Source organism: Pinus tabuliformis, chromosome 1_2 (genome assembly GCF_031772625.1).
Source record: "Pinus tabuliformis cultivar Carrire ecotype Pingquan chromosome 1_2, CPIR1, whole genome shotgun sequence".
In the NCBI taxonomy this organism is placed as follows: Eukaryota; Viridiplantae; Streptophyta; class Pinopsida; order Pinales; family Pinaceae; genus Pinus; species Pinus tabuliformis.
In genome coordinates, this window is record NC_142298.1 from 657,432,391 (window position 1) to 658,009,106 (window position 576,716).

The window sequence follows — 576,716 nt, forward strand, 5'->3', positions numbered from 1 at the left end:
ATCACGACAGAATACTACTCCATACAGACCTTAGCAAAATGGAGGTGCATAAAGAATGAACCAGACATTGATGGAAAAGGCAAGAATCATGCTCAGTGGTTCCGAGTTGGGATAGGAATTTTGGTTAGAGGCAATGGATACTGCATCTTACTTGTTTAACAAATCACCTTCATCAGCACTCCACATGAGGTATGGACTGGTGAGAAACCCTCTCTCTCACATCTCAAGGTATTTGGCTATGATGCATATGTACATGTTCCAAAGGAGAAAATAACCAAGATATATAGTAAATCTGAAAGGTGTATCTTTATTGGGTATAAGTATGGTTTAAAAGGTTATAATATTTGGAATCCATAAGAAAGGAAGGTTGTGTGTAACCGAGATGTGGTTTTTAGAGAGGTGAAGGATGTTATTAAACATGAACGCCTACTAAAGGAACTTGAAAATATAAAGTTTGAAATGAATGGGGAAGAATCAGACTCTACAACAGAACAAGAATCAAAAGAGGAAGAGCCATAGACTCTAGTTTTGAGAAGATCGGTTCGAGAGAGAAGACAACCAGAAAGGTATATTCCATCTGCTTTATGTTCAAATTTTTCTTGATCTATTACTTATGATGATCCCAAAACCGTCAGGGAGGCAGTGGATTCAGAGGAGGCCATGGTTGAAGAAATGGAATCTTTGGATAAAAATGAGGCTCGGGATTTAGTGGATTTGTTGGCTATAAGGAAACCCATTGGAAACAAATGGGTTTTTAAGAAGAAGATGAATACATAAGGCAAGGTGGAGAAATGCAAGGCTCGATTGGTAGAAAAAGGTTATTCCTGGGTGCTAGGAATTTATTTTGGTGATATCTTTTCTCCTGTTTCCAAGTTAGGTTCTATTAGATTACTTTTATTTGTTGTTGTTGCTTTCAATTTTGAAGTAGAATAGATGGATATGAAGACAACATTTCTTCATGGGGATCTGGAAGAAGAGATCTACGAGAAGAAACCTGAAGGATTTTCAGTGAAGGGTAAGAAAGAACTGGTATGTATGTTAAAAAAGTCTTGTATGGGTTAAAACAGTCACCAAGGATGTGGTATCAGAAATTTGATACATATATACGAGGACTTGGCTTCACTCGGAGCAAAGAAGATCACTCTGTGTATTTTAAATTAATTGGTGACATTTTTATTTATTTTGTCTTCGATGTGGATGGTATGTTGCTGATTGGAAATGACAAAGAAATTATCTAGGATTTGAAGATGCAATTGTCCTCTAAATTCGACATGAAGGATCTTGGTGCTGCAAACTATATTTTGGGCATGGAAATTAAATGAGATTAGGAAAAGAGGAAGCTCTAGTTGAACCAGAGGAAGTATGTTGAGACAATATTGCTAAGGTTTAATATGCAGAATAGTAAACCAATGAAGGTTCCTATTTCTGTAGGTGTAAATTTATCTGTTGAACAGTGTCCCAAGATACAAGAAGAGGAAGAGGACATGTCGTGTTTTCCATATGCGAGAGCAATTGGTAGCCTGATGTATGTAATGGTTTGCCTGAGAGCAGACATTCCACATGCAATGGGAGTATTGAGTAGGTTTACGTCAAAAATGGGGAAGGAGCATTGGACAACAATGAAGCAGGTTTTAAGGTATTTGCGTGGCAAAAGTTATTATGGTTTTTGCTACCAAGCAAGACCAGAATTGGACAGAGTTTTGGAAATTTATGGCTTTGTTAATGCAGACTAGGCTGGAGATATGGATTGAAGAAGATCTACAAGTGGGTATGTGTTTCACCTATTTAGAGGAGCAATTAGTTGGATGATCAAGAGGAAATAGTGGCACTTTCAACTATAGGTTGAATACATGGCATCCACTCATGCAAGCAAGGAAGTAGTTTGCTTGCTTAGATTGTGTTCAAGTATGGGGTTGGTACAACAAGCTATAAGGATAGACTGTGACAGCCAAAGTGAAATTTTCTTGGCAAAGGACCCTGATTATCATTCAAAGACAAAGCACATTGATGTTCAATATCACTTTGTGAGGGATATGGTTGAAGACAAAAAGGTGTTGTTGGTAGAGAAACAATGGGCATTGCAGCCTTGGATCAATGATTATGCACTCTTGCAACCGCTTTGTGGAGAGAAAACAAGTGGGAGAATGTGAAAAACAATTCTAGGTAGTCTTGCGCATGGTATTCATGCATTGTTTTGGCCATGATGGTTTTCTTCCCATGGTATTTTGTAGATCCGGTTAAGGGAATTATGGTTATGTTCTAATCCAGTGTTAGTGGATTTGGGTTTATGAATGCTTCGGCATGTATGTATATGTATTATAACATTGAAAGGAATATAATGAATACTCTATCCGGTAGTCCCGGTTTTGGGATCTAAGAGAAAATCTTTGTGTATATTTATTCTATGTTCTCGCTATTGTATATTTTTATGTTTTAAGAATTCGTTTGCAATTAATTTTTGTACAGGGTTAAAACCTACAATAAGGTGAAACAACCTATCCAAAAGTCAACAACATGCTTATCAAAGTTCTTGTATCCTCCAATTTGGGCTCATAAGTCCTCAAATCATGTATTTGAATGACCTTTATCATAAAAATCATTTTTAGTGCCATGTCATATCTTCATGTTAGAATCCCTCTCTCTTACACATTATCATATGCTCAAAAGAGACCCCATGACTATCATAAGTTCTCACACGTGTGGTTTGGCCCTCAATAAGTATAAAATCAACTCAAAAAGTGTCAAATGGGAAGAGTTTCCTAGGGTATTCCATGTGGAATGTGTGGAGGATGTCCATGTGGATGCACATAGCCCAAATATGCCTTGAAAAATATAAAAAATGCCTCAGTGTATGTGATTTGCCACAAGAATTGTGAGGCTACCTTGGGAAGTGTGAAATTGGATAATAATGTGTAGAATCATCTCCAAGAGCTCATTGTCAAAGTGTCGTACATACATAAGAGAAAAGGGTTCCATGTGGGGTAAAATAGGTGTGATGAACCATGTCTTTGACAACCTTTAAAAAGCACAATAACCTTTACATAGCAAATAATATTAGTGAGTGGCTAGGGTATCCCATAAATTATGCAACCTAGTAGATCCATCTCAAGATGCTTAAATAGCCACCCAAGACATACATTCCCAACTTGATGGGAGTTACTTCCATCAATGGATAGTTTTCCAGTGTAATAAAACTAAGCACCTTGAGGATGGGGTCTAAAAGGACCTGTCATGATTGTCCACCAAAGGGGATTTGGGACACTGACTAACTAACAATTGTGCATCAATCATCCAAACATGGCCAAATACATCAAAATCTTCACACTTTTGGATCATCATGGTGGTTGGTCACATATGGAGAAACATATGTGACCAACCACCATATGGCTGCACAAAATATTAGTTGAAACATCATCTCTCTTGATCCATTGCCATACAATTTCTTCAATCTACAAGGCCCTAACCATCCATAGTTGAGTTTTTCAATCCTATATTTTTTAAGGTGTCATTGAGGAGAACCAATTATCCTTGTTGTCATCATATATCTTTATTCTACTCCTTACCATTAATTTTTGAAATTTGGATCACAATCTATCTTCATCTAGTTTCTCTACTTCTTCTAATCTATTCTCCATGTATGAGAGTTATTGTATATAGGTACTTGTGAGCAATTACCAATAGCATATATATATACCTTATTATATACATTAACATACATATACACACATAGATGAGAGAATGGAGAAGATAACACAAGAATTAGGAGACTAACAAATAAGAATCTTTATTAATATATTGCAACACTTACATTGTATCCTCATTATCTCTACCTCCCTATTACAATAACAAGTTACTTATATATATAATTTGATTACATGGTAGATGTAACTATGTAACTACCTTGGTTAGTTGACTTGATTACATGATTGACTGGCTTACATTGTGACTTAGACAATCAATTGGGTTTAACCATCAGGTCTATTCAACTAACCTTTCCACCAACTCCCCACACCTCAATTCCTTGCTCATCCTGAGTAAATGAGAGATGTGGGTTAAAATGAAGAAATTATTCTAAGAGAGGTTACAAACAAAATATTTTATAGATTTAGGTTATGGTTATTGTGAATGTTCTCCTAGTATTTTAATATTTGGCTACTTCTCTAAGGTTGATGCTAGAACTATTGTTGTCTACAGGGAGGTTATTTTTACTTCTTCAAAAATTGTTTCAGACCATATGTACAGGGCTACTTATTTACTCAATGGTTTAACCCCTTTTAATTTTATTTATTGTGTCATCCATTTGGAACCCTCTTCCTTTGTTTCTACAGAACCCGATTGCTGACTTGGCATTGGAAGATTTGACTTTGACATGGTTGGAGAATAAAAATGAAATCTTGGCCAAACTGGGGAAGCTGGAATGTGAGGGCCACTAAGGTGTCGAATCTCGAGGTCATTCTATTGTTGTCTTATATATGTATGGTGCAATTCATTGTAACTATTGGTCAAAGGTTGACCACTCATTAATGATGTATTGGGTTTCCCCATGCTAAAGTCATCTCATCCAAGCATTCTAATTTTTGAATTAGGGTAGCCTCTTTTACTTTTTGCAACTTTATATTGCAGTGATCCTCCAATCTCAACACTTGTTCTAGTGCTTTTTTGAGTGATAGAAAACACCATTGGCTTCTACTTGTGACCTTTATTTGTATCAAAACCATTGTCTTTCTTACTAGGTTAGTGAAAATTCCACTTTCCTCTATGCAGCTATTTATGTCGATAGGGCTTATTTTCCTCTAAACTCAAATCCATCCACTCCCTATCGATTAAATCTTTAATAAAGTTTGCTTTAATTTAAGTCTACTACAGGCGTTGGTGAAGTCATTAGGTGATTTTTGAGGTCTAAAATGGGCCTCCTAAGGAAATAATAAAATAATATTAGATTACATCATTAAATCTTAGAGGGAAAAAAGAAAAAACTATTTTTCAACTCATATTTTCAACTTATCTCCCTATGGATTTAGTCAAATTTCGAGTGGAAACACTCGTTAGATGTAAAATTTGATTCCTCTTCCAAGGAGTACCCATGTTGCATACTTTCGATGGACCCTGCTACACGAAAAATGAGAAATACATGAACAATCACATTTTCATGTATTTCTCATTTTTTGTGTAGCAGGGTCCATCGAAAGTATGCAACATGGGTACTCCTTGGATGAGGAATTAATTTTTGTATCCAACAAGTACTCCCGCAAAAAAATTGAGTAAAACCTTATGGATATAAGTTGAAAATACGAGTTGAAAAAGTAGTTTTATTATTTTATTATTTTTTTACTTTTTACTCCAAAAATGGTGAATCATCCCCCATGGTCAACATCACCATCTTGAATCCTATTGGTTCTTATAAAGTTTATTTTGGTTGTATATTTTTCTTAGGAGGCCCATTTTAGACCTCAAAATTCCCCTAATGATCACAACCAATTATTCAAAATTATCTACATCGTTGTTGCCTAACTTATTGCTAATTCCAAAGTCTTCCTTATCTACTTGAATTTATTAAAATCTTCTCAAACAATTGCATATGTTTGGTTAGCCTATTCCTTCTAAATTTGTTTCTACACCTATTGTATTTCCTCCAATTGCATATTCATGTCAACTATATGGATTCCTTGAGCTAGGTCTATGCATTCCTATTAGACCTTATTTTCTTTGTTTTTTCTCACTTTCGCCATGTCAACCTTCTTCAATGCATTCCTCTGATAGAGTGTTGATTCTTTATTAATTTATCTACAACTCATAAATATGGTTATCTAAGGGTGCCTATGGGTCAAACTGTTAGAAAAAAATAATCAGAGAGACATAAAATATTTACCGAGAGAAAAATTACACCAATAACAATCATAAAGCATAGATCCATCTTAACTCGGGATATACCAAGGACTGAGAGGGATCAAGCCTTTCAAAATGTAAACCTCTTTTTGAGTGCAAAATTTGAGAAAAGGTTTGTACCTCTAGAGGTTTTGGTAGATGTGGAGTTAAGATGGATGTATGATGGTTTTGATCAACACAATAAATAAATGTTTTGACTATAAGAATTTGTTTACTTTCACTTATTTTGTATAATACATGCATAGTTGACATTGAAATATTTTTTTTATAATTCACATTCTCCACGTTAAAATGTTAATACGTGCCCTCTCATATTTATATCTGGTAGTAGAACACATATATCTATAGGATACTCTCTCTCTCTCTATATATATATATATATATGAAATACAATATTTTTTTTAAATGTTCTGTGTGTGTGTTAGATATATACTTATATTTGTTATTAATATTTTTTTTGATCTTAACTCCATATTTAAAACATTTAAGGAATTACAAATATCTCTTAAATCTTAATTGACTATTCAACATATCAATGTTAAGCATAGATCCATCTTAAATTTGGATATCACTAATACTATTTGATTCATCACTAATACTAAGCAAGAACTAGAGTGATACTTAATATTAGTGATCTTTAATTTTAATGGGTCGACTTAGTATTGATCACTCATAAAATTTAAATTTTAATGGATCATTAAGAAGACCACTAATAGTACATTTTAACGTAGTAGTAAAAAGATTATTAATTGTAAATTTTAGTGACAGATCACTAAAAATATTACTAATACTAAGAGAGATTTAAATTTAATGGATATCACTTGATGGATTTAATATGGATCTATGCTTAACAAGATGTACATAGAAGGTCTCGAGTTAAGATGAATCTATGCTCTTTACATCCACACACACCATGTGTCAACTTCATGTTAAGTATGGAAGCAATTACATATCTCCTTCATCTTCAGTAACCCACTAATAAAATGCATTAAGAATAAGAGTTTTTTTTTTAATTTCATTTGCTTTATATAATATGTATATAGTTGACATGAAATATTATATTCAACATAGCCATTGAAATATTTTATTAGAATGCTTTTTTTAGTAGATATAATTTATTTCTCTCTAGTTATAAAAAGACACACATACACATTTAATTTTTTTTTTCTTACTAGTATATTTTTTATAATGTTACATGTCAATTTAATATTAAGCTTTGAAAATTTTACAAATTTCCCCTATATTAAAAGCACATATAAATGAATAAGATCAATATATATATATATATATATGAAACCAGCTCACCAAAAGATAGAAAAGATAGATCAACGACTTAAAAATTAATGTCTTCAAGGGAGCAGCCTCCTTTACATTACACAAATGAACAATTCTTAGATGATACAAATGGCAAGACCTCCTTTCTATATATATGAGTCTAAGGGGTCCCAATACGATCAAAGCCTACATAACAATAATATTGTAGGGGCACAACAATAACAATAGTGGGCTTCTATGGGGCAGAATAATAACAACATGGGGACTATATGGGCATAATAATACAATAAGGGGGTTACACTAATAACAATAAGGGGTTACACTAGTAGTATAGGGACCTAACATGCCCCTCTCCTTCAAAAATTGTTGTCCTCAACGCTTGAGTAGTCTTGGATGCTTCTGTATAAAATTATCATCCTCCCATGTGGAATCTTCCACACGTAATTTCTTCCACTTGACGAGATACTCTAAAATTGATCAATTATGTAGTTGTCAATTTCTTGTTTTTGTGACTGCTTCCGGTTTCAATATGATTTTTCCTTCCTCGTCAAGTTCTAGAAATATTGTTTGAACCAGGATCTTCTCACCTATAACCTTCCTTAAGCATGAAACATGGAAAACTGGGTGCACTCAGGAATGCAGGAAGCTCCAATTTGTATGCTATAGTGCCAATCTTTTGTAACACCTTGCACGGACCATAATACTTTGGTGATAATTTATTATCCTTCTTAGCTTGCTTGAGGTACATTTTTTTGTATGGTTGTAGTCGTAGAAATACCTAGTCACATACATCAAAACTTATTTCGCTGTGATTTTGAACTGCCTGTTGTTTCATTCTATTCTGCACCAAAGTGAGGTTATCCTTTAAGAGTTGGAGAACTTGTTGTTGATGCTCGATGTGATCTTCCACTGCTTGAACCTTAGAATTTTCTTTTAAAGATGATGTGATGGATGGTGGATGATATCCATGAAGTGCCATAAATAGGGTCATTTTTGCTGCAGTATGGAAGGAAGTGTTATACCACCATTCAGCGAGAGGAAACCACTTGACCCATTATGTATGTTTATCAGATACAAGGCAACAAAGATATCCTTCCAAACATTTGTTCACTGTCTTAGTTTCCCCATCATATTGAGGATGATAAGATGATCTATGAGCTAACTGAGTACCCAAATATTCCACCTCTTGTACTCCAAAGAAAAATTTGGATACTTTTGCATATAATTGTTTCTCCTCCAATATTTTGAGCACCCTGTCAACATGTTGAACATGATCCTTCCAAGACTTGTTGTAGATTAGTATATCATCAAAAAATACTAACACAAATTTTCTAAGGAAGGGTTTGAAAATGGAATTCATCAAACCTTGAAATGTAGAAAGTGCATTGGTAAGGCCAAAGGACATGACCAAAAATTCATAATGACCCTCATGAGTTCTATATTTCTTTTGGAATGTCTTTAGTCTTCATTCTGATTTGATGATATCCTGAACGAAGATCCAACTTGGTGAAGTAAATTGCTCCATGTAATTCATCCAATAATTCATCAATGACAGGAATGGGAAATTTATCTTTAATAGTAAGCTTGTTGAGCTCCCTATAATCCGGACACATGCGCCATGATCCATCCTTATTGTGTACCAATACCATTGGAGCAAAGAAAGAACTTTGACTAGGTTGAATTATACCAACCTCTAGCATTTCTACAACCATACGTTCAATTTCACTCTTTTGGGCATATGGATATCTATAAGGCTTGATGTTTGGGGAACACTTCCTGGAATAAAATGAATAGCATTATCGTGATCACGAATAGGTGGGAGGCCTTTGGGAATCTCAAATAGCTTGGAATGATTTTCCAAAAAGTTTTGGAGATATGGAGAAATAGATGATTTCAATGTGGGAACCTCTACTGAACATAAGTGTGCAATTATGCTTCGTTGTTATTTATTTAGAATCTTTGTCATATTGTTAGAGTTGATTATCTTTCCCGATTTCCCTTCGATACCCCTTAATTCAACTTCCTTTCCTTCCCAAAAAAAATTCAATAAATGTTCTTGAAACTTAAAAGCTATCGTACCCAAAGATTGTAGCCATTGGACTCCTAGTACAACATCTACACCACCCATTAGAATGGAAAGCATTGGATTATTCAAGACATATTCTCCCATGGATAGCTTGATATTATGGCACTTTCCAAAGCAATTTATGGTTCCTCCATTTGCAACCATTACTTGAAACTCTGGTGCTAGATATAGGAAGCAATTCAATTCCTTGGCTATCTTACAATGAATAAAATTATGGGTACTACCCGAATCGATCAACACTATTACCTTTGTCTTCTTGATATGCCCTTCTATCTTGAGAGTTTGAGGAGTGGTAATTCCTATCAATGCATTACAAGCTATGGTCAGATTCAATTCTTCTTTCTTTGGGATTGGTTCCTGGTGTATATCCTCTTCTTTTGATATTTCTCGTTCCTTTGCTTGCTCCTCTTCCCCATCTATGTAAAATAATTTCTTCTCAATACACTTATGACCTTTAGTGTATTTTCTATCACAATTGTAACAAAGCCATTTTTTTCTTTTTTCTTCCAATTGTTGTGGCGTCAACCTTGTAGGTGGTGAAAGGCTAGGAGAAACAACACTTCCATCATTATAGTTGTGAGTGGTAGGCTTCCTTGTTGCCATAATTTTGCTTTCCATTTTCCTTGCCAACCTGAATGCCTTCTCCAATGAATCAGGTTCCCAAAGGCGAACCTCATGTTGGATGTTATCCTTTAAAGTCCCTATGAACACATCAATCCTATGCTCCTCCGAAATATCTTTTACCCTTATATTCAATTTTTGGAAGTCCTCAATGTGCTCCATCGTTGAACCCTTTTGTTTGAGATTTATCAATTGGCTAAAAAAGGTGTTGCTTTTTGTATCCTCATAATGTGCTATCATTTCTTCCGTAAAAATTGCCCAAGTGACAAATTGTTTATGAGAGCAAAACCATTGATACCATACAAACTTATTTGGTTCCAAATATAAAGTTGCAATGTGTACCTTTTGTGTGTTTTGCACATTATGGAGATCGAAATATTGCTCCATCTGTAGTATCCATGTTACCAGATCCTTGCCATCAAACTTCCTCATATTGATCTTTGGAACATGGTGGGTCTTCAATCCAACATTAGACTCTATGAAATCATGATTAACATTTCTTTTGTTCTCATCGTGAGTTTCTTTTACTACCCTTTCGCCATTAGTAAGCATTTCTTGTAGCAACTTTGCCAGATCTATCTTCAAATCTTCCATGTTTCCTTTAATTTTTCTTCTATACCATCCATCTTAGCTTCCACGCTCTTTGAATTAATTCAAACTAAATTTTCAACCAAACTTATGAAAAACTTTAAAGAAACTACGCACCTTTTTTCACTTTGTAGGAGCTCAATATTGAATTTGTTATATCTCTGTAATTTTGGCTCTCCGAGGTCTGAAGTTGTGTCTTGCAGTAGCCCTCTAAGTTCTCTTTCCAACCCCACATTTCTGATCAATATTGGATTCTCCACGGAAGACTTATGCTAAATCTCCCACGATGCCCTGATTATAGACTAGTTTAGTAGAGCGAACTTGTGCAAAGTGCCACGTATCATTTGTTCTACCTTAGGACCTGAATCCGATATACAGAAAACTGCAGGTTGTCCTCTTTCTGTAACTTTTTACTAAATTTCAATCTAATGCTCAAAGAGAAAGTTATGACAATTTTCCCCAGGTCACCTGTTTGGGATGTAATTCGAGAGCCTGCAGAATCCCTAAATGTCTTGGACCATATCTCCAAAACTATAGCGAAACAAGATCTGAAATTCAGGCTCGATTCACCAAGATTTCAGATCAAATGGGTTTTAATTTCAGAGTCTGAACCTTTACAGAAAAAGAATTATAGCGAAAATTCCACGATGACCTGTTTGAGATGGAATTCTGGAGCTTGCAAAAATTTTAACTTCCTCAGATCATATCTCTGAAAATATGGCGAGACAAGATCTAAAATTAGGACCAGAGGTTCAAAATGATGTCGACTTAAATGGGGTTTTTTTGGCGTCTGAAACTTCGTAGAGAAAAAGTTATAGCGAAAATGCCACGATGATTTGTTTGGAGCAACAAAACACTAGAATCCAAAGCTCTGATACCAAATGTTATGAAACCAGCTCACCAAAAGATAGCAAAGATAGATCAACAACTTAAAAATCAGCCTGTTCAAGGGGGCAACCTCCTTTACATTACACAAATGAACAATTCTTGAATGATACAAATGACAAGACCTCCTTTCTATATATAGGAGTCTAAGGGGTCCCAATACGATCAGAGCCTACATAACAATAATATTGTAGGGGCACAACAATAACAATAGTGGGCTTCTATGGGCATAATAATAACAACATGGGCACTATATGGGCACAATAATACAATAAGGGGGTTGCACTAATAAAAATAAGGGGTTACACTAGTAGTATAGGGACCTAACATATTTGATATTGAAAAAGTTTACTTAATGTGTAATATCAACTCCATATTAAGTAGTACTAAAGAATATAAGTTAAAACTAAAAAACAATTATAGATGAAATTATAAATTTTTTACTTTCATTTATTTTGTTTCTATATAAAGTTGGTGTAAAATTCAGGTGGAAATTGGAGTATTTAATTTATGGGCAACATTAAAAGATTTTTTTTTATTACTATTTTTAATTTTTTTGTTAGGTGTGTGGAGAGTCCCTTAACAGTAAACTCAATCACCATTTATTCGAAGTTGAAATTGTTTTTTAATTTGGCAATGTAAATATTACTTAATTATTTTTAAATGTAACATCACAAAACAACATCTCCTTGTATTTTTATTTTGTTTACGATAATATTTGTAATCTAGATTGACAAACCATTATAATTTATTTTTTTAACCATAGTGAATTGGAGTAATACCACCATGGATCCATCTTAACTCCAAATCTATCAAACCTTGAGAGATCTCAAATCTTCAAGATGCAAACCTTTTTTTATGATCATTTTTGTAATTGAGATTGACAAACCATTATAATTTATTTTTTTAACCATAGTGAATTGGAGTAATAACAACATAGATCCTTCTTATCTCTAGATCTATCAAGCCTTGAGAGATCTCAAATCTTTAAGATGCAAACCTTTTTTTAGTGCAAAACTTGAGGAAAGATTTGCACCTTACAGATTCGATACCTCCCAACTCTTGGTAGAGCTAGACTTGAGATGGATCTATGCTAGTTTCTAGGGAGACACTAATAAAATATGTTAACTATAAGAATTTTTCAATTTTGACTTATATGAGAGAGAGAGTTTACTTATCTCCACATCAAAATGTTATTACATGCCCCTTCATATGTAGAAGTAGAAAACATATATCTCGTAGGATGTACTCTCTCTCTCTCTCTCTCTCTCTCTCTCTTTCTCTCTCTCTCTCTCTCTCTCTCTCTCTCTCTCTCTCTATATATATATATATATATATATATATATATATATATAAGATTTTTTTTAATTTAAATTACTTTATCATATAACATCAATAATATTATTTGAACATCCTATCTATCAACTCCATATTAAGTAGTGAAGGAATTTGCATATCTCCATCATACTAAAAAGTAAATTAATTTGTTTTGCTTTCAATTATTTTATCTTTCTACAAAACACTTATGTAAAATTGAGGTACGAATTGAAGCATTTTATTTATGGCTAAAGTTGAAGTTGAAGTTTTATTTATTATTTTTTTCCCTTTGGAAAAAACATAATTTTCATTGATATATAAAAATTACATGTTGTCTATGCATAAGCATATGCTGTAAGAGGTAGTGCCTGTCAGAGAATTATGTTCCAAAAAAGAAAACCAAAAATTGATGCCTTTTATCCACACAGGGAGGCATCCTTTTCTGATATGTTCATCATATTGTTTTACCAAAAAAAAATAACATAAAGATTGTAGTTATATAGCGTGTCCATAGTTCTTGCTGAAAGACTGAGAAGAAAATAAACATATGGATATTTACAGGTGGAATTTAAAGCAAAAAATCAATGTTCTAAGCTCCCTGTGAGCTTGCTATAGCATCTATGTCCATGAAGGGCCGGTGGTAGTACTGGTAGAAATTTCCTTCTCTGTGTTCTTGGATCATCCAAGTGCCGGATGGCCTGTGCGCAACTTCTTTGGATAATCTGTCAGCATCTGCATTTCGCTCCCTGAAAATGTGATGACATGTAAAAGTGTCAAAATAAGTAATAAGACGATGAGCTTCTTCCAGAATGTGTGATAGAGTGTATGCAGAGCATCTATATTTTTTGTTAATCCAATCACAAATAATTTTTGAGTCTCCAAATAGTTGAAGGTCTCGGCATTGGATTTGCAGTGCGTGTCGTATGAGGAATTTTGCAGAGGATAGTTATGTGAAATCTTTTGTACCTCCCTCTAGACCCATTTATATATTGAGGGAGTGAGTATCAGCTACGTGAAGAATGGCCCCTCCCCCGCATCCATCCTCCTGGGCAGACCCATCAAAATAATCCCAAGGCTTTGTATGGTCAATGGATTCGGGTATGATGATTCGGGGTCAGGATGTCTCTCCGTCGTCTGGAATGATGGAGTAGTCGGAGATGATTCAGGAGGCGATGGAGGGCCAGTGTGGCGAGGTGTTTTGGACTCTTTTTTTTGTTTATTATTATTATTATTATTATTTTAATTTGTTAATGTAAAGTATTGTTTTATTATTTTTAAATACAAAACATCTATCTACTGCCCCTCTCAATGCAATGAATCAATGTCTATTCAAGGTCACAATTATTTTTAAATTTGATAATGTAAGTATTATTTTATTATTTGTATATATAACATTATAAAACAACACTTCCATATACTTTTATTATGTTCTAGATTTTGTTTTCTAATTGAATTAGCTAAATCATTATAATTTATTTTTTTAACCATGGGAAATTGAAGTAGTTTGAGCAAGGTCGAGGATCAAATCCATATGCTGCCTTAGCTTGGTGGGGAGCCAACTCCTTAAGCCTTATCACAAGAACCCAAACATATTCCTTGAAATTGAATGTGAGTCACTCACAAAACAAATTTCACTTGAACTACCAAGACAAATCATAATAATAATAAATATATATTTTAATATATTTTATCATTAAATTATTATTATAAATAATAAAATATATATTTTCATATATTTTATTATTAAATTATCGTCATCACTATTTTAATAATAATATAATTAAACTTACACATTTTTAATTTTTGAATATAACTCTAAATTATTATTATTATCCCTGCCACAAGGCAGGTGACAACGTGATAAGTTAGTCTTTTGACCATGAATTAATCCTTATTTGACTAAAAATTAAAACACAATGTATAAAGTTTATATTATCAAATGAAATTGATTTATTTATTTTCATATTATAATTTTATTTATTTAAATTTTGATTGGTTTACTGGGTTTCAATTTTATTTTGTAATCAAGGTGATGTACAGAATCTTACATGCTAGTGATTAAGCCCACAGGACACATGGTATATGGTAGTACAACAATATTTTATTTACTTGTACTGGCATTGGCCAATAATTTTTGCTACATACGCTTCTTATTGTTGGTCGAAGTTGGCCAAAAATTGTTCTCTATTCGACGCGACCCCGCCCTATTGCAAGATCCCTCTTGTTCTTGTTTTTAGTGTTTCTTAGGTTATAGTAACATGTATTCTCTCTCTCCTTGCAGGTTCAAGAGCTAGAATCTAATTAGCAAGTTGCAAAATGCAACATACACGAGTCTAAGTGGAGGAAAGAGAGGCCACAAAGAAAATGGAAACTTCATGCAGCGCATACATCATGGGTGTTAAATAAACAAGAGCCACGTGGTGGCATGTCACTGCTTATTTGTATACATGATTCATATGCATGTAGTTTTTAGTTCAATTAGTTATGATGTTATGTGTGAAGAAGAAAATGAACTTATAGCTCAAGTTCATATATACAAGGAAAGTTTAGACCTAACCAATTGCTTAAAAAAGAAAAAGGCCAAGTATTTTGAAACTAATACCAAACTATTCTATTTTAGTTTCTAATTTCAAAGTATTGAATCTAAATTTCCAAGTGTAATTTTATAAATTGTTCTTAATTGAAGAAAAAACATGGGGTTTTGATAATATCAATTTTTTTTGTGAGTTGATTCTATTTTTATTGGTATTTATTTACATGGAATGGGAAAACAAGTTTTTTTTTGCAAGAATTACTTTTAGCTATGTTTTTGCAAAATGACATTTGTGTTGTTGTTTTTTTTTGTTTAATTGTGTACTGATATTTACAGTTATTAGTTTGATAGATAACCCATTTGCTAAAACAAATAAGTAAACAACTAGAGCAATTTGACATTTGCTTCACTTTGCATGAAATCAACAAACAAGACTAGAGAGTACAAAAGGGTATTTGTTGGTTATTAGTTTTCAGAAGTTTTATTGTCTATGTCATAGTCTTACCAAAGGTTCATGTGTTGCATTGTAAAAAGAATGTACATATGTTGTAATGTTTGGAATAACAAAACAAAGAGGTGACTTAGTCTGAGGACATGGATTGTAGAGCTAGGAATAGAGAATTCCTGTTAGGGATGATACAATTTATTGGGCAAAGAAGAAACTTGAACTTGACAATAAGAATTAAATGCTTAGTGTTGCATGAAGTAAAGGGGATGGTTCATGAAATTAAATGGCATTAGGAAAATATTCAGGTCCATGCTTTTTTGAAATAATACAAGGAGCAAAAGGGAACATAATTTATAGACTGATTGCAAGAACAAGGATGCAGTAATAAGGGAGGGATAAAAAAATTGCTCCAAAAGAAAAAGAGGCACTTGGAAGAGATGATGTGGATAGAGTGCTAGTTTTAGTTTTACTGCAAAAAAAAAGATAAATGTTGTATGATTACAATTTCCAATTAATGGGTTATGTTGCATTGTCATTGTAATAGATATGGATAAATAACAAGGGGAATATGTGTTGTTTTGAATATATTTGTTATGCAACTGTGAACAAATATTTTCCTAATTTGTATATTGATTGTGGTTATGATTATGCATGGGCACATGTGTCCTATGGTTCCATGAAAAAATAAATAAGTTAATATAGTAAACAATAGTAATTACAAAGTGTACGAAGTTCAGACTGAAGAAGAGTCCCATAATAGTTTTCCCTAAATGCTTAGTGATATCATAAAAAATTCAATAAATGAAGTTAAGGATCTCAACGATTTATTCAAATTGCAAAACAAGATCAATTAGAACAATTGGGTTCTAAGAGTGTGTTGTAGCGGCTACAACCACCCTCCAAAATTTTGCCTTCACTTTGCTTTTGGAGCCTCCCTCCTCAAAATCTTAGCAACATGTCTTGCACTGCTCATGTACTTGTGTTTCATTCAAGTTTATCTTTCACTTTGTAGCTTGTGTCTACTAACTTGTTTTGTTGACCAACCACAAGCTGACGCCATGACTTGGTTTACATCTGGTTCTTGTGTTGTCTCGCCAAACTGCACAATCCTACAAGGAAACAAACCTTGCTCTCAGGAAATGCACAGAGCAACCTAGCAGTCAACCCTGCTCTCTAGAAATGTGCAGAGAAATTTGGCAAACAGCCTTGCTAAGAGAAATTGCGCAAAACGTCTCGACAATGGGCTTCGGTTCAGGAATTTCGCAGACCCAGCTGGCAACTTATCTTCAACCAGGAAATTGTGCAGAGCATGAGAGACAGCTAGAGCCACTTAGCCCAAGAATTGCACATAAGCATTCCATTAACTACTGTCTGATGCATATGCCGACAAGTTGCCTAGTTCCCTTAAGAACTACTCAATCTTCCCATGCATGCATGGCAACCTTTCACAAAAAATCAAAAAGCATCCCTAAAAAATAGGGGTCTATTTTTAGCAATGGGAGTTACACTCAAGTTGATTTTAGAAACTTCCCACCACTTGTCGCTTTTTCCTAGATTTTTGGCATGCGCATCATAAACCATGAATCTACCAAATCTATTTAAACGACGCCCCAGAGCTCATTCTACACATTCAATCTTGGAGCTCTGGAATTCCCAAGGCATCTAGGAACCTTTGGCACAGTCAACACAACTTTTCCAAGTAAGTTTTGCTTTTCAAGTCTTTTGCTACTTTTTTTGTTGCTTTTATTTCCTTGGCTTGTGTGAGTGTTGTTTTGCATGTTTTTTTGAACGACTGCTGGTGTTTTAGTTTGTTTTAACTTGTAGAAGTGTTGTTTCAAGTTTTGCATTGTCTTTCTTAAGTGTTGCATGCATAACATTGTTTTTGCACTAACGGTCGTCGTTGCGGCGACTCTCCCCACCAACTTTGTTGTTCGTCCGTTTGACTAATTCTTGCATTGGTTTTGATTGCATGCATGATTATTCACTCCTATTTGCACCATCCTTCGCTCATGCATTCAAATCTACACATTTTCAAGTTGCCCTTGGGTAGAATGGGCTAACTTGGCTCAGATCTTGCTTTCACCGGCATGCACTATGCATTCCCAAAATTCAAGGCTCTACCTTGGCTCCAGGAATTGTGCAGAGGCTACCTATCACTAGCCTCCCGCTGTGCTTTGCAAGTTTCTAGGAGACAATGCCTAGTCTTACCCACTGGGATTGCACAATGTATAGTCCCAGCCAGCAATCAAGCCGGAGTGAATTGTGCATTGTGCAGTTCCGTTCATAGTCGACCCAACTGGACTGTGCTCTGCGCAGTTCCATTCAGCAGTAGGTCTCACTGGCAGCTGAGATTGCGCAATACGCAATTCCAACTAACAGTCTTCTAGCCTCTTAGAGTCACTACTGCGCAATCTTTCCCAGTAGTCACCCGAAATGTCACATGATCGATCCTTGAAGTGCTTTGTGTTTTTAAACTGATATTTACTTGTTGTGAGTGTCTGCTCTACCTCCAGGTACATCATTTGTTGAGCAGTCTCTCAGTAGTACAGGCATCATGGTTTCCAAGAGAGTTGGATCAAATGACACTGTAGAGAGCAGCACTAGAGACATCGCTGAACATGTGCCAATGAACTTGCCCATCTATGCAGACACACAGTTGTTCATAGAGAAGGACATGAAGATCACATGGAAATAAATAAAGGACATATTTGCAGGCAGTTTCAAGGAAGATCTGGAAGACTATGCAGATACAGGTTGAGACAACAGAGAAACTAGTAGATGATGAATAGGGTGAGCAGGTGTAGGTTTGGGAACTTGCTCAGCAGGTTGAGCAATTGGTTGAGGCAACAAACATGGAGACAGAACAAGAGCTAGAGGACCAAGACATCGATCTCATGGTGAGGGCATCCGAGATCGCACCACAGTCTCCACCACCTCCAGAATCACAACCAGTCCCGAGCGAGCAAGGAGAAGTTTTTCTCCTTGATGATGATCCGGAGACGGATGTGTACAATCTGGAATTTGACAAGACACAACAGAGGATTGTATAGGCATGAAGAAAGCAGCTCCCGGATGATCATACATCACCTATGCACACATAAGAAAGGGTGATTGTACTAGATGTTAGAAGACGTCCAGTTGTCATGGTCGAGGCTTCTAAGGCTTATGCAGAAGCCACGAATTTGACGGTCAAGTTCTTGATAATAGAGAATGATTGAATGGAAAAGGACTTGCAAGAGGCCAGGCAAAGAATAGAGCAGTTCAAAGGATCTGCTGTGACAGAGATGAAGAAAGCAATAGTGGCATAGATGTCAACTTTGGAGGCCACCATGCAGACAATGTATAGAAGATTTGTCACCGTGCACAAAGTGGTTGTCCATCTATACGGCTTTCAGCAATGGTGCACGCAGACAACACAAAATCTCAAAAACATTCACACTACTATTGCACACATGCAAGAAAGGAAACACGGATGCTCAGTCTATTTTAGACCTTTATCGTGCAGTAACATATTCCAAGTCTTATATGACAAAAATGGATTGCTCCATTACAATTGCATTTAAACAAATTTGGCAAAAAATCATGTCTTGTCGAGACAACAAAGTTGACAAAATTGGAAATATATTGCTAAATATACAACAAATATCAAGTGGATAATCAATGCACATTGTTTTGCGTTTGTCTTTGTATTCAGCTCCTAGAAGAACAATTTTATCGATCTAAAGAAACAACATATCTTTTGAAAAATACCTTCTTTGTTAGAACAACAATCTGATAATTCTGGCTTCTATAGTTGCAGTTATATTCAGAGCTAAATACTTGACACAAATGAATACAAGAACATAGTAATTGACAGAGAAGTTTTTGAAAAAATGTGCAAGTATTTGCCCAATTCCTTGTGCTAGATTTGTGTATAATAACTCTTTTATTGTGACTCTGGGCATACTCAGTGTGCAACCGAAGTTCAACATGGAATTCATTGTCATGTTGTGCTTCATCTTATAGGCATACCGGTTTTCATGGACATATTGACACATATACATAACAAGAAACAACAATGCAACAAGAACTAGTGGAATGTATCTTGTTGAGGAAACCTGTATAACAATGTTCAAAAGAATGGTAAGTTTAATGTGCCATATACAGTGATAAACATTGTAACAATAAATAGACGAGTCTGCTATATTATAAGCACTGTGAATGTGAAAAGGGATCAAGACACAATTATGACTGGAACAATTAATATGCTTGCATTCAATTTATAAAATCAATTGTTCATAGGTGGCAAAAATCCTCTTAGAACAAGTCAGTATGTGCTCCATCAAAGTTCTAAAACTAAAGTTAAACTAAGATCTACAATTCAATCCGGTCATCGAGCAAGATAATAAAAAAATTTGCATGTGGAAAATTTGTGCCATTTCTGTTACGTACCACAATAAATATCCTACCTTCAATAACTAAAGCAATTGGTCCATGCAAATGTGCATACAAGTTCTCACTTGTACACTTTGACATATTGTCAATTGAGAAAATATTACTTGAACAAGGTTTGTAGATCTATGGACAAAATATCAATGATTGTGATGACTGTTTGTTTGAGTCTATTTGCACACTTGCACTATGTTTCGATATGTCTAATATGAAAAAAATAGTTGCACAAGTTTTTTATAATTGTTTCATTTGCAGTAAGAATACTGCTACCAATTGCTTAAAACAACACCTGGATACTAGAAACATTGAACAAGAGCAATGTATCAATGATTCACAAGCTTATACTATAAACTCATTACTGCAATATGCATATCGACATATAGAGGAATTTTTTTTTGCAATACAAAGAATTTGTGAACTATTTGATGTTAACATATATATCTGCAATACAAAAATAATATATATTTTCTTGGGATTCTGTTCATCAAACACTTGCTCCAAAGTCCCGTACATTATGTATGTACTAATATCAACTACAATGCTCATCTAACAAATGATTTAATAAATCTAAATACCAACAATCAAAGGGTTTAAATGAGCATAATAGTATGCATAATATCATGAAACATAAATTCCTAATTGGAATTTAATTCACAAGATTGAACAGATAATTTTTGGCTAAACATTTAAATAAAAGCTCTAAAACTATTTTTGGAATTCGATAATATCTAGCTAATTTTTTTGAGTATTTTCTGGAATATCTATAGATGTATAATTTAAGGTAAATTAATAACAATTTCTATGTCATAGAGGAGAGAAAATTTGCCTATATTTGAGTATTGTACTGCAATGATAAACTAGGAATAAGCCAATCTACAATTTTTTTAATTTCTGATTATAAAAATATGTAAATTGCAAAATTTTCATAAGGAATCTTAAACAGAGTATCAAACACTCATTGGGAATCAAACAACACAAGTCATAGAATAAAATCAGAAACATTTACTAAGTAATTAAAACCATGCACTGACATAAATGCCACAATTCATTACACATGAGCACTGAAAATGGTATTGAAAAAAGATGGCATTTCAAAATTGATTAAAAACATTCAATTTTGTAGTCTTCATTGATTCTGGACCCTTTGCACCAACGCATAAAGGTCTATAAATACTAAAATACAATAAAATAAAATAGGTCTTGGAACATGAAATTCAACAGTTTTTTTCTTTAACTAATGACTAAATTCTAAAATGTTGTATGCTCAATTGAAATCTGGCAAGCAAGCAACGATTTCATCCTCATCTTCAGAGTCTTTGTAATTGATATTAAGTAGAAGGTTAGGTGCATGTACTTCGACATAAGTTTCCCATTGTGAATATATGTCGTACATTGCAGACAAATAAATGGGAGGACAATGATTGATGTTGATTTAGCAGTTGGAAATTAATCCTTTTGCCTCTTTCTTCTTCTTTCTTCTTGCGTGTCCTTTACACTGATCTCCATGCTCCTTTGTTGCATAATCCTATCCATATAGCCTTTCCCAACTCCCAAAATGAAGGGGAAAACAAGCCTTGACCACAACTATTGACTCGCCCTTTAGTAAACCTTTTTGCTCCTCCTATCCTTCAAATGAAGGGGCTAACTAATGGAAGATCTACAGTGCTTGGTCGTGGATTGATATTTGACTTCAAACTTGGTAGTAAGCCTGATTTGCTCAAAAGGTAGTTGTAGACATTTTTAAAAAATTTGTTATGTCCAAACTGTAATGTTTTTTATTTCTACCTGGTCCTTGGCAACAAGATCTTTTGTGGGTAGTTTTAATTCTCTTGGAACTGTTTCATTTAATGAATTTCTACATGATAGGTCAAAGTCTGATATAAACTATAAAGTCTATTCCTTTTTTCCAAATTGATAAACATTGTTCATATGCCATTTGTATACATGCTTGTATTTCTTTTTGCTCTCTCTCCCTCCAACTTAGCGAAGCAAGCATCAATATTTTGTCTCTATTAGAAACTCTTGGAATTTCAGTAGATTGAAATTCATTTTCTCAATCAAGTATAGAGAAAAAATTACTTTTAATTGATTTTTCTTCTTCTACCAACAAATCAATTCTTTCACTTAAATCTTTAATTTCTTGATAAACCATTGAGATTTTATCCATTTTTTATAGAACTTTGCTTGATTCTTCCTTAAAATTAAACAAATTTGTAAAGCTTGATCTTTGAAAATATTGAGACTTTGTGTTGCCTATTGATTCTCATTCACTTGATATTTAAGAGATTCAATTTCTTGTTGCAAAGTTGTGACAATAATGGCAGAATTGTTTTTTGCTTCTTCTTTCCATATGCGGATTTGATCTTCATGTAATTTTCTCAATTGTTGAATCTCTTGTTCATGTTTTTCATTTGCTTGTTCCAATTATTTTTGAAAATCGTTCTGCATGTTTTCTTTTTCTACAGTAAATCCTTGAATTAAATTAGCAGAATGTCGCTGCCAGTTTTCTTCACTGAACAATTCATTTTTCTTCAATTTTTCCTCCAAAACTTTAATTTTCTATAAACTATCATCATATGAAGCTACAAGCTCATTCAAATGATACTAATTGTAATTGAAAAAACTCCTAAAGCTTGGGAAGATTCCTGAGCTTTTTCTTTTACGTCTCCCTGAGTCTGCTAGTTGAATTCAGATACAGTTTTCAGAGTATCATGTTTTCTTTTCTTTGTTCTTCAAACAATTTATTTTTTCTAACTATTAAAATAATAATATGTCAAAGATGGAATAGTATCTGTAATTGGCTCTAATTCAGAAACTGGTTTAAACAAGAATGATTCCCAAGGAATCTTAGTAGAAATCAGTGTTACTAATGCCTGAGGAGATACAATAGATATAGTATCCACTCTACTATATGATTCCATTGTTTGTTCATTTTCCTTGGCACTCGTTTCAATAGATACATGTTTTTCCTTGTCCTTAGGTACTTCCATTTCTTTGACTTTTTCAATTTATGGTTTCTCTTGCTTTGTTTTATTAGGAGAATTAATGACAATAATCTCTTGTTCACATGTTTCTTTTTTTCTGGATTCTTTGCTCTTCCTGTAGTTTCCTTTTCCTCTTTCAGATTTTGTATTGATGTGGATTCAACTTCTTCACCTGTGACAACAAAACCTTCTAATTTTCAATTTCTACTACTTTTCCCTTCTAAGAAACAATAAAAGCCTCTGAAGTGAGTTCATTGAAATTAAATTACAAAAATTCAGTAGACTTTAACTCTTTGAATGAAATGTTGAGGTGTAGAGCCTTTTCCTTTAGAAAATTTTCTTACAACTCCTCTCTAAATTCTTGCAATTTTCGTCTTGATTCACTATGTAGGAGTTTGCCTCTTTGGACAGCTTGCTAAAAATCATCAATGCATGTAAAAACCACATCGAAAGGTGGTTCTTGATGAATAATTTTTTTAATATAACTGACTGCTATATAATGATTGGCAATGCAAGCTTGAGGATCATAGTCATAACAGGGCAAAGTAAATAACCAAATTTCCTCAAGCTCTTCAGCTTCTATGATTCCATGCCCTTTGTCTCAAATATTAATGTCGCCAAACTTTATTGGGAAATTAGGACAGAGTTTCTTTTGCAGCTTACTCAACTTTTTGGCTTGCCCATACAAAACAACTTGATTAACCACTTCTCTCAAAGCAAGTCTTTCCAGAATATATCGGGGCAGAAGATGGGGACCAACTTCACTGCCAAAAACTCTGATGTAGGAAAATAATTCTTCAACAAACCAACAACCTATTGATTCTAGGCCTTCTTTCAGATTATCACTTATTCTGGGAGGTATTGTTCCAAACAGGACTTGATGCAAAGGAATCAAAACATAGTGGCAAATATCATAAAAATGGTATTTAAAATTAGACTCCCATAGAATAGTAGCATAATTTTGAATCGACATTTGTTGGTCAAATGGGTAATTCCATTTCATGAGGGGAAATGGGACCGAGGGAATAATAACATCTAACAAATAGGCAGACATACAAAAAATATAATTAAACCTAGGGGTAGATAACACTGACAACTTCACTAAATCTGTGATATTTCGTGACAACAAATCAACCTATTTTGGGCATTTCCCCTCATTCAAAATGCTATGTATTATTGGGATCCATTTAGTTTTACAATTCTCGGGATTTTGTTCCATACATATAATCTTCATAGCATTTTAATAAGAAATCTAACAGACTTCTTAAAAATAACTATTGGATATTCCTATTTTCCTTTGAGCTTGAAACCTTCTTCTTCTTCTCTCAACCATTCTTCAATTAATATATCACAATTCTTGTGAGATTCCTTCAAAACAGTACACCGAAATTTATGAAAAAACTCATAATTAAAGTGAGATTTTTGGACAATTGAGCTTATATATGGTCAATAACACTTCAGATTTACAGGAGGCTATCACTAGTTCTTGATGGTCAGATATTGTTTAGGTTTTAATATCAGCGTGAGAGAGAATCAACGAAACCATGTCGTAATAGGAAAACAATTTGGCCCTAGTTGCTACTTTATGTAACTCTATTACTCTGAAATTTTCAAACATTTTTTTCTTTGTTTCAGTAGCTCTTGGACTTTTTAACCATTCCCTTTGCTCAAAGTATTCAAATATCTCCTACCAGGTCATCGTACCTACTTTTTGCATCTTGTAGGTTGTATCTGACATGAGTAATGTGTTGAAGTTCACTTGTTGTGTTGGTCCAACATCCATGCTCCTAATCTTTTCTTTAACATGCTCCATTTGTTGTTTTTCGGTTGTAGATTTTCCCTTTTTCCCATTGTATAACCTGATCTCCTGCCAGGTCATCGTACCTACTTTTTGCATCTTGTAGGTTGTATCTGACATGAGTAATGTGTTGAAGTTCACTTGTTGTGTTGGTCCAACATCCATGATCCTAATATTTTATTTAACTTGCTCCATTTGTTGTTTTCCGTTGCAGATTTTCCCTTTTTCCCATTGTATAACCTGTAAACAATAACAGAGGATATATAACTTTTGCTTGTTTAAAAATTGAAATTGAATTCAAGAATTTCTAAAAGAAATATCCTTATGCTTACATAGATTTTTTTTAAACTATTGTTGTGTTTCCTTAATTCAGTGGTTCTTGTAATAAGACTTAAGAAACGAGCATGCAACCAGAACACCCCAAAATCTTAAGTTTGTAATTGCAGAATTTGCGTTTTTTTGCATTTTAAGAGTTGTAAACATTAAGAAAACATATATAAGTTTTGACAACTCAAAATCTGGAATTGAATTCAAGAATTTGCAAAAACAAAAAAAAACATTATGCTTACACAGAATTTGTTGAAACTGGTATGGTGTCGCCTCAATTCAGTTCTTCTTTGAACGAGAGTTAAAAGAAAAACATCCACGCAAAGACTTTAAAGTCCTAAATTTGACACTAAAGAGTTTTTGCTTTTTTCTATTTTATAACTTGTAAATGTGAATACAACATACATAAGTTTTGCTAATTTAAAATTTGAAATTGCACTCGGGAACATCTAAAAAAAATGAAATTATGCTTACAGAGAAGCTTTTGAAACTGGTACTCAATGTACTTACTTCAAATGTTCTTCGAACAATACTCTAGAAAAGAGTATGCAGGCACAGTAGCCTAAAATCTTAAAATCTTGTTTAGAAAAACGTGAAAATCACAAATGAACTCATGCATTAATTCCCTATAAATAGGCCAACTGTTTTGTTTTCGGGAATCAAAAAAGCATTAAATTTGTTATAACTAATCTAACAAATAATCTTTTTTTTTGGTAGGTAAGCACCCACGGGGGATTTGAACCAGTGACCTATCGCAAGGAGTGCCTTAACAATGCACCCATTCACCGTCAATCCAAATCCCCGTGGGCTAATCTAACAAATAATCAGTTGGACATGAAATGGGAAATTTTTGGAAATATTTATTAAAAAGTGCACTGCACACAAAACAATGAAAATAGTATTTTATCTGCATGATCAGATGGATTGGAGGTCAGGCGGTCGACCAGTCGAACATTTTTTAATTTATGATTGATTTTTTATATCTTGATTCTAACTATACCATAGTCAACTATTCTCTTTATTGCATTGATCATATAGTCGAGAGGTCGGACAGTTGGTAGTTTTCTTTGTTTTGTGATTCACTTATTTTATCTCGACTCTGACTATAGCATAGTCAAGTGATTTCATCAGGTCAGTTAGTTCGAAGGTCGAGCAATGCTAGGGTTCAGAGGTCGCTTAGATTATTATAATAAAATTCATAGTCATCCCAACTTTCTAGTCGCATGGTCAGAAGGTCGCGTAGTCTAGAGGTTAATTTGTTTAATGCTTTTTGTTTATTTTTTTTGTGATGCACAAAAGAAAAAAGGCTTCTTGTAAACTTGATAATAGGAATGTGAATTATTGCCTGGATTTTTAAATTATATCTTACGTATCAAAAAATTACAGAACATGGATCATGGAACGAGTGAGTATTGTTTTTCTATTTTGAATCACAAAGAACATTAGCAGTAACACAAAGGCTTATTATTCCTCTTGTGTACAATTAATTTATGCTCATATTTTAACTACAATTGATAATGAAAAATGACTGACATATGAAATTCTACCTTTATATCTTGTGTGTTATTTACTTAATATTAGCAATAAAGACTCGATTAGTAAATGTCTAAATAATTTTTGGATTCTAATTACTTGAAACTAATGATCGAGGCTAGATTCGGTAATTTCTAAATAATTGTTTACATGTGTCATAGTTAAAGTTACTAATGTAGACTGTGTTTGATAACCACAAAGTAAATTGTTCAGGTAGCTGAAAGCATATTATAGACTTGCTATACATAGAACTATTCCTCCAACTAAAATACAAAATTGTTTTGATTTTTTTTTCCAAAGCAATCAAAGATATTTTTGCAACAAAAATGCTTTGAAGACACTTGTATCATGTGTAGCGATATTGCAGTGAAAGAAATGAATAAGAACCATATCAAAATAGTAGGGACAAATGAGTAACGAACTTTATGGATTCTGAATCTCTGAACAAAGGAGAGTATACCTAAGATCATCATGTATATCATAACTATCATGTTTTTCACTGCTTTCCTCTCTCGTGCCACAAATTTCTCACGATCCTCCACAACGCATAACTGCATAATCAACAAGAGGAAATTTATGAATATTAACCAAGTACAAGAAAGGAAATAGCAGCGATAACATTTGTCTTTAAATCAATTATAATCCTGAAAGAGGAGTAGGAAAATGGAATATTGCTCAATGATTGGAAGATATATGTTGTGTCATTTGTTAACAAAAATCTATTAATAAGCACTATGATTAGGGTTGCATAGAGATGTTTTGTATGTCCAAGGATCCTTAGATTGACTTAATGTTAATCAATGTTTTTTTTATTCATAGCTCACTCATGAAATAATATTTCTATACCTTTAGTTAAATTGCATGAGAAAATACAAAGAGAGATATGAAAAACAAGGCAAACCTGCAACTTTTGTTATGCTAACAACGAGGGCAATAGAAGAGTATCCAAGACACATGGTGGTTCTAGTATTCGAGAACCATGAAATTTCCTGCAAGGTTGGCAACTGAGACAATATAAGCATAAGTCAAACATAACCATGTATATATTGCTTAATATGTGACAAAGAGCATTTTTTTCCCTTGTACATGAAAGCATGTCTTCTTTTTTTATTGTTACATTACAATAACAATAATTAGAATTCACTGGATATCAATATTGAGCTGAAGCACATAGGGAGACCTTGTAGAGGCCTAGTACAAAAATTAATATATCATAATTCATCTTGTGAAAAAAGGCCTTAGTATTAATGTAAAGCAAAAAAGTTCAAAAAGCACAAGAGTAAAAATGCCATTTATGAATTCCTGGTTACCTAGAAATGAGTTTAACATCATTGTTGTTTTCCTAGTTTCTGGATTCAGTGACCTAGTGTAGCAACTTGTAGCACTCTGCAAACAAAAGAACAATATAATACAGAGCCCATAAGAAAGGCAGCAGAATGAATTATTTGCAAAGGTACATGATGAAACAAACACTAAGATTGAAAATCACAAAATTATAGGGAAAACTATGCATTGTGAGATTAATTATCATATTAACATTAAAATATTAAAATGTGCAATACATGCAGACTAGTTTCAGTTTCAGAAATGAGTGCATTATTAACTGTATCATGATTATGTGGATGCACAATACTGTTATACTGAGTATATCAAATGGCAGATGAGTGTACTCAAATATTATTTCATAACACTTCCCAACAATATTAAATAATAAGTAATAAGTGCTTAAAAAACACATATCTCTTTATCCATAAATTTATGTTTTCTTGCTCTCTCAGTGATTCCAATATTTGAAGTGTGTGGCATGTGTTTTGCATCGTGATTGACCTCAGTTCATTGATTCACTGATAATATTGGTACAATAATATTAGGTGGGTGGAGATCAATTGTAGACACATTTTTTGGTATACTCCGTAACTCTGTTTTAACATGTAATCTGACATATGTTTTTGCTTGGTGTATTGATGCAAATAGTAGTTTATGCCTCCAATTCAAGGCTAAATGAAATTTAATTAACATTGAACATATTTATACTTTTCTTAATGAATACAAGGATAAAAATACTTGATTCAACGATTGAACAACTTTCAACATTTCAGAAGTAGGTGCGTCAAAATATACAAGTTTAATGATATTTTTATCAATCATAATGGGTTCCATATTGTTACAGTGAAATCATAGACTCTAGAGTGACATGAGAAATCGAAAATAAGAAATCAAGGTACCAATGATTGAGAGATTATTTTACACATTTCTCAATCTCTTGTTTACAATATATCTAGAGCACTAAATTGAATATGTTAAATACATAAAATAACTAAGGCGATATTGTTACAAAAAACACTATGGTAGAGAGAAACTAAAATCTATCATAATTTCCAAGTAAGGTTGATTACATAGGCCAATGAAAAATTAATCATAAGAGCTCATAGTTCAAAATAAATAATATGTTTATTATTCATAACAATGACAGTGTTTTGCGCGCCCGCTCTGCAATTGTTCTACGTTCGGGACCTTTGTCTCGGCCCTGTGGCCGCCTCGGAGGTTTTCATGTGTGGATCTGACTCTGTGCAGTGCCCCTTTTCTGCCTGACACTCCCTCACTGAGTTGAACCCCAATCCGCGCGATGTTTAGGCTCCCTATTCTTCGGACATTACACCACTGGGTTAGATTGAAGGATTATGACCTCTGGAACTTGGGCAAGCTCGCCTCGACCGAGCTAAGCCGTCGGTGCAATGGATCTGCCATCGCCTCCCCTTTCTGATGCTGAGGCATTCATAAAATTGTTGGATTCTCTCCCAAAGAAGAAAGCGACTAAGGCCGCGAAGTTTGTCAAGCGCCTGGATGACATACCTGAGATTGAGCTCCCTCCTGAGGGGCCGATTCAGGTCGCCCTCTCATTGGCAGAGCGGGCTTTGGTTGGATAGTTCACTGGACTCTGGCCCTCCCCCAAAACCACGGAGAGCTGGGTAGCAAGGAACTGGGCACCGCTGATCAAAAGCAGAGTCACCTCCTATTTTCTAGGGAAGGGTTTCTTCCTTTTTGAATTCTCTGAAAAGGAGGATAAGGACCTGATATTCCGCAATGGACCCTATTTCATGGGCCCTCAAGGGTTGTATCTCAACAAGTGGACGCCTGATTTTGATCCAGCAGTTGACGTTCCCACAGCCGTCCCTGTGTGGGTTAGATTGCCCAACCTGCCAATGCACTGTTGGAACTGGGAGTCTCTTAAACACATCGGAAACACATTGGGCAAGTTCATTGATCGAGCTAACAGCAAAGACCAATACGACTGCGCTCGAATCTGTGTTGAAGTGGATCTTGAGGTGGGTTTTCCCAAGGCAATAAAGATAAAGGTTGGAAATTAGATGCATCTCCAAAAGCTAGACTATGAGCAGCTTCCGTTTAAGTGCAGAAAATGCCATGTCTATGGCCACTTTGCTAGAGGTTGTCCAAAGAATAGTGAAGGGGAGAAAAGCAAGGAGGAAGGATGGACACAAGTCAAAAGGACCAAACCCGCTCATAAAGCCCCTAGAACCGGAAATAAAAATGGCAAAGCCCCCCAGGCAGGCACTGGGTCTCAATCTCCCCCCATGGAAGAACAAGGAAACAAATACACGCTGTTAAGCTCAGCATCAGAAGATCCTCAAGAAATAGAGATTCAGAATGAAGTATCGCCTCACATGGAGCCCCCCTCGGGATCAAAGCAAGTTGAAGCTAATACAGACAGACCGAAAGAGATACCCACAGAAGAGGTTGAGGAAGTGCAAGGATCGGAGGATTCAGAAGAAGAAGGTGAAATAGGGGATTCACAAACTTCGGCTAGAAGATCATTGAGAGGCCGAAAATCTGCCTGTGAAAAAAGAGAACAGGAGACTTATAAAGACAAGCTTCAAGGAAGCCAACTAACCCTCGAGAAACTCTTGGCAAAAACTTCAAAGATGACCAGAAACCAGTCTCAGAGCTCTAAAGGAGCTCCCCATTCAAAAATCAAGTGATGAAGATCGTCTCCTGGAACTGTAGGGGTATGGGGAGCAGAATAAAAGAAGAAGCCGTCAAAAGCTTGATACGAACTGAATCTCCTGATCTACTCCTCATCCAGGAGACTAAAATGGAGGACAAGGCCTTCCTCCATATCGCCAGAAATCTATGGAAGAGAAGTGAAGGGCAAGCTGTTTTAGCCCGTGGTGCGTCAGGAGGCCTGGGCACCCTATGGAACGCAAACAAATTTTCAAAGATCAAAGAGGTCGCCAACACCCATTGGCTGCTCTCTAAGCTGCAGCATGTCGACTCAGATGAGACTCTCTGCCTCTTCAATGTGTATGTTCCAGCCAGCACAGGTGAGAAAAAGAGCTGCTGGGAATCCATCAGAAGTATGGCAGATTCGGAAGATTTAAGGAATGTCATCATCGCAGGGGACCTTAATCTTACCCTTTCTCTGGCTGAAAAGCGTGGAGGAAGCATTGTAAGGGATCCGACGCAAGAATGGGTTGAGGACCTGCTTCAGGACTGGGACTTGATTGACATAAAACCTTCGACGGGCAAATACACCTAGTCCAATAAAAGACTCGACCCGGGACACATCGCTGCAAGGTTAGAACGTTTTTTTGTTCAAAGTACTTTTCTTCTTCTTGGATTAGACTCTAGAATGCATATTCTCCCATGTAGTGTATCTGACCATAGACCCATTAAACTTGATCTTCTGGCTCATATGGATCAAGGCCCTATCCCCTTTAGATTCAATCCCCTTTGGGTTAAAGAACAGTCCTTCATGCAATTAGTAAAAGATACTTGGAAGCAACCAGTCAATGGCTCTGCCTTCTTTGTTTGGGAGGAAAAGCTCAGGAGAGTGAAAGCTGCATTGAAATCTTGGGTTAAATCCCTTCCTAACCCAGCAGTGGAAAGGAAAAAGATCCAAGAATGTCTTGAGATTCATCATCTGAATTCGGAAAATGAAGAAATCACAAAAGAAACTCTAGATAAGGAAGCCGAACTTCAAGGAAAATTTCTCAAGGCAAGTCTGGCCGAGGAAGAGTATTGGAGGATTAAATCCCGCAGGCTTTGGCTCAAGGCTGGAGATAGAAATTCCTCCTTCTTTCACAAGCAAGCCCAAGCCCGAAAAAGTTTCAACTCCATCTCAGAAATCAAGGAAGAGAATATAAATCACAGAGACATACAAAGTATAAAAAAGGCTGCCTTCCTCCACTTCAAAAATTTGTATAATGATGAAGAGGGACTGGGGCTCGCATCAACTTTAGTGGACGAGGTACCCTCTCTAATTACTACCAAAAAGAAGCAGTTTTTGGAAGCAGAAGTCACCAACAATGAAATAAAAACCGCTCTCTTTGCAATGGAGCCAGATAAGGCCCCGGGCCAAGATGGATTTACTGCCAGATTCTTGCAGAACTGTTGGCAGATAGTGGAAAAATATTTATGCAGAATGGTCCGGAAATCTCAAGCTTGTCAAAAAATTGGGGGAAGCACCAACTCGGCTTTCCTGGCCCTTATCCCTGAGGAAAAAGGCGCCAACTCCTTCTCCAGATTTCGCCCTATTTCCCTCTGCAATATAGGCTATAAGATGATAACAAAAGTTATCGCAAACAGATTGAAAATCATCCTTCATGACATCATCCCCGAGAACCAGGGATGCTTTATTCAGGGAAGACAGATTGTGGACAATTTTATTCTGGTCCAAGAGGCGATTCATTCAAGCTTGAACTGGAAAGAGAAAGGAATGGTTATCAAACTAGACCTTGAAAGCGCCTTTGACAGGGTGAGACATAGATTCCTATTCGATGTCCTCCACAAATTTGGTTTTGGTCTCAAATTCATCAATTGGATTAAGGCATGTATTAGTGAGCCCTAGATTGCCCCTTTGGTGAATGGTAGGGCTACTGACTTCTTCAAAGCCTCTAGAGGGCTGAGACAAGGGTGTCCCCTCTCCCCCTTGCTCTTTGTCCTCCAAGCTTCTGTTCTTAGCTTCCTTCTAAACAAAAAGCAGACTGATCAAGAAATAATGGGATTGAACATCACAAGAGGTGTCAAAAATATAAATCATGTGTTATTTGCGGATGACTCCCTTCTGCTGGGTGCTGCCTCCTTGACCATGGCTAAACATTTCAAAGAAGTGCTGGATGCTTACTATGAAGACTCAGGAAGCAGACTCAACAAAGGCAAATGCCACATCTACTGTTGGAACTCTTCTGCCAGATCCCTTCAAGCTATCTCCAGTTGTTTTGGCTTCGCAGTGTCCTCTTCTTGGTCCTCTTTCAAGTATTTGGGGCTCCCTGTTTTCCAAAAAAGGGCCCTCAGCAAAGATTGGTTGCCGTTGTTGGAAAAATTTAAGCTCAAAATCCATTCCTAGGGCTTCAATTGGCTCAATCTGGCTGGCAAGACAGTGCTGGTCAAAGTTGTCTTGAACAGTCTTCCCATATACCAATCTGCATCATGATGGCCCCTATTGGCATCATGAGGAAAATGGAGGATTACATTAGGAATTTCTTTTGGAAAGGCGGCAAAGCTAATGAAAAAAAAATTCCTCTATTAAATTGGGACACAATCTCCTTGCCCAGAAGGGAAGGAGGCCTAAATTTCAAGAACATCAGTAAGCAAAACATTGCATTGGGTGCAAAGTTACTGTGGAGGATAATTGCCCCAAATCCGGGTTGGGCTCAGTTAGCGATGTGGAAAAAATACTTCTGTGGGCAGAGAATTCGTTGCCTAGACAATCCCAAACCAATATCCGGAACGATGGTTCACAAATTGTGCATCAAAGCTTCCCCCTTGATTAACCTCCACGTGCACTGGATTCCTGGAAATGGTAAGCGCATCAATATCTGGGACGACCGTATCATGGGTAGTGATCCCCTCTCTGAAGATCGCACTCTGGTTATGTTGAGAGATTGGATGGATAGAGCGAGTCTCAAAACTCTGTGGGATATATCTCACTGGGAGAATGGAAAATGGCAGAGTTGGATTAATCTTGAGGTGCCCCATAATCTTTCCAGCGACTTCGCCACCTTTCGTTCCTTCTTATCAGGCAAAGCTCCAATAAACAACAGGAAGCCTGATACCTGGGGATGGGGTCTGACCCCTGGGCATTACACAGTTGCGTAAGGATACAATCAGCTCTCTCTGCAACCTCATGTCCCCCCCCCGATCCAAAGCCTTGCAAGGAATATGGTCTTGGACAATGATTCCAAAAATAGACTCTTTCTGCTGGCTTTTATGCCACCAAAGAATCTTGACGGATGACAGGCTTCGAAGAAGAGGCTACATAGGGCCATCCCGATGCTCGTTATGTGGGGTCGATGAGGAAAACGCCTCCCATTTAATGCTCCGCTGTAAGTTTACTACTGATCTTTGGACTGAAGCCTTAAGACCGTGGAGCGTAGACTTCGCCTTGCCAAACCACTGCGCCCATTTGTTTGCAAATTGAAAGTTAAGATACCCAGGTGGCTCTCCTCAGAACGCCCACATCAAAGAAGCCTGGCTCGCCCTCCCTAAATTAATCTGCTAGAATATATGGCTGGAAAGAGATCAGAGAATATTCAGAGACAAGAACAACGATCTCAAGATTATATGGGTAAAAATCAAAATCCATCTAAGAGACTGTTTGGGTGATCAGCTTGACGGGGCAGAACTAAGCGGACAAGAAGCTGTATGGGGCACTTACCTTGATCTCCAATTCATTGATATTGCTAGACTTCCCTCTCCTCTAAAAAAATGGCAAATTCGCCTTGAGGCTGTAGACTTCTCTGAGTTTTGCATCAAGAAGGAAAGAAACACTCTCTTTTTTGACGGGGCAGCAAAAGGTAATCCTGGTATATCCGGTGCAGGTGGAGTAATAAAAAGTGCAGAGGGCAGAACTGAATTAAGATTTGCCTGGGGAGTGGGCTTCAATACAAGCAATCAATCCGAAGCTCTGGCTCTCTTCCAGGGTCTCAAACAACTCACTTCTCTGGGTATTAAAGACGCAACTGTATTTGGGGACTCCCAGTTCATCATAAAGATCATAGTGGACAACTCTTTTCCTACTGGTTTAAGGCTATCTAGATTGATGAGCAGAATTAGAACCCTGATAAACTCCTTTCAGAACCTGGAATTCCTTCATGTAAAGAGAGACAACAATAAAGAAGCTGATGCTGAAGCCAACAAAGCGGCTCTCCTCCCACTCGGAGTCCTGTTAAGAGACGAAGACGAAGGCTAGGATCCTATCCCTTGACTATTAGTTTAAAATGTTTTACTGTCTTTTATTGGAGCAGTTTGTTTGTATATGTAAATCAGGAAAGATAGAGAAGATAAATCGAAATATAGTCTACAGAATTCACAGGCTCACTAGGGGGGAAGCCATCTGGTTCCTATCCGAGGAGAAATCTGAGTTCTGCCTATTTTATTGTAACCTGAAATGAGGCATTTCTGCCGAGAATCAATATATCAAACTAACCGTTTCTGTCAAAAAAAAAACTACAAAAAAGTGATCGTTGATTTCAAATAGTACATATATCATTCACCATTCATCAAAGAACCATTATCACATACAAAACATTTGAAATTATTAACATGTGCTATGGTAAACAATAAACTATTAGCTTGAAATTGAAAAACAAGTGGCTACAGAAACGATGCATGCACGTGACCATGCATCATTGATGACAAAGAGCCAAAAAAATGATCCGACATTTTGTTAATTCATTAGATAATAAACTTACAATTATATATAACTGCAATGCAACACTATATAGCTTAGGAAATAAAAATCCATGTGCAAGAAAGCCAATCAACATAAGCACACAGTTTGTGAAAAAACACTTGTGCAAATATAAAAATAAGGATGATTTGATCTATGGCAAAATAAACTAAAAATACAACTACCTCAATTCTCATGTACTGCCTTCTTTTAACAAAGAGCATTAAATTGTGCATATGCAGAAATGAACACATTGATACACATGCAACTATTTTGTTTCCTTATTTTTGTTTTCTTGATTATTTTTTCTCCTAATAGAACACAGTTCCATAATTTAAAGCAAATGAGAAACCAAGGCAATATTTTAAAAGTGGAGAGCAAAACATCGACAAATATATAATTTGACATGCTAACTATTTTGGAGTTACATTATGTTATTGTGGAGCTAAGATCTAATGTTCTTATTAACCAAACAACGAGACCATAGTCCTATAGGAAATTTGATATAACTGAAATATCATATTGCATAGTGTGCATTTTGCTCTTTGTTTTCATGTTAAGCAGGAAAACTTACAGGAAAAAGAGAAACAAGAACTAGTTAAAAAAAAAAAAGTATTCTTGATTGAGATATTTCAGCATATATCCAAAAAGCACTTGACTAATTGTTTTTTTGTGTTTTCTAATTTTTCAACTTGGAATAAAAGCAAAAAGTATTTATTAGTATTTATGCAACTATTTGTCAATTATGAATTTGTGCCATACATAAAATAAAAAATGAAAAGAGCAACAATAACTTAACTATCAAAATGTATGAACTTGATGTATGAAAGAAGACTTTTGCCTGCTCGTCACAACTCTTTTATCTCAACAGTAATGTTTTTAATTGTTAAAGTAAAAAGACCTTGAATACAAAGTTTTCTTAAATTGAAAACTGTAGATGATATGCTTTGCATGTATTCCTGAAAACTTGTCTCATCAATAACTAGGAATGTTCTTTTAGTTGTGGCATCTGCAACATACAATCAATTTTGCAATTCTTTGTTTCTAGCGTGCTTTCAACAGTATGATCATAGGTAAATGTTGTGCCATCTTTAAAAATTATGCATTTATCTGCGTTGGATGGACAATTTGTTTGCATTTATCGCAAATTCACCGAAAAGGAAGAGAGAAAACATTTCTAGCTTTCAACACTCCCTAGATTTGTGTTTTTTTTTTTGCCCTAGGGAAAATTGAATTGTTATAACCAATATGTATTATAAAAATCCAAGATCTTACACATCAAACTAAAACTATTGTTACTTGAACAAAGAAGCTATTGGTAAATATACATGTGTTCTTGACATTACAAAATACAATAAATGTGCTCTTGCACATTCATCATTCAATGGCTCAAGAAAAGTTGTTGATCCAGAGCATAATTGTTGACTCCCTTTCACATCATTTTTGACAATGTTTTTGAACAAATAGAGCGGAGTCATATTTGATTCCAATTCATACTGTATTTTGAAAAAAATGCTCTCTATGACTATCGTTCAATAACAGTTGCAGTGAACCAAGCAACATATTTTTGGTTAAACAGTCTATGCAAAAAGAAAATTGAGATAATTGTTACCTTGATAACAATGCAAAACAAAGATACAATAACACAATTTCAAAGAAACTATTAGCCTTTTTGTTCAAAATGCAAGTATAGTTATTCTAGCAATAGACTTACAATTGCATTGTCCTCCACAGCTTCACCATATTTTATATTGAGTTCTAGTTGCTTGTTATTTTGGTGGCAGCCTATTACTATTGCTCCTATTGACCCAACTACATATGCATCAGTTGAAACAATGAGACTGTGTATTGTTGTATCTGGAGCCAGTCTGTGTTTTTTACAAACTTGTGCAATTGATTCAACCATGTTTTTTTCCTGTAACACTATGCAACATTTTGCGTCTCCTCGTTCATAAATACCCTTGTTTCTTATTACAAAATCTATAATTCGAACACTTTTTTTTTCTTTTTCCGGGAAAAAAAATCATAATTTTCTCTTATAATGGAAAATTACATGTTGTAGATTCCAGTGGCATATGTTGTACGTGACCGTAGTCATCAATGTAGTGTAAGTCTATACAAACAAACCCAAGAAGGGTGTACCATCATAGATCAATATGTATTTACAATTACAAAATTTCAAAAAATATTCAGTTCTATAAGTTCTTTGTTTGTTGTTACCTCAAAATACTATGATAAATTAGGGCCTATCAGCCCTTTGCTGATTCTCTGTAATTCGAACACTATTTCCAACATAAACATGTTTTTGAAACGCTATATAAGATTATTGCCCATGTTCACTGTGATTCAGTTGGTTGTGGCTAGCAACTAAATCAGCGTGGAGCAACTGCACCTTTGTAGGAGAGTTAGGACTTTTAGTTTGTGTTGGCCCATAAATAACCAATATATCACCTTCAAAAGTTTTTCATATGCTCTTGAGCATATTTCAATGATTGACAAGGATGTTGCTTCCATTTTTTTTGCTCTGCTTATATGCAAAATCAAAACAACATGCTTAAAAAAATATTGACATTGATTTAATGCAAATATGTCATTTGACTATACAAACATTTAGTGCAACACAAACCTAACCTTTTTGGATTCTCATTTTCCACCATTTGTTCTTCCAATATTTGTTTGCTAGAGCTAGATGTTTCCATGATATTGTTCCAAATGACTGGACCAATCGTTGCCAAAAAACGAAAATGCAAGTCATCAAGTAAGGGACAAGTGTACAAAGAACATTTAAAACAATGTATACTCTACAATAATAAATTATATATACATGAATTCTATTTTTATAGTACTATTAGTCATTGGTTCGTGGTTATGTATCAAATGTGCATAAGTCACAATAAACAAAATATTTTATAGATTTCATTGGCAAATATACATATAGTTCACTTTTGGAAGTGTGTTATTAAGAATTACCATGGGCACCTTTTTTTTCTATTTAGTATATGGAGCAAACTACAATAAAGTGGAAACGAAAATGCGTAAATTGCATACTAAGTATTGCATAAAAATTTATAATTATACAAGAGAAATAGAACAAATTTATGTTCATGGTTTAAAGACTTGCCAAAATTTGATATTTGCATGTTTTTGTTGTTTTCTTGTTTTTTTGTGTGAAAAATTTCTTTGTTTTTCAATGTTTGCAAATCAAGACATGTGTCAAAGGTGCATATTTGCAAATGTGACAAGTATTATGACAAGTCAAAAGTGAAATTCTAGAGTACAAACCTTGGAAAAATGACTCAAGGTGACAACAAAGATATGGTGAAACAAATTGCATGATGATCTATCCAATAAGCATCGTGTAAGCATCAAAGACATGGAAAGAAACAATAGTAGCTGAAAAGTTTGTCCAAAAGTGATCTAGCATTGAGCTATAGTCAATTGTCAATTTTTTTCATCAAGATAGAAGTCATTATTATTATTATTATTAGTTATTTTTTATTTGTTTTTGGCTAGTTTGCAACATGTCCAAATTGAAATCACCAACAAGCACAATTGACTAGTTGTTACATGTGTGCTCTAAAATGAGTTTGATGAAATTAATTATCTCTTCAATTTTTGCATTTGGTGCAATATATACATTTGCAACTATATTGGGCTTCTTTTCAACATGGAATGTTGCAATTGTTGATTCAAATTCTTCTTTTGTACAAGTGATATGATCCTCAACCACAATAATTTTATATAGTATGTGATAATTCCAAGTAAATGGTATACATATATGTAGTCATATTTGCTAAACAATAATGGATCCGATGGAGATGATTTTGCTTTTGTTTCTTGGAAACAAAAAATGTGAGTGCTCATTAGATCATAGCCAACAATGATATCTTTGAAATGCAAGGACAAATTACAAGTGTTCAATGAACATATTATCAAATCGTCAATTGTTTTATTTTGATATATGCTATATTCAAGCTCATACCACACATTCTATCTAAGTCTATTTAGCACAATAGCAACTTTGTCATTGAGAGAAAAGTAACTATGTTCTAATTTGTTTAATAAATACAACACTTGATATCTTTGACACGAGAAAGTGTAGTATAAACAAGTCCATGTTGCCTAACTCCTTTTGGGTCAAAAGCCAATTTGTCAATTGTTAACCCTTGTGATCAATGTATAGTTCGTGCACATGCCAGTTGGACAGGAAATTGTTCTCTTGTAAAACTAATTTTGTTGTTTGATTCATTATTCCTACAAACTCTAGTAACAAGTGTCCACGTAGACATTATTCCATCTTTGTACAAATGTGCCATTTTTCCCGTTGAATAGTGCCAACAATTGGATCAATAAATTCGATCCAAATTGCACCATTTTCAAATGTTGTTGATGCTCTAAAAATTCCTTCAACACCATTGACCAAGTTATCCTGAATATTGTAATTTCCATCAATTAGTTCAACAAACATATTTTCTTTCAACACAATAGAAGATGGCAATTGCAGTTTCATATGTTTATTGTGATTTATATTTGTTGAGTCAATTGTTCTATCATATGCATTTAATATAATTGCTTCTTTGTTGATGAGAGACAACATTCTTTCATTATGTTCATTTACATTCTTGTTTAAATAAAATAGGTATGGAAAAGTTGGATCATTTGGTGTTGATCTATAACAATGCTTATTCAAGAATGCAAGATCAACATCAATATATGAACATGTCCTGATTTTGTTTAAGATGGATACAAATTTTTTATTGTCATGTCGTTTTATCTGTTTTAGTTAATAAGTTTTCACATTTTCTTTCCAAAAAATGTAAGGATCACTGGTTCCTTTAACATGCAGTTGTTCAAATATCCAATAATCACGTACAAGTTGTGTTGGACATAGCTTACCACAAAATATTATGTCAAGGTTCCCAAATGGGCAAGATGGAGTATGCATAATTTTGTTGAGTCGCTTGTCAATGATACAAAGCAATCAAGATCCAATTAATGAAGACACATCTATCAATAGAAATTTAAATTGTTCATATTATTTTCTCAATATTGTTGAGAAATCTAGGGCATAGAGATTAAGTGATTTCTCTTCTATTAGTAACTTCTTGTGAGTACTTTTTACTTCTTTAGTTTAGGATCTTATTATACTTAGGTTATTAGTGTTATTCTTCATCAAACAACTACCAATGTATAAACCATAAAGAAACAAGAGACACGGAATATAGGCTATCATCCAGGGCCAAAACCTCTCACTCTTTGAGAGGAAAACCCGAACAAATTCTTCTTCTTATAGAGATACCTTCTTATAGAGATACCAATTGACAAATACCAAGACCAAGACCCTTGACCTATTTTCCTCTCTAATACCAAGACACAAGTTCTCTTTCTCTACTTCTCTTCCGAGCCTAAGTCAACACTAGTCAAACTTTTTCTCCTTCCTTCTTTTTGGCTACCCTTCAACTTCGCTTCCTAGTCCTTCATTAGTTCCAGCCTCCTTTGCATAGGGACTCCTTCTAGCTTGCCTCGACTTCCTCTTAGACTTGTTCTTCTTCCAAATCGTTTATCTAAGAGGACCGTAATTCCTCTCGACCTTACTGTAGTAGGTGATCTCCTTCTACGCATATGTGACAACAAAAACACCCTTAAAACAGACCCAAGAAAATGAAGCTAAGAGCTTCAATTTTCTTCCTTCTTCCCTCGATAATTATTAGGCTTCCATTTCCCCTTCTCACACTTCTTCCAACCGCAGACCATAATAAAATCCTTCACCGAAATCTCTCTAAAATTTTGCTCTGTAATGGAGTATGAACAACCCTTATCGTTCTAATGATCTTGTCTATTGTGATCGAAATGTTCTTTCCATTCACAGTTTATTTATATTTGTTTCATTTTGTATAGAGATGTGTTTCACAAGTCATGTAATGAACACATCACTTTATTGGGTCAAAAATTTTGAGACAAATAAGCACTCTTGTATTCCAATTTTCTTTTTAGCATAATTCCCATTGTCATAGTGTCATCAATTTCTTTAGGCAATGCTCTCTGAATTCCATCTAGACTAGAAGGAACATTTATGATTGTTCCTGTTAATCCAATTTGTGATATTTTGTAGCCAAGTTGTCTTATTTGTGCAAAATCCATCTTTGGTGCCACTAACCTCTCTTCCAAATATGTCAATTGTGCAATGGACATCAGTTTTTCATTTCGTCAAATATAAAGAGGTGATGCAAATGTAGTGACTTTTTCATTAAGTATTGCATTGTTACAAGATTTGCATATTTGTTCATTGAGTTTAATGGTTTTGAACTATGAAGCAAGCGTCAGATAACAAATAGTAGATAATATGTCTTTGTTAATAGATTGCATGTCCTTTCCAAAGGACAATATATCACAAATGCAAAATGCATATGTAGGCGTGTCTTGGATTGATTGCAAATATGCCATATTGTTTTATTTGGCTTTACATGTTGCTTTTGTGTTTCTTGTATTATAACACCTTCTGCTCTTTTTGCATATTACAATTAATGTAAGTGAGTGTACCGCTTACTATAGGAATTGGAAAAAGAAGTGGAGACTTCTTTGTTATTTTACGTCTCCATTGAAAAAGGATTATTGTCCCCATTTGATGACGTGGAATCCTTTGATACTATAACATTTTTTTTTTGACACTATGTTGTTAATTGGCAAATGTTTCAATTGAGTAGAACATCTAGTAAACCTAGATTATTTGCTAACATGATATCTACAAGGTACACTTGAAGTTGGCTTGTAGTTATCTCTTTCTGAGATTCCTTGGAGCATGTGTGCTGAATTTTCAATGTTACCAATATTCTCAACATTCTGAATTTCCAAAATTGCATGGAAATGTGCATGTGTTGTAGATATTGGTATATGCATAAGATACATGACTTTGGAGCAATTTTTTTATGAATAGAATCTCAAGGAAATATCTTTTGTTTCTATATTCCAGATATATATGTTAACCTCAAGGAGTTCACATATCCATTGTATTGCAAAACATTTTCCCTCTATATATCCATATGCATATGGAATTGATAGATTTATAATATAAGCTTGCCAATCATTGATAAATTGCTCTTGTTCAATGTTTTTAGCACTTAGGTGTTGTTGCAAGAAATTGATAGCTTTATCGTTATTGCAAATGAAACAATTATAAAAGTTTGTGCAATTGTTTTTCTGATATTAGATATATCAAACCATTGTGCAAATGTGAAAATAGACTCCAATAAAGAGTCATCACAGAGATTGAATTTTTTTCAATAGATCATGAAACCTCGTTCAAATAATATTTGCTCAATTGACAATGTGTCAAACTGCCGATATGAGAATTGATATGGGAAAATCCATGGGCCAATCGTTCTACTTACTAAACTTGCACTATCTACTATTTTATGTAGCATCAGTGGTTCAAAATGTCCACATGGAGGATGCTAATTACGTAGAAAAATATTACATTGATAGCCATGAATGTCTAAATTTAACTGTAGATATACTTGGCCATTTGTAAATATCCAAACATTGAACGAAACTAACAATGACTTGAAGAACCATTTGATACAAAATGAACCCCCCCATAAGCTAATTATAGTTCAAGCACAAACAGAAGAAGATTTACACAATCGTTTCAAGTACATTTCAAGATAATTAACAATATGAAGACCATGAACGTATTTAGGAGCCAATTATGTAGGCAATGAATGCAAAGCAACATCATGTCCATGAGATAAGCAAAGTCGAAAGTGGCTTACAATTTCATGTCGTATTTCAACTGAACTCTAGTGAAAGTGAATAAAAACAACAAATGATTCAAATAAATAGCCACCATGATAATAGAAGAAATGCTCTAATCTATGTAGATTGTATATAGATAACATGTGATCGATTTCTTGCAATTTTGATCCTTTTTCAACGCAAAACTACTATTTGTTGCCATAAAGTATGTTGAGATGAACTGACAATTTGCCCAAAAGTGACAATGATTTATAGCATTAAGAGCATGGATTGCATTGAATGTCCAATCAACATATATGATACTACGAAATTTTTAGACCTAATGTATTATCTTCTTTTTTTTGGTAGGTAAGCACCCACGGGGTATTTGAACTAGTGACCTATTGCAAGGAGTGCCTTAACAGTGCACCCATTCACCGTCAATCTAAAGCCCCGTGGGCAAACCTCATGTATTATCTAGTCTACATTGTCTTTGTAATTTTTTTCCTGTGGAAAAATCGTAATTTTATTCAATAAAAATGATCAAAATTACATGTTGTGGATGCTAAAGAGAATATGCAACAATAGCAGGTTCTGATTTCTCAGAATCCATAAAAAATTAATATGTTCTTTCCTACCTTTCTTTTTTCCACTTTTTGCCAATCACCAATGTTGGGAGTGGATGTTACAATAGACATTTGATTCTCATTGATATTATCTTGTACTTATTTGTCAAAGTCAGATACTTTTGAACCATGTAATTGTTTGTTGCCACTGACTTCTGTTGTGTGTTGCTCGTGCTGCTGCGGAGGATTACTGGTTTGCTGAATTAATGCTGAGTTGTGCTCTGTATTATCCTTCTGTGGATTAATCTGTACAGTATGCTCCATATTGTCTGCAGTGTTCTTTGTTGTCTCCTCTTCTTCTGTTGTTTCATCTGGATGCTTTGTGCGTTGCCAACCTTTTGGTTTATGTGATGGTTTCTTGTTTCTTTTGGTGTCTTTTTTAGCATGTGGGCAAGTGCTGAGAAGGTGACATGTTTGTTGACATCCACGGCATCGGAATGTTGTATTTTCATAATCTTGTGGTTGATTCCATTGTGTATGGTTATGGATTAGATTAATGTTATCAGGTAATCCTTGACTAAGATCTACCTCAACGCATATTCTGGCAAAAGTGAATATGCTTCTTGATACTCTTTCCTCATCTGTCTTAAGAAATTTTCCTAATGCATTCCCCATTCCTTCTAATACTTTGGCAAGCATGAAATGTAATGGGAGATTGTGCAACCTGACCCAAACAGGTATTTTAGATATCGCCATGGTATTGGCATCAAATCCTGGGAACCAAGGGACCATGAAAATTCTTGCATTGCCCCAGAACCATGGTCCCTCATTGAGTGCATATTCCTTGTATTTGACTATGTCGAATTTGAAAATAAGAAAACCCGTTAGAGCACAAATGGATATCACAATTTGTAATCCATGTGGAATAGATCCATTGATGTAATGCATCTGATTTGGGCCACAAACCATTGAATTCGCATATGACAACCTTAGTATAGAAATTTGCACAAAGCTCATTTACCTCCAGCAGAGAGACTGTCAACGTTGGGATCTATGATTTTTTCTCCACTATGCAAGGTCCAGGTAGATTTGGTGGTGGTGTTGGTTTGGTGTTGGCTTCTCCCTTCCCTTTGGCAGCATCTTTAAAAGAAACCTTGCCCTTTGAGCTAGATCCAGAACATCCTCCTCTCAATCTCAAATTTAGAGTGATGGTTAAATCTGTGACAATTCCATAGTCCTATATAGTGTAATTATCCTGCATAATTTTCCCTGCATATAGCAAACTTTGAATACTTGCAACAATACTTGTATGAGCTTAGATTTCATACTTTAGTTCCTCTATCATCCTCCCCTTCCAGATTCGCATGCAGACAGTCCTCCATTGCAAATTTTTAATGAAGATTTGTATCAGATCTGGGTCTATGGGGGTAGATCTGGCCTTGTTAGTGCTAGATCTTATAGATGGGGTGTTGTGTCTAATAGATCTGGACAATGTGATTCCGTCTCCTTTACTTGAAGCAGCCTTGTTGGGTCGTCATGACCAAATCTCTTAGATTTATAAGGATGCCCTACCCCCTTCTTGTCTTCAACCTGTGAGGAGAGCGGTGGAGTTTCCTCGTCATCAAATCTTGAAACCCTTCTGGGAAAAAAGTCTGGATGTATGCCTATCACCAGGTCCAACCCATATAGGTGCAGATCCGCTTGTTGGAGGGGCGAAAATGTTAATATACTGTGAGCTGCTTCCGAAAATGTGCCTAAAAATACATAGGACTCTAGATCTGACCGATGCATGGCCAGATCTGTTTGCAGTAAGAGCGTTATTGTGGTATCTGTGGCGGATCTGGGCATTGTTGTGTTGTAGACAATGCCAGCAAGAGAGACATTGCATGATATCCAGCATGAGAGAGAGCAGGGCATGTTGAACTAATCTCTGCAGGTGTGAATGGAAGTGTTCATTGTAACCATTGCTACCTGTTGTTGTTGCTGCAGATCGAGATTCACCTTCTGTGCCTTCTTCCCTCTGGCTACCAGATCGCTCCTGCAAGAGCATGCCTCTTCGAGGAGCCCGCACGTGGAAAACCCCAAACACTTCTCCATCTTAAGCACTTGCAGAATGTGGCCGCGAATGCGAGACAGAACCCTGAGATCCGCATCCGCCATCCTCTTCCATCAATGGTTGTTGGGCCTACATTGTCTTTGTAATTATCTTCTCTCCTTGCTTTTTGTTTCACAATACTACGAAAATGAGTACCTAGCACTGTGACAAAAGAGTGGATGAAAATGTCATAAGGAATCTTGAAGATTGCATTTTTTTGCAATTGAAACATAATTTAAAACTAAATACATTTATGAAATTTAAAATAACAATAACAAAAGCATTATTACCATTTTAATAAATTTCTAAACACAATATTTAATTTCCAAAATTTTGTAAAGAATTTTTTAGAACAACTGTAAATTTGTTTCAAAATGTCTAAATCAAATAGAATCCAATTATTAGCTTGAAAAAAAATTACAATATAGCTTTCTATAATAAACAACTCTAATTTAAGATAACAAATAAGCAACCATTGCTCAATTGCAATCATAGAACTATAACTACATTAAATTGCAAACCAAGGTGGGCAGACTAACTTATTACCATATTGTTCGTTAGACATTGAAACCGTTATCTACTAAACAAATAACATTCTAGCCACACATGGCTAAAGTAATTGCAAATAAAAACCATCACTCAATATTAGTCATAGTTCTATAACAACATTAAACTGGATATTTACTTTAATAAATTTGCCAAATTAAACAAAACATATTGCACCAAAATTGCCTAGAAATGCAATAATTAAAGCTTCCATAGCCACTCATCTTGGAATACATATTCCAAGTAGACATACACAACAAAAATGACTATGAGATTTACAGGTGCATTTAATATCTCCTGATTTTAACATTACAGTATGTAGAAATTCTTTCTCACTTGAGACATAGTGAATCAACAACTTTAACATCTAAATCACAAAAAAAAAAAATCTTGCATGTTAGCCTTTGAAAGTCATTCATTGTTCTTCGGATTTGAACAAATATATTGCATGCAACAACATATACATTTGCACCAATTAAAATTGCAACTAATCCACCTGCTACTAAAATTGCATTCGAATCGCTCATTATTTTTCCTTTTCTCTTATTTATTTGCAGAATGCAATTTATGATTATCAGACTCCTCATCTTTTATAAGTTGTTACAACGACTTTGAAAATTCCACAACTACACATTCCATGACTCAAAATCATTCACAATTGCATAGCACTGTTCTATAAAAGATTCCACCCAAACTAGCAAACATCACTTGAGTCTAGTATATCACCAAGTCAAATAATGATTCTACAATGTAAATAATACTACTCTTTAAAGGCTCATTAGTATCAGCTACAATAAATAATATGAGGAAAAAGTGTTCTAAAAAATAATTTCATTGGTCAAAAATGTTCAATTGTAAGCAAATTAGACATTGTACTTCAAATCATACCAAATGTCAATCCGCCAAAAAAGTAATTACTAAGTATCTAAAAGTATTTGAAACCCCTTATAGTTGTCTTAAAGTGTTTAGACACTAAATACTATTAAACACCACAATTACAAATAACAAAGGTGGTAGTGTTCTTTAATTCCTCCTAGTTTCCATTTGTTTTTTATTGCTTTCCACTTGTTTTGAAAACAAAAAAATGCACATAATTGCCACATAAAACAATAATATTATTCCATAATTCAAAAAATCCTTTAAAAGCTTAACTTGCAATGTAACGACAAGTAACATGTAATTTAATCCCAAATTAATGGACAACAATAAAGTTCATTTAAAATTTTTAAAAACCTATCGAGTTTTAGATATTGCTCCATCTAGATAAAAATATTTAGCACTTTAAAATTTGGAGCAAATTCAAAATTGCACAAATGTTTAGAACATCATAAACACTACAATCCCATACCTCTAAGATAAAAGGCACCTATAGAAAAAAATATTTCTCAGCTAAAATAACAATTATTTTATCAAATCCTAAAAATACATATTTCAAAGGTTCATCATAAGCATTATGAAGACATTAAACCAATGCATGATCTATATACATAAAACACCTAGAAAGAATAATGTATATTAGCAATTTGTATCCGCGACTCCATAACTTTATTGCTCAAATCAATCTTTTTTTTTTAATCAATAACATTTGTTCATTGAATATCAAGCAATGCATCATGACTTACAAAAATCACTATTAAAAATAATAACATGTTTCTAACTATACATCACTTAATATATATATATAGACACACACACACACAAGACATTGTATTTATTAACTATTAAATTATTGTAATTTTCATGTTTATTTACATGTCGCTAAATCCAATATAAATGACACAACATCACAATGATATCCAAGAATACTCGCTGAATAAAATATTTTAACATCCATGGAATTTAAAACAAGCAAATATAAAACAACTTAATATAATAACTTAATACTCTATTTATTTGTATATAAAAACAATAAAATTTGGTAATAAAGCATTTTAACATTATGTAAACAATTAAAATAGTACATCATTATTGAAATTTCAATATATGTTTTTTTTATGATATATATATATAAATTATCATAAATATAATTAATTATTTAATATTCCAAATACTTAATTTACAAAATCTATGAATAAATTTAAATGAAATTTAAATTCACATTCACATGATTTTAGCAAAATCCCCTTTACTTTATAATTGATCAAAATAATCAAAATATTCATTGGAAACTTAATTCATTTTGCAATCATCTACAATTTTAAGTAAAACCAATAAAACTTAACAATTTAGTCACTTGATACAATTAAAAATAATTAGGACAAAAAAAAAAAAAAAGAACATGCTCAACAAACAAAGTAAAAAAGATCTTGACATAAAATGTACTATAGAACAAAAGTTAAATATACTGCAAAATTGTATTTTAAATATAAATTGATAAAACTATATATATGTGTATATATATATTAGAATCCATTTTCTAAAATTGTATTTTAAATAAATAATTTCTAAACTTAAAACAAATTTGGTTTAGATTGCTTCCATGTAGTATTGTAGATGAGGCCAATTTGGTTGGGGATTGTCAATAGTTGGGAGTGTCTAGAGAGACCATTCAAACGACAAATCCGACCTCTCACTTCATAGTCAGACCTATCTTTCCACTTGCGTTTAGTAAGGACCACAAAAAAATATGTACACATAGCTGGTCGTGTTTACAAGGAGGCCAATTGGTCATGGAATTTCATAGCACTGTCCAAAACACAATCTCGACCTCCAGTCTCATAGCCAGCGCAACCACCAACTTTGTTGTGGCAGGGCCCACAAGAAGCATATATCTACAATTGACTTCTTTATAATTTATAATTTTATATTATTTGATAAAATTAATTTAAACATTTTTATTATTATTATTATTTTCTTATCAATAAAAACATAAATTGAATAAACTATACTCATGAGATAAAATGTTTAAAAGATGTGAATTCGTTATCCCATTCTCTAAAGAAAAAAATGAAATATTGAATATGGAGCTGAATTGGCGGAAAAGTGTCAATAGTCAGCAATGTCTAGAGTGACTATTCAAACCACAATGTCAACCTCCGATCTCATAGTCAGGACTGACATCCGAATTGGTTTCAGTACAAGCCAGAAAAGAAATATGTGCATATAGTTATCTATAATATCATAGTCAGCCCGACCTCCGACTTGCTTCTACAAAGGCCCACAAAACAAACATATGTGTCTATAATTTATTATTTTGTTTTTTCACATAACATATTATTTAAATATAAATTGATAAATTTGTATTATATATATATATATATATATATATATATATATATATATATATATATATTTATTTATTTTTTAAGTATCCAAATATACTTAATATTTTAGAATCTATTCTCTAAAATTGTAATTTAAATAAATAATTTTCAAATTTAAAACAATATTGACTTAGAATGCTTCCATGCAGTATTGTAGATAGAGCCAATTTGGTAGGGGACCGTCAATAGTCGAGAGTGTCTAGAGAGACCATTCAAACCACAAGTCTGACTTTCGAACTCATAGCCGAACCCGTCTTTCGACTTGCTTTTAGTAGGGACCACAAAAAAAATATGTCCACATAGTTGGGTGTGTTTACAAGGAGGCCAATTGGTGGCAGAATGTCATAGCACCATCCAAAACACAATGCAAACCTCTGGTCTCATAGCCAACTCGACCATCGACTTTCTTCTGGCAAGGCCCACAAAAGAAACATATATGTATAATTGGCCTCTTTATAATTTCATATTTTGTTTTTTCATATTACATAATATTTGATAAAATTAATTTAGAACATTTTTTTTATCAATAAAAACATAATTTGAATAAATTATACTTATAAAATATAATGTTTAAAAGATGGGAACCAATCATCCCATTCTCTAAAGAAAAAAATGAAATATTGAAGCTAGAGTTGAATTGGACGAGGAGTGTTCGTAGTCGAGAGTGTTTAGAGAGACCATTCAAACCACAATACCGACCTCTGATCTTATAGTCGAGGCTGACCACAGACTTGCTTTTAGTGGGAGCCATAAAATAAATATGTGCATATAGTTACGCGTAACCTCATAGCCAACCCGACCTCCAACTTGCTTCTACAAAGTCTCACAAAACAAATATACGTGTCTATAGTTTATTATTTTGTTTTTTTACATAACATATTATTTAATAAAAGTAATTTAAAATATTTTATTCTTTTATCAATAAAGAAACAAATTCAACAAATTATTTTTATAAGAAATTTAACATTTAATTTATAACATATCAACTCATGTTAAACTTCATCATATACCTCATTTAAGACGTTTATAAGAAATAATAATATTAGTAACAATGAACCTAGACTCTGAGCCGAATTGGCTGAGGAGTGGCAGTAGTCGGGAGTGTCTAGAGAGACCATTAAAACAACAACGCCGACCTCCAATCTCATAGTGGGGACTGACCTCTAGTTTGCTTTCAGTAGGAGCCAAAAAATAAATATATGCATATAGTTACACATGTTTACAACAACCACCTCTGACCTCATACTTAGTACGACCTCCAACTTACTTTTACGATGCCCCACAAAACTAACATATGTGTCTATAATTTATTATTTTGTTTTTTTACATAAAATATTATTTAATAAATGTAATTTAAAATACCTTATTCTTCTATCAACAAATAAACAAATTCAAGAAAATTATTTTTATAAGACATTTATTTAAAGCAATTTTACAAAAAGATTATTATTCTTCCTATATAAAAGTTTAAGATAACAAATCCAAAAACTACCTACAAATTAAAAGAAAATTAGGATTAAAATGCTTAAAAGATATGAAACCACCAACCCTCGTCTAAAGAATAAAACAATCTGAATATGGTTCATAAATTACAAAAACTGAAAACAACTAACTTAAATGTCCATTGTAACATCAAAATACTCTAACCTTAGCCTTTGCCAAACTGGCTCGGAGCTCAGCCTTTTCCTTATGATTCTTCTCCAAAGAGACATCGACTGCTCGACCACGAAATCGGTCCCGACCTCAACTACGAGTTTCCTTTGACTCCAAAGAAAATGAAAAAACTGAAATGGAGACAAATGCCCCTATAAAAACTCGCATACATGAGTCTGGAACGTAAAAAGCATATAAAAAACTCGCATACACGAGTCTACTAAAACGCAAACATGCGTTAACTTCTGACATCGCAAAGCATCACGCCCGACTGAGGTTGGACATATCTTCTTCCAGAGCTAATTGTTTATGCCAATAGAACTCTGACCCCCCCACCCCCCGTCTATCTAAAGCAACATGATGTGCAATCAGAGCTTCCACCTTGCTCACTAGCCTTCTGAAAATGCAAAGATCCCTATATTCCCGACTTCGCACATTTCAGAGTAAATTCCGGGAAATCTTCGCCATAACCGCTGCACTAAATCATGGAATCAGGATCAACATACAATTTAAAACCAGAACATATGGAATCAGGTTCGACACCTTGCCCACAGGACTTCCGCAAATGCAAAGATGGACTGACTTGTGACCTAGCTTTGGTTAGTCAATACTAGTTTATTCCTACAATATTGCATCCAAACCATCGAAACTTGAGCCGACAATGTATTTAACACTTATGACCCATTAAACCAGACTTTTATGACAGAGATAACTCAAAAACTTACCAGGTTTCCGCTGCTAGAATCCAACAATCTGCTTACCCAAACAACTCTTATGCTCTAAATTCTAAAGCCTCACCTGCAAATTTTTCGAAACAATGAATCATTAGAACTCCAAATTATGCACCACGACCATTAAACCAGAAAATAATGTTCACACATTCACCTGTCAAAACGTCGTCAAGGAAGTTAGCAAACTTGCGTCCTGCCATATAGCCAAATAACTTCAACATTCTGCACAAAAAGCTTACTGCTCGCACCCACCGAAGTAAAAAAAAGCTCACTTGGTAACAAGGAAAACCTAACAATGAGAAGTAAAGCAAGAAACAACAAATCCAGCGTCAATGAGCACCACAACACCAAGAAAAAATAAAATAGTCACTTTGAACAACAAAAGTAGCTAAATCCGCTTCTCGATGATCCATCAACCATAATAATAAATTCTCCACCAACACTCTTAAAACGAAATTAACACCACCAGAGCTCAAAGCAACCCAAGTTAACTCCTAGTTGTACGAAGGATCACCCTTCCTTGTACCTACATTGTCAAATCCGATCTACCGTGCATCGCAGGATGACGTCGACCCTTGAATTCCGAAGCCGGGGATGCGGCGACACACTGACGTCACACAAAAATTTCAACCAAAAGCGTAATGTTAACTATGGAGATTTGAATTTTTGTGCTAGTACGGGCAAACTAATAGCTTCGAACTGAGCATAAATGTGCATAGATGTGCAGTGACATAATAAATGTAATGGCCCTCCAAGAGCGCTTTATGCAATGAGTCGTTTTCTGTTAGGTCATTGAATTGGTAACTCTGATATATAGTTAAAGTGTGATGGTAACGCAGTGGGTCCCAGGAATGGCAAGTTTACATTTCCAATCTAAAACTTTCTGGGATAGTCTTATCCCCCAAAGATGACAAGCTGTTATGGTATGGGGGAACAATGCAAGGGAGAGTAAACGTAAAGGAAGCACACAATCTCATCTCTATGCCCCCTAGACAGATGAGGCTTCACTCGTGGATTATCAGAGCTTGGAAATGGAATTTCCCTTTGAAACTCAAATGTTTTTCATAGCTTGTTGCCCATAATCGCATCCTCACCTGGGAAATCTTGTGCAGGAAGGGTTTTCATGGCCCTAGTCACTGTAGTCATTGCCTCTCCTCTGGAGAAGATTCATTCCATCTCTTTTTTCTATTCCCCTTTGCTTCTTCAGTGTGGAATGAGGTGCTCCAAATGATAAACTATCCATTTGATTGGGAGGGCCCAAATGTCCCCTCTTGCCTTGGTCGATGGACACTGGACCACAAACCCCATCCTACTTTATCATTTGGGGTATATGGAAGTCTAGAAATGCCATCATTTTTAACATATTTTGCCGAATATTTGGAGACCTTGTTGTAGCATCCTCTCATACTATTATGAATTTCTGGCTCGTTTGACACCCAAACAACTCTGCCCTTCTCCTCCTAAGGACCTTTGGTCTTCCTATCCCATGGGATTTTTCTATGGAGCCTCCTCTTTTGACTCCTGTGGATGTGGCATGGCCATCCACATCAGCCCTAAGCGCTTTTACAGATTCTATTGGTACTGTGGCTTGGGTACCAATACTCGGGCCGAACTCCTTGCTCTCTGAGCGGTCATTCATTGTGCTACTTGACTTGATATCAGGTCCCTCTTTGTATTTGGAGACTCCAAATCAGTTATTGAATGAGCAAACAATAAGTGCTCCTTAAACTCTGCTTCTCTCGAATCATGGAAAGCTCGCATCAAAGCTCTATCGACAGTTTTCCGTCATTTAACTTTTTAACACATCAGCAGAGCACAAAACAATGAAGTCCACTGTCTTTAGAAACAAGGTTGCAGATCTGTCCCGGATCAGATTATTTTCAACCAGCTTGATCGCGGGACGCTGGTAGGGGAAAGTGTCATTGCTATTTAAAATGAACACTCTACTTGCTGAGATACTCTGTTTCCTATAGTTTTCTTGTGGTTTTTGTCCCTTTGCAATGTTTGTAAGTGTTGATATTTGTAGTCGCTGATTTTTTCTTTCTTCAGATCATTTAAGCACCGGGCAAAAACAATTTTGTAAGCTCGAATGAGCAACCCCTGCTCCAATACTCTGATAAAGGATAGATGGTATGCAATTTGTTCTCTGTTTTAGGATTGTAATGGAGAATCACATCTCCCATACTCATGTACTTTCTCTTATAATAGAAAGCAATATTTTTCTCTTTGAAAAATGCACTAGGTCCCACTTCCCCTTCCACTTGTCCACATAACATCATCTATCAATTGCATGAGAGGCACAATAATAACGGTGTTTATGGCATTTTATGCGGTTCTGCTCAAAAAATCCGTTGCCATTGCCGTCGTTCGGAGCAGAGCAGAAAACGAAAAGAGCCAAGAGCGCAGAAACTGAATAAAAAGGGAGAGTAGCAAGAAAGGGGATTAATTGTGGGGAATGTGGGGTGGAGGTACAAAGTGAGGGCGTAAGTAAAAGTGACGTTTGTAACAAAAAGTTTATTGGCAACATCTTTTATTATTCCGAGCATTTTTAATTTTAATTGACTGCATTACACGTCATGTTCAATACAAGCTGCATTTTCTCAGATTTGGTCACTCGGCCGCCCACGTCGAATTTTTGGTCAAAGTTCGAAGCTTCTATGTGTTTTTGTCTCTATCGTTAATGATATATTTGGGTTTTATCTTTTTAAATCATTTTTGTCAAATGACAGAATTCCTTTGACGTTTCTAATCAATGATATAACCTTTTTTTTCTTCAATCATTTTTGTCAATGATATAATTCATTTTTTTTTAATAACATAATTGTTTTCTATTTTTAAGTATATGGTTTTACTTGGACCTGGAGTATGCCCTAAAACTGCTTCTGCTTGGCTAAGAGCTCGTCTTCCTCGGACGTAAGGAAACAGGGTAACGGCCCAAGACCCAGAGGCATCTGGCAGGAGTGAAAGCCTGCTCCCTTACGGACCACCAGTGGGTTATTTCAGGTGGCGTGGTTTTCCTTGATAACAGTGATGTGTCAACTGACATTCGCGGATAGCAGCCAGAGATGGCTGTCCTAACTGTTGGTTTGACAAACTGAGTTTGATAGGTTTTTCCACCTTTTGAAAAAAAAAAAATATATGGTTTTACCCTTTTTATATATTTTTATAAAATCATTTTTAATCAATGGTATATTCTTTTCACTACTTTTACATATTTGATTATGAAATTGTTTTTTTGGATTTTTAATATTTTAATTTATATATTTAATAATTAAAATTTACTATTTCAATTATTTTTTTATTTAATTTTTTAAAAGTACAATAAAAAAATATAAAAAATATTTGAATTATAATATATTATCCGTATATATATGTTTCGATCTTATAGTATTTTAATAATCGTTAAAAATTTTAATTGCTTTGTGAAATAAATTATTAGATATACCATACCTATTTTCAATACATTATAATTATTGGATTTATCATATTATTCTTAATGTGAAAATATATTAATCTGACAACTCCATCAATCACCTTATAACATATTTAATTGCTTTGCTAAATAAATTATTCAAAAAATTAATATAAATTAATAATTACTAAAACCTTTAAAAAAATATCCAAAAATCAAAATAAATTAATAATAGCTAAAAACTTTCTTTGTGAGTGTATATTTCTGTAGCACAAAGTTATGTTGATATAAGATACAAGTTACAACCATCAATGATAAATCCAACCAACCAATCAAATTAATGATAAATCCAAGCAATAATCTATTGGAATAAATAGGAGTTTGTTAATGATCAACTTTTCAATACATTTTATCTCCAGATTTTTAATATATATGGACCATTTTTGGATTTGTGTGTATTTATATCTTTTTTAATATATATATATGGACTATTTATCAATTTGTGTGTATTTATATCTTTTAGAGCATTTATACCTTTTATGAATTACTCAATATTTAGTAAAGATCATGGTTACCTAGTATAGTTAGCTATTGATTATTTAAATTAATTAGAGGTGAAACTATTTGTTTGGTAAATCTTTTAGGTATAATATCTTAATTAGGTAAAGATTTCTTTATGGTAAACACAAAAATTTATGTAATTATATGGAACTATGATTTGTTGATTGTTATATTATTTATTTTTATCTTTTCATGTTAAATTACAATTAATTAGTTTTTTTTTTTTTTCTTTTTTTTTTTTTAACTATAATATTTTCATAATTATTTAATTTTGTTTTTAAATTAAAAATACATTTTTCTAATTTAACTATATTTAAATTAAGTGACAACCACTGGTTACTATATGACACTTGTTCTTTTTTTTTTTAATTAATAAAATAATCCAACCTGATATATTTATACATTTTCTTTACATTTGGACATGTGAGCAAGATCTTCATGTTTAATGGCATAGACATAATTTTATGAGCGGGATCTTCATCTCTATCTTCTACTCTTTTTGGTTTATATATTGATAAACTGGAAGAGTGGATAAATGTGCAAGGTGGAGATGGTGTTCGGTTGGGGGAGTTTGTGATAAAGTTTCTTTAATATGCGGATGGTCTTGTATTGATTTTCTAAATCGGCCCATGGATTGCAAATGCACCTATATGACCGAGCATTCTTATAGAGAAGTGGGGATGCAAGTCAATACTAGCAAGACCAAAATAATGATTTTGTGTAATAAAAGGAAGCAGAGCCAACATATGTTCTTCTTTGAAGGCAACATTCTTGAAGAAGTAAATGAGTACAAGTACCTCGGGGTTGATTTCAACAACAAACTTAATTGGGAGGATTGTAGAAAGAAGAGAATTTTAGGAGGGTGGAAATCATTATATGCTCTTCAAAACAGATGTAGAGAGGCAAGGTTTTGGGATTGGAAAACGACTAAAATGCTTTTTAGACTCCTAGTTTGTCCAGTGATGCTATATGGGTGTGAACTGTGGGCTAGCAGCACCCCCGTCTCAAAATAGAAACAAATTGAGAAAATCCAAAAAAGCTTGATCATGAGCAAGTTCAAAATAAAAAATTCGGTATCTTATGAGATAGTGTTGAGTGAAACAAGAGCAACTCCTATCGAAACAATTGCTATGGTGCGAAGCATTTGCTATGGTGCGACTCATATGATATCTAAAAAGAATTAAGCAAATGGGAGTAGGTAGATGGCCTAATGTTATCCTCAATGAAGACATGAGCGAAAGAAAGAAAACATGGATGAAACAAAATTACATATAGATGCAAAATTGGAATATCTACCTCGATGTCTGTCCCACAAATAACAAGGAGTTAAAAGATTTTGTTATGGAGAAGTTTTGTAAACGGATTTTGTTATGGAGAAGTTTTGTAAACGGGTATGGGGAAAGGAGTTGGGTAGAAAGAAGAAGTACTACATTGAGGAATTCAACCCTACGTGTGATCTACAACAAAAATAGTTCATTGGAGCTAGCCTTCCGTGGAGGGTAAATGTTCTTATTGCTCAATTAAGAACCAACTCGCATCAACTTTGGTGTGAAACATGATGGTGAAAAAGACCTAAAGAAGCTTGGGAAGAACGAGTGTGTACATTTTGCACGCTTGGGGCAGTGGAATCAGAAAACATTTAATTTTGGAATGTGATGCATTCAAAGACATTAGAGAAAGTTACGGGAATATGCTAGCATCGGTTTCTTGACATTGTCTTTTTAGTGAGGAGATTGTTGGAAAGTTGGGCCAACTCATCATCAATTTGAACAAAAAAAGATTGAGTTACAAAAGACGAAAAACAGGGAACTAATAGTCTCATAGACTATTTTTAATCTCGTGGAAGTTAAAATATCATTTCATTTCATTTGTCATGAATGAGACTTATAAATTCAAAATTGTTGACTCGACTATGTAAGCGAGATCTTCATATTGATGTCATAAACTGGACTAATAAACTCAAAATAATTGCAATATAAGTTAAAAGAATCAGAGTCGTCTTCAGAGGCGGAAGAATTGCCCGACAGTCAAAAGTGGCCGGAATCCAGGCAAAAAAATTCAAAAAATCTTATAGAGACAGTGTTTGAATCATATTTTTGATGGTGAAAATAGATTCAGCACCATTAAGAAAATATCCAAAATACTTAAAATTTTGAAGTTTAACCACTATAACTTGGATTTACAAAAATCTTTAATAAATTTTCTCAAAATATAACTAGAATTTCCATAACTTTTCAACCAAAAACAATCTCATTACACTAAGCAAAAGAAGGGAGGTAATAGTCAACCATCACATTTGAAAACTCGTAATAGTCAACCATCACATTTGAAAACTCGTCGAGATCGACCAAATGGGACATCAATTTGGAGAGAAAAAAATTTGTGGATTCCAAGCAGACACGAAATCGCGTAACTAACTTGCGTGAAAGGGTGACTGGATTACCTGAGAGGTTTTCATGCGCAGACGTAGGACTGATTGTGACAGTGAATGTATGAACCATATAACCCATTTTCTTAGTGATCTCTCCTGGTAGTGCTCATCATCTTTATACTCAGACGAGGAGGGTTTTGTATTATAGTCACTGATAGCTATGATACACTCAGAAGCAAAAGACCAGACCTCGAAAGCTAACAGGTACACTCCCATCAATGCGGAAAGAGGAGGAGAAGGAGACGAACCCTTTCTTCACTCTGATGGAAATCTTGCAGTTCAACAAGACCTGAAGATCACACAAGTCAGCGTTCCTGAGGTAATTTTCAATAAAAACTGTGCATAAGAACGCCATTGTTTTCTGAATTTCGTCGCAAGCCACTATGGCCTGCAATCGACTAACCAAAATGGGGATTTAATACGAACGTATCTTATACCTCGGTAGACTCCGATGCATACGCTCACACCCATATGCCTAATTTGATCATTTGTGGGCATTCATATTTCTTTATAAGCAGCTTCTGTACCAAGAATTTATGTATAATTGGTGGCTCCGAATTCCCCTTCTTTAGATTCATAGCTCCAGACATCAATAATGATCTGATCCGCTTAATGCATATCGACAGTGAAGGTCAGATTATATAGGTTTTCACAGTTCCTCAAGTTTTTCGTCAGATTTTGGTAATCAATTGCGTCCGTGATTTTCCATTTCCGACGTTTCGAGTGACACCTTCACCTATCATCAGGGAAAGTATTAGAATAATTGTGGAGTTGATGACAATGACATCTCTAAAAAGGTTACTCATTGTGTTATTGAAGTGCTTACCAAGAAAATTGAATTGAATGTATTCTGATTTCTGAGAGATCGTTTTGTTTGTGTTTTTGTAAGCTTCTAGTTTTTTTTTGTAAATGGAAGAGGATGTTGCATTATATGTGATGTTATATCTACTTTACTTCTTGAGAGGGTTAAACAGTAAGAAGAGAGCAATAGATGGACAATAATAATTAAAATAAAATCATTCATTTTTATTGTTTTCAAAGCTAGATTAAGAATTGTTTAGGGTTTGCTGCATGGGGTAGGCCACCCTTACGCCTTGACGAAAGATGGGGGCGGAGCCGAAGGTGTTGGAGGACCTGTGTGCAGAGTCAGATTTAGCATTCTACCCAAAAGAGGTGTCTAACATGTGGTGCCTGCCGCTCGAGGAATCTCTTACATTATCTTTTTCACGAAAGATGGGGGCGGAGCTGAAGGTGTTGGAGGACCTGTGTGCAGGAGTCTGCTGCTTGAATGGTGCGGGTATGTATGGTATTTCTACCTGATTATTAAACCTACTCTTTGAATGTGGTTTATGCGTTGGGACATTTGGATTGTTGAGGGAATGTTGGGTGTAGTCTTGTTTCTGTTTCCAACATTGCATGCGGACTATTGTTTTGGTTTTAGAAAGTGCGGAGTTTTTGGGCGGGTTTCTTTCGGCCCCGTGAGGCAGCTTGGTGGTGCTGGGGAGGGGGGGATATTGAGATTTCAGGGTTTGGTTACAGCGTTGTCCCGTACGGACACAAGGTCTTTCACAATCCGGAATGTTTCCTTCTCCTATCCCTGAAGTGATACATATTATACTGCTGTGCTTTTGTGCAATTTATATTCTGGTACTCATTTGCGTCGAGCATTTGCAGACACACCGTCGGAGAACCCATGCACGTCTGGAGGGTCATTTTTAGTAGGAATTTGGTGGGGGGTGATATTGAGTCTGGGGTGCAACAGGATCAGAAAGGCCTTCGTTTTCTGTGGAAAAAGTGGATAAATTCTTTTAATATATCGCGGCCTTTCAAAGATTTGAGTTTTAGATGCTATCATAGGTGGTGGAGGATCTTGGGTTATTGGTGTTGCTGTTGTTGTTAATATTGACAAAGACATTCTAGCTTATCACGACCTTTTGTTACTTACTGGTTTTGGTGGGACGACACTGAGCTGCGGCTCTGGAACGGTTGAGCTGGGGTGGCAAATTTTCGCTGCTGCCTTTTTCCGGTGGTATATTGACCGAAGCTTTTTTACCCATCGAAGTTTTGAGTTACAGGGGGTGGTGCTAGATCTCGGATACATAAAACTTTGGTGTGGAGTTATATCCAGGAGTAATTTTTTTTTCATTCCTCAAGGTATCTTGGGAACCTGGCATTACGGTTGGGGTTTGGTGGGATCTTGCAACGTTGCAAATCTGTGGTGATTGGTGTCCGTGTTGCTGTTTGGGGTCTGTTTATATCTGTCTGGGGGTATATTTCTCGGGGTGGCAGCTGTATCATTCTTCAGGTATACATTCGGTGGGTCTTTTTCATTTATTTTGGGTGTGACGTCCCTGCTACGGACCCATATTCCCTGACATTCCTTAGCTGGAGTGCATTCTTGGCATGTGGATTTTAAATTTCCTTTTGAGGGTATTTCTAGGTTTGGTGGGTACCATATCATTATACATTTATGGGCGTCCTTGGAGGGAGAACTTGCTTGCTGATCCCTATATAGTGCGGGGGTGGAGTACGTTCCTTTCTGACAGTTGGGGCGGTTGAGCATTTATTTTTTGGGGTATTCGTGTGCCATCCTTGGTGGAGGATGATGGAGCGGATTATTGATTCTTTAGATGCTGACATATCCGTTCAAGAGGCCTTTGTACATGCCACGCTAGATGTTGAGCGACATTACACGCATCGAACCCATGCGCGGGGTGTTGAATCACTTTCTGTGCATGGGAGGAACATGTTGTTGTTAGACCAATGTGCACATGCAAATCTTTCGCCTGAGGAGGATCATTGCTTACGACATCAATTTCTTGGACCTCCAGGTAGGCGGGAATGACGAAGCAAAAGCATTAGAAGTGTTGAGGAGACACAATCGCTGAGTTTTGGACATGACGTCTTGTGGGATAGAGTGGTGAGTTTACAAAACTAGGCACAGGTTGGGAGGTGGTTCTTTGCGGGCTCACGAGACATGGACATGGCGGGATGGGTATTTGCACACTGGATGCCTATTCTAGGATACACCCCTAAGGTGAGTAAATTGCTAAATCAATGGTATAGCTTCCATTTCTTGCATAAGGAGGACTCTGAGCGCATCTTGATGACTCCATGGGTTCGTGGGTGAAGTTTTCTTCAACTCAGCAGATGGTATGTTGGTTTTAATCCACTTCTGGACACCCCGAAGAATAACTTAATTTGGGTAAAACTCCTCAGTTTGCTGCTTGAGTTTTGGACCAGGCATGCCCTGGTGGAGATTGGAAATGCAGTGGGACATTTTGTTTATATGGATCCTTGGGTCTTGGGTGCACGTGACAAGAGGGTGGCTTGGATTTTGGTTGAGGTGAATTATACTAGGGGTCTTCTCGAGAACATTGATTTGGAATGGGACACTCTGCGCATCAGACAAATGATTGATTATTGGGGCATTCCGTTCTATTGTTTGCTATGCCACCATATGGGTCATTTACTGGAAAGATGTCCCAGGCGTTTTTAGGGCAGAGGTGATACGCGCCGTGACGGACTACAGACATCAAATGATCGCAGACATACTACTTTACAGCCTCATTCAGAGACTGACAAAGGTATTTCCACCTCCTCTGAAGAGCCTTTTATCTTTGGGAAAAAGTCTATTTCTATCCCTTCCGATCTCTCTTTGCCCAATAATTTGTTGGATTCTTGTCTGGAGGGGACCCAAAATCCTAATACTTTGCGCCCTAATAAGCTTTCTGCTATACATAACATCATCCCTGATAGTGGTGTGGTTCCTCTATCCTCTTCATGTCCGATTACTATGGTTCCAAACCCCATTGTTGTTTCCTCTATGACTCCTTTTATGGCTCCGCCTGAATACAACCCTCCGTCTACTTCCTCTCCTTTACCCTCCCTTCCCCCTCCATCAGAGCCTCAACCTCCCTCCTCTCCTCATAATTCAGTTGACAATGATTTGGATTTATTGATGCTCAATCCGGTGATGGATCTCTCTGCCCTTACCATTCACAAGGGCAAAACCCGGGTCACCTCACCCATCATCAACCTCGAGTCGGCTAAAAGCATTATTATCTGATGCCGGGGGGGTAAGGGCAACAAACACTTCCGGGAAAAATCGTCAGGGAAACACCTTTTTCATGATTTTGCTGGATTGTATGATGTTCCTATCCTTGATTCCTCTACTTCCAGGGTCCTTAGAGCGTTCGAGCCCTCTGAAATTGGGCCATGATGAACATCCTATCTCTTAATATGTGTGGCTTGGGGGACGCACTAAAATGTTGTCCTTGCGTCACGTTATCCTTTTTGTTCGGCCTTTCATAGTTCTCATTCTGGAAACGATGGTTGATTCTGGGAGATCCTTAGCATATTTTCGACTGATCTTTCCTAATTGGTGCATGGTAGCTGTTGACTCTTGCGGCTTGTCTGTTGGCTCTATGGGATCCATATTGGGCAAATTTGAAGGCCCACAAGTTCTTTGCGGGCATTTTACTTTCTAGACATATTCGGGGATTGGTAGAGAAGATTCATATTTGGAACATACATGCTCCATACGGTGGTAGACACTTGTTCTGGGATAGAGTCGAGTCCTCGGATCTTCTAAAGGTTGGGTCATTGATCATTGCAGGAGATTATAATGTTGTTTTATCTAGAGGCGAGTGTTGGGGGTTGAGGTGTCATGGCGATCCTCTCTCGAACTGACTCAACACTCTCTTTGATGACAACCATTTGGTGGACATATGCCTTGTTCCTATCGAACCCACTTGGCACAATGGCAGAAGCGACAATGAATATATTGGGAAACGACTAAATTGATTCATGGTACATCAAAATTTGTTTGAAATTTTTGGAAATTTAAGATCTAGGCTCAAGAAGATTTATATCTTTGACCATTGTCCAATTGTACTTCAATGGCGAGTGGAGTCGGTCAGGAGGGGCATTCCCTTCAAGTTCAATAGGACATGGCTGGAAGACGAAGACTTCAACAAACTGGTTTCAAGTGTATGGAAATCTTTTGATGCACAGTCGGGACAGTCGGCCATGGATTATATTACTTTGAAATTAAATTTCCTTAAAGGCTAGGTTAGCATTTGGGAGCAAAAGAAGAAGGCTAGTCTATATAAGGAATTGAAGGCTTTGGTTGATGAAATCTGAGAGATTGGAGAGAACCTATCAGTTGTGCCACCTTCTTCGCATACATTAGAAAGGTTGAAGTATTTAGAAGAAAGAAAAAAGCACATATTGTTGATTCAAGAAAATACTTGGAGATTAAAAAGTAGGGCCATCTGGATTTGTGAGGGGGATCGCAACACAATTCTTCCATTGTTATGCCTGCCATAGGAAGAATATCAACACAATATGGAGCATAAAGGGGGCGAATAGTAAATATATTTATTACAATGCCAAGATTTAAAAAGAAGCGGTACATTATTTTTAGAATCTTTTCAAGGCCAGAGATGAGATCCTCATTGAAAATCTACTTTAGGGTGTTGAGGAATACCCTCGGATGCTTGATTCTTAATATAATGCTGCACTTTTTAGACCAACCTCCAAAGAGGAAATTCTCTCGGTATTGAAATCCTTTGACAGGGAAAAGTGCCCTGGCCCTGATGGATGGACGATTGAATTATTTTTGCACTATTTTGAGCTCATGGGTCAGGATTTGCTGGATATGGTCGAGAAATCCCGAAATAGAAGGTATATTTCGGGAGCTGTAAAGTCTACTTTCATTGCTCTTATTCCGAAAGTCACTGCACCTGTCTCTTTTTTAGAATTCATGCCGATCTCCCTATGCAATATTATATACAAGCTCATCTCGAAGGTCATTGTAGAGCGGATCAAGGGAACTCTCTTAGCTCATATATCTAGGGAACAGTTTGGATTTCTACACAACAGGTCTATCCATGATGTAATTGCGATTGCTTAGGAGTGCATCCATACCATTGAGACTAAAAACCTGGAAGGGGTGGTAATGAAGATAGACCTGTAGAGGGCATACGATTGTGTAGACTGGGCTTTTCTCCGGTTTATACTTCTGAAGATTGGGCTTGAGATACAAAATGTTGAATGGATTATGGCATGTGTGACTAAGGCTTGGCTCACTGTACTTATTAATGGGTGCCCCACTGAATTTTTTTCGAGCAGGCAGAGGACTGAGGCAGGGTTGCTCCTTATCACCCTTCCTCTTCATACTTGTTATAGATGGCATCAGCAGGAAGATAAACTTGGCAAAGGCTTTGGGTACGTTCAGGGGATGGTTAGTATTACTCATCTCTTCTTTGTTGATGATATTCTTACATTTGGGGTGATTTCCAGGGCACAATGGGGGACATTATACTATATTTTCCACTGTTTTGGAGAGGCTCTAGGACTTAATGCAGATGGTCATAAATAATCTCTTATTTGCTCTTCTGGGAATCAGGAAGATATAAACAATATTGCTGGTGTTTTTGGGGTGGGTATCCAACGACTACAGGATGGTTTTACCTATTTAGGTTTTAGATTGAAGCCGACAAACTATCGATTACAGGACTGGTCATGGTTACTCTCTAAATTTGATAACAAGCTCAAGGGTTGGACACACCGTTGGATCTCTCTGGGTGGGAGATTCACCTTGATACAATCTGTACTACAACAATTGGCCACTTATTGGATGCATCTATTTGCTCTTCTTGCTCATATTATATCCAAGATTCGATCTATAATGGCACGTTTCTTATGGTCTGGGGCTGATAGGGAGCACAAATTTCATTTAACATCGTGGAGCTCTATTTCTAGACCTAAAGATCTTGGTCGCTGGGGGATATTGAACACCCAGGTCTTCGGTTGGTCATTGTTGATGAAATCCCTTTGGGGGGCACCGTTTGGTGATGGCATATGGAAGCAGATCATTTCAGCAAAATACCATATGAGAAGGCCAATTACCGACTGGATTAGAATGGGTGAGATTGGGAAAAGGAGGGGATCGTACATCTGGTTGAGTTTTCAAAAGATTAAGAAATGGTTATTGCAGCGATTTAAATGGTCTTTCAGGAAGGGAAATATGTTGATTATTGGTTGGGACAGGGTTGTTGGTGTTCCAGTCTCCACACGGATTTCTGAAGGGCACGGTCGTGGCTCTTCATCAATGAGGTATCTTCATATTGGAACAATTAATCAACGACTGGAATGGAATCATCCCGACTTGGAAAGAGGCTGCACAAATTGGACTGTATGGGCAAATGGCTTTGGAATGGAACAATTACATCACTGCACTTAAAAGAGCTGGTTTATGCAGGAGCGCAAGTGGTGATACACTTTCATGGGCGGGGATTCTCAGAAGAGGTACTATGGTGGTTGCAGATAATTATAAGCATATCATGTACCTTGCATAGGATTCTATTTCAGTGCCGTGGTTTCAGTTTATTTGGAGATCGAGTGTCCCTCTCAAGATCATACTTTTCATTTGGTTGGTGTGGAAAAACAAAATCTTAACTTGGGACAATCTCTATAAACGTGGTTTTCAAGGTCCAGGATGGTGTCCCTTGTGTGGTAGTGAATATGAATCTGTTTTGCATCTTTTTTTGGTTTGCAACATCACTCTTCAGATTTGGTCTACAACTCTTGCCTTTTTTAAAATCTCTTTTAGACAATTCACATCTGGGGAGTAGTGTTTGTGGTGGGGCCTGGCCAGGCATGGTATACACAGATACATCCCACTGTTTATAATCTGGGAAATTTGGAAGGCTCTAAATCACTTCATTTTTCGAGGGCTTCAAGTTTGTGTCTACAAGTTTTGCTCAAAAGTTCTTTCTTGGCTGGATTATATGGAACATTGAATGATAACTTACAAGGACCAATCTGGAAGATACTTGCACCCTCAGATTATCTTGCCGGTGGGCTTTTTTGATGGTGCAGCACAATTGGGGCGATGTGGTTGTGGAGCATGGCTCTGCATCAATGGTAACTCCTCCTACAAGTTGCACTCGTTTGGGGGGATGGGCACAAATTCCAAGGCTGAGATGGTGGCCCTATGGGGGCTTCTTTGGTTGGCAAAGGAAAAACAAATCCAGGACATCCATGTTTATGGTGATTCTAAGACTATCATTGATGGCATTTGTAATGTCCCTTCCTAAAAATATTTGTAACAGGTTTAGTCTCCAACAATTTTGAATAATTTTTGGTAAAGGTGGAGCCCATACATTTTTGACTTAGGAACTTAGGAGAAAAGGGGGGGTTGAATTACATCGCTAGTGGAAGGCGGGGGCCACCCACGTGGGGGAAAAACACAGTTGGACTCTTGGGCAATTCGAATTGCCTTGGAGGGGAAATCGAATGGCTAGAGAGAGGGGCCCACATGGGGAAGGAAGGCCCATGAAGTTATAAGGAGGAGGAACTCCCCAACCCAAGGCATCATTTGTCTATTGAACTCATTTGTGTTGCTCGAGCTGCTTAGCCGAGTTACTAGCTGTTTAGCATCGAGTTTTCCAGGCGGGAGACTCAACCTTTCTTAGGGGGACCTCGAGTGCCACCCTAGGAAGGAAATTCATATTACCTTGGAGGAAAGTTGGAGGAGTTTTACAGCTATATCACTCAGCCTTCAATCCAGTCAGTGCGTACTTCTGGAGCACACAGGAGGGGAACACGTAGAGGTTGCTTGGAGGTTCATCCGGGCAACATTTGCCGGGAAAGTTTGGGAGTTGGAGTTTCAGAGGAGGATCAGCCTTTGGGGAGAGTTTTGGACCGGGAGATTGTTGCATTTGGGCAGCTCGATTTATAGTCACTGAGGACTGCGCAAAGGCCATCACTGGGCACACGTGGGAGTTGGAGGAAGAAGCTATAGAGCTGGAGATAGCCGGGAGAAGTGGGGAAAGCCTTAGAGGGAAGCATCTCAACATTTGGGGGTGATTTGGAGGGCCTTTCCAACCAGCTACAGACAGGCCGTACTTCCCAGCGTGAGGAGGAGGACGTGGTACTTGGGGGTTCAAATTCTGGGGGTCTGAACTAGGCAAAACCCCTTCTGGGTTTTGGTTGAGGACCCGAGAGCTGAAGTTGCAGCATTTCTGAGCACGGGAGGTGGAGTTTCCAGCATATCCTTTCCAGTAGGCAACACAGTTTCTAGGCAGCGCAGTTCATCTTTGGAGTAGCAGTTGTGCAACACTTGGGCTGTTGTTTACTCACCTGGGTTTTGTCACGCTTGTCCATTGAGACAAGCCCAGGTGCACCATTCCATCACCATTGTACTTGCTCTGGAAAGAATTAATAATATGGCTCAGATGATTCTTATTTGCAGTGTTTATATGGGTGTTTGCTGATTGTTTTTCATTTTCGGGTGTTGGTTGTTTATTTGCTTTGTATATCACTGTTCATCCTAGTTAGGAACATTACAGTGGTATCAGAGCCTAGATCTTGGCTCAGCCGTGGGGAATTTCTCCTATGAGTGAAGAGGACTGACAAAATATTACATATAGAAGGCAGAGGTACCGGAGCAGAGAAAGGGAGCTGGAGATCACTCTAGAGATGGAGGACAGGGGAAAGGCAGTGGTAGTAGAGAGCATGGGACAAACCCGAGAGCAGGGAGGAGATGGCCTTTGACAACCTCTTGAAGGCTCTAAGAGATTTAGCGAAGGGGCAAAAGGAAATGCTAGAAGAGATCAAAATGCAGAATCGGGAGAGAAGCACTCATAGGGAGTTTCTCTTTGGAGGGACTTCGGGGGCTTCTCGAATCTCAGCAATTCAACCATCCTTCACCCACTGCGCAACCTCCATTAGCGAGTGGGCCAACTCGAGCTACACTGCCCTCTTTCATGCCTTTGGCGCAAAATGAACCAGCAGGGGTCGAAGATCCTTCACCGATGGGAGAGCACTTCAGGGAGTGGCAGTCCATGGGAGCAGACTTCAGGGAGGCACTCTCTTTCAGAGATTTCTGCAAGCTCAAGCAGAATGAGAAGGGCAAGAACTATGGAGGACAGGGCATGCAGAGCTATGAGTTGCAGCGTACTATTGGGAGAATGTACTTCCCCACATATGATGGCACTGCCAAGTGCACAACTTGGGCCTGGGTAGAGAAGATGGACACTTATTTCCAGCTCAACCAGATGACGGAGATGGAAGCCATCAAGATGGCCACGCTGCACTTGGAAGGGGAAGCCCACGATTGGTGGTTTCATGGCTTGGCTACCTTGGGGCATGCCAATGTGACTTCTTATGAGGATTTCACTAGGAGGGTGGTGGAGCGATTTGATCAGAGGGATCCGGAGGCTCACTTCAGGGAGCTAACCCAACTCAGACAAACGAGTAACCCAAAGCAGTACATATCAGAGTTTTTGAGAGTCTCAGTGATGGTGTCGGACCTATCAGATGCTCAGAGGGTGTACACCTTCATAGAGGGCCTGCTCGAGCCCCTGCGTGGATTGGTGAAGTCACACAGACCCTCCACACTGCAGGAAGTAGTGACATGTGCTAGAGATTTGCAGGGGGCCATCCCCAAGACACGAGCACCTTTCCCTGCACGCACTCCCTACCCTCAGAAGGGGAGTGATACTAGGCCACCACCACAGAGAGCAGCCCAGGGACGTGGGCAACTGGATGATGAGACCCGGAGGGACCTCAGGAGAAGGAAATTGTGTTTTACCTGTCAGGAGCACTGGGCACTAGGCCATCGGTGCACAGCTGGCAAACCCACTATATCGAGGTCTTCTCAGATAGTGATTAGGAGGCGAGTGGAGCTGGAGTGGAGTGTGGTGTGGGAGATGGTGAGAGTGTTGCAGAGAGGGGACCACCACCACTTTCGCCACAGGAGGGAACAGGGGGAGTCCTTGCTCCTTTATGTGGGGTCCCCAAATTTCTGACATTGAGGATTCGAGGTACCATGCAGGGGCAACGTGTTTCAGTGTTAGTTGACAGTGGGGCTACCCACAACTTCATTGATGCCCAATTGGTTCAAAGGAGGGGCATCACCACGATAGAGTTTGAGGGCTTTTCAGTTCTGGTGTTGGGTGACCAGACTATGCAGTGCACTTGGTATGTTCCCGCCTTGACCGTGACCATGGGGAACTAATCAATGACAAACCATTTCTTTGTGGTCGATGTTGTTGATTTGGGGTAGCATTGGATGTGCTATAGCCATGAAAATTAGTGGAGAGGCTAAGGCACATGAGATCTCCATGCCCCAGAAATCGTTTTGGGAAATTCCATCCAGATGAGGAGTTATTCAAATAATTAATATTTTAATATTATGGGTATTAATAAAGATAAGGACGAGAAGCTTCTAAGAGACGAGGATCAAGTCTATTTTAATCTTAGTCGTTGATTAAGGACTTAATCTCGACCGTTGATTCATCAACAGGAAAAGTATAAGAGAAGACTTGAGGGTCATTTGGAGATGCACCAACAGATACTCCGTATCCCAAGGAAAATCAATTTTTAGAGAGAGTGAAATCGATTTCAGAGGGAGAGTTGCAGGGTGGAGGAAAAGGGGGTGATTAGTAGCAGTTAGCGAGATCAAAAGAGGTGACACAGGGTCTTTGAGAGACAACGCAGAGGGAGATGCGGATTAGAGATGCAGTGGATGACGTAGAGAAGGATAGAGCAGCGCAGAGCCATGCAGAATGACCCAGGGTTGACGCAGTAGGGAAAGGAAGTCCTCGAGGGTGTCAGGAAGTCTTAGAGAGAAGTCTCAGCTGTTCTCTCTCATTGTCTATGCAATTTTTTTTTGTAAAAACGATTGTTGTTGAAGATTAATAAAAACCCTCCTCTGCTGCACCGGTTTTCCCGCATCGAGTTTTTCCGGGGACAATTGTCCAAAAATAACTGTGTTGATGTGTCTGATTCTTGTGCATATATTTGTTTCTATATAATGGTGTGATATTTGCAATAGAATTTATTTTAATATTTACTGAAGGGATTTCATAAATAACTTATTGAGAAATAAGTAGGTAAAATAAATCAGTTGCTGCAGTAATAGAATTTTTGTTTAGAAATTTTCACATGGTATCAGAGCAAAGATTCAGAGACAGGAAGGGAAAATCAATTATGGGTCAAGGGCATGATGCAAAGGCATCCACGTCAGGAGACTCGTGTAGATTTTTAGAAGAATGCACAAGAGATAGAAATTTCGATTTCTCTATGCTGGCTTCCAGATTGGAAGAAGAAGTTGCTTGCGTAGCAAGCTCTGCATCATCAGGGGTATGGTATATAGACAGTGGAGCCTCCTGGCATATGACAGGAATCCGAGAATGTTTCTCAGATTATCAGGAGGAAAGAATGAATTTTCAGATCACCATGGGGGATAAGGCAAAGGGTACTATAGTTTTTCAAACAGAAACAGGAGAGTGGTTCCGAGCTACCAATGTGCTTCATGTGTCGGGACTGGGAATGAACTTAGTTTCCATATCTCAACTTCAAAGCAAGGGCTATGATGTTTTCTTCATTACGGAGAAAGTATACGTCAAACACCCGAGTTGGAAAAAGAAGGTGCAGATCGGAATCAAAAGTAACAGGTTGTACATGTTGCAACTAGAATTACCAATGGCATTGATGGGCAGTAATGGAGACAAGGATTTGAATGAACTATGGCACAGAAGGATGGGACATTTGCACCATGGGGCTCTGAGAATTCTCAGGAAAACTGTAATAGGAGTTCCAGACCTTAGTACTGAACGAGATGATGTATGCAAAGGGTGTGCTCTGGGCAAGTATACCAAAGCAACATTTCCTAGAAGTAGCAATAGGACCAAGAGTGTACTAGGATTGATACACTCAGATGTCTACGGACTGATGTTCACAAAAGCTCTTAGTGGTGCCAAATACTTCGTCACCTTCATCGATGACCACTCCAGGAAGACTTGGATTTATTTTATGAAAACCAAGGATGAGGTTTTCTGTCGATTCAAAGAGTTCAAGGCTCTAGTGGAGACTCTGACAGGAAAGAAAATAAAAGTGTTGCGCTCAGACAATGGTGGAGAGTATGTCGACAAGGACTTAACCGATTTTTGCACTAGGGAGGGCATCAAAAGAGAGTGGACAGCTCCCTACAATTCGGAGTAGAATGGAGTAGTAGAAAGGAAGAACGCGACTATTGTGGAAGCAGTTAGGGCTATGATGTATGATCAGGATATGCCAAAATTCCCGTGGGCGAAGCATGCAACACGTCAGTGTATATCCAGAATAGAACTCCTCATAGGGCATTGGGCAAGATTACTCCATAATAGGTCCTCACCGTGAAAACACCTGAAGTCAGTCATTTCAGGATATTTGGGAGTTTAGCATATCACCGTATACCCGAGGAGAAGAGGAAGAAGTTAGATCAAACTGTAGAGAAAGGATATCTTGTGGGATATAGCAAGAATGCTAGGGCATATAGAATCTATCTTCCAAGGAGCAGGAAGGTAGTAGTTCGACGAGATGTGAAGTTCATGGAGGATAGGGCCTTCAGAAAATGTTGAGAAATGCCTTTCGAGGAGTAGTCAAAAGATGAGCCGTTGGTCAAACCACTTCAACCAGCGGAAGCCAGTACCATAAATTCTCCTTCAGAACAGGAGGAATCACAGGAAGAGGAAGAGCTAACAGATGTACCCACTACTAGAGGAAGAACGAGCCGGGAACTTCGACAGATTCTACGGGATGCAGAAGATTTCATTGGTACACCCAGGAACAGTAAAAGGGAGCGAAGACAGCCATATAGATATCGAGCCTTAGTAGCTCAGGTTGGCGAACCTTCCAGTTTTCAGGAGGCCGTTCAGCATCAAGTTTGGATGGATGCGATGGTGGAGGAATACATCTCTATAATGGTGAATGATGTCTGTGAAGTTGTACCTAGGCCTCAGAACAGATCAGTGGTAGGTTCGAGATGGATCTACAAGATCAAATACGCTGTAGACAATAGTGTGGAAAAATAAAAAGCCAAGTTTGTGGCTAAGGGGTATGCTCAGAAGGAAGGAATAGACTACGAAGAGACCTTCACCCTAGTAGCCAGGTATACATCTATTAGAACCATGATATCTCTTGCAACACAGATGGGGTGGGAGATTCATCAAATGGATGTTAAGACGACATTCTTGAACGGGGTGATAGAAGAGGAAGTATACATTGAACAACCATAAGGCTTTGAGACACATGAGAAGAAATCTCATGTATGCAAATTGAAGAAAGCTTTGTATGGGCTCAAATAGGCGCCTAGAGCATGGTATGGTCGAATTGATGGCTACTTGTAGAAGATGGGGTCGTCAAGAGTGATGAAGATCCCAATCTCTAATATCTGGTTGTAGAGAATGAGCCTCTAGTCCTAATACTATATGTGGATGATCTCTTCCTGACAGGATCATCCAAGCTCATCGAGGACTGCAAGAAAAATCTAGCCACAGAATTCGACATGAAGGATTTGGGACAGATGCATTATTTCTTGGGGTTGGAAGTTTGGCAGCAGAAGGGTGAGATCTTCCTTGGACAATGGAGATATGCTACAGAAATTCTGAAGAGATTCAGGATGCAGGACTGTAGGCCTATGGCTACTCCAATGATCACCAATTGGAAGAAAATTGATGCATCAGAAGACAAAGATGTTGATCCCACCTTATACAGACAACTCATAGCGTCCCTGATGTATCTGGTCAATACCAGGCCAGACATTTGTTACACTGCCAACACCCTTAGTCAGTTCATGATGGAACCTAAGAGAGCGCATTGGGCAACAACCAAACATGTTCTCAGATATATACAGGGAACAATCGAGTATGGACTATTGTACACCAGAAGTAATGAAATTAGACTGAGTGGGTTCATTGATGCAAATTGGGCTGGAAGTTCAGTAGATCGGAAAAGTATCTTTGGGTACTGTTTCAAAATTGGATCGGGGATGACCTCCTAGTGCAGTAGGAAACATAAATTCGTAGCTCTGAGCTCAGCTGAAGCAGAATATATGGCCGCTAGCAAAGCTTCGTGCGAAGCCATATGGCTTAGAAAATTGCTTGTGAACCTATTCAGAAGAAGGATGGAAGCGACCAGGATCATGTGTGATAATCAAAGTTGCATCAAGCTCTCCGAGAATCCAATATTTCATGATCGGTTGAAGCACATTGATATTCGGTGTCACTTTGTCAAAGACTGTGTCCAACAAGGAGCAGTACAGTTGAACTACACTCCTACAGGAAAACAGGTGGCGGACATCCACACCAAGGCCCTAGGAGGAACAAAGTTCGTTTATTTCAGGGAGAAGATGGGGATGGTTAAGAATCCATTTCAGTAGAAGAAATGGACAAGTATCAGGGGATGCAGTGCAACAGTTAGCAGTGGCAGTGCTATGGGCAGCATGTTGAGAGGGAGCTGCAGTATAGATGTAGCAGTGGCAGTGGCAGAACCATGGGCAACAATACAGGAAGCAACAGTGCAATGTATGTAGGGCAGCAGGCCCAACATCAACACAGGTACTATTGACACCTAATCATTAGGATTGGGTGAATATAATGTAAATAAATAAATAAGTAATATGAACAGTCATCGGGAGATGAAGTGAACAGTCTCTCCCTCATGTATATAATGAAGACCTACCTGAAGGAATAAGATATACGAATCAATTTTGGTTGAGGAGTTACTGCCTGGTCTGACATGGTATCAGAGCCAGCTCCCAAAATAGGTGTAACTCCCTTCTGCCTACTGCTCTCTGTCCACTGCCCCTGTGCGCTCTGTCTGCCATAATTAACTCTGAATTCTCTAACCTGACAGCCTCAGACCTGAAAATCTTCTGAATCGCTGAGTTGAATGCCCTTGAGGCCGTGCTGCTGCGTTGAATGGTCCGAGTAGCTATGCGGAGGAGCAGTGAAACGCTGTTGGTGCGTGAATCGACTCCATGACCATGTTCACTGCGTGAATGGTGCGTGAATCAAAGCCTCTATCTGCACGAGGTATCCCGGAATTTTTTTTTTTTGAAGATTTAGAGATCAGCTGGACGACTTGCAACCATGGAATTTACGCTGGTATGGCTATGCGTTGAAGTTTTTTTGGCAATCTGTTGAAGTTTTTGGCTATGCGTTGAAGTTTTTTGGCCATACGCTAGTATACAAGCGTGGTGTTCACTAGTTTATGAAGGACAAATGTTGAAGTTAATGCCATACGTTGAATGCTATTTTACCATTGTATTAACGCTGTTTTAATATTGTATTAACGTAGTTGTATTAACACTGTTTGGTATTGTATTAACGCAGTTGTATTAAGGCTGTTTGGTATTGTATTAACGTAGTTGTATTAAGGCTGTTCTTGGCATATAACGTTGGTAACGTTGAACGCTGTTCATGGCATGTTAATATGTTAAATGCCTATGTGAGTTGATGCGCATGTGAGTTGAGCCATGCGTTGAATATACATGGCATGCGTTGAACCGTTTTTGGTACGCTGACATTCTTGCTGCATGGTATACGATTGAAGTTTTTGGCATTATATTGAGCCATTTTTGTATGCTGTTCATGACATTATATTGAGCTGTTTTTGTACGCTGTTCATGACATTGCATTGAGCCGCTTTTGGTACGCTGACTGCATGGTATTTCATAAGTATTTGAGACATGCGTTGAGATTAGATTGGTGAAGACCAAATTCCGATAGCTCTGTTGCTTTTTCCATGTAAAACAATTCAAGAATGCTGCGTTGAACTGTTTTGAAGAATGCTGCTCTGGTATCAGACAAAGAGAATTGGCAGATTATGAAGCAATTTTTTCTATACTTTGGCGCTGATTACTATTTGTTATAACTTGCAAAAAAAAAAAAGAAAAAAATTGATGAGGAAGAGATTTGAAATTTTTTTGAGAGTGCATAGCTGATCTGAATATTTCTTTGAAAAATGTTTTATATTTTCATTAAAGACAAAGATAGTACAAAGCCCTATATGGAGAGAATGCCCCTTTGAATTGTAATTTTTTAAAAATTACCACCAGAAGTACAATTTTACTGTATATCAGCAGAAGTATTTTTCTATCAGCAGAAGTATTTTTTACAGTATGCATTCAATCATATCTATTGTGGGAATAGTTCTCATTAGCAAAGAGAACTATCCTGAGTGGTCCCGGATGATGAAACACACGCTCATTTTCAATGAGTTGTGGAAAGGAGTGTGTGTTGGAGACGGAGACACAGAGCTAGAACAACCTACTTCAGACAAAGAGCTCGTCATTTAGGAAAACAAGAACAGCAAAGCTTATGCATTAATCGCAACATCTGTAAATGAAGAGGTGAGTCGCCATATTTCGCCATTTTCAACTGCCTTTGAAGCCTTACAAAAGCTGAAAGAACTCTATGACTCACATTCTGCACTTGAAGTTGTTCAACTTATGATTAAACTCTTCACTCTTGAACTGCAAAATAATGATCCTCTTGCTCTTGCATTTGAAGTAAAGTCTATAATGCATGACATCAAATCCACTAAGGTTGAATTGGACATTCCTCTTATCGTTTTTCTCAAGGCACTCTATCTTACTTACTCCAATTATCTTGAGTCATTGCAAGCAAATGGTAATCTCAAAGATATCACCTTCGACTCTCTTGTGAAAAAGTTTGTTGAAAGAGAGAAAGCTTTTGGAAAGAAGACAACCCCTGAATCTTCTGAAGAGGCTGTGTGCCTTGCTCATAAAGAAAAGAATCCTGCTAAAGATTCTTCCAGAGGAAGAGGTGGTCGAAGAGGAAGAGGAAGATATTTCAGAGGCAGGGGGGGCAGACACTCTCAAGGAGAAAAGACAGATTTGCACTGCATACGCTGCAAAAGAAATGGATCACATGATGCCTCTACATGCAAGCTACCATGGGACAAAATTGAGCAGCAAAGAAACCAACAGAAAGGTAAAACTGATGATACAGATAAAGGTAAAGCACCTGAATCCGCTCACTATGTTGTGGCACAATGTAATATTGGAGTAAATGAAGATTTATTTAATGCTTCACTTGCTTCTTGGAAAAATGATTGGTTGCTTGACTCAGGAGCAACTTGCCACATGACTCATAGAAAAGATTTTTTTGAAGAATTTACTGACAATGTTGATGGAGCAGTATACTTTGTAGACCAATCAAAAATCAAGCCATCAGGGCTTGGCACAATCAGGCTTAAATTGCCTGGTCTTCCAGACTTTCTTCTGCACCATGTTCTATATCTCCCACAGCTCAAGAGAAACTTGTTGTCTTTGGTCCACATTCGCCAACAAGGTCACTCCATTCATATGTTTGATGGCAAGCTTGAGTTAAGAAAAGCATCTGACCACTCACTTGTCATGAGGGGAATAGAAGAAGAAAGGCTTCTCAAGCTGCAAGGAACCTCTGCTCGTGCACAACATTTCTCATACAATTCTCATCATGAAGAAGGTACTCTTCCATCAAGTTTATTATGGCATGCTAGATTTGGACATTTGAACTATGACAGCCTCCGCTTGTTGAAGAAAAATGGTGTTGCTGGTTTGCCTACAATTCCTAGGAAACTTAAGCAATGTGATGCTTGCATTCTAGGAAAGCATAGCAAACAGTCTTTTCATGATTCACATTCAAGAGCACATAGAAAACTCGAACTCATTTATTCAGATTTATGTGGTCCAATGCCTGTTCCTTCTGCAAATGGAAATAAATATATGATGACATTTATTGATGACTACACCAGAATGTGTTGGGTTTATTTATTGAAGAACAAATCTGATGCTTTTCAAACATTCAAGAACTTTCATAAATGGATTGAAAATGATGCACAATCTCATATTGGGTCTATTCGCACTGAAAATGGAAAAGAGTACACATCAAATGAATTTGAAAACTATCTTCGCCAACATGGGATCAAACATCAAACAACTGTGCCCTATAATCCCCAACAGAATGGTGTAGCTGAAAGAATGAATAGGATAATCTTAAATATTGTATGATCCATGCTCTTGTTAAAAAATGTAAAGATAATGTTTTGGGCTGATGCTGTTCTATGTGCTACACATATAAAGAATAGATGTCCATCTAATGCTATTAGAAACAAGACTCCATATGAAATGTGGTATGGAGATGTTCCTTCGGTAAAGCATCTCAGGGTTTTTGGTTCCATTTGTTGTGCCTTGATACCAAAGGTACATAGAAACAAACTTGGTGCAAGAAGTCGTAAGTCTATCTTCCTGGGGTATTCAAACACCTCCAAAGCATACCGTCTCTATGATGAAGTAAATAAAAAGTTTCTTGTATCTAGAGATGTAATTTTTCTTGAATCATCCAAAACTAACAATGTTGTTGAGCGACAACTTGATCCCTTGGATAGATTCCCAAAAGCAAAATCATTTCAAGAATTTGATAATCAGATTCCACATCTTGAAGGGGGGATTCCTATACTAGATCAACATGTGGAATCTTCTTTTGAAGTACACTCTCCCCCGCATGAAACTCCAACAACGGATGATGCTTTAAGTGATGTGATTGATAGAATTGGAAGACTCAATCTTGATTCAGTCCCAACTCAATCAACGGAGCAGCCTGGACCATCTGAGAAAGGTCCCCCAAAGTGGCTGACAAAGACACTTGAAAGTGTTCATCCTGATGAAGTTGGAAAGACAGGAACTAGAAATTCAAACCGGCAAAATGGAGGTGATGTAGATGACTCTAATTCACCTGTTGATATGGATGTTTCTTATGATTGTGAATTGAACTTGTCTACAGATTTTGAACCAACTTCCTTCAAAGACGCTGCTTCTCATGATGAATGGAAAGGAGCGATGCAAAAGGAGTATGATGCCCTCATAAAGAATGGCACTTGGAAGCTGGTTGATTCTCCATTAGGAACCAAACCAATTGGCTGCAAGTGGGTCTGCAAGAACAAGTATAACGCTGATGGCTCACTTGACAAGCACAAAGCTAGGCTTGTGGCAAAAGGTTTTGCACAGAAGGAAGTGGTCGATTATGAGGAGACTTTTGCCTCCACAGCAAAATGGGCTACCATTCGGACACTCTTTGCCCTAGCAACTTAGAACGTTTGGAAAGTCCATCAAATGGATGTAAAAACTGCCTTCTTGAATGGAGATCTAAAAGAGAATGCTTTTATGTCCTAGCTTGAAGGATTTGCTGTGAAAGGACATGAACATAAAGTATGCAAACTTATGAAGTCCTTGAATGGCCTCAAACAAGCACTGCGAGCCTAGTATGAAAAACTAACTGAGCATCTTCTGAAACTCAATTTCAAACATTATGATCTTGATGATGCAACTTTATTTGTCAAGAAAGTTGGCAAAACAGTTGTATATCTTGTGGTATATGTAGATGATTTTTTGATAACAGGGAACAATGAAAGCTACATTGCATCCATAAAGAAGGAATTGGGGAAAAGTTTTGAAATAACTGATTTGGGCTATGTTCACTACTATCTTGGCATTGAAGTAACCCAACATTCGAAGTCCATATTTCTTTCTCAAAAGAAATACATTGGAGATCTGTTGAATAGGTTTGGCATGACAGAATGCAATCCTCTTACTACTCTAATGGAACAAAACTTAAAGCTCACATTTATTGAAGGAAAAGAATTTGAGAATGCAACAAAGTATAGACAGCTTGTAGGAAGTCTCAACTACCTAACCACTACTAGACCAGACATTTCGTTTGCTGTTGGAATCCACTCCAGGTTTATGCAAAAGCCTTGCGAGGGACATTGGTCTGCTGTAAAAAGAGTTCTAAGGTACTTGAAGGGAACTCAAGACTTTGGAATCAAGTATACACAGGTAGACGACTTCAGCTTGATTGGATACTTTGATTCAGACTTCGATGGAGACAAAGAAACTGGGGTATCTACTTCAGGATATGCTATGAGTCTTGGATCAGGAATTGTCTCCTGGAGATCACGCAAACAATCAGTTCCAGCAGATTCCACAACAGAAGCAGAATACGTGACAGCAGCTGAAGCAACAAAAGAAATTGTGTGGCTCAGGAAAAATTTTGAAGATTTGCAGGTAAAACAAGTACAATCAACTCCACTCATTATTGACAATACCTCTGCAATAAAGTTGGCCAAGAACCCAAAGTTCCATGATCAAACGAAGCACATCAATACCAAATATCATCTGATTCGACGTCATGTTGAGGCCAAAACAATCCATCTCCATCATTGTTCCACTAATGAGCAAATTGCAGACATCTTCACCAAAGCGCTTGGAAGAGAAAAACTTGAACGATTCAGAATGATGCTTGGACTCACCAACATCCCTTCAGATTAAGGGGGGAATGTTGACACCTAATCATCAGGATTGGGTGAATATAATGTAAATAAATAAATAAGTAATATGAACAGTCATTGAGAGATGAAGTGAACAGTCTCTCTCTCATGTATATAATGAAGACCTACCTGAAGGAATAAGATATACGAATCAATTTTGGTTGAGGAGTTACTGCCTGGTCTCACAGGTACCAGTGCGGAAGGATCAATGTGATGTTAAGTGGTGGAGCATTACTAGAGCACATTCCTCGCTAAGAGGGAGTGTTGATTTGGGGTAGCATAGGATGTGCTCTAGCCATGAAAATTGGTGGAGAGGCTAAGGCACATGAGATCTCCAAGACTCAGAAATCCTTTTGGGAAATTCCATCTGGATAAAGAGTTATTAAAATAATTGATATTTTTAATGGGTTCCTAAGTCTAAACTTAGGAAAATAAAAATATTAATGGGTATTAATAAAGACAAGGATGAGAAGCTTTTAAGAGACGAGGATCAAGTCTGTTTTAATTTTAGTCATTGATTAGGGACTTAATCTCGGCCATTGATTCATCAACAGGAAAAGTATAAGAGAAGACTTGAGGGTCATTTGGAGATACACCAGCAAATACTCAGTTTCTCAAGGAAAATCTATTTTGCATTAATACTGCACCTAATCCTTGCTTGGATGCATCAATACATATAGTAAAGTCTTTGTCCATGCCAGGTACTCGCAAGACTAGTGCACTAATCAACAATCATTTAATCTCAAAGAATGCCATGTGACATTCCTCGGTCCACTGATACCTAACTCCTTTACGCTGGAGGGTTGTGATAGGCTTTGCAATTTTGAGAATCCCTCTACAAACCTCCGATAGTACCTTGCTAAACCCATAAAACTACGTAATTCATGCGCATTTTTTGGTATCGGCCAATCCATGATTGCTTTTACCTACTTAGGATGCACTGAGATCCCTTCACTAGATATAATATGACCTCTTTAATGAATCTTCTTTTGAAAGAAGAAGCACTTGGGTAATTTCCCATATAATTGGTGCACCTTGAGGCAAAATAATACTATATGTAAATGTTTTTCATGCTCCTTCTCATTTTTGGAGTAGATGAGAATTTCATCTAAGAATACCTTGTTGGAAATACTGAGAGGGGGGTGAATCAGTATTTGTTTTCAATTGTTACTTTTACCAGTTAGATCATTTACATTTAGAACACAAAATGAACAATAAGAATAAATGCTTTTATAAATTTCTTTTTCACAATAAATCAAGTACAATATATATAGGGCTCCAACCCTAAATGAAGACACCAATTTTCAATCTCCTAGGCTCCAAACTGTTGCCAAGCATCAACTTGGGCTTTTGTGAGGCTTCGACCTCTAGGGCACCGACTTTATCAAGGCACCAACCTTGCGTTTAGAGGCTCCAACCCCTAGGGCACCAACCCTTCTCTGGTACAGGCTTCGACCTAGTTTCTTGAGGACACCGATCCTCTAGGGCTCCAACCCTATCCTCCAAGGCACCAACCTTGTCTTTTCAAGGCTCCAACCTCTTGGGCTGCTACCCACTGCAATACTTCGTCAAGATATGTTTGGTAGTAACTCATGGCTCCTAAAATCTTCTTCACCGAGCCCTATCAATCTTCAGCTTCACTGTAGTCTTCCACTTTACATCATCAATGACAACCTTGTCATATAGAAGGTGTCACCATTGCTCTTCATCATACCCAAGCAATTTCTCCAAGTCACCTCACGATAACATCAGTGATGCATCACGATCTCCAATAATATTTCCAAGTTCAGTTTCAAAGTCTTCACAAGATGCTCCAAGGTGTCATCAATGTGCTCAAAAAGATATTCAAAACAATGCTCCTTCAAAAGTACTTCAAACCCAAAGCCCAATCAAGAAATGCACAATGTATTTAATTGATCCAAGGATAACCTTCAGGTCTTCAATCTGGATCCTTCTTCAAGGTCACTCCACAAGGCTTCAATCAAAGTCTCCAACTTCTAAAAGGTGTCTTCAACAATCCAAATTCTCAAGGTCTTCAATACTGTTGTTTAAAGGCTGCTCCAAATTCTAGTCATTGTCCAACACCCAACTCTCCAACTAATGTATGCTCAATTAGTTTCAAAAGCAATCTTGATTGTCCAATATTAGGTATGCTGCCAGTTCACTGTATGTCTAAGTCACAACTAGAAGTCCGAGCCACTGGAGTCTGTGAGATAACCAAGCAACTGTCCAATCCGAATCTGTGAGATAACTGAGCCACTGTTTGAGGTCTGTCTAAAAGAATGTAATCCTGAGCTTGAAACTGAGGTTGCACCGAGCTCTCCTCAAGGTAGCTGCCCACAGATCGAGGTCTTCAAGTTTATTCACAGCAAGAGTAAGCTACAGGATGTAGGTCCGATGTTTGGTGGATGCTCACCACAGACAAGTCTTGTTGCTTATCCAAGACTGCAATCTGGAAACCAACCGAGGTGCTAACAAAGCTTTTTGGCACTGGTTCAAGCTTCACATATCATCCACTGAACTATCTAGCTGTCCATCACGAGTTCTGTGGTAGGCAAATGATTTGTCACAAGTCTGAAGTCCAAGTCGTGTTTTCTTCTTCCACCCACAGGTCCGCAAAAGTATAATCTTTATATTTATCTGTGTTCACCAAATTCCGAACTGTATGCGTTGGTCAAATGTTGAGGCATTATTGCCAATATATATGAATTCATTGCATCTGGAAATGTTACGTTTTTGGAGAGCCAACATGCTAGAAGAATGGCCGACATCAAATATTTAATACATTTTAATACACTTTAATGTTTAGAGTTTATTGCATAGCGTGGAGCGTTATAAAAGTTTAATACATGCCAAGAGAATGGCATTGACCAAAGTCCAACATCAAATTTTTAATACGGTTTAATGTTATAAAGCTTATTGCATGCTGTGGAGGAGCATTATAAATGCTTTATTAATGTATAAAATTAACATGGAAGAATGGAATTTTTTGAGGTCCCTTTTTTTAAATTAATAATTTATTTTTTATCAATGGCTTTTTAGATTTTTAGGATTATATATTATAAAGGTAGGTTCATTATGTTAGGGAATTAATACTTAGGGTTTCTGTCAGACCAGGAGTAACTCCAGACTTGGCAGAAAAACTGATTCGTTTATTTCATTAGGTAGCTATTGTTATATACATGAATGTGACTGATCAGTTCATCTTCTTGATGACTGTTCACATTCCACATTCACCCAATCGCAGAGGATTAGGTGTCAACATTCCCCCCCTTAATCTGAAGGGATGTTGGTGAGTCCAAGCATCGTTCCGAATCTTTCAAGCTTTTCTCTTCCAAGTGCTTTGGTGAAGATGTCTGCAATTTGCTCATTTGTGGAACAATGACGAAGATGGATTGTTTTGGCCTCAACATGATGTCGGATCAGATGATATTTAGTATTGATGTGCTTTGTACGATCATGGAACTTTGGGTTCTTGGCCAACTTTATTGCAGAGGTGTTGTCAATCATGAGTGGAGTTGATTGTACTTGTTTTACCTGCAAATCTTCAAGAATTTTCCTGAGCCACACAATTTCTTTCATTGCTTCAGCTGCTGCCACGTATTCTGCTTCTGTTGTGGAATCTGCTGGAACTGATTGTTTGCATGATCTCCAAGAGACAGCTCCTGATCCAAGACTCATAGCATATCCTGAAGTAGATACTCCAGTTTCTTTATCTCCATCGAAGTCTGAATCAGAGTATCCAATCAAGCTGAAGTCGTCCACCTGTGTATACTTGATTCCAAGGTCTTGAGTTCCCTTCAAGTACCTTAGAACTCTTTTTGCAGCAGACCAATGTCCCTCACAAGGCTTTTGCATGAACCTGGAGAGGATTCCAACAGTAAATGAAATGTCTGGTCTGGTAGTAGTGAGGTAGATGAGACTTCCTACAAGCTGTCTATACTTTGTTGCATCCTCAAATTCCTTTCCTTCAATAGATGTGAGCTTTAAGTTTTGTTCCATTGGAGTAGAAAGAGGATTGCACTATGTCATGCCAAATCTGTTTAACAAATCTCCAATGTATTTCTTTTGAGAAAGAAATATGGATTTTGGATGTTGGGTTACTTCAATGCCAAGATAGTAATGAACATAGCCCAAATCAGTCATTGCAAAACTTTTTCCCTAATTCTTTCTTTATGGATGCAATATAGCTTTCATTGTTCCCTGTCATTAAAAGATCATCTACATATACCACAAGATATACAACTGTTTTGCCAACTTTCTTGACAAATAAAGTTGCATCATCAAGATCAAAATGATTGAAGTTGAGTTTCAGAAGATGCTCAGTTAGTTTTTCATACCAGGCTCGTGGTGCTTGTTTGAGGCCATAAAAGGACTTCACAAGTTTGCATACTTTATGTTCATGTCTTTTCACAGCAAATCCTTCAGGCTGGGACATAAAAACATTCTCTTTTAGATCTCCATTCAAGAATGCAGTTTTTACATCCATTTGATGGACTTTCCAACCGTTCTGAGCAGCTAGTGCAAAGAGTGTCCGGATGGTGGCCCATTTTGCTGTGGGGGCAAAAGTTTCCTCATAATCGACCCCTTCCTTCTGTGCAAAGCCTTTTGCCACAAGCTTAGCTTTGTGCTTGTCAAGTGAGCCATCAGCTTTGTATTTGTTCTTGTAGACCCACTTACAGCCAATTGGTTTGGTTCCAAATGGAGGATCAACCAGCTTCCAAGTGCCATTCTTTATGAGGGCATCATACTCCTTTTTCATCGCTTCTTTCCATTCATCATGAGAAGCAGCTTCTTTGAAGGAAGTTGGTTCAAAATCTGTAGACAAGTTCAATTCACAATCATAAGTAACATCCATATCAACAGGTGAATTAGAGTCATCTACATCACCTCCATTTTGTCGGTTTGAATTTCTGGTTCCTATTTTTCCAATTTCATCAGGATGAACACTTTCAAGTGTCTTTGTCAACCACTTTGGGGGACCTTTCTGAGATGGTCCAGGTTGCTCTGTTGATTGAGTTGGGACTGAATCAAGATTGAGTCTCCCAATTCTATCAATTACATCACTTAAAGCATCATCCGTTGTTGGAGTTTCATGCAGGGGAGATTGTTCTTCAGAAGAAGATTCCACATGTTGATCTAGTATAGGAATCCCCCCTTCAAGATGTGGAATCTGATTATCAAATTCTTGAAATGATTTTGTTTTTGCGAATCTATCCAAGCGATCAAGTTGCCGCTCAACAACATTGTCAGATTTGGATGATTCCAGAAAAATGACATCTCTAGATACAACAAACTTTTTATTTACTTCATCATAGAGGCGGTATGCTTTAGAGGTGTTTGAATACCCTAGGAAGATACACTTACGACTTCTAGCACCAAGTTTGTTTCTATGTACCTTTGGTATCAAAGCATAACAGGTGGAACCAAAGATCGTGAGATGTTTTACCGAACGAACATGTCCATACCACAATTCATAAGGAGTCTTGTTTCTTATAGCATTAGATGGACATCTATTCTTTATATATGCAGCACATAGAACAGCATCAGCCCAAAACATTATCTTTACATTTTTGAAGAAAAGCATGGATCGTACCATATTCAAAATTGTTCTATTCATTCTTTCTGCTACACCATTCTGTTGGGGATTATAAGGTACAGTTGTTTGATGTTTGATCCCATGTTGGCGAAGATAGTTTTCAAATTCATTTGATGTATATTCTTTTTCATTATCAGTGCGAATAGACCCAATATGAGATTGTGCATCATTTTCAATCCATTTATGAAAATTCTTGAATGTTTGAAAAGCATCAGATTTGTTCTTCAATAAATAAACCCAACACATTCTGGTGTAATCATCAATAAATGTCATGATATATTTATTTCCATTTGCAAAAGGAACAGGCATTGGACCACATAAATTTGAATGAATGAGTTCAAGCTTCCTATGTGCTCTTGAATGTGAATCATGAAAAGACTGTTTGCTATGCTTTCCTAGAAGGCAAGCATCACATTGCTTATGTTTCCTAGGAATTGTAGGCAAACCAGCAACACCATTTTTCTTCAATAAGCAGAGACTGTCATAGTTTAAATGTCCAAATCTAGCATGCCATAATAAACTTGATGGAAGTGTACCTTCTTCATGATGAGAAATATATGAGAAATGTTGTGCATAAGCAGAGGTTCCTTGCAGTTTGAGAAGTCTTTCTTCTTCTATTCCCCTCATGACAAGTGAGTGGTCAGATGCTTTTCTTACCTCAAGCTTGCCATCAAACATATGAATGGAGTGACCTTGCTGGCGGATGTGGACCAAGGATAGCAAGTTTCTCTTGAGCTGTGGGAGATATAGAACATGATCCTGAAGAAAGTCTGGAAGACCAGGCAGTTTAAGCCTGATTGTGCCAAGCCCTGATGGCTTGATTTTTGATTGATCTGCAAAGTATACTGCTCCATCAACATTGTCAGTGAAATCTTCAAAAAAATCTTTCCTATGAGTCATATGACAGGTTGCTCCTGAATCAAGCAACCAATCATTTTTCGAAGAAGCAAGTGAAGCATTAAACAAATCTTCATTTACTCCAATGTTACATTGTGCCTCAATATAGTGAGCGGATTCGGGTGCTTTACCTTTGTCTGTATCATTAGTTTTACCTTTCTGCTGGTTTCTTTTCTGCTCAATTTTGTCCCATGGTAGCTTGCATGTAGAAGCATCATGTGATCCATTTCGTTTGCAGCGAATGCAATGCAGATCTGCTTTTTCTGCTTGAGAATGTCTGCCCCCCTGCCTCTGAAGTATCTTCCTCTTCCTCTTCGTCCACCTCTTCCTCTTGTAGAATCTTGAGCAGGATGCTTTTCTTTATGAGCAAGGCAAACAGTCTCTTCAGAAGATTCAGGGACTGTCTTCTTTCCAAAGGCTTTCTCTCTTTCAGCAAACTTTTTCACAAGAGAGTCAAAGGTTATATCTTTAAGATTTCCATTTGCTTGTAAAGACTCAAGATAATTTGAGTAGGTAGGATAGAGTGCCTTGAGAAAAGCAATAAGAGGGATATCCAGCTCAACCTTAGTGGATTTGATATCATGCATTATGGATTTTACTTCAGATGCAAGAGCAAGAGGATCATTATTTTTCAGTTCAAGAGTGAAGAGTTTAATCATGAGCTGAACAACTTCAAGTGCAGAATGTGAGTCATAGAGTTCTTTGAGTTTTTGTAAAGCTTCAAAGGCAGTTGAATATGATGAAATATGGCGACTTACTTCTTCATTTACAGATGCTGCGATTAATGCATATGCTTTGCTGTTCTTGTTATCCCAAATGACGAGCTCTTTGTCTGATGTAGGCTGTACTGGGTCATTGTCTCCTTCTCCGACACACACTCCTTTCCACAACTCATTGAAGATGAGGGTGTGTTTTATCATCCGGGACCATTCAGGATAGTTCTCCTTGCCAGTGAGAACTATTCCTACCATAGAGATGATTGAATGCATTCTGTAAAAAAAACTTCTGCTGATAAAAAAAAACTTTTGTTGATAAAAAGAACTTCTGCTGACAAAAAGAACTTCTGCTGATAAAAAGAACTTCTGCTCACAAAAACTAGAAGTTTTGTTGCAAGCTTTCCTAGCCTATTCCTTCTGCCACAGATTCCAAAAAAATTATCAATCTTTAGATGTTTAAGACACTCGTTCCTTTATAGCCAAAAACTGTCTCCAGGGAAACAACACATGCTACAGAGTAATTCTATACATTTTGACTTGTTCTCGGCACATTGCAGTGGTACATTGGTACATTATTCTATGTATCTATCCTGAAAGTGTACTCCGTATAAACGCTGACTGACTTATGACTTGGAAGTTTCAACAGGACACGGCAAGTTTTACTTACAAGCCTCTTTAATAGTTCAAAAGAGGAGAATCCCTGCTCGCAACTCTTCAGGGTGTTATGCTCGAACCAAAGACTTTTGTACTGTTTGTCACAGCCTTCCAAAACTTTCTGTCTAGAGGAGCTGTAACAGAGCATTAACCAAAAATCTTGGGATGTCTTTTTTTTGCATTAACTTTCTTATATTGGAGGGGCAAAATCTTATCCAATCAAAAAAACAATATAAGAGAGGCCAAAATATAAATAAAACTAATCTCACCAAACTCGGTTTTTCACTCATAAAATGGGCGTGCACTGAGGCAAGTTGACCGACTACCCAGTTAAAACTCAAGTCTGATTAGCAAGCACTAAGTTTAAAATGCCAAAGTCAACCTCATAGGCAGTAAGTGCCAATGCTCGGCTCAAATGCTGAAGTTCACAATATCAAAGCCTGATTCACAGGCCACAAGTGTGATAAACCATGCATTCGATTTGATTGATAAACCCCATCAACATAAATTGTTTTCCACAGATGAGAGGGTCGGATACCATTCTCAACGGAGCAGACATGTACATATAAACTTAAGATCCATGAATGAAATAGGATAGAATGAGCACTCCTTGGGCGGTGGATTATTGATGTCAAGCAGCGGATTTAATGAAATTGCAAACATACTCCATCACTTTCATTGCGTTATGTTCGTCCATTTTAGTGGCGTCGAAGCCATGATCTTCCGGGAAAAAAAACTCGATGAATTATACCACCATGCGTTTGCTGATGCTGAATATACGATTTCTGTGTGTCAATGTCAGGCAGCGTTCACAATCAGGCAGCGTTCAACGATCTTGTCGATGGCGTTTTGGCTGCGCATGGAATCCCTCAGAATGGTGAGAGCGTTAGGTGAGAGAACGGTGAGAGCGTTAACAACCATGAGCGTTGGGTGAGAGCAAAATGAGGCACCAACGCATCTCTGGGTATGTCAGGCCAGCGACAGAGGCAGAGCAGCGCTCAGCACTGAGGCAGTGGCAGACTATTTCAGGACAGAGGCAGAGATGAAGGGAGTTACGACTATTTTTAGGACTGGCTCTGATACCATGTCAGACCAGGAGTAACTCCAGACTTGGCAGAAAAACTGATTCGTTTATTTCATTAGGTAGCTATTGTTATATACATGAATGTGACTGATCAGTTCATCTTCTTGATGACTGTTCACATTCCACATTCACCCAATCGCAGAGGATTAGGTGTCAACAATTTCTAGGATAAGGTCTAGGTTTTAGACATCATGCTAGGGTTTTTATAATAGAGTTAGGGTTTCTAGACTTAGGGTTAGGGTTTTGCCTTATGGTTCTTTAACAAGAAAAGGAGGAATTCAACATTAGATTAACATAGACCTGGGGTTTTTTACTTAGGGTTATAATTTCACACCTTAGGGTTAATGTCTTGCACCTAGGGTTTTCATGAGGTTCATGTATCACAAGAATATTTGCCATCTCCAATAATGTCATATTGACATCAATGACAACCTAGATTAACAATCTCCCCCTTTGTCATTGATGACAATATTCTTGCCCTTTCAAATATTCTCTCTCCCTTTGACATCAATGGAAAACGGGGTGTCCAAGAACTCCCCCTGTCGAGCTACTTCTTTTCTTCATGAATAGTAGTTCTTCATAGGTACGTTACTCCCCCTGTCATGGTGCTCTTCTTTCTGGCAATGTGGTCCATGATATGTTTGTATTTCTTCATGTGGTGAACTAGCTTCTCCTGCCTGCACAACCTCCTCTGGCTCAGGAAAGATTACCTGCTTAGTTGATCAAGTGGAAGACATCTTAACAACAATTCATCGGATAGATAAGAGATCACGTTCTTCAATGGAGCTACTCCCGAGAGATGATCTATCAACGAATGATTGTTCAAGTGTGACTCATCAAGGTTCTCATAGGATCCATCCATGACTAGCTTCTGCAAGAATGCTTAATCATCATAAGCTCCCCCTAATTGTATGCATGGTCTTCTTTCTGACAGAGTCTCCCCATCAAATACTTAGATTATCAAGGATCAGGTCAACAACACGTGTTGTTGGCTGGAGAGTTCAAGAGATTTTCAGATTGTATTTGCTTCCTTCTCCATACTTGTGTAACTTTATTTTTTGGCATAGTTCTAGCTTGAGTAGGTGCCCAATTCAAGTTACAATTACGTGCCATATGTCCAATGTTATGACACTTGAAGCACTCTATGTTGTTCATGAATAAGAATTCATGACTTCTTGCAAAATTGCTTCTCGGAGATTGACGAGGACCATTATATTTATCTTTGTGATATGCCCTACAATCTTTTGCCATGTGCCCAAAGTTTGTACAAGAATAGCAATAACCAAGAAATATACTTTGGTACCTGGGAGAAGAAGGTTTCCTTGATGTACTTCTGAAGTCTTTTTGCCTTGGGATCCTTTGATGATAACCATTGCTTCTTGCATTCTTGACACCATCTGTATTTCTTCTTGGAGTAGGATTTCTTCCAATGTCAACTTTGACTCGTCTTTGCTGGGAGCATCAACATTTCTTCCAGGCTTCCTCACATCCTTGTTGTTTGAAGCATTATCATTCTTGCTTGAGGATTCACCTGCATAACCAAGACCTGATTTATCAAGGGGAGACCTTTGATGACTTAAGATGTCATCTAGGGTTTGAGAGCTTTCAAGTTCTTATTTAGCAAGTCAACTTCCCTTTTAAGAAAGACAATTTCTCCTTTCAACTTTTCACAATCTTCATCTTTCATAACTAGTTGCTTCTTCATTTCTTCCATCATCTTGGTTGCTTCACGCGATTGGGCCTTAAGAGAAATGATTTCTGATTTTAACTTGGTGATGTCATCATCCTTTTCTTCTAGTTGGCATATCATGGTGTTTCTCTCCTTTTATGCTTCATCAACTTGTCCTTCTATGAATGTCAAAGCTTCCATCACCTTCTCAGCTCCTTGTGCTTGTTTCCTTGCTTCTTCTAGTTGAGATCTAAGGGAGGAGACCTCTTCCTTGTATTGACCAATCTCTACTTCAAGTTTGTTCAAGCTTTTGTGCCTTTGTTCAAGGTGGCTTGACAAGGTATCTTTCCGTTTCTTTGCCTTATCCAATTGATTTGTCATGGATATGACTTCTTCATGATGCTTTCTCTTGTTTTGATGAAATTCTTCCTTAATCTTGGCGAGCTCTTCATCTCTTTCTTGTACTTGAAGCTTGACAAGGTCAACTTCCTTCCTTGTCTTGTCCTGGTCACCAACTTGTGCTTTCTTCTTAAGTTCCTCATTTTCCTTTTTCAAATTGTTAATCTCTTCCATGGTAGCCATAAGTTTAGTGAGGAGATCTTCTTCAAAATCTTTTTCATTCTCTTCATCTTCTAGGTCTTCTTTAGCCTTGATGTTATCACTCTTATCTTCACCTTCCTTGATGGGCTCTGGATTTCCTTCTTGTTTTCCATCATTTTCTTGACTAGAGATCATTGTCAATGCTCCTTTTGAGTGAAGATCATGAAGTTTATCCCATATGCCTTTTGCTGATGAACATTTTTCAAAATTGGCCTTCATAGAATCAGGTAGCCCATTCAAGATTGCTTTCATTGCTCTTGTATTATGTTCCTTGGATTCTCCATCCATCATACTATCAATGATCACTGATTTCCAGACTTCAATACCTTGAGTCTTTAAGAAATTCCTCATTCTTGCTTCCCATATATCAAAGTTTCCATTGAACAATGGAGCCTTCACAAATTGATTGACTTCAATTTCGGTGGTTGAGGGAGACACATGTTTAGGAGTATTGGAGACTTTCTTCCTTGGCTTCGCCATTTGTGTTCTAATGATCAACCTTCAAGCTATTAGGCTTCAAGTGAAGGTACTGGCTCTGATTCCAATTGTTGGAAATACTGAGAGGGGGGTGAATCAATATTTCTTTTCAATTGTTACTTTTACCAGTTAGATCATTTATATTTAGAACACAAAATGAACAATAAGAATAAATGCTTTTATTAATTTCTTTTTCACAATAAATCAAGTACAATGTATATAGGGCTCCAACCCTAAATGAAGACACCGATCTTCAATCTCCTAGGCTCCAACCTGTTGCCAAGCACCAACTTGGACTTTTGTGAGGCTTCGACCTCTAGGGCACCGACCCTATCAAGGCACCAACCTTGCGTTTAGAGGCTCCAACCCCTAGGGCACCAACCCTTCTCTGGTACAGGCTCCGACCTGGTTTCTTGAGGACACCAATCCTCTAGGGCTCCAACCCTATCCTCCAAGGCACCAACCTTGTCTTTTCAAGGCTCCAACCTCTTGGGCTCCAACCCATTGCAATACTTCATCAAGATATGTTTGGTAGTAACTCACGACTCCGAAAATCTTCTTCACCGAGCCCTATCAATCTTCAGCTTCACTGTAGTCTTCCACTTTACATCATCAATGACAACCTTGTCATATAGAAGGTGTCACCATTGCTCTTCATCGTACCCAAGCAATTTCTCCAAGTCACCTCATGATGACATCAGTGATGCATCACGATCTCCAATAATATTTCCAAGTTCAGTTTCAAAGTCTTCACAAGATGCTCCAAGGTGTCGTCAATGTGCTCAAAAGGATATTCAAAACAATGCTCCTTCAAAAGTACTTCAAACCCAAAGCCTAATCGAGAAATGCACAATGTATTTAATTGATCCAAGGATAATCTTCAGGTCTTCAATCTGGATCCTTCTTCATGGTCACTCCATAAGGCTTCAATCAAAGTCTCCAACTTCTAAAAGGTGTCTTCAACAATCCAAATTCTCAAGGTCTTCAGTACTATTGTTTAAAGGTTGCACCAAATTCTGGTCGCTGTCCAACACCCAACTCTCCAACTAATGTATGCTCAATTAGTTTCAAAAGCAATCTTGACTATCCAATATTAGGTCCGATGTTTGGTAGATGCTCAGCATAGACAAGTCTTGTTGGTTATCCAAGACTGCAATCTGGAAACCAACTGAGATGCTGACAAAGCTTTTTGGCACTGGTTCAAGCTTCACGTATCATCCAATGAACTATCTAGTTGTCCAACACGAGTTCTGTGGTAGGAAAATGATTTGTCACAAGTTCGAAGTCCTAGTGATGTTTTCTTCTTCCACCCACAGGTCCGTAGAAGTATAATATTTATATTTATTTGTGTTCACCAAATTCCGAACTATATGCGCTGGTCAAATGTTGAGGCATTATTGCCAATATATATGAATTCATTGCATCTGGAAATGTTACGTTTTTGGAGAGCTGACATGCCAGAAGAATGGCCGACATCAAATATTTAATACATTTTAATGTTTAGAGCTTTTTGCATAGCGTGGAGCGTTATAAAAGTTTAATACATGCCAAGAGAATGGCATTGACCAAAGTCCAACGTCAAATTTTTAATATGGTTTAATGTTATAAAGCTTATTGCATGCCATGGAGGAGCATTATAAATGCTTTATTAATGTATAAAAATTAACATGGAAGAATGGGATGTTTTGAGGTCCCTTTTTTTATTTAATAATTTATTTTTTATGAATGGCTTTTTAGAGTTTTAGGATTATATATTATAAAGGTAGGTTTCATTATGTTAGGGAATTAATACTTAGGGTTTCTAGGATAAGGTCTAGGTTTTAGACATCATGCTAGGGTTTTTATAATAGAGTTAGGGTTTCTAGACTTAGGGTTAGGGTTTTGCCTTATGGTTGTTTAACAAGCAAAGGAGGGATTCAACATTATATTAACATAGACCTGGGGTTTTTACTTAGGGTTATAATTTCACACCTTAGGGTTAATGTCTTGCACCTAGGGTTTTCATGAGGTTCATATATCAAAAGAATATTTGCCATCTTCAATAATGTCATATTGACATCAATGACAACCTAGATTAACAAACCTATACAAAGTGGTCAAGGTACTTGCGGAAAACACTATTCATAAGATTCATGAATACTGGTGCATTGGTCAACCCAAATGGTACCATCGTGAACTCGTAATGTCGAAAACGTGTTCGGAATGCAGTGTTAGAAATACTGTCCTTAATTCTTAATTGATGATAACCCGACTGTAGATCGATTTTTGAAAAGACCGAAGCTCCTTTCATTTGGTCGAAGAGGTCATCAATTTGGGGCATTGGATACCTATTCTTTTCTGTAGCTCGATTAAGTCTCAATAGTCTATGCATAGTCACAAGGAACCATCCTTCTTCTTGACAAAAATTACAGGTGCACCCCAAGGTGAAATACTAGGTTGGATGTGCCCTATGTCCAATAGTTCCTTGTTAAAATTGGCAACAGGGCAAAACTTCATGTGGGTCATCTTATTCATGGCTGATAATATTTTTATTAGATTCCTCTCGTCGAGAGGTGTAGGATTGATATAAAGATCATCCGATTCCGATAAGTATTCATGGAGATATGAATTTATTTTGATTATGGAATTATTATCAAGCCGACCTACAACTCATGTAGGCTCAGAAGCCCAACAGTCGCATCTATTGACCCACCAACGTTGTGTATAAATATAAGAGGACTTTTTCTCATTTAGACTCACTCATCTCATCACATCTCTCTCTTTCTACTGCGCAGATATGAGTCTCTTCTCTACTGCGCTGAAATGGGTCTCTCTCTCTCACTCATGTGAAGCCGGAAGCTGTTGAATCTGAAGCTGCAACTGCAGAAGTAAAGATTGACTTGCGTGGCCTAGAAGATCTCCTCTTTGGAACTGCGCTGTAGGTTCATCTGAACCTCCTCTGAAAGCCGCAACTTTTGGTGGTGGAATGAAGTCAATCCGACGAACGGTTTGCAGGATATCGACTGCCCTAGTTTGAAGCCGGAAACTGCTGAAACTGAAGCTGCAACTGTAGAAGCAAAGATTGACTTGCGTGGCCTAGAAGATCTCCTCTTTGGAACTGCGCTGTAGGTTCATCTGAACCTCCTCTGAAAGCCACAACTTTTGGTGGTGGAATGAAGTCAATCCGACGAACGGTTTGCAAGATATCGACTGCCCTAGTTTGAAGTCGGAAACTGCGGAAACTGAAGCTGCAACTGCAGAAGCAAAGATTGACTTGCGTGGCCTAGAAGATCTCCTCATCTGAACTGCGCTGTAGGTTCATCTGAACCTCCTCTGGAAGCCGAAACTTTTGGTGGTGGAATGAAGTCAATCCGACTGTCGGTTTGTGAGATATGGTCTGCCCTAGTTTGATAATGAAACCTCTAATGCTGATACTATTGATCTAGGGTTTGCTACTGCTGATATGAATCAGATTTATTGTACTATTTCTCTCTGCTGAATTATTGAAGATAAAAGAAGATTTGATCAAAGGGTTTCCCCACACATTGTGGGGTTTGTCCCTGGCTAGCCGCCACATCTTGTGTCTCTTGTCTTGGCTTGTTTTCTGTCGATCGTTTAATGTTCTATCTGCACTTTACTTTATGTACATGTGATTGCTAATCGGTGGAATATAATAAGAAAAAGAAGTAAACTGTTATAAGCATAGAACATACCATAACTTAACATTCCTTCAACTGAATTTGTAATTCTTGAAGTTCCAGAGTTGTCATTCTGTAGGGTGTTTTAGAGATTGGTTCTGTACCAGGTTTTAATTCTATTGTGAGGTCAAGCTCCCTTTCAGGAGGTAATCCTGGTAGTTCCTTTGGAAAAACATCCGGAAATTCATGTAACACCGGATATTGCTCTAGGGACAATCCTTTTTCCTTTCTTACTTCCTTAACTGCATATACTTGACAACCTTTTCTTAAGCAATGCTTCATTTGCATTGCTGAGATGAAGCGTAAAGATACCTTCCTCTTAATACCCTGGATTTGGATCATCTCTCCTTCGTCATTTATACAGAGAATTCATTTTCCGTAACAGTCTACCCAAGCTTGATGAGCTTCTAACCAATCCATCCCCATGATAAGATCATAAATTCCTAGGGCTGTGACATATACTTTTAACTTAGTCGAACAGACCCCTAGATTGACTTTGCATTCCTCAACACTTAATTCTATGGATTGAAGTTCCCCTGAAGCCATTTCTATCTGTCTTAAATAAGTTTGATTGTATGCTTCCAACCCACATTTATCTAATGGGTATGAAGAAATGAAACTAGTAGAACCAATATCAAATAAGATTTTGAGTCTTGTGCCATTAATAGTACCTGAGGACTCCACTACAATGGACTAATATTCTGCCTGGTTGTTGTTGACTACTGCATGGATTCTATGATTGCCTTTGGTATTTGATGATGACTCTTTTCCTTCTCGCTGCATTACATTTGACAAAGCCTTTGGACATTCATGTTGAGAATGAGGTCCTCCATATCCCCAACAATTAACCTGGGATGATCCCTTTGAGTCATACCGTGAATTTATTAAAAAGGATCTTCGTCCTCTTGTGCTTCCTCCTCTATTATTAGTTCCTCGAGAGTTCCATTGACTTACATTAGATCTTTGACGATTCTGCAAATATAGCATTTGTTGCCATGGGAGCCCTTGCTCCTACTCCTCTTGGAGTAATTCTATTACCATAAGAAGGTGGTCTCAAACTACTCCCCCTAAAGAAGTTCTGGGGAGTCTTTCCTAGAAATCCTTGCTGTGGGGGTCCTATCGACCTGATATGTCTTTTGATCCTTAAATGCTCCTCTGCATAGCGGGCACATTCAATTGCCTCTACTACTGTTGATGATCTCCACATTCTAACCATGGATCTGATTCGAGGGTTTAATGTGTGGAAGGCTCCGGCCTGTTGCTCTTGAAAGTAAGGTGGCAAGTACTTTGCGTGAAATTTTTCTTTGAACAACTCCCAGGGAATGTTGTCTGATGTGAGATGCAATTGAATTTCTAGATTTCCCCACCAAATCAGGGCACTTTCTCTTAGCTGAAATATAACAATATTTGTTTTGGAGGTAAAAGAATATTCTCTTAGCACAAAACATCTTGTCATTCGTTTCAACCATGCCTCAGCACGCTCTCCAGCTCGTCCTCCTAAATATTCTGTAAGCTTAATCTTTTGTAGCTCCCTAGAAATATCCTCCTAGATTTCCTCCCTCAAGGTAAGGTTGCTCTTCCTTGGTACTGGCTGTTGGCGACCCTTTTAGTGTTTCCAAGATTGCTTCTAATGAGCGCATTATAATGGTTAGTTTAGGGGTTGAAGTAGTTGGTGTTGATGGCGGTGTTGGAGGTGGCGATGGCGATGGTGATGGCGATGGTGATGGCGATGTCGCTAGACAACGTCATCATTGATATGTCTTTACCATTGCAACTTTTTTCTTGGTCACAATATGGCTATAAGTATTTGAGGTACAATTTAGATTAGCAAATATAACTTCGTAAATTCAAGTTCGCATGTAGGGATAGGTTTTTTTCTACTATTACCTACGGACAGGTGTTACTAATACCAAGAGGTCAAGGAGGGTGGTATCATTACCTCCTTGTCCTAAATTAAAGGGAAATTCTAATATGCAACAATGCGTAACAATACTTATCTTGCTAAGTTGGTCTTTACATTCGTCAAGGGGTGTGTAAGCCATAGTATATGTATTCATAATCGGTTTTGATAAACCATCGTGGCGGATCAAATCTACCCACGTCCCTTCATGTGTCACAACGCTTCGATGGTCAGCATGCCCATCGAGCGATTCGTCTTACCCATCCATATGTTGGTTCGCCCACTATTCAAGTTGCACATTGCCTCGTGCCTTTGGGTTGATGCGTATATTGTGTTGTTTCGATCCACTTCGAATTGGGCGATGCCCACCCTCCTATGTCGCTCATTCACTCGCTCCTTGAGTCAATATGTTATCTCGTGGACTTGGGTGTGTCATCTTGACTTTTATTTTTATTTATTACTTATTTTTTATTTTTATTTTTTATTCCTATGCAATAATTCTCTATGAAATGTGTTACAACCTTATTGATCTATAATTTTGAATCTCCATGCATGGTCATTGTTGCTTCAAGATGCTTCCATATTGGTGGCCATCACATGTCGTGGACGCCATATAAGATGAGAGAAGTTCTAGTCTTATTGCATTTCATAAAAATAATATAAATGTTTTGCTATTTTTAACCATGCATTCCTTCACGTGTGCCTTACGATTTCTATGGTAATAATAAAAAATCCAGAATATATATTTAAATAAATAAAATCTGGATTAAATTAGGGTAAGTGGAAAGCACAACTAGACACATGTTGACTATGATAATCTTTGCACGACTGTTCGATATTTACATGACAAAATTTTGGGCTTTCATGATGTATTCGGTGCATTAGTTTAGTAGATAAAATGGATCTAATTCTATATATATATATATATATATATAACTCATTTTTTTTATAAGCCGTCTAAATTATATTATTAACTAAGTGTTTTTGATGTAGAGAAGAAATTTAATTTATGTAGCTCTCATAATTTTATTATAACTATTATTATTTTTTTCCCTTACGGAAAAGTCGTAATTTCTATTAATATTAGGAAATTACATTTTGTAGATGCTGGTCGCATATTCATATGAGGCCAATGGCCTGTCTGTATATACAAAAATAACCTGAAAGAGCTGGATCTCCACGCAGGGAGTCATATAGTTAGCTGTCTATAATACCCACAGTTTTTTACAAAAATACTGCTCTGCTCTAAGAGCACTGATATAGGCCGTTACAGAAACTAGAAATGTACATATAAGTCCATGTATCAAAATTTGTCAAAAAATAGCTGTGATTGTTTTTAGGCGGGTCAATGACCCGTTCTATTGAGGTCCACAAAAGGCCTGTGATAGTATTGATGGAAGGTTCCATCAATCTTCTCCTGGATCAGCCATTGATCTAATTGGCTGTGCGCCGCTTCTTTGGAAAGTTGGTCCGCTTCTGTGTTCTGTTCCCTGTATATATGACGACAGACAAAGGATTCAAAAGATGTTGTCAGTCTTTTGGCTTCATCCAGTATGTGTCTCAAAGAATATGCATGACAATGAGATGCAGAATTTAGCCAATTGCAAACAATCTGTGAGTCTCCAAACAATTGCAGGTGTCTGCAGTGTTTTTGGTGAGCAAAATGTATGATGTGTTTTGCTGTGCATAATTCGGCGAAATTGTTTGTGCCATTTTCGAGTTTGATCTGGATCTTGTAGCAGTGTGATTCATTGATGTGTAAAACAGCTCCTCCACCACAGCCCGCATCCTGTGCGGATCCATCGAAGAAGGCCCAGGGCTTTGACTTATCAATAGCAATGGGATTAATGGAGCGGGGAGGGGGGTTGGAGACTGTTTCAGGTATAAGATTATAGTCTGCTATAGTATGATTCAGGATGGTAGGCCAGTGGGGAGCTTTATTGTTGAAGATGATATGATTTCGAGCTATCCAAATAGCTCTGCATACCAAGAGCGGCATGTTAATGGTCTTCCCTGTGTGTTCTCGATTCCAATAGTCCCAAGCCTCCTGAATGTTCGCACCATGCCACTCAGTAAGGGAGGAAAAATGTGATGTTATCCTGTGCCAGAACTCTCTAGTGACTGAACAGTGTAAGAAGAGGTGATCCGTGCTCTCCTCGTCGTTGCAGCAGAGGTGACATCTGTATGGCCCGTGGAAGGATCTTTTTAAGAGATTTTTCCCGGTGGGAACCTTATCAAATATGATGTTCCACATTAATAATCGGCAGCGGGGGGCAGCTTTAAGCTTCCATAGATTTTTCCAGAGAGGGAGGATATTCGGGGGCATATGTGGCTCCATTAATTTCAGGTACCCCATTTTGGGAGAGTACAATCCATGTTTTGCCATGGCCCAAATGAGCTCATCCGGTCCATCTGTCAATCTGATGTGAGCCTGGGTGAGAGCGTCGGTGAAGTTACCCCATTCGTCCTGCCATTGTTCAGGTATACCCAGAGTCTCAGATGTAAGCCAAGCCTGTTGAAGGAAGTTTGAGTTTTCACCGTCACCAATTTGATTGATGTGTGTGATGCCTCTGCTGTGTAAATGATTGATGAGGCCCTCCGAAAGTCTGTGTAAGTTACCACACCCGACCCATGGGTCCTTCCCAATTCTAACGCTATGCCCACTCTTGATGCGCCAGGTAATACCCTCCCTCAGAAGTGGAAGGGAGCGCAGCACTGCCTTCCAAATGTTGGATATGTTATGCCCAGGCTCTTGATGCTGTCGGAACCAATCCATAAGATGAGCAGGTCTGATGTATTTTGCTTGGGCGACCCGGGACCATAAGCTGTCGGAGGTCAGTAGCTGCCAACCGAGTTTTGCTGCTAGAGCATTTGCAAAGAGATCAAGCCTTTTGATGCCCCAGCCTCCCCAACGTTTTGGCCTAGCAATGGTGTCCCATTTCACCCATGCAAAAATCTTCCCAGAGTGCTGTCCTTTCCATAGGAATCTAGAGCATATACTCTGAATTCTGTTGAGTACGCCACGTGGTATCCAAGCGAGGGTCATCCAGTAGACTGGCGTAGCTTCAATGACTGCTTTAATGAGAATAAGCCGACCCGCTCGAGAGAGGAATTTGTGATACCATATCTGAAGTCGTTTTTCCACCTTGGCTATCAGCCAAGTCCAGTCAGCAATCTTGTAGCCAAGAGGTTTTAGTCTGTACCCCAAATATTTGATACCGTCAGCAAGGGTAGATGAGGAAAAGGGGAAGCGTTGTGTGGCATAAGCAACTTCATGCCTAGAGCATCCAACCGTAGTGATAGTGGATTTACTATCGTTAACCATCATCCCCGTTGCTTGCTGAAACAGGAGAAAATTATTGTGGAGGGCGGTGACATCTCCTATACCTCCATTTAGGAATATGAGGATATCATCCACAAACAGTAGATGCGAGAGGAAAAAATTCCCGGATATATTAATTCCAGTAAGCTGATTCCTATCCCTGGAGGTAATGATAAGCCTGCTTAGCCCTTCCATGACTAGAAGGAAGAGGAGAGGGGAAAGAGGGCAGCCCTGCCTGAGCCCTCTTTCCGATGTGAAGAACGGAGTGGCTTCCCCGTTGAGGAGAACACTATAAGGCACATCCGTAATACAGCTCATGACCCATTTTGTGAAGTGGTATGGAAAGCCGAGGTGAGTCAGAAGCAATCTGATGTAGAGCCAGTTGACTCTATCAAATGCTTTGGATAGGTCCACTTTCAAAATCATTCCTTTTTGCTTTTTTGTGTGGAGGGTATGAAGGAGTTCCTGAGCAGTAGCTATGGCTTCATGGATCTGTCGGTGGTTTAGGAAAGCGAATTGTTCTGATGAAATGTGGCGAGATAATATAGGCTTCAGACGGTTGGCAATGATTTTTGCAACAATTTTGTATAGACAATTGCAGAGAGATATGGGTCTGAAGTCATTGAAAGATGCAGGGTGGTCGGCTTTAGGGATGAGGGCGATGAAGGTAGATTTTAGGGCCGAGGAAACTCTACCGTCTTGCCTGCAAAGTTCGATGACTTTCAGGAGATCATTTGCCAGGATGTCAAAAAAAGCGATATAGAACTCAATGGTCCAACCATCCGGGCCAGGGCTCTTATCCTTTTTAAACCATTTAATGGTCGCTTCTAGTTCCTCCATGGTCACTTCCTGAGTGAGGTCGTCATGGTCCTCTTGAGAGACGAATCTGGGGAATTTCTCGGCCACCCTCATGATTTCGAGGATGTTGGCCTCCCTGGGTGCCTTGAAGATGCTTTTGAAATGATCAGTTGCTAGCTTTGCCAGGTGCCTCTGAGATGTGACGGTATGTTCCTGATCATCCTTTAATTCCCATATTGTGTTAATGGCCTTCCTGCCGTTTGCAAAATTGTGGTAGAATTTGGTGTTGTCATCCCCTGCTGTGAGCCAAATGGCTCTGCTTCTCAGCCTCCAACTTTCTTCTCTTTCTTTCAGGATCTGTGTCCGTTTGGCAATGAGAGAAGTGTATAGATCCTTGCTTTCCTGTTTATAACTATTATTATTATTTTTAAAGTAATAAAATAATAACTTAAAATAAATTTATAATTTAGATAAATTTTATGATTTTTTTTATAATTTAATTTAATTTATATTTTATCAAGTATTTTATACAACACAACGACATAGTGCATCAACAAGTCAAAACCATGGGAGTAGGATATTTACTAGTAAAATGATGTGTGTAAATTAATTTTCGCTTTATTAGAAATTCCACCAATAATTACCATAGAATCTTTGTGTGGAAGAGGACATGACTTCTCTCTGAAAGAAATTTCACTCACTTGACAGCGACACACGTGGTTTAATAATTCTAGATTGAACGAAAATATTAATTATCCAAAAGTCAATTAAGTTACCAAAATTTAAATCAAATGTAGCTGAATTTCATGCCCTAAATTCAACAACTGCCGTTGAACACTTCGATTTGAAAATTCCGAGAAGGAAACCATATCAAGAGAGCTAGCTTTGAATACCTTGCCAAAGCAAGCACTGGACATTAGAAATGAGATACAGATGAAAATTGGTCTGATTTGTGTTCAAGATTTTGTATACGATGAAGAACATTAGGCTGGGGTAACGATATTATTGAAGAGAATGGGTAATGGAAGAGTCTAAGGATCGAGTCGCTCAATGCGACAAGGAATGTTTACAGGTTCTTCCTTATCTATTCATGGGTAGCAGAACAGTGGCTCATAAGCTTTCAACTCTGCATCATTGTGGAATCACCCACATTCTGAATTGTGTTGGCTTTGTCGGTGTAGAGAATTTTCCGAATGATTTTTGCTACGGGACACTCTGTTAGAAGACAACTTAGGCGAGGATATCACTTGCATTTTATATGATGTTTTGATTTCATTGAGGAGGTTCGAGAGCAAGAAAATTGCAGGTTATTTTGCATTGTTGCCAAGGGATTTCAAGATTTGTGGTTTTTGTTATAACATACTTGATGTGTAAAGAGCACAAATTATTTGACGATGCTTATGCATTTGTCAAGGCGGCAAGGTGAATTGCAAGCCCCCAATTTTGGTTTTGTTGTCCAACTTTTGCAATGATAGTCGAAAATAAAAAACCCACCCAACGAAAATGTTTCTTGTATGTAATGTGTGGTCCCTCACTCTTCATATGCACAACTGCATCTGGTTGCCGAAAATTGTGACCAACCCAAGTATTGGTTCTCTAGATTCGAGAGGAGTCTTTATAGTCCAATTATCTAGCAAGCTATGTATATGGAGGGGCAAAAGGTCTGATCTAGAGATGGTTGCTGCGGTAGACAAAAGTGTTTTTCAACTGGTTAGATGTGAGCATATACAAGGCCTATTTGTATCCTGCAATGAAGGATTCGAGCCAACAGAGCTCTGTGAAGATCTTGGAAACAGGGAGAATTTCCCTTGCCGAGTATGATACAAATTATCAGTTGTTTTGGAAGGTCAAATTAGGTGGATACGTGCCTTGCTTAGATCCGCAGAGTTTGAAACCAAGCTTTGATAGCAGAATTTAAAGCCCTAATTTTGAAATTTAACTAGCGAACCTCAAATTTGACATTTAACATCAAATTTTAATGCCCTAATTTTATAATTTAACCATAGAACCTAACTTAACAATTCATTTGCAAGTACTTACCTGAAAATCTCATTTGAAGGCGTTTCTGCTTTGTTGTTGCTCCCGCCCCTGCTACCAAACCGACCCTTTTCCTCCCAGCCTATTTGGGATCAACATATCTGGTTCCCAGATCCAGAAGACTTCAAAATGAAGGTCTTCTAGCCTCTGTGCCCAAAGCTCCAAGAACAATTAAGACTTAATCTTACTCTTTGTCTGTGGCTTCTTCGAAATTTCCTTCTATGTTTGTGAGATACTCCAAAAAACTCTCCCCCTGTATGCCTCCTGTGTTCTCCTTGTACTCCAAACACCACCGCCTCTCAACCCTCCACCATTTCGGCATTGAGTTATGCTTTTTTGCCTTTTGTTAGTCAAGTGGCTTCTCACAGTGTTTAAGGAGTACGTCATACTCTTATCCATTGAAATCATCACTTAATATCTCATTCAAGTGACCATTAACTAAGTTAAGTAATACTTCTTTGTTATTAAAGAAATATTTAATATTTTATTGAATTATACCCTTCTAAAGTTTAATAATTAGTTTAGAACTTATATAGTTAGTTCCTTTATAATAATATAGTTTATTTTTTTCCCCCTTTTAAAGTTTAATAATTTAATTTAGAACTTATAAATTTATATAGCTAGTTCATTTTATTTGATATACAATATACAATATATAATTTTTTTTTATTTTATAAAAATCTCTTATATTTATATATATATTTTTGAATAATGTACTAGTTATATATTATGATGGTGGTATACATAACAAGTACTCCACAACATATATTCATTAGATTTTGGTACATTAGTATTTCCTTAGTACTTCGATAATTAATTCATTACTTAGACATTTTTCATAATTAGTTAGTACGCATAATAGTGTAGTACATGCGATGCATGCATATGTAGCTATCATATACATGCCTCTTATGTATACTAATATTCCTATGCTCCCTTTAAGTCAAAATGGGTCATTATTTACTCAATCAATGACTCCCAATATAGGGAGAGTTCGAGCCAAGTGGGCAAAAGAGTTGTTTAGGGAGGATCAAAAGAGAGTTGGACCTCCCATTACCACCTTTAGCCAGAGTAAGCAGTGACAAAGATACATTGGGTACATGGCACTTTATGACTGAGGTGATAGAGTCGCAGAGCATGGTTGGAAAGAATAGGTCTTCAGATTAGATTCTGTAGGAGAAAGTAGGGAAGTCTTCTAGTTCATAGGGAGCAACTACAACTGTGGAAAATGTGGTAGTGCTGAAGAATGTAACTAGTGTCGATCTTAATAATTGTATTAGAGTCATTTGTCAAAAGAAAGAAAAATAAATTTTATTGTAAAGGAAATTGACTTATTAAATCATGGGTTTCATGCTTGGGTCAATGGTCAATAGGTAAAATCACCCATTGAGTGCTCTCGTATTTTTGTATTGTATGAAAGTCAAAGAAAAAGAATTATTTTGTGTCAAAGAGACTCCTCCACCAAGTCGGCTCCTTCTCCTATCTGTTGGCCCACCTCTCCTACAAGGCGGCCTCAAAAGAGCTAACATCTACTATCTATCTATCTATCTATATCTATATATATATATATATGTATATATATATATATATACATACATATACATGCACTTGACCTATTGAGGAAAGAGAACAAGAAGTCATTTTTGATGATGTAGAAAAGGATTCGATCTGCAATTCAAAAGGATGTTAAGTTCAAGAAAGGAGACATGTCAAGTAAAGAGTCAAGAACCAAAATTTCTGTCACACGTACAAAAGGGTCTAAGCTAATTGCAGGGGCCGAAGATACAAGGTCAGTTTCAGAAATTGCATTGAAGGAGCTGAAAATACAAGAAGACTTGATGAAAAGAAATCTGTGCTAACAGTTGACTTGGTGGAAGGGGGAACTCTATGTTTCAGTCAAAGGTCTAGGTTGTCTCAACTTGATTTGATTCGAATAGTGGAAGAGTTTGACGGGGTTTTCCCCTTCATAGGGGTTTTTCCCTGGCTGTGTGCCTATCTCTGGTGTCCTCTTTGTGATCTTCCTATTTGGCATTTATCTCGATGATGAAACAAACATAATAATGATAATGAAGAATCAATATAATCACAAGAATTTGTCAAAGTTTGAGAAATCATTAATAAAAATTCTAATCAAGCACTACCCTAGATTTCTCAACATGGTATCAGAGCTTGGTTTAATGGCATAAGGGCAGTAAGAGGGTCACATAGGTTTTAGAACAAAGAAGAAAAACTAGATCTCTAATACCGAGCTCCTAGGAGAAAGCAGAACAAATTATGGGCACATAATATTAGCCTTTGCCACAGTGACAAGGCCGCAGGCCTGAGCAAGGAAGAGCGAGGGGTTTTGAACAACATTAAAGCTCTATTTCAGAAGTTCAAAAGGCTAAATCAATAGCCTTGGCAAGGCCGAATATCTTGGTAAAGATATCAAGGTTCTGAGACTTGTCTACAAGGTCTAAAATTTCCATCAAAGGGTCTGAATTCTGCTACCATCTCAGAGACTTAAAAAGTTCAAAACCCCATGCATATTGGTGTATGACCAAACTCCATTTGTAAGGACTAGGATTAGTCCTATTGACCAACGATGTGTTTCTAATTGAAAAGGGTTGGAGACCAAATCAATTAAAGGAGTTGTAGGAAGGTTGGGCGTGAAGATACTGTCATATAGAAAGGAAGCCGAGACTCCTTCTATAAACCTGGGCATAGGTGTATTTTGTAAGGCCTAAATTGCACCATATTTGGAGTAAATTGCAATCATGTACTAATCCTATACAGTGAGACACCATAAACAAAAGCTAGTAGTCTTGTAGCATATATATATCTATATATATATATATAGTTTGAACAATCCCATTTGAATCCGACTTTTGGAAGTAATTGACAAAAAGAATCCCATTCAAATGGTATATGATCAGTGGTTGATAAGGATTCATAATCTTAAAATAGTATCTTGAAAGCCCTAGCTAGAGGATGATCTCAAGTCTACAAAGAAAGCAGTCAAGAAAAGAACAGTGTACAAACAATGAGAAGAATCTATTTAGAGTATCTTGCACAAGCCTATGAAAGGAGCTTTGAAGACCTCATAGAACTCAAGTATTATTTTTGTTCCTTTTGTCTCAATCTTCTAACAATATGTTTCCAGCTTTGCAAGAAAAGGCAAAAAGCTCTATGGAACATCAATCCTTCAAGGCAAAGGTATGTAATCTTGAGGTAGGTATAACATGGTCATTTGTTAAGGCTATTTTAGAATCTAGTTGCATGTATGGCCCTTAGGTCTGAAAGTTTTCAATATATCTAGGTGTTGGAAATACTGAGAGGGGGGGTGAATCAGTATTTCTTTTTCCCACTATTGTTTTACCAGTTAAAACATATATATTCAGAACACAATATGAACAGCAAGAATAAATGCTTTTATTAATATAACTGTGCAGTAGAATAAATACAATATATAGATGGTCACAATCGGTTGCCAAGCTCCAACTTGGACTTTGGTGAGGCTCCAACCTCCAGAGCACCAACTCTATTTTCCCAAGACACCAATCTTGGACTTAAGAGCACCAACTCCCAAGGACTTCAATCCTTCCTGCTTTTGAGGCACTAACCCCAAGGACTCCAATCCAATCTCACTTCTGAGGCACCAGCCTCAAGGACTCCCATCCTTCTCACTTTTAAGGCTCCAACCCCAAGGACTCCAATCCTTCTGCTCTCAGAACTCTTCTCTGCTGAGTTCTGTCTATTTACAGCTTCACTGTAGTCTCCAAACTACAGTATCAATGACAACCATGTCTTCTTATGGATGAGTCTTCACAGCTCTGCACACTGCCCACGCATAGTCTCCAATAGCCTTTTCTGCTGCTGCTGCCTCTATAACCTCCGCTGCTTCTGCAGCCTCTACAGCCTCTGCTGCTTTTACTACCTCACACTCTGGTTCTTCACCCCCACAGCAGCTCCAACAGTGTTCAACAGCCGCAGCAGTGTTCACTAGCAAATTCAAACAATGCTCCACCACCTCTGCTGCTTCTGCTACCTCATATTCTGGTTTGTTTGCAACAACCATCACAACATGTAGTACTCTATTTACTGTTTTATGCATACTTGTCTTTGTCCATTCGTTTCCTCTTTCTTGCTAGCTCTTCGGCTTCCTTCTCGCCTGCTTCAGCTTCCTCACTTGTTGGCTTGTTTGTCGCTGTAGCTTCCTCTGTCCATTCGTTTTCACAGGACACGTTGAATCAATGAGCAAGGATCGAGTCATCCGTAGAGAACACAAGTTCAAAAACTTGTAACAGCGCTGCTTTGCCAATGATTGTGGGCATACACAGGGATGGCATTTTTTAACGGACAGCCACGTCCTTATCATAATCATAATCGCCATGATTTGGTCTCCCGCACTATCGGGACTGTTCCTCACAGTATTTTCGCCTCCACACTTAAGAATCGGAGCAACCCTTTTATCACCGCTTTTATGTCTATCGAAAGCTTTCCTTAGGCTATGTGCCTTCTATAAACCTTGGACTTACTTAGAATCAGAGCCACCTTTTTATCGGTGCTTTTAATCACCCATCAGAAGCCACCGCCCAACCGCGTGTTAACTATCGGGCTAAGCTTTAAAGCCCCACGGAAATGCACATATACAAATATATGGCCAACACTATAAAAACCCCGCGGTCACATATACATTACTACACAGGAACCCATGTAAATCCGCTCAAATGAACATTCGCGGATTTCAAATCTTATCCGCCCGCCTTTATAATTATCGGCGGGTCCAGATTTCGGCAATCCCAATTAATCCCTTAACTCCGACCTCGACGCCCTTGCGGACCCGATATGCCGATTACATCCCTTCCTAAAATGACTTCGGGTCCGGGATGTCGGGGTTATCGCGGCCTCTTGCGATGCGATAGTTCTGCGGACCCGACGGCCCTCTATACTCTGCTTCTTAATGATTTCGGGTCCGGCTTTTCGGCAGGTTCGCATCGGCAGTTTTGTAATACAAAGGGTCTGCGGACCCGACGCACCTTTAGGCTCTGTTTTATAATATTTCGGCTCCAATTATCGGCGATGTCACATATCGCTTCCCCCGATCCTTCCGACGCGATTCCTCCGATATGCCGATTGCCGATTAGATCTCCGCCGTCCATTATTCCTTCAGATCGGACGGTCAGCGCTAAGTCGCATATCGCTTCCTCCGAAATGATACAAGTCCTCCGCGGACCCGATATGCTTTCTATTTTGCTTGATAAGAGTTTCGGCTCCGGGTCCTTCGGCGATTTCGCTGATCGCTTCCTCCGAAATGATACAAGTCCTCCGCGGACCCGATATGCTTTCAACTTGGCTTCATAATAATTTCGGCTCCGGACAGTCGGAGCTTACACTTAACAGTCCCAAAGGCCTTAGCGGACCCGATATTACTTTATGCTCCCCTTTATAATGGTTCGGCTCCGGCCTGTCGGAGCATACACTTCGGTGGTTGCGAAAGGCTCCACTCCTCCGATGCGATATTGATTTCGGACCCGAAATCCTTATCCGTTGCACTTCATAATACTTCGGCTCCGGGATTTCGGAATATACACTTCGGCGGTTCCGAAAGGCTCCACTCCTCCGATGCGATATTGGTTTCGGACCCGATATGGGTCTGGACCAATCTTAATAAGAATTCACGTCCGCCCAATGTTTCGTTTAATGGAGCATATATATGGCATATATATATGCTCTGTTCCATTTGCTCTGTTTGCTCCTGTAGCTCCGCTAACTCTGTCTGCTCCATTGCTTCTCTTCTTTGGCATATATGTATGGTCTATAAGTATGGCTCCGATAGCTCCTCCGATGGCTCCTCTTGCTCCTGTAGCTCCTCCGATGGCTCTGTGTGCACCTCCTCTTTGGCATATACCGATGGCTCTATATATATTGCTCCTCTTGGTTCCTCTTGCTCCATCTGCTCCTCTCGGTCCATTTGCTCCGATATGCCTGTTTTATAGGCAGCGTTCCTCTTGCTTTGACATGGCTCTCCGATGGCTTGGTGGCTCTGTCTGCTCCTCTCGTCTCCATCTACTCCTCTTGGCTTGGCAGTGTCTTTCAAAGACCACCTCCTTGCATATATGTCTGTTTCCGCATATATATATGATATATATATATATATGGCTCGGCTATCCTGATGGCCTTTGCTCCTGTCTCTTCATGAATCTGCTCTGCATCCCCTTGGCTTCATGTCATCCTCTAGTATCCAGAATATTGCCATATTGACATCAATGACAACCTAGTTCAACAATCTCCCCCTTTGTTATTGATGGCAATATTCTTCTTCTCTCCCCCTTTGACATCAATGGCAAAGGAGTGCTCTGGGACTCCCCCTATCAAACTGCTTCTGTTCTTCATGAATGGTAGATCTTCATGGGTCTGTGACTCCCCCTGTCATAGTGCTCTTCTTCTTCAAGATAGAAGGATTGATGCTTTATCATCTTCATGTCTCAGAACTGCTTTATCATGGCTTCAACAATGCTTCAGGATGCTCTACTTTAATGCTTTCATTCAGATTGCAAATGGCCATACACAGGTGTCCAAGTCCAGGCTTTCATGCTCAATCCATATTGATGTCTCCATAGGCAGAATTGAGAGACCTTCAGAGTTCGAATCAAGATAGAAACTGCTCCTGAGATTGTCTTTCTTTAGATCTGAGTTTATTTATGTCTTTGTGCTTCCCCTTAAGTTACTGCCATCTAGTATTCAATCATCATTGCATTTGGACAAAAAAAAATGTGAGGGGTTGTGCCTTGTTGTTGCTATATTCCTTAAGTGATCTGTATCAGCTTCAGTTATGCTTGACTGCACAACATTCTCCTTCCTGTGAGCCATCTTTTCCTTGCGTTCTTGTACATATCTCTGCAGATTCAAATATCCAATCTGTGACTGCCTTTTAAATCCAATTGCTGATCTGCATCCTTTTACAATGCTTCAATTTGTTATATGCTGCTAGCTGCTCTTACTTCAACCTCCATTCCAGATGTATCTGTTTGTTTGAAGACTGCCTCTATTAGTGTCCAGAATTTATCTGTTCTCACATTAAATTCCTGAGTTAAGACATAAACCTCTGTGATAACAACACCATGTATGTTTGCCCTATTTCTTTAACAACAGTCCAAAGAATGGTTACAGGATCATATGCTTCAATGGAGTGCTTCTGAAACATGATAGGCTCCCCCTAACTGTATGCATCATCTCCTCTTGGCAGAGTCTTCTTATAAAATGCTTAGATTGTCAGAATTTAGGCCAATGATACATGCTGTTGGCTGAAGAACTCAAGGGACTTTCGGATTGTATTTCCTTCCTTCTCCATACTTGTGTAACTTTCTTCTTTTGCATGGTTCTAGCTTGTGTAAGAGCCCATGTTAAGTTACAATCTCGTGCCATATGACCAATGTTATGACACTTGAGGCATTCTACATTGTACATGAATAAGAATTCATGGTTTCCTCTTGCAAAATTGTTTCTTGGAGGTTGTCGGAGGCTATAACATCTATCTCTATGAGATGGTTGGGGACCACAACATCTATCTTTATGATATACTTTACAGTGTTTTGCCATATGACCAAAGTTTGAACAGGAATAACAATAACCAAAAAATGAACTTTGGTACCTGGGAGATGGGGGTTTCTTTGGTGTACTTCTGAAGCCTTGCTGCCTTGAGATCCTTTGATGATAACCATTGCCTCTCGCATCTTTGTCATCATCTATATTTCTTCTTGGAGCGGGTTTTCTTCTTGGAGCAGGATTTCTTCTATTGTAGCCTTGATTTTTCTCCTTGCCTTTGCTGGAACTGGGAGCATCACTATTTCTTTCTAGCTTCTTCACATCTCTTTTGTTTGAAGCATTTTCATTCTTGTTTGAGGATTCACCTACATATCCGAGACCTGATTTATCAGATGGACATCTGTGATAGCTGAGCATGTCATCCAAGGCCTGAGAGCTCTTCATGATTTTGTTCATCCCTTCAACCTTTTTCCTGAGGAGGGCAATCTCTTCTTCCAATCTTTCACACTCATTATTCTTCTTTGCAAGTTGTTCCTCAGTTTCTTCCTTGCTACGAGTAGCTTCAGCTGCTACTATTTTAAGGGAGATGATATCTGACTTCATTTTGAAGATTTCTTCATTCTTTGCTTGACTGCTCTCCATTCTCTTCTCAGCGCCTTGTGCCTGTTTCCTGGCTTCTTGTAATTGAGACTTAAGGGAGGAGACCTCTACCTTGTACTGACCAATCTCTTCTTCAAGTTTGTTCACACTCTTGTGCCTTTGTTGAAGTTGACTTGACAAGATATCTTCCTGCTTCTTTGCTTTATGATATTCCTTCTTAAGCTTGGCAAGCTCTTCATCCCTTTCTTGTACTTGAAGCTTGATGAGATCAACTTTCTTCCTTGTTTGATCTTGGTCACCAACTGGAGCTATCTTCTTAAGTGCCTCATTTTCTTTTTTCAAATTATTATTCTCTTCCATGACAGTCATAAGTCGAGCAAGGAGTTCTTCTACGAAGTCTTTTTCATTCTCTTCATCTTTTTGGTCTGCTACAGTCTTGATGTCATCATTCTTATTTTCAGCTTCTATGATGGGTTCTGGATTTCCTTCTAGATTTCCATTATCTTCTTGATTGATGTTCATGGTCAATGCTCCTTTTGAGTGAAGGTCATGAAGTTTGTCCCATATACCCTTTGCTAATGAACATTTTCCTAGATTGTTCTTTACAGAATCAGGTAGCCCATTCAAGATTGCCTTTACTGCTTTTGCATTGTACTCCTTGGATTTTTCATCCATACTGCTATCATCAATCACAGATTTCCAGATTTCAAAGCCTTGAGTCTGTAAGAAATTCCTCATTCTTACTTCCCATATATTAAAGTTCCCATTGAGCCTTGGAGCCTCCTCAAATTCATTGTCTTCTATTTTAGTAGTAGAGGGAGACACATCCTTAGGAGGATTGGAGACTTTCTTCCTTGATCTCGCCATTTGTGTTCTGAGAGTCAACCTTCAAGCTGTTAAGCTTTGAATGAAGGAACTTGGCTCTGATACCAATTGTTGGAAATACTGAGAGGGGGGGTGAATCAGTATTTCTTTTTCCCACTATTGTTTTACCAGTTAAAACATATATATTCAGAACACAATATGAACAACAAGAATAAATGCTTTTATTAATATAACTTTGCAGTAGAATAAATACAATATATAGATGGTCACAATCGGTTGCCAAGCTCCAACTTGGACTTTGGTGAGGCTCCAACCTCCAGAGCACCAACTCTATTTTCCCAAGACACCAATCTTGGACTTAAGAGCACCAACTCCCAAGGACTTCAATCCTTCTTGCTTTTGAGGCACTAACCCCAAGGACTCCAATCCAATCTCACTTCTGAGGCACCAGCCTCAAGGACTCCCATCCTTCTCACTTTTAAGGCTCCAACCCCAAGGACTCCAATCCTTCTGCTCTCAGAACTCTTCTCTGCTGAGTTCTGTCTATTTACAGCTTCACTGTAGTCTCCAAACTACAGTATCAATGACAACCATGTCTTCTTATGGATGAGTCTTCACAGCTCTGCACACTGCCCACGCATAGTCTCCAATAGCCTTTTCTGCTGCTGCTGCCTCTATAACCTCCGCTGCTTCTGCAGCCTCTACAGCCTCTGCTGCTTTTACTACCTCACACTCTGGTTCTTCACCCCCACAGCAGCTCCAACAGTGTTCAACAGTCGCAGCAGTGTTCACTAGCAAATTCAAACAATGCTCCACCACCTCTGCTGCTTCTGCTACCTCATATTCTGGTTTGTTTGCAACAACCATCACACCATGTAGTCCTCTGTTTACTGTTTTATGCATACCTGTCTTTGTCCATTCGTTTCCTCTTTCTTGCTGGCTCTTCGGCTTCCTTCTCGCCTGCTTCAGCTTCCTCACTTGTTGGCTTGTTTGTCGCTGTAGCTTCCTCTGTCCATTCGTTTTCACAGGACACGTTGAATCAATGAGCAAGGATCGAGTCATCCGTAGAGAACACAAGTTCAAAAACTTGTAACAGCGCTGCTTTGCCAATGATTGTGGGCATACACAGGGATGGCATTTTTTAACGGACAACCACGTCCTTATCATAATCATAATCGCCATGATTTGGTCTCCCGCACTATCGGGACTGTTCCTCACAGTATTTTCGCCTCCACACTTAAGAATCGGAGCCACCCTTTTATCACTGCTTTTATGTCTATCGAAAGCTTTCCTTAGGCTATGTGCCTTCTATAAACCTTGGACTTACTTAGAATCAGAGCCACCTTTTTATCGGCGCTTTTAATCACCCATCGGAAGCCACCGCCCAACCGCGTGTTAACTATCGGGCTAAGCTTTAAAGCCCCACGGAAATGCACATATACAAATATATGGCCAACACTATAAAAACCCCGCGGTCACATATACATTACTACACAGGAACCCATGTAAATCCGCTCAAATGAACATTCGCGGATTTCAAATCTTATCCGCCTGCCTTTATAATTATCGGCGGGTCCGGATTTCGGCAATCCCAATTAATCCCTTAACTCCGACCTCCGACGCCCTTGCGGACCCGATATGCCGATTACATCCCTTCCTAAAATGACTTCGGGTCCGGGATGTCGGGGTTATCGCGGCCTCTTGCGATGCGATAGTTCTGCGGACCCGACGGCCCTCTATACTCTGCTTCTTAATGATTTCGGGTCCGACTTTTCGGCAGGTTCGCATCGGCAGTTTTGTAATACAAAGGGTCTGCGGACCCGACGCACCTTTAGGCTCTGTTTTATAATATTTCGGCTCCAATTATTGGCGATGTCACATATCGCTTCCCCCGATCCTTCCGACGCGATTCCTCCGATATGCCGATTGCCGATTAGATCTCCGCCGTCCATTATTCCTTCAGATCGGACGGTCAGCGCTAAGTCGCATATCGCTTCCTCCGAAATGATACAAGTCCTCCGCGGACCCGATATGCTTTCTATTTTGCTTGATAAGAGTTTCGGCTCCGGGTCCTTCGGCGATTTTGTTGATCGCTTCCTCCGAAATGATACAAGTCCTCCACGGACCCGATATGCTTTCAACTTGGCTTCATAATAATTTCGGCTTCGGACAGTCGGAGCTTACACTTAACAGTCCCAAAGGCCTTAGCGGACCCGATATTACTTTATGCTCCCCTTTATAATGGTTCGGCTCCGGCCTGTCGGAGCATACACTTCGGTGGTTGCGAAAGGCTCCACTCCTCCGATGCGATATTGATTTCGGACCCGAAATCCTTATCCGCTGCACTTCATAATACTTCGGCTCCGGGATTTCGGAACATACACTTCGGCGGTTCCGAAAGGCTCCACTCCTCCGATGCGATATTGGTTTCGGACCCGATATGGGTCTGGACCAATCTTAATAAGAATTCACGTCCGCCCAATGTTTCGTTTAATGGAGCATATATATGGCATATATATATGCTCTGTTCCATTTGCTCTGTTTGCTCCTGTAGCTCCGCTAACTCTGTCTGCTCCATTGCTTCTCTTCTTTGGCATATATGTATGGTCTATAAGTATGGCTCCAATAGCTCCTCCGATGGCTCCTCTTGCTCCTGTAGCTCCTCCGATGGCTCTGTGTGCACCTCCTCTTTGGCATATACCGATGGCTCTATATATATTGCTCCTCTTGGTTCCTCTTGCTCCATCTGCTCCTCTCGGTCCATTTGCTCCATTTGCTCTGATATGCCTGTTTTATAGGCAACGTTCCTCTTGCTTTGACATGGCTCTCCGATGGCTTGGTGGCTCTGTCTGCTCCTCTCGTCTCCATCTACTCCTCTTGGCTTGGCAGTGTCTTTCAAAGACCACCTCCTTGCATATATGTCTGTTTCTGCATATATATATGATATATATATATATATGGCTCGGCTATCCTGATGGCCTTTGCTCCTGTCTCTTCATGAATCTGCTCTGCATCCCCTTGGCTTCATGTCATCCTCTAGTATCCAGAATATTGCCATATTGACATCAATGACAACCTAGTTCAACACTAGGGATGGTGAAACCCTAGATAGTTCATATAGAAACCCTTGTTCCTTCTTAAGAAACCCTATCCTATTCCATAAAGAAACCCTAGCTTTTGGGTTTATAGTTAGTCTAGGGTGAAATTGGAAACCCTAGTAAGAATTGGATTTGAACTTAAGGTTTGAATTTGAAATCCCGAACTTGTAATTATACTTGTATCCTCTTGATAGTACTTGTCAATGATTGTTGCAGATACATAAAGAAATAAGGATGGTATTATTTCATGATGAGAGGGAGCTCTTTCACAAGGAGCTTCCACCTTCTCACAAAAGATATATATTATCTTTGATTTTCTTTTTATTGAAGTGACTAAACTTGCAGGAATATTCAAAGAAATAAGGTTTGTAACCAAATTTAGAGGAATCTTCAAAGAAAGGCTTATAAGGAGCTTTGCTGCTAAAGAAGCCCTTCAACTAAAATCCTACAAGGTTTGCAAAATAAAAATCTCAAGGTATGTATAAGGACTTGTAGATCTTTTTCATATTAAAAAGTATGGTCATTTTGAAATTTGTTTTATATCACTAACTTTCTCATGTTTAGGTATTTTTGAATCTTAAAGATTCTTGTTAGGGTGATTAATCACTAGATTGAATCTACCCTTATCATACTATCTCTTGTCATTTTGTTCATTTTGGTAAAACCCTAACCTTTTGGTGCTTAGGATATGTTAACAATATTGATGAAACCCTAGTCCACTTAGGGTTTGTTTATAAAGTCTAGAACCTATGATGAAAATTCTACTCTCTTAATGTTTAAGGGCTTGTTGATGTTGTGAAACCCTAACCTTCTTATTAGGGTTTGTTGCTTATGTCTAGGCTATATGATAAAACCCTAGATCTTTAGGGTTTGGTGAATTAGGGTTTATGACAAAACCCTTGTAATAGTTAATATAAGATCCTAGGAATAAATCTCTAGGTGTATGTGCATCCATATAATTGAAACCCTATCCGTGTCAAAATTTGTTGTATATCTAATTTTGGAGTTTGATGTTTGTATCTAGGGTTTACAATAAAATCTTTGTAAGAGATTGATATAAGAAAATAATAATGAAACCCTAGATATGAAATACTAGAATGCTAGCTTCATTGTTGATATCCATGATTGATGAAATCTAGGAATCCCTAGATGTAATGTTTGCTGACTTGATTTAGTTGCTGATATCTAAGACTTTAAAAGTCTCGTTGATGGAAACTAGGGTTTGTAACAAAACCCTAGCAAATTGTTGAAATCTAATATGTAAAAGATGTAGCTCTTGTTGACAATGAACCTAACTAGGTTTAGGTATTTGATGTCTAAAGCTTGATTGTTTGATGCTTCCTTTATAATGACATGATTTTGATATAGTTAACTTCATGTTTTTGTATATTTGTACTTGCTGTTGAAGATTTGCAGGTACATAATCTTCATGATGTTGAAGATGTTCATAATTGAAGATGATTTGATAAATAAAGGGAGTTGCAAGAATCTTGATACAATTGAAAGATGACCTTGATACTAAATAAAGGAACGATGTTCCTGAAAATGGCGTCTTGATGGGTCAAAGATTCTTCATGATATGATGATACAAAAGAAAGACGCTGTGTGACTGAAGGAAAGAGGTTTCTGTTACCCTTGTTTCATAGTTAAGAAGAAGTTTGAGAAAGAAATATGTAAATCTCCCTAGTTAAGAGGGAGGGTATATTGTGAGTCGTGACAACTATAATCAAGATCTTGAAGAAAGAATAAATGACTGAAGCACTACTGATAGATGTTCGTGATTGATAAAGTTGTGAACAAGACTTGAATGTCGAGACTGAGTTTGGTGCTGCTGAAGAATTTAAAGAAGAAAGTTTCTGACGTGATGTGTTTGGATAATATGATGATGATCTAAGCAACATCAAATTTATTGAAGACCCCAATGGTTTGTGCTATATATATATATATATATATATATATATTGAAAGTTTATTATTAATAAGAAGGTTGAACATTTGAAGCATGCTTGGATTGGTGGATATATCTAGTTTAGTTGATAAGGAGAGATGAAGTATCTTGGGGCGACAAGATGCTTGGGAGGACATCTGGCTAGCCTATGTATTGATGTCTTGATCTCGAAGTAGGGAGGGTGGCATTGGATTTGGAGCTTCGACCTTGGATACACACATAGATCCCTGGGTTGGTGTTAGAGTGGAAGCCTGATGGTACCTATACTGGTTGAAGCTTAGAACACACCTTAGTCTTAACCATATTAGATACCTTAGTCAAGTGTCTGTGCTGTGACTCTTCGTAGAGCATGTCATTTTGAGATCTTCCATGTGCCTATGTATATATGTAATTATGAACATCTTCTTAGTTAAGAGGGAGTGTTATTGTAACTAGTGTCAATCTTCATAATTGTATTGGAGTCATTTGTCAAAAGAAAGAAAAATAAATTTTATTGTAAAAGAAATTGACTTATTAAAGCACGGGTTTCATGCTTGGGTCAATGGTCAATAGGTCAAAGCACCCATTGAGTGCTCTAGGATTTTTCTATTGTATCAAAGTCAAAGAAAAAGAATTGTTGTGAAAAAGAGACTGCTCCACCAAGTCGGCTCCCTCTCCTATATGTTGGTTTGCCTTCTACTGAAAGTCGGCCTCGAAAGAGCCACCGTCTACTATATATATATATATATACATACATGCACTCGACCTATTGAGGAAAGAGAATAAGAAGTTGTTTTTGATGATGAAGAAAAGGATTCGATTTGCAATTCAAAAGGATGCGAAGTTCAGGAAAGGATACATGTCAAGTAAAGAGGCAAGAACCAAAATTTTGTCACACGTGCAAAAGAGTCTAAGCTAATTGCAGGGGCTGAAGGTACAAGGTCAGTTTTAGAAATTGCAGCGAAGGAGCCAAAAATACTAGAAGACTTGATGTGAAGAAATTTGTGCTAACAACTGGCTTGGTGGGAGGAGGAACTCTATGTTTTAGTCAAAAGTCTAGGTTGTCACAACTTGATTTGATTCTAATAGTAGAAGAGTTTGACTGGGTTTTCCCCTCCATAGGGGTTTTGTCCTGGCTGTGTGCCTATATCTGGTGTCCTATTTGTGATCTTCTTGTTTGGCATTTATCTTTATGATGAACAAAATATAATAATGATAATGAAGAATCAATATAATCACAAGAATTTGTCGAAGTTTGAGAATTCATTAACAAAAATTCTAATCGAGCACTGCTGTAGATTTCTCAACGGAGTGGAGGTGGCCACTCAGTCAGTGACTCCCAATATTGTGAGAGTTTGAGCCAAGTGGGCAGAAGAGTTGTTTAGGGAGGATCAGAAGAGAGTTGGACCTCCCATTACCACCTTTAGCTAGAGTAAGCAGCGACAAAGATACACGGGGTACATGGCACTTATGACTTAGGTGATAGACTTGCGGAGCATGGTTGGAAAGAACAGGTCTTCACCTCAAATTCTGTAGGAGAAAGTAGGGAAGCCTCTAGTTTAGAGGGAGCAACTGTAGCAGCGGAGAATGTGCTAGTGTTGAAGACAGATCCAGGTGGATGAGGTTCCTCTCGAAGTACCTTCCTCGCTAAGAGGGAGTGTTGAAATTGTAGTGAGCGAGGTCTTCTGGCTTGTGCCTTAGCTAATGAAGACCTCGATTTTTCCTAATGAGTTAGACTTCAGTTTGGTTGAGTTATTTCCAGTTTACTTGAATAATCATCAAGTTAGCATGCATAGAGTTGGAGCTTCAGTTAAGTGGAGTCTTCATCAATTTGACTACAGAACAAGGTGTCAGTTAGCAGTTTAGTTAGAGTGAAGTTGTCTTGAGTCTTGATTGAAGGAAGAGCGAGTTACATCTCCAATGTTGATTGGAGAGAGCACGAGTTATCAACTCCAGTGATGATTGGAAGGAGAGCGAGTAACACTCTCAGTTAACTTGCTATCACAACTCGAGTTCTAAATTTGAACTAACTTAATTTTGAATGGATCAAATCTATAAAAGAGAGTACAACGACATAAGTAAAACACAATTGTTTTGTTTTACGACGGATTGTGACAAGACAAAAGTCATGAGTTACTGTGAGAGAGCCTTGATTGTAGAGCCTAGAACTTATGTCCTAAGAAATAGGAGATCACAAGTGTGCTAGAATATAGGAGATTGGTTGTGCACTGTTTTGAGGAACTGGGGTCCTAAGAAATAGGAGGCAAGAAGTGCGCAAGGAAATAGGAGGAATTGCGTTAGGATTTAGGGGTCTCATGTGCACTAGAAAATAGGGACCTAGTGTGCAAGGATTTAGGAGGCTTCTAGTGTGCAGAGATCAAGGAGAAGACAGTAGGTTTTGTAGAGCAAGTCAAGGAGGCAACATAGGAACTATTACATGCTAGAGGGCCGAGATCAAGTAGTGATCAAGGCAACTTGAGATCAATTGTAGCAAGTTGAGATTTGTGTGAGAAGCAAAACACTTTCTCAAGAGAGACAAATTGCTTTATAATAGATTCAATTGCTCCAAGACAGTCAATAAAATAGCCACATCAAGCAAGTAGTTTTTCCTTGTTGGGTTTCGTGAGAATACAAGTGTGTCAATATTTGTGTGATGTGCTTTTATTCTGTTGCTTATAAGTTGTTAAGAGACTTTATATCTTGGTGAATGTAACCTAGTCTTAGTTTTCAGTTATTCATCTAAGTAGTTGCAGAGTTTTCATGGAAATTTAACAACAACAGAGGAAGAATTTTTTGCAGGAACCGAGATCAAGTAGTTATCAAGGAAAGCTAAGATAAATTGTATCAACTGATATTTGTGAGAAGAATTAGAATGCTTTCTCATAGACAAATTACTTTGTAATAGATCCATTTGCTCAAGAATAATCAATAAAATGCCACAACAAAGAAAGCAGGTTTTCCCGTTTGGGTTTCCTTAGAAAAATAAGTGTGTCAATTCTTGTGACGTGTTTTTATCTCTCGATTATATTCCATTTCTTATAGATTGTTAAGAAATTTTGTATCTTGGTGAAAGTAAATATGGTTTAGTTCCGAGTTGCCTTGTTTTCAATTATTCATCGAAGTAGTTGTAGAGTTTCATGGAAATTTAACATGGTATTAGAGCAGAGATCGGTATACAAAACAACACTAGATTGACTAGTAAGTGGACAACATAGATCAAGCAAAAGGCTTGCGCTAGGGTTTGAAGAGCAAAGCAGTTCCTTGGATAACAGCATGGCGTTCCTAAGACTAAGGTCAGATCATAATTTAGAGGGAGCCTCAAATTTCTGTGCATGGAAGGAGCGAACATCAGTGGTGTTGGGAGATATTGGGGTGCTAGAGTTTGTGAAGCAGCAAACAGTGCCACCTACAGATGCCCAACAGTTGGTCCAACATTACGAGAATGACACCAAGGCAAGGAGGATCATTCTTGAGGGGGTTAGAGACTAGATTATCCCTCATCTCCATGGAGAGAAGATACCATATGGGATGTGGAAAGCCATCTTAGATTTGTATTAGGGTTCCATTGATGTCAGGAAACTTTTCTTGAAGGAGCAAAGAAGTATCCAGATGAGCAAAGGAGAGCCCATTATTACGTATCTTTCCAAATTCACTGAGGTTCAGAATGAGCTAGCTGGAGTGGGCGATACTATAACAGACAACGACCTTGTGAGTCTTGCACTCTTGGTACTTCATAAGTCTTGGGAGAATTTTCAGGATGTAGTCAGTGGCAGAGATAATATTCCCAACTGGGAAACGTTGTGGTTAGATTGCGTCCAAGAAGAAATTCAGAGAGGGATGAGAGCTGGGAGATCAGTTGTGATAAAGGACGTGAACTTTGCCCTGGCAGGCAAAGGTAGCAAAGCCAAGGGCAAGAAGGGCCAAGTAGGTGCTGAGTCTAGTCAGAAGGGTGAGAAGAAAAAGAAGGATCTAAGCAAGATCAAGTTCTTCCATTGCCATGAGTTTGTGCACTATGCCACAAAGTTTCCTAATTGGAAGGAGTCCAGTGAGGATCATGTGGCTGTATCAATTGAGATAGATGCGTTTTCTGACCCAGTTTGAGAAAGATTTCTCATTGATAGCTCTCATGGCAAGCTCAACAGACAATAGTGTATGGTATATTGATTGAGGAGTATCATCCTTCCATAGGACTAGGAACAAGAAGTATTTCAGCCATTTGAAGAAGGACATGCAATTTCAGATTGAGCTAGGAGATGATGGCATGTATGCGACTAGAGGAGTTGGTACTGGCAATTTTTAAAGGGAGTCAAGTAATCCTCTCCATCCCAGAGATGTCGTCTATGTTCCAGGCTTGAAGCAAAATCTTATTTTAGTAGCTACCCTTGAGGACGAGGGTTATGAAGTCATCTTCAGTAGAGGTAAGGCTTACCTCCAACACTTAGCTTTTGGATGTAAGAAGTAGATAGATGTGAGGATGAAGAATCTCTACAAGTTCCAAGTAGAGACAGGCGCAACCTTAAGCAACAAGGAAGTGCGCAAGGTGGAGAACTGATGGTGGAGGAGAGAAGAGTTCCGAGGGAGTTCTTAGAGCAAGAGTAGGTTAGAGTAGCTGAGAAGAAGCTACTTAAGATGGAGCCTTAGCTAGTATCACAGTTTGAATCTCGGCTAGTTACTAACTTACTAGTTGGGCCGACTAGCAGGATGACGAAGAGAGCCCAAGGCAAGTGGAGGAAACCACTTAGTCAGTGACTCCTAGTGTAGGGAGAGTTCAAGCCAAGTGGGCAGAAGAGTTGTTTAGGGAGAATCATAAGAGAATTAGAGCTCCCAGTACCACCTTCAGCTAGAGTAAGCAGCGACAAAGATACATGGGGTACATGGCACTTATGACTGAGGTGATAGACTCGTAGAGCATGGTCGGAAAGAACATGTCTTTAGATCCGATTCGACAGGAGAAAGTAGGGAAGTCTTCTAGTTCAGATGGGGTAGCTGCAACAGCGGATAACCAGGTAGTGTTGGAGATAAATCCACGTGGAGGAGATTCTTCCAGAAGTACCTTCCTCGCTAAGAGGGAGTGTTGAAAATGTAGTGAGGAAGGTCTTCTGGCTTGTGCCTTAGCCAGTGAAGACCTCGAATTATCTTTTTCTCAGTATGAGTGCGATCTCATGAGTTAGGCTTCAGTTAGGATGTGTTTATTTCCAGTTTACTAGAATAATCATCACGATGGCATGCACAGTGTTGGAGCTTCAGTTAAGTGGAGTCTTCATCAATTTGACTACAAAACAAGGTGGCAATTACAAGCTTAGTTAGAGAGAGTTACTCTTCAATTTTGATTGAAGGAAGAGCGAGTTAGATCTCCAATGTTGATTGGAGAGAGCGCGAGTTAACAACTCCAGTGATGATTAGAAGGAGAGCGAGTAACACTCTTAGTTAACTCGCTATCAGAGCTTGAGTTCTAAATTAAGCTAGGCCTTCTTGCATGGATCGAGGTTCCCCTATAAAGATAGGACGAAGGCACAAGTAAATTACAATTGTTTTGTGCACAAAGGTTTGTGTGACAAGACATAGCTCATGAGTATGGGAGAGAGCCTTGATTGTGGAGCGCAGGAATTGTGTCCTAAGAAATAGGGGTCACAAGTGCGCTAGGATTTAGGAGCTGGTTGTGCGTAGGGAGGAGCTGGGGTCCTAAAGAATAGGAGGTTGAAGTGCTCTGGAAAATATGGCTTGGAGTGCGCTAAGAAATAGGAGATCAACGCAAGGAATAAGGGGCTTAAGTGCACAAGGAAAGAGGAGAAAAATTGAAGCAAGGCAACAAGGTTTGCAGAGCAAGTCAAGGAGGCAGCAAAGGAAGAATTGTGTGCAGGAATCGAGATTAGGTAGTGATAAATGTAAGCCGAGATCAATTGTATCATTTGCGATTTGTGAGAATAAGCATAATGCTTTCTCAGAGACAAATTGCTTTGTAATACATCCAATTGCTCAATAATAATCAATAAAATACCGCAACAAAGAAAGCGGGTTTTCCCATTTGGGTTTCCTGAGAAAAATAAGTGTGTCAATTTGTGTGATGTGTATTTTATCTCTCGATTATTTTCTGTTGGTTATAGATTGTTAATAAAATTTGTATCTTGGTGAAAATAAATTTGGTTTCAGTTTTCAGTTGCCCTGTTTTCAGTTATTCATCTAAATAGTTGCAGAGTTTCATGGAAATTTAACAAGGGGTAACCTCCTTTTACAATGAATACAATGTACAAGACAATATTCGATGATACTATTACTAGGTCTCCTTCGTATGTATATAGGAGACAAAGGGTGCAATTATAATAAAATGTGACCATGACAGGTTCTAGCCTACATAATAATATTCGATGATACTAAGACTAGGTTTCCTTAGTATATATATAGGAGACAAAGGGTGCAGTTATAATAAAATGTGACCATGACAGGTTCTAGCCTACATAATAATATAGCAATAGAAATACAATCACTCAGTATCTATGGGTTAACATGGGGATTATATAGGGTTTAACACGCCCCTCCCCTTCAGAATTGTTGCCCTGAACACTTGATGTAATGTTCCTAAGTAGGAATGTAAGTGATATTAAGCAAATAAACTGTGCAGCAACATATAAAAAATAAAACACACATCAAACATCCATGAAAATGTTGCCAATAAGGAATTGCAGAGCCATATTATTAAAAATTTGCAGGCTAGATACAATATGAAATGGAATGGTGCACCTGGGCTTGTCCCAATGAACAAGAAAGACCAACCCCAAGTGGAAAAATAGCTGAGCTGAAGGCTGCCCAGCTGCTGCGCCACTCTGCACTGCGTTGCCCTAGTAAACAGCTGCCCTGCTGAACTTTGACTAGTTGGAAGGTGCTCAAAAACTGCCCAGAAAATTGTGTGTTGTTAACCCTAGACTCCTTGGACAAAACCCAAAAAAACCCAGAAGGGAATTTAGGTGGTTTTGACTTTGGATTTTCGACCTCCTTAGAGCCTCTCCCGAGCTTCGACTGCCAATTTCGACTTGCAGGAAACAACCTGCAAATTCTTCTGCAAACTCCTCCAAAATGCTGGTTTTACCTGTGCTATTCAACTCCTAACTCCCTGGATGGCTCTTGGCTAAGATCAACTTCTCCCCAAGTCCCACGAATTTGCTGCTGGATGGTCTCTACGCAGTCCCTCTGTCCAGGAATTCGACTGACCGCTGTGTTGGTCTAGCTGGCTGCAAATTCCAGTGAAAATGCCTTCTCTATGCTGCCTCCTCAACTCTTGGATCTCCCAGCAAGCAATGAATTGCCTTGCTGTCCTCCAACTCCTCTTGCGTGTTTTCTAGCTGCCCAGGAATATGCAGTTCCCTCTTTGCGTTGATGGATGAAGTGTGTTGTTGTCCCCGACTCCCTGAAACTCCTATAGAACAGCCTCCCTAGGGCAGGCACGGATGGTTCCCTGAAGTAGAGGTTGAATCTCCCGCGTGAGAGATTCGTGGCTAAACAGCCGATCGACTTGATAAGCAACAAAGTGTACAAGTGAGTGTTTGTTTGCAAATGTAGAAGATGGTCAAAAATGAGAGCTGATCCTCCTTTTATTACCCTAGGCCTCCTTAGCCTCATGTGGGCCGCTCCATCCACCCATTCGATTTCCCTCCAAGCACATCGAATGGCCAAGTTCGAATTCCCCATGTGGGTGCATATCTAGAAAGCTTAGAGAGTGTTTTTTGTCAAATAAATGAACATTGAATCAATGTTTTTTTTTTCATTTTCAGATTGTTTGCTTTCATTTCCTAGTCAAAAAATGGCACCTAGAGCAAGAGATCCTGCTTGGGCATATGTTGAAATGGTTGATAGTCAAATGCAATGCAAATTTTGCCATAGGAAAATTAAGGAAGGTCCTGGGGGCATTAATAGGCTGAAACAACACTTGGCAGGGATTAGAGGCCAAATTACCCCATGTACCTCACCAGAAATTGGGGAGATTAGGAAGCATTTGTTGGCCAGCTTTGAGAAATTTAAAGAAGATAAGGCTAGGCAAAGAGACATACAGGCTGAAATTGGGAGGAAGAGGGAGATACAAAAAATGATGGCTACCAACCCCCATTATGATTTTGAGGGTTCTTCCTCTATCCCTCAAACTGATACATCCAACCCTTTTCGATATGTTCCTCCCTCTTTTGGTTCTGTTCAAGATAAGGGAAAGGGTAGAATGAAAAAGGGTGATGTGACTATCAAAAGTTATTTCACTCCCTCCTCTCCATCAGATGCACATGGTCCTGAAGTTAGTAAAACTCAAATGCAACCCACTTTAGATGACCATTGGAAGAAAGAATTGAGGGAGACTGCTTGTGAGTACATAGCTAGATGGTGGTATGATGCTGATATCCCCTTTAATGCTGCTCGTTCACCATATTATGAGCCTATGTTTGATGCCATACATGCTGCTGGAAAAGGCTTCAAAGGCCCTACTATGCATGAGCTAAGGGGGTTTTGTTTGCAGAAAGAAATTCAATCCATTAATGAGTATTTGCAAGAGTTCAAGGACTCATGGGCAAGAACAGGGTGTACTATCATGTCAGATGGATGGACTGATCAAAGAAACCGTACCATCATAAACTTTCTTGTCTTCTGCCCACAGGGAACCATGTTTTTAAAATCAGTTGATGCATCTGATAAGGTAAAAGATGGCCACTTGTTGTTTCAGCTATTGGATCAGGTTGTTGAGGAGGTGGGGGTGGCTAATGTTGTTCAAATCATCACAGATAATGCCTCTAACTATGTTCTTGCTAGTAAACTGTTAGAGGAAAAACACAAGACCATCTTTTGGACCCCATGCGCTGCACATTGCATAGACCTCATGCTTGAGGATATTGGAAAATTAGATTGGGTCAAAAACACTATAGATCATGCCAAAAGCATAACAAAATTTATCTACAATCATACATTGATTTTGAGCCTCATGAGGAAACACACTGGGGGCAAGGATATTATTAGGCCTGCCATCACTAGATTTGCTACACATTTTTTGACATTGCAGTCTATGCTTTCCCAACATAGAAACTTGCAAAAGATGTTTTCCAGTGATGAATGGAACCAAAGCAATTGGTCTAACAAACCGGAAGGCAAAGAATTGAAAAGGAAAGTCTATGAAGAAACTTTTTGGAGAAAGGCAACAGAGATTGTGAAGCTCGCTGAGCCACTAGTTAAGGTGTTGCGGTTGGTGGATGGGGAAAGGTTGGCTATGGGCTTTATTTATGAGGCTATGGATCAAGCAAAGGAGCAAATAAAGACGGTATACAAGGATAGAGTGGCAAAGTATGGGCCCATTTGGGCAATCATTGATGAAAGATGGAACAATCAACTCCATCGCCCTATACATGCAGCTGGGTATTTTTTGAACCCACGGTATCATTATAAAGCTAAGGAGTTAGGAGCTTTGAGGGGGGAGGTCAGAGATGGACTGATTGATTGCATTGATCGCATGATCCCATTGGAGTCTGATCAGCTGGAGATACACCGACAGGTCACAACCTTCAGCAATGCATCAGGTACCTTTGGGAAGAACCTAGCAAAGATTGCAAGAGAAGCAGATGAGCCAGGTAAACAAAAATTTCAATTTTCAAATTCTTAATAGTTTTACTTTTTTTTTTAAAGTTTGTTAAATCGTTTATAATTTGAAAGTTAGATATAATTTGTAATTTTGTTGAGCTAACTCATTACACTCCTATGTTTTTTGCAGCACAATGGTGGGAGGCCTTTGGTGGCCATTGTCCTGAATTGCAAAGGTTTGCAATTCGTATTTTGAGTCAAACTTGCAGTGCATCTGGGTGTGAGCGCAATTGGTCTGTCTTTGAGAGGATTCACACAAAGAAGAGAAATCGTTTGGATAAAAAACGGTTAAATGATCTAGTTTATGTCCAATACAACCTTCGGCTCAGACGAAACCATTTGCTGAACAAAAGACCTGATTCAGATCCCATTGTGTTGGAAGACATTGATCCAACATCAGATTGGGTAGTGGAGAGTCGTCCAGCAGAGTTTGATCTTGATGAGGATCTTGATTTAGATTTAGATTTCGAGACATCAGTTGAACTTGAACATGCTGTTCAACTTCAGCCTGTTCAGTTGAATGCAGATCCCAATCCACCAGCCTCAGTCTCATAGCCAGCAAGGACTCCAGTTGTAGGTGCTTCCTCTGCTTAGCCACGACAGAAGCGCAACCACATATCTACTCTATCTCAGCTTGCATTTGCTGCAGTTGCACAACCTGCTAGTGGTACCACTTCTACAGTTGCAGTTGGAGATGATGATGATGAGGAGGAGCCATGGGGAGAGACGATGATGATGATGAGGAGCCATGGGGCCCCCTGTCTGACTCTGATGATGATGATCTAGAGATTGATCGACATGATCTTGGCTCCTCTTGCAGTAGCTACTAGCCAGTAGTACTAGTACTGGAGTCTGGTCACCGTCACAGTTTACTTTTATTGTAGAGGCCATTTCTAGCCTCCCTGGTTATGTGTTTTTTGTTTTGAGTCTTTGATGATGTATGGCAGTTGACTATGTATTGCCATTGGGTACCATTTTGATATAATAGATTGGTTCATGAGCCTGCTTTGATCATATGTTGTCTTCCATCTATATTATAATGCTGCGTGTTTGGAAACATGAATGAAAATCTTTAAAATTATGTTTAAAATCTTTAAAATTATGTTTTTTTATGAAAAAATAAATATTTAATGTATTTTCTACAATGACCGAGTCATTGAAATTGAGCTGGCCGAGTCATTACCGTTTCGGAGTCGGAGTCGAAGTCGATCCTCGGTCGAGTCGGAGTTTTAAAACTATGGCCCCCACATTCCACTAACTCCTAAATAAAGTTGAAATTGCCTCGTAGTTCCTAAGTCTAAGTGTGGGGTCCTCCTCCTAAGTCAAAATTGTGCCAAAAATGTGTAGTTGCATCCTGTGACTAATGTCTTTGAGAAGGGACATGACAGCCCTCCCCTCCCAAATGTTGCTTGCCCTTAAGCAACCTCAAAGCTGGGTGCTCCAATATGTGCTCACCTTCCCAGGTGGCATCCTCATCTGGTAAGTTCTTCTAGCGTACCAAGAACTCCCTGATGGTCCTGTTCCTCAGTGTCCTTTCCTTGCTCTGCAAAATGGCCTCTGGTTCTAACACCAAGTGGCCCTCATCATCCAACGGGGGTAGATCAGTTGCTGCCATCACCTGTTGTCCCAACACCTTCTTTAGGCACGAGACATGAAACACATTGTGGATTCTACTCCCCGGAGGCAGCTACAGCTCATAAGCCACCTCCCCAACTCGCCTAGTCACCCGGTAGGGCCCATACAAGCGTGGCTGTAGCTTCTTGGCTCCCTTCTATTTCAGCGTAGACTGCCTGTAAGGTTGCAACTGAAGGTATACTAAGTCCCCTTCAAAGTGCCTCTCTGTCTTGTGTCAGTCTGCATAAATTTTTTGTTGATTTTCGGTTGTCACCAAATTATCCTTGAGAGCCCTGAGGATATCTTGGCTCTCTTGGACATAGTCTTTGGCCTTTGGGGCCCGGTTGTCTCCAAAAACAATATCAGCAAAAGTCTGTGCATCATATCCATAAAGCGCACAGAAAGGAGTCTTACCAATAGACATGTGGTGCGTAGTGTTGTAGCAGTACTCGCCCAGATGCAACCACCGAATCCACGTCCTCTGCTGACCTATCATATAGTTCCTTAGGTACCCCTCCAACCACTGATTAACCCTCTCCGTCTGGCCATCAGTCTGAGGGTGATAACTGGTGCTAGGAGTGAGCTCCGTCCCAACCAACCTGAAGAGTTCTTGCCAAAAGCCACCCATGAATCTGTTGTCTCTGTCGCTCACTATGTTCTTGGGGAGCCCATGCAGCCTGAAAACCTCCCGGAAGAACAACTTGACAACCTGTGCAAACGTGTACCTAGTGGGGATGGCGAAGAAGTGGGCAAATTTGGTTAACCCATCAACCACTACTATCATGGCCACAATAAAACAAAAGAAAGCAAATCAAAATGCAAAAGATGCTCAGGACCGTGGGTAAGAGCTTAGCATGAGCTTTGCCTCCCTCATATTGCCATCCCCTGGTTCTTGAGCACTCTATGCTCCATTTCATCAAAGAGGAACCCTTGCATGTCCCAACCCCGATGGGCGATAAGCTGACTCATCCTAAGGGGGTAATAAAACTGCTATATCATACAAAGCAAGCTCTAACCCTTGAACTATAAGTTGTAATACAAGGAATAATCAAGAAATAAAAGGCACACAAGAAGGGTGGAAAAATTAGGTTGAGCTAGTAATTCATGCACCCACGAATGCTTGCTACTCACATCTATACACTTAGGGTGTGGACACCCTCATTAGTTGGTCCCCTTGACCACAAAGTATTTTCCCCACCATTACCACATTATCATACAATAATACCTATCAATTGAAAGGTGGACCAAGGAAATGTTACTTGCCCTTAGGGTTTGGAAGCACCTAATAAGGTTGACTATTAATTGCCCCATACCAAGGGAGAAAACACCTTTGTGAGAACTTGGTCTTGATTTTGGAAGGGGATTTTTGTTTGAAGTATTAACATGCCCTAAACATTCAAGTTTGGTTCACTTAGATGAATTATTGATCTTAGTCTATGATGGATGGTTGCTTTCACTAGAATCCATGTTGTTCTTTTTAGGTGGTACGACAACCCAGGCTTTGGGCATCTAGTCCGTGGGTACCCAAGCCCTTTAGAGAAGTATATTGGCCTAAGCTGGTGCAACATTGAGGATTGGAGCCTCCTGACAACATTAGAAAATGACACATGTCCCAGAGTACCTCTAGGACCCAGGACGTTGGTCTACTTTGACCTAGTTTTGAGGATTCTTCATGATGACACCACTGGACCCAATATGCCCCTAGGCTAGCCTTGACACAACTTGATGGGAAGGAGTTGATTCAGAGCCTAGATGAGGGTGGCCTCCCATTGAGTGAGTAGGGAGGGCTTGTTGCACTAGAGGAAGTCGTAATGCTGGAGAGAAGGAGGCATTATTCAATAATTGGAGACCCATGGAGATCACTTGATGGTGCCCCAACTGCCCTTGGGACCCAAAGTGAGATATTGAGGTGGAATTGAGGGCCATACCTTAAATTTTGGATCATTCGGGCATCTACACAAAGTTTGACACCTCATCACTCTTTTGCATGGCATTTGGAGCCTAAATTAGGAATGTTGTCAACAATTAATGAGGCTACAACTCGCACTTGTGGGAAAATTAGGCCTATTTTGTTGTTTGCAAATGGGTTGGCTTGTAACCCAAGTACATTTAAGGATCAAACTTGTTTTGGGGGGCTTTATAGGCTAAATTAGGAGATCTAATCCTCATATAAAGAGAGGATAGGTGGTGATTTTTGTGTAGCATTGGGAGGTATTCCCACATGTTTACAAGTCGGCCCAGGAAGAAGACAAGTCAGCCTAGAAAAAAGTCAAGTCAACTAGCCAGTGAAGGGACATGTTCCTTTGGTTGTCACACCCCCTTTGTGAAGTATAAAAAAGTTGTTGTGATGTCTCATTTGAACACCAACGAAGAGCAACTTTGAACAAAGAAGAAATCGGTTTTGGAGAACATCTTCCTCATTTCTATCTCTCTTGGCCACACATGTGAAGATGCTCTGAACGAGTTTTTGGACAATTTTGACTAGTGAGTTTGATCTATGTTTGATCGAGTTGACTAGAGTTGACTGAGTTGTAGTTGACCACTATTGGTTTGATCTATGTTTGATTGAGTTGACTAGAGTTGACCGAGCTGTAGTTGACCACAGTAGGGCTGCACATGTGGACTATTGACCGCAATTTGATCAGTCGCAAGCTGCACGTGCGGGTTTGACCGCAGGGCTGAAGTTGACCAGGTCGAGTTGATTGTAGGAATCAACTATTTGACTAGAGTTGACTTTTGGTTATTTTGGTTGGTTTGACTAGCATTGACTTGCTTCTGTTTTGTGATATCCCCAACTAAATAAATTTTGCTAAGCATAAACCAATTTTGCAATTTTGACATTAGAGGTGAATTTTGGTGACTTGGATAACTTAAGAAAAGTGGGTGGAGAAGACCCCACTTTTATTTTGGAGGCAAGGAAGGCCATGCACATTAGGAAAAAGGGAAAATCGAAATGTTAGTGGAATGTGGGGGCCACCAAGAAGGCCATTCGAACCACCAAGGGAGGAGGTCGAATTAGTGGAGAGTGGGCACCACCAAGGGAGGCTAAGGGGTAGGAATACTTAAGGGAGCAAAGGGAGTATTTCAGATCATCTTTTGTCTATCTTATTTCAGAAAATCAAACTCTCTTGGAGCTGTTGAGCACAAGAGCAGGAGTGCTATTTAGCACAAGAGTTTCAGGGGAAATTTCTCCCTTATTTAAGAGAACTTCGAGTGTCTCCCTTGTGAGGAAGTTGGGGAGTCCATTTTGGTTTCCATAGAGCTTCAACTACAGGAATTATTTAGTTCTGCGTACTTCCTGGGCGCAGAGATAGTTCGTGGGTCACAAATTGGTGCAACTATATTGGGTTGGAGGATACAGGGATTTGCAGAGGATTTGTCTACCTCGAGGCCAAAATTTTGGCATTACTTTGCAGGGCTGAAGTTGAGGAGAATCTGATGGCCGAATTCATCTATTTCTGGCAGTGCGTAGAGGTCACTGGGCAAAGCCTGTGCAGGGGTTGGAGGAAGAGGAGTTTGGAGGAGTTAGGGACTGGAGGAAAAAGGTATTTTTGGAGGAGATTTTGCAGGGATTCTGGAGGCATTTCAGTGGGGGATTTGAGGCATACAACAAAAGTGCATTTCCTGTAGTGCACATAACCAACCAAAGAGGGCAATTCACACTCTTGGTGTCTTCCGGGTCAGCTGGAACCAACCCAAAGCATTTCTGGGTTTTTGTGGGTTTGGTGAGAGGAGTCCGGGTTTAATTTTGCAGAATTTTCTGAGCAGGCTTTCAGGCAGAAATCCTTGTTTGATCAACAGACTAGTAGTAGAGCTTCTGTGCAGTGCGTACTACCAGTTCGGGCAATTTCCAACACTTGGGTCAGCAAGTTTCCACCTGGGTTTTGCATAGCTTGCATAAGCAAGCTTATGTTCCATTGTTCTCACTTATATTTATTTTGCTCTCCAATTTTAATAAAATGGCTCAGCTGTTTTGTTCATTTCTGCTGGTTTACTGATGTGGGTGTTTGAATTTTAATTTTTGCATTGCTATTCCTAGTTCTTAGCTCTATATTTATTGTTAATTCCTAGTAGGAGTATTACATGTTTGACCACATTTGACTGGTATTTTGACTTGGATTATTGGCATAGATTTCTAGACAAACTGCTAATTTCTAAACCTTGCTGAAGAATAATTTCTCCTAAGAAAAGTTGTTGGGTTTTCTCCCAAGATTGGGTTTCCCAAAGTAAAATTATTGCCTATATTGTGCATGGATTTCTTTCTATGATCTTTACTGTTTCTACTGCATTTACCGTTGAGATTTTCTGAGTATAATTATTCAATGATAGTAGAGGCATAGAATATTGTTTGAAAATCATTAGGAAGTAATTATCTGGCAGAAAATTGTATTCTGTTGCACTTTTCATAGAATTTTAACATGGTATTAGAGCTTTGTCGAAAGATCAGCTGTTGAAGTCAGTCTAAAAGATAACACTTAACTACTTCGTTGGATTTTTTATATCTTGTCAAAATGGTGCCAAGTCTCAAAGTAGAAGACATGTTGGATGGTGCTACCAATTTCAAATCTTGGAAGACTAGGATACCCCTTGTCTTGGAAGAAAATGAGCTTCAGAATCATGTGAAGGAAGTCACTTCATAGCCAGAGGGAGCCAAGGAGAAAGCCAAGTATATGAAGAATGAAGCCAACGCAAAAAGAATCTTGATAGATTCCATAAAGGACCACTTAATTCCACATGTTGCTAAGTTGAAGACTACCAAAGAAGTATATGATGCTTTGGTGGGATTGTACAAGAGTACCAACACTAACATGAAACTAACCTTGAGGCATCAACTCCGTAGTGTCAAGATGTCTAGATCAGATTCTGTTGTCTCTTATCTTATGAGAGTCTCCAAGATGAGAGATGAACTTAGAGCCATTGGATATACCATTGATGATACAGAGCTTGTTATAGTGACTTTTAATGGATTTCCTTCCTCTTGGGAGCCATTTGTTCGTGGAATTTGTGCACGAGAAAATCTGCCCAAGTTTGATAAGCTATTGTGTAATGTCCCTTCTCAATAAAATCTGCTAATAAAGTTTCACAATTTTGCAATTTTTGTGCCAAACTTAGGAGAAATGGGTAAAAATTAGAGTTTGGTGGGTTGTGGGGACCACCCTCAAGGAAATACGCACCCCTTGGAGGAAAATTCAAATGTGTGGAGAGGGAACAAAGGAGGGAGGTCGAATTAGTGGAATGAGGGGCCCACAAGGAAAAATAGAGGCAACAATTATAAATAGGAGATGGGGTGCATCATTTGGGGCCTTTTGACAATTTCATTTCTGAACCAAGTTGTTTGCTTGAGCTGTCCAGCCTTGCCAACATAGTCCTGCTTAGCACAAAGAGATTTCCGGGTGGATATCTCAACTCTTGCTTCGGTGGACCTGGAGTGCCACCCTAGGGGAGTTTCTTAGCACCTCAGTGAGTTTTTGGGAGCAAGGATCAGTGGTTTGTGCCCAGTTCTGCGAGTTCCAAGACGCAGAGGATAATTCACACTTCTTGGTGGAGCCATCTGGAGGGGAAGATAAATTCTGGGAAATTTGTGGCTGGTCTGGAGAGCAGACTGCTAAATTTTTGTGGTGGTTTGCAGCCTGGAGAGTGGGGGAGTATTGCAGAGAGAATTTCGGGTTCCTAGGGCCTGTGCAGACATCCAACTGAGCAAATTCGCATAGGCTTGGAGCAAGAGAGTCTTGCTGTGAGCAGGGGCAGGAGTTGAGAGGGAAAATTTGGGGAAGAATTTATGGGAGTTGGGGAGATTTTTTGGTGTCATTTAGAGGGGATTTACAGCTAAATTCCAGGAGTGCATACTGCCTTTCTCACTGGGTAATTCACGCTATTTTGTGGTTCTGTTGGTGGCTGTGAGTTGGGCAAATCCCTTTCTGGATTTGGTGGAGTATTTTTGGGAGAAGCTACAGCTGCATTTTCAGGTGATTCTCAGCATTTCCAGTGCAGCAGCAGTTGCCGCTTTCTGGGTCTATATAGAGAAATATTGGGCCGGAGTCTTCTAGCTCTCAGGGACACCTCTTCCACCTGGGTTTGCTCCAGCTTGCTTATGCAAGTCCAGGTGCACTTGTTCCTTGCCATATGTACTCCTTACAGTTTATAATTTAATAAAATGGCTCAACAGTTGTTCTAAATCTGTGTGGTGTGTTGTATTTCTGTGTTGTCCATAATTTCTCTGCTATTGTCTAGTGCATGCTTCTGTTATTCGCTGAACATTTCCAGTAGGAATATTACATATGGACTGATTGTGTCCAAGACGAGGCCAGATTGTTGTTCAAGAACAGTTCGCAGAGACCTCAGAATGAAGAAAATCAAGCACTTGCAGCTCATGCAAAGAAACTCAAGTACTGGCTACTATACAGCCGTATAAAGCAAGTCTTCTCTGCTGTAGGTGACTGATAAGTTGATAACTTGTCCCAAAATGTGGTACTGATATCACAGCTTCTTATTCTAAGTCCATAAAGATTGGTATGATGTTTTCCTTCCCATCCTCTGCCTCATGTACAATTTCTAACAAGCTTCCACCGTCTGTTGTGCTTTCAGGAGCTTTATCAAGTTCATGTATACCTTTATAACCCCTGATAGAATTATCAATCTCCTTGAATGGTTTAAGAATCTACCTTTTACAATAGTTTGTTCACGTGACCTTTCGTTATGACGATAATTTGGATCCATAGTCTTGAACAGTTCACTTTTGGTGCTGTAATATATTTCAAAGAAAGAATTTGTATTCCCAGCTTGCATGTGTATCATTCTTATCCCAATCACAAGCATGAAGTTTGAGAACTCGACGATGGGGATCTTCTACAAGTAAGCTGAACACCTTACTTGATTCATGATTTCTTCAAAATACCAATCACAATGGTGGGTAACATAACCCAACATCAGCTTGCTGAAGCTGTCATTTGATTTCTGGACTGATCCAGAAGCTAGGTGGCATTTAAGGATTTTAATCACTACAGTGATCTTATTGTTTATCCTTTTCCTTTTAAAATAATAGAAAGTGACCCTATGCATCTGAATTTGGGTGGAAAAGATTTATGTGGCAACTGTAATTCGATATATTTTTCTATATAGATCCTGCAACTCTTGAGAACTTGGATTTTCTGCATACATTTTATATGGATATAGATAGATAGATAGCTGGAAAATGTTGGTGATATCAATAGAAGAAAATCTTCATGATTATATTTTACTGCCCATCATTTCAGAAACATGGCTTGAGGAAGCTGTTTGCTTATCTTGGCCCTGGTTTTTTGGTCGCAATTGCTTATTTGGACCCAGGAAACTGTGAGTAGATATTATTACATTTATAATACTTTCAAAGCAAACAGTTTTCAAAATTCCCATATAGAGATTGAAAATAACTTTTCCGTGTACTTTCCTTGCAGTTGAGAGTGATCTTCAAGCAGGTGCACGCTATAAATATGAGGTAAATTTCTTGTTCTCTATAATTGAAATGTATGATTTGAATTCCAGAGTGAATCAACTGTATTCTGGAATAACTTGAGGAATATCAATTTTTTAAAGTGCGGCTAATCAGTGACAGTTGCCTCACATATGCTGGATCTATAATATGTTTATGAACTGGGGCACAAGATGACATTGTGCAGTCCTTTGTTATAGAATGTTTCTGATTATCTGTGAAAAGCATAAGCAAATCATTGTAATGGATGTGAGAGGTGTTTACAAGTTGCTGTTTGAAGTGCAATGGAATTATTCAGTTACAAACAACATTTCCAGCTGTTAATCATTGTTTTTTCTGAGAAATGTTTTGTTAGTAATCCATTTATATTTGATCTTTTAATATCCCAGTTGTTTCAATTTTGAAATTTGAATGTCAAACACTTTATTTTTGGTTGATACCCAAGTTATCTGGTTACCCAATTTGCATTGATAATCACTTTAAACAATAAAATTGTGAAAAGTGAACACGACTGACAGTCTAATTGCTTTTATGATGATATTGCATGTTATAATTAAAGAGAATGAGTGCCCACTTGAGGGCATGGCTTAATGTTAACAAGATTTATTGTTCAATACTCCTCTTGGATATCCTTCTACCTTGTTCAGATTAGCCCTCATTGTTAGAACTTAAAAGCAGCTGATCTTGCTGCATGTTGGTAGACTGGCCTTTTATATTGACGGTGTGTAACAGATTGTATCTTACTTCCAAAATTACTTGTGCATCTGTCTTCTTTCTGATATTCATGCATTGCCCATCTTTGGGTCTGGAAGCACGAACAGTTAAAATTACTATATTCCGGACTATTGCCGTTGTCTATTTCATATGTAGAAGGATGTGCAAAAGACAATTAAGAATTCGTTTGTGTTGTGATGGTGCATGGGTCATTACATACCTTCGCATGGCAGCTCTGCTTTGACGAGTTAGTCCCTAGATTTTTATGGACTTAGTCCTTGATGAGACTTACCCCTTCGTGTCTAGTGTATTTTGTCCAAATATGCATCATATTTGTGCTTAATTCCTTTTGTATTTTATTTTTGTAGTTTATCAATCTTGTTACAACAAAATCTCACAATTGTGCTTAATTCCTTTTGTATTTTATTTTTGTAGTTTATCAATCTTGTTACAACAAAATCTCACAATTATGGAGATAAAGTCCAAAAGCACAAGTGCAAGACCCTATGTAATTTAATAGGGGGTCACTGTTGCCTCACCAACCCTCTTCTCACTTCTGCCGAGTCTCCTTCAGCTCAAAGGGGTTCTCCCTAAGATAGGATTGCTAGGGTTTTAGGGCTTCAAAAGGTAATCTTAAGTTTTGAGTTCAAAGAAAAGGTCACCAAACACACACAATCGAGAAATTATAAGGTGATTATAAAGAGTAAACCCAAGCAAAATGGTATAAACTTTAAAGGATTTTGAAAGAAAATAAAGTGATGGGTGGATAGAAGATTAGTGCCTTAGCTTGCCAATATATTTTTGGGGCACATGGGGTTGAGGATCAACACATTTGAAGAGGATTGGAGTAGATTTAGGTTCACAAGGCTAGGGCAAGTCCACTCACTATCCCTAGACTTTTAAATCTTTAAGGATGAGATAAGGGAAGGAGCCCACCTTTGCTCCTTCCTCAAAGACTTGGAAGAAGGGTTTGTTAAAATGGATACGAAAATAAAATACCAACCCCACCTGCTTAATGCTTAATTGCCATCATCCATAAACATAACCAAGACAAAGAAAGTCCACTTAGATTATCATGCATTCATCAAAGCTTCACCAATATTCATCCTAGAAAAAGAGTGAAATCCACATCAACAAGGCCTCTCCAAAGGTTGCCCAACTCGTCCATCCATAGTCAAGTTATAAGATAATACAATCACAAAAATTTCAGACTTATAAGGGATTTCTCCCCCAATCCAACCATGAGAAATTGAGAGGAAGTGCATCTCTATTTATATAGAAGACACTCAACTTCCTTTGCATTAAAATATTTATTTTTAGGCTGAAAGCTTCTAATCTAACCTATTACCCACCACCCGTGGGTAGTATCCATAGGAGAAATTTTTTCTCCCAGATAACCCTAAACTGGCAACCAACAACCCCTTGCAGCCACCAGATAGCTTAATGTACCACTATCTCCGCTCCCTGAGCTAGCCGTATGCTCCCTCACATATCTGCTATGATTGTATGTTTGAAGATGGGCCTTCCAACCTCGAAGGTATGGCTTTTCATTGTGTAGTTGGGTATTTTTGTTTACTTATCATCAACACTTTTGGGCATGGATTAGTGGGGGGCTTCGATGGAAAGAGTGGGCTTGGTTTGTACCCTTGTCTCTTCTATCCAATTTGATGGTTAACCTTGTATCCTAGTTCCGTGGGATCTCCTTTATTGACTAATAGCTTTAGGGGTGGCACTACATGGGGAACCCCGATTTTGGTTTCGTGGTCCCACTTTCTGACACCATATACATTACTCCCATCCATTCATTATAACCCCTTTCACCATTTTTCCCATCCGTGTCCACATTTGTCCATTGGGTCCACAAGGAGTTAGCCTTCCCCTCCCCTTGTCCACATCTTGGGTCAAGCCTGAAACAATGCCCCAGAGATTGATGTAGCTAAAAGAAAAGAAAAAAGAATAATTTGGCCACTCTTAGCAGGAAATGTACCATAAAATGCAAAAGATGGTTGGGACATAAAAATTTAGCATGTGGGAAAAAGGCAAACATGAGCTCTACCCCTATCATTATGGCCATCACCCTGGTTCCTAGGCCCCCCCATATTGTTTCCCTAGATTATTAAGGAACCCATGATTGTCCCAATCCCTGGTGGGTGATGAACTGCCCCATCTTAAGGGGGTATTCACTACTATATCTTACATATCATGCTCTCATCCCTTGGAGCCTCGAGCAATTACAAAAACAAAAATATATAAAAGGAAAAAGGCATATGAAGAAGGGTGGAAAAACAATGGCTGGGTTAACTCATGTACCACGATTGCTCCCTCCTACATTCATATACCCAAGTGTGGGCTTCCCTTATTTTAGCTACCCTTGTACTATGGCATGTGGCTTGGAGCCTTCCCCTAATGCCCCACTCCATTCCATCATTATTTCACATACCACCTGCCATTTGATGGATGTACCATGGACATGTCACCCCCTTAGAGGCTAAAACCACCTAATAGGGTCCTTGGTTAACCTTCTTCTTGAACTTGGAGACACTTGTACGTTCTGAAGCCCATTATGGAAGGGCATGCCACTATGAAGTGTCCACTTCATTAACTCAATTGCACTAATGTTTGGTTGTACAAGAAGGTGAGGGAATGCATTGGATCTTATACAAGATTGCAGGTGGGTCTTCATCTGAGGTTTGGTCTCCCTATACGGGGTCGAAGCCCTCTAAAGGGTCATACTGACATTTGTAGGGTGAGCGTTGAGAGCCGTGGGTCTCCATCATAGTAGAGAGCAAATTGCCACTTCATGGGATCCTTAGTTCCACTTATTCCTTGCTTGTGTTCTACCTGTTGGACGATGATGATGCACCTAGACCACCTTGCCCAGCTAGATCTACACTTGCACCACACACTTGGCAGCTGATCTGGGGCCTAGATGAGGATGTGTCTCGCCATGAGAGACAATGGGAGGGCTTGCATCATTCTTCCAACTCTTACAAGTGGGATATAAGCTTGTTCGATCCATTTGAAGGACGATGAGGATGTTTTGTGCCCCCATAGCCACTTGGGGACACCACAGGTTGTTTGCTTGGATATCAAGGGGTCAACCCCTTTATCACTATGTTTGGAGCTCATTCATTCATCCTGGGATACGTTGGACTCCAGTAGGCCTCCTTAATGGCCCATCGACCTATTGTATCTACTATTTTTCCCTCTTGGGAGGCTTATTTTTGTATTATGGAGCTCTCTTGGTGGGCTTGTCACCAAGGAATGTTATTTTGGCACACTATTTTATTAGTTGGGGCATTTTCAGGCCTTACTAGGCAAATCTAACCCCTTAGGGAGGATATATATTGATGTAATGATCATTTGATAATCACTTGGATTTGAACTTGTATCTCTTCTTGAGAATTTCGCTAGCCTTATTGATGGACAAATTTGGATATTGATGCATTTCGATGTTTGGAAGAGCTTGTTGTTGATCTTGGAGCTTTGATTTTCTTATCTATTGATGATTGGAAGATTTTCGCTATACTTGTAAGTGTAATTTCATGGTTTATGTCTCATGTTCTTTTCACTTATGTAATGTATGAAATTTTCACTCATGAAGCTGGTGAAGTTGCCTTATTGAAATGTGAATTTGTTAATCTTGTCTTTGTGAGGGCCTTTTCATATGTTTCATGCAAAGTATGGTGAATAAATATCCTAGGGGTATATGAATGCTCATAGTTACCTTGATAAGTCATCAATTGCAACATCAAAGAAGTGTAAATTTTCCTAGTAACCTAGTTGCTACCTCTAGGTCCATGCGAAGTTGTTGGGGAACTCCTTGATCGATGTAAAGTTCTCTAAACATAGAATTTGTTTGATTCCATTTCTCCCAATAGGCTAGGCACTAGTCTATTCCTAGGTGATCACAAAATGAAAACCATTCTCACCTCCTTTGTTTTCCTTCTAAGCCCTAACCCTAGTAGGCTCCCTAGGGTGTCATACGAATTCTATTGTAGCCATCAAAAGTTGATGAATCTTGGTCTAGGGTTGCGCTGGTGAGTCCTAAAGAGGTCCTCCAAACTTGAATCTATTTGGACGGTGGAATCTTGAGATATCCCAAGCCTTAGCTCGAAAACCATTTCCCTAATTTGCCTTTGGTTAGTGGCTTCACCAAGGATCATAATATTTGTTGTCGCACAGAATGTCTAGGCACTGTGACAACACTCAGATCGGGGGTTGTCACCCTGATCCCCAATCTCTCTGTTTAAGTTGTCTCCCTACAACAGGCTAAGGGGGGTAGACTCTATGGAAAAATGGAATGAAGAAGAACTAGTTGGGAACTAACCAGTTCGAGAGACACAACGAGGCGATCAAGTACTTGATTAAGATTGAGCAAGACTTAGGATTTGATTAGATTTTAAACAATTGATACCAGTGCCTTACGGAGTCAGCGATCTTGCTAGGGAAATTAAGATCAAGTAATCGATTAGCAACTGCTGCTTAGATGAATGACTTTCTTATATGAAATGCATACCCTAATTTGCCTTTGGTTAGTGGCTTCACCAAGGATCATAATATTTGTTGTCGCACAGAATGTCTAGGCACTGTGACAACACTCAGATCGGGGGTTGTCACCCTGATCCCCAATCTCTCTGTTTAAGTTGTCTCCCTACAACAGGCTAAGGGGGGTAGACTCTATGGAAAAATGGAATGAAGAAGAACTAGTTGGGAACCAACCAGTTCGGGAGACACAACGAGGCGATCAAGTACTTGATTAAGATTGAGCAAGACTTAGGATTTGATTAGATTTTGAACAATTGATACCAGTGCCTTACGGAGTCAGCGATCTTGCTAGGGAAATTAAGATCAAGTAATCGATTAGCAACTGCTGCTTAGATGAATGACTTTCTTATATGAAATGCATATCCTAAAACTTAATGTGAGATGCAGGAATTTTGGTTGATTTTAGTTAAATGCCTACTTAGATTGTGAATCCTTCAATCCTTTCTGTGTTGAGCCTGATTTCGTAGTAATTGGCAGAGAGAAGGTCAGGAGAAGCACACTAAGGTGTGATTAACGATACCTCTCCTAAACTTCTAACATACCCTGTGCCTCTGACGTTGCAAAGAGCTGTGGCTCTGACGATTGCAAGGTCACCATTTTAAGTACTATTAAAACAGGCTTCTCAAGAAAAGATGGATGGAGATCTATTTGTCTATCGACCAAGCTTAGGCTTGGAAGTAAATTTTGTCTATGCAAAGTTAATTTATATGCAAATGCACCGGAAGATGAGATGAAGTTAGACTCGAGGATGGGGAAACACTTGTGTTGCTAAAGCCCTCAATTACCCAAATGAGATGTTCGCTTTATTAGATGAAGACTTAGAAGATAAACTCATGAAGATATTATAATTAAAACACCAGCTTATTTCAAATCTTCTTGATACAATTTAGCTCAAAGAGAACAAAAACAACTTTGCAATTCGATATTAATGTGAACAGATTTTCACAAATATTCAATTTAGGAAACAGAGGTATGCAATCTATTATAGTTCCATGACAGAGTTCTTTAACATTCGCTTGATATTTGCAAAATGTCTAACATGTAACGAGCATTAAATAATTCAAACAATGATGATAGGCTTTAATAGGTGCAAGATATTCAACAGATGCACAATGTCTTAGCAATTAAATTTTAAGAGATTCAAATACTTTAAACAACCACGAAATTTAAATGCTAACTGATTTAGATCCTAGAATTGAAAGATTTATGCTTAGTGACCCAAATTTAGGAAATTTACCACCTTCCTATAGTTAAAACTTAGGATATAAAAAAAATAAAAAATAAAATTTAAGCTCATTTAGCTAAGGAAATTTTTTGATACCACACGAGTTTTTCTTTTAGATCTTAGCCTTAGCACAAAAAGACACCAAGAAGAAATTTTAAATTGACAACTTAATTATTCCTTAGGTGAATTTCTCGATATGCTAAGCAAGGCTAAATGTGACAAAAAAAAAGGATTTAATAATTTTTAAATTTTTTACGGGCCAGTGGCCACATAAAAAATTTAAAACCTTTAGATGTGAAAATTTAATTTGATTTAAAACAAATTTTAGTCACATAAAATGAACTTTTTAGGTTTTTTAAATATTTATGTTTTTTTTAAGATTTTAAGATTTTAATTTTTATAATTTTTAGTTTTTTACAATTTTTATTTTTTAGATTTGAATAAAAAAAAATCAAAATCAAAATGAAATAATGTAAAATAAAATTAAAGTGAAAAAGAAAACCAAAATCGATTTTGTTTTTGTTTTTTGTTTTTTGTTTTCTAACTTTTATTTTTTAATGAAAACTAAATTTTTAAATGAAATGGGAAGCTAAAGTCTATACCTCAAAAAAAATAAAAAAAAATAAAAATAAAAGCGGAGTTTCTACAGTGAATATGAAGTAATCTAAGTAAAAAAAATATCAAACCTAAACCTATGCAAAAGCTAAATGCCAAATATATAACCAGAAAGAAAAATAAATTGAAAGTTTGCTGATCGAAAGAAACCACTGAGCGTTTGGATGGGGCTCTAGCAGATAGCAGAAATGGATTGATTGCAGAAGGGAGCCACGAGGGATGAGGCCGCATGGAGGAAAGTCGATGGCGGAAAATGGATGAGGAGCTTCAACGTGGACAGGGAGGATCGATTGCAAGTTTGGCAGCGACGAGCGCGCGGGAGAAAGAAGGGTTCTGAATGAGGAAGAAAGTCAGCGAAAGGAAGATGTGACGGCCTGAGCTGTGATGGGAGGATGGACGCAAGCAGAGAAGGTTGTTTGCAGATGAGGAATGACGCAAGGAGCTGCGGAAGAGGTGATCTGTGGGTTAGAAGGATGGACGCAGGGTAAAGCAACAAATAAACACTACGCTTGAGGGAGTTGCGGATCAGATAAATGAAGGCGTGCAAGTTTATGGGCAGAGATATTAGGGGTAGCGTGAAAACTGAGGGTTAGGTGTAGGGAAACTATGGCAGTGTTCTTTTTTTTTATTGTTTTGCTTGTGATGCAGGTGGGATGGACGCAGAATGAGATGGAGATGTGATGGCTGCGAAAGAGGATTTTTGAGGGTGGAGAAACAACAACGAACAAACTATGGATAGTAGATAATTTAGGGCCACAAAGAAATTTGAAATTTCCAGAAACCCTCAAAAGGACTTCAAAATCTTTTGGAGGAGAAGAATGCAACAGAAAATCGAAAAACCCAGGCAGCAAACAACCAGCAAAAATGGTGGCCCAGAACTTCTTTAAATCCACCAGATCTTCTTAAAGAATTTCTAGAAATCTTAATAATTTTTTTAAAATCCTTCTGCTTTAGATTTCTTTGAATGAAACCGCTTAATTTTTTTTTCCAGAATTAAAATATTTGAAAAACCCTTGGACTGCAAAAATAATGCTCCTGCAAAAGCTGGTTTTGAGGCCAGAACTTACACTCCAAGGCCTATATCTGGCTTCAAAATCGAACTTCACCTTCAGATATGCACCCTGTACTTGAAAACACAAACACCCGGAATCCAGATATGCAAAAATAAATGAAAACCTAGAAACCCAAGTCAGAAAAATATTTTTATTTTTTATTTTTTATTTTATAGATCTATGCACAAAAACAACAAATCTATCAGATCTGGCGAGTGTGAGTCCAACTCAGCTCCCAGTTTTGATAATCTAAGGCTCTTAAAAGCCAAATTTATCAATTTAGCACAGAAAATTTTTGAAATTTTAAATTTAAATGGAGGTGCTTCGCCCAAAACCCTTCATGCATCACCAAATAAAATTTCTTATGATAAGCTCGGGATCCAATCAAGTTGGGCTGTTCAGAAAATACGAATCGGGAGTTCGCTGGTCCAACTGAAAACTTCCCCGAACGCTCGATGATCTAAAAATCAAGAATTTCCTGCACAACTCAATTCAGCCATCAACGTAGAGCGAGAAAATGATAATAAAATTCAAATTTAATAGAGATACCTGTTGCTATATTCAAAACTTAAATTACCATTTAAACCCGAGTGATTGAGCAAGATACCTGTGTTCAAATCACTCTTCAGAAAGATATCATCAATGGCTAAAAGGAAATCTGTGCATGAAAATAACACGTCGTACAACATTTCCACGAAGAGTAACACCAGCAGAAATTAACCCCAAAGTCTTTCTTTATTGCTCATAAAAAAAGATTACAAGAGAGCTTTCACTTAGCACACGGCTCAAAAATCGAATGTCTCAACTGACAACTAATCTATTTAAAGATATATCTTCCAATGACTAGTTCGACTGATCCTTGTCAAAGTAATCTCGATCGTCGAAATATTAAATTCTTGAGGAAATTCAAATTTCTTAATTAAATTGCATTTTAATTAACTCAAAAATAAAGATTTTGAGTTAATTTCCTCAAAAATTTGACTTTGACTTAGACCCCAGTGACCAAAGGCTTAAAATTTAACAAAATAATTAATTTACCTTAGTCCTGAGACCTTTTAAAATTTGAATTTTAAGGACCCACGAATTTTTCCTTTGGAAAATTTAAATTTGCCTAGGACCTATAATTAATTAAATTTTTGGCTTAGAATTTATTAATTTTTGGCCAAAAAATTTAAATAATTAACCTATGAGGGGATAAATTATCTTTCCAACCCTCAAGACACTTTACATCATTATTTTCATGTCTTTTACATCACAAGGGGGAAAACCCATCTGAAATAGACCCTCACAGACTACCCATTTTTGCGACACAAATATAATTCAGCAGATTAAACAATTTGTAATAAAATAACCTAACCAAATAGTGAGGATTATTTCCAAATCTCTTTTACATAGACTCGATCTATAACACTAGGATTCTCCTAAGATCCTGGTGACAATATTCATTTAGGCTTTGGGGTAAGGCTGAAGGAAAATTCTGCTGACCATCTGAGAATGAATCGCTGAGACAAAAATCCTCCCGGAATGTACATCGTTACCAGAAAAATAGGTTTACCTAGGCAATTACATACATGACACAGATTTGCTGAGATTATTTACATCACATACATGCGGAATGGGTTTACATTATAACATGACAATTAGGCTGATCATGATAGCTGGACGACGCAGACACATCGATCAGGTGCTATCCCTTTTACGAAAAAAGGGGGTGTACTGCTATGGGTCGTTGACACGTAGTGGTCAACATTTGGCTCTACTTGGGGACACGTTGCTGCACTGTAGGAATGTGAGAATCCAGAATCTGTGTCCATGCAATACACAATATAACATAAGTAGCGTCCATTCAAAATCATCATATAACATTAAGCACAGGAAAGATATAAGCTCTTCATTTATTAACTATCTAGTAACATGAAAAGTAAATCTAATCCTAAAACAGAAATGAAATGCTGAAATGACAAGGTGTAGGGTTAGAAATACAATAGAGAGGATGCCCGATGGCATCAGATGTCATATTTGAAGAATAGCTTGAGCATTTGGCCATTCGCAGGTAAGTCAAGTGGTTCGCCATCGAATTTTCTCAAGTGGAATGAATTTGGCCCAACAATGTCTCGGATAATGTATGGTCCTAGCCACAAACTGTCAAATTTCTTATGTTTTGCTGGTTTTTCATTTTTGCGATCCCAAAGGAGTACCATATCTCCAACATGCAAAGATCTAGATCGAGATGATTTATCAAAGCTTTTCTTAATGTTAGATTGACTTTTACATATATTATCAAAAGCTGTCCTACGAGTTTCATCCAACTCCACAATCTGATCAATTCTATTTTGAACAACATCTTTATTAGTGGAAAAATGCTGAAAGAGTTGATAAGTTGGCAATTTCAGGTGCACAGGTAAAGTTACATCCAAGCCATAAACTAATTCAAAGGGACTTTTACCAATAGCTTTCCTTTTAGTAATCCCATCTACCCATAAAGCATACTTGATTTTGCTATCCCAAGATTGCTTATTATCTCCTACTATCTTCTTGATAATGGTTATGAGATTTTTATTACTTGATTCAACAAGGCCATTACCTTGAGGATAGTAATTTGATGAATGAGATAAAACAATGCCATACTTGAACCAAAAAGATGAAAATTATGATGAACTAAAAGCCTTGGCATTATCAGTAGTGATCTTAGCAGGGACACCAAATCTAGTAATGCTATTATTTTCAATGAAATCCATAATGACCTTTTCAGTCGCATTCTTAGCAGGGATGGCTTCAACCCATTTAGTGAAATAATTAGTAGCAGTCAAAATCCATGAGTAGCCATTGCTAGAATTTTCATGGAACTTCCCAATGAAGTCCAGACCCCAATGTTGAAAAGTTGCCTCCACAACCATAGGTTGTAAGGGCAGGGCAGCAAGCTTTTGTTTCCTAGTGAACTGTTGGCAGGCTTGACAACTTCTAACAAACTTATGCACATCAGAAAAAATCGAAGGACAATAATAACCAGCTCTCAGAATTTTGTGGGTAGTAGTTCTAGCAACATAATGACCACCACAAAACCCTGAATGAAACTCAGAAACTAACTTCGTTAATTTCGTCAACACACCTAAGTACTATGCCCTCAGGATTCTCCATCCAAGGACATCCTTCATGAGGCAATACTTAGTGGCTTTTAATCTAAGAGCCCTTCTCTTATGAGTGACTAAATGGTTAGGACATGTAAGATTTAACAAGTAATAAATAATGTCCTTGTACCACTCATGCTCTCCTAATCTTTGCAACTCAGGTGAAGATGAATCGTTAAGACAAATCAAACCAAGAGCTTTTTCATTACCTTCGGTCATCATTTGAGCCAAGCCTTGGCCTTTGACTAACTTGGTGGGTCTAATCTCTAAATCATATTCTTGTATTTTAGTAACCCACCTAGCACGAGTCCCTAAGCAATCAGTTTGAGTTAATATATCTTTAACCGCAGAATGTGGGACAAAAGCAATGATTTTGGAATAACCCACATAAGTCTTGAAATGCTTAAGAGATTTGACTAAGGCATAGGCTTGCTTTTCCATGGTATTGTATTTTAATTCAGAATTTTGAAGCGCTCTACTCATGAAAGCAATAGGTTGCTCGTGACCATCCTTATTTTTCTGCAATAAGACACTAGCAATGGTATCTTCAGAAGTGAAAGAGAAAATCATGAAATCCTTAGAGTAATCAGGACTAAGTAAAACAGGGGCTTTTGCAATAGCACCTTTGATTTCCTGAAAAACCTTTTTGCCATCTTCTTTCCAAACAAATTTTACATCTTTTTTTAGAAGACTTTGAATAGGCCTAGCTACTTCCACGTAATTTGGAGTAAATCATCTAAGAAAATTTGTTTTTCCAAGAAAAGCTTGAAGGGATTTAAGATTATGGAGAAGAGGAATCTTTTGGATTGCCTCAACTCTTCCAGGATCAATCTTGATTCCATCTTTAGAAATGATGTGACCAAGTAATTTCCCTTCAGTTACTCCAAAAGCAGACTTAGCCGGGTTTAAAGAAATCCCGTACTTTTTGCATTTATCAAAAACTTGCCGAAGATGATTTATATGACCAATACCATCCTTATAAAAAACAATAAGATCATCTTGATAAATTTCAATAAACTTCCCAATTAAACCTTTGAAGGCATAATCCATAACCCTTTGAAACATAGCCCCAACATTGGTTAATCCAAACGACATTCTAATATATTCGAAATTACCCCATGGTGTGGTGAATGTAGTTTTGTGACGATCCTCTTTCTTAACCCACACTTGATTATATCCAGAAAAACCATCTGGCAATACATCATTCCAGAACTAGTTACTCTTTGCAACATAGTCTCCATGTTTGGCAAAGGGTAATTATCTTTCTTACACGCTAGATTAAGGTTTCAAAAATCGACACAAAGTCTTATTTTACCGTTCTTTTTCTTAACAATCACCAGGTTGGAACACCATGTTGAATGCCTCGTTTGAGCAATAATTCTTGCTGCAAGCATCTTTGAAAGCTCCTTTTGAACCAAAGGGGCTAACTTAGGATTTATCTGCCTAAGCTTTTGACGAAAAGGTTTAGCATTTTCATCTTTCAAAGGGATAGTGTGCTCCATGACATCTTCCCTATAACTTTTTAATTCATCATAAGAAAATGCTAAAACATCCTGATATTCACGAAGTAAATTGGTTAACTTTTTTCTTTCTTCAACATTAGTACCCTTACCAATTTTGATGATCTTTGGATCCCTAGAAGTACCAATGTTTACCTCGATGTATTCGCCTGGATCCATTTTATTTTCCTCTTTCATCTTTGTGGCATCATGCTGATCAAAGTGCTGTTCTAAAGAAACCACATTCCTAGGAGTAGGATTTATGATATCTTCATGATCATCAGATCCATCGTCCTTAGAATCTATCCGAAAATTTTCAAACTCATCCAAATTATCAAGAAAACGAATCACTTGTTTCTCGTCATCAAAAACTTGCCAATGCTCTGAGTTATCTGGAACAGAAGGCCTAAATATAACTTCCATTTTTATCTTATCCTTAATCAACCCATCAGATAACTGCAAAGTAGAAGCAGCTACGACAAGCTCATCTGCTGAACTATTCTGCTCTCTTGGGATAGCCTTAAGGTCAAGGGCATCAAAGTATTCCATAGTATCCCATACAACATTTCGATAATTCTTTAACCTTTGATTTTTACATGTAAATTTATTTTTAATTTGCATGATAATTAAGTCAGAATCCCCCTTGATGCTAAGCAACTTAACTCTTAAAGCCTTTGCCAACTCAAGACCCAACAACAAAGCTTCATATTCAACAACGTTGTTGGTTGCTTCAAATTCCAATCGATAGGCAAACTTGAAAATATGACCAAGGGGTGATTTTAATACTATTCCTGCACCTTTACCATGCCTAGATGATGCACCATCAAAATACATGTACCAAACTTTATCCTTGAGATCCCCAATCTTTTTATCAACCTTATCATCAGGAAGAACTATGGAATTAGATAGGATAGCATAATTCCCAATGTCAAATTGTTCTTTAATTATCTCATTATGAGGTCTCTTGGGATCTTCAACATGGAATCTTCTCTCAGGCTTTCTATTAAGTCTCACAAAACCATCACCTCTAGGAGAAGGAATCATAGCATATGATCAATTCATTTGAATACTCCCTCCTAGGTTAGAGGCCCATTTTCTAGATAAAAGCGTTCCCGAAGCATCAGGCACATCAACAACAACATTGTCCATAACAATCATAATGTGAGGGTAAACTAATAAATGAACTTGTAAATCCCTGATCAGACCATGAACTTCAATCTTCTTAGAATCCATGGCACATATATTGTAGTAAGGCTTAGAAACTCTTAAATTAAGCTGTTCCATGACCTTCTTGGTCATGACACAAGCTGATGCACAAGAAGCCCGCATGCAATTATTCAATTTATATCCATTAACCATCAAAGTAATAAAGAATGGCTGATGATCCTTGTTATCTGAATCTAAACTTTGCAAATATATAGGAGCATCTTGATAATCAACCTCCAGTGCCTTTTGTTGAGAAACATTCACTTGAGGAGCTTCAATAGCTTTTAGTAACTTAGCCCTTTGGGAAGGAATCTTCGCAATCTCGGCAACAGGAACCCAAATTTTTGCATTATTAAACCAACTTCCCAAATCGACATCTAATCCAGAATTTTGAAACCGGGTCAAAAATTCGAAGGGGAATTTGATTCCTGCTTTGATCTTTATCCCTTCTTTGATAAGTTAAACCCTTATTTTTAGCAATTTCCATGATTCACTCTGGAGAAGGCTTTTCACCATATAATTTAACCATCATATCATCTTCATTCTCAAAATTATTTATACTAAAAGTTGATGTGGGAGGCATAACATCTCGACTGTTTTCCTTAACTTCCATCCAGTCTTTCATAGACAAAGAAAACTCTTTACCCACTACATTTATTTGATTACCTGCCCCAAACATTCCATTATCCAAAATCCTTCTAACTATGGGGCAAGTAGCCTCCTCATGAAGAGCATCACAAGCCCGACAATAAGGCGGAGCATCATCGACCAAATTAGTATGTTCAAGCGGATTAGGTGGTCTCTGCTCACTAGATTGACCTTTCTTCTGCCAATTATTATTTCGATTATTATTATTATTTCTAGGCTGGAAATTTTGCATTTGAGCTCTTTCCATTTGGACCAACCTATTCTGCAAAGTAGTTATCTCCTTAGCATGGTTAGAGGTTAATTTTGCTTGGTTAAGCTCCATGCTTTCAATTTTTTGCAGTAATTTCTGAATAAGGTCGTTATCAGATTCTTGAACCTCTTTTCCTTTAGGCTCTTTCAATTTCGTTGAAGCCCTATCAAAACCTGGGATTTCAGACTTCCCAGATGTTGCCTTATCTTTTTCAAGCTCTATTGCTAAAGCTTGAAAATCCCTATAATCAGGAAGCTTAGCACATCTTAACTCATAAGAGGGCTCAGGGCTAAAGGCATCAATATAAAAGTCCCGAAGAGATTTATCAGTAGGTTTATAATCTTGAGGTAATTCCTTAATAATATCATTGAACCTCTTGTTAAATTCTTCTGCGGTCTCATTTTCTCTCTTTTTAATGATACTGATAGCTTTTACGAGATGCCTTCCTTCTCTCTTATCTCCATACTTTTCCTTAAAGGCATTAACAATCGATTGCAAAGAATCAAATGAATTATGAGGCTTTTCCGTAAACCAATCTAAAGCATCCCCCTCCAAGGTAAGAACAAAAAGGGTCATTTTTACATCTTCATGATTAAAATCAGTAGCCCTCGCATACTTACCCAGCCATGAACTAAAAGATTTTAGATGAGAGTTAGCACTAACTGCATTATTGCCCTGAAAGAGAGGCAATTTATCCATCCCATGCTTTGGAATATCATTGGGATAACCTTGAATGTTAGCAAAGTTACAAGGGGCGAATATGTCCATGATGTCGTGCTCGACCGGGTTAGTAAAAAGCAAACAGATATCAGAGAGGGCTTCTTGTTCGAGATTAACAAGAAGGGTACGAGAAGAGAGTTTGTGTAATCGTACTCTGAGAGCCCTTTCAGGATCAAGAGCAGGATTAACCAAACTGCTTGGATGTCTTCTAGTATACACTCTTGTAGAAGATAGAGGAAGTGGAGTCGCCACCCAGACAAAAAGTCTAACTTGGAATAACCCGAAAGCAAGGAACCAAGGACAAGGAACTTATCTTGGCAAGAGATGAAAGGATGAAAAGAAATAAATGAGATGAATGTCGAAGAAACCAAGGACAGAAAAAACTCTATCCCCGGTAACGACGCCAAAAAATGCTGTCGCACATAATGTTTAGGCACTGCGACAATGCTCAGATTGGGGGCTGTCACCTTGATCCCCAATCTCTCCATTTAAGTTGTCTCCCTATAGCAGGCTAAGGGGTGTAGACCCTATGGAAAAATGGAATGAAGAAGAACTAGCTGGGAACCAACCAGTTCGGGAGACACAGCGAGGCGATCAAGTACTTGATTAAGATTTAGCAAGACTTAGGATTTGATTAGATTTTAAACGATTGATACCAGTGCCTTATGGAGTCAACGATCTTGCTAGGGAAATTAAGATCAATTAATCGATTAGCAACTACTGCTTAGATGAATGGCTTTCTTATATGAAATGCAGATCCTAACACTTAATGTGAGATGCAGGAATCTTGGTTGATTTTAGTTAAATGCCTACTTAGATTGTGAATCTTTCAACCCTTTTTGTGTTGAGCCTGATTTCGTAGTAACTGGTAGAGAGAAGGTCAGGAGAAACACACTAAGATGTGATTAACGATACCTCTCCTGAACTTCTAACATACTTAGTGCCTCCGACACTGCAGAGAGCTGTGGCTCTGATGACTGCAAGGCCACCATTTTAAGTACTATTAAAACATGCTTCTCAAGAAAGGACAGATCAAGATCTATCTGTCTATCGACCAAGCTTATGCTTGGAAGTAAATTTTGTCTGCAAAGTTAATTTATATGCAAATGCACCGGAAGATGAGATGAAGTTAGACTCGAGGATGGGGAAACACGTGCATTGCTAAAGCTCTCAATTACCCAAATGAGATGTTCGCTTTATTAGATGAAGACTTAGAAGATAAACTCATGAAGATATTATAATTAAAACACCAACTTATTTCAAATCTTCTTGATACAATTTAGCTCAAAGAGAACAAAAACAACTTTGCAATTTGATATCAATGTCAACAGATTTTCACAAATATTCAGCTTCGGAAACAAAGGTATGCAATCTATTATAGTTCCACGACAGAGTTCTTTAACAATTGCTTGATATTTGCAAAATGTCTAACATGTAACGAGCATTAAATAATTCAAACAATGACGATAGGCTTTAATAGGTGCAAGATATTCAACAAATGCACAATGTCTTAGCAATTAAATTTTAAGAGATTCAAATACTTTAAACAACCACGGAATTTAAATGCTAACCAATTTAGATCCTAAAATTGAAAGATTTATGCTTAGTGACCCAAATCTAGGAAATTTACCACCTTCCCATAGTTAAACTTAGGATATAAAAAAATAAAAATAAAATTTAAGCACATTTAACTAAAGAAAAATTTTGATACCACACAAGTTTTTCTTTTACTCTTAGCCTTGGCACAAAAAGACAACAAGAAGAAATTTTAAATTGACAACTTAATTATTCCTTAGGTGAATTTCTCGATATGCTAAGCAAGACTAAATGTGAAAAAATGATTTAATAAATTTTAAATTTTTTATGGGCCACAGGCCACATAAAAAATTTAAAACCTTTAGATGTGAAAATTTAATTTGATTTAAAACAAATTTTAGTCACATAAAATTAATTTTTTAGGTTTTTTTGGGTTTTAAATATTTATGTTTTTTTTTTAAGATTTTAATTTTTATAATTTTAGATTTTTATAATTTTTATTTTTAGATTTGAATAAAAAAAAATCAAAATCAAAACGAAATAATGTAAAATAAAATCAAAGTGAAAAAAAAACCAAAATCGATTTTTGTTTGTTTGTTTGTTTGTACTTTTAATTTTTAATGAAAACAGAAATATTAAATGAAATGGGAAGCTAAAATCTATGCCCCCCATAAAAAAAATAAAAAATAAAAACTAAAGCGGACTTTCTACAATGAATAGGAAGTAATCTAACTGAAAAAAATATCAAACCTAAACCTAAGCAAAAGTTAAAAGCCAAATTTATAACAAAAAAGAAAAATAAATCGAAAGTTTGTTGATCCAAAGAAACAGCTGAGCGTTTGGATGGTGCTCGAGCAGAGAGCGGTAAGGGATTGATTGCAGAAGGGAGCCACGAGGGATGAGGTTGCATGGTGGAAAGTCGATGGTGGAAAATGGATGAGGAGCTTCAACGTGGACAGGGAGGATTGTTTGCAGGTTTGGTAGTGAGGAGCGCGCGGGAGAAAGAAGGGTTCCGGATGAGGAAGAAAGTTAGCAAAAGGAAGATGTGATTTTTGGCGCTGTGATGGGAGGATGGATGCAAGCATAGAAGGCTGTTTGCAGGTGAGGAATGACGCAGGAAGTTGTTGAAGAGGTGATCTGCGGGTTAGAAGGATAGACGTAGGGTAAAGCAACAAATAAACACTATGTTTGAGGGAGCTGCGGATTAGATAAATGAAGGTGTGCAAGTTTATGGGCAGAGATATGAGGGGCAGCGTGAAAACTGAGGGTTAGGTGTAGGGAAACTATGACAACGTTCTTTTTTTTAATTGCTTTGCTTGTGATGCAGGTGGGACGGACACAGAACGAGATGGAGATGTGACGGCTGTGGAAGAGGATTTTCGAGGGTGGAGAAACAACAACCGGCAAACTGTGGATAGTAGATAATTTAGGGCCACAAAGAAATTCGAAATTTCCAGAAACCCTCAAAAGGACTTCAAAATTATTTGGAGGAGAAGAATGCAACAGAAAATCGAAAAACCTAGGCAGCAAACAACTAACAAAAATGGTGGCCCAGAACTTCTTTAAATCCACCAGATCTTCTTAAAGAATTTCCAGAAATCTTAATAATTTTTTTTAAATCCTTATGCTTTAGATTTCTTTGAATGAAAACCCTTAATTTTTTTTTCCAGATTTAAAATATTTGAAAAACCCTTCAATGAATGAAAGGTTTGGATCAACTTCACTTCTTGTAAAACCCAGCTTCATTAGATAGCTTTCGATCCTCTGATACCAAGCTCGGGGAGCTTGCTTCAACCCATAGGGGCCTTTCTTCAATCTGCATACATGTGTCTGACGGTCTTGAACTTCGAACCCCTCGAGTTGTTCTACATAGACTTCCTCTTTAATTGAATCATGCAAGAAGGTGGTTTTGACATCCATCTGGTGTAGGTTCCATCCTTGCAAGGCAGCAAGGGATATAATCGAACGGATGGTGGTATATTGGGAAACTGGTGCAAATATCTCATCATAGTCCACATCTTCCTTTTGAGAGGTCTCGAGCAACAAACCTGACCTTGAACTTTTCAGCACTTCCATCAACTCCATGTTTGATCTTGTAGAGCCATTTCGAAGTGACAATGAATTTGTCCTTAGGTCTAGGGACCACATCCCAGATATCATTCTTCATGATCGACTCATACTCTTCGTTCATAGCATCCTTCCAATGGTGCTTCACAACTTCTTCGAATGTGCAAGGCTCATATTGAACAATGGTGCTCATGGCAGTTAAGTACCCTTGGTACGTATTCGGCTTACACTCACGAAAAGTCCCCCCTTGTGCAATATGTCTCTCAACATCTTCGAGAGTTTCCCTAAGCCATGAGGGTCTCTTTTTTGAGGAGGAGGGCTCATGAGGAGGTGGATCAATGGGATCCATTGGTCCTTCAACATCGGGCATCGACTCCTCCTGTGATTCTCTCTGCTTTCCTGTATCTGTTTCTTTGTCCTTCCTTGGAATATGAAGGTTACTAATCTTCCCAAGGGCAACATCTTCATCAAAGGTGACATCATGACTTATCTCCACTTCTCTTTGACCAGGCACATAGATTCTACATGCCTTAGAAGTTTCACTGTAGCCCACAAATGTTCCTTTCTTCCCAGATGCATCCAATTTGCTTTTCTTTTCTTTTGGAACATGAAAATATACGGGGTTACCAAAAATTCTAAAGTGAGAAACATCAGGTTTCTTACCGTGAAAACTTCTTTGGGAGTTTTGGAGTCCAATGCTTGATGAGGGCATCTATTTTGAATGTACAGAGTAGTGTTGGCAGCTTCCGCCCTTAAGAACTTCGAAAGGATTTGATCATGAAACATGGCACGAGTGCCTTCTATATTAGAATGGTTCTTCCTTTTAGCAACACCATTTTGCTCAGGAGTATATGTGGTAGTAGTCTCCCTCTTAATCCCAGCTTCTCTACAATATGTTGGGTTGTGTTATATTCTTTCCACGACTAGCCCACGTAGTTAACTGGGGGTCAGAGGGGGGGAGGTCACAGGGGGTTTGAGGTGTACCTGTAACCCCACTTTATGGGGTTAGGGGTAGCGCCCCGGAAAATTTTGGTTTTGGACCTTATGTTAGGTTGGGCGGACCCACCTATGGTTTTGTGCATGATTTTCGCACATGTTTTTTGGACGCGATGGGTTTTGGTCCATGGTATTGGATGTGATGGTTTTCGGTCCATGGTATTAGACACGATGGTTTTTCGGTCCATGGTATTGGATGCTTCGGCATGTATAAAGATGTATTATAACATTGAAAGGAACAATAAGGAAAAATCACGCTGGCAGTCCCGGTTTTGGGATCTAGTGGGAAAATCTCTGTGTATATGTGTTTTATGTGTTATGCTCTCACATTGTTTATTTTTCTGTGTTTTAGAATTCATATGTAGGGAATTTTTGTACGGGGTTAAAACCTACACAATAGTCATTGAGCTCATTTGGTTCATATCGGTCCTCAATATTTTGATCTTCTTCGCGGTTTGATTTTCGACCAAGGCTTTGAAAAAACAGAACCATGAGAATACTTCGTCCTTCTTCTTGAAGAAATATATGTTGATTTTTGGTAGCATCGGATGTGCTCTAGCCATGAAAATTGGTGGAGAGGCTAAGGCATATGAGATCTCCAAGACCTAGAAATCGTTTTGAGAAATTCCACCTGAACGAGAAGCTATTAAAATAGTTAATATTTTTAATGGGTTCCTAAGTCTAACTTAGGAAAATAAAAATATTAATGGGCATTAATAAAGATAAGGGTGAGAAGCTTCTAAGAGACGAGGATCAAGTCTGTTTTAATCTTAGCCGTTGATTAGAGACTTAATCTCGGCAGTTGATTCATCAACAGGAAAAGTATAAGAGAAGACTTGAGGATCATTTGGAGAGGAGAATTCTGAAGAGAAGGAGATCGATTTCAGAGGGAGAGCTGTAGGGTGGAGGAAGAGGAGGGCATTAGCAGTAGACTGTGTCTGAGGAGGAGGTGACACAGGGACAGTGAGAGACAACGCAGAGAGAGACATAGTCCAGAGGAGAGACGTAGCCCTCACACAGGCTGACACAGAGGGACAAAGAGCCACTCAGAGCCACGCAGAGGTGACGCAGGCATGGGAGAAGGGTCTCCAAAGTGACAGAAAATTGCAAGGGAAAGTCTTAGGTGTTTCCTTTCAATTTCTTTGTAAAATCATTCCTTGTAAAAGTGATTGCTGTTGAAGATTAATAAAACCCTCATTTGCTGCACCGGTTTTCCCGCATTGGTTTTTTCCGGGGACAATTGTCCAAAAACAACTGTGTTGATGTGATTGGTTCTTGTGCATGTATTTTTCTCTGTGTAATTATGTGATAACTGTAGTAGAATTTATTTTAATATTTGCTGAAGGGATTTCGTAAATAACTTATTGTGAAGAATACGTAGGTAAAATAAATTAGTTGCTGCAGTAGAATTTCAGTTTAGAATTTTTCACATGGTATTAGAGTAGAGATTTGGCAACAGGAGAGAAAAATCGACAATGGGTCAAGAGCATGATATAGAGGCATCAATTGAAAGGGACTCACGCAAATTTCCAGAAGAATGCACAAGAGACATGAATCACGATTTTTCTATGTTAGCTTCCAGTTTGGAAGAAGAAGTCGCTTGCCTAGCAAGCTCTGCCTCCTTGGAGGTTTGGTACATAGACAATGGAGCTTCTTGGCATATGACAGGAATTCGAGAATGTTTTTCAGATTATCAGGAAGAAAGAATGAATTTTTAGATCACCTTGGGAAATAAGGCAATGTGTACCCTAGTAGGAAGAGGTACTGTAGTCTTTCAAACCGAAGTAGGAGAGCGGCTTCGGGCAACCAATGTGTTGCATGTGCCAGGATTGGGGATGAACTTACTCTCTGTATCTCAACTTCAAAACAAGGGCTATGGCGTTTTCTTCATTAAGGAGAAAGTATATGTCAAACACTTGAGTTGGAAAAGGAAGGCCCATATTGGAATCAAAAGTAACAGGCTGTATAGATTACAAATAGAATCACCAATGGCACCGATAGGCAACAATGGAGACAAAGACTTGAATGAACTATGGCACAGGAGGATGAGACACTTACACCATGGAGCTCTGAGAATTCTCAGGAAAATAGTATCAGGAGTTCCTGAACTAAGTATCGAACAAGATGATGTATGCAGAGGGTGCGCTCTGGGCAAGTATGCCAAAACAATGTTTTCAAGAAGTAACAATAGAGCTAAGAGTGTGCTAGGTTTGATAAACTCAGACATTTGCAAATCAATGTCCACAAAAGCTCTTAGTGGTGCCGAATACTTCGTCACCTTCATCGATGACCATTCCAGAAAGACTTGGATCTACTTTCTGAAAACCAAGGATGAGGTTTTTGGTTGATTCAAAGAGTTCAAGGCTCTAGTGGAGAATCTGACAGGAAAGAAGATAAAAGTGTTGCGCTCAGACAATGGTGGAGAGTATGTTGACAAGGACTTCACCGATTTTTGCACTAAGGAAGGCATCAGAAGAGAGTGGACAACTCCTTACAATCCGGAGCAGAATGGGGTAGTAGAAAGGAAAAACAGGACTATTGTGGAAGTAGCTAGGGCAATGCTGTATGATCAGGATATGCCCAAATTCCTGTGGGCAGAAGCATGCAGCACGACAATTTATGTACAGAACAGGACTCCACATAGGGCATTGGGCAAAATCACTCTGGAAAGGATCTTCACCGAGAAGACACTTGAAGTTAGTCATTTCAGGATATTTGGGAGTTTAGCGTATTGCCATATACCCGAGGAAAAGAGAAAGAAATTAGATCAAACTGCTAAGAAAGGATATCTTGTGGGATATAGCGAGAATGCTAAGGCATATCGAATCTATCTTCTAGGGAGTAGGAAGGTGTAGTTTGATGTAAAGTTCATGGAGGACAGAGCTTTCAGGAAATCCCGAGAAATGCCTTCCGAGGAGCAGTTGAAAGACGAGCCGTTGGTCCAACCACTTCGACTAGTAGAAACTAGTACCATAAATTCTCCTAAAGACAAAGCTTCAGATCAGGAGGAATCTCAGGAAGAGGAAGAGCTGATAGATGTGCCCACTACTAGTGGAAGAACGAGCTGGGAACTCCGACAGATTATATGGGATGAAGAGGACTTCATTGGTGCACCCAAGAATAATAAAAGGGAGCGAAGACGACTAGACAGATACCATGCCTTAGTAGCTCAGGTTGGGGAACCTTCTATTTTTCAGGAGGCCGTTCAGCATCAAGTATGGGTAGAGATGCTATGGTGGAGGAGTACAACTCTATAATGGTCAATGATGTCTGGGAAGTGGTACCTAGGCCTCAGGATAGGTCAGTGGTAGGTTCGAGATGGATCTACAAGGTCAAATATGCTGCAGACAGCAGTGTGGAGAAATACAAAGCCAAATTTGTGGCTAAGGGGTATGCTCAGAAGGAAGGGATAGACTACGAAGAAACCTTCACCCCAGTAGCTAGGTATACTTCTATTAGAACCGTGATATCTCTTGCAGCACAAATGGGGTGGGAGATTCACCAGATGGATGTCAAAACGACATTCTTGAACGAAGTAATAGAAGAGGAAGTATACATTGAACAACCAGAGGGTTTTGAGACACATGAGAAGAAATCTCATGTATGTAGATTAAGGAAAGCCTTGTATGGACTTAAACAGGCACCTAGAGCATGGTATGGTTGAATTGATGGCTACTTGCAGAAGATGGGGTTCGTCAAGAGTGACGCAGACCCTAATCTCTACTATCTTGTCGTAGAGAATGAGCCTCTAATCCTAGTGTTATATGTGGATGATCTTTTCCTAACAGGATCATCTAGGCTCATCAAAGACTGCAAGAAGAACCTAGCCACAAAATTCGACATGAAGGATTTGGGACAGATGCATTATTTCCTGGGGTTGGAAGTTTGGCAGCAGAAGGGTGAGATCTTCCTTGGACAAGGGAGATATGCTACATAGATCTTGAAGAGATTCAGGATGCAAGACTGTAGACCTATGGCTACTCCAATGATTAGCAACTGGAAGAAGATTGATGCATCAGAAGATAAAGACGTTGATCCTACCTTGTACAGTCAGCTTATAGGGTCCCTGATGTATCTGGTTAATACCAAGCCAGACATTTGTTACGCTGTCAACACCCTCAGTCAGTTCATGGTGGAACCCAAGAGGGCGCACTAGGCAGCTGCCAAACATGTTCTCAGGTATATACAAGGAACAGTCGAGCATGGCCTATAGTACACCCAAGGTAATGACATCAGGTTGAGTGGGTTCACTGACGTAGATTGGGCTCGAAGTTCAGTAGATCGGAAAAGTACAACTGGGTATTGTTTCAACATTGGATCAGGAATGACCTCATGGTGTAGTAGGAAACATAAATCCATGCCTCTGATCTCAGTTGAAGCAGAATATATGGCAGCTAGCACAACTTCGTGCGAAGCCATATGGCATAGGAAACTGCTTGTGAATTTATTCAAAAGAAGGATGGAAGCGAATGGGATCTTGTGTGATAATCAAAGTTGCATCAAGCTCTCTGAGAATCTAGTATTTCATGATCGGTCGAAGCACATTGATATTAGGTGTCACTTTGTTAGACACTGTGTCCAACTTGGAGCAATACAGTTGAGGTACACTCATACAAGAGAACAGGTAGCAGACATCCTCACCAAGGCTCTAGGAAGAACACAATTTGTTTATTTCAGAGAAAAGATGGGGATGGTGAAGAATCCATTTCAGTAGCAGAAATGAATGAGTGTTGAGAGTTTTAGTGTAGCAGTTAGCAGTGGCAGGGCTATGGGCAGGATGATGCAACATGTTGAGAGGCAGCTGCAGTATAGATGTGGCAGTGGCAGTGTCATGGGCAACAGTACAGGAAGCAACAGTGCAGGGGATGTGAGGCAGTTGGCCAAGCATCAACATAGGTACCGATGCGGAAGATCAGTGTGATGTTTCTATGGTGAAGCATTACTAAGGCACATTCCTCGCTAAGAGTGAGTGTCGATTTTTGGTAGCATCATATGTGCTCTAGCCCTGAAAATTGGTGGAGAGGCTAAGGCACATGAGATCTCCAAGACCCATAAATCGTTTTGAGAAATTCCAGCCGGATGAGAAGTTATTAAAATAATTAATCCTTTTAATGGGTTCCTAAGTCGAAACTTAGGAAAATAAAAATATTAATGGGCATTAATAAAGATAAGGGTGAGAAGCTTCTAAGAGATGAGGATCAAGTCTGTTTTAATATTATCCGTTGATTAGAGACTTAATCTTGGCCTTTGATTAATCAACAGGAAAAGTATAAGAGAAGACTTGGGGATCATTTGGAGACACACCAGCAGATACTTAGTATCTCAAGGAAAATCGATTCTCAAGAGAAGGAGATCGATTTCAGAGGGAGAGTTGCAGGGGGAGGAAGAGGAGGACATCAGCAGCAGGTTGTGTTTGAGGAGGAGGTAACGCAGGGACAGTGAGAGATAATGCAGAGAGAGACGCATTCCAGAGGAGAGACGTAGCCCTCACGCAGGCTGACGTAGAGGGACGCAAAGCCACTCAAAGCGACATTGAGCCACATAGAGTGACGCAGGAGTGGGAGAAGGGTCTCCAAACTGTCAGAAAATTGCAAGGGAAAGTCTCAGGTGTTTTCTTTCTGTTTCTCTGTAAAATCATTCCTTGTAAAAGTGATTGTTGCTGAAGATTAATAAAACCCTCATCTGTTGCACCGGTTTCCTCGCATTGGGTTTTTCCGAGGACAATTGTCCAAAAACAACTGTGTTGATGTGATTGGTTCTTGTTCATGTATTTTTCTTTGCGTAATTATGTGATAACTGCAGTAGAATTTATTTTAATACTTACTGAAGAGATTTCGTAAATAAATTATTGTGAACAATAAGTAGGTAAAATAAATCAGTCGCTGTAGTAGAATTTCAGTGTAGAAATTTTCACAATATATCCAAGTTTTGTGAGAGAAGTCATCCACAAAGATAACATAATATAAATATCCTTCCAAGGATGTCACCAGCATCATACCAGATAGATCAGAATGAACCCATTGCAAAATGCCGGTAGTCTTGCTATTACTTGAGGGGAATGGTCCCCTTGTATGTTTTCCTTCGACATATCCCTGACAAACACCTTCATGTTCTACTTTAAATTCGGGCATACCTGTCACCATCTCCCTCACATCAGGTAGAGCCTTATAATGTAGATGAGCAAACCTTTGGTGCCATAATTTAGATTGAATAGATGTGTTGCAAGACATAGCTCCCAATGGGCTTCCTCCAACTTGATACAGGCTATCAACCCAGAATCCAAGAGTAAATGCTTCTTTGAAATTTCTTTTCCAAACATGTGCCTTTCCATCAATGAATGCCACCTTGAATCCTTTGTCCTCTATTGCCGAGATATATACCAGATTTTTCTTTAGATTAGGTACATATAGTCCTTCTTGTAGATGAATGGTGTTGCCTTCATTCAATTGAAGAGTAACATTCCCAACTCCCTTCACGGGATAGGTGGCATTGTCCCCACGAATGATCTCCAAATTTGTATCTTTTTCTATCAGATTTGAAAAAGCTTCCTTATACCCAGTAAAGTGCCTTGAGGCACCACTATCAAGCAACCAATTTCCCAAGGTATCCTGTGGAGAGGCATTAGAGAGGGAAAATATAAGATAAAATTCTTTTTTCTTGTTATCTACAACATTAGATTCATCATACCTAGAGTTTCTTGATCTTTTGGGAGGTTGACCATTTCCATGTTGAGTAGCGGGATCATTCCTTTTTCCTTTGTTGTTGGATTTGCCATTCCTTTGATTGTTGTTGCCCCTGAAATTGTTGTGGTTGTGGTTGTCATCATCATGAGGTGTATCCCTTCTATTAGGACACTCCCTAGCATAGTGGCCAAACCTGTTACAAATGAAGCATCTTCCCTTCCTTCCATCTTTGAATCCCGGTCTTCCTTGACATTGCGTCTTTGAACCTGCATTGTTCTTCTTTTTAGCATGAGCGGAGAATGCAGTGGGTTCATTAATATTTGAGGCATGTATCTCTCCATCATCCTTGTTTCTTTTTGAGTGCATCTAGTCAACAATTCATTAAAACCTGGAATCCTATCATTGTTGAGGATAGTAGTGTTGAACACATGCCATTCACAAGGGATTCCTCAAAGGGCAATGAGAGTGAGCTCCCTATCGGCGATAACTTCTCCAATTGAAAGAAGATCATTTTTGATTTCGATAATCCTCATGAAGTAGGATTGGATATCTTCACCTCTTCCCTTCTTTATGTCCTTCAACTTGCTTTTGAGAAAGAGGGCTTGGTTTGAATCGCTAACCTTGAACATGCCAACCAACCTGTCATACATCTCCTTGGATGTGTTCAAATCAAAGATGTATGCAACCAAATGCTTGTTCATAGTATCTCTGCTGATCTTCTTTGCTTTGACTTCACCTTTCTTGTACTTTATTTTAGCGGGAATTGGTGCATTTGAAGGAGGTTCAATGATCTTTCCTTGCACATAGTCCATAGCATCCTGCTCTTTCAAAGTCAAATCAAGAGACGTCTTCCATGCGCGATAATCAGACTTATCATTGAGCTTGTCATCAGGCTTGAAGTAAGATGTGAAGGCCATTGACTCTTGTCCTTGTCCAATAAATCTCAGTGATTGCTCTTTTCGCTCTTGCTTCGGTTTTGTCTTCACCTCAGCTTTGATTCCATGTTAATTTTAGATAGCAATGGTATGTTCTATTCTTAAGAGCAATTTACTTCAATTTTCCTTATTAGCCCAATATCAATTTCCAGTTTAGCAATCACATTAGCATGATGATAAATGCAAATAGAACATAAATAAAAAGCAAAAGACAAGCCAAGACAAGAGGACACAATATTTGGCAGATGCCAGGGAAAAACCCCAATGTGGGGAAACCCTTTGATCAAGTCTTCTTATTATTCTTCAAAAGTTCAGCACAGAGAGAGAGTACAATATACAAAATTCACTTGCCCAATCACATTCAAATCTATCCTGTCAAACAACAGTAAACAAGATGCCCTAACTAGAAAGTCAACGTTGGTCAACTTAGCAGAAATCTTCCTCCAAATCAGCGCGGTCAAACCCAGTCAACTCGGCCTCCAAGGATAGTCTGAATCAACCCAAAACAATCCCGAAAATATCAGTGAAACTCGGTCGTCAACTTTCCTGTGGTAACGTTGGTCAAACAGCTTAGAATGTCTCGATTTCTATGTCGAAAAATGCAGCCTGCCTAAACAGAATTTCTCTCACAAAAAATTGCTGTTAAACAAGGTCAACGCTGCCCGGTCAACGCTGGTCAAACTTCCTACAACTTGGTCAACACTGGAAATAGAAAATCGCAGTCAAACTTCGCACATGTGGAGGAGAAGAAGGCTGTCCTGAAGTTGTACGACCCAATCAGATGAGGAGAGAGAGATATGTGTGAGAATGATTAATGTCCAAATGAGGTAGATGCTACTTCTATTTATATGCAACGTTGAGGATGAAAAGACATGTCTTTTGGGCTTCTGAGCCTACATTAGTTTGCTGGCCGACCTTGACAATTTGTCCATAAACGAAATAAATTCATAATTCCATTTGTACATGTCAGAATGAGATGATCTTTAGATCAATCCTACACCTCTCAGAAAGAGGAATCCAATAAAAATATCAACTTCATCATATGAGCTGTCCAAGGTGGAGTTTGGCCCTCGTTGCCAAATTTAACAAGAGGCAATATATATTACAACTAAATTGGCTAGATGAGAAGCATGAAGTGCAGGTGGCGACAATGATGACAGACATGGTGCATACGGGAATAATGAAGCCCAAATAATAAATATATTTCCACTGATGAGTGACAAAGCCTTCTTCTGAAGAGAAGTTTGTGTACTTCTTGGACAAGTTTGAGATGCCTCTTTGATTGAGGAGTGATGATTGCATCATAGATATGGTTTTTCCCTGTGTCATGTGCTTTGACTGAAATTAGGGAGGTTATCCCTGTGTCAAGTACATTGATCGAAATTAGGGAGAATGGTTTGACATTCTTCCCGTATCATGTGCTTTGTGTTGATTAGGGGGGGGTTATCCCTGTGTCAAGTCCATAGGCTTAATTAGGAAGAATGGTCTGATGGACTAACATTCTTCCTGTGTCATTGTACAATGACTTGATTAGGGTTGTTGTCCCTGTGTCATTTTGACCTGAATTAGGAAGAATGATTTGATGAACAAACATTTTCCTCTGTCATTGTATAGTGCCCTGATTAGGGTTGTAGTCCCTGTGCCACTTTGACTTGTATAGGAAAATGGTCCAGCAAAGGACAATCATTCTCTCTGTGTCATTGTATAGTGACCTGATTAGGGAGAATGGTCCTAGAGGCTCTAGCCTCGCAACGTCATGCTTTGATCTCTTTATAGAGAGAGCTTGCTTATCTATGATAAGGCCTATGATGTTTCACCTAGACTATGTCTATAGTTGTTTCATAGTGAAACATGATTGTCTTGATGCTGGTGATTATGATGATGATGCTTATCTTAATCTTGGTATTTCCTTAGAGAATCTGTAGACTTGAGATCAGGGTTGCGGGGGAGTGCCCCCCCCTCTCGCTCCCGCTCCCAATTCGCGCTCCGAGTGGGAGCGGCTCTGGAGCGTCTCGGGAGCGCGCTCCCTAAAAAAAATAAAAATGCTCCCTGCCTTTTCTGGAGCGTTTAGCCTTTTTTGCAATTTTTTTTTTGCAGTAATATTCCAAATGCATTTTTTTTTCAAAGAAACAAATAAGTTTTGAGTGGGGCAACTTAATGATCAAGCCTATGGCCCTAGTATTGATATGCGATTCATGGTAATGTTAAATTCTTAAAGTAAAAGTGACATTCTCCTTAATCTTCATTTTCATCCTTTTACTTAAATTTTTAACATTACCATGAAATGACTCAGGATGTTTGAGAGTGGTTCCGACCTCATTGGATTTCATATGGAGAAAGTAGAATTTTAGATTTCATTCAAAATCCAACAGACTTATCAGTTTTTCAGGATTTCAAGATTGGGGGATTGCAATGTTTCCATTGAATTTTGTCATGTATTAGGATATGGAACTCGTATTTAATCAAGAGCACCAATCCCTCTATGTACCTTGATGTTAGTGACATTGGTTGTCGAACTCCTCTATCATGACCCTCCTAAAAATGTACACATCATTCAAACAAAATCTTGACTTGACATGCTATGCTTTTTCTATCTTGTGTTAATGCTTAGAGGGTGATATGAATGACAAAGATCCCTATACAGATACAGAGGTACTGACAAAGATACCTCTAGATATTAATGCTTAAAGGGTGATATTAATGACAAAGATCTTGATTTTCCAACAAGACTAAAAAATTAGACATTGCTCATGGTGGCAAGAGGCCCAAGCATAAGCAATAGATAATATATTTACTTGTCTTTTCTAGTTTCTAGTAGTTTTTATAACTATTGACTCTTTCATATTTATTATGATATTTTTTTAAACAATATATGACAATTTAAGTTTGAAGTTGGCAATTATAACTCATTAGTAATGAATTATGAATATGATGCTTCATGAAAGTTGAAAGTTGTTTCATTTCATTTCATTATATAACATTTCATTTCATGTTAGATATTATTTGTTGTAATGGTTACACTTAGCTTACAAGTACAACTTTTGTGATCAATGATGATAAATGCTATATATTGAATTTTGAAAGCTTGAAACTTTAAGATTGATGAATCATGAGACTCAATATTTTGTATGTTACTATGTTACTAACTTGTGGACGTGGTTGATGAAGATTATAACTTCTAGATGATTGTTGTTATATGGTTCAATCTATGTTTTTTTAATGTTTTTTATACCTAATTCATCATTCTACATGTTTTGGTTGACATATATGTATCAAAATATAAAAAATATATATATTATATAAAAAACGCTCTGGGATTCACTCCCAAACCAAGAGCTTCTGAAAATGTCGCTCCCGCACCCGTTTTCACTCCCGCTCCCCGCTTTCGCTCCCGCTCCCAAGTAACACTGCTTGAGATCATCTTGATAGTCATTATGAATACCTCCCTAGCTAAGAGGGAGTGTTGGATTTGTAGCTATGGTCGGTCTTCATATTGATGTACTTGCATTTATCGAAAGATCAAATTTGAATTTTTGAATATTGGTTTTTGGCTCCCAAGTGTTCAAGTCGGCTCTCTCTCATCTAAAAGTCGTCTCAGCTAGAATTGGCACCTATTCGACCTTATGATTGGCTATATAGAGGTCTTTTCGTCCTCCTCAACAAGCACTCGTCTGAGCACATAATCAAAATACTTTTTGGGCATACAAAGGAAGAAAAGAAGTAGATCGAAGCCTGAAAGAATAACTTATTTCTGTGATCAATCACTATTCAAAGAAAGGCAAGATTCTCTGTGATGCGTACCCTAAGGTGGAGGCCAGTCTGGAATTCATATCTGTGGTAGAAATCCGAATTATGTGACTTGTGACCTGAGCTAGAAGTTCAAATTCTGAAGCTTGTATTTGTGATAGAGGTCCGAAATTTGTGATTGGTATTCTGTGGTAGTGATCCAAACTCTATCTTGTGCAAGAGGTCCAAACTCTATGGTTACTATCTTGTGACAAAGATCTGAACTTTTGTAAGTTGCAATTGTGATAGGGCCGAAAATTCTGAGATACATCTATGTGAAGAAAGGAGCTACATCTTTTATGACATCTCTGTGATTACAATAAGTTTGAGAAGGGCTGACTTGGACACTTGCTGAACCTAGTTAGTTTGTCCATGACTTTGATATCTCTTGTTGGATTGGTTCTATAAGGAAAGAAGATTGTTGGGGTTTCCCCTTATGGGTTTTGGCTTGGCCACTCACCTAATCTCTGATGTCTCTTGTCTCTTTGGTCTCTACTTTCTTTATGTCTTTCAATGTAAAATTGTGTGATGACGTAAGTGATAAAGTAAATACTAAAAGGAAACATACATATCAGTCACAAGTAATTATCAGGATTAGAAATTCTAGTTTCCACTCGAATTTCGATAGGACTCAAGAGTGCAACCAGTATGAACAAAATGTGGGACTGCATGTGCAATTCCTAGAAATATTGCAAATAATACAAGGAAAGAAACCTACATAGGTATAACATGGGAACATATGTATGAATATATAAAATCATGACAAAGGTACAATGTTTCAAAATACTAAGTGAGTTTGGACAACTCAAGAACTTGTTGAGAGAGAGAGAGAGAGAGAGAGAGAGAGAGAGAGAGAGAGAGACATTGGATCATGAGGCCAATGATGTCAAGGTCTCCTCTGTCTAATTTTCAAGGCAAAGGGGGTGAACAAGGCACTGGCTTGTTGTTGGAGTCCTTTGGAACCATCAGGGGGTATGACTGTATGATCTTGGGGAGAATGTACAAGCAAGGGATACTCCTAGCATTTGAGGTCAGAAGAAGGAAGCTCCGAATGGACCTCTCGCTGCTCCTTTGGGATTGGGTGGAAGTTCAATAGGTAGGAGGTTTCTACTCTTAAAACATCTGGAGTTGATCTCTCTAGCACTCTGAGAACATATGGACTAATTTACAAACTAGTATTGCCAAGTTGTTCTCGATAATATTGGTTGGCTTCCCTGAGGGGGAGGTTGAGGAGAAAGCTAGGGTTTCACCATTTTGTTGTCTGGTGCACTCTGCAAATCTGCTTACTGTTGATTTTGAGTAGCATCGGATGTGCTCTAGCCACGAAAATTGGTGGAGAGGCTAAAGCACATGAGATCTCCAATACTTAGAAATTGTTTGGGCAGATTCTAAACAGTTTGGCAGGGTCTACTGAGGAAGTCGAAAGAGTGATCAAAGTTGCAGCTGTTGATTTGGGGTAGCATCGGATGTGCTGTAGCCACGAAATTTGGTGGAGAGGTTAGGGCACATGAGATCTCCAATACCTAGAAAGGGTTTGGGCGAATTCTAAACAGTTTGGGAGATATTAAAATAATTAATATTTTTAATGGAGTCCCTAAGTCTAAAGTTAGGGAAAATGAAAAATTAATGTGAATTAATATAAAACTGTGTTAGAAGGGTCAAAAGTCATGGATCAAGCCAGAGTTAATCTTAGTTGTTGATTAGAGACTTAATCTCGGCCGTTCAATTGTCAACGAGAAACGTATAAGAGGAGGCTTGAGGGTCACTTGGAGAACACATTGAGTTGATCAAGAATTTGATTTTCTGGGGCAGGGCTTGTTGAGGAAATCAGATGAGTGATCAGAGTTGCCGCTGAGGGGCAGTGAATACAAAAGCATAGAGGCATAGAGGGTACCGGGAGCATTAATGCAGAAGCCGGGAGAGAGGGACACAGAGCTAGGTAGAGGCCACGCAGAGCCAGTCAGGGCCCACGCAGAGGTAGCCAGGAGCTGTGCAGTGCCAGAGAGAGTCATCTTGGGTGACGCAAAGGCTCTAGAGGCTGACGCAGTGCTTCCAGAGGCTGACACAGGGCGAGTTGGGGTGACACTGGGCTGACGTCGGGCCAGAGAGGCTGACGCAGTCCCTAGAGGCAGACACTAGAGATTTCATGGGGTAGATTGGAGTTGAGAGCTGTAGGATTGTTCATCCGGGGTTTTAGCCGAAATATCTGTCTCCGATTGGGAGGTACTACTGCTGAGATCATTCTTTGTTGGGTGAGCCGGTTCGGCACCCAGATTGTATTATGAAATTGCTTAACAATAAAACCCTCAGATAGCTGCACCGGTTTTCCTGCATTGGGTTTTTCCGGGGATATTAGTCCAAAAACAACGGTGTCACTTGTGTTCTTGTTTTTCTTTCAGTTGATGATCTGTAATGTGTTGAGCATGTACTTGTATTTATTTTCATTATTTACATGGTAAATAACTTGTTAATTAAACAAAACAGGTAGGCAGAAATAAATCAGAAAGTACATGAAGGTTTTCTAACAGTTAGACTTAGAAATTTTGACATGTTATGAGAGCGTGGTTGCAGATCGTTGGAGGATTGAGTGCATCATCTGAGCAGAGCAGCAACAGTAGAAACAACTGTTCCGAGTGACAGAAGTTGTTCCTAGCGGAGAAGCAACAAGGAAGGGGTGACGCAGTGCGTGTGTCATCAAGTTTGAGCCGGGATGAGGATCAGTGTAGTGGCAGAAGGGAGCAGACCTGACCTACGCAGTGCCTGATCATCTTTCTCAGTCAGGAAGGATTAACGCCCGTGGCCAGGAGAAGCAGATTTTGTTGGTGCCGGGATTGCGCAGAGCCTAGAAGCTCTGACCTTCAGTTTGCGGAGGCATAGGAGGTTGTGGGCAAGTTGCAGAGTGAAGCTGGTGGGGTAATGTGGTCAGAACAATACCTAACAAGGCAAGACAAAGGAGGAGGGAGTTGCTGCTGAGGATTTCTAGCCAAGAAATCCGGATTAGTGGTGCAGTTGCACTAATGATCGGAGTGGGGGCATCTCAACATTGGCAGAGGGGTTTCTAGGAGGGAAATTGAGGCTCAGAGGGAGTCACACCGAGAACTTCCAGAAGGGAAGTAGAGGAGCAACGAAATGGCAGTGAACGGGGTAAGAGATCAGGACAGACTGGACGAAGCCTCAAACTTCGTAGTCTGGAAGGCCATAATCTTATCCATTCTAGACAGGAATCGTCTCAAGCACTTCGCCTTGAAGACGATAGCGATCCCAGTTGACCCGGTTGAGAATGACAAGTACGAGGAGGCAATGGCGAGGGCCAAGAGCATCATCCTTGATGGGGTCAAGGACCATGTAGTACCACATATTGTTGAAAAGGAAACGACAAATGTGATGTGGGAGGCCCTGACTGCGGTCTTACTAGATGTAGAAGGGAGAACAAATCAACACCTTCCTAGAAAATTAACTGCGGTCTTACCAGATGTAGAAGGGAGAACAAATCGACACCTTCCTTGGTCAATTGAAGGAGATTTGGGATCAATTGAATTCCATAGGAGCCACGCCGGATCAAGAATTGATGGTGAGGACAACCCTGAACGTAGTCTCAAAAGACTGGGAGGTATTTGTCCAGAGCATACTGGGCAGGTCGACCCTTCTAGATTGGGAAGAACTGTGGGCGGCTCTTCTCCAAGTAGAGATCAAAAGGTTGACCAAGGCAGGAAGCAGCGACAAGTGGGTCAGAATCAAGAAGGAGGAAGAGGAGGATGTTGCCCTAGCATCTGAGGGAAAGCAGGATAAATAGAAGAAGAAGGACCTTTCCAAATTCAAATGTTTCCATTGTGGGGAACCGGTCACTATGCGAGCCAGTGTCCGAGGAAGAAGAGCAAGGGAGAGGCTTCCGAGACCAAGGCTGCGCCAGCAAGGGCAGAGAAGGAAGTGGAGATAGATGATGATTGTGCCATGTGTGCTCACACACTACTTGAGAGGAAGTGGGGAGACATCGAGCTGTTGTCAGACGAACTACAAGAGATGAGGGGTAGGATCCTCAAGGTACATAGCCTCTTGGATTATACCTTGCTACGGGAGCCCCAAAGAGTAGCAGTACTGGTGGATGTCAGTAGAGACGGATGCGGATGGAATGATAGAGGGAGCTACGGTGTAGGATTCCCAGGACAGTGTGAGGCAACAGTGCGAGATGCATGGAGTTGTTGTAGCAGCACAGAGGTCAGAGAAGGGGCACTTGTCAGCGACAGAGGGAGTTTCAACATCATGGGTGTTTCTAGCCTAACAAAGATGTCAGAGTTGGGAGATTAGTTACTTACTTCTCAGTAACTGAGTTGTAGTGCAACAGTTAGTAGTGGTAGTGCTATGGGCAGCATGATGCAACATGATGAGAGGGGTTGCCATACGGATGCAGCAGTGGCAGGGCCATGGGTAGCAGTACATGATGCAGTAGTATAGAGGATGTTGGGTAGCAGGCCTAGCATCAGCACCAGGACCGATGTTGGATGATCAGGGTGATGCTCAGTGATGAGTATAACTAGAGCACAGTCCTTGCTAAGAGGGAGTGTTGATTTGGGGTAGCATCGGATGTGTTCTAGCCACGCAAATTGGTGGAGAGGCTAAAGCACATGAGATCTCCAATACCCAGAAATGGTTTGGGCAGATTCTAAAAAGTTTGGGAGATATTAAAATAATTAATATTTTTAATGGAGTCCTTACGGAAAATAAAATATTAATGTGAATTAATATAAAACTGTGTTAGAAGGGTCCAAAAGTCATGGATCAAGCCAAAGTTAATCTTAGTCGTTGATTAGGGACTTAATCTCGGCCGTTGAATTGTCAACGAGAAAAGTATAAGAGGAGGCTTGAGGGTCACTTGGAGAACACACCGAGTTGATCAAGAATTTGATTTTCTGGGGCAAGGCTTGCTGAGGAAATCGGAGGAGTGATCAGAGTTGCAGCTGAGGGCAATGAATACAGAAGCAGAGAGGCAGAGAGGGTACCGGGAGCATCAACACAGATGCTGGGAGAGAGGGATGTAGAGCTAGCTAGAGGCCACGCAGAGCCAGTCAGGGCCTACGCAGAGGTAGCCAGGCGCTGTGCAGTGCCAAAGAGAACTAGCGTGGGTGACGCAGAGACTCTAGAGGCTGACGCAGTGCCTCCAGAGGCTGATGCAGGGCGAGTTGGGGTGATGCTGGGCTAGAGAGGCTGACGCAGTCCCTAGAGGCAGACACTGGAGATTTCGTGGGGCAGATTGGAGCTGAGAGCTGTGGGATTGTTCATCCGGGGTTTTAGCCGGAATATTTGTCTCCGACTGAGAGGTACTACTGCGGAGATCATTCTCTGTTCGGTGATCCTGTTTGGCACCTAGATTGTATTCTGAAATTGCTTAATAATAAAACCCTCAAATAGCTGCATCAGTTTTCTCGCATTGGGTTTTTCCGGGGACATTAGTCCAAAAACAACGGTGTCACTTGTGTGCTTGTTTTTCCTTCAGTTGATGATCTGTAATGTGTTGAGCATGTACTTGTATTTATTTTTAGTATTTACATGGTAAATAATTTGTTAATTAAACAAAACAAGTAGGCAGAAATAAATCAGAAAGTACATGAAGGGTTTCTAACAGTTAGACTTAGAAATTCCAACACTTAAGGGTTGTTGTTCTGATCTAATGGATCAAAAGGGAAGAGTGTTATTTTATTGTATTTGCATGCATACATCTTGTGGATCATTCTCTATTTTTGGTACTGTGGTTATGGAGCTTTCTCTTAGGATAAGTATTTTATTCTTTTATCATTCATGCATCTTGTAGGGTGCATTTAGTGAACCTTTTTTGGTGGACCTTGGATCACATCCTCTCATGCCAAGGATTATTTTATGTATTGTTGAGCTAGCACATTGGAGGGTGCATTGGATGTGGACCAATTTAGATTTTGACATATTAATAGGCTTATTGTAGCGGCGTGCTCTCTCTCTCTGCACTCTCTCTTTCTCTCTCTCTTTGAGGGTATCTTGAATATTACTTTGTTTTTTTTGATGGGGTGACCTCCCTTGTTGAGGATAGTGTCCACATACCATTTGATATGGTGAACCATTGATTGAGTGTGGATCTAACTACCCCATTTTTATATTATTTGTTCGACTTGCGATGGAGTTAGTTGGAGAATATTATATTTTATAATTTATTGTAAGAGAGAAGAAACTCCCTCTATAAAGAGGAGCTTTCTCTCCATTTGAGTTGTTGGCAATTTGGGGATTGAGGACCTCTCCCCTTGGGCTACATTATACATCATATTGCAAGATTAATGGAAGATTGGAGGTATTGATTCTACTTTTTGTAAGGCCTTTTTTATGTTTTCAATTCTTTCGCATGTTGATTATTGTTTTGTAGTATGTTATGAAGGCCTATTAATGGAGTGTAATGAACAAAGTTTGTATATGCAGTAGAATGCTCAGAAGATGTGGTATATGTAAATATCCATTATAGGACAACTACATTATATAAGAATTGTACAGAACATATGTGATGATGATGTTACAAATGAGGGGGCCCGCTTATATACCTAGGCAAGTGCCCTTTCATGTCTGGTCATGTCCTTAGGGACATGCCTCTTCAGTAAATATTGTTGTTTAATTAACTATTATTACATTTATTATTTATTTATGTATATTTTATTCATAACATAGAACATGAGTCATTTGGATAGTGCAATGTGAGGATGTAATTCCACTTACATTTGATATTATCTTCAACTTGCATCTATGAAATTGAGTTGCTATTAGAGGTAATACGATATCACCTTCATAACCATGTTTTAGAGTGGCACCCCTAGCTCTCCAAGGTTAATTTTCTGCCGTAGTTTTCAGCAAGCTAAGGTTTGTGGAAAATAGAACAGCACTGAATAACTTTACATATTCAAACATTATCCCTCTTGGATTCGTATCACTTTGACTCCATTTAGGCCATGATTGGATTGGCACTGGTCTTGGGGTTTTCCATCTCACAGCATTCACTCTTCCACCTATGCTACAACCATATGTTTTATTTAGACCTACTCTTTAATCATCACCCAGAGCCTCCACTCCATATAGCCTTAGCAATCCTATCCTTAAGGTAGCCCCCCTTGTGTTGGAGAAGAGCCAACCAAAAGAGAGAGGAAGAGCTACCGAGGTTGCGGTGGGTAGTTTTTCTAAGTTCCACCAAACTAAGACCTTGGTGATCGGGACTTTACACTTTCTGGGTGCTAGACTTTGTTGTAACAAGTTATGTGCTACATTTTTAGATAAATTGGAAAAGCATTTGGTTAGTGTTGTTGTTGCCATCATTTTTGGTAAGTACAAACATGTTTGCTGTAACCATTAACAATACTTTTGCTAGTGGATGGAACTTTACCTTTTAGAATTTCACCACTTGACATGGTCCTTTACAGAAAGACATCATGACAAGCTTTCCTCATTCTGTTTGGAATATGATTCTATTGGTTTATGGCAGTCAATGGCTAATAAAAATTAATACTGCAGATAGCTTATGTTAAGATTTCGTACTAGTTATTGTATGATAAAGGAACTTTGTGTGTTCTTCAAATAATAATATAGACAATAAATATGAATGTCTAGACTTGGTGAAATGATATAACTTTCTGTACTGGTTAGTACAAACATATGAACTAAGTGGTAAATATCCAAAACTGCAGCTACTTTGGGTACTTTTACTGGCGACTATTGCTGGTGCTGTGATCCAGTCTCTAGCTTCAAAATTAGGCGTAGTCACAGGTAAGTGCCTGTAATGGTTACTTTCATTATCTGCTTCTATGGGCTTATTATTCAATTTTTCCTTTGCTCTTTTGTGGGGCTGATTATGATTAATTTGATAATATCCGCTAGATATGCATAATTCTGATTAAAACTTTCTTTAAATTATGAATACATGCAGGTAAACATTTGGCAGAGCATTGTCGAGCAGAGTATCCAACCAAAACTAACTACATACTCTGGTTACTTGCTGAACTGGCTATTGTTGCTAGTGATATCCCAGAAGGTTGTAATTTTCTACTGCATGTTCGAATTTGTATTTGAGTTTATTCATAATAAACTACTTCGTTATACCCTCTCTCTTTCTTACAATTCTTACATATGTGCACATGCAAAAACTCACAGATACAGCCATACATATACATTGATGTTCACCATGAATGCAGATGTGTATGTGTTTATTTAGTCATCCTTATGTTGATGCATAAACATCCATATGTCTATAGAATAGAACTGTTGTGTTTCTAAAATATTTCTTTTGTGAGTTCTGATGGGGTTAAAGAAATTTAATGGATGCTCTTCTTGGTAACTCTGAATTTTTCAGTTATTGGGACAGCCTATGCCTTAAATTTGCTGTTTCGTCTTCCACTATGGTTAGGAGTTATCCTCACAGGATTGAGTACTCTGGGCTTTCTTGTTCTGCAGCAATATGGGGTAAGTTTATCATATCATTCATGCCTAATAATCAGCATTTGGAAGCTGTTAGGCAAAACTTGTTAATCATTTCCTGTAAACAGAAGATTTGTAAGTCATGACTTATCTAAAGAGTGGGGAACCTTAAGATTAATTTTATCATGTATCCAACATTCATAGATGTGGTGACCAATGTCATTGGTTTGGGTATCTTCCCATATTGCATCTCAATAGCAATTTTGAGGTTTTATTTGGCTTTTATGCAGGTGCGGAAATTGGAATTATTTATCTCCCTTCTGGTCCTCACCATAGCTAGCTGTTTCTTTGTAGAGTTAAAATATGCAAAACCATCCAGTACAGAAGTTATGAAGGGACTGTTCATTCCAAGATTAGGTGGTCATGGAGCAACTGGGATAGCGATTTCTCTTCTTGGTGCAATGGCTATGCCGTAAGTAGTTTAAAATAAACTTTCTACAAAGGTGATGGATTTTGATTGCTCATTTGAAACTAGATGCATTTCTTTTCTTACAGGTAAAGGATGTGACATAAATCAGTTATTTCATGAACATTTTAGTTGAGCCATTCCAAATTGTACAATTCAACTCAGAGTATCCTATCAATTTGTCAATCAATCTCATATTAAATTATCTGCATCAATCTCTTGGAGATTTTGTTTGTTTTCCTCCAAGCCTTTAACTAGTATCCATTAGCTAAAAATTATAATATAGAAGATTGGGGTAGAGAGGCAAACCATGCAAGTTGGTATAGGTAGCATTCATGGATTCTCAAGAAAAAGGCTATTCTGGATATAAAGGACACTACATAAACATGTCCATGTCTGAATCATCATAAGCATCCTCCAAATGAACATGACCATGTCTGGATCATCATGAAGCATAGGCTCAAGGAATCAAGGCCAACTAACATGCATACAAGAGTCATTGTGTTGAAAAATTGGTAGTTTTGGTTGGTATTTTCATTGGTTAAATCAAAAGAGAAATTATATATTTTCAATTTGTTCAAGTCGGCTTTGTTGTCAACTAAAGTGTACACCTAAGGCACAACGATCAGAGTGTTGAAGGAAATGTAACTAGATTTGGTCTTTATAAATGTACTTTTGATATTTGTATTTATTCAAGAAAAAAAATATTATTTTTATAATATATGTCAATGAGTTTCTTGCTCATTGAAATAGGTCTAGCACATGTTAAAGTGCTATAGGTGAGTCAAAGAGTCAAAAGAATTATGTTGAAGACCTTAAGGGCATGTTACTATAGGTATACTTATGTATTAGAGTCAAAGAAGACACTTCCAAGCAAAGTCAAGTCCTCTCCATGCAACGACATACAACTAGTAGGTTATACAGATTCTGATTGGGGTGGCAATGAAACAGATGGAAGAAGCACTACTAGTAGATGCTTTAGCTTAGGATCATCTATGATCTCATGGATGAATAGGAAGCAAGACTCAATAGCATTAAGTAGTGTTGAAGCAAAATATATTGCAGCATGTGAAGCTGGAAGATAAGCTGTTTGGTTGAGAAAGCTGCTATCAGATTTGTTTGAAGGACCGTTGGACCTTGCCATCATATGTTGTGATAACGAAAGTAGCATAAGATTGACTGAAGAACCAATTTTTCATGCTAGGACGAAGCATATTAACAATAGGTATCATTATATTCAAAGCTTGGTGCATGATAGGGTTGTGACGCTACATTACATCTCCATTGATGAACAAGTAGTCGATATTTTGACGAAGTCTTTTCCGAATGAGAAGCTTGAGTACTTCAGAAACAAGCTTGGATTTGTAGATATATCCTCCCTGATTGAGAGGGAGTGATATGGGACACTATATTCTCCATAGGTGTCATGCACTAGGCCAGGATTAACCGTTGTACATCTAGTGTATGGCACTAGGAGGGAGAATGGAGGATTGGATAAGCCTTTTTGATTGGTACTTCTTGAGGATTGGCAATCCAAGATAGAAGTAGTCTCATGGACCGATCCTCTTTGAGGATGTGGTAGGGCATCCAAGATAAGAGTATTCGAAGAGGACCGATATTCTTTGAGGACTGGCAATCCAAGAGAAGAATAGTCCTGGTAGGACATACTTGGTGAACATTTGGATGGGGTATGTGCCATGAGATGATAGTGTCCAAATGTATGCCTCCCAGGATTGTTCTCTAACGTAATGGTGTTAATTTTAGGTATGTTCTATGCTTAGAGCAATTTATTTCAATTTTCACAGTTAGCTCAATATCTTTTCCAGATTAGCAATCAAATCAGCATTAAAGTAAACTGCAGATAGAACATAAACATAAATCGCAGAAGACAAGCCAAGACAAGAGGACACAAGATGTGGCGCTAGCCAGGGACAAACCCCAATGTGGGGAAACCCTTGATCAATTCTTCTTATATGTTCTTCAATAGTTCAGCAGATGCCAGAGAGAGAGAGAGATAGTACGTTTACAACAGAAGTCAACACTTTGACTTATCTAGATAAGAGCATAGATCATCTCTAAGAAGATGATACATGAGATCAGTTGAAGACACGCGGCTTCAACTGATTCTCCAAGGTGACTCCTTCACCTATCATTATGCTGCATTTCATTATCATGCTGCACTTCACTGCGTTGCACCATGCTGCATCCATCATCACTATGCTGCATCTCATCATGCTTCATTAATCATGACTGTACCCATCATTGTACTGCATTATGTGCCATTGCTGCACCATGTTGCCATACTGACCTATGTGCTAGCTGCATCTTGCTTGCTTGTTGTCCTTTGCATGCTTGTTGTTGCATGCTAGCTATCCCTTGCATGCTAGCTGTAACATTGCATGCTTGGTGTATTTGCTGCTAAGTACCATACAATTGTCCCAATATTAGTTAGTTGTCCCTTGCATGCTGTTCTCCTTCGGAGATAGATGCTTTGGCTGTTCTAGCAGTTCCCGATAGTTCCTACTGTTCACGGCATTTTTGATAGTTCTGGCAATTCCAGCTATTCCCAAGAGTTCCGTCAATTCCGGTTTTTCCCGACAGTTCCGGCTTTTCTCGGTAGTTCTAGCAGTTTCAGCAATTCCAATAGTTCTGGCAATTCTGGCAGTTCTTCGCAGATCCAGCAATTCTGGCTATTCCGGGCAGTTCCGACAATTTTGGCTTTTCCCTGGAGTTTCGGCTTTTCCCGACTGTCCCTGGCAATTCCGGCAGTTCCTGGCAGTTTCGGCAATTTCAGCAATTCTGGTAGTTCCGGCAATTCCGGCAATTCCGGCTTCTGCCCTCTGGATTAGGCCATCGTTATCCCTTAGGATCTCTCCTCCTACTAAAATCCAAAGACAAGTAGAGAGGAAGATATCCCAAGTGTGTTGAAATGACTTGAAGGCCACCTCTATTTATACTAAAACGTTGAGCACAAGTGGGGCTTATTTGGTTGCTGGCTGACCTTGACGAATTTCCCCATAACACAAATAAATTCATATCTCCATGAATACTTATCGAAATCGGATGATCTTTAGATCAATCCTATACCTTTCGATGAGAGGGATCCAAGAAAAATATTAGCTTCCATTAATAAGATGACCCACATGGAGGTTGGCCCTAGTTGCCAATTTTAACACTCCCTCTCAACTAGGGAGAACTCCATCCGCTGATCCATATGTCCGACTATACTATCTTTGCCATCAGTGCCCTACACTGCTCTGCTCTGCCCTGTTGAACCATGAAGAAGAAGAATTGATCAAGAATGTCTCATACCATTCTCTACTAACTCGAAGTTAGTTTCATCTGAAGAGAGTGTGTCACATCATTCTTACTGGCCCGAAGTCAGTTTTATTGATCCCAGATCAATATCACAAGAGAGTGTCTCAAACCACTCATACTCATCCCAGATCAGTTTCATTGATCCCAGATCTATGGAGGTCATCCTAGCATAGGGAGTACGGTAGATACATCGATGCGTCCATTGATAGTACTACTATGGTCCCTAACCCCATTTCCCTGCTCATTGATCAGATGAGAGGTACTTCCCATGAGTCCTAGACTGCATGGGTAGGATGCCTCGACAGGAGAACTAATCATCCTGTCCAAAGGAGAACGAATCATCCTGCCCCATAGTCGCCGCGAGAGAACTAATCATCCTGTTTCACAGTTGCCACGGGAGAACTAATCATCCCGGCCCGCAGGAGATCTAATCATCCTGTTCCACAGTTGCCACGGGAGAACTAATCATCCCGGCCCACAGGAGAACTAATCATCCTGTTTCACAGTTGCCCGGGAGAACTAATCATCCCGACACATAGGAAAACTAATCATCCTGTTCCACAATTAGTACCCCAAGCCCCCCAGAGCTCCCAGAGCTCAATGCATGCAACATGCAGGACCCTTATAAGAAGGTCTCTCAACGACTCCAAGTCGTTCGGGAAAGTCATAGATTTGACCTTTCCCTGGGGCTTTAACAAAATGTCTGTGACTTGTACATCAGTCTCAATGCGATGGAGCCTCCTCGCTCATCGACTTACCATATCCTAGATAAGGCAGTATCTGATGTCTATCTACTGGAGCAATCATCGAATACGAGATTCCTCAATAATCGAATCCCCCACCTGGTTGTCACAGAGAATCACAGTGGTATTCATCATATGTAGAAACAGCTCACATAAGAGCTTCTGCAACCATGCAGATTCACACGAGATCATACTCGTAGCTATGTATTCGGTCTCGGCGGTGCTTATAGCAACCGACTTCTGCTTCCTACTCATCCATGATATCGAAACAGAATCCAAAGAGAACCAACACTGAGAAGTGCTCTAGTGATCCTCCACATTGCCTGCCCAGTCAACATTCGAATAATCATGCAACTTCATATTTCCGGTAGTGTATCTCAATCCATGAGAGATTGTGCCCTAAATATATCTCAGAATATTCTTGGCACCAATCCAATGAGGCTCAACCAAATATGAGCTCACCATGCTAACTGCAAAACATATGTCCGGATAGAAGTTCACCAAGAATATTAATGCAAATGAGTTTATGAAACTTAGAGGCATTTCCCAAATCTGGTCCGACATCACCACCATATAACTTTTGAAAGTTAAGATCCTCGAGGTAGTCACGGGCTTGCAGTTTACCATTCCATATCTGGAATCCAACTCCCTCTTACTTCTGCATGTGAGAGGGTCTACGCCTGTCAGAAATAGATCGTTTCTTAGAAGGTGCCAGTATGAGAGGTTTATCATCCACAACCTTCAAACAATGGTTTGGATCGGCTTCACTTTTAGTGAATCTTAGCTTCATCAGACAGCTATCAATCCTCTCATATTAGGCCCGAGGTGTTTTTCTTCAAGCCATAGAGGGCTTTCTTTCACCTGTATACATGAGATTCCCAATCATGAATCTCAAACCCCTCGGGTTGTTCCAAATCTGTGGACTTGCTACATGGGGGGAATGATCCCCTTGTAAATTTTCATTCGGTACATCTCGGACATGTACCTTCATGCTCTTCTTGAATTCAGGCATCCCTGTCACCATCTGACTCACAGACCTCCGGTGCTATGTGTCAATGGACATGGTCCCCAGTGGACTTCCTGCAACTTGATACAACCCTGAACTCAAAAACATCTTTGAAAATTCTATTTTCAAACACGTACCTTTCCATCGATGAGTGCCACCCTATAACCTTTGACTTCCATTTCCGAAATGGACGCCATGTTCTTCTTGTGATCAGGTACATAAAGGAGATTCTGTAAATGAATCGAGTTACCCTCATTCAATTGAGGGGTAACATTCCCTACACCCTTTCCGGGATAGGTGGCATCGGCTCCAAGTATAATCCCATGATTGTTTCCATCTCTACCAAATTAGAGAGTGCACCCTACTATCCGATGAAGTGCCTTGAAGCACTACAGTCAATAAGCTAGATTCCCAAAGAATCTGAATGTGAGGGCCAATACAAGATAACGCTTCTTTATCTTATCAAAAACAACATTTGATTCTTCATACCTGGGGTTCCTTGCTTTTTTTTTTTTGAAGAGTTGGCCATTTCCTTGATGACCTGCATTATCTGTCATTCCTTCGATCATTGAAGATGTCCCTGGAATGATTGTTATCTTCATCAAGAGATGTGTCTCTGCCATTCGGACACTCCTTCGCATAATGGCTGAACTTATTGCAACCAAGGCATCTGCCTTTCCTTCCACCCTTAGATCCGAACTTCCCAATGAAGTGATCTTTAGGTAGGCCATCAGAAACTTCCGCTGCGCCATTCTGATAATATTCTCTGCTTTGACTTCACCCTCGGTGAATTTGAAGAGGGATGAGGAATCCACTGATCCTTTTGTCCTTTCCCAACTGTCTTCGGTGATTGCTCTTTCACTCTTTCTTGGGCATTGTCTTCACCTCAGCTCTGATACCATGTTAATTATAGGTATGTTCTATGCTTAAAGCAATTTATTTCAATTTTCATAGTTAGCTCAATATCTTTTCCAGAGTAGCAATCAGATCAACATTAAAGTAAACTGCAGATAGAACATAAACATAAATCGTAGAAGACAAGCCAAGACAAGAGGACACAAGCTGTGGCGCTAGCAAGGGACAAACCCCAATGTGGGGAAACCCTTCATCAATTCTTCTTATATGTTCTTCAATAGTTCAGCAGATGCCAGAGAGAGAGAGAGATAGTACGTTTACAACAGAAGTCAACACTTTGACTTATCTAGATAAGAGCATAGATCATCTCTAAGAAGATGATACATGAGATCAGTTGAAGACATGCGGATTCAACTAATTCTCCAAGGTGACTCCTTCACCTATCATTGTGCTGCATTTCATCATCATGTTGCACCTCACTGTGCTGCACCATGTTGCACCCATCATCACTATGCTGTATCTCATCACGCTTCATTAATCATGACTATACCGAATCCCGATCACTATACTGCATTATGTGCCATTGCTACACCATGTTGCAATACTGACCTATGTGCTGGCTGCATCTTGCTTGCTTGTTGTCCTTTGCATGCTTGCTGTTGCATGCTAGCTATCCCATGCATGCTAGCTGTAACATTGCATGTTTGGTGTATTTGCTGCTAAGTACCATACAACTGTCCCAATGTTAGTTAGTTGTTCCTTGCATGTTGCTCTCCTTCGGAGACAGATGCTCTAGTTGTTCTGGCTGTTCACGGCAGTTCCAACATCTCTGGCAATTCCGGCTATTCTCGACAGTTCTGGCAGTTTCGACTTTTCCCGGTAGTTCCAGCTTTTCCCTGCTGTTCCGGGTAGTTCTGGCAGTTCCGACAATTCTGGCAGTTTCGGTAATTCCGGCAGTTCCTGGTAGTTTCGACAATTTCGGCTATTCCGGATTTTCCCTATAGTTCCGGCAGTTCCGGCTTTTTCCGGCTGTTCCCGGCAGTTCCGGCAATTCTGGCAGTTCCGACAATTCCTGCAATTCCTGGCAGTTCCGACAATTCTGGCAGTTCCGGCAATTCCGACAGTTCCGGCGTCTGTCCTCTGGATTAGGGCAGCGTTATCCCTTAGGATCTCTCCTCCTACTAAAACCCAAAGACAAGTAGAGAGGAAGAGATCCCAAGTATGTTGAAATGACTTGAAGGCCACCTCTATTTATACTAAAACGTTGAGCACAAGTGGGGTTTATTTGGTTGCTGGCCGACCTTGACGAATTGCCCCATAACACAAATAAATTCATATCTCCATCAATATTTATCGGAATGAGATGATCTTTAGATCAATCCTACATCTCTCGATGAGAGGGATCTAAGAAAATTATCATCTTCCATTAATAAGATGACCCACATGGAGTTTGGCCCTAGTTGCCAATTTTAACAAATGGAGAGTTAGAGCTTGTCAAAGACTTATTGTTTTTGAAATTGACAATGCTGGTTATGATGCTTATAAGATGGCTTATCAATCTGACTGTTCTTATGAGAAATTTCAATTTGAGAATTCATGTACCTTATTGTGAAATTATGAATACCTCCCTAGTTAAGAGGGAGCGTTAGAAAATGTAACTAGATTCGGTCTTCATAATTATATTTGTACGTGTATCAATGTATATTTTGCAAAAGAAGAAAAATAAAATTTATTATTATCATTATTTTTCTAGACAAGCATGTTTGTCATGCTTCTAGGGTTTTTTGACTTAATAAGAAATTTTGTCATGAGTCAAATTCCCTTTCAGACAATTTGTAATCAAAAGAAATTATTATTTTTGAGTATAGAAAAGTCTATGTGATCCCCAAGACCAAGTCGACCCTTCCATAAGAAGTCGGCCTAGGAGAGGCCTAATTCGACCACGTGAAAGGCTATAAAAGGAAGAGACCTGAACCTTATTTGGACACACTCACTCACAAGTTCGATCTCCAAGCAAGAGAAACATAAAAGAAGTGTGAAGGCTCAGGAAGAGAGATAAACCCAAGGAAGAAGAAGATTCTCTGATTTTTGACTTTTTTCGCTAACACGTGCAAGTTTCTAGGGTAACTGTACGAACTGTAGGGCTGAAATTGTGAATTGGGCAAGTTTTGGTGAAGATTGACTAGAGTTGACTTTGTGGACGTTGACTTGTTTGAAGAAGCTTTCATTGGAGGGATGACTTGGTGTTTGAGGAGGTCTTGGTCAAGGTCTTTTGGGTCTTGAATGTCTCACTTTGATCTGATTCTATAAGAAGAAAACAAGTTTTTTGGGTTTTCCCCTGGCTTGGAGCCTATGTTGTGTTCCTTTTGTTCTTGTGATTTTCATGTATGTTATGTTTTGGTAATTGCTTGATGAAGAAGATATAATAAAGTAATAAAAGGTCAACATAATCTCACAAGTGATTATCAAGTAAGAGGAATCAACCTTAATCTACATCCCCTTGATTTCTCAACATGATCCACCTTCATCTGATGAGTATGTTGATCAAATGAATGAGCTGACCAATAATGAGTGAGAGGCAACTATTTGAGGGGCATATAAGGGTGTTGGCTGGAAATCTGCATCATGGGAGAAAAATTCTCTCCTATGATTATCTTTGTACATACATGGGTAAGGGGGCTAAATCTTCATCTTTATATATATATATATATATCTTGAAGCTAATGTTAAAAATAGATATTAAATGAATTCACATATGATTTCACTGTTCCCAAATAAGGATTGTTTAGGATATGAATTTTCAATCTGTATCGCTGTGGGAATTTGTTGTTATCAAACATATTAGTATTTGGAGTCTTTGAATGGAAAGCAATTCTATTATCCCCTCCCCTATGATTATCTTTGTACATACATGGGTAAGAGGGCTAAATCTTCATCTTCTATATATATATATATATATATATATATATCTTGAAGCTAATGTTAAAAATAGATAGTAAATGAATTGAAATTCACATATGATTTCACCGTTCCCAAATAAGGATTGTTTAGGATATGAATTTTCAATCTATATCGCCGTGGGAATTTGTTGTTATCAAACATATTGGTATTTGGAGTCTTTGAATGGAAAGCAATTCTGTTATCCCCTCCCCTATAATCTTAAGTGGAATTCCCAATGATCCATTCATTGTAACGACTAAAAGTCGTATACACAGCGGAAATATTTAAAATACGTCATAGACAAAGACATCCATTGTAGGACAGTAATTGTAAATTGTATATTGCATAAAGAATTGATGTAGGAAGATTACAAATGAGAATGAGGGACTTGTACATATAGACAGGTAAGTACCCTTTCACGAACAAGCATGTTTGTAGAGACATGCTTCTTTGTTTAACTAATTATTATTTATTTACACATTATTATGATTATTATTTATTATATATTTTTATTATTTTTACATAAATTATGGTCATAACATTGCCTTCCCCTTCAAAAAGTTGCCCTCAAAGCTTATTGATGAATGGACTTGATCTCTTTTTTTCTACGAATGTCTTCTCGTCTCGGGATAGTCATCTTTGTCGATACAAGTTGATATGATCCTTGGAGTGATATATAAAATTGTCGTACTGAGAACAGATCAGACCATCCTAGATTAATCTTCTGGGGAATCTTTTGATCTATGGAGATGTGTGGTGAATAGTTATCGTATGATTGGATTTTGCAAACTTTAGTATTCCTAGGAACATAAATTTGTTGTTTATTTTTTGAGTGATATTGGTACGTAGCTTGATTGGAAAGTCTGCTCTTGTGATTCAGATGTCGATACATAACTCCTTGGGTTTGGCTTTCCCTTATCATGTTAGTGGTTGATTCTTGATTTTCTTCAGACACTGTTGTTATTGAGTTGGTGACTGAATCATCATTTGGAATGTTCGTCATTTGAACGTGAACTTATGAGTACGTCTTTACTTCAGTAGGGTTTGGATTTTTTGGAACTACGGGACTAGTGGGATCAATGTTTGTTTCTTCTTCCCTAACTTGGACTACTACATCTAGCGATTTTGATGCTTCTTTTGCGACAATTTCTTCGAACCTATTCGTTAATGATTTCTTATCGTCCTTAAGTTTTTTAATCTGTTTGAGCAGATTTTGGTTATGATTTTTGAGACGTAAGCATTCCTCATTTTCTGAGTCAACTTTATTTTGGCCTTCAAGCTTCTCGTCTTTTAAACACTTGATTTGTTCTAATAATTTTTTGTTAAGGTCTTTTAAGCATAAATTCTCCTCTTCTTTCTTTGATAGACTTTCGTTGAATTTTTTGTCAAAACTTTCTTTTTCTTGTTCTAACTTGTGCTTCTTAGTTTTACACTTTTTGACTTGTGCAAGAAGTTTCTCATTGTGGTTCCTTAGATGCCAAATTTCTTCGTTGCTTTCTGTTGATTTTTCATGAAACCGATCTTGGAGATCTTTATATTTCTTTTTTGATGCTTCATTCTTTTTTTGAAGTTTTGCGATTTCTTCTTTTAATTTTTTAATTTGTGTCTGGGTGCTATCTTGATATTCTTCTAAAGTAAACAATCTTCGACATTTGGGACAAGGTATTGTGCGATTTTTAAAAATTGATAAATACTGATCTCCTGCTCCACAAAATGGACATCTGGTCCAAAATGTAGAGTTATGTATGGAATCCATAGTTTCTTTGTTCATCTTCAAATTAGACTCTATCTTTCTTCAATGATGAACTTTCTTTTGTGTTTGTCACTAAGCTTAGGGTTTAAAGGTAACCTCCTTAACTCTTATTATTAAAAACTTGCATCTCTTTTTTTAATTATGAACTTTTTTTTTTAGAATTTGTACTTCTAAATATTTATATATACATATATATATATATATATTTTTAATTTAAATAATATATATATATATATATATATTTGTTATTTTTCTTTTTCTTTTATATAATTCTATTAATATATAACTATATTAAAAATTATATAATATAGTTTATATATAACTAAATTGTAAATTATAGAATATAGTTTATAAATATCAAACTTGAAAAAAATCGTGATTTCAAATGGTATGTGTTATTAACCAGCATGAGTACAGGTGCCTTACGACTTTAACACGCAGCGTACGATGGTCAACAGGAGGGACGACGGTAGCGGAACTTTAACACGTGGCGAGTCGAGGGTCAACAGGAGGGGCGACAGGGTGTTGTTGGACTGAGGACAACGAGTAGGATGGCAGCTAACGGTGTCATGGTAGAGACAAGGGTGTTGTTGGCAAATGCAGCGTTGGGCAATGACGGTGTGTTTGTGATCTGTCGATAATATTGGATGACAGGGGCAGTGGTATAGCGGCAAGGTTGTCGACGACGTAGATGACGAATGGTTTCAACGGATTTGGTGGTTTGATTGTGCACGACAGGTTATATTACTGTGTATAACAGAATAGGTTGCCTGCAGTTGGGCGATAGCACACAAGCAACATTTGATGCGAGTCGTATTGGCAGGTAGCGACGATAGTGGTTTGGGATGGACTAGATGTGGATGCGCAGAGTTGGAAGGTGCACCGACGGACGTAACCACGGACAAGGGAAGACCAGTGATGGTAGCGTCGACAAAGTTGACCTCGTCCGTGTTGGATTAGTAGCAGTGTTTTATATATATATATATTTTTTTTTTCTATTTTTAATGTTGTTTTTGTTTTTTTCTTATATAATTTTTGTTATCAATTTTTTATTTTTATTCTCTCTAATATGTTTTTTTGACTCTTTTTTTTCTTATTTTATTATTATTATTATTTTTGAATAACCACCTTTTTTTTCTTTGATTTTTTTTTAATATATATCTTGAACTTGTTTTTATTTTTTTTAATTAAATGGCCAAGGGCCTTTTGACGAAATCAGTGATGAAGAAACTCCCATTGCTCTGGCCAAAAATTTTGATCGAATCGACAAGGACGTTGATGGAGACTTAAATGGCCAATGATCGGGATTAGAGAACGTGGCTCTGATACCAATGCAACGACTAAAAGTCATATACGCAGCGGAAATATTTAAAATAATTTGTTGACTAAGACATCCATTGTAGGACAATAATTGTAAATTGTATATTGTATACAGAATTGATGTAGGGTGATTACAAATGAGAATGAGGGACTTGTATATGTAGCCAGTTAAGTACCTTTTCACGAACATGGATGTTTGTAGAGACACGCCTCTTTGTTTAACTTATTATTATTTAATTATACATTATTATGATTAGTATTTATTATCTTTTTATTATTTTTACATAAATTATGTTCATAACATTGACCTACTCTAGTGGTCATTTGTTGGATATTAATAAAATTATCTTATCTCATCTTATCAAAGTTTTTGACAAAAAAAACATTTAGAAATGTTGTTTCCTGATAGAAAATTATTGACGTGTCTGTTTTGATGTTAAGGGATGTCAAGGCATTAAACTGTTCATGAGATTGGGTTGCCTGTTTACTAGGTTGTTATATTGATTTTCATGTATTATCTCTAATTTATTTGTATAATTTAACATCTGCATGTCTTTGTTCATATGGTGTTAGATATATTTTTATGCACACATCTTTTTATGCACCCTCTTCAATCTCATGGTTGTGTATCACTTTAAATTGTCGTAAGGATATGCTCTAAATATGGTTTCATTTATATATTTTTTCAGGCATAATCTGTTTTTACATTCAGCTCTGGTGTTGTCAAGACAAACTCCCAGAACAACTCAAGGAATCAAGGTTCTTGCTTAATTTACTCTCAGGCTTGGGTCAAACCACAAAATTTTTGTTGTGCAACTCCTTGACTAACAAATCAGTAAAAGAAGTCTCTTGTCAGTTGATCTGGTTGTGAAATTATTAATTGAACTCATTAATGTTACATGGGATTTCTATATTTGTCAAATAGTTTCTTTGTCTATGAACATTGATAGCTTTGTGTTGAAGCAGTCTCTAATTGTTGTACAGTTTTTGTTCAAAATTGGGATATCTCTTCTTAATTTTATTCATTTCTGATTTTATAGGCAAATATTCCAATGTCATAAGATAAGATAGCATCTATGGAAAAGACAGTGACATCCATATCAATTGTAAATGATTCAGGAATCATGGTTCTTTCTTATTTTATGTTCAGGTTTTGGTCAAACTATAATTTTTTTGTTATTGTACAACTCCCTGAATGACAAATCAATAAAGAACTCCCCTCTTATTTATCTCTGAAAATTGATAGCTTGGCATTGAAGCATACTCTAATTCTTGTACAGTTGTCAAAATTGGGATATCTCTGCTTAATTTCACTCATTTTCCTGCTTTTATAGGCAATCATTCAAACATCTCAAGCTAACATACCATCTATGGCAATGGCACTGACATCCATATCAATAGTAAATGATTCAATCATTCAAGAGATCAGATAGAGTCAATACCAGAGCTTCTGACAGTTTCTATTTGATCTGCTTGAAGCTGTTTTGTTACCTCTAGGTCCATGAGAATCCTCTAGACATTTTTTAGTAGTTCAATCAAATGTGATGCCTGTTACCCTTATGTTGACATGACTAGGAAATGGCCTTGTGCAGATTCATGAGATTATTTTAGCCTTCAAAAGGTTGGAATGTTGGTGGAGGTTGCTTCTGGGGTGTATCTTTTTCTACACAAATCTTCATCATGGTGGTCATCTAGTCACATCCTCATCATTGTCACCTAGTGTGTTGAAGTTTCTAAGTTTACTTAGTTTAGAAACCCTTCGTGCACTTTTTCTGATTTATTCCTACCTACTTGTTATTTTTTCTTTAACAAGTTATTTACAAAGTAAATACTGAAAATAAACACCAGTGCGTGCTCAACATATTACAGATCAGCAACTAAAAGAAACAAGAACAAACACACCACATGACACCATTATTTTTGGACCAATGTCCTCGGAAAAACCCAATGCGGGAAAACCGGTGCAGCTATTTGAGGGTTTTCTTATTAAGCAATATCAGAGTACAATTTGGGTGCCGAAACTGGCCTACCCAACAGAGAATTTCCTTAGCAGCTATACCTCACAGTTTGAGAGAAATCTCTTGGCTAAAACCCCAGAAAACCCTTCCGGCAGTTCCTTAGCACAAAACTGCTCTACAATCCCAACGTCTGCCCAATCTGGACTGCGTCAGCCACTTCTAGCCCAGTGTTGGCCCTGTGTCAGCCTTCCTTGGCTTGCGTTAGCTTTGGGAGCCTTTGCGTCATCCACATTCGCCCCTCTGGTGCTCTACGCAACACTTGGCTGCCTCTTTGTGGCCTTGCGTGACCCCTTGCTGGCTCTGCATCAAGCCTCTATGGCTGCTGCGTTGCTGTCCCGACACATTCTCTGCCTTCTTTGCTTCTATGTACTCAATGCTCCTGAGCTGCTCTCCCGATCATTGATTCTATCTCTCTTAGCAAACCCCACTATAGAGAATAGAATGACTGATCCTATGGTGTACTTCTCCAAGTGACCGTCAAGCCTCCTCTTATACTTTTCCTGTTGACATCTCAACGGCCGAGATTAAGTCCCTAATCAACGACTAAGTTTAGATCTAGCTTGATCCATGTCTTTTGGACCATTCTAACACAGATTCATATCATTAATATTTTATTTTATCTAAGTTTAGATTTAGGGTCTCCATTAAAAATATTAATTATTTTAATATCTCCCGAACTGTTTAGAATCCGCCCAAATCCTTTCTGGGTATTGGAGATCTCATGTGCCCCAACCTCTCCACCAAATTTCGTGGCTAGAGCACATCCAATGCTACCCCAAATCAAAATAGTGTTGCATGCTTTTCCTCTGAAATGACGATGCATTTACCTAGTTCCATTCATATTCATGTAATTTCCATAATTTTACATAGACAAATTGTCCTTTGTGAGCATGCCATCACTTTTGCCTAGGTGAAATCCAATTCATATGTACATTATCACCACTTTCCACCATTTTGTCTAGATGGTTTGTGTATCGCAACACACCTTAACATTTTATCGAAGTAAAATTCATCTTCATACCCACATATCACTTCACTCAATCTCCGAGAAGGTCCATGGTACCTTTTGTCTATAATTCGTGTTACCACCCAAATTAGCAGCCTTCTCAAGGTCTTCATAAGACGCTAAGATGGAAGACATAGGATAAGTGTGCACTGTCATCTTGGCATGAGTCCCCACTCTTTAAGCCCAACTCCTATTAAAAGGCTATGGGAGGATACTCTTCAGAAAAGATGCTTCACCCAAGAGATCGGTAGACTAGTGCTGTTGAATGGTGTTGTCATTGGTGCCAACGTAAGTCCTTGAACACTCTTAATATACATTTGTGGATTGCATTAAATGGAAGCTCCAATGATCAAGAAGTCCTGTAAGTCCTTGAACACTCTTAATATACATTTGTGGATTGCATTAAATGGAAGCTCCAATGATCAAGAAGTCCTGAAAGGATGAGAAGCTCCTGCAGTGTGGTCATGATGCCATGCTTTTGATGAAGAAAATGACAAGGAAGATCAGTGTCTTTGCAATCAAGACCATCAACATTTGATTGTCCTCGTTGTAATGGTAGGTAGCACACCACATAGCTCCTCACAATTGAGGAGATATGTTTTGTCAAAGTTGGAGCCCCAATATGTGGTCAAGGTGCCCCAAAAATGAATGTTGAAAGACAGCTTGATGATTGGATAAATGTTGAAAGAAAATTTGTTTATTTTGTGTGGGTTTTATCTTCCCTCCAAATGAGGACTATTATAGCCCCAATCAGCTTCAGTTTTTGATCAAAGGATAGCCTAAAGTAATATTTCTATAGAATTTTTATCAAAGTTGGCCTCAAAGGGTGATTAAGGATTGGCTCCATAATTTTCAAATTTCAAATTGTCAAGTCAGCCTGAAGCTTTTATTGGCTTTTCAGCCCCTCTAGAAGCCCCCTCCTCATATAGAGCTCAGATCTCTCCATCATGGGCATCAATCCATTCACGAAAAATCTATCTATTTTTTTGATCTCTACTAGCCTTGTATAGTCACGATGATCTGTTGTTTAGGCCAAGGTTTTTCTGAGGAAGGATTAGTATTATGAGTGTCTTGGTTCTTCGCTGGACAATATCCTTTCTTCCTGAGGCAGAACAGAGGCCCCCTTCAGCCTTCATGAGGCTTGACGTAAGGTCTTATTTCGACCCTGAGGCAGGAGTATGCTAAAGGTTATATTTTATGTGGTTTTGTGGAGCTCGCCTTGTTTCTAACATATCGTTGGTAGTTTGGAGTGACTTTTGGGTATGTATTATGTTCTGCCCCAAAGCGAAGAGAATGTGGTTCAAATCGATGTATTAAGCGAAGTTGTGACACAATTTGTGTGTCTTCCTTTGAATAGACCATCTGAGAATGAGTGCGATGGTTATTGAGCATCGTGCATTTGTCTCAATATGAAATCATTATGAATGTTAAGTTGTGCTGATGAATAGACTATCAATCTGGTTGGCTTATCTGTGGGTCGGGTCTGGCAAAGCTGCTACTGTAATCTCTCATATGTCTTGGCAAAAAATCTTGACATAGGTCAAGTTTATTGACTTGACTGTGGTTATGGCTACAATGTATTTTGTTGAAGAGTTTTCCGTGGTGTATTGGCAAGTCTTGGCATCAATTCGACATGCCATAGGGGAATTATGGTAGATTGGTCCTTTACCCATAAACTAATAAAACTCTCAATTTGGCAAAAGCGATCTCTGGCCATAGATGGTGGCAAGTTTGGCATAAATAGCGGAACCCACCTGGACCATGCATTACAATAGATGGTCACCATAGAAGCTACGTGGCAAGCGATGTTGGATGGCCAAAGTTCTTAAAACTAAGCTGGCCTTGCTACATGAGCTGGCATAGCCCTTGGTAAGCTATCACATTTCGAGTCATTGCGGATACAATGTTGCCAACAAAAGGAAGGGGAGTTTTTCTTGTATTAAGTCTTTATTGATACATAATTAGCTTATATGGCTGGATGGAAACAATTTTTACAAGTAACAATGTAATGCACATATTGATGATTTTCCCAAAGTCACAAATAGATTAATTTTATTTTGTTATGCACGTATCAATATTTTGCCCAAAGTCACAAGTTCGATACACAGATCAAGAGGTTTGAAATAAGTGAACTTTATTTTGTTATGGAGTATATTTTGTCGAAAAAATTAGTAGACTGACGATTCACCTTTTTGTATCTCTAGTATCGATGTTTGACCAATTTGTATGATGTGCAGAGAAAAGGCTATTATGTAGAATATTTAAGTCTTACATAGTTTATTATTGTCATTTTATTTTTGGGAGCATAACTTATCCATATTGAGGTCCAAAAGATGCTGGACAATCGGAGTGCAGAGTCAGTTGCAGTTAGAAGGGTTCAACATTGATTTGACTCATATTTGGTATCCAAAAGCTCTTAATTCTGGACGTTAGTGGTAATTATAACGATATTGTAACAATGATATGACAAGAGCAGAGGTAGTACAATAGTGGCTGAGCAACATATCTAGTGTAATCTTTTATCTTCTATCTTAAGGGTGGTAGGGTGGTGCAAGGCGGAGATTGGAGTCTCCTTTAGGTTGGAGCCTGAGAACACTTCAGAGCAACAGGGTGGTGCTAGGGCAAGTTGGAGCTTTTTTTCTATTTGAGCTGATAAAACTAGGGGTTGGAGACTCCTTCCAGCTGGAGATAGTAAATCAAGGTGTTGGAGCATCCTTTCAGTGGGAGTTGATAAAGCCAGGGCGTTGCAGCCGTAAAGCAGGGTGTTGGCGCATCGTTTTACTTGGAGCTAATAAATCAGGGGGTTGGAGCCTCCTTCCAGTTGTTGTTGGAGAATCTCAAAAGTTGGAGCTTCCTATTGATGTAATCTTTAAGACTTATATTAAAACTATTTGGTGGTTTTTTTCTCGGAAGGGTTTCCACCAAAAAATCTCTTGTGCACTGTCTTTGATGTTATGCATTGTTGAATGGTGTTTATTAAATGTTTAATGTTTACATGTTATGATTGAAATTGTTAAAAATAGCCCAATACTAATTCAATCCCCCTCTTAGTATCGTTGAATATTCCAACAAGTGCCTAATAATGGAGTCTAGGATGTTGATATGAGTTAACTATTATAAAATAAGCCAATTTAGAAATGACATTAACCCATAAAATAACACAGATCAACACTTAAGTTATTCAGAACTCGACATTTCAACTATTTGTTGAAATTTGGGTAGCTCAGAAGGTATTTCCAAGTGAAGAAAACCCACAAAAAGGGAGCTTGTGTAAAAAGTACCCAAGTTTGGATGTTTTGACCCAAAGGTGTGGGCTTGGAACCCAAGGAAACTAATGTTATATTCTAATTTGTTGTTGAGTGGTGAAGTAGGGCCTCTTGAAGGAAAAAGAGGGCTCCCAAGACACACAAGAGGTATAAATATGGAGCCAAAGGAGAGGCTAGACACAAGTGAGGACTTCATTTGTGGTGAAGATCGACCCTAAAGAAGTTGCAGTCAAGTGAAGGAGGCTGAATCAAGGAGTTTTGTTTAAGGTCTATTTGTAGTGCTGGAAGATCAATAGTCAAGGAAGATGGAGCCGTAGTCCTTGTGAAGGACATTTCATGGAGAGCCGAGGTGGAAAAATGCTAGCCATAACCAACAGAAAGAGGGCCGCAGGGTGCAAGGTAAACTAGAGTTGGCTGAGGGTCATTTGAGGAGGGTCGAGTGCCTTTAGGGTTGGGTAAAAGTTGAACAAGTTGCATTGAAGGTCGCTGTAGCAGGCCGAGTTGAATAGGAGATAGATTAGGGCTGTTGCAATAGCTCAAATGCTTAGTTAGGGAAGGCCAAGACCTACAACAAAGGACAACAACGCAAGGGGATGCATAACAAGGCTGGAAAATGGTTGGTTTGGTGTTAAGGAGGCCTACCAAGGGACTGGTAAGGCTGACAACAAGATCAACAAGTGGATCAGTGGGCTAAAGGAGCAACCTGTTGGTAGACAACAAGGCTGCCAGGTGGCAGAGGTTTTAAAGGAGCAGGTCCTTGTCACTAACAGTGAAAGGAAGGCCTGTCGTAGCTGAAGGGACTAGTTGAGGGCTACAAGAAGGCTAGACAAAGGTCTAAAGGAGCAAACCTTTGAGAATTGAAAGGGTTGGTTGCCAAGGACAATAACAAGAAGTAAGATCAGTTGCTTATTCTTTGTTTCTATGGGCAAATGAGAGCCTAAAGGAATTGGTCTCAGCCCTAGTTATATTGGTCAACGGACTGATTGTGTATTATAGCTATGTACTGGGGTTTGTAAAGGGCCATGATCCCTGGTACAAGAGCACTATGGTTTTCCTATTGATGGACTAATAAGGAATGTGTTTTGGGCCATAAAATACTTTGTACTGTTATTGATCTCTTGCTATTATATTCCACTGTGCAAAGTTGTTTTTGGTTGGGCATCTTTAGTATGTTTGTGTTCCTAGCTAGGGCATAGACCTAACCTAGAGGGCGTGGAAATTCCAACATTATATCAAAGCTACTTTGAAGGGCAGCCATATCAAAGTGTACACAGGTATCAACTCTAGGATGGAGCTGTGAGACTTTTGCTGGAAGTAGGAATGTTGCTAACTCACAGTTGGCTAGACATGGAGCAAAATGTTCAACTGAGAACATCTAAATGTGGTCTTGACTGGTTTGGTGATAAGATAGGATGGGAGTTCTAGTGGATTGGTGGAGAACTCAGTGCACAACAGTATGTTGTGTGGCAGGTTGCCGACACTGTTTATGGACTTATGTTGACTTGTCAAAGTATGTTGAGACAGTTCAAGTGCCTTAGCAAGGAATGCTTTGGCATGGACAAGGTAGATTCATGTGGATAGTAGGTTGATCATGAGATAGTATCTTCATTGGATTGGAGAGTTGCACATCTAAATGAAGCCAAATATGAAGTATGGGAAACCAAAATGAAAGTCCATTTGCAAGCTCAAGGATATTATGTATGGCAATTTGTTGTTTCTGAAGACACATCCACTGACAAATCTAGAAGGTACAATAAAAAAGCCATGAATGTTATTCCTAGTGCTCTGCTAGATCTTATAAAAGCTAAAGTGAATCGATGCTCATCGACCAAATGCCTTTGGAAGAAGCTACACGATCTCTACTCAAAGAAGCATGCAGGTCAAGATGAAAATGATGATGAAGATCGAGATTCAAATAAAGAAGGTTCTCAGAGCAAAGAATCTTACAATGATAATGAAGAAGAAGGAGTAGTTGACATGAAGGCAAAATTTATCAGTGCTTTATGTGACATTAGCAAAGCAAGGAAGCGAAATTAGGTACTCGAAGAAGAATTTACCCTGCCAAGGCATCAAGTGCAGGGAGTTGAAAAGGAGGAGAAAAACTTAACAAGCCAGTTAGAGGAATCTGTAGCAGAAGTTAGTCAAAAGCAAAAAGAACTTGATGTATCTCTAGCAGAAATAAACAAGCCCAGAAAGAAAAGTGAAAGACAAAAGGAACAAATTCAAGACTTTGACAAAGTCACAGAAAAGGTCACCCTTCTAAAACTACAAGTAGAAGAGGCAGAAGAAAGAAGAAAAGTCTTGAAAATCCAATTTTAGGAAGATATTTCTCAAAAGAAAAAAGAACTTGACACTGCCCTAATTGAAATAGACAAGATAATGAAGGAGAAATTACTGGATGACGAAAGGAAGAATAATGACATTGCTCAATTGAAGATGAAGGCAAAAGAAGTAGGTGAAGCTCCATGTGATGAAGGCACAAGTTCCATATCCCCAAAGAGCAAGATTGATGAGAAGCCTAATAGCAGGATCCCTCATTGAAATGAAGGACAAAAGAAGATTAAAAATGTTGCGGCTCCAAGAAGTAATGTTGAAAGATTCAAGGACATGGATCAACAAAAGGCTATACCTCCTCCAAAAAGGAATGAATACAAAAGATCATCTAGACAAGACAACTCATCCAGGTACGCTAGGTTGTTTAATGGTTATTGTTTTTCATGTACTAACTTTGGACGTATTGCTAGGGATTGTAAAGCTTATGATAGGTACGTGTTAATTTTAGGTAATAATGGTATGTTCTATGCTTTAGAGCAATTTTATTTCAATTCCTTTATTAGCCCAATATCAATATCCAGTTTAGCAATCACATCAACATGATAGTAAAATGCAGAAAGAATATAAACATAAACAGTAGAAGACAAGCCAAGACAAGAGGACACAAGATGTCGCACTAGCCAGGGACAAACCCCAATGTGGGGAAACCCTTGACCAATTCTTCTTATATTCTTCAATAGTTCTACAGAGAGATAGTACAATTTACAAATCTGATAATTTATGCCAGTAGCAAAAAGCCCTAACCAGAAAAATCAACGCTAGTCAACAGGGCAGATTGCTTCCTCAATTCAACTCGGTCAAACCCAGTCTACTTCTGCCTCCAACAACAAATCTAATCAACCCAAAACAGTCCAAAAAAGTCTAGTCAACGCTGGTCAATGAATGTCAACTCTGCGACCAACCCTAGTACAGTCTACGCTGGTCAAAGGAGAGGTTAGTTTGCTTCAGTGTTAGTGCCCAGATCTGCGGCTTGCTAGGACAGGGATACCTCACCCAAACTGAAGTAAAAAAATGTCAATGCTTCAAGTCAACGCAATCAAACACCTCCCTGTAGCTCAGTCAACACTGGTCAACACAGTCAACAGAAATATGTCTTCCATTCCTTCGCACGTGTGAGAGAGAAGAATGCCCAGAAATGCGTACCCAATCATAAGAGGAGAGAGAGAGATGTGAGATGAGATGATGATGAAAATGACTTGAGGTCTCCTTCTTTTATATGCAACGTTGAGGATGAGTTGGGGGTTTGAATGCCTGTTTTACTTGGTGGCCGACCTTGACAATTTGTCCATAATATAAATAAATTTCATATCTTCATTTGTACATGTCGGAATCAGATGATCTTTAGATCAATCCTACACCTCTCGGAAAGAGGATTCCAAGAGAAATATCAGTGGTCATAAATAAGATGACCCATGTGGAGTTTGGCCCTAGTTGCCAATTTTAACACTCCCTCTCAACTAGGGAGAACTCCATCTGCTAATCCATCTGCCAATCTGTACTATCTCTGCCATCAATGCACTTCTCTGCACTGCTCTGCTCTGCAGAACTATGAAGAAGAAGATGTATGAAGAAGAAGAAGTGATCGAGAATGTATGATACCATTCTCTACTGACCCGAAGTTAGTCCCAATTAAAAGAGAGTGTCTCATACCACTCTTAATGACACGAATTCAGTTCCAATCAAAAGAGAGTGTCTCATACCACTCTTACTAACTCGAAGTCAGTTCCAATTGATCCTAGATCAATATTCGTCATCCTACATCGGGAATACGGTAGTACACGATGTGTCCATCGGTAGTACTATGGTCCCTATCCTCATTTCTCTAGTCATTGGCCAGATGAGAGGTTGAGTCCCAGACTATATGGGTAGGATGTGTCAGCAGGAAAAGGATGAACTAGTCATCCTATTTACATGTCGCCACTGGGGTATCACAGGGTAAGGCTGAGCCACTCACCCTGTACACGGCAAACCACTAGGGGAAGGCTGAACCACTCACCCTATGGTTGCTCATCGCTCCAAGAAGTACCCCAAGCCCCCCGAAGCTCCCAGAGCTCAATGTCCATATCATACAGGACCCTCATAAGAGGGTCTCTCCATGACTCCAAGTCGTTCTCGAAAGGCCAGGAACTTGACCTTCCCTAGGGGCTTTCTCAAAATATCGACGACCTGCTCATCAATCCCAATGTGATGGAACCTTATTGCTCCTCGTTGTACCATATCCCGGATAAAGTGGTACCTAATATCTATATGCTTGGAGCAATCATGAAATATGGGATTCTCTGATAATCGGATCTCACTCTGCTTGTCACAGAGGATCATGGTGGTATCCAACACATGTCCAAATGACTTACTGAAGAGCTTTCTCAACCAGACAACTTCAAAGTGTTGAAGGAATGTAACTAGTCTAGGTCTTCATAAATGTAATTTTGATATTTGTATTTATTCAAGAAAAGAGAAATTATTTGTCAATGAGTTTCTTGCTCCTTGAAAATAGGTCAAGCACATTTTTGTGCTTCTAGAAAGTCAAAGTCAAAATGTAATTATGATAAGACCCTTTGAGGGCATGTTACATCATGTATGTCAATGTAGAAGGTCATGGAAACACCTCCAAGCAAAGTCAAATCCTCTCCTAGCATCAACGAAGTCTCCAAGCAGCAAAACAATGGATAAAAGATGAATTCTAGTGTAACTGTCATGTCGGCCTAGAGGACAGTCAAGTCGGCCTAAAGAGGAGGGACAAACCTCTATTTATAGAGGATGTCCACTCCTCATACAATGTACAACTTCACCCTGAAATCCACAAGCAAGAAGAGGATAAAGTAAGACGAGGATAAGCCAAGGAAAAGGGTTACAAGGATAGCGTGATAAGGAGATAGAACAACAAGGGTAAAAAGACAGTTTCCAGGTCAGCGACAACCACACGTGCGAGCTTCAGAAAGGCCTGCCTGTGGCCATAGCAACAGGAAAATAAAGGTCATTATATATCACTGTTTTGGGTGCAAAATAGGCCTACAAGGCCGCTCTCTCCAGCGAAGAAGGAAGGAAAAGTCAACGAGGATAAGAGGACTATTTGAGGGCTACTGTCCACACGTGCAACAAGAAAACACTTGCAGATTGGACAACAGTTGAAGGTGGCAACATGAATAGCCTCATTCAGATGTGTATATAGGTCTACAAGGTATCCAAAGGAAAGCAAAGAAGACTCTATCTATAACGAAGTAAAGAAGCCCTAATATTCTAGGGTTTCCTAACTTAGACAAGCAACAAAAGAAAGACGAAGTGCTAAAGAGACAAGTACTGGAAGACAAAGTTCCATGTGCCAGAAGTTATAGTGCAAAAGGAGGGAGGATTTGACTTATGCTTGGAGGATGTCCTAGTCAAGGGTCTAGGGTTTGGTAGTTGTTCAAATAAGAAGCTTCAATAAGAGAAAACTTACGAAGGTTTTTCCTCTCAAGAGTGGAGAGGTTTTGTCCTTGGCAGAGAGCCAAACTTTGTGTTCTTGTTATTTTGTTTTGGTAGTAGTTTGATGAAGTACACAAATAAAAACTAATAATAAGAAGAAGTATAAGCTAGAGGAAAAGTAAAAAGACTCCACAAACTGTTATCAAGTAACGAAGAATCATCACAACACTTTTTTGCCCTAGATTCTTCAACATGGTTTCAGAGCGTAGGTGACACATCAAGGAAAGGGAAACTCAAGAACACTCATCAAAAGAAGCATCAAGCATAGAAGTCTCAACCACTTCAAGGACAAGAAGGGTCTACAATCCATCATTCACCAAGGAGGTCTACAAAGCTAGAAGAAGAGCCTTACATAAAGGCACCTACAAAGAAGAGCAGATTGGAGTAGGACCTACATCAAGCTACAAGTCATCAAGCAAATCTCATCATCAAGCAAGTCCACTTGAAGAAGGCAACTTGAAGAGCATCAAGATCCAGGGAAGACAAGCCACCAAGCCTTCAAGGAGGAAGCAATTCCATTACATCTCAAAATCTATCAAGTAAGTACATGTCCCCTTCTGAATATACATCAATGTCTTTTTGCAAGGAAAGCAATAAATTGGTAGGTACCAATAACTTTCTTGCATGGAAGAAGAGGATTGATCTACTTCTCAAGGAAAATGAACTCCTAGAGCATGTCAAAGGGAATATCATTATCCTTGCTAAGGAGCAGACTCAAGCCTTAGCCAAGTACAATAAGGATGAGACAAGAGCTCAAAGGATTCTGATAGAATCAATCAAAGACTCTCTCATTCCCTATGTCTCCAAGTTTGAGACATCGAAAGAAATTTATGATAAGCTAGTAGAGCTATTCTCGGTATCCACCATCGGAGAAGTAATATCTTTGAGGAATGAATTATACAAGATGAAGATAACAAAGGAAGGAATAACTCCCTACTTCATGAAAATCTCTGAAATGAGAGATCAACTTCAAGAGCTTGGGGAAGTCATGTCTGACAGAGAAATGACAACTGTTGTACTCAATGTTCTACCTGAGGAGTGGGGAAACTTCACATCAAGCATATATGCCAAGAAGGAAGCAACCACTCTTAGTGAAATGTGGTCTCTATGCAGAACAAAGGAAACCAGACTTAAGGCAAAAGAAGATGTGGGATCAAAGGAGCAAGCATTTGCTACCATGGCCAAAAGAAAGGGTAAATTTGGCAAGTTTGGTCCACGAAAACCAAACAACAAAGACATGTCCAAGATCCAATATTTGGAAGACAAGAATATGTACACTACAAAAGGAATTGTCCTAATCTTAAGAAGGACAACAATAACAAAAGGAAGAGGGAAGAAACTCACATAACTCAAGAGATGAAAGAAGAAGGAAAGAAGCAAAAGAAGGAATATTCTTCGGATCTCTACTATGACTAGGTCAAACTCTTTACTTCTAGACTTCTTTCAAAGTTTTGAGTAGAATAGGATCATGTAGGAATAAATTAAAATTGCATTTCTAGAAATACCCTCTAGAATGTAGCAGCACGATATACATAGAGTTCTAGACACTCATGCAGATGTAGCATTTATGAGAAGAACAAGAATGCATAAGTAGAAATATCTTCTAGAATATAGGAGCATGGCAGATATAGCTCAAGATATTCATGTAGAAGAAACATACCTAGTATAGGACCTCATACATGATGAAAGAAAAATTGATCATGATAAGAGTCTTAGAAGACCTACTTCATCAAAAGAAAGGAAACAATTGCAAGGAAAGGATCTTTAAGATCCTATGATGGAATTTTCAAAAGAAGGTTCATGAACCAAGGCAGATGTCTCATTGGGAATCCCATTCATGGGATTCAAGAAAAGGGATGATATGTAGGGAAGCTAGGATGAAGCAAGAAAGGCCACACCAAGGTCAATCAAATGAAGGAAGGATGATCAAAGGAGAATCAAGATGAGGTGTGTATGCATCAACGTTTAAGTCATGTTATCATTTGTATATTATTGAGTCATGGGTATAGTTCTATAACATGATCAAGCATGAAAGATTCTCTGTCACCAAGGACATGCTCGAAGGCATGCACTACAATGCGATGAAGGTCAACAAAAGAATATGCTCACATAAGGAGCATAAGATTGCGGACTAAAAAGCAAGAAGAAATGCTAACAAGTCAAGAAAGCAAGCAATGAAGGAATGCTCTCACGGAAGCATTAGATGGTTGACTTATCTATCTAAGGAGAAGCAAATGAAGAAAAGAGATCAAGCATGTGAAGAACACCATGATCACCAAGAATCACTATCTGACAAAGGCCTTGAAGATATCTCCTGAAAGAAGGCAAGACAACTCTGATAAAGAAAGGACCCTTGACACCTATGAAGGCCTTGGAGATACAAAAGGTGCAGATAACTGATTCTACTCTATAGAGATGTCGTGATGAAGAAGCCATCCAACAAAAGAAAAAGCAATGTTGAAGCAATATCAGGATGAAGTCATGATGGGCTACTAGGTCAAAGCATGTAACCTAGCAAGTACTATGAAGCATCCATGAGAAGAGTATTCCAAAGCATGGACAAGATGACAAAGGAGTAGCCAAGATGACAAGAAAACCTGATAGTCACTTTCCACGAAGTAATGACATGTCAAACCAAGAAGGAAAGTGATCGATGGATGGTGCCCTACCTAGAAGAAGTTCGAACTATACTTCATGACATCAAGAAAGAAAGGAGATCAAGCAGCTGAAGGACCCACGAAGAAGAAGTTGTTGATAAAGGAAAGAGTCTCCAGTTAAGAGGGAGCCTTGACAAGTCCCTAATCAAGAGGGAGTTTTTCGATCACCCCTGATTACAAAGGAGTGACATTTGTGTTTTCCATTTCATGGGTCATGCACTAGACCAGGACTAACAACCATAAGTCTAGATGAAGGCCATGAATGGAAATGTAGACACAAGATAGACACAACATTCTTGTCTTCACTTGGGAAGAAAGAATGGGAGGATTAGGTAATCATCTGGCATCTGATACTCTTTGAGGATGTGTAGGGCATTCGAGACAAGAGTAGCCAAGAGGACCGATATTCTTTGAGGGTCGGGAACCCAAGATAAGAATAGTCCTAGAAGGTCATACTCCGAGAACACTCGGGTGGGTATGTACCTTGAGAGACAATGATGAAGGTGTTTATAAATCATTGGTCTCACCATCATCGTTGCTCATGGTTTCGTAAAGAGATGGAGCTGTAAGTCAAGGCCTTGCACTATGACAATGCTGATGAATATGATGCTATAACAGATGGATTGCAAATCCGGTTTCTCTTATATGAATTCTTCAAGATTGAAAATTGCCAAACACCTTGTAAAATTGTATGAATACCTCCCTAGTTAAGAGGGAGTGTTGAAGGAAATGTAACTAGGCTAGGTCTTGATAAATGTAATTTTGATACCTGTATTTATTCAAGAAAAGAGAAATTATTTGTCAATGAGTTTCTTGCTCATTGAAAATAGGTCAAGCACATATTTGTGCTTCTAGAAAGTCAAAGTCAAAATGTAATTATGATAAGACCCTTTGAGGGCATGTTACATCATGTATGTCAATGTAGAAGGTCATGTAAACACCTCCAAGCAAAGTCAAATCCTCTCCTAGCATCAACAAAGTCTCCAAGCAGCAAAACGATGGATAAAAGATGAATTTTAGTGTAACTGTCATGTCGGCCTAGAGGACAGTCAAGTCGACCTAAAGAGGAGGGACAAACCTCTATTTATAGAGGTTGTCCACTCCTCATACAATGTACAACCTCGCTTTGAAATCCGCAAGCAAGAAGAGGATGAAGTAAGACGAGGAAAAGCCAAGGAAAAGGGTTACAAGGACAACGTGATAAGGAGATAAAACAACGAGGGTAAAAAGACAGTTTCCAGGTCAGCTACAACCACATGTGCGAGGTTCAGAAAGGCCTACTTGCGGCCATAGCAGTAGGAAAATAAAGGTCATTATATATCACTGTTTTGGGTGCAAAATAGGCCTACAAGGCCTCTCTCTCTAGCGAAGAAGGAAGGAAAAGTCAGCGAGGATAAGAGGATTGTTTTAGGGTTCCTGTCCACACGTGCAACAAGAAAACACTTGCGGATTTGACATCAGTTGAAGGTAGCAACATGAATAGCTTCATTCAGATGTGTATCTAGGTCTACAAGGTATCCAAAGGAAAGCGAAGAAGACTCTATTTATAACGAAGTAAAGAAGCCCTAATATTCTACGATTTCCCAACTTAGACAAGCAATAGAAGAAGGACGAAGTGCTAAGGAGCCAAGTATTGGAAGACAGAGTTCCATGTGCCAGAACTTATAGTGCAAAAAGAGGAAGGATTTGACTTATGCTTGGAGGATGTCCTAGTCAAGGGTTTAGGGTTTGGTAGTTGTTCAAATAAGAAGCTTCAATAAGAGAAAACTTACAAAGGGTTTTCCTCTCAAGAGTGGAAAGGTTTTGTCCTTGGCAAAGAGCCAAACTTTGTGTTCTTGTTATTTTGTTTTGGTAGTAGTTTAATGAAGTACACACATAAGCACTAATAATAAGAAGAAGTATAAGCTAACAAGAAAAGTAAAAAGACTCCACAAACTGTTTTCAAGTAACGAAGAATCATAACAACACTATTTTGCCCTAGATTCTTCAACACACAGGAGGCCATAGTAGCAGCTATATATTCGGCCTTAGTGGTGCTCAAGGTAACCGGTTTCTGCTTCCTGATCATCCAAGATATCGAAGCAGAACCCAAAGAAAAACAACATCTAGAAGTGCTCTTGCGATCTGCCACATTGCCAACTTAATCAGCATCAAAATAACCATGCCGCCTCACATCTCCAGCAGTGTATCTTAGTCCATGAGTGATTGTGCCTCGAAGATATCCCAGAATATTCTTGGCACCAATCCAATGTATGTGATGAGGCTCAACTATATATTGGCTCAATGTGTTAACTGCAAAACATATGTCCGAATGGGAGTTCACCAAGAACATTAGTGCTCCTATGAGTTGACGATACTCAAAGGCATTTACCAATTCAGTTCCGACAACACTACCACATAACTTCTTAAAGTTAAGTTCCATCAGGGTAGTCACAGGCTTGTAGTCCACCATCCCAAATCTTTCCAATATCTTCACAACATATTTTCCTTGAGATAAGAAAATTTCTCCTGGCTTTTGCCAGACCTCCAACCCTAGGAAGTAGTGCATCAGTCCTAGGTCCTTCATTTCAAATTCAGAAGCCAACTCCCTCTTACATTTGTGAATGAGAGGGTCTACACCTGTTAGAATGAGGCCGTCCACATAAAGTACCCGTATGAGAGGTTTATCACTTTCAACCATAAAGTAAAGGTTCAGATCGACTTCACTTCTAGTGAATCTCAACTTCTTCAGATAGCTATCAATCCTCTCATACCAAGCCCAAGGTGCTTGCTTCAAACCATAAAGAGCTTTCTTCAACCTGCATACATGATATTCCCGGTCATGAACCTCAAACCCCTCGGGTTGTTCCACATAGACTTCCTCTTTGATCGAACCATGCAAGAAAGCTGTCTTGACATCCATTTGATGTAGGTTACATACTTGCGAGACAGCAAGGGCCATGATCGAGCGGATGGTGGTGTATCGGGCAATAGGTGCAAATATCTCATCATAATCTACTCCTTTCTTTTGAGAGAAGCCTCAAGCAACAAAACGAGCCTTGAACTTTTCAGCACTTCCATCAACTCCATGCTTGATTTTGTAGAGCCACCTAGAGGTAACAACCGATTTGTCCTGGGGTCTAGGGACCACATCCTAGACATCATTCTTCATAATTGACTCGTATTCTTCATTCATAGCATCCTTCCATACTTGTTGCTTCACGACTTCTTCAAATGATGAAGGCTCATTTTGAATGATAGTGCTCATGATGGTCAAGTATCCTTGATACCTGTTCGGCTTCTTTCTTTCACGGAAAGTCCCTCTTGGTGCAATATGTCTCTCGGCATCTTCGAGAGTCTCCCTAAGCCATGAGGATCTCCTATTGGAGGAGGAGGGCTCTTGAGGAGGAGGATCAATAGGATCCATAGGTTCATCAATATCCAACATTGTTTCATCTTCTTTTGTACCCTGTTTTTCGGTGCCAGCTTCTTTGTCCTTCCTTGGGATGGGAAGGTTGTTGATCTTACTGAGAGCTATATCTTCGTCGAAGGTGACATCATGACTTACCTCAACTTCCCTTTGACCAACCACATAAATTCTACAACCCTTAGAATTTTCTCTATAGCCCACAAAGACTCCTTTCTTCCCAGATGCACCCAATTTGCTTCTTTTCTCTTTCGACACATGAAAATATACGAGACTTCCAAAAATTCTAAAATGAGAGACATCGGGTTTCTTACCAGTGAACATTTCTTCGGGAGTCTTGGAGTCCAATGCTTGATGAGGGCATCAGTTTTGAATGCACACGACGGTATATGCAGCTTCAGCCCATAGGAACTTCGAAAGCCCTTGATCATGAAGCATGGCACAAACAACTTCTACAATAGTGCGATTCTTCCTTTTAGCCACACCATTTTGGTCGGGGGTGTATGGCATTGTAGTCTCCCTCTTAATGCCAGCTTCTTTGCAATAATCATGGAATTCATTGGATTCGTACTTGGTCCCATTATCAGTCCTCAATATCTTTATTCTCTTCTCAGATTGGTTTTCGATCAAGGCTTTGAAGTGATGGAACCAGGTGAGCACTTCATCCTTCCTTTTCAAGAAGTAGATTTAGGTCTTGTGAGAATAATCATCTGTAAAGGTGAGATAATATAAGTATCCTCCCAAAGAGTCTACGGGCATCATACCAGATATGTCGGAGGGGATTAATTGCAATATATTTGTGGTCTTGCTATTACTCAAGGGGAATGGTCCTTTTGTAAGTTTTCCTTCAGCACATCCCAAACATACACCTTCATGTTCTACTTTGAACTCGGGCATACCTGTCACCATCTGTCTCACATCGGACAGGGTCTTATAGTGAAGATGGGCAAACCTCCAGTGCCATAGTTCATATTGTAGAGATGTGTCACAAGACATGGCTCCCAATGGACTTCCTCCAACTTGATACAAAGTGTCAACCCTGAACCCAAGAGTAAAAGCATCTTTAAAATTTATTTTCCAAACACGTACCTTTCCATCGATGAATGCCATCTTGTATCCTTTGTCTTCCATTGCCGAAATGGACACCAAGTTCTTCTTGAGACCAGGTACATAAAGTACTTCTTGTAAGTGAATAGTGTTACCTTGATGCAATTGTAGGGTAACATTCCCTACTCCCTTTACGGGATAGGTGGCATCGTCTCTAAGGATGATTTCCAAGTTTGTCTCCTTCTCTATTAGATTAGAGAGAGCTTCCTTGTATCCGGTGAAGTGCCTTGAGACACCACTATCAATTAGCCAATTCCCCAATGTGTCCAGTGGAGAGGGTCGATATAAGATAATATTCCTTTTGCTTATTGTTAACAACATTTGATTCTTCATACCTGGAGTTCCTTGCTTTCTTGGAGGATCGACAATTTCCTTGATGTCTCGCATTCTTTTTTCCCTTGCCATTGGACCTGCCATTCCTTTGATCATTGTTGTTGAAGTTGCCCCTAGAATGATTGTGATCATCATCATGTGATGTGTCCCTTCTATTTGGACACTTCCTTGCATAGTGGCCAAACTTATTGCAAACAAAGCACTTGCCCTTCCTTCCTCCCTTAGATCCAGGCTTTCCATTGAAATGACCTTCAGACCTTGCATTATTTCTCTTTTTGGCATGAGCAGAGAATGCAGTGGGGTTGCTTCTAGTAGAAGGCATTTCTTGCTCCACCATTCTTGTTTCTTCTTGAATGCATCTTGACATTTATTCTTCAAACCCTGAAATTCGATCATTATTGAGAATAGTGGTTCTAAATATATACCACTCGGGTGGGAGTTCTCCAAGGGTAGTGATAGTAAGTTCCCTGTCAGGAATGACCTCTCCAATCGAAAGTAGATCATTCTTGATCTTAGTGATCCTTACGAAGTAGGATTGAATATCCTCGTCCTTCCCCTTCTTAATATCCTTCAACTTATTTTTGAGAAATAAAATTTGATTAGCATCACTAACCTTGAACATGTTGATCCACCTGTTGTAAATCTCCTTGGAGGTCGTCAATTCGGAGATGTAGGCCACCAGACGCTTGTTAATGGAATCTCTGATAATCTTCTTTGCTTTGACTTCAGCCCTATTGTACTTGGTCTTCGCAGTAGCTGATGCATTTGAAGGAGGCTCAGGGATTTTACCCTTCACATAATCCAACACTTCTTGTTCTTCCAAGGTCAAATCAAGAGACATCTTCCATCCATGATAGTCAGATTTTTCACGGAGCTTGTCTTCAGCCGGGAAGTGGGATGAGGAACCCATTGAGCCTTTTGTCCTTGTCCAACTTCCTTTTGGTGATTGTGCTTTCACTCTTGCTCGGGCTTTGTCTTCACCTCACCTCTGATACCATGTTAATTTTAGGTAACAATGGTATGTTCTATGCTTTAGAGCAATTTTACTTCAATTTCTTTATTAGCCCAATATCAATATCCAGTTTAGCAATCACATCAACATGATAGTAAAATGCAGATAGAACATAAACATAAACAGTAGAAGACAAGCCAAGACAAGAGGACATAAGATGTGGCACTAGCCAGGGACAAACCCTAATGTGGGGAACCCTTGACCAATTCTTCTTATATTCTTCAATAGTTCTACAGAGAGAGAGATAGTACAATTTACAAATCTGATAATTTATACCAGTAGCAAAAAGCCCTAACCAGAAAAGTCTACGCTAGTCAACAGGGCAGATTCCTTCCTCAATTCATCTCAGTCAAACCTAGTCAAATTTGGCCTCCAACAGCAAGTCTAATCAGCCCAAAACATTTTGAAAAAGTCCATTCAAAACTATTCAACGAAAGTCAACTCTGCGGCTAGCCCTAGTACAGTCAATGTTGGTCAAAGGAGAGGTCAGATTTCCTCGGTTTTAGTGCCCAGATCTACGGCCTGCTAGGATAGAGATACCTCACCCAAACCGAAGTCAAAACAGGTCAACACTTCAAGTCAATGTAGTCAAACAACCTCCCTGCAGCTCGGTCAACACAGTCAATAGAAATCTGTCCTCCTTTCCTTCACATGTGTGAGAGAAAAGAATGCCCAGAAATGTGTACCCAATCACAAGAGGAGAGAGAGAGATGTGAGATGAGATGATGATGAAAATGACTTGAGGTCTCCTTCTTTTATATGCAATGTTGAGGATGAGTTGGGGGTTTGAATGCCTGTTTTGCTCGCTGGCCGACCTTGACAATTTGTCCATAATATAAATAAATTCATATCTTCATTTGTACATGTCAGAATCAGATGATCTTTAGATCAATCCTACACCTCTCGGAGAGAGGAATCCAAGAAAAATATCAACTGTCATAAATAAGATGACCCATGTGGAGTTTGGCCCTAGTTGTCAATTTTAACAATACGATTATGATGAGCATTATCAAAACCCTAGAAGTAAGGTTTCAGGAACTCAAGACAGATACTCCAATGATTTTGTCAGTAGAAAGTATATGTCAGTTTCTCCCTCATTCGGGTTCAATGCTGAATATTACAAATGCCATAACTATGCGCATGTAGCTCGTGATTGCAGGTACAAGATGGAATCATCTATGGATGGCCCTAATATAGGGTACAAGAAGGTCTGGAGAAGAAAAGAAAAGCAAGAATATCAAGTGAATGAGAAAGTCTTCACATTCATGCTTTCAGGTTTTGCATAATCAAAAGCTCATGGTGAATCTATGATGGAAGATGTCTTGGTTTAAGATGATCTGGCCAAAGAGTTGGTTCATACGCTATTTTGAGCAATCTAGATTGATGACTCCCTACCCCATGTTGAAGAGGGGGAGTCTATGTTGCAGTGGTTGCACTTTTGAAGATTTTATCCTTTGACAGGTTGACAAATGCAAACATGAAGAAGTTGTTAGAACAATAGTCAATCAACATTGTGTTCAGTGGAACAACAAGGCTTAACTATGGCAAGTCATAAAAGGTATAACATGTCAAGGGGAGAAAGGTAGTCCATTGCAAGAAGCATCAAAAGAAGAATTGGTCAGGGGGAGAGTAGTTACAGGAAGACAGACATTTTGTAGGAAATGAGAAGAATATATTTCGTCAGAGAGTGACCCTTTTCCGTTGATGTCAAAGGGGATAGAAATTAGGAAAAGAAGATTAGAGGCATGTAGTCAAGGGGAGTAGTAATCATAGGAGGAGTATGTGTGTTGTCATTAGTGACAAAGGGGGAGATTTTGAATGGTGTTGTCATTGATGCCAACATCAGTTCTTGAATGCTCTTAATATATGTCATGAATTACTTCAGTGGAAAAATTCAATGGACAAGAAACACTAGAAGGATGGCAGAAAACCCTAGAAGCCCCGCACTTGTTTAAGATTTTTGGAATGAAGATCAATGAATTTATCTTGGAGACGTTTGATGTTGCTTGTCATGTCGATTCTAATGATATATGACACGTCTTGAAACTCCTCACGGTTGAGGAGATATGGGCAATCAATGGTCAAAGCCCCCCATCCTATGATCAAAGTGCCCAATACTAAGATGATGTGGCAACCCATCATTTGACATCCAAGAAGGAGTTTTATTAAATAATGAATTAAATTGGTTAAGATCAATGTGATTGTGGGTTTTGGGGATTATGTCATGGTCAATCTCAAGCATACATCCTTATTGATCAAGTCGACCCTAATATCCATATGATTTTGGCTCCAAAAGAATTAATTTTGAATTTTAAAATTCATTTCTTCCTCAAATTACAAGTCGACTCCATCCATCAACAGGTCGACTTCACATAAATTAAAGGCACAACTTTTAGTATTTATAGAGGCCACGACTAGCCTCCAAATGATATCTCTTAGCTGTGAAGAGAACTTGCTATCCCTGATGATCTTTTTCCAAGGCATAATAGAAGTTGAAGGCCGAATTTCAAAAGTCCCTTTTGGGCATATTTCTGTTGGCTTATCACAGAGTTTAGCGCAACTAACTTCACACTTTTTGTGAGGCTAATTTCGCACTTTCATGAGGATAATTTGCTGATCCTTGAGCATCTAGTTCACTGGTGGTACAATACTGAAGCACATTTTCTATTTTATTTGTCTTTGGGAATTGGGCTTCGCTCTTGTGTTTTTCGTTTGGAAAAAGGGGCTTCAATTGTTGCTTCAATTTTGTAACTTCGTGTAGGCCTTGTTCACAACTCCCATTCACATATATCTGCCTCGGATCGCAAGTGTTATTAGCCTTAGCCAAACCTCTGTCTAGCCTCACATTTCCAAGCTTCTACCCATCTCTTTCCAGCCCTTATTCGGCCTAGTTCCAACTCTATCCAACTCGCATTTCAGCGCTCTTTCAGCCTTTGTTTATCCTCGCTCTAGCTCTTTCTACCCTTGTATTTCAGGTCACGTTCCAGCTTCCAAATCTTGTGTTTATTCCAGCCTTCACCTTTCTGTTCTAGCTACCTAATTTGCATGAAGTGTTGCCTTGATTCTACCACTACTTAAGTCTCAATCTTATCCTTAATTTCAACCCTAGTCAACTTGTGTCTCAACCCTCTATTACATCTAAATTCTAGCCCTATTCTTGCCATTAGTCCAGCCCTTGTTCTGAAGTCAATTGTATACTCTAACCTTTGGTTTGAGCACCTTCAACTAATTTGAATCCCTACAGGCTGTGAATCAAAAGAGACACCTATAGCTGAGTTTTGGTCAGATGTCATAATTGGATGAGTGTGCAATGTGAGTCATAGATTGCTAAACCTTGTAATAACAAATGTAGGCCAATTATTGGATGTACGTGGTAGGGAGTGAATGTTTGGATGACTTGTTTGATGTTGACAATAAGGTCCAGGATTGATCTATTTGCATGAAGAATACATCGCTACTTGGCTACAAAGTACATTGCAGTAGCTGATGATGTTGATATAAGAAGTTAGGGTTTGGTGCAACATATTGGTCCTGCAATCTATGCTCCTCAACTCATCAAGGCAAAAATTGAGACAACTTATAGTTGGGCATAGTTCGGATTGGTGGCATCTAGGGTTGTGCTTGTGGGCACAAGTCAATAGTGAGAGCAGTGACAATATTATAGGATCGTGATGCTAGAACAGAGATAGTGCATATTGTTGTGATTGAAAATTGGACTCACTACTGCTACAATTATCAACATATATATTTATATGTGGAGCAACATTTGTCCCAATTGAGAAGCTAGGGTTTCAACTATAAAAATTTGAAGTACAACATTAGCATTGACAACTAGGGTTTGATCATTGAATAAAAGAAGCTATTGTATTTGCTAACGACTTTGTGCCAATACTACAGAATGACAAAATCCAACAAACTATTTAATGATTATTTATTTTATTGAGCAAAGGGGGATCTAGTTTGAAAATATATGAAACGTGGTCCAGTAGTGTGAGTTGAAGGTTGGAGCCTTTAGGGTAAGTGGCAACTTGTTGAACATAGTGGCAAGGTGGTGCAAGGTAGGAAAGTGGAGTCTCCCTCAGGTTGGAGCTTGAGAACACTTCAGGGTCGCAGGGTGGTGCTAGGGTAGGTTGAAGCCTGCATAGGGTGTCGAAGCATCCTTTCAGTCGAAGCTGATAAAGGTAGGGCGTTGGAGCGTCCTTCAGTTGAAGTTAGTAAACTAGGGTGTTGGAGCCTCCTTTTAGTTGTCACTGATAAATTAGGGGGTTGGAGCCTCCTTCAAGTTGTAGTTGCCGAATCTTGGAAGTTGGAGCTTTCCATTGATGTAATCTTAAAAAGACATATATTAAGAAGCGTTCGGTGGTTTTTCTTCCGGAAGGGTTTCCACTAAAAATCTGGTGTCTACTGTCTTTGATACCATGCATTGTTGAATGGTGTTGATTTATGTTTTGATTTGATGCTAATGCTAATTAATGCTCTGTAAAGAAAAAAATTAACTAATTGAAGAGAAATATTGATTCACCCCCTTCTTAGTATTTCCAATAGAAGCTTTTGAAGAATCTAGTTTTTCATGATAGGTCAAAGCATATTGAGATCAAATATCACTTCATTCGAGAAGGGAGCAGTGAAGCTTCAGTACATATCCACAGATGAGCAGATTGCGGACATTGTCACCAAGCCTCTATCTAGAGCAAAGTGTGTATAATTCAGAGATAAGCTTGGTGTGATGCATAATGTCTCCCTTGTTGAGAGTGAGTGTTGATGTTGTTACAAATCGGGCAGGACATCCCCTGAGAATCCATGCTGATTTGACCAAGAGAGATGGATACGTTCACCTGAGTAGTCATGTTGATTTGTTTGTCCATGCTGATTTGGCTAGGGGTAGACCTTCTCCTGAGAAGCCATATTGATTTGGTTGGGTCATGCTGATTTGACCAGGGGAGTTGGATACATTTACTTGATAAGCTATGTTGATTTGGCTGGGGCATGTTGATTTGGCCAAGGGGAAACGACCCAGGTTACTCACATTGCCTACTCCAGGATGGAGTGATTTATATCTATAAACATGCATGTGAAGGGACACTACATCAACATAGCAAGCTCATCAACTTTTCTTGAGAAAGGAGAAATTTTAGCTAAGGGGAAATCTGTTTGTAGTTAAGGAGAATACCTCCCTTGCTAAGAGGGAGTGTTTATTTTTCGTAGCATTAGGAGGTATTATTGCATGGAAACAGGGCTCTTCAAGTCAGCCTAGAATGAATTAAAATAAAAATTTATTTTTGGAGTGCAAGTTGGCCCAACCAAGTGAAAGGGTGTGTCCCCTGGATTATTTTGTCCCATTCGACAAGTATAAATCAGTGTTACGAACACCTCGATAACATCCCGATTTTATTGCTAAATCATGATTTTTTGGCCTAGTCGATGTTCGCTGATTTTTACTGATATTTTTATGCTATCTTAATTTTGCCGATGTTTGCCGATATTTACCTATATTTTTATGTTATCTTAATTTTTCTAACGTTTGCCGATTTTTACCGATATTTTCCCGATTTTTATGATTTTTTGGTTCTTTGATCCCTTGCCGATTTTATCCTGGTGTTGATGTTTGCAACATTGGTATCAATAGATGATGTGACATTTCATTTTCTCCACCAAGCAAGAGCAAGTTCTTTTCTCTCTATACATCTTTCTCTTATCTTTTGGACTACCACCCATGTGGAGAAGGAGGCCGAGTTGACTAGGCATTGACGGAGTTGACTTTATCACTGTTTGACCATGTATGACCTGCGTTGATTGAGCTATTTGACCTCTAATTTTAGTGTAGACCATAAAACATTGACCGCAGAGTTGACCGTAGATCACGTGTGGATTTTACCTCAGCTTGACTTGCCGCAGGGCTGCACATGCGATTGACCACAAACAACAATTTGACCAGTGCCGACTTTTTATTGTTTTGATTGGTCTTTGACCAATGTTGACTTGATGAAGTTTTGACTAGGTTTGACTGGTATTGCACTTGTATATTTGGCACAAATTTCTAGACAAATTGCTGATTTGTAAATCTTGTTGAAGAATAATTTCTTGTAAAAAAAAGTTGTTGGGTTTTCTCCCAAGGTTGGGTTTCTGAGGGTAAAAATATTGTCTCTATTGTGCATGGCTATCTATCTATGATCTTTACTGTTTCCACTGCATTTATTATTGATGTTTTTTGGTATAATTGTTTAGTGATATCAATGGCATAAGAATACTGCGTGAAAATCATTAGGAAGTAATTATCTGGCGGAAAATTGTATCCACTATATATTTTGTTGAAAATTTTCAACAGGAACAATACAAGGGTTCATTCCTTTAGATGAAGCATCAAATGCTTGAGGAACTAGGTGATGGATAATGAGGTGGGTAGAGCTCATGCTAGGCTTTTTCCCACACTCTAGATAAATGTGCCAAGCATCTTTTGCATTTTTCATTTTTCTTTCATTGCGTCTTTCTTATGCTTTTATCTTTATTTTAGTTGCATCAACTTCTATGGCTAAGTATCCAACCCCAAACTCTTGGAGGAGGATGAAGGTTGCCAATTCCAATGAGCAATGACCACCAACCCAAAGAATGGAGATGGATAACGGGGAAGGAGGGGAAGTGGTTAGTATGGATTACCTTGGACATGCTACTTTAATCAGTGTTTCCCTAGTAGTCCCCTTCCTATAAAACTCTAAGGCCTCAGAGCAGGTCCCAATTGACTAGAGTCAAAGACTAAACTCCCAAGTGAAGCAAGGGAACAAGAATTCAGCGTAGATCGATCAATTATCTAGTTTTCCTCTTGATCCATATTAGTATGTCCATAACATTAAGTGAAAGCACATGATTGCAAAAATGGTTAAAGTACTTGCTAATGGATGACCTACCTTATTTCTAGAAGGAATGCTAGATGGGAGATAAGATAAGATAATTTTATTAATGTCCAACGAATGACCACAAAAGTAGGTCAATGGGACTAAAGGATACATCTAGTATTACTACAATGTGGGAGTGCAAACACAAGTCCTAGAAAATTCCAAAGCTAAATTGATGTTAAAATGAAGTAAAGAAGGATACAACAATAGGACATCATCATAACCATGTATATAATCGGATCAAAGGCCTCGATGATGTAGAAGACTAAGTGAATACGTGCAAGGTTGGAGGTCATTGATGTCAAGAATGCCAGAGTTTGATAGTTGATGGTGAGGGGGATGACAGTGGTGTTGGCTCGCTATTGGAGTCCTTTGTATCCAACAAGGTGTCCGGCTACATGATCTTCGGGGGGATGTAAGAGCGAGGGATACTCCTAGCATCCACCGTCAAAGGAAAGAAGCTATGGACAAGTCTTTGTCTGCTTTGTTGAGGTTAGGAAGGAGTCCGTCGAGGGGGGCATCCAACTTGGCAACTGTTTGGAACTAATCCATTTGATGCTCTGGGTGAGTGAACTGATGTGTTGTTCGACACCTTCGCAATTGTCTCAAGGATACCAGTTGGCCTCCTAAAGGGTGGGGTTGAGGGGAGACTTGAGGTCCCACTGTTTTACTATTTAAAATATTCTGGAACTCAACTCGTTGCTTGTTTCTTCAATCATTTGGATCAACCTAGAAGTATGATGTGATATTTTGTATCGTCCTTGAGTGAGGTGTGGTTTGTAGGATCGATCTGTGTTTGAATATTTCCTTGATGAAGAGGGCTAGACATCTTTAGTCAATATACTAGAAGAAGGTAGAAAGGGATCTTCTTGAATCTCTGTAGAGGTAGTAGTGGTGCCCTCTGATCTCGTAGTATAGGGGGCACCTAAAAATCAGGTGTTGCTTTGTCTTTGGCTCTTGAAGGTGAAACACTTGGCAAACCCTATAAGATCTTGGTATATTGTGGTCAATCTCCAGTCAGAGTTGATGAGAACCAACTCGAAGCTAGCTCAAAGGGATCCTAAGTGAGTGCGTCCAATGGCTGCGCATGTTTGGGGGTGGACGATGATGCCATCCTATAACCTTAGGAAATACTCAAGGTAGAAAGACATCTTCGGACCTAGGTCCGTCGAGGGGGAAGTCCAAGTGACATTAATGTACAATTTGTAGATATCCTCTCTAATGGACTGATTCAGTACCTGTCTGGGCAACACGAGATGGCTCAGTGCAACAAGGGAGAATCTGAATAGGGGAAGACGCTTTGGGGAGATGGTTAGTATCTAGAGAAGTCGAGAAACATATGAGAACCAACCTCATGTTTGGCCTAAGGGGTGAGTCAAAGCAAGGGCCTCTGAGGAACAAAGTGCAAGGTATGGGTATTGGTCACTCCCGACAGTTGAATCCCTAGAAGCTCTGATATGTGGGGGAACAAAACCAACCAAAATATGACATCGAGGCGAAAGGGGTGGCCACCAAAATTGTTAATTTTTGGTATGTTCTATGCTTAAGAGCAATTTACTTCAATTTTCTTGTTAGCCCAATATCAATATCTAGATTAGCAATCACATCAGCATGATAGTAAAATGCAGATAGAACATAAACATAAACAATAGAAGACAAGCCAAGTCAATATGACACAAGATTTGGCACCGGCCAGGGACAAACCTCAATGTGGGGAACCCTTGATCAATTCTTCTTATATTCTTCAATAGTTCAGCAGAGAGAGAGATAGTACAAATATACAAAACTGATATTTTATGACAGCAGCAGTAAAGCCTTGACCAGAGAAGTCAATGCTGGTAAAACATGGCAGTGTCCTTCCTCTAGGTAGCTTGATCAAACCTAGGCAACTTTGGCTTGCAACTGTAAATAGAATCAGCCCAAACATTGCTCATAAATCTGTTTTCATTCCACAGTACATAGCTGTTCTGATTAGGGTACTTGTAGCAACCCTAAGCTTCCTTGACAATATTGATTTGCTGATCTGGTTAGGGCACTTGAATAAGTCCTTCCTATGAAACTGTGACACATCCTTGAATGCCCTTAGTAGCCCTTACTGTGGTGCTATGGCCTGTGGCCTAGCACATAGCAACTGTCTCCAAAATATTGTCCAACCACCCTTAACGAAGCAACATTTAGCCTATAAGAATGCCAACACTTTAACTTGCTGCAACGCTGCAATTCTGGGACTAGTTAGGGCACTAACCACAGTCCCTAACAGCCCATCAAACTGGCCAGAGTTGCTCCTATTGCCTGCGACTTTAGGTCTTTTTCTAGCTGTAGATTAGGGCTCCTTTAACTGCGGCCAGATCTCCCTTCAACCTAGATCTCTTCTCAAGACTGCTGCTAGGGCTCTCCCTTAAACTTCGGCTAGGGCTTGCTTTTGCTGCGGATTAGGAGCCTCTCTTGACTATGGCTAGGGCCTCCTCCTTTGACTGTAGCTAGGGCACATCTGATCTGTGGCTAGGACTCTCTTTGATGACTCTTTCCACAACGTCTTCCTTGAGAGAAGACAAACCCAAAACATGTGGAGAGAGAGATCATGAAATAATAATGTGTGCCTCAAATGACTTGAGGTCTCCTCTATTTAAATGCAACGTTGAGGTTGAGCTGGGGGTAATTTGCTTGCTGGCCGACCTTGACAAATTGTTAATAATACAAATAAATTCATATCTCCATAAATACATGTCGGAATCGGATGATCTTTAGACCAATCCTACACCTTTCGGAGAGAGGAATCCAAGAAAAATATCAGCTACCATAAATAAGGTGACCCATATGGAGTTTGGCCCTAGTTGCCAATTTTAACACTCCCTCTCAACTAGGGAGAACTCCATCTGCTAATCCATGTGTCAGTTGGTACTATCTTTGCCATCAATGCACTGCTCTGCTCTGCTGAACTATGAAGCAGAAGAAGTGATCGAGAATGTATCATACCATTCTCTATTGACCCGAAGTCAGTCCCATATAAAGTGTTGATTTGGGGTAGCATCAAATGTGTTCTAGCCACGAAAATTGGTCGAGAGGCTAAAGCACAGGAGATCTCCAATACCTAGAAATGGTTTGGGCAGATTCTAAACAGTTTGGGAGATATTAAAATAATTAATATTTTTAATGGAGTCCCTAAGTTTAAACTTAGGGAAAATAAAATATTAATGTGAATTAATATAAAACTGTGTTAGAAGGGTCCAAAAGTCATGGATCAAGCCAGAGTTAATCTTAGCTGTCGATTAGGGACTTAATCTTGGTTGCTGAATTGTCAATGAGAAAAGTATAAGAGGAGGCTGGAGGGTCACTTGGAGAATACACCGAGTTGATCAAGATTTCGATTTTCTGGGGTAGGGTTTGCTGAGGAAGTCGAAAGAGTGATCAGAGTTGCAGCTGAGGGGTAGTGAATACAGAAGCAGAGAGGCAGAGATAGTACCAGGAGGATCAACGCAAAAGCTGGGAGAGAGGAACGCAGAGCCAACCAGAGGTTCACGCAGAGCTAGCCAAGGCTCACGCAGAGGCAGCCAGGAGTTGCACAGTGGCTCAGAGAGCTAGCGTGGGTGACATAGAGGCTCTAAGGGCTGACGCAGTGCCTCCAGAGGCTGACGCATGGAGAGCTAGGGTGATGCTGGGCTAGAAAGGGCTGACGCAGTCCCTAGAGGCTAACACTGGGGTTTTCGTGGGGCCGATTGGAGCTGGGAGCTGTCAGAGTGTTTATCCGAGGTTTCAGCTAGAATATCTGTCTCCGACTGAGAGGTACTACTGCCGAGATTATTCTTTGTTGGGTGAGCTGGTTTTGGCACCCAGATTGTATTTTGAAACTGCTTAATAATTAAAACCCTCAGATCGCTGCACCGGTTTTCCCTCATTGGGTTTTTCTGGGGACATTGGTCCAAAAACAACGGTGTCAGTTGTGTGCTTGTTTTGTTTCCTTTAGTTGATGATCTGTAATGTGTTGAGCATGTACTTGTATTTATTTTCAGTATTTACATGGTAGATAGCTTGTTAATTAATTAGAACAAGTAGGAAAAAATAAATCAGAAATGTACATGAAGGGTTTCTAATAGTTAGACTTGGAAATTCCAACATGGTATTAGAGTGTGGTTGCAGATCATAGGAGAACTGAGGACATCAGCCGAGCAAAGAAGCGGCAACAGAAAACAGTTGTCCCGAGTGACAGACGCTGTTCCTAAGAGAGAAGCAGTAAGGAATGGATGACACAATGCCTGCGTCATCAAGTTTGAGCTGGGAAGAGGATTAGCGCAGTGGCAGAGGGGAGCAGACTCGACCTACGCAGTGCCCGGTCATCTTTCTCATTCAGGAAGGATTGACGCCCGTGGCTAGGAGGTTCGGATTTTGATGATGCCGTGATTGTGCAGAGCCTAGAAGTTCTAACCTTCAGTTTGCTGGGGCTTAAGAGGCTCTGGGTAAGTTGCAAAGTGAAGCTAGTGGGGTACTGTAGTCAGAACAGTACCTAACATGGCAAGACCAAGGAGGAGGGAATTGTTACCGAGGATTTCTAGTCAAGAAACTCGGATAAATGGTGCAGTTGCACTAACGATCGGAGTGGGGGCATCTCGACATTGGTAGAAGGGTTTCCAGGAGGGAAATCGAGGGTCAAAGGGAGTCACACCAAGAACTTCCAAGAGGGAAGTAGAGGAGCAGCAAGACAGTAGTGAATGGGGTAAGAGACCAGGATAGATTGGACGAAGCCTCAAACTTCGTAGTCTGGAAGGCCAAAATCTTGTCCGTTCTAGACAAGAATCGTGTTAAGTACTTCGCCTTGAGGACGATAGCAATCCCAGTTGACCCAGCTGAGAACAAGTAGTACGAGGAGGCAATGGCGAGGTCCAAGATCATCATCCTTGACAGGGTCAAGGACCATGTAGTACCACATATTGCCGAAAAGGACACGACAAATGAGATGTGGGAGGCCCTAAAGAAATTGTACCAGCACACTTCTGTGTAGAGAAGGATGCTACTTGAAAATCAGCTGCAGTCATACTAGATGCAGAAAGGGGAACAGATCGACACCTTCCTTGGTCGATTGAAGGAGATCTGGGATCAACTGACTTCCATAGGGGCCACGCTAGATCAAGAATTGATGGTGAGAACAGCCTTGAACGCAGTCTCTGAATACTGGGAGGTGTTTGTCCAGAGCATACAAGGTAGGGCGACCCTTCCAGATTGGGAGGAAATGTGGGTGGCTCTTTGCCAAGAAGAGATCAGAAAAGGCTGAGCAAAGCGGGAAACAACGGTAAGGGGATCAGAATCAAGGAGGAAGAGGAGGATGCTGCCCTAGCATCTGAGGGAAAGCAGGAGAAACACAATAAGAAGGACCTCTCCAAGGTCAAATGCTTCCACTGTCGGGAACTAGGTCACTATGCGAGCCAGTGTTCGAGGAAGAAGAGCAAAGGAGACGCTTCCGAGACCAAGGCTGTGCCAGCAAGGGCGGAGAAGGAAGTGGAGACAGATGATGACTGTGCCATGAGTGCTCATACGCCACTTGAGAGGAAGTGGGGGGACATTGAGCTGTAGTCAGATGGACTGTAGGTGATGAAGGGCAAGTTCCTCAAGGTACCCAACCTCTTGGATTATACCTTACTACGGGAGCCCCGAAGAAGAGTAGCAGTACTGACGGATGCAGATGGAGCGTCGGAGGGAGCTACAGTGCAGAATTCCCAGGACAACGTGAGGCAACAGTGCGAGATGCATAGAGTTGTTGCAGCAGCGCAGAGGTTAGAGAGGGAGCACTTGTCAGTGACAGAGGGAGTTTCAACATCGAGGGTGTCTCTAGCTTGACAGAGATGTCAGAGTTGGGAGATCAGTTACTTCTGAGTAACTGAGTTGCAGTGCACCAGTTAGCAGTGGCAATGCTATGGGCAACACTATGCAGCATGATGAGAGGGGTTGCCGTATGGATGCAGCAGTGGCAGTGGCAAGGCCATGGGTAACAGTATATGATGCAACAGAGCAGAGGATGTTGGGAAGCAGGCTTAGCATCAACACAAGGACTGATGCCAGATGATCAGGGTGATATTCAGTGAGGAGTATTACTAGAGCACAGTTTTCGCTAAGAGGGAGTGTTGATTTGGGGTAGCATTGGATGTGCTCTAGCCACGAAAATTGGTGGAGAGGCTAAGGCATAGGAGATCTCCATTACCCAGAAATGGTTTGGGCAGATTTTAAATAGTTTGGGAGATATTAAAATAATTAATATTTTTAATGGAGTCCCTAAGTTTAAACTTAGGGAAAATAAAATATTAATGTGAATTAATATAAAACTGTGTTAGAAGAGTCCAAAAGTCATGGATCAAGCCAAATTTAATCTTAGCCATTGATTAGGGACTTAATCTCGGCCGTTGAATTGTCAACGGGAAAAGTATAAGAGGAGGCTTGAGGGTCACTTGGAGAATACACCGAGTTGATCAAGATTTCGATTTTATGGGGCAGGGTCTACTGAGGAAGTCGAAAGAGTGATCAAAGTTGCAGCTATTGATTTGGGGTAGCATCGGATGTGCTCTAGCCACGAAATTTGGTGGAAAGGTTAGGGCACATGAGATCTCTAATACCTAGAAAGGGTTTGGGCGAATTCTAAACAGTTTGGGAGATATTAAAATAATTAATATTTTTAATGGAGTCCCTAAGTTGAAACTTAGGGAAATTAAAATATTAATGTGAATTAATATAAAACTGTGTTAGAATGGTCCAAAAGACATGGATCAAGGCAGATCTAATCTTAGCCGTCGATTAGGGACTTAATCGCGTCCGTTGATATGTCAACGAGAAAAGTATAAGAGGAGGCTTGAGGGTCACTTGGAGAACACACTAGATGATCAGTCATTCTATTTTAGAGAACGGTTTGCTAAGAGAGATAGAATCAGTGATCGGAGTTGCAGCTGAGGGGTAGTGAGTACAGAGAAACAGAGAGACAGAGATAGTGCCGGGAGATTAGCGCAGGAGCCAGAGAGAGTGACGCAGTAGCAGCCAGGGCTCATGCAGGGCCACGTAGAGGCAGCCAGGAGCTGCGTAGTGCTTCAGAGAGGCCGGCGTAGCTGACACAGACCGCCAAAAGGCTGACGCAGGGCCTCTTGAGGCTAACACAGGGACTCCTGAGGCTAATGCAGGCCTATTCAGGGTGATGCAAGGCCAACGTTGGGTAGAGAGAGGCTGACGCAGTCCAGAGACGTTGACGCTGGGGTTTCTTGGGCAGATTGGAGTTGTGGAGCTACCAGAGGGTTTATCCGGGGTTTCAGCCATGACATCTGTCTTAGACTGAGAGATATTACTGCCAAGGGTATTCTTTGTTGGGTAAGTCAGATTTGGCACCCAGATTGTACTCTGAAATTGCTTAATAAAAAAACCCTTAGATGGCTGCATCGGTTTTCTTGCATTAGGTTTTTCCGGGGACATTGGTCCAAAAATAACGGTGTCATTTTGTGTGCTTGTATTTGTTTCCTTCAGTTGATGATCTGTAATATGTTGAGCATGCACTAGTGTTTATTTTCAGTATTTACATTGTAAATAACTTGTTAAGTAACGGAATAAGTAGGTAGGAATAATTCAGTAAAGGTCATGGAGGGTTTCTAACTGGAAGACTTAGAAACTTCAACAACAGCTGAGGGGCAGTGAATACAGAAGCGGAGAGGCAGAGATAGTACCAGGAGGATCAACGTAGAAATCGAGAGAGAGGGATGCAGAGCTAGCCAGAGGTTCACACAGAGCCAGCTAGAGCTCACGCAGAGGCAGTCAGGAGCTGTGCAGTGCCTCAGAGAGCCAGCGTGGGTGACGCAAAGGCTCTAAGGGCTGACACAGTGCCTCTAGAGGTTGACACAGGGAGAGCTAGGGTGACGCTGTGCCAGAAAGGGCTGACGCTGGGGTTTTCGTGGGGCAGATTGGAGCTGGGAGATGTCGGAGTGTTTATCCGGGGTTTCAACCGGAACATCTGTCTCCGACTGAGAGGTACTACTACCGAGATTATTCTCTATTGGGTGAGCCAGTTTTGGCACCCAGATTGTATTCTGAAACTGCTTAATAATTAAAACCCTCAGATAGCTGCATCAGTTTTCCCGCATTGGGTTTTTCCGGGGACATTGTTCCAAAAACAACGGTGTCACTTATGTGCTTGTTTTGTTTCCTTCAGTTGATGATCTGTAATGTGTTGAGCATGCACTTGTATTTATTTTCAGTATTTACATGGTAAATAACTTGTTAATTAATTAGAACAAGTAGGCAGAAATAAATCAGAAATGTACATGAAGGGTTTCTAACAGTTAGACTTAGAAATTCCAACATAAAGAGTGTCTCATACCACTTTTACTGACCCCAAGTCAGTTCCAGATAAAAGAGAGTGTGTCATACCACTCTTACTGACCCGAAGTCAATTCCGATTGATCCTAGATCAATATAGGTCATCATTGCATAGGGAGTACGGTAGTACTGAATGTGTCCATTGGTAGTACTATGGTCCCTATCCTCATTTCCCTACTCGTTGGGCAGATGAGAGGTACTTCCCATGAGTCCCATACCACATGGGTAGGATGTCTCAGTAGGAGAAGGATGAACCACTCATCCTGCCTACATCTCGCCATGGGATACCCCAGGGGAAGGCTGAACCACTCACCCTGTACACAACAAATCACTAGGGGAAGGCCGAACCACTCACCCTATGATTGTGTCTTAGCAAGAGAAGGATGAACCACCCATCCTGTCTCCATAGAAAACCACTAGGGGAAGGCGGAACCACTCACCCTATGGTTGCTCGTCGCTCCAAGAAGTACCCCATGCCCCCTGGAGCTCCCAGAGCTCAATATCCATATCATACAGGACCCTCAGAAGAGGATCTCTCCACGACTCCTAGTTGTTCTTGGAAGGTCAAGAATTTGACCTTTCCTAGAGGCTTCGTCAGAATATCGACGACCTGCTTATCAGTCCCAATGTGTTGGAGCCCTATTACTCATCGTTGTACCATATCACAGATATAGTGGTACCTGATGTTTATGTGCTTGGAGTGATCATGAAATATCGGATTCTCTGATAATCGGATCCCACTCTGGTTGTCATAAAGGATCATGGTGGTATCCAACACATGTCTAAATAGCTCACTGAAGAGTTTCCTCAACCAAACAACTTCACAAGTGGCCATACTCGTAGCTATGTATTCGGCCTCAGCGGTGATCAAAGTAACCGACTTATGCTTCCTGCTCATCTAGGATATTGAAGCAGAACCCAAAGAGAAACAACACCCAGAAGTGCTCTTGCGATTCATCACACTGCCTGCCCAATCAACATTAGAATAACCATGTACCCTCATATCTTCGGCAGTGTATCTCAGTCCATGAGTGATTGTGCCTCGAAGATATCTCAGAAGATTCTTGGCACCAATCCAATGTGTGTGATGAGGCTCAAACATATATTGGCTCAACGTGTTAACTGCAAAACATATATCCAAATGGGAGTTCAACAAGAACATCAGTGCTCCTATGAGTTGACGATACTTAGAAACATTTCCCAATTCAGGTCCGGCAGCACTACTGCATAACTTCTTAAAGTTAAGCTCTATCGAGGTAGTCACAGGCTTGCAGTCCACCATCTCAAATCTTTCCAATATCTTCACAACATATTTTCCTTGAGATAGGAAAATTTCTCTTTGCTTTTGCCAGAATTCCAACCCTAGGAAGTAGTACATCAGTCCTAGGTCCTTCATCTCAAATTCAAAATCCAACTCCCTCTTACATTTGTGAATGAGAGGGTCTGCACCTGTCAGAAAGAGGTCATTCATATAAGGCACTAGTATGAGAGGTCTATCATCTTCAACCTTAAAGTAAAGGTTTAGGTCGACTTCACTCTTAGTGAATCCCAACTTCATCAGATAGCTATCGATCCTCTCATACCAAGCTTAGGGTGCTTGCTTCAAACCATAGAGAGCTTTCTTCAACCTGCATATATGAGATTCCTAGTCATGAACCTCAAGCCCCTCGGGTTGTTCCAAATCTGTGGTCTTGATATTACTTGAGAGGAATGGTCCCCTTGTAAGTTTTTCCTCAGTACATCTCGAACATATACCTTCATGCTCTCCTTTGAACCCAGACATCCTTGTCACCATCTGTCTCACATCGGGTAGGGCCTTGTAATGAATATGGTCAAGCCTTCGGTGCCATAGTTCAGATTGTAGAGATGTGTCACAAGACATGGCCCCCAATGGACTTCCTACAACTTGATACAAAGTGCCACCCATGAACCCAAGAGTAAAATCATCTTTAATTTTTTTTTCCAAACACATACCTTTCCATTGATGAATGCCACTTTGTATCCTTTGTCTTCCATTGCCAAAATGGACACTAGGTTCTTCTTGAGATCAGGTACATACAAAACTTCTTGTAAATGAATCGTGTTACCCTGATTCAATTGAAGAGTAACATTTCCTACACCTTTTATGGGATAGGTGGCATTGTCTCCAAGAATAATCTCCAAGTTTGTTTCCTTCTCTATCAAATTAGAGAGAGCTTCCTTGTATCCGGTGAAGTGCCTTGAAGCACCACTATCAATAAGTCAATTCCCCAAAGTGTCCGGAGGAGAGGTAGTGGAGAGGGCCGATATAAGATAATACTCCTTTTGCTTATTGTTAAGAACATTCGATTCTTCATACCTGGAGTTCCTTGCTTTCTTGGAGGGTCGACAATTTCCTTGATGTCCCGCATTCCTTTTTCCTTTGCCATTGTACCTGTGATTCCTTCAATTGTTGTTGTTGTAGTTGCCCCTGGAATGATAGTGATCATCATCATGTGATGTGTCCCTTCTATTTGGACACTCCCTTGCATAGTGACCGAACTTATTGCAAGCAAAGCATCTGCCTTTCATTCCTCCCTTAGATCCATGCTTTCCATGGAAATGACCTTTAGACCTTGCATTATTTCTCCTTTTGGCATGAGCGGAGAATGCAACGGGGTTGCCTCTATTAGAAGGCATTTCTTGCTCCACCATTCTTGTTTCTTCTTGAATGCATCTTGACATCAATTCTTCAAATCCCGGAATTCAATCATTATTGAGAATAGTGGTTCTAAATATATACCACTTGGGTGGGAGCCCTCCAAGGGTAGTGATAGTCAGTTCCTTGTCAGATATAATTTCTCCAATCGCAAGAAGATCATTCTTGATCTCGGTGATTCTTAAGAAGTAGGATTGAATATCCTCATCTTTGCCCTTCTTAATATCCTTAAACTTATTTTTGAGAAATAAAATTTGATTTGCATCACTAACCTTGAACATGCTTAGCAATCTGTTGTAGATCTCCTTGGAGGTGTTCAAATCGGAGATATAGGCCACCAGACGCTTGTCAATGGAATCTTTGATAATCTTCTTCGCTTTGACTTCAGCCTTGTTGTACTTGCTCTTTGTAGCAATCGGTGCATTTGATGGAGGCTCAAGGATTTTACCCTTCACATAATCCAACACTTCCGGTTCTTCTAATGTCAGATCAAGGATCATCTTCCATCTGTGATAGTCTGACTTTTCACAGAGCTTGTCTTTAGCCGGGAAGTGGGATGAGGAACCCATTGAGCCTTGTGTCCTTTCCAACTCTCTTCGGTAATTGCTCTTTCACTCTTGCTTGGGCTTTGTCTTCACCTCACCTCTGATACCATGTTAATTTTTAGTATGTTCTATGCTTAAGAGCAATTTACTTCAATTTTCTTATTAGCCCAATATCAATATCCAGATTAGCAATCACATCAGCATGATAGTAAAATGCAGATAGAACATAAACAAAAACAGTAGAAAACAAGCCAAGACAAGATGACACAAGATGTGGCTGTTGAAATTTCTAAGTCTGACACGTTAGAAATCCCTACTGCATTATCAGGTTTAATTTCTCTTACTTGTTCATTCCATTCACAAGTTATTTATAAATATAATTACTGAAATAAACACAAATGCAACCTTAACTCGTATACATAACAACAACTGAAATAAGTGAGACAAGGGGCACCATTATTTTTGGACAATCGTCCCCGTAAAAACCCAATGCGGGAAAACTGGTGCAACAGATATGAGGGTTTTATTATTATGCAGTTTCTGAATACAACTAGGGTGCTAGAAATGGCTCACCCAACAGAGAATGCTGACGACAGTAGTACCTCTCCTCGGAGACAGATATTCTGGCTGATCAATCACCGGATGAACGATCCCAGAAAAACTATGGCAACTTCCACTACTTTGCGTCACTCTAATAGGGATTGCGTCAACCTCTCAGCTCACCAGCACTCAGTCTGCCCTACGAAAATCTACCGGCGCTGCCTCTTGGCCTTGCATCAACTCTGCTAGCCTTTGCGTAGCTACTGAAGCCTTTGCATCAGTGCCCTGGCTCTTTGTGTCAGCTCTCAGACCCTCTGCGTCACCCACGCTAGCCTCTTCAGCCTCTGCGTAGCTCCCAGCCGCCTCTGCGTCACCCTCTCCGCGCTCTGTGCTGTCTCTTTGGCACTATCTCTGCCTTTCTACTATGTATTCTCGGCCTCGTGCTGAACTGCCCCTCGCTGCAACAGATCACTAGCTCGATTCTCTCAACAAAACCCCGCTCCAGAAAATCGAACTGGCTGATCAATTTTGTGTGTCTCCAACTGACTCTCAAGCCTCCTCTTATACTTTTCCTGTTGAGTCTTCAACGACCAAGATTAAGTCCCTAATCAACGTCTATATTAGATTTGGCTTGATCCATGTCATTTAGAACATTCTCACCCAGTTTTATATTAATACCCATTAATACTTTTAATTTTCCTAAGTTTAGACTTAGGAACACCTTTAAAAATATTAATTGTTTTAATATCTCTCCATCCAGGTAGAATTTCCGCAAACCATTTCTGGGTCTTGGAGATCTTATGTGCCTTAGCCTCTCCACCAATTTTCATGGCCAGAGCACATCCGATGCTACCACAAATTAACAGTGGCACCAGCCAGGGACAAACCCCAATGTGGGGAACCCTTGATCAATTCTTCTTATATTTTTCAATAGTTCAGCAAAGAGAGAGATAGTACAAATATACAAAACTGATATTTTATGATAGCAGCATTAAAGCCTTGATTAGAGAAGTCAATGCTGGTCAAGCATGGCAAAATTCTACCTCTAGGTAGCTTGATCAAACCTAGGCAACTTTAATACAATCAACCCAAACACTGCTCATAAATCTGATTTCATTCTGCAGTAGATAGCTATTTTGATTAGGGTACTTGCAGCAACCCTAAGCTTCCTTGGCAGTATTGATTTGCTGATCTGGTTAGGGCACATGAATAAGTCCTTCCTATGAAACTGTGGCACATTCTTGACTTCCCTTAGTAGCCCTTACTATGATGCTATGGCCTGCAGCCTAACACATAATAACCGTCTCCAAAATAGTGTCTAACCACCCTTAACACAACAACATTTAGCCTATAAGAATGCCAACACTTTAACTTGCTGCAATACTACAATTCTGAGACTAGTTAGGGCACTAACCACAATCCCTAAAAGCCCATCAAACTGGCCCATAATTGCTCCTATTGACTGCGACTGTCCCCCAATGGGATGCTGCCCTCCACGCTGCTCCTTTGGGGCAGTTTCAAGCCCAACGCATAGACCTATCTCTCTAACATAGCTGCGTCACCCAAACAACCTCTCTTTCCCACGCTGTACCTATAGCCTCCACGCTGCTTCTAGGGCTTCTTTTGCTCTGTCTTATGACTTCTCTTAGTTGTGGATTAGGGTTCCTTCTAGCTGTGTATAAGAGCCTTCTTTTGACAGCGACTAGGTCTCCTTTTGCTGTCTCTCCTTAGCTGTGTCTTAAGGCCTCTATTGACTGCGGCTTTAGGCCTTTTTCTAGCTGCGGATTAGGGCTCCTTTAGCTGCGGCCAAATCTCCCTTCAACGTAGATCTCTTCTCAAGACTGTTAGGGCTCTCCCTTCAACTGCAGCTAGGGCTTGCTTTTGCTGCGGATTAGGAGCCTCTCTTGACTGCGGCTAGGGCCTTCTTCTTTGATTGCGGCTAGGACTCTCTTTGATGACTCTTTCCTTTATGTCTTCCTTGAGAGAAGAGAAACCCAAAACATGTGGAGAGAGATCATGAGATAATAATGTGTCCCTCAAATGGCTTGAGGTCTCCTCTATTTCAATGCAATGTTGAGGTTGAGCTGGGCATAATTTTCTTGCTAGCCGACCTTGACAAATTGTTAATAATACAAATAAATTCATATCTCCATAAATACATGTCGGAATCGGATGATCTTTAGATCAATCCTACACCTCTCGGAGAGAGGAATCCAAGAAAAATATCAACTTCCATAAATAAGGTGACCCATATGGAGTTTGGCCCTAGTTGCCAATTTTAACAAAAATCTACTTGAATAATGGGCTATGGGACTGTATGTTTGCGTCGGAATATGCACCTAAGAAGCAAGGTATGGACTCTCTCCATTTGTCCCCAGTTTGTCTATATGAAGCTCAATCCCCAAATTTCAGAGCCATTGAGGACCATGGGTCTAATAATTGTGTCCATGAGTTAGAGTTTGACCTTTGGACGAGATTTCCTAAAACTGACTTTGGAAGCACTATCTCTCGATATGGGACAAGGAACTATACGCTTTGCTAAGTCGAGGCTGGAGGGCTTGCTGCATATTGAAATGAGGTCTGGGGAACTGTACTCCTAGGTGGATGTATAATGTGGTGACCTCAATCTCTTCCCCTTGGAAATAGAAATGCATGTTTTTAAGAGTTTTCTTCAAAGTATTGAAGATCATAACCTCAGTTTTACCTATGTTTACCGTCAACTATGGAAGGTCACAAATGCTGGCTAGGGCGTTGATTTGTCTTTGCAAGCCCTCAACAGTAGATACCAACAAGACCAAGTCATCGACAAAAAGGAGCAGGGAGATCAACACTTGATGTAGAAGGCAACCATCCCCCTCTAGATGTGCTCATGGAGGAAAGATTCTATCTCATCATTGTAAATCTCGAAGAGGGTCAGTGAGGGGGGCACCCTTGTTTTACCCCAATGGTACTCTGGATAAAGTTAGAAAGGCCATGTTCTCATGAAGGAAAGATTCCATCTCATTAATGTAAATCCCGAAGAGGGTCGGCGAGAAGGGGCACCCTTGTTTTACCCCAATGGTACTCTAGATAAAGTTAGAAAGGCCATGTGCCATCTTGTGGCAACCCAAAATTGACTCGTATAGTCTCATGATGGCTACCAGAAGGGTCTAATATATGCCAATGTCTCGGAGCCTCTGGAATAATGCCTCGCTGGGCACAGTAGCAAATGCTTTTCAAAAGTCTACAAACTAACAATAGACTTTTGAATATCATTGACGAGCCTCCTCATGCCATGCTTCAGGAATTCTACCTGAAATCCTTCCTCATCCACTACACTTTTGGTGCTCATAGCTTTGACTGCTCTCTTGATATCCCACTCAAAGAAAAGATGACACGAGGAGGGGGGAGAGGGAATATCTGTTGTGGGGGAGAGAAATTTGACTCGACCATGAAGTCGAGGATCTTGGCATCATGTTATGTGCTGATCATATAGTGCTGCTGGCTGGCTAGCCATCCAAAGAGTAGAAAAAAAATTCTTGTATGGGTTATCCACTTTCTGGTGGGTAGCAATACTCGACAGTCCCATTCGCCTATTTGTGGTCATTTGTTGAACATTAATAGAATTATCCCATCTCATCTTAGCTACAAGTAGCACAAACATGTATATTTTCATATATTCTACAACTATTTCGGCATTGTACATTTTTTTAATATAAAGACATTATCATATATAAAAATCTATATTATAGAAAAATTGTTCCTACTCCACTCTGCTCCTAAGGTATTTTGGGAAATAGTTCTCTTAACGCTCTTGTTCCTACTTTGGTAACCTTGGTATTGATGACAAGGGTACCTTTTTTAAGTAGTCATTTAACCTCTCTTTCCCAAGGGGAAACTGCAAGACATAACATGTAAAATACCAATTCTAAAGCTTTCCCTAAGGCTTTTGAAGGCAGCAATCCCCCATATTGGCAAAATGAACATTAACACCAAAGGGAACTCCCAAATGCCCAAGTTCAAATACTCATGAAACTTCTACGGTTAAAAAAAGTAAAAAACTTGAAAGAAATTCTAGCCAAGAACTTAATGCCACTACTCACTCCCAAGAACAAATGGGAAAAGTTGAAAACATATTCATCGAGTTTGTTACAATTCTACCAAAAATGTCAAAGCAAAATAATCGAATTTTTACGGAAATTAGACAGACTCAAAAAGTTGCCAAGATTCATTTGTTGTGGAATAAATCAGAAAGTTGGTGATATAGCCAAGTTATTGTTCTCTAAGGTCTTCTTCCTATATGGCTTGAAAAAGGATTTTGTGAGCATAAGAATTCCAAATTCGTAGGCAGTACATGAAATGGGAAACATTTAACATTAACTGAGCTTTGACAATGGAGGCCATATTACCCAACACTCTATTGGGTGCCAAAAGGAGAGGATTTTCAAAATAATTACCTCAAAAAAAAATACCAGTCCCATTGCAAATGCTGGGTAGATAAAGAAGAACTGAGCAAATATAATAGTAACTTGAAAAGACCGCCATCAAGAATCAAATTATGTAAGTTGGTATAATGGTAAATAAATGGTGGTAGAGAACTTTACAACTATATGGGAACATAAATTTTTAATTATTGGTAAAATGCTTTGCTATAGAATGTTAAAGTTTGCATAAGGGATTACTAATAATTATGAATTAGTTTACAGCTAGGGGATTATAGAAATAAGAGGAAGATGTGATGAAATCTAAAACTTGTGGCACTTTTATAAGTCCATGAATGTACATGTTTTGAATATCTTTTTATTAAGTGACCCTTCATGGTCCAAGATCTTTTGAAATCATGATAGAATATATCTATTATCTAAGAGTAAAACCAAATAATTTACTATCCACAGACAGACCATTCACTAGAGTAAATAAATGAAGTTGCTTAAAAGATAAAGTTATCACTACATAATCAAAAGGCACCCAGTTTTCCTTGTAAATTTGTTTAAGAAGCCTCTATCTAGATATGACAATATATGACTAAACTACATTCATGTGGAAGAAATAAAAAGAAGTGCATAGTTCTAGAAAATTGCTGAAAATCAGTTTGTCACATCTAGCCTTAACTAAAGAAATGTCATGACTCATGACACATCTCGGTTGTGTCAGCTTTGGAAACTTTTCTGAGTTTTCTGTTGAATCATATTTCCTGTTTTCTTTGTAGGATGGTTGCAGATACAATGTTATTGAGTGCAGCTTGGCTCTTTTGTTATCCTTTGTTATCAATGTCGCTGTTGTTTCTGTCAGTGGAGCTGTCTGTAGCAGTGCTGGCCTTTCAGATGAAGATAAAGCAAATTGCCGTAGTCTTGATTTGAACCGTGCACCCTTCCTTCTAAAAGTATGCTTTGACACATTATATATTCTTGCAACTTTAAAATATTATGTGCTTGGATACGAAATGTGTACTTTGCTGTTGAAAATTTGTTCATTTGAGCAACAGATAAACACAAAGGAAATTAGTTTCCATGCATGTACATTCATAAGCTAAACCTGGGGGATCACTAAAAGAAACCATGAAGTTGGGTTACATTATTCAAATGTTATTCTGAGCTGAGATGATCTGACACAGTCACACAACTATTAACAGAATCAGTTTTAACCACATACTCTTATTTCAAGAAATCCATGCTTAAAATATTTTATGATCCAATTAGAAAGGAGTTTGATACTTATTATGGAAGGCTTTCCACTTTGAGGTATTGCTTGCTTGTAATAATCCACTGCTCGAAGAAGAGAAATTCATTAACGTCTTTTGAAAGGACTCTAAAGAATTTCACATGATTATAATATAATCTTGTTGTATTGACATATATGTATTTGTGCCAAGGGAAGGTTTGTGCGTTCGCACTGACACTGCTTAGATATTATAGTTAATTAATCATGTTAAAGTGCATAACAGCTCATACCCTGTTCAGGTGCTTCGACCTTGAATCATTGAAAACATTTTATTCTTGGAGTGTATTCCTTGGTGAGGCAGAATTTACCTTGGGGGTGCATACATGGCATGTTTGCTTTGCAATGTGTGAAATGACATTAAATTATTTTCCTTGTATTATTCCACTTGTATATTGCGTTCTTCTTGTTTGATGAGGGTGTATGCACATTGTGGGTTGTTGAGGTGTAGATACTTTTATTCCTTGAAGTTTTTAATGTTGTTCTTGTAGCTAGAATAACAAGAATTTCTATTTGAAATTCATTCCAAATATAATTCCAGCATATCTAATGGACTTCTGAATTTTGGAATATTCTTAAAATAGTCCCAAATTAATGATATAAACTTGAACAACAGATCTGGTAACTATCACAAAGGTTTTCAAGATAGAAACTTACATGGAGAGGCCCTTGTACTTTGGATTCTGCAAAATCTGAAGTATGTTTGGCTATAATTAAACACAGATCGGCACAAACCAGCTCAATATACTTGTGAAATATGTGTTTTTGAAAGTTTATCTAAGCTATATTGATCCCTTGGATAAAGTGTAAAACCTATGCTCAAAACCCTAAGGGTTACTAGCTAATCTTAAGTTAAAAATTCTGAAAAATAACAAGCTAGTAAATATTTTTATTTTATATAATAAAATGAAAAACTTAAAAGATTTTGATTGTTTTAAAAAATAATGGTTATTGAGATATGCTTACCTTGGCCACAACTTTACCTCTCAAGTGCTGGGTTATGAATCACATTCAACATTAAGTTGGTCTTTCAATTTGGACAGTGAGGTGAGTTTGGAGTTGAGAAGATTGTATCACCCCCATCTTTGTCTAAGATACTTCACAGGTTTTCAGATCCAACTAGGAGTGACTTTTAGCAGTGTCTCTGATCTTTAGGTTGACTATGGAGTGGAAGAAAGCTTCAACCTTCAACAAGGGAGATAACTGTTGAAATTCTATGACAAGTAGAAAAGAATACAATTTGCTGATATAATAATTACTTCCTAATGATCTTCAAACAATTTTCTCATGCCATTTATATCACTGAGCAATTACACACATAAAATATCAACAGTAAACACAGTGGAAACAATAAAAATATTATAGAAAGACAACTATGCACAATAGAAACAATAATTTACCTTGGGAAACCCAACCTTCAAAGAAAGCCTAGTAACTTTTCTTAGGAGAAATTATTTTTCAAAAAGATTTACAAATCAGCAATTTGTCTATAAATCTGTGTCAATATCCATTTCAAAATACCAGTCAAACCTGGTCAAAACATCTGCTGGTCAACATAGGCCAAACCAGCCAGAGATAAAAAATTCAGTGTTGGTCAACTCGGCCTGGTCAAATTGGTTTGCAGTCAAACATTGGTCCCACAGTCAACCCTGCGGTCTGCAGTGAAATCCTTGCGGTCAACAGTCCACGCGTGTGGCCTTCCTATGGTCAACTTTAGTTCGATCAACTCTGATTAACTCGGTCCAAAAATAGCTTGGTCAACCCTGTTCAAAATTCATTAAAACAGAGATCAAACTCGCTGGTCAAAATTGTCCTTCTCACATGTGCAGCCTCAAGAAGAGGAATAGAAATGATGAAGAGAGAGAAAAGGCTTTCTCTTGCTTGGTGATCAAATGAGATGTCACGTCATTTATTTATACTTGTCAAAGGGGGTGTGACAACCCAAGGGACACATCCCTTCATAGGCTGGCTGACTTGACCTTTTCCTGGGCCAACCCGTCTCAATAAAATAAAAAGCTACATAATTTCTCTAGGGCTCACCTGGAGAACCATTATTCATGCGAGAATACCTTCTGATGCTACACAAAAATCAACACTCCCTCTTAGCGAGGGAGGTATTCTCCTTGGATGAAAACAAATTTCTCCTTAGTTGAAATTTCTCCTCCACTAAAAAAGTTCATGTGCTTGTTATGTTGTTGTAGTGTATCTGTAACAAACAATGTTTGTATACGCAACAATAATTTTCAGAATACTTTGAAGACAAAGACATCCATTGTAGGACAAGTAATTGTATATTGAATATTATATAGAAAAATTGGTGAGATGATTACAAATAAGGGTGAGGGCCTGCTTATATACCCTAGGCAAGTACATCTTCACAAACTGTCATGTCCTTAGAGACATGTCTCTTCGCTACTAATTATTAGTTAATTAATCATTAATCATTATTATTGTTATTTACATTATTTGTATTGTTTTATATATATTTTATTCATAACATTGCCTTCTTCTTCAAAAAGCTTTGTCCTCAAAGCTTACTGATGAAAAGGCTTGATCTCTTTTTCTGTTTTGAATGTCTTCTTGTCTCGGTACTGTGATTTTCGTTGATACAAGACGCTATAGTCCTCTTAGTGATAAACAAAATTGTTGGATTGAGAATGGATCTAATCATCCTAGATTAATCTTCTGTGGAATTTTTTGATCTCTGGAATTTTGTAATGAATTGTTATCATAGGACTGGATTCTACAAACTAAAGTATTCCTTGGAACATAAATTTGTTGTTTCTGTTCTGAATGGTTCAAATATATAGGCTGACTTAGTTGTCTGCTTTTATGGTTCGAATGTTGATAATGAGTTATTCTGGTTGGATTTTCCCTTATCACGTGTGTGGCAATTTCCTTATTTACTTCAGGTACTGTTGTTGTTGAGTTGGCTACGGAATCATCATTTGAAATTTCCATTGTTTGAACTGGAACATCTGAATATGTTTTAACTTCCACTGGTTTGTCATCATCTTGTGTTGTAGTATTCACTGGATCAATATTCATTCTTTTTTTTTCAATTTGGATTATTGCATTTGCAGACTTCGATGTTTCCTTCATGATAAGTTCTTCTAATTTGTTTTTCAATGATTTCTTATCATCCTTAAGTTTCATAATCTGAGTGAGTAGACTTTGATTATGGTTTTTGTAACGTACTTTATTTTGGCATTCGAGCTTCTCATATTTTAAGGACTTGATTTGTTCTAATAACCTTTGATTTAGGTCTTTTAATTGCAATTTTTCTTCTTCTTTCTCTGATAAATTCTCGTTGAATTTCTTCTTGAGACATTCTTTTTCTTCTAATTTTTTCTGTCTTTTTGGACTTCTTGACCTTAAGTAATTTTTGACTATGATCTCTTAAATGCCAAATTTCTTTGTTACTTTATGTGGATTCTTTATAAAATCGATCTTTGAAATCCCTATATTTCTTTTTTGATGCCTCATTTTTTCGTTGAAGTTCTACAGGCTCTTTTTTTAATCTTTTAAGTTGTGTATGTGGATTACTTTGATATGCTCCCAAGGTAAACAATTTCTTACATGGACAAAATATTGTGCCACTTTCAAAAATCAATGAATACTCATATTCTGTTCAACAAAATGGACATCTAGTCCAAAACTTAGAATTATTATGTATGGAATTCATAGCTCTTTCATTCATCTTTGAACTAGACTCCTTTTTTTTTTTGATATAAGCTTAGGGTTAAAGGTAACCCTTTCTATATTTATAATAAAATATTACTACTCTTGTCTTTTCGTTTTTTCCACTTTTTTTTAAAAATAAACCTTTGAAAATTATTCCTTCATACCCCTTTTAAATATAACTCCTTTTAAAATCTTGAATTGGAATTTATGCCCTTTTTTTTAGTTGAACTGGATTTTTTTTCTTCGTTCTGTGTTTTCCAAGTAATCCCCTTTTACCCTTATAAAAATATGTGGCACTATTCCTTTTTAATTTTTAAAAAGAACTTAATACTTTTGAATTTTTGAACCACTTTTTTTTTCCTTCAATTTTAAAAATTCAATCTTTTCCCTTCTATAATAATGACACCCTTTTTTCTTTATAATAATAATAATATTTAATTTGATCCTTTTTGTTTCCTCTCCTATCTTTTTACACTTGTAATATTTTATTAAAGGTTAAAAGGTATTTTTATGTTTAATCACCTTTTTATGTATATATAGGCTTATGTAAAATTCTGTATAATATATATCACCCTTATATTTTATAGAAAATTCCTATGCCTTTCTATTCAAGATAATATCCCACTTGGATAAAAAAGATACCCTTATAATATCTCTCTTTTACAGCCCCTTTTTTTTTGCTAAGGCAAGAGACGTTCCTTTCATCACTATTAATCGAAAAATAATTTACAAAATTTACAACAGTCCATCATACCCTGTGGACCCCGAACAGGGTTGCTCGCCCCCCGAGGCATGGCCCTTAACCTATGACTAAGACTCGACAAGGGAAGACGGGCCAAAGAATAACCAGCCAAAGCTTTCCTCAAGACCCCACCACCAACCTAAAAACCGTGACTATCCCAGTCACCAATGGACCCAACAGTGGAAGAGAAATTTGTTTCTCGAAGACGTGCTAACTTTACCTCCCCGTCCCCACACAACTGCATCTAAATCCGACAGCCCAAAAACATATCGCTTTGCCCCATAAGCTGGAATTCCAACTCAACAAAAATTGACTTTTCCGCATAGCCGTACACTGGATAGCGTTGCATCCCAACCAAGCTGCTCGGTAAAATCTGACCGTTGATCAATGCCGCGACAATCAACGGACGAGCCCCACATCGCACCGCGGACTTGCCCGAGCTTTACCGTGCGATGAGGGCGGTTTCTCTCCTCCTCTCTCCTCCACGTGTCATCAAATGTATGGAGTCGCTTTCGATTGACATAAACTGCCTTACGATCGAAAGTGGTGCGATCACCCTTAAACCGCTTGGGATGCGGTATTTCCTTCCTCCTGGCAGAACCATGGTAAAAATAGCTGTCTTCATAATCCTGAGCCCCATTCAAGACCACAGGAAAGTTGAGCGCGCCGATCCACTTCGCCTTGTCGTGGGTAAAGAATCTGCACTCGGGATTTGTATTGAACTTGTTGGAACGAAGCCAGTTGCCTGGCTTAAGCTGGTGAATCCTGAGACTGGTATTATCAGTGCAGCTGAAGCCTGCCTCCATATGCCTTCCACCTACCTGTTTGATTAAAGAGGGGAGATCCAACTGAGGATAGCTCATTGAGTCCTTTCTTTTTCAGTTGAAACCCGAAACACTTCTCTGTCCTCTTCCGCAAGTTTGAGACTAAGAGTTTTTAGGTTGTCAAATGGCATTACTTGCCACCCTGTCACCACTTTGGTTTCCTTGCAGTTGACCCCTTGGTTGGCCAAGAAATCCGCCAGCTTATTAGCCTTCCTGCGCACATGGTTGAACCTGACAGAGAAAAGCCCCTGAAGGTGACTCTGTATTCTCTGGAAAACCCGGATTAATTTCCAGTGCTGAGAGACTTTCTCCGGCTCTGAACCACAATTGATTCTTTTAACCGAGTTAATAACCATCTCCGAGTCAGCTTCGATGATCATGTTGTAGTAGTTTTCCTACTTCAACAAATCTAAGCATTGCTCCATTGCCATTAATTCCGCCATGTTATTGGTCGCTCTTCTTAAATGACAATGGAATAGAGAGAGGATGTTACCTGCTTCATCCCAAAGAGCTCCCCCAAAGCCCGCTGTTCCGGGGTTGCCTTTGGAGGCTCCATCTATTTTGAACTTCACAAAACCTCTTGGAGGAGGTTGCCAGTATTCATTTTCAGATTCCTTTTTTCTTACACTTCTGTACTGGCTTAGAGGGGTGATCCCCTGCAGACCTTACAGCTTGAGAGGTCTCAAGTCTGCTCTTGTGGGGGAATTTTTAGGAAGATTCTTGACTATTGAGCTGACCGTCTCCTTGATCTGCTTTAAGATCTGATCAAACAGGTGAGAAGCGGGATTCTTTTCATTTTTAAAGATTCTCTTGTTCCTTTCTTTCCATATGTTCCAAATAATAAAACTTGGCATGAGAGCCCAAGCTAGGTTGAGAACCTCATTATCTGAGAAATTTCTCCTCCATCTGTTAAGGGTGTTGGTAATACTCTCTTTATCCTTGTCAAACTGTTGAAAGATATTGGCAGAAGCATCCCATAGTCTGGAAGTGAAATTACAGCTGTTGAGAAGATGTTCCATAGTTTCCTCTTGGGCCTTACAAAGCTGGCATATAGAAGGACCAAATATTCCCCTCTTTCGAATGTTGTCCCAAGTCAAGATTTTCCTTTGCAGAACCAACCACATGAAGAGTTTAATCTTCATCCAACCTTGATGTCTCCAGAGGTTTAGCCAGGTTTTGTTTGGAGCTTACGTAACCAGCTCAAGGAGAATACTTTTTGCCTCCTTAATGTTGAAGATGCCTTTACTGTTGTTTCCCCATCTGAGTTGGTCTTGCCCTTCAGACACCAAGATCATACGTTGTTCCAATATTTGTCCAAGAGCCTCAGCTTTTGTTTCCAGCATTCTATCATTCCTGCAGTTTATCTCCTTCCAAGTCCTCCATTTCCCGGTGTTGTGGGTATAATCCCAAAAATCTTTCACTCTAGTCAGACCTTGGGTGTCCATTTCATGCTTGAGTTTCCAAAAATCCTCTCTTAACAGTTTCGGTTCTTGTTGCCATTTGTCCTCCCAGAAAAGAGCAAGGTCTCCTTCTCTGATTTCCCAAAAGCTATTTTGTTGAACTAAACCTTTGTTCCCCCAGGCTTTATTCCAGATGGCAGAGCCTTTAATGTTACCAGACATCCTTATGAGATCAGAGTGATGCCAGGAGTTAGCGTATTTTTCTTTCCATATGCTTGCCCATTGTGCCTTGGGATTTTTGACCCACCTCCACCAGAGTTTGGCCCCTAGGACCTTACTTAGGATCTCCTGGTCATCTAGGCCGAGACCCCCATGATTCTTGGGTTTACAGATTTTTTCCCAAGAGACCAAGGCCCACTTCTTTCTAGCTTCCTCCCTACCCCAGAGAAAGTCTCTTTGGATATTTTTGAATTGCTGCAGAACTCCCTGAGGGGCTGGAAGTGCTGATAGCATGAAAACTGGAATTGATTGGAGCACCGCCTTTGTTAGCACGAGTCTGCCTGCCAGGTTTAAGGATCTGCTCGTCCAACTTTTGACTTTATCCTGCATTTTGTTGATCAGCAGTTCCCAAATGCTTTTGTGCAGGGGCTTTGCCGTGAGAGGAATTCCTAAATACTTTGAAGGGAGGGAGTCCCTCTAAATGCCAAGAATTCTGGAGATATTTCTCTGAATAGCAATATGAGTATTAAAGATTTTTTTTTTAGATTTGGTGAGGTTAACTTCCATACCTGAAGCGAAGGCAAAATCATATAGAATTTGTTTGTATGCCCGAGCCTCTTTGATGCTGGGGATACCTTGTAACATGGTGTCATCAACAAATTGTTGATGAGTCAAAGCCTGACCATTCTCCTTCAGTGGAAGACCTTGAATTTTGCCCGTAACTCTGGCATGCTTGATAGACCGGCCAAGACCTTCCATCATGAGTATGAATAGGAAGGGAGAAAGCGGATCCCCCTGCCTCAGCCCTCTTGAAGGAAGAAAAATCTCAGAAGGAGAGCCATTAACCAAAATTGAAAAGCTGGAGGAGGTTACCAAGGCCATTACCCATCTGATCCAGTTGTGATCAAAACCAAACGCCTTTAACACTTGCCTGATATAGGACCAGTTCACTTTGTCATAAGCTTTTGCTATATCCAGTTGCAGGATCATACCAGCTCTCCTTGTGCTGGTTAAAGAGTGAACCACCTCATGAGCTTGAATAATATTGTCCAGAATTTGTCTGCCTTCAACATATCCTGATTGTTCCCCCGAAATCAGAGCAGGCAGCAGAGGTTTAAGTTTGTTGGCCACAACCTTGGATATTATCTTGTATACCACATTGCAAAGTGCTATGGGTCTATACCTATCTGGTGTTTGAGCATTTTCCTATTTAGGGATCAGGGAGATGAAGGAGGTGTTGAGAGCTCTCAAGATAGTTCTGTTTGTCCTGGAGTCTTCCAGAATCCACAACATTCAAAATATCCATTTTTATAATATTCCAGCAAGCTTTAAAGAAATCAGCATTGAAGCCATCCGGACCTGGTGCTTTGCCATTCTGCATTTCATTGAGAATTTCACTAACCTCCTCTTCAGTCACTGGTCGGTTGAGGTTGAAATTGTCCTCTCTAGACACCAACTTAGGTATATGCTTTATTAAGTCCTTGATATGATGATCTCTTTCTGGATTACTTTCCTTGGCTATTTCTCGGAAGTGTTGAACTAGCTCCGCCTCTATCTCCTCATGAGTTTGTAGGAGCTGTCCATCCTCCTTTCTTATTGCAGAAATTCTGTTGTGTGCTCTATTCGCCATGGTGGATCTGTGAAAAAATTTTGTATTATGCTCCCCTTCTTTTAGCCATTGGACTCTAGATTTTTGTCTCTAGAAAATTTCTTCTTGTTTACACAAGTTTTCCCAGTCTTGGTGATGTTTCTCCACTAGATCATTTTTGTCTTTATCGAAACCTTTCAAGATCATAGCTTGGTTGAGTATCTGCATTTTGATTTCGACTGATTTCTTTTCCACAAAGATATTGCCAAACTCTTTCTTATTCCATTCCTTGAGCCTCATTTTTATGTGCTTTAATCTTTTATGAAGCATGAACATTTTGGTTCCCTGAATCTGAAGATCTTCTACCCACCATTTTCCAATCTTACTGATGAAATCTGGGTGTGAAAGCCAAATATTTTCAAATCTGAAAGGTCTGTTTCGGGGGGTACCTATACCCTGGATCACCATTTGAATTGGCCAGTGGTCTGAGCCTCCAACGGGAAGAACACTTGCTGCTATTTCCTTTTCTAATAGCATTAGATTCTCAGAGATGATGAATCTATCTAACTTGGATGCTACCTAAGACTCCCCATCTCTCTTGTTATTCCAAGTGAAGAGGCCATTGTTGGTTTCCACATCCACTAGTTTCATATTCTCTGAAAAGCTTTGAAATGTTAAAGAGTCTTTACTAAGTGCTCTAGTTCCCCCTTTTTTTTCCGAAAGTGATTTTATCATATTGAAATCCCCTCCCAAGATCCAGGGTATTTCGGCATGTCTCTCCCTGAGATTCTCAAGGGAATCTGTTAGCCTGAGTTTCTCCTCTATCCTTTGAGGGCCATACACATTTGTGACTAGATAGGTACTCCTATCCCCTACAGGCTGAATTACTACTGATAAATAGTTCCTTGCAGCCTCTGCATCAATTATTTCAATTCTTTGCGGGTTCCAAAGAGTGAGAATACCTCCTGCCGTATTCTCTGCTTTAACTTCTAGATATTCAAACCTACTGAGCCATTTGCTGTGTAGTTGCCTTAACTTTTGAATGGAGCATTTCGTTTCCTGGATAAAAATTATATTTGGAGCCACCTATTTCATTCTATTGCTAAGCAATCTCTATTTTCTTTTACTACCTAGTCCCCTAATATTCCAAGAAATAAACTTCATGATTAAATATTTGTGAAGGAGTAACTGGTAAGGTCTTTCATCTTACCTGAATCTATCATGAGCTTCCCACACTCCATCAGTAGCTCATTCTGCTTTTTTCTGCCTCTCTTTTTTCCTGGATTTCTGGGTGCTAAACCCGGAGTAGATTTTAACATTTTCACTCCTTCACTACTCAGCCTGCTCCTGTTATTTCTCCCTCTGAACCCTTTTCAGGAGTTTTCCATAAATATAATTGTTGTATTCTATTGAGCTCCTCCTGAGGTAATGATTCTACCCCACCAGAAGTACCCTGTATTAAGAATCCTTCCAGATCCAGGTGCTCTCTTTCCAGGATCTCCTGTAGCTCAGTTTCCTCCAGTTCCATCTCACTCTAAGTCATTTCTTGGTCCATCTCTGGTTCTGTATCACTCAACATGGTCCCTGTCTGCTTATCATTTTCCTATGTTTGGTCACGATTTTCACCTTTTTCCTTCTCTCCCGTACTTCCTTCAGTTGCTTGATCTTCTGTTGTTCTTTCTTCTTCCTCTTCCAGAACTTGGAACTGGTTCCGCCTAACCTGTTGTCCCTCCTTTTGATGCCTTTTCCTTTATGTACCACCTTGTGAAAGCTGTCTGTGTCTTTTGTTGCATTAGGTTTGCTCTTATTCTCTGTTTTGCCTAGAGGGCAATCCCTGAGAAGATGGCCATGTTCATGGCATCTATGACTTCTGAACGGGATATGCTCGTAGTCCACCGTTTGAACCCATTCTTCATCAAAAACTTCCAATATAACTTCATCCGAAAGAGCTCCTGATAGATCCATTTCAACACATATCCTAGCAAAGGAAGTGTATTTTCCCCTGACAAACCTACCTATTTTATTGCCTATGGCAGCAAATTATTCAGGTTGCTAGTAGTCCAGAGGTAGAGAATAGAGTCTAACCCAGACCGGGACTGAAGTGAACGTTTCTTGTTCCGGGACAAAGTTCATCTTCCATGGCCTCATGTAGAGACCTGCTGCAGCATAGAAGTAGGGCCCTCCTTCAAACACTCTGTCTTTATCCTCAAGACTAGTGAACACCACGGTAAAGAAACCCTTTGACCCAAGGTGTAGCTCAATGCTCCCTTTAGGTTTCCAGTGGTATTTGATCCATGTTTGTAACGCTTTTTCTGTGGGCCATAGTCCCATGAATTTGCAGATAATTGCATAGGTTTGCATGTGCTCCCTGTGCGCTTGTAGAGCTGGATTATTTAATACAACTCTGGGTGTTATGTCAGCTTTGGGTTTGCAAGGTCCCTTATGTTTTTTCTCTTTTGTTTCCTGTTGTTTGTCATCTTCCTCCTTGTCTTTAGTGCTGCTGTTCTATTTTATTTTTGCAGCTTCTTCCTCCTTTTCCCAGTTGCTCGTTCCTTCTCCCGAGACATTCTTGACTTTTTCTGGGGGCTTCTTGCCCTTGTTGGCCACCACCTCCTTGTAGGAGGGAGGAGATCTCCCTCCTGGGCTTCCCTCCATGGATGAAAACTCCGTTTGCAACTCGAAACCCTGGTCCGTCGTTTATTTTCCCGCTCCGCCCGAAGTTCCCCTCCGATTCCTATGAGAATAGTTATTTTCCTATGTCAATCTCATTTCAAGCATCTCTTTTACAGCCCCTTTTAAATTGAACCTTATAATTTATTTTTTCCAAGCAAAAAGTCATTTTTTTTTTTGATGGGACGTGATGGATGGCCCAAGGGTCACATATGATAGATATGATTGGCCGACTAAAGGGTAGGATACTTGCAGTGGATTATACGAAGCAAAATTTCATTGAGTGTATCGACAAATGGTACAAATATGTAGGCAGATCGGTAGTTGGGATTTATACAAATGACAGTTGGCAGAGTTGTATGATGCTGTGCAGAGAGATTACAATGGAAACATAGCGATATGATGGTTGTGGCGATCTACAGTGGTCGGAGAAAGCAGGATGGGGACGACAACAGTGGTGGTTTGTCAGTGGGTCGGGCAACGACTCTGCAAAGGTGGCAGGAATTTTGGCGGGCATTATAGGTGTGTCAGGTTGCGTTCGATGTCTATTAGCAGCAACAGGTACGCTAACATAATTTTTTATTTTATTTTATTTTTTTGTTGTTTTTTTCCTATGTTTTTTTGTTATATATCATGTCTACAACATCTTCAATTGTCACGGCTTCCTTTTCCTTGTTAGCACAATCTGCAACTTCATCTTGCTCCATTGTCCAACCAAGTCGAAGAAGTTCGCCTTCAACATTCTTCTCCAAGACTTCAAGTTCTTTTTGGATTCGGGGCTTCTCTTCCTTCAACCTCTTCAACCTGTATAAGGTAAGCAAGAGCTTCCCTTCACCTTCTCCCAAACTTGCCATGCCTTGTCGATCAGCTTGGTCCAAGCACTATGCTTCACCTCTGCTAAACCTGCTTCCACTGTCACGAGCAACCCTGCTCAAACCGAGTCTTGAAACTACCTTCAAATGCTTCAACACCTGAACCTTGTTCAAGTCTCGATACCTGTCATCAACTTCAAACCTTCCACGAGCAAACCTTGCTCTGACAGTTGGTATCAGAGCTCGGTCAGAGCTGGTGAGCAAAGGTTGCTCGTGGCAGTGATAAGGGTACTTGCAGGTGAAGGAAACCGTTTCACACGAAGTGGAACAAGGGTTGGTTCAGGTTGCAAGATACTCGGTGGAGTTGTTGAATGGTCGAGACTAGATCACAAAGGAAGAAGAAGCTGGTCGAGATGGCAGCTGGGTCTCAAGCCGGGTCTAGTCATGATGACAAGGATACTACTATTGGGTTCATTGAAAAGGTGGTGGAAAAGATAGAGAGTATGGAGATTTCTTTTAAAGAAGAACTCGATGAACTCCGAACACAGAATGATGAGCTTAAGACACAAAATGAGTACACTGATCTTAGGTGTGCACAACTTGAACAAAGAGTCAAAGAGGTTGAGGAATCAAGAAATCAAGGTCTTGCAGAGATCGTGAACTTGAAGAAGACTCTTGAAGATACAAAGAATGAGCTTACGATTGTGAAGAGGGCCATGGGGCATAATTCATTTGGAGGAATGCCTCATATGAAGGTCAAGGAACCGGAGTCTTATGATGGAACAAGGAAGGCAACAATTCTTGGCAACTTCTTGCGGGACGTGGAGCAGTACTTGGAGCGGTTGAACCTGGTTGATGGTGAGACACAAGTCAAAGTAGCTACTCAGTTCTTGACAAAGGATGCTAAGATGTGGTGGCGAAGGAGAGTGGACCAGATTGCCAATGGCAGTGCTGATGACATCACTTCGTGGAAAGACTTGAAGAAGGCTTTGCAGATCCACTTCAGTCCTCAGGATGACACATGGGAAGCAAGGACCAAACTCAAGTAAATAAAGCAAACAGGAAGCCTACAAGCATACCAGCAAGAGTATTCAAGCGCAGCTTTGGAACTTCATGATATGGCAGAAAAAGACAAGGTGTTCAACTTCATTATGGGATTGAAACCTTGGGCACGCAACGAGGTGAGGAGACAGAAGATTAGAACACTTGAAGAAGCTTTTGCTGCAGTTGATAGGTTGGTGGATCACTTTGAGGAAACTTCTGATGACAAGAAGAAGAAGTCCGAAAAGCCAAAAGAGAAGAAGAATGATGATACTCCAAAATCAGATGATGGTTCAAAGATGAAGAGACCTTTGAAGTGTTGGTTATGTGAAGGACCACACACGGTGAAGAATTGTCCCTCTAAACTAAAGGTGGCTACGGTTACACAATCTGATGATGAGGGTAATAATGCTTCTGTGGGGATGATGCAGATACTTGGTGCTTCTGCTACTACAGAAGTAGTCTCTAAGAGAGACCTGGAAAGAAACAAGTTAGAGTATGTTCGAATGAAGGTTGGAGGTACTAATATACTCACTATGGTGGATAGTGGGGCTTCTCACAACTTCATGGGAGAAGATACTGCAAGAAGAATTGGGCTGAAGTTTGTACCAGCAAAGGCACAAATGAAGACAGTGAATTCTCCCCCTATGGACATTATTGGCATAGCTGAGAAGGTGGACACTACACTTGGTGAATGGACCGGGAAAGTGGACTTCACTATAGTGCGGATTGATGACTATGAAGCTGTATTGGGGATGGAGTTTATGAAGCAATTCGATGCTTTGATTGTGCCACATTTGAAGAAGCTCTACATTTATGATGGAAGGGAAGATGTACCCATTGGTGTGCCTACCATTGGTGCAGCAAGACCTGATTGTAAAGTAGGAGCAATGCAAATGGAGGATAAGGAAAAGGTGAACAAGCGGTTGTCCACTGTTGAGGCAAAGCTTGTGGAGCAGTCATTGGTCATTAGATCACTTTCAGATAGCATCTTGGACTTGACAAGGAGACTAGAGATAGTGGAAGATGATGATGATGATGATGATGAGGTATATGTAAGGCCGGATGTCCAGAAGGAAGACCGGGTTGCTTATCTACAAAGGATGGAGATTGAGAATCCTGATAGATGGATTGAGTTGATTAGTGAGGGAGAGCCTTCAGGCTCTACTCCCTCTACATCTTGTTAGATAAGTAAGAAGGTGGGCTCATTGTTAGTTGCTCATGGCAGTGAGTCCTCAAGCACATGGAGCAGGTATGGTTGATGATGGCACATTGCAGATGATGAAGAGGACTTCATGGACCTGAATGGGGCACATCGAGAGTTGGTTGATGAGATGATCTCTTCACTTTGGAGGAGACACACACATGGACAACATATTGCAGATGACAGTGGTTCTACATATGTTGCGGTGATGTTTGCCTTATGTGGAGGAGACAACATCATGAATGACGGTATGTTGTCGAGGACGACAACGATTTCAGGTGGAGGAGAATGTTAGGCCTCCGGGTGATGATGGACGGGCGGTGAACACACACCAAGCCGACGGGCAATAAAACAAAGGTTTGGGCGTTCACCATAATATTTGAAGGGTCGGCCCAAGGTGATACGCACAAGTGAAGTGCGTATATATAAGGGAAGGCTGCGGTTCATTTGATACAAGCAACTTCGCACTTCTAATCTACGCATAGGGGTGAAACAGCTGCGCAGGGGTAAAGGGGAATACAAATGGTTCATGTGTAGTTCTTCCCTTGTGTGGGAATGGAGTTTTGATCCGGGTTGAGATGTGAAGGTTGATTATGCAGATATTGTGTGCAGGACTTGATAAAGAGTGATAGGTGGCTCGGGTGAGCACTCCTCTTTGTGCAAGGGTGCACATGATTTTAAAAGGCTGTTCTATGCCTTGATTGTAAAATTATTCTAAGTATTGGCTTGGAGCTTGCCAAGCATTACTTGTATTGTATTATTGAAGAAGCTGTTATAATATATTGTTGGGCAGACTGTTCGGGAGTTGCCCCTCCCTTTATACTTGTTTGCAATTGTTGTTCTCGGTTAATTGCACATGGATAATGAATGAGAATGGGTTTCATTAAAGTATAAAGGATAATGCTTTATTCAGTTGCAAAAAACATAAGCTAAGTATGTTCATGTTGAAGTAGGCGTAGTCCACGGGTGTTAGTATTGTTAAAAGGAAAGCGCTCGGTGGTGCTGCACCTCGCTACAAGCGGTTGGAAGATCACCGCAGGTGTAGGGGCGTGACAGTTGGTATCAGAGCTCGGTCAGAGCTGGTGAGCAAAGGTTGCTCGTGGCAGTGATAAGGGTACTTGCAGGTGAAGGAAACCGTTTCACACGAAGAATCTTTCTTAACTTGATATGGATCACAGAAGCCTAAACTCTATTATGATTTTTTTTTTTTTTTTTTTTTTTTTAAATATGACTTTTTTTATAATTTATCTTCCATTTTTTTGTAATCTTTATTTTTTTTTAAATACCTTTTTTTAAATATTTTTTTTACTATTATATTTTTTAATGGCCAAAGGCCTGACAGTGAATCGAACAAAAAGGAGAAACTCTAACTCTTGTAGTGAAACACTTTGACGGCAACAAGGTTGACAAATAGTTGATGGCCAAAGGTTGGTGATCGGAGAACGTGGCTTTGATACCAATGTAACGAACAAGGTTCTTCTATGAAACAATAATCTTCAGAATACTTCGAAGACAAAGACATCCATTGTAGGACAAGTAATTGTATATTGAATATTATATAAAAGAATTGATGAGATGATTACAAATGAGGGTGAGGGCCTGCTTATATACCCTAGGTAGGTACCTCTTCACAAACAATCATGTCCTTAGAGACATGCCTCTTCACTACTAATTATTAGTTAATTAATCATTAATCATTATTATTGTTATTTATGTTATTTGTATTATTATATATATATTTTATTCATAATAGTATCTTCACATGCACATCTATAGATATAGATCACTCCATCCCGAAGCAGGCAACGTGAGTATTAGGGCCTTACCCCTAGCTAAAGCAACATGGTTCCATTGGTAAATATATCAATCTCCCCTGGTCAAATCGGTATGACCAGCGAAATCAGCGTGGCTTCATAAGAGAAGGTCTGCCCTTGGGCCATTTACCCCTGGCCAAATCAACAGGGCCCATCCAAATTAACATGGCTTCGTAGGTGAATGTGTCATTCTTCCTTGGTCTAATTAGCATGACCCTATGGATGCCAAATTAACATGGCTCTAATGGAAGAATGTATGCCCTATGCTGCAGTTGACTTGGGTCATTCACCCCTAGCCAAATCTATTAATTTTTCATCAATTGTTTTATGCTAGAACTAGTACTTCAACAATATCCAATAACATCCAATTTAACAATTTCACTTCTTCACTTAACTAATGACAGTAGAGAAATAGTAGATAGAACAGTTATACAAATGCACAATGAAAGACAACCAAGAGACAAGAGACACAATATCTGGTCAATGATCAGGGAAAAACCCCACAAGGGGGAAACCCTTTGCAATTCTTCTTTTATTAGATTATCTTCAAATGTTCAGCAGATAGAGTACATCATCCAAGAGTCAAAGTCAAGCTTTGACTTGCTAATATCCAATATCCACTCAAATCAATATGCCAAGTTGCTATCCAAAAAGAGATAAGAGAGAATCAACAAAAGTCAACTCTTTAGAAACTGTAAATCTATCCAAGTCAACAATAGTCAACAACAACAAAGTCAGCCTTAACCAGTCCAAAAAGTCAATGGTCAAATCTCTAAAAGAGCTTGGTCAAGGAAACAATAAATGTGACCTAGAATGTTGGTCAAAGTTAACCCAAAATAGTGCAAAGACAGCCAGTCAAACTCGCTCAAAATCTGCACTTGTTTTTGCGGTCAAACTTGTAGTCAGCTCTGAAGTCAATGCCAATCAAGCAATCCAGATTTCCTTGGTTTTTTGGTCCTGTTGACCACTACCGGTCAACTACCCATGCAGTACACCCCCTTTTCTTTGCAAAAAGGGGCAGCGCTTGATCGACATGTCCGTGCCATTCAGCAGTCATCAGCAGCTTTGTCATTTTAATTGTAAACCCAGTCTGCATGTATGAATTGTAAATAATCTTAGCAGATATGAGTCGTGTATGTAAATTGCCTAGGTGGACCTAACTTTCTAATGGTAATCTACGTCTCGGAAGGTTTTTCGTCTCACCGATCCATGATCGGCAGAGTTTTCCTTCAGCCTGACCCCAAAGCCGGGATGGATTTTGTCATTAGAATTTTAGGAGAATCCTAGTGCGTTAATCTGCTAGATTATAGTTGTGTTGCAGAACTGGGTGGTTTATCAGGGTCTATAATAAAGGGGTTTTCCCCCTTAAGATGTAAATTGTAAAAGTCATGATGTAAAGTGTCTTGAGGGTTGGAAAATGTTTTAAATCCCCTCATGAGTCCTAAGTCCTAGGTCCTAGGAGATTTTTCCAAAGGCTAAGTTTGAGGATCCATTTTAAAATGAATTAAAAAAAATAAAAAATTAAAAAATAATAATAATAAATAATAAATAAAAAATAAAATATAAAAATATAAAAATTATAAAATAAAGCAAAAACCCTAAAATAATAAAATAATAATATTTTGAGGGAATGCATGTAAAATATCTTTTTTTAATAAATCGACGGATGAGATTAAAAGATGTCTTGATTCTCATCAACGGTCGAGATCATTTCGACATGGATCACTCGAACTAGCCGTTGGGATCATTTCCTTTAAATAGGGTGCTAGGGGTTAGTTGAGATCAGATTGGATCTGTGAGTTTTGTGCTGAAGAAGCTCTCTTGTAGTTCATTTTTTGTGCAATAAAGAAGACTTTGGGGTTAAAAATCTTGCTGGTGTTACTCTTCTGAAAATGCTGTAAGATTGTTCTATTTGTTCTGCATAATTTTATTTTCAGCCATTAATGATAGCTTAATGAAGATTGATCTAGGCACAGGTATCTTGTCTGATCTTTGAGGTTTGAATGATAGTTCAGATTTTGAAATATAATGGCAGGTATCTCCATTTGATCGGGGTTTCACTATTGTTTTCTCCTTCTATGTTGATGGTTGATTTTAAGCTGTGCAGGAAAGCCCTTTTTCAGATTACCGGGCGTTAGGGGAAGTTCTCGGCTGAACCAGCCAACTCCCGGGTTGTGTTTTCTGAATGAGCCCAGCCAGTTCTTGATCCCGGGCTTATCATTCGAAATATTTTTTATGAATACATGCAGGGTCTTCTGAAGCGTTTTACATTAAAATAAATTTTCTGAAAATATTACTGCTCTTATTGCTAAATCTGGTTGTTAAGGGGCCAAAATCTGTAAATTAATCAGACTGTTTTGGGGTTTCAACTTTTGCTCTATAGGGTTTAGGGTTTTTAGGTTAGTTTCTGGCATATATTATTTTAGGCTTTCTTTTCTTTTTGCAGGTATAGGATTAGCTTTTCGGTAGCAAGGGTTTTGCAGAGGCTGCAAAGCATACATTAATCCTGGGCGAAATTTTTGGGGCGATCCATTCATATATCGGTGCATTGGCTGAGCAATTCCTGTCAAAAGAGGAAGGTTCTCTCTGCGTATGCACGAAGAATCATTCCCATCTGCCATCAAACGAAACTGCTGAATGCGTTAAGGGAAAAGCACGTGAGGGCATCGATTTATACTTTGACGTTTTGAAATCACGTAAACTATGGGCGTATCCCTCTTACTGTTCTGCCCTCAGAGATCAGCTGTCACACCGTCGGCATAATTTCAAAGAAAAGGAAAGAAGGAGACAGCGTGGGTAAAACACGTGGACGGGTCAAGCGATTCATGAATTTTGGTAACAGATCTGATCGTTCCATTTACAAGTGCTCAGATTTCTCCATCGAAAGCAAAAACGTAAGTCTCCAAGCTGCTCCGCACACCGTCCGGTTGACCTGCATTCACGACTGCTCATCACCATCGACTGAGGCAAGGTACGCGTTCATTTTTGCCTTATGCTTGAAAACTGGGTCATGATTTTAACCGAGACATTTGCGTTCATCATATCTGGCTCAGGCTCAGCTCATCGTATTCTTCTGACCTGATTTCTATATTCCCTTTGAATAGAAATGTGTATGAGCAGGAGAGCTGTAACGTGCAGCGTAACTCTTTTGACGGCTTGAGCCTTTCGGTTGTGATGCACATTCGAATAGTTTCGTTTTAAGTTTCTTAGAATTAGGGTTTTAGTTATAAATTCGATTTCCTTAAGTTTTAGCTGCATTATTAAACAATTGCACTTTGAGGATTTCTTTTACGAACTCATAAAATCGTATAATTTTTCTAGTTTAGTTTTATTAACTTTTTTTTAGTTTTAATTTTAGTTTTAAATTTGTGGCAAATTTTAGTTTACCTTTAGAATAGATTTTGAATTTCGTTATTCAAAAAAAAAAAAAAAAAAAAAGGTATAAAAATATTGTGGAATTTTTCTTTTGCCAGATCCGGTTATTTTCAGGAAATTATCATGCTGAGATTCAAATTTATCGATGCGGAATGAATGTTTTGATCATCTTGAAGATTAGCTGCATATGGTATCTGGTTAATGATTCATGATTTTGCGTGGTTGTTAAAAGGCATCCATCTCTTCAAAATTTTTTAAATTACTGGATATCGTTATTGAGCTCTGGTCATTATAAGAACTCTGTGTGTTTATCGAATATCCTGCATTTGTTCTAGTCATTTGATGATAAATGATTGCTACACATGGTTTACATTTTTGAAATATTTACTAAGTGATCATTTAAAATTTAATCCATCTAGTGCTTATCATATCGTGTCTCGTGTCTCCCAGCCCAACTGTTTGGCAGTTGGTCTTCATCATCTCATAGGGTCTACCCCCCTTAGCCGCGGGAGACAAGCTTAAACGGAGGGACCGGGGATCAGAGTGACAGCCCCCGATCTGAGCGTTGTCGTGTCAATCTGCGCGACAACAGGTCCACAAGTGCGGCCTAGTAGAACAGAGAGAACCCAACCAAAAACACAGTCAAACACAGTCAAACAACCTTTGGTCAACGCTGGTCAACACCTTGAAACATATCTGGAATTCCGACAACCTGTAAGTGACACTTGTCCTTCGCACGTGTGAAAGATTCCCTGCAATTTTGAGCTGTACGAACCAATCAAATGAGGAGAGAGGAGATATGTTGAGTTGATGAGGTGCCTAATGAAATTGAGGTCACTTTTATTTATATGCAACTTGAGGGGTGCCATCTTGTCCTTGTGTTGATTTGGGGTAGCATCAGATGTGCTCTAGCTATGAAAATTGGTGGAGAAGCTAAAGTACATGAGATCTCCAAGACCCAGAAATGGTTTGGGCAGATTCTAACCGGTTTGGGAGATATTAAAATAATTAATATTTTTAATGGAGGTCCTAAGTCTCAACTTAGGAAAAATAAAATATTAATGGGTATTAATATAAAACTAGGTTAGAAGGTTCCAAAAGTCATGGATCAAGCGAAATCTAATCTTAGCCGTTGATTAGAGATTTAATTTCGGCCATTGATGGACCAACAAGAAAAGTATAAGAGGAAGCTTGAGGGTCAGTTGGAGAACACACCAGAGTGATCAGTCATTCATTTTGCTAGAGTGGGGTTGCTAAGAAAAGTTGAATCAATGATCAACAGTGAGGGGCAGTGAGTACGAGGCAGAGAGGTAGGGACAATACTGGGAGGCCAACACAAAAGCAGAGAGAGCGAGAGCAGCAGTTAGTCCAAGCTACGCAGAGCCCAGAGAGACTGCGTCATCCACGCAGAGGGCAGAGGGAGCGATGCAGAGGCTCCTAGAGGCTGCGCAGTGCCTCAGGGAGCTGACACAAAGGGTCCTACTGACGCAGGTTAGCAGGAGGCTGACGCAGTGGCCAGAAGGGGTAGCGCTGAGCTTCAGTTGTGCCGGAGATGGTTTCGTGGGACAGGTTTTTTGAATACTTGTTTCCGGATATAGAGATATTGCTGCCATATATTTTTCTCTGTCGGGTGAGCCGGTTTAGGCACCCAGTTGTACCAAACTGCATAATAATATAACCCTCTGAATAACTGCACCGGTTTTCCTGAATTGGGTTTTTCTGGGGACATTGGTCCAAAATAATGGTGTCACTTGTGCGCTTGTTTTTTTTAGTTGATGATCTGTAGATGTTGATACTGTACTAGTGTTTATTTTCAGTATTTACATGGTAAATAACTTGTTAAGTAATTAAACAAGTAGGTGAAATAAACCAGATAGCACAAGAAGAATTTCTAACGGGTTAGGCTTAGAAATTCCAACATGGTATCAAAGTGTGGTTGCAAATCACAGGAAAACTGAAGGCATCAGCCGAGTAGAGCGTTTGTAGCAAATTCAGCTTTCCCAAGTGACAGTCGCTGATCCTTGTAGAAGCGACAGAGGAAGGGTTGACACAGAGGGACTGCGTCATTAGTCTAGGCTAGAGAGAGGCCAATGCAAAGGTTGAGGAGGGCAGAGAAAGGCTCACGCAGAGGCTAGGAGGGCTGATGCAATTGGCTGAGGGAGTTATTTTTCCGGTGTCGAGATTGCGCAGAGCCAAGAGGCTCAATCCTTCAGTTGTTGGGGCGAAGGAAGCTGTGGGTAGTTTGCGGGAGCGAAGCTGGTGGGGTACTATGGTTAGAACAATACTTAACATGGAAAGACAAAGGTACAGGGAGTTGCTGCCAAGGCAGATTTCTAGCCAAGGAATCCGGATCAGTGTTGCAGTTGCATAGACGATCAGAGAGGAGGAACTTGATAGTTGGCAAAAGGATTTCCAGGAGGGAAATCGGGACTCAGAGGGAGTCCAGAAGAGAACTTCTAGGAGGGAGGTAGAGAGACTCGGAGGAGTTGACGGAAGAGCAATGAGATGGTCGTGAATGGACTGAGAGATCAGGATAGGCTGGACGGAGCATCCAACTTTGTGGTCTGGAAGGCAAGGATCTTGTCCATTCTAGATAGACATCACATCAAAGGCTTCGTCTCGAGAGTGATAACTATCCCAGTTGACCCGGTAGCTACTGAAAGGTACGACGAGGCAATGGCTAAGGCAAAGTGCATCATACTTGATGGGGTCAAGGATCATGTGCTACCACATATTGCCGAGAAAGAAACGACAAAGGAGATGTGGGACGCCTTGAAGAGATTATACCAACATACTTCTGTGCAAAGGAAGATGCTCCTGGAGAATCATCTAAGGGCATACCAGATGCAGAAGGGAGAATAGATAGATGTCTTCCTCGGTCAGTTGAAGGAGATCCATGACTAGCTAACTTCCATAGGGGCCACGCCGAATGAGGAATTGATGGTGAGGACCACAGTGAATGCAGTTTCTGAGGATTGGGAGGTATTTGTTTAGAGCATACTGGGCAAGATGAATCTTCCAGATTGGGAAGAACTGTAGACGACTCTTCGTGAAGAAGAGATCAGATGGCTGACCAAGGCCGAGAGTAGCGGAAAATGGGTCAGAATCAAGAAGGAGGAAGAAGAGGATGTGGCTCTAGCATCTGCGGGAAAGAAGGAGAAGAGGAAGAAGAAGGACCTATCCAAGGTCAAGTGCTTCCATTGTGGGGAACCGGGTCATTTTGCGAACCAGTTTCCTAGGAAGAAGAGTAAGGTAGAGGCTTTTGACTCGAAGGCAGTGCTAGCGAGGACGAAGAAAGAAGTCGAGGAGGATGACGGTTGTGCCATGAGTGCTCATGTGCCACTTGAGAAGAAGTGGGGAGACATTGAGCTGTAGTTAGACGGGCTATAGGCGATGAGGGGCAAGATCCTTGAGGTACCCAACCTCTTGGATTATACCATGCTACGGGAGCCTCGAAGAGGAGTAGCAGAACTGGTGGATGCAGGTAGAGCCGGATGCGGATGAAGTGACAGAGAGTGCTATAGTGTAGGAGTCCTCGGGCAGCGCGAGGCTAGCAGGGTGCAACAATGCGAGAGGCACGAGAGTGTTGCACCAGTGCAGGATGGCACAGAGAGGTGTGCAACGGTGCGAGATGTGGGGAGTTGTTGTAGTAACGCAAAGGTTAGTAGAGGGAGCACTTGTTAGCGGCAGAGGGAGCTTCAACATCGGGAGTGTTTCTAGCCTGACAGGGATGTTAGAAGTTGGGTGGATCAGTTAATTACTACTCAGTAACTGATTTGCAGTGCAATAGCAGTATGCAGTAGCATGATGCAACATGATGAGAGGGGATGCAGTGCAAATGCAATGCTAGGAGGATGGACCAGCACCAACATGGATGCAAAGGGAGCTACCGTACAGATGCATTAGTGGCAGTGGCAGGGCCATGGGCAGCAGTACAGGATGCAACAGTACAGAGGATGTTGGGTGGGGGGCCTAGCATCAGCACAGGGAGTATTACTAGAGCACAGTCCTCGCTAAGAGGGAGTGTTGATTTGGGGTAGCATCGGATGTGCTCTAGCCATGAAAATTGGTGGAAAGGCTAAAGCACATGAGATGTCGAAGACCCATAAATGGTTTGGGCAGATTCTAACCGGTTTGGGAGATATTAAAATAATTAATATTTTTAATGGAGTTCCTAAGTCTAAACTTAGAAAAAATAAAATATTATTGGGTATTAATATAAAACTGGGTTAGAAGGTTCCAAAAGTCATGGACCAAGCCAAATCTAATCTTAGTTGTTGATTAGAGATTTAATCTTGGCCATTGATGGACCAACAGGAAAAGTATAAGAGGAGGCTTGAGGGTCAATTGGAGAACACACCAGAGTGATCAGTCATTCATTTTGCTAGAGCGGGGTTGCTAAGCAAAGTTGAATCAGTGATCAGCAACAAAGGGCAGTGAGTACGAGGCAGAGAGGTAGGGACAATACTAGGAGACTAGCACAGAAGCAGAGAGAGCGAGAGCAACAACCAGTCCAGGCTACGTAGAGCCCAACAGAGGCAGCGTAGAGCCCAGAGAGATTGCGTCATCCATGCAGAGGGTAGAGTGAGTGACGCAGAGGTTTCCAGAGGTTGCGCAGTGCCTTAGAGCACTGACACAGAGTGTCCTAGGGCTGATGTAGGTCAACAGGAGGCTGACGCAATGGCCAGAAGGGCCAGCGCTAAGCTTCAGTTGTGCCGGAGAGGGTTTCGTGGGACAGGTTTTCTGAATACCTGTTTCTGGATATAGAGGTATTGCTGTCGTATATTTTTCTCTGTCAGGTGAGCCAGTTTAGGCACCCAGTTGTACTCAGATAAACTACATAATAATATAACCCTCTGAATAGCTGCACCGGTTTTCTCGCATTGGGTTTTTCTGGGGACATTGGTCCAAAATAACGGTGTCACTTGTGTGCTTGTTTTCTTTCAGTTGATGATTTGTAGATGTTGATACTGTACTTGTGTTTATTTTCAGTATTTACATGGTAAATAACTTGTTAAGTAATTAAACAAGTAGGTGAAATAAACCAGATAGTACAGGAAGAATTTCTAACGGGTTAGACTTAGAAATTCCAACACCTTGAGAGGTGCCATTTGACCCAAGGCCGACCTTGAAAATTTTGTGCTTATGAGATTGACTACAAAAATCCACTTTACCTTATCTGAATTGAGTGCTTCAAAAGTCAATTTTGGTCCTCTCAGAAAGAGGAATTCAATGCAATGGTTGGAATTTGTCGCCGAGTACCAAATTAACACTCCCTCTCAACTTGGGAGAAATTGCAACCGTGTCATGTGATCATCATATGGATCTCGTCGTCATGCCATGTATATCCCTGCTCATCTCATGCTGAACACTCTCGAATCTAAAGAAGAAGAAATGCTGCAAGGGAGTTTCAGCTACCGCCCTGACTCTACCACCATCGGGGAGACTCTGTTACCACCCGAAATAATCATCATCATCGGGGAACCATAGCTACCACCTAGAACTAAAGGCAATGGGCGAGATCAACCTACCCCAATGCGTAGGGATCACACTTTATCCCAAAGTCCCTGACAATAGGTGAGATCAACTTACCTGAGGTAAGGATCACACTCTACCCTATTGTCCCTAATCATCCATCTTAACCCCAAAGTGTTAGATCGTAGTGTTGAAATATTCTACTAGGTTCGGTCTTCATAAATGTATTTGAGTCACAATGAATGTATTTATCAAAAGAATGAAGAAAATATGTTTTTATTATTATTATTATGACTTATTAAAGCATGGGTTTCATGCTTGGGTCATCATGTTTTAGGTCAAAGTCCCCATTGAGGACTTCTGGGATTTATTCTAAGTCATTAGAGTCATTGTCCATTTAAGAAGACCCTTCTTGGCTTTTGAATCATGTAAAAGGAATTAATATTGAGTCAAATAAGCTATTTGTCACCTCCACACCAAGTCAACCTCAAGGAGATCAAGTCGGCTTCAAGAAGGGCATTTCGACCTCACTAGAAGGCTATATACTTAGGGCAGTTCGAATTCATTTGGAGCATTCACTCTCTCCATTTAAGTTCGATATCCAGAAGAAATAAGCTGTGAAGTGCGAAGTTAGAAAAGAGCTGGAAAAGGGGTGGAAAAGGGTACGAAATTTGGAAGAAAGGAAGAATTAGAAGACATCAAAATTGATGTTTTGGGCCATCTATCTCTCACTTGAGTGGAGTATCTAGGAATATTGAAGTTTTGTTGTCTAGTCGAAGTTGTTGCTGCTGTTGCCAGTTGCTAGTTCGAAGCTGCTACTACAAGTTGTTGCTGCTAGGTCGAAGTTGCTATTGAAGGGTTATCATTTGCAAGAAGGAAGAAAGGGTTGACTTGGTGTGGAGGAAGTCTTTGTCTAGGTCAAGAGTCTTGGATTATCTCGTGAAACTATTGAAGGAAGAATTGTTGACTGGGTTTTCCCCTAGATAGGGGTTTTTCCCTGGTTGTCCGCCTATATCTGGTGTCTTTGTGCTATTGTTTTGGTAATTGCTTGATGAACTAAAAGATAAAAGAAGAACATAAAGATAAAAGAATCACAAGTAATTATCTATATAAGAAAATATTTTTGCCTTTCTGATTTTCTAACATGGTATCAAAGCTAAGGTGAAGAAGGAAAAAGGCGGTTTTGAGAATCTACTGAAAGGAATCTAAGAAATCTCAAAAGGATTGAACAAGGGATCATATAAGGAGCTTTTATAAGGGAAGAAGCTTACTACCTTCAAGGACAATGTCTAACACAATAAAGAGTGAGAACAAATTGGAAGGAGCATCAAATTACAGGGCATGGAAGAAGAGAATTGACCTCATTCTTGAAAAGAACAAAGTCTTGGATTTGGTCAAAAGAAAAGTGAAGAAACCTACCAAAGGATCTAATGATGTAGATAAAGTGAAGTTTAGAGAGTTGGAAATATTGGCTATGGCACTAATGGTAAAAAGCATAAAGGACAATATTGTCCCTACATTTCCAACATAGACCATGCTCAAAAAATGCATGAAGCATTATCAAAATTGATCACTATCAAGAACATCGGTCAACTAGCAAGTCTGAAGAATGAATCGAGGACCACAAAAATGACAAAGGATGACACTGTGGCTTCCTTCTTTGTAAGGATATCTAGAATTAGAGATGACCTTCAAGCCATAGATGAAATTGTACCAAAAAAAGAGCTAGTGATTACTGCATTATTGGGATTGCCACCTACTTGGAGTGCTTTTGCTTAAGGACTCAACAGTTGGAAAGAAACTCCTACATTCGAACAATTCTGGAATGCCTGCAACCAAGAAGAGATGAGAATATCATTAGTATCCAACAATGAAGAAGAAAATGTTTCAAATGCATACTCCACTTATCACAAGAAAGGAAACTTCAAGAAGTCAAAAGGGCCAAGAAGGAAGGTAGAAATGTCCAAAATAGAATGCTACCGATGTCATAAAATGGGTCACTATAAAAGTGACTGTCTTGACAATTTGAAGAACAAGAAAAGGAATAGGGACCAAGCTAATGTCTCTTAGAAGGATCTCCAAAGAAGAATAAAGCCGAATAACTGGATATAAGGGACTTACACTACTAAGTCCAGCTTTAGTTATTTCTTTTTTTTGATTTCTAGTATTTGTAGGTTTAACATATTTTGGAAGAACATTTTTTATTTGTTTTTATAAGGTTATAGGTATCCCTCAAGCTTGGAGGTAGTCCTCACCAACCTCCAAAGATAAGTATCTTATTACCTTTTCATTTTTAGTTTTCCTTACTTATCTAGTTTTGCTTGCATTAAATACTAATCAGATTTCTATTCATGTTTTCCTTGTTTAGAAAAAGCTTGCTGAATAGGAACATGGAAGAAGACTTCACAAAACATCGTTGGAATTACAAGGCTTGTTAAGAAACAAAGGTATGCCTTAAACTATAAGTTTTTTTTGTCTTTATGATATTCATTCTTAATTAACTATTACTAACATTATTGTGTCTAGCTCTCTTGAATCATAAAGATTCTTGATTGGGTGATTCATCATTAGATAAATCTACCCTGCTCATATCTTTGATTATTCTTTTGGAACCCTAGAAAGGTTCTTTGTAAAAACCCTAACTTAAAGGCATGTCAATGATAATGTGTGGAACCCTAGCCTATTTAGGGTTATTGATGAAGTCTAAAGAAAAATGTTTGAGGCTTTGATAATTTCGTGTTTGGGATTTTGGTATGGTTATGAAAACCCTAACTTGTTAGGGTTGGATGGTGATGTCTGAAATCCCAAAGCTTTGAAGTATTAATAAATTAGGGTTTGATGTGTCATGTATTGAAACCCTAGATCATTAGGGTTTGGTAGGATGTATAAGCTAGACCCTTATTAATGTCCTAGAAATGAAATCCTAGGTATATTTGTGTTTGTCCGATCAAAGCCCTAGCCTGATCAAGTTTGTTGTATGTCTAACTTTAATATATTGATATTTGTGTCATTGGGTTTGACTAACACATGTTATGATATGCTTGTGCATGATGATGGAATCCTAGATATATGTGTTGACCTAATTGTTGATGATCATAAATCCTAGGGCTTGGAACTAAGCCCTAGTCAAAGATTGATTCTCTAGGATGATAGTTTTTGTGAATTCTAGGGTTTTGTGACTAAACCTTAGTAGAAGTTCAAGTCTCTAATATATGATGACAATTTAATAATCTGAAATTTATGAAAGATTGTTGAAATCCTAGTGGACGTCTAACATATGAGTTCTAAAGTTGTTAAATGTACTATAGAACTATATTTGCTTGAAATGCTTCTATGGTCTGCGATATATTGTAATAAGGTGTGTCATGCCTTTGGAAGAAATATTCAAGCGCTAGATATAATCAAGGTTGTTATCTTGATTGAGATGCTAGAAGTCTTGATGATGAAATCTAGGGTTTATGACAAAACCCTTGCATGTAGTATGTGTTTCTTGTTTGTAAACCTAACTAAGTCTGGGTATTTGATGTCTAATGTCGAATGCTTCCATTATTATATGATTCTGATGTCGTTAACTTCATGCTTCTAGATAGATTTGGTTGTACTTGCTATCTAAGTTGTGCAGGTAGATATTCTTCAGGATAGTGAAGATGCTAGTAAGTAAAGCTGATATAATAAGCATGATGAAGAAAGTTATATGAATGATGATGGTCATAAGAAGGATTGAAGCTATGAAAGATTCTCTGATGTTGTAGAAAAGAAGGAATCTCGCTAATTTAAGAGGGAGCTCGGATGAAAGGAATCTCCTTAGTTGAGAGGGAGGGCATATCATAGTCATGATGAACACCTTGAAAGAAGAAATTGGAGAATACATTTTGAGGGGCTATTGAGATAAGGAAAGCAGGATCTGATTATAGAATATGTTGCTGCATGTGAAGTAGGAAAGGAAGATGTATGATTGAGGAATCTTCTGTCAAGATTCATTTGAAAGTCCTACTGTGATAAATTGAGAAGCAACATCTAGTTGTCTAAAAGACCCCAGAGGTTTGTGTTTACTTATGTACATTTGAAAGTTTGTTACTGATTGGGGTTGTGTTTGTACAGGTAAATCTCTCAGAGGTTTGATAGCATGCTAGTTACACAAGAGAGATTTGTTACTGATTTGTTTGATTAGGGAGGATTTGCTACCAATTGGAATAATCGGGAGTGTTGAGGCTTTGTGCTTGGGAGGACATCTGGCTGACACTTTGTGTTGATGTCTGGATCCTAAAGTAGGGAGGGTGGCATTGGTCATAGAGCTCTGACCTCAGATACGCACCTGGATCCCTGGGTTGATGGTTAGCAAGTAAACCTGATGGTACCTAGAGAGGCTGAAAGCTTTAGTCCATCTTAGTCCCACCTGAATAGATTGCCCTGGTTAGGAATCTAGTCCATGGCATTGTGAGTGCCTAAACTGTTGGAGGACCTTGGATAGATTGCCTTGGTCAGGAATCTAGTCCATGGCATTGTGGTGCCTAAATTCTTCATGGTTCATGTGTTTTGAGATCTTCCTTGTACTTATGAATACCTCCCTAGTTAAGAGGGAGTGTTGAAATATGTAACTAGGTTTGGTCTTCATAAATGTATTTGAATCACAATGAAATGTATTTATCAAAAGAATGAAGAAAATAATTATTATTATTATTATTATGACTTATTAAAGCATGGGTTTCATGCTTGGGTCATCATGTTTTAGGTCAAAGTCCCCATTGAGGACTTCTAGGATTTATTCTGAGTCATTAGAGTCATTGTCCATTTAAAGAGACCCTTCTTGGGTTTTTGAATCATGTAAAAAGAATTAATATTAATTCAAAGAAGTTATTGTCACCCCCACACCATGTCAGCCCCAAGGAGATCAAGTCGGCTTCAGGAAGGGCAATTCGACCTCACTAGAAGGCTATATATTCAGGGCAGTGCAAATTCATTTGGAGCATTCACTTTCTCTCTCATAAGTTCGATATCCAGAAGAAAGAAGTTGGGAAGTGCGAAGTTGGAAAAGAGTTGGAAAATGTCTAGAAAAGGGTGCAAAATTTGGAAGAAAGGAAGAAGACATGAAAATTGAAGTTTTTGGCCATATATCTCTCACTCGAGTGGAGTATCTAGGAACATCGAAGTTTTCTTGTCTAGTCGAAGTTGTTGCTGCTGGTAGTTGTTGAGTCGAAGCTGCTACCACAAGTTGCTTTTGCTAGGTCGAAGTTGCTATTGAAGGGTTATCGTCTGCAAGAAGGAAGAAATGGTTGACTCGGTGTGGAGGAAGCCTTTGTCTAGGTCAAGAGTCTTGGATTATCTCGTGAAACTATTGAAGGAAGAATTGTTGCCTAGGTTTTCCCCTAGATAGGGTTTTTTCCCTAGCTGCCTGCCTATATCTGGTGTCTTTTGGCTATTGGTTTGGTAATTTCTTGATGAACTAAAAGATAAAAGAATCACAAGTAATTATCTATATAAGAAAATATTTCTGCCTTTCTAATTTTCTAACAGGTAGAACACTTGCATCCACCAACTTGGGCGAGATCCACCTACTGCAAGGGGTAGGGATCACACTCTATCCCAAGTCCCTCAACCCATTAGCCAGATGGGAGAGGTTATCCCATAGAGTGGGCAAGATGCTAATTGGAGCATACTCTGACTAGGGGAGGTCACAGGTCTCTACATCCTATCGGTCAGAGGTCTCTCATCCCCAAGAGCCCTATAGCTCCATTCCTCACCCTAGGAGCTCAACCAGGGGGGGAAGAGCACTGCTTTGTGTTCTTGATCAACTAGGACCCTTATTTGAAAGGGTCATCTCAACCAGTCCAAGCTGCTCTCTGAAAACCAAGAAATACCCGTTCGACAAAGCCTTGGTGAGGATATCAGTTATCTGCTCATTTGTCGAAATATCGAGGAGTCTCACGACTCCTCTCTTGCCCATGTCTCGGATGTAATGATATCTGATCTCTATATGCTTGGACATTTCATGGAACACATGATTCTCTGACAAATGAATCCCACTCTTGCTATCACAATAGATGACTGTTGTGTCCAAGACGTGCTCAAATAGATCTCCATAGAGCTTCCTCAACCAAACTGCTTCACAACTCTCCAGACTGGTTGTAATATACTTGGCCTCAGTGGTGCTAAGGGCTACAAACTTCTGCATCCTTCTCGTTCATGATATCATGCCAAATCCCAAACTAAAACAACATTTGGAAGTACTCTTCCTGTTGACAACAATACCAACACAATCTGCATCTATATATCCCTGTAGTCTAACCTCTCCACCAAGATATCAAAGTCAAAGGTTAATAGTCCCATGTAGATATCTCAATCATTGTTTTAAGAAACGGCCGTTTCGATACCGAAACGGCCGGGTTGATCCGAGCCATTACCCTCTGCTGTGACCCGGCCCTTGGAACGGTTCGACTGGCCGAGTCAGCCATGACTCGGCCAACTCGGCCGTTTCTGTATTGACTCGGCCGAGTCATAACCAGTGGCCTGTAACCCCATCAAAACAGTGATTTGACATTTTTTTAATGAAATTTTGAAGTGTTTGCTGATTGGTTTGAACTCCAATGTGTTTTATGAATTAGTTAAATGTTATTTGGGGTCCATTTCCCCCTCCCAAACCCTATTTAACACACTCAAATGCTCTCTACTATTGATATGCTATTCAAATTTCATGGTAATGTTAAATTCTTAAAGTAAAAGTGACATTCTCCTTAATCTTCATTTTCATCCTTTTACTTAAATTTTTAACATTACCGTGAAATGACTCAGGATGTTTGAGAGTGGTTTCGGCCTCATTGGATTTCATATGGAGAAAGTAGAATTTTAGATTTCATTCAAAATCCAGCAGACTTATCAGTTTCTCAGGATTTCAGGATTGGAGGATTGCAATGTTTCCATTGAATTTTGTCATGTATTAGGGTATGGAACTCGTATTTAATCAAGAGCACCAATCCCTCTATGTACCTTGATGTTAGTGACATTGGTTGTCGAACTCCTCTGGGATTCGCTCCCAAACCAGGAGCTTCTGAAAATGTCGTTCCCGCTCCTATTTTCGCTCTCGCTCCCCACTTTCGCTCTTGCTCCCAACTTCCAAGTAACACTGAGCCAGATGATGTTGGCAACTCTAGCAGTAGCCAGTAGCACTGGTCACAGACTTTTGTTGTAGAGGCCATTTATAGCCTCCTTGGTTATGTGTTTTTGTTTTGATCTCTATATCATCATCGTGTATGTATTGGACAATGCATTGGGTGCCATTTTGATATAATGGATATATTCATGAGCCTACTTTGATCATATGTTGTCTTCTATCTATATTCTAATGCTGTGTGTTTGGAAACATGAATGAAAATCTTTAAAATTATGTGTTTTTATAAAAAATAAATATTTAATGTATTTTTTACAATGACCGAGTCATTGAAATCAAGCCGGCCGAGTTGATACCGAGTCGGAGTCGGAGTTGGAGTCGACCCTCAGCCGAGTCGGAGTCGGAGTCGGAGTTTTAAAACATTGATCTCAATACATGCTTGGTAGTGACCCAATGTACATAGTGAGGCTTGGTCATAACTTGGTTCAAAGTGTTAATTCACAAAACGTTCATCGGGGCGAGTGTTTATGAGGAACATTAGAGCACCAACCAGTTGCCTATACTTAGAAGGTTTGCTAGGTCCGGTCCGATAGCCTTTCCACGTAGTCTCTTGAAATTCATCTCCATAGGTGTAGGCAAGGACTTGCACTCAACCATTTCAAATCTCTCTAGGAGTTTCACAACATATTTTCGTTGTGGAAGGAAAACCTCATCTGGTCTTTGCCAAACCTCAAGTCCCAGGAAATAGTGCATCAAACCAAGATCTTTCATTTCGAATTTGAAAGCTAACTCCTTCTTACATTCTAGAATGAGAGGGTTTGCGCCTGTCAAGAATAAGTCATCAACATATAATACCAAAATGAGAGGTGTTGTCGCGCGGATTGACATGACAACGTTCAAACCGGGGGCTGTCACTCTGATCCCCGATCCCTCCGTTTAAGCCTGTCTCCCGCGGCTAAGGGGGGTAGTCCCTGTGAGATGATGAGGCCAACTGTCGACCAGTTGGCTGGGAGACACGAGATACGATTAAGATAAGCACTAAAAAGATTTGATTAAATTAGCAGACCAGTGCCTTAAGAGATTATTATTAAAATGATTACTTGTTAGATGGTATAGAAACATAAACCGTGAACAACAATCATCAAAAGACATCAGCTAAATCACATGACCAAAACGATATCCGGCAACTGAAAATTTTGAAAAGATGAAAGCCTTAAACCACCACGAGAATCATGAATTATTAACCAGATATCATATTCGCATCTCGACTTGAAAATTTTAGATCTCAGCATGAAAGATAATATTTCCCGAAAATAAAACTGGATCTGACGAAGAAAAATTTTCCACAAAATTTTTTATATTTTTTTTTTTTTTTTTTTTAAATCTAATTATATAAAAAAAAACTAAGGCCTAAAAAAATATCTTTTTCATTTTTTATTTTTCATATAAAAAATTCTAAAAAAAAAACAAATGATGTATTACAAAAGATTAAAATCTAAGCTTTAAAATCTAACAAAAATCTAAAGACTAAATATTAAAATCTATGAAAAACCAAACCTAAACTAAATATATATTAAAATCTAAAAATATAAAATCAAAACCAAAACCAATTAGAACTATGTCTGGTCCCTTCTTTTTTTTTTCTTCTTTTTTTAAATTGAAATTTCTAAATCTAAACTTAAACTAAAAATTAAATTAAAATTAAAAAATCTAACAAATCAAAATCTAAACAAAACAAAATCATACTAAAAAAAAAAAAAATTATAAATAAAACTTCTTTTTGATTTTTATTTTTTATATAAAAAAAAATAAAAATTAAAACTACATTAAAATCTAAATAAAATAAACCCTAAAATAAACTAAAGAAAATCTAATTACAAACTATACGCTATCCTTTTTTGATTTTATATAATTTAAAATACAATAAAACAAACCCCAAACTAAATTAAAAAAGAAATAATTTAAAATCGAATTACAAAAAATCAAAAAATCTACGCTATCAACGAAACTACGCCTATCCAAAAAACTCAGAAACAAAACTACGCTAACCCGCAGCCCTATGTAAAAATACAGAACTCCAAAAAGCGACCATATATTTGAACAGTCCACTGCATAAACGCGATATGGCTCAGGAGATTGAAAATGTGAGACGCGGCAACCCAAAAAATCGAAAGACGGCGGCAATGAAACAGTCAAAAATCCGATACAAATACGCAGGCACCCAAAAGAAATTTGTTTCGAATTTACCTGAGCGTAATGGCCTGAAACTCATTCGATTTCTCTGCAAGGAAACTTCGATTTTCCTAACTCAACTGAGCCGGTGGTGTGAACGTCCTTTGGCAGAGGAGCAGTAGATCCTGGTAACCCGCACGCAGACCCTCACGACGGTGATCAGGAGAACGATTTGTGGATGGGTCCGATGTCAAAAGCCTGAGCCCGGAGACGCAGTTTGAAATTATATGAAGGATGCCGAAAGGGATTGATTTAATCAGATCTTGATACTCCCTTTTGATCCTGCCGGCGGCTTGAAATTTATTTGATTCTCTGAGCCGAAAAACTCATGAGCACTCCGCGTGGAAATTTCTTGAAACGCAGTCGAAGACGCATTCAGGGTCTTGGCAGAATATTTCAAAAGCGTTGAATGATTTTAATCTGATTTCCACTGATCTTTAGGTTTGAGCAGGCTCAATCACCAGCAAAAGCGTGTTGATAGCAGACGGCAGAGAAATGTAAGTCGATTTTGTGCCAAGTCAAATCCGGCGCTTGAAGAATCGTAACTCAGAAAAACCATGACCTGGCCACGCAAATGTCAATGAGGAAAATCCAATGCGCGTTGATATACTTTGGTGACCTGATCACACTGACTGCGTTATTTATGATGAATCACTTGACCAGATCCACGCAGGCAACTGAGAAGGCAGAATCCGTAATCTGGCTCAAGCAATCCAAGCACAGTTGATGTATTGATGTGTGAAATGGTAGCTCAGAAAAACTGGACAGCGTATGTCAAAAAATATTTTTCTCCTCTGATGCCTGTAACCTGAAAAAATAATATGCGCCTTAAACGAAAACTGAAAACTCTAATCAAATCTTCAGAAGAAACCCTAATGAAAACTGCCAAAAATAAATTTGAAACCTTAAAACAGCTAATTAATATACAAATTTTTGGCCCCTTAACAGCCAGATTCAGCAATGAGCACGGGAATATTTTAAAGAAATAAAGCATTCAGATTTTCACTGTGAAGAACTTCAGAAAATCTCTCATGCAAATTAGAAAAATAAACCGAATGATAAACCCAGGATCAAATCCAACTGGGCTCAGCAAAAAATGCTTGCGGGAGTTGGCTGGTTCAGCGGAGAACTTCCCCGAACGCCCACAAAATTTCCTTCAATGATGTTATTCTGCACAGCTCAAAACAATCGTCAATAAAGAGGGCAAAAATGCTGCTAGATCTCAAACAGTAATGGAGATACCTGCCATTACTCCAGAAACCCTAGCAGCACCCAAACCCTAGCAAGTGAGCAAGATACCTGTACCCACAATACTCTACAAAAGCTATTATTAACAGCTGAAAATAACATATGCAGAAAATGAAATGATCTCACAGCATTCCAAGAGAGTAACACCAGCAAGATATGGACCCCAAAGTCTTCCTTTATTAACCAGAAACAGATTTACAAGAGAGCTTCTTCAGTCTTTGACTCACAGATCGAATGATCTGAAATGACCCCCTAAGACCCTATATAAAGGAAATGATCCCAACGGCTAGTTTTGGGTGATCCATGTAGAACTGATCTCGACCGTTGATGAGGATCAAGACATCTCTTGATCTCATCCGTCGATTTATTAACTTAAAATATTATTATTTTATTAGTTAGGGTTTTTGCTTCATTTTTTAATTTTTTATTATTTTATTATTTTTATTCATTTTTTTAATTTTTTAATTTATTTTAAGATGGATCATCAAACTAAGCCGTTGGAAACATCACCTAGGACCTAGGACCTAGGACTCATGAGGGGATTTACAACATTTCTCGACCCTCAGGACACATTACATCATGACTTTTACAAAATTACATCTTAAGGGACATACCCATTTAATACAGACCCTCACAAAACACCCAGCTCTGCGACACAACGATAATCTAGCAGATCGACACACTAGGATTCTCCTAAGGTTCTAATGACAAAATCAATCCCGGCTTTGGGGTCAGGTTTGAAGGAAAACTCTGCCGATCCGTGGATCGGTGAGACAAAAAACCTTCCGGGACGTAGATTATCATCAGAAAGTTAGGTCCACCTAGGCAAATTACATACATGACTCATGTCTGCTAAGATTATTTACAATTAATACATGCAGACTGGGTTTACAATCAAAAATATCAAGCTGCTGATGATGGAAGGATGGCACGGACATGCTGATCAGGTGCTGCTTCTTTCTGTCAAGAAAAACGGGGTGCACTGCATGGGTAGTTGACCAGTAGGGGTCAACATCTGGCTCTACTTGGGGACACGTTGCTGCTTGCAGGAATGTGAGAATCCAGAATCTGCATCCATACAACACAAAATAAATAGCGTCCATCCAAAAATCAGCTAAAACAGAAACAAAAATGCGGAGAAAAACAAGGAGTAGGGTTAGGAATACGATACAAAGGATGCCCTGGGGCATCAGATGTGTTCAATATAGTGCATACTGAGCATTTGCCTGCTTTCAGGCAAATCTGTCGGCTGCTTGTCGGATGTACCATGTCCCATTTTGCATATGGTAGGACTCCTTCCTATCCGAAAATCAAGCTGCTCACGGCCGTCTGATGCATCAAATCTTCGTCTAATCTTCTTCCTCTTGCGCTTCTTCTTTCTGGCAGGATGAATTATTGATGATCTGGAACTTTCTGTTTCAAAACTATCAGATGAAGTATGCATGATATGTCTTTCTTTAGCCCGCATCTGATCTTTATCATTCTTAAGTCTGTCTGGATCACCCTCAATCAACCGTCTTTCAATCGAATCAACAACCTCCCAATAATAAGATGAATCTTGTTGCAGCAAATGAGAAGGCTCCTGATCTATTGATGTCACCTGGTTTCTTTCATCTTCCAATTGCTGAAACCTTTGAACCTCTATTCTAAATGCATCTATCTGACTAGAGTGTTCAACCTTTACAACACTAATTTGTCTGGCATGGTGCTCTTGCATGTCTTTTATTACTTTATCATTCACTTCCTTTATGTCCATCAAGCAATGCTGCATAAAATCTATTTCTTCTTTATGATTTGCTTGTATGTCAGCCACTTGATTATTATGATTGAAAGTCATGATGGTCATTTCCTCATCCATGGTTAAAAGCTTATTTTGCATAGAGTCAATTTCCCTATCATGATCAGTTTTCATGGTCACCATATTTTCCTCTAAGACTGACATCTTGCTATGCATGATTCTAATTTCTGTTTCATAATTAGTTTTTATGGCCTCAATTTCCTTAGCATGCTGATTTTGTGTGACCTCCAACTCCCTATTACGTTTTTCTAGGTGGGTGCATAAAGTTTTGACATCATTGATAAGACTAGTTTGATTGCTTTCCATATTTCTTACCAGCATCATTAGATCTTGTATAATTTGCTTTTGTTCTTCCCTTTCACTATTATTTGTCCCTGATTTTCCACTATGATGATCTGCAATATTTCCGGTTGATGACACATTCTGATCTTGAAATCTTTCTTCAACAGCTGAATTACTTTCTTTATGATCAACAATTTTAGAAGGCAATCTGTTTGGATAACCATATCTATCTTTAAAAGCATCAACAATGTCTTCTAAAGAAGTGAAAGAATCCTTAGGAAAACTGTTAAACCAATTTAAAGCATCATCTTCTAAAGTAAGGACAAATAAACGCATTTTGATATCTTCATGATTAAACTGAGGGGATCTGCAATATATGATCATGATGCGATCAAACAAGCCTAGATGCCTTCTAACAGCGATTGGATCACCACCTGAAAAAATAGGTAATTTAGGAGTGGCCTCCTCCGGAAGATCATGGAGACGGTGAGTAAAACGACATGGTTTAAACGAATAATCCATGATGAACAATAAGGGATGATAGAACTAGATCTTTGCTCAAGAAAATCAAAAGATGAGAGAAGTGGAGTCGCCACTTGAACAACAAATCTGATTCTAAGATCGGAGAAGCAATCAACAAACAGATATGCGGTAGGCTTCTTGTCTGGGAAAAATGAGAAAAGTGGAGTCGCCACCCAAACAAGAAACAAAACCGAAGAGATGCTGCTGATATATGATGAAAAGATGCCAAAATATTGAATCTGCCAGCTCAACCGAGAGATGAGAAAGATGAGAAGATGAATGATTGAAAGTCGTTGAAACACCAAGGACAGAAAAACTTTGTCCCCGGCAACGGCGCCAAAAATGTTGTCGCGCAAATTGACACGACAACGCTCAGACCGGGGGCTGTCACTCTGATCCCCGATCCCTCCGTTTAAGCCTGTCTCCCGCGGCTAAGGGGGGTAGTCCCTGTGAGATGATGAGGCCAACTGTCGACCAGTTGGCTGGGAGACACGAGATACGATTAAGATAAGCACTAAAAAGATTTGATTAAATTAGCAGACCAGTGCCTTAAGAGATTATTATTAAAATGATTACTTGTTAGATGGTATAGAAACATAAACCGTGAACAACAATCATCAAAAGACATCAGCTAAATCACATGACCAAAACGATATCCGGCAACTGAAAATTTTGAAAAGATGAAAGCCTTAAACCACCACGAGAATCATGAATTATTAACCAGATATCATATTCGCATCTCGACTTGAAAATTTTAGATCTCAGCATGAAAGATAATATTTCCCGAAAATAAAACTGGATCTGACGAAGAAAAATTTTCCACAAAATTTTTTATATTTTTTTTTTTTTTTTTTTTAAATCTAATTATATAAAAAAAAACTAAGGCCTAAAAAAATATCTTTTTCATTTTTTATTTTTCATATAAAAAATTCTAAAAAAAAAACAAATGATGTATTACAAAAGATTAAAATCTAAGCTTTAAAATCTAACAAAAATCTAAAGACTAAATATTAAAATCTATGAAAAACCAAACCTAAACTAAATATATATTAAAATCTAAAAATATAAAATCAAAACCAAAACCAATTAGAACTATGTCTGGTCCCTTCTTTTTTTTTTCTTCTTTTTTTAAATTGAAATTTCTAAATCTAAACTTAAACTAAAAATTAAATTAAAATTAAAAAATCTAACAAATCAAAATCTAAACAAAACAAAATCATACTAAAAAAAAAAAAAAATTATAAATAAAACTTCTTTTTGATTTTTATTTTTTACATAAAAAAAAATAAAAATTAAAACTACATTAAAATCTAAATAAAATAAACCCTAAAATAAACTAAAGAAAATCTAATTACAAACTATACGCTATCCTTTTTTGATTTTATATAATTTAAAATACAATAAAACAAACCCCAAACTAAATTAAAAAAGAAATAATTTAAAATCGAATTACAAAAAATCAAAAAATCTACGCTATCAACGAAACTACGCCTATCCAAAAAACTCAGAAACAAAACTACGCTAACCCGCAGCCCTATGTAAAAATACAGAACTCCAAAAAGCGACCATATATTTGAACAGTCCACTGCATAAACGCGATATGGCTCAGGAGATTGAAAATGTGAGACGCGGCAACCCAAAAAATCGAAAGACGGCGGCAATGAAACAGTGAAAAATCCGATACAAATACGCAGGCACCCAAAAGAAATTTGTTTCGAATTTACCTGAGCGTAATGGCCTGAAACTCATTCGATTTCTCTGCAAGGAAACTTCGATTTTCCTAACTCAACTGAGCCGGTGGTGTGAACGTCCTTTGGCAGAGGAGCAGTAGATCCTGGTAACCCGCACGCAGACCCTCACGACGGTGATCAGGAGAACGATTTGTGGATGGGTCCGATGTCAAAAGCCTGAGCCCGGAGACGCAGTTTGAAATTATATGAAGGATGCCGAAAGGGATTGATTTAATCAGATCTTGATACTCCCTTTTGATCCTGCCGGCGGCTTGAAATTTATTTGATTCTCTGAGCCGAAAAACTCATGAGCACTCCGCGTGGAAATTTCTTGAAACGCAGTCGAAGACGCATTCAGGGTCTTGGCAGAATATTTCAAAAGCGTTGAATGATTTTAATCTGATTTCCACTGATCTTTAGGTTTGAGCAGGCTCAATCACCAGCAAAAGCGTGTTGATAGCAGACGGCAGAGAAATGTAAGTCGATTTTGTGCCAAGTCAAATCCGGCGCTTGAAGAATCGTAACTCAGAAAAACCATGACCTGGCCACGCAAATGTCAATGAGGAAAATCCAATGCGCGTTGATATACTTTGGTGACCTGATCACACTGACTGCGTTATTTATGATGAATCACTTGACCAGATCCACGCAGGCAACTGAGAAGGCAGAATCCGTAATCTGGCTCAAGCAATCCAAGCACAGTTGATGTATTGATGTGTGAAATGGTAGCTCAGAAAAACTGGACAGCGTATGTCAAAAAATATTTTTCTCCTCTGATGCCTGTAACCTGAAAAAATAATATGCGCCTTAAACGAAAACTGAAAACCCTAATCAAATCTTCAGAAGAAACCCTAATGAAAACTGCCAAAAATAAATTTGAAACCTTAGAACAGCTAATTAATATACAAATTTTTGGCCCCTTAACAGCCAGATTCAGCAATGAGCACGGGAATATTTTAAAGAAATAAAGCATTCAGAGTTTCACTGTGAAGAACTTCAGAAAATCTCTCATGCAAATTAGAAAAATAAACCGAATGATAAACCCAGGATCAAATCCAACTGGGCTCAGCAAAAAATGCTTGCGGGAGTTGGCTGGTTCAGCGGAGAACTTCCCCGAACGCCCACAAAATTTCCTTCAATGATGTTATTCTGCACAGCTCAAAACAATCGTCAATAAAGAGGGCAAAAATGCTGCTAGATCTCAAACAGTAATGGAGATACCTGCCATTACTCCAGAAACCCTAGCAGCACCCAAACCCTAGCAAGTGAGCAAGATACCTGTACCCACAATACTCTACAAAAGCTATTATTAACAGCTGAAAATAACATATGCAGAAAATGAAATGATCTCACAGCATTCCAAGAGAGTAACACCAGCAAGATATGGACCCCAAAGTCTTCCTTTATTAACCAGAAACAGATTTACAAGAGAGCTTCTTCAGTCTTTGACTCACAGATCGAATGATCTGAAATGACCCCCTAAGACCCTATATAAAGGAAATGATCCCAACGGCTAGTTTTGGGTGATCCATGTAGAACTGATCTCGACCGTTGATGAGGATCAAGACATCTCTTGATCTCATCCGTCGATTTATTAACTTAAAATATTATTATTTTATTAGTTAGGGTTTTTGCTTCATTTTTTAATTTTTTATTATTTTATTATTTTTATTCATTTTTTTAATTTTTTAATTTATTTTAAGATGGATCATCAAACTAAGCCGTTGGAAACATCACCTAGGACCTAGGACCTAGGACTCATGAGGGGATTTACAACATTTCTCGACCCTCAGGACACATTACATCATGACTTTTACAAAATTACATCTTAAGGGACATACCCATTTAATACAGACCCTCACAAAACACCCAGCTCTGCGACACAACGATAATCTAGCAGATCGACACACTAGGATTCTCCTAAGGTTCTAATGACAAAATCAATCCCGGCTTTGGGGTCAGGTTTGAAGGAAAACTCTGCCGATCCGTGGATCGGTGAGACAAAAAACCTTCCGGGACGTAGATTATCATCAGAAAGTTAGGTCCACCTAGGCAAATTACATACATGACTCATGTCTGCTAAGATTATTTACAATTAATACATGCAGACTGGGTTTACAATCAAAAATATCAAGCTGCTGATGATGGAAGGATGGCACGGACATGCTGATCAGGTGCTGCTTCTTTCTGTCAAGAAAAACGGGGTGCACTGCATGGGTAGTTGACCAGTAGGGGTCAACAAGAGGCATACCTTGGATTGTTTTGAAGTACAAGTTTGGATCTACATTGCTCCTTGTAAATCCCAGCTTCATCAAGTCACTGTTGATGCAAGCATACCAAACACGAGGGGCTTGCCTTAATCCATAAAGAGCTTTCTTCCATCGGCACACATGGGTCTTCCTGTCATGAACTTCTCATCTTGAAGGTTGTTCAACATACACTTCTTCTTGAAGCAAACCGTGTAATAAAGCAGTCTTGACATCCATTTGATGAAGAGTCCATCCTTCACTTGTAGCAAGGGCTACTATTAAACGAATGGTTGTATATCAGACCATAGGAGCAAATATATCATCCTAATCTTCTACCTCTTTTTGGGAGAATCCGTGGGCTATGAACCTTGCCTTGAATTTTTCCATGCTTCCATCAGCCCCATGCTTGATTTTGTAGAGCCATTTCGAAGTCACTACAGATTTCCCTTTAGATCTCGGCACTGTTGAAATATGTAACTAGGTTCGGTCTTCATAATGACATATGTAATCATGATTTTACGTATTTGATGTAAAGAGAAAAATAAAATTATTGTCATTCTTGAGGCATGGGTTTCATGCTCAATGATATTTGATTTATAGGTCAAGCACCCATTGAGTGCTTCTAGGGCTGGTCATTAAGTCAACAAGTCAATTGAATCTTTTTCATGTATGGAAGACCCTTTTGGGCATGTTGTATATTGTAAAGAAAAAATTATTTGAGTCAAAGACCCTCCAAGGCCTTGTCAACGTGCAAGCAACAAGTCGGCCTATCAAACAATGAAGTTGGCCTCCTAGAGATGACATGTTGGCCTAATGAGGCTCTCTAGAAGCCTATATATAAGAGGAAAGTTGACCACATTTGAGATCATCTAAGAACCTCACAAGAAGTTCGATCAAGTGAAGATAAGGAGACCTAAAATCAACGAAGAAGAAGAAAATTTTAAGGAAGAAGAATCCAAGTTTTTAGAATTGTTTTGGGCCAACATTCTCATACGTGCGAAGGTGCATTAGGGCATTTTGAAGCTGCAGCAAGTTTAGATTGCAGTCATAACTAATAGCGGAATTTTGGGTTAAAAGAAGTCTCCTTTACAAGCTGAATTTTTAAGAAGAAGAAGTCATCTCAAGCGAAGGAGAGAAGAGGGTAAAAACACCATATTCTGCCACACGTGTAGAAACTAGGGTTTTTGCTATAGCCGACATTGCAATAATAGTTGCTGTGAAAATTTGTTGCAATAATTGATATATTTCTCCCACTTATTTATAATAAGTTATTCACCAATACTTTAGTAAATACCAAAATAAATTCACTTGCAAACTTCGCAAATAGGAACTGAAAATTAAAAGACAAGAGAAACATCAGCATATGAACAATCACATTGACACATCTGTTTTTGGACAGTTGTCCCCGGAAGAACCCAATGTGGGAAAACCGGTGTAGCAGATCTGAGGATTTTTATTATTCGCAGTAATTATCAGAATACAATTTGGATGCCCTGGAGAAAAACAACAATCCACTTAGAGAAGATAATTGAGAATTCTCACATTGATTTTGGAGATTTTGCTCTGTCCCTAGCTTGTGGAGGACCCTTTGCGCAGTCCCTGCGTGAGCCTACACAGGCTTTGTGTGATTTCTGCGTGGAGGCTTCCTCTGACTGTGTCAACCTGGATTGCTTCTCCTTTTGTTGCTGAGAAATCGAGATTTCTCTTGCTAATCAACCATTGTGATTCCCGACACTGAACTCTACTCATCCCCAACACTTCTACTTCAACCTCCTCCAGATTCTGTACTGACCCTCTGCGTCAATCTCCTTTAGCTGCTGCTAAAACAGTGCGAAACACGCATGTAAAAGAATATTGAAATGAATACATTAACCTAGAGCTAACAGCTCAATGATAATACAAAGATATTTACAATAATAGAAACATCAGGTTTCTATGTAGAATATAGAACAAACAGTTTCATCTAAGAAACTGCTAAAAGAATAAAAATAGAAACAGCTAAAAGACTGAGCATTACTAAATAGAGATATATTCTAATACCCTCCCTTAATGCTCAATCTATTTACAACACCAATAGACCCGCGAAATTTTACAAATTTATCAGGACCAAGAGGCTTGGTGAAAATATCGGCTGGCTGCTCTGTTGTGGGAACATAGTGCAACTGAACTGAGCCGTCTTCAACCAGCTGTCGAATGAAGTGGCAGTGAGTTTCCACATGCTTTGTTCGTTCATGAAATACTGGATTCTTGGCAAGTTTGAGCACTCCCTGATTATCACAAAACAAAGAAGTAGGCCCTGTCTGAGGAACATGCATATCTGCAAGCATACGACGAAGCCAAACTGCCTCACAGGCTGCCTTAACTGCTCCCCGATACTCTGCTTCTGTTGAGGAGAGAGCCACTACCTGTTGCTTCTTACTAGTCCAAGTAACAGCACCAGATCCTAGACTAAACACATACCCAGCTGTAGATTTACGGTCATCAACCGAACCGGCCCAGTCAGAGTCAGTGTAGCCACTGAGAATAGGATTGGAGCTGCGAGTATATAAGAGGCCATAATCAGAAGTACCACGCACATATCGTAGCACCCGCTTTGCTGCTATCCAATGATCAGCTTTAGGAGCTGACATAAAGCGAGAAATGTAGCTTACTGCAAAACTGATGTCAGGTCTGGTAGCAGTAAGATAGATGAGACTGCCCACTAATTGCCTGAATAAAGTTTCATCCACAAGAGGAGAGGATGACTGTGCTGAAAGTTTGAGCCCTGGTTCCATAGGAGTCGTGGCTGGTTTGCAATCCTGCATTCTGAACCTTTCCACAAGATTTTTGGCATACTTGGACTGAGAAAGAAAGATCTGATTTTCAGTCTGCCACACTTCAACCCCCAGACAGTAATGAAGAAGTCCCAAGTCTGTCATCTCAAAAGTTCTGCATAGATCTTGTTTGATCCCATGGATCAAATGTGCAGAGCTGCCAGTAATGATAAGATCATCCACATAGACAACTACAAACAAGATATCATCACCAGTATGCTTGATATACAAGTTTGCATCAGATGGACTCCGCTGAAAACCCTGATCTGTCAGGTACTGATCAATTTTCATGTACCAAGCCCGAGGAGCTTGTTTCAGTCCATAGATTGCTTTAACTAACCGACACACTTTCTGTTCTTGACCAGCAACCTTGAATCCTGGAGGCTGCGTCATGTAGACTTCTTCTTGGAGATCACCATTTAGGAAAGCACTTTTTACATCCATCTGATGAACTTTCCAATTGAACTGAGCTGCTAGGGCAAGAACAAGCCTTATGGTACTCATCTTGGCTGTAGGAGCAAAAGTCTCCTCATAGTCGATGCCTTCCTTCTGTGAAAATCCTCGAGCCACAAGCCGAGCTTTATACTTGTCTAAGGTTCCATCAGCTTTGTATTTTACTTTATACACCCATTTGCAGCCTATGGGGTTTTTGTCTGCAGGAAGATCAGAAAGTGTCCATGTGTGATTCTTCTGAAGACTCTGAAATTCTGCTTCCATAGCCTGTTCCCACTCAGATGTACCCTTAGCCTCTGAATATGTTTGAGGCTCAAAAATACTGTGAAGGTTAGCCATAAGAGCAAAATTGACTGTAGACTGTTGTCTGGTCTTATGCCTAGAAGTTCTACCTTCAAGGAGCTCATCATCCCGGAGATCACCTATGGTTTTAGCCCACCATTTAGGCCGAAGAGAAGAAGAACCAATATCAGGAGGAAGAGAAGCAGGCTCAAGAGCAATAGGAACAGCAAGAGGAGGATTAGCTTCTGGAGGAAGCTCAGATAGAGTAGTATCAAATCCTGATGCTACATCATCCCTCCCATCAGATGGACTGATTGGAAGAAGAACACTGTGAGGCGGATCCTCAGAGCGCTGCTCAGAAGAAGAAGACTGAAAGAAGCCTCTGTCTTCATCAAATACTACATCTCGACTGAAGCTAAGTCGACCAGTGGCTATATCTATCAGCCTATAGGCCTTGTGATGATCACTGTAACCTGTCATCATGAGTTTCTGGCTTTTGGAATCCAACTTAGAGCGCTTAGCAGCTGGAATCCAAACATATGCAACTGAGCCAAATACTTTGAGATGACTGATCTTAGGCTTACGGCCAGACCAAACCTCTTCAGGAGTCTTCCCTGTAACAGCCTGAGTGGGTGATCTGTTAAGAAGGTAAACAGCAGTAAATACTGCTTCAGCCCAAAATCTGTTTGGAACACTCCTGTGTTGTAACATGGAACGAGCCATTTCAACAACCGTGCGGTTGCGGCGCTCGACAACACTGTTCTGCTGAGGAGTGTAGGGTGCGGTTAACTGATGTTTGATGCCATGAATATCACAGAAATTGGCAAAAGCTGAAGAACAAAATTCCCCCCCATTGTCGGTCCTAAGAGTCATGATGTTACAGCCAGACTCTTTTTCAACTAAGGTTTTAAACTTCTGAAAGGTACTAAGTGCATCAGATTTATTTTTTAGAAAATACACCCACATCTTTCTACTGAAATCATCGACAATAAGAAAAAAATATTTGCAAGCAGTGATAGAAGCTGTATTCATAGGACCACAAATATCAGCGTGAAGTAACTGGAGTACCTTAGATGCACGCCAAGATTCTCCATTCTTGAATGAAGACCGATGTTGCTTTCCCGCTTGACAGGCGCCGCATACCCCCAACTGCTGAGTCTGAATATCAGGTAATCCTGACACAAGTCCCTCCCGGGAGAGCTGAGAGAGATACTGCATATTTAGATGCCCATATCGCTGATGCCAAAGAGTACTGATGGGAGAGACACGTGCTGCTAGAGCCACTTCGGGAGAGTCACCGGTGTCAAGTAGCCTATATAGACCATGGTCCTCTAGGCCAACAGCAACTGTTATACTAGTCTCCCTGTCAATAATAGAGCACTTGTGTGCACTGAACACAACATCAAGCTGAGGAGAATTCCTCATAATCTGGCTGACAGACAGCAGATTAATTTCCATACCAGGAACATAGTATACATTCAGAAATATGAGTGTGTGCCCACCAGACTGAATTTGAACTGTACCTCTGCCAGCTACTGTGTACTTTTCACCTCCGCCAAATACCACGGAATCACTGAAAGGTGAGAAGTCAATAAACCAGTCACGCCTGTGAGAGAAATGGCGTGATGCACCAGAGTCAATATACCAAGCAGAAGACGGTACATGATCTGACGACCTTTTAGCCATAAAGGCATAAAAAACAGATTTTGTCTGCTCGGAATATTCCTGATTGCCTTCCAACATGAGATTGGTTAGCGAAGCCATCTGCACGTTTCCCAAGAGATGGAAAAATACAAAAAATCCTGCACGGATTTCAAACGAGGATGCAGGCTGATCCAGACAGAAATTGACAGATGCTGATATAAGTATGAAAAGATTCCCAAAGAAGACTGATTTACACAAACAAACACTAGATAGGAAGAATCAATAAATTGTGGAGATCTCACAAGACAGAGAAGGGTTCATTTCTGTATCGAGATAGACGACTGTAAGCTTTTATCACAGTGAGCAAAGCCGGGGCTAAGACTCAGTGAAGGCTACCTGGCTTACAGAGGGCTCGACCTTAGAAAGGAATGAAAGAACTCAAGAGATTAGGATGCAAAGAAGCTAGCTGATCAAGAACACTCCCTGAGCGCAGTTTCGAAATAAACTACTGAATTTTTCAAAAGCCACTGATAGTAAGCCGACAATGCTGCCTGCTTAAAAATCTTCTTTCAAGATGACTGTAGCAAATCTTAACAAATTCTGTTTTGAAAAACAATAGACTTGCATACAAAAAAAATTTCTCAGATCTGTATCAGTGCACCAGATAAAAAAACTAGACCAAAGGATAACTGTGAGGCTGGTTTGATCACTTGTACTGATGATAAACTGCGATGCTGTTCTGATCCCACTTCAAAAAAAAATAACTGTGATGCTATTTCTGGTCCCACCGTTTCAAATATAATCACAATATATTTATTTTTTTTTAATCCAAATTCTGATCAAACCTGTCACTATAAACTGGAAAATACGTGGATCTGAAAATACCTTTATGTGTTTGCCGTCACTGTAGCCGTGAATCTGGAAAACCCGTGAACCACAAATACAGCAAATATGCAGATCTAAACACTGTCCCACGTGAGCTATCCAAGCTTCACGTTACTTCTCGTCTCAGCTCCAGGTCACGTCTCAGCTACAGGTGTATATGTTTGAAATTGGACCACGTGAGCTATCGAAGCTTCACGTCACTTCTCAGCTACGTTTATATGTTCCGGCAAACACCACTGATTGGTAATATGAATATCTAAACAGACTCAGCGATATACTTCACGTCACGTCTCAGCTGTTTAAACAACTCAGATATATATACGTCTCAGCTATATACGGCTCAGCTAGAGATCCATAGGTGAATATATCTACGGGTTTCAACTGATAGATTGGTTTCAACTGCATATATGAACCAGTATTATGTCTGAATATACCCGTATTCTGGACTGTATAAACCCGTATTATGGACTGTATATAATAACTGTGTATACGGGTGTCAAACGCCACGGGTTTCAAATACGGGTTTCCTGGACTGTATAAACCCGTATTATGGACTGTATATAATAACTGTGTATACGGGTGTCAAACGCCACGGGTTTCAAATACGGGTTTCAAAAAACGGGTCGAAAATATATCTTCACGGCAAAATATATATCCACAGACTTCAGATGTGTATTCACGTCACTTCTCAGAAGTATAACGCGTGAAATAATGAACCACGGATTTCAGATATAGATCCACGGGGTTTTCACTGGTTTCAAATGAATATCTGGAGGATCTAAATGTTGGCGTGGATACCCAAAGCCGCTGGAAACACGTGAGCGAAAATATTCAATAAAAAAAACGTATTATCTTTGATTTCTGCTACCGCTTCCAGCTTTATGCACCAGATATCGTGACAGAAGAAGACTGCTGCCCCCGGATTCACAATAGCTTTCAGATCTCAGACCATGAACAAGCGTTCTTGGTAAATGGAGACGCTAACCCTTGGAGAGAAAAAAAAATTTCGAATGTGGCCACGATAAAAAAAATCCAGATCCCTAAAGAGCAATTTCGAAATGAAACAAAATTTTTCAAACAGTGAAAAATTATTTCGAAAGACACCTGTGCTCTGATACCATAAAACAGTGCGAAACACGCATGTAAAAGAATATTGAAATGAATACATTAACCTAGAGCTAACAGCTCAATGATAATACAAAGATATTTACAATAATAGAAACATCAGGTTTCTATGTAGAATATAGAACAAACAGTTTCATCTAAGAAACTGCTAAAAGAATAAAAATAGAAACAGCTAAAAGACTGAGCATTACTAAATAGAGATATATTCTAATAGCTGCGTTGTCCCTTCTTGGACCAATGCTTGCTCTATTATCCTTCTCTGTGTATTCAGTGGAACTGGAAATAAATTCCTTCCAATACTGACTTTGATTCTCACTGCTTGATCATTGGTTCGAATTCCTTAGCAAACCCCGCCCTAGGAAAATCGAACTCACTAATCAACTCTCTGTTTATTTTCAAGTGAACCCCAAGCCTCCATCTTATACTTTTCCTGTTGAGTCTTCAACGGTCGAGATTAAGTCTCTAATCAACGGCGAAGATTAAAACATGACTTGATTCGCCTTCTAGATCATTCTCACCCATATTTTGATTAATACCCGTTAATATTTTAATTTCCCAAAGTTTAGACTTAGGAAATCCATTAAAAATATTAATTATTTTAAAGTACAATCCGGGTGGAATTTCACCTAACAGTTTTTGGGTTCTTTAGAACTCATGTGTCTTAGCCTCTCCACCAATTTTGAAGGCTAGAGCACTTTCGATGCTACCAAAAATTAACACTCCCTCTTAGCGAGGAAAGTGTTCTGACAACAATGTCCACTTGCATGCTGCTCTGTTTCTGAATCACCTCCTTTCTGCACTGTTGCTGTTGGGTCCACTTCCTTTTCTCCCGAAGCATATATTTTCTTCTAATTGGTGGCGTAGCCATAGGTCGACAATCTTGCATTCTGAATCTTTTCAAAATTTCTGATCCATATCTTCCTTAGGCAAGGAAGATTTCACCATCCTCCTGCCAAACTTCCAATCCTAGAAAATAGTGCATTAGCCCCAAATCCTTCATATCAAACTTAGTTTCCAGGTTCTTCTTACAATCCTCTATGAGTCTGGATGATCCTATCAAAAATAGATCATCCACATACAATACCAGAATTAACGGCTCACCTTCTACCAACAGATAATAAAGATTGGGATCGACATCGCTCTTGATGAATCCCAACTGCTGTAAGTAGCTGTCAATTCGACCATACCAAGCTCTGGGTGCTTGTTTTAGCCCGTACAAGGCTTTCTTCAACCTGCACACATGAGTTCTCTTTTCATGTGTTTCGAAACCTTCTGGCTGTTCGATATATACCTCTTCTTCTATCACCCCATTCAAGAATGCTGTCTTGACATCCATTTGGTGAATCTCCCATCCCATTAGTGTAGCAAGGGATATAATGCATCTGATAGAGGTACACCGAGCTACTGGGGCAAAGGTTTCCTCATAGTCTATTCCTCCCTTTTGTGCATATCCTTTTGCGACAAACCTATCCTTGTATTTGTCTACACTACCATCTACAACATACTTGATCTTGTAGATCCATCTCGAACCTAAAACTTACTTGTTCTCTGGTCTTGGTACAATTTCCCAAACATCATTTGTCATGATAGACCTATACTCTTCTACCATGGCATCAACCCATACCTGGTGTTGTACGGCTTCTTGAAAACTAGAAGGTTCTTCAACGTGAGCTACCAATGCTTGGTACCTGTCAGGTTGTCAACACTGCCTTTTCTTGGCTCTAGGAGCTCCAATAAATTCCTCTACATCACTCAGAGTCTGTCGTACTTCTCGGCTATTTCTTCCACTAGTGGTGGGAGGTTCCATCTATTCCTCTTCCTGTTGTTGTACTTGCTATGACACTCCTAGTTCCTCTTCTCTTGAGGAGATGCTAGTACTGGTTACCATGCTTGAACCAGACACTTGTCTTCCAGCCAGATCTGATCCCTGTTGCTGGACTAGAGGAGCATCCTCAACTTGTTCTTCAAATGGCGTCTCACGAGATTTCCTAAAGGCTCTATCTTCCATGAACTTTGCATGCCACCTTACTACAATCTTCCTACTGCTCGGAATGTAGATCCGATACACCTTTGATGTCTCGTTGTAGCCTAATAGATACCCAACGTTGGCAGTCTGCTCTAAATTGCTCCACTTCTCTTTTGGAATACATCAATAAGCTACACTTCTGAATATCCTAAGGTGACTTACTTTTGGCTTCTTTCCGATGAAAACTCCCTCTGGCATCTTCTTTCCTAAAGCCCTGTGAGGAGTCCTGTTCTCAATGTGAATAGCCGTGCTGCATGCTTTCTGCCCATAAAAACTTGGGTAGATTCTAATCATACAACATCGCTTTTGTTGCTCCAACAATAGTTCTGTTCTTTCTTTCTGTGACTCCATTCTGTTTTGGATTATAAGGTGCTGTCCATTCTCTTCGGATCCCTTCTCTTGCACAAAAATCAATGAAATTTTTATCCGTGTATTGGTTGCCATTGTTTGAGTGCAATATCTTGATCTTCCTTCCTGTCAAATTTTCCACTAGAGCCTTAAACTCCTTAAAACGACCAAAGACCTCATCCTTGGTTCTCAAAAAATAGATCCAAGCTTTCCTGGAATGCTCATCTATGATGGTAACAAAATACTTAGCGCCACTGATGGCCCTTGTAGACATTGGACCGCAAATGTTTTAGTATATTAATCCTAATACAGTCTTAGCTCTATTGTTGCTTCTGGAATATGCTGCTTTGGCATACTTGCCTAGCATGCAGCCTCTACATGTATCATCATGCTTGGTAGTAAGCACTGGAACCCTCGTAACAGTTTCCTTGAGCATCCGTAATGCCCCATGATGTAAGTGTCCCATCCTTCTATGCCACAACTCATTTAATTCTTTTTCTCCATCGACATTACTGCTACAATGCCATAAGAGACTCGAGTTGCAACTTGTATAATCTGTTGCTTCGAGTTCCAATCTGGGCCCTCTTTTTTCACTTTGGATGCTTGACATATAATCTATTACCAATGAAGCACACATTGTATCCCTTATCTTGTAATATTGAGAGATAGAAATCAAATTCATTCCCATCCTTGGCACATGCAGTACTTTCGTGGCCCGAAGACTATCTCTTGCTGCTGTCTGGAATATAACGATTCCTTTTCCTACTGGGGTGCATTTCATTCTTTTACCCATTGTGATTTGGAAGTTCATATGTTCCTCTTGATAGCTCGAGAGATATTCTCGTTCTCTAGTTATATTAACTAAAGCCCCACTATCAATGTACCAATCCTCAGCTGATGTAGAACTCGATAAGCAAGCATACTTCTCTTCTAGCCTGGAAGCTAATTCCAAAATATTCTGATCCCTACTGTTCTCCATGCCCTTTTTCTTTTCTTCCATCTTGCCTGGTCCTCGCTCTGATACCATGTGAAAATTTGTTGCAATAATTGATTTATTTCTCGTACTTATTTATAATAAGTTATTCACCAATACTTCAGTAAATACCAAAATAAATTCACTTGCAAACTTCACAAATAGGAACTGAAAATTAAAAGGCAAGAGAAACATCAGCATATGAACAATCACATTGACACACTTGTTTTAGGAAAATTGATCCCAGAAAAACCCAATGTGGGAAAACCAGTGCAATAGATTTGAGGGTTTTTATTATTGGCAGTAAGTATCTGAATACAATTTGGATGCCCTAGATAAAAACAACAATCTACTCAGAGAAGAAAACTGAGAATTCTCTCACACTGATTGTGGAGATTTTTCTCTGTTGCCAGCTTCTGGAAGATCCTTTACACAGTCCTTGCATGAGCCTATGCAGGCTCTACGTGATTTCTGCGTGGAGGCTCCCTCTGACTGCGACAACCTAGACTGCTGCTACTTTTGCTGCTTAGAAATTGAGATTTCTCCTGCTAATCAACTACTGTGATTCCCGTCACTGAACTTTGCTCATCCAGAGCACTTCTCTGTCAACGTCCTCCAGATTCTAAGCTGACCGTCTGCGTCAATCTCCTTCAGCTATTGCACTGTCCCTTATTGGACCAGTGCTGGCTCTATTATCCTTCTTTGTGTATTCACTAGAACTGGAAATCACTTCCTTCCAATATTGCCTCTGATCCTCACTGCTTGATCACTGGTTCAAATTCCTTAGCAAACCTTGCCCTAGGAAAATCGAACTAACTGATCAACTCTCTGTGTATCTTCAAGTGAACCCCAAGCCTCCATCTTATACTTTTCCTGTTGAGTCTTCAACGACCGAGATTAAGTCTCTAATCAACGGCTAAGATTAAAACATGACTTGATCCACCTTCTAGATCATTCTCACCCATATTTTGATTACTATCCATTAATATTTTAATTTCCCCAAGTTTAGACTTAGGAACTCCATTAAAAATATTAATTATTTTAATAAAATACAATCCGAGTGGAATTTCACCAAACAGTCTGGGTTCTTTAGAACTCATGTGCCTTAGCCTCTCCACCAATTTTCAAGGCTAGAGCACTTCCAATGCTACCAAAAACTAACACTCCTCTTAGTGAGGAAAGTGTTCTAGCAACAATGTCCACCTGTATGTTCCTCTGTTTCTGAAGCACCTCCTTTCTGCACTGTTGTTGCCACCAACACTGTGCTGCTGCTGCTACTGTACTGTTGCCCATGACACTGCCACTGCCACTGCTGCATCTGTACTACAACTCCCTCTCAAACATTGCATCATTCTATTGAAAGGGATTTTCCAACATACCTACCTGTTCCCAAAATTTAACAAACTTTTCTCTTCCTAGAGCCTTGGTGAGTATGTCTGCCACCTGATTTCCTATAGGAATGTACTCCAACTGTACTGCTCCCCACTGAACACAGTCTCTAATAAAGTGACACCGGATATCGATGTGTTTGGAGTGATCATGAAATACTGGATTTTCAGAGAGCTTGATACAACTCTGATTATGACGAAAGATCCTTGTCGCTTCCATCCTTCTCTTGAATAGATTTACAAGCAATTTCATGAGTCATATAACTTCACATGTTGTTTTGCTAGTTGCCATGTACTCAAATTCAGTAGAGCTTAGAGCTACAGACTTCTGCTTCTTACTGCACCGGGAGGTCATCTCAGATCCAATACCGAAGCAATACCCAGTGGCACTTTTCTTGTCTACTGAACTTCTTGCCCATTCTACATTAGTGAATCCACTCAATTCGATATCATTGCCCTTGGTGTATCTTAATACAAAAGTGACTATTCCTCGCACATACTTGAGAATGTGCTTTGCTATTGCCTAGTGCACTCTTTTTGGTTCCACCATGAACTGACTAAGGGTGTTGATAGCATAACATAAGTCTGGCCTGACGTTGACCATATGCATAAGTGACCCAATTAGTTGTCTGTATATGTTGGGGTCCACTTACTTGTCTCTTGAAGCATCTATTTTCTTCCAATTGGTAATCATAGGTGTAACTATAGGTTGAAAATCCTGCATTCTGAATCTTTTCAGAATTTCTGATGCATATCTTCCTTGGGCAAGGAAGATTTCCCCATCCTTCTGCCAAACTTCCAATCCTAGAAAATAGTGCATTAGCCTGAAATCCTTCCTACCAAACTTGGTTTCCAGGTTCTTCTTACAATCCTCTATGAGTCTAGATGATCTTGTCAAAAATAGATCATCCACATACAATACCAGAATTAATGACTCACCTTCTACCAGCAAATAATACAGATTGGGATTGGCATCACTCTTGATGATTCCCAACCGCTGTAAGTAACTATCAATTCAACCATACCAAGCTTTGGGTGCTTGTTTTAGCCCATACAAGGCTTTCTTCAACCTGCACACATGAGTTCTCTTTTCATGTGTTTCAAAATGTTTTGGATGTTCGATATATACCTCTTCTTCTATCACTCCATTCAAGAATGTTGTCTTGACATCCATTTGGTGAATCTCCCATCCCATTAGTGCAACAAGGGATATAATGGATCTGATAGAGGTATACCGAGCTACTGGGGAAACAATTTCCTCATAGTCTATCCCTTCCTTTTGTGCATATTCTTTTGCGACAAACCTAGCCTTGTACTTGTCTATGTTGCCATTTATAGCATACTTGTTCTTGTAGATCCATCTCGAACCTACAACTGATCTGTTCTCTGGTCTTGGTACAATTTCCCAGACATCATTTGTCATGATAGAACTATACTCTTCTACCATGGCATTTGGTGTTGTACAATTTCATGAGAACTAGAAGGTTCTTCAACCCGAGCTACCAATGCTTGGTACCTGTTAGGTGGTCTAAGCTTCCATTTTCGGTTCTAGGAGCTCTAACGAATTCCTCTGCGTCCCGCAGAGTTTGTCGTACTTCTCGGCTATTTCTTCCACTAGTGGTGGGAGGTTCCCTCTGTTCCTCTTCATGTTGTTTTACTTGCTGTGATACTCCTAGCTCCTCTTCTCTTGAGGAGATGCTAGTACTAGTTATCGTGCTTGAACCAACACTTGTTTTTCGGCCAGATCTAATCCATGTTGTTGGACTAGAGGAGCATCCTCGACTTGTTCTTCAAATGACAACTCACGAGATTTCCTGAAGGCTCTATCTTTCATGAACTTTGCATCCCATCTTACTACTATCTTCCTATTGCTCGGAATGTAGATCTGATATGCCTTTGAAGTCTTGTTGTAGCCTACTAGATACCTAGCGTCGACAGTCTGCTCTAACTTGCTCCGCTTCTCTTCTAGAATATGGAAATAAGCTACACTTCCGAATATCTTGAGGTGACTTACGTCTGGATTTTTTCCTGTGAAAACTACCTCTAGCGTCTTCTTTCCTAAATCCCTGTGAGGAGTCCTGTTTTGAATGCGAACAACCGTGCTGCATGCTTCTGCTCATAAAAACTTGGGTAGATTATGATCATACAACATCGCCTTTGCTGCTCCAACAATAGTTCTATTCTTTCTTTCTGCGACTCCATTCTGTTTTGGATTATAAGGTGCTGTCCATTCTCTTCGGATCCCTTCTCTTGCAGAGAAATCAATGAAGTTTTTATCCGTGTATTCTCCGCCATTCTCTGAGCGCAATATCTTGATCTCTCTTCCTGTCAAATTTTCCACTAGAGCCTTAAACTCTTTAAACCGACCAAAAACCTCATCCTTGGTTCTCAAAAAATAGATCCAAGTTTTCCTGGAATGGTCATCTATGAAGGTAACAAAATACTCAGCGCCATTGATGGCCCTTGTAGACATTAGACTGTAGATGTCTGATTGTATTAACCCCAATACACTCTTTTAGCTCTATCGTTGCTGCTGGAATATGTTGCTTCGACGTACTTGTTATGAAACCAGCTCACAAAAAGATAGAAAAGATAGATCAACGCCTTAGAATTCAGCCTCTTCGAGGGGGCATCTCCTTTACATTACACAAATGAACAATTCTTGGATGATACAAATGACAAGACCTCCTTTCTATATAATGTAAGGGCACAATAATAACAATAGTGGGCTTCTATGGGGCATAATAATAACAATATGGGGACTACATGGGCACAACAATATAATAAGGGGGTTTTATTAATAACAATAAGGGGTTACACTAGTAGTATAGGGACATAACATGTCCCTCCTTCAAAAAGTGTTGTCCTCAATGCTTGAGTAGTTCTTGATGCTTTTGTATAAAATTATTGTCCTCCCATGTGGAATCTTCTGCGGGTAAGTTCTTCCACTTGATGAGATACTCTGAAATTGATTGATTTTGTAGCTGTCGGGTTCTTGTTTCTATGGCTGCTCCAAGTTCCAGTATGATTTTTCCTTCCTTGTCAAGTTCTGGCAATATTGTTTGAACTTGGATCTTTTGCAACTTTTGAATGAGTGGCCACACTTCTTTTTCCTTCTTCCATTCATCCCTTGCTTCATTTATCCAATCTGGTTGAATAATAAAAATAGCACAAAACAATGCTTCCACATCCTCATCCTTTCGTGAGAGTTCATATGCAACAACATTTGGCTTCCCTTTTTTGTAGATGATTTCAAAGTCATAGCCCAACATATTTGTGACTCATTTTTTCTGTCCTTCTAAAGATAATATTTGTTCTAAAAAGTATTTAAGACTATCATGATCCACTTTTACCTTGAAGTGTCTTCCCATTAGGTAAGGTCGCCATTTCTCAAGTGCATGTAGTATTGTCAGCGTTTCCTTCTCATCAATAGTTTGCTTGAGATGTAGCCGTAAAAATACCCAATCGCCTACATCAAAACTTCTTTCACTACGAGGTTGATTTGCCTGTTGTTTCATTTGATTCTATACCAAAGTGGCGTTATCCTTTAAAAGTTGGAGAACTTGTTGTTGATGCTCAATGTGATCTTTCGTGGCTTGAATTATTTTATTCTTGATATGTCCTTCTATCTTGAGAGTTTGAGGAGTGGTAATTTCTTCCAATGCGTTACAAGATATGGTCGGATTCATTTCTTGATGTTTGATGTGATATTCACTTCTTGAACATTTTTCTTCTTGATATGTCCTTCTATCTTGATAGTTTGAGGAGTGGTAATTCCGGCCAATGCATTACAAGATATGGTCGGATTCATTTTTTCTTTCTCGATGTGATCTTTCACTTCTTGAATCTTTTTCTTCTTGATATGTCCTCCTATCTTGAGAGTTTGAGGAGTGGTAATTCTTGCCAATTCTTTACAAGATATGGTCGGATTCATTTTTTCTCTCTGGGGTTGGTTCCTGGTGAATATCCTCTTCTTTTGAATTTTCTTGATCCTTTTCTTCCTCCTCTTCATAATCTATGTAAATAATTTCTTCAAAACACACTTATGACCTTTAGTGTATTTGCTATCACAATTGTAACAAAGCCCTGTTTCTCTTTTTTCTTCCAATTGTTGTGGTGTAAACCTTGTAGGTTGTGGAAGGCTAGGAGAAAAAACACTTCCATAATTATAGTCGTGAGTGGTGGGATTCCTTGTTTCCATAATTTCGCTTTCAATTTTTCTTTCCAACCTGAATGCCTTCTCCAATGATTTAGGTTCCCAAAGATGAACCTCATGTTGAATGTTATTCTTTAAAGTCCCTGTGAAGACATCAATCTTTTGCTTCTTTGGAATATCATTTATCTTTATATTCAATTTTTGAAAATCCTCAATGTGCTCTGCCATTGAACCCTTTTGTTTGAGCTTTATCAATTGGCTAAAGAAGGTGTTTCTCTTTGTATCCTCATAATGTGCTATCATTTCCTATGTGAAAATTGACCACGTAACAAGTGGTTTATGAGAACAAAACCCTTTATACCATAAAAATTGATCTGGTTTTAAATATGAAGATGCAATATGTACTTTTTGTAACAGTTGCACCTCATGTAGATCAAAATATTGCTCCATTTGTAGTATCCAATTCACCGGATCCTTGCCATCAAACTTCCTTATATCGTCTTTTTTTGATTTTAGGAGCTAGATCTTGAAACGACTTTAACTCTGTAATTTCAGATCTCCCAGTTTTGAAATTACGACCTGCGGTAGCTCTCTGCGTCCTCTTTCCAATGCCACCAATTTGATTGAAATTGGATTCTCCAATAAAGAGTTATGCACAATCTCCCAAGATGACCTGATTATATACCTTTTCAGAAGAGCGAGCTTGTACGAAATGCCACGTGTCACTGTTTCGACCTTCGGATCTGAAAAAGATGCACAAAAAACTACAGTCCGTCCACTTACTGTAGCTTCTGACAAAATTTCAATCTGATGCTCAACGAGAAAGTTATGATGATTTCCCAAGGTCACCTGTTTAGAATGTAATTCGGGATTCTGCAAAAACCCTAACTTCCTCAGATTATATCTCCGAAAATATAGCAACACAAGGTCTGAAATTCGGACCTGAGGTTCAAACCAATTTCTTCTCAAATGTTTTTTTTTTTTTAAGGTTCTGAAACTTCGTAGCGAAAAAAGTTATGGCGCAAATTCCATGATGACCTGTTTGGAGTAGCAAAACCTTAGAATCCAAAGCTCTGATACCAAATATTATGAAACTAGCTCACAAAAAGATAGAAAAGATAGATCAACGCCTTAGAATTCAGCCTCTTTGAGTAGGCAACCTCCTTTACATTACACAAATGAACAATTATTGGATGATACAAATGACAAGACTTCCTTTCTATATATAGGAGTCTAAGGGGTCATAATATAATCAGAGCCGACATAGCAATAATAATGTAAGGGCACAATAATAGCAATAGTGGGCTTCTATGGGGCACAATAATAACAATATGGGGACTACATGGGCACAACAATATAATAAGAGGGTTTTACTAATAACAATAAGGTGTTACACTAGTAGTATAGGGACCTAACAGTACTTGCCTAGCATGCAACCTTTGCATGTATCATCATGCTTGGTAGTAAGCACTGGAACCCCCGTAACAGTTTCCCTGAGCATCCGTAATGCCCCATGATGTGTGTCTCATCTTCCTATGCCATAGTTCATTTAATTCTTTTTCTCCATCGACGTTACTGCTTATCAGTGCCATAGGAGACTCGAGTTGCAACTTGTATAATTTGTTGCTTCGAGTTCCAATCTGGGCCCTCTTTTTCCACTTTGGATGCTTGACATTTACTCTATTACCACTGAAGTACACATCATATCGCTTATCTTGTAATTGAGAGACAAATTAAATTCATTCCCTTACCTGGCACATGAAGTACATTCGTGGCTCGAAGACTATTTCCTGTTGCTGTCTGGAATATAACAGTTCCTTTTCCTACTGGGGTGTATTTCGTTCTGTTACCCATTGTGATTTGGAAGTTCATCTGTTCCTCTTGATAGCTCGAGAAATATTCTCGTTATCTAGTCATATGAGCTGAAGCCCTGCTATCAATGTACCAATCCTTGGCTGATGCATAACTCGATAAGCAAACAAACTCCTCTTCCAACCTGGAAGCTAATTCAGAAATATTCTAATCCCTATTGTTCTCCATGCCATTTTTCTTTGCTTGCATCTTGCCTGGTCCTTGCTCTGATACCATGTAAAAATTTGTTGCAATAATTGATTTATTTCTCGTACTTATTTATAATAAGTTATTTACCAATACTTCAGTAAATACCAAAATAAATTAAGTTGTAGACTTCACGAATAGGAATTGAAAATTAAAATGCAAGAGAAACATCAACATATGAACAATCATATTGACACACTTGTTTTTAGACAATTGTCCTCAGAAAAAGCCAATGTGGGAAAACCCGTGCAACAGATCTGAGGGTTTTTATTATTGGCAGTAAGTATCTGAATAGAATTTAGATGCTCTAGAGAAAAACAAATATCCACTTAGAGAAGATAATTGAGAATTCTCTCACACTGATTTTGGAGATTTTGCTCTGCCCCCAGCTTCTAGAGGACCCTTTGCGTAGTCTATGCGTGAGCGTACGCAGGCTTTGCGTGATTTCTGCGTCGAGGCCCCCTCTGACTACGTCAACTTGGACTATTGCTGAGAAATTGAGATTTCTCCTGCTAATCAACCACTGTGATTCCCGGCACTGAACTTTGCTTATCCCCAACACTTCTTCGTCAACCTCCTCCAGATTCTGCGCCGACCCTCTATGTCAATCTCGTTTAGTTGCTGCGCTGATCCTTCTTGGACCAGTGCTGGCTCTATTAACCTCGTTTGTGTATTCACTGGAACTGGAAATCACTTTCTTCTAGTACTGCGTTTGATCCTCACGAGTTGATCACTAGTTCGAATTCCTTAGCAAACCTTGCCCTAGGAAAATCGAACTAAGTGATAAACTCTCTATGTATTTTTCAAGTGAACCCCAAGCCTCCATCTTATACTTTTCCTGTTGAGTTTTCAACGGCCGAGATTAGGTCTTTAATTGACGACTAAGATTAAAACATGAATTGATTCGCCTTCTAGATCATTCTCACCCATATTTTGATTAATACTCATTAATATTTTAATTTCCCTAAGTTTAGACTTAGGAACTCCATTAAAAATATTAATTATTTTAATAAAATACAATCCAGGTGGAATTTCACCAAACGGTTTATGGATTCTTTAGAACTCATGTGTCTTAGCCTCTTCCGCAATTTTCAAGGCTAGAGCACTTCTGATGCTACCAAAAACTTATAGTTGCAGGTCCAGAGTTAGGGTCGAAGAAGAGAGTTGTTGCTGTTGTGAAGTTACTTTGACTTGGGTTGACTTTGGTAGAAGAAAGTTCTTCAAAGGAGAAATTTGACTTGGTCCTGGAGGGGTCTTGGTCAAGGGTCATAGGTCTTGGAATTCGTCATTTGAAATTCTATAAGAAGAGAAGAATTCATGTGGGTTTTCTTCTCAAGAGGAGAGGTTTTGGCTCTGATTGATAGCATATATCTTGTGTCCTCTTGTCTCATTGTTCTTTATTGTTTGGTATCTTTTTGATGATAAGAACGCTAATTATAATCAAGTGAAAGAAGAAGCTAATCAATTTAAGTAAAATACATCACAAGCAATTATCAAAGTAAGAGAAATTACCTAATCTAGCTGCCCTCAGATTTCTCAACATGGTATCAGAGTTAAGGTGACAAGACAAGAAAAGACATCTTGAAGAAAGGATCTAAGGAGCATCAAGGAGGACTACCCATCTCATCTCAAGGATCATACCTTCTAGAAGCAAGAAGAAGAAGAAGACCTCAAAGACTCTACTTTCAAGGACCCTACATCCACTCAAAGAAAGAAGGGCTACACATTGGAAGCATCTTGAAGTCTCCATATTTTAAACTTCTACATCCCAAGGAAGCAAGAAGAAGCATTACCATCATCATCAAGGAAATCAAGTTGATCTCCCTCTCTTTAAAGAAAAGATCACATTTGAAGCATATTTGAAGAAAGACATCTCTAGAAGAAGAAGTACTGTAATTCCTCAGGGAAGCAGACATCATCAATCATCAAGAAAGGTATCAAGTTGAAGATATCATAATCAAAGGAGCATCTTCACTTGACAAGTAAGTATCTTTATATATTTGTTTGAATTTATTTCAAAATGACTTCATTCTGCAAGGACAACAATAAATTGGTTAGGTCATCAAATTTCCTTGCATGGAGGAAGAGGATAGATTTAATCCTCATAGAGAATGAAGTTATTGGACATGTTAAGGGTTCAATCTCCAAACCATCACAAGAGGAAGCTCAAGCTCTATCAAAGTATATGAAAGGGGAAATAAGGGCTCAAAGAATCCTTATAGAATCAATCAAGGATCCCCTCATCCCTTATGTATCAAAGTTGGAGAAATCAAAAGAAATCTATGAGAAATTGGTAGAATTGTTCTTTGTAAGCACTGCAGGGGAAGTTATATCTTTGAGAACCGAGCTATACAAGATGGAGGTATCAAAGGAAGAAGGGATAACGTCATATCTTATGAGGGTGTCACAAATAAGAGACCAACTACAAGAATTAGGGGAAATAATGTTCGACAAAGAAATGACCATCCTTGTGCTCAATGCACTACTTGATGAATGGGGTAACTTTATATCAAGTATCTATGGAAAGAAAGAAGCTACTCCATTCAGTGAACTTTGGTCATCATGTAAGATTGAAGAAAGTAGATTGAAGGCAAAGAGCGATGTTGGATCAAACAAACAAGTTCAAGCATATGCTGCCATGGCCAAGAGAAAAGAAAAGTTTGGAAGGTTTGGTCCTCAGGAAAAGAAGAAGATCGATATGTCAAAGATACAATTCTATGAATGTAACAGATATGGGCACTTTAAAAGGAATTGTCCCAAACTCAAGAAGGACAACAAGAAGAGAAAGGAAAGAAACGAAGCCCATGTTGTTGAAGAGGTGGAAGATTTAAAAAAAAAGAAATCAAAGGAGGAAGTGAAAGATCTCTATTATGACTGAGATAATCTTCTTCACTTAGTTCTTTTCAGTTTTATAGAAGATAACAGTCATGATGGGAAACATCACTAACATCAAGATGCATTAGAGTTGAAATAGAGATGACATTGTCATAGAAGCTTGGAAAGAAAGCTAAAGTAGAAGTCTACATGGGTGTAACAGTCATCATGATAGAAAGAAATTAGTTCATGGCATCTCCATTGGAAGCATATAAGGACAACCGAAGTAGTAGTATATCTGGTTGAAAGAAAGTCATCTAGCATGATAGAAGATAAAGAAAGGTCATCATACAACATCATTAGAAAGGAGCACTTGCAGAATGAGGATCATTGAGATCCTCCACTAGAATCTTTATGAGAAGGTTCACTTGGAAGAAGCAAGTGTCTCGTTGATAGTCTTTGGTCCACCTTGTATGGGATCCACTGATAAGGTATGATGACGAAGATGTGCAACATGTTGAGTTGTTTGAAGTATTTCCATCTTCAAGCAAGGAAAGGAAGCTGCTAGAAGGAAGTCTAGATGACCAAAAGAAGGAAGAGGTATGTATGTATATTTGATAGATAAAGTCATGTCATCATATGGTTGCAGATAGAAAGGTTGAATGCTCTATCTCATGAGCATGATCGAAGAAGGACCTCTTCCATTAGAATGAAGCGTGAAGGCATGTAGATAATGTGCCTTGAACTCTTCTTCATATTGATAAGATGAAATCAACATAATATGACCTCATATAGAATATGAGGTGGTTGACAATCATGACTCCTATGATGAAGGTACTATGTATAGTCCCTGCTTGAACTCTTCTTCATATTGATAAGATGAAATCAACATAATATGACCTCATATAGAATATGAGGTGGTTGACAATCATGACTCCTATGATGAAGGAACTATGTATAGTCCCTGGAGAAGCTATATGTGAAGAAAGGAAGAAGAGTTCGTGAAAGATGCAACCATTGTCACATAAGATAAGATAAGTGATCAACATCCGATAACTAGAAGAATTAGCTATGACATCTCCATGGAGAAGGTATGATGACCTTGATAAAGTCTGTAAAGGAAGGAGACCCTTGACATTGAATGTCTTGGAGATGGAGTCATTCATGTGCAGGATGTTGATGTTGCATGAAGCTGATGTCATGACGAAAGGCCATCATAAAAAGGTAATTTTAATTTGATGTTTGTTTTTTATTTTTGAAATCATCTGGTTGGGTTGAAACAGGGCTACCAAAAGAGAGTTGTAGATGTCACCTACAACTAGTACTCATGTGATTGGATGGAAGATCCTGAAAGAAACATGACTTGGAAGAGGTAGTTGTATGAAGAAAAACCAGATGTGGACTAGAAGATCACTTTCTGATAAAGAGAAGGATGACATGACTATAGGTTCAACACTATGGTTCGTTGAAGGGAAAGTGATGGAGAAGATGGCCAATGCCCTATGATAAAGTGATGATGAAAAAGGCTCCATGATGAAGAAGATGAAATTCATGACATTGGGAAGAGGAGCCCTACAAGCAGCTGATAGTACCATGATCTCCACCAAAGAGTAGAGAGTTGTTGTTGGAAACAAGTCCCTAGTTAAGAGGGAGCTTGGGCAAGTCCCTGGTTAAGAGGGAGCTTGAGTATATTCCTTTTTATAGGAATGAGTATATCCTCCCTAGTTGAGAGGGAGAGATTCCATGATTGAGTCTGTGAGGAGCATTATTCTACAAAGTGAGTTCCCTAAGTATGAGGGATCACCAAAGGCCTTCTTCACCACTATATATGACATTCTTGTCAGCAGATGGGACAAGAATTGCACACCTTTACATTGTTTGGTTCACTCATTGAACCCAAAATACTACAGCCATGAGTGGCTGAATGGTGGACCTTCTCACAGATTCCCTCCTCGCATGGATGGTGAAATCTCACAGGGAGGAAAGATGCATTCAGGTGGGTTTTTCAGGATAGAGCATCCCTTGATGAGGTGGAGGATGCCTTTGCAGAGTTTTCCACTGGCACTGGTCGATTTGCAGGGTATGATCTAATTAGAGACAAGGGGGCTAAGAAGCCCTATTCTTGGTGGGAAAATCATAGGGCAACAAGCCCTCCTCTACAACAGTTAGCCATGAGGCTCCTCTCTCAGGTGACTTCATCCTCTTGTTGCGAGAGGAATTGGAGCACATATGGGAATTTGTATAGTGTCAAGAAGAGCAAGCTTGAGCAGTCCAGGGCAAAGACAATGGTGTATGTGCACACCAACCTTCGTCTTATTTACAAGCAAAGGGATGAGTGGTTGAAGGGAAAGACAAAGATGTGGGATGTCTTTCTTGATGATATGGGTCTGGACAGTAGTGTTGAGTTGGCATTGGCCAACTTGGATCTCAATGATCCAGTGCTAGAGCCTGTCAGATTTGATGATGGTGATACTGTAGAGGGGTCATCCTCCACACCAGTTGATGCATAAAACTTTGGATATAGAGGAGGAGGATGCAACAGAGGAGAGCAGTGGTGACCATGATGATCAGGACAACGATGCTGATTTTGATGATGACTATGAGGATTGATGACTCATGAGTCATGAGCTACCTACTGCCTTGAGGCTTGTATACTTGTAGTTGTTTTGTATTTGCTATTTCTATTTTCCATTGGCATTGCACTACCTATGTAACACATTTTGATTTTGATGACTTAATGAGAAAACTACAGTATCTTTATCTTACTATCTCGTTTTTCTCCTATTGGATCATTGATGAATTGAATATGGATTATGATTTATCATTTATGTCACAATTGTATTTGTAATTTTTTATGCATAATGTTAATTTGTAAATCTTACATCTAGATGAAGATCTATGTTTGAAATCAATGAAATTGTATCATTAATGAGAATTTGTGTAAGAAACATCTAATTTTTACTATATATATATTAATAAAATAATATAAAACGTATCTAAACGTGTCTTGTTCCGGGTGGTTAATGTGTGCGTATCCGATACTCGAATCCCCGTATCCGTCGAATCCCGAATCCCGGTGTCAGGTGACTTAGCTTCCAACATGTACTATTTCCAAGTGGGCGAGGAATCATATGACTGATGCAGGTGGTGGAGATATGAATGGCACATCATCATCGTCTACCAGTGGCTGTCAAGGGCTATCAGTTGCTGGCTAGAAGAGATGATAAGAGAAAAAAAATTCTCCTATGGGGTCACCCACTTTTGGTGGGTAACAGATATGATGGTTGATAAAACAATAGAAATTATTACACAAGAGGCTTCCACTCTTCCTTTTTGTGGATTTTGATTTTGTTGAGCAAGAGAGGTCCATCATGATTACGAGGTGGAATGGCTTCAACACTCCACTGCACACTTTGGCACATGCTATGAATCCAAAATTTTATGATGAAGAATTCATTGCTCAAGGAAATGGGAAGAGGAAGGCCCCACATAAGGATAAGGAGGTAGCCAATAGAGTGAAGAAATCCTTTCAAAGGTTGTTTTCAACTTTTTTACTGACTAACGTAAGGGAGGAATGCTTTGTTGTTGGATTAGAGGATTTTGCAGATATATCTACTTTGGATGAGAGGAGCACCATGAACCCTGTTGACCATGTCCATGTCAACAGTCCAAGAAGCAGAGTTTACAACAGTGGAATAATTTTTTTTGTCATTATCATCATTGTAATCCCAAATTCTACTTTGTATTGTAAAAATGATTCTAGTATGACTGTTAAGACATGTTACAAGAACTAGGTAAGTGTATGAGTCTTCTCAAAGGGTTTCACCCTAGGGAGTTATTTAACCTCACCAAATTATCTTTGTTTGCAAACATGGATAATTGGCAGAGTTTTTCTCCCGGATATACCCCAAAGCTAGGGTGGAGCTCTTTGACAAGGTCTTAGGTGAGTCCTAGTGTTATCGAGTCTGTATTTTTATCATACTAGATCATGTGTCTTGTGTCATAGAATTTGGTTGAGTCTTAAGAGTCTCTGTCTATTTGTAATTTCCCCTTCTAACGGTTGAATTTGTAATATCTTGATGTGTTAATTTTTGGTATGTTCTATGCTAGAGCAATTTCTTTAAATTTTCATAGTTAGCTATCACAACAACATTAAGATAAACTGCAGATAGAACATAAATATAAAACACAGAAGACAAGCCAAGACAAGAGGACACAAGATATGGCGCAAGCCAGGGACAAACCCCACAATGTGTGGGGAAACCTTTTGATCAAATCTTCTTTTATCTTCAAAGTTCAGCAGAGAAAGAGAGAGAGAGTACATTTACAACAGAAGTCAACACTTTGACTTGTCTAGATCTGAGTGTAGATCATCTCCTATAATGATGAGATCAGTTGAAGACATTCTGCTTCAACTGATCCTCCAAGGTGACAGCTTCACCTATCATAGTACTAAATCCAGGTCCACTTGCTGCATCACTACATATGACGTCATGCTGCAATAGTTGTGATTATCATCATGCTGCCCATGTCCATGATCTTATCATGCTGCTGCCCTTCATGTTCATGATCTTATAATGCTGCCTATTCATCATCATCATGCTGTCCTATATGTCCATGATCTCATGCTGCCCTTTATGTCCATGATCTCATTTATCATCAAGCTGTCCATGCTTATTATTACATTCGTCATGATGCTGTCCATGACCACGATCTGGTTCATCATCATGCTGCCCTTGATCATTATGCACATGATCTCATTCATCATGTTGTAGGATACTGAGATATTCTTTTCAACATTTCATAGCACATCAAGACACATTGTCCAAATATCACTAAAGTCGCTGCCCAAACATTATTGTCATAGGAACAAATATCTTTTCCATATATTATCTCCATTCATCACTTGTCAAGAGAACAATATCACTGCTATGCATAACTGTCATAAGAGTAAGTGACACTACAATAAGCGCAGAAGATCACTGTCAAAAAACTTTGTCATATTGTCATATTTCACTGTCATACGTACAGAAGACGGGGTCTACCCTTAAGCTCTTCCATATATCCATTTTTATGATTCCAAATCATCTGCCTTTTAACAGCCCTTGTTGTCCCTCTCAAGGGACTATACTTGGAGCTTTACCAAGCATCTTCATACAACCCATTATACCAGAATTGCAAACTGTTTAATCTGGACCATAATATCTGGAAAATTCATCATTAGAAAAGACAAGCACATACCTGTGATAGACGTCATATTTCTGTCCACAAATACATTTTGGCCAGTGCACATGATTCTGAAATTTCGGCTCTATTATATGACAGCAGCCGAGTGTGCTTTTATGCCTGCGTGCTTTAGCGGGTTCCATTATGTTAATTAACTGCGGCTCCCACCACGTTAATATGAACCTTCATATAGTGCGGATCTGCTAATATCCACACGAAAGAATTTGAGTTACTGTTAGCGGATACCCTAGCTCATAGTAATGCGTATCTTCTGTTCCTTCATCTGAGAGCGTATAAGAACTGCGTATAAGTGTCTTCACGGGTAAGGAGTCTTCAAGAACTGCGTGTAAGGAGTCTTCAAGAACTGCGAGGTCTTGGATAGCTCCATTGACTGTGTTGTATCTTCCAGAACAACGTTACCTATATCTTCTGCGTAAGGTCTCATCCTCATGACCTGTGTATAGATGAGGAGTCTTTATGCCTTGCATATAACTATGGTAGGGTTCCTTCCATCTGCGGCTTCACCATGAACAGTGTATAAGCTTATGACTGTGTTGGATTTAGGGCATCATCAAACTAGGTCAACGAATTCCTTTTTGTGACTCTCCTTCTCCAAAAACCCAAGACGTGGAGAGGAGATCACATCAAGAATGTGTGTTTAAATGACATAAAATCCTCATCTATTTATACTAAAAATGTAGAGGTTGAATAGACACGTCGGTTGGGCTTCTAGAGCCTACATATGTGCTGGTCGGCTTGATAATAATTACATAAACAAAATAAATTCATATCTCCATAAATACTTATCGGAATCGGATGATCTTTGGATCAATCCTACACCTCTCGACGAGAGGGATCCAATAAAAATATCAGCTGCCAGAAATAAGCCAACCCACATGGAGTTTGGCCCTAGTTGCCAATTTAACACTCCCTCTCAACTAGGGGGAACTCCATCTGCTGATCCATATGTCCGACTGTACTATCTCTGCCATCAGTGCCCTGCATTGCTCTGCCTATCTTTGCTCAGCTCTGCTGGCTCTGCTCTGCTCTGCTGGCTTTGCTTTGCTCTGCTAAGCTCTGCTGGCTCTGCTCTGCTCTACTCAGCTCTGCTGGCTCTGCTAGCTCTGCTCAGCTCAGCTCTGCTGAACTATGAAGAAGAAGAATTGATTGAGAATGTCTCATACCATTCTCCACTGACCCGAAGTCAGACTCAGAGTGCGTACCACTAGTCCCAGACCAGTCTCAACTGACCTAAAGTCAGCTTTATAGTAGGTACCACTCCTACTACTGGTCCCAGACCAATATCGCAGTCTCAGAGAGTGTACCACTGGTCCCAGACCAGTCTCAGCAGACCCGAAGTCAGCGTCATAGTATGTACCACTCTCACTGGTCCTAGACCAGTACTGCACTGACACGAAGTCAGTCTCAGAGTATGTACCACTGGTCCCAGACCAGTGTCAACCGACCCGAAGTCAGCGTCATAGTATGTACAACTCCTACCACTGGTCCCAGACCAGTATCATTGATCCCAGATCAATGGAGGACATCCTAGCGTAGGGAGTACGGTAGATACAACGATGCGTCCATCGGTACTACTATGGTCCCTAACTTCATTTCCCTGCTCATTGATCAGATGAGAGGTACTTCCCATGAGTCCCAGACTGCATGGGTAGGATGCCTCGAGAGGAGAACTTAATCAATCCTGTCCTCACAGGAGAACACATCAATCTTGCTACAATCGCCATGGAGAACACATCAATCCAGGCCGCCATGGAGAACACATCAATCCAGGGCTCACAGGAGAACACATCAATCCTGCTACACAGGAGAGCAAATCATCCTGTTCCACAAGAGAGCGAATCATCTTGTCCCACAAGAGAGTGAATCATCTTGTTCCAGTGCGCACCACTAGGGGAGGGTGAGTCACCCTGTGGTCGTATGTTGCTTCAGTATAACTGCAAGCCCCCCAGAGCTCCCAGAGCTCAATGTATGCAACATGCAGGACCCTTTTACAAAGGTCTCTTGATGACTCCAAGTCATTCGGGAAAATCACGAATTTGATCTTTCCCCTGGGCTTTGACTTGAACATCATCTCAGTGCGATGGAGCCTCCTTGCTCATCGACTTACCATATCCAGATAAGGCAGTATTTGATGTCTGTTTGTTGGAGCAATTGTCGAATACGGGATTCCTCAATAATCGAATCCCACCTCTGGTTGTCATAGAGAAAAACAACTCACTTAAGAGCTTCTGCAACCATGCAGCTTCATACGAGATCATACTCATAGCCATGTATTCGGTCTTGGTGGTGCTTATAGCGACCGACTTCTGCTTCCTGCATCGAAGCAGAATCCAAAGAGAACCAGCATTGAAAAGTGCTCTAGTGATCCTCCACACTGCCTGCCCATTCAGCATTCGAATAATAATGCAATTTCATCTTTCCGGCAGTGTATCTCAATCCATGAGAGATTGTGCCTTGAAGATATCTCAGAAGATTCTTGGCACCAACCCAGTGAGGCTCAACCAAATATGAGTCCACCATGCTAATTGCAAAACATATGTCTGGACGGAGGTTCACCAAGAACATCAATGCGAATGAGTTTATGAAACTCAGAGGCATTCCCAAGTCTGGTCCGACATCACTACCATATAACTTACAATCCTCGAGGTAGTCACAGGCTTGTAGTTTATCATTCCACATTTGGAATCCAACTCCCTCTGTCTTCTACAAATGAGAGGGTCTGCACCTGTCAGACATAGGTGCCGGTATGAGAGGTCTATCATCCTCAACCTTCGGGTAAAGGTTTGGATCAGTTTCAGTCTTAGTGAATCTTAGCTTCATCTGACAGCTATCAATCCTCTCATATTATGCCCGAGGTGCTTTGCTTCAAGCCATAGAGGGCTTTCTTCCACCAGAATATGTGAGATTCTTGATCATTAATCTCAAACCCCTCGGGTTGTTCCAAACCTATGGATCTGCTACATGAGGGGGAATGGTCCCCTTGTAAGATTTTCCTTCAGTACATCTCAGACATGTACCTTCATGCTCTTTTAAAATTTAGGCATCTCTGTCACCATCTGACTCACAGACCTCCGGTGCGGTGTCAATGGACATGGTCCCTAGTGGACTTCCTGCAACTTGATACAACCCTGAACTCAAAAACATCTTTGAAAATTCAATTTTCCAACATGTACCTTTCCATTGACGAATGCCACGATAAAACCTTTAACTTCCATTCCCTTTTCGGGATAGGTGGCATCGGCTCCAAGTGTAATCCCACGATTGTTTCCATCTCTACCAAATTAGAGAGTGTACCCTTCTATCCGATGAAGTGCCTTGAAGCACTACAATCAATATGCCAGATTCCCAAAGAATCTGAAGGAGAGGGCCAATACAAGATAACACTTCTTTATCAGAAACAATATTTGATTCTTCTTACCTGGGGTTCCTTGCTTCCTTGAAGAGTCGGCCGTGTCTTTGATGACCTGCATCTCTGTCATTCGGACACTCCTTCGCATAAGGGCCGAACTCATAATCAAGACATCTACCTTTCCATCCGCCCTTTGATCTGAACTTCCCAATGAAGTGATCTTTAGGTATGCCATCAGAAACTTCCGCTGCGTCATTCTGATAACATTCTCTGCTTCAACTTCAATCTAGGTAAATTATGAGGAACCCATTGATCCTTCTGTCTTGTCCCAACTATCTTCGGTGATTGCTCTTTCACTCTTGCTTGGGCATTGTCTTCACGTCAGCTCCGATACCATGTTAATTTTTGGTATGTTCTATGCTAGAGCAATTTCTTTAAATTTTCATAGTTAGCTATCACAACAGCATTAAGATAAACTGCAGATAGAACATAAATATAAAACACAGAAGACAAGCCAAGACAAGAGGACACAAGATATGGCGCAAGCCAGGGACAAACCCCACAATGTGTGGGGAAACCCTTTGATCAAATCTTCTTTTATCTTCAAAGTTCAGCAGAGAAAGAGAGAGAGAGTACATTTACAACAAAAGTCAACACTTTGACTTGTCTAGATCTGAGCGTAGATCATCTCCTATAACGATGAGATCAGTTGAAGACATTCTGCTTCAACTGATCTTCCAAGGTGACAGCTTCACCTATCATAGTACTAAATCCAAGTCCACTTGCTGCATCACTACATATGATGTCATGCTGCAATAGTTGTGATTATCATCATGCTGCCCATGTCCATGATCTTATCATGCTGCTGCCCTTCATGTTCATGATCTTATAATGCTGCCTATTCATCATCATCATGCTGTCCTATATGTCCATGATCTCATGCTGCCCTTTATGTCCATGATCTCATTTATCATCAAGCTGCCCATGCTTATTATTACATTCGTCATGATGCTGTCCATGACCATGATCTGGTTCATCATCATGCTGCCCTTGATCATTATGCACATGATCTCATTCATCATGTTGTAGGATACTGAGATATTCTTTTCAACATTTCATAGCACATCAAGACACATTGTCCAAATATCACTAAAGTCGCTGCCCAAACATTATTGTCATAGGAACAAATATCTTTTCCATATATTATCTCCATTCATCACTTGTCAAGAGAACAATATCACTGCTATGCATAACTGTCATAAGAGTAAGTGACACTACAATAAGCGTAGAAGATCACTGTCAAAAAACTTTGTCATATTGTCATATTTCACTGTCATACGTACAGAAGATGGGGTCTACCCTTAAGCTCTTCCATATATCCATTTTTATGATTCCAAATCATCTGCCTTTTAACAGCCCTTGTTGTCCCTCTCAAGGGACTATACTTGGAGCTTTACCAAGCATCTTCATATAGCCCATTATACCAGAATTGCAAACTGTTTAATCTGGACCATAATATCTGGCAAATTCATCATTAGAAAAGACAAGCACATACCTGTGATAGACGTCATATTTCTGTCCACAAATACATTTCGGCCAGTGCACAGGATCCTGAAATTTCGGCTCTATTATATGACAGCAGCCGAGTGTGTTTTTATGCCTGCGTGCTTCAGCGGGTTCCATTATGTTAATTAACTGCGGCTCCCATCACGTTAATATGAACCTTCATATAGTGCGGATCTGCTAATATCCACACGAAAGAATTTGAGTTACTATTAGCGGATACCCTAGCTCATTGTAATGCGTATCTTCCGTTCCTTCATCTGAGAGCGTATAAGAACTGCGTATAAGTGTCTTCACGGGTAAGGAGTCTTCAAGAACTGCGTGTAAGGAGTCTTCAAGAATTGCGAGGTCTTGGATAGCTCCATTGACTGTGTTGTATCTTCCAGAACAACGTTACCTATATCTTCTGCGTAAGGTCTTATCCTCATGACCTGTGTATAGATGAGGAGTCTTTATGCCTTGCATATAACTATGGTAGGGTTCCTTCCATCTGCGGCTTCACCATGAACAGTGTATAAGCTTATGACTGTGTTGGATTTAGGGCATCATCAAACTAGGTCAACGAATTCCTTTTTGTGACTCTCCTTCTCCAAAAACCCAAGACGTGGAGAGGAGATCACATCAAGAATGTGTGTTTAAATGACATAAAATCCTCATCTATTTATACTAAAAATGTAGAGGTTGAATAGACACGTCGGTTGGGCTTCTAGAGCCTACATATGTGCTGGTCGGCTTGATAATAATTACATAAACAAAATAAATTCATATCTCCATAAATACTTATCGGAATCGGATGATCTTTGGATCAATCCTACACCTCTCGACGAGAGGGATCCAATAAAAATATCAGCTGCCAGAAATAAGCCAACCCACATGGAGTTTGGCCCTAGTTGCCAATTTAACATGATGCAAAAGTGCTATCTAGAAATATTTTTGGTGAATGGTTCCTCGTAATTAGAACACCATTGCCAAAATATTTTCTAGTTACGCTTAGAGGGTGGAAAAATATTTAATCCCCTCGAGTCTATTAATTTTATTTTCTGGCAAACATAAAAAATAAAATGAAGGGAAAATTTAATTTCCCTCCAAGTGGAAGGTTCATAAAAAATTTGAGGTTATTTTCAAAGGAAAATATTCAAGTCAAAAGATAAGGGCCTCATTTCCAAGGTAGAAGGACCCAGTCTAGAAATTTGTTTGGGCCAAGGAAGACTATTTTCTAGCAAATTTAAAATTTTGGACCAAGCAGTTGAATATTTTGCACATGTAACGATAATTCTATTTTTTGGAGGTCCTCCATGGTCCAGAAGTCAAGGTTTGACCCCTCCAACACAATGAACAAGGATTTTTTTTTTTTTTTTTTGGAGATTTGTGCCAGCTAATCAAGGGTTCATAATTTTTCCACAAGGATGAAGCCATTGATCGATGTAACTAGCCGTTATTTCCACTTGGAGGGGTTAATCCCTCTTATTTTCTATATAAGGAAGCTTTCAAGCTCCTTATGGTAACTTCAATTGAATCAACTTTTTTTTTTTCTACTGAGCTAAGCTTTGTTGGAATATTCTTAATAAAAGTCTTTGGGGTTTCAATTCAAGGTGTCTATCTCTTGATGATTCACAGTATGTGCTGAATGGGTTTAATGCTCTAAGTTTATTCTTTAACTGAAGATTATTGTTTCATAGCCAGTGGTTGGATTATCTATTAGCACAAGTATCTTGCTTGAGGTATTGGGCTAGAGTAAACACATTGAAGCTGACACATCTAGCAGGTATCTCTAGATTTCTAGTATATTTGTGTGAATCAAACCCCTTTGAAACTAATAATCTATTTTTCGAGTGTGTAGAGATGTTTAGGTAATCCAGCCCTTGGGAAAACCCCAAGTTCATGGACTTTGAGGTGACCACATCTTGTTTGGACTCCGAGCTTATCTAACGATTTATGGTGCAGGGTCTTGGCTTGTACATTAAATAAAATTATATCTAACACTTATTTTCAAAATCTACTTGTGCTTTAAATGATTCATTTGCTAATTAGAGCTAATATTTCTCTTGTAGATAGTGTAAAATTTTTTTAAATTATTTTGTAAATAATTTTCTAACCCAAGTATATTATTTTCTCTAACTAATATTTTTGGGGTTTTTATTTTAGAATTTTCTAGATCTTGTGGCTGGGCTCTATTTATTTGATTTACAGGTGCCATTAGCTCAAGGATTTCAAAGACAAATCTAAAGTTAGAAGCTTGAGACCCTCACCTAGCCTAGATAGCTAGGGTTTGGGCCTAGATTCACCTAAGGAGGAACTATCCAACCCAAAGAAGAAAGTCATTCAACCTTTGTAGGTGGATTTGGGGTCTAGAGACCCTAAGCTACAAGACCCAAGTGCCAAAATTTCAATGCCTAGTCTCTAAGAGGGAGCTGCTAGCCCTAAAGGGCTTTTTCACTACTGCAATTGGGGTTTGTCACTAGACGGCTTGGCAAGCTAGTTTTTATGAAGAAAACAAATTTTTTGTGGCTCATACTCATCCACTTGCTTCATCAAGGGTAGCCGCAGGCCTAGGAGGCCTTTTTCACCAAGCTGTTGGGGTTTTGAGGCCTTTTTGGCTTGGCTGCAAGGGTTTCTAGGGCCTTTAGCCCTAGCCACAGCCCCTAATAGGTCTCTTGGACTAGGCCGCAGCTGTAGTTGGGCTTGAATATCATTTTTCAACTGATTTTGACACTAGTAATTTGTTTTGCAGGTCTTAAGTGATTTTTTTGGCAAGAGTTTGGAGTGGCTTATCATTGTATTTTTGTCATTGATCCATGAAATTTTGAGTTTATTGGCTAACTATTGGTTTTGCATGTTATTATCATTTTGAAGAAGTCTAGTGAGCTCAAACTTGCTCCTTGGCCTGGCCGCAGGCTCCAAGAGGCTTACTTGGCCTAGGCGCTAGCCCTATAGGGCTTATTTCCTTGCCAAAGGTGTTGTAGGGCTAACAATCTTGTGGTTGCAGGTGTCTAAAGGAGTTTTCTCTCTTGTTCCAAGGCTAAAATCACATTTTTGGGGGCTTGCACTTGCTACTATTGCTCATTTGTCCTAGCCGCAAGCCTAGGAAGGCATTCTAGTCCTAGCCATGGGGCCTTATTCATTATTTTTCAGACTGACAATTGGTGGTTGCAGGTGTTGGAGAGTCTACATTGTACTTTCAAGGTCAAAACATCATTATTTTGGTGGCAAGATTGCTAGGAAAGGAAGGCAGCTAGGCCTTAAGGGTCTGATCTCTTTAACCCTCTCTCTTTCCTTTACTGTCACTTCAATAACGAGATCCGAAACTAATCAGAACAGTGGCTTAATATTATGATAATTACCTTAAGAAGAACCTAAAACACTCTCTAATATGCCTAAGGAACTAAAGAATTAAGTCACACTAAGTTAAGGCTTGTTCATCATTGTTATTTTGGGACTGTTTTAACAATAATAAGTGGCTGATCTGATTTTCATAAGTCTAGTGCATCTTCTTAATGGTCATTGAATAACAAGGCATTGGTGCATTGATCTCTCTTTTTGGATCTTGAGGATAAGATAATATTCTTGCATTATAACTCTTTGCATCTTTGTATCATTGCATTTTGCTTCTCTTTCTAGCATCCATAGTTAGATACATGCATTTGTTAGTTTCATCATACATGGCATGTCAACGTTAGCAATTTCATCTTTCCTTGTGCTTATTTATATTGGTGCTTGTGCTTAAGATCATCTATTGTGCCTAATTGGTTCATAACTTAAGTGATAAGAAGATATCGCTCTCATTATACTCAAAGTTGTTCTTGTTCCTAATTGCATAAGAGGACTTAAATGAGATCTTATTGGCACATTAACAAGCTCTAATAAGCTCTTGGATAATTGGAATTGCTTATCTTGTTGCGTTGAGATGAATTATTTTCTAAAGTGCTTTATTAATTGCTCTTGTCATCTTGTGTTAAATATCATGATCTTGTTGGAGCATTTAATATCTATAATCTCATTGAAGCAATCACCCATAATTTGGATCTTCATTCTAGGTTAGAAGTGTATCTCTAAAATTTACCTCCAAGAATTGTTGGAAAGACTGAGAGGGGGGTGAATCAATATTTTCTTTGAATTGTTATTGTTACCAATTAGATTCTTCACAATTTAATCAGAGACATGTATAAGAATAATTTTATTGAGTAAAAAAAGAATAAATACAATGTATGATAATTATTCCCAAGCACCAACTTGGTTTTTGATGAGGCTCCGACCTCTAGGGCTTTGACCCTATCTCATCCAAGGCACCTACCTTGTGTTTAGGAGCACCAACTCCAAGGACACCAATCATGTTGTTTTTAATAGAGAATGTACATAAAACTTACTTGAAATGCTTCACTGTCTTCACCTTTCAGCTTGACTAGAATTTCCACCGTCTTTACTTCATTGTACACTTGTCATCATGTCCTGATCTGAGAGATATGCCAATTGTTCCACTATTCCACTGTTGTAAGCCTTCAACCGAGCCCTCCACGTGATAGTTTCGAAGTCTGATCTCCACAGGATTGTAGCTTTGAGAATATATCACAAGTCTAGTTTTTTCAACACAAGTCCAAGGTGAAAAACATCCACAGGTTTGTCCTCATGTCCTTCGCTGTTTTACTGTTTTAAGTTTGAGTTTTTTTTTCATGTTGATTATAATTCGATTGACCGAGAAAAATGATATGCATTTACCGTAATTTTTCCCACTTAAGTTCACGAGATGTGAACTTCACTTCACTTCGGTTCACGAGGTTGACACCACGTTTGAGTTTTTTTCGCTGATTGTAATTCGGTTGACCCAGAAAAAATGATATGCATTTACCATAATTTTTTCCCACTTAAGTTCATGAGATGTGAACTTCGCTGTTTATTTTGGAGTGAATTATTGCAAATGTGGTGACCATCGAGGAGTAAGCGTGTGTTGTGTGTGGGGACTGTCGTATGGGTTTGATGGGACCCTATGTGTGAAATGATTTGTCATATAAATATAATATATAATGGTCATGCATCCCCCTTTTTTAATTATTTATTCATATCTTTATAACCCATCAATACTACTTTTATTAGTGTATCCTTTTATTAATATGCTTTAGGGTTAGGGTTATAGGTTTGAGCATATTAGGGTTTTCATTAGCCATTAGGGTTTAGTAAAGCTAGGGTTAGGGTTTGATAGTTCTAGGATTAGGGTAACATAAACTAGGGTTAGGGTTATGAATCATAAGAATATTTGCCATCTTGATAATGCCATATTGTCATCAATGACAACCTTGATTAACAATCCCCCCCTTTGTCATTGATGGCAATATTCTTGTCCTTCCAACATTCTCTCCCCCTTTGACATCAATGGCAAATGGGGTGCTATGTACACCCTCTGTCACACTGCTTCTTATCAATAGTAGTTCTTCATAGGTATGTTACTCCCCTTGTCATGGTGCCCTACTCTTGTGAAGATGATTATTTAATGTGATGCAAGAGCAATAACCCCCATCTTTTGGCGAAGATGTTCAAATGCTTCTCGAGGAAGAGGTTTTGTGAAAATATCAGCAATCTGCTCCTTGGTATTGATATATTCCAACTTTATGTTTTTTTAAGCTACTTGTTCATGAAGAAAATGATACTTGATTGGTATATGTTTGGTCTTTGAGTGCATCACTGGATTTTTGCTGAGACTGATAGCACTTGTGTTATCACAATAGATGGTGATTGGTTGGTTGGTATCTATGTTAACATCCTTTAGAGCTTCCTTCATCCATAATATTTGAGTACAACAATTTGCAGCAGCTATATACTCGGCTTCAGCTGTAGATAGTGATATGGATGTTTGTTTTTTGCTGAGCCAAGATACTAGACAATCTCCCAGGAAGAATGCATTTCCACTAGTACTTTTTTGATCATCGATACTTTCGGCCCAATCAGCATCGGTGTATGCAGTCACAGTAAGAGTTGAGTTCTTAGGGTACCAAAGTCCAAAATCAGGAGTTCCTTTCAAGTATCTGAGAATTCTTTTTATAGCTAACAAATGGGATTGTTTAGGAGTTGATTGAAATCTTCCCACCATTCCTACTGCTTGCATAATGTCAGGTCTCGTAGCAGTTAAGTATAGGAGGGCTCCAATTATTGACCTGTAATGAGTTGCATCTACCAGAGGAGAGTCATCATCTTTGCTTAATTTGCAATCTGTGGTCATAGGTGTGCTCATGGGTGCACAGTCTTCCATTCCATATCTTTTAAGCATGTTTTTAAGATATTTTTCTTGAGATATGAACATCCCTGTTGTGGTTTGAGATACTTGTAGTCCAAGGAAGTAAGATAATTCTCCTATCATCGACATTTTGAACTCTTTTGACATATTTTGAGCAAACTTATGGCTCATCTCATCATTATTGCTAGCAAAAATCAGATCATCAACATAGACAAGAGTGACTAGTAACTTATCCTCATCCATCTTCATGTAGAGATTACTTCCTTCCACACCCTTTTTGAAGCCTTGTTGTTGTAGATAGTGATCCAATCTTGCGTACCAAGCTCTAGGAGCTTGTTTCAGCCCATATAATGCCTTTTTCAACTTACAAACAAAGTCTTTTCCTTCTGCTAGATTAAACCCTTCTGGTTGCTCCATGTAGACTTTTTCGTTGAGTCCCCCATTTAGAAATGCTGATTTTACGTCCATTTGATAGCTTTTGAATCCTTTTGAGCAAGAAAATGCTATGAACATCCTTATAGCTTCCATACGGGCTACTGGTGCAAAGGTTTCTTCAAATTCAATTCCTTCAAGTTGTGAATAACCTTTACAGACAAGCCTTGTCTTATTTTTGATGATTTGTCCATCTTCATTTATTTTGTTTTTGAACATCCCCTTGGTTCCAATTATATTTTTATCCTTTGGTCGAGGTACCAGCTCGCATGTCTCATTCTTCTCGATTTGAGACATTTCTTCTTCCATGGTTTTCACCCAATGAGGATCCTTACTTACTTGAGTAAAAGTTTCTGGTTTTATCATAGATAGGAGTGCAACATCATTTTTCCTTGGTGTACTTGTCATCCTTCTTCGGGTGTGTATCCCCTTGTCTACCTTGCCAATAATCTACTCTTCCGGGTGATGTTTTTGGAGGAATTTTACCTTTGAAGGGGTTTGAGATGGTTCTTTTTCCTTTTGTTTTTCTTGATCTTTTTCCTCTTTTTCAGGGTCTTCGTTTTCTTCAATGAGAGGGTTAACTTCATGATCTTCAATTTCCTTTTCTGGAAGATCTTCATCAATCTTCAGATCAATGCTTTCCACTATTTTCCGTAGTCGATTATTGTAGCACTTGTAGGCTTTGCTCCTAGTAGAATATCCAAGGAATATTCCTTCGTCAACCCGAGAATCAAATTTCCCTGGTGAGTCATCATTGTTTTTTATGAAGCATTTTCTTCCAATAACATTGAAGTATTTTGCTGAGGGAAGTCTTCCTTTTCGTAATTCGTAAGGAGTCTTCTCATTATTTGGTCTTAGTTGAGTTTGATTCAAGGTATAAATTGTTGTCCCGATTGCTTCTCTCCAAAATTTTGGCTGCAGGTCAGCTGCTAGTAACATTGTTTTGGCCATTTCTTGAATAGTTCGGTTTCTTCTTTCAACTACCCCATTTTGCTTGGGTCTTCTAGCAGCAGAGAGTTCTCTTTCGATTCCATGTACTTTATAGAATTCATCAAATTCTTTTGATGTGAATTCTCTCCCTCTATCTGTTCTAAGACATTCAATCTCAGAATCCTTTTCATTTTCTACAAGAGCATTAAGATTCTTAAAACATTCAAATTCTTCGGATTTATATTTTATGAAATATACCCACATCATTCTAGTATAGTCATCAACAAATAAAGCAAAGTACCATTCTCCTTGGAGCATTGGAGTTTTAGTTGGTCCACATAAATCAACATGAATGATCTCCAAAGGTTTTGATGTAGAGAACTCCTTGGTCTTGTGGCTGGTTCTAGTTTGCTTTCCATGTTGACATGGACCACATACACCTTGATTTGGCTTGATTAACTTTGGGAAGTATTGCACTGCATTGATCTTGTTGATATTGATCAAGTTATTGAAACTTGTATGTCCCAATCGCTTGTGTCACAACCAACTTTCTTCTGTTTGACTTAGGTAACATTATCTTCTTGAATTTTGTTCAGAATGTAGACGTTATCTGATGTTCTAACTCCTTTCGTCACAAGTTCTCATGAGGAAGAGTTCCTTATTTCAAAATATTTAGTGTTAAAGACAACATTATGTCCTTGATCACAGATTTGGTTAACACTCAAGAGATTGTGTTTGAGCGTGTCTACTAGCAAAGCATTTTGAGCCTTTCCTTTTCCATTAATAAGGGTAACAATTCCTTTTCTAGCAATTTTGGCAGATCCACTTCCAAAGGATACATTTCCTTCCGTTTTGTTCAATGAGACAAACTTCCTTTTGTCACCTGTCATATGTCTGGAGCACCCATTATCCACAAACCAATGATTTTCATCACTGTGAGCACATAGAGCTAGGCCACATTTATCTGTATTGGGATTCTCATCTTTTGCTTCTCTTTTTTTGAGGGGGCAATTTTGTTCATTATGTCCATTATGATTACATAATGAGCAAATTGGATCAAATTTGGCCAAAGGATCAAAAGAGTTGTAGGTCTTGATTTGTCGTTGCCCTTTGAGACCACATGGTTTGTTTATTTGATCCTTCAATTTTGGTGTTTCATTCTTACGAGCCATGCAATGTTTAGCTTGATGAACAAAATTTTTACAATAAGAATGATGCCCAAAGAAGATAGTTTGGTACCTATAGCCATGATTTGAATCATTCTTCCTTGGAGTTACTCTTTCTTCATGAGATGGGCCTTTGATGTGATGATTTTTCTTCTTTTCGGTTGCTGGAAAGTATGTCGACATAGCTTTTCGCATTTTCCTTAGGATAGAGCAGTTAGGATAGAGTCAAGTGTTTGAGAGCTTTCCCAACTCTTTTTGACTTGCTCCAATTCCTTCCTCAGAGATACTATTTCAGCTTCACGTTTTTCACAAATTTCTTCCTTTTCTTTTAGCTTATTTTTCAAGAGGTCTTCCCTTCTTTTTGCTTCCTCCTTTTCTACCTTGAGAGAAATGATTTTATTTCGTAATTTCTCATTTTCTTCAATGGCACTCATTAACAATTCATCTACATTTCCTTCTAGTCCTGAATCATCATCATTGGTAAATGCCATGAATAATACTTCTTGGCTTCCAGCATAGTCATTTTGTTCATCTGATTCATCATTACCTCCTTTGTGACGGGGGAGATAATTAGTTGATTTTGTTTTGATGACTACAAATTCATCTTCGTTAGACTCATCTTGCTTAGAGAAGAAATTCTTCTTATTAAACCCTTTCTTTTTGTATACCATCCTTTTAGAGTCCTCCTCATGATCACTATCATGCTTATGAGGACATTTTGCAGCGTAATGACCTATTTTTCCACATTTGAAACAAATAAGAGGGTACTTACCTTTTAGCTTGGATCCTTTCTTTAGTCTTCGTACAAATTGCACCAATTCAGATTCAACATCAGAGTCATCACTGTTGGTATTCCATCCTTTTCCCTTTTTTGATTTTGAGGCCTTGAACGCTGCATCTTTGGAACTTGGGATTCCTTTTCTCATCTCATAGGCAATGAGGATTCCCTGAAGTTCATCCATCTTGAGAGTATCTAGGTCGTTCATTTCTTTTATAGCACTTACTTTGGTGTCAAATCTATCAAGGAGAGATCTTAAGACCTTTTGAACAACAATGCTTTCTTCAATCTTTTCTCCCAATCCTTTAAGAGAGTTGACCACTTCAGCTACTTGAAGAAAGTATGATGCAATATTTTCTTCATCATCCATTTTCAGACTTTCGAATTGTCTTCTATGAGTTTGAAGCTTTGCCTTCTTAAATTTGGAGTCCCCATCATATAAGCTAACCAACTTATCCCATACTTCTTTGGCCGAGTCACAATTCATGACTTTTGTAAATTCATAATTAGTGATTCCACTAGTGATGGAATTTAAGGCTTTTGCATTTGCAATGTAAGCCTTCCTTTCGTCTTGATCAGTTGGAAGAGTGGAAGGAGCTGTGTACCCATTCAAAACCGAATGCCAAACTTCAGGTCCAAGGGACATTAAGTAATAAGACATTCTTTTTTTCCAAAAACCAAAATTTGTGCCATCGAACAAAGGAAGCCTTCCTGACGCTTCTTGATTTTTCATTGTGACTAAGAATCCTTCTTCCAGTTGTTAGGCTGATTATGAAGAAGCTGGCTCTGATACCAACTGTCAGGCCAGGCAGTAACTCTCCAAAGGCAGTAAAACTGATTCGTCTATTATTCCATAGGTAGGTTATTGTTATATACATTAGGAGTGATTGTTCAGTTCATCTCTCGATGATTGTTCACATTCCTAATTTATTTATTTACAAATTCCCCCAATCATGAAGATTAGGTGTCAACATTCCCCCCTTTAATCTGAAGGGATGTTGGTGAGTCCAAGCATCATTCTGAATCGTTCAAGCTTTTCCTTTCCAAGTGCTTTGGTGAAGATGTCTGCAATTTGCTCATTTGTGGAACAATGACGGAGATGGATTGTTTTGGCCTCAACATGATGTCGAATCAGATGATATTTAGTATTGATATGCTTTGTTCGATCATGGAACTTTGGGTTCTTGGCCAACTTTATTGCAGAGGTGTTATCAATCATGAGTGGAGTTGATTGTACTTGTTTTAGCTGCAAATCTTCAAGAATTTTCCTGAGCCACACAATTTCTTTCGTTGCTTCAGCGGCTGCCACGTATTCTGCTTCTGTTGTGGAATCTGCTGGAACTGATTGTTTGTGTGATCTCCAGGAGACAGCTCCTGATCCAAGACTCATAGCATATACTGAAGTAGATACCCCAGTTTCTCTGTCTCCATCGAAGTCTGAATCAGAGTATCCAATCAAGCTGAAGTCGTCCACCTGTGTATACTTGATTCCAAGGTCTTGAGTTCCCTTCAAGTACCTTAGAACTCTTTTTGCAGCAGACCAATGTCCCTCACAAGGCTTTTGCATGAACCTCGAGAGGATTCCAACAGTAAATGAAATGTCTGGTCTGGTAGTAGTGAGGTAGATGAGACTTCTTACAAGCGGTCTATACTTTGTTGCATCCTCAAATTCCTTTCCTTCAATAGATGTGAGCTTTAAGTTTTGTTCCATTGGAGTACAAAGAGGATTGCACTCTGTCATGCCAAATCTATTTAATAAATCTCCAATGTATTTCTTTTGAGAAAGAAATATGGCTTTTGGATGTTGGGTTACTTCAATGCCAAGATAGTAATGAACATAGCCCAAATCAGTCATTTCAAAACTTTTCCCCAATTCCTTCTTTATGGATGCAATGTAGCTTTCATTGTTCCCTGTCATTAAAAGATCATCTACATATACCACAAGATACACAACTGTTTTGCCAACTTTCTTGACAAATAAAGTTGCATCATCAAGATCAAAATGATTGAAGTTGAGTTTCAGAAGATGCTCAGTTAGTTTTTCATACCAGGCTTGCGGTGCTTGTTTGAGGCCATACAAGGACTTCACAAGTTTGCATACTTTATGTTCATGTCCTTTCACAGCAAATCCTTCAGGCTGGGACATAAAAACATTCTCTTTTAGATCTCCATTCAAGAATGCAGTTTTTACATCCATTTGATGGACTTTCCAACCGTTCTGAGCTGCTAGAGCAAAGAGTGTCCGGATGGTGGCCCATTTTGCTGTGGGTGCAAAAGTTTCCTCATAATCGACCTCTTCCTTCTGTGCAAAACCTTTTGCCACAAGCCTAGCTTTGTGCTTGTCAAGTGAGCCATCAGCTTTGTACTTGTTCTTGTAGACCCACTTGCAGCCAATTGGTTTGGTTCCAAATGGAGGATCAACCAGCTTCCAAGTGCCGTTCTTTATGAGGGCATCATATTCCTTTTGCATCGCTTCTTTCCATTCATCATGAGAAGCAGCGTCTTTGAAGGAAGTTGGTTCAAAATCTGTAGACAAGTTCAATTCACAATCATAAGTAACATCCATATCAATAGGTGAATTAGAGTCATCTACATCACCTCCATTTTGTTGGTTTGAGTTTCTGGTTCCTATTTTTCCAATTTCATCAGGATGAACACTTTCAAGTGTCTTTGTCAGCCACTTCGGGGGACCTTTCTGAGATGGTCCAGGCTGATCTGTTGATTGAGTTGGGACTGAATCAAGATTGAGTCTCCCAATTCTATCAATTACATCACTTAAAGCATTCATCCGTTGTTGGAGTTTCATGCAGGGGAGATTGTTCTTCAGAAGAAGATTTCACATGTTGATCTAGTATAGGAATTCCCCCTTCAAGATGTGGAATCTGATTATCAAACTCTTGAAATGATTTCGTTTTTGCGAATCTATCCAAGCGATCAAGTTGCCGCTCAACAACATTGTCAGATTTGGATGATTCAAGAAAAATTACATCTCTAGATAGAACAAACTTTTTGTTTACTTCATCATAGAGGCGGTATGCTTTGGAGGTGTTTGAATACCCCAGGAAGATACACTTATGACTTCTAGCACCAAGTTTGTTTCTATGTACCTTTGGTATCAAAGCATAATAGGTGGAACCAAAGATCCTGAGATGTTTTACCGAAGGAACATGTCCATACCACAATTAATAAGGAGTCTTGTTTCTTATAGCATTAGATGGACATCTATTCTTTATATATGCAGTACATAGAACAGCATCAGCCCAAAACATTATCTTTACATTTTTGAAGAAAAGCATGGATCGTACCATATTTAAGATTGTTCTATTCATTCTTTCAGCTACACCATTCTGTTGGGGATTATAAGGCACAGTTGTTTGATGTTTGATCCCATGTTGGCAAAGATAGTTTTCAAATTCATTTGATGTATATTCTTTTCCATTATCAGTGCGAATAGACCCAATATGAGATTGTGCATCATTTTCAATCCATTTATGAAAATTCTTGAATGTTTGAAAGGCATCAGATTTGTTCTTCAATAAATAAACCCAACACATTTTGGTGTAATCATCAATAAATGTCATGATATATTTATTTCCATTTGCAGAAGGAACAGGCATTGGACCACATAAATCTGAATGAATGAGTTTAAGCTTCCTATGTGCTCTTGAATGTGAATCATGAAAAGACTGTTTGCCATGCTTTCCTAGAATGCAAGCATCACATTGCTTATGTTTCCTAGGAATTGTAGGCAAACCAGCGACACCATTTTTCTTCAATAAGCGGAGACTGTCATAGTTTAAATGTCCAAATCTACCATGCCATAATAAACTTGATGGAAGTGTACCTTCTTCATGATGAGAAATATATGATAAATGTTGTGCATGAGTAGAGGTTCCTTGCAGTTTGAGAAGCCTTTCTTCTTCTATTCCCCTCATGACAAGTGAGTGGTCAGATGCTTTTCTTACCTCAAGCTTGCCATCAAACATATGAATGGAGTGACCTTGCTGGTGGATGCGAACCAAGGACAACAAGTTTCTCTTGAGCTGTGGGAGATATAGAACATGATCCAGAAGAAAGTCTGGAAGACCAGGCAGTTTAACCCTGATTGTGCCAAGCCATGATGGCTTGATTTTTGACTGATCTGCAAAGTATACTACTCCATCAACATTGTCAGTGAAATCTTCAAAAAAATCTTTTCTATGAGTCATATGACAGGTTGCTCCTGAATCAAGCAACCAATCATTTTTTGAAGAAGCAAGTGAGGCATTAAACAAATCTTCATTTACTCCAATGTTACATTGTGCCTCAATATAGTGAGCGGATTCAGGTGCTTTACCTTTGTTTGTATCATCAGTTTTACCTTTCTGCTGGTTTCTTTTCTGCTCAATTTTGTCCCATGGTAGCTTGCATGTAGAAGCATCATGTGATCCATTTTGTTTGCAACGAATGCAATGCAGATCTGCCTTTTCTCCTTGAGAATGTCTGCCTCCCCTGCCTCTGAAGTATCTTCCTCTTCCTCTTCGTCCACCTCTTCCTCTTGTAGAATCTTGAGCAGGATGCTTTTCTTTATGAGCAATGCACACAGTCTCTTTAGAAGATTCAGGGACTGTCTTCTTTCCAAAGGCTTTCTCTCTTTCAGCAAACTTTTTCACAAGAGAGTCAAAGGTTATATCTTTAAGATTTCCATTTTCTTGTAAAGACTCAAGATAATTGGAGTAAGTAGGATAGAGTGCCTTGAGAAAAGCAATAAGAGGGATATCCAGCTCAACCTTAGTGGATTTGATATCATGCATTATAGACTTTACTTCAGATGCAAGAGCAAGAGGATCATTATTTTTCAGTTCAAGAGTGAAGAGTTTAATCATGAGCTGAACAACTTCAAGTGCAGAATGTGAGTCATAGAGTTCTTTCAGCTTTTGTAAAGCTTCAAAGGCAGTTGAATATGATGAAATATGGCGACTTACTTCTTCATTTACAGATGCTGTGATTAATGCATAGGCTTTGCTGTTCTTGTTTTCCCAAATGACGAGCTCTTTGTCTGATGTAGGCTGCACTGGGTCATTGTCTGCTTCTCCGACACACACTCCTTTCCACAACTCATTGAAGATGAGGGTGTGTTTTATCATCCGGGACCATTCAGGATAGTTCTCCTTGCCAGTGAGAACTATTCCTACCATAGAGATGATTGAATGCATTCTGTAAAAAATACTTCTGCTGTAAAAAAAAACTTCTGCTGATAAAAAACTTCTGCTGATAAAAAAACTTCTGCTGATAAAAAAACTTCTGCTGATAAAAAAACTTCTACTGATGTACAGTGAAATTGTACTCAGATATATTAAAAAACAGAGGTATTATTTTGTCGTGGTATATGGGGGACAGCGTGAGAGCCAAACGCAAGAGCGTTAATAACATTCCAATACGACAACAACATTCCAATCGTTCAACGTTAATAACATTCATATACAACAATGTATATCAGCATTATATATGTATAGAACAATGTATTATGGAACAACGTATATAAGTATCAGTTCTGCAATGGCGCGGTGCCTCTTAATTTTGTTGCTTGCCGCTATTCTCTCCCGCTATGAACTTGTTCAGCCTGGCCAACAAGAGGTGGACAATCCTCTGGTTCTCCACGATGCTTTCGAGCAAAACCCCTCCGCCTACCGAGCGAGAAAAAGAATGAGATGATGAAGGACGTTCCCCTTGTGCGAGATATGAGAAATCGAAGCGGTGAAATGTTGTGACAGTGGGATATGAGAAACCGAAGCGGTGAGGGAGGAATCAAACACGCGACCTTCAAACAGAGTGATGAATCAAACAGTGTTATGGAGTGATGAATCAAACGGTTCACCGCAAGAGTGCACGGAGGTTCACCGCAACCTGGGAGGTGGTTTAATACAGGGCTTCGGCTACGCCTGCACTGCAATCTCCATCTCTATTTCTTCTACTAATAACTGCTCAGGAGCGCATACCAAAAATAAACAAATCTCCAATATTAACATAACAAATCAGCGCAAATTCAAATCTACGCTTCAGGTTCTGCTTAAAACTTTAATGGATATAATCGAGATGTTTTCCAATGGATGGTTTTGCAGAGAGCCAATGTCTGGAAAATTAACCCGAAAAGAAAACCACGGAACTCGTGAAATCGATTCATTGACGTAAACATTGGGGCAGTGGAAATGGCACAGAAGAGGAAACCGTTTCTCCAACGGGATGTACACAGAATAATCAATGGAGGAATAACGCTTTTTTTTGAAACGTTTATGACATGGCTCTGACTGTTCAGAGAGCGATTATTGTATTCAGAAGACAGGCAGGCGCAGGCTAGGGTTGAGACTCACAACGCATAGCAAAATGGAACTCACACACAACTAAATTATTGAACAATGACTGAGATTTCGCAGGCATATGACAGACATGTCAGCCTGCAGAACATGGGCAGAATATGAGCAGACTATGCAGGAGGGAGTTACAAAGAACAGAAGCTGGCTCTGATACCATGTCAGGCCAGGCAGTAACTCTCCAAAGGCAGTAAAACTGATTCGTCTATTATTTCATAGGTAGGTTATTGTTATATACATTAGGAGTGATTGTTCAGTTCATCTTCCGATGACTGTTTACATTCCTAATTTATTTATTTACAAATTCCCCCAATCATGAAGATTAGGTGTCAACACCAACTGTTGGAAACACTGAGAGGGGGGTGAATCAATATTTTCTTTCAATTATTATTGTTACTAGTTAGATTCTTCACAATTTAATCAGAGAAATGTATAAGAATAATTTTATTGAGTAAAAAAAGAATAAATACAATGTATGATAATTATTCCCAAGCACCAACTTGGTTTTTGATGACGCTCCGACCTCTAGGATTTTGACCCTATCTCATTCAAGGCACCTACCTTGTGTTTAGGAACACTAACTCCAAGGACACCAATCCTATTGTTTTTAATATAGAATGTACATAAAACTTACTTGAAATGCTTCACTGTTTTCACCTTTTAGCGTGACTGGAATTTCCACTGTTTTTACTTCATTGTACACTTGTCATCATGTCCTGATCTGAGAGATATGCCAACTGTTCCACTGTTCCACTGTTGTAAGCTTTCAACCAAGCCCTCCACGTGACAGTTTCGAAGTCTGATCTCCATAGGACTATAGCTCTGAGAATATATCACAGGTTTGGATTTTTCAACACAGGTCCGAGGTGAAAAACATCCACAGGTTTGTCCTCATGTCCTTCTTTGTTTTACTGCTGTAAGTCTGAGTTTTTCTTTTCACGCTGATTATAATTTGATTGACCCAGAAAAATGATATGCGTTTAACGTAATTTTTCCCACTTAAGTTCACGAGATGTGAACTTCACTTCACTTCGATTCACGAGATTGCCACCACGTCCGAGTTTTTTCGCTGATTGTAATTCGGTTGACCCAGAAAAAATGATATGACTTTACCGTAATTTTTTCCCACTTAAGTTCATGAGATGTGAACTTCGCTGTCTATACTATGTATCTCTTTGCCGAAAATCTGTGTAATCCGAATAAGCTTGTGCCATAATATGTATACGTAAAGCTATCCATGTCCGAGAAGTGGAGCCGACCAGTGACGGTTTTGAATTTGGAAAGCCGACAGAAACATGTTTAAGTTAATTTAAAAACATTATTGTGCTTATTAGCCAATTCTGAAAAAACTTCCTGTGCCACTTTCGCTGTTTATTTTTTGAGTGAATTATCACAAATGTGGTGACCATCGAGGAGTGAGTGTGTATTGTGAGTGGGGACCATCGTATGGGTTTGATGGGGCCATATGTGTGAAATGATTTGTCATATAAATATAGTGTATAACGGTCATGCCTCCCCCTTTTATTATTATTATTTATTCCTGTCTTTATGTTAATTTTAGGTATGTTCTATGCTTAGAGCAATTTATTTCAATTTTCACAGTTAGCTCCATATTTTTTCCAGATTAGCAATCACATCAACATTAAAGTAAATGACAGATAGAACATAAACATAAATCGTAGAAGACAAGACAAGACAAGAGGACACAAGATGTGGCGCTACCTAGGGACAAACCACAATGTGGGGAAACTTTTGATCAATTCTTCTTATATGTTCTTCAATAGTTCAGCACAGAGAGAGAGAGAGATAGTACGTTTACAACAGAAGTCAACACTTTGACTTATGTAGATAATGGCATAGATCATCTCTAAGAAGATGATACATGAGATCAGTTGAAGACATGCTACTTCAACTAATTCTCGAAGGTGACTCCTTCACCTATCATTGTGCTGCATTTCGTCATCATGCTGCACCTCACCGCGTTGCACCATGCTGCACCCATCATCACTATGCTGCATCTCATCATGCTTCATTAATCATGACTGTACCCATCACTGTATTGCATTATGTGCGATTGCTGCACCATGTTGCCATCCTGACCTATGTGTTGGCTGCACATTGCTTGCTTGTTGTCCCTTGCTTGCTTGTTGTCCTTAGCATGCTTGTTGTTGCATGCTAGTTGTCCCTTGCATGCTAGCTGTAACATTGCATGCTTGGTGTATTTGCTGCTAAGTACCATACAACTGTCCCAATGTTAGTTAGCTGTCCCTTGTATGTTGCTCTCCTTTGGAGACAGATGCTCTGGCTGTTTCGGCAGTTCCCGACAGTTTTGGCAATTCTGGTTGTTCCTAGCAGTTCTAGCAGTTCCAGTTGTTCCTGGCAGTTCCGGCAGTCTCGGCTTTTCCGGCAATTCTGGCTTTTCTGACAGTTCTGACATTTCTGGCTTTTCCAGCTTTTTTGGCTTTTCTGGCAGTTCTGACTTTTTCGGCATTTCTTGCTTTTCTGGCTTTTCCGGCACTTCCGTCTTTTTCGGTAGTTCTGACTTTTCTAGCTTTTTTGGCAGTTCTGGCTTTTCCGGCAATTTCGGCTTTTCCGGCAGTTCTGGTTTTTTGGCAGTTCTGGTTTTTCCGGCAGTTCCGGCTTGTCCGGCAGTTCCGGCTTTTCTGGTAGTTCTGGCTTTCGGCCTTCTGGATCAGGGCAACATTTTTCCTTAGGATCTCTCCTCCTACTAAAACCTAAAGACAAGTAGAGAGAGGAAGAGATCCCAAGTGTGTTGAAATGACTTGAAGGCCACCTCTATTTATACTAAAATGTTGAGCACATGTGGGGTTTATTTGGTTGCTGGCCAACCTTGACGAATTGTCTTATAATGCAAATAAATTCACAACTCCATGAATACTTATCGGAATCGGATGATCTTATTTATTCCTGTATTTATGGCATCTTCTATTGAACAAGAATCTTGTTCTATTTTTGTTGATGACGATGAAGATTTTATGATTAATGATATGTTAATGTAGCCAATATTGTCTTTAGCTCATGTTTTATTTTAGTTTTAGCACATATAGCCTCATGTATAAAGGCTGATTTTGGAACCTTCAATGTAAAGCCTCATCTATGAAGGAAAATTTTGGCTTTTTACATTATCTAATCATTAATATAGTCTTGATTTTCCTTCTAAAACATCATTTGTGTCTCATTCTTTCTTTTCTTACAAGATAATTTGTTATTAACGGCCGACATTTCTATTTTTTGGGTGTCAGGTTTTGAGCCATACCTATGTCAGAAACTTCTAGATGTTTTGTCATTTTGTGCAACTTAGCTTGACACAATTTTATATGGGTTTACTTTGGCCCACTAATTCCTATTAAATGTGACTTTGAAAAGTCAAAAGTGAAAACAAAAATCTAACTTTAAATGTGTGAAAGCATGCATGAATAAAACAAGGGATTCTAGGAATATGGAAAGATACCACGACCAATATTGCATTCGAAAATTGTTCATAGTTGGCAACAAAATTTATCTTGAAATAAGACCAAACAACTCAATTTCAAGTGGAAACGTTTCAAAACTCTCCCTAAGATATTATAGATCATCCACCATTCTGGAAAAGATAAATGAAGTCACCTACAATTATGACTAATACTCCCATATCCAAGCTAAAAGACTTCCCATTCTCCATATAAGTTTCCTAATGAATACATTGTCTAATTTCAACAATGTACTACCAAATATTGTACGAAAAGTGGAAAAAGAAGCATACAATGCCAAAAGTTCATTGATGAACAATGAAACATTAAAATTGAGAAATAAAAGAATAATGAATGTCATCAAACAAGTCCATTGAAGAGGCCTAATAGGAATCAACTGCTTTTGGAAACCACTATCTTGTAATGATTGAGTTGATACAAATGAATACTGATCCTTTAAAATTATGTTTGCTACTGTGCTCTGCCAAGGTTTAGCTATGGTATGGGGGATAGAGTGTTGAGTTCCAAGGATCTCTAGAGAAAACCCATAAATTTGAATGGATGAGACCTTTATATGTGTGTGTGATTGTGTATTTTATATTTTATATAAATTTTTCCCTTTTTTTTTTAACTTTTAATTTACTTTTGTGGCAGTGGTAAGGGACTCTTGATCCATAGTCAGTGGATTAGCAAGTTTGACCCAAGACTCATGTGCCAGACCTGACTTGGTGCTCAAATAAGCCAATTGAATGTTGGAAACTCAAACTTACCATTGATGAGTTTGACATTCAACCTTGTGAGTCAAACCCTTCACCCACGAGTACTCATAGGCGATTGGCTGGATCGAAAACTCCTTCAGTCGTGGAAAAACTCACTGGGCACATTTATAAATATATAGAATGCATTATTAAAAAAATATGTATTTTTCATATTTTTTGTACTTGCTGAGTTTTTCTCTAACTGGGTCAAACATGAATATTGCTTGGTGAAATTTTCTTCAATCTGAGTAGAGTAAATATATCCTGACCATCACTGGTTTGAGAATGTGTTCTAAGGACAAGTAAACTGATCTGTAACATAGCCAGTCCCATAGCTATGCCAAACCTTGTTTGTAACTGTGAGCCAACCCCTGCTTTTTTTTTTGGACCAATATCCTCACATTTAGGCAGTTTCTTCCACATGTAGCCATGGAGTTCAACATACATTGATGACAGAAATTATGCAAATTCTTAGACTAGTTCAGTAGTCCAGTCCTTTGATACTTGGAATATCAACTTAGGTCATTCAAGGAAACACATCCCTGGCTGTTAAAATTGGCAACTAGGGCCAAACTCCATGTGGGTCATCTTATTTATGACAGCTGATATTTTTCTTGGACTCCTCTCATTGATAGGTGTAGGATTGATCTAAAGATTATCTGATTCCGATAAGTATTCATGGAGTTATGAATTTATTTGTGTTATAAGACAATTCGTCAAGGTCGGCCAGCAACCAAATAAACCACACATGTGCTCAACGTTTTAGTATAAAAGGAGATGACTTGAGAGTCATTTGACACACACTTCACTCTTGATTCCTCTCCACTTGCTCTGGATTTTAGTGGCAAGAGAAATCTAGATGATGAAGCCCTAGATGCAGGAGTGAAGGAGGCCTACACGCTGCCCTCTACAAGCCCTAGACGCAGTCCTAGATGATCTACACAGTCCTAAGGAGGATGCCCTAACGTTGTCCTAACCTAGAGGACGCAGTCATGAAGAGATGCCCTATCCTCCACGCTGTCTCAAGGGTAACCTAGCCACAGTCAAGAAAAGGATATACGCTGCCCAGATAGATCCTAGCCGCAGAAAATTCATGGGTCTTTTGGAGGACCGAGCTGCTGTTAGGAGGGCCAAGGAGCTGGGCTAGAAGGCCGCAATACAAGGTCTACTTCAGCAAAGGAGAGGGGACGTTAAGGTCACCCTTGTGACTGTTTGAAGAGGCAGCAAGGTCTGTGTGAAGGGATGATTAAACTGCAGGCCTGTAAGTATTGTTTTGATGGTCAAAACAGCCCTATACATGGAGCTGTAGGTGTCTCCTCAAACAGCGAGGTCACTTACCTTGTAAAGAAAGGGAGGCCGCATAATTCAAGGTGAGTTATGGCATGATCGTTGGGTTGTTGTAGGTTACAGGAGGATGCCCTAACCAGTGACCGAACTCTGTCCATGAACAACAGTACAGAGGTATGTATGTTCTCCATTAATGACTTGTGTTGGGTCCATGATTTTGGATCAGTTTGGATGGGATGTGCTTGCAGCCTGTAGTAACCAAAGTGGGGGGGCAGACTTGGTGGTTAGATGCCCTAACAAGTGGCAGCATCTACAGTGATTTATTAGACACTTGGAGAATCTGTTAGCAGCCATGTGGAGGGGTTTCTTAGGTGTTGGATACTACCACATAGGAGCAGCAATGTCACTAACAATGGGACAGCAGTGTTAATGGTATGATGGCATGATGCAATGGGATAGCAGCAAGCATGGTGCTGCAAACTCATTAGGACTGCAGCAAGGTACAGCATGCCAAATAGGACAGCTAGGCAAGTGTGTTTAGTACAACATGCTAAATGGGACAGCTAGGCAATGGTGCTTGGTGCAGCAAGGCTATGATATTTGTTGGAGCATAGCAAATGGGACAGCAGTATGCCAAACTTGGAATGGCAATGTCACTAACAGTGGGAAAATAGCAATGGTGCATGGAACAACTATGGTAGCATGGTGCAACAATGGCACATGGGACAACAGTGGCAGCATAGGGTGCAGCAGTATAATGTGTGCGGCATGGTCATGAGGTCCAACATAGTGAAGATGGGTGCAGCACGGTAAGGTGCAGCGTGATGACGAGATGCAACACAATGATAGGTGGAGGAGTCACCTTGGAGAATCAGTTGAAGCAGCATGTCTTCAACTAAGTTCAGCCATCTCATGTATCATCTTCTTAGAGATGATCTATGCTCTTATTTAGATAAGTCAAATTGTTGACTTCTGAAGTAAATGTACTATCTCTCTCTCTGTTGAACTATTGAAGAACATATAAGAAGAATCGATCAAGGGTTCCCCACATTGGGGTTTGTCCTTGGCTAGCGCCACATCTTGTGTCCTCTTGTCTTGGCTTGTCTTCTGCGATCTATGTTTATGTTCTATCTGCAATTTACTTTAATGCTGTTGTGATTGCTAATCTAGAAATGATATTGAGCTAACTGTGAAAACTGAAATAAATTGCTCTAAACATAGAACATACCTAAAATTAACACTGCCATTGCAATAATATTGACCTTCAATTATGACGTATGCTTCCTATCTTGGGCATTGATTTAATGGATTCTATTTAGAGAATGAGTGCTCATGGACGGGAGCCTACTTTACAGTGTGCAATATGCACAATCTGTGTTGCATGGGTACCCGCACCCGGGGGTGGGGTTCTCGAACCCGTCCCGGGTTCCCGCACCCAAGTACCGGATTCGGGTACGGGTTCTTTCCAGACGAACCCAGAAGAACCGGGTTCTTCCATGAAGAACCGGGTTCTTCAAAAAAAAAAATTGGGTTCTTTTCCTTTAACGGGTTCTTGGGTTCTTCGGGTGCTTGGGTTCTTGGGTTCTTCGGGTTCTTCGGGTTGGGTTCTTTGGGTTCTTCGGGTTCTTTGGGTTCTTCATAAAAAAAACTATATTAAAAATTTAATTTTCAAATATTTTTTTTTTTATTGAAATTTAAAAAATAACTTATAACAAAGGTAAAACTTATAACAAAACCTAAAAAACCCTAAATCAATTCATGTAAATCAATTTGGAATGAAACACTCTTCCACGGTCCTTACCATCAAAACCTATGTTGCACGGGTACCCGCACCCGGTTTTTAAAGTTTTTTACAAGTCTTGTTTTTTAAGAATTCTTGTAAATCAATTTGGAATGAAACATTCATTCCCGAGCCAAATAACCATCAAATTATACACTGTAAATGCACACATACAGGTTCAGACATTTTCGGTCAAATAGAAAGTAGGATTGAGACCAGCCATAAGCTGTAATCAGCTGACGCTGTTAAATGGCAAAGGGCTATTTTGGACAATGGCTAAATTAAGTATCAAAATCTGCCAATTTCTCACAGTATTCTGATAACATCATGTTAAGATTAAAACTAGGAAAATATGCCTAAATCATATATGGTCTCTATAGACTTGTACACCAAGTAATCTCTAAAAACTGCGAAGATGTTTTATGTTTAGATAATTAATATTCAGGTAGAGCTTTGCACTCAAAGACAAACTATCCCTCAAGCCATCAGATGGCTGCTGTGCATTTTATTGGGAAACAAAGACTGGTAAGCGTGTTTTGTGGAAGGGTAAGGCTGCCACTGTTTTTGGGATTGCTTTACCACAGAGCACACCATGCATGGGGCAGGTGGATGATTAGACATCAAGAAAATTCTAGACCACTATCAGGTTGAGAAGAATCTCCTATGAAAAAAATTGTGTTTTTATATGGGAGAGACTAAACATTCAAAGCAAAGTTACAAGCTCAAGCTCCAGCCAGAATGAGCAATTTCAATAAGGAGAGAAGCTGTCCTAAAATTAGAGCAGGGGGCATAAATGCTAACACTCCTTGGCTGTGTAGGAGGAAGGGTCTGTACGACCACAGCCTGATTCATTGATAGGCATCCTTGCAAATGAACCTAAGCTGCATATTTATTTTAAAGCCTGTGTGTGACAAAATCTGTCCCAAGTTTCACCAAAATAGCTGAGTCTAGCATTTATCCTAGTATGTATTTTGAATTTTCAGTTTTAGTAGTAGCCTTGAGCTCTCTCACATAGCTGTCATAGTGTCATGGTTACACGGAAAAGATTCAAAAGAACAGTTTTTTGGTGATAAATTTTGAAATTTCAATGTCAATGTTGAATGTTCAATGATGTGCATGTTTAAAGGATTATCATTAAAGTTTTCTTGTTTAAAGTTGAAAAAATATACAAATTCAAATTTCATATATATTATTAATTATAAATTTATAATTATTAAAATTTAATATTATTATATTACCCGACGAACCCATGCACCCTGTTTCCAAAAATGCCGTCCCCGTCCCCGCACCCACGTTCACTGGCAACATATTGCACAATGTTATGAGCACATTTCTTTTCAATTATATCAGGGAATGCTTATAATTGAATTTGTTCAGACTCCTCATTATGGAGAAAAAAACATATGCAAATTGATATCACCAACATGATGATTTTAATAAATGTTTTTCTATAGCTTGTGTTTATGGATCGTTTTTATGTTGCACTGTGCAGTCTCTCAATAACAACTAAACAATAAATGACACTAGGTAATCCTAGTCTATATTGGCTAGTTTTGTGACTAATTAGATTCTGTTTACATCTCTTACTGATTACTCTGTTTTGCCTCTTACTATTCAAGCACCCAGCAATTTAGTGTTCTAAAACTCTTGACTATGGCCTTGCCTTTGGTTGTAAATGTTGTTTTGGCAGCATGTTCTTGGGAAATGGAGTTCAACACTGTTTGGCATTGCTCTGCTAGCTTCTGGTCAAAGTTCGACAATAACAGGGACCTATGCTGGACAGTATGTGATGCAGGTACAGTGCATTTATCATTTCTATGTCTCTGAGGTAGGGACTTTTCATTTTGATATAAAATAAATTTTCTTCTAATGAAAATAGAACCTACCTATGTATATAATTTTTTTGACATGCTTTTCTGAATTATTCTCTGTAATTAAAAGAAATTGTAGAACATCTAATATGCTGAAATTATCTCAGTGAAGTACGTTTATGTGTGACATATAGACTAGTGTCGAAATCATATAACCCATCAAAATGTGCTGAGTATATATTTATTTTCTGTGTAGTTAGCTTATTGCACCATCAATATCACCTTATCTATTATCATGTTTTTCTTCGTATGGCCATTGTATTTTCTGATATATTTATCGATTAATATTTGCATTCTAACATTTTGTTGGAGTATAATGCTCCAATAGTATATTTATTCTAATGTAAAAGTAACATTTATATTAATGATTATGAAAATGAAGATTATATAATATTAGATATTGTAGTTACGTTGTAGCGGTAGCATAACTACCTAGCAAATGAGGCGATCAATGCCATTGTATCAATTGATTTCATTGTATTAGTGACATATTTTACATGTCCATTTTTATCATGTTTTCAAGCTTTCTTGTGTGTTTAACTGTTTAACATGGTATATGTTGTCACTCAGATTGTACATGCACCGTGACAACGGGTCAGGGCAAGGGCTGTCACTCTGATCCCTGCCCACTCCGTTCTCATTGTCTCCCAACAACAGGATATGTGGGGTAGTCCCTATGGAAATGTTAAGGTGGAAGGCAAGTTGGCAACCAACAAGTCCAGGAGACACGATTGAGTGGCCTAACTATTTGGTTAAATTTAGCAAGACTCAAAGATTAGATTAGCTTCATATATGAGACCAATGCCTTATGGAGTCAAAATTCTAGCCCCTTGATGCCTCCTACTAGCTCATTCTGCCATTTCTCTGCCAGTTGAGCCAACCATGTGGTCCTTCACCCAACGATATTGATCATATGTTTGAAGGTGGGCCTTCCGAATCTAAAGGTATTAGATAATGTAGTTAAGTTGTAGCGGTAGCATAACTACCTAGCAAATGAGGCGATCAATGCCATTGTAGCAATTGATTTCATTGTATTAGTGACATATTTTACATGTTCATTTTTATCATGTTTTCAAGCTTTCTTGTGTGTTTAACTGTTTAACATGGTATATGTTGTCACTCAGATTGTACATGCACCACGACAACGGGTCAGGGTAGGGGCTATCACTCTGATCCCTGCACACTCCGTTCTCGTTGTCTCCCAACAACAGGATATGTGGGGTAGTCCCTATGGAAATGTGAAGGTGGAAGGCAAGTTGGCAACCAACAAGTCCAAGAGACACGATTGAGTGGCCTAACTATTTGGTTAAATTTAGCAAGACTCAAAGATTAGATTAGCTTCATATATGAGACCAATGCCTTATGGAGTCAAAATTCTAGCCCCTTGATGCCTCCTACTAGCTCGTTCTACCATTTCTCTGCCACCTGAGCCAACCATGTGGTCCTTCACCCAGCTATATTGATCATATGTTTGAAGGTGGGCCTCCCGAATTTAAAGGTATGTCTTGTCATTTGGTATTTGAGTATCGGGTTTACTTATCATGGATTCTTCTAGGTATGGACTGATGGGAGGATTTGGCAGAAAGAGTGGCCTTAGTTTATTATGCACCACTTTGTGGGTGATGTCCCCAAGAGAAATTTTTCTCCATGATGAACTTCAATCGACAGCCAACAGCTCCTTGATGCCTCCTACTAGCTCGTTGTGCCATTTGTTTGCCACCTAAGTCAGCAGTGTGGTCCCTCACTCGCCTGTATTGATCGTATGTTTGAAGGTGGGTCTCCTAAATTTAAAGGTATGTCTTGTCATTTGTTAATTGAGTATTGGGTTTACTTATCATGGATACTTCTAGGTATGGATTGATGGGAGGATTTTGCAGAAAGAGTGGGCTTAGTTTGTGATCTTGTCCCCTTGATCTCTTTTGGTTGTTACCCTTGGATCTTAGTCTCGTGGGATCTCCTTTATTGACCATTTGGTTCTAGGGTGGTACTACTTGGGAAACCCCGACTTTGGGTGCGTGGTCCTGCTCCTTTACCCACACATATTACTCCCTTTCCACTCACTATACCCCCATTCATCTTTTCTCCCACCTGGATCTACATTTCCATTTTGGGTCCACATAGGGCCAACCTCCCTATCGCCTTGCCCCTACCTTGGGCCAGGCCTAGAATGATGCCCCAGAGGTTGAAGCAATTAAAGGAAAAGGTGAAAAGCATAATTAGCCACATTTAACAGGAAATTGTACCACAAAATGCAAAAGATGGCCGGGAAAAAAAATCGGCATGTGGGCAAAAGCCAATGTATGAGCTCCACTCCAATCCATGGCCATCACCCTGGGTTCCATAGACCCTAGATGAGCCTCCTTTATCATTCAAGAACCCATGATTGTCCCAACGCATGGAGGGCAATGAACTGCCCTACCTAAAAGGGGGTAATCACTGCTATATATTACATATCATGCTCTTGTCCTTTGAGCACCGAGTAGTTAATTAAAGAAATTCATAAAAGGTAAAAGGCATATAAATAAGGGTGGAAAAATTGAGGTCAGGACACCTCATGTACCATGATTTCTCCCTCCTACCGATTATATACCTAGGTGTGGGCTTCCCCTTATCTAGATACCCTTATGCCCCACTATGTGGCCTAGGATTGGCCCTCTCATTCCCTTTTTATTCCACTTATTTGTCACTTACCACCCCATTAGAGAGATGTGCCTTGGACATACTATCCCCTTTAAGGGCTGAAACCACCTAATAAGGTACTTGGCTAACCCCCTTTGGAGCTTGGAGATACTAACACATGCCAAAGTCCACTACGGAAAGACATGCCATTATGAAATGGACACTTTATTATCCATGATTTGTAAGCTCATTTACCCGATTATTTTAATCACTGGTTGTACGAGAAGCCTAGGGGATGCATTGGATCTTATGCAGGATTACAGGTGGTTTCCATTTGGGTTTGGTATTCCTATATGGGATCCTAACCCCAGAGGTCTACATTGGCACATGTAGGGTGTGAATAGAGAGCCATGGGCCTCCATAGCAGTAGACAACACTCCGCGGATATTCATGGATACTCAGAGACTACTAGCGATCCACTTTTGGGATGATGGTGATATGATTGGTCAGTGTTGATAATATCGGTATCGGGAAAATATCGGCGAGGGTCCGGAAAATATCTTATCGGCAATATCGGCGAAAATATCGGCAAATATCGGCAAGCATAAAAAATGCATAATATATTCATTTTTTTTTCAGATTTCTAAACATATAAAGCAATAACAACATGAACTAAACACATTGGCACATAAATATGAAGAAGGCATTGATATATATGATGTCAAATAGAAATGATACATCAAACTTCAAAGGCGATACCAAATCCTGCTGATCCCTGATAATTGTCCAATCAAGGACTCAAACAAAATAACATCACATATCCTACTGATCCCTGATAGTGATAAATTGATAATTGTCCAATCAAGGACTCAAACAAAATAACATCACATATCCTGCTGATCCCTGATAGTGATAATTGTCCAATCAAGGACTCAAACAAAACAACATCACATATATAAAACTTTAAAAGTATTTCATCATCATGAGTTATAAACTTATATGTAGCAAAAGTTGCAAAACAAATAAAACTAGCAGCTATCTATCTGAGACCATTGGCCTCTCCCTAGCAGCTTTCTTTCTGTCTTGTTCAACAATTGCTTCACGAGCTTTTTGTATAACCTCTGCACTAGAAACCATACAAGGCATCACATCTGCATCATATGCAGAGAGTTTAGCCAGATGGTATTTCAATCGTGTAATCCCTCCTGACATCTTGGTCCCACACAAGTTGCATGATTTATATGCCTGATTTGCCCCACCAACAGCTTCCCCATACTCCCAAAATGGGTCCAAGGCTTTTGGCATATTTGACATTTGTAGTGAACTAATTCAAACCTAGGGCACAAAAAAAAAAAAAAATTGGCATTAAACCCCCCAACACAAAATGAAAAAATAATAAGTAATAACAACCTCATTAAAAAAAAATTACTACATTATTTGCATTTTGCAATGTGAATGAAAAATGGCAATAAGAGGGTGCATAAGAAAGTTGAAAAAAAAAATGAAGCTTGCTGTCCAAATATGGAGAAAACCCTTGCATTGGTTCATGGGCATGAAAATCATAGCAAATGGAAAAAAACAAAGAAACAAAATGTTGGTAGGCAAAGAGGCAAGCAAGCATAACCCTAAATCTATGAAAAAATCATTAACATAGGGGTTTTTAAGAACATACCTGCTAATGGAAGAAATGAAGTTTGTCTCACTACTCTTCAATCTTTGATCCACAAAAAAATCTTAATTGGTGGTGATAATTGTCGTTTGATCTTCAAACCCTCCTTGACAAGCACCACAAAACTCTTTCCCTTTCTTCTCCAACACTCAGAAACAGAAATGAAGAAAAAAAAACCAATTTTCGTTTTTTATAGCCGCGGAAAAACACGCCCGGCGATATTTTAGATCGTCGCGCGATATTTTCGAAAATATTGCCGACATTTCGTAAATCGTGCGATATTTTCGAGGCGATATATCGGCTCGCCGAAAATATCGCGATATTTCCGATATTCGGCGATATATCGCCGATATTATCCACAGTGTGATTGGTACATTATGCCCAGTAAGCCCCCACAGGAACCCCACACTCTTGGCAGGTGTCCCAAAACTTGTATGATGTCATGGCAGCATTCATACCACTACTTGGACCCTTGCAGAGATTCTACAAGCATCTTCGATTCATATGGAGACCTATGGGGTCATTTATGTGCCCTCAGACCCACTGAGAGCACCACAGATCTACTACTTGGAGAACAAGGGGCCATGCCCTTGTCCATCATATCCCAAGGAATTTATTCCTCAATATGGCACTTCTAGATATTATTATGCCTTTGGAGGGCCCTACGACATGTACATATTATTATTTGGCCCCTTCTGAGGCTTATTTTTACACTTGTGAGCTAGTTTGGTGGGTTGCTTAACAATAGGGGTTTTATTTGCACATTATTTTATCATTAGGGGCTAATGTAGGCCCATAGGCTAATTAGAACTCCTTAGGAGGCTATATATTGATATTAGATACATTCATTTGGATCATCACTTGACTTGGGATCTCTCTATCTTTAGAGAACTTCGCATTCTTTCCTTGGCGGATATTTTTTGGAGATGGATGAATTTTGATGTATGGATTTGGGCTATTTATTTGGACTTGGAGCTTTGTCTTGTGAACGAAATGCTGGTTGGATATACTCTATAACGTTGTAAGTAACTTTTGATGTTATTATTCTTGTTGCTACATATTGCTAAAATTAGGGCTAGTTGCTGCATGCTTGAAATGTGGAATTGACCATGTTTTAGCTAATTTAATGTATGGGCCAATGTTATATGAATGAAATGTTCTAAAGATTATTTGTCTCGTAAGCTTGTGTCGTTTGCTTTGAAGTATAAATGCTTGAAGGTCACTTTTCTTTTCTTTCTCTCAACATTGGATAAAACTGACTTTTCTGGGCCTCCTTGATCAAGAAACCAAGTTCTTACTCATCGTCATCCTTGAGTCCATATCCGCAAGTGAATTAGGCACTGATCCCTAAAAGAGCGTGGTCATTCCCTTCACCTTTTTCACCTTTTATCACTTTTTCCTAGGTCTAGCCCTCAAAGGTCACCTAGGGCATCAATTTCCCAGGAATTAACCCAAGGAAAAACTTTGATCTCCTACAAGCTATCGCGCTGGTGGGTCCCCTCCCTCTCCTCCAAATTTTAGGCAATTCTAATGATGGAATCTCTGGGAATCCCAAGCCCTAGCTCTAGGATCGAATTTTGCCTAGACATCCCCAATGCTAGACCTCAACAGGATCATTTCAACCTTTCAAAGTAAATATTCTTGTTTGTTAATTTCCTTTCACCTTTTCTAGGATAGGAACATCATTGGTTGCTACTAGTGTTGCGAAAATCGCGATATTATTGCCATAATATCGGAAAATCGCGATTTTTTGAGTTTGGCGATATTATCGCCCGATTTTTACGCTAATTTTTTTTTACAAAAATCGCGATTTTTTGGGAAAAATGTTGGAATATATATATATATATATATATATATATATATATATATATATATATATATATATATATATATATATCAGTGTTGCACACATCGCGATCGGGATTTAATCGGCGCCGGGAAAAAAGCGGAAAAAATCGTTAAAATCGGGAAAAAATCGGAAAAAAGCGGGAAAAAATCGTTTGGCACAAATTGAAAAAAAATTGAAAAAAAATGAATATTTTTGTGCCAAACGATTTTTTCCCGCTTTTTTCCGATTTTTTCCCGATTTTTCCGATTTTTTCCCGATTTTTCCGATTTTTTCCCGATTTTTTCAAAAAATCGCGATTTTTTCGATAAAAATCGCTATAAAAAAAAGGGGCGATTTTTTCGATAAAAATCGCGCTTTGAATCGGCAAAATTAAAAAATCGCGATTTTACGATTTTATCGCGATTTTATCGCGATGTGTGCAACACTGATATATATATCTATATATATATATATATATATATATTTTTATTTTTTTTATTTTTATTTTTTCGATTTTTTGATGAGGAGGAGCAACAGGAAGAGGAGGTGACACAACCTACCCAGGCTACCCCTGTCACCAGTAGAGGACGTGGTCTACCTCCTGTAGCTCCTAATTCTTCAGCTTCTAGAGCACAGCAGAGTCCACTGCCAACTCCAGTGGCATCTACATCTAGAGGGGTAGAGGAAATCAGTAGTATTAGACTTTAGTTATTTGGTTCATTTCATTGTATATGACATTATGACTCATGATATGAGATACATTATTATATTTTTTGTTGATATTTTGAGGTTGAGTTGGGACTCGGGAGTCAGGACTTACTATTCAGGACATGATTCATTGTTATGTGTGATGTAGCACTAGAAATGATATTACACATCTTATATATTAGTTCTTTTATCATATTTATGTGTCCATGTATTTATTTTATGTTGTAGATGCTTTAGATATTAAAAAAATTGAAAAAAAAAGAATATTTTTGTATTTTACGAATTTTTTCCCCTTTTTTACTGATTTTTTCCGGATTTTTGCTATTTTTTCCGATATTTTCCTCTTGCCGATAATATCCCGATAATGATTACCGCAACATTGGTTGCTACATTCCATCCCCGAACCTCGATTGGGTCCACTTGGACCCGTGTGATCCAACTTCCCAATAAAGATTATTTGTCAAGGACCATTTGGAAATCCAAGTTTCCCAAGGATCATAGGGATTGAGAACCTCACTGATAAGCCTATTCCTTCTCCCTCAACCCTCCAATCCTCACCCTTACCCCTGGTGGACCAAGTCCCTTGCTTAAAGAGAAAGCAAGTTCCATTCTTCACTCCATCCTTTGGAAAGGGTTTCCAGGGTCACTTCTCACCTATCCATTGACATATACTTTACAAGTGATCCCTACACTACCGGGATTCCTCCCATTGGTGAAAGTCTGTAAAGAGTAGGGAGACTTAGTTGTGGTGACAGTGGACTAAGCCTCCATCGTTGCCCTTAACCTAGCAGTTGCCCTCTTAGAAACCCCTTTTAGGTCCCCTGCTAGTTTGAGTGGTAACATTTCTGGCGCCATTGCTTAGGATCGAAACGTGTGTTTTGTTTCCCTATGACATATTGACATATCATTATTATTGACTCCATTGGAAGAACAAAGCCCTAGTTCTTCATTCAACTTCAAAGTTAATGCTTGTAGGGTGAAGCAAGCATCTATTAAGGCACCTACATTCACCCTGGCAACTCCATTTTTGCAAAATCATAAGAAATGGACTATCTCGAGGAGCAGGATTTTCCCCCTTCTCCCTATAAAAACCTTAGTACTGAAGAAGTACTAGAGCACCCAAAAATCAAAGCATGGATCAAAGGTCGGATGCCTAAGTTCAAAGGGAGTCCCAACCAAGATCCCAATGTACATCTTGATGACTTCTTTTGGGTCTTAGCCCCACTAAGGATTGCCAATGAAAACAAAATTATGAGATTATTGGCCTTATCACTTGAAGGTCAGGTTAAAGTTTGGTATAATACCTTTCCTCGTGAAATTACCACAGATTATGACGAATTTGAAGGTATTTTTCCTGAAAGATGGGGTGGCATCCCTCATGAAGAGTGGGAGGATAGAAGGGAAGCCTCTGTGGAAAAGCTACGTAATGAAAGAAGTATTCTTGAAAGGGATCTTGGTAAAAGTGAGGAACATGTCTCAAGTTCCCCTTTAATTTCTAAAGAGAACCCTCCTCCCGTTACATGTGATAAAGCCCCGAAGGAAGATCTCGCTAAAGAGCTTGGAGATAGCTTTGATGATTTGGGTGATGAGCAGGAAGATGAGTCTTCGTTGGGTCCACATGATTCTATGAACACATATGTTGGGGAAGATGAGGCTATGGAAAATAAAGATGAGACCAACCTTACCTTTCTCAAGGATATCACTCCTGATGACTTGCCTTTTGAAAACCTTGAGGAAGGTGATCCCATGGGCTCTTTGGAAAATGACATTGGAGATTATTTCCACATTGAAAAGGAGAAATGGGAAATTGTTGGTCCTCAATTTGATTGTGCTCCAATTTATGACACCGACAAGGAGGATGAGTATGAGATTGGTCTTCCCTTCCCCTTAGGTGCTATTTATGATGACATATCCATTGATACCCTTGGGAAGGAAAATTATTTTTTTTCCCTAGCATAGAGAAGGACAATCTGTTAAACACACATGGGTAGTAAGAACAATATGAAAGATAAATCATGTGAGTACAATTTTTATTAACAACTGATATACATTTATAGTACATTGTTGTGACCGTTGGGTTTCACATCCCAAGGTCTCTTGGACTACTTAGTCTATTCAGCTTCCACACTAACCCATTGAGGATTAGGTGTCCAACATTCCCCCCCTTAATCTGAAGGGTTATGTATGAGTCCAAGAAGAGAGCTGTAATACAAAATGTGCAAAAAATGCATGGCAGCACTAGGCTGAATGTGCTCTATGAAATGTTGGTATAAAGGGCAGTGGTTTAAGGATGACCACCAACACTGGAACGCTTAGTGCAGTTCCCGGAACTCTTCCAAAACTGGCAAGAAGCTGGAGTCTTCTGCTAGAGGAAGTGATCCTATTGTTTTAAAGAGGGAAACCTTCAACCATGAAAGGGAGGTCTCACCCCACATAAAAGGGAGAACTTCAACCTGAAAAGGGAAGTCTCAACCTGTGATGGTTTAAGGATGACCAACAACTCTGGAATGCTTAATGCAATTCCTGGAACTCTTCCAAAACTGGCAAGAAGCTGGAGTCTTCTGCTAGAGGAAGTGTTCTCAATTTTGTTCCTGGAATTCTTCCAAAACTGGCAAGAAGCTGAAGTCTTCTGCTAGAGGAAGTGTCCCAGATTGCCAACTGAAGGCATGTTCACGGGCATCTTTGTTGCTGGCTACAACTCTGAAACTGGTGTGGCAGGTTGTGGCTCAGGCTCGCTTGATGTGGCTTTGAAGCTTGTAGATGACCATCATTTCCCCCCCTGTCAGATACAAGGTGAGATGATGGAGAAAACTCAACTGCAAGACTGTTCAATACTCTGGAACAAGTTCTAACATGTGTTTGGAATATCTTCTTGGCTGTTGATGCCCATTGCCAAGAAGCGATCCATCTAAGATGAATCTTTGTTCTTGCAGGGTGTTCGTTGCTGAAGCATCTGTGTGAAGAATGACTGGTTTTATGATAGTGCTTACATGGATGAAGATCAAAACAGTGATCTTTCAAATGGCCAACTCGGTCACAGTGTTGGCATTTCACAATCTGTTGTTGTTGTTGTCGCTGTGGAAGAGAGGCAGAGTCTGGAACAGCTGGAGGTGAACTGTCATGAGGAGCAGGTGAATTGTCATGAATAAATCCAGCACTTTGAAACTGAATGGGCTTTGAGTAGTCTGGAATATGAAAGGACAAGTCCTTGTCATATCCAAGACCAGTTCTGTGCTTGTTGTGGACAAGCTGTTCCCAAGGTCTGATGATGGGCTTGGGAAGTGCAGATTGAGTTTCTGCATCTGCATGTACAGCTGCTACTTTATTGGGTACTAAATCTGAATCAACTGTAACATTATTGACTTGCTTCTGATGGGTTGCAGTCTCAGTGTTCTGAACAGAAACATGTTCAGAATGACTCCTCTGTTTTAATTCTTCTTGCTGTAGCTGAGATTCAAGCTGCAAAAATTCGATCTTTTCCTGTGCATTTTGTAGACATGTCTGAATTTCAGAGAGAGATCCTATGCTGATTTGTAATGTGTCATCAACAGTAGATAATATCAGAGTTTTAAGGACTTGTAATACTTCACTGATTCTGGCCATTTTTTCTTCAATGTCTGATTTACACCTTAAAAACTGATCACAACTACTACTCAATGCAGAAAAGTAATATCTACTCACAGTACACAGCAATATCCTTTATAAATGTCAGCAAATGATCAGTGTGCAACATAAAAGATTACAATCAGCCCACCAAACTCTTTATGCAGCAGTCGAATGCACTATAATGAGTTTTAATACCACAACTGGGGCAACAACAACTGCAAACTTGCTTGGAACTTGGATTGAATATTGGTGTGAACACAACAGTTGGAACCTTCGACGCACAACAAGGGTGATTCGTACAACAAAGAGACTAAAGGGAATTAGCCCCTTTCTGCACTATTGATTAGACTCAACTAGAAAGATTCTCAACCAATAATTTACACAGGTGGAAACACGACCTCTTTTAACTGGAACTTTTCCCAAACAACCACAGAAAATACCTTATACAAATTAATCTCAATGTCATCTCTCAAGTATAAAAGTCTGGAATAAAGACCGCAAGGATTCAAGGAATCAAAGTTTAGTAGCCCTTAGCGCTATCATGAGCAGCAATCAGATACTCGGCTTAGTGCAATAAGATCAATTTGAAGGGTTCTTCGTCTTTAAAGATCAGCCATAAAGAAGCCCATGGACGTTATCACTTTTCTCCTCTTTTTTTTTTTTTTTTTTTTTTTTTAATGGTAATACCTGAGAATAATCATAAATAGCTTCCCCTGGTAAATTTAATCAATGTAACTAAAGACAAGTTCCATTCAGTTTACAACCTTCACAATATCATGACTGGTGAAAAACGTGTTCGCCCATTACAATGACAAAAAGAATCCATAATCCATCCATTCTAGTAGAACTTTCAACCAAAAATTCTTCCAAACCTAATCCTGCTGTTTATCAAACTGCCATCCAAAAAAACTTATTCCCCAAAGTAGACTAATCAACATAGTTATGCATAATTTAGCCAGAATATATCATTAAAAACATAGTAGCTTCCTGCTGGCGTAGGCATCAAATGAAACATATATTGGCAAGAATCTGGAGTGCAATGTATCGAATCCTCTTGCAACAGCTCAATAGTTAGTTGTGCACCATAAGTTTGTGACAGTAAATTACTACATGTAACCAATAAGTTTCCCCAGCAGTTTCTCTTTTTCAAACAAGTCTAAACAACACCTGAAATGATCATTCACTATAGCTCCATCCCTGAAATTGTGATTAGTACTCTGCGAGAATCACGCCATCAACCTGACTGAACTTCAGCTGATGTTGTTCCCCGGGCAACTGCAGGCTGCCGCTGACAAATACAAGCATGCCGCCAGCGAGACCTGAAGGCTGGCAATCAACTGTGGATATGTTATGCTTGCATTGCTGGAATGGGAGGCTGGTGAGCTTCCCCTCCGATGAGAAATTATTGAGAGTTTTCCAGGAGGACGTGAAATATGGGGCTGGAATCAGTACTGGGATTTATGTGATATATGGTGGATTGGTGGTGAGATTAGATTCAACACTTACTTTTCAATGGCACGCAGAAATGCTAAGTGAGCTTGGACCAGAAATTAAATTCAAGTACTCTTCCCACAAAGCTGTGTAGGTGTACAAAGAGGCTAATATACCAGTATGACGATATATATTTCACACATACAAGTAAATCAGGGTCAAAAATAGCGGAGACGAACTTATCGTGCCCATGGAAGAAACTGCCTGTTGCTGCTCAACGTTCCACCAAATACATCCGACCTCTGTTCGAAGAATCTCTAACATTCTGCTCCAGCAAACATTCATGTGACAACGTCCAGGCGTCTAGCAATCACCGACAGGATTGAATGCATACTCCAGCAATCACCACAGACAGTCTTCTTGCTTTACGTCAGGTTCACCATACTGTAATACGCACCCTTCTCTGCAGCTGTTCAATGTATGCAAGGCTTGTCAGAATGGTAATACGCATATATGGGCAGCGTAACAGTGGGAAGGCCTGTATAGAGCAGAGCGTAGGTAATGGCAGAAAACGTTATGGCGTTCAGCGTTCATAGGTAATGGTAGAAAACGTTATGGCGTTCAGCGTTCATAGGTAATGGCAGAAAACGTTATGGCGTTCAGCGTTCATAGGTAATGGCAGAAAACGTTATGGCGTTCAGCGTTCAGAGGTAATGGCAGAAAACGTTATGGCGTTCATCAAACGGCTCTGCTACCATTCTGGGCAGCGTTCAACACATTTATTTATTGCAGACGGCTGTGATAACAATGCAGGTCCAGAACAGCGAAATGGGTCTCAGTCACTAGCAGTGGAGTGTTAGAGTTTAAAACAATGATAGAGTGACAGGTCTGACAACTTTTAATCCGGTGAGGATGAGTAGCGCTGACAGGCTTTGGGCGCCCAGGCTCTAATTCAATGTATGTTCAGAGAGCAAACGTTTTATAGACAGACGGGAAGCCAGAGACCAAAAATAGAGACCTGCAGATTTCAAAGGTCAGGAATGTCAGGGATGGCAGAGCCAACACGCCAGGACTCTTAACTCTCAACGTTTTTGCACGGCCTTCAACACCAGCGCATGAATTAATCAACTAGCAATATCACTGCACAGAGAGTTCACGACCCACATAACATTAATGGTCACTGCATAGGTCAGAGAAACACAACAAAAGGCCACAAGTAAACAGTGACTCAAATATGAGCAGGGCCAGAATTCGCCCGCTCTGATACCATGTTAAACACACATGGGTAGTAAGAACAATATGAAAGATAAATCATGTGAGTACAATTTATATTAACAACTGATATACATTTATAGTACATTGTTGTGACCGTTGGGTTTCACATCCCAAGGTCTCTTGGACTACTTAGTCTATTCAGCTTCCACACTAACCCATTGAGGATTAGGTGTCCAACACAATCTTTGATGGAAGTGATTGATTCTCGTTTTAATGAAAACCCAATCTTTGATGCTTATAATGAGGAAAGCAGCGAGGCTATCACCTGCCCACCTTATGATTATGTATTTAAATCAATTTAGCCTTTAGGTTATGGGGAAGGAAAGCCTGTTGAGTGTGACACTCCATCCTCTCCTTTGCCTCTCGCTCTTGTTCATCATCTTGAGTCTTCCTCAAGTAAGTCTTTCATCCCTTTTGGTATCACCTTGAGTGACCATGCTCCTTTTCCCTTTTCTGAATATGGTGTCAAGGAGGAACCCTTCATTGAATATACTTTATCCCCTTTGACCCATTCTCACGATTATGTTCACTCCACGACCTCCCCTCCCCGTTGTGACCATCACATTGAGAGACCTATTTGTTGCATTCTTTCTTTCTCTCACCTTTCGTTCCCCTCTCATCACAACCTTGTGACATCCTCAAAGCATGATATTACGAGTAGCAATTGTGATGTGGAGTTCTCAAGAGTAATCATTCATTCCTCCATTTTGTACATAGAAGGGGAGCCCTGGACCTCTAGAATGACCAATTTTCTTTCTCTAAGAACCTCCCTCTACCTCGAATGGAGATCATGTTTTCCCACCTCCCACTCGCCTCATCCGCCATGTAACTATGCCCACATTCAATTTGGGGGTTGCTACATGAGTAATCATACTGGCAGGCATATGTATATCGATGTGATGATATGTTGGTTGCATTGGCTTTATGATTACACTTAGTATTAACATTACTATATACATGTTAGGGTAGGATGAATTGCATGATGATTTTTGCATTAGAACTAACCACATATGATGTTTCTCATGGTAGATTAGATTGCAAAAAAAAGAAAAATTGCATATTTTATTAGTTTATGAGCTAAGATTAAGCATGGGTGATCATTAGACACCGTGAAAAACATGTTGCCCCGTGGCTTTGATCTTTGACATGTGGAGATAACAGGTCTTTAGTGACCAAGAGATTGATGGAGTTGTCGTGACCTCTCATTCGAGTAGCCTTGTCCACTTCGAGAGAGATCACGTCCCAGTTAGAGCCAGATGTTACCCACCACTTTGTGGGTGATATCCCTAGGATAATTTTTTCTCCATGATGAGCCTCAGTCGACAGCCAGCACAGCCCCTTGATGCCTCCTACTAGTTCGATGTGCCTTTTTTTTGCCACCTGAGCTAGCCATGTGGTCCCTCACCCAACTGTATTGATTGTATGTTTGAAGCTGTGCCTTTTGAATCTAAAGGTATGTCTTGTCATTTGGTAATTGAGTATTGGGTTTACTTATCATGGATACTTTTGGGTATGGATTGATGGGAGGATTTGCGGAAGGAGTGGGCTTTGTTTGTGATCTTGTACCCTTGATCTCTTTTGGTTGTTACCCTTGGATCTTAGTCCCATGGGATTTCCTTTATCGACCATATGGTTCTAGGGTGGTACTATTTGGGAAAGCAAAACTTTGGGTGCGTGGTCCCACTCCTTTACTGCACATATTACTCGCTTTCCACTCACGATAACCCATTCATCTTTTCTCCCACTTGGGTCCACATAAGGCCAACCTCCCTATCCCCTTGCCCCCACCTTTGGTCAGGCCTAGAATGATGACGTGGAGGTTGAAGCAATTAAAAGAAAAGGTGAAAAGCATAATTCACCATATTTAATGTTAGTTTTTGGTAGCATCGGAAGTGCTCTAGCCTTGAAAATTGGTGGAGAGGCTAAGGCACATGAGTTCTAAAAAACCTAGAAACCATTTGGTGAAATTCCACCCGAATTGTATTTTATTAAAATAATTAATATTTTTAATGGAGTTCCTAAATCTAAACTTAGGGAAATTAAAATATTAATGGGTATTAATCAAAATATGGGTGAGAATGATCTAAAGGGCGAATCAGGTCATGTTTTAATTTTAGCCGTTGATTAGAGACTTAATCTTGGTTGTTGAAGACTTAACAGGAAAAGTATAAAATGGAGGCTTGGGGTTCATTTGGATACACACAGAGTGATTGATGAAATCAATTTTATGAGGTGAGAAGTTCTCAGGAGGAAAATCGATTAGGGAGATCTTCTAGTAGAGGGGTAGTGAGAATCCGGGAGAAGGACTTTCCGGAGAATAATGATAGAGAGGTGGAGAGAGCTTGCAGAGAGAATGCAAAAGCTGGGAGCGCTGACGCAAAAAAGCTGCTTGTCACGTAGAATCCAGAACTGTCGGAACAACCGAAACTGTCAGAGCTACCAGAATAACCGGGAGAGCTGACTGTAGTATACCTAGGGGGATAGTATGGGGTACAGAGGGAGTGTTATGGATCTGACCTGAAAATATATGATAATAGAAATAAATCCAAGAAATAATAAGATCTGAATATAGAAATGCTTCTTTATTAATCAAACTTTTAAGGTAGGGCAACACCATACATTCACTCCTTAAGGAAGGAGAACACTCCACAAGCCATATGCTTGTTCATACAATATTCCTTGACCTCTCTCAATGGGGAGTCTCTAGCCTCTATATAGGCCTCATATATACAATACCATGGTCATTACCATGGTTCCCTCAATACCATCTATCTAATACCATGGGCTTATTACATTATTGCTAACTACTTGTGGTCCCTTACATGATACGGGTTAACCACTTTATTTATTACTATGGCCCATCCCATTATTATATTATTCTCTTGGGTACCTCCCTCTGTACCCCATACCATCCCCCTAAGTATACTACATTTCACCCCCTTCAAACATGTTTCGTCCCTGAAACATAAGAAGAACACAAATAATAAGATTTACTCAAAAGAGTAGTCCACTAGTACCATGCACGTGCATCTAGCCATCCAAGAGAAAGGTGAACCCTCGATCTAGATGGTGCCTCGCTCGCTTGAGATGGAAGTTGACCTTGACAACTCTTTTGTGTTGGTGTGTTGTGAGTGGATCGTCGCCCCTCTCTGTCTGTCATGCGGGGATTGTTGTCCTTGCTGCTAATTCGTTTCCATCTTGTAGGTTGTTGTCTGATTGGGTGATGTGGGTGGTGATATGCTGAAGCTTTAACTGATGGAAATATTTCTTGAATTCCTTTACTATTGGTGCATGAGTGGTGTCTGGTGTTTTTTCTGATACCTGATTTGATGTTTGTGTTTGGTTGTCGACCATCAAAGGCTCATCATCTGATGTGTCATTGTCATTAGAGCCTTGTGCTTCTGCCTCCATAGCCTCTGCTTCATTCTCTTTGGACTCTACTTGTTTATTGATGGAAATATCCTGTAATGTAATTTTCTTCTTTTTATACTAGAGCTTTAGGAATTTCTTCTGCACATTAATATTGATAGTACCAATAGATTCGATCCAAGGGTATCCCAAAACAACATCCACATTACCCATATCTGAAACATAAAAATCAGAATGCAATACATACTTATCCATAGAAATCTTCAAATCTTTATAAACTTGCGCCTGCTCATTATTAACCTGTGTGTGCTCCATTTGTTTAGATGGAATTTGCAATTTTTTTGCCAAATTAACATTGATAAAATTATGCTTGCAGTTAGGATTTATAGACACAATGATCTTCTCCTTCTAAATACATCCATGAACCTGCAATAAGGAGATATCAGTAGAAAATAACCCCTTACATGTCTCATTCTCCTGTTCTCTAGCATGAGACCATTTGTCCAAAATATTTTGTCGATGTGTTAGTTCTTGTGCATGTGTTTGTTTCTGTATTATGATGTGATATCTGCAACATAATTTATTTTAATGTTTACTGAAGGATTTTCATAAATAACTTATCAGGAAATAAGTAGGTAAAAGAAATCAGTTGTTGTAGTGATAGAATTTTCATAGCATATAGTTTTTGCTGGTTGTCTGCAAGTTATGCTTGACAGCTCTAAGGATATCTTGGCTCTCCTATGTCCAATCCTTGGCCCCTGGTTCCCTGCTATTTCCAAAAACATATCAGCAAAGGTTAGTGCATCATAGACATGTAGAGCACGAAAAGGTGACATACCTATGGACATGTGGTAGGTGGTGTTATAACAATACTCTCCAAGATGCAGCCACGTCACCCACACACGCTACTGCCCTATCACATAATTGTGTAAGTAGCCTTTCAACCATTTATTCACTATCTTAGTTTGGCTGTCCATTTGCGGATGATAGCTAGTGCTAGGTGTGAGCTTAGTCCCCACAAGACGAAACACCTCCTACCAAAAGCCTCCCATGAATCTACTACCTCTGTCACTAACAGTGGTCTTAGGGAGACCACGCAACCTGAATACCTCCTAGAAAAATATCTCGACCACCTATGAAACTGAATACCAAGTCAAAATGGCGAAAAAGTGGGCGAACTGTCAATCTGTCAATCACCACGTAGATGCAATCTTGGCCCCATACAACTAGCAATCCTAATGATGAAATTCATAGAGGTGCTCTCCCATATCCTCTCAGAAATAGGGAGGGGCTACAATAGGTCAGTCAAATTTGTCTACTCACCCTTGTTCCTCTAACAAGTATTACGCTCGTGAACATGCCTCACAACGTCCTCCTTGAGGCCCTTTCAAGTGAAATGCTCTCTAATGGCCTTGTATCTCTTGAGGAACCCTAGATGCCCCGCCAACAATAAGTCATGTGCACCTTGCATGATATTCTCCCGCAACTGGGAGCTTGGTACCAAATAAATCCTGTCCTTGTATTATACCACCTCTTTCATCACCTTCTACCGGTCATCCTCAGCCGTGCCGTCCAAAATCTCACATGCATGTCAGTCCTTGGTGTACTCAACCAACAACTATTCTCTGTAATCTTGAGCAATTCTCATGAGAAAAAGTGTCACAGGCCTCCTAGATAATGCATCTACCATCACATTTTCTTGCCCTTGACATACTCTGTCAAAACCATATGCCTAGATCTTGCTGGCCCACTTCTATTGCCTCTCATTTAGCTCTCTTTGCTCCAAGAAAAATCTGAGACTATTGTGATCAGTCTTCACCTTAAACCTGTTGCCCACCAAATACTGTCGGAACTTTGCTAGCACATGCATAATGGCTAGCATCTCCTTGTCATATATAGAATATAACCTCTCATGTGCTTGTAGCTTCCGACTCTCAAATGCAATTGGGTGTCCCCCTACATCAAAACTGCTCCAAGGCCCTCTCCAGATGCATCGCACTCCAAAACGAAGGGTTGTGAGAAATCAGGCAAGGCTAACATTGGGCAACTGCTTATCACCCTCTTGAGGCGCTCAAAAGCCTCTTGGGCTACATTCATCCACACAAATGCCCCCTTCTTCATCAAATCTATGAGGGGTGCTGCCAACTGGGAAAATCCCCTCACGAACCTCCTGTAGTAAGTGCATATGCCCAGGAATCCCCACAACTTTGTCACATTCCAGGGTGTAGGCCAATCTAGAATGGCCCTGATCTTCTCCTGGTGAACTCACACCCCATCCTGCCCAATGACATGGCCAAGATAAAACATCACCATTAGTCCAAACTCACACTTGGACATCTTGGCATATAGATGTTGCTCCTCTAGGATGCGTAGCACCTCCTCCAAGTGTTGTAGATGCTCTTCCCATGTTCTGCTATAAATCAAGATGTTGTCAGTGAAAACCAACACATATCTGTGCAGCTGCTTGCCGAACACGTGGTTCATGTAAGACTGGAAGGTAGTTGGAGTGTTGGTTAGGTCGAAGGGCATCACCAAGAACTCAAAGTGTCCATAGTCTTTGGGATCTCCTGCTCCCTCACCCGAATCTAATGGTATCTTGAGCACAAATCTATTTTAGAGAAGTACTTGGCTCCACTAAGCTCAGCCATCAACTCGTTAATATGCGGAATCGGGTACCAGTTCTTCAAGGTCTTCATGTTCAGGGCCCTGTAGTCAATGCACATCCTGAGGGTCCCATCCTTCTTCTTCACCAACACCAACGAAGAAACAAAGGGGGCTCGAACTGGGCCTGATGTGCCCCAGAGCCAACAACCCTTGTATGGCCCGCTCGATCTCATCCATGTAAGCCTTGGGATGTCTATACGGGGTAGTGATAATTGCGTTCACTCCCTTCTCCAACTCTATTGTGTGCTCGAACCACCTATCAGGTGGATAGCCTAGTTCTTCTCTGAGAGCGCAGGGAGGTGCAGTTGGAGTGTATAAGTACCAACCTTTGAGACTCTAAGCTCCACAACCCACTCTATATCTCCTCTCAGTATATCAGCCTCCATCTAATGAGCCGATACCTTTTGTGGTGGATAGGAGTGCATGCCTCTCAATACCACGAGCTTCCCATTTGGCCTGATAAATTCCATCTCCAACTTCCTGTAATCAATAGTAACTTGCCCCAAGGAATAGAGCCACTAGACATCCATCATGACATTGGTGTCTGGAACATCAACCACAAAGAAATGGTTGGTCACTGAGTAGTTCCCCATAGTTACAGTCAAGTTGGGAATGTAGCTAGTACACTGCATGGTCTTGTTCCCTAGTACCAACACTAAAAACCCCTCAAATGCCTTTGTGTGCAAGCCTCTCCTCTATACCATCTATGCATCGATGAAGTTATGGGTAGCCCCAGTATCCACCAATACTGACACACACTGCCCTTGCACCGTCCCTTTCATCCTCAGTGTCAAATATCTCAAAACTCTTCTCAGTGATGCAATAACCACACCAATGGGAAGGGGTGGACCTCGCCCTCCTGTACCTTGTGGCTCATAGCCTCCTCCATTTGCCTTTGGCTCCACACCATGTTCTAGCTCACTGTCTAAAAATACCTCTATGTAGTGGGCCTTGCCCTTGGTACACCTATGCTTGGGTGCCCAAGGTCCTTGGCACGTAAAACATAACTTCCTCCTCCGGAGGTATCTCCTAGTCTCTCCTAGTAATGTTCCAAACTAGGAAAAATAGTGCAACACAAACAATAAAAACAACACCATAAAATTGAAACATTCAGTGTACACCCATAAAAAGTCCAGGAATAACCAACAACTGAGCCATTTTATTATAATCTGGGAGAAAAGTACAATAATGTGGAAGTGGTGCACCTGGGCTTGCCTCAATGGCAAGTGTGATCAAGCCCAGGTGGTAATATGTCAAGCCCAGATGGCACAAATAACTGCTGCAATGATGCCCTACGCTGCCCTTGTGAAATTGTGTTGTTTGCTGCAAAGATGCTGCTGGAAACCCCACCTCCAGTGCTTAGAAAATTCTAGGAAATTAATCCCAACATCTATGTAAGAAACTCAGAATAACCCACGAAAGAATTGGCCAAATGTTGATCTTAGAATTTTGGCCCAAATTCCCCTTAGTTCCTCTCGCTGCTGGCTGAGTTGGGACCCCTGTTTGACCCCTTAGATCTGCCCAAAAAATTGTATAAAATTAGGAGTGTGATCCTTGCCCCAGACCCAGAAAAACCTAGAAAGGGTTATCCTTGGTTCCAACATTCAAAAATTGACCCTTCACAGCTTGGCCCTCCTCCAATTTCGAATTCTGTTGCTGTGACTAGTCGTGTCAATCTCTGCTCTCCCAACTCTAGCAATCCTCTTCAAATGGCCCTCCAAATGATCTCCCAACACCCCAACTCAAACTCCCGCGAATGGTGCTGCCCCAAAGAGTCTCACTAAAATCACTGCGTTGTCATGGAGGAGATGATGCAGACCTACGTGATGAAATGAGAGATGTGTGTAGAATGGCCCTCTTGTCTGTAGCTGCCCTCTATACTCCTGAAAATGATGAAAGGATGCTCATGTCTCCCCAACTTCCCGAAGTGCCTCACGTTGTCACTGGTCACTATGCAATCCCCACGCTGCTGTAACTCCCCCTGTTGGTACTCGACTTACAGTTGTTGTAACTCGTCTCCCTACTGCTGCTACTAACTGAGATGAAGAAGAACCCCTCCTAGGGCTGGCACTCGAAGTCCACCGAAGCAAGGGTTGAGATCTCCGCTCAGAGACACGTGTGCTAAACAACACAGTAACCCGGCTAAGCAGCTCGAGCAACTAAGATTGAGTTCAATATGTCAAAAGATAAGATGTCCAAATGAGGAGAGCTACCATCCTTATATAGATTTCGTGGAGCACTTTTCCCTCCATTTTCCCTCCGTCGTGGGTCCCTCACCTAACGATCGTTTCCCCCTCCATGGAAATCGAACTAGGGAATGTGTATTCCGCTAGTATGGGTGGCCCCCATGTATACTTAACCACATCGAATTAACTTCTACGAAGTATAGCCTCCTAATAAAATTGAATGGGCCCCCAAAACCTCCAAAATTGGCCCTAAAATGTAGAAATTAATACTATTCCAAAATAATTTAGGAAGTGACATGACAGTCCTCCCTTCCAAAATGTTGTTTGTCCCCAAGCAACTTCAGTGTTGGACGGTCAAGTATGTGCTCTCCCTCCCAAGTAGCATTCACAACTGGCAAGCTCCTCCAATGCACCAAAAATCGCTTGTCCTCAAGCAATGCCTGAACGAGCATCCTCTCTAACTATTGCTCCCTACTGTCACTGCAAGATGAGCCAGGGTACCAGATGTGCCACTGAATCGTCCCTGACCTCAGCACTGTCTTGATAAAGAATCCTTCAATACCAGGATCCCAGGCCATCCTGTCCAACATGAAGCTCCCCTCGCTCCACTCACTATCCTGCCTGGTGCAAGTACCAGAAGTCCCCTGCTCCATCAGTGACTCGCTAAAGCCCAATGGAAGATCTATATGATCTCCCCCTGCAGTAGCTAGCGCATCCCTAAAGGTTATTGAGCTGTGAAGAGCTGTGATGCCCCAGTTCCCTGCTAGTCCTAAAGTGGTGCCACCATGTTGACGTTGCGCTACTCTGACTATGTCATACTCCCCATCGTGCACAGTCAGTATCCTCCTCTCCTAGAACTCGATGGTGGAATACTAAAAGAGGCGAGACACATCCTGCCTAGGTATCTCCATGGTGCCAAGGCCTACCCATCTAAATCTAACTCCGAACCTATGCAGCAACAGAGAATGTCTACCTCCCCATATGATGAAACCCTCTGTGAACCCCCATGTGTCATCCCAAGAGTGAATGATATCACTCTCTGCCAGGACTCTTCTCATCACGAGTGATCTATCGATCAATCGAATCACTGCATCCCATAGCCAGACCTGCTGTAGCATAGCCTTGTCCAACGATGGAATCCCTCTGGTCCTCATCTCTAGTCCTTGCATGCCACTCATATATAGGGTCCATACATCATGAACTAATCTAAGGCATGCTAAACTGTCATGTGCCTGCCATTGTGTAGTATTGATGACCACTGGACACCACATGTGCCAAATAGCTACCCCCTGAATGCAACCAATAGATGGGTATCTGATATGCGCAATTGATTCAGTGTATGCGGATTCATTCTGCTCCTGCCAACCATCGCCACTAGTTCGACTACCCCCCCTTAAGAATGTGCCAATATAATGTTGAGAACCCAGATACATACTGGACAACTGTCTCAGCTGTACACTGTATCCTCTGTTCATGCATGGTCCAAACATGCCCCGTGGAAAGAGTGACACATGTCTCCCTTGTGACCAGCTCCCCAGGTATGGGATCAGTGATGAATGATATGCCATCCTTGTCGGTGATCACCTCATCCCTCGACCTGTGGCTATCAACTTGCGCACCGACTCAATGCCCCCGCTGAGAAGTCTCCCCTCTATCACACCAAGTGTCATCCAAATATCTTGGATGAGCTCCTTGTCCCCTACTGCTCATGCCCAAAGTGTCAAAGGACAACAACCAGATTGCCTGTTCCTGTAAGTGATGTAGAAGAGGGTTAGGCGTGTGAGTCCTCGCAGTCCTTGTCCCCTACTGCTCATGCCCAAAGTGTCAAAGGACAACAACCAGATTGCCTGTTCCTGTAAGTGATGTAGAAGAGGGTCAGTCGTGTGAGTCCTCGCGGATACCATCAAGTTTCGCTCATCTATGTCCCCATTGATCTTGGGTGAACTACACCCAAAGGTATGCCTGGTATCTCCGTTCATGCGTGTCCCTAGAGGCAACACTCCAAGACCTCGTTGTGCAGCACCATACATCTCTGCATACCACCGATCATCCCAGTACTCCTGGACATGCCACTGTACACCGTGACCTACCCCTGTATACTGCTTGATATGCTTAGCTACAGCTATGCCATCCCGTACCATCCTGCGTCCTGCCTGTGCCACTACACCAGTCACTCCCTGCATGTATTCAATGCGATGTGAGGCACTCCCACTCCACAACGCAATCCAACTCACTACAACACACCACCATGCATTTCCATGCCCACTTGTGGACCTCTTCTCAACGCTAGATGCTTCCACACATCCTTGGATGTGATGGCCTAGAGCTATGTCTCTACGTGTCAGGCCACACCCGATCAGTATCATCACCTCCACCATTGCATCACCATCCCCGTCGATGAAAGGATATTCCCTCCAAATCCCCCCTGAGGGATCCGAGAAGTGACTCTCCCTATGTGTCAGCAGTGATGCCAGCACTGCTCTGCTCCTCTGCGTCCTCTGTGCCCCACACAAAAGTGAAGAGTCCCTAGCACCATACAAGGCACCGTCTGGTGGCCTACCAATGCCACCTCCTCCGACAAACTCTTGCCAGAGTATGCTGATCACCCAATGATCACATGTACAAAGGCCATACCAAGAAAACCAAAAGAATTTGTTTATAAAGTGGTCGGCCATTGGTGCTGTCTAAGACTCCCCTAGCGAATGTGCACGCTTAACTGCTAGGTCAACTGCACCATCTCGATTGTAGTCAATTGACATACTTGGGAAATGATAGGTAGTCCCACTTGGAACCTAATATCAGACTGCGTTGCTGGTATCCCCATTGCCTAGAAGCTCCTGCTGAGCTACACCTAGGTCCTCTACCATCTCCATATCCCACTGCATAGGGTACCAACTTAGAATCTCTCGCCATCCAACCCCAAGAGAGGGATCGAATGCACGAACTCTTGCACATAGAACAACCCCAACATGTGGGTGCGACACCTTGTGCAACTCAGGTCGTCTCATCTCGCTATCCTGGTCCATACATAAAATCTGACTAGGTAGGTCTGTCTCTCTCTGTCCAATGGGCCAAGGTAACCTAACAGTGCTGCCAACCCTATCTATGTATGCCCAAGGAGGGTTGCTCTCACGCTCCAATGTGCACTCTGGCTATAGCAGTAGGGAATCCAATCGCTTCCCAGCGTGAGTCAATTTGGCCATGGACTCGGCACAAACCACTCTCATGCCCTCCAACTCCTCGTTCTACTGCAAAATAGCCTCACACACTAATGTGACCTTCATTTTTAATGTTAGAAGGTCGGCCTGAAACTGGTGGAACTGCCATGGGCATCTATCACCTGTAAACTCAGTCACAGCTCCAGATACCTTAGTAACTATTGGCATCTCGTCCATGGGTGGCTCCTCTTCAACAGATGGCTCTATGTGTGTAGGCTCTATCTTCTCCACCAAGGTGTCAACTGGGGCTATCAAAGAGGTCTCTAATAAAGGTGACTCTTGTGCCACACCGAGTATATCGATGTGCTCTTCACCATCCTGTGGGCTCTCAACATCATGCTCAACCTCCTCCTCAGGCTCAAGATATCTAAAGTTGGGTGCCCACCAGCAAAAGCGCCCCCTGGTCTCACCCTCTAACTGTCTCTGTCCTGCATGCTCCTTTTCAAGGGACCTTGTGCCCTGATTTGGTCGACTTTCCCCACATGATGTAGATGGCTACACCCCCATGGCCTGTTCACCTCTAACATCTCTAATGTAAGGGTGAGGGTGGGTTTGGTCTGTCACCCTCCTCAATTGGGCCAACTACTCATTGTCCCAATGAATTCTACCCTAGAATTTCTGCATACTGGATTTCCCTTGAGCCATGGGTTTGTCTCCGATTTCACCCGTCACTGCAAATTCATACCCAAAGCTTCCATGATCTTCTGGCTAGTTTCCCACAGCTGAGCCAAGATCATGCTCTGATACCACTTTAATGTTCCAAACTAGGAAAAATAGTGCTATGCAAACAATAAAAACAACACCATAAAATTGAAACATTTAGTGTACACCCATAAAAAGTCCAAGAATAACCAACAATTGAGCCATTTTATTATAATATGGGAGAAAAGTACAATAATGTGGAAGTGGTGCACCTGGGCTTGCCTCAATGGCAAGCGTGATCAAGCCCGGGTGGTAATATGTCAAGCCTAGATGGCACAAATAACTGTTGCAATGATGCCTTATGCTGCTCTTGTGAAATTGTGTTGTTTGCTGCAAAGATGCTATTGGAAACCCCACCTTTGGTGCTCAGAAAGTTCTAGGAAATTAATCCCAACCTCTACGCAAGAAACCCACAATAACCCACGAAGGAATTGGCCAAATGTTGATCTCAGAATTTTGGCCCAAATTCCCCTTAGCTCCTCTCAGTGCTGGCTGAGTTGGGACCCTTGTTTGACCCCTCAGATCTGCCAAAAAAATTCTATAAAATTAGGAGTGTGATCCTTTCCCAAAACCCAAAAAAAACCCAGAAAAAACCCAGAAAAGGTTTCCCCTAGTTCCAACATTCAATAATTGACCCTTCATAGCTTGGTCCTCCTCCAATTTCGAATTCTGCTGCTGTGACTGGTCGTGTCAATCTTTGCTCTCCCAACTCCAACAATCCTCTCAAATGGCCCTCCAAATGATCTCCCAGCACCGTAGCTCCAAACTCCCTCGGATGGTGCTGCCCCAAAGAGTCTCACTAAAATGACTATGCAGTCATGGAGGAGATGATGCAGACCTGCGTGTAGGATGGCCCTCTTGTCTATAGCTACCCTCTGTACTCCTGAAAATGATGAAAGGATGCTCCTGTCTCCCCAACTTCCCGGAGTACCTCAAGCTGTGACTGTGCAATCCCCGCATTGTTGTAACTCCCCCTGCTGCCGGTACTCGAATTATAGTTGTTGTAACTCGTCTCCCTGCTACTACTACGAACTAAGATGAAGAAGATCTCCCTCCTAGGGCTGGCACTCGAAGTCCACCGAAGTAAGGGTTGAGATCTCCGCTCGGAGACACTCATGTGCTAAACAGCACTGTAACCCGACTAAGCAACTCGAGCAACTAAGATTGAGTTCAATATGTCAAGATAAGATGTCCAAATGAGGAGAGCTTCCTTATATAGATTTCGTGGAGCACTTTTCCCTCCGTTTTCCCTCCATCATGGGTCCCTCAACTAACCATCGATTTCCCCTCCATGCAAATCAACTAGGGAATGTGTATTCCCCTAGTATGGGTGGCCCCCACATATACTTAACCACATCGAATTAACTTCTACTAAGTATAGCCTCCTAATAAAATTGAATGGGCCCCCGTCACCTCCAAAATTGGCCCCAAAATGTAGCAATTAATACTATTCCAAAATAATTTAGGAAGGGACATGACAGTGGTTCATAGCCTCCTCCATCTGCCTCTGACTCCACACCATCCTTTGGCTCACTGTTTGAAAATACCTCTATGTAGTGGGCCTTGCCCTTGGTACACCTATGCTTGGATGCCCAAGGCTCTTGGCATGTAAAACATAAGTTCCTCCTCTGGAGGTCTCTCTTAGTCTCGTCATCCAACTGCTCACGCCCTGGCATCTCCCTCTATGGCAGGGGTTTAGTATCTCTACCTCTCTGCGGAAAAGTATGTCTCGTGGGTACTGATACTCTAGTCTTGGAGATTGCCCCTTGTAAGTCTTCAGCCTTGCTCACTGCATCATGAAGTGATGTAGGTGTATTCGACCTCACCAACCCACACAAGGGCTTAGTTAAACCGCCCAGAAATAGGAAGACTCTCTTGGCCTCTGATAGATTCGACACTATCACTAACAACTTTAAGAACTTTTCTATATACTTCTTTGGGTTGCCTGTCTGCTTAAGCTGGGTTAGCTCTCTATAACATATCTTAGTGTCTCTCAAGTCAAAACGGTCCATCACCCTTTGTGTAAAATCCTCATAAGAGGTTACACTAGCATGCCCCAACCTAGATAGCCCATGTAACCACTAAGCTAGCCATTTTAATGGCTTCCACGTCTATCATTTGGTTGAGATGAAAATATCTGTCAAGTTTCTCAACCCAAGCTTTGGAAGTGCATTTAGAAGAGCCATCGAAGGTGGGAAGGAATAAGCTCCCAACTATGCGCTACAAATCAAAACTATGCGCAGAGGTTTCGTTAGTTCCTTTCCCTCTATTGCCATGCTTGAGATGGCAAAAGTCCTTAATGATTATAGCAGCTCGAAATTCTTCCCCCATAGACTGATACTCACAGAAATAATCCCCTAAGAGCATCTTGTCCATGTCTGGCTGTTCCCTAGTCCTTGTAGCCAAAAATGTGGGCATAGTAGATCAGGGTGGTCCACTGTAAATGTGAGGATGGCTCTGAGGGTTGGTACTGTCAACATGATGGGATTTGCCTAAACCCTCTCCTTTGATCAACTCCCCATGGCTGCCCTTGTTACGATATTGTTGCCTCATCTCTGCCAACATTTCCTTTTGCCCTTGTGCCATCTCTTTCTGCCCTTATGCCATCTCATTCAAAACCTTCAAGAGGCTCTGGAAAGTTGCATCCTCCTTACTAGTGATCCCTATGAATGTTTCCACTATTTCCTTCTCAGGAACCTTCGAATCTAGGCTAATCTCTAATTCCCTCTCTTTGCTCTTGTATCTATGATACAATCAACCGTACATTGTTCGCTATTAGATTTCAAACATACTGAAATATAATAGAATACAATATTTTATTAATTGATTGAATGATGAGTTACAGGGTTGTGATGGTGTTCCTTTAATAGGAGGTGATTGGCCACGCCCAAAAGAGAGAGACATGTCCCTTAGGAACTGGAGTCTCTTCGATTTAACTAAGTTTATTTAATAATTTGTTAATTAATTTATTTATGCTTCATTATTTTAATCAATTTAATAATATTTAAACATTAGTTTTTTATGAATTTTAAATTCATAACATTGCCTTCCCCTTGGAAATGCTTTGTCCCTAAAGCATGGGTAATGCTGGGTGTTGCTGAAGAAAACGTTTAGACTTCTAGGACGAATCTTCCTCTGGTAATTTCTTCCATTTAATGAGGTGCTCCTTTATTGTCTTGGATCGTAATGCCTTCTCCTTGGTAGTGAGTATGCCTTCAAGTTCTAAGATGATCCTCCCTTCTTCATCGGTCTCTGGTATCTCTGTTTGGGCTATTTGGTTCTGCCCCAGTACTTTCTTGAGATTTGATACATGGATGGTATTATGGATTCAACACTTATCTGGCAGCTTCAATCCATAAGTTACACTACTAATTTTTTTGCTTATCTGGTATGACCCATAGTATTTAGGTGATAGTTTATTTTTCCCTCGCTGTTTTAATGGTAATTGCTTATAAGGTTGGCATCTGACAAAAACGCAATCTCCTTCTTCGAACTCTCTTTCAGTGCGATGTCGATCGACCTGTTGTTGCATTCTATTACGTGCCATCATTAGATTCATTTTTAATAAGTTAATGATTCTTTGGTTTTCTTCTAAGTGGTTTTTGACGACTGGAACCCTAGAATCAATAGTGCAAAGTCCTTCCATTTGGGTGGTTCATAACCACAAAGAGCTTGGAAGGGTGTCGTTTTAGCCGACATATGGTAGGTGGTGTTATACCACCACTCCGCCAAGTGTAGCCACTGAGTCAACTTATTTTGTGTATCAGCAACGAAGCAACGAAGATATGTTTCCAAGCATTTATTCACGACTTCAGTTTGACCATCTGTTTGGGGGTGATAAACTGAATTCATGTTGAGGGATATTCCTGCTTGGTGGCAAAATTCCTTCCAAAAACTACCTTTGAACTTTGCGTCTCTATCACTTACTATAACTTTGGGAAACCCATGTAGTTTGTATATGTTTTTACAAAACATTTCCGCAATTTGCTTAGTGAGGCTGTCGACTACGACAAATATCCTATCCTTACCATCAAATGCGGGTAGTCCTTCAATGAAGTCCATCGAAATCTCTTCCCATTTCTGGTTTGGAATGTGTAGCAGGTGTAACAACCCTGGGGTTGGTATATTTTCACTCTTATTCCTTTGACACACATCACATTCTGCAACATATTTCTGAATTTCCTTTCTCATTCTCTTACAATAGAATGATTGTCGGATGTTGTAGTAAGTCTTGAAGAATCTGACATGACTAGCCGCAGGAAAATTGTCAGATTCTTTTAAAGTTTTCATCTTAAATTTGGATGTTGGTGTTAGGTAAATTCTCCCTTTGTACCATATTATGTCATTCTTCGACTCCAAATTGGTATATTGATTGATTTTTTAAATCATAAAGTCACAATCCCCATCCTTGGCATATTCGACTCGTATTTTGCCCACCATTCCAGAACAACTATCATGGCGACACATGTTGTGTTGTCGTCATCCTTATGTGAGAGTGCATCAGCTATGACATTCTCCTTCCCCTTCTTGTGCAATATTTCTAGGTTGAAAGATGCCAGCTTCTCCATCTACTTTTGTTGTTCGATTGATAATGTCTTTTGTTGAAGTAAGAATTGAAGACTGTTTTGGTCGGTTTGGATTGAAAATTTACTCCCAAGCATTGGCACCACTTTGTTAAAGCATGTATGATGGCCAGCATCTCCTTTTGGTATGTTGATTTCAAACCTTCTCGTTTATTAAGTTTCCTGCTTTCAAATGATATCGGGTGGTTATCCTACATTAATACGGCTCCAATTCCAAATTCCTAAGCATCACATTCAGCTACAAACGGTTTGGAGAAGTTAGGAGTTGCTAGCACTAGTGTGGTTGACATTACTCCCTTTAAATTCTCGAAACACTTGTCTTCTTGGTCATTCCACTGAAAAGCATTCTTCTTTAACAGATTGGTCAGGGGTGCTATCAGATGTGCATAGTTTTTTATAAATCTTTTGTAATATCCAGTTAGCCCTAGAAATCTTCTTTGCTTGGATACGTTCCTGGGCTTGGGCCATTTTTTGATTGCCTTGATTTTGTTGGGATCTAATTTGACTCCTTCCTTGGATATAACATCTTAGGTATTGAACTTCATTTTGCCCAAAGGTACACTATGATAACTTGGCGTAGAACTAATTCTTTTCCAATACATGTAATACTTCTTCTAGATGCTTGAGATGTTCTTTCCATGTCTTATTGTAGATCAGAATATCATCGAGGAAAACTAATACAAACTTCTATAAATATGGGTGAAAAAGTTCATTCATGGTTGCTTGAAAGGTCGCTGGTGCATTTGTTAAACCAAATGGCATAACTTTAAACTCATAATGCCCTTCGTGAGTTCTGAATGTTGTCTTTTCGATGTCTTCTAGTCTTACCCGTATTTGGTAGTACCTTGATCTTAGATCTAATTTTGAGAAGTATTCTGCATCGTGTAGTTTATCTATCATTTCATCAATGAACAGAATCAAAAACTTATGTTTGATAGTGATTTTGTTTAACCATCTGTAATCTATACACAACTGGAAGGACCCATCCTTCCTGATCAATACTACGAGTGCAGTGTAAGGACTTCTACTTTTCGTAATGATCACTGTTGATTTGGGATAGCATCGGATGTGCTCTAGCCACAAAATTTGGTGGAGAGGTTGGGGCACATGAGATCTCCATTACCCAAAAGGGGTTTGGGCCGATTCTAAACAGTTAAGGAGATATTAAAATAATTAATATTTTTAATGGAGTCCCTAGGTCTAAACTTAGAGAAAATAAAATACTAATGTGTATTAATATGAAACTGTGTTAGAATGGTCCAAAAGACATGGATCAATCTAGATCTAATCTTAGCCATTGATTAGGGACTTAATCTTGACCATTGATATGTCAACAGGAAAAGTATAAGAGGAGGCTTGAGGGTCACTTGGAGAATACACCAGAGTGATCAGTCATTCTATTCTCTAGAGTGGGGTTTGCTAAGAGAGATAGAATTAGTGATCGGGAGATGCAACTGAGGGGCATTTGAGTACAGAGAGACAGAGAGGTAGAGATAGTGCCGGGAGAGCAGTGCAGTAGCCGGGGAGAGTGACGTAGAGCCAGCCAGGGCTCATGCAGGGCCACGCAGAGGTAGCTAGGAGTTGTGCAGAGCCTTAGAGAGGCCAGCGTTGCTGATGTAGAGGGCCAGAGGGCTGATGCAGGGCCTCGTAAGGCTGACGTAGACCCATCGGGGGTGACGCAGGGCCAATGTTAGGCAGAGAGGGACTGACGCAGTCCAGAGAGACGCTGACACCGGGGTTTCTGGTGCAGATTTGTGCTGAGTAGCTGCCGGAAGGTTTATCCAGGGTTTCAGCTAGGATATTTGTTAGAAACTGAGAGTTATTACTGCCAAGGAAATTCTTTGCTGGGTAGGCCAGTTTCATCACCCAGATTGTACTCTAATATTGCTTAATAAGAAAACCCTCAGATAGCTGCACCGGTTTTCCCACATTAGGTTTTTCCGGGGACATTAGTCCAAAAATAATGGTGTCATTTGGTGTGATTGTTTCTGTTTCCTTTAGTTGTTGATCTATAATATGTTGAGCATGCACTAGTGTTTATTTTCAGTATTTACATTGTAAATAACTTGTTAAGTAAAATAACAAATTGGTAGGAATAAATCAGATAAAGTGCATGGAGGGTTTCTAACTAAGTAAACTTAGAAACTTTTCGTAATGATTCCATGCTTCAACAGATCTTGTATTAATCATTCTATTTCTGTCTTGTGGTGATGTAGATAACGATATGGTTTAACGTTTACCAGTGTCGAGTTTGGTTTGACTTTGATGATGTGTTCAATTTGCCTTTCAGGGGGTAATTTCATTTGCAGATCTTGAAAAACCTTCTCGTATTTCTGGATCAAGGATGAGATTTCTGATGGTTGGTGAGTCCCTTCTATCGATAATAACTCCAACTGTTGACATTGTGCGACAAATGTTGGGGTTCCCTTGCGAATAAGTTTCTTCATCTGCTGAGCGGAGATGACTTGAGTTGGTGGAGCTTGAAACCCAAACAACTTATATTTCCTTCCATCCAATTTGAATTTAATGAACTGCTTTTGGTGATTTGTTGAATACGTGCCTAGTGTTTGTAACCATTGTATCCCTAAAACGACGTCTACTCCCCCTAGGGGGACTGTATAGAAACTTGACTCCATTTCATATTTGCTTAGTTGCAACTTGACTTTATGGCACTTGCCTACTCCATCTATTCATTTTCCATCTGCTACCATAACTTTTAAATCTGCTACAGGGTAAGCAAAAATATTCAGTCTTTTTGCAACATTGACATCTACAAAGTTGTGTGTACTCCCTAAGTCTATTAGAACGATAACATTTTGCTTCTTGATGTGACCTTTAAGCTTTAGTGTCTGTGGCGAAGCTGTCCTTGTGATGGCTGCCAAAGAAATTCGTGGCATATCCTCTTCTGATTCTGGATTAGGGTTTGCATTTTCTTCATTGTTCTCTATGTTAGAGCTATCTTCTGAAGATTCTTCTTCTTGTTCTACTTCGCAGTTGTAAAGTTTTTGTGTTGCGCATTTGTTTCCTGCGTAATACTTGTCTCCGCATTTCCAACATTAGCCATCCTTTTTTCTTTCAATACTAGATTGTTGTTTCCCCTCATTGCACATTGGTGGTGGAACATACTTGCTAGTGTTCTCTGACGATGGTTTTCTGGACTTCCCCTTGGAGTCTGCTTGTTTTCTTGTTACCAGCATATGGTGCCTTGTGGAGTTTATATTTCCGTTCGATAATTATAGCTGAGTGTCTGGCATCCTCAATGGTTTTGGGTTTATGTAATTTTAATTCCTCTCAAATATAATCTTTAAGGCCACAACGATACATTTTTAATAGTTCTTCATCTGAGAATCCTCTCTGCCTTACTGCTAATACTTCCCATTCGTGAGTGTATTCACTCACTGATCCTTTTTGTTTCAGGTGAATGAATCTCTCGTAGACATCATCCTCCTCCTCGTCATGAAACCTTTTTAGCAGGGTGTTTTTAAATTTTTTCCAATTGAATGAGCAACCTGTACATTTAGACGACCACCACAGAAACCAATCATACGCTTTTTCTTCTAGGTAGTTGGATGTCGTCATGACCCTTTCTTTGTTGCTGAGTGGAGAGTTCGCTAAAAAAATGGCATCCATCTTATTTACCCATACGACGGTGCCTTTATAGTTCTTACCATCATACTTAGGTAATTCATTTTTGATTTTAAGATGGTTCCTTTTGGAAGATTTGGTATAGTATTGGCTTCCTTCAAAGTGTATTTGTGGAATTCGCAGCTTTTCGTGCATCTGGAACTCCTGATCTGGCGAATTTTCTCCTTTTGGGGTTTAGGGACTTTGCGTGGCTGAGGGTGGATTGGCTCCTTTATTAGACTGGCTCACCATGTCTTTTATGGCTCGGATATTTTGTGCCATGTCGTTTTGAGTCTTCCCAAAATCGTCTTGCTTCCTTTCGACATCGTCAAGGCGTTTCTGCAGCCTGTCGAGTTCTTCTTGATTTTTTTTTGAATTATCATCATGACCCATTTTGTTCTTTTTCTTCCTAGTGGACCCAATTTTTAATAATAATAATTTTTTTAATCTTCTAATTAATTATATAATTATAAATTATATATATTATATAATTATAATATATATATATATATATATATATATATAATTTAACTATATTTATATATAGTCGACTAACGTATTAGCCGTTACGACTTATCACCTTGACCCTCCGTCCGGTTATGTAACTTGTTGACTGTATATCGATTAAGCGAATTACCTCCAGTTAACATGCAGTAGTCCACTCTATTGTGTATCGCGAAGGGGAAAGTGGCTTCGACGTCTTGTGCAGCGGCACGGGAGTTTGCAACAGACAAGCCGACGGTGTTTATAGTGGGCATGGGAGTCTGCAACGGAGGTGGCAGCGACAGGCGTGGGAGGAGGCGAATGTTTGTGACACAGGCAAGTGGGAGATAGCAACGGAGGTGTGGGAGGGCTGTAGGGCCTGACGGCCAACAGGGTGACATGGGGGTGTCACCAACCGAACTTGGCTTCGATACCACTGGTATGATCAACCATACATTGTTTGCTATTAGATTGCAAACATACTGAAAGATAACAAAATACAATATTTTATTAATTGACTGAATGATGATTTACAGGGTTGTGGCGGTGCTCTTTTAATAGGAGTTGATTGGCCATGCCCAAAAGGGAGAGACATGTTCCTTAGGAACTGGAGTCTCTTCGATTTAAATAAGTTTATTTAATAATTTGTTAATTAATTTATTTATGCTTAATTATTTTAATCAATTTAATACTTTTTAAATATTAGTTTTTTTATGACATTTAAATTCATAACAATCTATGCCTCTGGTAGGTTATATTCTGCTTGTCTTCTAGAGTCATAGAAAATAGTTTTCCCCACAGCTGGCCAAATCACAACTCTGATACCACTGTAATATTCCTAATGGATGTATTAAGTGATAACAGAAGCAAAACTATGGACATGCGACCAAAAATTTCAACACGCACACACACACACACACAATATCAGATTACGCCAGAAATTGCACCAAAATATTGAGCCATTTTATTAATCTGAGCATAACGGAGTACAAATGAATAGGAATAGATGAACCTGAGCTTGCTACAGCAAGCAAGACCAAACTCGGGTGATAATATGGATTCCCAAGTGTTGCAAATGCAATAGATGAACCTAAGCTTGCTACAGCAAGCAAGACCAAACCCGGGTGATAATATGGATTCCCAAGTGTTGCAAATGCTCCTCTCCAACTTCTGCGTTGACCCAGTAATTTTCTACTACTACTGAAGGTGAACTGCTATTTCTGCCCTCCAATCAGCTCCAAAAATTCTAAAAATTTAGTTGTAGGCTCCCCATGCTAACTCTAGCAAAACCCATAAAGCTATTAGCCAAAATCTAGCTAACCCAACAAGCCCTAAAAACTCTGAAATTCCCAACTCTCCAGTTGTGTGCCCAATAGGAGAATTACTACTGAGGAACAACTCAATCCGCCTATAAAATCGCTGAGAATTAATCTGCAATTATCCTCCATAAATGGCTAACTTTCTCAACTAAAACTCCACTCAATCCCCTAACTCCAAATCCTTTCGCAATCACTATTCTCTAGCCCAAGCCCAAGCCCAGAAAGACAGGAATTAAGCTCAGGCGAACCTCCTCGTTTTAGCTCTGCAAAATAGTTCTAATCTCTAGCAAAATTAGAGACAAGTCACACCTGGAAAACCCGAAAACTCAAACCCACAGAAGTTGCCTCCCCAAACAAGTGTGAGTTCCATTTTCTGTGCCCAAAATACTCGCAAAACTGGTTGAAATATCCGTGTGATCACTTCGGAGCAACTCCCCAAAATGTAGCAATGTCTCCCCTAGGGTGACACTCGAAGTTTACCAGAGGAGTTGGAATCTCCGCTTAGAAATTCCATGTGCTAACAACACTGTTGTCTCGGCTAAACAACGTAAGCGAACATGAGGATGAGAAGATAATTTGGCAAAAAGTCCCAAAATGAGGCACTCCACTTATACTTATACTTGCTCCTACTCCTCTCTCCTTGTGGGCTCCACAATTCGACCTCCTTCTCTCTTCCCTCCAAATTGAACTTCCTCAAGGGAGTTCGAACTTCCTTCTTGAGGTGGTCCCCACATTCCACCATCCATTTAATTTATTCTTCTTTCTAATGTTTTGGAGCCCCTTTCTCACAAAATTTAAATTAGTGCCTCTTCGTCCATTTTTCCTAAGTTTTATGCCCCAAAAATGGTCCACCATCAAAATTGCAAAATTTAGGACTCACTTAGCATAATTTAATTAGAGGGAATATTACATCCTTCTGGTTACTGTCATTGGTTCATTGGGATTTGGCACTTACACATCTACATCCTTGAATAGGGTCATAAAACTTTGCCTTAGAGGTTGATGTAGCGAAAAGAATGAAAAAGCATAAGATGGCCACATGAAGAAAAAGGAAAGTTAAAATGCAAAAGATGGTCGGGACATAATTAGTATGTGAGAAAAAGCCTAACATGAGCTCTACCCCTTTCATTAGCCATCACCCAATTCTTGAGCACTTGATGCTCCATCTCATCATAAGGAACGCTTGCATGTCCCAACCGTAATGAGCAAGAAACTGACTCATCTTAAGGGGGAAAATAAATGCTATATTGTAAATGGAAAACTTTGATCCTTGAGGTAGGCACCATGTAAAAGCATTATCAAAAAGAAGTAAAAGGCACACTTGAGGGGCACAAAAGGCAGGTCGAGGAAAGGGTTAACTCGTACCTTCACAATTTTTGCCTCCATTAGATTTATAAACTCAAGATGTGGACTTCCATTAGTTGGTACCCTGGCCATGGTGTTTGGCCATGAAGTCATTCTCCTCTGTTGCCAACTATTCTCAGTAACACCTATGGATTGAATGGTTGATCTTGGAAATGTCTCCTACACTTATTGGCTGGAAGCACCTAATAGGGTTGATTACCTAGCCACCCCTACAAAGGTAGGGAACACTTTTATAGGACTTGGTCTAGTTAGATATTTGAAGGTGATCTTGGTTTGAAGTATTATTATGCCCTTAACAGTTAAGTATTGTCCACTTAGATGCATCTATGGTTATTATCCCAAATGAATGGTTGCTTTCATTTGAGTTTGAGATGGTTTTACCAAATGGTTTTCCACATAGTAGTTGAGGCCTTGAGGGCACATTATTCCACTCCTACTCCACATGATGCCTAGGCCATACTACACTTCCAAAGAGCATGATGAACTTGTAAATGCAACATTGCCCTTCTACAGCAAAGCATTGGGCAGTTTGATGATCTTGGCAGTTGATGGACACCCTGGAGCACCCTTAGATGCCAGAACATTGAGCTCATCTTGATTAGCATTAAGGATTCTTGATGATGTACTAGTGGACCCAACATACCCCCAAGCTAGCCTTGACACTACTAGATGGGAATGCCTTGATCCAAATCCCAGATGAGGATGATTGTTCCCTAGGATGATTGAGGAGGGCTTGTTGTACCTGATAAAGCCACAACACTGAAGAGATAGTAGAGAGAGTACACCACGTTGTCTAGATGGGACCCATAGAGATGATGCAAGGCACCCAAAGCTGGCTTTTGGACACATGGAGATGCTTTGAGGCTTGATTTGAGGAGCCTTACTAAAATTGAGGTTCATCATGATGCTTGGAGACTCATCCAACCCTTCCATTGCACCTTTGGAGCATTTTGAGCCCTAAAAGGGCATGACATCATGCTGCGTGAGGGCTTACGATCCACATTTGTGGGCAATTATTGGCATATTTTATGTTTTGTCACCCATTTAGTTTATGTCTACTCAAGGTCATGCTTATTTAGGGTCTTTAGGTTTGGATTAATGGAAGTGATAGACCTCATATAAAAGGAGGAGCTCTCCCTTCATTTGTTCATCACCATACTTGTGGATTTCAGCCTCTCTAGAAGAGATCAACTTAACCTATTGTACTTTGCTACTTGAGGAGATGTGATCTTATGTGGATTTTTGCTATTGGAGACTAGTTTTTGTGTAAGATACATCTTTTTGGGATTGAAAGAAGGCATGTCCTTGGAAAATTTGTGAATATTTATTGCATATCTTTTATGGTTTTACATGTAGTGAAGTATTTATAGGGTTTTCTATTTGTTCCTTGTCTAAATGCAGGTCTCTATTGAAAGTTCTTGGTAAACTGTTGCATGTTTAATCTATTTTCCTTGAACTCCCTAGAAGACCTCTTAGTGAGCATTCTTCTAGTTAATTTCTCCCCTCATAAAAAGTTTGCTACTGTTAGGAAGTGAAAACTAGGGTGCCCCCTTACTCCATGCAAAAATTTGATATCTCTATGGTTTAAATCCCTAAGACTTCATCACCCAAGTAGGGAAAGGCACTGGGATCCCATTGATGATCAACAATCTTGAAATTTTTTGTCTTTTTCCTCTTACTTTTTCAACACTTCAAGGCAAGCCAATAGGGCCAGGGCAAGGGTTGAATTCAACTAGGGCTTGAGCTATTAAAGTGTTGGAGTTGATTTGGAATTTTTCCACTTTGCTTGACCTCACCAACTCAAAATCTAGCATATTTCTTGGTGAAAAGTGCCTCATTAGGGCTAATGTCATCAACCCTAGGCAATTTAAGGCCTTTTAAACCCTATTTCTTCATAAAGGCTTCAACATAGGGCCTTTTGGAGGTTTGCCTTTTCCTATTGTTGATCATACCTTTAAGTAAACCTTTTTCTTGTGCTTGTTTGCCTAGATTCACTCTTGTTGAATCATATCTCAGAACCGTAGTCCTCAAGTACTCTTTACAAGGCTTAGTTTGTGGTGAGTTGCTCCTTAACATAAAGAATTGTGCCCTAATCCAAATAAGTGCCTTGATTAAGCCATCCACTTATATCACATTGAACCTATTGACTTAGAAGACCTTTTAGGTGATATATACTAGGAAGCCTCCTATGTGGTGAAATTCCACTAAAGAGTAGGAGGTGGAGTGCTAAGGTGATAGTGGCAACCACCTTATTGTTGTGTCTTAATTTGGCTTTTTCCTTGTGAGACCTTTCACTAGACCTACTAAATTTTGAGGCAACAACTGCCACATGGCATCAAATGAGGACATCACCATGCAATAGATATGGATCTCCAATGCACCAGGGAATCTAAGGATTTTGTCACCTGGGTTTTGTCTGACCAATTTTGATTTTTTTTTGATGTAATGCATGTGCCATGTACCATTTGGTCATGATTTGAGATTGTTCTACCACTTGGAAGCCCCACATTTTACTAGACCACTGTTGACTTCCCTTTTCTACCTAATGTCTTCATCTTTTGCAAAAATTTCCGTGTGGCATGTTGTCTATATTTTATTTTGAGCAATTTGAGACTAGGTTAAGTTTTGCTTTCTGGGACCAAGTGCATTGGGAAATGTGTATTTCCTTGAGAAACGTTAATTGTTGAAAAGTGAGGTTGCCATGTTGAGAATTGATTGTTGAATACTGCACCAAGGTCAATGATGCATACAAATCTTAAGTCTTTGGTAGCAACAGACAAAGGTTGTAGCCTCTATGTTGTCTAAGAGGCTAAGGAACACGAGATCTCCAAAACCTAGAAAACGTTTCGTCAAAATACCTTAGAAACACCTCAATTAGATTAATTAACCAATAATTAATTATTTCCTAAATCTAACTTAGGAGATCTAGTTAATTAAATCAAATTAATTTGAGGGAGGTCGATCTTTCTCTAGAGACTTCTGGAAAAGTTAATTAACATGGTCATGATGATCTTAGCCCTCAGTGGAGATGTGATCGTGGTTGTTGAGATGCCAATAAGAGATTATAAGAGTAGGTAGTAGGGTTTGGAGAGGACATCGAGTATCATTTGAGCAGTTCAACTTACCCAGTTGTAGTATTCAGCAAGGGCGCAGTTGAACCTAGGGAGGTACCAAAAGCAGGGGTTTCATAGAGATTTGGGAGGAAATTTTCCGGAGAAAATTTCCATAGTGATTTCTAGTTTCCAGAGGCAAGAAAGAGATTGATTCAGTTCGCAAAGGAGGTTGATTTAGTAGTGTGAGTTAGCTAGTTTATCTAGTGTGAGTTGCAGGATAGACCACGTTTCAATTGCTAGTTGAGGCAGAGCGAGTAGGTCTAGCAGTTGTTGGAGGCAGTTTTACTTGCAGGGACGATTTCCTAGAGGTTGTACGAATTTCCTAGACCCAGTAGTGCACATTCCAGCCAGGCAGTGCGAATAGGCTTAGGAAGTGCGAATTGGTTGGGAGAGGCCGAATCCTGTTGCTGAGGGAGACATTGAGTCTCCAGTTTATTTTGACAGTGGAGATCAATATTTGCTAGAGGTTTGCCATTCTACGACCAGTTGTAATTTCTCAAATTGCTGAATAATAATAAAACCCTCATCTGCTGCATTGGTTTTCCCTTTAGGGTTTTTTCTTGAGACAATTGTCCAAAAACAATGGTGTTAAATTTATTTTGTGTGTGTGCATTACTTTCTCTGTTCCAATATTTTATATTCCTCAACGTATTTTTATTTGTGAAGAATTGCAGTGTGAGTTATTCAATATTTGTCGTTAAATAAATTAACAAAAGACAAATAAACTGCATAAGTTAAGAGAATAATTTCCAGTTATTGCAGTTTGTGGAAATTTCACTTGCTATCAGAGCAGATCAGATTGGAGAAGCTCTAGAGTGAGATTGGTGCAGATCAGAGGGAGATCTGAGGCAAAGAAGAGCAGATCTGTGCAGGCCAGTCAGCCAGTGCATATACTAGAGGCAGCAGTTTGATTTCCAGTCCAGGGAGGTGATCTGGAGGAAGTGCGAGTTGTCAAAGTGAATGAGAATGAAAATGATGTTTGCTATGAGGGCTATTCTTGTAAGTAATTACTAATAAGAGAAGCCTTGTAGTAGTAGTAATTTGGTGATGATTGAAGCTTTAAACGACTTTGCAATCATCCATAATCATCATAAATTGCTTAAGGTTGTTCCTGTATAACCAGAAAAGCTATGAGGTCAACAACGAATATACCCAATAAAATCTAAAACATTATACATTTGTTTATGCAGCTTTTTATATTAGGGTAGGCAGTGGATGTTAGATTTCAGCACCAGGCCTGGTACACTGATCAAAACTGCTAAAAATACCTTTTTGTGGTGTGCATGCTTAATACTTATACAAGCTTCAGCTTATTATTGTTCTGGTAACTCTAATGTTTTGTTATTCATACGTATCCTGTGGATTCTGACTGCTTTTTTTTGCCAAAAAGTGCTTCTGAGGACTTTCTATTGTTGTTAGTTGTAATATTTTCTTATCCTTCTGATAATATGACTAATATTTCTTTCTTATTTATTACAGGGATTTTTACAATTACGGTTTGCACCATGGATTAGGAATATGCTTACAAGATGCGTTGCAATAATCCCTAGCTTGGTTGCTGCTCTTATTGGGGGCTCTAGTGGTGCTGGAAATCTCATTGTCATGTCTTCGGTAGGTATAACCCATCTTGGTAGGTTTTGCTACTTTGATATGTTGTACTTTACAGTCCCTTTGCCCTATTTTGGTCATTGGTGGACATTAATATACTTTCATTTCATTTCTTCTCTCTCTTTTACCTAAACATTCTGGCCCATTTGTTCCTTTATTAAACAGAACCTATTTGCTTTCAGCATGGTTGTGGACTGACTAATAATTATGAATGTTTCAGATGATTCTTTCTTTTGAGCTTCCTTTTGCTCTTCTGCCACTTTTGAAATTTACAAGCAACAACGTAAAGATGGGTCCTCATGTCAATTCAAAGAAGGTGAGTGAAGTTCTGAAATACTCCAATCCATGTTTTCAGAGTCCCTTTATCTGTTTCTTTTTGTTCTAAGTGCTTGTTTTCTCTATCATTTATTGTATATGCGAGAGAGATTGTTTCTGTAGATAAAATACTATGTTCAAGTAAGATATCTATGATTCATAATACCCTGAAATCAGTGTGATTCACTATGCAAATCAGATATGACTAAATAAATTAGTTACAAGACCTGTAGTAGATGTCTGTTCTAACTTAGGCATTTATGGGCTGCCTTCTTTTTCTTCTAATGTGTAAAACCATAAATATCCTGTTGTTCATTTTGAAATCTTTCGTATGTAAATCAAACAATGAGGCATCTAGCCACATGCTTACGTGTGTGAATTGGAAAACTGTAGCAATGCTTTTCTAAGGATGCTTGATTTGTATTAGGAGCTTTTGGATTATATGATCTACATGTGGTCATGTACATGGTTTTACAGTTTTGCATGCCGATTTATAAAAGTATGCACATATGCCATGTCAAATTACAGCACTGTCTTTCCAAAAAAACAAATTTTGAATGTCCTCTTTCTTCTTCTACCTATGCATGGTATTTAAGATGACAGGAAATAAATGATTTCACCTTTTGGGCATGTGCCTACTGTTACACCTCATATTGTATGAGGTTTCACATTGATGGTGTTTGCAGATGATATCTGTTACCCACCCAAAGTGGGTGACCCCTAGTAGAAACGTTTCTCACATTCTGTTCAACTTGCCAGCCAACAACCCTATCTGATCTACAAATAGCTAGCCTCAAAGGCCCTCCATAATGCTCTAGTGAATGCTTTGTGACATTTAGTTTACACATCAGATGAAGATGGGTCATCCATTATAAGGTACATTAACCATGCTTGTAATCAAATGTTTTCATTCAAAGGTTAAGAACATATTAGTATGTAGTATGTACTATGAAACACAGATTGCATTAGAGAAATTTTGAGGTATATAATGGGCCACCCAAGGAATATTATAAAATAATAATGGAAATAATAAAATAAGATTAGATCACTTCATCAAGTTTTGGTGGGAAAAAAAGAAAAAAAATACTTTTTCAACTCATCTCCCTACGATTTTACTCAAATTTCTAGTGGGAGCATTCGTTCGATGCAAAATTTAATTTTAAATCCAACGAGTACCCATGTTGCATACTTTCGATGGACCCTACTACACGAAAAATGTGTTAGATCAAAAAATGTGATTGCAATTCTTCGCTCATTTCTTCAACTCCTTCCTCTGGAACATCCTTGTTTGATTCCTTAATATTAGGATCCCCCTGATTATCAACATATACATCTTGACCTGAATTCTTCCTTGAGTAGAGATTATGAATGCTTCAAATGTCATAATTATGAACACACAGCTCTAGAGTGCAGATGCAACCTTGATAAGGAATGTTATAAATGTCATAACTATGGGCACATAGCTCCTCACTACAGATATAAGATGGAATCAACCACGAATGAAAATCTTGACGAGTGCAATAAGAAGGTGTGGAAAAGAAAACAAGTACAAGATGAGCAAGAAGAGCAGGAAGACAAGAAGGTTTCAACAATGATGTTCTCAGGGTTCTTGAAAGAAAAGATCATAATGAGTTAGCAGATGCATCTGACAATGACTAGAGTGAAAATGGTCCATGTAGCGACAAACACTTTAGCTTGTTGTATTTTAAATATAAAAATAAACAAATGTATTGTAAATAATATTTTATTGATATATAATAGAGCAAAGATTGTTGAATGTTACAATGGGGGTATGCTTATATACCTTGGCAGGTGCCCCTTCATGATTGGGCATGTCTTGACATGCCTTTCCATTTTGACTAACGACTATTTAAATAATCATTACTTTGATTATTTATTATTTAAATTTATTTGTATTTATTTTATTCTATGTTGCCAGGAAACGTGGGTGCGGGGACGGGGACGGGAACGGGGATGGGGACGGGGACGGCATTTTTGGAAACAGGGTGCGTGGGTTCGTCGGGTAATATAATAATATTAAATTTTAATAATTATATTTTATAAATTATAAATTTATAATTAATAATATATATGAAATTTGAATTTGTATATTTTTTCAACTTTAAATAAGAAAACTTTAATGATAATCATTTAAACATGCACATCATTGAACATTCAACATTGACATTGAAATTTCAAAATTTATCACCAAAAAACTGTTCTTTTGAATCTTTTCCGTGTAACCATGACACTGTGACAGCTATGTGAGAGAGCTCAAGGCTACTACTAACACTGAAAATTCAAAATACATACTAGGATAAATGCTAGACTCAGCTATTTTGGTGAAACTTGGGACAGATTTTGTCACACACAGGCTTTAAAATAACTATGCAGCTTAGGTTCATTTGCAAGGATGCCTATCAATGAATCAGGCTGTGGTCGTACAAACCCTTCCTCCTACACAACCAAGGAGTGTTAGCATTTCTGCCTCCTGCTCTAATTTCAAGACAGCGTCTCTCCTTATTGAAATTTCTCATTCTGGCTGGAGCTTGAGCTTGTAACTTTGCTTTGAATGTTTAGTCTCCCCCATATAAAAACACAATTTTTTCATAGGAGATTCTTTTCAACTTGATAGTGGTCTAGAATTTTCTTGATGTCTAATCATCCACCTGCCCCATGCATGGTGTGCTCTGTGGTAAAGCAATCCTAAAAACAGTGGCAGCCTTACCCTTCCACAAAACACGCTTATCAGTCTTTATTTCCCAATAAAATGCACAGCAGCCATCTGATGGCTTGAGGGATAGTTTGTCTTTGAGTGCGAAGCTCTGCCTGAATATTAATTATCTAAACATAAAACATCTTCGCCGTTTTTAGAGATTACTTGGTGTACAACTCTGTAGAGACCATATATGATTTAGGCATATTTTCCTAGTTCTAATCTTAACATGATGTTATTAGAATGTTGTGAGAAATTGGCAGATTTTGATACTTAATTTAGCCATTGTCCAAAATAGCCCTTCGCCATTTAACAACATCAGCTGATTACAGCTTATGGCTGGTCTAAATCCTACTTTCTATTTGACCAAAAATGTCTGAACCTGTATGTGTGCATTTACAGTTTATAATTTGATGGTTATTTGGCTCGGGAATGAATGTTTCATTCCAAATTGATTTACAAGAATTCTTAAAAAGCAAGAATTGTAAAAAACTTAAAAAACCGGGTGCGGGTACCCGTGCAACACAGGTTTTGATGGTAAGGACCGTGGAAGAATGTTTCAGTCCAAATTGATTTACAAGAATTGATTTAGGGTTTTCTAGGTTTTGTTATAAGTTTTACTTTTGTTATAAGTTATTTTTTAAATTTCAATAAAAAAAATTTATTTGAAAATTAAATTTTTAATATAGTTTTTTTTATGAAGAACCCAAAGAACCCGAAGAACCCAAAGAACCCAACCCGAAGAACCCGAAGAACCCAAGAACCCAAACACCCAAAGAACCCAAGAACCCAAGAACCCGTTAAAGGAAAAGAACCCAAATTTTTTTTTTGAAGAACCCAGTTCTTCATGGAAGAACCCGGTTCTTCTAGGTTCGTCTGGGAAGAACCCGTACCCGAATCCGGTACTTGGGTGCGGGAACCCGGGACGGGTTCGAGAACCCCACCCCCGGGTGTGGGTACCCGTGCAACACAGATTTTATTTTATATAAATTATGTTCATAACATTGCCCCTCTTCAAAAAGCTTTGTCCTAAAATCTTAATGGCAGACAATTTCCTTCACCTTGCTTGCTAATAATTTTCTTCACCTTGTTCATGTCATTCTTAGTAAGTGTAAGTGGTACTGCTAGCGTTATCCATTTAGTTTATATTTATATTTATATTTAATTAATATATATATATATATATATATATATATATATATTATAATTATTATTATTTTTAAAGTAACTTTATAAAAATGATTATAATATAACTTTATAATTTAATAATAGTTGTATTTATTTTTTGTTTTTCTAGATAGACATTGCACACGTTTGTGCAGTCGTGTCCCTTTGATATGCTCACGGTTACAATAATGGTGGACTAGTTGCTTCGATAGGATGCTCAGACATGAATCGCAATACCCATTTACTTTCTCATGCTACCAAGGGCTGATTCAGATCTAATTCGCTTGAAGAAGAGAAAAAACGAGTCATTCAAGCACGGGGAATTTGGCTCGGCCCAACTCCCATCATCTTCACTGTTGAACCATGGAATTTCCATGATCTTCGGAATGGTAATCCTCATATTAGGGTTAGGGTCCAGCATTTGGAACAACAACGAACCCACTATAAACGCAATGCAGATGGAGTAATAACAAGAACTGGCCAAGCATCTTTGAGACATGATGTAACAACAATAGCCTGCAAGGTCTTTCCTAGTCCCCTTGCATATACTATGAGAGCTCATCCACCTTGCTCCAAAACAAATCTTATTCCATTCCGTTGAAATGGCAGAAGTTGACTCTCCACGTAATTAAGGCATATTGTCGTATATTCCAAGAAGGTTCGGAAGAGCAAAAGCAACCTCAAAGGCATGTTGCACAAAATGATCCAATGATTCTACATCAACTACCACAACGTTGAATTAGGAAAGAGTTCCTTCTGCAGCTACTAAAAGAGAAACATGAAACATCCATAACCTTTCTTTAGCAACCCATTTAGATTTTGGAATACCACGGAAAGCTGCTACCAATTGTGGTTGATATTCAAATTTCGCTGCAATTTGCCTACTTCCATGTAGAAAATTCCCGACTTTAATTTTTTGCATATTCCTTTTAGAGTCAGTCTCTAGCAGATACTGCTCTTCCTGCCATAAGGATTGCTTGATTGAAGGAGCTTTTCCATATTTTAACTATGATTGGACAAACTTCCAACTACCAAGATTTCTTGTGGCCCAAGAATCTAGCCATACTAGTGGTGGAATAGCCTCGACAACTATAGAAAGTGAAGATATCATGTTCAAAGAATTTAAAATATCATCTAATGCATCCTTTGGAAATGTCGATACTTTCTCTTCTGCATTCCAGAGCCTCCCTGCCATAGATTGGCTAGCTTCCTTTAGTATCTCATTATAAGGGCTCTGGGTGGCAATACGATCCTCATTTGTTAAATATATTTGCACAACAAAGCTACTTTTTGACTCAATGGACTTCCATCCAATGGCCTGTATGGGCTTGATTTACTACACTCATAATCTTGAGAAGATTGGAACTTTTCTAGACTTCTTTCTCCAGGACAGGTTAGTCTTGATTCATATTCTCGTGCTCCACGTAGAGAAGACAAGTTAAGTGGAGGAATTGCATGGATACTTGCTATAATATGGGGAAGTAAACTAAGAGCTTTTACAACATTTCCCATCCTGTTCATTCATTGAATTTTTTTTACTTTTTTATAATAATCTTCTATAGAATGTTGTAATTCTTCTCTGCTATTTTGCATAAATCCTTTCCTTTTTTCCATGATTTCATCCTCATTGACATTAAGGTCAACTTCTATTGAAAGTGCTAAATCTGAAGTTTTGAAAACCATTAGGGATTCTGTAAATGATTTTTTTATTTGTTGTAATGATTCTTGAATTTCACTTAACAACTCAAATTTAGATTTTCTAGACTCACCTAATTCCTCAAAATATGTCTCCATAATTTCAGGATCTAAGCTTGATGGTAGATTGTGTAGCAGAAAACGTCCAAGGGTCAAATGGCTATGATACCACTGTAGCGACAAGCATTGTAGCTTGTTGTATTTTAAATATAAAAATACACAAATGTACTGTAAATAATATTTTATTGACATATAGTAGAACAAGGATTGTTGAATGTTACAATGGGGGCCCACTTATACACCTAGGCAGGTGTCCCTTCATGACTGGGCACGCCCTTTAGACATGCCTTTCCATTTTAACTAACAACTATTTAAATAGTCATTGCTATGATTATTTATTATTTATATTTATTTGTATTTATTTTATTTTATATAAATTATATTCATAATAATCCAGCTAAAGAGCTGGGTGATACTCTATTTTGAGCAATCCGACTTATTGGCTCGATGAATATTGAGCAGGGGGAGTCTATGCAGAGGTATGTGGCACAAGTCTACAGTTGACAGGTAGCCAACATGGACTGAATAACAAGTCAAATATGTCAAATTCATAACAGGTTCAGGGGGAGAAGAACAATTAAAGGATTACAGGTCCACAGAGATCGCCCGTGACAGAGGAAAGCTTCACGTTAGGGGGAGCACATGCAGATTGCAAGTCCACATGAATCATCATTGACAGATTGTTAGAAGAAGGATTGTCTTCAGCGGGAGCATAAGCAAATAATAGGTCCATAGGAAGCAGACATATTGTTAGAGGGAGTCACCCCTTTGGCATTGATGTCGAAGGGGCAGAGAAATCCTGAGAAGGAGATCAAAGTCATGAAAAGGAGACAGAAGCATGAGTTCATGGGGAGTTGTACTCACATGAGGAGTACATGTATTGCCATTAATGACAAAGGGGGAGATTGTTGGATGGTGTTGTCATTAATGTCAACCCCCGGAGTTGATTGGGTTTGACTCTGACTAAAAGCACCAGTTATTGATGTCAAATGGTTAATGAACGCTTCTTAATAATTGTCGGATTACATCAAGTTGGTAGCTCCATTGTTTGATGGTTGAAAATCGACATCCTAGTGTTTGGCTCCCTTGGACTGAGGATGTACATCGACTTTGTCGAGGGTTTTTGAAATGTCAAATCATTGAGTATAACTTGGAAATCGACATCATTGGATTCTCTTCATCAATATGTTTCCAGTGGTATGTGGAACGCCATGTAGTTCCTCCTGGTTTGAGGATAATTGAGTTTGAAGTTGAAGTCCCTAGTTTGTGGGATAAACCCCTAGAGGGTGACCATATGGGACTGTCACTTTGATCAAGTTTGTTGAAGAATGTAACTAGTTTCGGTCTTCATAATTGTACTTGTCAAAAATAAATTTTATTATTAAAGAAAATTATTTATTAAACCATGGGTTTCATGCTTGGGTCAACGTTTTCTAGGTCAAAGCCTCCATTTAAGGCTTCTAAGTTTTGTATTGAGTCATTAGAGTGATTGTCATTTTTATTAGACCCTTCTTGGGCTTTTGTTTCATGTAAAAATAATCATTTTTGAGTCCAAAAGGTTATTTGTCACCTCCACACCAAATTGGCCCTGTCCCCATGAAGTCAGCCTACATTAGGGCAACTCGACCCAATAGAAAGGCTATATATAGAGAGGTAGTTTGACCTATTTGGAACACACACTCATCAAGTGTAATCTACAAGGAAGAGAAGTAGAAAAAGAGAGGGAAGTAGCTGGAGAAGGACGAAAGGAGTTGGGAAGACCTATAACGAGTTCTTGGGCTATCTATCTTTAATATGTGCAAAGATTTTGGGTGGTTGCTGGGGTCAAAATTCTGAATCTACTGCAGGTTCGAAATTCTGAAACTGGGGGCTGAAAATTTGTTGCTGGGGGGCCAAAATTCTGGATTGTAGCTGCTATTGAGAAGTTGTCACTTGTAGACTTTGACAAGGATCATCTATTGGAAGGAAGGGTTAACTTGGTGGTTGGTGGAGGTCTTTGTCTAGGTCTAAGAGGTCTTGTATTGTATCATCTTGATTTGAATCTACTAGAGGAAGAGTTGGACTAGGTTTTCCCCTTGAAGGGGTTTTTCCCTGGTTGAGTGCCTACATCTTGTGTCTCTTGTTCTTGTGGTCTTCATATACATATAATTTTGTAATTGCTTGATGAAAGATAAAATAATAAAGAAGTAAAAGAAGCCAACATAATTCACAAGTAATTATCAAGAAAGAGGAATCAAACCCTAATTCCTATAAGTATTGATTTCTCAACATGGTATTAGAGCTAAGGTGGAAGAAGGTTGAAGATCACTTTGTTGGCTATCATTTGAAGAAGGGAAAAGTAGTCTTGGAAGAAAAGGTTACTCCCTCTATGGAAAGTTATTTGAAGATGGGTCTCAATATCATGAAAGTTGCAGGAAGTTGGATTGGAAGGATCATCTACAATCTATCTAGGAGAGTCAAAAGTGAAGGATTCTTGGTTGCACTTACAGGTACTCTTGATGATGACAATGCATGGATCATTGATAGTGGAGCCTCAAGACATATGATGGGAGAAAGTGGACAACTTCATACTCTATCAAGGGAACCATCATCACCTACAGTGGAGCTAGGAGAAAACAATAGTTATGCTGTCAAGGGCCTTGGATCTACATCATTGAAGCTGGAAAGTGGAGCAAAACTACATCTCAACAACATTCTGTATGTCCTAGGTTTGAAAAAGAATTTACTTTCCATTTTTTGTTTAGAAGATAAAGGAGATAGGGTTGCATTTGTAGATGGTAATGTTTTGGTTTGGGGAAAGTATTCAAATATTGAAAAGGCAAAGGTTATTGGTGTTCGTGAAGGAAGATTGTATAGAGTTATAACACCATCTCCTCAAGCCCTAGTTCACATGGAGATCAACCCTATCAAACTATGGCAAAGAAGATATGGGCATATTCATAATAATATAATACCCTCTCTTAGTTAAATGGTAAAAGGCATCCCCAGCATCGAGGGAGATCATGAAGGAATATGCAATTGATGTGCTTTGGGAAAGAATACTAGGAAACCTTTTACAAGTAGTGATACAAGATCTAAGGAGATATTAGACCTCATTCATTCCGATGTGTGTGGGCCAATGTCTAATAAATCTCTTGGAGGCCATCTTTATTATGTGACCTTCATTGATGATCACTCTAGAAAGACATGGCTCTATCTTCTCAAAACAAAGGATGAAGTATTTGAAAAGTTCAAGGAATTTAGATCCAAAGTTGAGACCTTAACCAAAAGAAAAATAAAGACTTTGAGATCCGACAATGGAGGGGAATACACTTCAAAAGAGTTGATTGCATATTGTAAAGAAGCAGGTATTAAGAGGGAGCTCATTGTTCCCTACAACCCCGAACAAAATGGAGTTGCAGAAAGGAAAAATAGAACCATTGAAGAATGCATAAGGACTATGATATTTGATCAAGATCTACCAAAATTTCTATGGGGAGAAGTAGCAATGATAGCGTATATATACAAAATAGAAGTCCTCATAGAATCCTTGATAACATGACACCGGAAGAAGCATTCACAGGGAAGAAGCCATGTGTAGACCATCTCCGAATCTTTGGGTGTCCCACATACATCCATGTTCCAAAAGACAAGCGAAAGAAGTTGGACTCTACAAGCATAAAAGGAATCTTCGTTGGCTATAGCCTTTCATCAAAGGCTTATAGAATCTACATCAAGGAAGGAAGACAAATTGAAGTTAGCAGGGATGTTATATTTGATGAAAACCATGCCTACAAAAGATCCAAGGATATACCAATTGAATTCGATGAAGAAGTACCGCTATTTGAAGAAGAAGAGCATCATGACAAGGCACCTACAAACCAAGAAGAAGAAGAAGAAGGACCAAGTGAGCCTATTCAACCTATAATCATTCCTGAAATGAAGAAGAGGCCAAATTGGTTAAAAGATACACTTGAAGATGCCGAAGGACATGGAGCAACTAAAGGATCTTTTAGAGAAAGCAAAAGACCAAAGAGATATTCAGGATATGCAACATACATGACAAAATTAATAGAAGCAGAACCAACTACCTTTGAAGAAGCCATTCATCAACAAGAATGGAGAAGGCGATGTAAGGAGAATATCAATCCATTATGAAGAATGGGGTTTGGGAAATCGTCCCTAGACCAAGTAACAAATCGGTTGTCACCTCCAAATGGATTTACAAAATCAAACATGTTGTTGATGGAAGCATAGACAAATACAAAGCTAGATTCGTTGCAAGAGGTTTTTCACAAAAGGAAGGAATAGACTATGAAGAAACCTTTCGTCCTACTGCCAGGTATAGTACTATAAGATTTTTGGTTTCGTTAGTTGCTACTATGGGATGGAATATCCATCAAGTGGATGTCAAGATGACATTTTTAAATGGAACCATTGATGAAGAAGTATACATTGAACAACCAAAAGGCTTTGAAATAAATAGCAAGGATACACATGTTTGCAGACTCAAAAAAGCTCTTAAGGATTGGGCTTGGTATGCAAGAATGGATGCATATCTCTTAAGGATTGGGTTCATCAAAAGTTTTGTTGATGCAAACCTCCACATCAAGATAGTGAAGAATGAACTTGTCATTATACTACTATATGTGGATGATTTGTTTATTATAGGAATGAAGCGCAAAATACTAGAATGCATCAAAATGCTAGCAGACAAATTTGAAATGAAAGATTTGGGACTCATGTATTATTACTTGGGCTTAGAAGTTTGGTAGAAACCCGGTGAGATATATCTTGGTCAAGGGAAGTACATAATCAAGATGTTACAAAAGTTCGGTATGATGGATTCCAAGCCTATGACTACTCCCATGATCACTAATTTCAAGAAGTTAAGAAGCTCCGACTCTAGTCCGTTGATACTACTAGCTATCGTAAGTTGGTTGCCTCTCTAATGTACTTGGTAAATACGAGACCTGATATATGTTTTGCTGTAAATGTTCTTTGTCAATTTCAGTTGGAGCCTCGTCATGACCATTAGATAGCTGCTAAGTATATCTTGAGATACCTACGTGGCACAATACATCACCTCCTGAAGTATGATGGAAAGGAAAGTCAAGTTAATAGGTTTTACCGATACCAATTGGGGTGGTAGTGAGACTGATGGAAGGAGCACTATTGGTGTCTGTTTCTGTTTGGGATTTGCAATGCTTTCATGGATAAGTAGAAAACAAGATTATGTTGCATTAAGTAGTGTTGTAGTGGAATATGTTGTTGCATTAAGTAGTGTTGAAGTGGAATATGTTGTTGCATTAAGTATGTTGAAGCAGAATATGTTGTTGCATGTGAAGTAGGAAAATAAGTTGTTTGGTTAAGAAAACTCTTGTCAGATTTGTTTGGAAAGCCTCTAGATCCTACGGTGATAAATTGTGATAATCAAAGCAGCATCAAGATGTCTGAAGACCTTGTATTCCATGCAAGGACAAATCATATCAACAACAAGTACCACTACATTAGGAGTTTGGTACAAGATGGGGTCGTGAAGCTACAATATATTCCGACAGATGAACAGATAGCTGATGTGCTGACAAAATCTCTTCTGAATAAGAAGTTTGAATATTTTAGAAGCATGCTTGGATTGGTTGATGTTACAGATTTAGTTTATAGGGAGAGATGAAACATCTTATGGCAAGATGCTTGGGAGGACATTTGGTCGGCCTATGTGTTGATGTTTGGATCCCGAAGTAGAGAAGTTGGCGTTTGTCATGGGGCTCGGACCTTGGATACACACCTAGATCCCTAGATTGGTGATAGAGCTTAAAAGTTTGATGGTACCTAGAATGGCTAAAGATTAAGTTCACCTTAGTCCCACCTGATTAGAGTACCCTTGTAAGGTATCTAATTTGTTGCACTACATGTACTAGAACTCTTCATAGTTCATATCGTTTTGAGATCTTCTATGTACCTTTATATGTATGTAATTATGAATACCTCCCTAGTTAAGAGGGAGTGTTGAAAAATGTAACTACTGTCGGTCTTCATAATTGTACTTGTCAAAAATAAATTATATTATTAAAGCAAATGACTTATTAAAGCATGGGTTTCATTCATGGGTCAACTTTTTCTAGGTCAAAGCCCCATTGAAGGCTTCTAAGTTTTGTCTTCAGTCATTAAGGTCATTGTCATTTTTATTAGACCCCTCTTGGGCTTTTGTATCATGTAAAAGGAATTATTTTTGAGTCAAAAAGGTTATTTGTCACCTCCACACCAAGTCGGTCCTATCCCCATGGAGTCGGCCTAAATTGGAGCAATTTGACCTGGCAGAAAGGATATATATAGAGAGGCAGTTCGACCTATTTGGAACACACACTCATCAAGTTCTATCTATAAGGAAGAGAACCAGAAAAAGAGAGCGAAGTAGCTGGAGAAGGACAAAAGAAGCTGGGAAGACCTAAAATAAATTCTTGGGCTGTCTATCTGATCTAAAATGGATCTAACATAGACTTTTAAGTCTATGAATTTTCCTCACAGAGGAAAAATCAAAGTCATTGGATGATTTTGAAAATAGTCTCATTGCAGAGATCTCTTCATTCTGAATCTAACGCAATTTGAATGGGCTAAAATGGACTTCGGATGAAGGAGATATTGTAAAAAGAAAATTGCCCATTGTCCTTTGAAAATGAGGCATTTTCTTATTAAATGGGACTTAAGAGAAATAAAGGCTTTCTATGGAAAAATTGCATCGGAAGGTTCAAAGGGAGGACTTAGACCAAAGGCCTTAAGGACCCCCGATTGCGATCTTTGACATATGGCATCGGAGGTAGGTTACCATGCGATATCGAAACCCAGGTGAGCTGATAGAGCAATTGCGATCAGTAGATCAATGGATCGACAATTGGCACAGTCAAATGGAAGACCCCCGGGGCCGTTGCGATAGTGATATGCGATGCGCCGATATCGGCGATCAGCGATCAGTGGATTGCAACAATATAAAGGGTCGTCACATATGCGATAGAGCGACTTGCGATAGCGCCGATAAAGCGATTGCAATATGCCGATAAAGCGATCGACGATAGTTGATCGCATTGCAAAAAGGCATGGGGATGGACCATGACTCTTGGGCAGCACGATTGCGATTAGCGATCAAGGCACGAACTCGATAAAGATTATAAACGCGATTGAATAATATTTGAAGTCCGGATTTATGGGATTTCTTTGTATTTTCGTGTATTTGTCAAATTCCTGGGTTTTAAGCATTTCGCCTATGTGATTGCGACTTGTGATGACAAGACGGACCCGAGAGGGATATAGATGCGATTGAAGGCCATTTGAAGTCCGGGCTAAGGCCCATGATGGGTTTTTCTGTGTATTCCTTTGTATTTCCATTCCAAACGAAGAATGCGTTATTTTGTGGATTTCGTTCTGGAAAGAGGCCGCCGGTTCATTTCCATTTGGAAACAACCATCACACCTGTGCCACGCTATGAGCGGGTGTTTCTGTAACAGGGATGCGTTATGAAGCATGTAGAGTTGAAGAGCTGCAAGGGAATGATTCCTCATGATTGGGGAGAGAGGAACGGATGGAAGCCGCAGACTCGGAGGGTTCCTCAAAGGCCAAAGAGCTGCAGTTCCAAAGAAAGCCAGAGAAGCCACCAGAGGTTGGGGGCGATGGAAAAGGGGTGATTCCCCAGAGAGCTGAGCGTAGCAGAGTTGCAGAGCTAGAGAGTTGAATGCAGTAGAGTTGCAAAGCCTGAGAGCCAGAGAGCCAGAGAGTAGACAGAGCCAGAAAACAACAAAGAGATCAAATGATCAAGCTATTGCTGATGTTTGATGTGTGTTGAAGACAGAAGAAGGAGTTCCAGAGACAGTTAAAAGAGTTCAGAGGGAGTTGGTGCAAGCTAGAGCTCAAGATAGCTCAAAGCACTAATTGAAGGAGTCTAGTCTGGAGAAGCCTAGATTTGTCTAAAGAGTAAGGACAACCAGGGGTAAGATGGTATTTTAATCCCATAGGTACAGTTGTAAACCTATGGAGTTGAGTGTGGAGCTTGTAAAAGAATTCAGCCATAATCCCAAAGAGCCTAATTGAGTTGATTAGAGCTCAAGGAGACGTAGCTCAAGATATTAGTGTTGGAAATAATACTGAGAGGGGGGGTGAATCAGTATTATCAGATCAATAAAACCTTTTCAATTTCATACTCAGAAACATATACGCGACTTCAGTTAAGTGAACCCGCGTGTACACGCGACTGTGTCTAAAGCAACTAGCGTATATGCAGATATCTTATGATTCAGTTAATCTTATCTTCAGTAAATGCATCAGAACATTATTAAGCAATTTAGCAGTAAACAGGTGCAGTATAACAGAACAGAACATCACACAAGAGCCACACACATGAACACCATAATATAAGGTGGAAACCCAATGTGGGTGAAAACCACCTGCTGCAATTCGTCTCTTTCTTCTTTAATGAGAAACTTCTTTTACAATATACTGGTGCAGTCCTTTACCAGTATGCAGGCTACAACCTGCAGAGGGCTACAACCCTCTCTCTCGTTTTCCAACTACTTTTGGAAGGGAGCTACAACCCCCTCAGCTCTTGTACTAGCTGATCCATTTACTAGTACGTAGGTGCTGACCCTACAACCTTCAGGGACCACGTTTCATCAATTTTCAGACTGGATCCAAGAGTACAAAGTAAACATTACCGCAATACAATCATCAACTTATACTTGCATCATAATTCATTAAACAACCCAATACCGAATCACTGAAACCCTGTCATCAAGAACACAGAACCCAAACCAGAATCTAGAACTCTGCAACAACTACCAGAATCAGCAACAACCTGAAATATCAACCCTTATCATGCATACGCTACTTCACTGTACCAAAACCGCGTGTATACGCGCTTTCTCCAAAGGCAACCCGCGTGCAGATCTAGAAATGATTACTTCTGCCTTTGCTGTCAGATCCGACCCTTGCCAAGCGTCCCGAACAGATAACCAGCAATACCAGATCCTCTCACTGCGTCAGACACCCACACACACTTACTCTTTGCCTAGTGATCTTCTCCTTATATAGCCTTAGGCCTTGTTCAATACCAAGAGCCAAAACCATAGAAACACAATACCATCAACTTCAAAACTAGGGATCGACACGCCCGTCGAGATACAATGGTCCGAAACCATAGGCACAACTTCCAAGGACTAACCGCCATGGACCAAAGGTGCTTTTCCACATACACGCGCTTTTTCTGAAGCCAACCTGCGTGTACACGCGACTTGGGCTTAACAAACCTGCGTGTATGAACTTCCTTGGCAAGCTGTACTAGGATCTGTCTTCTGAGTAAGTTGCCATCACCTGAACCAACTTCTGAGTATCTGTACCAACCTCTGAGTGAGTTGCCATCAAGGACAACACTTGAATCATAATGCCAACAATCTCCCCCTTTGGACTTGATGGCAACCACTACACCAAGTCACTCTCCCCCTTTGACATCAAGGGCAAAGGGCGGACCAAGATATTCTCTTCTTTGGTATACCTTCTGCTGTCCATACTCCCCCTGAGTACTTGCTGAAATCTCCAACTATGCTCCCCCTTTGTGTATGCCAAAGTGTACCAATCTATCCATCCTGCTCTTGCTGAATTGTGCTGTTCATGCTCCCCTTGACTGTAGGCAAGATCTGCAAAAGATGTTCTTCAAGAAGAACAAGGACTTATACATTATAGAAGACCTTCCTATCACCAAAAGACTCAACATACATTCATCATTCATCCCAGGCATAGTGGGGAAACCAACATAGGCCGTTACATGACCTTGACACCATAAAAGAGATATCACCAGAGATACATGACATAGAGACGAAATATCTAGACCAAGACTTATGAAAGCCACCAACAGCATCATGATATAAGCATCAGCCTGCAATACCATTCCTAAACAGTAAGATGTATCATTTATCTTCATAGACTTTATCAACAACTTCTAACCATAATGCCAACAATGCATTATTTGAAGAATATTCTCCCCCTGAGTGTGAGCCAACCATGTCTGAACCTGGGTCTGTTCTGCTGCCCTTTCTCCATATAACCATCTGTTCTGCTGCCCTTTCTCCATATACGCGACTTTGCAGCATGTAACTCGCGTATATACGCGACTTGTCTTCATTATCTCAGCGTATGCAGGATGGAATACTGAATCTCATCACTTTCAGATTCCCCTGTGTCTGTTATGTCAGCTGACTGAGTTGTCCCACACCTTTCTGTCTCTGTCTTCTTCAATTCCTGCAACTGTGATGATGTATGGTCCCCTTGTCTTGAATTTTGAAATCTGCTTCTGCATTCCCTTGCTTTATGCCCATAGTTGTTGCATGTATAACACCTTATATTTTTCATGTTCCTTCTATCACAATCAATTGCTTTGTGTCCATATGCATTACAGGCAAAGCAATACCCTCTGAAATACCTGGGATGAGATGATCTTTCTTGAACCATTCTACTTCTGCATCTGGCTGCAACATGTCCAAGATTATGACATACACAACATTCAACTTTATTCAGCGGAGGAAATAATCGTCTATCACGTCCATAGTTAGGAGTAAAGGATCTTCCTTGAGGAATTTCTTTTCTTGGTTGTTCCTTGAGCATTTCAGATTTCTCATTAGAGTTTCTTGTCTCACCTTGTGAACTAGATTCACCTTCAACATATTCATGAAAACCAAGACCAGTCTTGATAGCAGGAGATCTTTGACTATTAAGAATATCATCCAAGACTTTAGAACTATCTTGAAATCGTAAAAGCTTATCCTTTTCTTCTAGTTTACCTTTCAAGATATTTACCTCAACTTGATGTTGTTCTTCCTTTTTCAGATACTGCTTCCTTAGGTCTTCTTCAACTTTTTTCCCTTCTTCTACTTGTCGCTTTAGTTTGATCACTTCATGTTCTTGATCTTCAAGATCTTCTTTTAGAGAGAGGATCTTTGATTCAAGTCTCTGAATAGTTGTGCTCTGATCTTTTGCTATATCCTGCAATTTCTCCCTTACCCTGGTTTCTGTTTCCAATAGTTCTTTTAATTTGGCAGCTTCTTCAGTTTCTGCATTCTTCTCTTCATGTGCCATGAGACTTTTAATATCCTCGCTATTATTGGATGAAGCATTCTTCTTCTTGTGCGCCATGAGACTTCTAATATCTTCACTATCATTAAATGAACTTTTAATATGGGAATAATAGCTTCTACCATCTTCTTCATATATCCTTTCTTTGTTATGAGGACATCTAGCAGCATAGTGACCAACTCTACCACATAGAAAACATTTGAAAGGCAGCTTATCTTTGAACCGTCCAGTTCCCCGTTCAAGATTCTTGACAAAATTTACCTCATCTTCTTCCTCTGACACTTCGAATGCGGCCTCTGGTGGTACCTCTAGTCGCATTTCAAAAGCAGTTAAGATCCCGTGAAGCTGTGACATGGTAATTTTTCGCACATTCTCCTTTTCTTCTATGGCAGATACTTTAGAATCAAATTTAGTAGACAGAGATCTCAAAACCTTTTGAACTAAGACAACTTCCTCAAATTCTTCACCCAGATCCCTCATACAATTCACAATCTCATCCATACGCAGGAAATAATTAGCTACGCTTTCATTACTTCGCATCTTAAGAGTTTCATACCGGATTCTGAGAGTTTGAAGCTTCGCTATTTTTACCTGATCATCTCCTTCGTAGCTTGTAACGATTTTGTCCCATATTTCCTTAGCTGATTTGAGATGCATGATCTTCATAAATTCTGATTGAGTCAAAGTACTCAATAGGACATTAACTACTTTGGCATTGAGCTCATATTGCTTTTTCTCTGCTGGATCTGTAGGAGTTGCTGATGGGAATTTGTATCCTCCTTCTATGAGTCCCCAAACTTCTGCTCCAAGAGACTGTAGATATGCAGTGGTTCTTATCTTCCAGTGAGTAAAATTGTTCCCGTCAAAGACTGGTGGCCTGATGTGTGCCTCTCTTTCTGGATTAGCCATTTTGATGGATCTTTTCCTTCAAGCGATCAAGCTTCCTCTGAAGGACCTGCTCTGATACCAATTGTTGGAAATAATACTGAGAGGGGGGGTGAATCAGTATTATCAGATCAATAAAACCTTTTCAATTTCATACTCAGAAACATATACGCGACTTCAGTTAAGTGAACCCGCGTGTACACGCGACTGTGTCTAAAGCAACTAGCGTATATGCAGATATCTTATGATTCAGTTAATCTTATCTTTAGTAAATGCATCAGAACATTATTAAGCAATTTAGCAGTAAACAGGTGCAGTATAACAGAACAGAACATCACACAAGAGCCACACACATGAACACCATAATATAAGGTGGAAACCCAATGTGGGTGAAAACCACCTGCTGCAATTCGTCTCTTTCTTCTTTAATGAGAAACTTCTTTTACAATATACTGGTGCAGTCCTTTACCAGTATGCAGGCTACAACCTGCAGAGGGCTACAACCCTCTCTCTCGTTTTCCAACTACTTTTGGAAGGGAGCTACAACCCCCTCAGCTCTTGTACTAGCTGATCCATTTACTAGTACGTAGGTGCTGACCCTACAACCTTCAGGGACCACGTTTCATCAATTTTCAGACTGGATCCAAGAGTACAAAGTAAACATTACCGCAATACAATCATCAACTTATACTTGCATCATAATTCATTAAACAACCCAATACCGAATCACTGAAACCCTGTCATCAAGAACACAGAACCCAAACCAGAATCTAGAACTCTGCAACAACTACCAGAATCAGCAACAACCTGAAATATCAACCCTTATCATGCATACGCTACTTCACTGTACCAAAACCGCGTGTATACGCGCTTTCTCCAAAGGCAACCCGCGTGCAGATCTAGAAATGATTACTTCTGCCTTTGCTGTCAGATCCGACCCTTGCCAAGCGTCCCGAACAGATAACCAGCAATACCAGATCCTCTCACTGCGTCAGACACCCACACACACTTACTCTTTGCCTAGTGATCTTCTCCTTATATAGCCTTAGGCCTTGTTCAATACCAAGAGCCAAAACCATAGAAACACAATACCATCAACTTCAAAACTAGGGATCGACACGCCCGTCGAGATACAATGGTCCGAAACCATAGGCACAACTTCCAAGGACTAACCGCCATGGACCAAAGGTGCTTTTCCACATACACGCGCTTTTTCTGAAGCCAACCTGCGTGTACACGCGACTTGGGCTTAACAAACCTGCGTGTATGAACTTCCTTGGCAAGCTGTACTAGGATCTGTCTTCTGAGTAAGTTGCCATCACCTGAACCAACTTCTGAGTATCTGTACCAACCTCTGAGTGAGTTGCCATCAAGGACAACACTTGAATCATAATGCCAACAATTAGGGTGAACTCCATATTAAGCTTGCTATCTTGTGGTTTGTTTATTTGTTGTATCTTGTTGCTATGTGTATGATGTTTATTTGCTGCATTGTTTCACTGTTATATGCTACATATCAGTTCTAAGCAAATAAACTTAAGGCAAATAAACATTAAAGACAAACACAAGCATACACCTCTTTCAAGTTCTTTTAATTCTGTAAATTATCAATCATAAGCATAGATCTTGGGATTATATAAGCTTTGGAGTGGGAGAGGTTCTTGTAAGCATGACAAGAAGCCTTTAGGTCCCCTATACCAGATCAGGTGGTATCAGAGAAAGTTATATCAGAGCTGGTTATATCAAAGCATCAGGTTGATTAACTCCACCTTCAAAGAAGGTTATATCAGAGCTGGTTATATTAGAGCTTAAGTTATATCAGAGCATATCAGATCAGAATGCTTGATTGACAAAGCAATCTATATGCTTGTTTGACTTGAAAGGTGTTTAAACAGTCAAGGATTGATTGTTTGATTGTTGTAAATTGACTGTTGTTTGAGTTTGCAGAGGTGAAGGGAAAGCTATTGATAAGAGTTGAAGGCATTCTTCTTATCCGTAAGGACCTCAAAACAATCCTTGAAGCATAATAGGTTTGTTGCAAAAGGTTGCTTGAATAAGCTCTTTGTTAATCTTGTTTGAAGTTTTTTTGTTCATTTTGATAATGACAACTTCTACAAGTGAGTCCTCAAATTCATCTTTCTTCACAAGATTCTTTGATGAAGACATGAAGCAAGACTTGTTCATCATGATGGATGGTGAGAGAAATGTATGAGGATGGAAGGAAGAGCATCATACTTAGAGAGCAGTTGAATTCCATGAAGGAAGAGCAGCAGTTGCTTTCTGACAAATTGCAGGAAATGGAGAGGCAACTTCATATTGCAAATATGAACCTGGAAAGGGTGCATGAGTTGGAGACACAACTCCTTGTTGCCAAAGAAGCTTTGGTCAAGTATCAGCTTGAAGAAGAGGTAAATAATTTCAGTTTGTCTTCAATTTCCTCTAAGAATGTTTATATTGGTTCTTTTGAAAAACATACTAGAGGCATAGGGTCCAAGTTAATGTCCAAAATGGGCTATGAAGGAAAAGGCTTGGGAAAACATGCACAGGGTATTGTTGAGCCAATAATGGTTGAGGAAAGGCCTAAGTATTTGGGTCTTGGCTATGGACAAGCTTATGGAGAGAGTTCCAAAGCTGCCATGAAGACCATTGAAACAACTCCAAGAAGGAGTTTCATTGCAGGTCTTCTACCTCAAGATTGTGAAGATTGTATTCTTGGGGAATGCAATAGTGTGAAGCATACTTTGCAGAAAGAAGGTGTATATCAACATACACTTGAACCAGAGAGTTGTGGAAACTCTGAAACCATTGAAGAGGTTGATGGTGTTCCAAAGGGAGCTACTTCTTCATTCAATTCACCTCCTCATGAAGGTAATAAAGGTGAAAGAGAAAGGTATAAATCTGGTTCTAATCATGTTCCTTTTGATTATGTAAAGCATGATAAATTTCCATATAAGCATGGGAAAATAATTGCAGGAAACTTTTGGAGAAAAGGAAGCAAGAAGCCAAAGGTCCATTGGACAAGGCAAATCATGTTGTCAAGAAGATGCACATGTGTTGCACTTACTGCCATAATCAAGGACATATTGCTGCAAAATGTTGGACTTTGAATCCAACAATGCTTCCATGAAACTTGAAGAAGGTGGAAAGAGAGAATGGCAGGAATGGAAAGGAAGATTCCATGAATGATGTGTTTCAAGATGATTCACATGTTGATGCTGATGTGCAGACAAAGGAAGGACCTTTGAAATGGATTGGTAAGAAATGGTTAGAGTTCTTATCCAATTAAGATTGCATGTCTATTGATATATAACACATCTATTTGCATTTCTTTGTTAATGAGATGCAAGTTGCAGGGTTTTACCAAGAAGGTGAATGGAAAAGTTGAGTAGGAGACTCACTTTATTGCTGCAACATTATATTCATTTCAGCTTCAAAAGTACAGTGTGCTTAAGTGAAAGTTGAAAGATGAAATGCATGCATAAGCATGATATGCATGACCACAGGGATGTTGATGATTTCCTTGTATTTGAACATGTATGTGTGATTAACTTGAAGGGTTGATTGCTTTGTTTTTAAACATGCATGTAATGCAATATTGACTTGAGAAAAGTTGATTTGGTCTCCAAGATGGAGATGATGATGAAGTGTTTCATCTTTGAAAAAGAACTGTAGAAGTTGACTTGAAGGGTCAATTGTTTTAAAGGCATGTTTTGTTGGCTTGTTATCTAGTCAATCATTTGTATGCAGATGTAAAGACATGGAGGTGTTCACAAGATGTGAAAATCTGTTTCTTTTGTTGAAGCAGGAGTTTAGGCCATCTAGTTGTTGTCTGTAATCCTGTTGTTGTTAACAGTTGTTGTTGACAGTATGTCAAATAGGTACAAATGAAAATTTTGTGAAGCAGATGTAACTTCACATTGGTTTGAGCCACCTTGGATCAATGATCAAGGCAGAGAAGTTCAAACTACCTTCTGTGACCTTCTCAGCGGGAGTTCTGCATGAAGTCAAGGAGGAAGACAGTTCTTCCCAGGAGGACAAGCACATCCAGGAAGGAAGTGTTCAAAGGCTTTTGTTCAGAGGCACTATGCAAGGCAAGTGTATGGAGGCTGAAAGAAGAGGGTGAGGTACTCTCATTTATTGTTCAGATCAGTATATCAATCTTTTGGAGTCCAAAAGCGTTTTAGTGGGAAGGCGTGATCCGAAATGGATCTAACATAGACTTTTAAGTCTATGAATTTTCCTCACAGAGGAAAAATGAAAGTCATTGGATGATTTTGAAAATAGTCTCATTGCATAGATCTCTTCATTCTGAATCTAACACAATTTGAATGGGCTAAAATGGACTTCAGATGAAGGAGATATTGTAAAAAGAAAATTGCCCATTGTCCTTTGAAAAGGAGGCATTTTCTTATTAAATAGGACTTAAGAGAAATAAAGGCTTTCTATGGAAAAATCGCATCGGAAGGTTCAAAGGGGAGGACTTCGATCAAAGGCCTTAAGGACCCCTGATTATGATCTCCGACATATCGCATCGGAGGTAGGCTACCATGCGATATTGGAACCCGGGCGAGCCGATAGAGCAATTGTGATCGGCAGATCAGCGGATCAGCGATCGGCACAGTCAAAGGGAAGACCCCCCTGGGGTCGTTGCGATAGCAATATGTGATGCACTAATATCGGCGATCGGTGGATCACAACAATATAAAGGGTCATCACATATGCGATAGAGCAACTTGCGATAGTGCCGATAAAGCAATTGCGATATGCCGATAAAGCGATCAGCGATAGTTGATCGCATCGCAAAAAGGCATGGGGGATGGACCATGACTCTTGGGCAGCGCAATTGCAATTAGCGATCAAGGCACGGACCCAATAAAGATTATAAACGCGATTGAATAATATTTGAAATTCGGATTTACGGGATTTCTTTGTATTTCCGTGTATTTGTCAAATTCTTGGGTTTTAAGCATTCCGCCTGTGCGATTGCGACTTGCGATGACAGGACGGACCCGAGAGGGATATAGATGCAATTAAAGGCCATTTGAAGTCCAGGCTAAGGCCCATGATGGGTTTTTCTGTGTATTCCTCTGTATTTCCGTTCCAAACGAAGAATGCGTTATTTTGTGGATTTCGTTCTAGAAAGAAGTCACCGGTTCATTTCCATTTGGAAACAGCCATCACACCTTGTGCCACGCTATGAGCAGGGGTTTTTGTAACAAGGATGCATTATGAAGCACGCAGAGCTGAAGAGCCACAAGGGAATGATTCCTCATGATTGGGGATAGAGGAATGGATGGAAGCCGCAGAGTCAGAGGGTTCCTCAAAGGCCAGAGAGCCAAGCGAAGAAGCTAGTTTTTCCCTTTAGAGAGCTGATAGAGGCAGAGCCACCAGAGGTTGGAGGCAGAGCCGCAGTTCCAGAGAAAGCTAGAGAAGCCACCAGAGGTTGGGGTGATGGCAAAGGGGTGATTCCTCAGAGAGCTGAGTGCAACAGAGTTGCAGAGCCAGAGAGTTGAACGCAGCAGAGTTGCAAAGCCTGAGAGCTAGAGAGCCAGAGGGCAGACAGAGCCAGAGAACAGCAAAGAGATCAAATGATCAAGCTATTGTTGATGTCCGATGTGTGCTGAAGACAGAAGAAGGAGTTCCAGAGACAGTTAAAAGAATTCTGAGGGAGTTGGTGCAAGCTAGAGCTCAAGATAGCTCAGAGCACTAATTGAAGGAGTCTAGTCCAAAGAAGCCTAGATCTGTCTGTAGAGTAAAGACAACCAGGGGTAAGATCTTATTCTAATCCCATAGGTACAATTGTAAACCTATGGAGTTGAGTGTGGAGCTTGTAAAAGAATTCAACCATAATCCCAAAGAGCCTAATCGAGTTGGTTAGAGCTCAGGGAGACGTAGCCCAAGATATCAGGGTGACTCCATATTAAGCTTGCTGTTTTGTGGTTTGTTTATTTGTTGTATCTTGTTGCTATGTGTATGATGTTTATTTGCTGCATTGTTTCACTGTTATATGCTATATATCAATTCTAAGCAAATAAACTTAAGGCAAATAAACAGTTAAAGACAAACACAAGCATACACCTCTTTCAAGTTCTTTTAATTCCACAAATTATCAATCTTAAGCATAGATCTTGGGATTGTATAAGCTTTGGAGTGGGAGAGGTTCTTATAAGCATGAAAAGAATCCTTTAGTGCCCCATTTTCAAATCACTATCTCTCACACGTGTGAAGTTTCTACGTAGTTGCCGGGGTTGAAATTTTGAATCTACTCCAAGTTCGAAATTCTGAAGCTGGAGGTCAAAAATCTGTTGTTGGGGGGGCCGAAATTCTAGATTGTAGTTGCTACTGAGAAGCTGTTAATGGGAGACTTTGATAGGGATTGTGTATTGGAAGGAAGGGTTGACTTAGTGGTTGGAGGAGGTCTTTGTCTAGGTCTAAGAGGTCTTGGATTGTCTCATATTTATTTGAATCTACTAGTGGAAGAGTTGGATTGGGTTTTCCCCTTGAAGGGGTTTTGCCCTAGTTGAGTGTCTACATCTTGTGGCTTGATGAAGGAGAAACTAATAAAGAAGTAAAATATGCCAACATAATTCAAAAGTAATTATCAAGAAAGAGGAATCAAACCCTAATTCCTATAAGCATTGATTTCTCAACAAAGTCAAAGGTCAACGGGAAAATTAAATAAGTTTAATATATTGGTCAAAGAATAAATTAAATATTTTGGGCGTCAAAAGTGAATAAAAAATCATATTAAAGTCGAACTAAGGGTATCAAAGATTTAGCTTCAAAATTTGAATCTTGGGAATTCAAATTATTTTCCGAATTGGCAGATTCTAAATTATTAACCAAAGTCAGCCCAACAAAACAAGGTTAAGGATAATCATCATATTAAAATTGGTTAAAATATTTTAAATTTGATAAAGTTGGACCCTTCATGAATTACAATAATTGGTCATGGCTATGAATTATCCTCTGAATTATTTGGCAGAAAGGTTAATATCTAGTCGGCCTCCAGATTTGTTGGTTATGTTGACCCTCCATTGAAATATTTTCATCTAATATATATTGGAGGTTTTGGATATATCTGAATATATAACAAAAATGCTCAACATTTAGTAAGTATCTTTGAAATGAAAAGGTTTGGAGCAGTGAATGCTTAGTTTTGAAGAAGAGTTCATTTTATTCTTTTGCAAAGATTCTGAGGTTGTGTATAGAGGCATATGTAACAAATCAGAGCCTTTGAAGATGACGTGGTCGAGTTCTGGGTTTATCGTTTCATTATTTCATTGACAGTTTTGAGAGCGTGACAAATAAACATGTGTGATTTGATGATCCAACGTAAGAGTGTGCCAAGTCTTTGCTTCGTTTTCTATGAACCATTTCTAACGAGTGACATTTGACATATGTTTTCATTCTTGCACATTTGATTTGGTCACGGGCTGACTGTTGCCATCACATGGACTCGTTGAAATCAAGCCTCAATGAAGTTTGTATGCATTAATTTGACTATTCGGCTTCTATTTCTTTTTTCAGATGGTGTTGTTCTTTTAACTGAAGCAATAAAATTAAAAAGGAAATTAAACCCCAATTATGTGGACACAGGGTTGTAGCACTTGACAAAGAATTGACACAAATTCGTAGTTGAGTTTGGCTCAACAAGTCAGATATATTTTATTTGTGTCTAGTCAATATATTGGCATGTTGGTATTGAATAATCAGAAATTAAGTTTGTTGACTTTTATGAAGTCTAACTTTTGAAGCTTCATAAAACTAACTTTGATTTTTACGAAGTTTTATTTTGTCGAATAAGTAGTCAGTCAATGAATAGTCATTGTGTAGCACAGGCAGTAGCATTTGTGCAATTTGTAGAACAGTGTTGCTTGAAATGTATAAATTGTAGAACATTTAAATTGACATATAACATATGGACATGACATTGTCCTGTCAAATTGACATAACACAATGGAAGTAGGACAGTCCTTTCTAGATTATTCTAAGCATTGCAACAATACTATTGTTTAGGTGACTTGACAATGACACCTACAACAAGCACTTGTGGTTTATAACAACAATGTTATTGCTGTAGTGATTTCACTTTGATGTTGATAACATAACTTGAAAAATGATATATTAACCTTATGTGGCAGTAGCGTAGACCTGATATATCTACTTAACTTGATTAAGTACATTGACCGTATACATTGACCATGACTTGAGTTGGAGACTTAGACCTAGTACATTGATCTTATGTTGATAGTAGTACTTGTATAGGAGTCTCCTAAGAGTGCAATACCTAGACCAATGTCTCCTAAAGATTGCAGCAGTGGTATTGACATGAACCATGTTGATTAGTGGTTTTCATTGATGTCAACCCAAGCAGCACCAAGGGCTACCCCAATCTTGAATGGGCATTTTGACTTGACAACTTAATCTATTCTAAGTCAAGGATCTTTTAGATAGATTCTACTGGTCGAGATGTTTCCGTTGATATGTGGCACGCTAAGTAATTGTTCACGGTTTAAGAGATATTCATGTTTGAAGTTAGTAACCCCAGTTAGTGGGCTAAAAGCCTATGGGGTTGTGGCATGGCAGTCATAATTGGTTGTGGTCATTGAATAGTCAATAATTAATAATTTTTTTTTTTTGCTCCCAAAATCCCTCCAATGTTCACTTGTTGAGGACCCTCTCAACTCAAGACATTCATATAAATAATGACCCTCATATCCTCTTCTAGTAGGGATTTTGTGGCTTCAAATAGGTCATCATGGCATTTTTTTTTTTTTCTTTGCGAAGCTTCAGAAGTTGAAATTAAAACCCATTTGAGCCTAAATCTTGATGAACCTCGTAACCGAATTTCAGATCTTTGTTCGCTATATTTTCGGAGATATGATCCGAGGCAGTTAGGGTTTTTGCAGGCTTCTGAATTCCATGTCAAATAGGTGATGTTGGGAAAATCGTCATAACTTTCTCTCTAAGCATTGGACTCAAATTTCGTAAATAGTCACAGAAAGAAGACAGATTGTAGTTTGTTGAGTAGCGTTTTTAGGGCTGAAGGTCACAACAGTGACACGTGGCACTTTGTACAAGTTCGCTCTACTGAACCAGTCTATAATCAGGTCATCATGGGAGATTAGGCATAACTCTTTCTTGAAGAATCCAATCTTGATCAGACCTATGGGATTGGAAAGAGGACTCAGAGGGCTACCATAGGACGAAATTTCAGACCCTGGAGATTAGCAATTACATATATACAACAGATTCAATATCGAGCTCCTAGAAGGAAAGAAAAAGCATGCATTCAAGGATCACTGCAGTAAGTACCACACATCAACAGTCAAGGGTAAGTCTCCTACAGCGAGGTATGTATGATTAGTGTTTACGTTTGAATTTTGAGTATCATCCCTGACATATTTTTTTGTAGGACAATGTAAGTATATACAGTGTCTCGGTTATATCTCTATGTCTCTATATGTCACAATTAGTTTTGATACCACATTTTGGATGTCCTATTTTTGATACTACACATTTGATGCTACATATTCTTGAAGCTACACCAAGTCTACTAAATCTCTATGATGTTGTAAGGTCATGTTACTTGTCTTTTCATAGTCGATAGAATGGTCTCTGTTGTTGTACTTAGAACTTGGTCCATCACATGTCTAGGGTCAATCATAAGTTTTTATTATATATATCTTTAGGTTAGTTTTGGATATAGTCTTGCATATAGTCCAGGCCTATATCAAGAGTGGGAGTCTTTGTCTACTACTGCAACAAGTCAACAACAAAAGTGACAAGCACACTTCAGGTACACATTGTAATTTTAATTTGTATTTATTCATTATTATGCACTTACATGTATTTTGCAGGCAGAGATAAGTTGAAGGTTATTTTGTTTTGTTTTGGGATTGGTTTCGCTGGGAAAATTTTGCATGCTGGTAGAAGAAGATTCAAGTACAACTTCAAGCAAGAATTCAAGAGCAGAAGTATCAAATCAAAGGAAGCATTGCAACGGGACATCCTTTGAAGACATGACAACCATCCATATATTGTGAAGAAGTGTCAAGGCCAAGAGTCATCATTCTAAAGTTGTGAAAGTGTCATCATTGGAAGAGTCATTATTGTAAAAGAGTCAATCTGCCTAGAGTTGAAAAAGCATTATTGGGAGGTATAGGAGTCTCTGTCCTTGAGGGGGTTTTCCACCTAAAATTCTTGTGTCTACTGTATTCTTTTATTTATTCTTATTACTGCATAAACTTTAACAATAATTGAAGATTAACTAATGCTCTAAAAAGATTTAAAAGTGCTAATTGCTAAGGAATACTGATTCAACCCCCCCAGTGTTTCCAACAATTGGTATCAGAGCTTGGTTCCTTCAATAGCAGTCTAACAACTGAAAGGAGATCACGGAGTATACTAAGAATAGAGTTCCTTTGTTCAGTGGAAATAACTATGCACTTTGGAGTGGAATAATGCAGGTTCATTTGTTGGTGCAAGGATACGAAGTATGGGAAATCATTGACAAAGGCTTCACATTGACCCAAGATGAACAAAGTAAGAAAAATATGGTATATGATGCAAAGGCTAAAGATCTTATTATCAGTGGGCTTATCGAATTTGTTTATCTTAAGGTATTGAGTTGCAAAACTGCTAAAGAGGTATGGGGCACGCTTGAAAATATAGATGCAGGTGACTCAAAGGTGAAAGAAGCAAAGCTTCAAATTTTCAGGGCAAAATATGAGCAACTCAAAATGAGGGAAGATGAAGAAATTGTTGCATACTTGTAGTGTGTTGATGAAACAACAAATACATTGGAAGGTTTGGGAGAACCTGTTGAAACGAAAATTGTTGTTCGAAAGATCCTCAGAACCTTGCCAACAAGATTTAACCCTAACGTATCTGTCTTGGAAGATAGATCGAATCTGACCAATCTCAGCATAGATGAATTGCATGGAATTCTTACGCATATGAAATGAGGATTGAAGAAGAGGATGGCACTTCTCACTTAGAAACAACATTTTCCACATCCAAGAAGAATAGAAAGGACAAGCAGAGTCCGAAAGAAAAAATTTTCAATTGTAAGGATGAGGAAAAGGAAGAAGATGTAGAAGAATTATCAGATAAAGAATTTGCCTATTTCACATGGAAAATGAGAATAGGTGCGAAAAAATTCAAAGGTAAACTTCTATTAGTATGTTTTAATTGTGGTGAGCTTGGGCATTTTATAGCCAAATATCCTCACAAAAATGAGGATGTTACGAAAGGGAAGAAAAGTCCTAAGAAGTTCAACAAGCAATGCAAGAAGAAATGGTTTAAGAAAAGTTTCTTCTCCAAAGAAGATAGTTCCTCATCCGAAGAAGATAGTGATATTGAAGAAGAATTCAACAAAAGGGTATTATTTATGGCCAAGCACAATAAGCAAGAGGCACCTGACGAAGAAGGAGATGAAGAAGAAGAAATGACTGAGGTTGAATTTCAAAACGAAGTGATCAGGGTTATCAAAGAGCTCAAAGTCGAGAAGAAGCATGTCAACACTCTTGAAGATGAATTGAAGACAGAAAGAGAACATGTCCTCAACCTTAAAATCAAGGTTGAAGAATACAAGCAAATTGAAGAATCTCTCAGGAAAGAATTAAAGGAAAACAACAAGGAAAGAGAAGCATTGGAAGCTGAAATAGTTGCTCTACGAAAGGAAGTAAAAAATGGAAAAACTTTTCAAAACTACGCCAACAATTCAAAGACTTTGGACGAACTCATCAACAACCAACGATCATACAGTGACAAGACTAGTCTTGGTTACAAAGAAAAATTCAAAAAGAAGTCGAGTCCTTCTATGACAATTAAAGAAGATGGATATGCAAAATCTACCAAGCAGATAGATCTCTCAACTAAATCAAGAGATCAAGACTGGCAGGAATAACCTTGGAAGACAATTCCTCTAAGAAGATTTCCTCTCGGGTACCAACCTATCTTTTATGGTCATTGTTATTCATGTGGAAGGTTTGCACATAGAGCTATAGAATGTCACATGTATGTTTGGAATGAATATAATTCTAGGAGATCCTTTAGAAATGGATATTCCAGAACTCAACATAATATCAACAAATTTGATCATTTGAGAGATGATGTCAAATGTTACAAATGTAACAATTTTGGACATAAGGCTAGGGATTGTGAAGTTCCAAACAGGTACAACTATTATCGGCAAAACCCTAGAAGCAAATTTGTAGGATCACGAGATAGACACCAAATGAAATCTTCTATGAATAACATCGAATGTTACAAATGTCATAACTATGGACACATAGCTCGTAACTGCAGGTACAAGATGGAATCAACCATGAATGAAAGGCTTGACGACGAGAATAAGAAGGTTTGGAAAGGAAAACAGGTACATGATGAACAAGTACAAGATGAGAAAGAAAAGCAAGAAGGCAATAAGGTCCCAACAGTTATGCTTTCATGATTCGTAACAGATTGTGAGGAATCAACAGCTGCTTCGGTTAATGACTTGAGTCAAGGCAGTCCGTTAAATGACACACTATTCTAAACAATTCATCTTATTGACTCCTTAATGTTTGTAGAGGAGGAGTCTATGTAGCAGCATATGGCACAAGTCTATGATTGACAAGAAGGTAGTTTGAACAAGATGGCAGTTTCATTACAGGTTAAGGGGCGCAGAACAGTTGAAGGATTACAGGTTACCAGGAACAAGGCAAGATTAGTCCGCAAAGGATATGCACAGGTTGAAGGAATCGATTTTGAAGAAAATTTTTCTCCTGTTGCTAGAATGGAAGCTATTAGAATGTTTCTCGCTTATGCTTGCTCGAGAAAAATCAAGGTCTTCCAAATGGATGTTAAGTTAGCTATTCTTAATGGTGAATTGGAGGAAGAAGTTTACATTGAACAACCTGAAGGTTTTCTGCTCTCTGACAAAGAAGGCTACGTTTTCAGATTAAAGAAGGCTCTATATGGTCCCAAGCAAGCTCCTAGGGCTTGGTATGCTCAACTTGACGAATATCTACATCAACAGGGATTCAAGAAAGGAAGTGTTGATAACAATCTTTATGTGAAAGTGGATTGAGATAACCTAACAATTATCGAAGTATATGTGGATGATATAATCTTTGGAAGTAGTGATGACAGATTAAGTAAAGAATTTGCCACAAAAATGCAAAGTGAGTTTGAAATGTCTATGCTTGCCGAACTGACATAGTTTTTAGGGCTTGAGATTTCTCAATAGGATAAAGGAATATTCATATATCAAACCAAGTACATCAAAGAAATGCTCAAGAAATTCCAGATGGAAGATTGCAAGCTAGTCATTACCCCCATGGTAATAGGTTGCAAGTTAAGCCTAGAAGACACATCCAAGGATGTAGACCAAAGGTTGTATAGATCCATGATTGGTAGTCTCCTATATGTGACAACCTCCCAGCCAGATGTGATGTAGGCAGTTGGACAAGTAGCACGATTCCAAGCAGCACCAAAAGAATCTCATATCATTGTCGTCAAAAGAATTCTTAAGGGCACAAGGAAATATGGTCTCTGGTATCCCAAAGGAAATGATCTGGTCATCCAAGCTTATACAGATGCAGATTGGGCAGGAAGTGTTGATGATCGTAAGAGTACCAGTGGAGCAACGTTCTACCTAGGTGGTTGCCTTATCTCATGGTTAAGTAAAAAGCAGTCTTCAATCTTGTTATCCACAACGGAAGTAGAATACACTGCGACAACAGCCTGTTGTACTCAAGTTCTCTGGATGAAGCAAACCTTGCAAGATCTTCAAGGTAAGTTTGATGAGCCTATTCCCATCTTCTGGGATAGCATCAATACCATCAGTATCTCCAAAAATCCTGTGATGCATTCCAAAACATAGCACATTCCGATCAAATATCATTTCGTTAGAGAGCAGGTCACTCAAAAGAATATCAAGCTTGAATATGTTGGCACAAAGGAACAAATTGCTGACATCTTTACCAAACCATTACCTCGTGAAGCATTTGACTATCTTCTCCAAAATCTTTGGATTCTACCATGTTTTCATTAGATTCTTTCTCTTATCTACTCGAGTAGAAAGGGGGAGTGGAGGTTTGTATAGGTCCACAGGACGACTATTTGTCAGGGGGAGTTACCCTTTGCCATTGATGACAAATGGGGAGAGAAGGTAGTAGGAAGAGGTGTCATGATTGCAGGGGGAGTACTTGTGTTGCCATCAATGCCAAAGGGGAAAATTGTTGATCAGTGGTTGTCATTGATGTCAACCCAAGCAGCACCAGGGGCTACCCCGATCTTGAATTAGAATTTTGACTTGACAACTTACTCTATTCTGAGTCAAGGATCTTCTAGATAGATTCTACTCGTCGAGATGTTTCCGTTGATATATGGCACGCCAAGTAATTCTTCACAGTTTGAGAGATATTCATGTTTGAAGTTAGTAACCCCAATTAGTGGGCTAAAACCCTATGGGGTTTTGGCATGACACTCATAATTGTTTGTGGTCATTGAATAGTCAATAATTAATAATGTTTTTTTTTTGCTCTTAAAATACCTCCAACATTCACTTGTTGAGGACCCTCTCAACTCAAGACATTCATATAAATAATGACCCTCATATCCTCCTCTACTAGGGATTTTGTGGCTTCAAATAGGTCATCATGGCATTTTTGCGGTAACTTTTTTTCTGTGAAGCTTCAGAAGCTGAAATTAAAACCCATTTGAGCCGAAATCTTGATGAACCTCGTGACCGAATTTCAGATCTTCATTTGCTATATTTTTGGAGATATGATCTAAGGCAGTTAGGGTTTTTGCGGGCTCCTGAATTCTATGTCAAACAGGTGATGTTGGGAAAATTGTCATAACTTTCTCTTTGAGCATTGGACTCAAATCTCGTAAATAGTCACAGAAAGAGGACAAACTGTAGTTTGTTGAGTAGTGTTTTTAGGGCCGAAGGTCACAACAGTGACATGTGGCACTTTGTACAAGTTTGCTCTACTGAACCATTCTATAATCAGGTCATCGTGGGAGATTGGGCATAACTCTTTCTTGAAGAATCCAATCTTGATTAGACCTGTGGGGTTGGAAAGAGGACTTAGAGGGCTAGCACAAGACGAAATTTCAGACCCTGGAGATTCGAAATTACATAGATACAACAGATTCAATATTGAACTCCTAGAAGGCAAGAAAAAGCATGCATTCAAGGATCACTGTAGTAAGGACCACACATCAACAGTCAAGGGTAATTCTCCTACAACAAGGTATGTATGATTAGTGTTTACATTTGAATTTTGAGTATCATCTCTAATATATGTTTTTGCAGGACAACGTAAGTATGTACAATGTCTCAGTTATATCTCTATGTCTCTATATATCACAGTTAGTTTTGATACCACATTTCGAATGTCCTATTCTTGATACTACACATTTGATGCTACACGAAGTCTGCTTAATGTCTATGATGTTGTAAGTTCATGTTACTTGTTTTTTCATAGTTGATAGAATGGTCTTTGTTGTTGTACTTAGAACTTGGTCCATCACAAGTCTAGGGTCTATCATAAGCTTTTATTGTATATATCTTTAGGTCAGTTTTGGATATAGTCTTGCATATAGTCCAGGCCTATATCAAGAGTGGGAGTCTCTATCTACTACTGCAACAAGTCAACAACAAAAGTGACAAGCACACTTCGGGTACACATTGTAATTTTAATTTGTATTTATTCATTATTATGCACTTACATGTGTTTTGCAGGCAGAGATAAGTTGAAGGTTATTTTGTTTTGTTTTGGGATTGGTTTCGCTGGGAGAATTTTGCATGCAGGTAGAAGAAGATTCAAGTACAACTTCAAACAAGAATTCAAGAGTAGAAGTATCAAATCAAAGGAAGCATTGCAGTGGGAAATCCTTTGAAGAAATGACAGGCATTCGTATATTGTGAACAATTGTCAAGGCCAAGAGTCATCATTGTAAGGTTGTAAAATAGTCATTTGTAAAAGTGTCATCATTGGAAGAGTCATTATTGCAAAAGAGTCAATCTGCCTAGAGTCGAAAAGGCATTATTGGGAGGTATAGGAGTCTCTGTTGGGATGATGTCATGGTTGGGTTGCAGGTCATAGTGTGATTTGGTGTTCGGTCAAAATCATTGTAAATCATATTGTATCGTGGATCGTTGTCCCTGGTAAGGGAATCCACACTCTTGTCTCATTTCAGTCATTATAAGGTGGTAGGGAGGTGCTAGGCTAGTCCATGAAATCGCCTACAGGTTGGAGCCTGTGAACACTTCAGGGTGGTAGGTTGGTCTAGGATGTTGCGACATCCATTCAGTTTACTAATGAAGAAACCAAGGTGTTGGGGTGTCCTTCCAGTGGGAGCTGGAGAAGATGTTTTTCTAGAATTCTAGGAAGTTGTTGCTTTCATTTCAGTTGGGGCTGAAGATTAAAGAATTTATTAGAAAAACGTTCGATGGTTTTTGACTCTAAGGGGGTTTTCCACCTAAAATTCTTGTGTCTACTGTGTTTTTTTTTACTGTTATTACTGCATAAACATTAATAATAATTGAAGATTAACTAATGCTCTGAAAAGATTTAAAAGTGCTAATTGCTAAGGAATATTGATTCACCCCCCTCAGTGTTTACATGGTAGCATTGATTAATTATTGATTTGACATCAACATATGTTGATGTGATGGTTTGATATAACAACAGTTATGTAAAAATATTGCAGTTGGTTTATGACAACCTCATTGGACAATGATAGACGTGACTGTAGTGGGTGAAAATGGCTCTAGGGCATTGACTATCTAAGCATCAATGATTACACATATGCTAGTAACCGTACTTGGGCCTAGCCTGAGAGCTTTGAAGGTTGGTCATAGGGATGACTCGAGGCACCTATGATTGTGCCATTATTTGATAGTAGTGCCAGATGTTTGCAGCATTATGAGCAGTTTGATACAGTGCGACAGAGTGATATGTTGACTACTTCATGAGCATATGATGCTTATCCTTACATGAGCAATGTGGTACAATGACCATTGCAGGTTGATTGGTTTGGTATAGCTTGGGCAGTGATTAATTGAACAACATTGTGCAGTGATTAGTGGTTGGACAGTGCAGTGGTTAGATTGAGCAGGGTTGTGCAATTTGAGCAGGATTGTACAGTGTGGTCAGTGGCTACCAGGATTTGATAGGTTATAACAATATCTTCTTTACAACATTCTTCTATTAATTCAGAGCATAGGGGGATCTAGTCTGAAAATTGTGAAACATGGTTTGCTGGCTCTTCAAGGTGGTAGGGTGGTGCAAGGTGTGAAAATTTGGATGCCCAAATTATCACTGCAACAACTAATTATATTTCTCTTATTTGTTAATTACTGAACCAAATTATTTACTATTTCCTACAATAAACACTAAAATGAATACACTGCAACCTTCACCATTTAAATAAAATACGGAAATAAGAAACTGAACAAGAAAGAATTACACAACACATCTACACATTTATTTTTGGGCAAATGTCCTCAAAAAATCCCAATGTGGGAAAACTGATGCACCAACTCTGAGGGTTTTATTATTATGCAGTAGTAATTTCTGAGTACAATTCGTTAGATGCCCAACTGGCTATCTGATACGGAGAGAAACTAGACAAAACAAGTAGTGAGATACTCTCACCCTGTCACTCGAAGAATTCGACTCTGATCTTGCTAGAATAGAGGCTCTACGTCCCTTCTGCACAAAACTGCGTTAACCCCATGCAATGTCTTTGTCACCTCCACTAGGGACTACGCTGCTCCTCCTTTGGACCCTCTACTGGTCAAAGACTTCGATTTCTAGCCTCCCGGCCTCACACCCCGGCTCCAGACTTCTGAAACTCGATTTCCTCAACAGGAATTTGATCTCCCTTTAGGCACTGCGCTGCCACTGCGTGGGCTAGCGTCAGCCTCTCTGTGGATGTCATTCTGCCCTCTATGCCTTGTACTCTCCGGCCCAGGAAAACTTACCACTTCCGGATACTATCTCTGCCCCTCACTGCAAAATATTACTTCAAATTTCTCTTCGGTAGCTACTCTGCTTCAACAATTCGATTTTCTAAACTCTACTTGATGTGTGTGTTCTCCAAGTGCCCCTTAAGCCTCTTCTTATATCTCTTTGTTGGACAACCAACGATCCAGATTAAGTTCTAATCAATGACTTAGATCATTTTGGCTTGATCCTCATCTTCTTCTAGAAGTTACATGCACAGTTTAGATTAATACCCATTAATTATTTTAATTTCTTAAGTTTAGACTTAGGGTCCCATTAAAAATAATTAATTATTTTAATAAAACTGTCACTGGGTGGAATTTCCTAAAATGATTTCTGGGTATTGGAGAATGCATGTGTCTAAGCCTCCCTGCAAATTTTGAGACACAAAGCACATCTAATGCTACTAGAAATCAACACTCCTCTTAGCGAGGAATGTGCTCTAGCAATGCATCCTGCTGAAGAATCACTTTGCTCTATAACATCTCCTTCTGTGCTGCTGATGTCTGACATCCTATCGATCGACTATTGCGCAAATGCTACATCTGTACTACTGCTGACCCTGCCACTATCAACACTGCATATGTACTGCAACTCCCTCTCAATTCTGCATCTGTGTTGTTGTTGGCACTGCCACTGCAAATATCGCATCTGCACTGCAACCTTCTCCAACTGCCGCTGCTACTGAATCAGCGATGGAAAAGCATCCCAAATTACTGAACTGGTGTTCAGTATGATGCATCTCGTTGTTGGAGTTCTGACTGCTACTAGTCTCTACGCTGAACCTCTGAAGCCTCTACGTTGCTACTGACCCCTGCTCTGTGCCAACTGCACTGTTGTCAACTCTAGCTCTGCATTGCTTAGTCTCTGGCGCTCCTAGCCACTGCAACTATCATTTTGGTACTCCCTCTGCATCAACTGACCCGGTCCATCCTGCTACTCTTTATCTGGGCTCCTGTAGCAAGGAATTGATCCAAGAGGTGAGCTCCTCAAGGATCCTTCCCATCTGCAGTCCTTTCAAACTACAACTCTAAATCAACCCATCTCCTTCCTAGAGATGCCTGGGCTGTCATGGCAAACTCCTCCTTAATCTTCGCGGCTGCAACTTTTGAATCATGCTTCTCATCTTTGTCCTCCTTCCTGAGAGGACACTGTGTTGCGTAATGACTAAGTTCACCACACCTGAAGCATTTAATCTTCAAGATGTCCATCTTCTTCCTCCGCTGCTCCTGCTGCCCCTTGGATGCGAGGGGTACATTCTCTTCCTCCTCCTTGGGCTTCGAACCACTTCTGCTGCTTTTTTCAAGTTTACACTTGACCAAATCTCTCCTCAGCTCCTCTTGCTTAAGAGCTGCTCACATTCCTCTTGATTTGGGGTAGCATCATATGTGCTCTAGCCATGAAAATTGGTGGAGAGGCTAAAGCACATGTGATCTCCAATACCCAGAAATGGTTTGGGCAGAATCTAACTAGTTTGGGAGATATTAAAATAATTAATATTTTAATGGAGTCCCTAAGTCTAAACTTAGGGAAAATAAAATATTAATGTGAATTAATATAAAACTGAGTTAGAATGGTCCAAAAGTCATGGATCAAGCTAGATCTAATCTTAACCATTGATTAGAGACTTAATCTCAATCGTTGAATTGTCAACGAGAAAAGTATAAGAGGAGGCTTGAGGGTCACTTGGAGAACACACTGAGTTGATCAAGAATTCGATTTTTAGGGGCAGGGTTTGCTGAGGAAATCGAAGGAGTGATCAGAGTTGCAGCTGAGGGGTAGTGAATGCAGTAGCAGAGAGGCAGAGATAGTACCGGGAGCGTCGGCGCAGAAGTCGGGAGAGGGTTGACGCAAAGCCAGCTAGAGGCCAGGCAGAAGCAGCCAGAGGCCAGCTAGAGGCCAGGCAGAAGCAGCCAGAGGCCACGCAGAGGCAACCAGGAGTTGCACAGAGCTTGAGGAGGGCCAGTGTGGGAGACGCAAAGGCTCCAAAGGCTGACGCAGAGCCCCGAGAGGCTGACGCTGGGCTAGAGAGGCTGATGTAGACCCTGGAGGTTGACGCTGGGAGATTTCATGGGGCAGATTGAGGCTGATATCCGTCTCCGACTGAGAGGTACTACTACTGAGGGCATTCTCTGTTGAGTGAGCCATTCTGGCACCCAGATTGTATTATGAAACTGCTTAATAATAAAACCCTCAGATAACTGCACTGAGTTTCCCGCATTAGATTTTTCTGGGGACATTAGTCCAAAAATAACGGTGTCACTTGTGTGCTTGTTTTTCCTTCAGTTGATGATCTGTATGTGTTGAGGCTGTACTTGTATTTATTTTCAGTATTTACATGGTAAATAACTTGTTAATTAAGAGAACAAGTAGGAAGAAATAAATCAGAAAGTATAGGAAGGATTTCTAACAGTTAGACTTATAAATTCCAACAACGAGGATCAAACAGAAATGATCTTAGCTATTGATTAGCATTTAATCTGGGTTGTTGAATGTCAACGAGAAGATTATTTAAGGAGGCTTGAGGGTCATTTGGAAAACACGCTGAGAGAGATCAAGATGATCGAATTTCTCAAAGCAGGCAGCGCAACAGTTGCTAGAGTGATCGAAGTGATCTTTTGTCGTGAGGGCCAAAGATAATATTCGGAAGAGGGAAGCTTTCTTTGGATGGAGAGTACAAGGTCGAGAGGGCAGAATGATGTCCAGAGAGAGGCAGATGCTGGCCCCATGCACAGTTGATGCAGTGACAGCGTAGGCCTTAGAGGGAGATCAAATTCCTATTGAGGAAATCGAGTTTTAGTAGTCGGGAGCTAGGGTGTGAGATCGGGAGGTAGATTTTTGGAATTTCCAGGTAGAAAAGTGTCTGAAGGAGGAACAACGTGAGTCCCAGCAGGGGTGATGCAAAGACTGCGTGAGGCTTACGCAGTTTTGCACAAAGGCCACGCAGAGGCTCTAGTCCAGTGTGATCAGACTCAGATTCTTCCAATGACAAGGTGAGAGCATCTCACTATTTGTTTTGTCCAATTTCTCTCTGTATCAGATTGTTAGTTGAGCATCCAAGGAATTGTACTCATAATTACTATTGCATAATAATAAAACCCTCAGATTTACTACACCTGGTTTTCCTGCATTGGGTTTTTCTGGGGAGATTTGTCCAAAAATAACGGTGTCATTGTGTTGTATCTATTTCTTGCTCAGTTTCTTGTTTTCGCATTATATGTAATTAACTAAAGGCTGCAGTGTATGTATTTCGATATTTTCCATAGTAAACTGCAAGTAATTTGTTTAAAGGAATTTAACAAATAGGAGAAATATCATTAGTTGCTTGGTTTAGGAATTTTCACATGGTATCAGTGTTGCAAGTGAGACAAGAAGAGCAGTGTTGGATAACCCAACGCTGAGCATAGGAGGTTGAATAGCTGCAGGAAGTAGCAGTTCGAATCCCCAGAGGGATTGCGCGGTCCAAGCCAAGAGGGTTGAATATCGAGGAAAGTCTCTCTCTGAGTGAGTCGACAAAGAGGAAGGGCTTCCAAATCAAAATTTTTCCATGCCAGAGGGAGGACCGTAGAGCCTCGGCGTGAGGCAGAGCTAGTGGGATGCAGTTTTTCAGCAGGCAGATTGTTGTGCTGAAAGACATCACAAGAGAGAGGAGAAGCACTGTGAGGGAATTTTTTCTCAGTAGACTTCCCACCAAGAAGTTCGTTATTGGCTGAGTAGTAGTAGTAAGAGACAGAGAGGAGCAGTTCGACATTTTCATGGCAGAGATGGCAACCATTGGACTGAGAGATCAGGACAGGTTGGATGGGACATCCAACTATGTGATCTGGAAGACAAGGATGTCGTGCCTTCTAGATGACCATTTTTTGAAGATCTATGTCGACAGCGTGGTGGCTGAGCCTGCGGATCTAGATCAATTGAAGAAGTACAAGGGAGAAATAGTGAAGGCCAAGAAGATGATCCTTGATGGAGTAAAGGATCACGTGGTATGTCACATTGCTAGCAGAGGGACTGCTAAGGAGATGTGGGATGCCTTGGCAACGTTGTATCAAGGATCTTTAGACCAGCGGAATATGTATTTAGAGCAGAAATTGAGATCTGCACAGATGCAGAAGGGGGAACCCATAGATCCGTTCCTCACGAAGGTTCAAGAGACTTGGGATGAGTTAGCAGTTGTTTGGTCTACACATCCAGATTCTGAGATGGTGAGACTGGCACTAAATTCAGTCTCAGAAGAGTGGCAAGTCTTTTGTCCAGATTATCTTGGGAAGGGCGGCTTTGCCAGACTGGGATAATATGTGGGCAGCTCTCAAGCAGGAAGAGATGAGGAGAGATCTAGTCAAGTGTAAGCTTGACAGAAGCAACAACAATGGGTTGAAGCCCAAGGAGGAGGACGAGAATGCAACCCTTGCATCCAAGGGGCAGTAGGAGCAGCAGAGGCGGAAGAAGGACGTCTCGAAAATCAAATGCTTCAGGTGTGGTGAAATGGGTCAATATGCAACACAGTGTCCTCTCAGTAAGAAGGACAAGGATGATAAGCACGATCCGAAGGCCGCACCCGTGAAGATCGAGGAGGAGGAGTTTGCCATGATAACTAAGATACCTCCAGGAGGGAGGTGGGATGATTTAGAGTTGTAGTTCGAAAGGGTTACAGATGGGCAGGATCCTTGAGGAGCCCACCTCTCAGATCAAGTCCATGCTATGGGAGCCTAGATCAGAAGTAGTAGGATGGACTAGTGTCAGTTGGTGCAGAGGAGTGTTGGAGCGACAGATGCAGTGGCTAGAATGCCAAGTCTGAGAAGCGTAGTGTAGAGCTGCAGCAGTGCAGGGAAGCACAGTGCAAAAGCAGCAACAACACAATGGCTTTAGAAGGTTAGCGCAAAGACTAGTAGTAGTCAGACTCCAGCAGCAAGATGCATCATACTGAACATTAGTTCAGTAATTTGGGATTTTTTTTCGTTATTGATGTAGTAGCAGTGGTAATTTGTAGTGCAGGGGCAGTTGGTAGTGGTAGTGCCAGTAGCAACACAAATGCAGAAATTTAGAGGGAACTGTAGTATGGATGCAGTGTTGACAGTGGTAATGTCAGCAGCAACGCAGTAGTTGATGGGTAGTGATGTTAGATGTCAACATCGTAGAGGAGATGTTACAGAAAATGGTGATGCTTTGGCAGGTTGCATTGCTAGAGCACATTCCTCACTTAGAAGGAGTGTTGATTTCTGGTAGCATCAGATGTGCTCTAAGTCTCAAAGGGAGGCTTGTGCACATGCATTCCAAAGAACCCAGAAAGAGTTTTGGGAAATTCCACCTGGAGATAGTTTTATTAAAATAATTAATTATTTTTAGTGGCTCCCTAAGTCTAAACTTAGGAAATTAAAATAATTAAAGGTATCAATCTATGGGTGTAGCTTCTAGAAGAAGACGAGGATCAAGAAGAAATGATCTTAGCCATTGATTAGCTTCTAGTCTGGGTTGTTGAATGTCAACGAGAAGATTATTTATGGAGGCTTGAGGGTCATTTGGAAACACACCGAGAGAGATCAAGAAGATTGTATTTCTCAGAGAGGGCAGGGCGATAGTTGCTAGATGAGTGATCGAAGTGATCTTTTGCAGTGAGGGGTAGAGATAGTATCTGGAAGAGGGAAGTTTTCCTGGGCCAGAGAGTACAAGGCAGAGAGGGCAAAACAACGTCCAGAGACAAAGCTGACGCAGTGACAGCGCAGGCCTTAGAGGGAGATCGAATTCCTGCTGAGGAAATCGAGTTTCAGAAGCCAGGAGTCGGGGTGTGAGATTGGGAGGCAGAAATTCGGAATTTCCTACCAGTAGAGGGTTCGAAGGAGGAGCAACATGATTCCTAGCAGGGTGACACAGAGATTGCGTGAGGCTTACGTAGTTCTGCGCAGAGGCCATGCAGAGGGGATGCAGAGGCTTCAGTCGAGCGTGATTAGACTCAGATTCTTCCAGTGACAGGGTGAGAGAATCTCACTATTTGTTTTGTCCAATTTCTCTCTGTATCCGATTAATAGTTAAGCATCCAAGGAATTGTACTCAGAATTACTACTGAATAAAAATAAAACCCTTAGATCTGCTGCACCGGTTTTTCTGCATTGGGTTTTTCCAGGGACATTTGTCCAAAAATAACGGTGTCATTATGTTGTATCTATTTCTTGCTCAGTTTCTTGTTTCCGCATTATATTTAATTAAGTGAAGGTTGTAGTGTATGTATTTCGATATTTGTCGTAGTAAACTGCAAGTAATTTGTTTAAAGGAATTAACAAATAGGAGAAATATCATCAGTTGTTGCACTAGGGATTCCAGTTTAGTAATTTTCACAATTCCATCCCAGTCTGGCAAAGTTGCCCTGCCCAGGATGCTCTGGACAAAAACTTGCCACTCCTCAGATATTAAATTTAGGGCCAGTCTTACCATCTTGGAACCTTGAGGTGTTGACCCCACAGCTGCTAGGTCATCTGGGGTCTCCTGAAGCTTAGAGAGGAACAGATCAATGTGTTCCCCCTTCTGCATCTGCATAAATCTCATCTTTTGCTCCAAGTACATCTTCCATTGCTCAGAAGATCCTTGATACATTGTCGACAATGCATCCCACATCTCCTTGGCAGTGTTTCTGTCAGCAATGTGACAGAGTATATGATCCTTTGCTTCGTCGAGGATCATTCTCTTTGTCTTTGCCATTTCTCCCTTGTACTTCTTGAGCGGATCTGGATCTGCGAGCTCAGCTACCACGCTATCGATGTAGACTTTGAGAAAATGCTCATCCAGAAGGCATGACATCCTTGCCTTCCAAATCACATAGTTGGATGCCCCATCCAACCTATCTTGATCTCTCAGTCCACTGGTTGCCATCTCTGCCAATCGAAAAAGTCGAATGACCTCCTCTCTCCTGCTGCTGCTCAGCAAATGAGAATTTGAATTCCTTGGCTAGGAATTCTCTGAGGAAGAAATTCCCTCAAGTGTCTCTTCTTCCTTCTAACGTCTTTTTGCCCAGCAACTGCCTGCAAAAAACTACGTCACACTAGGAACCCCTCTTCACTGAGGCTTTGTTGCGCTGCTCCCTCTGCCATTGATAGAGTTCAATCTGGCAATTCTACCTCTCTGTCGTCTCACTCATAGAGAGATTTATCACGAAAATTTAGCCCTCCTGGCCTGAACTACACAATCCCTCTGGGGATTCGTATTGCTGCCTCTGCAGAAATTTCGAACTCCCTTCGTCCAACGTTGGGCTCTTTCAACACTGTTCTCTTGTTTCACCTGCAACTCTAATACCATGTGAAAATTTGGATGCCCAAATTCTTACTGCAACAACTGATTACGTTTCTCCTATTTGTTAATTACTGAACCAAATTATTTACTGTTTCCTACAATAAACACTGAAACGAATACACTGCAACCTTCACCATTTAAATAAAATATGGAAACAAGAAACTGAACAAGAAAGAATTAGACAACACATCTATACAGTTATTTTTGGACAAATGTCCCTGGAAAAATCGAATGCGGGAAAACTGGTGTAGCAACTTTGAGGGTTTTATTATTATGCAGTAGTAATTTTTGAGTACAATTCGTTGGATGCCCAACTGGCTATCCGATACAGAGAGAAATTGGATAAAACAAGTAGTGAAATACTCTCACCTCGTCACAGGAAGAATCTGACTTTGATCTCGCAATAGAGGCTTTGCGTCCCTTCTAAGTCAGCTATTGCGCAGAACTGCGTCAACCCCATGCAGTCTTTGCGTCACCTTTGCTAGGGACTACGTTGTTCCTCCTTTGAACCCTCTGCTAGTCGGAAACTTAGATTTCCAGCCTCCCAATCTCACACCCCAGCTCCAAGCTTCTGAAACTCGATTTCCTCAGCAGGAATTCGATCTCCCTCTAGTCTCTGCGTTGCCACTGTGTCAACACTGCGTGGGCTAGTGTCAGCCTCTCTCTGGACGTCGTTCTACCCTCTCTGCCTTGTACTCTCTGGCCCAAGAAAACTTCCCTCTTCCGAATACTATCTCTGCCACTCACTACAAAAGCTCACTTCGAATTTCTCTCCGGCAGTTGCTCTGCTTCAGAAATTCGATCTTCTGAACTCTACTCGATGTGTGTGTTCTCGAAGCGCCCCTTACTCGTCTTCTTATATCTCTCTGTTGGACAACCAATGGCCCAGATAAACTTCTAATCAATGGCTTAGATCATTTTGGCTTGATCCTTGTCTTCTTCTAGAAGTTACACCCACAGTTTAGATTAATACCCATTAATTATTTTAATTTCCTAAATTTAGACTTAGGGTCCCATTAAAAATTATTAATTATTTTAATAAAACTGTCTCTGTGTGGAATTTCCCAAAATGATTTCTGGGTATTGGAGAATGCATGTGTCTAAGCCTCCCTGCAAATTTTGAGACTTAGAGCACATCTAGTGCTACCAGAAATCAACATAAGGCAAGTAATTGGAGACACCTTCAAGTTGTGGCCTGAGATCTCTTCAAGGTGGCAGGGTGGTGCTAAGGCAAGTCCTTTCCTGCACAGGGCGTTGTGGTGTCCTTTCAGCAGGGGATGATAAATTATAGGGCGACAAAGCATCCTTCCGACAATAGCTGGTAAACAGAGTGTTGGGGCACTCGTTGGGTTGTGGCCTAACTTACAGGGCATTGGAGAATCCTTTCGGTTGCAGCAGGTTTGTTGGGTGTATGAGCATCCTACAGGTTGTAGCTTGTGAATTAGGGGTTTGACGCCTCCATCGATTGTAGCTAAAAATCTTGATGTAATTATTTTCTCTTAAAAGAGAGAAGATGCAGTTACTAAGAAGCATTTGATTGTTTTTGACCCAGAGGGGGTTTTCCACCTAAAAATATTTGTATCCATTGTTCTATCTTTCTGCATTGTTGTATGTTGTTGTCAAATGTTGATTATTGTTTATGATTATCTAAAGAAGAACAATAATAATAAATGAAGATTAACTAACGCTCGAAAATGTTGATTTTGGGTAGCATAGGATGTGCTCTAGCTCTAAGATTTTGTATTGGGGCTAGAATACATGAGACCTCCAAGACCCGGAAATCGTTTGGAGAAATTCCACTCGGATGAGGAGTTATTAAAATAATTAATATTTTTAATGTGTTCCTAAGTCTAAACTTAGGAAAATAAAAATATTAATGGGTATTAATAAAGATAAGGGTGAGAAGCTTCTAAGAGACGAGGATCAAGTCTGTTTTAATCTTAGCCGTTCATTAGAGACTTAATCTCGACCGTTGATTCATCAACATGAAAAGTATAAGAGAAGACTTTAGGATTATTTGGACACACACCAACGGATACTCAGTATCCCAAGGAAAATTGTTTCTCAAAAAGGAGATCGATTTCAGAGGGAGAGTTACAAGGTGGAGGAAGAGGAGGGCATCAATAGCAGTCAATGGTTGAGGAGGAGGTGATGCAGAGGTATTTAGAGATAGCGTAAAGGGAAGACATAATCCTCATGCACGTTGACGTAGAGGGACGCAAAACCATGCAGAGTGACGTAGATGTGGGAGAAGGGTCTCCGGGGTGTCAAAAAGTTTCCAGGAAAGGGATGAACCTTGGCTCAGGTGTTTTCTCTCGATAGTGTCTCAGTTTCTCTGTAAAATCAATCCTTGTAAAGTGATTATTGCTGAAGATTAATAAAACCCTCATCTGCTGCACCGGTTTTCCCACATTGGGTTTTTTCCGGGCACAATTGTCCAAAAACAATTGTGTTGATGTGATTGGTTCTTGTGCTTGTTATTTTCTCTATGTAATTATGTGATAACTGTAGTAGAATTTATTTTAATGTTTGCTGAAGGGATTTCGTAAATAACTTATTGTGAGAAATAAGTAGGTGAAATAAATCAATTACTGCAGTAGAATTTCAGGTTAGAAATTTTCACATGGTATTAGAGCAGAGATCTAGCAACAGGAGGGAAGAATCGACTGTGGGTCGGGAGCATGATGCAGAGGCATCAACTCAAAGGGACTCATGCAAATTTCCAGAAGAAAGCACGAGGAACATGGATCACGATTATTCTATGTTAGCTTCCAGACTAGAAGAAGAAGTCGCTTGCCTAGTAAGCTCTACCGCCTCTGAGGTTTGGTATATAGATAGTGGAGCTTCCTGGCATATGACAAGAATTCGAGAATGATTTTCAAATTCTTAGGAAGAGAAAGAGCTGATAGATGTACCCACTACCAGTGGAAGAACGAGCTAGGAACTCTGACATATTCTATGGGATGCAAAAGACTTCATTGGTGCACCTAGAAATGATAAAAGGGAGCGAAGACAGCCAGGCAAATACCAGGCCCTACTAGCTCAGGTTGGGGAACCCTCTAGTTTTTAGGAGGCCATTCAGCATCAAGTATGGTTAGATGCTATGGTGGAGCATCTAGATGCTATGGTGGAACTCTGACATATTCTATGGGATGCAAAAGACTTCATTGGTGCACCTAGAAATGATAAAAGGGAGCGAAGACAACCAGGCAAATACCAGGCCCTAGTAGCTCAGGTTGGGGAACCCTCTAGTTTTTAGGAGGCCATTCAGCGTCAAGTATGGTTAGATGCTATGGTGGAGGAATACAGTTCTAAAATGATCAATAATGTCTGGGAAGTGGTACCTAGGCCTCAGGACCGGTCAATGGTAGGTTCGAGATGGATCTGCAAAGTCAAATATGCTGCAGACGACAGTGTGGAGAAATGAAAAGCCAGGTTTGTGGCTAAGGGGTATGCTTAGAAGGAAGGGATAGACTACAAAGAAACCTTCTCCCCAGTAGCCAGGTATACTTCTATTAGAACCGTGATATCCCTTGTAGCACAGATGGGGTGGGAGATTCACCAGATGGATGTCAAGATGATGTTCTTGAATGGGGTGATAGAAGAAGAAGTATCCATTGAACAACTAGAGGGTTTTGAGACACATGAGAAGAAATCTCATGTATGCAGATTAAAGAAAGCCTTGTATGGGGTTAAACAGTCACCTAGAGCATGGTACGGTCGAATTTATAGCTACTTGCAGAAGATAGGGTTCGTCAAGAGTGATGCAGATCCTAATCTCTACTATCTTGTTGTAGAGAATGAGCCTCTAATCTTGGTATTATATGTGGATGATCTTTTCCTGACAGTATCATCCAGGCTTATCAAAGACTGAAAGAAGAACCTAGCCACAGAACTCGACATGAAGGAGTTGGGATAGATGCATTATTTCCTGGGGTTGGAAGTTTGGCAATAGAAGGGTGAGATCTTCCTTGGACAAGGGAGATATGCTACAGAGAGCTTGAAGAGATTCAGGATGTAGGACTATAGACCTATGGCTACTCCAATGATCACAAACTAGAAGAAGATTGATGCATCAGAAGATAAAGACCTTGATCCCACCTTATACAGCCAACTTATAGGGTCCCTGATGTTTCTGGTCAATACCAAGCCATACATTTGTTACACTGTCAACACCCTCAGTCAATTCATGGTGGAACCAAAGAGGGCGCACTGGGCAACAACCAAACATGTTCTCAGGTATATACAAGGAACAATCAAACATGGACTATTGTACACCCAAGGCAATGACATCAGGCTGAGTGAGTTCATTGACGCAGATTGGGTTCGAAGTTCAGTAGATCGGAAAAGTACAATTGGGTATTGTTTCAACATTGGATCAGGAATGACCTCGTGGTGTAGTAGAAAACAAAAATTTGTGGCTCTGAGCTCAGTTGAAGTAGAAAATATGGCAGCTAGCATAATTTCGTGCGAAGCCATATGGCTTATGAAATTGCTCGTGAATCTATTCAGGAAAAGGATGGAAGCGACCAGGATTTTGTGTGATAATCAGAGTTTTATCAAGCTCTCTGAGAATCCAGTATTTCATGATCGGTCGAAGCACATTGATATTAGGTGTCACTTTGTCAGAGACTGTGTCCAGCGAGGGGCAGTGCAGTTGAGGTAGACTCCTACAGGAGAAAAAGTGGCAGACATCCTCACGAAGCGTCTAGGAAGAACAAAGTTTGTTTATTTTAGGGAGAAGATGGGGATGGTGAAGAATCCATTTCAGTAGCAGAAATGGATAAGTATCGGGAGTTGCAGTGCAACAGTTAGCAATGGTAGTGCTATGGGCAGCATGATGCAACATATTCAGAGGGAGCCGCAGTACAGATGTAGCAGTGACAATTGTAGTGTCATGGGCAGTAGTACAGGTTGCAATAGCGCAGTAGATGAGGGGCAGAGGATGCCATGGATCAATGTGGTGCTTCTATTGGGAAACACTGCTAGAGCACATTCCTTGCTAAGAGGGAGTGTTGATTTTGGGTAGCATTGGATGTGCTCTAGCTCCAAAATTTTGTGGAGGGGCTAGAATACATGAGATCTCCAAGACCCAGAAATCGTTTGGAAAAATTCCACCCGGATGAGGAGTTATTAAAATAATTAATATCTGTAATAGGTTCCTAAGTTTAAACTTAGGAAAATAAAAATATTAATGGGTATTAATAAGGATAAGGGTGAGAAGCTTCTAAGAGACGAGGATCAAGTCTGTTTTAATCTTCGCCATTGATTGGAGACTTAATCTCGGCCATTGATTCATCAACAGGAAAAGTATAAGAGAAGACTTAAGGATCATTTGGACACACACCAGCAGATACATAGTATCCCAAGGAAAATCGATTCTCAAAAAGGAGATTGATTTCAGAGGGAGAGTTGCAGGGTGGAGGAAGAGGAGGGCATCAATAGTAGTCAATGACTGAGGGGGAGTTAACGCAGGTGTATGAGAGACAATGCAGAGGGAAGACACAATCCTCACACATGCTAACACAAAAGGACACAGAACCACGCAGAGTGATGCAGATGTGGGAGAAGGGTCTCCAAGGTGTCAGAAAGTTTCCAGAAAAGGGATGAACCTTGTCTCAAGTGTTTTCTCTCAGTAGTGTCTCAGTTTCTTTGTAAAATCATTCCTTGTAAAGCGATTATTGTTGAAGATTAATAAAAGCCTCATTTGTTGCACCGATTTTCCCACATTGGGTTTTTTCTAGCGACAATTGCCCAAAAACAACTATGTTGATGTGATTGGTTCTTGTGCTTGTTATTTTCTCTATGTAATTATGTGAAAACTGCAGTAGAATTTATTTTAGTGTTTGCTGAAGGGATTTCATAAATAACATATTGTGAGAAATAAGTAGGTGAAATAAATCAGTTATTGCAGTAGATTTTCGGGTTAGAAATTTTCACAGAAAAAAGGATTAAAAGGTGCTAATTGCTTGGAAATATTGATTCAAGCCCCCCCTCTATTGTTTCCAACAACACAATTCACTTTTCATATCATATCTTCTTGAACTTAGTGTTGATGTTCTATCTACAATTATTGTCAATGACGATCTAAAGTGAATGCTACTAAAGTTTTAATGTGATTGCTATTGGAATCTGAAGTAAAGTTGTTGTTGGGCTAATAAGACAGTGAAGTAATTGTTGCAAGCATAGAAGATACCATAAAGTTTAGGACTTATTTACAAACCCTAAGCTAGAAAGGCATTTGAAGATGATACTTTTGTGAAGTGATGTTGTGCCTTTTGCATTAAATATGGCCCATTATGATAGCTTTATGGTTTCTTTACCTATGATGATTGTTGATGGTTTCTTTACCTATGGGGTTGTCACTCTAATCCTTGCCCTCTCCATTTAAGTTGTCTCCTCATTGCAAACTAATGCGGGTAGTCCCTATGGATGAAGAGATGAACTACTTGTTAGAAACCTTTACTTATGGATGAAGAGATGAACTACTTGTCAGAAATCAACAAGCAAAGGAGACACAACTGAATGGCCTAGCAACTTGGTTAAAAATTAGGTGGCAAGTATGTTTATAACGCACAATTTGATTAAATTTCCCAAGATTAAAGTTAGAGACTAGTGCCTTACGATTATTTACTTGCTCAATTTTAACTTAGATTCCAAGTCATCGGATGAACAATTGTTATAGGATGCAAATCTATCCTATATGAAGTGCAAGCCCTAGATCTAAGTGAAATGCAAGATCTTAGTAAATTTTAGTGAAATGCCCTATCTAAATGAGCCCTTACTCTCAAATGTTTTGAAGTTAGTCTCAAATGTAGGTTATAGATAGAAGCCCACAAGAAGGAGGCTATGACCTCATTAACGACACTGCCCGTGAGGTTCTAACCACCCAGGTGCCTCCATTCCTACAAGAGAATGCCCGAAAGAGGATTGCAAGGTCACCTGTGTTAACCACAAATGAGGGTCTAAACATCGCAAGTTGGGCGAGAAAGGCGGGCCTATCTTCTTACAACCAAGCTTATGCTTGGAGGTATATTTTACAAATGCACTTCTAGTCGTAGAATGAAATGCAAGATCTGAGTGAATGTGTTAAATGAGATTTATTAACCGAAATAAGTTCCTCAAACAAGACTTATTTGCTTCCAAACACTTATTTGATGCACAATTAGCAAGAGGAACTTGAAATTACAATGTTATAGAGGAAAGTGCTTTAAGGTATGATGCCCAACTCACAATATCAAAATGAAGATCTTTGAAAAGAAACACACTTTGAACAATTTCAATAAACGAATGCTCTCAATGACATTCAATGACATAGCAAATCTCATGAATGAACCAATTTCTCTAAATTGACAAATAGCAAGAATTATTGTGAGCACAATAGCAATATCTCTTTAAACTTGATATGTCAATTAGGGACAAAAAGAGACAATAATGACAGTCACCACAATAATTATCCAAGTTTCTTATTTATGCCACTTAGGATTTTGCAATAATGAAACCAATGCTTATTATGAGAGCCATTTAGAGCACAATTATTTTGAAATGAGATTGCTAACAGTGATCTTCAAAAAATAGAGGACATCAATGAAATGCAAGAATGCAACAATAGTTGGAGATGCTAGCACAAGAGCATGCAAGATGTTCAATAATCAGCCCAATATAAGATACCAAATGCTAGAAGAGCAGTCTACTTAACACTTTGTTATGCACTTAGAAAAAGAGAGACAAAGTTCCCAAGGGTTATATAGAGAGTTCTTATGACTTTCAAGCCTTCTTAAGATGTTTTCTTATCACTGAAACAAGTATATATCAGACTTAAATGAGCATATATCAGACCTCTTTTCACTTATATCAGATTTCCAAAATCACTTAGAACATCACCAATTAAGAGCATGTAGGTTGATTAGGTTTTTATGTTAAGTGTGAAATGTTCTTAGGCTTATGTGAAGATGTTTTAGAGTTTTTTAGAGATGATCACATGAGACTAATATTGCTGCTACAAAGTCACTTCAGATCTGACTATGAAAACAGTGAGGGGAAGAAATGGTAAGAAGAAAACCCTTAGGCCTCAGGGCCTTCCTTGATAGCTAGATGGAGTTCCATTTTTGACTAGGGCTTTTCCAACCACCTGCAGCACAATTATTAGCTTGAAAAAATTATGGATCAGTCCTCCAAAAATAGCAACTGGGGATTTTAGGGCCAGAATGATGGGCTAGTGAGACTTCAAGCCCCTTGAAATCCTTCTTCAAACCAATGATAGGTCTGCAAAACCAAGTGTTAGTTTGAAACACAATCTATCAATGGCAAAAAATGATATGAAAATCAACTTCAAACCCTTGCCAAACTTACCATAAGCCTGCAAACACAAGAATTAGTGCCAAAATCATTTGCAAAAGTAAAAAATGAGCCAATAATGGACTGTGATGAGGGAATGAAGGCCTAATAAGGCCTGCCCTAGGACTTGGAGAGGGAGAAAGACCTGCGGCCTAGGGCTAGAAGCCCTCTAAGGCCTGTGGCTAAGAGGAACAACCCTCAAAAGGGCTGCAGCCACAAGAACAAGCCTACAAAGGGTTGCGGCTAGGAGAGAAAGGCCTCAAAAATCCTACGGCTAGGAGAATTAGGCCTCAAAAAGCCTGTGGCCAACCTCCAAAAGGATTAAAACCCAGACGACACCCCTGCAACCACAAGATTAGCCCAAACTTCCTTAAAAATTCACCTCTAGAAACCATCCAAGGGTTGTGGCCTTCCTTCTTTGGTTGAGCATTGAGCAAAAGAGGCTTGGGAAGGTTAGATCTAACTGTCAAGTCCTTGGATCAGACCTTCTCACTTGAGCAATTTGCTTCCTTGGGCTTGACGGTTTCTCTAGAGACCTAGAAACCCTTGAAACCATAGCTGTTTAGGCTATATGAGGCTAGGGCTCTGCAAAAATTGATTTCCATTTCAATTCCTTGAGCTAACACCGACACAAATGAAAAATAGAAAGCCCAAATACCCAATATATACAAAAATTTCAAAATAAACCCCTAAACCCCAATGCTAAATGTTGTCAAACAGAATGTCTAGGCACTGCGACAACGACTCAGATCAAGGGTTGTCATGCTGATCCCTAATCTCTTCGTTTAAGATGTTTCCCTACAGTAGATTAAGGTGGGTAAACCCTATGGAAATGGATGGAAGAAAGACTAGTTGAGAACTAACCAATCTGGGAAACACAGTTAAGCGGCCAAGTACTTGTTTAGATCTAGCAAGATTTTGAAGGATTCGATTAGATTTAGATGATTGATACCAATGCCTTGTGGAGTCAACTATCTTGCTAAGAAATTTAGGACCAAGTACAGGATGGACAACTGTTGCGAGGGAAATGTTATTATGAGATGAGATGCAAGAGGCAATTAGCAATGGGAAGAGTGAGTAGTTTTGAGGTAAAATCGTTTATGGTTCAAGTACTTAGTATTGACTAATCTTAGGACAATAGTACTTAATGAAAACAATCTTGCACAAGATGAATGCAAATAGGAGACAAAGATGCCAAAGATGTAATTGTTCAAGTAAATAACGCCTCTTAAAGAAAGATCACTGATATGCCAAAATAACCATAAACTAGTGATATTAATGTCAAGAGAACTAGAGAATTAAATCATTTACCTAATCTATTTCAATGACAATTCTTCAAGATCAACACTCTCCTTAGGAGTTTTCCAAGATAATGCCAATTATTTCTCAATACTAATTATAAAAAAAGAATGAGATCCAATTATATCGATAAGCCTTCAAATTAGTTTTTTCAAGTGCTGATGTAAAGTTATCATACACCAATAGATATAAGCAATGAAACACGAATGACAATAATACTCAGGCTTTTATACCAACCAGTGTTGTTAAAATCACGATAATATTGCGATATTATTGCTTTATCGCGATTTTTCCCGTAGCCGATATTATCGCGAGTAATACTCGCGTTTTTTTTTTTTTTTTATGCGTGATTTTTTCCCAATTTATCGCCAAGGGTCAGGACAATGCAATTTTATAAAGGATGCTAAATGTTCGAAATGCAATTTTTTTTGAAAGAGACAAATAATTTTTGAGTGGGGCAGTTTAATGATCAAGTCTAGGCCCTAGTATTGATATGCTATTCATGGTAATGACTCTGGATGTTTGAAAGTGGTTCCGGCCTCATTGGATTTCATATGGAGAAAGTAGAATTTTAGATTTCATTCAAAATCCAGCAGACTTATCAGTTTTTCAGGATTTCAGGATTGGGAGATTGTAATGTTTTCAGGCTAAGTTGCACGAAACGGGGAAACGGGTACGAGTTTCCGAAACGGGAAGCGATACGAAATGCGACATCCCCAAATTTTGGAAACAGGGAAACGCGAATATATATATATATATATATATATAGATATATATATAGATATATATATGTGCAATCATAAAGCATAAATGATACATTATAATTTATTACACTTAAACATTAAGATTTAATTTACATCACATTTACTCATGAATGATCACATAATGAAAATAAAAATATCGGAATATCCAAAAGCAACCTTTATTATATATCCAAATCTCAAAATTAGCCTTTATTTATATTAATATATGAGGCTACAAGTACAATAAAGACTATAAGGCTGCAAGAGAGAGATCCAAATCAGGATTTTCTACATCCACATCCCATCCTTTAGAAGGACCACTGTTGTATTGGGAGTCTCCTCCTACATAGTCGAACGACCTTAGTGCTCTTGATTAAATACACGTTTCATACCCTAGTACCCTACATGATCTTGATTATTGGGAGTTTCCCCTGCATAGAGGGCTTGGTTCTCTTGATTAAATACAAGTTCCATACCCTAGTACATGATAAAATCCAATGGAAACATTGCAATCCCTCCAATCCTGAAATCCTGAAAAACAAATAAGTCTGCTGGATTTTGAGTGAGATCTAAAATTCTACTTTCTCCATATGAAATCCAATGAGGGCGAAACCACTCTCAAACATCCTGAGTCATTTCATGATAATGTTAAAAATTTAAGTAAAAGGATGAAAATGAAAAATAAAAGAGAATATCACTTTTACTTTAAGAATTTAACATTACCATGAACTGCATATCCCTCAAACTTTTTGATGAATTTCATATCGACACTAGGGCAAAAATTCACTTTTATAACTTTAAACACGCATCTAAAAGCAACAAGAAGTCACTAACATACCCTGAAAGTAAATTAAAAAACAAATTAAAAAAAATACAAGTTAATGAGGAAACGTGGGTCATACGGCCCTGAAACGCGTTTCCGGCCGTACTGGCCACGTTTCCATTTCGGGAAACGTGGTAGTACGGCCGGAAACGCGTTTCACGGCTGTACCAAACGCGTTTCGTACCCATTTCCGTACGGAAACGGACCTCTATACCACGTTTCCTGCAACATAGTTTCCAGGTGACAACACCTGCTCGGGTTATCCCTGCCACCAGTAGAGGACGTGGTCTACCTCCTATAGCTTCTACTTCTAGTTCTTCAGCTTCTAGAGCACAGCAGACTCCACTGCCAACTCCACTAGCACTAGCATCTACATCTAGAGGGAAAGGGAAAACTGTGGCATTTTCTCGCAAGAGGGGCAGAGGAAACCAATAGGATTAGACTTTAGTTATTTTCTTCATTTTATTGTATATGACATTATGACATGATGAGATACATTATTATATATTTTGTTGATATTTTGATGCTGAGTTGGGACTCAGGAGTCGGGACTTACTATTCAGGACATGATTCAATGTTATGTGTGATTTTAGCACTAGAAATGATATTAAACATCTTATATATTAGTTCTTTTATCATATTTATGTGTCAATGTATTTATTTTATGTTGTAGATGGTTTAGATATTAAAAAAATTGAAAAAAAAATGAATATTTTTTGTACCAAACGATTTTTTCCCGATTATTTCCCGATAATTACGATTTTTTCCGATTTTTTCCTCGTGCCGATATTATCCTGATAATGATTAATGCAACATTGGTACCAACATAGATATCAATATCCAATGAGTAATAGGACAAAAGTGAACTACTGTAAATAAAAGAGCAGTAAATAGACCTTAAGACAGTAAAAAGATGATTGCTGCAAATAGATTTATCAATGTCTTGTAACAGTCAGAATTTTTTTTTAGGACATCAGTGAATTTAAATTCACTTTCAGTACTTAAACTTCAAAGATGTATTCAGGACAGCAGTAGATTCTTTTATAACAACAGTGAATTCTTTTAGGGACAAGAATAAGATTAAGATTTTAAGTTAATGCCAAAATAGTTCAAACAATTTTGAATTGATTAGCTTCTCAAATGTACTCAGATGCAATTTAATGTTATGAGCAGACTTTAGAAAACATGAAGCAGTTGTTTAAAATTTGTAACTTTATATCAGAGATTGCCTTGCCAATATTTTGAATTAATGTTACTGTTTCAGATGTGCCTATCTTGATGAATTAGACAGTGAGAGAGATAAAGGTCTAGGAGTAAAACTTGAGGCCCTAGGCCTTGAAGTTACTTGCCCAAATTCTCCAACGTGTGCCACCTGAAAAACATGAATCTTTGCCCAAATTTTTCTGCAAAACTCAGTGATGTGCCAACCTAGAAAATTACCTTCTCCCACAGTGATGAGCTTGAGCTAAAATGAATCCTGAACAGCAGAGAAAAGAGGCTCAATGAGGCAGATCTGGGGGCTGCAAGGAAAGGAAGTTTGCAGAAAAGGCTTTAACGGACAGCGTTAGGCAAATAGGTGATGCCATAAGGGAGGAAGGTGCTGTGTTAAGCCTCAAGCACTTCTACAGGCAGCAAGAGGCAGCCAAACAATGGATGCATTAAGCCTTAGACAACAGCGTGAGGGTAAAGAGGAGGATGCCAATGACAGCGTGAGAGGAGAAGGGAGGGATGCTGCAAAACCTGAAAGGGATTGCGGCAGAGGAAGATATGAGGCAGCGGAGGAGGAAAATGGTTTCAGGGTAGCAGCAGGGAGAAGGGTTAGGGAAAGAGGCTTAACGCAGGAAGGAAAGGAGCAGTAGGAGGGGACGCAGGCAGAGGTTTAAGGAGGCCTGTCGTGGTAGTGCCAAGGGGGATAATGATCACGGCCAACAGGGGAAGAATAGGAAAATGCAAAGAAGAAGGAAGCTGGGCCGAGAGGGTTTGGGGCTCTCTGGCCCTAATTTTTTTTTTTTTAACATTGACCTTGGAATCTCTGGCCCAAAGTTTAACCTTGCCTTTAAATCGATCTTCAGAATTTATTATATGAAACCCCAGATCTGAATCTTTGCCAAATGATCTTATCATCTTTTGACCCTACAAACAAATTTTTGAGCCCAGATCTTGCCCTCCAGTGTCTAGATATGAGTTAAATATGAAGATTTTCTTGGCTGATTTCTCAGATCTATTCATGCATAAATGAAAAGAGAAAAATCCAATACCCAATATGTACAAAAATAAAAAATAAAATTCAAAAACCCAAGTGTTAAAATTCAAAATTATGTTACAAAACTTAAGACCTACACAAGTAAATTACATATCTATACAAATAATTTAAATATCTATCAGATCTAAGGAGTCCGAGTCTAACTCCAATCCCAGATCTGTAGATCTAAGTCTAACTCCGCTCCCAGATCTATAGATCTAAATCTCTTTCTAGCCAGATCTATCTATTTAGCACAATTTTTAAGAGATAAATAAGTTTAAAAGAGGTACTAGCCCAGAAAACCCTGCGAGAGAAGTTTCGTTAGATAAATCCTGGGGTTTCAATCAAGCAGGCTCTTCAGATCTTATGCTTTAAAAGTCGGTTGGTCCAACCAAGGACTTCCCCAAACACCCAAATTTTTAAGTACAAATGATTTTTGCAAACACTAGATCAAATTGTCAGATCAATAGAAATATAAAATAACAATATAATTTTCAAGAATTAGAGATACCTACTAATTCAATCAAATTAAAATTGCTACCTTAGATCCAATAAACTAAACAAGATATTTGTGCAATAGATTATTCTAAAAAAGCTATTAATCGACAATTTATAAATAATATTCAACAAAACATTAAAAACAATATTACCATAAAATACCGGAGAGGAACACTGTCATCAATAAAACCCCAAAGACTTTGTGTTATTATTCCAAAACTATTACAAGAGAGCTTCAAGAGCTAGTACACGATCTAAAAAACCGGATGATTTGAATGACAAATGACCTCTAATTTATAGAATAAATCTCCAACGATTAGTTGGTTTGATCCTCGTCAAAGCAATCTCGACCATTGAAAAAAGATTTAATTATCTTTTAATCTCCTTCGTCGATTATTTTATTTTTGAGGAAATTCGAATTTTTCATTTAATTGAATTTTAATCAGCTCAAATTAATTATTTTGAGTTGATTTCCTAAAAAAAATGACTTTGACTTAACTACCAAGGCCCAAGGGTCCAAAATCTTTTGAAATTTTCAATATTCCCTTGGCCAGAGACCTCCAAAATTTAATTCTTCTAGAACTCACAAATTTTTTAATTTGGAGAATTAATTTTCCCTAGGACTTAAAATTAATTAAATTTCTGGCTTAGGATTTTAATTTATTTTTGCCAGAAAATTTAATTAATTGACTCATGAAGGGATTAATATTTTTTCCAACCCTAAAATATTTTTGCCACAATGTCTAAATATGAGGGACCGTGTACTAATATATATATATACATCAAAATATTACAATTTAATACATGAAGGGGGAACACCCATTCGTTATAGACCCTCAATAATTTATCTAATTCTGTGACTCAAATATAATCTAATAGACCAAGTGATTTGTAATAAAATAATTTGACCAATTAGCTAAAATTATTCCCAAACCACCTTTACAAAGACTCAATCTAAAAACACTAGGACTCGTCTAAGATCTTGACGACAAAATCCACCCTAGTTTTGGGGTGAGGTTGGAGGAAATAACTTTGCCGATCAGTTGTCTAAAAACACAGATGAATCTGTGAGAAGAAAAACCTCCTAGGATGAAAATCGTCATCAAAACAATAGGTTTACCTAGGTTGTTACATACATATATGGTCTTACTAAGATTATTTACATTACCGACATGCATAATGGGTTTACAACTTTAAACAATGATGGTTGAAGATGATGATGAAATCTGGATGATCTCACTATTTGATCATGATGGAATATTCTTGCGAAAATGTATATTGCTATAGGGTAGTTGACGGGGAGTGGTCAACATCTTGCTCTACTTGGAGATACATTGCTTCATTGAAGGAATGTGAGATTCCAGAACCTACACCCAGGCAACACAAGATCACATAAGTAGCGTCCATCCAAATGTAATTCAAAAATCATCATATAATATTAAGTGCATGATATAGAAGCTCTGAAACATACAACTAACCTAAAGACAAAAGTGAAACTTAATCTATGAAATAGAATGCCGAAATGGAAACTACTCTAACAACAAAAATAACAAGGAGTAGGGTTAGAAATACAATACAGAGGATGCCCTATTGCATCAAATGTGTTCAATGTAGTGCATACTGAGCATTTGCCTCCTTTCTGGCAAATCAATGGGTTGTTTTTTGGATGTGCCATGCCTAATCATGCATATTGTAGGACTTTGTCATATCTGAAGATCGAGCTGCTCTCGTCCATCAGATGCATCAAACTGCTTCCTTCCTCTTTTCTGCTTTTTGTTCTTTTGGGTGGACTCAGATGTCAATACTGAGACCACTATAGATTTCCTGTCCTGGTCTAGAAAATGCTTGGATGAAATTTTTTGAAGGATCTGAAGTATGCCCAATCTTACTCTGAATATACTCTATTAATGGTGACACATAAGCTTGGTTTTCCTTAACTTCCTTTGCAACCGTAGTCAACTTGTCCTTAATGGGACAAGTGACCTTCCTGCAATGAGATGGGAATCGCTTCAGCGGACTGGGAGATCTCTGAGTCGTGATAAACCCTTTGTGCTTTGGTCTAAGCTGAAGTCTCGAACCTTGTGCCTTTTTCATTATTTGCAGCTTATCCTGAATAATGGTCTTTTCAATTATGATGGCATCAACCTGGTTAGAATGTTCAACCATCATGGCATTGATTTCCTTTGCATGTCTTGATTCCATAGCTTTTATTAATTGTACTTGCTTTTCCTCCATGGCCAACAATCTGTTATGCAGAGATATCTGACTAGCTTCCATGTCCGTTATCATTATGTTATGATTTACTTGAATAATACTCATTTCTTTCTCATGATGTGCTTCCATGGTAATCAAATGATTCTGCATGGTGGCTATCTGATTAGAGTGATTAACTTCCATGATCTTCATTTCCTGTACATGTTTTTCTTCTATAGCCAACAACTTGTTCTGAAGAATAATCTGATTAGCTTCTATGGAACTCATTTCTTTAGCATGATCAACTATTAATTTTTGTTGGTTAAGCTCCATGTTCTTAATGAGTTGAGCTTGGTTTGTCTCCATATTCTTAACTACTTGTGCTTGATTTAGTTGCATATCCTTAACCATTTGAGTTAACTGTTTGATAAGATCATTTTCAGCTTCTTTAGTCTCCTTTTACTTCTGCTTTTGTTTTGACCTTTCTCTTATCTCTGTATTTATTTTCAAAGGCATCTATGATTGATTGAAGAGAATCAAAAGTGTTATCAGGGAACTTAGTGAACCAATCCAAAGCATCATAAACTAAGGTGAGAATGAAAAGTTGCATCTACTCATCTTCATAGTCGGTATATGGGCAACACTTGCTTATGCAAAGATTGACACTCTGAATGTGAGTCTCGGCAGTAATAGATTTGTTACCTCTAAAACAGGGCACCTCATCGATTGCCTCACCCAATGAGGGCGGGAAATCGTGTGGAGCTTCCTGAAAGCTAGTAAAATCACAAGGAGAAAAGATGTCCATGATGACTTGCTTAAAGGGAAAAGGAGGGGCCAAATGGATGCTAGAGAGGGAGATCCTTTCTCAAGAAAATCAATAGATCCATAAGAAGTGAGCTTCTAACAGAAATTCTTGTAAGAAATGAAAGAAGTAGAGTCGCCACTTGAACATGTATCTAGCTCCAAGATCCAAAAGGCAAAAACCAAAATGTTAGTCGGGGAGGAGTAGATGGATATCAGGGAAGGTTTCTTGTCTGAGAAATAATGGATGGAAAAGTGGAGTCGCCGCCTAAACAAGAAACCAACTGAAATGTCCAAGTGCTAAAAATGCAGATAGAGAAGATGAAAGGATTAGTGAGAGGAAAAAGATGAGGCGATGAAAAAGGTGGAGTGATATAATGGCTCCAGAAAATGTGGCATTGATGGGATAATAAATGATAAAAGATTGAGAAGAATAAGATGAATGTCGCAAAACCAAGGTCCAATAAATTGGTCCCCAGCAACGACGCTAAAAAATGTTGTGCCGCTTGATGGGCTAATGAATGGCAGGAAAGATTGGATGATTAGAAAAAATTCGTGAGGACCAAAGACAGAAAAATTTATATGCCCAACAACGACGCCAAAAAATGCTGTTGCACATAATGTCTAGGCACCATGACGACAACTCAGATCAAAGGCTGTCACGTTGATCCCCAATCTCTTCGTTTAAGCTCTCCCTACAACAGACTAAGGGGGGTAGCCCCTATCGAAATGGATGGAAGAAAGACTAGTTGAGAACCAAACAATCCAAGAGACACAGTTGATGTGAAAATTTCTGAATCTTTACAAACAAAAATCCTACTGCAGTTACTGGTTTGACATCTCCTACTTCTTATTTCATTCAACAAGTTATTTAATTAGATAAATAGTGATGTAAACACCACTGCAGACTACAATGACATACAGATCATAAAATGAAACAATAGATGAGAGAAGGACATAAGGAACACCGTTATTTTTGGACAACAGGTCCCCGGAAAAACCCAATGCGGGAAAACGAATGCAACAGATAGAGGGTTTGTATTATTAAGCAAGCAGAATCTGAGTACAACAGGTTGCCTCTCACACTAGCTAACCTTAAAAAGAAATCACGGTAACAAGAAATACGTTTGAGGGTTTACCTCGCTCCCCAAGTCACAACTGATCCAATGAGTGATTTGACAGCCTCCCGGCAAACACTGTGAAGTCTGTATGCAATCACTGTGTGGGCTAGTGTCTTGCCTCTAGAGAACTGTGTCTCCTCTTGCTGGATGAAGACTGCTGTTCATCCCTCTTGGCTCAGAACCTCGCTTCTCCAGCGAAATCTCGGACTTTTGACAAATACTTTGCACTGCCACTACAAGAGCCCCTCTGGACTGCGTTAGCGCTGCATGAGCCCCTCTTGGGCTGCGTAGGCCTCTACATTGCCTCCCTGATGCTCAAGTTGCCTCTCTGCTATGTACTCTTTGGCTTGAAACTTCCTCTCTGATCCAAAACTTTGCTTTTGCTCCTCCCATTGCAACTCAGATCACTGGTTCAATTTTCTCAGAAAACCACGCCCCAAAAAAATCGAATTGACTGATCAACTTGGTCTATCTCCAATTGACCCTCAAGCCTCCTCTTATACTTTCCATGTTGATGAATCAACGGTTGAGATAAGTCCCTAATCAACGGCTAAGATTAAATTAGACTTGATCTTCGTCAGTTAGAAGCTTCTCACTCATATTTTCATTAATACCCATTAATAATTTTATTTTCCCAAGTTTAGACTTTAGGAACCCCATTAAAAATATTAATTATTTTAATAAAACACAATTCGGGTGGAATTTCACCAAACGATATCTGGCTATTGGAGATCTCATGTGTTCTAGCCCCTCCACAAAATTTCAGAGCTAGAGTACATCTGATGCTACCTAAAATCAACACTCCCTCTTAGCAAGGAATGTGCTCTAGCAATACTTCCCAACAGAAGTATCATACTGATTCATGGCATTGGTCCTCTATGTTGTTGATGCTTGGCCTGCTACCCTTCATCCACTGCACTACTGCAACCTATACTGCTGCCTATGACACTTCCACTGCCACTGTTGCATCTATACTACAACTCCCTCTCAATTTGCTGCATCATGCTCCCCATAGCACTGCCACTGCTAACTGTTGCACTGCAACTCAGTTGCATAGAAGTAAACAACTGAAAAAGTCACACAAAAGATGACATGCTAGTCAGTTTGGATACCCCGTGACACTGAAGCTACCTCTGCTAATATGTGCTGACCCTTTGATGCTACTACGTTGTTGTTGTCTGTGCTCCATGCCTCCCGCACTGCTCAATACTCTACTACGTTGCTTCAGACTTTGGCACTCTAGCTCTGCCACTGTCGCTCCATCATCCCTCGCACCAATTAACTCCCGTCATTCTGCTACTGTCATTAAGGGCTCCCGTAGCCGTATGTGATCCAAGAGTTTGGGCACCTCAAGGATCCTGCCCCCGTGTAGTCCTCCTGACTACAACTCAATATCGCCCCACCTCTTCTCTAGAGGTGCATGAGCACTCATGGCGCAATCCTCATCATTGTCCTCCTTGTCAACTTTCGCTGGAGCAACCTTTGAGTCAGACTTCTCTTCCTTGCCCTTCTTCCGAGGGCACTGAGTGGCGAAATGTCCCAGTTCCCCACATCTGAAGCATCTGACTTTGGATATGTCTTTCTTTTTCCTCTTCTGCTGCCCTTGCTGTCCCGCTGATGCAAGAGTTGCATCCTCCTCTTCCTCCTCCTTGACTCTGATTCCTTTTCCACTACTTCCCACCTTGGTTAACCATCTGGTCTTTTCCTGTCTAAGAGCTGCCCACATCTCTTCCCAACTGGGGAGAGAAGCCCTGCTCAAGATGCTTTAGACAAAGGTCTTCTAGTCCTTAGTGACTGCTTTCAGGGCAGTCTTGACCATGAACTCGGGATCTAGTGTAGACCCCACAAAAGTCAGTTGGTCTCGAATCCCTTGCAACCTGAGAATGAAGGGATCGATTTCTTCTCCCTTCTACTCTTAGTACTGTCTTAGCTGATTCTGAAGCAACATCGTTGAACAAAAGTTCCTTTGTACAAGGTGGTCAAGGTCTTCCACATTTCCCTTGCTGTGTCTTTTTCAGCAATATGTGGGATCACATGATCCTTGACCCCATCCAAGATCATGCACTTCGCCTTTGCTTGAGCCTCGTATTTCTTGAGAGGATTAGTATCGAACGGAACAACAACTACCTTCAAGGCATAATCCTTGATGTGATTTTTGTCCAAGACTGCCAGGATCCTGGCCTTCCAGATGACAATGTTGGATGCTCCATCTAATCTGTCATGATCCCTCAATCCATGTACTGCCATCTCTACTTAAATGAGTGTCGAACAGGTTCTATTCTCCCTCTTTTGCTACTGCCTCAGCAAAACTCAGATCTAGATTTCTTTGGTGCCAGAAATCCTCTAAGGAACAAGTTCCTTCTAGACTCCCTATGAGTCTTGATTTCCTTCACAGAAATCCTTCTGCCAAATAATGTCAAATCACCCCTCTCCGATCCTCCTTTGCTGTTGCTTAGCAACCCGAATCTAGATTTCTCTAGCAAGAAATCTGTTAAGGTAGTGACTCCCTCTACCTTGGTTCAGTCTCCTTAGACACTGTTTTGCACCAACAGCAACAATGTCCTACCAGCACCTCAGATCTGATCTGCATTGCTCCCTCTGCCCCAACAACTGAAGAAGCTGAGCTGCTCAGTGTCTGCGCAGTTATTGTGTGAGCTAGATCAGCTCCTCCTGGCCACTACGTCACTCCTTCCTGGTCTAGAAAGATGATGTGGCTCTGCGTGAGCCTGATCTACCCCTCTCTGCTTCTGCGCTAGCCCAGAGAGCTGATGCAGTCATTGCGTGGGCTCCTCCCAGCTACTGCGTCACCCTCTCCTGGCTCAGAATGCTGACACAGGCACTGCGTGAGCCTCTGCGTCACTTCTTCTGCATTGCGTCACCCTTCCTCTGCATTTCAAGCTCTGTAATAGCATTGTCACTCGGGACAGCTGCCTCTCTGCAGCAGATTTATTGGATCTCCCCACTGATGGCTTCAGTATCCTATGATTTGCAATCGCTCTGATACCATGTGAGAATTTTTGAATCTTTACAAACAGAAATCCTATTGCAGTTACTGGTTTAACATCGCCTACTTGTTATTTCATTCAATGAGTTATTTAATTAGATAAACAGTGATGTAAACACTACTGCAAACTACACTAACATACAGAGCATAAAATGAAACAATAGATGAGAGAAGCACACAAGGGACACCGTTATTTTTGGACAACACGTCCCCGGAAAAACCCAATGCGGGAAAACCGGTGCAACAGATAGAGGGTTTGTATTATTAAGCAAGAAGAATTTGAGTACAACAGGTTGCCTCTCAGATCGGTGATCCAAGTTATCTTTTGCTTATAGATGTATTAAAGAATTACATGAATAATTTGTAGCTTAACCATAGAGAATTAATGTGCACATGAGAGAAGAAGAAGAAGAAACACATGAAGCATAAGAAGAAGACAAGAAGCTTGATAACGGAGTTCGTCCATCTTGGACTACGTCTCTAGGCCTTGCTCGATCAATGGGGAGGCCTTCATTCATTAAATGGCATCAGAAAGAGAAATACAATCATCAGTTACAAAAGGAGCCTTATACCTCCATGCTGGAAAATGGCTGAAAAATGGAGAGCTCTGTTGCAGAAACTAACACCACCATTGGATTCTCGTCACCGAGAGGTGCAAAATCGATATAAAACTTGCCCAATTCTGACACTAGACCAAAATGACCCCCCTGGAAATTTTTATCAGGCAAGGTTCCACCTCTGGTTTTCTGCTGCTCAGGGTTCCACTCTCTTGCCTCGATCTGTGTGCCGACCTTCCTCCCTTGGCGCTCAGCAAAATGACTTCTTTTATAAATTGATGGGCGGAATATCCAACAAAACTGTTGGTGCAATTGGAAAATAGTTAAATTAGTAGGGGAGGGGTCAGGCGGTCAAACCCCGCCCCTCCCAAAAGACCATATATTTTGTTATACATAACAGTCCGCATATAATTAGCACCCCCCCTTCGTTGCACCGATTTTGTAGTGGGGGGAGTCAAAGGGGGTTTGAGGGGTGTAGGTAACCCCACTCTATGGGGTCCGAGGCAGCACCCCAGAAAATTTTGGTTTTGGACCCTATATTAGGTTGGGCAGACCTACCTATGGTTTTCTGCATGTTTTTCGCACATGGTTTTGGACGCGATGGATTTCAGTCCCTGGTTTTGGACGCCTAACATCCTAGATCAACCTACCACCCCGAAGTGTTCACAAGCTCCAACCTGTAGGCGACTTCATGCACCAGCCTAGCACCTCCCTGCCACCCTATAATGATTGAAATGAGACAAAAGTGTGGATTCCCGTACCAGGGACAACGATCACGATACAATATGATTTACAATGATTTTGACCAAACACCCAATCACACTATGACCTAGAACCCAACCATGACATCATCCCAACAGAGACTCCTATACCTCCCTATAATGCCTTTTTGACTCTAGACAGATTGACTCTTTTACAATAATGACTCTTCCAATGATGGCACTTTTACAAATAACTCTTTTACAACTTTACAATGATGACTCTTGGCCTTGACACTTCTTCCCAATATGCGGATGGTTGTCATGTCTTCAAAGGATGTCCCAATGCAATGCTGTAATACTCATAAACTTGAAAGCAGGAAGCATAAAAATTTGATTTGTACTTACCTGAACTGCTAGCTGATCTCGTGAAGTTGACGATACTGCTGCTGTTTTGCTTCAATTACCCAGGGAGACCAATTCCACCCAGCCTGATTGAGCAGAGGCTGGCTGCTCAATCCAGCAAGCTTCTCACAGAAGCCCATTGTCCCCCGTGCCCAGAACCTCAGACGGATTAAAGCTCTTCCAATGGCAGACCCCTCTCACTGCTGAATTCCTTCTCTGGCTTCACTGTTGAATTCCTCCTCTGGTTTCTCCTCCGTTCTTCCTCCCTGTTCTCGGTTCATATTTCCGGTTTTAACCATGGGCTTGGCGGTGGCCGCCCTCCTGCATGCAACCACCGCCTCCCTCCCTGCTGCCACGCTCTCAGACCGTATGCTTATCCCCGTTCCTTATGATTTAGTTACAGTTTGCCCTTTTGTTCTATTAATGTATTTTATTTTGGTATTAAGTTTCTAAATTATAAAATTTGAACTTTATATTTAATATGATTTTCATATATCTTTTAATTATGATGTTTATTAATATTATTTTAAAATATAAGGTTTATAACTTTATAATAATTAATTATTATATATACATATATCATTTCTTAACTTTTCTTAACTTTTATAAATGGGTCATTACATACACTCCCCCTTCAGAAAACTTCGTCCCGAAGTTGATTACTTATGATAGTAATTAGTACCCCTCCCTCTTAGTTTTAAAATTTTATTTTAATATCAAGAGACTAAAGCAAATTTAGAATTTTAAGTTTATGATTTTAAGGAATATGTCGTGTTCCATCCAGGTTCCCAAGCTATTCTAAATCAACCTATCCTTCCTAATCTCTTCCGCTCCCAACCTATCCGTCCTCTACTGGAATATGCCATGGCGTCAGTTTTACTGACCCGACCATTCATAAACTCTAAGGTGACAGCGTTGGTTATACCGACCTGATCCCTAGTAGGCATCCGGCAGTCATCATCACACGTCTAGGGGAGCGTGACTCGCACAGTCCTCCCATGACTCCAGGGTTCGGAGGATAAACGGTGGGTAACACCTCCACCCCTCCCAATAGAACTCAGGGCTATCACCCTATCATAGAATTACTTGGAGCTTTAATTGTTCTGAGGTTCTGTCATCACGTGGTCATCCCGGTAACTGTCTATTACCTGCAATCAGACGCTTATCCATGCATTTGTAAAATGTGCATCAGCATATTCAAAATAATTCACATATTATTCCCTTATGAATTCATCTATGATACTATAGTACAACATATTTTGCCATATTCCATGCATGTTTTTTTTTTGACGTTTATCTAGAATGTATTCACTTCCTGATTTCTATCCCATTGATCATATTGACATAAATAAATAAATCAGATTTATAATATCTTAATTTCTATCAGAAGAAAATTTATTCAACTGTCTTAACTTTACTTTAACAACTATAATTTGGTAAAATAAACCACATATATTATTTTGGTATCCATGTACCAGCAGGAATTAAACATATATTATGCCACAAAATTTCATGTTTATCCATAATCATTCAAAAAATGTTTCTGAGTCTCTGATTGTAGTGAAGTAAATATATACTAAACATAGTGTAAAGTTCTTCAAAATGGACATAAATTAGGGTATCTCTGACATATGTCCTCTGTATTTTCCCAAGTTGCTGATCCAGGGCTATACTTGTCCCATTGGACCTTAACTTGGTCCACCAGGCGGTTCCTCAGCTGTCGAACTCTACGCTCCAGTATACGTAACGGTTCGACCGTTATGACTCCCTCGTCCGATACCTGCAATTCCTTCCACTGGAGATTATGAGATAGATCAGCTATATAATGTCTTAATACAGAAACATGGAATACATTATGAATTTTATGCAGGTGAGGTGGCAGGGCAAGACGATAGGCAACAGGTCCAACTCTTTCCACGACTTTAAACGGTCCAATAAATCGGGGTGACAACTTTGTCCCTTTTCCGAATCGAATAGTACTTTTATTTGGTTTGATGCGGATGAAGACCTGATCCCCTACTTCATACTTCCTATCAATTCGGTGAGCATCAGCGTAACTCTTTTGTCTATCCTGTGCTTCCTTTAATCGTTGTCTAATCTGTCTGACCTGCGCTTCCATTTCATGGATTAATTCTGGTCCTATTATCACTCGATCTTCTAACCTGTCCCAACTTAACGGTGTTTTGCAAGGTCTGCCATATAAAGCTTCAAATGGAGGCATCCCAATCGAACTGTGGTAGCTGTTGTTGTATGCGAATTCGACTAAGGGTAAATACTTTTCCCAGTGTGATTGCTGATCCATCACATACATTCGCAACATGTCTTCAAGTACTTGATTTACTCTTTCAGTTTCCCCATCAGTCTCAGGATGGTAAGCAGTGCTCAAATTTAGCTGAGTCCCTAAGGCTGTTTGCATGCAAGTCCAGAATCTGGAAGTGAATCGTGAATCTCTATCGGATATAATCTTCTTAGGTACTCCATGAAATCTAATAATTTCATTTATGAATACTCGAGCTACGTCAGCAACATCGTAAGTATCTCTTACCGGAATGAAATGGGCGCTTTTTGTTAATTTATCCACCACTACCAGAATGGCATTGTGTCTTTGAGAAGTAAGAGGTAGTCCAGTGATAAAATCCATAGAAATGGTCTCCCATTTAGACATAGGAATGTCGTGGGGTTGTAAGAGGCCCGCTGGGTGACAATGATCTGCCTTTACTTGCTGACATTCCAAACATTTTGCAACAAATTGAGTGATATCACGTTTCATGCCTGCCCAAAAGAAGAGTTTCTTGGTATCCGCATACATTTTCCCTACTCCAGGATGAGCACAATATACTGCTTTGTGGGCTTCCCCAAGGATGGTATCTCGAAGATCTTTATCATCAGGAATGTACATCCTTCCATGGAATCGTAAGATCCCATCGTTTTCTAATTCATAACCCTCAAATTTAGATTCTTTTGCCTTAATACCCTCAAGACTTGCTCTCACCTTTAAATACCAGTTGTTTTTTATAAGATGATCCAGTACTCGTTGTCTTAAGTCCACTTTAATGGGTATGAGAGAAAATATCCAAGGTCTCCTGCTTAAGGCATCGGCTACTACATTTTCTTTTCCCTTAATGTATGATATTCCGAAGTCATATTCACTTAGGAATTCACTCCATCGCCTTTGCCTGGCATTTAAGTCTCTTTGGGTGAACAAATATTGTAGACTTTGATGGTCGCTTTTAAGTGTAAAATTTCGTCCCACTAGATAGTGTCTCCAAATCTTTAAAGCTAGCATTACAGCGGCCAATTCTAAATCGTGAGTAGCATAGAGTTCTTCATGAGGTTTTAGTTTTCTGGAAGCATAAGCTATCACTCCCTTATCCTACATCAATACTGCACCCAGCCCTTGCTTGGATGCATCAGTACATACCGTAAAGTCTTTGCCCATATCAGGGACTCTTAGGATTGGTGCACTAGTGAGTAGTCTTTTGAGTTCAGAGAATGCTTTATTACATTCCTCAGTCCACTCATACTTAACACCTTTACGCTGAAGGGTTGTGATTGGCTTTGCGATTTTGGAGAATCCCTCCACAAATCTCCGGTAATAACCGGCTAAACCCATAAAGCTTCGTATCTCATGTGCATTTTTCGGTATTGGCCATTCCATGATCGCTTTTACCTTCTCAGGATCTACTGAAATCCCTTCACCTGATATGATGTGACCTAAATAATGAATCTTTTCCTGAAAAAAAGAACACTTGGATAGTTTTCCATATAACTGAAGTTCTCTAAGGCAGGACAATACTATCCACAAATGATCTTCATGCTCTTCCTCATTCTTGGAATAGATGAGAATATCATCTAAAAAGACTTGCACAAATTTATCAAGATATTGACGGAAAACACTGTTCATAAGATTCATGAACACGGCTGGCGCATTTGTTAACCCAAATGGTACCACAGTAAATTCATAATGTCCAAAACGTGTCCGGAATGCAGTCTTAGAAATATCATTTTCAGAAATCCTTAGCTGATGATATCCTGATCGAAGATCAATTTTTGAAAAGACAGCAGCTCCTTTCATTTGATCGAAAAGATCATCGATTCGCGGCATAGGGTATTGATTCTTTACTGTAGCTCGATTCAAGTCTCGATAATCTATGCATAATCTTAAGGATCCATCTTTCTTCTTCACAAAAATTACAGGAGCGCCCCAAGGTGATGTACTGGGCCGAATATGCCCTATATCGAGTAGTTCCTTCAATTGGATTTGCAATTCCTGAAGTTCTGGAGTTGTCATTCTATAAGGTGTTTTAGAGATCGGTTGGGTACCTGGCTTTAATTCAATAGTGAGATCCAATTCTCTTACCGGGGGTAATCCAGGTAGTTCCTTTGGAAATACATCCGAGAACTCGGCTAACACCGAATATTGTTCTAAGGATGGCCCTTTTTCTTGGCTTACTTCGTGAATTGCATAAGCCTGACAACCTTTTCTTAAACAACGCTTCACCTGCATTGCTGAAATGTAGCGTAAAGAAACTTCCCTCTTGATTCCTTGAATTTGGATTACTTCTCCCTCATCATTTATGCCCAAAATCCTTTTCCCATAACAGCCCACCCAAGCTTGGTGAGCTTCTAGCCAATCCATACCTATGATAAGGTCATACGTTCCTAAGGCTGTGACATAGACTTTTAGTTTAGTCGAACAGACCCCTAGGTCAATTTTGCATTGATCCACACTCAAGCCCACGGTTTGGAGTTCTCCTGAGGCCATTTCCACTTGGTGGAAATCATTTTGTCTACGAGCTGCCAACCCACATTTGTTTAATGCATATGACGAAATGAAACTATCTGTGGCACCAGTATCAAATAAGATTTTGAGTTTTATGCCATTGATAATACCTGAAGATTCCACTACAGTGGATTGATGGGTTGCTTGGTCGTGGTTGACTACTGCATGAATTCTATGATTACCTCGATTGGTTGATATCGGCTCCTTCCCAGTCCTATGCAATATATTCGATGAAGCTTCTGGGCAGTCACGCTGGAAATGCGGTCCCCCACATCCCCAACAATTGAGCTGCGTTGATCCTCTTGAATCAAGGTGTGAATTTCTAGAGAACGAGCTTCGTCCTCTCATGTTGATTCCTCTCAAATTTCTTCCTCTACCGGCAGTCCCTCGCGATGCCCATGGTCTGGTGTTTGATGATTCCGCGGCTATAGAGTTTACTGCCATGGGAGCTCTTGTCCCAATATTTCTTGGGGTAAACCTGTTACCATAAGGTGGCCTCGAGCTACCTCCTCTGAAGAAGTTCCGGGGAGCCTTCCCTGGAAATCCTGATTGTAAAGGCCCTGCTGGCCCCATATCCTTTTTGATTCCAAGGTGCTCTTCTGCATAACGGCCACATTCGACTGCCTCGGCTACAGATGATGGTTTCCACATACTTACCAAGGCTCTGATGCAAGGATTTAACCCAAATATGAAGCGTTCAGCTTGACGTTCATCAGAGTCTAAGTAGTGAATGTATTTTACCAGCTCCATAAACCTTATTTCGTACTCTTCCACCGTTTTACTTCCCTGAATTAATGTATGAAAGGCTTTGGCTTGCTGTTGTTGAAAGTATGGAGGTAAATACTTTGCGCGGAACCTTTCCTCAAATAGCTCCCAAGGAACATTATCCGATGTAAGGTGCAGCTGCTTTTCCAGATTTCCCCACCAAATCAAGGCACTTTCCTTTAGTTGAAACACGACAATTTTTGTTTTTGCTGAAGATGAATATTCTCTTAACCTAAAGCATCGGTTCATTCCTTCCAACCATGCTTCAGCGCGTTCACCTGCTCGACCTCCTGAGAATTCTGGGAGTCTAATTTTCTGAAGCTCCCTAGAAATGTCTTCTCTCGATCTTCTGGGCTCAAATTTATTTGGTTCCGCTGAACTGGTGGCTACATGTTGAAATTCCTCTTTGGTTTTAGCCTTAGTTGATTCTTTTAATGTCTCCAATAAGGCTTCCAAAGAGTTCATTATCACAGTCAATTCTGGCGCTGGGGCGTTTGATGTTGACAACGGTCTTGGTGGTGACGAAGGTGATGGGGATGATGATGGCGACGGTGGCGGCATTAATGGTGATGATGCTGCCTGGTCACGTCGTCGTCGCTCATATGTCCTTACCATGGTAATGGTCCCTGAACACATAATAAAATTTCTATAAAAATTTGAGGTGGATAACCGAATTTTAACACACAATTTTCTTTTGCAACTTCACATTTATAAACGGGTATAGTTTTGCTATTTTTACCCGCTAGGCGGATCTTACTGGTACCGAGGTCAAGGAGGGTGGTCTCGCGACCTCCTTGTCCTAATGCAGGGTATTCTATCCTAATATGAATAATGCAGAAGTGTATGGTTATTAGCTCCTAAGGTAAGACATCTAAAGTTTATTTACCTAATAACATTCACAAAATGAAAATGTTAGATGTCTCGTTTATAATGTACATTGGTAACATACTTGTCATACCTCAATCTGACTATTACATTTAAGGGAGGTCATATATATCTATCTCCCGAATATATTACTTGGATATGGATTTAATCCAAAAAAGAAGGGTTGTGTTGTTTCCATATTAGTTTGACCTTTAGCCGTAAAATTTACCATAGACATGTCCTGATTAAAATCTAGAAGAGACAAAGTTCATCAGTGAATCATAAAAGTAGATTGGATTTTAAGCGGAGGAAAAATAAATTAGGAAAAAAGTGATTTATGATTTCGAGAACCAGTTCTGTTAAAAAATGGTTCCGTCCAAGGATGTAATTAGTACAATTTTGTTCTCTAACTGAGGTTTTGGAAAGTATTTTTTTTTTACAATTTGCACTTAATACTTTAAGGGTTGATGCAAAACGCTATTTGACTGCAATAGGATTCATAGAGGATTCATACACATTTATAATTCTACATTAACGAAATCCTTTTATTCACATCCAACACTGATGTACTTAGCAGCCCCAGGAGCCTCATTTTAGTTCTGCTCTACAAATCTGGAAATCACAGAAACTCACCATATTCCAGATCTGCCCTAAGAACTAGAAATCTAGATACACTGTTTTCATACCTAAATCCTAGACTTGAGTTTGAAGCTATAAAACTGCAAGTTGAACCCTCTAACAGCATACTTTAAGACTTAAGAGCAGATTTATATGTGTAAAAATCTGTCTGCCAAACAGCTAACAGAACCTTGAGATTGTATCTTCATCACTGATCATTTTCAGCCCATAAACACAAGTCATACTTATCACCCCATTTGAATAGGTTGATGTGTATAGGCCAATATTTCTCAAATAAAAATAAACTAAGTGGATTGTCAACTATACCATTATAAAGAAGTCAATCATCATATACTTGATGAATATATAGAAATAGGGAAGCCAACCTGGTGGTGATTGCAATTCCTCAGAAAGTGGGGAAAGGGTGCAAAGGTGACAATTGGGTTCATTGCCAGGGGAAAAGTTCATTTCCTGGAAATCAAGAAGATAATGCTTTGGCAGGCTTGATAAGTGTCTCTAAATCTTTATCTAAAACACTCATCTGGTGAGTCCGTGAGATGAAACTTCACATCATAAATACTATACAAGGAGTTCGTCCCAGAAGCTTTCTCCAAGATTTGTTGATCTAGAGAAAGTTTATAGGAAGAGAATCAAGAGATGTTCTCAAGCTCCCTTGAATAAAATCTTGAAATCCTTGGAAATATAAGAGTTTTATTTTGTTGAAAGCTCAAAACAGCCATATTTAAAGAATATTTATTACGCTCCAATCCAAGGATCCCCACATAACTTGCCATAGAAGTATAATACGTGGCTTCCAATTTCCAAAATTTGTTGGCAACAATGTAATTAAAATTGAAAATCATTTAGCCAATTATCATGATGAAGTTGGTGAAGTTAGCGTACATCAAGAAATTATTTTTTGTCTTTAGAAGAAGATTTAGAGGCCTTACAGACAACAGTAAGAGAGTCGGCAAGATATTTTTTTTATATTTTTTTTTTTTTTCTTTGATGTTCAAAAATAAGTTCTTTTTGTCATTCTGTCGTCCTTAGATTTCCCTATATTTACTCCTAAAGCCTACCATAGCCATCATTTCACATTTCTATGCTATCATTTGTGCATAAAAACCATATATGAACTATAGTGGTTACAGGTGGAAAGTCTCAAGGGAATAATGTCCACCTTTCTATATCTTTGTATGTTTATTTATAAAAAACAATTCAAAGTGTCGCGGTTGTGGAAACTGACATATTCTGCAGCTGCTCTTCCTTACTGTAGTCAAATCGCGGGTTGTTGAATTAAATTACCAACAATATAATGATATACTACAAAATATACATCAAACGTATATTTTTAGCATGTCGCCTATATTCTTAACATGTTAGATATCTAACGCATGGGTACATACATAGGGCCTCTCAGGGATGCATACTACTAATATTGTGTTTTCTATTATCATCTTCGATATTTGTGTTGGAGTTATTTTTATATGCTCAAAAGGAACAACTTACCATATATTGCAAATATTCGTATCCCCTTCATATTAACACTTACCATGTGCATTTTACGTGAATTTTTCTATATAATTTGCCATACTTATAATAAAACCATGTATTTTATCAGGTGTGCACTCATGATGCCGTTAATGCTCTCAAATACAGTTTTATAAACATTAGTTTTATATTTGAACTGGGCTAATAAATATATACATGGTTTAAGGTGGGTTTTAAGAGGACTTGACGCAAACTCATCTTCGCATCCTGTCTCCTCTGCTATGCTCAGACCTGGGCTCTGCGCCTGGGAAAAAAAACACGTGAACGATTCCATAACAATCCATACCAACATTCTTACACATAAATTCCACTGGGTACCCAACGCTGCCGTCTAAACCACCATCCTCGCATCAGGTGCACTACCAGCATGTGTAATACTCATATACGACCAAGACTACGAGAATGAACATCAAAAAATTTTCTAAAAGTGAAACCCGATAACAGCAGAGGATAGCCAAAGGCACAGATTTTCCTATGCGAATTTATCGTAGATCGTTTTTTTTAATCAGTATCGGTTTTTAAGTTTGGAGTCATATTTTAATATGACTCGGTCGGTTGGGCTATGCCTGCGCAGGTTCGAACCCTGCTGTCGACGCCAAATCCCAAAACGAATCCGCAAGAATATTAGGTCAACCCCCGCCGCGAGGAAAGGGTTCTCAAACCGCTGATCGAGGGCAAATCCCTGTACAAAATGTCTTTGTTCTGCAATTTTCGGTCTGATGATACCAGGGGCTTTGGCATCTGCGTGGTTAGAAACATTACCCTTTTAACTAATTAAATTGATTACGGGTTAATAGAAATTCACAGCAATTTCGGTTTATTATTGGGTCACACGCTCACTTAACCAGAAATTTGAAATTCTAGCCGTCAGACAGATGCTCAGACAGCCGTTTATACGCTCAGACAGAGGTTTATACGAAATTCTAGCTGTGTAGGGCCTGTGAGGTCCCGAAGGGTTTGAACGCAGGCTCTGATACCATGTGTAATACTCATAAACTTGAAAGCAGGAAGCATAAAAATTTGATTTGTACTTACCTGAACTGCTAGCTGATCCCGTGAAGTTGACGATACTGCTGCTGTTTTGCTTCAATTACCCAGGGAGACCAATTCCACCCAGCCTGATTGAGCAGAGGCTGGCTGCTCAATCCAGCAAGCTTCTCACAGAAGCCCACTGTCCCCCGTGCCCAGAACCTCAGACGGATTAAAGCTCTTCCAATGGCAGACCTCTCTCACTGCTGAATTCCTTCTCTGGCTTCACTGCTGAATTCCTCCTCTGGTTTCTCCTCCGTTCTTCCCCCCCGTACTCGGTTCATATTTCCGGTTTTAACCACGGGCTTGGCGGTGGCCGCCCTCCTGCATGCAACCACCGCCTCCCTCCCTGCTGCCACGCTCTCAGACCGTATGCTTATCCCCGTTCCTTATGATTTAGTTACGGTTTGCCCTTTTGTTCTATTAATGTATTTTATTTTGGTATTAAGTTTCTAAATTATAAAATTTGAACTTTATATTTAATATGATTTTCATATATCTTTTAATTATGATGTTTATTAATATTATTTTAAAATATAAGGTTTATAACTTTATAATAATTAATTATTATATATACATATATCATTTCTTAACTTTTCTTAACTTTTATAAATGGGTCATTACAAATGCTTCCTTTGATTTGATACTTCTGCTCTTGATTTCTTGTTTGAAGTTGTACTTGAATCTTCTTCTACCTGCATGCAAAATTTGCCCGGTGAAACCAATCCCAAAACAAAACAAAATACCCTTCAACTTTCCTTTGCCTGCAAAACACATGTAAGTGCATAATAATGAATAAATACAAATTAAAATTGCAATGCATACCTGAAGTGTGCTTGTCACTTTTGTTGTTGACTTGTTGCAGTAGTAGACAAAGACTCCCACTCTTGATATAGGCCTGGACTCTATGCAAGACTCTATTCAAAACTGACCTAAAGATATATACAATAAAAATTGATGACAGACCCTAGACTTGTGATGGACCAAGTTCTAAGTGCATCAACATAGACCATTCTATCAACTATGATAGACAAGTAACATGAACTTACAACATCATATAGATTTAGCAGGCTTGGTGTAGCATCAAGAATATGTAGCATCAAATGTGTAGTATCAAGAATAGGACATCTAAAACAATGTTAGCAGACTCGGAATCGACAATAAATCTGCGAGGCAAAAGAGCGAAGAGTTTTAATCGGATCAGGAAAAAATCGGGAAAAAATCAGTTAATTCAATAATTTAAGATATACACATATATTGAATTAAAAGAAAAACATTTTTCATTGATATTCAATAAAGCCATGTCCAAACAATGCATAATATCAATAGATGTCCAAAATATCATGAATGAATAACTATCTCATATATGTTATGAGTCCAAACATGATCCAAAGTATTGGGTCTTGACTCCTAACCTGTGATTACATCGAACCAGAAGCATCTGCTTCTAAAAGTTTATAAAATACTGCATACTAATCAGTAAAACAGCAGTAACTGAAATCTGTTGATTGCTGCTAAAATGATACGATAATGGTTTGCTACTGAAATCTCTGACCAAGCACATGCTGAAGCTACAATGGAGCACACTGCACACTGCGCATCTATTACACTACGACTCTATTACGTGGAGTAAATTGAAACTGAAATCATGCCTATATTACCTTCTCAACGTATGAAAAGTCAATTACAGACCGACTTTTAATTTTTAACCTAACTAAACTACACAACAAAAAATATGGGAACCCTAAAAGTTAAAACATGTGCCCCTCGAGTTGAGGGCTGAAAATCACGTCAGTCGCCTAAATCACAATTAATCGGTGAGTCGCAAGTGAAACTCACATTGACCACGAGTCAAACATGGCAACGCGAGTTTGACTCGCCCATAGTTGAATCGGATCGTTTGAGGGAAGAGCAGAGTTTGAGTCGTGATTAATTGTGAGTGATCGGAGATTCATGTTTCACTGATCTAAAATGTGGTATCAAAACTAACTGACATATAGAGACATAGAGATATAATCGAAACACAGTATATACTTACGTTGTCCTGCAAAAACATATGCAAAGATGATACTCAAAATTCAAATATAAACACTAATCATACATACCTTCCTGTAGGAGACTTACCCTTGACTGTTGATGTGTGGTCCTTACTGCAATGATCCTTGAATGCATGCTTTTTCTTGCCTTCTAGGAGCTCAATATTGAATATGTTGTATCTATGTAATTTCAGATCTCCAGGGTTTGAAATTTCGTCCTGTGGTATCTCTCTGAGTCCTCTTTCCAATCCTATAGGTCTGATCAAGATTGGATTTTTCAAGAAAGAGTTATGCCCAATCTCCCACGATGACCTGATTATAGACTGGTTCAGTAGAATGAACTTGTACAAAGTGCCATGTGTCACTGTTGTGAGCTTCGACCCTGAAAACGCTACTCAACAAACTACAATCTGTCCTATTTTTGTGACTATTTACGAAATTTGAATCCAATGCTCAGAGAGAAAGTTATGATGATTTTCTCAACATCACCTGTTTCACATGGAATTCGGGGGCTTGCAAAAATCCTGACTTCCTCAGATCATATCTCTGAAAATATAGCGAACCAAGATCTGAAATTCGGTCACGAGGTTCATCAAGATTTCGGCTCAAATGGGTTTTAATTTTAGCTTCTGAAGCTTCGAAGAAAAAATGTTATAGCGAAAATGTCACAATGACCTGTTTGAAGACACAAAATCCCTACAAGAGGAGGATATGAGGGTCATTATTTATATGAATGTCTTGAGTTGAGAGGGTCCTCAACAAGTGAATGTTGGAGGGATTTTAGGAGCAAACAAATATTATTAATTATTGACTATTCAATGACCACAACCAATTATGAGTGCCATCCCACAACCCCATAGGGTTTTAGCCCACTAACTGGGGTTACTAACTTCAAACGCAAATAACTCTCTAATCGTGAAGAATTGCGAGGCGTGCCATATATCAACGGAAACATCTCAATGAGTAGAATCCATTGAGAAGATCTTTGATGTAAAATAATATGAGATGTCAAGTCAAAATGCCCTTGCAAGATCGGGGTAGCCCATGGTGTTGCTTGGGTTGACATCAATGACAACCACTGATCAACACAGCTTCCATATCTTTTATTACTTTGTCATTATCTGCTTTTATGGTCATCCATTTCCTTAGCATGTTTTTCTCTCATGACTAGTAAATAGTTTTGCATGGAAGTCCTTTCTTTCTCATGATGACTCTGCATGTCGGTCCTCATAGCCTCCATATTCTGAGCACACTTTTCTACTATAGTGGCTACGTGATCGAAGTGTTTAATTTTCATGATTTCCATCTCCTTATCACGTTTTTCCAGCTGAGCATACAAAGTTCTCATATCCTTGGCATAATCAACTATAAATTTTTCTTGACTAAGCTCCATATTTTTTACCAGCTGTCTTTGACTGAACTGCATGTCTTTAACCAACTGCTTTAGTTCTTCTATAACATGCTTATCATTTTCCCTTTCATTGTCAACACTAATTTGACAACTTGTCCTTGTTTTTCCACTATCATGGATTCATCTTGCAACGGTACAAGTGGATGGCACATTTTTATATGGAGAATTGTCTTGAAACCTTTCATTGATAGTCGGATCCTTTACAAGATCACTTTCATCCTGTTGCATAGTATTAGGGGCACAAGGCAAGCCACCTTGATCTCCATATCTATCTTTAAAAGCATCGATGATGTCTTGTAAAGAAGCAAAAAAATCTTCAGAACAATTATGAAACCAATTCAAAGCATCACTCTCTAAAGAAAAGGCAAATAGACGCATCTTGACATCTTCATGTTTATATTGGGAAGAACGACAATATTTGATTATTAATGGGTAACTCTGGATAAATGCTTTCTAGCAGCGGCTGAATCACCACTTGAGAACAAAGTTAATTTATGAATGGCCTCTTCCGGCATATCATGGAGAAAGTTAGTAAAATGACACAGGGCAAACAAGTCATCATGGATAACTTGCTTAAAGTGATAAGGAGGGACCAAATGGATGGTAGAGAGAGACCCATGCTCAAGAAAATCAAGAAATCCACAAGAAGCGAGCTTCTAGTAGAAATTCTTGTAAGAAATGAAAGAAGTGGAGTCGCCACTTGAACATGAATCTAGCTCTAGGATCCAAAAGGTAAAAATAACTAGATATAAGGGAGGGCATCTTGTCTGAGAAATAATGGATGAATAAGTGGAGTCGCCACCCAAACAAGAAATGAACCGAAATGTCCAGGTGCTAAAAGTGCAGATGAAACGATTAATGAGATGACGAAAGATAAAGTGATGAAAAGATCAAATGATGCTAGGAAATGTTGTGTTGATGGGATAAGAAATGATGAAAGATTAGATGATTAGAAAAATGTTGCCAGGACCAAGGACAAAAAAACTCTATCCCCGACAACAGTGCCAAAAAAATGTTGGTGTTGCTGGCTAAAATGAATGATAGAAAGATGAAAGATGAATGTCGTAAAGCCAAGGCCCAATAAATCGGTCCCCGACAACGGCGCCAAAAAATGTTGTTGCACAAAGTGTCTAGGCACCATGACAACGCTCAGAGTAAGGGCCATCAATCTAATCCTTACTCACTTCGTTTAGTCTCTCTCCTAGACAAGTCAAGGGGGGTAGTCCCTATGGTGAATGAAGGTGAAACGTCTGTGGAAGATAGGCTCTAGGAGACTTGAAGATGAAAAACTTGATGAATTTAGGACAAAACCTGGTTAACTGAGATGAATAGATTAAACACAAGACACATCCACAGGATAGAAAGGATTATAGACTAGTGCCTTCGTATTCGGTTAACCATAGATTAAGTAAAAAACAAGTTATCCAAAGCAATTTACAAATGTGACGAATAGTGACAATCATGAATGATTAAACGTAAATGCCCAAAACTTTATCATGCAAGAGATTCCAGATTTAAAATGATTTTCGTTAAGAATTCAAATCTAGAACAATTTTTCAACATGCAATATAATGTTTTAAAACATTAATCATGCTTGCCAATATAGAAATTATTATCACAAAATGACACCAAGGAAATTTATGTAATCAGTTCAATTGTTCCTTAGGAAATTAACTTAATATGGTAAATGAAGAAATTGAATTTTTAATATGACAAAGTAAATCAAAAGGATTAATAAACTGAAATTTTAATGGGCCATAGGCCACATTAAAAAATTTAATGTGAAAGCGCAAATCCTTTTTAATTTTATTCCTTAGTCACTAGAATTTGAAATATGTTTTAGATTTTTTTTTTTAATTTTTAGATTTTTAACTTTTTAACTTTTTAGATTTTTTGATTTTTTATGTCTTTTAATTCTTTTTTTTTAAATGAAAAAAAAAATTAAAATCACAAGTTAAAAATAAAAAATAAAAAAATCAAATCAAATCAAAAATTAAAAATAAAAGTCAAAACAAAAGATCGAATTAAAAAAATAAAAAATGAATCTAACTAAAGCAAAGAATAAAAATCAAATATTAAACTGACCTAACTCATAAATAAAAAGAAATCCCAATGCTACTAACCCTTACTCACCCTAACTCACGCATAGCGGCATACATAAAAGAAAAAGTCGAATGAATAAGTTTTGTTGTGTGTGTGCAGGTCTACAGCGGCGGCAAGGAGAGGAATAGAGACGATGGCAGCAAGGAGAGAAAAGGGTGCGATGGACTGTTCGCGGATGGAGAGGAGGGCGACGTAGGTATGGCAGCAGCTTTGTTTTGCAGGGAATGAAGGAGCAAGGGAGACGACGATGAAGGAAAGAAGTTGGGGGCAGCGAGGGGAGCGACTTGGATCTGTTGCAGGGACAACAGATGGTAGATAGGAGAAACTGCAGTGCGGGTAAGGGGAATGGAGCAGCGAATGAGGGCAGCAGGCTAGCAGAGGGAGAAGCTAGACGGAGTTGAGAGAGGGAGAGGAGCACGTGGGGAAAAGGGGACAAGTTTTGGAGGGATCTATAGCTGGGAGTTGCAAGTTTGGAGCGGTGAGAAAGGAGAGGAGAGGGGTTTGAGGGCCGCAATTTTGGGAGTTAAAAGGACAACGCAGTTTTTTGTAGGTACAACAAAGGATGGGATGCTGGCAGCATTGCATAAATGGAGGAAAACGCAACTTTTAATGACAACAAAATCAAGAATTGTTTTGGCAGTGAAAAAAAAGAATTCGAAATCTCCTAGAGAAGAGAAAAACGCAGCAAGAGAGAGGAATAAACCCAAGGCAACAAAAAGATTTCAAAAATTTATGTTGTAAAACCCCAGGCAGCAAACAAATCTGAAAATTTTTTGTTGGAAAACTCTAGGCAGCAGAGAAACTGTAGTCCAAAGCTCAAGATAAACCCAGAAAAACGAATTTCATAGCAATGTATTTTTATGTTTTAGATTTATCAATGAAACCCTCGTTAAATCGTTTCCATATTTTAAAAAAATTAAAACCCTTGGACTGAAAAAAAATTCCTATAAAAATGGTTTTGAGGCCAGATGTTACACTCCAGGGCTTTGATTTTGCTTCAAATCAAACTTCACCTTCATATCTACAATCTGTACCTGAAAACGAAAACACCCAGAACCCGGATATACAAAAAATAAATAAAACCTAAAAAACCCAAGTCAGAAAACCCAAAAAATTTACAGATCTATGCACAGGAATGACAGATCTATCTGATCTGAGGACTGTGAGTCCAACTCCACTCTCAGATTTGATAATTTAAGGCTCTCAACAGCTAGATTTATCAATTTCGCACATAAAAAATAAATTTTTAAATTTTAAAGGATGTGCTTATTAGCTCAAAACCCTTCATGAATCGCCAATAAAAATCTTATGATAAGCTCGGAAATAATTTTATTGGGCTTCGTAGAAAACATGGATCGGGAGTTGGTTGGTTCAACTGAAAACTTCCCCTAACGTTCGAGGATCTAAAAATTAAGATTTTCCAGCAAAACTCAATCCAGCCATTAAAATAAAGCGAAAAAAGATAATAAAATTTAGATAAATAGAGATACCTGCTATTACATTCAAAATTTAAATTATCACTTAAGCCGTAGCGACTGAGCAAGATACCTATACTTAAATCAATCTTCAGAAGCTATCATCAATGGCTAAAAAAAATTATGCATGAAAACGACACATCTTACAATATTTCCATGAAAAGTAACACCAACAAAACTTAACCCCAAAGTCTTTCTTTATTATTCGAAAAAAATTACACGAGTTTTTTTGCTTAGCACACGACTCAAAGGTCGGATCAATCGACTGACAAATGACTTCCTATTTAAAGATAAATCCTCCAATGACTAGTTCCACTGTTGATGAGGATTAAAATTTCTTTTAATCTCATTCATTGAAATATTTAGATATTTGGGGAAATTCGAATTTTTCAATTAAATGCATTTTAATTAATTCAAAAATTAAATTTTTGAATTAATTTCTCCAAAACTTTGACTTTGACTTAACCCCAAGGATCAATGGCTTAAAATTTATCAAAATAATTAATTTACCTTAGTCCTTCGACCTCTTAAAATTTAATTTTTAGGAACGACGAATTTTGCCTTCAGAGAATTTAAATTTACCTAAGACCTAGAATTAATTAAATTTCTGGTTTAGGATTTTAATTAATTTTTGGCCAGAAAATTTAATTAATTAACCTATGAGGGGATAAATTATTTTTCCAACCCTCAAGACACTTTACATCATGATTTTCATATTTTTTATATCTCAAGGGGGAAAACCCATTTGTAAACGACCCTTGCAGACTACCAATTTCTGCGATAGAAATATAATTCAATAGACCAAACAATTTGTAATAAAGTAACCTAACCAAATAGTTAGGATTATTTCCAAATCACTTTTACACAGACTCAATCTAGAACACTAGGACTCACCTAAGATCCCAGTGACAAAATCCATTCCGGCTTTGGGGTAAGACTGAAGGAAAACTCTGTCGACCATCCGAAAATGGATCGGTGAGACAAAAAACCTCTCAAAATGTAGATCGTCACCAGAAAAGTAGGTTTACCTAGGAAATTACATACACGACATGGATCTGCTGAGATTATTTACATTATACACATGCAGAAAGGGTTTACATAACATCTTGAAAGTGAAACTGATGATGATAGTTGTACGGCACAGACACATCGATAGTGTTATCCCTTTTGCGGAAAAAGGGGGTGTACTGCTATGGGTCATTGACACGTAGTGGTCAACACCTCCCATTGGTGAAAGTCCCTAAATAGCACGGGGCCCTGTTTGAGATGATAGTGGGTCATTGTCCCATTGTTGTCACTTAGTCTGGTAGTTGCCCCTTAGGTTTTTTCCCTTCCATAGGGCCATGCTAGATTGTGTGGTAACAAGGCCAACTTGCCATTCCTGGAGCCGACATGTGCATAAGATTCAACATTTATTTAAATTTGTTTTAAGGGCCGACTTTAGGAGAGGTGTCAATGGCTCCCACACCTCCATGATCTGGTTAATCTTTAGAGTTTTGCATTAGATCTCACAGTTCTGAAATGTTTAGCAGGACAATCCACCAAAATCTTGGTTGGTAGTCAAAACTCGGTATGTATAGTGTGTCAAATCTTAGCTGGTACGACAGTCAGTTATAGATAGCACATGTGGCATGCCAAATCAAAAGGGATGATGGAGCTAAAGCATCTCAAAGGAAGGCATGTTTTCAAGATTGTTTTGATCAGTGTTACTTGGGAGCAGGAGCGAAAGCGGAGAGCAGGAGCGAAAACGGGTGCGAGAGCGACATTTTTAGAAGCTCCTAGTTTGGGAGCGAATCCCAGAGCGTTTTTTATATAATATATATATTTGTTATATTTTGATACATATATGTCAACAAAAACATGTAGAATGATGAACTAGATATAAGAAAACATAGATTGAACCATATAACAACAATCATCTAGAAGCTATAATCTTCATCAACCACGCCCACAAGTTAGTAACATAGTAACATTAACATACAACATATTGAGTCTCATGATTCGTCAATCTTAAAGTTTCAAGCTTTCAAAATTCAACATATAACATTTATCATCATTGATCACCAAAGTTGTACTTGTAACTAAGTGTAACCATTACAACAAATAATATCTAACATGAAATGAAATGTTATAAAATGAAATGAAATGAAACAACTTTAAACTTTCGTGAAGCATCATATTCATAGTTCATTACTAATGAGTTATAATTGCCAACTTCAAACATTGTCATATATTGTTTAAAAAAATATCATAATAAATATGAAAGAGTCAATAGTTATAAAAACTACTAGAAACTAGAAAAGACAAGTAAATCTATTATCTATTTCTTATGCTTGGGCCTCTTGCCACCATGAGAAATGTCTAATTTTTTAGCCTTGTTGGAAAATCAGGATCTTTGTCATTAATATCACCCTCTAAGCAGTGATATCTAGAGGTATCTTTGTCATTATCTCTATATCTATATAGGGATATTTGTCATTGATATCACCCTCTAAGCATTAACATAAGATAGAAAAAACATAGCATGTCAAGTCAAGATTTTGTTTGAGTGATGCGTACATTTTTAGGGGTGTCATGATAGAGGAGTTTGACAACCAATATCACTAACATCGAGGTACATAGAGGGATTGGTGCTCTTGATTAAATACGAGTTCCATACCCTAATACATGACAAAATTCGATGGAAACATTGCAATCCCCCAATCTTGAAATCCTGAAAAACTGATAAGTCTGCTGGATTTTGAGTGAAATCTAAAATTCTACTTTCTCCATATGAAATCCAATGAGGGCAGAACCACTCTCAAACATCTTGAGCATCCCGAGCCATTTCATTTCATTTCCTTTTACTTTAAGAATTTAACATTACCATGAATCGCATATCAATGCTAGGGCCACAGGCTTGATCATTAAGCTGCCCCACTCAAAACTTATTTGTTTCTTTGAAAAAAATTGCTTTTGGAACATTACTGCAAAAAGATATTTGTAAAAAAATCTAAACGCTCCTGAAAAGGCAGGGAGCATTTTTTTTTAGGGAGCATGCTCCTGAAAACGCTCCATCCTTGGGAGTGTTTTTGGGAGCGCGCTCTCGAGACGTTCCGAAGCCGCTCCCACTCGGAGCGTGAATTGGGAGCGGGAGCGAGAGGGAGGGGGCGCTCCCCCACAACCCTGGCTTTGATACAAACAAACATGAGAGACTGATTTGAATAAGTAAAGAATCCCTCCTCTTTGAGAATTTCATGCCTAAGATTAGTATATCCTTGTTCTTAGGAAAGTTCATGTGTCTTGTATATTGTTTGGATATTTTTATTTCAATCCATAACATTCTGATTTTAGTTACTTTCTCAGATTGTAGCTTTCCATTCCGTCTCTCCCCAGCTTCCATGGCTGGCCTTCCCTTTGACATCAATGACAAACCTCTCAACAGCCTCGCTTGAATTCAAGAAAGCCCCAAACCAACCATCAAAAGCAAGGCCTAAGTTGTTCAACAAATGCGGCCACAGCCTGTAAGCCAAGTGTAGTAGTGAAGACAGATGAGTACCCTCTAATGTAAAACAGACCTCATTAATGTCCATTAAGAAGTATCTTCCCATGAGGGTTCTCCAATAAAAACATTTTTATGTACTGTGTAAATGAATGTGTGTTTTTTGGTAGTTACTCTCTGCATTGCCATATATGCTAATTTAATAAACTGGTAAGAGTTGTACAGAAAACACAGGCACTAAGATTTTAGAAATTTTACAAAGGTTTTAAATTTTGAATTTAAGTCCATTGAGTTTCATTAGGTGATATTAATTCTCCCTCTAGATATGGATCAAAAGTCTTTTCTGTTGCCTGTTGAATTTATCTATGGATAATCTGATGGGTTATTTTACATCCATGCCATCATATTGTGCTATGGAATTTTTTGCTTACCTGCTTTTTCTTTTCTCCACCAATGGTCTTATAGATGGTACTTGTTAGCAGGGTGATTTTCTGGATTTCTGTTTGGTTGCATAACCATGGCCTTTGTTGCAGTGCAATCCAAGGTGCTATGGATTCAATGTTTGGTCTGGTCAGTCCTCCGTTCTGTGGGTTTTTTGTGTGTTTATTGCAAAGTTTCCTTGATTTCCTGGTTCCTACCACATTTCACCATGCATGAGTATTTTTAGTATTTACAACCATGATGCTATATGAGGTCTATGATTCTGTAACTGACTGCATAAGAAAAGTCATATGAGGTCTATTGATGTGTATGAGAGAGGAGGGGTATTTTATAAGATGTTCAATGTAACCTATTTTATGACATTCTAAGTACAAAGCGAAAGACGACATTTAGTATCTCTGTCCGAGAGCAGAAATCCACATTATTGCTCAATTGATTGATTACGACCCACAGAATGAAATGGCATGGGACCTTAGGGAAATAATTGTAGAGAAAAAGCTCTTAAAATCCAGTCACCATTGAAGATTGATATTAACCTTGCCACTGTGCATGTGCTTTTATGTGCGAAAGAGGGGGTTGATTTTGATGCATTTTGAAATTGCATTGTGACCTTCTATCCTTTCCAGGCTAAGTGATGTGCAATAAAAGGATTCAAATGGACAAGTGATCCAGGCATATCCAAAGGGTCATACCGTTGCATCGTACAAGAAAGACAAGCCCATGCCCCAGTTTGTTGTTAGCGTTATATCTACCTTGAGCCTATTCCCTCCTTGAATCTTCAGCCTGGGATCGCATGAAAGAAGTGTTACCCTGGCGATCACCCCACTTCAACTTGATTAAAGCATCTACCCATGCTCGACCATAGGGAGAGGACCTTTAGGTGCTCGACCATAAGGGAGAGGGAGAGGATGCGCAAGCAGGCTCGACTGTTAAGGAGAGGACCCTTTAGGGGGCTCGACTGATAAGGATGCGTAAGCAGGCTCGAGATTGACAGTGCAACAAGAAATCTGCCATGCAAGCGAAATGGAATAAGAGTGAGGCCAATCGAGGTGGCTAAGGTTGGTAACAATTGGCACCTATGATAGGTCTCTGATACTAGGTGAGAAAAGCGTTGTGCAAGAAGAGAGAAGCATTACCACCTCTCTATTTGCAATATTGTTCCAGGATTTGACTACATTTTATGTCACTGCTACACCAACCTGTTACCTCTATCCATTTGACTATATTGAGTCACCTGTTATCAGTTTTGGCCCTTGTGAAGAATATGATACCATAAAAAATAGATAAAAAACTCCTTGATGAACACAAAGTTAGGATCTTGGAGTTAAAAACCATTAGTGGTTATCTTGTTTACATTGATATAGTTCTGCAGTAAGTTTCTGCTTTCGGCTTTAGTGAATTGTCTGCAGTAAAGTTACAACTTACATCTAGTGTATCTCACAATAACATGTCTCTAAAGTGGCAATACACAGGAAAAAGATCTCCCTGCATGTAATGGGCGTATCTCTATTTAAGAGCCATAACCTTGTATATGTTCTCAAAGTCATATAATTGAAGTGTCCAATTTTTTCACGCTCGAGCATATTTTGCCTCTCGTTCTTTACAGTTTGAAGAATTGTTCACGGTCACCTTTCTCCATCTCTCCTCGCAACACCTGAATAGCTGGCTTACAAATTACTGCAAGATATTATTAAGTATTGCATGTGCAAAGATTTCTTATAATAATTTCTATTTCTAAGATGATAAGAGTATTCAGGCTTTTGGTATTGTCATTTCTTTGCTTTATTAGAGATTTTTGTTGTTGTCACTTATTTGTTTTCTGACAATGCATGAAAGCATTTTGATTTGCTTCTATAATAATTTCTATTTCTAAGATGATAAGAGTATTCAGGCTTTTGGTATTGTCATTTCTTTGCTTTATTAGAGATTTTTGTTGTTGTCACTTATTTGTTTTCTGACAATGCATGAAAGCATTTTGATTTGCTTCTTTGTGTACAGGTTGCTGTATTGACATGGGTCATAGGAACTTGCGTTATATTAATAAACATGTTCTATCTAATGAGTGGACTTATTGACTGGTTCAGAAATACTGCTCTGCCGACAACACGCGTAGTATTTCTTGGGATAATTGGTGTTGCTGCCTTGATGGCTTATATCGGTTTCACATTGTATTTAGCACTGAGAACAGACAAGACAGAGACTTATAACTCGCCTGAAAGAGTTGAAATTATAATGAATGAGCTGAATGAAAATGTTCTAGATAACCTTGACGAGGGAGGGCGTTTGGTAATGCTTCCTAATGATAACATTGTGGAGGACTTTCCAAATTAGTAGCTAATTTTGGATTCAACGTGTTTCTACTCCCACATTTTTATAGCCTTTTCCATTAATTATCAGCTCTTTTCTGGTCTAAAAATTTATATTTGTTCCCATCTCATTACGGAATCCTTGATTATCTTTCAACCTTTTTAACTGTTCAAATATGATGCATAACAGATTGAGAATATGGTGTGAAGAAATCATGTGAAATGCCAACTGCCTAGAAATTTACAATCACAGCAATCTTAGGCCATTTTAATTTGAATTTAGTTACGGATAATATCATAATATTTATAAAGAGTTCATACCAACATTCATGCACAAAAACGAATAACTGTTCAAGAAGCTTATACTACAAATTCAAAGAAACAGAGACTAAAATAGGTTAGGCCCTTGCTAAAATGTGGACAAGAAACAGAGACTAAAATAGGTTAGACCCTTGCTAAAAATGTGGGCAATTGCATATGGCAACAATAATAATGAGGAATAACACTTCTAGTCAAATCTGTTGCTCTTTAGAGTGTATGAATTTGTTTTCAAAATTGGTGCGTGTCCCAAATGTGTTTCTCTGTAACCATGACTTATTACACATGCATCTTGTGATATTAGTGTTAGAACACGAATTTTGCTTGTTTGATGGCTTTGTTTTGAACATCAGAATTTTTGTTTCCATCTAATAGGAAATAACTTTTCAATAATTAGGTACATAATCAAAATGTTCTCATGTTTATGGAATATCACCATGCATAGAATCATTTCCATTGCAGATCATATGTTAAGTAGGTAACTCGTATGGGGGAGGGAATTTGAAGTTTGTATTCAATAATTAGGTACATAATCAAAATGTTCTCATGATATGGAATATCACCATGCATAGAATCATTGCCAGTTTATATGTTAAGTAGGTACTTTGTATAAGAGAGTTTGAAGTTTGTACAATGTTTTTTAACCGCTTAAAAACTTCACGAGGTCTTTCCTCGAACCATCATTGATTTGTATATAAAAAGTCATTGCCGTATTGATGAAAGCATTATATGACCATTTAATTCGAGTAAGAAACAGGTATTTTTAATAACAGCCATTTTGAGTAATTATATTTTATTAGATTATTTGTTTTATTGGTTACAAGTGTAAAAACTAAATGGGCTTAGAATATGCTCTAAATTTATTTTTGCTTGGCTAAGAGCTTGTCTTCCTCGTACGTAAGGAAACAGGTTAACGGCCCAAGACCCAGAGGCATCTGACAGGAGTAAAAGCATGCCCCCTTACGGACCACTAGTTGGTTATTTTAGGTGGCATGGTTTTCTTTGATTAACGGTGATGAGTCATTCTGCATTCGTGGTTAGTAGCCAGAGATGGTTGTCCTCATTGCTGGTTTGACAACTGAGTTTGTTTTCCCACCTGTGAAAAAATAAAGTGTAAAAGTTTATTATTTTTTAAAATTATGAACCTTATTTCTGCTTGGGATAGCTCAAATGACAATGGTAGTGGAAAGGAAGTTTCGTCAAACCAGAATTCTTGGGTTCAAATCTTGTTCTATCCCCTCGATTGGGGTGAAAAGTTGAACATGATGAAGATGTCGTCCTACCAAGGTTACAAAAAAAAAATTATGGACTTTACTTATCTTATAATGAAGATATGGTGAATTAAAATAACCCAGCATAGATTTATTTACAAAAGGATCAAATTTCTCAATATGCAAACTCTTTTTGAATGCAAAACTTGAGAAAATTTTTGTACCTAAAGAAATTTGATTCCTCTCAGTGCTTTGTAAATGATGGATCTATGTTAGTTTTGAGCAACACACTAATAAAATGTTTTAACTATAAGGAATATTTTATTTTCACTTGATTTATATAATATATACTTAACTTTGAAATATTTTGTTTATGATTCACATTCTCCATATTAAAATGTTACGACTCAACTTTCTCTCTCTCTCTCTATATATATATATATAGATACATTGAATTATTTTTGTTATTAATATTTTGTGATGTTACATATCTTTACACATTTCCCTCCTAATGAAAAGTGAAAAATATGAGAAAATTTTTAGCTTAAACTACTCTAGTTTTCTCTATATAAAATTGATATAAAATTATGGGTTTGTTCATGAAGCCGAGTTACACTTTTTGGCAAGCGAGGATGTGTTTTGGGTGAAAAACATCATCTCGATTGAGCCATTTTAAGTGCTCAATTGAGCAATATTTGAGTCTTTGATCGAGCTATTTGAGGGCTTAAAGATAGTTTGATTGAGGGTTAAAACAAACCCTCAATCAAGTTAGTGGCTCGATCTAGCAATGGGCTCGAATGAGACGTTTTTTAAATTTCCTACCAATACAACCTAGGCACGAGATTAAAAGCAGTGGCTTGATTGAGCCTTAAAAGCTCGATCGAGTTGTCGAGGGCCTAAAAAATAGAGTTTTAGCTCCCCTTCTACAGATTTCTTTACAACACCATTTTGTACCCTAGCGGACTTAAGACAGAATTTGTCCTTAGGTGGTGTAGTTGATCATGTTGGATTTGTGAAGAAATCCTCTATCCAATGGCATATGGATTTGACATTTTAGAATTCATATGATATATTTTATCTAATTTATTTTAAACATAATGTTTGAATTTTTTTTGGGTAGTTTCAAAGGGATTGAATAAAAGATCAATAACATAAAATATACACAATTTTTTTTTCAAAAAATATCATTATCTTCATTTACGAATCTGTTTCAAAAGGGTTCTCTTGGTTTTTGAATTTATTTAAATAGTTGAAAAATATTTTGTATGAACACATATCTGCAAAATGCAATTGAAATATTACTTCGCCAACTTCAAAAACTAATATAAAATATAATTTTGCATAAAAAAATAAATTTTTAATATGCATAGCTTAGTTCTCTTTGTGTAGATCATGCTCATATATATATTTTTTTTAAATTACACATTTTAAACTAAGTTATGTTATGTGAATACACACATATCTCTTAAGATGTGTGAAAAAATTGCAAGGACAAACATTTCATTTAATGGAACTTTGATAGATTATACAACACTATTTTTTTTTGCAAAAAATATCGTTAGGACAACAACATAATTCTCCACAAATTATCTTTTTACTCTGAATCAAAATTTCCAATGCTTATATGAATTTAGAGGGTTTCAATTTGATAAAAGAGTAAATTTTTGAAATTTCATCCTCACATTTGGCCCAAAAGTGTAACTTATCTTTATGCATTCACTCATATGTTATTTAATATGGACATTGAAATATTTTATCTATGGTGGATACTAACTATCTTTTTGTTATTAATACATTTTTGTTTTTAAATATTACATATCAACTGAACATATAATGAATTACCACCATGTAATATCAATAATACTATTTGTATATGTCAATCTATGAACTCAATGTTATGTAATGAAGAAATTACTTGTCTTCCTCATACCAAAAAGTAAATTAATTTTGTTTATTTTCAATTACTTTATTTCTCTTTGATGTAAAATTAAGGTGAAATTTGAAGTATTTGTTGATGTAAAATTAAGGTAAAATTTGAAGTATTTGTTGATGTAAAATTATGGTCAGAATTGAAGTATTTTATTTATGACCGACATTAATTTTCTTTTGTTATTACTATTTTTTAATTTATTAATGTAAGTATTATTTTATTATTTTAAATATAACGCTATTGTGACAACATCTCCCCCATACTAAGTTATATCCATACTAGGTTGTAGAGCACCTTTCGGCACAATAAGTAATATGTTAGTGATTAAATATTTGGATGTTTCACATTATGTAATATCCATCTCTTTCATGGAGATTAAGTTATGTAATATTGCATATACCTACTCTCTTCTATATATATTATTGTGAATTTAAAAATGTATGTATGTAATTTTGAAATGCCATTAGATCTATAAGTGGGAGTCATGAAGCATAAGGGAGACATGATGAAGGATGAAGAGGAGCATTTGTGTATACACATAACATTGAAGAAGGTTGAAGATTTGAGGGAAAAACAAATAGATTTGTATGCACAAATAATCAAATTTAATTTAATGAAACCATATGATTTTTAATAAATTAAATTGGACTTAACTTTTTAGAGAAGAGAAAATCATAATTGGGCACAAATTTCAAGATAGAACTGATGCATTGCAATGACACATCCCTAGAAAGATGTGATTGATGCACACTTTTTGAGTTGTGCGTAACATACAAAATTACAAGTGTGATTTTTTTAAGTGTAGGATGAGAATTACAAAAGGAAATTGGCATGAAATTTGAGGGCATGGATTTGAATTGGAATGAAATTTGAGGACATGGATTTTGAGACAGGTATGAGCATAGATTTTGAGCTAGATTGTAGCAGTTTGATTCTTTAGGAAGGTGAAATTTCTTTAGAACATGGCATGGTATTTTTCTAGGAAAAAACACATAAGCCAAACACAATTTTCAAGGAAAAATGAGTTAGTATATGGTTGTCTTGGCATATAACCTTCTTTTTCAACTTTAGTTAAAAAAAATTAGAGTTGGTGAGCCCCAAGGTTAAATTGAGTCTTCAAGGTTTTTCAACTTTATACAAGGGTTTGGGGATGTCTTAAAAATTATTGAGATTTAGGGGAGGGCCACCCAAGGTGGTTGTGGTCTTTGCATGGTGGTTAGCCAAAGGCCATGCCCCTCTTACAACGAAAACTACCATTTTTGCATGGTATAATGTAAGTGAGTTGGAGAAGTGACCATGCAACCGATTTCTCTATCCATCTCTACTATTATTGTTGTTGTTGCTATTGCCATTATTGTTATTATTGTTATCATTATTGTTATTGTTGTTGTTGTTATTGGCCTATTTTTGTACTTTTCCAACCAATGATTTTTGGCCTATTACGATCTAATCTTGGTTAGGGGATTAGAGTCGTGTTCATGGTGCTAGATTCTGCTAATAGTAGGGGGTCTCCCCGATGTCAAGTCTCAATTAGACCCCACATCGTTTGGAGTAGGAGCCCCATCTGAAGTATCAGCCCGACCACCATAACTTAAGGTTTGCCTTGGCTGTAATGAATAACATAAGGGAGTATGCACATAGCCTTTGAAATCATCAAGTAAGTTGACACTGTGAAACACCAATTGCAATGTGTAAAAGGAGGCTTTCACGAGAGGGGAGAAAAGAATGAGTCTCTAAAAGGAAAGTGATAGTACTATCCTAAGAGAGGCGCATTAAAGCACATAAAGATTTGTTAATTATTTAGCGAAGTAGTTCAGATAGACACAACGGTCATTAAAGAAAATACAACACACATCTAACAAGATAACCACCAAAGACAATGAAGTAGTTCAATTTCTTTAGTACATATGAATGCAATATATACCACAAACATCTAAAGAATAGTCTTACAATATTCATGTTACATGCATGGAAGTGTGTTGGCTCAATGAGCTTCTGATGATTAAGTGAAAGATCTAAGTACACAATTACAATGGTGAGCCACTAGCTCCAATAGTGGAACATTGAGTCACTTCTTACTTCTCCAAAGAATGATCTTCTCTCCTATGCCAAGCTAGAGAATCTAAGGCTAGCTCTCCAAAGTCTAAGCCTCCAAAAATCCCTTTGCTTGAGTTATGAGGTTTCTTTTATAACAAGAGGAATGACCTTTCATATCCCTTGTGACTCTTGAGTTATCCTCATGACCCTTGGACACCTAAGCAAACTTTGAACTTATATTGACTCTTTGGTCCACATGTGACTTTTCATATTCCACATGTGACTCTTGGTTTTCTACATGTTTACTTTTTGTTATTTTTTGAAAATACACAATTACATTCCACAATATGTGGGAAAATACACGGACAACATAGGACTATGTGATGACACTTTGAGAGGCCATGAGTTGGTCACTATGACATAAGACTTCATTTTGATGTATCCATGTGAAATGCCTCTCCTTGTTGTTTTGTCTTGCATTCTTAATGATAGATATGGTTTGTTCTTCATCTTCACCCTCCAAAGGTTCTTAGATCAATGTTTGAACCTTATGAGGCATCATGAAATGTCATCATTTTGGCATGGTCCAAGATCTCTTCATGTCTTCATGATGGTTCTTCTTTATGTGTCTTCTATGCAAGTGCTTCCTTGTTTCCTTTTTGTGACATCTTCCTTGAGCACCATCTTGCCATGTTGAGGTGGTACACTTGCCAATGAAGTTCACTCATAACAAGGCAAGATCAATGCAGAGATCATCTATTTTATCCCTACTTTTCTTGTGGAAGAAGTTGATTGTGATAGGCTAGTGTGAGAGCTGAGAGGAGGCTTGTTGAGAATTGCATAGTTGAGTTCGATAGTGGCTGAGGGAGGACACCATCATTCATTGGAAATGCATAATGCACTATAAGGAGGGGCTCTTCAGGGTCCAACATAGTGAGCAAGTGCAAGACACAGATTGATGAGCTTACTGACTGAAAGTGCACAATGTGTTGTGCTCAAGGGAGACGAAGGCAGTGATAGCGCAATTGAGCTTCATAGTGACTGAGGAAAGGCCTCACTATGCTCTAGAAATGCACAATGTGCAAAGGGAGACAAGGCAAAATAAGGCATGGCGCAGTGAGGGGTTCCATTCAGTAGAGGAGGCAAGACTAGGCACTGTAACTGTGCAATGCACAGTGCTTAGGGGGAAGAATCCTACGCTTGCACAGTTGAGGGTTTTAGTGGCTCATAGGTGGACTCAATGTCCACTAGAAATGTGCAATGCGTATAGGGAGACTCACTAGAAAAGAGGAGTGTGAAGATGGCTGAGGCCAGTAGCAGAATGTCAAGTCACTTTTCGAGGAAGGTTCTCACTACACTATGAAGGAAAGGGAACCTATGTATTGTGTATTTTTTCTTTGCAAGGGGATGAAGGAGGTCCTTTTTTTCATCTAGAAGTGCTCCATGTGCTATACAAGGTAGAATTGTTCAAGGCTCAGTGCAATGAGTCCGTACAAGCAATGAGGGTTAGTGACCATGATTTGAAGGTTCTCAATGTGCAATGATAGGAGCTAACCTGAGAAAATACTCAGTGCACAATTCTGGGAAGGAAAAATTTCATCAATGAGGCTCATAGATAAACAGTGTTCATCACTTAATGAGAGATTAATGCTTCCATAACTTGCACTGAACAGGAGGATCAAGAAGAGCTCTAAAATGGTTGTGTGTGGGACCAGTAAAGTAAGAGAGAGAAAAGCATCCGAAAGAGAATTAAACATATATAACACACATGAATGCCATCAATGCAAACCAAGGGAATGCACAGGACTCATGATTAACAATCACACCTTCAAACAACAACAAAGCAACACTTATTTCTAAGTGCGACAATTGAAACATAACATTGCAACACCTAGAATACAAGTTGCGATAGAAGTGTCCACTGCAACCAGAAAGTGTGTTAAGCTATGGGAATGTGTCTAGCACATGTTCCTATAATATATAAGACCATATAATGTGGAAGAGTGTGCTAGAGCTGACTCTAGTGATGCACGAAGGTGTGACACATACATGAGTGAAATAGTTAAGGCGACACTTGCGACAATAAGAAAAAGTGAGAACAACACTTATGAAAGCTAAAGAAGGTGAAATCGACACATGCCAAACTAAACATAAAGTGAAAAAGACACTCGTTAAAGTGAAAGAAAGAAAAATGATAGCCATGAAAGTGAAAGTGACGCTTATGAAAGAAAAGGTGCGCAAAAGAAATAGTTGAGAAAACTTAGTGGAAAAGTAGTACAATTGCAATGAAAGTGATAGGGATTATCAAACAATATTGCACACTCACTGTCAGCATAGGCTGCGTAGTTTAATATACCAAACATTGTGCAAGCATTATTCCTAGAGATTGTGCAAGCCTTACCTTTAGGGGCTACACAATACCTATCTAAGCTTGCATAAAAAGAAGTGCATTTATGAATTTATCAAGGACTGAGCATGTGTGTACAAGTGACTTTGACACTTAAAATCTGAGAAGAAGACTTAAAAACTTTGCAAAACATCAACCAACCATAAAGTGACCATGGAACAACAGATCACAATATCCTCGGTAGGCTCCAAAATTCAAGTGTAGGAAAAATTTTGGAGGGTGTTTGTAGCCATGTCAACACTCGACAATACAATTGTAGAACTCCAACTTCTCTATTTAGGTCTTATTCTTAAGTGCAAGGTCTCAATCTTTCGGGAATTATTGATTCTCCATGTAGATTACGTCAACTTTGCCACTTATCCTTGTTAAAGGTATAGTCTCTTATTTTCCCTTTCTCAGCTTCAAACACATTTACAAGACTAGTCATACCTCAAATGTTTCTATAGGGGAGAAGGATAGTAATTATACTAAGATTTTGATAATCAGAGTTAAGAACATTCCTCAGTGTTGCTCTGTTGTTAGAGAGCCTATTCAGTACCCCAACGAAGCCACCTCAAGGAATCACAAGCATTGCTTTGCTACCAGTAGGCCAGTTCAGTACTCCGGTGAAGTTGCTTGCTTCACCTCTCTGTGCAAGAATCCTTTCTCTTTTTTACCCTTTATTTTTATTTGAAAGATATATGCTTGAAGCATTTATTAAAAAAATATAGCAAGGGTGGAAGAGAGATCCCAACTTATTTAATTTATGAGAGAGGTTGTTCCTTGCTTAAGGGATTTGAAATATATCTAAAAGTGATATGTTCGTTTAAATTTTTCTCCTTTCCATTCCCTATTCAGTTGAGTCGATAGGTTGAAACACCATTCAATACAAGGCTGAGTTGGTAATGAAGATCCTAAAAGATACAAGCTTCGTAGTTTGGCCAAAGGTTTTTTGTCTGGAATGAATCATATTTTTCATCTAGACATCATTGAATATAAAGATATATAAACCCAAATAGAGAAGAGGGTAACATATTAGCCAAGCATTGTTCGTCGTCGCCCTTTTTTCAAGTTTTTCCACATTGTCTTTTGAGCAAAGGAACATCTTTCATGCAGAGTCTTATTAAAGAAAACATGAAATATAATATCAAAAGAACAAATCAAATGGAGAACTGAACTAAAAGCAACATGCGAGTCAAAAGTAAGAAAATAAAGGAAAGACTAAAGGAGCAAGTGCAAGATGAGTGTAAAGGGGAAACTAGAATGAAGTTAGACCTATTCCTAACCTAACCAGCTAGAAGGTCAAGGTTAAGTGTAATGAAATTTCAAATGTAGCCACTGTAATTGTTCCCGACCTGCAAACAAAAAGATGTGAGCGATTAAACCGATATAAAATGATGTGAAAAAGAGAAGATAAGAACTTGAATAGCTTGCACAAAAAATTGAAGGTCCATTCTATCGACAAAAATATGCACCATAAAAACTAACTTTAACCAACCTGCAACCTTAGCTTTTCGATTAGAACAACAATAAAACAAACCTTGAAGGTTTATTGTGAATGTACCTTCATCTTTGTTGTCCTTCTTAGCAAACATCAAGAAATATTGAAGCTTGTTATTAGCAATAGGGATTGCTAAGTAAGATGTTTCTAGCTAATCAGAGATTGGATCATAGAATTCAAAACCATCTTCTTGAAGGCCCTAAAATCTTTGAGAAGATGAACTTTCAATTAATGGCATGGAATCAGGATGAGAATATTGTGAGAGGAATTTGATGTGATCATTTTCAGAAGACTTGTCAAGGCCGTAAGAACCTAACATAACCATTAGAAAATTTTATGGTGCCTCAACTACTTGCCAAGTATCTGAACAACAAGATGATAAACCATAAATATCAATCAATGAAAGACAATTATCATCAAATATACTGGTGGGGAAATGATTAGTTAAATGATAATTGTTAGGACCAGAATTATGATCAAATGGGTCGATTGAGGCATAAGATTCTTGGTTATTGGACAATAGAGATAGATTAGTTTGAACAGCTTTGCAATTGCTTTGAACAATAGAATCATATTCCTGGCATGTTGAATGTAACACACCATTAGTTTGTAACTGGTTACAATATGAACCATCATCACAATCATCAGAAGAATTGAAAATGAATGCTAGTATAGGAAATACATGAAACTAGTCGAGATACAATGGGTGAACATGCATATCATATTGGGGAATTAATCTGTGAAAAAGAGGAACTTGATTCACCAAATAACTCAAGCATTCACTACCACTCATGAGGATATCTTGTGCCATAATGAAAATGATCAGAATCATGGCATCCACAAGAAAGACTATGAGCTAATCATTTTCAAAAGTATCTGACATGTATGAATCCTTCGGCTAATGATAATCTTTAAAATTATCAGCTTCATAGCTTTGTGCATCCATAAAAGATATACACTCCAAACCCGAGTTAGATATAAGAAATTTTCATGGAGATAAATCAATTGAAATAAAATCCTCAATCTGATTAGAAACTGAATCTTGAAAATTAGAAAAGCTATATCCGAAATACCGAAAATATTTGAAGAAGGGGTTTGCATTCAGTGAAGTTATGCAAAGAAAAGAATTTTGCGAGAAAATTTAGATCTGACTTACTTCGGGGATCTTACCAAAATGGTGAGAACCTATCATAACCATCAATAGTTGGAGTGCCTCGACTTCTTGGCAAGTCCCAAAAATTTCAATGATTATAGAATTGCACTTTGAAGATTGGATCAGATCGTTTATTGTGTGTGGACAACTACTACCAGTAATTTCAACAAGATAACCACTATCCAAATGGCATCAATCCACATCACTAGTTTGATCAGGTTGTAAAACTTCAACAAATAGATTACTCAAGTCATAAGATTCTTCTAATTGCAAATCTAAAGATGCATAAATTGGAGAAACCTTATGAGCAACCTGATTTGTAGATTTGTGCTCATGCAAAATTGGAAATGACAAGGAATGGAATGAATGCTTGATGATTTCATTGCTTTCTTTTTCATCATGGATAACCTCACTACCTTGTGTCAATTCAAAATTCTGCTCATTAGATGATGAACTTGAAGATCATGGTGTATCTTCATTACAATTTAATGCATTACAAATAGTAGGGCACAAGGGATAGTGAGTTGAAGAGGAAGTTTCCGTAAGAAAATATTCTTTAACTAAATCAAATTTTAGATTTAAATCTTTCAAATCAAAATATTTTTGAGAAACCGAAAGATCAGTTGGTGCACTTGGGAATTCATCATCATATACATCAATGGAGTCATCATCATCAGAATGATGGTTTCCCAAGACTTTAGATTGATTAAGAAAATTGATTTCATTTGATTGACTATCAAGATTACTAGACTCTAAATCAGCCAAGAATGGAGGAACATCATCTTGACATAGAGGATTTTTTAAAAAGAGAAGAGAGATCAAAAGAATATTCACCTTTCTTCTCCTCTACCTACGAAATGTGACCACCTTGCACCTAATCACTATTTGGATTGGAAAACTGAAAATTAAGAGAGTTTGAAAGAGACCGATCAAGAAGATCAAGAGACAAGGGATCATGAGAAAGAGATGATAGAGGATGATAGGTGTCCCTTGAAGAGATCATACTTTGAATCAAATTAGATTCAATATTGAAGTTACGAGTGTTAATATCACCTTGAAAGATCAAGGGATTAGTTTCAACCTTATGGTTCATGAATTCATCAAAATATTAACCAGAGAGATAGAATGAGGATGGGATGAATGGGTCATCAATTTGATGTTTAGATTTCTAAAATTTAACAATAACACTAGAGATTTCCTTATTAGGTCCTTATTAGGTAATGAAAAGGGAGGAGGGCAAGGGACAAAAGAGATAGTAGGTTCCTCCTCCGAAATTGGAGGTGTCTCATGGTTTGCAAAAGTTGGGAGAGCACAATCATACAAGGATTCAGATTCACAATGTTTCAAGGAGATTTGAACCAAATGTTGAAACTTTTCTTTAAAGACATACCAATGTGTATCTTATTTAGGAAACTCATAACATAGGTGAAGGAATCTATTAGAAATTTCTCAATCGACTCATCAAGCTTCATTCTTAGTTGATTGATCCTTTAATGAACATCTCAGCAATCATACTTATCAAAGGCTTGATGAAGCTCCTTGACCAGTTGTTCAAATGAATGAATGGAAGAATGTGATAAGGTATGACACCATCGATTAACTTGACCTTCACATGTGAGGGTGAATAATACGCAAGCAATATCTTCACAATCTACTTCATGTAATTCACAAAATTTAAGGAATTGAGGCATATGCTCGGTTATGGATGTTTCACCCTTGCCATCAAACCTAAATTGAGACAAGTTATAAAAAAGTTTCATGGGGATTGAAAGTTTAAAATTGGATTTATTAGAAAAACATCATGGAAGTATGATTTGGGAATGACCTATTTAAGATAAGATATTTAATTAGACTCAATGGACATAGCTTGTCATCTCACCCTCCTTCTAGTGCCAAATTTGTGGACAGTGTTGGATTCTACCAATAGTAGGGGGTCTCTTCGATGTGAAGTCTCAATTAGACCTTACATCGTTTGGAGTATGAGCCTCATCTGGAGTATCAACCCGACCACCTTAACTTAAGGTTTTCTTTGGATGGTATGAATAACATAAGAGAGTATACTCATAATCTTTGAAATTAGCAAGTTGACATTGTGAAACACCAATTGCAATGTGTAAAAGGAGGCTTTCACAAGAGGGGAGAAAAAGTGAGTCTCTAGAAGGAAAGTAACAGTACTATCCTAAGAAAGGCACACGAGAACACAAAAAGATCCGTTAATTATCTAGCAAAGTAGTTCACATAGACACAATGATCATTAAAGCAAATACAACACACATCCAACAAGATAAGCACCAAATCCAATGAAGTAGTTCAATTTATTTAGTACATATGAACATAACATATACCGCAAACATCTAAATAATAGTCTTACAATATTCATGATACATGCATGAAAGTTTGATAGCTCAATGAGCTTCTAATGATTAATTGAAAGATCCAAGTACACGATTACAATGGTGAGCCACTAGCTCCAATAGTCATTAGAGGACATTTTAGCTTAAAAGTGGTATCATAAGGAAAAATCAAGAAATTAATTAAAAAATGCTATGTACACAATGTTTTTAATATTACTTTACTTTTATGTATGTTCCACAATATTTATTAGCACAATATATATATATACTTTTATCTAAATCTCTCAGTATATGACACTTTTATTAAAATAACTGTCTATACATATTTTGTATTTAAATTTAGTTTTCTATATTTATATTTTAAACTATCCATATATATTTTATTTTTAACTAATTTTTTGGTTTACGAGAGATTTTTCGGTGAAAATCACATGAGATACCATTTGTCGACGCATTTCGAACCAACCAGTGTGGTTCATCATAAGGACAAGTTGAAGAAACAGATGGCTAACTTGACCAATGGCAATTTTTTTTTGTTGTATCTATTTTCTCGGTTTATATCTATATATATATATATATATATATATATTATTTATTTATTTATTTATTTTTAGGTATTTAAGTTAACTTAATTTTATTCTCTCATTCTAATATATTTAATAATTCTAACTAACTTTTATCTTAACAATCTATTAATATATATTTATATTTATATATACATTTAATTTAGACATATATTATATGAAAGGTCCTTTATATAACTAATTTCCATTTGAATACTAAATAACTTATAATTTTTAATTATTAAATAATACCTTTTAACTAACTATTAACACCAATTAAAATTATTTTATATATATATATATATATATATATATATATATATATTAAGGGATTGTTCACCTAATATAACTAATTTCTTTTAAATTATAAAAAAATTTTGACCCTAGTCCAAAAGTCAAAATTAGCCGTTGGTCCCATTGGAGGCTCTGCTCAAACTATTTAACATGCTAAGCTGGATCTGTTTCTTCAACTTGTCCTGACAATGAACCACATTGGTTGGTTCGAAACGCGTCGACAAATGGTATCTCATGTGATTTTCACCGAAAAATCTCTCGTAAGCTTGATATGGATCATAGAAGCCTCAACCTATAATTTTTTGGTGTTATTTTCCGACATTGTCTACTAAAGTCACAATTTCGAATATATTTTTTTGGCCAGAATTTGGTAATTTGTCCTTTCTTGAATACATTTTTTAACTATTTAATTATATTTAACTATATATTCTATATTTTTGGCTGGAATCAATAATTTGTCCTTCTTGGAATATTTTTAACTATTTTATATTTAATTATTTTTTTTAACTATTTTATATTTAACTATATATTCTATATTTTTTGCCTGAATTCTGTAACTTGTCCTTTTTGGAATACGTTTTCTAACTATTTTATATTTAACTATATATTTTATATTTTTGGTTGGAATCTGCTAATTTGTTCTAACTATTTAACTATTTAACTTTTTTATACTTAACTTTAATTATATTTTATTTTTAACTAGTTAACTATTTTATATTTAGCTATAACTTTCTGTATTTATATTTTATATTTAACTATTTTTTAGGGGCATGGTTATTAATGTCAAATGGGCCTACACTTTTAATTTATATATTTTCACTAATATCAATATTTACATTGCATTATTTTTTTTCGATATTCTAATTCATATGGGTAAGGTAGTTAACAACATTAATAAAATATTTCACGAATACCCAAAGTAATAATAAAACATTTCACTGATACCTAAATTAATAATAAAATATTTCACAATTAAAAATTATTTAGGACATGAACCTTTTTTTAAATTTAAAGGATTTTGATTGGCTAACATATTATGACATGAAAATTACATGAAATTTTTGTGGGCACTTTTAGGCTGAAATTTTCTCTAATTGGAATATTAAGCACTTCTTGCTTCTCCAAAGAATGATCTTCTCCCGTATGGGCCAAGCTCGAAAAGCCAAGGATAGCTCTCCAAAGTCTAAGCCTCCAAAAGTCCCTTTGTTTCAGTTATGAGGTTTATTTTATAGACAGAGGAATGCCTTTCATATCCCTTGTGACTCTTGAGTTATCCTCATGACTCTTGGACTTCTAAGTGACCTTTGAACTTCTATTGACTCTTTGGTTGATACGTGATTTTTCATGTTCCACATGTGACTCTTGGTCTTCCACACATTTACATTGTGTCATTTTTTGAAAATACACAACTACATTACACAATATGTGGGAAAATACATGGACAACATAGGACTATGTGATGACACTTTGAGAGGCCATGAGTTGGCCACCATGACGTAAGACTTCATTGTGATGTAACCATGCCAAGTTCATCTCCTTGCTCCTATGTCTTGCATTCTTAATGATAGATTTGATCTATACTTCATCTTCACCCTCCAAAGGGTCTTATTCAATGTTGGAACCTTCTGATTCATCATGAAATGTCATCATTATGGTCCAAGATCTCGTCATGTCTTTGTTATGGTTCTTCTTTATGCTTATTCTTTGCAAATGCTTCCTTGTTTCCTCCCCTTGGCATCTTCCTTGAGCACCATCTTGCCATGTTGAGGTGGTACACCTGCTAATGAAATTCACTCATAACAAGGAAAAATCAATCTGTAAATAATCTATTCTTTCCCTACTTTGCTCATGGAAGAAGTTGATTGTGATGGGAATGTGTGAGAGATAAGAGAAGGAGGCTTGTTGAGAATTACATAATTGAGCCTAACAGTGGTTGAGGGAGGACAACACTTCTGAGTGGAAATGTTTAATGTGTTATAAGGAGGGGCTCTTCAGGGTCCAGTGTAGTGAGAAAGTGCAAGAGACAGGTTGATGAGCTTGTTTGTTGAAAGTGTGTAGTGTGTAGGGCTCAAGGGAGAGGAAGGTCATGATAGCATAGTTGAGCTTCACAATGTTTGAGAGAAGGCCTCACTATGCTCTAGAAATGCACAATGCACAAAGTGAGACAAGGAAAAACAAGGCATGGTGCAGTGAGGGATTTTAGTTATCAAAGGAGGCAAGACTAAGCATTGCAACTACGCAATGCACAGTGCTTGAGGGGGCGAAATCCTATGCTTGGGAAGCTGAGAGCTATAATGGCTCAGAGGTGGACTCATTGTCCACTAGAAATGCGCAATGCACAGAGGGAGAATCATTGGAAAATAGGATTGCGTAGATGGCTAAGGCAAGCAGCAAAAAGTCAAGTCAGTTTTCCAGGAAGATTCTCACTACACTGAGAAGGAAAGGGAGTCTATGTATTGCGTAGTTTGTCATTGCAAGGGGATGAAGGAGGTCCTTGTTGTCATATAGAATTTCTCCATGCACTATACAAGTTAGAAATGATCAAGGGTCATTGCAGTGAGTCAATACAAGCAACAAGGGTTAATGACCATGCTTTGAAAGTTCTTAATGTGTAATGATAAGAGCTGGCCTAAGAAAAGACTTAATGCACAAGCATGGGAAGGAGAGATTTCATCAATGAGGCTCATATATAGGTATTTCTCATCACCTAGTGAGAGTTTAATGCTTCCATAACTTGTATTGAACATGAGTACCAAGAAAAGCTCGAGAATGGCTAAGTGTGGGACTAGTAGAGTAAGAGAGATAAAAGCATCCGAGTGGGACCAGCAGAGTAAGAGAGATAAAAGAATCTGAATGAGACACACATACATATCACACACATGATTGTCATCAATACAATCCAAGGGAATGCACAAGACTCACGATCAACAATTGCACCTTGGAATGATAGAAGCAACACTTATTTCTAAGTGCAACAGTTGAAACATAGCATTACGACACTTAGAACACAAGTTGTGGCATTAGTGTTGACTACGACTAGAAAGTGCATTAAGTTGTGGGAATGTGTTTAGCATAGGTTCTTTTGATATATATGATTGTCTAGTGCATCCAAGTGCGCTAAATCTACCTCTAGTGATGCGCGAAGATGAGATACATACAGGGGTGGAAATAGTTAAAGCGACACTTGCGATAACAAGAAGAAGTGAAAACATCACTTGAAAAAGCTAAAGAAAGTGAAAGTGACAAATGCTAGAATAAAGATAAAGTGAAAATGACACTTGTTAAAGAGAAAGCAAGCAAAAACGCTAGCCACAAAAGTGAAAGCAACACTTGTGAAAACAAAGGTGCGCAAAAGCGATAGTTGAGAAAACTCACTGGAAAAGTAGTACAATTGCAACCAAAGTGAGAGGGAATGTCAAAAAGTATTATGCATTGACTATCAACATAAGTTGTGCAGTTTAATGTCTCGAACAATGTGCAAGAACTATTCCTAGAGATTGCACAAGCCTTACTTTTAGGAGTTGCATAATTCCTATCTAAGCTTGCATAGAAAGAAGTGCATTTATGAATATATCAAGGATTGAGCATGTGTGAGCAAGTGACTATGACACTTAGAATCCGAGAAGAATACTTAAACACATTTCAAAACATCAATTGAACATGAACTAACCATCCAATGACAGATCACAAGATCCTCAGTAGGCTCCAAAATTCAAGTGTAGGTAAAATTTTGGAGGGTGTTTGCCACATCATCATCAGGTTGTAATATAATTCAAGTTAACAAAATAGGGTTTTGGTTACAAAATACATAGATTTTATTGTAAACAGACAAGTTAATACATTAAAGTGTTGATTTATTTCTTGGTAGAATATCTCCAAGGTAAATATCTATGTATTTTGTGTATTTTACTTTCTATTTACTTCAAAATATATATGCATTGCTTCTCTTGAAAGGTTTAAAACATACATTTGTTATCAGATCATGGTTATTTGGCTTTAAGGGGATGCCTTTGTTGTTAAGGTTTAGTATATTATTTATAGGACAAGTTTATCTTGGATTTGTGATAAATCTCACTTTTAACGGGAGCTCTACGGTATTGATTCACATGTGAAAGAGAATTTATAAATGTTATGGTCAAGGCTTTGATATAAGGGAGCTCAATATTGAAAATATTCTTGTAAAGAATAGTGGGTTGATACAAACCTTGGTATTGTACCCACCAATATGATAGTGGAAATTTTACAAAGTTGGATAGAGAGGCAAAAGAGCATGATCCAATTATTCCTTTTAGATTTATTGTTATTGAGCATCTTAGGAGAAGCTATAAAGAAGGTGTTATGGAATAAGCTATGGAATTTGTATTAGTCCAAGTTCCCAGTAAACAAACTTTTTCTTTGAAAGAAGCCATGCCCTCAAAGGATGAATGATGAAAAAATTGTGATAAAGCATTTCAACGCCTTTAACATTATGGTAAGTATGTTTTTGTTTGTCGATATTAACATTTTTGATTGAGATAAATGCATTAGTCTACTGTGTTATTTTCTAGATTCAGGGGATAGCCAAGTTTTAGTTGTTGGGAATAATAAAACCACATTAAAACTTGACGATGTGGTTGCATCCTTGTTATTAAAAGAGAGAATATGAAAATCCATATATAGTTAGATGCCTTATTCGTTAGAGGTCATCTTGTAGACATAAAACAAAAATAATTCTTCTATGGTATGTGAAATTTCCTTAAATTGCAACAACTGGAAATTTATTCTTTGATTAGTTATGTAGTTTATTTTCTATGACAAACAAGGAATAAATCACACTGCAATTTTTCATAGATAAATTACGTTGTGCAAATAAACTGTGAACTGAGAAAATGATAGCACACACAAAATAAAATTGACACAGTTACTTTTTGGACAAATGTCCCTGAAAAAACATAATGTAGGAAAACTGATGCAGTAAATGAGGTTTTATTATTATCATGTAGCAGTGAAAATCTAACTATAATATGGATGCCAAACTAGTTATTCTCAACAAATAATTTGGCCAAAATTATTAGAGAGAATTTTCTCTCTCTCCATGAGTAATCCCAACACAACCTACCTCAGAAAAATTGGCCCTCATAACCCTTTTGTAGGCCCCTGCGTAGTGCTTGTACAGACCCTCACATGCATAGCCTGAATATGCCTCTGATCAAGTCATTCTGCCTGCTACTACTACTAGAAGCGATCCTCCATCACTATGGAAAATTTTCTCAGCCTTCAGAAACTCAATCGACCCCATACTCAACAAAATCAAATTTGCTCATTGAAGTCGCTTGCGCAATCCCTATGTATCCTTTAGTGGAATAAATTTGCCTCTTTTCCGTTGCCTCTCTAGAACTAGAAACTTGTCCAAAATCACTATTTCTTCTCCCTCTTTGTCTCTATGTCCCTTCTGGCTCAAACTCTTCTTCCCTACATGACTTCTGTAATTAGATAGCTCGATCTGCTAAGGAACTCGACCCCTCAAGTGTTTTTTCCATCCACCCATCGATTTTCTCATATAATCTCTCATTTGTGAACCAATGGCCATGATTAGATCCCCATTAACAACTAAGATCATCTCTAACTTGATATGTGTGAATTTCTAGAGAATTCTCAACTTCTTATTTAATTACTATTAATTAATCACTTCTCCTAAGTTAGACTTAGGAAACATTTAATTATTGATTAATTAACTTAATTTAGCCATCTCTAGGTGTTTTCTTTTGAAACTTTTTCTAGGTTTTGGAGATCTAGTGTTTCTTAGTTTCTTTGACCAAAGTTGAGACTAGAACACCTGTCCGATGATATAAAACTAACACTCCCTCTTAGCGAGGAAGGTGTTCTCTCTCTGTATCATAGCATTCTCCCATACACATTGTTGATGTCTGCCAATTGTGACAATTTGCCACTACCCACCAAGCCATTGCACAACTCTGATTCATCTTCCCCTTTGAGTTGAAACAACTTGCATCTACGTTGTTGCTGACACTACAATGCACACCATGTATTGCTACCAACTTTTCTTTGCACTGCAAATGGTATCATGTTGATGGTACTGCTGCAAATACTGCGACTGAGAACTAACACTATGGACCCACTATGTCTTTGTACTATATTTGCAATTGTCTCCTGAGTCTCTAACTGCAACTACCATCTGCAACGGCCTACATGGTGGACTGGATGCAGGTGATATGGGCAAATGGCTGAAGCTTGATATATATTCTACAATTTCTTCCTGAATTCCTCTTTCTGCTTCAATATATGTATCAGTCATCTAATGTTAGACTGACTGTCTCTTGAGGTTTTCCTCTTATCACCCCAACCCTTTTTATCGGGCATAAATCATACCATAGGCCTCGTTGCTTTAAAACAAAGAAAATGTGTTTAAAACACAATATACACGAGCAGATGGCTTTCGTTCCAAAGGAACGAAAATACACTATCGGCGCTTTAAGTTCAACTATATTGTTAATTCAAAAGAATTACACTATGGGCGGTTTATTATCGTCCCTTCCAAACTCCTTTCCCCAGTGCAATAATACACAGGATTATCGGAGATCGCGATCGGCGACTCCAATAGTCTAAATGCTAGCCCCCCTGCTCCAATCTGGCGATGCGATAACAATCATGGATCCAATATGTTATAAAATCCTCCCTATAATGTTTCGGCTCCAGTAGTGTCGCGCTATTGGAGTTTGGCGTTCCAACAGTTCAACTTTGTCCCGCTCCCACTTAGCGATGCAATAAAGGGTTCAACCTCGATATGGGTATGAACCAGATTCAATAATATTTCAAGTCTGGAACTACGTCCAGATTAAGTCTTTTTCTAAGATTTCCTGCGTAAATAGAGTTTTATCCATAGAACTTTGTTAAGCAATTAAATAGCTAGAGCTCGTCGATATGAATGAAAACTCAATATAAAGGCTTCAGCCAAAATATTATTTGGAAATAAGGTTAATTCATTAATATTTAGACTCAGAAGAAAACCATCAAACTGATACATGCATACAATTATGAGTCAACAGAGAACCATTCAATTAGATGCACAAAGAGAGGTTGTTTTTTCAGATGATAATACCTCCGGGCTCGCCTTCTCTAGACCGTCCTGTTATTTCATTTTATATATAATAGATAAGCCCTCTCAGTCCTTATCCATACAAAAGCATGCCTTTTACATATAACAATTTAAAGCAATTATGCATAAAGCTTGTTACAGCTTATTCATAAGCTATTATTACAACATGATTTTATTCTTAATTCAATCCTTATCTTAAACTAGAAAAGCATGGAAATTGCTGGCTAAAGGACCCCACTCCTTTGCTTGTAGATTTTTTTGGATTTTGGGAATAAGTTTGAAGATTTTCCCTCCAAGTCTCATGCTCCTGCATCAGACTCCCGAGGAAAAAATTCTTCATGGGCTCCTGTCCATGAGTTCATCTACAGAACTGCCCAGTTTCTGTAGCATGTTCTGTAACCCAAGTAGCTTCAGTGGTTGGCTGATCCTTCCACTTTACCAAATACTAGAAGTATTTTCGTCCCCTTGTTTTCTTAAACACCTTCTTGTCCAGAATTATTTCTGGCTGCAAATTCTTTGTTGTGGGTAATTGTTTTATCGAGTCAATCTCTTGGTTCTCTTGATCTTGTGTTGTATCATCTGCAGTTTCACCTTCATACTTGTGCAGGTCTGCAACATTAAAAATTGGTGATATTTCAACATCAGGGGGTAATTCAATCTCATAGGCATTTGCAGAAAATTTCCTCAACACTCTGCATGGTCTAATTTTTTTGAACTTCAATTTGTTATACTCCCTCTTTAGAAACCTCTCCTTTTTGAGATGTGCTAAAACCAGATCTCCAACTTCAAAGTTCACCTCTCTTCTTCTCATGTTTGCACTGGTTTTTTACTTGACGTGCTATCCTACAGCTCTTGTTTCACTTGTTCATGTATTTCTTGCATTTCTGAAGCAAAATCTTCACCCTCTACACTTCTCATCTCATCTTTTCCCAAGTTTCTTAACTCAGCGACTCCTCTTGGATGCATTCCATAAACAATATGGAATGGACTATGTCCTGTACTCCTATTAGGTGATTCATTATATGCATATTTAGCTTGTGCCAACACTTGATCCCATTGTTTTGGATTTTTTGCAGTAAGGCTCCTTAAAATATTGCCCAAACTCCTGTCCACAACATCAGTCTGTCCATCAGTTTTTGGATGATAGGAAGAACTGAAACTTAATTTAGTTCCCAACTTCTTCCATAATGTTCTCCAAAAATGTCTAACAAATTTGGAATCCTTGTCTGAGACAATACTCTTAGGCAACCCATGCAATCTTACAGCCTCCTTAAAAAACAAATTAGCAATGTGAGAAGCATCACTAGTTTTATAACATGTTTTGAAAATTTTTTCACTACAACAAAAATTGAATCATTACCTATTTGAGTTTTTGGTAAGCCCAAAACAAAATCCATACCTACCATATCCCGAGGCATATCTGGAATTGGTAATGGAATATACAAACCTGTGTTTTGGCTCCTTCCCTTTGCATATTGACAGACTCTGCAAGTTTTCAAATACTTCTCCACTTCAGATTTCAGCTAGAAATAAAATCTGTTCAACTATTCAAACGTCTTCTCTATGCCAAAATGTCCTGCAAGTCCTCCACTATGTTTTTATTTAATTAAATTCTCCCTCATTGAACAGTTTGGTATGCACAACTGATTTTTCTTAAACAACAGTCCATCTTATAAGAAGTAATCCAACCATTTACTCCTATCCATCAAAATAGGATTTTTACAAGCTTCAAATGCCTCTTTAAAATTTGGATCTGTTTCATACAATTCTTTAAGAAAATCAAAACCCAACACTTGGATTTGACTCTCTTGAAATAATACATTCCTCCTACTTAAGGCATCTGCAACTTTGTTTGATTGGCCATTTATATCTTAAAAAAAAAATGGAAACCTTGAAGATACTCCACTGATTTGGCATGTTTCTGGCTAAGCTTTGGTTGCTGCATAATATACTAAAGTGCATGGTTATCTAAGTAAAGGATAAATTCTTTTGACATTAGATAATTCCTCCATTTCTTTAATGACAATACAACTGCGTAGAACTCCTTATCATAAGAAGAATATTTCTTTTTGGAATCATTTAGCTTTTCACTAAAGTAGGCTATAGGTCTATCTTCCTGGCTTAAAACACCTTCAATTGCTTCTCCACTGGCATCACACTTCACTTGGAAAGGCTTACTAAAATCAGGTAAAACCAAAATAGGCCCTTCAGTGATTTTCTTCTTTAACAGCTGAACTTTTTTTTTTTTGCTTCAGCAATCCATCTAAATGGTTGTTTGTCCTTCTTTATGGTCTCAATAATAGGTGCATTAATCTTACTAAAATTCTTGATGAATTTTCTATAAAATCTAGAAAGACCATGAAAACTTCTTACCTCAAAAACACTCTTGGGTGAAGGCCACTCCATGATTGCCTTGATCTTCTCTAGATCCATTTTCAACCCTTCAGCAGAAATAAAAAAACCCAAGTACACTAGCTCTTCTTTCATGAATAAACACTTCTTCAAATTCAGCAATAATTTCTCTTGCTGCAGCCTTTGTAAGACATAATTCAGGTGCCTCACGTGCTCTTCCTTAGACCTACTGTAATCTAATATATCGTCCAAATATACTATTACAAATTTACCAATAAAATATTTAAAAACTTCATTCATGAGTCTCATAAACGTACTTGGTGCATTTGACAACCCAAAAGGCATTACTCTACACTCATACAATCCCACATTTGTCTTAAAAGCAGTTTTCGACTCATCCCCTTCTCTTATCCTTATCTGATGATACCCACTTTTAAGATCTAGTTTTGAAAAATACTTTGCTCCACTTGAGCAATCCATTAAATATTCAATTCTAGGTAAAGGAAATCTATACCTGATTGTGATTTTATTGATGGCTCTTGAATCTGTACACATTCTCTAGCCTCCATCTTTCTTTGGACTCAACACTATTGGCACTGCACAAGGACTCAAGCTTTCTCTGATCAAACCTTTGTCAAGCAATTCTAGCACCTGCCTCCTAATCTATTAATTTTCTGTAGGAGTCATTCTATAAGTTGCTTTATTAGGTAGACTTGCTATAGGAATCAAATATATTTGATGGATAATTCTTCTAATGGGTGGCAACTCATTTGGAAAATCATCAACAATAATATCACAATATTTCTCCAACATTTCTTGAATTTCAATGGGTAAATCAGAAATTTTAGTAGAGGTCATTATTACCTTGGGCTTGCAAATTACAACAAAATTTACCTCATTCACTTCAATTTGCCTTAAGTATTCCTTTCCTCCTAATAACAAAGTTTTTGGATCAGTCTGCTTTCCTGGTACATCTTCTTCTTGCAAAGGCAACAACTTATGATTGACACCATCCTTTCCAAACTTGTAGGTGTTTCTTTTCCCATCATGCATGGCTCCTATGTCATATTGCCAATGTCTTCCAAGCAATATGTGACACACATCCATTGGCATCACATCACATACAATTTTATCTTTATACTTGCCCACCTGAAATTTCACTTCACACTGTTCATTCACTAATAGTTGATGTCCCTTTTGCAACCATGACACCTTGTAAAGTGTTGGATGTTTCATTGTCTTCAGCTTCAATTCCTCCACCACTTCTGTACAGACCAAATTATTAGTGTTGCCACTATCAATGATCATCTGACAACATTTCCCTTGAAATTTACACACTGTTCTGAATAAAGTCTTTCTTTGTGATGGTTCAACTATCTCTTTTGCTGGCTTGAGCAAAAATTTATTAACTACCAAAGATTCTCCTCTCTCTGGTATATTTTCTTCTTCTGCCACTGCTGTTGCTGGTGCTTCAACTAGAGAAACAATTGCATTCCTCTGGCTTGTTCCTGCATTCTCTGGGCATTCAACAGCTCTGTGTCCCAGCTTGTTGCATCTGCAACATCTTATTTCTCTTCCTCTTCCTCTAGAAAAACTCCCTCTTCCTCTTGCATCAACTCCTGTGGGTGCATTCTGGGTTGATCTACTACTAGCTCCATCTTTAGGTGTTGTAGATCTCCCTCTACCACCTTGACTTCCCCTTCCTTGGAAAGTACCTCTCCCTCTAGCAGACTGCTTCCTCATGAGTTTTTCTTCAGCTTTCAGTGTTATCTGATAAGCTTCCTCTACTGTTTTAGGAGGCGATAGACTTATCTCATCTTGAATGTCCATCCTAAGGCCATTCACATATCTAGCCACCTTCTCATATATATCCTGGGCTTCTCCAGCTCTTATGCCGACCTTGTAGAATTCCTTTGTGTATTCTTTCACTGTCAAAGACCTCTATCTAAGATTTTGCATCTGTCTGAACAAGGTTTGCTGATAATTACTTGGTAGAAACTTACCTCTTAGCTTTGTTACCATCATGCTCCAATTCTTGATAGGTTGCTTGCCAAATCTCTTTCTTTCTGCCTACACACCATCCCACCAAAGCGCTGCATGGCCTTTTAGCTTGGTAACAACAAACTTTACTTTCTTCTCATCTTCTGTTTCTTCATAATTGAAGAATTTCTCCATGCCATTAATCCAGTCTATTAATTCTTCTGGATTCAATCCTCCTTCATATATTGGAACCTCGGTCTTTGGCCTAGTTGTGGATCTCAACACTGACTGGAAGAAACTCATCTCAGGGGTAATTGCTACAGCTTCCTCCTCTGTAGCTTCAACCTCAGGTTCACTAACATCTCCATCATCTTTGTTTCTGCCTATTGTTAATGCATCCAATCTAGCTTGCATCTATTGCACAGCTTCCATTACTTATACGTTTGCAACAGGCCATCCTCTTCCACCAAGTCCTCGTCCTCTTCCAACTCTGAAAGCCATAGTAACTTTACTTCTCCTGCTTCTAAGATTCAATTTAATGTCAGCTGGTTGCTCTGATACCACTAATGGTGGCCAGGATGTAGGCAATATGGAAAAACGGCTGAAGCCTGATATAATTTCTTCAATTTCTGGTTGAATTCCTCTTTCTGCTTCAACAGGTGTATCAGTCATCTAATGTTAAACTGATTGTCTCATGAGGTTTTCCTCTTATCACCCCAACCCTTGTTATTGGGCATAAATCATACCACAGGCCTCGTTGCCTTAAAACAACAAAAATGCGTTTAAAACACAATATACACGGGTGGATGGCTTTCATTCCAAAGGAACGAAAATACACTATCGGCGCTTTAAGTTCAACTATAGTGTTAATTCAAAAGAATTACACTATCGGTGGTTTATAATCGACCCTTCTAAGCTCCTTCCCCTGATGCAATAATACATAGGATTATCAGAGATTGCGATCGACGACTCCAATAGTCTAAAGGCTTGCTCCTCTTGCTTCGATCTGGCGATGCAATAACAATTGCGGACCCGATATGCTATAAAATCCTCCCCTCCCTATAATGTTTTGGCTCCAGTAGTGTCGCACTATCAGAGTTCGGTGTTCCAACGGTTCAGATCTTTCCTGCTCCCACTCAACGATGTGATAAAGGGTTTGGACCCGATATGGGTATGAACCGGATTCAATAATATTTCAAGTCTGGACTACGTCTAGATTAAGTCTTTTTCAAAGATTTCTTGTGTAAACAGAGTTTTACCCGCATAATTTTGTTAAGCAATTAAAGAGCTAGGGCTCGCCGATAAGAATGAAAACTCAATCTAAAGGTTTCACCCAAAATATTAATTGGAAATAAGGTTAATTCATTGATATTCAGACTCAGAAGAAAACCATCAAACTGATACACGCATACAATTACGAGTCAACAGAGAACCATTCAATCAGATGCACAGAGAGAGGTTTTTTCCAGATGATAATACTTCCAGGCTCGCCTTCTCTAGAGCATATCATTATTTCATTTTATAATAGATAAGCCCTCTTGGTCCTTATCCATACAAAAGAATTCATTTTACATAGAGCGATTTAAAGCAATTATGCATAAAGCTTGTTACAACTTATCCATAAGCTATTATTACAGCATGATTTTATTCTTAATTCTATCCTTATCTTAAACTACAAAAGCATGGAAATTTCTGGCTAAAGGACCCCACTCCTTTGCCTGCAGATTTTTTTGGATTTTTGGAATAAGTTTGAAGATTTTCCCTCCAAGTCTCATTCTCCTGCATCACTATGCTACAATTGCACTTTTCCCCTCAGCATCTGACTGCAACTAGTACTGCAACTATCCCTTAAGAAATGACTGCTCCATGCTGACACTAATCATGCTACTATTGAATACTATGGTCCGTTGTAGCAAGGGTAATGATCTATGATGATGCTGATTTTTGAGTAGCTTAGGAGGTACTACAAGCAGTAAGGTTCTGGGTTTGGAGGGTGAAAAGCCACAAAATTCATTTGTGGGATTGGAACCCAAGGTTGGGGTTTTGTACACAAAGGATTTAGGCCAAAACCATGATTCATATGGGCATGAGAAAACTGGAGGTGATAGAGGATGGCATGGCGAATCCAATGCATCAAGAGTCACTCAAATCAGAGCTCTAGATCATGAGATAATAATTTTTGAAGGTCACTGTTGGGTTTTGTACAAGTAGGCCTAGTGGAGGAAGGCTTGTTCACAATTTGTCAAGCCAATATTGATGTCCAATTGGAACCCTCCTTTAGTGTATAAAAATGAGGTAAGGAGAGTCCATTTGAAGTACATATAAAGGTGCAATGCAAGACAACAAAGGAGAGAAGAGAAGCTCATTTAAGGGAGAAAGGATACCTCTGTTTGGGCCACAAGAAGGAAGCAATTTAAATGAATGATGGAAGGTTGTTTGGGAGCCTTTTTAAGACTGTTTGAAGGATTGTTTCAACCTATAGGAAGGTTGATTAAGGAGCAATAAGTCATAAGTCTATTGGGGCATATTTTGTGTATGGGTTCTACTGTTTTATGTAGGCCGTGAGCATAGGAAGGTGTGGGTAGGTTGCACGCCTTAAAAACCTTGTTGGAGGGTTGTGTGGTTCTGTTAGAGGGAAATATGTGTCCAGATCATCATCGTGAAGGTAGAGGATACTTGTACAGGAAGGCTACAACTAGAAAATGAATTGTGAGGGTGTGTAGTAGGGTTGAAGTGGGTCACAGTCATGCCCTAGCTAGGATACAGTCATACAACAGTTGTACATCATACTTGGATCTAGAGTCTTGTGTTGGGTCAAATGTTGATTGATTTTGGATCAGTTTTGGTTGCATCCTATGGGAGCCATTTGGAGGGCTTGTCTTGGTGGATGATAGGCCATCCTAGGAGCATATTTCGTAGTGAAGTACTGGGTGCCATTGGACTGGTGGAGGGATGTGTTTTGGATACCCAAAATAGCCCTTGACAAGCCTTAATAAAGTGATATTGACAGTTGAAGTTTGGGTGACGGATTGAGCCTAATGTGCAACACTTTGATGGATGAAAGTGACTTCTAGATTGGAAGATTGGAGCTTCGGTGTTGGCCAGCCTAGAAGAGCATGTTGGATCAGTTCGTGTTCATTGTAGCAAAAGCGACTTGCAATAGTGATAGGTGGCAACCCTCCTAGAGACTCTATGTGTTGTCTCTTTATGGACTAAGGGGAAGCTAGAGAGCATAACAGAAGCAAAGGACCGACAGGAAGAGATATGGCATATAAACTGTAGTGAGATTGTCATTTTATCTTGTATCCTTTGTATGGAAACCATAGACTATTGTATTACTCAGTTGGTTTAATATAACAAACATTGGGTTGTTGTACATATTTATACAATATCTTGTAAAAAGTTATCTATACTTGTGCATGTTTGATTTCTTGCTTTATATTATTCTTTTGTGAAAAGTAGTTATGTTGAGATTCTTGTTTTGGTAGCCTCAAAGTTTCTAAGATTTTATCCTAGACCCAAGATCATGGAAATTCCACATGGTATCAAAGTGTGTATGAGCTCCTTTGAAAGATAGTGAATCAGAGTGTGCACAACTTAAGAGGCAGTTGGTCACATCGTAGGTGAATGGTTCACTACAATGTCGATGTTGCAGGCTAGTCTCCGGTATGAGGATAGGTTGGAGGGGTTGTCCAAATATAGTCCATGGATGGAAAGGATCAAGTTAGTCTTGCAGGTCAACAAGATCTGGGAGTTTGCCAAGAAATCCATCAAGACGCCAATTGACCCAAAGGAGTTGGAAGTGTACGAGGATTTAGATACAAGGGCGATATTGATCATCACAGATGGTGTGAAGGATCCCCTAATACCTCATTTTTCTGGGAAGAACACTGCAAATGAGATGTGGATGGCTCTTCAGAATTTGTTTCAGAATAAGAACGAGAACTGGGTACTGGTATTGGAGGATAAGTTAAAATCCACCAAGATGATACAAGGTGAAGGAGTGACTTTGTATCTCACGAGATTGTCTCAGGTCAAAGATGATCTTGTTGCCATTAGTGTGACTATTTAAGATTCTGATATGGTGAGGATTGTTTTGAAAGGGTTCACTGAGGAATAGAAGCCCTTCATAAAGGGGATCATTTCTAGAGAGAAGTTTCCAGACTATAATAAGTTGTGGGATGACTTCATTCAGGAAGAGTTGCAAGATGAGGATCTTCATTCGAAGAAGAGGGCTTCAGATGATGACATGGCGCTTGCAGCATGAATGAAGGGTAAGAACAAGAAGGACTTGAGTAAAGTCAAGTGTTTCAACTATGGCGAGATGGGTCATTTTTCTTCGAGATGTCCGATAAAGAAAAATGGAGATGATAAGAAGAAGAAAGGAAACAGGTTGTTAGTGTTGCCACTTCTGCTGAGATAGATACTCTAACTAGTGTTGATTTCTGGTAGCATTAGATGTTTTCTAAGCCTCAAAATTTGCAGGGAGGCTAAGACACATGTATTCCACAATACCTAGAAATCATTTTGGGAAATTCCACCCGGAGACAGTTTTATTAAAATAATTAATTATTTTTAATGGATGCCTAAGTCTAAACTTAGGAAATTAAAATAATTAAAGGGTATTAATCAAACTGAGGGTGAAACTTCTAGAAGAAGATGGAGATCAAGTCCAAATGATTTGAGCCATTGATTAGAATCTAATTTGGGTTGTTGATTACTCAACTAGAGGATTATAAGAAGGAATTTGATGGGCATTTGGAAAAAACATCGCAGAGAGATCAAGAGATTGAATTTCTCAGAGAGGGTAGTGCAACAGTTGCTAGAGAAAAGATCAAAGTGATTTCTTGCAGTGAGGGGCAGGGATAATTCTGGTTGGAGAGATTACTAATCTGTGAATACATTGTAGAGGAGGTAGAGATAGATCCAGAAGAGGCAGCCTAGAGGCCATGTTGGGTAGTGTAAGCTTACGCAGAGGTAGCGTAGAGCTTTAGAGAGAGTGTAAAATTCAGCAGGGAAGTCGATTTCCTGAGCCAGAAGCCAGGGTGTGAGACTGGAGAGGCAGAGGAATGAAGCTCCAAACAGTGGAGATATGGGAATAGATGACGCAGATCCCCAAAGAGGCTGATGCAAAACTGTGTCGGTTGACACGGTAGCTAAGTAGAGCCAGCCTGGGGCTAGCTATCTAGGGTCTGGATCAGTGTCATATTGCCGATGATAGTGTGAGGTATTTCTCACTAATATTCTACCAGTTAGATTATCTGTATTGGATAGGTAGGAAGGAATCCAAAGATTATATTTAGGAAACTACTGCTTAATAATACAATCCCTCAATTGTTGCACCATTTTTCCCACATTGGGTTTTTCTGGGGACATTTCTCCAAAAACAACAGTGTCATGTGCTGTGTATTTATTTCTTACTCAGTTTCTTGTTTCCACATTTAATTTAAATTGGTGAAGACTGTAGTGTATTAGTTTCAGTATTTTTTGTAGGATGCAGTAAATAATTTGTTTAGTAATTGAACAAATAGAAGAAACTAAATGAGTTGTTGCAGTAGAAATTTGGGTCTCCAAAATTTCACATGGTATCAGAGCACACACGAAGCAAGAGAGCAGAACTAGAAGTGGCTAGCGCTGAAGAGAAGGAGGGAAGTCGAAGTGTTGCGTAGGCAACAAATTGAATCCCTAGAGGGATTACGTAGTCAAAGCCAGGAGGGAAACTTTTTTGTGGGAAAATCTCTCTCCGAGTGAGTCGACAGAGAGAAATGTTTCCAAATCAAAGTTTGCTAGTGTTAGAGGGAGCAACGTAGAAGCATCAGCACAAAGCACTTTTCTAGTGAGACGTAGTTTTCTACAGCGGTTGTTGGGACAAAAAGCGTTAGAAGGAAGAAGGAGACTTTGTTGAGGAATTTCTTCCTCAAAGAATTCCTAGCTAGGGAATTCAATTTCTCTATTGCTGAGCAGCAGTAGAGAGGAGCAAATCTGCTAAAGCCAATAGGGAGTGTGTAGGCTAGTCTAGTGTTGCATGGAGGAGAGAGGAGGTAGTTCAACATTTTGTTGGTAGAGATGGTAGCTAGTGGGTAAGAGATCAAGATCAGTTGGATGATGCATCAAACTATGTGATCTGGAAGGCAAGGATCTCATGTATTCTGGATGTGCACTATCTAAAAACCTATGTTGACAGTGTGGTAGTTGTACCTGTAGATCCAGATCCGCTCAAGAAGTACAAGGGTGAGATGGAAAAGGCCAAGCGATTAATCCTCGACGAAGTGAGAGATCACGTAGTGTGTCACATTGCTGACAAGGATACTGCCTGACAGATGTGAGAAGAATTAGCTGTGCTATACGAAGGGTCTTTTAAGAATCAGAACATGTGCTTGGAGAAGAAGATGATATCCATGCAGATGCAAAAGGGGGAATGCATTGATCTGTTCCTAACGAAGCTTCAGGGAAATCTGAGACTCGTTGAAAAATTCAGAAGAACGACAAGTATTTTTCCATAGCATCCTGGGCAGAGAGAGATTTTCAAATTGGGAAGGAATGTGGTCCGCTCTCCAGCAGGAAGATATAAGGAGAGAATTAGCCAAGTGAAAATTTGATAGCAGTAGTAGCAGTGGGATGAAGCCAAAGGAGGGGGAAGAAAATGGAGCCCTTGCATCCAAGGGGCAGCAGGAGTAGTGGAGGAGGAAGAAGGACATCTTGAAGATCAAGTGCTTCTGATGTGGTGAATTTGGTCACTACACTACACAACGTCCTCTCAAGAAGAAGGACAAGGATGAGAAGCATGATTCAAAGGTGGAATCTATAAAGATCGAGGAGGAGGAGTTTTCCATGGTTGCCTAGATACCTCCAGGGGAGAGGTGGGGTGATCTGGTATTGTAGTTCAAAAGAAATGCATATGGTCAGGATCCTTGAGGAGTACACCTCTCAGATGAATACCTTATTATGAGAGCCCAGATCAGAAGTAACGAGATGGACTAGTGTTAGTTGGTGCAGAGGAGTGCAAGAGTGACAATTGAAATGGCTAGGAGCACCAGAGGCTCAGTAGCACAAAGCATAATTGGCAGCAATGTAGTTGGCACAATGGAGAGTCAGCAACAGCGCAAGGGCTTCAGAGGGTCAGCGAAGAGACTAGCAGTAGTTAGAACTACAGTAACAGATGCATCATGTTGAACACATGTTTAGTAATTTTGGATGATTTTCCATTTTTGATGCAGTAGTAGCATATGTTGGAGAAGGTTGCAGTGCATATGTACTCTTGGTAGTGGCAATGCCAGCAGCAGCACAGATGCAAAACTTATGAGGATTCCAATACAGATGCAATGTTGGCAGTGGGAGGGTCAGTAGCATTACAAATGCAACATTTGCATAGTAGTTGATGGGCAGTGATGTCAGACATTAGCAACGCAGAGGGATATGTTTGAGAGTCTGACTGATGCTTCAACAAGTTGCATTACTAGAGCACATTCCTTGCTAAGAGTGAGTGTTGATTTATGGTAACATTGGATGTGCTCTAAGCCTAAAAATTTGTAGTGAGGCTAAGACACATTTATTCCACAATACCCAGAAATGGCTATGAATTATGCTTCAGAAGAATGGAAAGTATTTGTCCAGAGCATCCTGGGCGCAGAGGGATTATCAGATTGGGAAGGAATGTGGGCCTCTCTTAAGCAGGAAGAGATGAGGAGAGACTTAGTCAAGTGCAAAATTGATAGGAGCAGCAGTAGTGGGATGAATCCCAAGGAGGAGGAAAAAATGGAGCCCTTACATCCAAGGGGTAGTAGGATCAGTGGAGGTGTAAGAAGGATGTCTCGAAGTTTAAGTGCTTTCGGTGTTGTGAATTTGGTCACTATGCTAAATAGTGTCCTCTCAAGAAGAAGGACAAGGATGAGAAGCATAATTCGAAGGTTTCATCTGCAAAGATTGAGGAGGAGGAGTTTTCCATGGTTTCCCAGATAACTCTAGGGGAGAGGTGGGATGATCTGGTATTGTAGTTTGAAAGAAATGCAAATGGGCAAGATCCTTGAGGAGTCCACCTCTCGGATCAATACCTTGCTACATGAGCCCAGATCAGAAGTAGTAGGATGGACCAGTGTTAGTTGGTGCAAAGGAGTGCAGGAGTGACAGTTGCAGTGGCTAGGAGCACCAGAGGCTCAACAACACAGAGCATAATTGGTAGCAGTGTAGTTGGCACAATGCAGAGTCAGCAATAGCTCAAAGGCTTCAGAGGGTTCGCGCAAAGACTAGCAGCGGTTAGAACTCTAGCAACAGATGCATCATGTTGAACACATGTTTAGTAATTTTGGATTCTTTTCCATTGTTAATGTAGTAGCAAAAGCAGTTGGAGAAGGTTGCAATGCAAATGCAGTGATGGCAGTGGCAATGCCAGTAGCAGCACATATGCATAACTTATGTAGGTTCCAGTACATATGCAATATTGGTAGTGGCAGGGTCAACAACATTACAGATGCAACATTTGCATAGTAGTTGATGGGTAGTGATGTCAGACATTAGCATCTCAGAGGGAGATGTTACAGAGTCTGGGTGATACTTCAACATGTTGCATTACTAGAGCGCATTCCTCACTAAGAGGGAGTGTTGATTTATGGTAGCATCAGATGTGATTTAAGCCTAAAATTTTGTAGTGAGGCTAAGAAACATGTATTCCAAAATACCCAAAAATAGTTTTGGGAAATTCCAACCGGAGACAGTTTGATTAAAATAATTAATTATTTTTAATTAAAGGGTATTAATCAAACTGAGGGTGAAACTTCTAGAAGAAGATGGAGATCAAGTCCAAATGATATAATCCATTGATTAGAATCTAATTTGGGTTGTTGATTACTCAATAGGAGGATTATATGAAGGACTTCAATGGGCATTTGAAAAAAACATCAGAGAGAGATCAAGAGATCGAATTTCTCAGAGAGGGCAGTGCGACAGTTGCTAGAGAGAAGATCGAAGTGATTTCTTGCAGTGAGGGGAAAGGATAGTTCTAGTAGGAGAGTTTCCTAATACAGGAATACATCGTAGAGGAGGTAGAGAGAGATCCAGAAGAGGTATCACAGAGGCCATTGGGCAGCGTAAGCTCACATAGAGGAAGTGTAAATATTCAGAGAGAGTCTGAAACTCAGCTGGGAAGTCGAGTTCTTGAGCTAGAAGTCGCGGTGTGAGACCAGAGAGACAAAGGAATGAAACTCTAGACAACAGAAGATCTAGGAATAGGTGACGTAGGTCCCCAGATAGGTTGACACAGATATGCGTAGGTTGACGTAGTAGCTGCGTAGATGCAGCGTGGGGCCAGCTATCTAGGGCTTGGATCAATGTCAGATTTCCAATGATAGTGTGAGGTATTTCTCACTAATCTTCTTCCAGTCAGATTCCCTATATTGGATAGCCAGTAAGTCATCCAAAGATTGTATTCAGAAAACTACTACTTAATAATACAAACCCTCAGTTGCTGCATCAGTTTTCTCGCATTGGGATTTTCTAGGGACATTGGTCAACAAATAACAATGTCATGTGTTGTGCATTTCTTTCTTGTTTAGTTTCTTGTTTCCACATTTAATTTAAATTGGTGAATACAACAGTGTATTAGTTTTGGTATTTGCTGTAAGCTGAAGTAAATAATGTGTTCAGTAATTTAACAAATAGAAGAAATTTAATAAGTCACTGAAGTAGAAATTTGGGTCTCCAAATTTTCACAACTAGGAGATTGAAGGAGGAGGATTTTTCTATTATCTTTCATTTCTCATAGGGTACTATCAATGAGGATGGATGGTATGTGGGCAGTGGTGTGTCAAAACATATGACAACATCATAGAAGGTTTTCGAGACTCTAGCTGAATGGGACTCGAAGTTTCACATGGTGTTGGGTGACAAGAGTCAGAAGAATATGTAAGGATCAGGAGTTGTGCCATTCAGAATGGATACAGGATAGGTGATGTGAGTCCAATATGTATTGTTTATAGCAGGACTCAAATATAGTGTGATATTTGTCTCGATGATCGAGAATAAGGGGTTTGAATTCTTTTTCCAAGATGGGAAGGAAATACTTAGGCCTAGAGGCTCTAGCTCTGCACGTGTTGTGCTTGGAGTTATAGAGCATGATCTATACAGGTTGACGAGGAAGCTTATGGATCATGGGAAGAAGAAGAAGAAATAGAAGGAGTAGGTGCAGGTTCCAGAGAAGCAGTTGCAGGTGTAGGCTACAGAGGTACAGGTACAGGTTCCAAAGAAGAAGTTCCAGGTTCTAGAGGCTTAGAGGGAGTCAAGTTTTAGTAGGAGATTGTAGATTCAGAGGGATACTTTACAACCTAAGAAGAGCGCGTGGTCAGTGGGGAGCAAGCGTGCTTCCACATATGCTAAGAAGGAATCATGGAGGGATTGGAAATTGATACAAGAGAAGAAGAAGAAGCAGGATGCTTCTAGTGATAGCGATACTTCCAAGAGTGGCATAGTTCATACTACATGGATTGTTTGAGTGGTGAGCACCAAGAGTTGGGCAAGTGTTGGGAGTAGTGATGTTGATGATGACTCAAAGCCCTAGGGTTTGGGGTTTGGAGGGTGAAGCGCCAAAAAATTCATTTGTGGGATTGGAACCCAAGGTTGTGGTTTTGTACCCATTAGGGTTAGGCCAAAACCATGAGTCATAAGGGCATGAGAAAATTTGAGGTAATAGAGGATGGCGTTGCAAATCCAACGCATCAAGAATCACTCAAATCAAAGCTCTAGATCATGAGATAATAATTTTTGAAGGTCATTGTTGGGTTTTGTACAAGTACACCTAGTGGAGGAATGCTTGTTGATAGCTTTTCAAGAAAATATTGACGTCCAAATGGAGCCCTCCTTTAATGTATAAAAAGGAGATGAGGAGAGTTCATTTGAAGTACATCCAAAGGTGAAACGCAAGACAACAAAGGAGAGAAAAGAATCTCATTTAAGGGAGAAAGGATACCTTTGTTTGGAACACAAGAAGGAAGGAACTTCAACGAAGGAGGTAAGGTTGTTTGGGAGCCTTTTCAAGACTATTTGAAGGGTTGTTTCAACCTATAGGAAGGCTGAGTAAGGAGAGGTAAGTCGTAGGTTCATTGTGGCATATTTTGTGTATGGGTTCCACTATTTTATGTAGGTCATGAGCATGGGAATGAGATGTAGGTAGGACGCATGCCTTAAACACCTTGTTGGAGGGTTGCATGGGTCTATTTGAGGGCAATAAGTTCACATATCATCAGCGTGGAGGTAGAGGATACTTGTACAAGAATGTCGCAGCTAGAATAGGTATTGTGAGGGTGTGTAGTAGGGCTAACATGGCTCACATTCATGCCCTTACTAGGATACAACCATATAAAATTTGTACATCAGACTTGGAACTATATTTTTCTTGTGTTGGGTGAAGTGTTGACCAATTTTGGTTCAATTTTGGTTGCAACCTGGTAGCCATTTGGAGGGCTTGTCTTGGTGGATGAAAGCCTATCCTAGGAGCATATTTCATAGTGGAGGATTGGGTGACATTAGACTAGTGGAGGGAAGTGTGTTGGTTACCCAAAGTAGCCCTTGACAAGCAATCATAAAGTGACATTGACAATTGAAGTTTGGGTGAAGGATTGAGCCTAATGTGCATCACTTTGATGGGCGAAAGTGACTGCTAGATTGGCATATTGGAGCTCAGGTGTTGGCCATCCTAGAAGAGAAAATTGGATTAGTCTGTGTTCATTGTAGCAGAAGTGACTTGCATCATTGATAGGTGGCATTGCTCCTAGAGACTATGTGTGTTGTCTCTTGATGGACTAAGGGGCATCTAGAGAGCAAAACGAAAGTGAAGGACCGATGGGATGAGATACGACATAGAGACTGTAGCGAGATTGTCATTGTAACTTGTGTTCCTTTTTTGGGAACCCTAGACTGTTTTATTATTCAATTGGTTTAATATAACAAAGATTGGGTTGTTGTACATATTTGTACAATATTTTATAAAAATTAGTCTATACTTGTGCATGTGTGATTTAATGCTTTATATTGTTTTGTTGTGCAAAGTAGTTCTGTTGAGATTCTTGGTTTGGTAGCATCATAGATTCCAAGATTCTATCCTAGACCCATTATCATGGAAATTAAATAGAGGAAACACTTGTCTAGTGCTATCCTCCTTAGAACCTACCCAAAAATCTACAACTCTGGTAACTAAAGTTCAATGTCACCCCACTTATCTCTTGGAGGTATAGCTTCATATAGTGTGAATTCATCCTTCAACCTGCAAAATAAATTATTGTTCTCAGCCAAAACTTCTACGTGCTCCTGCTTCTCCTTATTTTCCTTCTTCCTCTTGGGACACTAGGTACTTTAGTGACCAAACTCACCATACCTGAAGCATTTGGTCTTCGAGATAACCTTCTTTTGCATTTATCCTCCCTATGAGCCTTGTCCTTGACTGGGACCTTTCTTTGCTTTCCCCTCTGATGTAAGGACTAGGTTCTCCTCTTCCTTCACACCCTTTGGTCCTTTGCTACTACAGCCACTGATGTTTCTCTCAACTAGAGAAAGCCTCATCTCCTCTTGCGTAAAATTTTCCCACAACTAATCAAAACCTGGTAGATCTCTCATCAAGTGATACCTTGGATGAAGGTTTCCCATTTTGAGGTGAAACCATTGAGAGTCGTGTGCACTATATCATTCTCTTGAGGTGCTTCTCCAACTGTGGAAAATCATCTCGAACACTCGTAATTCTTGTGATATAAGGAGTGACCCCTTCACCCTTATGCATCTTGGTGGTCCTCAACTTCTCCTTCAAGAACATCTTCCTATTCTTGGAAGGATTCTGGAAAAGCATGGCAAAAACATCCCACATTTCTTTGGTCATATTATTGCCGCTAAGTGTGACACTATATGATCTTGAACTCCATCAAGGATCAACTTCTTTGCCTTGGCCATCTATTTATTATAGTTCTCTAGTTGTTGCGGGTTTGTAGGTACAAATACAACTCTTTCTGTATAGGTCTTCATACCATGCTCATCTAGTAGGAAAGACATTCTGGCTTTTGAGATATAGTAATTTGAGGCTCCGTCTAGCCTATCCTAATCTTGAAGTCTTGTTAAGGACATTTTTCACAAAACTCATAACTGGGAAATAAACAGGAATCTCCTCCCTTTCCTTCTTGGCTACTTGTTATTGCTACTCACACTCCCTCTTGAAATGTGCAGTTCTACTAGCTACATCTACCACCTGCAACTGGAAATCACAGATTCACCCCAGAAAACTGAATCTAGAAACCCTCTGAGAAAAATCCCTTTTTGTGTGATTTTCTCTTCCACCCAGCATTGATCTGCTATTGTTGGTCTAGCTACAAATCAAATGTTCCCAGATCTATCCAACTATTTTTTTGATCTGCTCACTAGAATTGCTTCCTGGCAACACCACTTCCTGCTAGAACTGGTACAGAGCTTGTTTGATCTGTTCCTTCCCCTGCAACTGGAAATCGAACCCTTCTGCCCAACAATTCTCATTTTCGGATGGAAATTTGTGTAGACCTATAATAAATTCACTCAAACTACATTTGAACCATAAAATTTCTCCCTCTTCGCTATTGATCTCTTTCTCTGTTAAATTCACTTTAATACCATCTGAAATTTCCTTCAATTGTAGCAAATAGAAATTTATTCTTCAAACTAATTGATTATGCAGATTATTTGCCATGGAAAACAATGAATAAATCACACTACAATTTTTCACAAATAAATTACATTGCAAAAATAAACTGGAAATTGAGAAAATGATAACACACGCATGATAAAATTTACACGGTTATTTTTGAACAAATTTCCTTGGAAAAACCAATGTGGGAAAATCAGTGCAGTAGATTAGAGTTTTATTATTATTATGCATTGGCAAAAATTTGAGTACAATTTGGATGCCAAACTAGCTATCCTCAGAAAAAAAAAAAAAAAAAGAAAAAAAAAAAAAGAAAAAAAAAAGAAAAAAAAAAGAAAAGAAAAGAAAAAAAGAAAAAAAATTGGCCAAAATTATTAGAGATAATTTTATCTCTCTCCATGAGAAATCCCGACACAACTTGCCTCAGAAAATCTGGCCCTCAAAAACCTTGTGCAAGCCTCTGCATAGTGCTTTCCTAAATCTTCCTCTGATCAAGTCATTACACCTATTGTTTCTACTGGAAGCGATCCTCCAACTCTCTGAAAAATTTTCCTGACGTTTGACACCTTGCTTAGCCAAATCGAACTGCTTCATTGAAGCTTCCTGCATAGCCTCTAGTGGTACTCCCTCTATGTCTTTGCCTCCCTTTTGGCTCAAACCCTTCTTCCTTGCATGACTTCTCTAACTGGATAGCTCAATCTACTAAGGAACTCGACCCCTCAAGTGTTTTTTCCATCCACCCATCGAGTTATTCTTATAATATTTTGTTGGTGAACCAATGACCATGATTAGATCCCCATGAATGACTAAGATCATCTCCAACTCAATCCATGGGAGTTTCTAGATAATTCTCACATTTCTTAATTAATTATTGTTAATTAATCACTTTTCCTAAGTTAGACTTAGGAAATATTTAATTATTGATCAATTAACTTAATTGAGTCATCTCTAGGAGTTTTCTTCTAATTTTTTTTTTTTTTTTGAGTTTTGGAGATGTAGTGTTTCCTAGTCTCTCTGACCAAAGTGGAGACTAGAACAGTTCTCTGATGTTACAAAACTAATAGGGTATATATAAATCTCCAAGAGAATCTATTAGTAATGATGGAAATGTGATAAAGGTGGTCGTTATAGGAAATGTTGTTGATAAAAGCAAGGGATATGATGATGCTCCGTCGAAGGGAAGGCATCCTTAGAAGGAGGGGATGTGTACATGACATCTACAAATATACATTCAAATATTGATGTATGATTGATCAACTTAGGTGCATTTTTTCACATGACTTCTTTCAGGGAGTGGTTTTGTGAATATGAAAAGTATAATGGCAATAATTTTTGTCTGAGAGATGGCTCGATAGCCAAAACCATAGGACATGGAAGGGTCCAATTGTTGCGTAAATATGAAATAGTTAATCATTAGAGAAATTTTGAGGTCTAAAATGGGCCTCCTAAGGAATATTGTAAAATAATAATGGAAATAATAAAATAATATTAGATTACATCATCAAAATTTAGAGAGAAAAAAAAGAAAAAACTATTTTTTCAACTTATCTCCCTTCTGTTTTACTCAAATTTAGAGCGGGAGCACTCGTAGGATGTGGAATTTAATTCCTAATCCAAAGAGTACCCATGTTGAATACATTATATGGACCTTGCTACATGAAAAATGAGAAATACATGAAAAAACATTATTGCAATCACGTTTTTTCATGTATTTATCATTTTTCGTGTAGCAAGGTCCATATAATGTATTCAACATGTGTACTCTTTGGATTAGGAATTAAATTCCACATCCAACGAGTGCTACCACTCTAAATTTGAGTAAAACAATAGGGAGATGAGTTAAAACTACGATTTGAAGAGTTGTTTTTTTATTTTGTAATCTTTTTACTTTTCTTACTCTAAAAATGGTGAATCACTCCCCATGGTTGACATCATCATATTGAATCCTATTGGTTCTTATAAAGTTGATGTTGTTTATACTTTTTTTTTTGAGGTCCATTTTTTACCTCAAAAATTCTCTAATGATCATTCTCAGTGTTTTGTGTATTTTAGGATTGGTTAGAAACCGAATATATGTGAGTAAGATGAGTGATGTAGGCGTGTAGATGATATTTGAGAATGATACATACAATATGGTTCAACGAGCATTAGTTTCATTTTTGGGAGTTTAGATTAGAACTTTATACTAGTTGTTGGGAAACACTGTTATTGATTTGTGTAATATTTCCATTGTTCCTAAGAATGAAATTGACAAAACTTGTAATCTTCTTATAGGGAAGACAATGCTCTAGCATTAGAGAATGGGACATATCAGAGAGAGGGCCTTTGTTCTTTGAGTAATAATGGTATGGTTGAAGCTATAATTGATTGTTTTGATTTTTAATTTCTATGAATATTGTGTATATGGTAAACTAAATTGAATAAGATTACCATCTAGTGCTACGATGGGAAAATGGATCATGGATATTATGCATGGGATTTGTTTGGACCTAGACCTATTCTATAGAGAACATCATGGTCCCCCTCCTAACCTCACTTAATCAACAAGGTTGACACCTCAACAAATGGATGAAGGAAGAGAAAAGGGACTATGTTTCAATTATGATAACAAGTACAATAAGGGGCATAAATGTAGTGAGAAGAAGTTATTCTACTTAAACTATGATGAGGAAGAAGAATAATAATTGGAACCACCACAAGAGCTAGAGTTATAAGTGATTGCTCCAAAAATATCTTGTCTACATAATTTGTCTGACATCGGTATTCCAAAAAACATCAATATAGAATGATATATCAAAAAGAAAAAGGTAATAGTGTTGATTGATTTAGGTAGTTCCCGTAAATTTATCAATTGCGAATTAGCAAAACTCCTCATTGATTTATAATTCCTACACTATAATTCCAAGTAATGATTGTAAATAGAGGTACCTTAATGTTTATGGAAGTGCCATAATATTAATTTGAATATGGGGGAGTACTTATTGGATAACCCCATTATCACAATCAAAATGGGTGGTGATGATATTGTATTATGGTTCAATGGTTATAATCATTAGGAATAATGGCCCTTAATTTTTAATAACTTTTCATGATATTTTCCTTCGAAGGAAAAGAAATTGAGCTCAAGGGTATCCAAGGGAGTGCGTTCTAACATGGAAAAATTACTCAACAAGGGACACTGTGGTGTAATTATACAATTGTGCTCATTATATGTTCAAACATCTATATCCTCTACTCCATTGGTTCTTCAAAAATTTATCAACAATCATTACAAGGTATTTGGAGATATGCCTAAGGATCATACACTTTCTCAAGATTATGACTATGTTATTCATTTGCAACCTAGAAGTGTACCACATAACATTAGGCATTTTAAGTATCCAAGTTTATTTTTAGGGGCAAAATATAGCCAAAAGATGAATTTTTAAAATAATATTTTGAAGTTGGTGAATATTTTATATTATTGAAATATCTCATGTTTCACCTTATTTCAAAACCCTATTATTATTTTTTAGTACAAATAGCCACAACATTTATCTCATAAGGAATCATATTTGCCTACTTTCAAAACTCTCTTATTATTTTTGGGTTTAAATAGCCACAACATTATCACATAAGGAATCTTATTTTCCTAGTTTCAAGCAAAGAGGAAAACTTCTCACCATAGATAGTTTTCAAACTCATTGTATAGTCGGGTGGTCCATGGTATTTTTTGTGATCAAGGTCATTTAAGGTTAAACCATATATAGTTTTCAAGACCATGGTATTCACCCGTGAAATTTGATGTGTTGAAACTTACTTAAAGGGTTGGTATAATCCATTGTAGGATGTCTCAAGTGGTGATAATGGCTATGGAGAATGAAGTTATCTTGTATGTGTTTATGTCGCTCTTCATGTTGAAATCCATGATATAATAGGTATGCACATAATCATTTTATTTTAAGTTTCAATGCATAAAAATATATATTTTGTTCCATGTGAACCATTTAATAATAAATTAGGAAATTTTAGAATGGCATCATAAAGGTTATGAAAAATTATTAAGGTTTCTAAATAAGTATCTTGAAAAATGAACTTGTATGAACATTTATAACTTTTAGTCAAGAGAAATAATTTATAATTAAATATATACTTTAAATGGCATGATATATAGTGAGAAATGCATTTTAATTTTGGGTTTTGTATTTTTGTTATAACACTACATTGAACTAATTCTATTTACAAATTATGTTATTTCTAATTAGATTTATATAGGAACAAACCTAATTAGGTAATGTAGATGGATTTCTTATTTTAAGTTTTCTAGATAAATATCGGGAAAAATATATTTATATGGAATTTTATTATTTTAATGGATATAAATAATGGATTTGTATTAATAATTTAATATATCAATGATTTTACTTGAATAAGAAATGATTTTAGCATGTGGCTCATACGTTGATCACTTATGTAGTAAAACCTCTAATAATTATAGGTAGGTTAGTAAGGACTTTTTGTTATAAAACATATTGAAGGGTATTTTCCTTTATTATCTATAATATTGTAATATTGCATTTGAAGGTACATGTATATTGTATATTTGGTTATAACTATTATAGGGATTGGTATAGTAAGAAGATAACAGTATATATATTTTGAGCAATCTTTCCTTATTGCATGCATTAATATATTATATGACTTTTGTTTTCTCAGATTATAAGTTTTATATAAATTGTGGTTATATATGTCTTTTCAATTTACAATTTTCTGTTATTTTAATGATTTTACTACATGTTAGAAGGAATATACCAAAGTGTGTTGGAGGCAACTTAAATGGCGAAATATATAGTTAGAAATGAATTTTAATTTAAGGTTTTATATTTTTCTTATGGTATTGCACTTTCTAGTACAGGTGCTAAGTATTAAATGATATTCATTACAACTTTGAAAGTGCATTTGTTTCCTTTGTTATGTATCTATCATTTTTGGGTGTTAATCCATAAGCAAAAACATGTATATCTGGCTTAATTATGCATATATATCTATCTATCTATATATATATATATATATATATATATATATTTCTTACCATAATATAATATTATGATTGTAGCTACAATATTTTCCTAAATTACAAGTTTTGTATATAGCTTGTGGTTACATGCATTTTTTCAAGTTATGTATGTTTAATTTTATGGACTTTAAACCAAGTTTCATACTTTTATTATAGTCTTGCATTGAATTGATTTTGTTTGAACAAAAAATGTTATTTTACTTAGATTACTACTTGAAAAATTATTGCCATTATTAATTAATTAATTCCATTTCCTCAATTCAAAATAATCTTCATAGAATTTAAAAGATTAATCATTTGGTCCTCATATTTTCATATATAACCCTTCAAATTTATCCATTTTGATCTCCTTCATAAAATATGTATTATGAGTATGGTTCACTAATCTATAAAGGTAAGTTTCCATTTGACTTATCTCAAATATATTTATTGTAAGATATTACTCAAAGAAATTATTTAAATGAATAGTACCAACCTCTATAATATCATTGAAATCTATTCAAGAAGGAATCTATATTAAGAAAGATAATGCTCAAATGAAAGAGTAATGACCAATCTATTAATAACTCATTAAATACATTTCCTAAATTTGGGATGTCAAATTATCTCAAAATGTATAAAGAGATGTTAGTGTTATAATGTTATGAAAACCATAGTTGTTAAATTTTAGAGTTTTGGTAGCTTTGGTAATCCTTACATTTTCCATTTTCATCCATATCAATTATATTACAAGGAAGGTAATGGTGTCTATCCATGTTTAAATGAATGCCAAATATTTAAAGAATGAATCAGTTTAGCACGGAAAGTTCAGATGATGAAAAGAGAGAAACTAAAAAATGGGTGAGAACATTATGAATTGAGAAAAAGGAGATCATAATCCATTAGAGTTTTAAGTATGAATGATAGGATATTATTAGGATTGATGTGAATAAATAATATACAAGAAGTTTGACCCTCAATTTCAAGTTTATTACAAAATAGCCCATGCTAATTTCATCTGGAATTTTGTATTAGAAGTGACAACCTCCTTTATTTGGCTTGATACAAAATATTTAAGGAAATGTTAGTTATAGTGAGAAAATTTAATATAATGTTTTTATGATGACTCAACCAAATAATGCACTTGCCTTATTTTAATGTAATTTTGTATACAATTTGCTAAGAGTTTATAAATGAATACATTTTCCCTGCCAAAAAATGGATTGAATGAGATCCCCATCTCTTTATCCATTTTGACATTACTCTAAAAGTAGTGTGCTATAAAGGTATATTTCATATCACTATTTATGTGTAAGTTCATCAAAACAATATGTTGCCATTAGTGCTCCAATTAGGAGTCTTGTTGGGATATTGTTTTGAAATTTGATTACTTCATAACATTATTCATGGTAATGTCCATGGGTGTCCAAACCTATATTGATATTTTCCATTGGAATGTTCACATGTAATATTGTAATGATAAACACTCATATAAGAAGCAAATTACAATAGAATATGCATATTATATATAATATAAATAAAATTAGTAGCGACAATATTTACCCAAAACAAGAAACGTCGATCATAAATGTTTATCCAATGTAAAATAATTTATTTAGAAATTTTTTGCTTAATTTTTTTCAACAAGGAATTATTCGTAAAGTTTGTATACTTTTCCATGAAATTTTTTGTTAATGATTCACCTACATGGACATGGAATACAATATTTTCCTCCATTATAAACTGAATGGTAAATATCACATCCTTAAGGTTTTCCCTACAAGTATCCATATAAATGAAAGAGTGAGATTTAATTTATAATTCAATAAACCATAGAGTTGGAGATCATTCAACCTAGTCAAAGTGATTTCTCTTCATCAATGGTGATGGCTACAACAACGGATGGTTCATGGTGTATGTGTTCAGATTATAGATAACTCAACAAAATGGCTATCAAATATAAGTTTCCTATTCCTACCATTGATGAATTATTAGATCAATTTGCATGGAGCATTTTTCTTTACTAAGTTGGATCTTTGTTCAAGATATCATCAAACGAGAATTAGGCAAGAATACATTCCAAAAATAGCCCTTACAATACATGAAGGCAATTATGATTTTTTGGTTATTCCTTTTAGACTTACTAATGCACCTTCAACATTTCAAAGCTTGATTAGTTCTATTTTCAACCCCTTCTTTAGAAAATTTGTGTTTGTATTTTTTATGGATACTAATCTATAGAAAATATTGGAATAACATTTACAACATGTTGAAAAGATTGTAAAACTATTAGAAGAGAAACAATTGTATGCATATTCTTCCAAGTGTGCTCTTTGGGTCCAACAAGTGGAATACTTGGGTTATATTGTATCTCATGAAGGTGTCAAAGTGGACCCTAATTTACTTAAAACTATCATGGAATAATCAATCCCAAAAATATTGAAGAAAATTAGAGAACTCTTAGATTGACAGGAGTGTGTCAAGAATTATGGTCAAATAGTATCACCTCTATTATCATTATTAAAGAAAGAATCATTTCCTTAGACTCAAAAAGCAACCAAATCCTTTGAAATAATTAAGGAGGTTATGTGTATAACTCCTATCCTGGATAGACCTAACTTCACAAAAATATTTGTTGTGGAGTGTGACGCGTCAGGCCATGGCAATGGTGTAGTTTTAATGCAAGAATAAAGGCCCCTTGCCTTTGAAAGTGACCAACTTAATGGAAAGAATTTACTCAAACTAATTTATGAGAAATAAATGTTGTCCAAAATACATGCAGGTAAAAAATGTTGCCCTTACCTAACAAGAAGGCACATCAAAGTAAAAATAGATCATGATAGTTTGAAGTACTTATCTGAGAAACAATATCTTTAGAAGAGAAATAAAAATGGCTTACAAAGATGCTACGTTATGATTTTGAAATTGTATAAAAAAAGGAAAATAAAATGTGGTGGTAGTTGTAGTTTCAAGGAAAGAAGAAGAAATAAAGGGTTTAGCATGTGTTATTTCCATTTTTCAATTTGATTGGGTTGAAGAAGCAAGGATAGAATGGAAAAAATATTAGAAGATGTGCAATATCATTCAAAAAATATAAGAGGACTCAAGAGCATTAGATAAATTTGTTTGGAAAAATGATATTTTGCAGTGTTATGATTCCCCTATAATTATGTAAGAATTTTCATCTCAAACAAAAGGTCGTTTTAGCATTGCACATTTCTCTTATAGGAGGACATTTAGTGTTCTTGAAAAATTACCACATTTTCAAGAATGATTCTTTTTTGGGAAGGTATTAAAAGTAATGTTCAAAATTTTGTGGTGGATTGTGTGGACTACCAACAAAATAAGGGAGAGACAATAAAGAGCATAGATCTCCTGAAATCATTACCTATACCAATTTAATGTTGGGAAAACGTTTCAATGGATTTATCATAAATTTACCCTTGAATCTAAAGGAAAGAATGTCTTTATGGTTGTAATAGATCAACTAACAAAATATGCCCATTTTTTCTCTCTTATCCTTTTAAAGAAAGTACAGTGGCAACAACATTCATGGAAATAGTCCAACATATACATGGAATCCAAAATGTTATTATAAGTGATAGAGATCCAAATTTCCTTCAAAAAAATAGACTGAATTATTTTCTTATTTCGGTACCGAACTAGCTCGTAGGCCATCTTATAATCCTCAAATCTTATGGAAAAGTTGAGATTGTGAATAAATGTTTATAAGGATAACTTTGTTGTTTTTCATATAATGAATCAACACAATGGGTCAAGTAATTCAACCTTGGAAGAATGGTGGTACAAAACATCCTTGCATAATTCATGAAAAATGCCCCCATTTATGGCGCTTTATTGATATAATCCTCCATCCATCACATCACCATTAAAAGGGAATATAAAGGTTTAAGCAATGGAAGACCACATAGTTCATTAATAAGAGGTTCTCAAACTATTGAAGGACAACTTTGTTATAGCACAAAATAGGATAAAACAAGTAGATCAACATCATAGTGAAAGCTAATTTGAAGTGGTGGATTGGGTAATTTTGAGGATGCAACCATAAAAATATGTCCCTCTCACAAAAAAATAAGGACAATAAATTAGCACTTAGGTATTATGTCCCCTATAAGATGTTCCAAAGGATTGGAAGTATAGCATACAAACTGGAGTTGCCTTCATCTTCACATGTACATCTAGCCTTCCATGTTTCTTTCAAAAAGGAGGCAATCAATGACAAGATCCTAGTCCAAACTATTTTACCAGAGATTAATGAAAAATAGAAAATCATACTGGAAAACAAAAAAAGCCCTTGAAATTAGGATTAAATAGCTATGAAATCAAGAAATTACTAAGCACCTCATCAAATGGAAGAACCTACCAGTGGAAGAGGCAACATGGGAAGAAGAGTTATTCATGCAGAAACACCTGCACTTAGTCAAGTGTTGAGGACAACATTTGTTTGAAGGGGAGGTGCTTGTTAAGCACATAAAACTCCTTGTTAGTCCCTATATATTGAGTTATTATATTTCTATTGTTATATTGTTATGTAGACCATAACCTTTCGTTATAATCGTACTTGTTGTCTCCAATATACATATAAAGGAGACTTAGTCTAAGGATCATCTCATCTATTCTTCTATATTGGATTCATTGTAAAAGTAGGAGGTGCATATATATCATTATGATGTTACCAGTGATAAATCAAATGGAAGATGTGACTTATTCATGATTCATTGTATAGGAAAAATCCTAGAATAATTCATGATTATATGCATAGGAAAAATCATATTTTTCATTGCTAGATTCTATGGATCCTGTTTTGCAATGATAATATGGAATTTAATTGAATATATTGGAAGATATTCCTTTTTACTCACTAGAAGAGAGCATGGGTATTAGGGCTCCACCAAATTGCAATGGTCTTGGAGACTTTCTCTTAGACCCAAAGGTAGACTAAGTATCAAGCATGGAAAAGGACCGAATTGACTTATGGAGAAGAGAAGTAAAAATAAAGTTGATCCAACTTCCCAGGAACCTTGTAATATAATTAAAAGATCCCAATATTTGATATTGAATACATTGAATGGAACACAACTAGAAACAATGTAAAACCTATTCAAAATCATAATCAAAATCATAATTGGTATTATAATAACACCTATAGAAACTCACGACAATGCTAAAATACATCATTCAAATGATAATGTTCCACTTCATTGCTATGCCTTACTAAATTATTAACTAGAGAGGGATGACGATAGAAATTTTAGGTTATTGGAAATGTATTTCCAACAAGCCTACAAGAGAGTTGCAATGAAATATTGGAATGACCTCAAATTTGAGCTTTTTCATTCACTCAAAGAATTTAATCCCTAAAGTGGTTACATTTCCATGCATTCAAGGAAGTGGTAAAAAGAAGGTTGTAGGTAACAATTCCCTAATAGTAGTCCTAAGAGTCTCATCATACTAGGCTCACCAAGATTCACCTTACTCACATTCACATATTAAACCAAATATCATTTTATTCTATTTCTAACAAGTACATGGCTTGATTGTGAGGACTACTATTAGTGTAAATGTTAATACCCTGTAAATTAAAAGGTATGTATATGGAAAAATAACATGATCAAGGAGTGATCATATGGAAATTTCATGTACTCATACAATAATTATTTCCTTCATGGCCAATAATGGCTTGAATTTCACCATGAGGTAGGAAATGCATGTAATTAATTCTCTCTCTTTCTCTCTCTCTCTCTCTCTCTCTCTCGCTATATATATATATAATGTTGGCCTTATTTATCGTACAAATTTGTCCACATTAGCTTTGGCCCAAGATTCAAATTATTGAATTGATAGCTCATAAATATCATTCAAACTCGGGTATTCAAAGGGGACTTGTATTTCATATATGAGTATAATTGAGTTCAATTTCAAATTTTCTATGAAGATTAATATCTCATAATATTCCTTATAAATTTAATGGGTTTCAAATTTTAGGATTAATTTTCCCAATATAGGAAAGACTAAATGGCTTGCCTCTATGTAGTAAGTCAAAGGATCCCATGGAATGCTAGCACTCCAAGGTCACTACTTGAAATATTTTGGGTTGTATATTAACCAAGAATCCCCACTAATGTTCAAGGATAAAAGGAGCATTCATCGCAAGACCAATAAGAGAATTACATATAATAAATTTTGCACATACAACACCATAAAATTTGCATAGCTCATTTCCATTTAATCGGATAACTACCATCATTCCTATAGGCCAATCCCTTCATTAGGCTTATACAAATGGTTCCATTTATCAATGAGACATTAGTTTCTATTGAAAATGTTAGTTTTAGTCCTCATAATTTTTGTACTCATTTGAATATGTATTTATTGTCATTTCTACCATACATCCTCCAAAATTTTAGCTTGCATGAAAATTTCAAAGCCTACTTTGACCTTGGAAGTTGTCTTTTCTAGTAGTAAGAGTCATCCCATGTATATTCTCTAAGTTTTCTACTCCATTTGTGAAGAAAACTCAAGTGTCATCTTTTGGCATGGGAAGTGTCGCACATTGCAAAAGCAAAGTTATGGTTCATTTCAAGGGGCAACTTTGGTGTTGATGGGTACTATTTATCATACATACATACATTAGACCCATTCCTAAAGTTTCATGCAATGTCGCACAAGTGTCGTCACTATAGTCACAAAGTATACCCTAAGTGTCACACTTGGAGGAGTATGTTTTCTTGTCATTGCATTAACGAGATAATGTTGTTTCTAAGTGTTGAGTGTTTAATTTTGTGTCATCAAATTTTCTGAGTGTCTGATCATGTTCACATCTTACCTTAGTTTCATATATGCTTTAATGATCCCACACTTAGCCAAATTCTGGAAGATTTTCTACCCGACCAACTTGAGCTCACTCTACCTTCTTGAACTATGCATTGTGCAATAGAAAGCCTCAAGTGTGTCCCCTTGCCTCCTATAAATGTGAAATGCGTAGTTCGTGCCTCAAAGGAATGCACATTATTTAATCACAATGCTCAATCCCGGCCTCTTGAACTCAATGACTATGCAATCAAGCCTCCCTGTCAGTCTCCTTTTGTGCATTGCATAGTGGCAAGAAACATCCCTGCCTTCCTGATTTCTGCAACTGCGCAATCCCTGACCTCTCTATCTTCTACACTATTCATTGTGCAGTCTTGGTGGGAAAGTATGTCTCACCAAGCTCCTCAACTGTATAGTCTCCCTGCCTAGGCCTCTATAATTGTGCATTGGCACAAGCCCTAGTGATCCACTCCTAGCCTCTAGAACTATGCACTATGCAATCCCTCAGCCTTCCTCCCTGTCCAATACCCATTTGCAGCTCCATCAATGATTTTCATGAAGCATGTTAGACTAGGATTTGTTTGGGCTGATGTTGTCTTGTCATGAGTGATTTCCAGTTACAAGTGCTACATCTTCACATGATAGGATGATGATCGAGGAAAAGGAGAACCAAACTATACTAGAAGACACTTATGAAGATGAAAAAACAAGTTGATCATTGAATGAGAAGGTAAAGGGACAGTATATTGCAGCAACAACTTAATATCATGATAATAGTGAAGAATCCCTACCTTTAAGCCTTATGGAGGAGGAAGCGAAAGAGCATGTACCATCATTCAAGAAGACACAAAGATAGTAGCAGAAAGAGTGGCTTGATATTTCCACATCATCATTAAGTCCATGTCATCAATGTCATGTCTTGTCAAGGTGTCATATGAGTCATCATTTGCCACATCATTTATGGATGTAATTATGTAAGTTTTAATAATATGAGAAATATAATGTAAATTGGAAGTCCAAGAGTCACCCATAGAATGTGAAAAGTCATGTAGACGACAAAGAGTCTCATGGAAATTCAAAAAGTAAGATGGAATCTCAAGAGTCATGAGTGGAGTCCAAGAGTCACATCATTTATTATATATACACCTTCATAGCTCAAGCAAATGAATTTTCACCTTGGCTCCTCTAACCAGGCATTATAGAGGAAGATAGTTCTTTTGAGGATAAAGAGGTAGCCCTAACACTCCACTATTGGAGCTAGTAGTGTTCATTGTATCGATGTATCTTGGAACTTTCACTTAATACTTGAAGCTCATTAAGTCAACACACTTTCATGTATATGTCATAAATGTTGTAAGATTATTCTTTGAATGTTTGTGATATATATTGTTTTCATTTGTACTCAAGAAATTGAACTATTTTGGTGGCTTTGGTGCTTATCTTGTTGAAGTTGTGTTGTACTTGTTTTAATGATCGTTACTACTATGTGAACTATTTCACTGGTGAGTTAACAATTTTTTCATATATATATATATATATAATTGTGTATCATTCTACGATTGAACATTTCTCAAGGCATGCTCACTTGTTCATTCAAAAGTACATGTAGTTTACTCTCTTGTGCTGACCATCCCAGCCGAGGCAAATCTCTAAGAAAAATGGCAATTGAGCTTTATTTCTGGAAGGGCTCTTATACCAAATGATGTGAATTCTAATTGGGACTTTTCATCGGGGATACCCCATTACATGTTAGCAAATTCCAGCACCATCAACATTTTGGTGCTAGAAGGAGGGAAACCACATTTTTATGGTTAATAACTCACCACATCTTAAAAAGAAAAGATCTGCACAAGGTAGGAACATTCCCATTTCCACTCCAATTCATACTTGTGCGAAAGAGGAGACTTCTCATCCTAGTTTGGGACAAGAATTTGAGGTTACTTATAATCAGTTTCGAATGATCCGACCTATTACTTGTTAATTTGTGAGAGCTCTTGGTTTAATCCCTATTGTTGTTATTCTACCTCATGATCCTATAAAGAAAGAAACAACTCCCAATAGCTTATTAGTTTCTTCGATGGAGTTAGTTTCCTACGGAAAGAACAAATCACCAAGGGGAACTTCCACCTGTTGAGGAGAATTTGGACAACGAAGGGGAAGATTTTCAGTTTTCTAACAAGGAACATACTGACTATAATGCATTCTTTAACGTTGAAAGAGAAGCCTCTTCAAACTTGGAAGAAGAGGAGGAGGAAGGAGACAAAGAAACGACTGATGCAGACTTGGATTAGATGGCCCAAGTGCCACTCACTCTTCTAAATAATCTTCATCACATGCCAAAACATCTAGAAAAGTTGTTGTCAAAATTCGATCCCAATAAGAAGACTAAAGAAGAAGACCATATTGACAATTTCTACATGCATTTACGAATGCTTGAGGTACGTTTTGATGATGTTGCTTGTAGACACTTTCCGTACATTTTAGAAGGTAGAGCGTTTGTATGGTACCACAGTCTTATGACCAATTCAATTTGTAGTTGGAGGGATTTTAAGAAGTTGTTTTTGGAAAAAATTGTTGACGATAAAACTCCTTCCATGTTACTAAAATAACTTGGGAACCTGAAAATGGGGGACAAAGAAAGAGTCAAAGATTTTAACCAAATATTTACTTGTTTGTGAACAAGTTCTCCATTGATTACAACTGTACTATGACATTACTAAATATTATTATACAATAGCCTTGCCAACTACCATTTTTTTGTTTGAACAATGTAAACTTTGAAACGGGAACTATAAACTCAAAATGGGAACTCTAGCCAAAAAACCCCCAAAAAACATGAAAAACAGTGTTAAAAACGAAAAGTGTTGATTCTGGAATAACACTTTTTTTTTTTAAGGGTCAATTTTCAACATGTTTTAAAAATGGTAGTGAAAACCAATTTTTTGTGCCAAAATTGATCAAAAAACACCTTCAAAATGAAACGTGTTGACGCTGGAATAACACTTTTTTTTTTCTACGGTAAATTTTCAACATTTTGAAATAATGGTGTAAAAGGTTTTATCATGACTTCGAAAAACATTAAAATTTCAAAAGAATAATGAAAACATAAAATTAAAAATAAAAACAATGAAAAATAAAAAATAAAAAATAAAAATAAATGTAAATAAAAATATATATTAAGAAAAAACATAACATTAAAAAAAACATAAATATATATATATATATATATATATATATATATATATATATATATATATATATATATATATATATATATATATATATATATATATCTATAACAAAAAAAAATCAATCATAAAAATGTTAAAAAAAAATTAACACATAAAAGATAAAAATAAAAAAACTAAAAACAAAATAAAAAAATATAAAGAAATAAATAATCAGAAAAACATATTAAAAAAAAGTGTTAAAATTTTTTTTTAGTAAAACATCAAAAAAAAAATTGGACAAAAAAACTATAAAATTAAGTAAATAAAAATAGAAAATTTTTAAAAAGCATTAATAAAAAATTAAAATAAAATAAAAAATTAAAAGCAAAATAGATTAAAAAAATAAATAGAAAATTAACCAAAAAAAAATATTAAAATTAAGATTAAAAACATTTAAAAGAAAAAACCTAAAAAACCCAAAATATACTCAAATTAAAAAAATAAAAATAAAAAAACCGAAAAACTATATATATATATATATATAAAAACCTAAAAGCATTTAAAATTTTAAAAAATATAGATATTTTGGATTTAAAAAAAACATTTGAAATTTTGTTAAAGACATATATTTACGATTAAAAAAAAAAATTAAAAAAAAAATTATCGGTTTTTAAAAATAAAAAACATTTAAAAAAAAACATATATTTTTCATTTAAAGAAAAAAAACATCCCGCAGGCCGGGCGAGGCACAAATTTTTTTTTAAATGAAAAATATATGTTTTTAAAAAAAATTTAAACGTTTTTTCTTTTTTTTTTAATCACTAATATATATTTAAAAAAAATGTTTTTTTTTTTTTTTTTTTTAATTTTTTAAATCATAAATACATTTTTTTATTTTTTATTTTTTAAATTGAAAATATAGGTTTTTTTTAATCCAATATATATATATATGATGATGATGATGATGGTTAACGTCTGCTGAGACCAAATAATGATCTATCGGACCTAAAAAGACAAATTATTTATTTTGATTTAAGATTTTATTCCTATGCTCAAAAAGCTTGGAGAGAAGCCTCCCGAGTTCACTATAATTTTGGCATTGTAAAAGGCTAGGAAGGTCAGTATTGTAACAAAGGTTGTGAAATTGAGATCTAATGTGGTTGTATGCAGGGCACTCTAAGAGGAAGTGGTTTTCATCCTCGATGCTCCTATTCTCACAAATATGGCAGATCCTTTCCATCCATGGCGTTTTAGGAACTGCCCAGCGGCCAGTTTCACTATGGAGCTCATGAGAATTCGTTCTAATCTTTGCTATATTAATTTTCTTTTTTGAGCTAGTTAGAATAGAGAGATACTTTTGATCTTCAAGGGTGGGGTTGATGACCTTCTTATAATAACTTAATTTTCTTTTAGACGCTAAATATTTCTCACACCACAATTTTTCTTTGAACTTAGAAGTAACAATATCTTTAATGTTATTTATGTTTTGCAAAGCATCATTCTCATTGATCTCCCAATAGTTTAACCAGGCCCTTGTGTCCTTATGCCATCCTCGGTTAAGCCTTAGGTGATTTTGGCTGGAATTTAAAGCTAGCTTAGGAAGTCTATGATTGTCTATGTTATTGAGCTTGTGCTTGTACATCAGAAACCTGAGCATAGCTAGGCTCTCAATAGAAGAAAGACCTGCTTCTATAAGGAGAATAGGATAGGGTGTATTACTTTTAATTTTCAGGTTATAAGTTATAAAACGCTTCTGGATTTGCTCAATCTTCCTCCATGATTCTCTAGAGATGCTGCAGCCCCAAACTTCACAGCCATATAAGATAACAGGAGTGGCTAAAGTTTCAAAGAGGAACTTCTTTTTATCCCACATTACGAGGTTTGCTGTTTTACAATTATTTTCAAGACCAAAATAAGCTTTCCATCCCCCATTGATCCTTTTCTCAATGCTATGGTTCCAGTTGAGCTTGTGATGGATATCAATTCCTAGGTACTTGTAAGAATACACTTCCTCCAAGTTATTATTGTCATACGTAAAATTAGCGCAAGTTTCCTTCTTAGATTTGATAATCATAACTTTTGTTTTGTCTGTGTTAACAGTCATACCCATGGTAGAGCAGAAATCCTTAAGAAGCTTGAGTTGCTTATCAAGATCAGAAGGGCACCTTGCCAAAAGAACAATATCGTCAGCATAGAGAAGAAGGATAATGACTATCCCAGCTAAGATTGTGCCACCACATCCTGCTTCTTCTAAATAACCTTCGAGCTTATCGATGTAAATGCCAAATAGAGTAGGGGAGAGGGGGCAACCTTGTTTAACTCCGATGTTACACTTAATATCTTTTGACCACCCCTCATTGCTCTTTAGCTTGGCAATTACATTCTCGTATAGCCTTATAGCAGTAGCTCTTAACTCAAGAGGAACCTTTAGCTCTTCTAACCTATTCCAAAGGTTGTATCTAGGAACCGTATCGAAAGCCTTTCTAAAGTCTACAAAGCAGCAAAATAAATTGGATTTATCATTATGACATTCCTCCGCAATGATCCTTAGCGTAACAAGGTGGTTAGTTGTTGAGTGATGCCTTCTGAAACCTGCTTGGCCTTTAGCCCGCTTACCTTCACTTTCAAGCCATATGCTTAACGTTTTTTCCAGAATACTACCATATAATTTGGCTAAGAGAGGGCTGATCATAATTGTTTGATAATTAGAGGGGTTATTTGTATCTCCACTTTTAAAAATAGGGATAATGAGGCTCTCAGTCCAAGGTTTAGGGAACCCTTGCTTAACAGCTTGATTGAAAAGCTTGTGGATGTGGGGGATGAGGACAGGGCCTCCAATTTTTAAGATTTCTGCCTGGTAACCTTCAATGTCCTTAGCTTTCCCATTCGCGAGGCGATTAACCCCAAACTTAATGTCTTCTAAAGAGAAGACTTCTTTCATTGTGAGCAGGGTTTCCAAATTATCCGTGACATTAGGAGATTCATAAAGATTTTTAAGATAAGAATTCCAATCGTGAAGAGCAATTTTATTATTATCCTTAGTCTTCCTGGTCAGAATCTGCCTCCAAAATTTCTTAGGAGCTACCTTAGAGAGGTGTAAGAGATTCTCCTGTCTTTGACGAATGTACTGCCTCTTTTTCCTTTTAATTAGGGCTTTGTATATTCTTATCTTGTCCATTTTAAGAGAATCATCAACAGCTTCCTTAATTGCTCTCCTCGCATTTTTACAATCTTTGTCATACCAAGGATTGGTTTTGCTATTTCTTTTATTATTTGAGACTTCAATTGAGAACTTTTTAATAGAATATGAGAGGGTTGTAGTAAAATTATGATATAGGTCTTCTATGTTATCTATGCTAGATAAAGGAGGAAAATTAGTTTTTAATTCATTTAGAAAGAGGTCCTTTTTATTTTTATCAAATATTAAGTTCTTTTGGTTGTAAGTATTATTTTCTATGGGAACTCTATGCATGAAAAAATTGAGGGTTATAAGTAAAGGCCTATGATCGGAGTCAGGCTCGTGGTCGTTTAAGATGTTAAAGTTTATCATTTCGTTGTATAATGGAAGATCGGAAATAACGTAGTCTACCACGCTGCTACCAAGTCCATGGATGCAGGTCATCTTGCTGGAATTGGGCCACTTTTTTAGACCGTTGCAAATTATGAGATCTTGAGCACTACAGAGCTTGACAAGCTCTGACCCAAACAAATTTTCCCCGAGGTCTTCAGAGCTCCTTTTGTACCTACTAGCCAGGGTAGGGTCTTCGTCTAACCAAAGAGGATTAGGGTTGGAACGATTGCTTAAAATAATAGCTTGGTTGCTTGAAGTTCGGGCATTGAAGTCACCTATTAAAAGGATATTACCATCATTCCTTAGGCTAGAAATATCGTTCTCTAAACTATTGTAAGGGTTAGTTTTATCTAGATTCTTCTTCTTATAGAAGTTAGAATTAATGGGGGGGAAATAACATATTGCTATGTAGGACTTTTTATTATTAATGTCTCTGATCTCTATCCAACTAAATTGGTTGTAAGGGTCGTTTTTATAAAGCCTAACATAGGGGGAGATGTTCTTCTTAATGTAACAAGCTATTCCCCCAATGCCTCTACGGGAGGATCGCTTGTTCCATGTAGACCATAGCGTAAAGCCATCTATGTTAGGGACCTTAGATTCTTCGTGCTCCCAAGTTTCAACAAGCAAAATAATATCAACATCATTTGAAATCCAACTTAGCTTGGGGCCTTTGTTCCATGGGAAGCCCCGACAGTTCCAAGAAAGGATCCGGAGCATGTTTAATTGCTATTGATTACTATCTTTTTGGTTTTTGTCCCGAATAAAGGCTTTTCTATTTCTGATTATTGCCCATTTTCCTTCCTTTCTAGCTTCTTTTACCTTTTGAACCTCCTTTCTTAATTCTGCTTGATCTTCTGGAATGAGATCTTCATTTATGAATATTCCCGTTCCTTTTAGACTTGAGGTTTTACTAAGTATGTTGTGCTTATGATCAGTAGAGCTCACCTTTATGCGGATTAATTTTCCTTTATTCTCGGTTAATTTCCCCAACCTTGTTGCTTCTGTGAGACACACTGTTTCAATTTGTAATCTATTATGTAATTCTGTCTGGACTAAGGCTAAAGTATCCTCATCTTCTTCCTCTTTTAAACCGAAGATTATAAGGTTTAAAGTCCTTTTGTTACGTTCGTGGTCTAATTCTATTAATTTTTTCATTTCGTCTTTAATTGGTTTAATATCTAACTTATCTACCACACTATTTAGGGTGAGGCGGCTATTAACTTTTTCTTCTAATTCTTTAATCATGTCTTTCATTTTAAGACCCTCTAAGGTATCAGCGTCTCCTTGCTGGGATGGTTGGTTAGTATCTTGGTTTTGTTTTTCTATAACATGCAATCTAGTCTCTATTGCCTCCATTTTATTCTCCAGTAGTTCTATTTTATTTTCTATTTGTTTCTGGATAGTGTTTTCAAGAGATGCAAATTTGTTTTCCAGCACGGCTTCTAACTCTTTTTGTAACTTGGCTTCTCTTTCTTCTCTGCGTTTCTCTAAAGACTCTATATACTCATAGAGGCCTTGTAGAGTAACTGTGCTAGGTTTGCCCTTGGTAATCTTTGGTAATTGTGGTGAAGTATTCATATTTGAAATTATATGAGCAAATATGTATTAAAAAAGAAAAAGATAAGGAATGTGTGCACCTGATATCCGAACCTGATGTGCGAGCCAAGATCTCCAAGCTTTGGATTGCGAGCTTTAAAACCAAGAGACTGCTTATATATCGTCGAGACGAGACTGTTTATATATCTTCCGAGACTGCTTATATATCACCGAGACTGTTTATATATTACCGAAACTGTGTATATCGCGAGACTGTTTATATATCACCGAGACTGTTTCGCGAGACTGTTTATATATCTTCCGAGACTGCTTATATATCACCGAGACTGTTCATATATCACCGAAACTGTGTATATCGCGAGACTGTTTATATATCACCGAGACTGTTTCGCGAGACTATATGCGAGAGTATATATATAACCGGAACCGGGACAAGATCACCGAGATCTGTTTATATGAGAGATCTGTTTATATCATGTGACATCAACCGAAACTGTTTATTGCGAGACTGTTTCGAGACTATATGCGAGATGTGTTTATATAACACCGAGACTATATGCGAGATGTGTTTATATATCACCGAGACTATATATCACTGTTTATCTGCGAGATCTGTATATATCACCGAGACTATATGCGAGATCTGTTTACATCATGTGACATCAACCGAAACTGTTTATCGCGAGACTGTTTCGAGACTATATGCGAGATGTGTTTATATAACACCGAGACTATATGCGAGATTATATCACTGTTTATCTGCGAGATCTGTATATATCACCGAGACTGTTCATATCACCGAGACTATATGCGAGATGTGTTTATATATCACCGAGACTATATATCACTGTTTATCTGCGAGATCTGTATATATCATCGAGACTATATGCGAGATCTGTTTATATCATGTGACATCAACCGAAACTGTTTATCGCGAGACTGTTTCGAGACTATATGCGAGATGTGTTTATATAACACCGAGACTATCTTTAAAATTTTAAATGTTTTCGGTTTATATATATATATATATATTTTTTTTTTTTGGTTTTTTTTTTTTTAATCTGAGTATATTTTAGTTTTTTTTTAATGTTTTTAATCTTAATTTTAATAGTTTTTAATTAATTTATTTATTTTAGTCTAGTTTGTTTTTAGTTTTTTGGGTTTTTTGTTAATGTTTTTTTGAATTTTTCTATTTTTACATACTTACTTTTATAGTTTTTTTTTTTATTTTTTTTTTATTTTTTTCCAAATTTTTTTTATGGTTTACGAGATAATTTATTTATTTATTTATTTTTTATGTTTTTTTTGTCATATATATATATATATATATATATATATATATATATATATATATATATATATATATATATATATATATATATATTCTTTTTTAAGTAATCAACATTTAAAAGGAGAAAAGTAAGACAGATAGAAAATTTGTTAAGTAATCATGATTTCAAAAAAAGTTGGAGATAAACAAATTTAAAGTGTAAAAAATGTAACATTTAAAAAAAAATATCCACACTTAATACATTAAAAAATTTAAAGTGTAAAAAATAAGCCCTCTAAAAAAAAGGTTGATGCTGCATCAACACGTTTCAAAATCAGCATGAAAATCACTAACATTTAAAAACAAATATTTATATTTGATACATAAGAAAATTTGAAGTGTCAAAAATATGCTCCAAAAAAAAGTGTATTCTGCATCACCACTTTTCAAAATGGGTTGACTTTTTTGCTATCTCAATGAAACAGGTAATTGTATCAGTTCCCATTTCAAAATTTAAATTGTTTTTTTCAAAAGAGCTACAAAGGATACTATAGCTTTAAACTTTGCAGATGCTCTCGTTGTCGATAAATATTTTCATTTTGTTGGAGTCATTAAAGATATTGATGATCCCAAAGACTAGAAGGAAATTAGTAAGAAGACCCAAACCTCTTCCAACAAAGCTAAGGAGAAAGATTCTTTTGATATGGAAAGCTTAACCAAGTCTTTGAATTTTCTCATGAATGAAGTATTGGAATTAAAGAGGAGATCATGTGAGGCATCGTCTACTAGCAAGAATTCTTTTAGGTTGTCATTCTTTAAAAAGAGAAATAACTCTCAACCGGCTAAATCTGCTCAAAGTTCTAATTCAATGTTCAATCTCAAAAGTTTGGGCATGGATAAATTTTGTACTTTTCACCAAGAGAAGCATTTAGAAAAAACATGCCCATAGTGGAATCATAATATGAACACTACGATGGATAATTTGGTTGAGAACTTGTTAGTGGACTAACAACCTGAGTAGAGTGAAGAAGCAAATGAACTTGTCACGGCTGAAAAAAGTTCAAGTGTTGGACACTCAGTGAATATGTTTAATGTTATACACAACGCTGATAAGAAGAGTGTTGATGAACCATCAGTGAGTGAATATCCTCCCCAGAAATCAGTTGGCCCTTATAATTTAAGGAGCAAGGGACCTGTTTCTGAGCAAGAACTTGAGAAGCGATTGTTGTGAAGAACTATACCACCTTCTAATTCAGCTCAAAATTCACAGAACAAGTCTGGAAGTGCTTCTTCTTCCAAGAACACTTTTACCAAAATTAAAAACAAGTCCATCACCCCTGAAGCATAAAATAAATCCATGCCACTTGATTCATCAGCATAGCCCATTAAGATGGAAAGTATTGACTACAACATTGTCAATGACATGAAAAGATCCGCTCGAGCCAACATTTCAACCTTTGAGCTCGAAAAGATAATAATATAGTGAGAACTAGTTATCTAGGACTCTCATCGCACTCTTCAGTCGGTAAGGAAGTTTTTGCTTCTTAGGTAATGTATGGTAACTCTTGCGATATTATTTAATCTATAGTTAATGCTATCAATTTGAATTCTAACACTCTTTTCCCTCCATTTCTTTTAACTTTTGAAATCTTTAATTATAATGTCCATAATTGTCTAGTTGACTCTAGTGCATCTGTGAATGTCATGCCATTAGCTTTTGCGAAGAAAATTAATGCTAAATGAGAAAAAATCAATGCACAGATCATACAGTTGGACAAATCATTTGTCCAAACCATTGGTGAACTCAACAATGTTATCATTCATTTGTCATCAGACCATAGAGTTCACTAGTGCATAAACATTGTGATTATGGACATTCCTGAAGCCTATGGTTTAATGTTGAGTAGAGATTGGTTCGGCAAATTACAAGGGTACTTTTCAATTGACTTGACACATTTATGGCTTCTATATAAGGGTAGAAATAACCAGATTAGAGTAGAAACGGAGCCTTATATGAAACATATTGTGACACAACTTCAGGGATACAATGAGCCAGTATGCTTTGCATATGTCATTTTTAGAAGAAGAAAAAAAACTGGAAGTGGATCACGAATGTTATCTAGCACAAGGTTCACCCATCCCACCACATACACAGTTGGAACTCCTTCCTCGAAATCCAACTCATGAAAATGACTCTTGTATAGTACATGTAAATAGTAGTAGTATAGGACATAGATCTAGTATTGCTAATATTTGGATACTGTATTTCGATGGTTTGAAAATGCAGGAGGAATCTAGAGCTAGTTTCATTTTAATAAACCTGCAACGCCAAAAAACATGTGATCTCTTGCCACTTGAAATTTGAGTTCACCAACAACATTGTCGAATGTGAAGCACTCATTCTAGGTTTGAATAAATGCATTCACCTCAAAGTTGAAGTGCTCAAAGAAATAGTTGACTCATAAATGGTCATGCAACAAGTACAAAATACGATACATTATGTGTCACCTAATCTAAAAAATGATCAACAAGAGGTATGGAATTTAATTTCACAATTCTAATATTTTAATATTATTTCTAATCCTCGAATTCATAATTTCATTGTTGATACATTAGCAAATTCTCTTGTTAGGTTGTCACCTTTAAGGGATGGCTTTTCTGTTGAGATTATTTACAGACTATCCATTCTTCATAACATTATTAACTTTTTCGTTTTAAATGATGATCAACAAATATTGGACTTTATGGCGAACATTGATTTATTCAAATATGTAGCTATCGATGAAGACAAGCACTAAAATGCATTGCATGGGTCATCACAAGAAAGTAAAGGATACCCCATGCCTAAGGGGGTGGTATCACTGGAAAAGTTGTATGACCTACAAATTCGGTTTGGGGGGCCAATCAATTCAAAGACTCATAGCTCTTCACTTTCACACGAACAAGTAAATCTTGGCATGGAAAAAGATATGAAGTATGTAAATCTCAGCGCTTGTTGCACACCTTAAGAACGACAAGCTTTTATCCTCCTCTTTAAGAAATATCAATATGTATTCATGTGGACATACGATGATCTTAAAACTTATGATACATGAATAATCAAACATGTAATTCCCATCAAGGAATGGGTCAAGCCTTTTCAACAGAAACTAAGAAACATTCATCACACACTTGAACTCATCATTCAGAAATAATTAAGAAAAATATTGGATGCTTAGATCATATTTAAATTTCATCTTTCAACATGGGTCTCGAATCTAGTTCCTATAAGGAAGAAATCTGAGGAGATATGCATGTGTGTTAATTTCCGTAATTTGAACCCCTCGGAAAAGGATAATTACCATGTGTTGTCTATGGAAAAAAATTTGCAAACAATATTGAGGTTGGAAATGTTCTCATTGATGGATGTTTTTTCTGGTTACAACTAGGTTTTGGTGGCAGAACCCGACAAGCACAAAACCAAATTTAGAACAAAGTTGGGTACTTTTGCCTTCAAAAGAATGCCTTTTGGACTTATCAATGTAGGTGCTACCTTCCAACGCACTATGGAATTCTCATTTTGTTGTTTTATTAGACAAAGCATTGTCACTTACTTAGATTGTGTGACAATGTTTTCAAAGAAGAGATATGATCATTTGTGTCATCTAAAGAAAATTTTCGAGCGATGTCACAAATACGGGATATCATTGAATCTTAAGAAGAGGATTTTCGTAGTGTCCAAGGGGAATATCTTGTGCCATATTATCACAAAGAGTGGGATTAAAGTGGACCCAAAACTGGTCAAAGCTATTACTTAGATTCCCTTCTCGATAAACAAAAAAGTTATACAATCCTTCTTAGGGAAGATCAATTTCCTTCATTAGAGAACTTTTGAAGTCTAAAATGGGCCTCCTAAGAAAATGTACAACCAAAATAAACTTTATAAGAACCAGTAGGATTCAAGATGATGATGTCAACCATGGGGTATGATTCACCATTTTTGGGGTAAAAAAGTAAAAAGAATAAAAAATAATAAAATAATAAAATAACTTTTTCAACTTGTATTTTCAACTTATCTCCCTGATGTTTTACTCAAATTTCGAGTAGGAGTACTCATTAGATGCAAAATTCAATTCCTCGTCCAATGAGTACTCATGTTGCATACTTTCGATGGACCCTGCTACACGAAAAATGAGAAATACATGAAAAAACATTATAGAAATCATGTTTTTCATGTATTTCTCATTTTTCGTGGAGCATGGTCCATCGAAAGTATGCAACATGGGTACTCCTTGGAAAAGGAATCAAATTATGCATCTAACAAGTTTTCTTGCTCGAAATTTGAGTAAACCCATTGGCAAATAAGTTGAAAATACTAGTTGAAAAAATAGTTTTTCCTTTTTTCCCTCTAAAATTTGATGATGTAATCTAATATATTTTATTATTTCCACAATTATTTTATAATTTCCTTAGGAGGCCCATTTTAGACCTCATAATTCCCCTAATGCGTAATTTCATCTCAGACTATGCATAGATAGTAAAATGGTTACAGGATATTATCAAGAAGGATTCCATCTACAAATGGGATAAAAGGGAAAAGGATGTTTTCCTCATATTAAGAAATCAATCGTTGAAGCTCCAACACTATATAGTCTAAATTTCATTAAAGATTTTGTGTTGTATACCTCCTCTTCTAAAACTTCTCTTGTAGTCGTTCTCACGCAAAAGGATGATCAAGGTAATGAGAAACCTATATCATTCATGAGTGTTGGATTCAAGCATCTAAATCAAACCACCATGCCATCGATAAGAAAGCTTACGCAATGTATAAGGCAGTGAAACACTTCAGGACATATCTCCTAAAAAATCATGTTATCATCTTTGTGCCTTATCCAGTGGTTAGATCATTGTTTTTCCAAGAAGAATTGGGCCAAAGAAGAGTGAAATAGATGAAAAAATTACAAGAGTATGATCTTGAGTTCAATATAGTTCAAACAATAAAAGGCCATGGTTTATGCCAACTAGTAGCATAAGCGGTCATTACACCAGAAGATGACTCTTCTGGATGGGAGAAGGAAATTAAAACTCTTTTGGATGGGAGAAGAAATTGAAATGTACAACATCGAACAAGCTACCCCCATAGACATATCCACCTCTTGGTATGAAAATGTGTGACAGTATCTTGAGCATGGTACCTTGCCCTCACACTTATCGACAAGATAGAATAGGGCTACTTGACTCAAATTTTTATCATATCAGTTCGTACACTGAGTGCTTTTTAGGAAGTACCATAATGGGGTCGCTCTCAGATGTTTGGAAGCACCTGATTCAGAAAGGGTATTGCACGATCTTCATGACAGTCTAGATGCTGGAAATTATGCGGGTGACACCACTGTGCACAAAGTTATGTGGGGCGGTTTCTATTGGCACACACTTTTCAAGGATTCTCATGCTTATGCTCGCAAATGTCCATCTTTTTAGAAATGCATTGGCCAAGATAGAAAGTCATTTTCCCCATTGCATCTTGTTGTTGTATAAGAGCCTTTCCAACAATGGGGATTGGACATAATCGGTGAAATATTTCCACACTCATTGAAGCAGCACCTTTATATTCTCACTGCTATGGAATACTTTACATGGTGAAGAGAAGAAGTTCCTCTCAAATAAGTGAATGGTTAGAAAGTCATCAATTTCCTTAGACAAAATATCATTACCAGGTTGGACATTTCTACGTCACTTGTTTTTGATAATGCAACTTATTTCTCGTCACTTAAACTCTATGACTTTGCATTAGAAAATGACGTTGTTTTGAAACATTATTCTAATTATTATCCACAGGGTAATGGTCTTGCTGAGTCAACCAATAAAAATTTGATCCATATTATCATGAAATTCGTTTACTCTGAGCAAAGGAAATGTCACAATGCTTTAATGAATGTTATATTGGATGACCGTGTTATACCTAAAACTTCTTGGGAAACTTCCCCTTACTTTCTTGTGTATGGAAAAGAAGCCATCCTACCTTCAAACATATATCTCCAAACCCTTCAACTTTCTCAAGAGTCATGGGGTAAGGGTTATCGTGTGGTTCAGAGTAGGATAGAGTCTCTCTTGAAGATATAGGAAGAAAGAAGGAAAGAGAAAGAAAAATTTTCCATTCATTACAATCATATCAAGCAGTGGATTGATAAGAAGTTTATGGGGGTAAATTAATTTAGTACAGGGGAATTAGTACTAAAGTGGGATAAATCCCATGAAGAGAAAGGGAAGCACACTAAATTCCAGTCCTAGTGGATTAAACCATTTTTTGTTCATGAAAAGCTTTCCCACCATATTTATCATCTCACGTCTTTGGATGGGAAGATGGATTCTCTTCCTATCAATGGACAAGATCTGAAACAATATTTTCAATAGAAGTCTAGGGTTGTGCCCCAACCTATGTATATAATCCTTCATCTTTGTTTTCTTGTCATGCTAAGCCTTTTCTGTTGTCTTTCCATTCTTGTGAATAAAACCTTGTGTGAAATTATTTGTTCGGTTCCAATGTGTGTGGAAAAATGGAAAAGTGCCTTGTGACACTGCAAAATTAGCTAAACTTTAGTCCTTCTTCTTTGTCTTGTTCCATATCTTTTGGTCAATGATGCTTCGATGGAAAATATGATCCTTGCATAAGGAGAGCTTTGTGTAGAAGAATGATACCCATGTCTATTTTAGGAACCTCATTCCTACATTCGGTTCTTTGTGATTTGGTGTTTTTACACGCTGATTCAATTTAGTAGAGAAGGAAAAGGGGACAATATATAATGAGCATGCTAATATTAGAGGTGTATATATATATATTCTTCTCTGAAGGAAAAACCTCTTATGCTCTCAATAAGTTGGGATCCCTCTACCACCCCCATGAAATAATAAGTGTTGAAGCACAGTTCTATAAATAAAATAAATAAATGGTGAAAGAAGAGAAAGGCTTCATGTGCAAAGAGGTGAGGTAAGAAAATTTGTTGGGGTAATGACCAGGTTTGTTGGTAGTGAAACAATGCTTGTGTTCCTATAGTTACTCAGTCAGGGTACTATCTAGGCTTGTTGGTAGCAGAGCAACACCAGAAATGAAAACTCATACTCTTAATATCTAAAGCTCGCGAACTATATTACCCTTCTCCTAAATTGAAACAATTATGATATGGTTGGAATTATGAATGTGTTTAACCAAGAAAGGAATGGAGGGGAATATATCTATAACTAGATTAAGTGGGAAGGCCAGAGTAATCCATACAATGAATCAATACTTCTTAAATAACTAGACCCTGCACAGAAGATTGGACCAAGGTAGAGAAGTTGGAATTCTACTAGTGTGTCACCAAGTGTTGTCACTGCTACAACACCCTCCAAAATTTTGGCTTGCATGTAAATTTTAGAGCCTACTTTGACCTTGCAAGCTGTCATTTCTAGTAGTAAGAGTCATCCCATGTATATTCTCTATGTTTTCTAGTCCCTTTGTGAAGAAAACTCAAGTGTCGCACATCGCAAAAGCACAGTTATGGTTAATTTCAAGGGGAAAATTTGGTGTCAATGGCTCCTATTTATCATATATACATGTATTACACCCATTCCAAAATTTTCATGCACTATTGCACAAGTTTCGTCACTATCGTTGCAAAGTGTACCCTAATTGTCTCACTTGGAGGAGTATGTTATCTTGTCGTTGCATTAAGGGGATCATGTTTTTTCTAAGTGTTGGATGTTTAATGTTGTGTCATCAATTGTTCTAAGTGAGTGATCATGTTCAAGTCCGACCTCGGTTTCATATCTACTTCACTGATCCCACACATAGCCAAACTCTGGAATATTTTTTGCCCAACCAACTTGATCTCACTCTGCCTTCATGAACTACACATTTCATAGTGGCAAGCCTCAAGCATGTCCTAGTTGTCTACTCCTAGCTTCTGGAACTAGACATTGTGCAATCCCTGAGCCTTCCTCCTAGTCCAATACCCAGTTCCAACTCCATCAGTGATTTTCATGAAGCATGTTAGACTAGGATTTTTCAGGCTAATGTCATCTTTTCATGAGTGATTTCTAGTTGCAAGTACTACATCTTCACATGACAAGATGATGATCTAGGAAAAGGAGAATCAAACTATACTAGAAGATAGTTATGAAGTTGCAAGAACAAGTTAATCATTGAACAAGAAGGTGAAGGGACACTAGATTACGGCAGAAACTAAAGATCAAGATCATAGTGAAGACTCCCTACCTTTCAGCCTTATGGAACAGGAAGAGGAAGATCATGTACCATATTTTAAGAAGACACAAAGATAGCAACAGAAAGAGTGGCTTTGAATTGGCACATCATCATTAAGTCCATGTCATCAATGTCATGTCTTGTCCACGGGGGCTTCACTACGGGAGCAATACCATAGCACGTGGGTTCATATTAGGGGATATATAATGAGCAAAAAATGACATAATATATTGGGGGATATATATGGGTAAAGGGTTTTTATATTGACAGTTGTATAAAATGGAGCTCAAAGTTAATGAAAAATATAAAGGGGTATAAAAAAATGTTAATGAAAAAATGGATACCTACAATATCTAGTGAAAGTAGGGGTTTTTTAAATTGGCAAGGAATATTGGGTTTATATTGATAGGGGGTTAAATAATATGATTTTTAGAGGTATTTTCCAATATGTACTCAAATTAAGGGTATTGTTTAATATTCCATGATCACATGTGATATATTAGAGGTTCATTAAGTGAAGCCCCCGCGGTCTTGTCAAGGTGTCATATGAGTCATCATTTTCCACATCATTTGTGGATACAACTATGTAATTTCAAATAATATGAGAAATATAATGTTAAATGGAAGTCCAAGAGTCACCTATAGAATGTGAAAATTCATGTATAAGTCAAAAAGTCTCATGGAAATTTGAAAAGTTAGATGGAATCTCAAGGTTCATTAGGGGAGTCCAAGAGTCATGTCATTTGTTATATATACACCCTCATAGCTCAAGAAAATGACTTTTCACCTTGGCTCCTCTAATGAGGCATTAGAGAGGAATATAGTTCTTTTGAGGAATAAGTAGTATCTCTAATGGTTCACTATTGGAGCTAGTGTTGTTCATTGTATCGATGTATCTTGGAACTTTCACTTACTACTTGAAGCTCATTGAGCCAACACATTTTCATGCATATGTCATAGATGTTGTAAGACTATTCTTTGAATGTTTGTGATATATCTTGTTTTAAATTGTACTAAATAAATTGAACTATTTCGGTGGCTTTGGTGCTTATCTTGTTGAAGTGTGTTGTACTTGTTTTAATGGTCATTACTGCTGTGTGAATTGTTTCACTAGTCGGTTAACGATTCTTTGATATATATGTGTGTGTGTGTGCTTATTAGATTAGTATTATTACTATTCTCTTAAAGGCTCACTTTCATGTTCCTTTGGTGAAATAACCTTGATACATTCTACAAATGAACATTTCACAAGGCATACTCACTTGTTCATTCAAACTTATATTTACATTACTCTCTCATGCTAACCATCGTAGCCAAGTAAAATCTCTAAGAAAAATGGTAGTTGGGCCTTATTTCCGGAAGGGCTCTTATACCAAATGGTGTGAAGTCTAATTGGGAATTTTCATCGAGGAGACCCCCTTGCATGTTGGAGGATTCCAACATCATCAACAATATCCTATATTGTAACAAACAAAATAAGAAAAGAAAAAAGTTATTATTTTAAAGCATGAGTTTCATGCTCATTTTTTATCTAAAAGGTGCATTGAAAGAAGGAAGCATCAAAATGATCTTGGTATCATTCATCACTCTTGAAATGTGTTATTGGAAGAATCCTAGGAACATCTTTTAGGGACATTATTAAAGTTTCTTCAAAGGTATTGAGGGGATCAAGAAAGGTTGAAGACACCATCAAGGAAAAGGAGAATCTTAGTTATCAAGTAAGTATCATATTATTACTCTTATGTATGAATATGCAGGTCATATGGGTTCTTTTTTCAAGGAGAGAAATAATCTCATCGGAGCATCAAATTACCTAGCATGGAAGAAAATAATTGACCTAACACTTAATGAACATGAGATAATGGAATATGTTACTGGTGAAATCATTGAACCTAGCAAAGATAAGACTCAAGATCTAGAAAAGTACAATAAAGGGGAAGTAAGGGGCACAAAGGATCATTGTTGAATCTATTAAGGGCCCTCTTATTTCATTTGTTTCAAATTTGAAAAGTTCCAAGGTTATGTATGACAATCTAGTGAACTTGTACTCTGTGTTGAAAATGGCAACAAGAAATGCTAAAAATAGAAATGTTATAAATAGCATTTCAGGTACCAGTGTTGGAGATAGCAACAAGGAATGATAAAATAGAAATGTTAAAAAATTGCTTTGCTATAAATAGCATTTCGGGATAGATTCCAATTTTAGTTAGTCCTTGAATTAAAATTCGAATTTGATCTTAGCAGTTGTTTGTAATATAATTAATTAATTCATCTTGAGTTAATTAGTTGTAGAAAATCAAACATGAAGTCTATGTGAAGACATGCAACATTTTCTCCATTGATTGAGGAAGTTATCCCTTAATTAAAGTGATCAGGATGAGTTGTACTTTGAGTTGTAATTATTTAGCTCAGTTATCTGAGATAAGTCCAGTTAGATTAGTTCCAACGGTTTGTGGAACTAATTGTGAGTTCAGTTAGTTAATGCATGCATGCATGTAACTATTGCACTTCAGATAACTGAATATTCTCTCATAAATAACTCATGCATGTCAATTCACTCAGAGACCTAGTTGAGATCATATGATGGGACAATGTACTATCAGTTGGAGGATTTTTCCTATATAGGAAACTCATCCATGTAGAAGGAATTATCTCCTTTAGGATTGCACAGTTACTTCTGAGTTTGGTGAGTGTGTGATGAGGCCAATTCACACAAGTGGCAGCATTGGACCCCAGGAGAAACTGTGCAAGGAAATAAGAGGTTTGGAGGGAGGAGGAGAAGGTTTGTGAGAAGCCTTTGAATGTCTATGAGCAGCAGAGGGATTGTATAGAGAGCTAGATAGTCTGTGAGCTAAAACTTTGTGTAATCCGGACATATTTCCACTTGTATGATAATACAGAGATTGGGGATTTTAGCCGAGGATTTCCCCAGAGTATTCTTCTGTGTTCGTGTGTGATTGCTTTCTCATTCTATGTTATATGTGTTCTATTTGATCTTGCTCATATTCGATTAAGCTTCAGCAAGTTTGTTGTAGAAGTAGATCTTGTATTTTGCTTTAGTATATTGCATAATCTGTTGATCTACAGTGGGAATTTCTACATGGTATCAGAGCAAAGGTGATCAAAGTGAAGAACAGTATACAAAGAAGGGAGAAGTTTGAAGGTTGAAGTTCCTAATTATAGATTTCGAATTCTTATCACATCTCAAATTTCCCCAATGGCATTCAACGGTTTAAGACTCGAGTATGCCCTTGATGGCAGCTCGAATTATATAGCTTGGAAGGATCACATGGAAGTAGTATTAGAGGACAACAGTCTAAAGGACTTCATTGATCAAGAAGTCCCCAAGACAGCAGCGGCTAATGCTATATAATTGGCAGAATGGAAGAAATGTGTGGCTAGAGTGAGGAGAATCCTTCTGGAGGGAGTTTGAGACCACATAGTCTCGAGTCTCCATGGGAAGGAGACACCATTTTCAATGTGGAAAACATTGAAGGATCTATATCAGAATAGTAGCGATCAGAGGAAGCTAGCTCTGAAAGACAAGCTTCGGAAAATCAAGTGTGAAAAGGGCGACATGATCTCTACATATCTGAACAAGCTCACTACCTGCAGGGATGAACTTGGAAGTGTAGGGATCACAACAGCCGATGATAACATGGTGATTATTTCTCTCCTCAGCCTTCCTAAGAGCTGGCATAGCTACCAAGACTTGGTAAATGGAAGAGAGAAACTGCCAGATTGGGAATGACTTTGGTCAGATCTGATGCAGGAGGAGATATGAAGAAGCACTAGAGATGGTTCTTCATCCAAGGAGGATGAAGAAAATTGCACCTTAGCGAGTAAGGCAAAGAAAGGAAAGGAGAAGGATTCTCATCCCAAATCGAGTTCTTCCCATGGTGGGAAGAAGTTTGACAAATCAAAATTGTGATGCTTTCATTGTTATGAGGTGGGCAATTATGCAACAAATCATCCACAGAAGAAATCCAAGAAGGGATCCTTGGAAGGATTAGAAGGTGAGGCACTGGCCTCATAGTTCGAGTTGGATTTCACCCTCTTCACATGCATGGTTTCATCCATGGTGGGATGTGGTTGGTTTCTTGATAGTGGAGCTTCATTCCACATGACCGGTGACAAGAGTTTGTTTAGTACCTTGGAGGAGAAAGACCTCCAGATACTCATAGCAATGGGTAATGATGAAAAGTATAGTGTTTTAGGTGTGGGCACAATTTCTTTTCAGAGGGAGCATGGAGCTTGCATTACCTTGACAGCTGTGAAGTATGTGCCAGGACTAAAGAAAAACTTGGTATCAATTGCGATGCTAGAAGACAAAGGCTATGATGTAGTCTTTAGTAAGGGAAAGGTTTCCCTTAGACATATCACCATAAGACAGGTGAAGCAGATCAGTTCACAAGTCAAGAACTTGTATGCTCTTGAGGTTCAAGATGCATGCAAAGCCTTTAGGAGCAAGGTAACTGATGGAGACTTGGTGGTTGAGAGGGAGAGTACATTACCTCTCAACATGCAGCACTAGAAGAAGTCTTAGACAATTATGGAGGAGCCACAATTGGTGAAGCAGCTTTAGGAGGTTGTGGAGCAGCCACAACTAGAGAAATCAAGAAGAGATCGAGTGGAGGCATCCACTCATGCAGAGACCTCCAGTAGGGGGGAATTTTGAGCCAAGTGGGAAGAGGGATCACATGCATCCATACCTCCAGGTCATAGGTGGGAGGTGTGGAGTGACAGTCCCAAGAAGGCTGGAATAGGGGCAGGATCATTGAGGTACCCAACCTCTTTGATTAGACCTTGCTACGGGAGCCCTGATGAGGAGTAGTAGGACTGGCTGAGTGGGTAGATACAGATGCAGATGGAGCGACAGAGGAAGCTTCAGCATCATAGGGTGTTTCTAGACAAGCAGGGAGGTCAATTGGGAGATCAGTTACTTACTTCTCAGTAACTGACTTGCAGTGCAGCAGTGGGCAACATGATGCAACATGATGAGAGGAGGTGCAGTGTGGATGCATGCTGGGAGATAGGACCAGCAGCAGCAAGAATCAATGTGATTGATGCAGTCAGAGATCAAAGTGATAGAGGCTAGAGTAGTCAGATACTAAAGAGCACAGAGGTGCAAAGTTTTTAGTCGAAAAAGGCAATAGCAGTCAGAGACTTTGATGACAGAGGCAGCATTCTGATTCAGGTTGGATATTTTTTTTGTTTCTAAAGTTGTTGGAGCAACAACACTAGGGAGAAGGAATGCAGAACATTCCAAAGGTTCAGGATTGAGTTCGGTTGAATGCCTTTCTTGTTGAGAAGGAGCATTGAAAGTGGCAATAAAAAATGCTAAAAATAGAAATGCTATAAATAGCATTTTAGGTACCAGTGTTGGAGATAGCAACAAGGAATGATAAAATAGAAATGCTAAAAAATTGCTTTGCTATAAATAGCATTTCAGGATAGATTCCAATTTCAGTTAGTCCCTGAATTAAAATTGAGAAGTAAAATTCGAATTTGATCTTAGCAGTTGTTCGTAAAATAATTAATTAATTCATCTTGAGTTAATTAGTTCTAGAAAATCAAACTTGAAGTCTATGTGAAGACATGCAACAGTTTCTCCATTGATTGAGGAAGTTATCCCTTAATAAAAGTGATTAGGATGAGTTGTACTTTGAGTTGTAATTAGTTAGCTCAGTTATCTGAGATAAGTCCAGTTAGATTAGTTCCAACAGTTTGTGGAACTGATTGTGAGTTCAGTTAGTTAATGCATGCATGCATGTAACTGTTGCACTTCAGATAACTAAATATTCTCTCATAAATAACGCATGCATGTCAGTTTAGTCAGAGACCCAGTTGAGATCAGATGATGGGACAGTGTACTATTAATTGGAGGATTTTTCCTATATAGGAAACTCATCCATGCAGAAGGAATTATCTCCTTCAGGATTGCACAGTTACTTCTGAGTTTGGTGAGTGTGTGATGAGGCCAATTCACATAGGTGGCAGCATTGGACCCCAGGAGAAATTGTGCAAGGAAATAGGAGGTTTGGAGGGCAGAGGAGAAGGTTTGTGAGAAGCCTTTCACTGTCTATGAGTAGTAGAGGGATTATACTGAGAGTTGGATAGCCTGTGAGCTAAAGCTTTGTGTAATCCGAAGATATTTCCACTTGTATGATAATACAGAGATCGAGGTTTTTAGCTGAGGCTTTCCCTAGAGTATTCTTTTGTGTTCATGTGTGATTGCTTTCTAATTCTCTGTTATATGTGTTCTATTTGATCTTGCTCATATTCGATTAAGCTTTCGTAGGTTTGTTGTAGAAGTAGATCTTGTATTTTGCTTTAGTATATTGCATAATCTGTTGATCTACAGTGGGAATTTCTACACTCTGTGAGTACATCAAGAAAAATTATGTCTTTGTGGAATAAGTTGTATAAGATGAAGAAGTCAAAGGATGAGGACATGGAATCCTTTTTAATGTAGATATCTCAATCAATAGATCATTTTTAGGGACTTGGAGAGACCATTATTAATTAGGAAATGTCCATTTGTGTACTAAATGCATTTCCATTGGAATGGAGCAACTTTGCAATAAGCATCTACTCTAAGAAAGATTCAACTCCATTTGATGAGTTGTGGGCACAATGCATTTTGGAAGAATCAAGGGTCAAGGTAAAGGATGACATTAGATCATATGAATAGTCTCAAGCCTTTCTAGCTCGAGTCAAGAAACTGAAGAAGGGAAAGTTTGGAAAGTCCAAGAAAAAAGATATGTCCAAGGTTAAATGTTTTGAGTGTAATGAATATGGACTCTATAAAATGGATTTTCCAATCCAACAGAAAAACAAGAGAAAGGAAAGAAGCAAGGGTCACACAGTTAAGGAAGTAGGACAACCTGAGAAGAAGTCGAAGAAAGAAGAAGTGAAATATGTTTACTATTAAAGAAGGAAACATGTTTGTTAGGTTCTTGGTAAAATTTATCTTTCCTTTAGGATAGCATGTTGTGTTGTTTACTTTAGAAAAGTCTTGATTTTTCATAACATCATAGAGAGAAGCATGTGGCAGTAGCATATGTAGAGTCTACTTGTTTAAGTTGATTTGTAAAAGTCATCCAGTATTTAAAAGTAGATAGATAGACCCTTTTTCATATTGTTCATCTGAGAATTATCTAACATTATGTTAGAGGTAGCTATCTTTATAAGGTGGATGATTATGATCTTGGAAGAACCATCATTTTGGAAGGTTCTTGGAAGAAGCATTTGATAAGGTTAATATATATATTACATCTAATGTGGAAACAATAAATTTGAAGGGATGAAGGAATGCAATGGCTTGGGATGCAGACTCATTATGAGAAATATAGCTAGATGATGGAACAAAAGGCATGAGAATACACATCAGAAGTGGCTCTTGGTTGATATTTATATATGTAGAATCTTGTAACATGGTTAGTATGATTGTACATGATGTTTAAAAGGAATAATTTGACTTACTTAAGGATGCATAAAATATTAAGACTTTCTATAGAATATGTAATATAATGATTGACATCCAATATAATCTTTGGAAGAAAAATTTCTAATTTGGTAATCAAGTTTGATCCTTGGGCACTCTTATGCATGAAGGAATATTCATATGGAGATGAACCATGAGGATATTGATGGAATGAGAAGGTCATCATGATGGAGTAAGTCTTATTTTCATTATTTTTGGTTATCTGGTTAACATATTATTTTCTTACCTATAAGAATGTTGTAGGAATACATGATGACAGTTGAGGAAAGTTCAACTGTATAAATGGAAATGTATAAAGAATGTTGAGGGAAGCTCAATATATGGTACTTGGAAACTGTGAAGTCAAAATGTTTCCATCTTGGAATTGAAAGGTAGTAGTGCAAGAAGATAACCTGAAAGTTAAGTGAGATCAATTTCATGAGGAATCTATGATCAGCTTGAAGTTTGGAAAGGCTCAATGAAATTCTTTCATTTATGATGTCGAAGATGAAAGTGATGAACAAGAAAAATGAGCTAGATCTTGTCACAAGATTGAAGAGTGAAGATGGCTCCATGATACCTCGAAAGGAAGCAAGCTCAATATAATGAGATGCAGATAAAACATGGAGCCAGGCAGTTATGGAGAAATGGTAGTTGATACTATTATGAATACAAGTTATAAGGATTGTGGTGTTGACCTCCCAAATAGAAAGGAAGTTTTGAATCTCCTCTAGATTTGAGAGGGAGAAAAGGAGTATCCTTAGATAGGAGCAAGGATATATTCCCTGGACAATGTGGAATAGGGTTATCCTCTTTGGTTGAGAGGGAATGATGTTGAACATCACATGTGCATTCTCATCTTCAGGTAATCAAGAGAGAATGTTGGAGGATTGGATAAGAATATATGGTTTCCTTGAGGATATTGAATCCAAGAAAGGAAATGTACTACCACTCTTTGAGGATAGAACAGGTATCCAAGAGAAGAGTGGTCGAAGAGGATCGATATTATTTGATGTCTCAGGATTGGATATCCAAGATAAGAATAGTCCTAAAAGGGAATACTTTGTGAACATCTTGATGGGGTATGTGCCTTGTAGAAGTAGTGTGGTATCACACATAAATCCTCCCAGCATAATGCTCTCAAATGAAGTTGAGCTTGTCAAGGTAGGCCTTAGTGACAGTGTTGGTTATAATGATGGTGCTTATAATTGGCTTATCAATTCGACTCTTCTTATGAAAACTCTTCATTATGTGAATGATGTTATACGGGTTATACAATTATAAATACATACCTAGATAAGAGGGAGAGTAGAAAATGTAATTAATTTTTGTATTCATAATTATTGTACTCATTTCAATATGTATCCTATGTAATAAACAAAATAATAAAGAAAAAGGTAATTATTTTAAAGCATGGGTTTCATGCTCATTTTATATGGTCTCCTAGGTAAAAGCATATTCTTCATTCTTCTAGGTTTTTTTAGGTATTATTATTTATTTTCATGAATCAAAGGAGTCAACATCATGTTTATAAGACCTTTATGGGTAAAATATAATTGGAAAAGTGTATCTATATATATATATATATATATATATATATATATATATATATATATATATATATATATTTGAGTCTAGAAAGTCTTGAAAACTCCTAAAGTACAAGTCAGCCTAAAGGAGGGAATTTGACCCCTTGGAAAGGTTATATAAAAGAGTAGTTCGACCTAATTTGTCACTTACTCACCAAGAAGTTTGATCTATAGCTGGGAAGAGGAAGAAGAAGAGAGTGAAGGGATAGAAGAAGAAAGGAAGGATGGAAATCTTGTTTTTGGGCTATCTCTCTCTCTCAGTGCGAAAGTCTAGGATTTCTACAACTAGAAAGAAGGTTGAAATTTTAGATATGAGCTACAGTAGGACAAAGTGTAGTCTCTTGTTGCTCATGGAAAGTCTCAAGAGGAATCTGGATTAGGGTTTATGTAGCTAAAATAGGGTTGATGCTACAGGTCGAAGTATTGGTATTTAAGTTTGCAAGTCGAAGTTGCAGTTTGAAGCTGGTTGGTGCTATATCAAGGAAGGACTTGTTGGAAGGGAAGACTTAGTACTTAGAGAAGGACTTGGTCTAGGGTTTGGGTATTTTTTGTCTCATTTTAATTCAATAAGAAGAGAAGAGTTTTTTAGGTTTTCACCTTGGAGGAGTTTTTCCCTGGCTGAGAGCCTAATTTTTGTGTCCTCTATTGTTGTTGTTTTGTTCTTGATATTTGTTTGATGAAAATATCTAACTAAAGAACATAAATCAGATTAAATAAGTTCACAAAAAAATATTAAGGTTAAGGAAAATTGATATAATAAGTTTCCACTTTGAATTTTCCAACAATTTCAACATAACAACCTTCTTGAATACAAAGTTCAATTCATAATGAACATGTGTCAACTTCAATATGTGTGACTAACAAGTATAATTGCATAAGCATCATAAGGAAAGGTTGATACACATATCTAAAATATAAAACTACCAATTTAATTAGGAGTGGTCCTTCTCCACCCAACCATGGGTTGAACTACACATCAAACTCTCTACAACTACCACCCCCTAGCCAATCCATGATACCAAAAGGGGAACTTCCCAATAGTTACATATTTGGCTAGGTGACGCTCTTTCACATGCAAATGATATTTGAAGAACTCATCTTCCCCACTAGGATTAGGGTCCTCACAATATCCATATGCCTCTTAGGCAGCTCGAAAAGCAAAGGAGGAAATCCCTTCACTACTCCATAGCCCCTTTGAAATTTCCTTGCCTCTTGCCTCTCAAACTCACTCAACACACATGAAATTGTGACCCCCTTACCTCAACTAGGTTCTAGAGCTCCCACATAAAAATTGAATAAGAAACAAATATGCCCCATAAGCCCAAAAAGCACAAGAACTAATCCCACTCATGAATGGCACTTTTTTAGACAATTTTTTGCAACCAACACAACTTCTAATTTCCCATAATGCTACATCAATCATTACACTCAGGAATGGAAACTCTCTTCTCATGAATTTACTTCTGTAGGAACTCATGTGTCCCCTATTGTCTATGTGCATTATTGAATTTTTAGGTTAACCTTGACTTGTTAATTGCGTCATTGTGTTAAGGTCAATAATGGTGGTTTTTGAGTTGATGGTTTTGGTAACCCATAGTTTTTTTGCCATGGAGTGCATGTAATGAAGCCTTTAACAAGCTTGATATATCCCATTGTAATGTGCCTAGACATGAGTAGTAAAGACTCACTTGGCCCTCTTAGCCACATTTGTTAAGGATATTAATGGATATATTAATGCTAGTTTTTCCTAGTTTGAGTTCTCCATGTTAAAAATAGTGTTGTTGTTATTTTTGCATTGTTATACGTTATTAGTTGTCTCACACTATCTCCATTTTTAACTTGGTATAAAAACTAGATTAACCTGAACTCTCTGTTGAGACTATTCTTATGCTAGGATCTCCTAGGCTTGAGCTTGGGGAACAAAAAATATGATATATTTTCTTTGTCAAGCATAAAGTTGGAATATAACATTGATGGGATCTTTGGAAAATGTTGAGTATGAAGGCCTTCTATTTAGGAAATGTTTCATAGTAGTTGAAGAGCATTATGAAGGTAGTTCAAGACCTCGGGATATCTCATTTGGATTTCAATTCCATGGACCAACATAAATCCATCTAACTTTGGATCTAGTGCCAAGAGGGATCAAATCTCTCAAGATGCCTTCAGAGATTTTATTCCTCACAAAGCTTGGCAGATCTAGAGTTATACAAATCTATGTTGGTTTTGAGAAGCACATTAATAAAAAAAATAGCTAAATGAAACTTTTCATTTCACTTGTTACACACACACATGCGTAGTTGACATTGAAATAATTTGTAGAAATAGTTCTGGAGATAATTATGTTATGAAGAGTTAAAATCTCTAGAAACTATTTCTACACTATGACTCTCAACTATAGAAAATTGGTTGAATTTTTTTATTTATGCTTCACATTCTCCACATTAAAATGTTAATACATGCCCCCACATGTTTGGAAATAGAAAACATATATCCATAGGATATTATCTCTCTCTCTCTCTGCCCCCCTCTCTCCACACACACACACATATTGAATATTTTTGTGATTAATAATTTTCCCTTGTATACACACATTTAATTATTTTTATTATTATTATTATTTAAAATGTTATATAGCAAATTCAAATTAAACATTGAAAGACTTATAAAACTCCCTTATACCCTGAATTAGAAAGTACCTATTAATGGAATAAGAATTCTCTATATATGTGTGTGTGTGTGTGTGAGTAATATTAAAACATTTACTCAATATGTATATTATATATCAACTCCATCTTAAGAATGAAATAGATTACACAATTCCCTAACAATGGGAAATGAAAATATAAGACATTTTATAATTTAATTTACTTAAACACATTGAATATTTTTTATTAATATTTTTTTATGTATACATACATTTAATTATTTTTATTATTATTAATTTTTAAAATGTTATATATCAAATTCATATCAAACATTGAAACAATTACAAGTCTCCCTTATACCTTGAATCAGAAAGCAACTATTAATGGAATAAGAATTTTCTCACTCTTTTTATTTGTATATATGTTTGATATTAAAATATTTTACTCAACATGCATATTATATATCAACTTCATCTTAAGAATGAAATAAATTACACATCTCCCTAACAATGGGAAGTGAAAATATAAGAATTTTTAAAATTTAAATTACTTTATTTTTATTTAATATGGACATTGAAATATTTTACTTATCAATGACAATATTTATTTATTTATTTATATATGTTTGTCCTAAATATTACATGTAAAAGAAACATAACATGAAGTACACATCATGTTATGTCAACTCCATACTAATTACTGAAGAAATTACATATCTCCCTCATACTAAAAACTAAATTAATTCTTTTTACTTTCAATTACTTTATCTCTCTATATAAGTTTGACGTAAAATTAGGGTGGAAATTGAAGTATTTTATTTATGGCTGACATTAAATTTTTTTTATTAATACTTTTTATTTGTTAATGTAAGTATTATTTTTTTATTTTTAAATGTAACATTATATAACATCTCCCACATTAATGGATGTAAAGCGACTCTCAACACAATTATAACCCATTGGATATAATGGGATGGATTAAATCCATTCTCGAGGAGATAATTCTAGGCGTAGACATGGTTGTTGCATTTGTTGACAACATATTTATTTGATGGTCAACCAGTGGAGGATATAGTGGTGGCTATGGTAGTGGAAATGGAAGAGCAGGAGGAGAATTTTGAGAGCCTCTCAAAAGTGATAAATGGTTTCAAGGAAGTAGTAAATATTCTAGTGGATGAATCACATAGAGAAGAGGATTCTATGGAGAGTTGTAATGGTGAAAAGAATGTTGTCAAGCAATAGAAAGAGAAGTTTTGGCAAAAGAAGTAATGGAGATGGTGAGAGGGTTCTTGAAGAATCCTAAAGGAAATAACAACTATATATATATATATATATATAAAAAATTCAAATTTTCAATTGCATGTAAATGGGAATATGATTGTCAAACCTAGTCAGGTACACATACTCCTAGTAAATGAGTATTAAATTCTAAACATAGACCTAGGTGATAGGGGTGTGCATTTTAAATCCTTGTATACTTGGTTATAAACTATCAAGAGGGTACAATATAGATAATTAACCTAAGTCAAGTTTAAAGGGGGGGAATCTAGGTTAGCCTTGACTTAGTAAATGTGATATTGTGTTAAGCCACGTTTTATATCAATAGTAGTGGTTTTTAGAACCATTGATTTGGTTTCCCGCAATATCGTGCCCATGGATTGCATGTGATGAAGACTTTAAATAGGCTTGGTATATTCCATTTCAAATGAACTAGAAGTGAGCAAAGAAGGACCACTTAGTTGGCTTGGCCAAATTTGGTCAAGGAAACAAAGATATCTTTGGCTAGTTTTTCTCACATGGATTTTCTAAGGAAAATCATGTATCAATGACTATGAAGGTTGTGGGACTTAGATAATTAACCAAAATAAAGTTTAAATTGTTGGGGGGGAGGGGGGGGGGGGGGGGGTGGGTGGGTTTAGATTAATCTTTAATTGGTAAGTGATTCATTGTTTTAAGGCCAATAGTGGTGGTTTCGGGGCCAATGGTTTTAGTAGCCTATGGACTGCATGTAATGAAGTATCTAAAAGGATTGGGATATTCTATTCTAATGTAATTGGAGGTGAGAAGTGAAGGCTCACTTGTCCCTATTGTGTGCATTTGATTAGGGATATCAATAAATATATTAATTTTGGTTTTTCCTAGTTTTGGTTTTCAGTGTAAAAATATTATATTACTTCTATTTTGTTGTTTTTGTAGAGTTATTCTCTCACGCTCTCTTTATTTTTAACATGAATGAATCATTGAATGAATTCTCCAAAAAAAGAATTCAATACCCCCATAGCACTAGTGGGTCAAATATCGATATTTGAGATGGGTACTTACCCATACTACCCATTGATGTCTGAAAAAACTCTTCAATTGCCACCCAACCTCATAATAGTGGTAAGTGGTTTCTTCAACTACCAAGTTCTTCATTCAATGATCTTTCTGATGGAGTAAACAAAAATAAAGTAACACTTTCAAAAAAAAATACGACGCCTCTTTAGTGGAATTATTTGGAAACTGCAGGAAAGCCTATTTCCCACAACCCACTCATGGTATCATAGTATATATTTGTACTTGTATTTCCATTCAAATAATCAACATATTTCATAATGAGAATATTAATTACATACATATTGTTTCTAAGTTGTCCAGTTGAACTCATCAAAATGACAACACATATTTATTTATTTATTTTTAACTAGGGAAATTGACAATTGGGGTTGTTTCATACTTGCATGACAAGGGATCAATTTTGACCACTACCACTATAACCTCTAGGTTCTTATGTATGCCCCTTCTCCAAACACAAGTTAATTAGTGGGATTTGAGCCTTGAATTTCATAGTTTACATAACACTTTATAACACAATGATTTCCAATTAGGTTAGCCCCTAGGGGCTAACAACACATAAAGGTTGATACAGGAAATAATTTTTCAACACATAATTATAGTAATCCTCGAGATCAAAATGGGGTATTACAATCCCAACCCCATTCAAAGAACATCATCCTTTAGGTTCTGTTATTTATAGTAATATCCTTATGTAGTAAAAAAATGGGTATTCAATTACACCTTGACCTGTGTAATGGCTCGGTTTTGGGGCAATGTCCCCCCTCCTGTTTAGTATGCATCGAGGCTCTATCTAGAATTATCCTTCTTGTTCCACCTCAATCATAGTCCAATCAATGATATGATTAGAATCATGCATGTATTTATTAATCCAAGATACATGGTATACATTATGCACTTTAACAGTAGGAGGCAAAGAAAAGCCTATATGCCACTCCTCCCGCTCTCTCTAAAATCTCAAACGGTCAACAATAATATGGTTCTAATCAAACTCAAGTTCCCATTCTCAGACAAATATACTTCGATTTAACTTTGAAGCACATGTGATCTCCCACTTTGAACTCTTTGTGGGTCGTGTTCTTATTCACATAGTTATTTTATCGATATTGCATTTCTTTCAACCTTTACTTGATTTTGATGACCTTTTTTTCCATTTCTTTCAACATGTTTCATCCATGTGTAATATGATCCACTAGAGCATCCCAACTAATAAAGGTGTTCTCCTTATTGTAGATTCTTTCATAAATACTCATCTTTAATGAATCTTGGTAGCCATTATTTTAGGGAAACTATACTAATGGTAGATAATGCTACCAATTAGTAGGCTTTCTCATGACATACATATTGAAAAGAATTTCTTCGAGTATTTTATCCATCCTCTCTGTCTTCTTGTCTATTCGAGGATAATAAGAAATAATGAAATCCAACTATGTTGCTAATCCTTCAAACAACACCTTCCAAAACTTTGATGTAAACTTAGCATTTTGATTAGATATGATCAACTTTAAACATAGTTACCGATCAAATGAGAAAATGACCTAGTAACCGTTTCTTTTTAGGTAGCAAAAAATCACCCGATTTTGAAAAGTAGTGATTTAAAATAAACAATTTTTTTAAGCATATTTTTGGCACTTTATATTTTCTTATGTATCAAGTATGAACAATTCTTTTTAAATGTTAGTGGTTTTCATGCTGATTTTGAAAAGCATACACAATTATTTTTAGAGGGCTTATTTTTGACATTTTAAATTTTTTTATGTATCTAGTATGAATATTTTTTTCTGTTAGTGATTGTCATGCTGATTTTCAAAAGTGTTGTTGCAGCATCAACACAAATTTTTTTAGAGGGCTTATTTTTGACACTTAAATTTTTTTTATGTATCTAATATGAATATTTTTTTTGTTAGTGATTTACATCTTGATTTTGAAAAATGCTAATGCAATATCAACCCTCTTTGTTTAGAGAGCTTATTTTTTACACATTAAATTTTCTAAAGTGTTAAGTGTAGATTTTTTTTTAATATTGGTGATTTTTGTGTTGATAATAAAACATAAAAAATAAAATTAAACAATATGACCAAAAAAAAATCAAATATAAAAAAAAAAAACAAACAAATAAACAAAATTAACTAGTTAAAAAATATCAAAAAATTAAAATATTAAAAAAAAATAATAATAATAAAAAAACACACAAAAAATAATACAAAAGAAAATAAATATTCAAAAAAAATAACAATAATACAAAAGAAAACAAATTTTCAAATATTGAAAAAGAATAAAAACAATTAAAAATAATAATAATAATAATAATAATAAATAAATAATAAAACATAAAATAAAAAACAAAAAAACATGACAAAAAAATCAAACATAAAAAAATATATTAAAAAGACAAAAAGAACCTATAAAATGCGTAAAAAAAAAAAAATCAAAATTTACTAAAATTTAAAAGTTTAAGAAAAAAAAAGTGAAAAATATTTAAAAAATACAACACAATTGAGGAAAAAAAACAAATGTTTTTGTTAAAAAAATAAATTTAAAATAATTAAAATAAAATTAAAATAAAAATGAAAAAAATAATAAAATTTAAATTTAAAAATTAAAAAAAAAATAAACATTAAAATAAAAAATATTTAAAAAACAGAAATTAAAAAAAATAAATATTAAAATAATACACTATAATATAAATCATTTAAAAATAGTAATAATAAAAGAATGGAGAAAAAAGGTCCTGGGTGGAAGGTTCGATTCTGGGAATCGGCAAGGGCTAACCAGCCATATATTGTGTCATAAATGCCCTTGCCAGCTATGTATGTGGTGCAAACTTGGGATGGCATACATAAACACTCTGGCGGGCGACCTCGCGTTTCCGGTGGGACCCACCAACGAGGGCCCGCCCGCCCCGTCCCTCCGTTCCCGCTATCCACGTCAGCGCACGGGATCCATTTTCAAATGAAACTCTTCCCTCGCGCCCATTTCATTAAAATTGATTTTCGAACGCCGATGGCTCTGCAACCTGCTCTGCGCATCCGTTGCTAACAACCGCTGCATCCTGCTTCGCATGTCCTCTGCTACTTGCTCTACGACTGCTCTGCGATCACAGGTATTTCTCTGCAATCTAAAATTCCATAAGACTTTGGACATTTGACAAGTCTGCTATTTGTCTGCTGCGAAATCTGGCACTTATTCCGCCTTTCATCTTCTATTCAATCATTTCTACACTTATTCAACGGTGGGTTCTTCTTAGGATTTGGGAGTGAAGTGGGCAGAATGAGATGGGCTGAAACCCATAAACAAACGCCATGGCTTCATCAACGCCGTGCCTTCATTTTCGGGCGCCCCCTGATTAGTTCACTGTTATATGAAAATTGTTTTACCATCTGACATGCTCAGCACAGATAATTTTAGATACGAGAATGCATTAGAAACAACATTTAAATTTTGCATCTAAACATTTTCTTGCCTCTGCAACCTCGTTTTCTCCCTCTGAGCGCGCTTAAAATTTCGAAGTTGAATATCTAAAGGTTCTCGGTGATCCGAAAATTCATTACTCTAGTTTAGCAGGCGTGATTAAAGATTTCTCCAGGTTTTAAATCGATATCAGTAGTTATTTAAGATTTTCTCGATATCAGGAGCTGTTGCAATCAAGAAAGACTGCTGAAGGAGATAAAATTCATAGGCATGGATTTTAACCAAAACACCAAGCTGGAGAACACCGGAGTGCTTGGAACCCATAACCTTTTATCTGTAGATATAAATTGTTAACAAAAATATCAGAACAGGGTATCCTGCAGAAACCCACCTTATTCCCTATTCATTCATGTATATGGAATTATCACAATCAATAAAGATAGCTTGGTATTAAGTTTAGATAATGAGCACAGAAGACTTTCCACCTGTTAATGTTGTAAACAGTCGATACAACCACGTCAACGGATAACTTTGTAAACACAGATACAGCCACATCAATAGATGGGCCTGAAGGCACATAATTTTCAGTCGGATAAGCCAAATGCATCTAGACATTTATAAAAATGGTTCAAGAAACAAGGTCCAAGTAAACAAATAGATGCTCACTTTCTTTCTTTTTGCTTGATGCTTTTTTAGATGCTTCTCGTTCTGCTGCTGCCTTCTTTTCGTCCTCGGTCTCCTCACCAAAGAGGTCCAAGTCATCATCATCTTCCTCATCTTTAGGAGGAGACTGACAACAAGTCATTAAATTCTCAGTACATGACCATGAAATAAGATGTAAATTTTCTAGATCATAAAGTCAAATGTGCCACTATAATCCTAAATAACTCATGATAGGTTATAAGTGTAATCTAAATAATTGTCAATGAGAAGTTAGAAATAAGTAGGTCTAACAGAACCAAAGTTTCATTCTTTGTGTTAACTAAAAAATAACAAAAATTATTTACAACTAATAAACAGATATTCATTTATGGATTAGCATAGAACATAAAAAATAAGATTGTGAAGTAGCCAAAGACCTCCCAAAATCAAAACAGAGAATAGAATTCATAGTTTGATACTGTAGGTCCTGGTCTACAAGGGCCTGGACGTGCCTTTTATTGATGGATTATATAGTACTAAACACATTAATCCCAGTAAGAAATTTATAATTCAACTTAAAAGTATTTTTATCAGATCATTACCAGCCTGAAATGCTTGCACTTTCATGTCAATGTGGATGCAGAATGGATACAGAGAAAAGAGAGAAAAAGCAGGTTAAGGGGCATGAAGTTGTAGCTCAAACAGCTTTAAATTTCCTACTAACTTCTAAGGACACAGCTGCCATCAATATCAACTTTTCAAAAACACACCTTCATCGAGAGGGTTTCCAGATCCATCACTGTACGATGTAAGGAATTGTTTGGTGGAATACCATCCTAGTAAACAACCTTCCATCCAGCCATTAACGTGGCTTGGATAATTTTTACATGAACAAAACCAACTTTAATAAACTATAAAATTAAAATAAAAGAAGGAAACAATTTAAAAAAAAAACATTTGAAGGACAACTCTCCAACCTGCAATTGCAGCTGGCCAAATAGCTTCTCTAATATTTTACATTTCAAAACTAGTTCGGTAATTTGAAGGAAATTTGCCCATTGTTGCTGTAAACAGTTTCAGGAAATTGGCCCATCCCTGAGCTAAGCAGTTTCACAAAGATGAGATTTGGGCCACTCTACCCAGAAGGAATATCTATAATAAATCTATCCCCATTGCTAAGTTTTCCTCTCTAAAAGCCAGTTACATTACCTTGAGTGAGGTTTTGTAATTTATAGATATAGAGGTGTTTTTCTGCAGTGAGGCTAAGAATATATCCCAAATCATGGAAAAAGCTCTTTCTTCACTCTTTCTCACAGAGAGGGAAGAAAAATGACAAGGGTGAGAATACCAGAGTCAAATGAATTTGGTAAAAGCAACGATTTCTAAAGAGAATCCACTGGAAGACGGAAAAGGGCTATGAGAAATCTAAAAGAAAATCTTAATTAGTGCTGGCATTCCCAGAATATAATGAAAACGTTATAAACAATAAATATAGTTGCAGTTACCTTTGCTTAAAGGAATAGAATGTTAGAAAGTTAAATAGGACACGCCTACAAGCCTTCTCTTGCATGTAATATGTGTATCTTCTAAATAAGAAATTTTCAATTTTACCAAAAACAAGTGTGTTTTCATTTAAAAAGATAATAAATCTCACTAAGCAAATCCAAATTCTGACTGTTAACATCTGTATATCGTAAGAAAACAGTACCTCGAAGCCAGTAGGGCACTGATATGGTTGTACCACCGAGACACATTAGGAAAGTTAGGTGTAGGTGTCTCTGACACTTGCTGATGCTGAGGATGTGCATCCTCTAAGTCTTATCACTGATAGGGTATTTTCTGTTATTTTTCAAGGATGTGCATTCAGACTTGAGGTAGCATAAAAATAATCAATTTCAATCAGGATATTTTGTCATGTTAAAGTATTCTAACATGAATCTATTTTGTTGTTGTCACTATGCAGTGCTTCTAAGCCCACGGAATGGTGGAAAAGTGGACACTATGCATTGAAGTATCATGCCGCCCCAATCCGGGTCCAGCATCTTTAAAAATTGTCCTTCACAATGGGCAAAAAATCATGTGATTTATAGAATATGGGAAGTGCAGGGAAAGACAACCAATAACGAAGCATACTACATTACACTTGTTGCAGGTTTAAAAGAGGCAAAACACAATGGGGTGAATAACATAACAGTGCTGACAAACTCAGAATTAATCTGTAATCACATGGAAGGCATCTACAATGTTCGCGCAGACAATTTGAGGCCCCTCTACAGAGAGGCAAAAATCTGGAGTGCTCGATTTAATTCTTTTTCGATAAAGCACGTTGCAGAGATCCATAAAATCTCTACTCATCTAATGGTTGGAGCAATCTCAAGTGTAGATGCAGGTGCCAGAGATGATTCAGGATCATCGTTCATTCCACTGGCAAACATTGATCAGCATCAATATAGGTCTCGACTATGTGTATACACCATGGTTGTCATTTTTATTGGGATTCTCATACCGTGGTTCTTTCAGTAAAGTACTCGTTAATGTACTTTTTTTTGGTTTTGTAATATCATTCACCTTGGATGTCCAATCATGTTATAACTGAATTCATGTGTCCAATTATGTACATTATATTTGAGGTGAACTAATTATTCTTAACCTACTGGTGATTCTGAAGGCCATCCACAAGTTGGCAAATGTGTGGATCATTGCTTTCAGTGCATATGAATATGTGAATGTTTGATTGGTTTTAATTATGTCCATTTAATATTTTTCAAACTTGACTAGACTACTATTGGACATGGAATTATAACTCCTCAGCTTAATAATATGTATGCACAATCTTCTTCAAGCATCATTCATGATTGCCTATTAATACTTGGAGGGTACCAAAGGCTCATAGTTACCTTGTTATCTACACCTGTTAATTCCATCCACATACTTGCAGCTGCTCCATAAAACAACACAACTATCTGCACAAGCAATCTGATTTCCTTCATTTGAAGCATTTTTGTTGAGTAGGGTTTGCAACACACAAGCAATTCTAGGTAATGTATCCTTTCTTTTCCTTGCTTTCCATACTATATGCACTCACCACATATTTATTTCCTTCAACTTGTTGCTTGACACGAAGTTGGAATCCTTAACACCTACATATAAACTTAGAATGCTGATCACTTGGAACATGTAAGTATTAATTCTCTTTTTGTTTCTTTAAGGACAACTGTTTTATAGCCAGGTTCAAGCATGTTTGCAAACCTCTGGTCGTCTGATGATAACCATTCTTCGACATTTGGGTGAGACAACCGTCACAACTGAACTTTAGTAACATTCATGTTAGACCTCTTATTTCTTGTAGGTTAATCAACCTCCATGCATAATTACGCTACACTCTCAGTGCATGGATGCTCACATTATCATGGAATAGCATTAATGATCCACAACTTCGTTAGAATAAATTTCTGCAAGAATAAATTTCATACATAGAGCAGAGCAGACGACTTAAAGGAAAAAAAGGATGAAAATAGTCAACTGAGAGACCACGTTCCTCTTGAATAATGTGCCAACGACCAGGAATCAACCAGAAAGTAGTTATGGAAAGATCATCTGCCATCTCAATCCTTTCCCTGTACTCATGTTGAAAAGAGATTGGTTGTGATGAACTCGACTTAAAATGGATCTTTAACAGTTTTGGAAAGACCATCTGTCATCTCAATCCTTTTCCTGTTACACATGTTGAAAAAAGATGGTAAAATTGTTTTGTGATGAACTAGACTTCCTCAAAATCGATCTTAACATTTGTCTTTCCATAGTGCATGCACTCTTCATCTAGTTTATTACCATTTATGAATCACATAAATTTGGATGTTGTTTACACATTTTTCCATCAGCAAGAAAGAGAGTCAACTTTAAGGTCACGAGCTTTGAAAATTTGTTAATTGAACTCTGAAATTTGTTAATGGTTAGTTCTTTCTCTAGACCGGCTTTAGACTGAAAAAATAAGCACCTCTTAAAGAAAATTATTCCACCAGCTCCACTGAATTGAGGTTGTCCCTGAGCAGCATCATCAAAAAAAATTCCTAAGCCATTGATTTATCAATTAGTTGCACAACAATCTATCTTGGGTAAAATATCTGGGGGGTTTGTTATCTTTCAACTGTTTGAAAAAACTAAGATTGTTCAGTCCTTGCTATGTAGATTGGATTATTAGGGTTAATTTATTCTCAAATAAGCTAATTAAACTCCCCAGGCAATGATAGTAAGTAAAGCTTCAAACCTCTTCACAGTATGATTTTCACACCAATGATTTAATCAGTCTTCTGCAAGAGGACTCCTACAATCAGTCTTCTGCAAGAGGACTCCTACAAACATATCTTGCAAGCCCCTCTATCTCTTTCCAAAACTTGAATAGCGAGAAAAGGACAGAATATAAAACTTGAATAGTGAGAAAAGGACAGAATATAAGCAAATGATGCACACTCTCTTCTTCAACCTTGTTCCAGGTGAAAACATTATTGTCCAAGTTCTAGCCAGTGGAAAACCCTTAATTGTAATGAACATTTCATTTTCCATATCACCTTGAAGTACCATTTAAAGCCCCAAAAACCCTACTTTCACCCAAAAAAAAATAAAAATCGAGACCCAATATTGGGAATATAATGCTAACCAACTGGTCTCTTTGACCAAATAATCTCGTCTGGCTAACCTTTAATCCTTACATGAACATCACAGGGATGCAATATATTTCTCTCATTCCAGGGCATCGTCCCCATATAATCCAAGCTCCTAAGTAGATTTCCATGCTAGGCCCCAATTGACATATTCATAGATATGTTCTCTGATTGAGAGTAATGAACCTTTTATCGTGCAACATAAAAAAACTAGTGTAACGTAATACACTATTCAACCATTTTGATGATTATGTTATAATTCAATTTGTATCATTTAAAGACTAGTCAATATGATTTTGCAAACTTAGTAGAAAATCCATGACTCCTAATTCTTGTTGTGGCTGCCCTGGTTGAAGCTGTTGGTTCCAGCATGTGATAGTCGATGTTAATTTCAATTATAAATGATAAATCAAACAGTAGTAAATGACATTTAATCAGGATTGTTCATGATGAGTGCAATCCTATGAGCAGGAGAAATTATTACAATCTTTATAGTTTAATCATTATTAAATAACTAACTAGCTGAACAAAGGACAGGAACTCTGTGAAGGGATTGGTTGATTTGCAGACATTGTAGAAATGCATAATTGTAATGTGTACAATTGTTAGTAATGGTTCTAACTAATAGGCCACAACACTGAAAGTAATAATATTAGCCATTCATGCCACCAAAGGCTGAGAATGACAAAGAATGACATAATGGGGTTTGGGTTCTTTTTGAGGCTGAGCTGCTTTAGCTGGGCTTTAATTTTTAGCTTCCTCACTTCTTTTGCATCATCAATTAGAAGCTCTTGCAATAATATTATTGATGTGCTGGATGGCATTGCCCAAGTAGCTAGAAGTTTTCTCCTTAATTCTGTTGGTATTAATCTTGTTTAGTTACATGCTTTGATAGGTAAGTGATACGAACAAAACTATTTTTCTTCTGTATTTCAAGCTAAAGCAAACTTTTGTTTAAAAACATACAAATGTACACGGCCTGTTGTAGTGGAACATGTGTAAATCCAATAACGACAATAAAGGCATATGTTATGTGCACTGAACAACTTTAGCTAATATATGTAATTATCTCTATATAAACGATCTTCTACACATATCACAATCGGTAATTTAGTTGAAGTATACGCATTCCTATCACCATGAATACAAAAGCAAATTGCTATAATAAGCATGAACAAATAAATAACAGAGACATTAATATTGCAAAGGGAGATATTTCTTGAACTCTCTGTATCCAGTACTCATAATAACATGATGATTAAGAATGCAAACTTGATTTTTACAAAGTTGTATATGCCAGATTAGAATGCAAACACTAAGCAAAATCAGAAACAGAGATACACCCATGAAATGAAAGTCTGAACTGGCTAACATGTAAAGTCATTTGCCCAGCAATAGGCTAATAGCTGTATTTTAATTGCAAAGTAGACTGATATCAAAAAAATAAATCTACATAAAACAAGATAAAGTAATCCATAATATGAAAATGAAGGGTTACATATAACAATTCTTAGCAGTAAAAAATCAAAAACCATGCCCTTGGTTATTTAATCTCAGGCTCAACAAAAGAACAATAATCAATGCCACTTTCCAAAGTAAATTTTGAAAACTAATCCGAGCATACACAGCAATGAGAAATGAGCACAAGCAAGCCAGTAACCATTTAATCAGAATGAGATGGTCTTAATTCAGTTTCTAGAAGATGATCAATGCTACTCTATTTACTAAATGCAAGTCTGTTAAGATAACACAACTTCCCAACTTAAGATTGCAGTCCTAACAACTGAGTAATCAAAAACCATGACCTCTGTTTTTAAATCTCAGGCTCAACAAAAGAACAATAATCAATGCCACTTTTCAAAGTAAATTTTGAAAACCAATCTGACATAAATGGTTAAACGAGCTGTGATAATCATGTCCATTGATGCACAACAATGGGAAGCCCGTTCACTTTGTATGCCTCTGAATGTTTCAAAGATCCCACTGTCCTCATTTCATATAGCAATGGGAAGCACAATTTCTTTGGTCATTCTGGAACCTTGCAAAAATTCTGTTACAGTGATTCAGGCTTCCAATAGAATGTCAGAGTTGCCATAATACACTAGTTCTTATCACACCAATATGACACTGGTATCGTTAAGTTGTTTCCTGCAACATCATATGCAGAGATGCATAGACTTTCTAGTCAACCAAGAGATTAATGATGCCAATCATTTTACAGTGCTGGATTGTAGTTTATATTGCTGATGGTTGTGCCTACCGAGAGTTTCATAGCATGAGGGTACTGTCAAGGAAGCATTATCTTCCTCAATAATTACAAAATTACTTCCTTATCAACAATTCCAGAGTTTATTAGGTTTTGTAATATATTGTCTGCCTTGACAGCTTCAAATGCTATATTTTAGACATTTCTGTGCCTCTCAATCTCCACCTGAATTATGGTGTGCTATCAATCCACACTTCTTTTAAGGCCTGAAAATATGGATGGAAAAAGAGGTTTGATATAGATTTGACGACAATGCTGACAGAATAGACTAGAAATAGTGCAGTACTCCTAGAAACTTGCTTGGAGAATCACAGGTCATCAGCAGCCAAAGTTCAGGACCAAGTGGGAAATGTGTATAATTAATGAAAACAAGAAAAACTCAGAATTTGAAATAATTAAAAGAGTTCATGAATTTTTCCCTTAATAATATTAACAAAACTGTTTCAATGGTCGCAAAAATGCAGAGCTTTTGATATTACAAAGACCAAGTTGGTTTGCCTGCGAAGGAACCACAAGCATAGTTAAACATACAAATAGAAGGAAACCAGTTTCAATGCCCTAACTAGCCAACAAATTTCACCAACCACTAAGAAGTTCAAGTTATTCAAAACTTTCCCAAGAGATTCACACATAATTATGTTCCCTGTCAACCTTTTAAATGCTCAATAAATCAAAGCTGGAGGGCCAAATCAGGCTGTGAATCAACCAGCATTCCAGAAGACTGCCTAACTGGAGACCTTGGAGACTGTTTTTCTACATTCAAATCTGGTGGAATCGAATTTGAAAATTCAGATGTCTGTTGAGAAGGCTGTTTTGAAGGTAAAGACTTCCATAGTTGTTTTTGAGATTGGGATGTATCAGCTCCCATTGGTATCTGCCTGCAATTAAAAGGACTCTGTGTGGTTGAATTCGGCAATTCTAACATCGAGTTTACACCTCCCTAAGAAGTGGCATGAGATGACAGATTCTGAGGATGCATCCAGCTCAGCTGTGAACGCATATATAGAGGCATGTCCATGGGTGCCTGCTGTTGAATAAATTGAGGAACACTACTAGAAATGCCTGATAGTTTTGTATCACCATATGGTTCCCTGGCCACAAAATTGGAATTACCATCCAACCTTCTATCAAAACCAGTGCTGCCAGAAGTTGTCGTCTGGACACTTGAAACAGGTTGCACATGTTCAGCTGGTTTGGCAGATACCCATTGCATAAGTCGGTTACTTCTGGAGACAATCTCAAGCAATTTTGACTGGGATACATCTGAGGTAAATTTTGCACCTGCCAGATTGACTTCACTGGATTTAGCAATTGATGAAGCTGATTTCAACTCACTCTGTTTGACTCCTTGCAAAGGCGTTTGAAAATTTATATTGTTGGCTGACTGTGAACTCATAGATAGAGGAACAGGTAACCCAGTAGATTGAGACAGAGATACTAGTCCTGTAGATTGAGCAACTGTTGCAACTGTAGATTGAGCCAAGGTCTGTTGATCCTTGATCTCCTCACGCAATAACAAAGCACCAGGAGGAGCTTCAGCTGTAACAAAAAAGAAAAAAACACGTTGTTATGCAATCGCATACCCGCCATGGCCTTATATAACAAAACGAGCCAATTATATATATATACTCTTTGTCAGCTCAAAATTTATAACCAAAAATAAATAATCAAAATACAAGCATTATCCAAAAGGAAAAAGTGTACGGTAGATGTTATGAAATCAGAGTAAACAATCTCAGGGATCTGAGCAATTGTAAATAGTGTGATCTTATGAAATAAGAGTAAACAATCTCAGGGATCAATGCTCAGAGCACTAGTTTGGTGACTTGCAGGCCTAAATGTTAAGTTCTAGTAGATTCAGACAAACAATCAAGGGTGAATGTTCACTCCTAACAGTCCAGGCCAAAAAAATCATATAGCAGTCGAGGCCAAAAATAATCATTTATACAAGTCCCTGGGGGAGTAGCTTCATGTGTCTACAAGCTGGTGTTGCACATCCACTTGCTAATATTGTGTATGTAATTGTGGTTATCCATATATCAGTTTAACTTGAAGTAACCATTTTTCCTTTTTCTGTTACTAGTCTCATAATTCAAGAATGCTTACACAGCCTTGTGAATGATCCGCATTAAGTAGCCAGAACTTATTATTATTAAAAAATGTTAATGGAAACCTCTAATTTATTGCAGTGTAATAGAAAAGAGCATACAGTTTGTATATAGAAATTTATAAGCATATTGATGCACTTTTACTGTTCAGCTTCATCTCTCCTTCAAACTTTCTTTCAAATCATTTCAAGGATAGTGATCCAAAAAGTGCTCATAACAGGAATAGCTGACAGGAATTTTTTGAATTTTTTGAATTCAAGACTGGATTAGGTGGAAGCACAAAAATACGCTGAGCTGTTGGCACTCAAACTTGTCTTATGCTGCCTTTTCAAAAAGGCGTACAAAAATTTCAAGTAATAGTGATTAAGCTGGAACCGAAGAGGTTTAATATTTATCAGAATCACATTTTTTTAAATTTAAGGCTGGATTATGTGGAAGCACAAACAACAGGGCTGACTGGGCACTCAAACTTGTCTCATGCTGCTTGTTCAAAAAGGTGTGCATAAATTACAAGTAATGGGTGATTCTATCATCTATGGTGGTGATAAATTGGTTGAGAGGACTCTATCCTATAGAAAATTTCCCATTGAGACCTATCTACGAGGAAAATTACTAATTTGAGGAACATTTTTTCTGATATTTCTTTCTGTGATGTTTGCAGAGAAACAAATATGCTGGCAGATTCACTATTTAAAGAAGCCTTGCAGATGGCTCCTGGTCATTGACATATTTGAGTGCAACAGGAAGATGTTTTATCTGGATATGACCTGGGTCCTTTCCTTAGTCAACTGCCATATGTTTCTGAACTCTTTAGGCACCTTTGCAGGTCTATATGGCAGACATCTGAGGTTAAATTTTGGAAAACTGTATAACATTTTGATATACTCATTTAGGGCACAGTTGGGATCCTTTTTGGAATCACTATTAACTGGATTAAAGATTGTTAGGGGTCTTTGTATTTGGTCAATGACTTGATGAAAATTGTGTATGGGTTTCTACACAGTCGATCAATCCAGCCAAACCGTTGGTTAATATGAAATGCAATACCCTTGGTTAATATGAAAATGCGAATCGAACTCCTTAAGCGAACACAGAGATTTATAATTACAGAATGTTGAGAGAATGCGAGGGTTTTAGCAGTCTTTAAAACAGATTTAAAACAAAATGAATGTTTAAAACCACGATTTGACGACTGCAGAGACGGTGCAGGAATTTACCAGGAGGTAACAGAGCTCAGTCCGGCGGGCACTGGGTTGCAGAGTTTCAATGCGCGCAGCGCTTCAGTCCCGCGGGCACTGGGTTGCAGAGCAAACGGGTTCTGGTTGCAGAGTTAAATTGGCGCGCGAAAGTATTTCTCAGAATTATGTTATTGAACGAGACGGGGTGGGTCCCGCGTGGGTCATCGGAAACGCGAGGTGGCCGCCGGAGTCCGATGCCTATGGATATGTATGCCATCCCAAGTTTGCACCACATACATAGCTGGCAAGGGCATTTATGACACAATATATGGCTGGTTAGCCCTTGCCCTGGGAATCGGCCATTGCCACCCCAGTGCTTGTTGGGCCACGGGGGTGGGCCGATTTTGCCCAACACTTCTATAGGAATTTATCGATTGTTACTATTTGTTGTATAATTTGACTACTAGAAAGAAAATTCATACTTCGATTCACTATTTTAAATCATGAATATATTTCACTATTTTAAATCATGTATATATTATATCGTTTTAAATCTGTGTCATCAACTCATATTACTTGAATATTTAAGGAATTAAATGGCTTTAACAGATGTCATGTCGGTACTTATTCAACGTTAACTTCATACTAAATCTGATGATGTTGAAATCATAGATGTGCAAAAGTTTATTGGAGCTAAACACAAAAGTTTACTGGAAATATATGTGAATAATAAACACAATCCAGAACTTTTGGTGAAGAAAATTACAATGGTTCAGTATTAAAACATCAAATCACTCCGACTTATTCATGCTTTTTCTACAAAAATGCTTTCAATACATCATGTTGACAAGTTTTCTGATTACACTCCGTTGCACATTTACATAAATTACAACTAATGGACTCCGTTGCACATTTACATAAATTACAACTAATGGAATTTACATTATGTTGCACATTACATGAATTACAACTAATGGGATTTTTGGATATATTTAAGACAAAAGAACATTGATATGTGTATGAAAGGGTTAAATACAACACATACTATAGGGAGGAGGCCCCACTTTCTTGGTGAGAAGGCACTTGTTGTTTGTGATCCTGTTGTGGGGCTACGAATCTTCCCAACTAATGCTCCATCCACACTCTGCTAATCTCTTCAATGGGCCTGTTCTTGGTTTCAGGGAGAAAGAAGTAGATGAATACAGTCATGATGACCACCCATCTAGTGAAGAAGAGGAAGATCCCGAATTTGAAGTGACACAACATTGCCAAGAATTCTTGCGCTATGAAGAAAGTGAATAAAAGATTCATTGACACATTGATTGATTGCCCTGCCGACCAGATCTCTAGGGGGGAGATCTCGTTGGGAACGAGCCAACCAAGGGGACCTGTCACGCCCCCAGGTCTACGGTAGTTTTTCAACCGTTGTCCGGCGAGGTGCGGCACCACCGTGTACTTTCTTTTCGTTAATACTTGTACATATGGACTACGCCTTTCACATAAACATACTTAATTCATCTTTCTCAATTAAGTAAAATGCATTAATCTTCATACACGTTCATAAACAATATGCAATTAAACCATGAACATAACAATTGCACACAATTATAGTGGGAGGGGCAACTCCCGAACGAGTCCGCCCAAAATAATATATTATGAACCTTTTCAATAATACATACAAGTGTGCCGGGCAAAGTCCACGGCCAACACTTAGAATCTTTTACAATATAGGCAAGACTGCCTTTACATACATGTGTCAACCTCCCTTGGTAGGAGCGAGCTCACCCGAGCCACAGAACTCCACCAACTCGGCCTGCACATAAAACTGCCTTAACCGTGTGCCTTCGTCCCACAAACAGCCACTTAGTAAAACTGCGCACTTATCTCATGCGCATGAGATGTGCGCACTTCTTCTGCGTCCTTTTACCCTTAGCTCGAATGTAGAGAGAAGAGCGAAGTGCTTGTTGCTTGCCAAATGAAGCCTAGCGTCCTCAAATATATACGCTTGCTTGCCTTTGGTGAAGGGGTGTCAAGCCCTTGGGCCGACCCCACAAAACTCATACGAAAGCCCCTGCCTTAACATATTTGCAAGTCGGCCTTTGCCTTTGGCAAAGCCTCCTTTGCAAATGATATAAGGCTTCGGCCTCTTTTAATATTTCGCACCAAGTGTAAAAATCACAGTCCGCCGTTTCGTCGCAACCAGCTCGCTGTTTTGTCGCAGGGTCGGGTTGCCCGCCCGTCGTGCACGGGTCGCCCGCCCATCGTTCACGGGTCGCCCGCCCGGGGCGCTCGCCCATCGTTCACGGGTCGCCCACCGGCGCCCGCTCACTGTTTTGTTGTGCTATTACCACCGCGCTCGTCCGCATCTAGCGCGCCGCTCCGTTGGTTGGCTCGCCCGTGCCCAGCTCGCTGCTGTTATGTCCGCGCTCACCCGTGCCCAGCTCGCCGTCGTTCTGCGCTCGCCCGTGCCCAGCTCGTCGATTCCATAACTGTGCTCGCCCGTGCCCAGCTCACCGTTCCGCCGGGTGACTCGCCCGTGCAGACCCGCGCCCACCAACTCGTCGCCCCGCCGGGTGACTCGCCCGGGCAGACCCGCGCTCCTCAACTCGTCGCCCTGTTGGGTGACTCGCCCGTGCAGGCCCGCGCCCATCAACTCGTCATGCCGCCAGGTGACTTGTCCATGTGTTAACTCGTCGGTGACCCGCCCGTGTAGACCCGCGCCCGTCGTGCACGGGGGCGCCCACCCGCCGTGCAGGGGCGCCCGTCCACTGTCGTGTGCGCCTACCCGGGTCGTCTCCACCGCTCAACCGTCGTGTGAAGGGATTTTGTCCACCGCGCTCCTGCCCGGTTTGCGAGGTCGTTATAGGACCCCACGACCATGCGGAGGCAACCACGAATATGCATATCACCACCTCACAAATACGGAGTACCCGTTCAATAAATCTCCATGTCCGGAGTTCCAAACTTGATTCCTAAAAGCAAAGCCACAAGGGCCATGGGGTTGGACTAGGTGGCAATCTGTGATTCTTCTTTTTGTTGTGGAGGAGGAAAATAGATAACAGCACAACTCCCACTACTAGAGAATCATACACTGATGCAATCTCCATTGAATACACCAGGAATCAAACAGCTTCAGAAAATCATTCACTGCATTGACCCATGAAAACCAAAATGAGATACAAAATTTAAACCACCCAAGGGTGTCCAACGATCTTGTTTTGAATGTTCGTTTGGACATAAAACAATTATCTCAGCCAACTAACCAGGTACTAGTTTTGAATGGTTGTTTGGAATGGCAAGTGGAAAACACGCATTGCCTACCAGACACCAAATTTATTTATACAAAGGTCGCTTTCTCCCACTCGAGTTCCGAGCGACTACTGTTCGTTTTTTATTGCTCTACTAAACATTTTTTATTGCCAGGTTGCAATATTCTGTTATTCAAAGTATTTTTAAATTAAAGAACATAAATCAAATACAACATCTTTATCCAAAAATAATTAGATAATATTTATGATCTTTAGCTTCTACATTCTGTGAATGTAATGTATATCTACCAAAATTAACTAATATTTTCCAAAGAATTTGCAAGGCAACACGGCTGGCATCTACTAGGTACAGTAAGCACATGGTTTTTCTTCGACATCGCATTCTACAGCCAAACTCTATTCCAAAAGGACATCTTCAGGGCCATGGGATGGCTTCCCCTTCTCCAAACAATGAACGCCATTGAACAAGTCTATAAAATAGAAAAAGTGCAGTTGATTATTGCTCTGTGCTCGACAGTCCCCGGCTACTGGTTCACAGTCGCCTTGATCGACCACATCAGAAGAAAAACAATTCAGCTGATGGGATTCTTTTTCATGACAGTCTTCATGTTCGCCCTTGCTATTCCATACTACCACTGGCGAGGCAGTACCTCATGTACCAGCCGATTTGTCGTGCCAATCACATGGCCTTCCTGGTACTCTATGCCTTCACCTTCTTCTTTTCAAACTTCGGTCCAAATGCCACTACATTCATTGTGCCAGCGGAAATCTTCCCGGCAAGGCTTCGTTCAACATGCCACGGCATATCGGCAGCAGCAGGAAAAGCAGGAGCCATAATCGGAGCCTTAGGTTTTGTCTACGCATCTGAGAACACTCATATAACTGAAGTCGACAAAGGCTACCACACGGGTATTGGCATAAAGAATACTCTGATGATCTTAGGAGTAACAAATGCTCTGGGTTTGCTTTGCACGTTTCTGATCCCTGAAACAAACGACAAATCCTTGGAAGAGCTCTCGCGTGAGAACGAGGAAGGGGATGGAATCAAACTCAGAGTCCCTCGCTGCCCACTCCCATGGCCCAACAGGCCCTGGGGTGGCAGGGAACGATTCCAGAAATCGGCCCTTGCCAGCCCAGGGCCTTTTTTCAGATTTTTTTTTTTAATTTTTACTTTATTTTTAATAATTTATATTATAATATTTTTTTTTCATTTTTTTAGAAATTATTTTGTTACTATTTTATTTTATTTTTTAACTTCAAACAAATTATTTTTTATTTGTTTTTTTTTCATTTTTTTTAATATTATTTTGTTTCTATTTTATTTCATTTTTTAACTTCAAAACATTATATTTTTTATTTGCTTTTGATAATTTTTTTTTCTTAAATTATATTATATTTTTGAAATTTTCCCTTTTTTTATTATTATTTTGTTTCTATTTTATTTTATTTTTTAACTTCAAAAAATTATATATTTTTATTTGTTTTTGATAATTTTTTTTTTTAATTATGTTATATTTTTGAACTATTTTCCTTTTTAAATTTTATTTTATTTTATTTTTAATTTTTTTTGTTTAAATTTTTAAATTTTACTAGTAAATTTTGTTTTTTTTTACATTTTTTTTTTTTTTTTTTTTTTTATTTGATTTTTTTTGTTATGTTTTTATTTTTTATTTTATGTTTTATTACTTATTACTTATTATTATTTTATAAATTTTATATTTTTATTTTTTTTTTGCAAAATTTGAAAATTTGTTTTCTTGTATTATTTTTTTATGTGTTTTTTTTAATATTTGAACTATTTGATATTTTATTTTTTATTTTTATTTTTATTTTTTTTACAAGTTAATTTTGTTTTTTTTCTACTTTTTTATTGTTTTTTTTTTCTTTTCTTTTTTAAGGATTTTTAGTCATAATTTTTTTTCCATATAATGTCATGTTTGAAATATTTTGAAAACTTACATTTTTTTGTAGTCATAATCTTTAGTTTTAATTCCATGGTTGAAAAATAGTCAATATTATAATGTTTTTCTGAGTCATGAATATTTTATCTTTAATGTTGTGCTTGAAAACAGTTATAAATATTTTTTTTTTTGAAGTTCATGATTGAAAATCGTTGGAAATTTAAAGATTTTCAGAGTCATGATATTTTATTTCTAACGTCATTATTAAAAAATGTTGAAAATTAACCCTGAAAAAAAAAAAAAAAAAAAAAAAAAAAAAAAAAAAAACACGAAACGTTATTCCAGCATCAACATGTTTTTTTTTTTTTTTTTGCAGGGTGTTTTTTGCACACAAAAATTTGGTTGAAATTTGGATTTTACTGCCATTTTTAAAAAAATGTTGAAAATATACCCCCAAAAAAATGTTATTCCAGCATCAACACTTCTCGTTTTCAACCTGTTTTTTCATGTTTTTTTGGGGGTTTTTGAGTTAGAGTACCCGTTTTGAAGTAATAGTTCTAGTTTCATCAATAACTATGTTTTTAGTGCACCATGAAGTCTAAAGATCTATTTCATAAAGATCCCAACAGTCTTAATTTCCTTGTGGTTGGACTTTATTGGAATAAAATGAGCGTCCTTTCTTGGCTTTTCCACTACTACTAATATTTCATCATTTTGTTTTGTAGTCCTTGGAAACCTTGTGATTAAGTTCATAATAATCATTTCCCATTTCCATTTTAGAATTGGTAGCAGTTGCAATAACCATGTCAAGGGCCTATGTTGAGCCTTAACTTTCTAACATTCGGAGCATATGGAAATATATTCCACAACCTCCCTTTTCATACCAAGTGAGTAATACAACTTTCTTGCTAATATGATCATATTTTGGTAGCCCAAGTGTCTAAAATAAGGCTTCTTATGAAGTTCAAACATGACAATTCCCTTCAAATCTGTAGAGTCTAGCAAATACAATATATATTATTACATTAGCATTCCACCCCCTTTCAACTAATACCCTACACAATGCTACTCTTTGGTCTTTAACTACAATCATTTCTTAATATATTCAAAATGTTTGTCAATCTATAGAACATCCTTTATCCTATATGTCAAATTAGTTTCACATGCATGAAGTGTATAATTATCATTTCCCATTTCCATTTTGGAATTGGTAGTGGTTGCAATACGCATGTCAGGTACCCAAGTTGAGCCTTGACTTGCCAACATTTCGAGCATTTGTAAATATATTCTGCATCATCCCTTTTCATCCCAAGTACGTAATACAACTTCCTTGCTACTATGATCATATTTTGGCAGCCTAAACATAAAAAATAGGGCTTCTGGTGGAGTTCATCCGTAATAATCCCCTTTAACTTTGCAGAGTCTAGAAAATACAATATATCTTGATACTTTAGCATTCCATCCTCTTTTGATTGATACCCTACACAATGCTACCCTTTGGTCTCTATTGATTTATGTAGCTTGGTAGGTACTCTCACACTCTAGGGTACAAAGTTTGGGAGAAATTTGACCCACATGGGTTTTGTGCGCGAAGTACCCAAGCAGTGGGTTTTGCACCCAAAGTTATGGGTGTGAAAACAAGTATGATTTTTATGTTTTGTTCATTGTTGCAAGTGGAGCACCCTTAAAGGAGCTAAGGGGGCCTAAGGCAACCATAGAGGCTTTGATCAAATGATGAAAATAGTTTTTTATTTATATGATTTGGGTTAATGACAAAATGTTCAAATTGGCTAGGCTTGAAAGGTACCCTTTGGAGGGCTAGTTATTGCACCATGAAAAGATATAAGAAAGAGTTAAGGAGGAATCATTTGATCACACACCAAGTGCATATTCTCAAGGAGTATTCTAGCATAATGTGACAAGTTCTCAAGGAGCTACAGGAGTGAAAGAAATTCATTGTGTTGTTTTGTTGTCATGGCCAAGCTCAAGGAGTATTTTCTAAGTTATAGTAGTTGAGTTTTCTATGGTTTGGGCAATAAAGTGAGGGTGTTACAAGGTCGAGAATAGACCACATTTACTTCTATTTTGTGAGGTATACAGTGTTGCAGTCTAAGGTTATTGTGGGTGCAGGGCCGAGGAATGTAAGTGGGTTGTTTCAAGGAATGGTTTCTTGGAGTATATGAGGATTGTTGGGCCGAGTTCAAATTTGTGGACAACAAGGTAAGTAGAATAGTTTGAGGGATTCGTTCACCAAGAAATAAGGCTACTATAGACCAGTTGTGGACCTGAACATAATTACCAATCAAACAAAAACTTTACTGATTACCTATTTTTTTGAGGTAACAAAAAAATCATCTGATTTTGAAAAGTGTTGATTTTGAATACACCCTTTTTCTGGAGCATATTTTTGGCCTCTTTAAATTTTCTTATCTATCAAGAATGAACATTTTTTTAAAAATGTTAGTGATTTTCATGCTGATTTTGTAAAGTGTTGATGCAACATCAACCCCTTTTTTTAGAGGGCTTATTTTTGACACTTTAAATTTTCTAATGTCTTCTTCTTCTTCATCCCTAAGATATTTATTTTTAAGTGTATTTATTTTTTTGTGTTTCTTATTTTTCTTTTCAAATTTTTTTGTAATGAAATCTTTGTTTTTCGCATAGTTAAAAAAATAGAAAAATGGTCAACATTTCAAAGTTAGAATTTTCTATATGTTTATGTATCATTAATTAATATAGAAATGCACATCAAATCATTGTCATTAAAAAAACAATCATTTTAAACATTTGACAAAAAAATAAACATTTTTCAATATAGATATAATGAAAAAAATACACATTTTGAGACTTTTTTTTTTTAAATGACATGTCAAATAAATGATTTTTATGGGAAAATCTTAATAAAAAAACTTTAAAAAATAGCATTTTTATGAATTTTATGTCAAAAAATAATAATAATCACAGTTTTTTTACAAAAAATAATGATTCACATAAAAATTAAAGTGAAAACCAGATAATACAAATATTAAACATATAACAACAATAATTGAATACTTATTCTTCTCATAAAATCTCAAAGTCAAAACATTACAACTATAACTAATGAATAGTTCTCAAAATTGAGCTTGATTTGCAAACATAACTTAAAGTTAATCAATAATATCATATAATCCATGTTCATCATCTTCTAGAGCTTCATTATTGTCTTCTTCCAGAATATAAAATCTCAAAGTCAAAACATTACAATTATAACTAATGAATAGTTCTAAAAAATGAGCTTGATTTGCAAGCATAACTTAAAGTTAATCAATAATATCATATAATCCATGTTCATCATCTTCTAGAGCTTCATTATTGTCTTCTTCCACAATATTTTATGCTTCAGTTTGGTCATTTTCCTCTTTTAATGGATCTTTGATGTCTGCAAATCTCCCAAAGTATCATTTTCCAATCATTCCATCTAACGGTGGTTGAGGTTCCTTTGACTTTTTTGCCAAATGTGATTCATTAAAATCCCCTTTCCTCAAACCAATTTCTTGCATTGCATCTAAAAGAAATTGAAGAGCATTAATTCTTTGTTGAATAAAATTGCATTGTAGTGAGTCTTTTTCAATGGCAATGCAATTTCTTCCTTTTTGTAGGCAATATGCCGGTGTTTTACCTAATCATCAAGCACAAAAGTAATAATTAAGTAATTAGTATAAACACATAAAAATTAAAAAAGAAAACATTAAAATTCAATTTTATATAATAAAACTTACTTGAACCTGAGAATAAATCAAAAACCCATTCTCCTTCATTTGACCATAAATCTATAAGATACTTAATCAATGCTTGCAGTTTTTGATAAATGTTAATTGTATCTCATTTTGCATCTTTATTCTCATATTTCAGTTTTCTTACAACAACTTCATGAATCAGTACTTGACTATGACTCTTTCCATCTACTTGATTCAGAAGAATAGACTTATAGTTATTATCTTTTGTCCAACATTAGACATGGATGAACTCACAATCAATTATAATTGGTTGATCTCTAGAACAAATAAGATTTTACTTTTTCCTGTAACATCACATAGTAAAAATTTAATTAACTTTTACATAAATAATTTTTTTTAACATTAATCAAACATACAATTTCAATGTCTTAGCATGTAAGTTACATCCTTGAGTTTTCTTTTCCGTTGAAGCTTGTTAATAACATTGCAAGTTGTGTGTCTGAATGAAATGTGACAAATATCCAAAGTGGTGATGTTGTGACTTCTTGAAAGATAGTAACCACTTTATTAAAATCTTGATAAGTATAAGGCTCACTATCATATCCAATCTTTGGGAAATTGAAACCATGAGGAATATCTGCAATAAATAAGGCGTATTCCGTTTTAGGTATGAGTTTTGCAATGTCTTCACAATCACCTTGTATTATTTGATAATTAATAGTGTCGATCCCATTCCAAATGAAGTAAGTAAGACTAGGATCAAGTTCAACATTCCTAAGATGTTTCTTTCTTAGCCTTTCCAACTTAATTTGTTCAATAAATATTTTGAAAGTATTTGGTACTCCATCTGCATTCTTCTTCGACATCTTTAATGAAATAAAAAAAACATCTGTAGAAGTAATAATATATATATATATATATATATAAAATGAATGTATATTATCTGTAAACTGTTGTAGATATTACACTGGACAGTTCGTCACAACATATCTGACAATATTATATTATAACTCTGAAAATTCTACACTATTACATTTTATTAAACTTTAATATCTATGGATTTAATTGTAATTAGTGCATGCATGTGAATGGATATCATGAAAAAAAGTAGAGAACGAAAAAATCAGCACACACACACACACAAGACACAATATATCCTCTCTAGGAAACCCTTTCATGAGAAAACTCAGCTGGAAGGTGAGGTTGTTTCGCTCTCTTTCTCTGTCTGGAAATATGGTTGCAGGTACAAAGAAGTAATGCTTGTGGCCCATGGGTTGCTACAGTGCAAAAATCCTCTCTTTTTGCTCTACCTCCTATCTCTCTTAGCCATTTTTCTCAACTATGGAACAAAATTCTCTCGAAAGAATGGAATGCCTTTTCCTCCTAGTGGCTCGGTTATAACACAACCTGGTAGCCTACTAATGGTTAAGTTTGACTACATAAACTCTTAACTAGAGTTACAATATAGATTATTCTATAGTATTTTACATAAAAAAACACGTGGCTAGCCCCTTTTCCATAAATAATGGGGATTCTCGCAACATCCTCCCAAATCATAGGTGTGAAAATAGGAAGGTCAAATTCTGAGTGGCATAACTTTTGCATATGGACTCTGATTGATGCGCTTCTTATGTCATTGGAAAGGTTTATGTGTGTAGAATAGAAAAAAATGAGATACACTAAAGAGGCAAAGGTTTACCCCCAAAAAATGTCATTTTATGCCTCAAAATGGTCTTGGAAGGTTTCAGACCCTGTTTCATCAAACTATGTCCCGCCGATAAAAACAGTCACGTGAGCTGATTCCTTCAATTTTTCCACTCCAAATGCATCGGAATGGATGAAAAACAATATAATGATCCAATTCAGATCACACCTCCCCATTTTGGGAGGCTTTTGGTGCCCAAAATATTTTATTGAATGATATGAGTAATTTTTTCCTCCACTTCTCTGGTGTACCATTTAGCTTTGCTTGGAAGTTGCTCCTTCAACACAATCTGCCAAAGGTCATGCTGCCCCTGTCTTGTAGTTTTGGACCTCTTCTGCAAAATTGTATCTTCTGTCAACTCTGCCTAGGCATCTGGTGCCAAATCCTCCACAAAAGGTAGGACTTTTTCCTCTTCTTGATCTAGCATGGAAGACTCATAGAGTTTCAAATTTCGCTACATTCACAATTGAGTAAATGTGCATATATGGTGGTAAACTGAGTCGATAGACATTATCACCCACCTTTTCTAGTATCTCAAAGGGACCATACCTTAGATCCCTTATTTTCTTACCATAACCCTACAACCTCTCCTTCTTCAACTGTATCCATACATTGCCTCCCACTTTGAATGACTTCTATGTTCTGTGTTGATCATGTTTGGCCTTATACTTCTCCTGTAACTTTTGCAGTGTTTCTTGTACTTGTAGATGGATTTATCTGATCTTCTTTACAAAATTTTTAGCCCTTAAAGCATCTCCTATAAGATCTTCCTTCACTCCTCCTTATTTCCCATATGTGATATCCAAATGTGAAGGTGGAAAATATCCAAAACAAGTCTCAAATGGGGACTTTCCTATAGAAGTATTGACTTCTCTATTATAAGAATGTTGTATATATACAAAATTTTCATCCCAGGTCTTCGGGTGCTTCTGGTTGTATCCCCTCAGAAGCTACACCAAAGTCTTGTTGACTATTTATGTTTACCCATTTGTCTGTGGATGGAATGTTGTAGATCTCTTCAACTTCGTGTTCATCTTCTCCCATAATGTAGTCTAGAATGCATTAAGAATCACGTGCCCTGTCTAAAATGATGCTCCTTGGTATCCCAAAGTGCACCCAGACTTGTCCAAACAACAAGGTTTTTTCTTCTTTTTTGTTGATGGTCTTTTTAGGGGGCATCAGAACTCACATCTTGTTGAACATGTCAACTACCATGAATAGGTAGTCATGTCCCTTCCTAGTTGTCAATAAACCTTCCATAAAGTCCATGGAAATGCTTTCCTAAGGATGAATAGGTACAGGTAAGGGATGATGTAGACCATGTTTCCTATCGCTAGGCTTGCTGGTACAACAAAGCATGCATCCTCTTATGAACCTAGCTACCTGCTCTTGCATCTTGGGCCAATACACATACCTCTGCAAGTTAGCCTCAGTCTACCCTACACCAAAGTGCCTTACAACCTTGGAGGCGTGAGCATCTCTAATCAGCTGCAAACACTCACCTTTAGGAATGCATAGCTTATCCATCCTCTAGAGTAACCCATCCTGGAGATTGTAGTCAAAAGTGTCATTGCCATCGTGCACATGACTATGATTCAACAACTACTGATACACCTCCTTGAATTCCTCATCTTCTGAATATGCCTCTTTTTATGCATCATGGGTGAATGGCTCCATGTGCATAAGAGTCCACAAAGTTGTTATCTTTGATGTAGGTGGCCTTGAAAGCATATCGTCCAACTTGTTTGTGTTTCCCTTCTTATACTTGATCACTAGATGAAACTGCTGTAAAAACCCCATCCACTTGTAATGCTTGGTCTATTGTAGCTTACTTTGGGCCTACAAGTATTGTAATGGTTGGTGATCTATGTGGATTACTATCTCCTTTCCCATCAGATAATGCTTCCACTTCTTCACAACTTGCACGGTGGCATAGAGCTCCTTATCATAGGTAAGGTAGTTAAGAATTTCCCCATGAAATATTTCAGAATGGTAGCAAACAAGCCTTCCTCCCTGCATCAATACATCTCCCATAGCATGCCCACTCACATATGTCTCCACTTCAAAGGACCGCTGCAAGTTTGGTAATGCCAAAACTGGTGCTCGATTGATCTTCTTCTTTAGCTCATCAAAATCCTTATGCTGACCTTTTCTCCACTATAAACTCTTACCACTTGTTGTTATGGCGTGGAGCGATGCTTCTACCACTAAAAATAAGGCTATGAATTTCCTCAGGTACTGTGATGCCCCAATGAAACTCTTGACCTCATAAACATTAGTAGGCACCATCCATTTCATGATGGTCTCCATCTTGGAAGGATCTATCTTCAACTCTCCTCCACTGATCACATGCCCTAGATACACCAAGGACTGTTGCGCAAACTCACACTTATTGAGCTTTGTTAGCACCTAGTGTTTCTTCAATTTTTTCAGCACCTACGTCAAATGTGAAATATGTTCCTCCCAGGTAGCACTATATACTATTATATCATTCAGATAGACAATAACAAATGAATCTAGAAAATGGTGTAGTATATCATTCATTAATCTCATAAACGTAGCTGGTGCATTACATAGGACAAATGGCATAACTAACCATCATACAAACATTTCCTGGTTTTGAAGGTGGTCTTCCATGTATCTTCTTCTTTAACTCAAACTTGGTGATATCCAAACTTCAATTCCAACTTGGTGAAATACTTTGTTTGTTGCAACTGATCTAGTAGATTGTCTATCCTGGGTAGGGGGTATCTGTTCTTGAGCATGATTTTATTCAACGCCATGTAATCTATACACATCCACCAAGTCCCATCCTTCTTTGGAACAATGGTGATGGGTGATGCACATGGTGATGTACTCGGTCGAATGACACCCTGTTCCAATAATTTTTGCAACTATTTCTTCACCTCACTTGCTTCTATAAAAGACTACCTGTATAACCCAATATTTGGCAATGGGGAGTCTGGCAATAGCTGTATCTCGTGCCCCCCTTCTCTCTTAGGTGGTAACCCTTTAGGGTCTTGGAACACATCCTTGTGTGCATGTAACAACTCCTCCAATTGGTGTTTTGGTTTCTTAGTATAGCCCTCTAGGGATGCCTTACCACTTATTAACTCCTCTTCAAGCTCACTTTCTCTTAAAAATAATAAAACATACTTCTTGCTGGAACTGATCAATTTCTTGGATTGGATGGCACTTACCATTGAAATTTTCGACTTGCCTTTGTGTGTGTTGATGATGAATGATTTTCCATCCTTGATGAGTTGATACTGGTTAAATCTCCTCATGAATATTTCATCACACATGTACATGTATGGACTCCCAAACACGACTCCACATACATCAAGGGGAACCACATCCAGATCTACTTCATTAATAAAATTAATACTAATAGAAAATCTAATTTTTCGTTGTTTTGTTACCTTCATCTCTACATCCTTATTTACCCATCCTAGTGTATATGGGCTTGGATGATAACGAACTTCTAGCCCCAACTTCTTGACCAGCTCTGTTGTAATGAGATTCGTCTGGGATCCTAAGTCAAAGAAAGCATCAATATTTGTCTTCTTGACTTGTATCTTTATATGGAAGAGTTTGGTCATGTATTTCTCTTCGTGTTGTTGAAGGCTACTCAGATTCACCTCCTTCTGTACTGATGTACATATGGTCGTCTCATCCACATCCAAGTTTTTTTCAACTTCGTTGCTCGAATTAGTGGACATGAGATTCTTCTTCTTATTATCTCTCTTCTTGTTCCTCGGGCTTAGCTATGGATGCAACTTCCAACACTTTTCCTCTGTATGGCCATCAATGTTGTAGTGGTTGCAGTGGTTTCTAGGATATTTGCACTAGTGTGTTGTGGTTGTCGTCTTTTTATATTTTCCCCCTTTTTTCTTCTTCTTCCCTTCCTTAAAAGCTTCATTTTGCTCCTTCTACTTCGATCCACTTGATCCCGCTCTTTTCAGGCCTATGTTCTCTATTTGTGCCTATACACAAGCCTCGTCCACCGATTTGGGCTTAAAAAACATCACTTGCTCACGCAGATGGCAGTGTAGACACCCCAAATACTTGAGGAGTACATCTGGGTTCTTTGGAGAGATACCTAGCATTATATCCATGTTTTTTAATTCTGTGGTGTACTCATGCGCTTTCACCAGTTTTTTCCTAAAGTAATGCCACCAAATCCATTGGTCCTCCACTGTTAGGTCCCTATACTACTAGTTTAACCCCTTATTGTTATTAGTACAACCCCCTTATTATATTATTGTGCCCCATAGAATCCCACTATTGTTATTGTTGTGCCCTTACATTATTATTGTTATGTCAGCTCTGATTATATTATGTCCCCTTAGACTCCTATATATAGAAATGAGGTCATGTCATTTGTATCATCCAAGAATTATTCATTTATGTAATGTAAAGGAGATTTCCCCCTCAAAGAGGCTTATTTCTAAGGCATTTATCTATCTTTTCTATCTTTTTGTGAGCTGGTTTCATAACATTTGGTATCAGAGCTTTGGATTCTAGGGTTTCGCTGCTCCAAACAAGTCATCGTGGAATTTTCGCAATAACTTTTTCGCTATGAAGTTTCAAAAGCTAATTAAAAAACCCTTTGAGAAGAGATCGGTCTGAAACTTGGGTCTGAATTTCAGATCTTGTATCGCTATATTTTCGAAGATATGATCTAAGGAAGATAGGGTTTTTGTAAGCTCCAGAATTTCATCTCAAATAGGTCATCGTGGAATTTTCACTATAATATTTTTTCTACAAAGCTTCAGACTCTGAAATTAAAACCCATTTGAGCTGAAATCTTGGTGAAGCTTGGGTCTGAATCTCAAATATTTTCTCACTACATTTTGGAGATATAATCTGAGGAAGTTAGGGTTTTTGTAGACTCCTGAATTACATTCTAAACGAGTGACTTTGGAAAAATCGTCATAACTTTCTCTATGAGCAACAAACTGAAATTTTGTAAGAAGTTGTAGAAAGAGGACAGACTGTAGTTTTCTATGTATATTTTTTAGATCCGAAGGTCGAAACAGTGACACGTGGCACGTCGTACAAGTTCGCTCTACTGAAACATTATATAATCAGGTCATCTTAGGAGATTGGGCATAACTCTTTCTTTGAGAATAAAAATTTGATCAGACTTGCGAAATTAGAAAGAGGACTCAGAGGGCTACTGCAGGATGTAATTTTAGAACTTGGAGATCTGAAATTATCGAGTTACAGTTGTTTCAAGATCAAGTTCCTAAAATCAAGAAAAGGCGATATGAGGAAGTTTGATGGCAAGGATCCGGTAAATTGGATACTACAGATGGAGCAATATTTTGATCTACATGAGGTTCAAATGTTACAAAAGGTACATATTGCATCTTTATATTTAGAACCAAATCAATTTTTATGGTATAAAGGGCTTTGTTCTCGTAAAGCACTTGTCACTTGGTCAATTTTCACGAAAGAAATGATAGCACATTATGAGGATACAAAGAGTAACACCTTCTTTATCCAATTGATAAATCTCGAACAAAAGGGTTCAATGGTAGAGCACATTGAGGACTTTCAAAAATTGAATATAAGGGTAAATGATATTCCAGAGAAGCAAAGGATTGATGTCTTCATAGGGACTTTAAAGGATAACATTCAACATGAGGTTCGTCTTTGGGAACCTGATTCATTGGAGAATGCATTCAAGTTGGAAAGAAAAATTGAAAGCGAAATTATAGAAACAAGGAATCCCACCACTCACGACTATAATTATGGAAGTGTTTTTTCTCCTATCCTTCCACAACCTACAAGGTTTACACGACAATAATTGGAAGAAAAAAAAGAAAAAAAGGCTTTGTTACAATTGTGATAGAAAATACACTAAAGGTCATAAGTGTGCTGAGAAGAAATTATTTTACATAGATTATGAAGAGGAGGAAGAAAAGAATCAAGAAACATCAAAAGAAGAGGATATACACCAGGAACCAATCCCAGAGAAAGAAGAAATGAATCTGACCTTATCTTGTAATGCATTGGCCAAAATTACCACTCCTCAAACTATCAAGATAGAAGGACATATCAAGAAGAAAAATGTTCAAGAAGTGAAAGATCACATCAAGCATCAAGAAATGAATCCAACCATATTTTGTAATGCATTGGAAGAAATTATGTCTCTTCAAACTCTCAAGATAGAAGGACATATCAAGAAGACAAATATTCAAGCATTGAAAGATCACATCGAGCATCGACAACAAGTTCTCCAACTTTTAAAGGATAATGCCACTTTGGTGCAAAATCAAATGAAACAATGGGAAGATCAACATCATAGTGAAAGAAGTTTTGATGAAGGTGATTGGGTATTTTTATGGCTACATCTCAAACAAGCTATTTATGAGAAGGAAATGTTGGCAATACTACGTGCACTTAAGAAATGGCAACCATTCCTAATGGGAAGACACTTCAAGGTAAAAATGAATCATGATAGTCTTAAATACTTTTTAGAACAAAGATTATCTTTATGAGAACAGAAAAAATGGGTCACAAATATGTTGGGTTATGACTTTGAAATCATCTACAAAAAAGGGAAGCAAAATGTTGTTGCAGATACACTCTCAAGAAAGGATGAGGATGTGGAAGCATTGTTTTATGCTATTTCTATTATCCAACCAGATTGGATAAATGAAGCAAGGGATGAATGGAAGAAGGATGAAGAAGTATGGCCACTCATTCAAAAGTTGCAGAAGAACCCAATTCAAATGGTATTGCGAGAAATTGACAAGGAAGGAAAAATCATATTGGAACCTAAAGCAGTCACAGAACCGAGAAATCGATAGCTACGAAATAGATCAATTTCAAAGTATCTCATCAAGTGGAAGAACTTACCCACTGAAGATTCCACATGGGAGGATGAGAATTTTATACAGAGGCATCGAAAACTACTCAAGCATTGAGGACAACACTTTTTGAAGGAAAGGGGCAGGTTAGGTCCCTATACTACTAGTTTAACCCCTTATTATTATTAGTACAACCCCCTTATTATATTATTGTGCCCCATAGAAGCCCACTATTGTTATTATTTTGCCCTTACATTATTATTGTTATGTCGACTATGATTATATTACGTCCCCTTAGACTCCTATATATAGAAAGGAGGTCTTGTCATTTGTATCATCCAAGAATTGTTCATTTATGTAACGTAAAGGAGGTTGCCCCCTCGAAGAGGCTTATTTCTAAGGCGTTTTATCTATCTTTTCTATCTTTTTGTGAGTTGGTTTCATAACATCCATGTACCCAATGGGATAAAATTATGCCTTAACGATGGTTCTGAATTCCTTCCACTTAATCACTGGAGGTTCTCCCTGCAACCTCAGGGTTTCTGTGTGGCTCTCCCACCAAGTTAGTGCATGGCCCTTTAATTTTAGCCACGAAAATGAGATCTTTTGCCCTTCCTCAATCTGATGGATGTTGAAATAAAATTCCAGTTGCTGCAACCAGTGGTTCAGCTTCAGAGCATCGATCTCATCGTGGTATGAATTGATATTGATTGTTTCTTCCATTTTGAACGGGGATTGATTCACAACAATCGAACTGGCTTGATCTTTTCCAGGTTCTTTCTTCGATTG

General features: G+C 38.4%; 1 protein-coding gene and 1 long non-coding RNA gene across 10 annotated transcripts; one reads left to right on the forward strand and one right to left on the reverse strand.

Moving 5' to 3' along the window:
• The first annotated feature begins 58,303 nt into the window (after positions 1–58,303).
• Positions 58,304–463,557, forward strand: LOC149207393 (metal transporter Nramp3-like). 9 transcript variants are annotated; one of them, XM_089395708.1, is made up of 13 exons: positions 58,307–58,709; positions 135,435–135,513; positions 135,615–135,655; positions 174,946–175,024; positions 175,185–175,289; positions 175,608–175,717; positions 175,963–176,144; positions 188,763–188,832; positions 232,852–233,025; positions 331,363–331,467; positions 372,785–372,916; positions 373,134–373,229; positions 461,408–461,805. In XM_089395708.1, the coding sequence occupies exons 1-13, from the start codon at positions 58,551–58,553 to the stop codon at positions 461,738–461,740; spliced, it is 1,665 nt and encodes a 554-aa protein (XP_089251834.1). In that variant the 5' UTR covers positions 58,307–58,550; the 3' UTR covers positions 461,741–461,805. The 9 variants fall into 9 exon arrangements, 6 of the variants coding, with proteins under 6 accessions (XP_089251836.1, XP_089251834.1, XP_089251839.1 ...); XR_016252622.1 differs by lacking the exon at positions 461,408–461,805 and adding an exon at positions 462,943–463,557 and having other exon boundaries at positions 58,308–58,709; positions 372,785–372,920; XR_016252621.1 differs by having other exon boundaries at positions 58,308–58,709; positions 372,785–372,920; positions 461,494–461,624.
• Positions 463,558–555,990: 92,433 nt separating this feature from the next.
• Positions 555,991–558,827, reverse strand: LOC149207394 (uncharacterized). The gene is made up of 2 exons (XR_016252009.1): positions 558,552–558,827; positions 555,991–556,765 (listed from the first exon to the last, which is right to left on the reverse strand). It is a non-coding gene; the product is annotated as an uncharacterized LOC149207394 (long non-coding RNA).
• Positions 558,828–576,716: the final 17,889 nt, after the last annotated feature.

Coding starts and splice junctions, on each gene's coding strand:
- LOC149207393 (XM_089395708.1), top strand. CDS start 58,551: ATGATACACTCAGAAGCAAAAGACCAGACCTCGAAAGCTAACAGGTAC. Junction 175,025..175,184: donor AAAATTAGGCGTAGTCACAG/GTAAGTGCCTGT, acceptor GAATACATGCAG/GTAAACATTTGGCAGAGCAT. Junction 175,718..175,962: donor TTGTTCTGCAGCAATATGGG/GTAAGTTTATCA, acceptor GCTTTTATGCAG/GTGCGGAAATTGGAATTATT.